Source organism: Drosophila subobscura, chromosome O (assembly GCF_008121235.1).
Source record: "Drosophila subobscura isolate 14011-0131.10 chromosome O, UCBerk_Dsub_1.0, whole genome shotgun sequence".
Lineage (NCBI taxonomy): Eukaryota > Metazoa > Arthropoda > Insecta > Diptera > Drosophilidae > Drosophila > Drosophila subobscura.
Genome location: NC_048533.1, coordinates 2,734,660 through 3,280,439, shown reverse-complemented (window position 1 = coordinate 3,280,439; position 545,780 = coordinate 2,734,660). Strand labels below are relative to the sequence as shown.

At 47.6% G+C, this 545,780-nt stretch overlaps 59 protein-coding genes and 1 long non-coding RNA gene across 107 annotated transcripts; 33 read left to right on the top strand and 27 right to left on the bottom strand.

The window, feature by feature from the left end:
• Window positions 1–3,717: 3,717 nt before the first annotated feature.
• LOC117898241 (RAC serine/threonine-protein kinase) lies at window positions 3,718–7,012 on the top strand. Of its 2 annotated transcripts, XM_034807485.1 has the most exons (7): window positions 3,978–3,995; window positions 4,032–4,543; window positions 4,609–4,806; window positions 4,868–5,257; window positions 5,326–5,559; window positions 5,627–5,773; window positions 5,838–7,012. In XM_034807485.1, the coding sequence occupies exons 2-7, from the start codon at window positions 4,046–4,048 to the stop codon at window positions 5,919–5,921; spliced, it is 1,551 nt and encodes a 516-aa protein (XP_034663376.1). In that variant the 5' UTR covers window positions 3,978–3,995; window positions 4,032–4,045; the 3' UTR covers window positions 5,922–7,012. The 2 variants fall into 2 exon arrangements, with proteins under 2 accessions (XP_034663377.1, XP_034663376.1); XM_034807486.1 differs by having other exon boundaries at window positions 3,718–4,543.
• A 19,979-nt stretch (window positions 7,013–26,991) lies between these two features.
• LOC117897223 (serine proteinase stubble) lies at window positions 26,992–49,044 on the top strand. Of its 2 annotated transcripts, XM_034805939.1 has the most exons (10): window positions 35,924–36,438; window positions 43,781–43,849; window positions 44,818–45,405; window positions 45,474–45,667; window positions 45,751–46,085; window positions 46,795–47,290; window positions 47,381–47,570; window positions 47,644–47,941; window positions 48,210–48,359; window positions 48,428–49,044. In XM_034805939.1, the coding sequence occupies exons 2-10, from the start codon at window positions 43,803–43,805 to the stop codon at window positions 48,560–48,562; spliced, it is 2,433 nt and encodes an 810-aa protein (XP_034661830.1). In that variant the 5' UTR covers window positions 35,924–36,438; window positions 43,781–43,802; the 3' UTR covers window positions 48,563–49,044. The 2 variants fall into 2 exon arrangements, with proteins under 2 accessions (XP_034661831.1, XP_034661830.1); XM_034805940.1 differs by lacking the exons at window positions 35,924–36,438; window positions 43,781–43,849 and adding an exon at window positions 26,992–27,006 and having other exon boundaries at window positions 44,832–45,405; window positions 48,428–49,043.
• A 379-nt stretch (window positions 49,045–49,423) lies between these two features.
• On the bottom strand, window positions 49,424–50,467 carry LOC117897224 (MICOS complex subunit MIC27). Its single transcript, XM_034805941.1, has 2 exons — window positions 50,219–50,467; window positions 49,424–50,160 (listed from the first exon to the last, which is right to left on the bottom strand). Exons 1-2 carry the CDS (start codon window positions 50,371–50,373, stop codon window positions 49,623–49,625), a joined length of 693 nt encoding a protein of 230 aa, XP_034661832.1. The 5' UTR covers window positions 50,374–50,467; the 3' UTR covers window positions 49,424–49,622.
• Window positions 50,468–52,236: 1,769 nt separating this feature from the next.
• Window positions 52,237–54,329, top strand: LOC117899799 (growth hormone-regulated TBC protein 1-A). The gene is made up of 4 exons (XM_034810081.1): window positions 52,237–52,631; window positions 52,737–52,990; window positions 53,050–53,681; window positions 53,742–54,329. Exons 2-4 carry the CDS (start codon window positions 52,962–52,964, stop codon window positions 54,071–54,073), a joined length of 993 nt encoding a protein of 330 aa, XP_034665972.1. The 5' UTR covers window positions 52,237–52,631; window positions 52,737–52,961; the 3' UTR covers window positions 54,074–54,329.
• A 13-nt stretch (window positions 54,330–54,342) lies between these two features.
• On the bottom strand, window positions 54,343–56,660 carry LOC117899800 (twist-related protein 1). Of its 3 annotated transcripts, none has more exons than XM_034810083.1 (5): window positions 56,508–56,660; window positions 56,090–56,280; window positions 55,740–56,022; window positions 55,412–55,623; window positions 54,343–55,329 (listed from the first exon to the last, which is right to left on the bottom strand). In XM_034810083.1, exons 1-5 carry the CDS (start codon window positions 56,552–56,554, stop codon window positions 55,202–55,204), a joined length of 861 nt encoding a protein of 286 aa, XP_034665974.1. In that variant the 5' UTR covers window positions 56,555–56,660; the 3' UTR covers window positions 54,343–55,201. The 3 variants fall into 3 exon arrangements, with proteins under 3 accessions (XP_034665974.1, XP_034665975.1, XP_034665976.1); XM_034810084.1 differs by having other exon boundaries at window positions 55,752–56,022; XM_034810085.1 differs by having other exon boundaries at window positions 55,767–56,022.
• Window positions 56,661–60,657: 3,997 nt separating this feature from the next.
• LOC117899795 (solute carrier family 22 member 13) lies at window positions 60,658–79,474 on the top strand. Of its 4 annotated transcripts, none has more exons than XR_004649199.1 (8): window positions 60,658–61,275; window positions 74,389–74,831; window positions 74,896–75,148; window positions 75,684–75,951; window positions 76,145–76,436; window positions 77,261–77,587; window positions 77,659–79,005; window positions 79,042–79,474. XR_004649199.1 is itself a non-coding variant. In XM_034810077.1 (8 exons), the coding sequence occupies exons 3-8, from the start codon at window positions 74,403–74,405 to the stop codon at window positions 77,824–77,826; spliced, it is 1,737 nt and encodes a 578-aa protein (XP_034665968.1). In that variant the 5' UTR covers window positions 64,713–64,903; window positions 65,613–65,984; window positions 74,389–74,402; the 3' UTR covers window positions 77,827–79,474. The 4 variants fall into 4 exon arrangements, 3 of the variants coding, with proteins under 3 accessions (XP_034665966.1, XP_034665968.1, XP_034665967.1); XM_034810077.1 differs by lacking the exon at window positions 60,658–61,275 and adding exons at window positions 64,713–64,903; window positions 65,613–65,984 and having other exon boundaries at window positions 77,659–79,474; XM_034810076.1 differs by lacking the exon at window positions 60,658–61,275 and adding exons at window positions 64,713–64,903; window positions 65,602–65,984 and having other exon boundaries at window positions 77,659–79,474.
• On the top strand, window positions 67,924–88,164 carry LOC117899797 (organic cation transporter protein). 2 transcript variants are annotated; one of them, XM_034810079.1, is made up of 8 exons: window positions 67,924–67,930; window positions 80,025–80,410; window positions 82,069–82,260; window positions 85,179–85,572; window positions 86,006–86,273; window positions 87,032–87,591; window positions 87,661–87,806; window positions 87,871–88,164. In XM_034810079.1, the coding sequence occupies exons 2-8, from the start codon at window positions 80,030–80,032 to the stop codon at window positions 87,961–87,963; spliced, it is 2,034 nt and encodes a 677-aa protein (XP_034665970.1). In that variant the 5' UTR covers window positions 67,924–67,930; window positions 80,025–80,029; the 3' UTR covers window positions 87,964–88,164. The 2 variants fall into 2 exon arrangements, with proteins under 2 accessions (XP_034665970.1, XP_034665969.1); XM_034810078.1 differs by lacking the exon at window positions 82,069–82,260.
• Window positions 88,165–88,822: 658 nt separating this feature from the next.
• On the top strand, window positions 88,823–94,276 carry LOC117899798 (mediator of RNA polymerase II transcription subunit 15). The gene is made up of 3 exons (XM_034810080.1): window positions 88,823–89,006; window positions 92,954–93,846; window positions 93,904–94,276. The coding sequence occupies exons 1-3, from the start codon at window positions 88,986–88,988 to the stop codon at window positions 94,127–94,129; spliced, it is 1,140 nt and encodes a 379-aa protein (XP_034665971.1). The 5' UTR covers window positions 88,823–88,985; the 3' UTR covers window positions 94,130–94,276.
• Window positions 94,204–94,975, bottom strand: LOC117899801 (histone deacetylase complex subunit SAP18). The gene is made up of 2 exons (XM_034810086.1): window positions 94,793–94,975; window positions 94,204–94,695 (listed from the first exon to the last, which is right to left on the bottom strand). Exons 1-2 carry the CDS (start codon window positions 94,856–94,858, stop codon window positions 94,309–94,311), a joined length of 453 nt encoding a protein of 150 aa, XP_034665977.1. The 5' UTR covers window positions 94,859–94,975; the 3' UTR covers window positions 94,204–94,308.
• A 6,390-nt stretch (window positions 94,976–101,365) lies between these two features.
• On the top strand, window positions 101,366–113,165 carry LOC117896244 (protein sarah). Of its 2 annotated transcripts, XM_034804401.1 has the most exons (3): window positions 101,366–101,663; window positions 103,873–103,879; window positions 111,537–113,165. In XM_034804401.1, the coding sequence occupies exon 3, from the start codon at window positions 111,542–111,544 to the stop codon at window positions 112,430–112,432; it is 891 nt and encodes a 296-aa protein (XP_034660292.1). In that variant the 5' UTR covers window positions 101,366–101,663; window positions 103,873–103,879; window positions 111,537–111,541; the 3' UTR covers window positions 112,433–113,165. The 2 variants fall into 2 exon arrangements, with proteins under 2 accessions (XP_034660292.1, XP_034660293.1); XM_034804402.1 differs by lacking the exon at window positions 103,873–103,879 and having other exon boundaries at window positions 101,366–101,658; window positions 111,530–113,165.
• Window positions 113,166–113,843: 678 nt separating this feature from the next.
• On the bottom strand, window positions 113,844–119,144 carry LOC117896243 (organic cation transporter protein). The gene is made up of 3 exons (XM_034804400.1): window positions 118,880–119,144; window positions 115,007–115,644; window positions 113,844–114,941 (listed from the first exon to the last, which is right to left on the bottom strand). Exons 1-3 carry the CDS (start codon window positions 118,920–118,922, stop codon window positions 113,952–113,954), a joined length of 1,671 nt encoding a protein of 556 aa, XP_034660291.1. The 5' UTR covers window positions 118,923–119,144; the 3' UTR covers window positions 113,844–113,951.
• Window positions 119,145–119,756: 612 nt separating this feature from the next.
• On the top strand, window positions 119,757–120,659 carry LOC117896245. Of its 2 annotated transcripts, none has more exons than XM_034804404.1 (3): window positions 119,757–119,949; window positions 120,022–120,303; window positions 120,368–120,659. In XM_034804404.1, the coding sequence occupies exons 1-3, from the start codon at window positions 119,791–119,793 to the stop codon at window positions 120,584–120,586; spliced, it is 660 nt and encodes a 219-aa protein (XP_034660295.1). In that variant the 5' UTR covers window positions 119,757–119,790; the 3' UTR covers window positions 120,587–120,659. The 2 variants fall into 2 exon arrangements, with proteins under 2 accessions (XP_034660295.1, XP_034660294.1); XM_034804403.1 differs by having other exon boundaries at window positions 120,004–120,303.
• LOC117898663 (single-stranded DNA-binding protein, mitochondrial) lies at window positions 120,539–130,505 on the bottom strand. Its single transcript, XM_034808239.1, has 4 exons — window positions 130,481–130,505; window positions 121,209–121,301; window positions 121,037–121,145; window positions 120,539–120,940 (listed from the first exon to the last, which is right to left on the bottom strand). The coding sequence occupies exons 1-4, from the start codon at window positions 130,503–130,505 to the stop codon at window positions 120,718–120,720; spliced, it is 450 nt and encodes a 149-aa protein (XP_034664130.1). The 3' UTR covers window positions 120,539–120,717.
• Window positions 130,506–145,120: 14,615 nt separating this feature from the next.
• On the top strand, window positions 145,121–196,693 carry LOC117898024 (alpha-protein kinase 1). Of its 4 annotated transcripts, XM_034807161.1 has the most exons (5): window positions 145,128–145,364; window positions 175,267–177,491; window positions 177,588–177,957; window positions 177,990–178,339; window positions 196,672–196,693. In XM_034807161.1, exons 1-4 carry the CDS (start codon window positions 145,341–145,343, stop codon window positions 178,317–178,319), a joined length of 2,949 nt encoding a protein of 982 aa, XP_034663052.1. In that variant the 5' UTR covers window positions 145,128–145,340; the 3' UTR covers window positions 178,320–178,339; window positions 196,672–196,693. The 4 variants fall into 4 exon arrangements, with proteins under 4 accessions (XP_034663051.1, XP_034663050.1, XP_034663048.1 ...); XM_034807157.1 differs by lacking the exon at window positions 196,672–196,693 and having other exon boundaries at window positions 145,126–145,364; window positions 175,267–177,029; window positions 177,305–177,460; window positions 177,660–178,214; XM_034807160.1 differs by lacking the exons at window positions 177,990–178,339; window positions 196,672–196,693 and having other exon boundaries at window positions 145,121–145,364; window positions 175,267–177,280; window positions 177,669–177,848.
• Window positions 180,176–248,114, top strand: LOC117898021 (cadherin-87A). Of its 3 annotated transcripts, none has more exons than XM_034807154.1 (17): window positions 180,176–180,489; window positions 181,514–181,905; window positions 215,013–215,045; window positions 240,000–240,062; window positions 240,127–240,473; window positions 240,539–240,684; window positions 240,755–241,062; window positions 241,129–242,228; window positions 242,416–243,432; window positions 243,508–243,558; window positions 244,424–245,023; window positions 245,080–245,678; window positions 245,745–246,528; window positions 246,593–246,868; window positions 246,927–247,189; window positions 247,251–247,584; window positions 247,645–248,114. In XM_034807154.1, the coding sequence occupies exons 3-17, from the start codon at window positions 215,027–215,029 to the stop codon at window positions 247,717–247,719; spliced, it is 5,982 nt and encodes a 1,993-aa protein (XP_034663045.1). In that variant the 5' UTR covers window positions 180,176–180,489; window positions 181,514–181,905; window positions 215,013–215,026; the 3' UTR covers window positions 247,720–248,114. The 3 variants fall into 3 exon arrangements, with proteins under 3 accessions (XP_034663045.1, XP_034663046.1, XP_034663044.1); XM_034807155.1 differs by having other exon boundaries at window positions 181,412–181,905; XM_034807153.1 differs by lacking the exon at window positions 181,514–181,905.
• LOC117898027 lies at window positions 243,597–244,361 on the bottom strand. Its single transcript, XM_034807165.1, has 3 exons — window positions 244,090–244,361; window positions 243,824–244,024; window positions 243,597–243,760 (listed from the first exon to the last, which is right to left on the bottom strand). Exons 1-3 carry the CDS (start codon window positions 244,320–244,322, stop codon window positions 243,625–243,627), a joined length of 570 nt encoding a protein of 189 aa, XP_034663056.1. The 5' UTR covers window positions 244,323–244,361; the 3' UTR covers window positions 243,597–243,624.
• A 692-nt stretch (window positions 248,115–248,806) lies between the features above and the next one.
• Window positions 248,807–249,786, top strand: LOC117898026 (putative inner dynein arm light chain, axonemal). Its single transcript, XM_034807164.1, has 2 exons — window positions 248,807–249,289; window positions 249,345–249,786. The coding sequence occupies exons 1-2, from the start codon at window positions 248,920–248,922 to the stop codon at window positions 249,722–249,724; spliced, it is 750 nt and encodes a 249-aa protein (XP_034663055.1). The 5' UTR covers window positions 248,807–248,919; the 3' UTR covers window positions 249,725–249,786.
• Window positions 249,777–259,364, bottom strand: LOC117898023 (RNA helicase aquarius). The gene is made up of 7 exons (XM_034807156.1): window positions 259,154–259,364; window positions 258,270–259,088; window positions 252,624–253,658; window positions 252,087–252,556; window positions 250,805–252,020; window positions 250,373–250,741; window positions 249,777–250,314 (listed from the first exon to the last, which is right to left on the bottom strand). Exons 1-7 carry the CDS (start codon window positions 259,286–259,288, stop codon window positions 249,826–249,828), a joined length of 4,533 nt encoding a protein of 1,510 aa, XP_034663047.1. The 5' UTR covers window positions 259,289–259,364; the 3' UTR covers window positions 249,777–249,825.
• LOC117898025 (probable G-protein coupled receptor Mth-like 5) lies at window positions 254,944–258,268 on the top strand. 2 transcript variants are annotated; one of them, XM_034807163.1, is made up of 6 exons: window positions 254,944–255,538; window positions 256,603–256,727; window positions 256,796–256,966; window positions 257,038–257,219; window positions 257,285–257,785; window positions 257,850–258,268. In XM_034807163.1, the coding sequence occupies exons 1-6, from the start codon at window positions 255,301–255,303 to the stop codon at window positions 258,106–258,108; spliced, it is 1,476 nt and encodes a 491-aa protein (XP_034663054.1). In that variant the 5' UTR covers window positions 254,944–255,300; the 3' UTR covers window positions 258,109–258,268. The 2 variants fall into 2 exon arrangements, with proteins under 2 accessions (XP_034663054.1, XP_034663053.1); XM_034807162.1 differs by having other exon boundaries at window positions 257,282–257,785.
• A 464-nt stretch (window positions 259,365–259,828) lies between the features above and the next one.
• LOC117897263 (sphingomyelin phosphodiesterase 4) lies at window positions 259,829–262,578 on the top strand. Its single transcript, XM_034805987.1, has 6 exons — window positions 259,829–259,953; window positions 260,013–261,130; window positions 261,195–261,464; window positions 261,530–261,827; window positions 261,884–262,144; window positions 262,219–262,578. Exons 1-6 carry the CDS (start codon window positions 259,921–259,923, stop codon window positions 262,522–262,524), a joined length of 2,286 nt encoding a protein of 761 aa, XP_034661878.1. The 5' UTR covers window positions 259,829–259,920; the 3' UTR covers window positions 262,525–262,578.
• Window positions 262,579–262,614: 36 nt separating this feature from the next.
• On the bottom strand, window positions 262,615–264,977 carry LOC117897264 (cytochrome P450 315a1, mitochondrial). Its single transcript, XM_034805989.1, has 6 exons — window positions 264,434–264,977; window positions 264,153–264,362; window positions 263,785–263,990; window positions 263,354–263,718; window positions 263,076–263,282; window positions 262,615–263,012 (listed from the first exon to the last, which is right to left on the bottom strand). Exons 1-6 carry the CDS (start codon window positions 264,664–264,666, stop codon window positions 262,689–262,691), a joined length of 1,545 nt encoding a protein of 514 aa, XP_034661880.1. The 5' UTR covers window positions 264,667–264,977; the 3' UTR covers window positions 262,615–262,688.
• A 10,162-nt stretch (window positions 264,978–275,139) lies between these two features.
• LOC117897753 (transcription elongation factor SPT6-like) lies at window positions 275,140–280,573 on the bottom strand. Its single transcript, XM_034806794.1, has one exon. The coding sequence runs from the start codon at window positions 280,550–280,552 to the stop codon at window positions 275,234–275,236; it is 5,319 nt and encodes a 1,772-aa protein (XP_034662685.1). The 5' UTR covers window positions 280,553–280,573; the 3' UTR covers window positions 275,140–275,233.
• Window positions 280,574–283,212: 2,639 nt separating this feature from the next.
• Window positions 283,213–331,197, top strand: LOC117897427 (trophoblast glycoprotein). Its single transcript, XM_034806265.1, has 4 exons — window positions 283,213–283,871; window positions 294,613–294,674; window positions 313,916–313,983; window positions 329,194–331,197. The coding sequence occupies exon 4, from the start codon at window positions 329,260–329,262 to the stop codon at window positions 330,556–330,558; it is 1,299 nt and encodes a 432-aa protein (XP_034662156.1). The 5' UTR covers window positions 283,213–283,871; window positions 294,613–294,674; window positions 313,916–313,983; window positions 329,194–329,259; the 3' UTR covers window positions 330,559–331,197.
• Window positions 331,198–332,390: 1,193 nt separating this feature from the next.
• Window positions 332,391–334,314, top strand: LOC117897128 (kynurenine--oxoglutarate transaminase 3). 2 transcript variants are annotated; one of them, XM_034805782.1, is made up of 3 exons: window positions 332,391–332,548; window positions 332,857–333,408; window positions 333,461–334,314. In XM_034805782.1, the coding sequence occupies exons 2-3, from the start codon at window positions 332,857–332,859 to the stop codon at window positions 334,277–334,279; spliced, it is 1,371 nt and encodes a 456-aa protein (XP_034661673.1). In that variant the 5' UTR covers window positions 332,391–332,548; the 3' UTR covers window positions 334,280–334,314. The 2 variants fall into 2 exon arrangements, with proteins under 2 accessions (XP_034661673.1, XP_034661672.1); XM_034805781.1 differs by lacking the exon at window positions 332,391–332,548 and adding an exon at window positions 332,632–332,764.
• A 111-nt stretch (window positions 334,315–334,425) lies between these two features.
• LOC117897129 (cytochrome c oxidase subunit 5A, mitochondrial) lies at window positions 334,426–335,072 on the bottom strand. Its single transcript, XM_034805783.1, has one exon. It carries the CDS (start codon window positions 335,031–335,033, stop codon window positions 334,584–334,586), a length of 450 nt encoding a protein of 149 aa, XP_034661674.1. The 5' UTR covers window positions 335,034–335,072; the 3' UTR covers window positions 334,426–334,583.
• Window positions 335,073–335,603: 531 nt separating this feature from the next.
• On the top strand, window positions 335,604–337,338 carry LOC117897846 (uncharacterized protein CG16817). Of its 2 annotated transcripts, none has more exons than XM_034806912.1 (4): window positions 335,604–335,764; window positions 336,322–336,408; window positions 336,474–336,730; window positions 336,806–337,338. In XM_034806912.1, exons 1-4 carry the CDS (start codon window positions 335,748–335,750, stop codon window positions 336,994–336,996), a joined length of 552 nt encoding a protein of 183 aa, XP_034662803.1. In that variant the 5' UTR covers window positions 335,604–335,747; the 3' UTR covers window positions 336,997–337,338. The 2 variants fall into 2 exon arrangements, with proteins under 2 accessions (XP_034662803.1, XP_034662802.1); XM_034806911.1 differs by having other exon boundaries at window positions 335,605–335,764; window positions 336,803–337,338.
• A 301-nt stretch (window positions 337,339–337,639) lies between these two features.
• Window positions 337,640–339,099, top strand: LOC117896452 (nucleoside diphosphate kinase 7). The gene is made up of 4 exons (XM_034804782.1): window positions 337,640–337,797; window positions 337,860–338,026; window positions 338,091–338,258; window positions 338,327–339,099. The coding sequence occupies exons 1-4, from the start codon at window positions 337,669–337,671 to the stop codon at window positions 339,027–339,029; spliced, it is 1,167 nt and encodes a 388-aa protein (XP_034660673.1). The 5' UTR covers window positions 337,640–337,668; the 3' UTR covers window positions 339,030–339,099.
• LOC117896451 (peptide transporter family 1) lies at window positions 339,094–341,805 on the bottom strand. Its single transcript, XM_034804781.1, has 7 exons — window positions 341,542–341,805; window positions 341,218–341,469; window positions 340,620–340,848; window positions 340,281–340,555; window positions 340,020–340,225; window positions 339,647–339,952; window positions 339,094–339,574 (listed from the first exon to the last, which is right to left on the bottom strand). Exons 1-7 carry the CDS (start codon window positions 341,573–341,575, stop codon window positions 339,176–339,178), a joined length of 1,701 nt encoding a protein of 566 aa, XP_034660672.1. The 5' UTR covers window positions 341,576–341,805; the 3' UTR covers window positions 339,094–339,175.
• Window positions 341,806–342,113: 308 nt separating this feature from the next.
• Window positions 342,114–343,113, bottom strand: LOC117896454 (transmembrane emp24 domain-containing protein eca). Its single transcript, XM_034804784.1, has 2 exons — window positions 342,892–343,113; window positions 342,114–342,825 (listed from the first exon to the last, which is right to left on the bottom strand). Exons 1-2 carry the CDS (start codon window positions 343,022–343,024, stop codon window positions 342,308–342,310), a joined length of 651 nt encoding a protein of 216 aa, XP_034660675.1. The 5' UTR covers window positions 343,025–343,113; the 3' UTR covers window positions 342,114–342,307.
• Window positions 343,114–343,390: 277 nt separating this feature from the next.
• LOC117896453 (DDRGK domain-containing protein 1) lies at window positions 343,391–344,562 on the top strand. The gene is made up of 2 exons (XM_034804783.1): window positions 343,391–343,574; window positions 343,633–344,562. Exons 1-2 carry the CDS (start codon window positions 343,484–343,486, stop codon window positions 344,469–344,471), a joined length of 930 nt encoding a protein of 309 aa, XP_034660674.1. The 5' UTR covers window positions 343,391–343,483; the 3' UTR covers window positions 344,472–344,562.
• A 568-nt stretch (window positions 344,563–345,130) lies between these two features.
• LOC117898080 (SET and MYND domain-containing protein 5) lies at window positions 345,131–346,683 on the bottom strand. Its single transcript, XM_034807258.1, has 4 exons — window positions 346,538–346,683; window positions 345,867–346,481; window positions 345,616–345,793; window positions 345,131–345,555 (listed from the first exon to the last, which is right to left on the bottom strand). Exons 1-4 carry the CDS (start codon window positions 346,634–346,636, stop codon window positions 345,203–345,205), a joined length of 1,245 nt encoding a protein of 414 aa, XP_034663149.1. The 5' UTR covers window positions 346,637–346,683; the 3' UTR covers window positions 345,131–345,202.
• A 1,043-nt stretch (window positions 346,684–347,726) lies between these two features.
• On the top strand, window positions 347,727–352,972 carry LOC117898411 (probable multidrug resistance-associated protein lethal(2)03659). Its single transcript, XM_034807780.1, has 8 exons — window positions 347,727–347,921; window positions 348,490–348,575; window positions 348,647–348,794; window positions 348,852–349,027; window positions 349,087–349,277; window positions 349,343–350,934; window positions 350,993–352,631; window positions 352,688–352,972. Exons 1-8 carry the CDS (start codon window positions 347,845–347,847, stop codon window positions 352,721–352,723), a joined length of 3,945 nt encoding a protein of 1,314 aa, XP_034663671.1. The 5' UTR covers window positions 347,727–347,844; the 3' UTR covers window positions 352,724–352,972.
• A 48-nt stretch (window positions 352,973–353,020) lies between these two features.
• On the bottom strand, window positions 353,021–355,947 carry LOC117898413 (GPI ethanolamine phosphate transferase 1). The gene is made up of 2 exons (XM_034807783.1): window positions 355,061–355,947; window positions 353,021–354,993 (listed from the first exon to the last, which is right to left on the bottom strand). The coding sequence occupies exons 1-2, from the start codon at window positions 355,914–355,916 to the stop codon at window positions 353,063–353,065; spliced, it is 2,787 nt and encodes a 928-aa protein (XP_034663674.1). The 5' UTR covers window positions 355,917–355,947; the 3' UTR covers window positions 353,021–353,062.
• A 72-nt stretch (window positions 355,948–356,019) lies between these two features.
• LOC117898415 (GPI ethanolamine phosphate transferase 1) lies at window positions 356,020–358,680 on the top strand. The gene is made up of 2 exons (XM_034807785.1): window positions 356,020–356,791; window positions 356,846–358,680. Exons 1-2 carry the CDS (start codon window positions 356,041–356,043, stop codon window positions 358,660–358,662), a joined length of 2,568 nt encoding a protein of 855 aa, XP_034663676.1. The 5' UTR covers window positions 356,020–356,040; the 3' UTR covers window positions 358,663–358,680.
• Window positions 358,681–359,266: 586 nt separating this feature from the next.
• Window positions 359,267–362,714, top strand: LOC117898416 (TBC1 domain family member whacked). 2 transcript variants are annotated; one of them, XM_034807787.1, is made up of 4 exons: window positions 359,267–359,543; window positions 360,824–361,066; window positions 361,132–361,496; window positions 361,559–362,714. In XM_034807787.1, the coding sequence occupies exons 2-4, from the start codon at window positions 360,860–360,862 to the stop codon at window positions 362,073–362,075; spliced, it is 1,089 nt and encodes a 362-aa protein (XP_034663678.1). In that variant the 5' UTR covers window positions 359,267–359,543; window positions 360,824–360,859; the 3' UTR covers window positions 362,076–362,714. The 2 variants fall into 2 exon arrangements, with proteins under 2 accessions (XP_034663678.1, XP_034663677.1); XM_034807786.1 differs by having other exon boundaries at window positions 359,268–359,473.
• Window positions 362,294–376,949, bottom strand: LOC117898412 (zinc finger protein 208). 2 transcript variants are annotated; one of them, XM_034807782.1, is made up of 4 exons: window positions 376,946–376,949; window positions 366,463–367,122; window positions 365,949–366,390; window positions 362,294–365,886 (listed from the first exon to the last, which is right to left on the bottom strand). In XM_034807782.1, exons 2-4 carry the CDS (start codon window positions 367,119–367,121, stop codon window positions 363,256–363,258), a joined length of 3,732 nt encoding a protein of 1,243 aa, XP_034663673.1. In that variant the 5' UTR covers window position 367,122; window positions 376,946–376,949; the 3' UTR covers window positions 362,294–363,255. The 2 variants fall into 2 exon arrangements, with proteins under 2 accessions (XP_034663673.1, XP_034663672.1); XM_034807781.1 differs by lacking the exon at window positions 376,946–376,949 and having other exon boundaries at window positions 366,463–367,440.
• Window positions 369,617–396,365, bottom strand: LOC117898417 (microtubule-associated protein Jupiter). Of its 8 annotated transcripts, none has more exons than XM_034807788.1 (8): window positions 381,805–381,907; window positions 381,215–381,406; window positions 372,070–372,203; window positions 371,762–371,794; window positions 370,859–371,146; window positions 370,501–370,521; window positions 370,034–370,405; window positions 369,617–369,872 (listed from the first exon to the last, which is right to left on the bottom strand). In XM_034807788.1, exons 2-8 carry the CDS (start codon window positions 381,274–381,276, stop codon window positions 369,703–369,705), a joined length of 1,080 nt encoding a protein of 359 aa, XP_034663679.1. In that variant the 5' UTR covers window positions 381,277–381,406; window positions 381,805–381,907; the 3' UTR covers window positions 369,617–369,702. The 8 variants fall into 8 exon arrangements, with proteins under 8 accessions (XP_034663679.1, XP_034663680.1, XP_034663681.1 ...); XM_034807789.1 differs by having other exon boundaries at window positions 381,215–381,278; window positions 381,805–381,903; XM_034807790.1 differs by lacking the exons at window positions 381,215–381,406; window positions 381,805–381,907 and adding an exon at window positions 396,182–396,365.
• On the top strand, window positions 373,279–373,654 carry LOC117898418. Its single transcript, XR_004649139.1, has 2 exons — window positions 373,279–373,343; window positions 373,405–373,654. It is a non-coding gene; the product is annotated as an uncharacterized LOC117898418 (long non-coding RNA).
• Window positions 396,366–398,528: 2,163 nt separating the features above from the next.
• Window positions 398,529–400,584, top strand: LOC117897470 (inhibitor of growth protein 1). The gene is given in 4 exon segments (XM_034806321.1): window positions 398,529–398,876; window positions 398,947–399,761; window positions 399,763–399,936; window positions 400,000–400,584. Coding segments are annotated over 4 exon segments (1,338 nt in total). The 5' UTR covers window positions 398,529–398,734; the 3' UTR covers window positions 400,207–400,584.
• Window positions 400,585–400,671: 87 nt separating this feature from the next.
• LOC117897471 lies at window positions 400,672–401,933 on the bottom strand. Of its 2 annotated transcripts, none has more exons than XM_034806322.1 (5): window positions 401,788–401,933; window positions 401,342–401,620; window positions 401,184–401,283; window positions 401,074–401,124; window positions 400,672–401,012 (listed from the first exon to the last, which is right to left on the bottom strand). In XM_034806322.1, exons 2-5 carry the CDS (start codon window positions 401,614–401,616, stop codon window positions 400,929–400,931), a joined length of 510 nt encoding a protein of 169 aa, XP_034662213.1. In that variant the 5' UTR covers window positions 401,617–401,620; window positions 401,788–401,933; the 3' UTR covers window positions 400,672–400,928. The 2 variants fall into 2 exon arrangements, with proteins under 2 accessions (XP_034662213.1, XP_034662214.1); XM_034806323.1 differs by having other exon boundaries at window positions 401,875–401,898.
• A 2,588-nt stretch (window positions 401,934–404,521) lies between these two features.
• Window positions 404,522–428,287, top strand: LOC117896403 (rho guanine nucleotide exchange factor 17). Of its 2 annotated transcripts, XM_034804716.1 has the most exons (16): window positions 404,522–404,803; window positions 413,629–413,810; window positions 413,878–415,427; window positions 416,848–419,015; window positions 419,079–419,652; window positions 423,379–423,639; window positions 423,703–423,893; window positions 423,944–424,389; window positions 424,483–424,705; window positions 424,768–424,859; window positions 424,923–425,641; window positions 425,707–425,858; window positions 425,929–425,996; window positions 426,049–426,313; window positions 426,378–426,716; window positions 426,769–428,287. In XM_034804716.1, the coding sequence occupies exons 1-16, from the start codon at window positions 404,676–404,678 to the stop codon at window positions 426,926–426,928; spliced, it is 7,518 nt and encodes a 2,505-aa protein (XP_034660607.1). In that variant the 5' UTR covers window positions 404,522–404,675; the 3' UTR covers window positions 426,929–428,287. The 2 variants fall into 2 exon arrangements, with proteins under 2 accessions (XP_034660607.1, XP_034660608.1); XM_034804717.1 differs by lacking the exons at window positions 404,522–404,803; window positions 413,629–413,810; window positions 413,878–415,427; window positions 416,848–419,015; window positions 419,079–419,652 and adding an exon at window positions 422,757–423,252.
• A 4,552-nt stretch (window positions 428,288–432,839) lies between these two features.
• Window positions 432,840–444,031, top strand: LOC117897478 (alpha-1D adrenergic receptor). Of its 2 annotated transcripts, none has more exons than XM_034806340.1 (6): window positions 432,840–433,366; window positions 436,751–437,561; window positions 438,831–438,933; window positions 439,002–439,127; window positions 439,716–439,899; window positions 443,808–444,031. In XM_034806340.1, the coding sequence occupies exons 2-6, from the start codon at window positions 436,865–436,867 to the stop codon at window positions 443,979–443,981; spliced, it is 1,284 nt and encodes a 427-aa protein (XP_034662231.1). In that variant the 5' UTR covers window positions 432,840–433,366; window positions 436,751–436,864; the 3' UTR covers window positions 443,982–444,031. The 2 variants fall into 2 exon arrangements, with proteins under 2 accessions (XP_034662231.1, XP_034662230.1); XM_034806339.1 differs by lacking the exon at window positions 443,808–444,031 and adding an exon at window positions 440,800–443,471 and having other exon boundaries at window positions 432,843–433,366.
• Window positions 444,032–446,158: 2,127 nt separating this feature from the next.
• LOC117897479 (octopamine receptor) lies at window positions 446,159–450,172 on the bottom strand. The gene is made up of 5 exons (XM_034806341.1): window positions 449,335–450,172; window positions 449,124–449,226; window positions 448,350–448,475; window positions 447,181–447,358; window positions 446,159–447,110 (listed from the first exon to the last, which is right to left on the bottom strand). Exons 1-5 carry the CDS (start codon window positions 449,885–449,887, stop codon window positions 446,208–446,210), a joined length of 1,863 nt encoding a protein of 620 aa, XP_034662232.1. The 5' UTR covers window positions 449,888–450,172; the 3' UTR covers window positions 446,159–446,207.
• A 3,807-nt stretch (window positions 450,173–453,979) lies between these two features.
• Window positions 453,980–477,905, bottom strand: LOC117896593. Of its 2 annotated transcripts, XM_034805020.1 has the most exons (5): window positions 477,901–477,905; window positions 470,484–470,488; window positions 454,483–454,592; window positions 454,268–454,408; window positions 453,981–454,193 (listed from the first exon to the last, which is right to left on the bottom strand). In XM_034805020.1, the coding sequence occupies exons 3-5, from the start codon at window positions 454,543–454,545 to the stop codon at window positions 454,128–454,130; spliced, it is 270 nt and encodes an 89-aa protein (XP_034660911.1). In that variant the 5' UTR covers window positions 454,546–454,592; window positions 470,484–470,488; window positions 477,901–477,905; the 3' UTR covers window positions 453,981–454,127. The 2 variants fall into 2 exon arrangements, with proteins under 2 accessions (XP_034660910.1, XP_034660911.1); XM_034805019.1 differs by lacking the exons at window positions 470,484–470,488; window positions 477,901–477,905 and having other exon boundaries at window positions 453,980–454,193; window positions 454,483–454,671.
• On the bottom strand, window positions 454,934–462,294 carry LOC117896585 (lutropin-choriogonadotropic hormone receptor). 2 transcript variants are annotated; one of them, XM_034805006.1, is made up of 17 exons: window positions 461,717–462,294; window positions 459,239–459,655; window positions 458,891–459,048; window positions 458,731–458,805; window positions 458,552–458,629; window positions 457,760–457,834; window positions 457,620–457,685; window positions 457,476–457,544; window positions 457,343–457,417; window positions 457,164–457,281; window positions 456,716–457,107; window positions 456,501–456,653; window positions 456,269–456,414; window positions 455,957–456,185; window positions 455,696–455,891; window positions 455,445–455,641; window positions 454,934–455,380 (listed from the first exon to the last, which is right to left on the bottom strand). In XM_034805006.1, the coding sequence occupies exons 2-17, from the start codon at window positions 459,497–459,499 to the stop codon at window positions 455,203–455,205; spliced, it is 2,466 nt and encodes an 821-aa protein (XP_034660897.1). In that variant the 5' UTR covers window positions 459,500–459,655; window positions 461,717–462,294; the 3' UTR covers window positions 454,934–455,202. The 2 variants fall into 2 exon arrangements, with proteins under 2 accessions (XP_034660897.1, XP_034660896.1); XM_034805005.1 differs by having other exon boundaries at window positions 454,935–455,385; window positions 461,717–462,292.
• On the top strand, window positions 462,704–463,120 carry LOC117896595 (gamma-aminobutyric acid receptor-associated protein-like 1). The gene has a single exon (XM_034805021.1). It carries the CDS (start codon window positions 462,748–462,750, stop codon window positions 463,096–463,098), a length of 351 nt encoding a protein of 116 aa, XP_034660912.1. The 5' UTR covers window positions 462,704–462,747; the 3' UTR covers window positions 463,099–463,120.
• On the top strand, window positions 465,744–510,442 carry LOC117896582 (trithorax group protein osa). 13 transcript variants are annotated; one of them, XM_034805000.1, is made up of 18 exons: window positions 465,744–466,301; window positions 467,343–468,458; window positions 473,406–473,693; window positions 473,758–473,976; window positions 480,600–480,756; window positions 480,817–481,203; window positions 481,270–481,995; window positions 482,060–482,244; window positions 482,315–482,569; window positions 483,530–483,745; window positions 484,003–484,231; window positions 484,925–485,398; window positions 485,754–485,913; window positions 486,118–486,316; window positions 486,397–486,478; window positions 486,541–489,724; window positions 502,412–502,417; window positions 510,403–510,442. In XM_034805000.1, exons 2-18 carry the CDS (start codon window positions 467,472–467,474, stop codon window positions 510,425–510,427), a joined length of 7,779 nt encoding a protein of 2,592 aa, XP_034660891.1. In that variant the 5' UTR covers window positions 465,744–466,301; window positions 467,343–467,471; the 3' UTR covers window positions 510,428–510,442. The 13 variants fall into 13 exon arrangements, with proteins under 13 accessions (XP_034660891.1, XP_034660886.1, XP_034660884.1 ...); XM_034804995.1 differs by lacking the exons at window positions 502,412–502,417; window positions 510,403–510,442 and adding an exon at window positions 489,849–492,070 and having other exon boundaries at window positions 486,541–489,812; XM_034804994.1 differs by lacking the exons at window positions 502,412–502,417; window positions 510,403–510,442 and having other exon boundaries at window positions 465,745–466,301; window positions 480,817–480,980; window positions 481,011–481,203; window positions 486,541–492,070.
• On the top strand, window positions 493,432–496,068 carry LOC117896587 (nuclear pore complex protein Nup93-1). Its single transcript, XM_034805009.1, has 4 exons — window positions 493,432–493,635; window positions 493,691–493,877; window positions 493,937–495,315; window positions 495,378–496,068. Exons 1-4 carry the CDS (start codon window positions 493,475–493,477, stop codon window positions 496,039–496,041), a joined length of 2,391 nt encoding a protein of 796 aa, XP_034660900.1. The 5' UTR covers window positions 493,432–493,474; the 3' UTR covers window positions 496,042–496,068.
• On the bottom strand, window positions 496,059–497,108 carry LOC117896591. Its single transcript, XM_034805016.1, has 3 exons — window positions 497,089–497,108; window positions 496,673–496,929; window positions 496,059–496,609 (listed from the first exon to the last, which is right to left on the bottom strand). Exons 1-3 carry the CDS (start codon window positions 497,091–497,093, stop codon window positions 496,080–496,082), a joined length of 792 nt encoding a protein of 263 aa, XP_034660907.1. The 5' UTR covers window positions 497,094–497,108; the 3' UTR covers window positions 496,059–496,079.
• On the top strand, window positions 497,482–507,647 carry LOC117896588. Of its 3 annotated transcripts, none has more exons than XM_034805012.1 (4): window positions 497,482–498,220; window positions 504,672–506,128; window positions 506,189–506,470; window positions 506,536–507,647. In XM_034805012.1, exons 2-4 carry the CDS (start codon window positions 504,677–504,679, stop codon window positions 506,662–506,664), a joined length of 1,863 nt encoding a protein of 620 aa, XP_034660903.1. In that variant the 5' UTR covers window positions 497,482–498,220; window positions 504,672–504,676; the 3' UTR covers window positions 506,665–507,647. The 3 variants fall into 3 exon arrangements, with proteins under 3 accessions (XP_034660903.1, XP_034660901.1, XP_034660902.1); XM_034805010.1 differs by lacking the exon at window positions 497,482–498,220 and having other exon boundaries at window positions 506,189–506,337; window positions 506,377–506,470; XM_034805011.1 differs by lacking the exon at window positions 497,482–498,220 and having other exon boundaries at window positions 506,189–506,340; window positions 506,386–506,470.
• On the top strand, window positions 507,587–509,415 carry LOC117896589 (stabilizer of axonemal microtubules 1). The gene is made up of 4 exons (XM_034805014.1): window positions 507,587–507,658; window positions 507,731–508,700; window positions 508,769–509,231; window positions 509,297–509,415. The coding sequence occupies exons 2-4, from the start codon at window positions 507,735–507,737 to the stop codon at window positions 509,353–509,355; spliced, it is 1,488 nt and encodes a 495-aa protein (XP_034660905.1). The 5' UTR covers window positions 507,587–507,658; window positions 507,731–507,734; the 3' UTR covers window positions 509,356–509,415.
• Window positions 510,238–513,448, bottom strand: LOC117896583 (zinc finger protein 271). Its single transcript, XM_034805003.1, has 5 exons — window positions 513,189–513,448; window positions 512,717–513,132; window positions 511,734–512,661; window positions 511,080–511,664; window positions 510,238–511,020 (listed from the first exon to the last, which is right to left on the bottom strand). Exons 1-5 carry the CDS (start codon window positions 513,318–513,320, stop codon window positions 510,274–510,276), a joined length of 2,808 nt encoding a protein of 935 aa, XP_034660894.1. The 5' UTR covers window positions 513,321–513,448; the 3' UTR covers window positions 510,238–510,273.
• Window positions 513,449–513,491: 43 nt separating this feature from the next.
• Window positions 513,492–514,686, bottom strand: LOC117896592 (transcription initiation factor TFIID subunit 12). 2 transcript variants are annotated; one of them, XM_034805018.1, is made up of 3 exons: window positions 514,617–514,686; window positions 514,009–514,222; window positions 513,492–513,947 (listed from the first exon to the last, which is right to left on the bottom strand). In XM_034805018.1, exons 2-3 carry the CDS (start codon window positions 514,159–514,161, stop codon window positions 513,627–513,629), a joined length of 474 nt encoding a protein of 157 aa, XP_034660909.1. In that variant the 5' UTR covers window positions 514,162–514,222; window positions 514,617–514,686; the 3' UTR covers window positions 513,492–513,626. The 2 variants fall into 2 exon arrangements, with proteins under 2 accessions (XP_034660909.1, XP_034660908.1); XM_034805017.1 differs by lacking the exon at window positions 514,617–514,686 and having other exon boundaries at window positions 514,009–514,539.
• A 317-nt stretch (window positions 514,687–515,003) lies between these two features.
• LOC117896590 (heme oxygenase 2) lies at window positions 515,004–516,166 on the top strand. Its single transcript, XM_034805015.1, has 3 exons — window positions 515,004–515,214; window positions 515,271–515,776; window positions 515,833–516,166. Exons 1-3 carry the CDS (start codon window positions 515,055–515,057, stop codon window positions 516,058–516,060), a joined length of 894 nt encoding a protein of 297 aa, XP_034660906.1. The 5' UTR covers window positions 515,004–515,054; the 3' UTR covers window positions 516,061–516,166.
• On the bottom strand, window positions 516,151–519,634 carry LOC117896584. Its single transcript, XM_034805004.1, has 7 exons — window positions 519,199–519,634; window positions 518,376–518,890; window positions 517,743–518,302; window positions 517,456–517,676; window positions 516,901–517,394; window positions 516,458–516,824; window positions 516,151–516,397 (listed from the first exon to the last, which is right to left on the bottom strand). Exons 1-7 carry the CDS (start codon window positions 519,554–519,556, stop codon window positions 516,171–516,173), a joined length of 2,742 nt encoding a protein of 913 aa, XP_034660895.1. The 5' UTR covers window positions 519,557–519,634; the 3' UTR covers window positions 516,151–516,170.
• Window positions 519,635–519,908: 274 nt separating this feature from the next.
• Window positions 519,909–521,475, bottom strand: LOC117898153. Its single transcript, XM_034807351.1, has 4 exons — window positions 521,195–521,475; window positions 520,656–521,143; window positions 520,224–520,590; window positions 519,909–520,155 (listed from the first exon to the last, which is right to left on the bottom strand). Exons 1-4 carry the CDS (start codon window positions 521,391–521,393, stop codon window positions 519,944–519,946), a joined length of 1,266 nt encoding a protein of 421 aa, XP_034663242.1. The 5' UTR covers window positions 521,394–521,475; the 3' UTR covers window positions 519,909–519,943.
• Window positions 521,476–521,735: 260 nt separating this feature from the next.
• Window positions 521,736–523,196, bottom strand: LOC117896922. Its single transcript, XM_034805462.1, has 4 exons — window positions 522,949–523,196; window positions 522,393–522,886; window positions 521,973–522,327; window positions 521,736–521,915 (listed from the first exon to the last, which is right to left on the bottom strand). Exons 1-4 carry the CDS (start codon window positions 523,142–523,144, stop codon window positions 521,758–521,760), a joined length of 1,203 nt encoding a protein of 400 aa, XP_034661353.1. The 5' UTR covers window positions 523,145–523,196; the 3' UTR covers window positions 521,736–521,757.
• Window positions 523,197–524,464: 1,268 nt separating this feature from the next.
• On the bottom strand, window positions 524,465–525,751 carry LOC117896864 (protein Fer3). The gene is made up of 2 exons (XM_034805393.1): window positions 525,263–525,751; window positions 524,465–525,188 (listed from the first exon to the last, which is right to left on the bottom strand). Exons 1-2 carry the CDS (start codon window positions 525,402–525,404, stop codon window positions 524,725–524,727), a joined length of 606 nt encoding a protein of 201 aa, XP_034661284.1. The 5' UTR covers window positions 525,405–525,751; the 3' UTR covers window positions 524,465–524,724.
• Window positions 525,752–529,981: 4,230 nt separating this feature from the next.
• On the top strand, window positions 529,982–531,213 carry LOC117896603 (transcription initiation factor TFIID subunit 15). The gene has a single exon (XM_034805036.1). The coding sequence runs from the start codon at window positions 530,067–530,069 to the stop codon at window positions 531,153–531,155; it is 1,089 nt and encodes a 362-aa protein (XP_034660927.1). The 5' UTR covers window positions 529,982–530,066; the 3' UTR covers window positions 531,156–531,213.
• A 7,058-nt stretch (window positions 531,214–538,271) lies between these two features.
• On the top strand, window positions 538,272–538,946 carry LOC117897362. Its single transcript, XM_034806146.1, has one exon. The coding sequence runs from the start codon at window positions 538,311–538,313 to the stop codon at window positions 538,938–538,940; it is 630 nt and encodes a 209-aa protein (XP_034662037.1). The 5' UTR covers window positions 538,272–538,310; the 3' UTR covers window positions 538,941–538,946.
• Window positions 538,947–545,780: the final 6,834 nt, after the last annotated feature.

Below are 545,780 nucleotides of genomic sequence, written 5' to 3'. Positions count from 1 at the left end.
CATCATTTTGTTGAGTTGGCTTACCAACACAGATGGCATTTTTTCATTGATTGGAGACAAAATGTTTTTTATTCGAGGATATCCATCCCTCGAAGGGTACCATGCTCAAATGTTGCTTATTCCGTGGCAAACGTTGGGGAACAGTGCTGCTCACTTTTCGCAGCATGTTGCTGGTCCATTGAAATTATGTTGCCAATGCTAAAATACGTAGGTTGGGTTGAAATAGACTCATTGTTGCGATGAAAATTCCCATGTTGCAAGAGGGAAATATCCCTTCAAAAGAGAGAGAAAATTCCCCACGGAAAAGAGCGCAAACAGCAAAAACAATTTTGATTGGTTAAAAGTTGAAAATGCGTAAAAAGTCGGAAAAAGTATTAAAAGTATTTATTTTCAATATAGAATTTCAAAGTACTTGGCCGGGAATAATAATAATCTACCGCTAATAAATATACCGAATATAAATTCTTAAAATGTCTCGCCATCAGTGTTGCCGAATCAGCTTGAAAATCTTGCTCTTTTCAATGTCGAATGTCAGACTACAAATAGAATATTATTTTTTTTTTTTTTTTTTTTTAAATTTAATCGCTACAGTGAAATTTGTTGGTAATATTATTTGGCTAATCCGACTGACGATGACTATAGCAAGGTATCGATATTTGTGGGGGTTAGACAACTAGCGATAGTTGGAACTCAAAAATATTATCACTAGCCTAGCGATATTTTACATGTATCTTACATGAACTTCTACACGATGAAATGAACTTGAAATAAGTGCATCTCCGCTATTTCCATAATTAATTTTACAATTTATGGGCAAAGTATATTTTATTGACAGCTTCTTTTAATTTTTTAAGCATCGAATCCAATCCTGCACTTGTTAATCAAATATCGCATGAACGCGATAGTTGGACAATGTTTTTACCGATGTTTTAACCATCCCCAACTAGTACTGAAAAAAAAGTGAAGCGTAAAAAACCAAAATTTATGGAAAATAACTTTTCAACATTATTTTATGTGCAACAAAGCCGTGGGAATCGAAATACGTTTACTAATTGGCACGCGCGTAGCGATCTCGCAGTGAATTTTGTGTGTGATATCTGTGTGTGGCGGCCGCCTTGCCTTGTTTCCGTCCTGGTCGCACAGACCAACCGAACAACCGCAGCAGCAGCAGCAGTCTCCTAGACTGCCCAGTCGAGCCGCAACAACAACTACAACAACAATACATACGCACAATATAATATAAGCGACGTTGTCGCGCTGCGTCACCGTCAGCAGTGTGTCTCTGTCTCTGTCGTCTCGGCCGCCGTCGTCGTCTGTCTCCGCTCTCCTCTCTCTGCTCTTCCTTTTTACATTTGCAAAGACACCAAATAAAAAAAGAAAACAGAAAAGAACGCAAAGCAAATAAAAAGCAAAAGTCTGTTGCTTTTTTTGCCCAAAAACAGAGGTCGGTATAAAAAAAGGAGAATTGTTTTTAGTTTTTCATCAATGATTTGTGTTTGTGGTGGTGGATAATGGTCGGTTGTAGGGGAGGCAAGCAGCAGCAGCAACATTTATGCCAAATTCCAATAAACAGCCGTGGCCTTTGTTATGTGTGTGTGTATACGTGTGCTTTACAGACATCAATGCAAATACATATGTATGAATGTATGCATGCTGTATGTTTGTGTGCAATGTGTACCCCCCACATACCTCTAATTCACCATAATTAAAGTGTTTGGAAAGTGAAAAGGGGGTCGGGTGCCATGGACAATGCCGTATCGATGGAATATCCTTCGCAAAAAGGATGCTGCTGTGTTAATTAACGTCAATTAGCCACAATTTAGAAGCAACTTGGAATAAAGTATTATTGTGGAAGGATGGTTGTATCATTGAAATAAATCTATTTGGGAACGGTATCACATATCTTTCTCCATCTGCAGCTTTAAACAGAGAATTATTAATGGCAGCTTTTTTTCCACCCAGCATAGGATCACTCTCTCACACTGCCCCATCAATTTATCTATTAATGATTACGGTATTACTGGTCACACAGTTAGAAGAGGATCCAACATAGCATGTGCGGATCGAGAATAGATTTAGCTTAAGGACCCACTTAATACCCTGCGGTCTGCACTATCAAGTGGCTACATTTGTAGGGTATTCCTCTCTTCCAACTCGATTGACTTGACTCTGAAGCGGTCACACGCACATATGTATGTACAATCGGTACACAACACATGTGTACATTTCCAAGAAATCTGCATTCTCATACCCAGTACCCCTTCGCACCCCCCGCCACCGTGTGATACATATGTGATGGTAATCTAATGTACAATTTGATAACTGTATTCGTGTCTAGACATGTTGCGCTGCTTGATCACTTGCACCCCCATACTCGAGCCCCCTCCCCTCCCTTTCACTCTCTGGCCGGCCTCGCACTTTGCAACACTCATACATCAGTGTACATATGCATGTATGTTTGTGACGATGTGTGATGTGCATTTTGTCGATTTTTATTTTATGTACATTTGTTGTTTACAAATTTAGATAGCGAAAATTTGTACAGCCGGCAGCGACGGCGGCGACCATCCATCCATCCCTCCCTACGTCTGTCTGTCTGTCACTCGCCCTGTCCCTGTCCCCCTTCGACGTTGACATTTTCGCAAATTGTAAATGAATATGCTTTTGCACTTGTGTATGTGAGTGAGTGCGTACGGTATGTGTGTGTTTGCATTCGTAAATGTGTGTAAGTTCATGAACAGCACTTCGCAGTCGTAGTCCCAATACCCTTTCAAAATAAAGTATGATGTGTTATTGATGATGTACGTCATGCAGAAGGGAAATACAATGATTATCATTCTATATGTCCATATCTATTCGTTTTTAGGGCATCGATGATACCTCCAAATAATTTAATCCCAATCGGTTCACTTTAGCCTACAACTGCCTTAAGCACAATCACTCTTCAAGGGTATCCCATGCTTCGACCCCTTCCTGTATAGCCTTTCCTTCTTGTTTTGATTTAATTTCGCGGTAAATGCAATCGCGAACAATTTTTGCTCGGTACTCGCTGGCGGTATCGCTGCGTAACATGTCGGGGAATTTCGTTTGAAGCCTGAACGTACCAAGCAGCCAAAGCACAAGCAACAGCAACAATTGCGACAAACCCAATCGCGACGCCAGTGCTGGCGCCTACAGCGCCTCGATGTGCCCCGCCATGCCCCCAGGGCACCAAAAGCCACATCTGCATGTGGGGCAATGACTAAGAGGCGGCCAGCAAATCCCTTTGGGAGCGGAAATGCCGTAGATATTTTGCACGATCCAATCCAGTACTCTTTTTTGCTGTTGCTGGTTCGTCAAACCAGCTGCAATTGTTGCAGCTGCTGACGCAAGCGCCAACCCAACGACAAATGCAACAACAATTGTGCGGATTTTGCCATAAACATGCAAAATGATAATAACAATGCACATGCCCCACACCGAAGATTCGTAATAAATGATGGAGTCCGGGGGCACGTGGCATGAGGGGTGGCTGAAGGGGCGTGACAATCGGTATCAGTGTGCGATAAGCAATAACTTGCACTCGATCTTGAGAGTTGCATTCGAGCGAGAAGAATATTCAATCTAACGAGTGATCTCTTGGTATCTTTAGCGAATAGTTTCCCTGCTGTAACGAGTTGTCTCTTATAATCCGTTACACTTTCTTTTCTTTTAACAGCCCCAAAAGGATCATTGATTTTTGATTGCGTTTCGGAACAGCCTCAACACGAATTACCTACCATTTGCCCTGCAGAGGCGATCGACTGTGGTTGCCAGCGCCGCTGCAACAGGATCAGCCTCCTCCTCGTCCACGCCCGGCCAGCAGTTGGACCTAAATTCAACCAACAACAACAGCAGCAGCAACAATAGCAGCAGCCTAGACAACATCTCGCGGATACAAGCATCCTGGCCAGACAGGAGCCAGCAGCAGCAGCAGCAGCAACAACAGCAGAATCAGCAAAAGCGTTTGGCCACTGACGGCAGCATGTCGATGAGCGTCACCTTTGGCACCCCCAACACACCCAACATGAGCATGGATCTGGCGGCACGTTCCACACTAGTGAAGGAGGGCTGGCTGATGAAGCGAGGGGAGCACATAAAGACCTGGCGTCAGCGCTACTTTGTGCTCCGCTCCGACGGTAGTCTGATGGGATATCGCAGCAAGCCGGCGGACAGCGCCAGCACACAGACGTCGGAGCAGCTACTGAACAACTTTACAGTGCGCGGGTGTCAGATCATGAGCGTGGACAGACCCAAACCCTTCACATTCATCATCCGCGGCCTGCAATGGACAACGGTGATTGAGCGCACCTTTGCCGTCGATACAGAAATGGAGCGCCAGCAGTGGACCGAGGCCATACGCAACGTGTCCAGTCGGCTGAGCGAAATGGGAGAAATGGCCATGTCGCCGTCAGTGCAGACTGACATGGCTGACGTGGACATGGCAGGCATTGCCGAGGTGGAACTCTCCGAGCAGTTCTCGGTGCAGGGCACCACCTGCAACAGCAGCGGAGTCAAGAAAGTGGTAAGTATTCTATGGTAATTCTTTCATCCGTGGAGTGCGTGATTGACAGCCTTATCTCGTGGCAGACTTTGGAGAACTTTGAGTTCCTCAAGGTGCTCGGCAAGGGCACCTTCGGCAAGGTTATCCTGTGCCGTGAGAAGGCCACTGCCAAGCTGTATGCGATCAAGATTCTCAAGAAGGAGGTCATCATCCAGAAGGATGAGGTGGCGCACACACTCACCGAGAGTCGTGTGCTCAAGTCCACCAATCATCCATTTCTTATTGTGAGTAACCTTTAACGATGTTCGAGATTTCCTTTCATATATATTCTCGTTTCCTTTGCAGTCTCTTAAATATTCATTTCAAACCAACGATCGCCTGTGCTTCGTCATGCAGTACGTGAACGGCGGGGAGCTCTTCTGGCATTTGAGCCACGAGCGCATCTTCACCGAGGACCGCACACGCTTCTATGGAGCCGAGATCATCTCGGCCCTGGGCTATCTCCACTCGCAGGGCATCATTTATCGCGACTTGAAGCTGGAGAATCTTTTGCTGGACAAAGATGGCCACATCAAGGTCGCCGATTTTGGCCTGTGCAAGGAGGACATCACCTATGGCCGCACAACGAAAACGTTTTGCGGCACACCGGAATATTTGGCCCCGGAAGTATTAGACGATACTGATTATGGACAGGCGGTGGATTGGTGGGGCACAGGCGTCGTCATGTATGAGATGGTAAGTGAAGTCATAATCTGACATCATACTTTGCTGATGCTTTCTAACTTTAACATTAACTTTTGCAGATTTGCGGACGCCTACCGTTTTACAATCGCGATCATGATGTGCTCTTTACATTGATATTGGCGGAAGAGGTGAAATTCCCGCGTAATATAACCGATGAGGCGAAAAACCTGCTGTCTGGACTGCTGGCCAAGGATCCCAAGAAGCGATTGGGTGGCGGCCAGGATGATGTCAAGGCAATACAAGATCATCCCTTTTTTGCGAGTATTAATTGGACAGATCTGGTGCTAAAGAAGGTGCGAAATGAATTCGGGACATACATATGAATGTTTAATCTATTTAATTTGGTATTCTTATGTGCAGATACCGCCGCCTTTTAAGCCTCAGGTTACATCCGATACGGATACGCGTTACTTTGACAAGGAGTTTACTGGAGAGAGCGTGGAGTTGACGCCGCCGGATCCCACGGGACCGCTGGGCTCCATAGCCGAAGAGCCGCTATTTCCGCAGGTACGAGAATTGGAGGGAAGAATCTTTATTTCTATAACTACATTTCTTTATTTTGCACTTGCAGTTCAGTTACCAGGGAGATATGGCTTCCACATTGGGCACCTCGTCGCACATTAGTACTTCCACAAGTCTCGCATCGATGCAATAGAACAACAGCAGCAACAAGAAGAGTTAAGCAACAACGTAACGTAGCGTAATGTAACGTAACGTAAAGTGCATGCACACCCACACCCCACACATCATGTTCTGCTTTCATCACCTCTATAAACTATATACCTATACCTACTATAGCATATAGCATATAGCATTGGGAAAAATGAAATGAAAACAAAACAAGAAAATATTAAATAATAATAATAATAACTATGTAATTACACAGAAGAAAAAGTCAAAAAGGCAAAAGGTTTTTCTTGCAACACAAACTAAAATAATAAGGGAATTCAATTATTGTATTGATAGTAGCTTATTTTTGCATTCATAATATGAAAAGGGAAGGCAAAGGCAAAGGCAAAGGAAGGAAGCAATCGAAGCAACAGATCGCAGACCGTCGAAGCAGAGGAAATAATTTACCACATATGATTACACATATACATACATATATCTATATACATACTTATACATACATCTAATAATTCAACACTGGGGGGACCGCCATCACCCTCCCAGAGTGCTGGGCGGTCGGGGGTCTGGAGTGATTAGTTAATTAGTTACGACAACAACAAGCAAAAGAAGAGGAAAACCATCTGAACAGCAGACACAAACTTACACACTTATAGGATATAGCGAACATTTAACTGAACAGCAACAAAAAATCGAAATACACACACACACACACACACTCTACATACATACACACACACACTCGTATCTATACATTATTTATACTCCAAAGAAGCAAGAAACCACACAATAATTACGAGTTAAATATAACGTTAAAAATTGCCTCTAAAGTGCTGTGCTTCATGCAAAACAAAAAACTCTCCACAACAGAACAGAGAACAGAACAGCAAGGATAACTGGATACAAATCAATTCAATGGATAAGTTGCAGTTTGCGGCAACAATTACCACACTTGACGCCATTTTTTATTCTAATTTTTTACCACAACAAAATATATTTGTACATATTTATAAAAAAAAAAGCGTAAGAAAGAACCCCTTACAAAAATTACGAAAAGTGTCGCGTGGAAAATGGTTTAACCTTTGACACCCCCAAACAAAAATATATACTTGTATAATTCAAAACTTTGTCATTTAATTTTTGGCATTGCAAAAAGTTCACAAAGTAAAAAAAATAAACGTTTTGTATTTGTAGAGCGATTTAGAAACAAAAATACAAAAAACAAAAGAAAATGAAAATCAACCACAACAACAGACTTACACATAGTTCCACGAGGGAAAACTAAAAGAAAAAATGATATAAAAAGGAAACCCCTAAAAAAAGAATTTTTGATATTTTTATATGCGCAATAAAAAAAAAAAAAACAAAAACTAAGAAAAACAAAAAAAAAACAAAAGAAAAATAGTTTTATATTTCAAAATAAAAAAATAAATAAAAATAAAAAGCAAAGCAAATTTTGTAAATAAAAAAAATAAATAATAAAAAATTAAGTTCGGGCATTTCATCAACAGAAACCAATTCAAGAAAAACGAAAGCATAATCTCTCTTCTATAGTATGTTAAACGAAAACAAAACCCTATCAATCGATGCAAACAATAACCAAGAAAAACTGAAAACCGAAAACAGAAAACGAAATGAAGAAGCTAAGCGAAAGTGAAACGATATGATGCCAAAGAAGCGGCAGAGTTATTAGTAGGGGGAACTCGAAGAGTGGAGAGAGAGAACCCATAGGTCGGACAGAGGCCCAGTCTTGTGTTAGGACTTGTGATGCAGACGATGATGATGTTGATGATTCCGAAAGGCAGTAGGAGAACAGAGATAGAGAGAGGGAGAGCAAGAGAGCGAGTGATATCAGATATATCCGTAGGCAGCAAACAGCTTGGCGTTTTTGGCCCGACATCTAGGCTAGCCAATATCAATCTCAGATCGATCAAGCAATACATAGACACAATATAGAACCCTCATAAGCATGGCTTACTAGACATACTAAACCCCAAGAAAACGACTCGTCGTCACGTAACAGAGACTACTCTTCGACCACTCCACCCTGTTGCCCAAAAAACAAAACAAAACAAAACAGAAGTCCAAAATCCACTTTGCTAGCCACCAAGTGGATGAGTGGGGGTAAGATATTGAAACATCTATCTATGGTATAACCCATAACCGAATTGAAAGATGGCATTTCCCCAACAAAAAGGGAAATAATCTATAGAAATAGTTGACTAAGTTTACTGATTTTTGTAAGAGAACTTTTTTGATTTCGATTTATCAACAACACACACGAACTGCAAAAACTACAATGTGTTCTGAAAGGATGAATGGTATAGGAGGAAAACATGGTTTGAAAACTTGACTATATACATATATGTTTAGGGAGATATATCCAGTCAGATCTTAGATCAAGTCGAGAGCAACTTGAGTTGTTTTTTGTATTGTAAAGAGAGAGCGAGGAGAGAGATGAGATGAGATGAGCGAGAGAGTGAGTGAAGAAGGAAATCCCCCCCCTAAGTACCCAATCCCGAACCCAAAATATAACCGAAAAATTGATTAGGTGTAATTTTTTGATAGGCGAATTCTTGCAGAGTTCGCACAGTTTTAAATACTAATAATTATAATAATATTTACTAAATAAAGATAATAACTTAAGCTGATTTATTGAAGAGGAAGAGAAACGATAAGAAAACGATTCAAGATCGTAACTAAAATATATTATATATTAAATTATATATTGAAGTGGACTAACGACAGCATCAACTGAGCAGCAACCATGTAGATAATTGTACGATCTGCAGAGTACTATAATGATAACGATTAATTTATACGCGCTTACGCATACCAACATGCATACATTACGAGAATATATATTATACATATACCTATATATGTATGTATGCCAGATATATATACGTACATATATACGATATAAGGTGTGTATGTATATTATACATGCATTCAAAAACCAAGTTTATTATACAGTGAAAAACATTATAATAATAAAACATACATAAAACCAAATGGGGTTGTAGTTTTGCAAAGGGGAGAAGCATTTCTAACTCATTTCTACTCTCTGGATTCCATGGCAAATAACCACCACCTAAAAGAATTTGTTCCACAGTAAATCCACGTTAAGCTGCCATCTATAAGAGCTCCACAAGCATTTCCGCCAACTCTTCTTCTCTATGGCAAAATTGGGTCAGGAAAACTATGCGAAAAGCAGGGAGCAGCAGTGTCCAGCAGTGGAAGGAAGGAAAAACTCACTGGACAAGCGCCAATGACCGACATAAATATTCGGGAGCAGCTGAAGCTGGTGCTGGAGCTGGAGTTGGCCTCCTCCTCGATTCCAAGTGCGTGCTAAGCCACAGTCGCAGTCCCAGTCCCAGCTCCAGCTCCACTCATGGGATGTGGAGAACGCGAACAATGCGTTTTGTCCGATGATTAATTGCAACGCAATCTTGGAGGCCACGAGAGTCGAGAGCCGAGGCGCTGCTTGGAGGCCGCCGCGCTGTCAGCTTTCCCCCATCCAATAGTAGGTAGATGTACAAACTGGTGTATGTACTATACGTATATGTATGACTGCCTCTGAGCATGATATATAGACAGAATGTGTGTCGCGTATTAAGTTGAGACACAAAGCTATTAATTTTTAGCCACAAAACGGAGCCCAACGGATTCGAAATTACACTTTTTGCGACCAGAGGTGCAACGAAAGCGAAAGTGAATCTGAATCACATTGAACTTGATTCGGATTTTTGGGTGTGGGGCTGCCAGTTGACAGATCTGGGTTGGGTTGCATCCTTAAGCTAATATTGCACTGGGTTATGACAGCAGCCGCAGCATTGATGGTGTGCTGAAGGGGTGGCCGGAGGAGAGGCCTAGCCCTAAGTGCTTAGGAAAAGTGCGATTTGTACTTTCCCTTTTTCGATGCGATGCGATGCGATGCTGAGCTGACGGATGAGACCACGACAAATGAAATGGCAAACACCAAATCCAAATGAAAGCCCCAAAGCCATTGGTTGTTTGGGGGGGAACGAGGCGAATTTTAGATGCTCTAGGCAAAAGTTTTTGAATGAGATGTTGGAAAGATATAGCAGAAATCTCTGGGAATTTATAGAAATAAAAATGCTATAGCCATGGGCCAGAAATAATTGTACAAGACACACTACGAACGTTAGATCCAGCAGCATCTTTTTGGATAATTAAGAATCTGCAGGACTAATGGTTCTATGACTACAATGAAGTGTAATAGATGATATTTAAGATAAAAGATCTTAAGATAAGATCTTAGACAAAGAATCTACAGCTACAGCTGCAGTTTGTATGGAGTCTCAACCTGCACATATTGGCTGATCTCTAAAATATTTCTGGTTATACCCTTTACGCTCTCATCAGTCTTTAGGGAAGTTTGACGACTGGCTCATTGCGGCTCGTTTGCTTTGTTCGCTACGCGTGTTTTTCGCGCTTTTCATTTGCCAAGCGGAGATTTTCCTATTTTCACCTCTGGCAAAAGCCAAAGCCAAAAAGCCGATGCTCTGGGCTGTTGGCTGCTGCCTCTCGGCTGCCTTGGCTGTTGCTTTATAGTAATGTGAAAATTTCTGAAAACTAGAAAACTAACAAACAACTATTTGCTGGTGCAGCAATGGCAGCAATGGCAGAGGGGGGGCTGCATTGTGAGTATGTGCTGGCACTTAACAACTCTGTGGCTACTCCATGGCCACTCGGGCAGCAGGCAGAAGAGTCTAGGAAAACAGCAGAAGAAAAGTGAAATACATCAAGGCACGTCACATCCATCAGACATTTATGAGCAGCACGAGAGCACGCCCCATCTCCCAGTTGCAGCCGCAGACCCAGACGAGACGAGATCGGAGCAGGCCTTGGAGGTCCACCAAAAACAGGCTTCCTTTCGGACCGACAATGCCAGTTCAGACCCGACCAGACCCGACTACACCCGGCCCAAAAGCCCAGCCAAAGCGTGGCTAATGAATTGGAATTGTTTAAAGAGCAGAAGTGGAATGGGCTGGGGACTGGTGGTGCCTTGGTCTAAGTGTCGTCGTCTTGCTGCAATCGAAAATTAATGAAAAACTTTCGTTTATTTAATTACACAGAGGCCTAGACCCAATGCCTGTTGCCAGCTAGAAGCGGCTACAGCTGGAGGTTGGCACTGGGACTGGGACTGAGACTGAGACTGAGGCTGCGGCTGCGGCAGACACGTCTCAGTCTTTATGGGTTATGACCATATGAGATCCATAGGGCAAACACACACAACACACAATCCAGCATTCAACATTGAACATTGAACATTGAACACATCCATCGATGACTCTCTGACTCGCGGACATCGACAGGCGGCATTTGAGTGAAAATGATTGATTGATTGATCGCCATTTCGTACGTAGTGTGTATGTATGTATGTAGTTATGTTTGTATATAGCAATCATGCTTGTCGGCGGCGGCGGCATCGGCTGTTGTTACTCCTTTTTGGTGTCTGTCTGTCTGTGGGGGCAATTATTTATTTGTTTCTCGCATTATTTTTGCAGATTTCGCCGCGAAATTTCGTTTATTCGCTTTTAAGGGGTTCGATCGGATCGCTTCGATCCATGAACAATCGTTGATTGAGAGACGTCGCGACGTACGACATCGAATGGGGGAATTGGTGGCACTCCAATCTGCTGGCTAATTGCCGCTGAAGCTGGAGCTGTAACTGTGGCGGGGTGGTGGAAAGTGTGATCCACTTTTCCATCAGATGATGCGTTTCCCATGATCTACTGCGAGTGCTGTCTGATGATCTGCTAATTATCTGCTGATGGCAACTGGTTGAGCAATTAACGCGCAGATGCAACACGCAGCCAAAAGTGATTAAAAAACTGATGAGAAATTATGTGGAGCACTTGAGCTCAGAAAGGATGTGTACTAGATCTGTGCCGAGAGTGGAATCTCTGCCAAAGAGGACCCTCTTCAATGATACTTCCATGCATTATTCGTTGCTCCGATAAACCTCTTGATAACCTCATAGTCTGGTAACCTCTTTTCGCTGCTATTTCACCGTTCAACTTGGAGTATCTCTCGCAGATGTCGGTCAGTTTCGGTAGCAAGTTGCAGTAGCGAACAACAACAATCAGACATTTGTTTAATCTACCAACAAGCAGTTCACATTTCACCTAGAAAACCTTTTCAACTTTGACCGCATTGCGAATATTTTGGCCATGTTGAACAGCTCTTTTCTGTGTGTGTGTGTGTGTGTGTGTGTGTGTGTGTGTGTGTGTGTGTGTGTGTGTGTGTGTGTGTGTGTGTGTGTGTGGATTGGCTTCGGTGCACATGTCAAGCCCCCGATGTAGACCCACAGCGCTGCTCCTCCCGCATGTTAAACATAATAAAAACGGGTCAACATGGCACACATCTCCAGCACCAACTCCACCACCACTTGTACTCCCATTCCTAAGGCAAGACAGGGGCTCTACGTACTGACCAGCCGTTCTGGCCATCATGGAGCAGCCGCACCCGAGCAGGAGGAGGAGCAGGGAGCAGGGAGCAGGGAGTGCGCAGTGCAGACACCAAATATAGACCTTGGACAATTTCTGAGCATGCCATGGCAGAACGCCTTTATTATACATATGACCGCTGCTGCGACTATGACTATGACTATGACTAGTCGTAGTTGTGGTCGTAGTTGTAGTATGACAAAAAAAGAACAGACACACAAAAAAGAGAGCCATGTAAGAGTTGTTATAAGCGATAACCTAGAAAGAGAAATACTAGTAGGAACAGAAAAAGAGGTGGAAATACTTGCAACATATTCTTTCCACTTTGGATACCCGGCAGTCGAACAGGCAGAAGGGTTATCTATGGTTTGTATGTGGAAAAAACACTAGAAAATATATGGCATATGCTGCAATTCCAGCTAAGGAATTTAAGAGGAGTCTTCACTGAACAGAAATTCCTGCAGAAGAATTTCTACAACATTACTTAGCGATAAATAAACTAAACCTTAATAAAAGGTATTTAAAATTCCATAACTTTCTTCTTTGTTCCTTGTCTTTTTTTCATTACTTACGGGGAGGGGAATCGGCATGGAATGAGTTGCTTTGGGATGGGTTTTAGAGATCTTTTAGGTTGCGGCCTAAGCAGAAGAAAGCTGCTCGAACACACCTTGAAAATGTTCGGAAAGTGTGCGGCCACGACAAAGATTCTAATTGCAAAAACTGGACAAAACAAACAGAAGAGAGCAGAGCAGACCCCATCGAAGATAGGACAGACCAAACACCCCAGAGAGAGAGAGAGAGAGAGAGAGAGAAAGAGCTAGGAGCGGGATACACTCTGTAGGGATACGCTCGGGAGTGCACGCCGTGTGAGGTAGCTGCTGCTGATGACGATGATGGGCTGACTGATGGGGAATTAGTATGGGTATAGGATGAGGCATGTGGCATGTGGCATGGGCATGGGGGGGAGGGATCATCTTAGCCGGGAGCTAATTCTGCCGTTAGCCAGAGGAATCAATTTCCAGACGCGAGTCTCTTGCGTTTTGTGGCATCTTCTTCCCTAGTAGGTGTGGCTCTCATCGCCACAGATATCGCGTCTCGTCTGCGAGTGTGGACTGTGGACTGTGGACTATAGAGTGTGTGTATATAGTACCCATACAGCACCTTTGACTGGGGAACGGCCGAGACGACGACCGAAGACGACGGCGACGGTGGCGGCGCCTTGCATGTCCGGCTGGACGGCCTCCATGTCCACCTTGCAGCTGCCATTATGCAATGTCACGATTCGCGAGCGCGCATAATGAACTTTTGATGTTGTTGCTGTGTGTCCAAAACACTCACACACAAATACACACACATACTCACAGTGGCAGTCACTTGTTGCAATGCATGAGTGTAGCTATGAGGTAGGTGCCGAATCAGATGCAATAGGCAACCGCACCGGTAGGTAGCAAGCAGCTGACTGCTAGAGATGGTCAGAGGTGAGTTCTTCAAGGAGCACACCCATAAAATATCGTTTCTATTCGATTCTATTGAAATTTCAATGGAAAGAAGACGAGAATCAAAGCGCAGAAGGTTCAGCAGATTGTTGAAAAATATCAAAGTTCTGGCATAAACAAAACACCAAACTTTCCCTTACAAACATCGCTTCGAAAATGCAAACCAGAAGTCGTGTTTGGACCCCGGCACATCTCTGGCACCCACCAACACTGCCAGAAGAGGCATCAATACAAGCACAACCACACCACCACCCAGCAGTAAACCCAACAGCCTTATGGACATAAGACTATGGAGGGGAGAGGGGAACTTGCATATGATCCGAAACACGAGCAGCGTTGGTAATTGCTATATAAACGTTTTGTAGGGTTTGAGCTTTGGGTTTTACTGGCGTTTTTCAAATTTGGTAGTTGGGTTTTTATTTACACGTCGCATTGGGTGGCATTGAACTCCCCCTGGGATGGAGTCCCTAGCCGTTAATGCGCCAAAATGGCCAAAAAAAAATGCAGTCAGCAGACAGAGCGGTGGACACTGCACCGAGCCCATCATCATCATCATCATCATCATCATCATGGTCATTGCATTGGCAATCACAGTGATCTTGTGGCTTATTTAAGGGCCTGTTCTTTACTTTCACATATCTGCATCTCCCTCCACCCATTTGTGCCCCTTTTTGTGTTCTCAGTTTGTTGCTGTTGTTTTCTTTTGCAACTGCTGATTAAGCCCAACACCGTGGCATCCGAAAACGTGCCACATTTGGCAAGTCCCTAACCACAGTCCGAATTCCGAATTGCCCTCCTCTCTGCTTTAGCGGGCTTTTCGAGATTTTGTGTCCCTTTTTGATTGGCGTTTGCTGATTTCGGGGCCCTGTCCACTGACAACATAATATTAAAGCCAATTAAGGCTAAATTTATGCGTACAGCACTTGGCCAAGACCACAAATGGGGAGGGTTCTGTCGGTTCTGTCGGTTCTCTCTCTCTCCTCTGGGTCTGCAATTATTGGGTCTGCAAGTGGATCGAAGCGGCGTGGATCGGGCATGTTAACTGCCAAAGTAAACATTTCCTTGTTCTCGGCATATTTTGGGCGCATTTCTTAAATGTGTGCCCCAATGGCAACGGTTTGGCAATGGGCTGTTGCTGCCACATTGCTGATGCCAAAGCTGCTGCTGCCCGTGGGCTGATATGAGTTTTTTTTGCTGCTGCTGCTGCTGCTGCTGCTGCTGCCGCTTGTTGGTTGTTCCAGGGCATAACTGCAGTTTTGTGGCAACATGTTAATTTCTTTATTCCCAGCCTTGGACAGCATGTGGGCTGGTAGTAAGTACTCTGGGGCAGGGTACCTGTCCCAGTCGCTTTCTTTTGGCAAGTGGTTAGCGTCCGTTCCCAGGAATGTGGGCAGCTGAAAGCTGACAGGAAATGTGGGCAAAAATAATGACAAAGATTGGATATTATCTAATTCAATTAAATTAGCTTTAAGTAAAGTATCTTTTTTATGCATTCCTCCATCGATTCCTCGTTGATTTTCGTTATCCAATCAGCGTCTAATATTTTTCATCCAATAAAAAGAGATTTTTTTCTCCGATGCCTGGGCATCTGTTGGGATTATCAATTAGCATTTCTCCGCTCCATAAAATTGCGCAAGATTATGTGTCTAATCCGAGAATTCATTGTAATTCCACTTGCTTCAATCTCACTCCTCCCAATGCCGTTGATTATGCAACAATGCCACAGACTGGGGCACACGGCACATAACTTAATTATTAACGTGGCCATAGCGTACCTCCACGTACGGGTCCGAGTATATGGGCCAGAGCATATTGCATTTCATTTCATATGCAACGATCTACAGCGGAATGGAGTGATTGGGGGTATGGGGTATGCCACCCATGAAGCGCTCGAGGTGTGGATGCCCCGTGTGGAGAGGCCAGTGCCACCGTTACAATATCAGCGAGCAGCGAGCAGCGAGCAGCGGGGTGTCTACTCATGCAACATTGCAATTAATTAAATTTTATTTTTAAATAATTGTTTTTAATTAAATTTCTTAAAGATTTTCCTTTGCGCAAATTCATGCAACACCCCAAGCGGCAGGCAGATGAACGGACATCAGCTGTGGCTGTGGCTGTGGCGAGGCGAGGGTGCATCTGCCTCATGATCATGCAATCGTTGAATCATTCGAGTATGAGTGATGTTGCAGCAGCAGCAGCAGCAGCAGCCAGATGCGAGTGGCAGCCGATTTCTACAGCTTCTTAAGAGTCAGAGGCCAATGAAATTTGCGCTTTCCCATCGCGATGCATGTAGCATTATGAGTGGATGGTTGGGTGGGTGCATTCAACTTCATTTTAGGCCTCTGTTTTGGGCAGTTCAGTGATATAACCAGGAATGACAGGCTGGACAGCAGCCGACTGTGGGCAGTGACTGTCTGCGGGGCTGAGTGGCCGCAGTGGCATGTGGCAATTAATTGGAGCATGCGAGTGCCAGTCAGGGAGTCAGTGCACCGCAGCCGCACCAGCAGCAGCAGCAGCAGCAGCAGCGTCGTTGAACCAATTTCCAAATCAGCATCCATCCAACTAGCAACTGCAACAAGTTGCCCCAAAAATGTGACTGCACTGCGCTCTCATACATAAACCATGGCATGGCCCCGGTGTCCAGTACCATATATAAAATGAAATATATTTTTGCTGCAGTTATTTCTGCTCTTTTTTTGGGTTGCGTGCAAAGTGCGATGATCTCGGTGGAGCGGTGAAATCTTTCAGTTGTGCTCAGGCGGTTAAATTGGTCAGTGAGCAGAAATCCAAGGCAATGTCCCAGGCAATGAAATGCCCGAAATGTGGGCTTGATTAAAAGGCCATGTCCAAAAAGATTCCCCCATTTCTGCCCCAGTCCCTGGCCCTGGCCCCCTGCCCCAGCCACATCGCTGCCACCAATCACGTACTGGAAATGTTTTCGCTTTTGGATAGCGGCAGAGAGAGAGAGAGAGAGGTTGTCCCGGTTGATGTGAAATATCACTCCGTGTCCGAATATCACCTGCCACTCGACTGCGGCAGAACACAGCCTCCAGTGCGAGTGCCAATGCCGGTCGGTCCCTTGGCCAACTTTCCTTTCTTTACTGTTCTTTCGGGCACCATCAACATTTGGCCAATTTAAAGTGGCATCAATTATTGCGAAACCATTCATTAACCGACCAGTTATCCCTCATTTCCAGATCGCTTATCGCAGCCCATCCATATCCCTAAACCGAGAGGAAGACACATCCCCATTCCCCTTCCCATTCCCATTTGCAGTCTCATCCTCAGATTCTCAGATTTTCTCTCTCTCTGGCTTGTGCCGCCGCCGCCGCCGCCTGTGGGAATTGGGGTCACGCATGAGCTGAAGTTTTCGGACATGGAAAGTCTGGACTGGACTTGGCAGAGATTAAAGCCACTGATGAGGGTACACACTGCACTCCAGCCAAGAGTGGGATAATGTTTAATGGGGGAAATTTGCACTGTATTAAGGATACTTAAGGGGTTGGATGGGAAACAACTTTCTGCAGGAATAATCGCTCGCTTATTGCAATTATTACGTGGACTCCATTCAAACAAATCGCTTCCCATTCTCTGCCACGCGAATAGTTCCCTCGAAAGATCTCCACCAGCGGAGGCCCATCAACAAGTTCATAAATTTCCATTCACCGCCCCCAACCCATGCCGAAAATCTGGCAAAGTCCCCTAGGAAGTTGGCGACAAATTTATTCAGATTGTCTTTTTTTGCTACCATTTGCAGCAGCCATAGAAGAGCTAGGAGGAAGGGCAGTAGCAACAGCCAGAAGGAAGCGCAGTAGTCGGACAGAGAACAGCGAGGAGCCTAGCTGCAGGCCACAGAACAGCTAGGAGGAGGACGCAGAGGAGTAACCGCAGCCTGGCCACCCATGTGCCACGCAGTTCCAGCGCAAGGTTTTCCCTGGTTGAAAGAGAAAATTTATTGTGTTAGCTGCGGCACGAGTTTGCATTTTCTTCACAGCTCTTTCTGTTTTTTCTTTCGGCACTTGGCATTGTCCCCTTTTTTTGTAGCGGCCGTGCTGCTGCGGATGCTGTGTGACACGACCTTTAACGAGATTTTTCCTCTCTAGTTGGCGCATCATCACGCGACTTTCCAGCTGCAGTCAGCTCAGCTCAGTGCATGGCCATGGCCATGGATTCTGTTGGCTATTTGTACCAACACATGTTGAAGAAGCCGCCAACAGCCACAGCAACAGCAACAGCAAACATTTGTTGGGGAATTAGCAAACGACAGACAGGCCAGCCATCCAGCCAACCAGCCATCCAGCTCCAACTGTGGAGCTGTGTGTGTGTGTGGATGGTGGATGGTAGGTAGCTTCGTTATGATGGGGAGGATGAGGATGAGGAGCATCATCAACGTCATTTGTGGCTGCTGCTGAGGCTGCTGCTCTGCTGCTGCTGCTGCTGCTTCTACTCCTCCTTCTTGCCACATTGCATGCACATTGAATTCCAATTGGGTTTGGCAGAGTGGCGCAAACTTAATTGTCAAGGTTCGTTAGTTCTTTTTCTTTTTTTTGCCAGCTTCTTTTGCAGCCCCGATGTCTCCTGCCATTCGACGTCGCACTCCTCTGCTAATGTTCGTTTCTAATGGTCGGTTTGAGTTACGGCCATGCCACAACCAAGACCCAGGCCCAGACTAAGTCCCAGTCGAAGTCTGGCCAAAGGAATTCTCAATATTTCCATTACTTTGTGGTCAACGTCTGGGATTTGTTGCGTTTTTAGCGGCATTTGAGCTCTCTGTCGCCTCTCTTTTGGCCAACTATTTAATTCACATTGGTGGAAACTCGATTGTACTGTTCCCCGTGGTAGATGCAGCGCGGAGTGGCGGCTGGTGCAGGCCAGGCACCACCGCCATCGAAGCACAAAATGAGCAACGCCACCAGAGAACTTGCCACAGAACGTTGCCGGTGCGATGCATTTTCCTCCACACTTTGTTGTACTCTACTCTACAGTGGGGATATTATGAGTGTTTTCTGCAGAGTTTCGCATAGAAGATCTTCTTTAAAGAATTTGTCTAAAGTTTATTAAAAGATCTCTAAAAATCTTCTCATCTTTCATTTCTCTGTCCGAAAGCGTCTCTCACTCCTCCCCTTTAACCATTTGAAACTATTACTTAGGATCTTAAAACTTTAATCTAACGTTTTCCATCTATCATATGGGGTGGTCTGCCCTTTCAATGGGAACTTTTTTTGACACTTCACAGATCACAGATTGATCTTGAAAGCAACCCAACTTTGCCGAAGTTTCTTTTGTTTTAATTCCAATTTCACTGAGGGCGAAGCTTTCTTTTCATTTGAAGATCTTCGAAAATCTATTAAGTGTCTGGTAGAGCATCTCTCTGGACGGCCACAGCCCAAGCCATACATTTCTGCACACTCTCCGCTTCACTACGGTTTGGCTTAGTTTTCATACAGTTTTTTTGATTTGGATATTTTCTGTTGCATTATTTTGTGGGACTGTGGGGCTGCTCCATCTCTGGTCTTGGGCCTCGGGAATGCAGTCGTCCGCAGTCTGAAGTCCGCGCTGCCAACGCAAGCGTCTGCGTCAGCGTCAGCTTCAACGTCGGTATTCTCTCCACTTGACTTTCAGTTGAAATGCGTCCGATCAATGGGGATCGAGTTAGTTTTGTTAAGATCTCGTCCAGGCAAAGTGCAGCCGGCCGGCAGTCGTCTGTCTCTCCTGTCTCTGCTGTCTCTCTCTGTGTGTGTGTGTGTGTGTGTGCTGTGCTGTGTGTGTGTTACAAGGATCCAGGTCCCAGATCTGTGGCAAAGCAGGATGCGAATGTCGCATCCATGTCGCGATCGCTAACGGCTCTTTAGCGGTTCTCCACTACGAGTACTCGTATCTCGTTCTGTTTGGGGCTCGGGGGCCTGGCCTGCCTGGAGGAGTGTGCTAATGTGATAAGCCGCTTAAACCGCAATCGACTTTTGCTGCGACTCTGACTCGGAGTTCAACTGAGAGCCAACATTTTTGGCCTCCCCACCCCTGATGATCAGTGCTGGTACGTATGGGGGACACATGGGTGCTGAGAGCCAGTGTTTTGGGGAGGAAGGGTCATATAATTTATGTGTGAGGCTGAAGATAGGATCAATCAATATGTTGGGGGAATTCTTGTATGTCAGAATAACTTTTTGGCAGCACATAATATCCTCCCTCTGCACGAATTTACAGCACTAAAAGATCTCTTTTGGCTGCAAATTTTAGATTTCTGCATTCCAACTTCCGCTTTATGGGAATTTATGGGGTTAATTGCCTTGCACACACTCTCCCTCTGTCACTCAGACTGTCACAGCTTGAGGCTCTGCCTTTGTAGACTTTTAGTGTTCCATTCCCGATGCCCGCGCACCGCCTGACAGCAGACGGGGTACGCATATTTAAAGTCCGATATCAATCTTTCGCAGGAATGAGCAATGACACTTAATGGCATTTCGTTGCAAGCTACAGCTACAGCCCAAGCTACGGCTCCGTCACCGTCACCGTCACCGTCTCCGGCTACATTTTATGGCCAGCTTCCCCACACAGATCCCATCCCGCGCGACATTGCCTTGTTAAGTGTTAACGTTAAGTGCCTTGTTACTTAATTCTCCCCTCCTTTATCTCTTCTCGTACATTTGCGCGCTCTAATTCGATCTGAGGTGTGCGAACGTGTGCGCGAGAGCGGGACAGACAACAGAAACAAAGGCACCAAAAAGGAAGCAACAAAAAATGCTTTTACTAGAAGATGCGCTGCCGTTGTACCTGCTTGCAAGATGTAATTTCTGCAAGGTGAGGCAACATAGAGAGTTGCCTAATTTGTTTCAATTTGCAATGCACGCCTGTGGCCAACTACCACGAGGAGGCTACCACCGAGAGAGCGCTAGAGCACCCTACATAGTAAGGTGCCTTGTGTTTTTGTTGTTGTTGATGTGTTGCACACTAAGAGAGAGGGAGAGAGAGACATCAGAGAGCGACAGCCAAGCCATTATCACACGCGACTTTGAGTGCAGCCATAATGTAACCGAGAGCATTTTCTTTAATTTACAGTTAATTGAGTCTTATGGGGTAATTATGCAAGCAAGGAGAGCGCAGATTCAAGCATGTGGCGAAGGGGAGAAGACTCGAGACGACTTCCTCTCTGTCTGTGTCTGTGTGTCTCTGTGTTCTCTGCAACGTAAATCAATCAAAGTGCTTTAGTTAAGGCCTTAATTAAGGCTCGCGGGTTTCTTAAGCCTTGGCTTTGGCATGCATGACCATAGGCAGTGCACGCACACGCGCACACACACAAACACACAACTAACTCTCCCTTTATGCACATGTCTCCACTGAAGCTCAAAGCAAGGCACGACTCTAACGGTTGGAGAGGGATAGCGAGAACTGTGTAGAGTCGCCCGCAGGCGAGGGCGCAGGCGAGGGCGCAGCCGTGGCCACAGCCACAGCGCAAACAAATTGCAACGATGCGATAAGCCGGCTCCACTGACAATAAACGAATGCCCAATCAATCTCGAACGGGAGGCCGCGGAAGCCACACACAATCGTGAGATGACCAGGAACTGTGGAGCCACGCAGTAGAGAGAACGCAGACCAGTGCCAGTGGAAACCGCTGCCTGGGGCCCCCTTATCGAATTCCCACTGCTGTACAGATGGACTCTGCATCAAAATATCTGCACCTGCCCCTCTCTCTCTCTCTCTCTCTCTCTCTGGGAGTCTTGTCTTGGCCTGGGCGTAGTCCGCTAACCGCTGGCTTCCTTTCCGCATCCCCATGCGATGGCTGTGGCAAGTGTCTGAGGCACCGTTAGCCATCATTAGCAATGAAATCAATTGACGGCCCATATCCAAGTGGTTACGTTACGTTACCCCATGCCCCATTACCGTACTAAAGGTGGTTAGGGTGGGGTTAGTGGTCGATAGTTATAGCTGTGTGGATGAATGGGATGGATGGAGGCTGTGGTTTGCCATCGGCACACAGGAAGTTCAACCCGATTGCGAGAGAAACAGAGAGAGAGAGAGAGATCTCTAAAGATTTCCTTACATACAATATTTCAGGGAGCGATGTTTTTGCATTATCGAAGATTATCCACGATTCTGCGATGGATATTGTGGGTTATACTTGGACGTTCACTCCGGAAGGGTTTCCTCCACCACTGATTATACACATTCCTGCATATATGTATGTATGTATGTATGTACATGTGTACATATGTATTTCCCTTGTCATAGTTTTGCTTGCTTCGTCGCTTCCAGTCTTCCTTTAGTCTTCGGGGAGGGTTCGAGCCTGTGTCGGGTCCATCTGTGATTAGTCCGACTAATACCCACACAGAGGAAGCCACTTGGCACTTGACTATCACTCCTTTCTGCACTCAATCTTCGCATCTGGGTAGCATCTCGTTTTGGTAGCAATTCCAACCCAACCCCCCCAGTCCAACCGCTGATTATCTCCACCACAGCACGGAGACAGAGAGAGAGAGAGGCAGACAAACACTAAAGGAATCGAGCTGGAAGGAAATTGCGTGCAATAAAAGATAGATATGTCGGGGGCACACTGGCTATCAAGCGCGGATCATACATGAGGGAGGGGAGGGTAGTGAGAGAGAGGACTGCATTCGTATTCCGTACAAATATTGGCATACGCTTTGCGCCTTATCTTGGCCAATTTATAGCCGCGCTTCTTGCCTCTTGCCATTTTTCGTTGTTGTTTTTTGTTGTTTGCCAAATGACTCAATAGCTGGAGCGAGCCTCGTGGTCCGTCCCGTCTGTCGGTTGGGAGCTGGCGAAACTAGTTCTGTTGCACGCACTCGTCACGAATCTAATGTAATTCTCAATTACGAAACGAGTTATGCCACAAATTAAGCAAGCGAAGGAGCGAGACGGAGAGAGCGTGCCTAACTGCACTTTACTTTACTTTATGTTTTTTTTTTGTTTTTGTTGTGTTTGTGGCCACCGAAAGGGGCAATGGAAATGGAATGGCAAATGCTAACAAGCCCCAAACTCGAGCGACGTCGAGCCAGAAAAGGGCGTCAACGTTGGGGCGCCACCCCAAATTAGGAGCACCTGCCACCAGTCCTGTGGCCTGTGGCCTGGGGGCAGGACTGTCCGGCACGGGGATGCGATGCTTCCCATGCCCAGACAAAGGTGTTTCGTTGTTATTAATTAACAACAATTCGATTTGTGGCCACACTTTGAGGCAAAGACACAGAGGCACAGGCACAGCAGCCCGCTGATCATCATATTCGGGATCGCTGGATCGCTGGAGCTCTGACCAACTGGATCTCGTGGACTGGACCTGGACCTGGCCTGGCCTGGTCATGTGGTCAACGTCAACCAGTTGGCTTGGCTGCACTGCCACTGAGGCGAAATACCAAACACGTTTCGCGGAACAAGTTCAGGCCTGGCCATGCCAAGCCATGGAGTAACATGTCTCAAGACTTGTTCCACCCTTTATGTTCTCCAAGCACCAAGCAACAGGCAACAGGCAGCAGTCACCAGGCACCAGGCACACAAGCGGGCCAAAACGATGACCAAGAGGAAGCATCCGTTAAACTGCTGTGGGCCATTGTCCAGCTTTTTGTAGCCCGCTTAGCATTGGGTCAGCGTTGGGTAGCGTTCGCTGTGCGAAATGGGACCACGCATGGCATTAGCCGGGGATGCCATGCCACACAGAGGGAACAGCGCAGAGCCGTGCTCAGAAGAGAAGAGATCCTAAATCTGACTTTGTGGCTTATTTGAATAGAGGTGTTGTGGCATGGCCTCCGCGCTCGTCACTCTCCACTCTCCACCTTCCACTCTCCGTTGATGGTAGATGGCTGATGGCTGATGGCCCGTTGTTGTTAAGAGCCTTTGCCTCATGACAGGTGTCTCCTCCCTGTCGCATCTCTCTGCATCTGCGAAACCGTTTTGTGTCCCCTGGATTGGGGTCTGGTCTCTGTCTCTTTGGTTCTATTTCTGAACTCTGTCTTTGCCGCTGACTCTGCCTCTCTCTCTCTGTGTCTCTCTGTTTGTCTCTTTTGTGTGGCTCTTCGTTTGCTGCTGCTGCTGCTGCTGCCTTTTGGCCAAATTGCTTGGCTAATAAAAATAGATGTTGGCCCGCCGCAACAGCAAATGAAGTTGTTGCCACTTTGAAGTTACCTGGGATTGTTCGTGGCTTGTTGCGCGGATCTTCCTGAATGCCAGCAGCCATCGTTGCCGTGGGGCAAGGGTAGCTTGCTCAGATGATAGATAGTTTTAGAGGTTTTCCATGGGTTGGCTTTTAGATTTTCGAAGATTTTTGGTATCTTTCACTTGCCCCACAAACACTTTTAGCTGCAATCCTTAGTAAATCCTCTTTGGGCACAGAATAATCCGAATAATGCCAAACAGGAAACACCACAGACAGAGCGAGACATCCAACTTTTCCATAAGGCATGCGTCGAGTGGCCAAATCATATCAGAGTGAGGCCCAGCCACAGCCCCAGTTCAAGCCCCCATTTGGACAATGGAGCCACCGCGCGAGTGTTGAATTTCACTCCGCTAATTGCCCGACTCTCCGGCAATGGCTGGCAATGGATGGACTGGGGGACGAACATGGATATGCGGCCATATATTCATACCTTGTGTTTATGGATGGACAGAGGATCTGCGCCGGCGGCGCCTCATAAAAGAGACGACGACGACGACGACGACGACGATGCTGGTGCATCTCTGGGGAGCGCTCCCCACGTTAATGGATTGGGATCCAGAAGCTGTAAACTTGCATACAGCAGCCACATAATTTGGAGTAATGGACTCCTGGGCAGCGGATGCATCAAACGATGCATCAAAGTGGACGGGGAATGCCTCGGAAATTGGGTGAGCCTTTTGGGCTGGGAGGATGGCATAGGGGATAGCTGCTCCCAGCTGCTGTCTCTTTTGTAGTGTGGAGTGTGGAGTGGAGTGCCTTTGACCATAAATTCTGTAAATTCAAAGCGCGAAGGAATGTCACTTGCCAATTATTAGAGAATGTCAGCTTGTCGCTTGATATCTTTGCCATGTTTGTATTGACGATCTCAGTGGCTGCCGCTGCCGCTGCCGCCGCTGCCGCCGCTGCTGCTGCTGCTGCTGCTGCTGCCAACTGTTGCCTCACAGAGAACGAACGCTCCACTTATCGCTGCCTCATATCTAATATAGACAAGAGCAAACAGGTTCCCCCCAGCTGCAGTTCAATCACGTCTTAACGTTGCAGCTACTCCGACTGCTCCTCCCCACCCTCCTGCCGCAGACTCTCTGAAGATTTCCCAAGCATCTCCTAGTCAATCCCAATCCCTGGTCGCAAGTCCCAGGTCCCAGGTCCCAGCTCTCTTCTGGACGCGCGGCTCCCTCTCTGGGTTTCTGTTTTTCTTTTTTTCCTTCTTTTAATTGCTGCACTGCATCTGCTGCACTGCTGCACTGCTCGGAGGATCGGTTAAGAACGTTTGACAAATGCCAATGCCAACAATTACACGAGCAGCGATATCTCATGGATGCAACTGTGATTTGAACTCATTACGGCAGCGGCTGCCACTGCCCCATCATCATCATCATCATCATCATCATCATCAGAGAGATGCAGGAACCAGTGCCAGTTTTCGCCTGCTTTATGGCCATCGCTTCCCTCTCCTCCCACTGCAACTGGCAGCAGAACAGACAACAACGAAACATCTTCATCCACCACCTGCGACTTGTTGCGCCTGACCTTGTGCCACTTGGCGGCGTTGGCGGCTGACCCAGACACAAGTGAAAACAAAATCCCTATTCAAATCCGGGCTCTGCCTCGCCATAAACCTTCCTTCCGTCTGCCTCCTACCTCCACACACACACACACACACACGCTTGCTATCTTCACTGTGTGTGTGTGTGTGTGTTTCCCATGCCACATGCCACAACCTGAACTTGAAGTGCGGAACCAGATGCATGTAAGGTAACGGTCCTGCGGCTTGCAGATGCCGCGTCTGCCTCGTGAGAAATCAAACTGTAAAGTGCGACGCGGTCTCTGACTTTCTGCCACTGACTCGGGCCTAGGCCATGGCCAATGCCAGCCGCCAGTGCCAATGCTGGGGCCTAAACAGGTTGCCGTGGTGGTATACCATTTCGGTTCGAGTCCGAGCTTCCTCACACATGCCTGCCAGAGGAGGGGTGCAGGATAGATGCTCAAACTGAAGCTGTAGCTATGGATGTGGCTGTGGCTGTGGCAGGCAGGCTGTTGCATGGGGAACAACTATGACTAGGTGAACCGCCGAAATGGTTGTTCCCTGCGCCTGCCATTAGCCCCCCCAAAACCAATTGCACAATTTGTAACAGCTTTTGACGAGATTTCTGCGGTTGCAGCTACATAAAGTCGCTGCTGCATGCTGCCCCCATGACACTTCCTGCAACCTGCGCAACGCCTTTCCCATTCGCGGTTTGGCAACGCCTCTCCCATTCGCGGTTTGGCAACTTGCAACATTCTGCGGCGTTTGCTCGGAATGCGGTGTGTCACCCTGCATCCATCTGCTGCCTGGTTTTAGGTCTCTTCCAAGGGCATAAATTACCGAAATGATCCCCATTTGGGTCTACGCCTCAAAGGGCACCTCTAAGGGCACTCTGTTTATGGCCCTGCAGCCTTTGGCTCTATGATCAGGGCTGCTGATTGCACTGCTCTTACCCTGTTTTAAATGATCTTTTGAATGCTTCTTTGAATACCGGATATCTAAGGGCATTTCTTGAGCAGCTCATTTAAGTGCGATCCCTTGGAATATCCCTTATGCAACCTGTTAACTTTCAATCAACTCTATCATCAGGCAGCAGCAGCAGCAGCAGCGATCTCCGAGCCGCGACTGGGCGTGCACAAATTGAAGAAGCAGCCAGCCGAGGGTTTTTGCTGGGCCATGGCCATTCATCCGGCTTCACACCTTTCGCGCCGCCCCAAACCTCAGCCACACACACCTGCAATTTGCAGGCAGACTTATACCCAAGAGAATGTGTAGGACCCTCTGGGGAGGAGAGTCGCCACAGCTGATGCAGGCAAACCGATTGCAATTTCTAACTGCAACCAACACACACGCTGCAAAATAATTTCGTAATTTCTCACTCACTTAATTTAGCACAATTAATCTCAATTTTAGCTGTCAACTGCAGAGAGCAGCAGCAGCAGCAGCAGCAGCAGCAGCAGCTTTTAGCTCCAGTTCAGGTTGAGTCAGAGAGTCAGAGAATCAGAATCTGTGGGCTATCTCTGGTTGTGGCACGCATCAAAGCGGGGCAGTGGGAAGTTTCCCATAAATATTGGACTGCCGTTAGAAATTCATGTGTAATTTGTCAACTGAAATTAATCTCTGCCTCAAGTCAAGTCAAGTCTCCCAGGGTGTTGCTGGGATGATTTGTTAGCGTCTCACACTCCCCGGACTGACAAGCAAATTGAAACGCATGCCAAAGCGCTGAGACATGACCTGGCTGGAGGCTCCTACAACCGCTGCTCCTCCTACTTCGCCCTGCAACTCCTCCCTGTATGATTTTTGGCTGTTGTAGCATTGTTTATTATATCATCATAATGCCAGCCAGCCAGCTGTTAACTGACTGTGACCGTCAGTCAGCTTCTGCCTAAGAGTTCAACCAGCACAGAGCGAGTCACTGCCCCCGTCCCTGTGGCTGTGATACTCTGACTCTGGAAGGTTGAGATCTTGAGCTATGATGTGCAGAAAACGTGGCATGTAACAACAATAATGTAGTGAAACAATCTACAAGAAGATCAGTTGGCATTTTAGTGCATTTGAGGCTCTGTTCTGTGAGAGCTACAAATAAATTAAATCAATAGCAGAAAATGCTTCTAACAAAATTAGCTGCATATTTTCTGCGAGCGTTGACACTTCTTCCTATAAGTTATCTTTGTAGAATTAATAACAATAAAAAACTAAGAGTTTTTTAGATGATATTCTAAGCTTTATCTTATATTTCCTGTAATATTTGATGTATAATAATTCTTCCGCTTGCCGCCTTAATTCTCCACTTACTTTTCCTATTCTTCCACCCTCTTTTCTACCCCTAAGAGCATTCAATATTCGTTTTCCTTGGCCCAATTTTAATGCTTCCTGTTCTGTCATTTGTATGGCTCTTCTCTGCCCCTTCTCTGTTGCTTTGCCTTACATATTTTGTTTGGGCCTTTTGTCTTTTTTCGGCCATTAGACAATGTTTAGGGTTACATTTGTGAGTGCTTTTAATTTAATTTGCCTGAAAAGAAGAGCCGCTCGCTGTTCATTCTTTATTGCTGCCTTCCATTGTTAATCCGAGTGTTTGTCGTTGTCTTTTATTTTTTGCAGCATTTTGCGGTTTTGGGTTTTGTGTGTTTTGTGTGTTTTGTGTGTGTGTTTTTCCAACATTTTCATGGATGTGTGTGCTGTGCTGCGGTTTAAAAAATTGTCTAAAGATGTTTGTTGGTTCTTAGGCCATGTCTTGTACGTCTCTCCATACAGGTTCTCTCTTATGTTGTGGCTTCTCTTTGGCTTGGACTCTGCAGTGGCTGTGTGGCTGTGTGGCAGTGGCAGTGGCAGTCCATCCATACACTTGCTTAGATATAGATATGGGCTTGAAACTCACACATACACAGGACAGGGGGGTCGACGGTTGGTTGGGTTCTCTCCTCAGAGCTCCACAGCGCTCTTCATGTCCATCTCCATTCCGTCCACATTTATGGCAGTTGGCAGCCAAAGAGTCAGCTTCAGACTCAGTTTCAGCATCAGCCTTTCAGCCTTTCAGCCTTTCAGTCTTAGTCTTAGTCTTAGTGTTAGCTTTAGGAGTGGAAGCCACAGCAAGGTGTTATTTTCATTTCTAGGTTACTGACCCATGTCACATGTGTGTGCGGAAAATTCAATATTGCTGTGAAAAATACTTACACAACTATTAAATAAAGACATGGCTGATGGCCAAGAGACGTGGCCTGGGCCCGGGCCTGGGCTTGGGCTTGGGCTTCTGGCCTGTGTGCCCCAGCTTAGTGGTGGTGGCAAAGGCAGATGTGGCAAGGCTGCTGGTACTTAATAATTACGCTCATTTCATGCATGCAATGTTTGGTTTCCCGGGAATCGACCGCCCACCAAGCCCCTGCTCCGTGCACTTTTCCAGCTGGAAATGGAATGAAAAATTCTTCAACAGCTGCCGCGGCTGTGTATGTGTGTGGTTGTTGTTCTTGGCTTTTGGCTTAATTAATTACCACATTCCGCCCGTCCATTCTTTGTCTCTCTCCCTGTCTCTGGCGGAACTCTTGCTCGCAGAAACGAAAGACTCAAGACACAAACTTGCCTCTTGGCTGTTGGTTCACTTTCCACTTCCTACTCGCCAACTGGCGATGATCGATTGAGTTCGTACATGTCATTTGCTGAGACTTTTGTGGCACTGTTGACAGCACAAAACGATTCCCAATGAAAATGACATGATGTGCACGCCACAGAGAGACGGAGAGACAGAGACCAGAGCCCAAACCAGATCAGAGCCTCACACGCGAGACTGACTGACTGAGGAGGAGGCCTCCATTGGCATGACAAATTGCGACCTATTCATCTTGACACGATGGACTTTCACTTTGGCACAGGGCTGAGGGCTGAGGGCTCAGGGCTAACCCAAACCCAAACCCAAAGCCCGTAGATCACATGAAGATTCGTCTTCCCCAATAATCTCTTCTCTCTATCCGTGTGTGTATTATGCAAATGTCAATCAGCGAAGCGTTGACAGGATGCTAAAACCTCTCAAGTATCGCCCAGACTCGGACTCAGACTGAGACTCAGACTCCACTGTCCACTCTTCGCAGTCTAGAGTCTCCGTCTGGTCTGTGGCCAGCATAATTGGCAAATATATTGGCAGCACTTTGGGTCCATTGTGTTGTTGGCCATTTAAATTAACGATTCGAGATTTGATTCACGTGTAAACTATTAATCAAGTCTCAAGCAGCGACTCCAACGACTGCCCCAAGACGAAGTCGAAGTCCGAGCCACAGCAGCTGCCTCGCTGCCTCGTTGCCTGCTTGCCACTTGACTAAGCTTGCCCCTGCCACTTGCTGCGTTGGGCTAGGCCCGTCCCGGGCTGACTGCCTGCCTCCAGCGAATCTCAAGCCATCTGCTAAATGGGTCAGTAAGGTGGAATTCGATTTTGGAGTCAAATTAAATATTGGCGGAGCTGAGAGCCAAAAGCGAGTTGCCTGCAAAAAGAGATGTCATGGGGAGTTCTTTTCTTTTATGGCGGAATTAAGATATTCCGGATTCGGGCTAAACAGTGGGAGGAACCGAGGAGAAACCGAGGGTAACCTGATACACAAAACATTCCACACACCACCAAAGAAAAGTCAGTAAATAAATGAATAAAATAAAATGGTAAGTTACTTGCTGATTGGGAAGTTTACCAAACATTTAAGACACTCCACAGTCAGTGCCATAAAATGTTTAAACTCAGCCATAAACCGAGACAGAGACAGAGAAAGAAAAAGAGTATGGGAATAAAATGCAAATAAATTTGTTGTTTAACTTTTAAAGAACTCCCACAAACCGCAGACAATTCCCAAAACTAATGTCTAATAAATTCAGCAATCAAATTCTTCGTTTTCTCGGTATTCTCGCTCTCTCCCTATTCACTCCTTTCTAGCTGTCTGTCTGTAAATGATCCTCTCCATTCTCTGCCAAACCGATCACTGATTACATTTCATATACAACTTCATTCAACAAACTGATTTATGATCGTTTAGCGATGACAGTGTTAAATGATCTCTGGCTAAATTGATGTCTGAGTAATTCAGTAGTAGGATCCCAGGCAATCCAACATCCCAGAGACGATCCACAGATCCGCGACGATCAACCGCCTGAGCCACGATCCGTGTTGAGTTTTCTGTCATTGAACTGTTCTGTTAAGCAGGAATCCATTCGAACATCCATTTATCAGCGACCAGTCAGGCATGAATGAATGTTTCTCTGCTTTTTTTTGTGTGTTCCCCGCCTGTCCGTGATCAGAACAGAATCCCGGAACGTTCGTTGAACTGCATTTTGTTGCAATGAAACAAACATTCGGGTGGGGGGCCACATGTGTTTGGGGTTCATTTTTCAGTAGCTTAAAGATCACTGATCTAATTAGTAAAGATCAATGTTTATGAGCAGTGAAGTTTATTTTTTCAATGATCACTCATCTCGAACCCTCCATTAGCATTCATAAATATCCTGTTTAAACACTCCTTCTCCACTGATCTTTACACACCAGTAATGATCCACAAAAATGATGAATAATATCTGGAGGCATTCAACTTTCTCTTGCGCATTCCATAGCCTTAACGATCCTCGCACCTCGTTCTACTTATTTTAGCGCCTGGCCTTAAATTTATTGCCCATAATGCGAGCATGTGTAGTTCCTTCCTTGAAAAGGCACCTCCATTAAAAGCCGCTAAAGATCCGTGATCTTGTTAAAGTCCATCAACTATCAGCTGCAGGGATCTCCTAAGCCATTTATCAAAATGCTTTTGCCACCTCTGGCGGCATTTCAGCATCCATCAATATCGCACGTACGTACCCACACACCCAAAACAAAAATCGATTGAAACGAACTGAATCATCCATTTGGACCGCATTGAGGCTACCCCCATAAAGGCCCAACAATAGACTGCACTCAAGTCTTATATAAGAGCTATACTGCCGACTGATAACTCATACAAAAATCCCAAAAGAGAGAAAAATCTTTAACACTGACCCACTTTCAGGAGTCGGCCAGCGGTCGCCCGTCTGTCGGTGAGTCAATAAAGAAACCGCTCACAAGAGTTTTGCGCTAATACGGAGATTAAATAATCGCTTCGGCCCGCTCAAGACCGAACGGCCGCTCATGAATCACCCACACAGTGGACGGGGTAGGAGGAGGATCGGGGAAGCCACAGACACTTGCAAAATACTGGCCAGGCCAGCCGAGTGACAAAGTCTGGGAATGAATGGAAAGCATGAAGAAAAGTTGTTGCAAATTTATGATCAAATAAATGTGCAGAAGTGCACACACACATATGTATGTATGTATGCCTGGGGGGTCGAGGTCGAATCGTACCGTAAACATTTGTGCACTTATCAATTTGTAAGCTAAAGAGCCCCAGCTCGCAATCAGCTGTTCGTTCGGCGAAACACTGCAGGCACAAACTTGTCCATCATAAATCTCTCTTCGAACCAGCGCCAGCGCTCTCTCTCTCGTGTTGTGCGCTGCGCTACCTGCTCTCTTTGGAGCCGCTCTTAGCGGCGGCGGCTGGCTGGTGGGGCTTTGGCTTTGGCTTTTCTCTTGGTCGCAGTTTTATGCTTTGCCTGATGCTTTGCCGGCCGCAGTTCGGTTTTTACAGCGAACGTGTGCGGTTCAGAGATCGGTTTCCGATTCGGATTCGGTTTCGCTATCGATTTTGTTGCATATTCACACACGGAGCCCAGCCACATCCATTCATCCCAGATATATTGATTATCCATCACATCACACAAACCAAAAAAAAAAGGTGCCTAATTTTTGTTACACACTTTAAGCCACAGCCTGCGGGGCAAAGAGTAAAGAAATAAACCAAAACCGAAACCAAAATCATGAATCTTTAGACATTTCAATCAATCAAATGGCAGCAGCAGCGGCAAAAGTTTATGCTGCCGTTGGTAACCGATCGAAATTGTTAATCGACAGTTAAGAAAAAGAAGCAGACAACAAAAAAACTGTTAAAACATAAAGCCAGATTCCAGAGACCCAGACCCGTCAAAAGTGAGAGTTTTCCACGTTTATGCTGCCTGTCCACCCTGAGTCCATGTGTCCCCTCCCGCGTGTGTGCTTTTTTCGTGTTCAAAGTAATTTTGCTGCTATTTTGTGTGTAGTTTCTTCATCATCTCCTCCTTCTCCTGCTGCTGCTGCTGCTGCTGCTGCTGCTAGTCGCAGCTCGATCGCTCGCTGGCTGCTCTGATGTCGCTCTTGTCGCTTAAACAAACTTGCGACTCAATCACGACTAATTGCGCATGCGCGGCCGCTTTATGCGTATGCGAAGCGCCGCCCGGCGGGCTCCAGCTCCAATCCCACTCTGTGAGCCCCCTCCCCTCGCATGCATATTACAAAACCGGAGCTCTGGATCGGAGGAGAGCGTAAGAGTCTGCTTAATATGCGTGTCACGTTGCCGGCCATCAAGTTCAAATTGCATTCGCTGTCAACGCATTGCTGCAACAGCAACAGCAGCAGCGGAGGCAGAAGTGCCAGTGGCAGCAGGGGCACGCGTTGAAATTTTGAAATTAACACCCAGACACCCGAAGACTCGCTGAGACAGCGACAGGCCTCAGCTGCAGGGAGATAAGTGGAGCAGCAAGTGCTGCTAATTAAGAAATAAAAAGTTATCAGGCCCAAGTCGGCGTAAAAGTCGACAGCAGGATAAAAACAGGCAGCAGAATGGCAGCAGGATTAAAGGAGTAATAAAAGTAACAGCGACGTTTGAAGGCAAACGAATGACAGGAGGGATAACATTAGGATTAGGGAACAGACAGGGCGGAGTCATCGAAACTTTAGGGGAATTGCTGCACAAAAGAAGAAAGAACAATAACAGTCAGACCGACAGCCCTAACCGGAACAGAATTGCAGAACAGACGTCACGATAACAGTGCCCTGCCGAAGCCAAAGCCCGAAGATCTTGCGATAGGCGAATGACCTGCGCCAGTGCGCAGCCCGTCGATAACTTTTTGGCAGGCGACATGAGCACTAATTAGTTCACGGCGCAATCGCGCGACTCAACCTGCCACTTGTTGTGTGCCACCAAAACCAAACAAAACTGGCGACAACAACCAAAGAGAAACGAAGTGGGAAAACGTGGAAGCAACAACAACTAGAAGACGAAGAAGACGAAGAAGAAGAAGAAGTGGAAATGCAAAAGTGAGTTAATGCTGCGGCGGCGACGGTGACGGTGACGGCGACTGCAGCCAGTTTTTCCTGCTCCCGACACTGTCAAATGCAACGCTCTGTCGCTGCCTGCTGCCTGCTGCTGCCTGCTGCTGTTACTCGCGCAGCATTTAACTGCAAAGCTAATGCACTTACTCACAAGCACACACACACATGCAGGGGCTCTCCCAAAGGGGAGAGAGAGAGAACGAGAGCGAAGGCTAGAGGCATACAAGTGCAGTTAATTAATTTCTTTGTTGTTCTCTACGGTAAATCATGTGCCGTGTGTGTTGTTGCTGTTTGAAGAGAATTTCGCACAGCGAGAGCGAGAGAGTGAGAGAGTGAAGAACGAAGATCAGAACTTCTTCCCACTGTTCTGCCGGTCCCCCCCTCCATCCACTCCTCTATCTATCATTTGGCGCTACTGCTGTGCTGTGAATTTTGCACGTTGGCAACGCCGCCAACTCCAGCAGGGACGACGACTCCCATCCCATCCAACCCCAACTCCAACACCAGCTCCATCCCATACCGACTATGTCTTTTGTTGCAGCTACTTGAACTGCATTTGCATATAAATTAGTTTTGATAGCGCTCCATGGGTCCATGGAGTCTGTGGAGTCCGCAGCAGCAGCCAAACAGTTCGTTCAGTTTGATGTTTGTTCTGCGAATGCGTTGCAGCGAAATGGCAATAGGGAAAAAGAAGCATCAACTTGCGGCTGCCACTGTGGCACTGTGTAACGGTATTCATTAAGTGAGGTACAACAGCAGCCAAGAGCAGAAGAGTGAGAGACAGAGACAGGGACAGAGCGACAGGGTTGCAAGCGATAAGTTGGCAATAAAAATTGGCAGCACTTTGGCACAATTAAGGCAGCGCACAGAAATGCCAACAAAAGACCCCTTTGGCCTGGCCAGCAGTAGGCGCTGCACCAGTTAATTGTTGCCCGTTGACAACATCCACTCTTCGTCGCTGTTGTCGTGCCACAAGGAAGCACCACCACATTAAGCGGCAAAGAAGTGCAAATTCACATTTAATGAGCCACTGGCTCAGGGGAAAGGACTGAGGCAGGAAGCTGCGGTCTGGCGAGTGATTCTTGTGGTACACGGCATGATGGTGGCGTGGTGGGGATGCGATCAGCGTAGCGGGTTTCCCCGCAATGAAAATGCAAATGAAAAACATTGAGCAAAGAAAACAAAACGCACAGATAAACAATCATATTGCAAACAACTCTGAGGCTAGCGAAAAGGTTGGGGGAAACCTCTTGAAAGGAGATTTCTGGGAGAGGATCATTAACAGAATTTGTAAGAAAAGAAATCTCACATAAATCGAATTCATGCTCCTATTAAGTTTCATATTTAATGCTTTGATTAATTTGCTGAAATCAGAGAAAACCCAAAAATTATTTTAGGCTAATGTTCCTCTCACCCCAGATAAGCATAAGCATACGAGATGTATTTAGAGATCATCAAACTGCTGCCCCCTGCCCTTGGGCTTGTCACTTTCGAATCAAAGCCCAAAGGCAGCAGCCGCATGGGGCACTAATTCGCCAAATCGTCGTCGCTTTCAACTGTCACTTTTGAGTGGTCCTCCGCGCCGATCCAATCCGTGTGTTAAATGCAATTTCCATTTCCATAACGCCTCATAACTCAAGATAGCCATCAATTTGGTGGGGAAACACTGGTGGTTGCCAGTAACTCCCCACGAGCCCCACGCTGCTGATAAACATCAATTTTTGGCAATTTCGTTCGGCTACCAGCAGATCGAATGCAAATAGGGTCCGAAGCTCGCTTGGTGTTTTTTTTTTCGCCTAATCATACGGCTGGGCTCTGGCACCTTTTGCATAAATTTTCGGCTTTGATTTCTAATTCGATCGTTGGCCCATTTCTATTAACAGCTCCACTTCTGTTTCTTCTGTTTTTTTTCAGCCCCCCCATAAACGAACGCCCACGAAACGAAACAAAAGGAGGTTAGGCGAGGAGAGGTGCGCGGCAAGGCGGTGAGAAAAAGAAAAAGAAAAGTAAAGTCCAACGAAAGTGAAAAAATCAATCCAATCGAATCGAAGGAAAATCTCCGCTCAGCTGTAAACTAAATCAAAAGCCCCAAAACCAACCAACAAATCTTTCAAACAAACAAAACAACCCGAGGCCCACAAACAAATAAAACAACAAAATCAAACATCGAAAAAGGTTCAACAACAATTAATTCAGAGTGCAGTTGGGCTGGCTCTTCGGGCTGTTCGTGTTGCATTTTATTGCCTCGAAACAATATTCACAAAAGTCTTTATGGCCACTCAGTGAAATGCAAATCAATTAAACAAAAAAAAGAGTGGAAAAACAAAAGCAAAAAGCAGTTAACGAAAACAAAAAAAAGATAGAAAATATTCGTTACAATTTGATTGAACTCGATTTATTGACCATGAAAACGGTGGAAAGTCTAAATTATATTTAATTCCAAAAACAAAGAAACGAAATAAGGAAAGAGGAATGTGTGCAAAAAAAGAAAAGAAAACTTTGATGAAACGTGGCCAAAATGGCAACCAGTGAAAATCAAAGTTAAAGCAGCCAATAATCCACACACAGTCCGTTGTTCTATAAAGAAATCGAGCAATTAAACACTCAACAGACACAGACCGGAGCGGGCCGCCTCCAGTTCACCGATCCGTAGTTGAAGTGCTACCGAAAAGCAAAACAAAACTGCAGAACTGAAAGTCTAGTAAGTCAATATTAAAATGGGATTTATGGGATATTTACATATATGTAAAGAAATAAATAAATATGTTGTGTCTGCAGCTTTCACTTGCCAAATGGCAAAAGTAAAATAAAACCCCACCAAAGAGAGAACTTTTCCCGTCTACAAGTCTCTAGCGTTTACGGTTTTCCACACACACACCCGTTTAATGCCCATTTTAAATGATCAGTTTTCAGTTTGTTTTTTTGTGTCTGCATTCTAAACCCTATTCTTTTCTCTCTTAATTAGACAGCCAAAAATTCCGAGCATCCGTTAGTGCTTAAACCTAATTTATGAGCCTTTTCTTTGGATAAGAATCTCTGGGGAAACATCTCTTGGGGCGAGTAACTTATAAATATAAATATGTTTATTTATTTACCATAAAATTAGCATGAACATATGTTTTATGGGGGGTCTATAACGCCGCTGTGTTGGCACCTCTAACTAATTTGATTGATACTCTTGGGCTAAATTGGCCAGACATTCTAATTTTGCAATAGTTTGCGCCATAAATCCCCCTTGCAGCTGGCTGGCGATTATCTTTTGGAGGGGAGTGTGTTATAAAACCCAGAGACTCATCTGCCGTCTGTCTGTATCTGTGTGTCAACTTCCACTGCTGCAGAGCTTATGTCGTTTTATTAGCGAAAGTCATCGAGCAGAATAATTGTTGCAGTTGTGGGGCTCGGCTGGGGCTTGGCTGTGGCTCCCGTAACACCACCAACGAATCTTTCTACTCGAACCTCGTGCCTTCCCATTCATGCGGCAATCAAAGTGCTTCATAAAAGCGCAATTCACCTGCGCGTAAAACGAAATTTGTCCTCTTACTCTTAACCAATTTTTGTGGCAGTTTCAGCCAGAGACTGAGCCAGCAGTCACCAAACTGTGACTGTCTACTGTCGTCTTCCAGCTGCGATGGCGATGGCGATGGTTATATAATTTGATGGAACCAAGCAATCCCCATTATTCCATTTGTACAACTTCAGGCGCAAAATTATTTAAATGCGTTAAAAATGTCATGCGGCTGGGCATATTGTGAAATTATAGTTGAATGTTTCTGATTGGGAAAGACCTTGGGGGCCACCGACAGTTATACAATAAAAGTGCACTGGCCCCAAGGCAGAAATGTTCAATTTAATTAAAAAATTATAAGTTTATTTTTGGCAATGGGGAATCTTTAGCCATATTTTTACCAAGATTATTAACCCCCCCAAAAAAGTAGCGAGAACAATGTGTTGTCATAATATTTATGTGGTTCCAGGCCAAGAGTCATAGCAAGTATTATATCATTGTTTGGGGCACAGCAAAACGACAGACGACTCCGCCCAAACAATGACAATGGAAAGCAGCAGTAAAAAAGGCAGTAAAGGGCGGGGAGTGGAGTAAACAAGGTCAAGGGGAATACCTGTTCTCGAGAACGATTCTCCCACATGGCTACGATCCATGAATGAGAACAGAAAATCAAGAAAAGATAATACATATATCATTCATCCAGGAGTAGCCCCCGCCCCATGCCCCCATAGATTGTATGTTGAATGTTCCCATGACAGCAGCACAAATACCATTTACAGCTATATGAATGAATGAATGAATGAATGAATGAATGATAATTAAGAGTCAGATGAATCAGATGAATGATTGGCCAAGCAAGTCAAGTGAATGAATATGAATCAGTGAATTTAACATTGAACGGATTGAAACATTTAGCGACAAATGTGTAATTATTTTTGCATTAATTGCAAACAGAGACAGAGAGGGGTGGAGAGAGGGAGAGAAGGAGAAGGTGTCCGTCGAGTGTGTGAAGGTGTGAATGGATCGATTTATGGATCGTTTCAATTGGTTTCTGGGCAGTGGGAGAGCTCTCTGGAGAGCACTCATTAAGTGAGTGAGTGAGTGGAAACCCTTGAGTATTCATTTCATTCTTTTTGCTGCCCCAACTACTTTTCTTTTCTAACTTTCTGCAGCTCATCGTCAACACTCACTGGGGCAGTCTCTCTTAAAGGCCTCGTGGTTTTCTTGTCTACCACTCGAGTGTCCGTCTGTTCGACTTGCCGTCCGTCTGTCCCTCCGTCTGTCTGTGAATGAGAGACAAGTGAATGCTGATTGACCCACAGAGACGACGACGACAACGACGCGTCTGGGCTGGCTCCAGGGCCCTGGTGCTTGAACGTGCATTTCATGCAAATTAACGATAAGAGACATCTCCTATCCCATACTATTCCATGCCATCCTATCCCTTTAAAAGCACTTAGCGACCAGACATTTACTTTTCACTTTCAATCTGTCAAATTGTCATCAGGCGACCGGCCTGGCCCAGCCTGGCCCGGCCTGGCCATTCCCTTTTCAAATAGAGTTCATTGTCTGTATTGAAAAGTGATTGCGAATGCACGACTTTTGATTCAGATGCGAATACGAGTACGAATACGAGTACTATTCGAGCTACCTCACCTCATTTATGGCCCATTCGCAACGTTACGGTTACGCACGTGTTTTACGGTGTAACTTCCTCAAGGGACAGACCGAACTGGAGCGATCATGAATCGTGCCTTAAATTGGGCCGAACCGAACCGAACCGAACCCCAAAAGCGAACCGTTATGACATCGAAAATGAAGCTATTTAGAATAGAGACAGGAAAGAGGGAGAGAGAGGAGAGAGACCTAGGGGAAATGAAAACCAAATTAATTATGCCGCAGAGAGGAAAATAAATTACAAGAAGCGAGGAAACAGAACCTAGAAGAAACTGACCCTAAAAGCCGCAGCGTCATGGGGGCTTGAGCCTCGCGAGTCTCTCGTGAGTCTCGAGCCGCAAGACAAAGTAAATATTTGGACAATGGAAAACAAAGCTGCACCGCGCCACAAAACGCAGCCAAAAGAAAAGCTAAAGTCAAAGTAAAGGAAACAGCTGGGGGGCTGCCCCACACCACACCACAGCGTCATCTGTGGCCAGTCAGAGGTGCAAGTGCAGCGAGCGGTTGCAGGCAGACGGACGGACGGACGGACGGACAGACAGACAGACACACAGGTTGCACAGCACTTGGCTTGGCATTGCCCATTGGCCATTAGGCGTGTGGTGTGATGCGAGAGAGAGAGGTTAATAAACCAGTGGAAGCGCGCTCTGGCAGTGATTTATGTTTGTGGCCCACTGCCGGACACTTAACAGCTTTTTTCGGGCAGAGAGGGGGGTAGGGGAGGGGAAACGTGTTGCTTTTAGTACATACTGCTCGTATTTCGAGCAGGCTGAATGCCTCACTGCGCTGCCTGAAACCCCAGAGCCAGGAGGAGGCCTCAGGCTCATTGGCATTTAATGTCTGTGGCTCCACATTGCGTATGCGTAATGACTGTCCCGCCACCAGCACATAATTATAAATAATTAATAAGTAAGCGCGAACGTTCTCTCCCTCTCTCACTCTGCTTTCAATTAGCAAACGAGGCGCCAAATGCCAGGCCCCAAACAGTTAGGCCATAAAGTTAGCGCACACACAGAGAGACAGCAACAGGAGACAGCAACAGGAGACAGAAACGGGAGTCTTCAGTTTCGTCTGCTACTGTCATTATTCATGGACTTGCTTCCGTATTCCTGCCCAAGAAAAGTGCCAGTTAAAGTCACAGAATATTCATTAGGTGCAAGAATTATTCCAATAACTTTTGAACCCTAATAAAAATATACTTTTTTGATGCCTAAAGACTGAAGACTAATGAGAATGATTATGTTAATCCAATAAAGACAAGAGGAACTGTTACATCACTTTTACATTTATCATCCATTAACTGTTGCAAGTATGATCTATGTCTGGACTCTCCCCTTCTCCCCCTGCTCTCCATGCTCCCCCTTCTCAACTGACTCTGCTCTACAATCTACCCAAAAAGAACATAAACGGTTTCTTGCCATTAATCCCTATATCAAATGTGCATCATTTATCACTCCGCACTCTCTTTTCCCCTGCCTCCCCCCCGACCAACACCCAGTCTATAACGAGATTTTAAGCACCTCTTTCAATTTTCTTGAGCTGCTTCCGCTCTTTGGGGCTCGTTTCAGTTTCAGTTCTCTTTGCTCTTTCGATTTTCACATTGATAAGCGGTCGTCGTCCGTCTCAGGTGCAACGACTTTTCCACCAGACTGTACACACTTGCACACACGTCTCTCCTCCCCCTGCCCCACCCTGACAGTTCTTTCTCATAGTGCTGCTTGTAGATCTTCTAAGGTTGGCTCTCGCCTCCAGGCATAACTCGTACATAGATGGATTTCACATGGCCCGAACCCGAACCCAAACTCGAACTCGAACCACTCAAAAATTGTGTTTGCGTTACGCGCTGTGATTATAACTAGGGAGTAGTACTTTCCACCACCACGAGGAGGAGGCAGGCAGCCAAAACTCAAAAGATGCCGCCATCTGTGGCACAGCCTCCTACCCTCTACCCCTCTTCCCATCACCACTTCGGGATATTAGCTGCGTGTCTTGCTGTGCCTGGGCCTGTCCGTGCTGTGATGTGATCCAGTTGTTTATCTTTTTCATTAGCCTGGGCGGCCTGTCATCTGTGCCGTCGCTGCTGTCGATTGCCAGTCGATTGACAAAACGCCTACCGGCTAAGAGGAGCCAGCTAAAGCTGTGTTGCAACAACCCAGAGTGGGGGATCTCCAGGCAACGATACACCAGCTGGTTGCAGCTGGAGTTGGAGTTGGAGTTGGGGCACGGAATCTGATGCTGAGGCTGTTACTGCGGCTGATGCCCCCGGTACAGTGCCGAGTGCCTAGTGCCAGGGCTCTTAACTAAACGGGCTGAGACTTTTCCTCACTTTACCACACGCCAAAGGGGCTGGGGCTGGGGCAGGAGCAGGGAAAAGGCAAGGGGCAAGGGAAAAACGTAGAAGTTAAGTGACTGACGCAAATTGCGCAATTGTTATTACAATTACTCTCTTCAACTTGAGTCGGCTGCTGCTGCTGCTACTAAGTACTGCAGGCCCGCGTTCTGATCAAAAACTGTGCACGTACTTACACTGAGAGAAACGCAAAGAAAAGGGATTGCATATCTCGTAATTTTAGAGTACATTTGGGTACATTTTTCTGCAGATTCGAAGCTCATAATTAGAGCACATTCTCTCATCTTTTATTCCCAATTCCTTCATCGCCTTCCCAGCCTTTATTACCTCGCAATTGTATGCCCTTTTCTCGCAGTGTTCATTGCTTAATTCTTGAATCTCGAACTCTGCTGGTTACGACCATTCGTCAGCTGCCGTTTTCCGGGGAAACCAAAGACCCGAAGTCGCAGTCTTGGATTCCGGCGTCTTTCTCGGGTTTAGGGCACATTTTTCTGATAGTTGAAAAATTTTGATAGAAAATGATTTGGCCTCTGGGTTTGAGTTTGAGTCTTTTGTTCTCTCGTTCTGTCTGTCTGTCTGTCTGTCTGTGGGTTCGACTCGTCGACGTCTGTTCGTCTGACTGTTTGTCAGACTGTTTGCTACCCGTCTTTGGCTCGTTTTCGGGGGGCCCTCTAAAGATAGTCATTAGCACAAAAGATTGCCTGTTGCTACTTCAGTTTTTCAGTTTTTCAGTTGATGCTGCTGCTGCCTCTGCTTCTGTTTTGGGGCGTTTAAACGGGGTAATTACGTTTCGGGTATTTTTCGAACAAAAACTCTCTGCAAAAAAAAAGAAACAACAAAAACTAAAGCTAAAGCAACAAATATTGTGAGTTAAAGAAAGATCTTTCGCTGGCTGCTTTCGTTGAGGAAATGAAAACGTAACGAAATCGATTTCCAACGGTTCATGCGCTGAATGGATCGTGCCTCTTTTTTTGTGTGGCGTGTGGCAGGGGCAAGCACATCTTTTGCCCCGCACTCCCAGCTGCTCCTCTCGCTCCTAAATAAAGTTATTAAGAGTGAGCGTTTGCGTTTCTGGCTCAATGGAACCCATTGAGCAAATGTCGGCAGTCCCCCGCTACCCCCAGAAAGAGGCCTAGACACGGCACAGCAAAGTCTGGGAAAAGCCAGAAATTGGGTGCCTCAGAGGCTGGGTCCGAGGGGAGCTTCCACATCAATATCAATTTCGGTTTCAATCAACATCGACATGGCAGCGTTTGGCCACGGCCAATGATGTGCTTAAAAAACTCAGCGAGCTGTTCGTTGGTTTTTTTGTTGGTATCAAATTGCATTTGTGGCCATTTGTAATTATAATCAACATTGAGATGATGAGGCGATAAACGGGATTTTGTTGGCTAAGATATAATTTGTCTACACGCATGATTTCCAGGGGGGGAGGGAGGTACGAGTGGATGTTGCATGATTACCGCCAAGATTGAATATTCATGGAGGAGAAAGGTGTATTTGGAAGAGAGGATTATGTTTGATTCCCGGGGGGATTTAATGATGAATTTAATATGATATATGGCAATAAGTTAAGAACTAGTTAAAGAGCAGTTCTAACCATAAAACAGTCTCTGCACATCCATGATGGATGGGTGAGGAGAACCTTTGTTTTCTTCACTTTTCCACGAATAAATTCTCGAAAAATTAGACCTTTATCTTACCTTAAGAAGAGTTACAAATTCAAGTAATTAAACACGTAAGCCCACAATTATTCTTAGACCCATAATCACTCTTTCTCCACTCTCCACGCTGCACTCTGCACTAGCCACATTCTGTGGCAAGAAGCTGTTCCCATGGGTTGCATAACTCATGCGAGTGTCACATAATGGCCGACTGGTGACGCCCCCAAAGTGTTGTCAGCAGCACATCTACACCACGAACCCCACCCCCCCTGCCATGCCATGCCAGGCCAGACCACGCCACGCCATGCCATACTATGCAATTCCTGCAACATTTCCTTGCTGCAAACGCGCCACACGCTCCTCACGACGATGATGCTGATGATGATGATGATGATGGGTGGTGGTGGTGGTGGTGGTGGTGGCTGTGGTGGTGATTATACGATTACGATCTAAGGATCGGTTAATACCGCAATCTCGTGAGCGGGGGGCTGGTCTGGTGGGTGGGCCTTGCACCACCACATGCAGCGTGGAGCCAGCACCACATGCAGCACATGCAGCATGACCACTTAAATGTGAATCTACTGCAGTTAGCCCCACTAATTATAGCCGAGTGCAGGGCACACAGAGCACATTCCGCTCGACATTCTCTCGACAGCACAACAAAAGAGCAAAAAAAAAGAGAAGAATGAGAAAATAGTATATAAAAATTACTAACTAACTAACAACCAACTATCAGGGTGGCAGTTGGTGCTTCTTGCGGTGTTTCCTTCCTATACTTATGATTATTATATTCTCAACTTCATGCTACAACTGCCTGCAACTCTGTGCCACATAATCTCTATTGCAGACATGCGCCCGGCACGTTACCGATGAAGCAAGCAACTTTAACCAGAGCCAGACACAGACTTAGACACAGGTAAGTTGTCATCAGCAACAAGCAGGGGCAGCCACACAGAGTAAACCAGGGTTAACCAGGCGTTGTGTGCCATTGCAATTGGCCAAACTTTAATTAAATTTAGCGAGAGAGATACACCTGTAGCAGCAGCAGCAGCAGCCACTCTCTTTTGGGTTACAAGAAATTATTAATTGTGGCATGTGTCGTTGTAAAGCAGATTCCGTGCGATCGCAATAAATTTTTTTCCACTCTTGTTGAACAATAAAACAAAACAGCAACAGCAACAGCAGCAACAGAAAAAACTTATTATGAGGCAAAAGTGAAAAGTTGTAATTAAACCAGTCACTGACTGAACAGCAGCAGCAGCAGCAGCAACAAAAAAACGACAACTGCAACGACAGGCAGCAGCAGCAGCAGCAGCAGCAGCAGCAACATCTGCAACATGAGCAACAGCAACATGAGCCCCAACCTCTGCTGCTGCTGCTGCTGCTGCTGCTGCTGGGCAATCATAACGAGTAGAAATCGCTGGCCCATTCCCTTGAAGGTATATTAGGGCTATCATAAAGTTGCACAAAAGATTGTAATGTATAGGAAGGGAAAGCCTATACTTTGTAGATACATAATAATAATTATGGCAATTGATTAAGGGAAGGCACCAACTAAATCTCTCATCTACAAAGTTTCATAGCTGCAATTGGGACACAAATAATTGCCTAAAATTACGCTTACCTTTCATGGGGCACAATCCTCTTAGGGTATTGCCAACTTCGACTATGAGTTCAATCATTCTTTCTAATTTTTTTCCATCATTTTTTGTTGTTTGTTGGGTCCGCGACAAGTGCGCCTAATTAGTGGGGTGCAAAAAGAGCAGCGCTGGGGCTCTGGCTCTGGCTCTGGTTGTGGTTGTGGTTGTGGTTATGCTGGATGGGTTCCGGCAGGCGAAACAAGACTAATGTCCAAAAACTGTCATGCTCCTTACTACCTTCTAGAAGAAGCCCGACAAGAGGAGAAGGAGGAGCAGGAGCCGCCAAGATGTGTCCCAAACGGCATTGGCTAGTCAACAAAGCAACGGCAACGGCAGCGGAAAAGGGAGTAAAGGGAGTAAAAGGAGCTGCGGGCGCAGGCTCCCGGCGTAGCGGACGGAGGAGTCTAGACCAAATAGTAGAAGTATTAGTAGCCTTAATCTTAGTCAATTGCCTTGTGGCGACAGCAACAGCGGCCCTGATCACGCCACCCGTTCTGGACACGGATGCAGATGATGCTGATCTGTCCGGCTTCTATCGCAGCCCCCACCGACTGGAGGGCTATCAGCAGCGCAGTCAAAACTTCAAGATCAGCCCCAAGCCGTGCTCCTTTGGGCGTGTGGAGGGCACCTGCATGTTCGTGTGGGAGTGCATCAAGAGCGAGGGCCGGCATGTGGGCATGTGCGTGGACTCCTTCATGTTCGGCTCCTGCTGCACGCACAACTACACGGACAACATTGTCCTGCCGCAGACGGCCTTCTCCTACACGAGGCCCACCAAGCCGCTGACACTAAGGCCACGCCCGCCGCCGCCCGCCTACAAGCCGATGATTAGGTGAGTCCAAATAATAGCCTCAAAATAGAGGCAGAGATTCACCATTTCCCCCGCTCTCTGCCTTTTAGTGGCATGACCACCATTGAGCGTCCACATGGCGCTGGCACATTGGTGATTCGTCCTTCGGGTCCGCATCATCAGGGCACTTTGGCACGGCCACATCCGCCTCCCTATCAGAGCAAGCCCACAACGTCGTCGGATCTGCAGAGTGCCGCCTCGCACCCAGGCTTCAGTTCGAGCTCGAGCTCGAGCTCGAGTCCAAGTGAGTGGCGCCTCCTCCCCCCTCCCTAATTATTATGCATTGTTAGCACACAGCGAATTATAACAAACAAATACCAACTGCAGATAGCATTTGGCATACATCAACCCAGCAGCAGCAGCAGCAACAGCAACAGCAACAGCAGCATCAACAGAATCAACAAAATCACTGGCAGATGACCACCGAGCCGAGCTTTATTACCAGGCCGCGACCCACCAACGGCTGGACGAAGCCCGGCATCGTCAGTCTGCCAATGCCCGGTCCACGTCCCTCGAAGCCATCGAAGCCCACAAAGAAACCGATTGTCTACGAGCGTCCGCCACCGCCACCATCGTCCACGACGACATCGACGACGACGACGACGATCCAGACACATCCCCATGACCACCATACACAAGCGCAGGGCCCCACCAGGCCGCAGGTATGTAAATACGAAGCTGGGGCTGAGGCTCTCCTCTCGCGTCTCAGTTTCTGGTTCTCTCGGGTGCTGGGTGATGCATTGATGTCGAAAGCGAAACAAACGAGCCACGAGGTCATTTACTCTTCGCGACGTGCGCTGGAATGGCGGGGCAGGAGCTGTGGGCAGCTCGGGACTGGGTCCTGAGCCTTCATAATGGCAGGCGGCCACAGCCTTGGGGGACATTTTATTGTTTGCACAAAGTCAGGGCCAAAAGTTGATGTAAGATTTGCCTGAATGCCGCAGCAGCAGCACTGTCTCAGCACAGCCTCAGCCACAGCCCTGCCTGACAATGACGAGAGCCACTCTCAGGGGTGTGTGTAGAATGTGATGCTCTTTCCAGGAAGAGGATAACGTGAATATGTCGGGGAAGAGAACCCGCTGGGAAGGGGAGAATGTAAGGGAATCTTGTCAGTGTTTTATCTTCTACTTTCAGCGCACAAATCAACTCAAAATAAACATAAACTTTCCCTTTGGTTAGAGCATACAAAAGTCACTGGGGGATCACGCCAAGGGGAACCCCACTTAATGCTGATTTAGCGGCGAAATGAAAAATTGATTCTTTGCATGGCTGGCATAGGGAATGGGGAGAGGGAGAGGGAGAGGGAGAATGTTCCGACGGATTGGAGGAGTATTTTAGCATAATGTTTACCACTTTGTGTCTGCCTTGCAGCTGTCGGCGGGCACATCATTAGCTACATCGTCGTCCTACCCAACCTACTCCACGTCGAAGGGTACGACGACAACCAGGAGAACGACCACACCAGCACCGAAAACGACGACGACGACAACGACAACGACGAGGAGAACCACCAGCACCACCACAACAAGGCCCTACCAAAGGCCCACCACAGACAGCAACAGCAGCAGCAGCAGCAGCAGCAGCAGCAGCACAACGAGAAGTTCGACAAGCACTGCCAAGACACCCACCACGACCAGGCCACATACGAGTCCAAGCATCATCTCCAGCAGCAGCAGCAGCAGCAGCAGCAGCCAGCCCACGCATCGTCCCATACTGGAGGCCACATCATCTGGCGGTGGCAGCGGTGGTCACGGGGGCCACATTGAAACCAACGAGATAACGGACTCCTCCACACACGAGGGGGCGGCGACGACGACGGGTGTGACGGCGCTGGGGCATGTGAAGACCATTTCGGCGGCACGCAGCGGTAGGTGCCACGCCCCAAACCCCCAAGCAACCTCCCCAGCAGATCAGGTCCCAACTTGACACTCCAATTTGTTATTGTTTTCGTTTGCAGAATGCGGCATCCCGACACTGGCGAGGCCCGAGACTCGGATTGTGGGCGGCAAGAGTGCGGCCTTCGGTCGTTGGCCCTGGCAGGTGTCGGTGCGACGCACCTCCTTCTTTGGCTTCTCCAGCACCCATCGGTGCGGTGGCGCTTTGATCAACGAGAATTGGATAGCCACAGCTGGTCACTGTGTAGACGAGTGAGTATCCAAAGTCCACCGTCCAGGGCAAGTCCAGCTAATCTATGCCTTCTCCGTCTCCCTTCCCATTCAGCCTGCTCATCTCGCAGATACGCATCCGCGTGGGCGAATACGACTTCTCGCATGTGCAGGAACAGCTGCCCTACATAGAGCGCGGTGTGGCCAAGAAGGTGGTCCATCCGAAGTACAACTTCTTTACGTACGAGTACGATCTGGCGCTGGTCAAGCTGGAGCAGCCGCTCGAATTTGCTCCGCATGTCAGTCCCATTTGTCTGCCCGAGACGGAGAGCCTTCTAATTGGCATGAATGCCACGGTCACCGGCTGGGGTCGGCTCAGCGAGGGCGGCACCCTGCCCTCGGTACTCCAAGAGGTGAGTGTGGTGTGGTTTTTGGTGTGCAACATTGCAACACTGAAGACCGCAACGAATTGACCGAAAGGCAAATGAGCAGCCGCATGGAGTGGGATTGGGAGAGATTGCAATTAGGAATATGAATTTGAGAAAAAGATTTGAAGGCATCAAACCTGAACTTGGAGCTAGATCATCTCTGAGTGGGATTATAGAAAAGATTCGAGACATGAACTAGTTTTAAGTGGCAGAGAAATGGGCGTATAATCATCTAAAATTCTTTCTCCCATAGGTCTCTGTTCCTATTGTGAGCAACGACAATTGCAAGTCCATGTTTTTGCGCGCCGGACGACAGGAGTTCATTCCGGACATCTTCCTGTGTGCGGGCTACGAGACGGGCGGCCAGGACTCTTGTCAGGGCGACTCCGGTGGACCGCTGCAGGTAAGGCTGCAGACATGAATAAAACTCTAGCGAACACTCTCTTGAGGCTCATGATCTCTCTCTTTTAGGCCAAGTCACAGGATGGTCGCTTCTTTCTCGCCGGCATCATCTCGTGGGGCATTGGCTGCGCGGAGGCGAATCTGCCGGGTGTGTGCACGCGCATATCCAAGTTTGTGCCCTGGATACTGGAGCATGTCAGATGATGAGCGAACGAACGATCATTGATCTGGACTCTGGATGCGCTCCCTCGACTTTTGTTATTGTTTTAATTTATCGAGTTGTAGCTTATATAAGATTTGTGTGATTTATCTTAAAGGAATGTTAAGCGTAGTTAGCTTCAATTTTAACAATTCGTAAACACAGCATTGACACACTGCCACGCCCCTGTCCAAGCACACGCACACACGAGTCAACGCCCATTAAGTTAGTCTAGCGAGAAAATGTTAGAATTTCTGGGGAATTTCCATTTGTAAATAGCCGAAAAGATTAGATTGGGGGGGAGGAGGGTGGGGTATGGGCGGGCGAGAGTCATTTGCGAATATGCGACCCACAATGTTGTTGGTATTTTAGGCCTAGCAATAATATCATTAAACAATTAACTAAATCTATCTAATTTATAAACAAACTGCAGACAGACATCCGACCCATGTTGTTTGTATCTTGCCCAAAGAATCAAAAAAGCAATAAAAAACTATTGAAAATACATTCTGTGGCCATTCCGTTGAACAATTGCAAGCCTCGCGGCGAGCACTTTGGAGTGTCCATTCATTCGTTCATTTCCTGTTCAGTCATCGCCGAAGCCCCTAAGGGGCACCATTGAAGATGATTGGCACAATCGGCGATTTTGCACGTGGGGTTTGCCACTTTCCAGTGGATTTCACTTTTCAACAGCTTCTCCCCAGTGACATTTGACACCAACACCAAGCAACCGAGCCAACAGACAACAGCCAGCGGATGCTTCAACAATTAATCACTCAAAGATTCATGTGAGAGATTCTGTGCACGGCCCACACACACACACACATGCAGATCAGATCGATACAAAGATACAAATTGTACAGAGATTTCACTTTTGGGACGCGACGCGAATTTATTTTGTGGCTACTCCGTGAAGTACTCCGCAGGGAGAGGGCGAGAAAGAGGTAAAGAATTATCTAGATTGATCACAAAAAATCGGAAAGAATTGAAGCGCGGCATCGCAGAGTTCACACTTCCGGTTCGATTTTATGTTCGTTTGCAGAAGCCAAGGCCCTGCCTCTGTGTTTACTTCTTCTTGGGAAAGACCACCTCCTTGGCCTCATCGATCAGGTCGAGGGCCAGGTACTTGAGGTCCTGCAGCGAGGTGGGGAACTTCTGGATGGGCTCAATGGGCACCTCCTCGCCGGGTTTCACGCCCTTAATGAAGTTGTAGGCGACGGCAAAGATCCTGCGGCCCTCGTGCAGCACCACGCGACAGTTCTCCTCCGCCTGGCGGGGATAGCACAAGGAGGCAACCGCTCCGGAGCCAATGCCAGTGTAGATCACCTTCTTGACAAAGCCGCCGCGGGCGGCAAAGATGAAACCGGCCAGACCGCCCACCACAATGGCGCCGCTGCGATGGAGCGAGTTCTGTGGCTCGTTCAGGATGTCGAGGGTGTGCTGCGTGTGGGCCTTCGCCGTGTCCACGTATGTGCCGATGATGCCAGCCTGGTCAGCCACGGCCCGGTAGCCAGCCTGCACCTCCTCCCGCACGGTCCGCACTCCAGTCTGCAGATTCCTTTCCAGCGCCGATTCTCTCGGAGTGTGACGCTCCTTTGTGGGCCTAAAAGTGGATAAGTCGGGATTGGTGGTTGCCTCTACTGGAGCTGCGCTCCACTCACTGTGTCTTGCGCAGGGTGCCGTAGATGGGCAATTCGCTGGGACGGCACACGAGTGAACAATCCTCATCCTTCTTTGGTTGTGTGGCTTTGGGCGGTTCGGGTGCTGCCTTTACCGCAGCGGCTGCCAGGAGTCCCATCGTGGCTTTTCGCAGCATTTTGCAATGTTTGTCGATGTCCCAAGTTTTTAGTGTAAAATTTCGGAGGTTTGCTGCACAGCAAACGATGTTTTTGCCTTAATTTTTAAACATTGCGTAATGTCAAATACACGAGACGACTGCTTGATGGAACCCATGCATGATAGGCATGCAAGGCACAGGTAAAAGAGGTTTTATGCAATCAATTGCTTCAATAATAATAGTATAATTGAATGAATGTAATTTAAACGAATCTAATGTTTTGTTTATCCTAAAGAGACATAATTTTAGTCACATATTTTATTTCGATACATCGCATTGTGTAAATCTCACACATCATGCAACTTATCGGATTGTCATGTCATGTAGAAATCATGTATGGTGGTATATATTTTGGTATATTTGTGAGGGTCAGTCAGTATATTCTATTGATAGCTCGGTGGACACCGAGACCAGGGTGACCGTTAACGGTCTTTTGAAGAGATATTTCTCTCTCGCAACATGGGAATTTGCATCGCAACAATGGTCTTTATTCCATCCCCACTTTCCGTATTTTTTACCGTTGGCAGCATAATTTTCATGGACCAGCAACATTGTTCCCCAACATTTTTCATGGAATAAGCAACACTTAGTACCCTTGGAGGGAAGGATGTCCTCGAATTGAGAAAATGCTGGAAATCTTTGGCTCTAATCAATGAAAAAAACAAGTAAATCTGCGTTGGAGAGATATCTTAACCAATTTTGCATAATATTGAAACATTAAGCCATTATTATGTTTAAGAGCAGCTTTGAAAACGAAATGTTAATATTAAATAATGGAAACAGGGTACACAAAGGCACATACTACTGGGTGGACAGCAACAAATTGTACGTAGCGTTTATTTTTTTTTTTTTTTTTTGTAAACCTTTCAGTTAAATCGCAATTTTTGTAAACAATCCAATAAAAAAAATGCATGAAGGCCAATCATGTGACGAATGCATTTTACAATCGTAGAAAATTTTAGTTCCACGGCTGAGAGTCTTAGTTGGATATTATACAAAATATTAAAATCGAGTAAAATAACCTTCTGTTGACCAATGGGTGTTTAAGTGCAAACTAAGAAATTAATGAAACTTGAAGATTATTATCGCAGTTTAGCTGAATAAAACGGTGCCCATTCGAATTTATTCGTAAACAGTGGGGATGGGTGGCTGCAATGAACATTTACAAGCAGTTTTATTTCCCCAATTTGAGCCATGCCCCCAATTCAAAATAGTTCTTCTCAACAAGAACCAATAACAAATTTGCTAGAACAAGTGCAATTGCTTACGATCCGAGATCAAGAGCGTTGCAAACAAATAATTGTTTAAGAGACAGAAATTCGGTCGGAAAAAAAAGATCGCTGATGATGGAGGAGGGGTTTCCTTCGAACCGTCACAATCTCAATGAATTACTTTACAAATTTGGAGATTATAGAGACTGAGAATGTATGTATACATATCGGTATATACATAGTAGATACAAAACATATGAATAGTTTAAAAGCATTTCAGTCTAAGGCAAAGTCATTGTTAATTATTATAAGCGGTTGATTAAATGGATTTATATTATTAAGTATAGCAAATATATTTTTTTGGGTTGACCTTCTTAGTTTTAGACTTATTATGCAATCAATTGAGGAAAGATGTATCATAAAAGCAGCAAATCCTGCGGAGAATTAAAAGATAATTTGACTAAAACTACATTTTTAAAGCTGAGAGTCCTAACCAGCTGGAAATATTAAATTGAACATCAAAATCGAGGAAAATGATTTTAGATTCACGGTATTTTTTACGGTATATTTTGAAAATGAAAAAGTATATTTTGGAATATTTTCGAGGCCCTGACGGTATATTTTATCGATAATTCCGCGGTCACACTGACCAAGACGCGAAACAACAAAATTTTTCTAGTTTTTAGCCATTTTGATAAGTGGCACATAAAACATAAATCTTCAATGAAATCACTAGTGGCAGCTCCAATCGCACCAATCACCAGTCACCGAAAGCACGCCGTTGGCCAACGAGAGGTGCTCCGCGACACCTGTATTCTCTGCCTGTGCCCACCGTTCCGCCCCCTCACTCCTGTGGCGCGAGGTAAATGTTATCAGTGAAGAGGCGCGCTAAAACGCCTACCACAGCAGAAAGCAGCGCAGCAGCAGAGGCAGAGGCAGCGGCAGCAACGACGAGTGGGGGCTCACACACACAAAAAGGCCACCCACCCCACCGTTCAAGGACACCGTAGCAGAGTGTGTGTGAAGGTAGGTGGGCGATTGGCAAGGCTGAAAGTGACTTAAAAATAAATGAAGGGCTGTGTGGCAAGGCAAGTAATGTTTAATGAACTTTAACCCAATTGAATGTTGCAGTTGCAGCGGCGGAAGCAGCGCCAGCGGCAGCGACGTAACCGAGCAACGTGCGCTGAATACAAAAAAGCAATTTTGGGGCCATGCCACTGCCAGAGCCAGAGCCACAGCCGATTGACTGACGCAGCAGAACCCTTACAATAAAGCAAATAATTAACAGAAAAGACCAACGAACGACCAAAACAAACGTGAGCAATACACAAATACACAATCTAGTCATTAGTTCTTATGGATGCTACCGCAAGTTCAAAGTTCAGGTGAGTCCACGCTCCAGTGGATCTTCAGTCAGCCTCAAAACCCTCATTTATGCTTGCAGCGATGTGGACGAGTATGGCTTCAAACGCGGCCAAAACTTCGACTACAGGAACTATTCCAAGTTCATGGATGGCTACCTAAAGACGCTGACACGACGCCGCATGAAATGGGAGGCGATACTGCAGCAGAACCCAGATCTCAGCCAGGTGGATGCTAAGCTAAAGCGATACATACGCAAGGGCATACCCGGCCCCTACCGTCCCGATGTCTGGATGAAGATATCGGGCGCCGCAGCCGAACAAAGGCGGGCGCCCAATCTATATCGCAGTCTGTTGAACAGCGAAACCTTCGACAAGGAAATCAGCGATTCCATATCAATCGATCTACCTCGTACGTTTCCCGACAATATCCACTTTGACACGAAGAAGCAGCGCCTGTACAACATCCTCATCGCCTATGCGCACCACAATCGCGATGTGGGCTACTGCCAGGGCCTTAACTACATTGCCGGGCTGCTGCTCATCGTCACCGAGGACGAGGAGAAGTCCTTCTGGCTGCTCAAGCATATCGTGGAGAATATTGTGCCACAGTATCACTCTCATAACATGTCCAATCTGCTCAGAGACCTTGCCGTATTTCGGGAGCTCGTGATTCGGCGTGTGCCCGCTGTCAATCGGCATGTGGACAATTTGGGTGAGTCTCTGCCCCCATGTGCATTTCCGTGCTTTGCTCACTCTTTCCCCCTGCTCGTAGGTCTTCCGTATCCTGTCATTGCCAGCAAGTGGTTCATCTGCATATTCGCGGAGGTGCTGCCCGTGGAGACGGTGCTGCGCATCTGGGATTGTGTGTTTGCCGAGGGCTACAAGATCGTTTTTCGTGCTGCCCTGGCCATGTTTGTCACCCACAAAACCAGCATTCTGGCCTGCGACGATATTGCCGCCTTGGCCAATCACTTTCGCGACATCATGATCCAGGACAGCATTGTGACGGACTGCCATGGCTTCATTGAGTCCATGTTTGCATTACGCTTGAAACGCAGCGAACTGGAGAGCCTTCGGAAAGTGGCAGTGCTGAACCCCGCATAAGGAGGATGGAGGTTGAGAGTTGTTGTGAGAAGTTACGAGAGACCAGCAGATCAAATATTAGATCAAACAAGCAACAAAAACCAAATACCAAATTGGAGAAGCAATCGAAAACAATTCAATTATTAGGAGCGTAGTCGTTTAAAATATGTCATTGCGTATAGTACTGCTCTATATATGTATATGTAGGTGTGCCTGTGTTATCATTGAAGCCAAAAAGCGATTCGAGTATTAGCCAACGAAATCAAATCAAATCAAATCGAAAAGAAAACTTTAACCCATGTTACCAAAGCGGAACGAAGCCTGCAGTAGCAATGATTAGTAGCCAAACAAAACAACAGTCTCCAGAGTCTAGATGTATTATCAGTCAAACACACAACTACACACACACACACACAATCCATCCATCCACAAACGACAAAACATTTTGTGTTCTTAGTTATTTTTTGTTTTTCCTGTTGATCAAAAAGAGTATTTATTTTTGAGTATATGTACGTTGGAAGGAAGAAGAGCCTATAATAATATGTATATGTCTATGTCTACGTCTAGATTAACTCACATACACACATATTCGAGTGTGTGTGTGTGCACTCTTTTATATAAATGCTTTTAAAGTTGTTACATAGTTGCCTAACTTATATATGTGTCTGTTAGCCACGAAACGCGACTGGGCCCACGTGTACTTACGGGCCTTCGTTTCGTAGAATACTCACTATTTACAACTGATCTGATCTGATACTACATATATATATATCCTGAAATATGATTTGAGGAATTGATTTGTAATTGCAAAACCCCCCCACACACACACACACACACACACAAAACACACTGCTGCAGCAGCCATCACCCGCCAACAACTAAACTCCATTTGGGGGGAGAAGTTGCTTGCTTCGATGCTGCTTTTGGTGTGTGGGGGTTCTTTGTGAGTCTTTGGATGCTTTTCAAAATAAAATATATTACTATTGCTTATTGTTAGTAACTGTAGAAATGTGCCAGTCAGTCTTTAACTAAATCATAGTACAAGGGGAAGGAAGACTTCAACTAAATGGGAAGATGGGAAGAACTTGATGTTGTTGCTTTTAGCAAACGATTCCAGAGTTAGCTTGGCTAATCTGGACACCATCCCATTCATGGCATGCCGCAATGGGCACCACACATGGGCTCCGAGGACAGAGCCAGCGAAGTGAGCAGCGTGCGACGTCCCGGATGAACGCCCAGGTTCTCCCAGTTGATCCACGAGAGGCGAGCAGTGAGATCTATCGAATAAAGCACACACAGTTAAAGGAATTCGTCTCCTGCCTCTGTTTAGTTTCCTATTTCCTATCAGCAGACACCCACCACTCGTGTTCCAGTTGGCGCGATCCGCTTTGATCTCGCCCCGCAGACACTTCTCCACGTAGGTCAATGGATCGTAGTCGGTCTGCAGCACCTCGCGCAGCAACGATATGTACGCAATGGCCAGGCGGAGTGTGTCGATCTTGCTCAGTCGCTTCTCATACGGAAATGTGGGCACATGGACCCTCAACTCATCAAAGGCCGAATTGATGCTACTGCAAAGCGCAACGAGAAAGAGCACAGGAATAGAGGAAGAGACAGGAAACGCTTGTTAGTCGACCATTGCTGGTTCGGGGCTTGTGGCAGTGTTAATCTTTAAAATGGAAAAGACCATTTGGTGTACCCAGTTGGTGCGGACCTCTGGATGCGTTTCCTTTCTCGCACATTGGCCGCCTGTCGCTGCATTTTGTAGCTGGATGCGGCTGTGGCACCCACCGAGCCGTAGTTGGGATTGGAACCCCCGCCTCCGACACCTCCACCTCCTGCTCCTGTGGCTCCTCCAGGGCCCCCGTTGCCGCCACTGCTGCTGGCACTGGGACTGTTACACATCAAGGGCGTGGCACTATTCGACTGATGCACACCCATTGGGTTGGTCGAGGAGTCCAAGAGATTCTCTAGGAAGTCCAAGATATTTTGTACATGTTACTGGCTTGGTTTTTGATTTCTTTGAGTCGTGTGTACCTCCTCCGTGTTGCATGTAATGCTGCTGTATGTGCCGCAAATTGTTCGAGTTGAGGCGCAGTCCGGAGCTGCCACCTGGGCCGCCGGCACCTCCGCCACCATTGTTGCCGCCGCCCTGATGCTGGCCCGCATAGATGCAGGAGGGCAGATCATTTATCAGATCATCATCAAAGTTATGGAACGGCATGTGGCTGCAGATGTAGATGAAATACGTAAGTATTATGTCTGTGGGAGTTACCGTCGGCTAGCACAAAGTTTTCTGGGGGAAAACTCAAACTTAGAAGTTGCCGTGGCAGTTTATGGCATATTTATTGATTAATTAATGCAATAATTATCGGAATTGTTTAATCATTATTTTCCTATAATTCCAGGAACAATTTTTGTTGGTGCACTCTTCAGAAGAACCTCTCTCTCTCACCTTATTGGCGGTGATGAAGACGAATCCGGCAATTGATTTCGCGACATTTTTCTTGAATTTTCCGAGCGAACTTCACTGCACTTCAGATTAGTCTCTATTGTTTGCACTTTCTAAGATTTTTCCGAACACCTTTTTGGCACTTCCGCTGGCCAATAAGTTTGAATGTTTAATGAGTCAGTCTCCCGGGAAAAGGCTCGCTTTTATAGTGCCACAAAATCCAATTGGAAATGCCACAACTCTGCCATGGATGGAACCGTGTGTATCCATGAAATCCACCCTTAAGCAACAGCATCCCGACCAACCATTCGCAGTGCGGCGCCCTCAAACGGGTGGGCGGAGTTTCAGAAGTACCCGTACAGGGTGTTTTGGCACGGTTTTGGTCTTCAAGCGGAAGCTGCTGTGGGCATTCAGCCAAGAGGCCTCTGGGTGTTGCCCTACACCCCCAGTAGAGCTGGTGCTGGCCGCTGGCTAATTATGGTAATTGATTTGTCGCGAGTGGTGGGCGAAAAACTTAGAGACTTTCTCATAATAAGTATGTGAAGCAATTGAAGAGATTTGTAGCTGGAAAATCTACAATAATTCTTCTCTCAATCCAGGCATCTTCCTCCATCTCAAGTCTCGTGCTTCTCTCTATTTTGCAGCGCATCTCCTAGCCGCTCTAACCGACTGCGCCCCCATTTGTGGCAGTCCCCTTTTCGGTTTTGGCTTTGTGCTTCCTTCACCTGTTTTTGACGTTTTGCCATTATATTTCGCACAGCAGGCAGCCGCCATGTTTGTCAATGGGGAAGCGCAGGAAGAGAAAGCAGAGACTAACCCTAACAAGGACAACCCCATCGCAACTCCACCTGAAACTTGACAACATGTCGGCCCATATGGGAGATATACAGACTCGGGAAAGTCTGTCAGTAATGAGAGCTCTATATAGGGGCCATCGAACCTGTTGATGGGACGAGCTGCAACTGGAGTTGGATTCCCACGGGATCAGAACAATTACACACCCATGGGAGATAGCACTGAATGCTCTACATTTCACGGATCATTTAACTTAACCAGAATCGGAATCAGAACCCCCCGCAGTGAGGAGAAACAGGATCAGCAACCACTCGAATCCAGCCGCAGATCCTTTGTCAACACCAGTCACGGGGCAATTGTTGAAATTGAATTATGTTTATTTGATGTTTTGGTTTACGCGTAAATTAGCTACGTACCAATCGGGCAGCAATCTCACCCATCGCTGACTGGCCCGGCCCGGCCCGCCCAGTCGGGCGACCGAGCGACCTGGTCGCGTGCCCTAACCCGAGGCGCGAAAATCCCGAGCAGTCGTAGAGTCGAACAAAGGGAAGCGCGGCCATATGCCAGGGCGGATGCGCAAACCTTTTCATTACCAGACAAATTTGCTTGTCGACACGCGTCGGCGCACACTTTCGTCCGTTCCGTGATGACAGTAATCAGTTTTGATGGAGGGTAAGTGCCCGGAACACGATCCCTAGATCCAGTTCGAAGCGATTGAGCGGCAGATAGGAATAGGAACAGGGAACTGCGAACTGCGAACAGCGAACAGCGAGCAGGAATGTGTGTGGTGACGGCACAAAGCTGACATCCTTAAGTGAAATCTTGTTACAAACCAATGTAAACACGATTGTTAATTTAACTTTTGGGAAATGCAGCAAGGGAAACCGCCCTGCAACGGGTGCCGTCTCACTGTTCCCATCCCAACCCCTTTTTGTGGACGATGTTTGGAATGTGGTGCGCTTCGGACTTGTCATTGGGCCACAATTAAATTATCGCATTTCAAACGAGTGCAGCGAAGGAGACGCTAATCGCTGACCCTGACTGTGGGAAAACTAGAAAAATAAATAAAATAAATGTTAACTGAACTCTGATTGGATTTGCATATTTGTGCACAATACTTGAAGAAGGCTCATGGCCTAAGCCAAGCAACCGAACATGTTAATTTGGGTCTGGTTGGAGGAGGTACACAAAGGGTTGGACCAGAAGGCTAATTCGGGGAGAAGCGCTGTGGGAAGAAAAGTGGCTCGCAGGAGGCCAATAATTATGGTACGAGGAAGGTAGAATTCTATTCAGTTAAAACGTCACTATTTAGATTCAAAACCAATCAAGTTTCGCACTTTGAAACGCGTTTGATTGTGTATTTTTATGATGATAATTAAACAGATTGAAAGTTTGCAGCTAATCTGGGGGGTAAACCCGTTTGCGAGAAATTAGCAAATTGATAAAGAAGAGTGAAACCTTCCATTGAACATAGAACAAAGTGCAATCCTTTCTCAGATGTTTCCCCACTGGTTATCTCAAATCTCTGGGGCATATTTATGCTGTGATAATTGAATCAAACAGTTCTCACACACACTCGTAAGAAGCAAACAAACGCGCAGAGAGAAAACAGATTGATAGTGTCAAGAGTTGGCCCATCAGCCACAGACCACAGCCCAAGCAACCCCCTGCCCATACATACATACATACATACATATGTACATACATAAGGATGCCCAAGGACCTTTGTCTGGTTTATATCGATTAGCGTTTTGCATTCAAACCAGAGCAAATCCATTCGACGAATCTCGGGAGCGGCACACGACCCACGCGTAGAGTACACACTTTTCCGCTAGGATAATCCCAACCCCACACCCCTTACCCAATCCCCTTCCCATCCCATTGCACTTCAATCTACGTCATAGTCCACTTCCCTTCCCCTCTGCCTCTAGCACAATTCGTTGCGGCTGCTTTGAGGCAGGGACGACCGCGAAGCAATTGTCTGCACAATTTGTTTGTTTATTTTGATGTTATTTAATGCGTGGCAAAGTCCCTGACAGCAGCACGGAAATGCCGTGTTGTGGTAACTTCTGAGTATCCTGGGAAAAGCAAACATCCTTGGTGCCACAGCCAGAGGTGAGTTTTGCGCTTAAACTTGGAAGCTTTTTCGTGGAGCTTTGTTTGTGTGCTTTTGGTGGAGAATATCTATCGGGTTGGAGTCCTGTCTTTCCAAAGGGATATTTTGCGTGCAGGCTTGTTGGATTTAAAGCTCCCTGAGAAGGAGGGGAAATGTGCATACAAGTACTTACATATGTATGTACAAAGATGACTTTACAAGAGATAAATTCTCCATTTGAATTGAGAGAATTGCACACATGAAACGATGCCAATCTTACTTCCATTTAACAGTTACCTATCCGAGCAGATAAGTTATGTTTACGAATGCTGGGAGGACTGCAGCAGAGAGCAACTGAAGCAACGGTAAGTGTCGTGTAGTAAAACGCAAGAGAAAGGTTCGGTTCGACTACTAAGACTATTCTATGCCCTAAGGCAGCGAACACAAGCATGTTAAATAATTCCTAGAACTCTCCAATAATAAACGCCAATTAAATAACTAAAGACTATGGTTTTATTCCTCACTCGTACGTTCAATTCCCATAATTCAAGTGAAATATGTCAAGGCCTTCCCCCAGTCCAGTCACCCAACCAGTCCTCGATTTGGCATCAAAATCTTGTGAACGCTTTGCATGGAATTTGCATATGTTTCGACGATCATTCGGATCAAACTGAACTGAAGGCAAATATTTCGATCGTACAGAGGTTCCAGCGAAGGTCTGATATGGCATTCAGCAGCTGTCACCTGCAGGCAGGCACTCTTCTCTGTGGGATATGAAATGTTTGCCCAACAGCAGGTGATCGAGAGGTGACAGAGAGAGAGAGAGAGAGAGAGAGAGAGCATTTTCGTTCGAGTCCAGTGACGATCAATGAACGTGTAAATACATTTTTATTGGTGCCGCTCCCCCCTTACACAGAGAAACATGCCCTTTGGCGACATGTATTCCAGTTTTTGCACTCAGTTTGTGGTGCGATGTGGATGCCTTTCCCTCTTTTTGCTGTTAGTGTATGCCCAACTGCGGTCTTGTATCCTCTTCTTTTTGTCTTTGCTGTTAATTATAAAACGAAAACAGAAACAAAAAAGCAAAAAACAAACAAGTGGAAGCTTTTTCGGTAGTCGCCAACGCACCCGAGGCACTATATCGGCTGGGGGGACGACTTGCCTTTAAGTCAACGCCTGGGGCGCTCTGCTCGCTGGTCGCTGGTCCGATGGTCGCCTCGATGCTTGCCAGCATATTCAGAACCAGAGTCAGAGTCAGTTAGCCACCGTTCGTTGCACAGCTCGCACGTCTCTCACGAGGAGAGAGCCCCTCCAGAAAGTACTAAGCTAACGCGCGCGCGAACGTCTCCCAGTTGTCAGACGATCCCTAATATTGGCTGGAATTAACAGCTAGGAAGTGTAATGCCAGCGAATGCCAGCACGTCTGGCCAATTGTGGGCCATTGGAACGTGATTTATGTGGGTCAGGCAGCTGCCGCAGTTCCGCGAGCAGTTCCGATCGAGTGCCCTAGAGCTACTTAGGAATAGCAAACAGCCCCTGCCAGAACCCCCCGCTGTGAACCAACCAATGCCGGCTGATAACCACCCAACAGCGGAGCAGTGATAAGAGCGCCATTTGAGTGGAGTGCCGAGCGGCGCCAAGTCGTAAATTAAGTGATTTCGGGCCAGAGAATTCGCAAAACTGCAAACGAAACTGAAACTGAAACTGAAACTGAATGGCACGTATCACAATAATTAGTTTATAATCACTAATCAAGACAAATATTAAATAAACAACAAATTAATATGGCAAAACGGCCTGAGAGCCCTGAGGAGGCAGGCGGGGATCTGGAGTTGCCGCTGTTGTCGCAGCAGGACCGGAGTCAGCGGAGGAGCGGCACAAGTGAGTATGCTACACCCTACCCTACCCTCTCCCTCCCTCTTACTCTTTCACTCTATTGGGCCATTAAACCAGTTAACTTGGTCAAAACAAGCTAACTGGCACACAAACACACTTACACACGAGTAGACCAACTCTTGGCCATAAATCAGTGACACTTGCACATTGCATTCGGGCCAAAGTCGGGATACACCGCGGGAAATAAAAGGATATTTAATGATGTTGCATTGAAGGATTTTTGAGTTAGCGAGAAAGAAATTAATTGCTCAGACCAGAAAATATATTTATATATATTGTTGAGCATATATTTGCACTCAAATGAAAATATATCCTCTGTGTTTCTTCAAGTGTAAAAGGCTGGGCCCCTTCGGGGGGGTACTGGCACTGGGCACTGCGGACTTTGCCTCGTGTGTTCTCTCCCCTAATCAAATGTGAATGCGAACTATTTCTGCGATTTAATTTATGGAAATCGTGTAGCGCCAACCCAAAACCAATTAGAATATTTCAAAAAAATGCTAACAAAATGCAAAACTCAAACTCAAACTGAGGCTGAAACTTTAATGGAAACCGAAACATTTGCGGGTGGATGTGGGACTATGCAAATGGTAGGGGTACGTTTTCAAATAGAAGTCGAGCCCCTCCTTTATTGTTTTATGCTGATAATGTATGCCCCCTGCTCCGCCTGCTTTATGATATTTGCTCTGCCTTTTGCTTCATTGATAAAAGCGTCGCTGTCGTTGTCATTTCCAACTCAATAGCTAATTATTTCTGTCGCTTTTTGAATTAAAAATAAACCCAATCACAATTTGCATGGCAAAAACAATAGCAAAACCACACAATGAACAACACTTACTGTCGTTTAATATATGAGCATTATAAACTGATTAAATGTCGTACTCGTAGTCTATGTGGCACGCCTCCCTCCGTGATATATCGCATGCGATAAATGCTGTTCGGGTTTTGTTTGGATTTTGTGAATGCGAATGATAAGGGTGGGAAAGTATTTGGAAGGGGTGCTGGATGAGAACACAAAGTGGAGGAGTGTAGAAAAAATAACTAAATACTTTGAACATTTTTTGGGAATTCATTGAAAACCATAGGCAGATTCAGAGGTTTTTATTCACTCTGTCATTCATTCATAAATATAAATCATTGGCTGTTTAAAAATAAATATCTGTGTATATTCGAATCTGAGATAAACCAATAAATCATCCAACATTCCACGTTGACAAACCATACCAAAAAAAGATGACAAATTTCAAATGTTTTCGATAGAATTGTGCACCAATTGGCTGGGGTCTCAGGCAATCACCCCAAAAGGGGGGTAAACATCAACAGGATGCATGAGTAATATTTTGTGTTAGCGAGGAATTCAATTGTCAAATGAGTCAGACTATAGATAGTAAAAACCAAAGAGTATATCTGTCAGATTAGCTACGGGGATAGGATATATCTGCCTTTAACTTCAACCCAAACTATTCATTAAGTCATCTGTTCAAACTTGATTTCATAATTAGCACCATTTACGAGTATGGTACACAATTAGCAACAATTTAGCAATCCGCACAAAGGGGACTGCTTGTTTGTTATCTTCGATAGCATTCCTTGTCTTCACTGCATTCGTTTTTATTTCAAGTAAATAAATAATAATTTTGTGGCAGCGCCACCGTAATGAGACAAGCTCATAATAAACGAGACCCCGCAGAGACCCCCAGCTCATAAATCAATCATGAAGAGACACCAACCTTAGTTGAATTTCGTCAACAATTATTCAGACAGAGAGAGTAACAGATCCGCCACTCTCTCCCACTTCTGTGTCTATCAATAATATAATCATAACACCACGAACAAACAACACACAAGCCAACAAAAACGTGGAAGAACTATCGCGTAAATTGCCATTAAATAATCATCATCAAATGCGAGCCCCCGAAAAAATATTAGATACAGCGAAACAAAAGATCCAAACACTAACAACACGAGACAAAAGTGTCAACAAATTGTCAGAATTATAGTTGATGTGATGTGTTCTGATGTGATGTGTGAGATCTATCAGGCAAATTGCCCGACCACACTGACGGACAGGCCAGAGAGACATTAGCCGAGCCGAGCCGGGCCGCTGAGCTGAGCGATCGCGTTCATTGCTCAACACGTTTTAACCGATCGACACTCTGCCTACAGCAAAGCCCCCAAACCCGAACCTCAACACGATCCCATCACACGACTGCAGCTGCAGTCAGCACCATGATGCAATTATACAAGGGGATCTCGTCGGCTGCTCGTCGGCTGCCTTCGCTTCGTTTTGCGAAGAGTTCGAAGCGAAGTTTTACAGCAAGAAAGATGCAATTTATTTTAGAATTAAGAGTCTACGAAAACAAAACCAACGAATACTTTCAAGTAGTAAATTATTAAACATGAAAATAAAAAAGAAAACTTCCACTCCTTTTCTTGCAATGGGAAATTTTAAACCCCGTGCCATCAAAGGGTAATTACTAATTACTAACGTGAACCCTTTCACTCGCACTTATTGACAGCATTGCTAGGGGCGCCTTATAAAGTTGCTTCACGGTCAGCACCAGATCACATCGGAGATGACTATATCATCAATTGATTTGTATGAGTACGCGCGAGACACCTCAGACGAAAATTGATGGCAATTGTTATTGAAGAACTGGGGATACACATTCGTTGGATAGATAATGATTCCTCAAATGGGTATTTACCAAACTAAACGGACCAACCCATTCAACTCCCACTGTGTTGCAGGGTATGCACACAAAATAATGCTGAGTGAGGCGTTGTTGTGCCGGCGATTAAATAACAACAGCAACAGTTTTGCGCGCCAATGTGAGACAAAGAGAGAAAGCGCTCGCCAGAACTAAGAGAGTCGCCAAAGCACAGCAAGCGAAGAGAGCCCGCATCAGGTGCAGCATGATGTAATTACACAAGGTGGTCTCGTCGGCGGCCAACCGATTCGTTTTTCGGCCCCTAGCGTTCAGAGCGTTTTGCTTGTTGACGTGAACACACAGATTTTTAACAGATTTTAACCTTTATGAGCAGGGAAAATAACTTTTCAATTTTTGCAGCAAGAAATTGTAATTGTTTTTTAAGTGAAGCGCGAGAAGGGATGTGTGAGCCGCTTCTTAGCGTCACAACTTTTTGAAATACACTGGTTTCAGTGTGAGCAGAACCCTTACACTCGCACTTATTGACAGCATACATAGGTAGTAGACTACGTTTTGACGACGAGACCACCTTGCATAGTTTCATCATGGCAGCAGGCAGCAGCAGGCAGTCGGTCGGTCGTCACTCCGACACTCAACATCGTCCGCTATGTCGTCGGCTATCAAAGAATGGTCCATTCCGAGCATCGTCTGGCTCGGCTATGTGCCATGCCATAAGAGAGATTATAAAAGTTCTTTGCTGTCGAGAGTGGCGTTCAGTTGCTCTTGGTCAGTCGTTGTGTGCGGAGCCCCAGCCCCAACAGAGCAGTAGCCACCCAGAGAGTCTTTTTTGTCGCTGTCGCTGTCGCTGCGTCTCCGTGTGTCAGTCTCCGTCGTCCGTCGGAATCTCATTCTGAATCTCAATCGCATAGAAAATAGTGCGAGAGCAGGAAGAGTTTTTTGTTCGTGTAAGACAAGCGTTGCGAGTGCGGGATACGCGGTGTCCATGGTGCGGGTGCGGTTGCGGGTGTGGGTGCGTGAGTGCGCATAGTATAAAATTAAATAAATGAAGCAAAAAAAATGAGCAGCACCGCAGCAGCAGCAACAAATGCGAGTGGCAACAAAACGATGCTATGTCTACTATATGTATATATCTGCGGATATGTGCTAATATATAGACGCCTGATACTTATGAGTTTTCGTACGATATAACACGGCTGGGCTCCCGCGGCCAGACAATGTTTGGACAAGCCATAAATCTAGCCGGACCCCCACACAAAATTTCCCAATTTCCTGTGCTCTTTGCTCTCTCTCCCTCTCCCTATTATCATGATTATTATTTGGATTCTCATTATATTTGGTTGTATTCTCTGTTTAACATCGTGTAAATCCATGAGCCACTCGCATTTGTTTTGCCAATTGGGAAACGCGCGAGGGAATGCCACTTGCCACTTGCCACCTGCCACTAGCCACTGCACCACGCTGCGTATGAGTGATGCTTGGGGAAATGCAGCCAAGAGCAAAACAAAACAAACAAATTTCTCGCTGGGCAGAGGGAAGGAGAGGGGGCTGTACCCCCGCGTTTCGAATGCGTAACGCCAACAGGCAGACGCTCGTAAAATCAAACAGCAGCTGCCGGGTAGTGCTGACTGATTTTATGTCTCAGTTTCCGTTTAGTGCGCTTTTAGCCATAAATTTGTCAAACAGCTCTGAAAAAAACCCCAAAAGATAAAGAATCGAGGCGACAACCGTGCGACGGATTTTCGCGCCACAGACATCATCAAAACCAAACTCAAACTGAAATTCAAACTCAAACTCAAACCTCGAAGAAGTGGAAGGCGAAGGCAGCAGCAACAGCAGCAACAGGAAGCGTGCTAAGGAAATCACTAGCATCCTTGCCAATTGTGCAGCAGAGTGCTGGCTGCAGGCCAAAACTCTGAGTGGAGTGGCAACATCAGTGGCAGCCACAACAGCAGCAGCAGCAGCAGCAGCACCACCACCACCAGCAACAACATCTTCCAGTGGCAACTTGTTTTGTATATCCATAAGGTAAGCTCATTACGGTACACACAGAGGCGGCAGCCAACAGTCGGAGAGCTTCGTGACGTTGACAACGCGGCAGAGGGACATCGTGGCATCCTTGCCTTGCGGACGTGCCGCCAGCGACATTTGCTTTGCTCTCCTTTGTTTGTTTATTTGAGCGTCTTTTTGCATACACTTTCTTGACGTGGGTATTGCGGCTTTAAACAGGTGTTTTGTGACAAGAAAAAAGGCAGGCCATAACTTCTACTCCTCCCAGAGAACCTGTAGTTTTATTCACACCAAAAGCAAGAAACAAAGAACCTCCAAGGGTATCAACAGCTTCGGCAGTCGAATCTTCTCGTTTTTCTTTTTTTTCGCATTTGTTTTTTGTTTTCCTTCGAGTCTATTTGTTTTTGGCTCTAACAACAAAAACAACAAGGAGCAGCAAAAGAAACGGCAGCAACAATGGGAATGAGGATAACAACAATGACAACGACAATGACTTTATCCTGACAGATTGTTGAAGCCCTCTCGCTTTAGGCCCACTCAGAGTTGTAGAAGGAGAGCGGGAGCTGGGGCTGGGGCTGGGCCCTTCAAAGTATTTGAAATTTGCCAAGAATTTTGTGTCCATAAATGGGATAAAGAATGGAAATTGTCTTTAAAATTGGGACACGTACAATATATTAGCATAGCAAATTATTAGCACTTATTAAAAGAGTTCAAAGTCAATGAATTGCTTGCATACTTCTCTTGATTTGCTGTTTTATATTTCAAAAAATATTCTTTCAGTGTTGAATGTATTTTCAACTGTCGAAGAATGTGCTCAAATCATTCCAGCAACATTTCAAGTGTAGTCTTTCATTGAAAATTACTTGAGGCTGCCTGGGCACCCGACACCCCATGAAAATAAATACCAAAAAAAAAACACCAAGCCAAGCGCCACAAACATGTTGAGCTGCTTATGAGCATAAGCAGCATATTCTTGGGAATATCTTGACAATTTCAACACACAAAAAAGAGACACAGACAACAAACAAATGCGAATGCGAAATACCTTCCTGGCAATCACCTGGCGCCGGTTTTTCAGCCCCTTCGTTACTCCCTTTTGTAGCTTTGCCTTAAGGTTATGCTAATGCCCATCCGGCTGCTTTGACTCCCACTGACTCTGACTTGCCACTGATTGGAAGCGCATAAAAGTAGCAAAATCAGTGAGCATTTTGAAATTGAAATTCTAATCAAAAAGGGCGCGCCTCTCTCCACAACAATGCCATGCCAGAGGGGCTGCTCCGACGGGTACTCCTTCTGCTTAGCTTGGCTAAATTTGAAATTGCCAAACGATTTGCTATTCGATTAACAAGACAGCAGCAGCCAAAAAGGGAGGGAGAAGGACTTGTCAGCATCATTATTCCATTTCTAACAACAATAACAACAGAAAGAGCAACAGACACAGCATCAGACATCAGACGGAATGGCAATAGATTTGTGAATTCACGTTGACAACAATGAATCAGCAGCGGCAGCAGCAGCATTCACTGAAACATCCACTCACAGATTCACATTAAAAGTAACAAAACTAAATAGAATCCAAATAAACGGAAAAGAGTGTAGAGGATTGAGGTAGAGAATTGAGGTATGCCCTTTTTATTGAAGAGAAAGAGAGAGATTAGAGAGACTCTCTCGAAGTTAAAAGAATCTTTCCCTCAATGGCTTAGGTAATGAATATAGAATAAATATCTTATCATATTTGGCCCCCACTTAACTGGAACCCATATACCCTCCTCTCCCTCGTTTCGTAAGGGGTAGCTTCTGTCCATGGCTGATGACCTATATTCCATGTTCTGTTCACATTCCGACTGTCCAAGCGTAAGGCTGTATCCTCTCTACCTCTACCTCTACCTCTATCTGTGTCTGCGACTATGTTTGCATCATCCTCGGACTCCACTGAACCGAATTGTACATCAGAGTGGAGTGGAGTGCAGGAGTGAACACAGGACCAGGACCAGGACCAGCGACAGGACGGAACAGCAGCTGCAACAGCAGCAGCAGTAATGCTCGGAGGCGAACGGAAGGAAGCCTGTAAAGACCCTTCAAATGTGAACGAGAACGAAACGGAATTGCCATATTGCAATCCGTTCAAACCACTCCCCCTCCTCCTGCTAGTCCCCTCTTTCCCGTCTCTTGCTGCTGTCTCTTTTTTTGTATGTAATTTTTGCTAAATAAAAGATATCCGCCGATGGACAATTTCCAGCTGAAATTCTCTCTGTGCTCGGGCAAAATCGAGATGAAAAGGTAGCAGAAATTTGCATAACATATCAACACACACACACACACACACACACACACATACACATATGTTGATAAGAGGCAGGCTTTGTGGCACGCCCCCGCCCCATAAAAACTCTCAAATGTTGCTTTTGTGACTGCTTTGGCTGCCGTTTTGAATTGATTCGAAAATTGATTTGATCCTTGTGAATCCCCGAATGAAGTGGAAGTGGCCCTGCAAGTGGAATGGGAAGGACACTTCATTGTAATGATTTCGGCATTTTCGACTGAGAATTTTGGTTGAAAATTGTGTGCCATTTTACGAAATGCGATCACACAGAAATTTGTCGAGGAGGAAAGGAGGCGCCTCCTCCAATTTGTGGCAAGCAGTCAATCGAATGTGTGTGTGCGTGAGTGGGGCTTTTGTGGGCTTATAAAATGTTTTGGGCAAAGTGTTCTGTTCGTTGCCAATTGATATGAAAATGGCTGACAAATGTTTTTCGTTTTGCTAATTTGATTTTTCTGGAAGTTATGGTTCGCCTTTTGTATTGGTCATTAGTGCGGAAATTCATTTGGGACAACATGAGAGTGCAGGAGTGCCTCAGGAGAGTTCTTAAGTTTCATTTGAGGCAACGAATATTCACGAGTTTATGGCTTTCAAATCAAAGCATATTTTAAGTTAATTTATTGGGTGTACATTTATGTGAAGTAAATGTCTATAAACAATGATTCAGTGTGTACTAAAATATGATTTGCATTGGGATAAATCTTGCATATAATTCCAATTAGTGTTTATGGAAATTTCCCTACAAAGACTCGTAAGATTCCGCTGGAAAATCTTGCTACGCCTCATTTGCCTTTCTATGGAACATTTTGCGCCCCGTCAAAGTTTTCGCTGATTTGTTGAAACACAAAAACTTTAGAGGAGGTTTCTCACCATCATCAATTTGTTTTTCTTTAGCTTTTCCTGGCCCATAAAAGCCGAACATTTTGCATAAATATTGTGAGCAAAATGTGTGCGAATTTATTGCCTGATTTACTAGGGCAGGCGCTGGTGGCAGGGCAATTAGTCGCAATAGTTTTCTTTGGCTCAGCAGCAGCAGCTAAATGGCCATCGAATCGAGTTTGCAGTTTTCCAAATTGTTTATGGGATTTGTATTTACTGCGAGCCGAAATGGCAGGCCAGGCCAGACCAGACCAGACCCGGGGCCGAGCATCATTTGTGTTAATTGCAAGGCGCGAAACTCGTAAAATGTTCAGCCATCGATGAGGCGAAGACCGCACCGAGAGGCACCGAGAGAGGCAGAGAGGCACGTACAACGTGTCGAAAGTTAAATTGTTTATATAATTGTTTATTGTGCGTTGGGTGAAAATCGAATTTTGAATTTCCACATTCATTATTCCGCACTCCCCGGGTTTCCATTATTCGTCATCCCGCAACCAAAATGCAATTTCCACACATGGCAGGCATTGCGCATACGCCCCGTTGCACACCGCTTCTGCTGCTGTGGCCTCAGCTGCCTTTGCCTCGCCTTGCCTTGCCTTGCCTTGCCTCACAGCTGTCTCAGCTGCCGCTTATCTTCTGCAAGCGGCTGTCACACGGCTGCAATTAGGCTGACAAGTGATGAAGTGGGGCATGAGGATTTGCAACTGAGGAGAATGGCCGACGGGCCTTCATCCGGCGGGATGTACCATGTACATACAGTGCATACATGGATGTTGTCCCCATCATCATCATCATCATCCTCTGTCCCTTCCGCTCACGTCACTCATCCTCCACTCATCGCACACTTGTCGCCGAAACGGAAGCGCAGCTCGTTGCTGCTGCAGCTACTGCTGCGTGCAAGTGTCTGAAGATTACTATTACCCACTTGGCAGGCAGCTTCATGCCACACCCGCAACCACTCCCGTTACACTCTCTCTCCCTGCTGAGGCAGTGGCTGTGGCAGCGGCAGCGGCAGACTGCATGCATAATAAACAAATCAAATCCTATAAATGTGCAAATTAGCTGTGTGCAACGTCACCGAACGAGCGGCACTCTCTACACTGTGCAAGCAAAGTGAATTGCATATGGAATCGGGAAGTTTGGATATCAAATCGCTCGAGAAAAGAGACATTTTTGGTGTAGATTCCGCACCAAACGCTGACCTAGAACTAAATGAAAATGTATCTTGTCTATCTCTGAAGAGAGTAACCTCAAATCCAAATTTATAATTCCATTTTGTGCTTCCTACTTTCTTGTAGTGTACGAAATGCAGAGGCAGGCGTCATCATTATCATTGCTCCCCTTACATTCCTCTCACATCTCGCTCTCTATCACTCTTCCCCCATCTCCCTCTCCCGCTCTCTGCTCTCTCTATCATTTCATGAAAGTGAATGCACTTTTATATGCATGACTGCTAATTACAGCGACAATTTGTCTATCTATCTATCCCCACTCCACCCCTTGGGATGTCCCCAGAGCTAAGCGCTTTTGCTTTTGTATTACAAATATTTAGCACATTTTCGGCTTTTGTGATTATGACGCCCGCCCACTGCTCTACCCCTTCTCTCTTCTCTCTTCTCTCTTCTTGATAATTGCCCAGGGAAACCCCAGCGATGATTTGTCATTGTGCTTTGGGGATTTGCTTTAAATTCTGTGTAAATATTACCAAGCTGAAATTGGGTTGGAGCTGAAGTGCGTTTACCTTACAGAAAGTGAAGTTTAAGGCAAAATGAAGAGCTAGATTTCCTTTCATTTGTACATGCAAATAATGAACGTAAATCTCGGATGCTTCCTGTCATATAATCTGCCATTATCTGACATTATCTCTAACAAATAAGGAAATTCCATAAGCAATTTGCATTGCAATTACGGCAACGGGGAGGGGTGCACTCCAACTATCATTTTACAACCTGTCATACGAGTAATTCCAACACTTTTGTTTTCTTCCAACAACTTTTCTTTAATCAAAAATAACCCATGGAAAATTAACCAAATTAACAATCGACAGAAGAAAAAAACATGAGCAGAGGGGAAACTCCAGACTAATTAGATTTTATTTTGTTGGGTGCTGGAATTTCTCGCATATTTATGCAAAAGTCTCTCGCTTCCCTCTGTGGCAATTGTCTTTTTGCCATTTTTTTTAATTAACCATCGGGAATGGAAGAGCTAAACAAATTATTAATCGCCAAATGATGATGAGGGGGGAGTGCAGGGGGGAGGAAGCTCTGGCATTGACTTTTCAATTGAAACAAATCATTATTTGAGCAGCGTGTGGATGGCATTCAATTGGTGCTGGCGCTGGCGATGGCGCTGGAGGTGCCTGCCTGTTGGAGCGTGTCAAGAGATCGCGCCCACAGACGCATCCGCATCGGATCGTATCGGATGGGAACCCATGGGAACCCATGTGCAGATGTCTGGCTGCCATATATGTATGTTTATTGTTATGATCGTGCGCCGAATAATTGGCGTTTTTTATGGGCCACTATGTAAATGTAATTAGCAACCAATTTGCATGGACTGTGCTGTGTGGTGTGAATCAAAATAGCAATAACTGCAACTCTGATGCCTGGAATAGCCCCTGCAAAAAAGAGAGAAAAAGGAGAACTAGTTTCCCATCGATTGAATATTTGAACCAGTTCTTTATTGATGAATTTTGCATTCATTAACTGCTTGTAGAACTAGTTGTAAATGCAAATACTTACATGAATATGAGCGGATATGAATATAGCGGAAATGGCACACTTTATGGTTCGGCTTTCAATGAAGTTCAATAATTGCTAACACTTTTATGGCTTGGCTAATGAAAAGTTATGGCAAACCCATAAATCACTCATCGATGATGGATTTCCAGCAACTGTTTAAAGAGTTTTCTTTACACTCCTCCATTCACTTGGAGCCCTGAAGTTCCCATAACTCTTCCTATTCGAGGTTTCCAATCTCTCTCTCTCTGTGTGTGACAAACATTTCTGGCCTTTCTCTCGCGCAGAGTCGAGAGTTAAATTTGCATATGGCCATGGGCCGGAAGAGATATTCGCTGCCATTTAGGTTGGGGTTTTGGGGTTTTGGCATATGTGGCCAGTGGGCACTCGCTGCACCACTCTCTGCTCCCCCCTCTGCAGATGTGGCTGTGGCAGTAAAATTCACGCGTGATAAGCAGTTGAGCGCACATTTTCACGCACTTGTAAACAGGGAATAAGCGAAGCGTGTCCCGCGAAAAGCCGCAGGCAGGAGCCATGGAGACCCACGCCCTGGCAAAGGGAGTGGGAGTGGGAGTGGAGCCTGCTAGTGTGTGTGTGTGTTGGAGTGGGAGTGGAGCCTGGTGGGATAATTCATTATCAGTTTTATGGGCCCACCCTCTGGGCATATCCTTGGCTGCAGTTGCAGTTGCAAGGATTAGGTTTTGGTCAGTGGTGGAGTTTTCCCAAGGAAGGACAGGGCAGGACACGGCTGTTGCTGTTGCTGCTGCTGCTGCTTGCTGGCTGCTGGTGTCTGCTGAAGGTCGTCTCGCTGTGGGCTCAACGGCTCAATCTCAATGCTATAAACTACGTCGTCGCCGCCATCGCACCCCAGCCCACAGTCCCTTGCCCCATTCGCAGCGACATTTACCTTCAACTCGCAGCTGTACCATGGTGCGGCATGGTGCGGCAATCTGGTGGCACGCTGAAAATAACGCTAATTGCATTTTGCAGCTGCCAGTCTTTGCGCACCAGCTACACCAGGCATCATCCTCTCTGGTGCATGCCACACTTCCTCTTTCATGGATTTGCCCAGGCCAATAATTGCTGGTGGGCTGCCGCTGCCACCGCTGCTTCTGATCAAACAACATTGTCGAATCGACAGGTTGCTGGTTTTTCGGATGAACATTTAACTCTCGTGCGTACGTTGCATTTTATACAATTAAAACGGGAAACACTTTAAAGGTGAGAAAAAGGCGGAAGTTTCAGGGAGTATATTGAGATATGTTGAGGCTTTAAATTGCCTCAACTGTTGCGGGTTTCAGACATCTATTGGAGAAGAACAGTTTTCTTTGGGATATAGAAAATAAATGATTACTTAGCTGCACTCTGCTAGTCCCCCTCCGAATCACAACACAACAAACTCCCCAAAGTAACTTCCCCACTAAGTTAACTCCCCCATTGACGTGCAGTAAATTGCTTCATTTTGTTTAATTATATGAGCAGGAAGAACTCCGATCCACAGAGAAAGGATTAAGCAGCATTTAAGGTGGCTAACTTAAACTAACTAGAAGCCAAAGCCAAAGCCACAAAGCCAAATCAGAGCCGGAGCCGATGGGGTAAAAGTTTTGTTTGTTGCCTACTTTGGGGCATTGATACCTTCGGGCTAAAGCTTGGGGGCTACTGGACTGGGCTGCTACGAGTATATATGAACTCATTCCGTGCCAAATCCCAGACAAAGCCAATGCGCTACAAAAGCCTCTGGCAAAAGAAAGGAAAAGGCCAGCAGGGCATGGAGGGGGCGAGGGACATTGGATAGGAATGAAATCGAATCGCAGGAAAAAAGTTCAACTAGCAAAAGGACACGAATGTATCCCACAGCCACAGGACTACAGGGCCACGGGACTACAGGGCAGACTGCTCCCATCCCCAAGCAATTACATTAAATCTTGGCTATTATTCTTTTACTTTGTAGAGTTCGCTCTCTGTTTTCTGCACACAACTTTTGCTGCCCCTGCCTCTCGGCCCCCCTGCCTGGCTGCCTCTCTGTAGTTAATCGCCTCCAACGTGATTGAATTCCATCGAACGCAGGTTGACCAATGACCGGACTCCGGACCAGAGCCATTGCCATTGGCAGGAGGCAGGACTCAGTTCTAATAAATGAAATAGAACCCGCTTGACTTGACTGCAGCTGACTCTGAGTCCTTCTTCTTTTTGGCTGTTTCAGAGAGAGTCTGTTGCCTGTTTGACCCCTCGGACCTGGTTTGGTTTATGGCCAGTCACTGACCACTTAACTAATTGCTCCTTCGTGTGCCACTGACACGGGCAATAAAATTAATTCACATACGGAAATGCTGCGCCCAGTCTGCTGCCAGTTGGGTTGCCCTCTATCAAGTCAATTATTTGCATGTTTCACTTGAAATTGCAGATTGTACTTCATTCTAGAAGACGCTTTAAGGGGCACAACTTATCTAACTTTCGCTCTCTTAAATCTCTTGCTTTTCCCCAGTTCCTGTGTGCATCATGCACAACACCGGCAAGCCGTCCCTTACACCCACCACCACCACCAAGAGCAGCAGCACCTCTCCACCCACAGAGCAGCAGTTGCAACAACAACAACAGCAGGGTACTCGGCCACAGTCGCCGCCCCCTGGGCGGCATCCCACGGAGGACGAGGACGAGACCGATGTGATTGGCGACTTGATGGGCCACTATGGCAAGTGGCAGCTGCTGATGACGGTGCTGCTGTCGCTCTTCCAAGTGCCCAACACCTTTCACATATCCTCGTCGGTGTATCAGGCGGCCAACAAGGACTTCTGGTGCCAGCGGCCGCCTCAGTACCAGCAGATGCCCGTCGACGAGTGGCGCAACCTGAGCGGCTCCACCGACAACTGTCATCGCTGGGAAGGCATTGGGTGGAGTAGCCCAGGGAATGAGACAACCTTGCTGGAGGTAAGTGAATGTCCCAACAGCAGAGTCCTTCACTTGTGGGAACCTCTCTCTCTGTGTCTTTCAGCTCGCGGATGATGCCGCTGCCGAGGGCAAACTGGTGGCCTGCGAGCGCTGGGAGTACGCGACGCAGGATAATGTGGGGAACACCTGGACATCGCAGTGGGATCTGGTGTGCGACAAGGAGCACATGAAGAATGTCGCCGAGATGTTCTTCCTGCTGGGCGTGGCAACAGGTGGCATCATTTCAGGCTATCTCTCGGACAAGTTCGGCCGCAAGACAATGCTCTTCATATCGGCCATCCTGCAGACCATATTCGGTGAGCACACCCCACCATCCTTTCGCTCTCTCTGTGCACATCTGTGGACTTTAAAGGCCACACACACACCACACTCACCTTCAACGTGTCATCATGACATTGGCCATGGCTGAGAAGAGTCACGTCCCACACAGACAGCAGCTGACTGTGAACTTGGACATGTCTGGGGGTCAGCACGACAGCGAGTGGCACTCAGGATAGGACGGACTCGAGCTGCAGTTGTGGCTGCTGCTGCTGCTGCTGCCTTGTTGTCCTTGTTGATTAAATCTCTCTCGAACAATGTAATTGGAATTTGCATTCAAAAGGACATTACTAATGAGGAATCGGACCAGTGTGTCTGTGTGTGGCACTCTGATGCGGAAGCAAATGCTGCTGCAATTTTCATTCTCTCGAGGCAAGGTTCATGGATCAATGGCAAGCGTTAATGAAGGTGCTTCCCTGAGGCGAACATTGATTGGGGAAATGAGCAGAGGAATGGCTGACTGTAGAGAGAGTCCTTGCAAGTTACTAACTATTTCTTCCTTCCCTGGCACAGGTCTCTGCTTGTACTTTTGCAGCTCCTTCGAGCTGTATTTAACGCTGCGCGCCCTGCTCGGGCTGGTGTCCGTTTCGGTGACCTACTCGGCCCTCATTTTGGCCATTGAGTATGTGGATGGCAAGTGGCGCACCATTGCCGGCATGTACAATCTCTTTCCACTGCCAATCTCGTACATGATCATCTCCGGCCTGGCCTATCTCACGCAGGACTATCAGGCGCTGCAGCTGTGCATTGGATTGCCGGGGATATTCCTTTGCTTTCTCTGGTAAGCTATTCCGAAAGGTAAACAAACATCTCGTGGAGATGTCTATCTCGCGGTATACACATATGTATGTAGATCACAGACTGCCGCATAAATAACCAAAAAAGAAAACAGCGCGTGGGTGGAGAAGACTCTTCCGCCCGGCACATGTTTTTCCCAGCTAATTTATTTGATCTTTTTTTTCTGTTCCTTGCAGGTTTGTGGTGCCGGAATCACCACGCTGGCTGCTGGTCAAGGGTCGCGTCGATGAGGTGCGACGCATCATTGAGGCAGCGGCCAAATTCAATGGGCGCCAACTGCCGGTGGACTATCAGCTGACGCCGCCAACACAGGGGAGCAGCTCCCAGAATATAACGCACCTTTTCCGCTCCAGCTATCTGCGGCGCATCACCATCTGCTTCCTGTGCATTTGGTTCACCATGAACCTGGTCTACTATGGCATCATTCTCAACATGAGCTCCTTTGGGGGCAATGTCTACTTGAATTCGGTGAGTCCTCCGCATCACAATTTGCATCAAGTATACGCCTGGCGCATCCACTTAGGCTTGGGGCATGGATGGAACATTTCATTGGATCAATCAAGCAATCATTTAGCAAGTGCTAAGTGCCTCCTAAGTGCGGATGATGTCCGCCTAATTGGATTTGTCAGCCATTCCATCAGCACATCAGCAGCCCCGCGATTTGTGGATTGTGTTTGTGGCGTGTCAAAAATTCAGCCTGCCTTCGGGGTGTGAAAATGTGTTTGCAATCGAATTATGATGTTACTTCTTGCCCACACCAACACCAACACATACACCCCCATAGCCACCACCGGACAGGCCATCTTATGGGGGGATCGAGTCGGGGGGAGTCCGTTTGGCAGGGGGCCAGCAGAATGTCCGGGGAGAGGCCTTGGATTAGCGTTCGGGCCGCCGCAAGCACAAAATAAACAGAATATAAACATGTTTGGCATTTGGTTTTTCGCATTTTCTCGAGGGGATTTGTGCGATTGTTATAAAATGTTTAAGGGATTAATGGAGGGGCTTCGAGAGATGAAAGAAATATTGACCGAGGAAACGTGTTCCAAGAGGAAGCCCACCAATCTGTTGTCCGTTTATTAGTTAAAAGATTCCCTAGTTTTCCCAGCCATTTGCTCATCACTGTCTAAAAATGCGACAATGGGCGAAGGCTCCTCCGCTTTTCAGCTTATTTATTGCATAATTTATTTTGACATTTGCGGGGCGCACCTTTGATGCCGCACTGATTTAGTGCGCCCCGCCGACACTTGACAACATTTTTGCTCACTACAGTTTCCTCCCCCCTCTGCCCACAGGCACTAGCTGGCCTAGTCGAAATACCCGCCATTGCGGTGGCCATGTACATCATCACAAAGGTGGGCAAAAAGTGGCTCTTCTGTGCCACACTCTTTTGTGCTGGCGTGGCCTGCTTCTGTGCCACCATCACTGAGGGTCGCGAGGATATACTCTGGCTGAAGATCACATTCCTGATGATGGGCAAGTTCACGATCAGCGCCGGGAACACCATCATGCCGGTCTACACCGCCGAACTGTATCCCACGGCCATACGGAATGTCGGAGTTGGCGCCTGCAATGTGGCCGCTGGATTGGCACTCATCCTGACACCCTACATATCGCTGCTGGTGAGCCAAACAAATCACCCCAGAGTGTTCTTTGTGGCATAATAATCATCTTGATTTGATTCTCTTTGCAGAACAAAATTGAGGGCCATTTGCTGATGGCTCTGCTCACCGCCTGGAGCATTTTCGGTGGCTTTGTGGTGCTCTTTCTGCCCGCGACGGCTGTGCGACGGAATGCTGCCAATTCGGGCACGGGCGGTGGGCATCATCAGAATGCTGCCAGTGCTGCCAAGCAGGTGTAATAATCGTTGCTGCCTGCCCAGCCACCCTGCTCTGCCCTGCCCCGCCCCCCGCCTACTAAACAACAATATATTTTGGCTGGTCCAAAGTATGAGCTGATGATGAGATGAAGAAGTAAAGTACAGCCCCCCCTTAGCTTTGCGCACAGAACCGGCTGCAAACGAGTCGACATATCCACCGCCTCCAGTCACCTCCAACCTACAACTCCACCAACAACAGATCTGATCCAGATCCACACAGAACCCACAGAAGAATAGATGAATAGTTACAAATCCAAATCGAGTTGACACGCAATTATTAATGGTAGTCGAGCAATCGAATGTCCACAGTTATGCCAATTTATAGAACTTTAGAAAGAACACATGTCACATGTGCAGGCAGGACCTTGTTTTTGCGTAGCACGTAGTGAGTATCTTAATAAATTAATAAACAAATACAACTAAACTAAATCGTAAATGTAACACAATGGCTTATAGCTTATGTCTCTAGTCTGTAAGTATTCGGAACAAAAAGATAACACACAAAAATCACAAACAGCAGCAGCAGAAATATCCTTCAAAATCTGTACAAGATTCAGTTCTTGCGAAAGCTCAAATAGCAGCTTCGGTTTAAATCGAAGGTAATGAAATGTTACACAAAGTTTGGCGAGTGCTTAAGGAGTACAAAATGTGCAGAAATTCCTCAGTGAAAGAATTTCCCGATAGCGTACAGCACTGGACTCTCCTCTTTCCTGCAATTCTGTGTAACTTTTCAATCTCTTTTGAGTAAGTCCCCATAGAATATCCTGTTGAATTAATGCATGTATTGACGTGCAAGTATTGCTAATCTAATTACAAACAACACACAGAAATTAAATGTCTTGTCAATAATGTCTCAACGTACACATAATCTTGTCGTCGTTGTTGTCATCATCTTCGTTGTCGTTATCGTCGTCGTCTTCTTGTTGTCTATTAATAAAAATGTTTCCAAAACGCGAGATCAATTAGTGAAGAGGCTAAATAAATCTTCGAGAATCAAAGAAAAAATCAGAAAATTGTAATCTCTAGTAATCGTAGTCAATTAACGCTTAGTCCTATACGTACATAATATCCGTGCTATGCCATACTATAAATATGCAGATCTATCGTCACTAGATATCGGTCAATTATATGGATTTGTATATAGTACAGGTACAGGTACAGGTACAGGTACAGGTACAGGTACAGCTACAGATAGAGGTACAGCTACAGGAGGTACAGTGTGTCGCATGGCAAATGTACCCCCGGGAGGAGAAGTGTTATTGTTTAAAAATAAACAGAAAAACATAAAAACAGAATTTCCAATATTAAATGCATTTAACAATTAATATACATAACTACATATATTTGTACATACGTACAGATGTATATTCTATAGGTACATCTAGAAAAAATGAATCTGTTGAATCGCTTGTTGTACTTATATCTTGTATCTTAATGAATTTGTTATGCTCATTTATACATTTACTCGTACTGTACTCTATTTTGTATTATTTTACATAGTTTATGCTTACTTTTTTTGTTGTCTACTGTACTTAGGACTTAAGATCCAGAAATCCAGCTGAGAATAAATGGAGAATACCCGCGAGAATCAATTAATTGTGCATTTTTAGGGTGCCAGCAAAAGAGTTTGGAAGTTTGAATAAAAATATACATCTAAATAAATATATATGAACCATTGTTGTAAATCAAAAATTACCAGAAGCGAAAACCAAAGCTAAGAAAATGCAATTATAGTGTCAAAAAAGGAAATATAAATAAATATATGAATAAATAATACAAATAAAGAATTCTCCTTTACAATTATGGATGGGCATTGGACTGTAACTACAAGTTCAACCGATCTCGAAAGTAATGTAAGAATCAAACACATCGTGTCACGATCCATATGATCCCACCTCTACCTGAGAGCAATACACTTGAAGACAAAAGCTTCAGCTTTAGGGGGTAAGGAGCTTTATGTGCAGCTTTTTGCCCACCTGTACCGTACGCCCGTCCCTTACGTATTTCTTTACTGCCGCTGCCGCTGCCGGTGCTGCAGCCGCTTATAACAGAGCCGCGCGAACTTTTAACGGATTTAGATCGCAGCCAACAGCTGAGCAACCAAAACCGATCTTAACGAACGTGGACGCTTTCCCGAGTCTCACCCCAATCGAAGAGTTTCGTTGTTTATATTTTGATAGCCAATATGAGTGGTGTGCTGCGTCGCGGTTCCTTGAGTTTTGATTTGCACAAGGGCAGGGGCACCAGCGAGGCGAACCTCTATGGCGGGTATCGAGAGACAAAGCCAGCGCCTGGCACACCGGAAATCAGTGTCATAGCATTGGACTTTCGGCGCTACTCGGATGACTTGAAGAAGGTTGTGGCAGCCCCAGCACCCAGCGCAACAGGACAGCCGCCGCAGGATCCCGCCAGGCACAACCCTCCCACAGACCTCAGTCAGGATGTGGACAGTGATGTAATATCGAACTTCCTGGGCCACTACACCCGTTGGAGTTTCCTTTGGACTTTTTTGCTCTGCCTATTCCAGCTGCCCACCACATTTCACCTGTTCATGTTCGTTTTTCAGGTGAGTTTTGCGAGTGTTTAGTTTTCGGTTTCGGTTTCGGCCAAATATTTGCCCAGTTGATTGCGTCGCCAGACAAAAAAATCAAGTCAAATAACGCCTCCCGCTCCACCTCCCGCGGATTGGGGGCAGCTACGGACGGGGCCTAGACCGGAAGAAAATATTGAGTAATGGATTGAGTGATTGGAAAGTGTGCGAGTGATTTGCAATATTAGTTGTGTCCGTCTGTCTCCATTCGAACTACTTAATTGGCGGCTCAATGGCAATGTCTCTGCTGACAATTATAAATTAGAGCATAAATTGTCGTTGTGTTTGTGTTTGTGTGGCCAAATGGTTGTTAGCTCTTATCAACGACTCATTTGTTGACCAACATTTTCATGGTCTCTCTCGCCAAAACAATTGATAAGCAGCCGCAGCAGCAGCACTTGAAAAATGTGTCAATTTGGGCAGCAATTTGGCAGTACTTCAAAGCTTTCAAACACACTCAAAGTATTCGCTTTCGAGCGTGGATAATTGTGTTTTGGCCCACTCGAAATCCTCTCGACCTTGTGGCACCTTTTGACCACGCATCTCCAACATCATTTGCATTACATTTGACGTACCATTTATCAGTGGCAAGCTGAGGTATCTGATGGATGCAGTTGCGTGTGTGCCTCAATTGTGCGCTTCGAGTGCACGCCAATCGATAATAATGAATGATAATCATCATCGAGTAGCGTGCTAATGGGCCGCCCCAAACAAAAAATCGAACAACAAAAACCACAGTCAGCACCTTGACACACACGAAAACGCAGAGGGAGAGAGACTAATAGGTGCATATGTTGGAGGGACTGCAGCTGAAATTACAATCAAGAAGCCAAGAAGTCATTTACCCAACGCTGATTATGGCAATTGGCAGCCAATAAAGTGGGCTATTGGTCATGGCAGGTTCCACGATCATTAGCAGATCAAACAGAAGGAAGATTGAGACTCAATTTATAGCCCAATTGTCATTGAAGCACAAGGAAATGGACCCACCAATCTTATCTGCTTAATTGTGTTTCAGTTAGCCTTGATATCCGCTCAAATAGTTTTTTGCGATTCTATAATTAATTACAATTAATAGTTTCGAATGAATTTAATCTGATGAAAATCTCACTTGATATTACACATACTGTAGACCAAATGATAAGATATTCTACTGCGTATCTGCATCAGAGACATTCCCCAGAACTATAAAAGGTATCGTTACATGGAGATAACTTTGAGTCATTCGAGTTGTAGCTGCAGTGAGCGGAGCAGCAACCTTGTGGCAGGAGTTGGTCAAGGCACACCCTAAAAAAAGGTCATTAAAGTGATTCTTTAATGATTCATTTGGCCCAACAGTTAACACGTAATTTGGCTATCGGACAAGTGCCCATCTGGCCACTTGTTGGACATAATCGCAGACCCCACAACCCCTTTCAAATCTGAATGAACGCCGCGCCTGCGTAAATCCGAGACGAGTCGTGCGACTCTCGTGTGTGTGGCTGAGAGTCGACACTCAGCGCCGAAAAGTTGCATTTGAATATTGGCACTTTGTGTGGAATATATTTTACAGGCCCACATTCTAAATCAGTTGACTTGCATCACAAGTCGCAAACGGTTGCAATATTTGCCGCGAGATTCGAATGGAGCTACAGCTAACACGAGGCGAGGCCTCGCCCATGTTGCAGCCACGGCTGCCCAGAGATGTTGAGGAGCTGGACCAGCTGCAGACCACATTGCTGGAGCGTTTGTTTGGTCAAATGCGTCGCTGGCAGGCTCAGTGGTGCTGCCTGCTATCGATCTTCCAGGCCATCTGCACATTTCACATATTCATCTATGTGTTCCAGGTGAGTCGCCGCGAGTTGAGTGATCGAAACGGATCGGCCTTAGACCAGCAGCTGGTGCCGCAAGCCCCTGCTGTGTGCCGCACTCTTGGTCTTTGCTATTGGGCAGCTTTCTGCCGTCGTTGCGCTCCAATGGTTGCCACATTATTGCCCATCACATCATTGACAACGACAACTTCAACACAAAACTCAAGCGCAAACTGGCGAGGTTTTTGTTTAACCAATGCCAATGCCAGTTATCAGCCATCATCAAGTACTTTTGATAACATTCGCTGGGTGTGTGTACGAGTGCGAGCAATTGCCAGTCGGACAGGCAGACACCCCCCAAACCTGTTGCTTGTTTTTTGCTCACTCGCGAAAGATTGTGTGTGCTCTTGTTTGGAGATACGCGTAGCACAATTCGATCAGTGAGAGATACAATTTCATTAAGCAAAGTTCAGTGCAGGAATTTCGGGAGTAATTAATTGCTTTATGCAGGAACCAGTTCCATTTGCGCTTACCCCTAGAACGCTGGCAAGAACAGGGGTTAAAGCTCTTCAATGTTTCAATCTGTAGCTCTAAGTCTCTGCTACTAATCTTACTCCAATGTTGCCTTCGTTATGCCTCCGCCTTTCAGTCTAAAAGCCTCCCAACCTCCCCTTAATTGTTTCACTTTTTGCTTAATTATTGACACACAAAACAATAACAAATTGTGGACTAATAACAAATATGTGAACTGGCTTTCAGGCTAAACAGGTTTTTGGTTTTTGTTTATATTTATTGAACATACATTTAAAGCAATAAATTGCACACTCTGCAAATGCGACGGATGACATCTTTACGGTCTAGAAATCAGGTGCCAATAAGATTTCCCACAAGTCTGTCTTTTTGTGGCAAGAGCAAGAACAAGAGTTTTCAATTAGCTGCCACTCTGGCTGCCAACTCCACTCCCATGCCACACTGATCTGATCCATATCAGGTGTTGCTTGCGGCAGCTCTCGGCGGGTCTGTGCCACAGCCAAGGTTGCAGCTGAAAAGGTTGCACACAGGCCTGAGGCGAATATTGACCGCTAAATATATTAATTAATCAATAATAATAATAGCAATGTAAAAGACATATGTTAGCGTGTAGAAACTATTGTGGCACGGCACACTGGTTGCAGCGAAACGAAATCGTAGTTCGATTTTAATGCTTTCCCTCCCAAGGGGTCAAGTGAGTCAGTGGCGGCAATGTAACAATTAAGTTAGCGAACAGCTCAAGCCATAAACCCATTAAGAGTTGAACAATATTTATGCAAAAAAAGAGGGGAAAAGGTCAATCAATCGGGGCAGAGAGACAGCTCCAAGTCCTCTTCGAATGGAAGCTAACATTTCTTCACAGACAGCTCATCCAGGAAACTCCCACCGCGGACAAGTGCCACATTCTTGCAATTATCGAAGCTGCACATTCAATGCAAATTCGCATTCATGACGGATACTTAATCCCCAGTCACAAAACAAAGCTCGTAGATCATGTATTGTCACAGAAAACAATAGCTAAACGTTTGATCACTATAATTAAGTCATGACTTGCACACAGCTTTGAGGTTCTTGACCCAATGAGTAACCCCAGGCCAAAGCCCACCCTTAGGTATCCAAAGCCGAGCCCTTAAGGTATGGATTTACGTGAGAGAAAAGGTTGCCCCAACCAGTGTGGCTGTGCCTGTCATTAGAGCGGCAACTCGTGCATGTCTGCACAGCAATTTATCAAAAAATATACAGCGAAAATAGTTGCAAAAAACCTCTTGATGTGGTTTGGTTCTGCGGACAAGTTAAGCCCACGCTGCGGATACTGAATTCCATTGTTGCACGAGTGCATTCGTATGTTGAGTGCCATGCAAATGCCTGAAACGTGACAGGCGGCAACCGACAGACACGGAGAGTGAAAGAGAGCGCAACGAGTGGCACAAACCGCGCGGCAAATGACATCAGAGTCTGCCACACGCCACACGATCAACAGTTGCCGATGTGCTGTGCTCATAAACCACCAAAGAACATTCCCTTTCGCCTCACAGGAAAGCCGCGAGAGAGAGCCTCTTCCGATTGAATTATTGAGCATGTTGTCTGCCTTTTTGTCGGGGCACTTTAACTTGAACTTGAAACAATTTCCTCACCAGCATACTAAATGTTTAATTGGGCTTTCGACCTGTTCCGAGGTTTGCCTAACACCGGAACGAGTGAGTGAAGTAAAGTTAAGTGAGTGAGTGAGCGAGTGAGTGAGAGTCCCTTGAGTCGCTGTGAATAACCTCCTTGAAAGTGCCGTGTAGGAGGTACTCTTTGATAAGCGGCTTACATTGAATCGATCTTCAATCAGTCACAGCCGCACAGCACTTCTCCTTTGAGTCAATCTTGTCTGTACAACATTTCGCGGTCTGTTAGGCTGTCACGAAACACGTTCGCGTAAGTGAAATGATTAATTGAGTTGTAAAAACTAACAACGGAAGAAATTTCAACGTACTCGCACTCGTATCTGCGGCATCGACTTTGCATTTCTCCCATTCAATTTATGGCTTTTTTCAAACATAAAAAACTTGTTATTCGAACTTTGATTGGGGATTCGAATACAGATTGAGATTGGCATAATGTCTTATGTAGTTCACGTAGTAATTGCAAACGTGAATCGATTGCTCAAGTGTTTGAGGATTTTGGGTATTCTCTCTGGACAACTTGTGGCTGAAATTCTGGGAAGAGTTGCGCGAAAGATCTGTAGGTTTTTTGTTGGTTTTGAACTGTGGATGTAGGAGGGAACTCTCTGACAGAATACTTTAGAGTAATTCCATTGAGATAAATGACTTTTAGAGAGTCAAAAGAAAGCGCGAGACGGTCATATTTTCCCTACAGATTACAGAGAGTCTGCCACTAATTAAATATTTCACCTTTTCCCCTACCTCTAACCCCCACAGACGGCACCCAAGGACTTTTGGTGTGCCCAACCGGCGAATCTCAGGCAAATGAATCTCTCTGAATGGCGCAATCTTAGTCAGACAGCCGATGGCTGCCTCCTGCTGGACGTGGACTATACCCAGTTGAGTCTCGAGGATGGCAAGCTGACGAATTGGCCCGCGAATGCCAGCGACTTGGGCTACAGGCAGTGCCAGGACTTTGAGTTCTCCGACAATGAAGCGCTGACACTGGTGCAGGAGTTTGAGCTGGTCTGCGGCCGGGATATACTCAGCCTCGTGGAGACCTGCTTCCTGGTGGGCGCTGCCGCTGGAGCCGTGCTCAGTGGCTGGATTTCGGATCGTTTTGGCAGGCGACACACCCTAATGGCATTCGTGACGATTCAAAGTGTTTTCGGTGAGTGCAGTGCATGGCTGATGGCCAGGATTTGGATTTGGTTGGACATGTGCGGAGAAGGTCCCCTCCTCCGTGGGCATGGCAATTTGGCTTTTTGGGTATTCATTTTCTAATTGTCATTTATATGCATCAAGGGATGCTGCCGTCCTGCTGATTCTGCTCCTGCTCCTGCTCCTGCGGATGAGTGAGCATTTGCATTTGCATTTGCATTTGCATTTGTGCATTTGTCTCTCCGTCTCTCTGTGGCATGTTCTGGTGTTCTGCTGTCTGGGTTGGGATTTTAATTGACTTTACACTTTTATTTACGTGCCTGACCTTGCCACTGACATTCTCTCGCTTCCTTGCCTCTGCCACACAGCTCTCTCTCTCTCTCTCGCACTCTCTCACTCACACTCTCTCTTTCGCTCTCGTTCTGTCTCTGTCTCTGTTGCAGGTGGAATTTTGGCCTTCTCAACATCGGTGGCCATGTTCATGTCGCTACGTGTTATAATTGGATTCGCATCAATGACCGTGACTGTTGTGAGCTTCGTGCTGGTGGTGGAGCTGGTCTCCGGCAAGTGGCGCACCATAATCGGCATTCTCAACATTCTGCCCGTGGCCATAACCTACGTCCTGGCCTCTGGCCTGGCCTATCTCATACGCGACTGGCGCATCCTGCAGCTGGTCATCTCATGGCCCTGGCTAATTATGCTTAGTATATGGTAAGGGACTTAAATGATGTGTTAATTAAGAGAGAAATCGGGGAAGAAAACCGTGAATGAAATGCGGTACAAAAAGGAAAACTTCAATTGTAATTGAAACAAAAACCTTCAGGAGGGTCTCTTCGCTTGTTGGAAGTTTTACCTTTAAATCTATCGACTTAGCAATGCCAAAAAAGGAGTTTTAGATGGAAATATTCCTTCTTCAATGGCGGAACAATCCATCCAAAAATATGCTTTAAATCAACAAAATTCTGCTACTTATAATACTGAGATCTAGTTACAGCTAAAGCAACTGTTTTCCCCTACGCAACCCACAAGAATTTCCACCTTCAACTCAAGTTTCCATTCAACCTGCAAGTCCTTTTTGTTCCATTTCGAATGGCTAACCTTCTGGCAGCCACATTGCGACTTCAAAGCGTTCAACATTCTTCGCAGGCAGTCAACAAAATGAATTGACAACAGAACGAAGCAGAAGCAGAAAAGGAAACAGCAACAGAAACAGAAAAGAATCCCACGCACAATGATGCGTGGGATCAATTAGATTCCCAAGGGACTAAGAGGAATCCTTGGGACATTCCGCAGTGTTTACACTCAAGGAGCAGCCCAAGGATTAGCCACACATTAGCCGCTGGCCCAGCATTAGCCAGCAATTCAATGGCAATCAAATGAAAAACATTCCACAATGCCAATAAATACTCGTCGAGGGGGTGGCGGGAGAACTGCCTGACATTGATACCATTTCTGCTTTCCCTTTTTAGGTTCTGGCTGCCGGAGTCGCCACGTTGGCTGCTGGCCCAGGGCCGCCTGGATGAACTCTGCGGATTGATTGAGCGAGCGGCCAAAACGAATGGCACCAGCGGCACGCTGCCACACAACTATCGCAAGACCCTGGAGGCAGCAGTCCCACGGGCGGTCCAGCCCCAGCCAGAGGCCAACAGTGAGGAGGTGATGGGTGCCAGTGGCAGTCCCAGTGCCGCGCAACTGGACACCCAAAGAAGCGGTCATGTAAATCCCCTTCTGGTGGTGTTTGGCGCAAAGTACTGGCGCACCACCTGCCTGACACTGATCATTTGGCTGACCCTGATTATCATCTACTTCGGATTGACGCTTCACCTGAGCAATCTCGGTGGGAATATCTACATAAACAACGCCGTCGCGGGCACCATCGAGGCCGTGTCCATCTGCACGAGCATCCTGGTGGTGCTCAAGGCAGGCATTCGCAGGAGTCTCATCGGTTACATGCTGCTGCCGGGCATCTGCTGCCTGGCCACGAATTTGGTGACCAGCCAGACGGGTGTGATAGCCCTGGCCACTATAGGTGAGTCAGCCTCATCCTGCCCCTCCTGAACCCTTCGTAGAGCTAATCCTTCTGATGTTCCTGCTGCAGCCAAGTGTCTGATTGGTGCGAACAATGCCATCATTCCCACCTACACGGCCATGCAGTATCCGACAATTGTGCGCAACTTTGGCGTCGGAATGGGCAATCTAGCCTCTGGCATTGGCCTCATCCTCGTTCCCTTCCTCTGGCATTTGGTGGGTACTCTTGCTCGCTCTCCCTTTTTAACCCCAATTATCATCGTTTTGCTGGCCCTTCCAGGAACGCATTGACGCCCTGCTGCCGCTGAATGTCATGGGAGTTTGTGGGCTCATCGGTGCCATTGCCATTTGCCTGATGAAGGATGTGAATTAGCTGGAATCTGACAACGAAAACTCTCCCGTTTTGACATGCCTATCTGTGATATATTGGAACCACACACACACACATATGTATGGGGCATAGCACCCGCACTTGAACGTTTTTTCTCATTCTACACTAAACTAAGTTTTTTATTAATTTGTTTTTTATTTATGTTTCCATTGAATTAAATGAGCTGAATTTATTTCTGCTAAATCCGATGTGCGCTCAAAGACGCCCCTTAGATTGGGGCGCCCGACTACCCTCTCCCTACCCGATCCTACTTGGTAAAACTGGCCAAGGTTCCTTAATTTGCCGGCAAAGGTACCAAGATTCCCAAGAACCTGACGGCACTAACTAGACAGAAAAAAGTCCCACTGTAGTCAAGTTGAAAACCAATACACCGTTTGAGTCCCAGCTAACTTCCAAATGGTTCCCGACTTTGCTAACCTTGCTATAAAACTTGCTTATACACAACGTTGAAGTACGTCTCCTTCTTTGACTTTAAGTTTCTGGACAAAAGCAAAGCTCAAAACCACCAAAAGCTCAGCTTGGAGCAGCGTTGCCAGCTGTCTGAGTTTTTGTGGGACACATAGAGTACGCGGTAAACGTAATTTAAAATCTAAATCACGTTCCATGCAGCTCAATTCTCATGTGCCAAAAAATCCATTCACCTTCACTTTCCTTTGCATTACTTCATCGAGAGATGCGATGCGCTAACCGGAGCTAATTGTGCAGACGAGACGCACTACTTTCGGCATTTCACACACCGTACACAGCACACGCCTCACATAAATTTTCCACGGGCAGCCCAAAGCTCCGACCCAAGCCGATCCGAGCCGAGCCGCCTATAAAGCCGCCTGCACACCTGGTGCGCCCAGCATTTGAGCGTTCAACGGTTGGCCAAAAAGTAACTACTCCGGTGCCCTGCCCTGCGGTAAAATCTGTTCTGTCTTTCAGTGTGTAAAGAGTTTGTTTTTATTGATTTCCGGAAGTGTGTTGCAATTTGGATAGAGAAAGAGTCGCACGCATTCATCATGCAACTGCAGCTAATTGCGGTAAGTACTCCCCCCACCAGGATTCCACCCATGAGTGTCACAGTTCTCTGTCATAGAAGTTATGTGTGTGAATCATGCAGCATGCAACATACTCGAACGCCACGCAAGGTCGTTCGGTTAGCAGCTTAAGATCGCCATTCAATAGCTGATTGGGTCGCCGATTGAGACATATTCAGCCTAGTCGCTCGCCTGTTCACCTGCTCATTGTTGATTTGCATTTTCTAGAAAGTCCCTCAATGTCTGCCTCAATGCAAGGCAAAATGCAAAGGCAATTAGCAATTAACGCTCGACAATTGACATTTGATTTGGTTTTTGTTTTTGTTTTGGAATCATAAAAATACCTAAAGATCGCATCATAAATATGCGATACAACCGCTCCACCGATCGTTGCCTGTGTTGTTGTGGGGCCCAAGAATTCCGCTGGGTGGAATTGCTCAACGAAGCCCTCGGGTCAGCGCGGATTTTAACGAGCGTTTGTTTGCCTTTCGAACACAAAGCCTCGCCCCTCCCTTTGCAAGTAACCCCATAATCAGCTCTCAACTTCAGCCACAATTGGCTTAAGTTCAATTTGCTGTATAGCCCAAAAGATTATCAATAGCAAAAACTTGCCACTGAGCTTTGGGGCTGATAAATTGTCAATTACCTGTTACGACTTGGCAGAATAATTGTGTGCCAATTAACTGGCAAAAAAAGGGTATTTAATAGATAAAAAATCATTTCTCTTTTAGAGCTCAATAGTTGAAAGTTTTGTCTGCAAAATTAAATGTTTTCTTCACAAAAAAACACACTTAAAAATCCGTAAACCTCAATAAAATCCTTCTGTCAGAATTCCATTCTATAGCTTTGAAAACCCTCGCGAAACAAATCTTGAAAGCCCCATTAATCAGCGTTACTAATAAGATTTTTCATGCCATTGATTGATTGATTGATTGAATTGTGGCTTGGCCAAATTGTGGAAATGGCCTAATGAGTTTGCCAAAAACTTGGTCGAAACGAAACGAAATGAAATGATAATCACTAGCAACACTCAATTTGCCGGTAATTTTTGGAGAGCACGACAAACCATTGTGTGGCTGTGTGGCTGTGACTGTGGCCTGCGTCTGGGCCTGGTCATAATGTGTATTATTTGTATCAAGGTCGTTTGCTGCTGGTCCGTGGCCAATAACTAGTTGATTGAGGCTCCCAAAAACTTAACCAAGGCAGCAGCAATTTAATGCAAATTCTTGGCACGCACAGAGCACACACTGAAAGCCACTCCAATCGAAGCCAAGAGCAGATGCAGTTCAAAGAGATACAAAGATACAGGCGGCAGACAGACCCACACTCAAAACGCAGCTTTGGGCGGGGTGTACATGTGTGTGTGTGTGTGTGTTGAGAGGGTTACGTAATGCAAAAGTATATGAATTCATTTATGTACTCGTTTCCGAATAAAGTGTTACATATTTTGTGCAGTCTGAAAGCCGGCTTGTTGAAAGTGCACCGACAACTATTCCAGAAACGTGAAGCGAGCAGCAAGAAACGAGAAAAACAGTTTTCGGGGAGATGGAGGGGAGCGTAAATTTCGATTTCATTCAGTCAATGGCCAAGTCAAGGCCAGAAGAGAAGTCCTTAGCCAGGTTATTGTTATTGTTATTGTAACTAATGACAGATCAGATGAGATCAGAGCGGTGGCTGGCCCCACCCCAACAGCATCTGTGATGAGTCTGCTACACCCACGTAGCCTGTAGCCCAGCCTGCAACTTGGGCTTGGCTTGCAGAATGCCTTCCCATCGCGATCTTTGTCAGCACATTTTTCGGCTGTCTCTTGCGCTGGTTTCCTTGAACCAAGCCACATGAGGTGGAGCGACGGGGAGTGGAGTGTGGGGAGTCACAAAAGCAATTAAATCAAATCAGTTCCCCCGCCAGAAAATGCAACCAAAAACACTCGAACTGGCACTGGTTGCAAGTGTCTGGCTCTCCCTCTCTCGCTCTCTCTGGGGCTGTATCTCTTTTGCTTTTCATTAATTTTGTTTAAAGCCAAGTAGTTCACTTGACCAGGTAGTTGTTGGGCAGTCAGCCAAGTCCGCCACTGGAATGTTTGGCTTCAATGGCTGCACATGAAACTCAGACAAGACAACAAAAACAAAAGCAAATCCAATAAATGGCTCGGATACAGGAAAGTAATGGATAATGGATAATAATAATAATGCGAGCAACAGCATAAAAAACCAAACAAAAATGTGTGTTGACTGAGTACATAACAAAATTTGCATGCACTATGGGGCTAGATACGATCGAGAGATAGATCATGTTTTGGGCAGAGCTGCGGGATATCAATTTTACAGCTAAGTTTATTCAAGTGGCAACAGTTTAAACGATTACGAAAGCCATGGGCAGGATGGAAAGGCTTTTACCATGTAAAGGGGCAGAGAAAACTCTGGAGATGCAGATGTACTTTTCTTGCTCTGAATATTCAGGAAATATCCATCAATCCATCCACTAGAGCTGGGCTTCTCTTTTTGTTCAAAACATTCCCAGCCCAAGATTGAACCATGAAAATATTCCTAGAAATTGTTTTGATGCTTTAGAAAATGTTAAGCCAAAAACCTTAAAAATTGAAAGCAATTTTCCACATTCCCATATCGAATGTCAAGAACCCTAATGGCAGCCGTAATTCCGAGCTGAGTTTTTATTTACTTCCCCATAGCCATAATTCTATATGAAGGCAGCAGCCACCCCCCACAAAGTGGAGCAAAGTTATCTGATCTGTGACCAGATGGAAACCGAAGCCCAAAAGCCATAAGCCGGCTCCTCGGCTCTCTGCCTCACCTCACGCCTTGTGCAACTGCAACAGCAGCAACCAGTGGCAGCGGCAGCGGCGGCGTCCACTAATTAAAAATAATGAAATCCCACAGATCGGTCGTCAGTCGTCAGTCGATAGAGACTTGGACTACACTAGTCACTTGTCCTAGACTTTGACTTCTTTTGCGAACCGGAAACTTTTGGCGATCAGCGAGTAGAAAAATTCGCTTTCCACATGCCACATGCCGCGCACCAAGAGAGTCGCATAACTCTGACAAAATGCAAATTACGCAACCCAGACAAAACAAAACAGAAAATAACTACGAATATATCTTGGTCTCTGGCTCTAGCTCCGGCTCTGACTCTGGGCTTCGGTTCGGTTTTATGATCGATCGGCAGCGGCGGTGGTGGTGCGGCTGCGGCTGCTGGTGCTGCTGGGGCGGGGTTTGCCAGCGATTTCTGCGATTCGCTTTATGGTCCACATTTACAGCTATTGCACCGCCACCGCCACACCGCCACACGTTATACCATTTTATACGTACAATTACAAATTGTTGGCGGCCTACCCGGAGTACATAAGCGGTGTATAAATCGTTGAAAACCAGTTCACAAAAGGTGTGAGTGAGCCGAGTGCCAGGCTAAATTGGGGGAAAACCTATAGAAAATGCGACTTTGGGGACACTGAAGCAGCGGGCCTCGAACTATGAGATGTGGTTACACATTATTATAGAAACTATAGGAAGACAACGGCCTCAGACGCTGATCTACCGAATTCTTGCTTTTGTTTGATGGAAAATGTTCAAAGTATCTGAAATGCTTACACTTCCTCCACCAAATCCCACTTGCAACACCAATTGGAAGCCAATTTAACTTACCAAATGCGTATCAAATTCGTATTCCGCCACCAAATGGGTCTATAAAGTGATGAAACAAAGCAATACTTGCCCATAAATAAGGTAGATATAGAAGTTGTAGTAGACCCACACATAGATAAAACTCCACTAATTAAGGGGGGCAATCCAAAAGAGGAGCCGCCGACAAATTGGCCACGTGTGGCATGGCTGAGCTCTGAGTTTCTGTTGCAACTGTTGGCACAGAGCCATAAGCCATAGCCTGCAGCCCCGGGAGTGTGTACCCTCGACTAATGTGTGTCGCTCCACTTGCAGCTCTTTTGCAGCGCCCTGGCCCTGGCTCTGGTCGAGGCACAGAACTATCCGCAACGCCTGAACATTCCGGGGGCTTTGGTGACGCCTGGACAAGCGCCGCACCGCCAGACCGTGCTGCGTGTGCGTCGTCCAGGCCAGTCACTGCGACAGACGAATGCCATCCTGCCGGCTGTTACACAGCGCATATCACAGCCCATCGAGGAGAGGCCCGTCACGGAGGCGGCCGAGGATGAGCAGCCGGAGCCGTATCTGCCAAATCTGCTGCGAGAGCAGCAGCTGGCCCACTCCCAGCAGTCGCAGTTCCAGCAGGCGGCCGCAGCCTTCCTGAACGGTCAGCAGGCCAGCGAGTCGCCGTCGCCGGTGCAGCAGTTCCTGCAGCAAAACGAGGACTCACAGCCGACGGCCATCCTGCCCGCTCCCCCACGCTTCGCCGATCGTCCATCCATTCCTGCGCCAGCAAATCGACCCGCAGCCTTCAACGACTTTGGCATCGGTCGCTTTGAGAACTCGCAGCGATTCGGGCTAGAGCAGCGCCCCACGCCTACAGCAGCGGCCCCTCCACCACCTCAGCCGCAGCAGCAGCAACAGCGAGTGGCCGTGATCCGCACGCGACCAGCCGCTGCCGTGCGCCCCGAGCCACCAGTGCAGCAGCAGGCACCTCGTCCCAGACCCAAGCCTGTGCAGCCGCGTCCCATCATCGACCAGAATCAGCTGCAGGACGAGCGGTCGGAGAGGGAGCACCAGTACCAGCAGCAGCAGCGTCCACGGCGGCCAGTGGCCCAGACGCTGCGCAAGTGGCGCGACGAGAACGAGGACGGCAGCATCACCTGGGGCTACGAGAACGATGATGGATCCTTCAAGGAGGAGCTTATTGGCACCGACTGCATCACCAAGTGAGTGGCACACAAAATAGACTCCTCCAAATCCTTAATTCCCTTTTGTTATTGCAGGGGCACGTATGGCTACATCGATCCGGATGGCAACAAACGGGAATACAACTACGAAACGGGGATCCGGTGCGATCCCAATGCCCGCGACAACGACGAGGAGCTGCAGGAGAACGGCTTCATCAACTACGAGGAGAACCGCGCCGTGCTGCCGAATGGTCTGGAGATCGACATGACGCAGCTGGGCAAAAAGAAGTCCAAGCGTCCCAGTAGCATCTACAGGAACTAGGAGGTATGCTCGCCTCCGCCTCCTCATCACAGTAGCACCTTAAGTCAAAGCAGCTCTTAAGTCTCCGTCTTATTTGTATCCATCGTATAATTACGTCCATATTTCATTGAGTGTCAAGTGAAAGTGAAATTAAATGATTAGCGTGTAGATGTATCTCGATTATAAATCAATCAACCCCATCAGTAGGGTCGCTGGCGGCGAGCTGGGGGCGGCAGGCGGTTGGGCGGCGTAATCGAAATGTCCAGAAAATCGCCAATGCTGAATTTTGCTTGGGCGAGCGTCTTGTTGTCGTCGATGCCCTTTTGGCCCGTGCACGTCACTCCGATTTCGCGCATCTGGAAGTGATTGTTGCGAAAGTTTGGATACACCACGGCAAAGTCAAAGTAGGTGCCCTTTTTGCGCGTATCTGGATTCACATCCCGCACCAGGGACGTCAGCTCGTGGAGGGTGGCGTCCTGCCAGGTGTAGATCTGCAGCTCGTTGGTTGGCACACTGCCAAACATGTACTCCGACACGGAGTGGTGGCGGCCCGTGGAGCAGAAAACACGCAGCAACAGCGGACATGTCTGCGCCGGAAGGTGTAATAGGAATTTAATAAGCGAAAAATAAAAATACAATTTGCACCAGCCAAGCCGGTTGCAAGTGATGGAGAGGGAAACTTACCTTCTCGCGGTCAATCTGCTTCACCTGCGTCTTTTCCTCCACAATCATTGACTCTACGTTGGCCATGGTTGTTTGTTTTTCACTTAGCAGCTGCGTTTAGCTGATATTTTAATAGAAAAACTAATGTCCGCCTTTTCTTTACTAATTTATTGAATTTTTTGTTGTGTGCAGTGTGACCGCGCTGTTATCAATCAAATATAACGTCAGAGGCACAGAAATATACCGAAAAATATCTTCTCATGTTTAAAATATACCTTAAAAATACCGAGGAGAAGAACGAACTTAACCCATTTAACCTCCCAACATATAAATAGTTGAGCAACTTGAATAGAACCACTAACCAAATAGTATAATAGATATCCAGCTTTGAAGAAGCAAAACGTCACCGCAAAATGTGCGCCTTGGAGTCCCAGGCCTCTGCCTGGAGTCCCGGCTACAAGTATTAGTGCGTATAGAACACGCAGCAGAAGCCCAAGCTACATGGGTATTAGTGTTTGTAGAGCGCGCAGCTAGAAGCTACATTTGTATAAGTTCGTGTAGCCAATGATTTTGTAGCGCTCCAAACCGGTTTCACACGGACACTGCAAGCAATGTATGTGTTGGTGCGTTGACTTCCTAAACTGTGATGAAACGAAAATTCGTTTTGATGATTTGATTTTGTTTTCGGGGCTTGGCGTATGAACCTGACCTGCCGCAACATGTGCAGAATGAGGGGTGGGGGTTGGTGGCCAGACCCTTGGGGGTTGGAAAAAATAAATATACCAATAAAAGTTGTTATTGTATTTGAATGCTGTAATTGTTTTAAATGCAGATTTTATACTGCTTTATTCAAAATTGTATGCATATTATGGAAACGCCGTCGCTTCTCGACTTCGTTGCTGCCGTATTATCAACATTGTTACCAAATCCATCTTTTACAGACAAATCATTTTATTTCATTTCATACAACTTTTCAACTGCTGTTTTCGTCGTCGTTTCTGTTCTCGACTTCATGTGCGCTTTAATTGTTAGCGCTTGAAACCTTTTCATTTTTTTTTTTTTTTTTTTTTTTTTTTTTTTGCTTGTGAGCTAACATACCATTCAAAATGAAAACCCTCAAGACTTTATGAAGTAGCTTGCCCCTCAATATCAAAATAAATTTGTTTTGTGTGACCTTTATATGCTTTATATAATTTAGGGTGAAAGGGGTAACGGATATTAACATCTGAATATGTATACAAATAATGAATGGCGGCAATCGACTTTGCGATACAGATATTTCCCATTAGAGTATTCAGAGTCACGGTGTGAACAAGCAAGAAGTTTTGACGGAACGGGACATGGAGACATGTTTGATGGCAAGGCGGCTGCCTTGCACATGTACACATTAACACTTGCACATTTTCCTCCGTCTCCCATCGGCAAATCGAGATTTGGACAACTGACCTCAAATTTGATGCCCAAACAAGGCACTAAAATCTGCATAGACCCACCGCGTACTTATTATTTTTTTTTTGTTTTATTTGTGTACATAATTTACATATGTATGTATAATGTACATACTATGTATGTGTAAATTTGTGCACAATGAGCTAACGATCAGCTTAATTATAAATTATAAATACAAACAAATGTACAAATTTACATACATATTTATGTAAGAACATATGAATAATTGTACATACACACATATGTATGTACATTGTACATACATATGTAAATTATGTACACAAATAAAACAAAAAAATAATAAGTACGCGGTGGGTCTATGCAGATTTTAGTGCCTTGCTTGGGCATCAAATTTGAGGTCAGTTGTCCAAATCTCGATTTGCCGATGGGAGACGGAGGAAAATGTGCAAGTGTTAATGTGTACATGTGCAAGGCAGCCGCCTTGCCATCAAACATGTCTCCATGTCCCGTTCCGTCAAAACTTTGCTTGTTCACACCGTGACTCTGAATACTCTAATGGGAAATATCTGTATCGCAAAGTCGATTGCCGCCATTCATTATTTGTATACATATTCAGATGTTAATATCCGTTACCCCTTTCACCCTAAATTATATAAAGCATATAAAGGTCACACAAAACAAATTTATTTTGATATTGAGGGGCAAGCTACTTCATAAAGTCTTGAGGGTTTTCATTTTGAATGGTATGTTAGCTCACAAGCAAAAAAAAAAAAAAAAGAAAAGGTTTCAAGCGCTAACAATTAAAGCGCACATGAAGTCGAGAACAGAAACGACGACGAAAACAGCAGTTGAAAAGTTGTATGAAATGAAATAAAAATGATTTGTCTGTAAAAGATGGATTTGGTAACAATGTTGATAATACGGCAGCAACGAAGTCGAGAAGCGACGGCGTTTCCATAATATGCATACAATTTTGAATAAAGCAGTATAAAATCTGCATTTAAAACAATTACAGCATTCAAATACAATAACAACTTTTATTGGTATATTTATTTTTTCCAACCCCCAAGGGTCTGGCCACCAACCCCCACCCCTCATTCTGCACATGTTGCGGCAGGTCAGGTTCATACGCCAAGCCCCGAAAACAAAATCAAATCATCAAAACGAATTTTCGTTTCATCACAGTTTAGGAAGTCAACGCACCAACACATACATTGCTTGCAGTGTCCGTGTGAAACCGGTTTGGAGCGCTACAAAATCATTGGCTACACGAACTTATACAAATGTAGCTTCTAGCTGCGCGCTCTACAAACACTAATACCCATGTAGCTTGGGCTTCTGCTGCGTGTTCTATACGCACTAATACTTGTAGCCGGGACTCCAGGCAGAGGCCTGGGACTCCAAGGCGCACATTTTGCGGTGACGTTTTGCTTCTTCAAAGCTGGATATCTATTATACTATTTGGTTAGTGACGCCAGACAGTACTCAGATCGACAAAAAAACAGGCCGAAAAAATCTAGAGTGTCAGACGATTGTATTGTGTGGTATCGATAGTATTTGTGTGGTATTGATAGTATTTGAGTGGTATTCGTTGGTATGTTGCTAGCAGCTCGAAAAATAAATATTTGTTAAATTTCCGAGAGGGTACCTAGCAAACGCAGAGTAAAGTCTCAATCAAATGGAGGCAACAATGCCGCTGAAGTTGAAAGATATTTGACCACCGTGCTTCTAAACGAGCTTAAGGCCATCAAATGGCAAAGAAAGGAAACATTTATTATAGATTAATGAAGGTTTTTGCATTTTTAATTTGTTTAATTTATTTGAACGCCAGTTGCTTCATGTTGCCAAGACACAGACCCGGCTGGGCTGTTAACAAAATGTTTTCCTTTTGGGACCAAGTACTGCTCCACAGGGTCGTGCCAAGGGGCGATAATCTGGACTCGAAACTGGCTCCCCTGTCCGATTATGCGTTGAGTCTCAAGACATGACTTTTTTTGGTTTTTCGCTTAAAATTAACTGTTCTCACTAAAAAGTATGAGTTTTTGATTATGATTTTGATAGGTAATACTATAAAGTTGTATAAAAAGTGAAAAACGGTTGGTTTAACCCATTTCGTTATACTTTTTGAGTACAGGAAACTGCTGTCCGGTTATGCGATGGAGCCACTGTAAATATAAAATATAAGGTCATAAGGTATACAATCCAATAAAAAAGAGTATTTATAATAAGGAAAATTGATTCTTCAATCAGATTAAATTATTGTTTCAGTGGTCAAAGTCTTTTCAAGCTAGTAATATAAAATAGAACATTAAAATAGAGAAATCTGATTTAAGACTACGGTATATTTACAGTATACTTTGAAGATGCAATGGTATATTTTGGTATATTTCCGAGGGTCTGTCAGTATATTTGATCAACAATTACGCGGTCACACTGGACATAAGCAATAATAGTGGATCCAAACTTATTTTTAATTCCGCTCAGCTGTTCCAAAGTAGGGTTGTCAAATATCTAAAAAATATCTTATCGGTGATATATTTTGCTTGGAAAAAATATCAAAATAATTTAAAATTTATCACTGCAAAAATATCAATATATTTGATATTGTTGATATTTTTTGGTTTTATATATATTCTAATATTCAATTCCGTGCGCATCGGAAATAAATAGCTCCCATAAAGAAAACATCTTTAACATCTTTAATTTTTATTCCACTTTTCTGTGTTTTTAAAGTGACTTAACTATTATTCGCTTTACACACATAATTCTTTTGAGTAAGTGTTTATGGTTTTTGGTTGAAAACACCCACAGACTTTTTCACAGTACGAAAATCCTCCTGATCACATTTCTATCTCGCACACCGTACACCTCACAAAAAACACCACTACTGCATAAATTGCACCAAAGCACTAACCATACAGTCAACGCTGTAACACACCCATGCGGTGTCCGTGTTAAGTCGAGAAAACTCCAGTTTCGTGAGCTAAACGAATAGGGACGTGTGATACACTTATATCAGTGTAAATATAAATATACAATATAAACATAAACCCTAAAATCTCGATATATATATATATTTATGTATGTATATATATTTAAAAAATATCGATTCATTGATAATTTGATATACATATTTTTCCATTTTATTTCGAGTTCAAAATATTTAGTAACATTTGTACCTGGTCAATGCGGACTCATCGTCTGCGACCAACCAATTTCGCAACCAATAAAAAAAAAAAAAATTGATATATATTTGACAACCCTATTTCAAAGTTTTCCAAAGTTCGACGGTATATTTTATCGATAATTTCGCGGTAACTCTAAATCTAGAGTGTCAGACGATTGTATTGTGTGGTATCGATAGTATTTGTGTGGTATTGATAGTATTTGAGTGGTATTCGTTGGTATGTTGCTAGCAGCTCGAAAAATAAATATTTGTTAAATTTCCGAGAGGGTACCTAGCAAACGCAGAGTAAAGTCTCAATCAAATGGAGGCAACAATGCCGCTGAAGTTGAAAGATATTTGACCACCGTGCTTCTAAACGAGCTTAAGGCCATCAAATGGCAAAGAAAGGAAACATTTATTATAGATTAATGAAGGTTTTTGCATTTTTAATTTGTTTAATTTATTTGAACGCCAGTTGCTTCATGTTGCCAAGACACAGACCCGGCTGGGCTGTTAACAAAATGTTTTCCTTTTGGGACCAAGTACTGCTCCACAGGGTCGTGCCAAGGGGCGATGGCGACAATCTGGACTCGAAACTGGCTCCCCTGTCCGATTATGCGTTGAGTCTCAAGACATGACTTTTTTTGGTTTTTCGCTTAAAATTAACTGTTCTCACTAAAAAGTATGAGTTTTTGATTATGATTTTGATAGGTAATACTATAAAGTTGTATAAAAAGTGAAAAACGGTTGGTTTAACCCATTTCGTTATACTTTTTGAGTACAGGAAACTGCTGTCCGGTTATGCGATGGAGCCACTGTAAATATAAAATATAAAATATAAGGTCATAAGGTATACAATCCAATAAAAAAGAGTATTTATAATAAGGAAAATTGATTCTTCAATCGGATTAAATTATTGTTTTAGTGGTCAAAGTCTTTTCAAGCTAGTAATATAAAATAGAACATTAAAATAGAGAAATCTGATTTAAGACTACGGTATATTTACAGTATACTTTGAAGATGCAATGGTATATTTTGGTATATTTCCGAGGGTCTGTCAGTATATTTGATCAACAATTACGCGGTCACACTGGACATAAGCAATAATAGTGGATCCAAACTTATTTTTAATTCCGCTCAGCTGTTCCAAAGTAGGGTTGTCAAATATCTAAAAAATATCTTATCGGTGATATATTTTTGCTTGGAAAAATATCAAAATAATATAAAATATATCACTGCAGAAATATCAATATATTTGATATTGTTGATATTTTTTGGTTTTCTATATATTCTAATATTCAATTCCGTGCGCATCGGAAACAAATAGCTCCCATAAAGAAAACATCTTTAACATCTTTAATTTTTATTCCACTTTTCTGTGTTTTTAAAGTGACTTAACTATTATTCGCTTTACACACATAATTCTTTTGAGTAAGTGTTTATGGTTTTTGGTTGAAAACACCCACAGACTTTTTCACAGTACGAAAATCCTCCTGATCACATTTCTATCTCGCACACCGTACACCTCACAAAAAACACCACTACTGCATAAATTGCACCAAAGCACTAACCATACAGTCAACGCTGTAACACACCCATGCGGTGTCCGTGTTAAGTCGAGAAAACTCCAGTTTCGTGAGCTAAACGAATAGGGACGTGTGATACACTTATATCAGTGTAAATATAAATATACAATATAAACATAAACCCTAAAATCTCGATATATATATATATATTTGTGTATGTATATATATTTAAAAAATATCGATTCATTGATAATTTGATATACATATTTTTCCATTTTATTTCGAGTTCAAAATATTTAGTAACATTTGTACCTGGTCAATGCGGACTCATCGTCTGCGACCAACCAATTTCGCAACCAATAAAAAAAAAAAAATTTGATATATATTTGACAACCCTATTTCAAAGTTTTCCAAAGTTCGACGGTATATTTTATCGATAATTTCGCGGTAACTCTGGCCCTAATAGAATATGATTCCCTCTCAGCTGTTCCAAAAGCACCTAAATTTTTCCAAAGTTCGGCCGAGGCGGATGTGTTTTGTGGAGCGTTGCGGAAAAGCAATTTGTGTCGCGTCTTCGCGAATGACGCAGATTAATGGAATGCAAAAACCTTAAGTGCAACCTCTGACCAACTAAATAGCAACAATAGCAGGCATTGTGCCCTAATTTTAACAGAGAGCAGCCCCAGCAGAGGAACACAAGCAGCGGAGAGACGACTTGCAGCCCCAACGTCTGGCTATTGGCGGAAAAATCGCTGTTTCAATTATCGCAAATAGTCGCTAAAACGGTAAGTAAATACAGTTTCATTCTTTCATATGCAAATCGCCTGCATTTTTGCAAGAATTCCTTATGTAATTCGAAGAGCAAAGAGAGCAGAGACAGAGAGAGGTACAGCAGCACAGTTGACGCTTTTTTACGTGCAATTTGTTGCTGCTGCCACAGCGTCTGGTCAATGATAAATCCCCCGCCCTCGCGCTCGCGCTCCATCGTGTGCCGACTTTATTTTGTTTATAACAAATGCCGCTGAAAAGTCTCCAAAAGCAGACGGTATTATGTACTACGCACTTGAAATTATTGCACCGCAAAGCTATCCTTACCTCCTCCCGCCGCACACACAACCGCCCCCGCAGACGCCTTCGCACACCCACATACGGCACACGCGCCATCTTTAGCCGACAAATGTTTGTTGTTATACCACACTGTGATACTCTAACCGTAAAAAGAGCGTTCGCTGGTAGAGAATTGAGAGTGGGAGCTGTGTGAACAGTTTCCGGTGCAGTGTGATTTTTCACGGTATGTAAATTCTTCTTCTCATCCCCTACCCAACTTTGGAAAACTTCCCAACACAATGCCTGACAAAAAGAGTATTGTCATATTCGACGTGTCTGGTTTACTCTCTCTCGCTATCGTGTCCTGCTCTTCCTTGCGGGTGTGTTCCCGTTACTGTTGCTGTGTGTGCGTGTGCTTGGCGTGGGGGCAAAATATTTTCTGTTCTTGTTGCTCTTATTGAATTTCCTCTTCCTTCCGCATCTTCGCCGTCCAGCTGCTGCTGCCGCTGCTGCTACTGATGCTGCTGCACTGTTCCGGACACCCGCATCCTATTACGTTGGCGTGCGGGCTGGGGTGTGCTGTTTCTGGAAAGAGGGCTAATGGGGTGCAGCCATGACCGTGACTGACAAGCCCATAACCCCAACACCTGCCACATATTGCCTTTTGTTTTGTTATAAACTTTTTTGTAGCGGGTGTTTCGCCAGAAATTTGCAGAGCAAAGGAGAGCCCATAAAAGCACAGCAGCCACAGAATAGTAGAATTTAGTTGGACACACGGGCAGGTTTGAAAGTTAGTTGAAAGCGACCCGATCGGATTACTATACAAACCGATAATCCAACTAATTCTAAGAAATTGCCAATTCAAATAAATTTGAAGACATTTCTCATGAGAAACGTCATGGCATATGCTCTGAAAGGGTATCTGCAGCTTCGTCATCACATGTATCCTTTCATTTCGTTATTGTTGCGCTGTCACATCTTCTCCCCCGTCCTTTTGCTGCTGAATTTTAAACGTGCCACAAGACCTTCGATGAAAGATGAAGATGCGTGTGGAGGCTGTGCGGATGGTCGGATGGGTGGAACTGTGGGGGGCAGGGCATGCGGTGGGTTTGTTGTTCTGTTCTTCCCTTCGTTTTTCTGAAATTTTAATTGCTTTGAGCAACAGTAGAAGCGAAGCAGCTGTAGAAGAAGCCCTTGGCCGTAACCAAAAAAGCCAAAAAAGAAAAACACATTCCCCAGAGCTGCAAAACGAGTTGGAAAATGGAAAATGGGGAAAATCGCTCAGCCAAGGCAATAAATTCCAAAATGCAAATAAAAATTTCAGAGTTGTTTTTGGTCTTTTCTCATCTATTTTTTACTCAGCTAGTTGACAGGGGAGCCCAAAGAGTGTGTAGGATGGGGAGAGGGTGTGGGCGTTTCTGCCTGCCAAGAACACAATGACCTGACTGTAAATCTCGACCTTGGCTTTGCATAGCGACCTTTGTCTAAGGGGTGTCGTCCAATGCCAGAAATATATCCCCAAGCGCCAGCGTCCTGTCGCCCACTTGTCTGCGTCGACGACAGCAGCAGGCTCAGGCCCAGACCAAAGCACAGTGCCACTTATAAGTAGCCTGCCATTTAAAGCGAGTTTGCCAGCGCGAGAGAACATGATGACAAATCAGTGTATGGCACACAGATATAATCGCAGTGATAATGATTCACGGGGTGGAAATGCCAAAGGGAATCTTTGAGCTGAACAGGTGCTCGAGCTGCTTAAGGTACTATTTTTCATTAAATTTGTAATCTTAGCAACTGTTTTTTATTTGGGAAAATTATGTGCATGCCCATGCCCAGATGGGGTGAAAAAACTATAGCAATGAGTGGGAGATCTATTCCTACAGTAGAATGACAACCTATCCCAATCCTCTATAGCAAAACATTCCTCATGACCGAATCAAATGATAAGAACATGACTTCAGGATTCATTCCTAATTTCACAACTCAATACAAAATGTTCGCTGAAGTCAGTGCCTCGAAGATCTGCACCCCCCGTCAAACAGTCGCTATGTCCCAACCCCACTTCTCTCTGCTCCTCCCTCTCTCTGTCAAAGATCAATCGCCTTATGCTTTCGATTTCGATTTCAATTGTCGATTCGCGGTTGTTGTGTTGGGTGGTGGTGACCAACACAAACGCGGGCAAATGCGGATCGCCGAATGATATGGGGAGTGGAGTGGAGGTGGAGTGCGTATGTTGGGACGACCGACGACTAAAAATATGTATACGCAGCGTCGTTTCCTCGTCGTCGTCGACGCTGCTTGCTGCCTGCTGCTGACGCAAAAACGTAAATGAAACGATTTGAAAATAAAAGCAACTCATCTTTTTCCTGCACCTCTCTAACCCTCCCTCCACAATCGACTCCGCAATCGTGGATGCGATGCGATGGTCGTGGTCGTCTCGTTGTCGTTGTCGTTGTTGTGTCTCTGTTGTCCATTTTATGCTATTTTTATTTTCGTTTCGCTTTTGTTTTGTTTTCTTGTTTCTAGCACTGTTTGATAACGCTCTTTTGATACCCTCTATAGGCGGCAGAATTTATTCCAGGGAAAATAATCATGAAAGGGTAACAAAGAGTCGAGGCTCTCAAAGCTATCTCTCTTTTGGCTGCCAATTGATGAATTGAGTACAGATCCGACCCGACCGACTGTTCCGTCAATTGCCGGGAACTTTCGATTCTGTTGCAACTGCACTGACGTCACAGAGCAGAGCCACAGAGCACAGCCTTTAACTCACTTAACACATTGTGCTGTAGCGATATAGCCAGCCAGCGATATTCCATTCGATTCGATTGGACTCAAGACTATTCGACGGGGTCTTTGGTGCCTGTAAACGTCTCAATTAACGATAATAACAATTTCTAAATGTTATCTTTTTGTCCAGTTGGTGCGTCAGTGGAGGAGTGGGACTCGGCCTGTCAGCGTGTGATAAGCGACGACAATGGCCATGATTTGCAACGGATAGTGGAGGCCGGTTCCAACTAGTTGAGCCCAGTAGATAGATAATCCGCTTGAGGAGATTCCTCCGCACATGTTGCCAAAACTGTTTGTTGCCATCTACTGGTTAATATATATTGCCTTTGCATACGAAAGTTGGCCAAAAACTATTTTTGGTGAAGGAGGCAGCAGCCTTGACTCTGACATTCAGGGAAGCAGGGTAGGAATGGGGTACACAGTTGCCACTGACATGCGACAACAAAGGGGCTTGTCTCCGGGGCCAGAGAAAACTCCTCAAAATAACACAGAAGGACGTTTCGTTTCGTTTCGTTTGTGAGTGATAACAATCCAATTTGTAAAAGTAGTTGAAGCAGGCAGACGACGAGTGTGAATGAATGGATGAGAAGTTTCTTCTTCTATATTAAATATTGATTCATTCGCTGATATCTTGTGATAGTCGAAATCCCCTGTAAATGGCTCTTAAACTATGTATGAGAAAAATGTTCAACTCATGTAAAGTTGAGATTTAATCTTCAAATGCTGCACAATATTTGATCAACTTTTTCCGCCCACTTGTAATCCCTGACTTTGACAACTACTCTCTCCATGTGTGGGCAGCAAAAACCGTTAAAAATTTGCCAATTGAAGGTCAAGGTCTTTTGTTAATGGTTGAATTTTCTCGTGAAAAGCCAGCGCTTTCCTTGATTTGCTTTCATTTCCATGAAAAGCAATCGTAAGTTCGCTTTTGCTATTATTTTTGCTTGCATTCAATAAATAATTACATTGCATAAATTGATTTGCACAACTATTGTTTGATTACCAACGGAAGGAAGAAGGGGGTAGGAAGGGCAGGGATCCATCGAAGTGTGAATGATTTAATCAACAGTCGAGTGGAGGAGTTGTCGGGTAATTACGAAAAACCTGACAAGTTCTCTGTGGAATCCCTCTGGGGGCCTCCCTCTGGCTGAAGCTGCTCTGGCAGCCCATACAAAGGTTACACTATCATATGGAGAGGCGCTGACTAGGGTAGGGGCAGGTGTGGTGTGTGGTGGGGTGTTTTTATGACTGGTTAATGAGCGGTCGGTCGGAGGGTCAGTCCGGCTGCGCTCCATACAGATGCGAAATGCTGTCAAATGAATTACGGGATTACGTTTAATGAGAGCCCGCAAAACAAAACACCACACGACACAGCCTCGACTGGTGCTTGCAGAAAGAAGAACCCCCATGAGGTGGGTGCATGGGTGATACGTGTATTAAATTAGGATACGCAATCTCTCCACTCTCCCATTTCCATGTGGTGGCCCAGCATACTACAGTGCGTGTCAAAAGTATAAGAGGAGCAGAAAGAGCAAGCAAGAAGCAAGGCACCAAGTGAAAGCTTCACTCTTGGAGTGAACATATAATTGGAAATTTCCCGTGAGTTTCTATCCTATTTTAGGGTCGAGAATTCCTTGTTGATTCCTGGAATTTTGGTTTAGTTTCCAACGTATTCCAAGCTGTTTCCATCAGCTATTTTCCCATCAATCTGTTGTTCAAGGAATTGATTCTGAGGTTTGGTTAACACCAGCCACCCACCCGTTCCCCAATTCCCATCGAAGGATAGCCTTCCGTGGCGTAGCCTTCATTGGAATGCCTGGCATATTGTATGTAAAACAATTCTATTCATAGAATTCCAATGAATATTTGCACATGGTACGCACTGTAATGGTGGCACACACAAACACTCGTATTTGCTGAACGATTTGCATTGGAAAAGCCAAGTCAGTTGGCATTTTACATAGCAGAGAGAGAGCGGGATAGAGTGAGTGAATGCCACACATGCGACCAATCACTGGCCCTGCCAATCAGCGCCATTTGTTGCACTCCACACGCACCGTTTGTTCAACTCCCACAAAAACACACAATGAGCTGGGCGGTGGGGGTGTCGAAGGTTGCAAAGCAGCTTTTTGCAATAATTATCTAACCAAAGCAGCAGTGGCAGTGGCATTCAGGCAGGATTTACGGGGCAGACCGAATGCTCAATTATGAAAACGTTGCATACTTTCAGGTGCGAGCAGCAGCCGCCCCTAAAAGACTGCCAGGAGGGGGGAGTGTGGATCTGCGTGTGGCTTTTTGCAGGAAGTTTTCGCAGCTCCGGAACAAAGGAAGAACAGGGAATTTTCGCAACCTAATTAGGATTCAATTAATTTTCGCCCTGCACAATGGAGTCGGGTTTAATATCTCATTCTCTTACTCTCTCTCTCGGGCATACAAGAACCGCAGGGCTGCCAAGGCTACCTACAACTTTGACCTTTTTGAACAGCTAGCTGGCTGGTAGCTGCTGGCTGCCTGGCTTTGTGTCAGGTGCAACGCACAAGTTTCTCCAGTTACAAGCAACATGTGGCATGTGGCTGCTGACAAGTGCAGCCAGCCGTCGCAGCATTAAATATGAGAGGAGGCAGCCACAGGACACGACTCGACTTGACAGGACAGCACACACTTTGTGTGTGCGAGACATAAACAGGCGCTCAATCAGGCGCTAGATTTAATTAAATTCCAAACTCTCTCGTTGAACATCAATCGCAAATAAATGTGTGCGAGAATATCTGCCCGATGCACAGCGGAAAAGTTTGAAATTTCACCGGGAAATCAAATTAATCTGCTCCCACACACACACACACAGATCCATTCGCATTTGCATTTGCATTTCCCCCATTTTCCACACCAGTAAGAGAAATCGCTTTTTGTCACGAAAAACGAATGACTAAAGTAAATAAGGCCACAAAAACTGATTAACTGTGGCACCCACACATCCACATACTATATGTACATACATATGTATATGCCACATGCTGCATGGCAGATCTGTGACCAGAGCTGGCCAATATGTTGGCAAATTCAATTACAAATTTGCAAATTTAATGAGCTTAAAGGCTTAATGCCGAGCGGAAAATCTACCAAATGAAAACTGCATGCTGCCACACGAAGGTTTTTTCTCAATGCCAGACCCTGCTTTAGCTTAGTTTTTTATACCCGGTACTCGAAGAGTAAATAGGGTATATTGTATTTGTGCACAAAGTGAATGTATGTAACGCACAGAAGGAAACGTCTCCGACCCCATAAAGTATATATATTCTTGATCAGCATCAATAGCCGAGTCGATTGAACCATGTCTGTCTGTCCGTCCGTCTTGTTGAGCGCCTGGATCTCAGAGACTATAAAAGCTAGAGCCACCAAATTTTGCATCCACACTTCTGTATGCTCACACTGTTACAAGTGTATTTCAAAAATGAGCCACGCCCCCTTCCGCCCCCGCAAAAGGACGAAAACCTCCAAAATCTACATCTAAATCTACTTTTGAAGATAAAAGAAAACTAAAAACGCCATTCCATCACCAAATTGGGATCCGATTGGAGCATTATTATAGCCACAATGAAGAAATTAATTTCCAGTGGCTAAACCCACCCCGTCCCGCAGCTTATATGTATTTTTTTTTGCACATTCTCTCATTCACACTCTGCTTCTGCCTCTGACACGTCTCCGCCTCTGCCCTTACTCTGCAGTGTGTGACTCTAGGGGAGGGTGGCGAGGCGAGCTAAAGGCGTGAGTAGTGTTGTTGGCAGATGAAGAAAAAATGTAAAATTTGACAAATAACCGCTAAGGTGCAGATGTAGTACTGAGTGCCGGGTATAAAAGTTGTGACGCGTAAGAAGCGTCTCATACGTCCCTTCTCGTTTTTGAGTAGGATTTAAATTCAGGTTTGATTTTGTTGTTCCAGAAATTCTTGTTTGTGAAAGCAACAATTGATTGCGGGTTAAATATAGCTTCTTTCCGACCTTTGTTTTTCTCGATTTTACTTTTAGACTAACATAACTTCCCTTTAGCTGCGTTTTATGCTTGATTTAACTGAAACTTTCCTCATGGAATATTTTACACTTTTTAGAGTACTCTGCCTCTGTGTTCCTCTTCCCTTTCCTCCTTTTTGATGGGGTTTCCTTTGCTGGCTTTTAGTTTTGGGAGTTTACTTCAAGGTTCTGCATTAAATTTGTCTGCTTTTTGGCTTCACAAAATGGAAACTCTCATTCGTGATAGGAACACACAATTTAAATAAGATTTCGCCCATATTTCTCTTGAGATACTTTCCATACACATGCAACATTCTCAAGGCGTATCCCCAATGGATGTGTGGGGAATGGCAGAGTGGACGGATGGATGGATGCTGATGCAAAGACAGATTCTCTATGGGGCACAATGGGAGGACGTTGCGGTGCGGTGCGGCGACCACTTGATATAATGATGACAGCAATTATGAATGAGTGAAGGTCGCCGCTGGATAACGACCGGCAGGCAATTCATCATCGTCTTGGGACCATCGCCTGAGCCTCATTGCTGAGGGCGGCAGAGGGAGGAGCCACAACTTTGGTCTAGGCTTAAAGCAGAGCTTTCTTTTGCCTGCGTGTTTTGTTGGCACGGCCAATGATGACGTCACCTCACCTCACTCACAGGGCAGGCAAACAATTTGCATGCCAGCAGGTCGTTTACGCTGACTTGCAATTTTTGCTTCGCCATGAGAGTAAAAGTACTTTCTGCCACACAGCCACAGCTCCTGCTTTTAGCTATGCGTATACTCTGCCTCTCTCTGGAAAGAAAATAAGAGATAGGGATCGCAGGAGCCATTCACTAAACAAAGTACACACGTCATGGGAGGTGGAAACAACCGACAACCACAACCACATGTACAGGTTCCTGTCCCTGCCCTGAAAGTACAAATTTTCAAGGAAATCAATCATCCAGAAATAGATCAACTCGTCGTTGGATTTTCTCTGTTGTTTTTTTTTTAGCTATTGTTTTTATTGTTGTCCGCGCACTCTTTGGCTCTTTGCTTTTGGAAACCTCTCCGGCAAAAAACCGACAACAAAACAACAAAAAGAGAGAGGAAATATAGTAGGCAACCTTCAGTCTAGGCGTACAGGGGGAGGGATAGGATTGCCTTTTCTAGGTGATGGTTTATCGGGTTGAATATTGAATGGGGTATATTTTTTTGAGAGTTTTAAAGTAATTGAATTATTAAAGAAAATATGTGAGAGAGGGAAGTAGGAAGAACAGAGTATTTTAGAGAAAAGAAAGAATGGAAAATGAGTTTAGAGTTTATAAATAACAGCAGATGATGTTCAATGTTAAATTCTATAATTCAATGCCCTAATTTGTACAACTTCCATTCCCAAATTATAATTAACATCTTAATATCTCCACAAATATTAATTAAAACAAAAGAAAGCCTCTCTCTCTGTCTCACTCTAATTGCAGGCCATAAAAACTTTGCAAAAACCGAAAATAAAATACATTTTGTGCCGCTCATTTGGCTAATAGAAGCGCCCCCCTCCCCTGCCACATGGAGGCTTAGTAACATGTACTAATTATCGCCTGCTGCATATCGCTGATTCATGGGCCATAATAAACCCAAAAGGGAAAAACAGGGAGAGAGCGAAGAGAGAAATGTTATTTTTATATAGCATACAAATAGGCGCCAATCCAAAAACTATGCTCGACAGCCGACGCCGCCATACCCTCCGCGCCATCACAATAAAATGGAGTCCTTTCCATTCCATCCATAAACCATCTATAGGATCTATTATAAAGGGGGTGGGAGAGGTGGCGGAATGAGACCTCTGGCTGTCAGTCACAGGTGCCACACAGAGACGACGTCACTGTTGCCATTCCACTGACGCCCGCGACACGTCGGTGTCGATGTCGATGTCGGTGTCGCTCGCGCCAGTTGCTCATTCATTCGTTAGCTCGTTCGTTTGTTTCTTTCATTCATTCACAAAACAAAAAAATATATATGTATATTCGCTACTATTAATCACCCTACGAGGTGCTCCATTCTCACTCTTGGTTGCTTTAGTATTTGGGCGTCTATTCCGCCACGTTTCTTCCCTTATTTTGGCAGGAGAATGAGCTGCTGTCCCCCTTCTGGCAGTTGCTTCTGTGCCCTTCACCCCGTTTTTAACAGTCTATTCCTAGCATTCGGCATAACAATAAAATCAAGAGCAATTCCGAATCAACAGTGCGTCACCAGCACAGCACTGCCTGCGGATCCACCAGAAGCTCTCCTTCCACGCCAGGATTCTATTGATTAGCTTCACGTGTCGATAGTTAAACATCCCCTCGAACCCCTCTAGCCCCTTCATTCGCTTGGGTTTCCTGCTTGGGTGCCTTCACTCCTTTTCCACTGGCAGACACGTCTGTAGTTTTTCGGTTTGGCGGCAGCACGGGCGGTGCAGCAGGAAGCCATTTTCATTGGCGTTACGTTAGAAACGTGTTACGTCAACAATGTTAACCAAAGCTGTGCACCACAAGAGGCCACAAGGAGGCAGAACTCACGCTAGAGGCTGTTTACCTTGCGTCAGGTGCTGCCAAGGACTGTATGGAGGAGGGAGGGGAAACAATTTGAGGAAAGTCTGCGGCCATTGTAATGGAAATCCAAGATGAAAGGTTTCCCGCAAAGGTTGTAATTATAAATGGCATCCCGTATGGTAATTATTGCCTGTGGGATTTGCGCTTACGTTCATTCATCCGCATACTCCCATCCATCAATAAAACTTTAGTGCAAACTTTCAACTCGAAACTAATCCTCTGTATCCCTCGCTAATCTCCTTGCAGCTCTGCCCCAACATGTCCGACGCGGCCAAGTCCAACAATAATGCGGCGGCCGTCTCTGCCTCCGCCTCCGAGCCTGCAGCTGCGACGCCCGCTGATGAGGCGTCTCCAACCAAGGAGGCAGCAGCCTCACCGACCACACCACGTGGCGGCAACAATCACAACAACAACCACAGCAAGAGCCACAACAAACTGAAGTCGACACAGAACAGCAGCGGCGGCGGCAGCATAGACAAACTGTCGCCGGACCAGGACATCTACATCAATGCCGCCGACGGACTGCCCAGCCAGCATCCCTCGCTCCCGAAGGAGGGCATCATAGACAGCGACACGGAGCCGGAGGTGGACGCAGACTCGTTCGACGACCTGCCCACATCCATTATCGTGACGAACATCCACTCGGAGGTGTTTGCTAATCCGGAGCTGAAGCACGGCATGGAGGAGCTCTTTCGAACCTTCAGCGAAACGGCCACGTTCCAGTGGCTGCGCAGCTTCCGACGGCTGCGGGTGAACTACGACAACGCCATTGCGGCGGCCAATGCGCGGATTAAGCTGCACCAGTACGAGTTCAACAAGAAGACGGTGATCACCTGCTACTTTGCCCAGCCGGTGACCCCCGTGAACAACAAGAACCTCCAGCCTCCGGCTCCGGTCAAACAGTTCCTCATCTCTCCGCCTGCCTCTCCGCCAGCGGGCTGGGAGCCGCGCGAGGAGGCCGAACCGCTGGTCAATCACGATCTGCTGGCGGCACTGGCCAGTCTCACACCCGGCGAATCGCACGAGTTGCATCCACAGAGCGAGGACCAGCCGGCCATCATTGTGCACACAGCAATGGTGCCAGAGGGAGCTGGCGGCATCCAAGCCAAGGCGCCCATAGTGCAGACCAAGTGTCCGGAGAGGGCATAAGATTGCAGGGAAAGCTAAGAGCGAGCAGCAGCAACCTCCTAATGATGGATGATCCCATCTGGAGTGGGACAGATGGGAGACATTTGATTGAAGTATTTTTTGTAAATATTTTAAATTCAATTTTGTGATTGATTTACACATACAATTTAGCTACGTTCGTTCGTATGTTTATATTATTAGGCACTCAGCTTTGATTTAGTTTCAGTTAGAGTCCCTGTCTCTGTTCCTGTCCATGTCCTTCCCTCTCCTGTACACCCAACCATCCTTTGCCTCTTGTGTTAGTTTCACATCCTTACCTCCCGTGAAAAGTTTTAGAACCATCTGAACCCCATCCGTTTCTTGAACATTTTTAGAGCTATTCGAGCATTTAAGACAACGTTTTTGAGGTGCCCCAGCCCCACCGCCCAGTGTTTTGTGGCGGAGCCCTGCTAGCAACTGCATCTAGATGTGTTTTCTCTATATCTATTTTCCTCTCTCTCTCGCTGTCTGTTTCTCTCAATTTGATTGTGTCTATATATGTATGTATATGTGTATAAGATATATCGATGTCCAACCCCTCTATCTCTCCCGAAGCGCCCCCCTATTCTATATCTATCGAGTATCTATATCTACATGTAAATGTTAATGTAATTCTAAGCCAGCGAAATTTAAGACCGATATCGCATCAGATATCGGCCAAAGCATACGTATATATATGTATTTAATTGAAAATATATTCAAATTCGAAAATGAATGTTCTCAAATGTACCAAAACCTACACACAAAAACCAAACAAAAAACTGAAAAAAAAACCAAAACGAAAAACTCTTTGAAAGAAAACTTTAATTGACGTGGGAACTGGCGCCGTGCATTCCCAATGAATGGAAAGAATCCTTTCCCAATCGGCAGACAATTGTGATAGTTGGGGTGGGGAGGTGGAAAACTATTGAAAACTGCAGCCAGTTTCAAGGCTGTGCGGAATCGGATGTTCCACAAACGTACTTATTGTCGTACTTAACTTTAATTGGGCGGAAAAGTGTGCGAAAATGCAATCGAATTGGACATATGGCATAGCATATTAGATGGACATTCCGTAATGCAAGTCATTTAAGAGGCCTCGTTCGGAATGTGGGAATACTTTTAATGGCAATTCCAAATTGCGTACTGTCACATCCATGTACTTAACTTAATTGGTGGGGCAAAGTGTGCGAAAATCTTGCGAGGAGTAGCGTATGGCAGGAATTGATTGGTGATTGAATGGAATATTAAGATGCACTTTGTAATTATATGACAAATGATTCAGGGGATAATGGGTTAAAGAAGAATGTTCAAGAAATAACTAAAAACAACAAAGAGACCTTGTGGCAAGTGGTCTACCGTCAAGCCAGGGTGTTCTTCCATGCCACACAGTCTCATTTTATTCATTTTGCAATGGATCTTACAACTTAGAGTACTACTAAAAACAAAAGGAAATGCTTAACAACGAAATAAAATGGGATAACAAGGGCGGGGGGCAGTGCGGAACTTTGGGTTTTTTGATTCATTTGCTTTCGATATTCTTGAGCGGCACCATCTGCTCGGGATCGTCCGGATAAATACTATTCTGGCGCTTCTTGCGACCAGCGCACTGGCTAAACCACGTGTCGCCTTTGCCAAAGTTCTCGCCATCCTCGATGGACTCGGGCATCGGTTGGTTCATCGTCTCTGGAAGGAACATTACCCAGAAGCCAGAGGCCAGCGCCACCACACCAAACAGTACAGCGGGAATCTTTGGATCAAACGAGTCCAGGAGGGTGATGAGAGGCGTGAGAGCGCCCGACAGACGGGCACACATGGAGCCCAAACCCATGGCAGAGTTACGTACGACAGTGGGAAAGAGTTCCGCCGAGTAGTTGTAGATGACGGCAAAGGAGCCGGCGATGAGTAGCTTGCCAGCCATCACCACAGCCGTGGAGGTGGTGCTGCCCTGAGCAATAAATGCAGCAATGATGCAACAGAGTCCTCCACTCAGCATCAGCGTGGAGGTAATGGAGCGACGTCCCAGGCGATCCAACACGAACACGATTGTTATGTAGCTGGGGAACTCGACGAGTCCCATGATGAACAGAATCAGGTAGGGATTGCCGTACAGCTTGCCGGCACTCAACGACAATCCGTAGTACACGATGGAGTTGGCGAACCAGCAGAGGCACACATTGAGCGTCTTCATGCGCAGGTTGGGTGTCCGGAAGAGATCGCTCAGTCCGGCACTGGCCTTCTCCTCCACCGCCGCCTGCTGCTTGGCCTTCTGCACAAAGTAGTCCTTGTCCACGGGTATCCCGGAGCCATTGATGCGCAATCCCTTGGCCACAATGTCCACGGCCTCGGCGGCACGTCCCTGCATCCAGAGCCAGCGCGGAGACTCATCGAGGAGCCACCAGTGGCCAAGGAAGAGGCAGCCATGGAGGCCATAGATCACCTGCAGCAACTGACGATCGTGGATAAGTGCACCCCATCCAGCGACCAGCATGATGCCGCCAGCAAAGACAGCCTGAAAGAGATCACAGAAGATTACAAGGAATCTTGAAGTGGAGTTCTTTGGATCCCTGCACTCACCTGGAACGTGATGCCACAGACAGTACGTTTTGTGGGTCCCACCAGCTCCATTGTCAACACAAATCCGCAGATGTAGGCTCCAGCAGAACCCACAATGCCCAACAAATAGCGGGCCACCATGAAGGAAAAGTATTCGGGAATGAAGGCAACGCCCACGCCGATGATCAGCTGGAAGAGCGCCGACCAGCAGAAGACCGTCTTGCGACCAATCTTATCCGCCAATCCGCCGAGGGTGACGGCGCCCGTGAATACGCCCAGCATGAACACCGTCTGCACAATGGCGCCCATCCATCGGCGATCGCACACAAAGTTCCAGTCAATGGTGCGCGATGTCTTGTAGTACGTCGTATCGTATACGTACTGTGCACAGGCAATGGTGCTCTCGTTGCCGCCCACAGAACTGGGATCGTACATCAAGCAGGACTCCAGTTCACCATTGGCCTTCGTGGGAATGGCATGCTCCAAGGCGCTCACGTTCCATGGCCCCAGAGCCAAGGAGCTGTTGTCGAGGCCGTCGATAAAGCAGCGATGCTCCGGCACGGCGGATACCGTAACCAGGGAGAGCATATGCATGCCTGCGGTCAAAGCGGAGAGAACTTGCAGGAAGAACTGCAGGAATTGGTATTTACCAAATTCCCCTAAGGGAAAAAGAGATTTCGGATTATAATCAAAAGTTTCATTTAGAGAAATTAAAGATTTTACACGTATAAATGTTGAAGATTGGTATATAAAGGGTATTTAGTAGTTGAAAGCCACAAGCGAATAAAGAGAGGGAGCAACTGCGTAGTCCCGTTTGTTATTCTTGTGCTTCGCATGAAGAACTATATAAGGAGGTCTCGTCGGTGGCAGAGTTACTCGCTACTTCTGCCTATTTTCAGTGCTCGTTTGCTTGTCAATGCGGAAGGTTACAGCGAGAGCCCTTTCACTAGCACTTTGCACTCGCAAGTTCTGCTTATTTTTGCCGACGAGACCTCCTTATATAGTTCTTTATGGTGCTTCGTATTTGCTGAGAACCAGCTACCTGGGGCGAAATGCCTGCAGAGTGATGGAGAGAGCAACAGCAAGAGAGAGCGTATTGGGCATAAGATGAGATCAAGAGATAAGACAATTGCGACGTACTGCAGTAGAAGCAACAGCTTTGTCCATTTTAGACACACATACAGTGCAGTATGTGCACATATGGCGCCTCTCTACTATGGTGTCACTGGCTCGGAATTGTCGTCACTCCAAAGACTTTTTTGCAATTAAATCCAGTGGAATTGATTCAATTCGATTTCAATTGAAAGGCATACAAATGTGCCCATCAAAAATGTATCGTATTTGCCAGCAGTTTGCTTTGGCTTGGGACTTCTGCTCGTACTCTTTCTATTTTGCAGGGTTCTGCGTCTCTCTGGAGAATGCATTGAATCGATTATGACTTTTGCTGTCCACAGCGATCGCTGTTGAACGAGGGCAGGGACTGTGTAAATTTCTGCTGACTTCTACATAGAAATGGGGAGCGGAGAGTGGAGAGCATTGTAGCCTAGATATCTGACACATGAGCGCGCGCGGGGTCCAATGTTCAATCAGGCATTTCAATTGATTTGTGGGTTACATTTATTGATCGTTTAAGCGATCAACTTTCGCCATGCCATCGCAAGAGAGAGAATCCTTCACTCATGAGTACCCCAACGCCATTCCGCCCTGTCTGAGCATTTCATTGAATACGTCGAGTGTAATATTATGTCATAGACACGGAGCAGAGCTTAATTAATCTCAATTTGAACATTTTGCCACAATCTTTAATTAAATTCAATTACAAAACCCACCCCAATATACATAATCAGCGTATAATTGTCCACGATCGATAAGGGAACAAAAAACACGCGACACTCTGCAATAAATTCGCATTGAAAAATCATAGCGGGGATTATCAGATAGAGAGAGGGAGAGAGGATATAGCGAGAGTGCGACCACCAACAACCATATCATATATCAAATTTCAGCAATGTTGTGGTGGGATTTATGACAGCCGCCCCAACTCATTGACACAGTTTGTTGCCAAGTGCGGGGAGGGTCCTTGAGAAGAGCAATCGACCACAATGATGTGTTTGTACGAGTGGTACTCATATAAAACTCTAGGGTTATATATTATTCATTAAAGCGATGAATAAACATGGTAGCTGGATAGATCACAGGGAAAGCCTCCGCTGGCTTAGCTCTTATAATAGATTAGAGAGCACATTTTGTGGGAAAAATGATGCATGGAAACAAGATAAGGCCATGGCGATAGCACAGTGATAAGAAATTAGCAAATCAAACACTTGAAATATTCCAAAACCAGCACTACAATGCCCAAAAGTTCCTACAATAATCGTTAAAAAAAAAATCCATGGGTGGAAATCAACATTTTCGTGCTAGTGTTGAGGTAGATCATGGCATTCTTTATGGGCTTCCTCTTCTATGGTTTTAACCTTGCCGACTTTTCAAACGATTTTCACTCGCTTTGAAGGTCTCTTACGGGGGGCGGGAAGGGCTTTCAAAGTCAGGTGTAAAAATGCTGCTAACAGTGGCAGCTGCTAACCGAATTGAGCTCAAGCACGCCTCCAAATCCAAATACAAAGTAATTAGAGCTCCACCAGACCCCCAGTGGAGGCCTTCAACAAAATAAATACACGTAAAAGAGCGGAGTGATGTGGTATGTGTGAGGTTTGCGAGGCATAGGCCTCATATGGGGAGCTCAGAGCGCAGACAAAAACCAGTTTGCATTTTTTTTTGCATTTTCTCAAATACAAATGGATGTGGCCCATAAATAATGCTAAAAGTCGCTAAAGTTGCTAATGTGTTCATTACTCTCTCTTCTCTCTTTCCTTTCACTCTTTTTGTTTCGCTTTTAGATGATAAAAAACAAGTTTAAATTCTATGGTATTTTCGGTTCTGAAATCAGTGGAGATATCAGATAAGTCACCTCTATGAAGTAGAGCCATATACAGTCGCAAATTGATTGCGTATTGATAGTGAATGCAATCGAGAACCAACACTAAGTACATATAGGGTAGAAAAAAGTAAAAGTCTAGAACACACTTTGCTGAGCTTTCAGTTTTGCTTTCGTCATAATCAAGTTGATAATTCTACATATAATTATTGTTAACTGTTTTGCATAAAGTAATGAAGCAGAAGGTGCCACTCGTTGCACAATTTATAAGTACAACCACAAAGCAGCTATAAATCCCCGAGAGATCTTTATGACACAGATCTTGTGACAAAAACCCTCCTCCCTCTGAGCTGTGCAGTGTGTGTGCGCGGGTTTTAGCGTCAGTCTGCGAAAGCTAAGATACAGAAATACATTTGGCCTGAAGGTTCAACAAGTGTCACTGTATCCGTTCCCCTTTCCATCCCCCCACGCGCAAACGCGTATCGTCTGGGTTTCGGCGTCTGAGAGTTCTATCAAACTGTCTATCATGGATGTCTACAACCTTGGGGGATTTATTATTAATTGGAAAAAAGTGCAAAATCCAAAAACAAAAACTGTATACAATAGTTGCAATTAAAACCGTATTAGAGGCGGCTTCCTTTGAGCACTTGATGGACAGCCCCAGGCACTAGCACCAGCCAGCCGTATAGATTAGACAGAGATTGCCGCGAAAATAATTAGGAAATTTGAATGCAGAGCAAACGCACAGGGCAGATAAACCTCATATAAAAAGTATTAATCCATCCGCTTTTGGATAAGCTCAGAGACAGCTGCTGCTGGACAAGTTTTCGCGGCGCATTCCAACGATTGATAAGGAAAAAAACGCGATGCCTTATCATCACTGCCTCGCGCTGACCTGCCTGGCCTGCTCCGCACACCACACACAACCCACCACACTTTGCGGCGGAGGCGGCACTTACCCAGTTTCCCCATGAGATCCTCCAGCACATAGTCCACAGCCATGGTTGGAAGGGTTCTGCGTTCCTTAACAGTTTCTGGTCAGATGGTGGATGTAGATTTTCGATTTATGTCTCGTCGAGTTTTAGCCAGCTGGCATCTTCCGAAGAACAACCTCGCGATAGTTCTGCTGGAACGTAGAACGTGCTCCGACGTGCAGCTCTCGAAATGTACAGCTCTTGCTTCCACTCTAGACTCTTTCGACCGCCGGCCGCATTTGCACTGGCAAAAAGCTAACTGCGAACTGTGCCGCTGAGCTGAGCAGAGCTGAGCGAGCAAAACGAACCCAATGGAGCTCTGCCTCAAATAACACTCATACCAGCGCAGAAAACCCTCACGCAAGCACAGAGGCAGCCAGCGATAAGGTCGTCCCACATACTCACTCCACTCCAAAGTGGATCCCACTGATGTGTGCGAGTGTGTGTGTGGAGCTCTAGAGCTTTGCCCCTCTGCATGTGGATCGTGAGTTTCGCTGTGTGGCTTCAACACATGATCGCAGCCAGAGATCGCAATGATCGCAAGATCTTTTGGTGAAACTGTTGGAGGAAAACGCTTAAGCTTGTGGATCTGGGAATGTAGCTATGGGATATGGGAGCTTTGGTACTCACAACAATACATTTTGGCACCTTCAAGAGAAGAGGTTTTGGCTTGAGATGACCAACTGAAACATGAGAACATTTTTGAGGCTACACGGGCATCGGTCTAACAAAGATCAGAGTTTAGTTCAAAATCTACCAAAATAACTCCTAGGAAAATGAATGGGAAATATTCCATTCCCAGCAAGCCTTGGGTTAAACCCAATGGTTTTACTAGAATAGAAAATCCAGACACGTCCAAAACTTCATAAATTCGTAGTAAAATTAATAAATGAACTATGGCTGAACCGAATATATCAGATCCCACGCCTTTCCTATATTTGGATTGGATGTCCGAAATATTATTGCAAGACACCAAGGAAATGGCAACGGAATTCACTAGAAAGGCAGAGTATTTAAGGGAACAAGAGGCCAAAGTCCTGGAAAACGCAAAGCAGGTGAGTGCTAGAGCACCATAAGATTATATTATTGGTGCCCTGAATTGCCATCAGCTCATCCAAATCGATCAGTTTGTGGACGATATGAAGGCCTGTACACTGAAGCTCGAAATGGATCTGAATGAGAACGAACAGTTGCTGGCAGAGGCGGAGAAGGAAGCCACCAAATTGGAGAGATCTTCTTCGACGCTCTCCAACATTTGCCGCATAGAGCCCCTGACGCCTCACAACTACTTGGATCTCTTAAAGCTTATCGAGTCCACGAAGAAAATGAGCGAAAAGTGCAACAGCCTCACCGAGGATTTCGAAGAATTTGGCAAAGAGGCAGCCGAACGTTTGTCGCCTGCAAGTATGGTAGGATACAGGATAAAGGGCGTCTTGTAATAGTTTAACAATACTTAATGTGCTCTATCCATAGATTGGTAAACTCATAGACTCTCACAACAATGTCTTGACCAGCTTTGAGAAGCAGATCGAAGAGTTGGCAGGCAAGGTCTCGCTTATTGCCAACGAATACGAGGATATCACTGAAGATCTGAGCATCAGCAGCCTGTCCACCACGTGCACCTGCGAAATGGCCAAGGAGGTGCTAGCCAAGGATTTCTGTAATGATTATATTCTGAGAAACAACCGATAGATAACATGATAATGGATGATTCACTTATTGGATACTATTCACACAATGTAAATGCATACGTTTAAAACTGAAAGTTCAACTTTTTGTGCTTAAAATTAGCGTGTCTTAGGGTTGTCTTTGAGTCCTAGAGTCTAGTTGTTGGCATCGCGGAAGAAGAGCACGTCGTCGGCTATGATGCTGGTGCTGGTCTTCTGGTTGCCCTGCTGATCGGTGATCTCGCCATAGGTGATCTTGCCCTGAACCATGGTGCGCTGTCCCTTCTTCAGGTACTCCAGCACAGTGTCGCGCAAATTGGGTTTAAAGACGACCACGCGATGCCAGTCCGTGCGCTGGGCCCAGTCCCCGTTCTCATATCTGTCGAGGAGATTAAAGCCAAGCCGATTACAGATCCATTGATTTTCAACTATAAAAAGGGAACACAAGCTGAGACATTTACTCGACTGTACTCACTTGTAGTTTGTGTGTGTGGCGACGGAGAATGTGACCACTGGATGCTCCTGGGATCCGCGCAGCTGCGGATCTGCGCCCACGCGACCCAAAATGGTCACCGTATTGACAGCTGCCGTGGTTTAAAAAACAATTAGTTGTATTTCATCACCTCTACTATCAGTTTACTACGCACTTTTTTCAATTTTGGCGGGTGCCGCCGATGTCGTGGTTGAGGCACCGCGTGCCGGCAAGTTATGCCGCACTAGACCGCCCAACCCGGACGCAGCTGCAAGACACAAAAGTTTCACTCAATTAATAGCTGTGTTAGCAGTGGGACAGTTGTCATTATCCTACCGCATGTCTAACTTGTTGCATCATTATTTATTTTTTTTCGAAATTTAAGGCAAAAGCGTAGAAAAAGCAACAATTTGGAGTTAGTGTGACCGTGGATTTGTCGGTCAAATATACCGCACTCCTCTGAAAACTATACCAATCATACCATCTCACTTTCAAAATATACCGTAAATATATATAAATATACACTCCCAATCAGTCGAATGGACTCACAAATTTTCAAAATGAAAAAAGTTCTCAAAATCCAGCAACGAATGATAGTGGAAAAAATATATTTTTCCATTAATCGAGACTCTTTCCTTATTTAAAAAGAAATTAGCCTAAATAATTACGCTTCTAAGTAAAAAGGTGCGACTATCCTGGTGAAACTAGCCGTTCCATGTGACAAAATGTCGCAGAATCTAAACGAAGGACTTTTAGAGAAGCTTTCCTATTGATTCACTCATCTTCGACGAAACAAATGGGTATCAAGTTCGCCATAAAAAGAAATGGTACCCAACACCATTATGGTCCTCTCAGGACTATTGTAACTAGTTAAAAAACGTTATTTTTTTCTTAGATCATGAAAGGATAATTAAATCGGTATATTATTTTCAAATTAAAACTTTCTTTTATAAAAAAAAAACTGTTACTAAAAATTCGGGTTTCGGTGTCATGACACGCGCGAAAACAGAGCAAGTATCCTTGCGAGCCCCAGTAAGAGAACTTTTTCGTACAGTCCTAATAACTTTTCTGTCATGGAACGACTAGTTTCACCAGGATAGTCGCACGAATTCTGATCAGAATTTTACAGGGATCGCATGGGGATAGCTTTTATGTAAAGGATATGAGTCTTGTCAACAATTTGAAGATGTAAAAACATTACATAATTGCAGCAAACAGGCCGGCAGCGAGCTTTAATTGAACCCTTTGAAATCTCGTTAATTTTAATGTCCTAAAGGACTTTACCAAGCAATTCCAACAAATTTGTCCACAACCATAATTAGTTAAGCTCCCAACATCATAAAACAAAAGTATTATAAAGCTTTTCAAAGATTTTGCCTAATATTCAAGAATAGTCTATTCGAGTGATCGCTAAAACGGGCCTTATTTTTGGGGTATTTACACAAAATTATTCATATAACAAAAAACCTTTTTAATGAGAAGCCTTCTTTTTTTTTTTTTAAATAAATTTGATTAATGGAAAAATACATTTTTTTCCCCTATCATTCGTTGCTGGAATTTGAGAAATTTGTTTCATTTTGAAAACTCGTGAGTCTATTCGACTGATTGGGAGTATATAAATACATATACATATGTACATACATATGTATATAAGTAATTTTCCTCGATTTTTATGTTTTATTTGATATTACAGTCGGACGGACAGAAAGACATGGCTAAATCGGCTCGGCTATTGATGCTGATCAAGAATATACATATTTATGTATGTGTATACTTTGTGGGATCGGAACGCTTCCTTCTGCGAGAAACAATTTTTCCGCACAAATACAACATACCCCATTTACTCTTCGAGAACGGGGTATAAAAATATATATTTTTGAAAATATGTATAAATGTAGAAAATGTTGAGTTCGAGGTTGGAAGACCCAAAATCTTGATCCATTACTGATTTGATCCAGGATGCCCATGCCATGATGCTTGTTCCTCCCCGTATAATGGTCTTGCATTTGAATCGGTCCCGCAGCTTGGCCACAGGCTTTTCGGGGACTTAAGGCCACTCAATTTGTTATCTTTCAAGCATTTTCGTACTGTTGTAATGCATAATAGGGACATTTTTATCTTTTTCCGAAGGATGTTTCCATTGATCCAACAACCAGACGTCGGTTTTAGCTGTAATACAAATGGGTGTCCCTCGCCGCACGCTTCCTTTTGCGGTATTTCACTCAGAGCTTGCTCATCTCGGTGGAGAGACTGAGCGATCCTGGAACGGGGAGGTAGAGGTCCGCCTCCTGGCAGATACCAAAAACATTTTCTTGTATTCATTTTCTTCGCTTTCTTCATTTTCTTCATCAAATTACACGCATTGGTCCCAGCATGCGCCCAAACTTCGATTCCAATTGTGAACATCCCTTCAATTTCAAGTTTGAAGTTTGAAGTTTCGAAAAACGTAGTAGGCCTAGAAAAGGCAGTTTAAGTAGAACATTTTGACACCGTTTCATCGCCACCGGACATGGCCTAGGGAGTAGAGGTGTTGCCTGTCATGTGTCCGGTCCTGGGTTCGATTCCCAGTGTAGGCTGCGTTACACTTCAACAAACTTGCCGGCTGCGTCGGCATATTTTTATGCAAAGAGTAGCCAACCGATGCACAGGAAGGCCAAATAAAGAAACAGCTTGGAAAGTGTCTGTTCGTCCTCGTATTGCGTGGTGCCGCGATTAGCAGCAGCCGGGCGCGGCTCGCCAAAATTAAGTGAAGATGTAATAAAACCAAAGGGAAAAGCGCCAATGCCAAACGACATGTGAAAACCATCGCCAAATCCAAAGCCAGGAAAACCAGGCGCCGGCTCTGGCTCGGTGCGGAGACCAGCAGGACGTGGGGGAACTTTATTGCGAGGATCTTCTTGGCGCGTGCTATTTCGTCCATAAAGTGGTATGACTTTATGACTTTATTCAACCTAGTCATCGATCGGTTGCTTAAGTCCTTCCCTAACGAGATTGGTGCCACAGTCGGAAACGCCATAACAAACGCAGCAGCATTCGCAGATGATCTAGTCCTATTTGCGGAAACTCCAATGGGGCTTCAAAAACTGTTGGACACGACTGTTGACTTTCTGTCTTCAGTCGGGCTTACCCTAAACTCGGATAAATGTTTTACAATTGGAATAAAGGGGCAACCTAAACAAAAATGTACTGTGGTCGTACCACAGGATTTGTATTTGTTCCGAATTATTTACATTATGATTTCATTTCTTGTTTGTAGTGTTACTTGTTGGCTTTGTTAGTGTTGTTGGTGTTGTTGGTGTTGTTGGTGTTGTTAGTTCCAGTGAAGACAGAAGCAGAATCTGAAACCATACAGCGCCGCCCTAGAACACGCGAGCAAAATCTCTTAGTACCACCTACAGAACCTCTCGGAAACATTCCAGCCGAACTGTCGAACAGGGAAATCCTGGCAGCAAACAGGAAATGAAATCATAATGTAAATAATTCGGAACAAATACAAATCAAAATTGTAAAGTTAGTTAAATTTAGAGAAATTAATTCCCGTAACCCGGAACCCGGAACCACGCAAACATTTGCTTTTTTACAACAACAACAACGAGGAGAGACGTGTGAGACGCTTCTTACGCGTTACAACTTTTATACCCGGTACTCTGTAGGACATCTGAGACGCTTCTTACGCGTCACAACTTTGATACCCGGCACTCAGTACTACATCTGCACCTTAGCGGTTATTTGTCAAAATTTACCTTTTTTCTTCATCTGTCATCTACATCTACAACACTTCTCACGCCAACACGCTCCTTTAGCTAGCCCCCTTTCCTAGAGCCACACACTGCAGAGTCCCGGCAGAGGCAGAGGCAGAGGAACGCGAGAAGCAGAGGCCGCACACTGCGCGAACCAGAGTGTGAATGAGAGAATGTGAAAAAAAAAACAAATATAAGCTGCGGGACGGGGTGGGTTTAGCCACTGCAAATTAATTTCTTCATTGTGGCTATAATAATGATCCCATCGGTGATCTGATAGATATGGTCATTCCCTACGGAATGGCGTTTTTAGTTTTCTTTTATCTTCAAAATTGTAGGTCTGGGAGGTTTTCGCCTTTTTGCGGGGGCGGAAGGGTGCTCATTTTTGAAAAACACTTGTAACAGTGTGAGCATACAGAAGTCTGGGTGCAAAATTTGGTGGCTCTAGCTTTTATAGTCTCTGAGACTGGCGCTCAACAAGACGGAAGGACAGACGGACGGACATGGCTCATGCTGATCAAGAATATATATATAGACTTTATGGGGTCGGAAACGTTTCCTTCTGTGCGTTACATACATTCACTTTGTGCACAAATACAAAATACCCTATTTACTCTTCGAGTACCGGGTATAAAAAAATAATATCAAACCATTTCTAAGCCCCATTTCTTTCATAAAAATTTGGTCTGATTCCAAGCGTCAAAATCGTGTCGAGTAGTGTTATTTATTTTTGGATTTGTCTTCTGTATGTAAATGTATGTAAACTATTAGCAGAGCCACATTTGGATGACTGATAACATTGAAAAATTTGAAAAATAGCGCGCGCAACAAAAGAGAAAAAGAAATTATATTATTCTAAGTATAAGAAAATTTTATAAGCTCGGAGTGGTTTGAGGGGCAGTTTCTATCTTTGCAACATAATTAGGGTTATACTCCGGCTTCTACATTATAATTACTGCTTTTTTTGCTAAGAAACACCGGATAATGAAGAAAACATCATTATCGTCCAACTAATCGCCGATTTCTTAGATTTTATTTACTTTCTTTTATTTCTCTATAGTGCACTATGGGGAATTAGACCACTTTTCTGGGCAGAACCCATTTTTCAAAAGATCCTGATATAATATATTTGTAACTGCGATGTAACCGAAAAACATAGATTGTTGAACATTGATTGAACATTGAGCACAGTTAATGTTGCCAATGGTAAAAAACTTTAAGTGGGGATGGAATAAAGACACATTGATGCGATGAAAACTCCCATGATACGAGAGAGAAAATTCCCTACGGATAAGACAGAATATTCCCATCCACCAGAGGGTAAACATGCGTTTGGAGTTTCGAAACCCTGTATTCTTGAAGTACAAATACCGAAAATGCTAACATTTATCTTTAATGTTTATCGAAACTGGTATACATGTTATATCACGGTAAAGTTCAGCTTCCGTCGAGTAGCAAATCTTTTTTTGGTATCATAGTTGCGAGGTTTTGTCAGAGTAGAAAGGTTAGAAAATTGGTCGTTAGGAGCGCTATTGAGGACACAACTTCCTTGATTCCCCGTAATACTGGTGGCGCCAGTGTGATATTAAAGGGAGGCGCCGCCAGGTATTTTGACTATTTTTTGAACTTTAGAGAACTCATTACCAAATTCGGTCCCCACAGACTACAGATCTCTGATTTTGCCGTCCCTATAAACCACACACAACCAACCCCCAGCTATCAGCCCGCCAGCTCTCTGTATCTACATATAGTGCATTTTTTCCGTCGTTGCTTCGTGTTCGCGACGACTATATCTATATTTGTGTGTGTACTGCACACGCAGTATACAAACATACATGAGGTTGATTGTGTACGTGTCTGTATCTGCTGTGCGAGGCTCTGGCTCTGTTCGCTGTTGCGAGCGAACGAACGACCAACGAACGAGCGTCCCAAATGTCGGCGGTGTTTTTGTTGTTTTTTGCGAGTGGTGGGTGCCAGGGACGTTGGTGGAGCGGTGGAGAGGCCAAAGTGGATGTTGCCTATAGCCGTTGCCGATGGCCCCAACGACTGTGGGACTGGGGGCTCTTGTCGAGGACGTTCGCTTCGCTTTTGTGTTGGTCGGTGCGTTTGCGTGCCAAAAACCGAACGATGGCAAAATCATATACGCTTTATAGTGGAAACTATAAACAGCAGGCTGGGGAGCCAGCATTCCATACGGCAGGCAACTTGAACGTGAGTTCGATGGTGGCATGGGGCAACTTGGAGCTTGCTGCGAGACTGCGCAAAGGATTAAAGCTTATCGAATTGAGGATGGGAGGACATTAGATTAGGGAGTTTACATTCTAATTAGAACTAAAGTCAAACTCAAAGGGTTAATTATTTACAAAAGGATATCGGAAACAATTCATGGCAGTTTTCCGTACTGATCTAAGGAATTTCTCCATGATTTCACTCCCCAACCTGTACAGCTAGTGATCTAACAAATTTCCCAAATAAATGCCAAGTTGGCGTTCCCCAAATCCATATCCAACCCATTGAAGCCATCCTTGAGCGAATCCAGCGCGTCAACCCCATTTCAAGCCAATCATTCCATCCAACCCCGTTCGAGTGGTCGCCTCGAACTGCATCGCGAGCTGACTGCGCACAAAATTTAACCAGAAATTTAACAGAGCAGCAGAAACAGCGGACCGACCCCACAACCAAACGAATGGCTCGCATTAAAGTTTATTTTGGTGTGGGGCAGCGGCAGCGGCAGCGGCAGAAAGCAACGCTACAGAAAGGAAAAAACACAATCGCACACAAGCCCACACACACACACAACGAGAGACACACACGAACAGAGCGAAAAGAAGAAGAAAATGAACAGAGAAAAAATCAAGTAAAATTACGACAAGCAAAGTTGAAGAGGGGAGCGAAGAGCCAGCAGAAACGACGGCAACGACGAAGCTGAAAGAAAACAAGAAACTCCGCAGCAGCAGCAGCAGCAGCAGCAGCAGTGGAAGAGTGAGTGGTGGAGTGCGAGCAGAGGAAGAATGAAGACTGTTCGAGAAGGGGAGAAGAGCCAGCGCAAAGGCATGAAGCAGCCACACAAAGTGTTGGAGTCCGTCTGTATGTACGACTGTTAAATCTGTATGCACGTCGGTATATCAGAATGCACGCGCGTGTGTGTGTGCGGTGGGGCGAAGGTGAATGCGATGGCGTTGGTTGGATGATGGAGGAAAAAAAACGCAGCAAATGAACGACAAACCAACGAACCAACGAACCAGCAGAGTCCCAACAAAAATGTATAACGAAAAGCAACAACAACTACAAGAAGGAGGACGACGACGACGATGGCGACTGGCGACTGGCGACTCTTGCAACTGCAACCAAGCACCAGCAACATCAGCAGAGGCAACAGACCAAGCCAAGAACAAGAAATGAAAATGGAAATTTAAATGGAAATCGAAACCGAAGCAGCAATACCCTGCTGAAAGCGATCTCACATGAGAGACTCCATCAACAGTACTTGAGTGCAACATCGAACACGAAATGTCGAACCGAACACTACCACCAACGACGAACATGTCGTCGAATCCAACATGTTTTCCGAACAAATTCTATCGTGGAAGGCCTGCTTTACACATTTACCTTCTATTCCACCACCCACACCCAAGCAGTATAGGAAATAAGGTATAACGTCTCAAGCGTAGAGTATTCCCCACGAAAGAGCGAACATCGCCAAGTCAGAGTCGGAGTCAGAGACGCCCGTCATCGTCGCACCGACTAGCTCCGACTCTGGGGTCTCTGAAAGCACACACAGAGAGACGGAGAACTCAGAGCAACGTCCAACGAGCAGGCAGCCAACCGACCCGACCCAACATTAAAGTTAAAGTAAAGTTGGAATTTGTGCCTCAACAGTCGCACTGTCCTCCCCAGCCCTTTCCCTGCCCATGAGCAACCTTCCTGCTTTTCGTATCCTCCCTCCAAGCCGCCTTTTGTAATCAGAATAAACGAAAATTCGCTTAAGCGTCGAACAGTGGAGCGAAATGCAATGACCCGCGCAAATGTGGGAATGCTCTAACAAAATAAGTAGGAACTGCTAGAAAAAGTAGATGAGTATGTATTGAAACAAACTCAAAATTGCTAATATCGAACATCTTTAACTGCTTGCCTAAAATTATATTAAATTCAAATAAAAAGGAATCCATTGTATCCCTCTCTGTCGCTAAAACTAAACTTAGAAATTCATGGCTGGTCTCAACCTCCAGCCCGTTAACCGCACCGTACCCTCAATTTGCCGGCAATCTTTATCCGAAACCACATGACCAAAAACTCGTCCCACTGTCTCCTCTCTTCAAGCACTTTCGTCAGCACGGCAGGGGAGTGGGTGTAGGGGCAAAGGCAAAACGCAAATGTCAAGACAAACGAATGAACAGGCGAACCGAGGAACGAGCGAACGAAAGAGCGAACGCAATGGAACGAGCAGTGGGTGGTGGGCAGGCAGGCAGGCATAACATTGAGTGCTGAGAGAGCTTCGTTTCGGGAGGGAAATAGAGTGCAGTAGAGTGTGCGGAGACCTAAAATATTCCCCCTACACATCAGTCCTCTCGTCTATCCATACGGATTCTACCATTCATTTTGTTGCGATAAAGGAAACACCACACCACAGTAACAACAATGCATTTGCCGCTGCCGTAGGATCGAATGCCTTTGATTCCCCCCTTCCCCGTGGAGGAACCAAAGCTGCTGCTTCTTCTTCTGTTTCTTCTCTCTGCTTCTTTAGCTGCTGTCTCTGCTGACTGTTGAGGCCGAGCCTTGAGTTTGTTCCAGAAGAGAGACACAACCTGCCAAACAACCGCAACTTCGGTCCAAAGGTGTACTTAAGCAAGGTGAGGAGTTCACGAATTCCCGATGTCACATTGCTTGATGTGACGTTTATGCATCAGCTAAGACACCACCTTGTGCAAAAACACCTTGATTTGTACATTCTTATTAATTTCTCACTGTGACAATAGCTTAAGCTCTCTCTCTCTCTCTCTCTCTCTGGCTGCTGCCTGTACCTGTGCAAGGTGGTTTATTTGACACACTCTCTCTCTTGCTGAAACTTTTGCTTCCCCCGACGATCTCCACGGGCACACACGGGAAGAGTGCTTTCTGGTCCAGTCTCACCTTACATTAGTGCACCGTGATTACGTCCGTTCTTATTCTTTCCGTTCCGTGGCTTAAGCTCCATCTCCACTCTGGAGTTTGCTTTTGTTGATGTTTCTTTGTTCCCATTTATAGCGAAATTTCGCTGCTTCTTCTGTTTCTGTTTCTTTCTTCCTCCACGACTGCAGACTCTTTCTTGGTTTCCACTTGGCTCGAGTTCTGGTTCTCAAGCCAGCCGGCACATGGCCAACAGCGATGATGACGAACAGTTGGCCATTTGCGCAACGCAACCGAAATAACAAAAGCAGCAACAACCACACCGCACCGCACCGCACCGCACCACACACTCGCACTTCCAGCATTTCCCATCGATCCGAAGTGTGTGTGTGCGGACGGAAATAGTGGCAACCGCACAGCACAGCCTTAGTGCTGGCTAAGGGGAGTGAGAGTGGGTGGACCTAAGAAGTAGCAAGCCAGAGGGAGAGAGTGTACCCCTCTGCATTTATTGTCTGAGATTTCAGAGCGGGTAAGTTGCAGGATATGCTTCTTCAAGGATCTCCATTGAGGGACAGGGATCTCCCTCTTATGTACTATTTACCGATTTCACCATCGAACACCGACATTGTTCCTAAAGATCATTAGATGCAGTTCTAGCTTGGCATTTAAATCTCTCAATCAGTCAACAAATAATCACACCAATCAATAACTTTGATTATTCGATTGCCTTCTGCTCGTGGACGAGGTTTAACGAGCCACTTCGATCGATTACAAAATCGATAAATCATCGAAGTACTACAGTTACTCATGAATTACAGCTAAATAAACCAAATATCTGCGTGTGTGTGCTGTGTGTGCTGTGTGTGCTTGTGTCTGTGCCTCTGTCCTACTTAGAGTCGGTTCAATGGGGCCTAGCCCCTTCGTGGGATTGCCGCTTGCTGCTGCTGTTGAACCAATGCCAAGTCAACTGCGTGTACTGCCATGAGATATGTGTATTTTTTGGGACGTTCCCAGACCCGACCCGAGTTCAGGCCCGGTTCGTCATCAGCCAGCCAAACGGCAAACAGCGGAGCGCAAAAAGCAAAAATGTAATTTTTTCGGGTTTTCTTTTCTGTATTTTTTTGTTGTTTTCTGATGAAAGCGAAACAGCCGATAAAAGCTGAAAAAAGTGTGTTGCCGATGCGTCACTACACGGACCACGGACCGAAGCGATTTCGGTAGCCAAGAAACAAAAAAAAGTTATCGATGGCCGACGGCGTGGGTCTCAATCACGGCGCCAGAGGACTCAAGGCTGCGCAGTTGGTGTGATCTTTGGGGACCTACCGACCGACCCCATCAATGCGCCGCCGTCGCTGCTGGGTAAATCCTTCCAGAAGCCGCTGGCGCATAGAGCAACCTCCCTCCCTGCACCACAAAAAACCATCTCTGCAGCTCATCCTCAGCTCCAGGCCCCTTCCACCTACCCACCATTCATTTAGTTTTCGCAGAGCCAAAGCAACAATAGTTTCTGTGGGTGGTTTGGGTTGCAGAGAGTCCTTGCTGTTGGGTAGATTGTGACCCCCCCACGCACACACACACACACACAGCTACGGCCGAATGCATAAAAAGCCAAGGGACCATAGAGGATGTCTAAGCCCAACTGGTGTTCAACTAAAGCGAACCTCTCGCGAGGAACACCCTGTATAGCGGCACACATTTTGCAGGCCCGGTTCGCCTGTCAGTCGGTCGCTCACTTTGCCATTCAGCGGCCCAAACCTCGCCCTCGAGCGGGTGGGAGGGGATGGGGACACACGGCTCTCGCTGAGGGTGAATGCCAGTCGCTTGTCCTCCCCCAAAAACCAGCCTCCCCCGCGCCGTCCCCGTCCCCGTCCCCGTTGTCGTTTGTTTGTCACAATAGGGCAAAAGTTTCACTGTAACCGTTATGCGACCCACAGACACCACCGCGCCTACCCACTCCACCCCCCGGCAGTGCCGGGCTAAGAGCAAGAGCCCAAATGTCTGACAGGCGGCAAGAGCAACAACAACGCAATGAAACCCACCACCCAGCCACCCAACCAGCCATCCTGCCATCCAGCTACCACTGCCACAGCCATCACCATCACCAGTGCCAGTGCCAGTGCCACCCAATCAAGCCAACCACCCACTCTCAGCCGTCCTGACACCCAGCCCAGCCACCCACCACACGAGCTACGTTGTCGGCATAACGAACACCACACACACACACACACACACACACACACACACAACAGAGATGGGATTGACAAGGAACGTGGGCATAGGCGAACAGAAAATGCTCTAGCTGAAGAAACTGAAACGGGTATATGAACGATGGTTGGAGGTCTTTTGGGGCATCTAAAACGGAATGGGACGCTCGATAGAACGAATGTGAACTTGAAAATATCTTGATTCACAGATGGCGCTAGATGATCTTTGATATTGATGATTATGGCTAAATTTTCAAATGGTTTAGGCCTCTCTTCTGATGTAATAGGTTCCAAATAAAACTCTAAGCCTCGTCATAGCTTTTATTCCAATCTCCTGGTTATACATTGTACATGTAGAGCATTCCCAGAACTTGCACTGAAACACGTTGGTGCCCCATACACACACAAGCTTAATGCTTTCTCGTTGTATGTACATGTATGTGTGTTTCCCTGTGTGTGTATGTACGAAACTTTTATTGTCAGCACAAACAGACAGCCACACACACACACACACACAGTACAGATACAGGGACAGAGCCAGAGCCAGAGCCCTGCTTGAGCGAAGGATAAAATGCTGCAAATTCACGGCAACAGCAGCAGAAGGAACGGCAGGAGGATGGGGCACACGGTACGTATACGTATCCATCAAATAGAAAAGGCATCGAGCAGCAGCGGCAGGCAGGCAGCGGCAGCGGCAGCCGCATGCTGAAATAATGAAGCAGCAAGGACTCGAAGCGACTCAGGACGAGCACAGCACAGCACAGCACAGAGCATGGCAAGGATAGGATAGGATAGGATACGATGGATGTGGCAAGGCAAGGATGGTAAGGATAGCAAAAGGCAGGCGGCAGCCGTCGACTTGGCCTGGCCAGAATGAAAACGAAAATGGAAAATGCTGTGTAGCGTGGACGGGGGGCTGGAGCTGGAGCAGGGGGCTGGGTCGTCGCCTGTCTCTCTGTCTGTGTCTTCTCCCCTGTCTTCCCTCCCAGTGTGTGTCTCTCTCTCTCTCCGTGCTCGTTCTCTGTGTGAAAGGACGACAAGGATATTGCGCACGAGGACAGGATGGCTGCCTGACTGCCTTGCCGTTGCCACGACGTTGCCTCTGCCTCTGACTCTGACTCTGCCCTGTGCCTTGCCTTGCCTTGCCTTGCCTTGGTGTTGATGATGATTACAGAGATGCGCAGAGATAGAACGAAGCTGAACTAGGACCAAGAGCCAGAGCCACGCCAGAGCTTCTCGTTCGTTCGTTCGTTTCATTTCCCAGTGAATTTTCTTGCTCCTCTTGTTTTTGTTGTTGTTGTGGAAAAGTCTAACACGCCAAGAATGTACGTTGTTGCTGCTATTGTCGTAATGCTGCTGCTGCTGCTGCTGCTCTATCCCACTGCCTGCCCCATGTCCTGGCTCCCCCTTGTTTTTATACAAACAGCAGTAGAAGCAGCCAGGGCAAGGCAGCATCTCTGAAGCTTCTAGCAAAACTTCTGGTGGATGGGGCATGAAGTGGAAGAAGGAATTGATGTTGGGTTGGATGGATGTAGCAAGGAAGGAGCATGAGCAGGAGCAGGAGCAGGAGCAGCAGGAGGAATGAGAATGAGAATGAGAATTGGGAGTTGGGTTTTTGCTGGTAGCAACAGAGAGACAGCAGAGAACCCCGAAAAATATTTATTCCACTAGAAATGTTTATTAAATTTCTTGCATTTAAGCTGCTTGGACCTGAGTGGGATCCACGCGGCGGATAGGAACAATCGAATGGGGAAATCTAGCGGCATGATGGAATGTTGTCATGCAGAATGATGAGAGGAAATGGAAAGGGGGGAGCGAGGTCTTTGGGTGATCCTGGAAGGGTTTACGGCTAAATCCTGCTGTATGGCAGAGGCAGTTGAAACATTTAATGATGCAAATGATCAACCATTCGGAATGTTCCTGCCACGCAACCCACAGATCCCCCAGGGATCTGGAATTTGTCATATTTGCCACTCAACTACATTTTGACAACAGCTGTGTGCCCCAGGATCTCGATAGCGAATGATAAGTATCCTTTGAGTGGTGCACCCCGCTGACAAGGGCAGTTGTTGCAACAAACCCTCCCCTGCCGAGGTGCGAGTCTGTGATGATTGCGACATGAGGTTGCAACATTTTTGAAAGCATTTGAAATGCGTAAACCTGCGAAATGTTTTGGGAACAGATTGTTAAAGTTATGGCAGTGCAAAAGATTGATCGATTCTGGGATAATAATTGTTGTTAGGCAATTAGATATAGAACCAAGGGATGCTCTTGAAACTGTAGGACAACTGAATCAAAAGATATTGGATATAAGTAGATCTTACTTTTCATTAGAATGTCCCTAATGTTCTAGTAGATATATTAAGTCCCCCAAGTTCTGCGACTTCTCTCATTCTCCCTTCCCATTATCATTCCATTCCCTGCCCAATGCATCCCATAATTACCATCATCAACGCGACTCTTACCCCTCAATCACTCATCCTGGATATCTAAACCCTTCCGAAAGAATATATTTACTCGTACATGAGTCGCACCATCGCGAATGAATATTTGTTGGCCAATTGTGGGGGGAACACTCGGTAACATGACCCACTAATTGGTTTGGCTGTCCCGAAAACAACGACTTGACCTGCTAAAAGTTTTTTTGGGAGCACACAGCACAGCACAGCGTAGCAGGTGATGTGGTGGCAGGGTGTCTGATGAGACATGCGGTGGCTTGTGGACACCTGGACCATGCCCCCCACCAGATACTCCGTGCAACTGAAACTTCATTCTGCTGCCCAGCCCCACTCTGTGCTTATCCCGATGCTTCACTGCAACTCACGCACTTCTTAATCTTTCCACTAACTACTGCTACTCAGCCTGCCCCCTGCTCGCTTATCATCTTCTTTTCTCACTCTCACTGCCTCTCTTTCTCACTCTCTCCTGGTGCGAAAGGTCAGCCTGGGAAACCACAGGCTGCGGTGCAATTTGGTTGAGCCTGGTCCTGCCTCCTGCCATCTATTATCCTTTTGCACTGCTTTGGCCGTTGTTTTGAAGGCCCGCCTCCGCCTCCGCCTCTGCCTGTGCCTCCTTGCTGCCGTTTTGGAGGCTGTCTGTGGCCCCCAGTGCGTGCGTTGCATGTGACCCAAATACATAGACACAAACATGGACAAACAAACATGAACAAACATCCACAGAAACAGGCAGATGCACCCCCACACATGGACACAATGGATGCGTGTGTGTTCATTCATACTATAAGCCAAAACACTTCAACGCTGCCCCACGACGCTTCCCCTTCCCCTTCCCCGCCTGCAGCCTTCAGCCACACCTCTCAGCCGTACTCCATTCGCCCATTCGCCTGCCACACATGTCAAAGTGCGTCGAGGAGTTATGCAAATGTATGAAGTGTAGGAGAGGCATGCCACGAGGCTGCTAGGTGTCGGCATACCCATCCCCCCCACCCCCTCCGCGCTCCCTCGCATCAGACTACCTCCCCTCTGTCCTGTTTGGCGTCTGGCAAACCGCAGCGGGGGCAGCAGCAGCAGGACAACAATGGCATGCCACAGAGAGACTGCAGACAGGCGAGGAAACGGAACGGCTCGACTCGACTCGACTCCTTGCGGCGCTTTAATCAGCGCTGCCTGTGCCTCTGCGTCTGCCTCTGCTGCTGCCAAGCGAAAGTTTCTGCTTCTGATGCTTCTGCAACTTCTTGGCAGGCAGCAATTTTGGTTTTTATTATTTCTTTTTTTATACATGCGGCGCCGCCGTGAAAAGTGAAAAACTTTGCCAGCTCCTCCACCCCTGCACAAACCCCTTCGCTTTGTTGCAAACTGCAGCACGCTGGCAGAGACGCAGCGCAGCTCGGACAGCGCAGCTGGCAGAGGGCAGTGCAGTGCAGTGCAGCTGAGAATTCAAGCAGTGCAGTGAATAAACTTAAGCAAGCAGTAAACATAAGGCAGCAGCGGTTGCAGTCGGCAGCGACGTTGACGTCAGCATCAAAGGCAAAAGACACAAGCATCGGGGCAGCAGGCACTGCCATGGCGTATTTTCAATTTATGGTTTTATATGCAGACTTCAGACTCTCCCAAAAACACACACACACACACACACACGTGTGAGAACCAAAGCCAATGCACCCCGCTCGTGTGTATGTGAGTGTGCGGTAGTGTGCGGGTGCGGGTGCGGGTGCGTCGTCGTCTGCTGCTGCTGCTGCTTCGTGCGTTTGCTTTTAATACATTTTTCCAGCTGTTTTGACGCTGCTTCTAAACTAAAACCTCTCTCTCTCTCTCTCTCTCTTTTCAGTCTGTCTGGGCGAGTGGCTAGGCTGAGATGCTGCTATAGCAGGAGTGGGGCGGGAAGACCATTTCTCGCATGTGAATTATGACAGACTTTTGTTGTCGCTGCAGCAGACGGACGTACGCCACCGCCCCTGCCCTGAGTCCTGCTGCTGAGGCAGCGCTGCTAAGCTCTACGCTAACTGCGCTGCCTCAGTCGGCGTTTGTTTTGCATTTTTCATGCTCGAAAAGCAGCGAAGCAGCAGACGAGCGGCGACCTTGAACAATTTACAGTTGCGCGGGGGGCGGGGGGCACTCTCTGTGCTCTCCTCCGCCTCCTTCTACTACTCCACCTCCTCTCGAGTGCTGCCGCTTTTTATTTATTTATTTATGGGCATTGTTGCTGTTGTTGCTGCTGCTGCTGCTACGGCTGCTACAGCGCTGCTTCTGCTCTGCCACTTCGGCTGTGTAATGTATGCAAAAGGGGTATGTGGTGGCAGCAGGGTAGGGGCAAGGAGCACATTGGAGCACAGCGGAACAACGCCAAAACCTGTCACTCAAAGCCGTCAACATCGAAAACCACCAAAAAGCAGCAAGCGCCACACAGCAGCGTCCATCATCCAAGCTCCTTCTACGTCTCTGTCCAGCCATCCAACCATCCAACCATTCATCCATCCATCCATCCATCTATCATTATACTCTTTTTGGTAGAGTAGAGTGTGTACTGGGATTTTGGGAGGCGTCTTGCCCCAGGTAATGGATTCTTCAATTTCTATAGGAATATTCAGAAAGTGCTGACTTACAGTCAATTCATTCTGTGCACTGCTTGCTACAGCCAGTCACTGCTTGCTTTGTACATATGTGTGTATGTATGTACATACATATGTATGTATGTATGTATGTATGACCCAAAATTCTATCTTGTAAGAGTATCTAAAACTTCGGCACCAGCATACGGAATCGCCCGCGTTTCTTTTCTTGTTAGTCAATGTTGCTGCCACTTTGACTACGTCATCAGGAGGCAGGCAGGCAGGGCGGCGGCAGTCAGCGAAAGTGTTACGTTCAATGCTCTTTCGGTCACTTTGACTTTGGCGTTTTACCAAAACACAAAAAAAGCAAGCAAAAAGCAACAAAAACGGGAAACAGAACCGCCAGTAACAAGTGGTTCTCCCTTAAACACAAAACCCCACCTCGGCCTCTACCTATACCCTCTATCCCCTCTATTCAACGCCCACTTTGCCACGCTTCTGTGGCACCTTTTCGGTGAGAAATGAAATCAGGTTTTGTCTTAGTTTCTGCGGTTATGCAACAACAGCAACAACAAGAGGCATCAGGAATCCCTTTGGGTTCTCGTAATTAGGCGTGAAAATCCACTCAATGGAGTGCTGAATGTGGCATGGATGTGGTAGACAGGGGGGCAAGCACCCCCCTCATGTATGGATTGCTTGTTGCGGTGCTTTTGACTGGACTAATTATGAATGAATTTGGTTTGATGAGCACGGGGAAGGAATGTCTATTGAGTACTTGAGAAACCAGAAGCAAAGCAGAAAATAAACCAGAAATTCATATTGTTCCGTATCCAAAATGAAACTTATTCCCGTTAAATATGCTTAGGGTTCTGCAGAAGCGATCTGGCAACGCTGAGTTCGCGTTTCGTGCACTTCAACGTTTAAGTTTAAGTGTTGCACAATTTTGCGTTTTCACAATATTTGTGGGGCATGCATGCAGTCATAAAATAGTGTAATGCTGACGAATATTTATAGACAGGTGTTCGCTCTCACACTGTGAAAATCTCAAGGATACTTGTAGGATTTCAGTGCACTGGCTTCTGATGCCTGATTGCAATGCACACGGAGTCGTTCCGTATTCCTGGAAATATTCAGCAGGAACATTACATTACAACTAGAATGAAGGCAAGAGGCAAAATTAACTTTAATCCCCTGACGGAACGAGAAGTGCAGAAGAACTTTAAAGGCATTCGGCAGTGCCTAAGCTCTTTCCTTGGAGGCAATCTTTGGGCTGCCATTGTTCTTCCACGCCAATGCAAAAGGAGCTGAGAAGCAAACAATAGCCAGGGTTGCCAGGGCAACGCACACTTCACTTCAGTCTTTGATCCGGTGCCCAAGCCCGGCTACCAACACACAAGACTTGGCCCAAGCCCGAAACCCAAAACCCGAAACCCGAAAGCTGAAAGCCAAAACCAAGCCACAAACTTAATGTCCGAATTCTCTTATGCAGCGGTCAATATTTCATATGCACGTGGCCCATGTTCCAATGTCTATGAGTGTATCTGTGCATCTGTGTGCGTATCTCTATCTCTGTATTTGCATTTGTGTCTGCAATCACACAGAGAGGGAGAGAGAGAGAGAGAGAGAATGCGACACATGAGACTACAGTGCGTATACGTAACATGCAACTAGCCCGAAAATCCTATCCAGCTACCAAATTGTTCCATCCTCATAGTCATCATCGTCATTCCACTGGGCAGTCTGTCTGTCCCTCATTTCTATCCCTACATTTATCCCTATTCCTATTCCTATTCCTACTCTTCCCTGTGACCATTGGACAACTATCCACAGCTTCTGGCATTCTATTTAGCTCGATGCACAGTCTGGGGCCTGCTCAACCCCCCATTTCCAGCTCAACGCTCGCTGGCCCTGGCAATCAGTGACTCCGTCTGTGGCTCCATCTCCAACTCTCGAACTCGGCGCGCTCCCTGCCTGTGTCCAATTCTCGACTGCTGCTCCCTTCTGTGTCTGCTCTTAGCTCTCGATTTTGTGCTGTCCAGCAGCCGCCTCCTGCTCTCGATTTTGGCTACAACAGGAGGTCCGTCGCCTCTGGTCGCGGGCCAGGGGCGCCCTTTGTTGCTTCATTGTGGCGATGGCAAAAGGCTACACAGCGAGAAAAGCAAAAGGGAAATTTCTAAGCTCAGCTAAAGTATTTCCCAAACATTTTTCCAAGTGGAATGAAATTTAGCACTCGTTTAGATTGTTTTTTAGTAAAAGCTTCGAACAAAATGAAAGTTTTCGCATATAAGCAGGATTCTAATCCAACTGATGAGTGCTGCTGCATGACGTGTAATCCATTTGGTGGACCAGAAATCAGACAATTCCATTCATTCCTTCCGTCTCACAAGTCGAAGTGTTCCCATGCCAAGGACCAGTGTTGCAAGTCGCAGCCTGCTCTTTAGGGCACAGCCTGGCAACCCTGGCTGAAGCTCTTTACCAACGAAGAAAGGCGGAAAATCCGTTAAAGTTTCATCATAAATTTATTTGCTTTTCTGCGCGGAAATCCTTTGTAATTTTCCAACACTATCGTGCAGCGTATAACAGCGGTATGCGTTACACTCAGCCCGGCCCCCTATTATGGTTACCCCTCCTCCAACTCTCTTCCCCTCAACCTACCCGCCAACCAGCGACTCGGCTTACTGACAGTTCAATTGTGGCGCCGTTGACGTCGTCCTCGTCCTCGTAGTAGTCGCAGTCGCAGGCGGGCACACACAATGCCACCCATAGACTCGAAAACGAAACGAGACGAGCGAAATTTATGCGGCACCAACACGGTCCCAAAAAGCAGGCAGCAGCGGCGCGCAATCCCAATCGCAAACCAAGAGCCGGAGCGAGCCCGAGAACCGGAGCCAGAGCCAGTGCCAGAGCCAAAAGCAATGCGAGCGAACCCCATTCCCATTTTCATTTACCCAAAAAATACCCAAACCCTAGGACCTACACGGACCCACTGTGCTCTATAGCATCATGTCATTGCTCATGCCGCCATGAAGTAGCAACCACCCAAAAGGCAGGCAGGCAGGCAGCAGCAGCAGCAGCAGCACCACCAGCACCCATTTCCCATGCCAAAAACTCCCAATTCCGACTCCCAGTCGGCAGCACCATGTCCCATTCCCAGTCGCAGGTCTCTGGCGCATCCACCAACTGACGGAGTGGCGCTGCCACTGAGTGGCCAACCCGCTCTCTGGCACGCTCTCTGGCGCTTTTGGGTGGGTTTTCAGCCTCCTTTGCCGCTCGCTCTCTCTCTCTCTCTCCCTCTCTCGCTCGCTGTGTGTGTGTTTGGCTGATGTCGTAGTCAGATAGATTAAATCGATGGAAATGTAGGACTGTGTATACACACACACACACAACATGAACACACACTCGCAGATACAAACGCAAATACATATGTACATCCACGGACACACGAACATGAAGCAGAGATACAGATACACACACACACACACACACAGTGGCACTCATCTAACGAACAAAATGTTGTTGTTGCTGTGCGGCAAAATACAGCAACGACCAGCAACAACAACAATGCCAGGCAACGCATCACAGCAGCAGCAGCAGCGCCAACAGCCAGAGGCTTAGCTTACCATACCCAGAGGGGTGACAACAACTTTTTCAATCATTTTTCCGAGTTTCTAATAAAGTTATCTCTTCTAAGGTCGTTCCAGAATCAACCTGATTGATCGTAATAGATCTTTGCCTAACAGGATGCGATCCTGTTTTTATTTAACTCTGATGAAAGTTATACTGAATGTTGCAGGAACCTGAAATCTTATAGTCAACCAAGCCAATTCCTTAAAAACTATACGAATACAATGAAAACTGAATGGTATTAGAAATTATTAACCTTATTATGTGATGTTAGGGTGATGCTCTGAAGAGATATGTACATAGATATGTACAAAGTTGGGAGCAGAAAACCGACCGAGGTGCGCTGCTGCATGCAGCAGTCTTCTCTCCAACCCCTTCGCTTAGTGATTTTCCCGAACGCCACTGCCTTACCGCATTTTCAGTTTTGTTTGCCTTCATATGCTGCTTACTTATAGGTACATACATCCATACACATGTGTGTGTGTACATATGTATACCCGGGAGTGTGTGGCAGATGCATATGTATCCGAGCGAGTATATCAAACATACACGCGTGAGTACCTATGTACATATGTATGTGCCTGCGAGGGAGTGCCTGTGTGTGTCAGCCATGGCACATACAGTGAAATCTCCCACTAATGACTGGGACCTGCCTCTCAATCCTAAGATGCAATTTTTACCACAAGATCCCCCTAGAAAACCAGAAGACATCATCCACATCCACTGTGGGACTCGGGAGATTGGTTTATTCGGGTGCAATATCCACTGTGAATGTGTTGTGGGAGGCGGGTGGATAAGCCTCGAAAACAAAATCATCAAAGCGAGCACTCATACCATGCCCCCGACGTACTGCAAGAGAGAGAGCGAGAGAGCTAGATAGATGGATAGATAGCCAGAGTGAGAGAGTGGGTGGGAATGGGCGTCGAGTCGCCGGCAGGGCGGGCAGGGAGAAGCGCGTAGAAAGGCCTTTGGCATGAAATGAAATATCAATAAATGATTAACATTTCGGGCAATCAAGAGAATTTTATTAGAAGCACAGAAATTATTAAAGCCTGAATATTTCTCATTGTGCAAGGTTGGACTTTAATGCCAAAAGATGGGGGGATTAAGTGATGGATGAGAAGAGTGTGAAAGATCTCTCTAGGGAACCTCTCTCTGGCCCGGGCGGGCCGAAGTGATTGTCTTTGCGCCATGCAGCAGCGCACCTCGGTTCGTTTGGAGATCTATCAGGGGATTTGCTAGGCTTTTTCCAACCAAATCCCAATCTATTCCATCTACTATCAAAGTTTGTATCCTAAGCACCTGTGATCAAACAGATTCAATCTCCTGCTAATGCCTCTTCGTCTGCCCCAAATTGATGGATAAGTTCCAGATTCTCGTTCTCTCTAAGTCTCTTCTATCCTTTCTATCCCCCTAATGGCAATGCACATTTGAAGTCCAATTTTTGTCGACAATGCCAAAGGCGACTGCAGAGGCGACCCCCCACCAGCCCCAACCGCCATTCTCCCAATGCTGGAGTCCCCCCCTTCGGCGCTGGAGACTGGAGACTGGAGACAGACCACAGACTCCGTCTTCGACCTTTCCGTAGACAAAGCAGAGCCCCAACTGGCGGCAGCGGCGGCAATAACGATGGCCACGACGACGACTACTCCAGGCCATGGCAGCGATGGCGATGTGGCGGCAGCGGTGACGCCGCTGTCGCTGCCGACTCGAGTCGATTCGAGTCGAGTCTCGTTAATGTGGCTGAATGCCACATCGTTGTTGTTGCTGTTGCTGTTGCTGTTGCTGCCACTGATTCTGCTTGGGCTGCTGCTGCTTTGGATGATATGATGATGCTCTGTGCTGTGCTGTGCTGTGCTGCTGCTCCTCTGCTCTGCCGCGTCTACGCGATGTTGTAAAAGTTTTGCGCACAAATCAGCAAGGCAGCACGCACGCACACACACGTCCAAAAGGATACGCAACCAAAAGAGACAAGGCAGCAGAGAGATGTTAGGATTGTTTGGGAGAAACGAAGCTTTGACACCCTGGAGGAGGGTTCCCTCAAAGGATTGTGCTTAAGCAAGAGAGAAGATTTTGCAGGATACCTTGGAGGAGGGTCATGAAAACTATAGCTATGAATACAATCAATGTACATACATTGGTATGTAAATATGTACATACATACATACATACATAGGTAGATGTACCATCCTCTCAAACATCTATGTAGCATCGTGCATACCCCTCTCCTTGTAGGGTATGCACAAAATGGCATTTTGCAGTGCTGCTTGACGCTCGAAGGCGAACAATGAATGCCGCCACAGAGCGGGGCAACATCGTTAGAGCTTTAACAGAGCCTCCTTCAACCCAGCAGCAATGCTCTGCCCCCTCCCCGCTCCCGGCAGAGCCCCCTTGCAACCATTTTGCGACGCTGCGCTGCGTCGCACAATTTTCAATGCGCTCTTTGCCTCGAAATGGTGGAAAATGCGCGTCCGTTGTTAGTCGGAAAACGTCGTCATCCGTCGACGGTTGTTTGGCCTGGCCTGGCCTGGGCTTTGGACCAGGTCTGCCTCTGCCCCAACAAGAGTCGCCGCCGCAGCAGCAGCAGCAACAGCAACAGCAGCAGCAGAAGAGGCTGAAGTAGCATTGGGAGCGGCAGAGCCAGGGCCGGACTCCAGCTTTTGGCCATCGCAGTCGCCGTGCCGTTGCCTTGGCTGATGTCTGACAACAGCAACAACAACAGCGACAGCGACAGCGACATGAACGAACAAGTCCCAACTCAAACACGAAGCTCTTCGGTGCAACTTCGGCATTCGGTGTTCGGTGTTCGGCTTGGCAGGGTGGAGGACCAAGACTGTGTGTAAGAGTGAGGGGGAGGTGGAAGGTGGGAGTCGTGTGCAAAACAAAGAGCCACCCAACAATCTCTCTCTCTCTTACGCCATCTGTATGGCAGTACATAGAGACAAACACACACACACACACACATCTATGCATAGACTTCGGGCTGAGTGTGTGTGCAATGCCATCAAGCAAGCAAAGCAATCAGCAGTCATTCCAAGGGGTCAGGGGAGGGCATGTGGGGTAAAGCTTTATGTATGCCAGTGTGTGTGTTCTGTGTGCGTGTGTGTGTTTGTGCACATGGAGGATGCCTAAACCGACGACGCCAGCCACAATCTGTACTCCACTACCACTCGCCACCCACCTGCCACCCCCTATTTTATCAGTCAGCAAAAGGTCGTTCGGCTATGTGGTCGCCTCTGTCGCAGCGGATGAATGCCGTTCTATTAAAGCACCTGACGTTCCCTGCTGTTACCTCTGCCACTGCCACTGCTGCTGCTGATAAGTGCGCTCGCATTCTCTAGATCAGGTGTGCCGAGGGAGCCCTGTCTGGCAGCCCTGAGCTTGCATAAAAGTAGAATCCAAAATTCATGATCTCAACAGCCAACCCCTTGCCATGCCTTATCTTTGACTGTCTTGCAACTGATTTTGTATTTAATTTGATAATGAAAATACAAATTGAAGAGCTCGTATATTATACCGATTGATCCTACACATACTAAACACTTTCAGTGAGATGAGTAATACCAAATAGCAATCTCAAAATAATAATACAATTTCTTTCTAACCGATCTTTCCCATTTCTAAATATCGATAGTCTACCCTCACTACCCCGATCTTTCGGCATTCCATATCCCCCCACGAGATCCCCATCAAAACCTATCGATACACAGACTGTCCATCGATTAGAGACCGTTAGGCGGCAATCGCAATTATCGACTTTGTGAAACGAGCAAACGATGGCAACAACGACATAACCCCACAATGCCCAACCGATTCGGACTGGGAGTCGATGGGGCGCTGGGGCTGCTGCTGCTGCCTTTGTTTGTCAGGCACTAAAATAGTTCAACTGTCGTTGAGAGGGGACAGTGGGAGGAAGGGTGCCTGCCCAAGGAGCTGTACGGAGAGTGGGAGTGGGCTCCCCCTTGAAATAGGGTTTGGGGTTTTTGTGGCTTTCGCCTGGCATGTTCTGGCCTGGCGGCTTTCCACAGCGCAACTGAAAATACGAAACGGAAAACTCAGAGCGCGTTAGCAGCAGCAGCAACAACAAGGAATGTGCGCATGTGGCAGGGTTGCCAGGCGGCGCCGACAAGTCGGAGTCGAACGAGTTGCGCCACTCGGCTGACGAGCTCTGGCAACCCTGGCCCGGGGGCTGGCTCACCAGCCAGTGTGCTGGCCTGGCTAAAAGCGCCCCGTCCATTCAGTACGAACTCTGCACTTCGCACAACAAGACGCCAGCGACCAGCGACGACGACGCCATCGGCGCGCGGCCACAGCCACAGAGCCCGAGCAAAAACTACGTAAATTTCCACAGCTGAAAGCAGCGGAAAAATCACCAGCAAAGAAAAACCAAAACAAACCGAAAAAGTGTGTGTTAGTTTTGTGCAAAAACTGAATTAATATCTATAAATTCTGTAAACACTCAGTGCCTCTCCTCCCACTCTGGCAACATGTGGAGCTGGGGCTAGAGCCACCATTCAGTAACAGAAAAAAGGCGCCAAAACCATTAAACCATTGCTTAAATCGTTCAAACTGAAGAGAGAGCTTACCTCCAAAGAGCAATCCTCCTGCTGGAAGCATTCAAAGCAATGAAGATGTGGACCGAGGCCAATGTGAGTAGATCAAGTAGATTAAGGCTTGTACATTATGTGAAGAAGGATTCCTTGCATTATGGTTCCAGGTGATCGTTAGCATGATCGTTGCCTGATCGTTTAGTCATGGAAGTGTGAGGGCACGTCACACGTTCGCTCTTTCTTGTCTTCCTGTTATAAGTGCCTGATCCTCTTCAGTCCACCTCTACAGTCGTTCCTTTGTAATAAGACCTTTCATCGATATCGATATCGATGCCTTGCAGCCTTCAAGTCAGCTGTAAGCTTCCGTTTCCCCTTTGCCGCCCTACCCCTTTGTTCGAATCCATGATTCTCATCTATGATGTTGCCTTGTTGTGTGTTTGGTTGCCTTGATCTTGTTCTATGATCTGTTTTCGTATGACAAACATGTATGAGGTGCTGTGCCTTGGCTTTACCTCTCTTCAGTCTTGTTCGATGACAAACTGTTTCTTGATTTCTCTTTAGTTATTCCTTCCGTTTTGTTTCTGCCGTATACATACATAATCGCTTTCTTTGTTTTGATTACTGAGTTTCTTGCTGTCCTCCTCCGTTATGTTTTGTGCGCCTCGTTTTGCCATTTCCCTCTTACCGGCAAAAACCAATTGAAAAGCCATTTGATTGAGAGAGAGCCGAATGCCAATGCTCAATGGGAATGGGAATGGGGAATTGGGGGAAGCAAGAGGAAAGCCTCGATGGCTAGCCGAGGGGTGCCTTGTGCTCTCCGTCGAGACATACACGCATCATCCATCCATGTGGGGGCACGGATATGGGTACGTCGTTACGGTACTCGTAGTAGGCACGCACGCACAGCACGTCATGCAAACCCCACCGCCCGCCCGACCGCCCACACACCACTTCAACCGATTCCGCTTCGATTTCCATTCTCCGATGTTGCACCTCTCACTCATCGTTCACCTACCTCTCGGCCCCCCACTACACACTCCCAATCCACCTCCTCCGAAGTAAAGTAAACAAAAGCCAACAACAACAGCAAATGTGCTTTTCCTCTCCTCTCCTTCTTTCACTCTGTTTTCTTTCTTTCTTTTCTTTTGCTGCTTTTGTTGTTGCTCTCAGCAATTAAATGAAAGTTTTTCTGATGATGTGCTGGCAGAGGGTGAGGGGGAACGTGTGCCACAGCAGGAGGGGAGTAGGAGGAAGAGCAGGCATTGTAGAAGCCGGCGAGCAAAACAAAAACTGCAAAAATGTCATATGCATCAAGCGGATGGAGGGGAAGGGGATGCGTGGTGTGGGCGCCAGTAGGTGGAGGGTTGGCAAGTGTTTTCAATGGGTGGTACTGTTCCTGCCCCGTTTTGGGTGGGGGTGTGTAAAGTGCATTGGCTTTTAAGACTCCTCCTCTGCAGGCGGGTGCGGCATTTCAGTCGTTTCGAAGTTTTCTGCCCAAAAAAAAAAACGAAGAGAGGAATTTATTGAAATAAACTTGACCCACAATTGCCTCAAGTGGTCTCTTCCAGCGCCTCTCCCTGTCTCAGCCACTCTGCGGGACAGTTATTCCCCACTTTGGGCAGATTTTCCGCACAAATGGATTTTAAACTGAAGGATTTCCGATGTGAAAGGTGGGACAGGAGGCTATTGGTATGTAGCAGGATAACAGGATAGGAAATGCATATTTTAAATGCTTCTAGAATCTAGATCCACCTTTTAGCTACCTCTGCTGTTACTCTCAGTAGATCCTCCGTTTTCAGATCGAACATCTAACATCGAACTGTTTACCATTGTAAACAGTGTCCAGTCTCTCTTTCTCTCTCTCCTCTCCACCCACTCGATCCACATAAATGATTAAACCGCAAGCCAGCAGCAGCGGCAACGGTCGTAAAACGGTAAATCAACAATAAATACAGTCCACGAACACACACACACAACCCATTTAAAGAATCGCACACTTGTCCTTGACACAGTGACGTACCAAACGTCCAAACGGTTGTATAATAATAGCATCATGACTTGCGCTTGCCAATGGTCTCGTCGTGGTCCCTGTCTCCCTGCCCTGCCCTTTGAAACCTTTCCTTCTTGTGGTTGCTCAACGGCAACGGGTGGGTGGGGCAGAGGCAGAACTCATTTTCATTATCGGTTCGGTTCTCGGTTCTCGGTTCGGTTCCGTTCCCCATGCAAATGAAAGCCTGCCCCTTTGCCGGCGCATACCTTAGGTCAGTTTTTCGTATCATAAAAAAGCACACACACAAACACACACAGACGCAGTGAGCGACTGACAGAAGTGGCAGCAGCAAAAACCACAGGCCGCAGTTGTGGCAGCAACGGAGGCAGTGCCGTCGGACAAACCCTTTTTTTGCGACCTGCAAATAAATATAACGGTTTTATGTGTATTTACCATTTTACCGCCTTCCAGTGGATATGGCAATAGTAATGGCTCCCTCCTGCTCCTCCGCTGATTTTGATCTGTTTTGGCCCATGGCATGTTCAAGAGATGGTAAGGCAGTGCGAGAGATTGGCCCTCACACTTAACCATTTTGTTTTGCCTTTAACTTACATACCCTGGCTATTCCAATGCTTTAGCATTGGTACTTTAGCTATTCCTGCTTTGCTTATGCTCTGCTCCCGACTCTTGTGGCCAGGCCATAATTTATTGGCCACTTGTTTCTAAGCGACGGCAGCAGGCAACGTCATGAATGAATGAATGCGAGAGTGAGTGAGTGAGTGAATGGCACTCGCTAATAAGCATCAAAGAGCAGACACAAAAGGGCAAAAGCAACAGCAACCACAAAACTATGGAGTGAGGAGGAGGCCGGTCAGGCCAAAAGCAGAGGCATCGGCAGCGGCATCGGCAGCGGCAGAGCTAGAAGCAGCGACGGCGGACAGCACGTGCTAAGCACATTTAACGACAACTACGGCAACAACAAGAGAGAGAGCATAGCAGGAGTGTCTCGAGCAAGAGTGTGCTGGCAGGGGGGAGAGGGCACAAAAACGATTAAATTAAAAACCAAAACAAACTAAAGAAACGTTGCCGCGCAGCCAGCGTCAGGCAGAGCAGAGGCCAAGGCAGCGCCAAGGAGACACACACACACTTACACACAATATAAAAAGAAAATAATAAAAAAGGCAAAGCGGCGACGCAAGCAGCAGCAGCAGCGCATAATAAACGTCAATTTAAAATGCTAAAAGCTTTCGACGGCGACGACGTCAGCAGAGGCAGAGCAAAGCCGGCGACAATAATAATAATACATAAAACAACAAGAGAGAATCGCCGAAAGTTAAGAAGTAAAGAGAGACATACAAACACTCGCACACACACACACCTACGGGACGGAGAGCAATAAAAAATAACCCTTTTTCCGGTTTTTGTTTTGCTTTGCAGTTTCTAATCAAGAGAAAAACACACGAAAAGCAAAACCAAAAGCTGTACATAAAAAATGCCGCTACTTTGGAGTGGATGAAGGCGGAAGCGCTGGAAGAGGGGCGGAGACTGAGATTCTTTTTTTTTTGTTGGGAATTTAACATAATCAAAAGGGGTTGACGAGAACATGAGGTGGATGGATGGATGGTGGGGCTTTTGGGGTCGCGCAATCCCTTTCATGTTGTGCCTGCGAAACAGCCGAGCAAAAGGGAATAGGAAAATTGAGATTGAATTGCTAATAAAGTTCTTTGAGAGGACAGCAGCTCCCATATGGTTGCGCACTTGTCAATGCAATCGAGTAATTGAGAGCGCGGAATTCCACTCGCAGCACTTTGAGCGTAACTCAACGAAAGAACTCTCCGTACATAATAAGACATGGCGAATGGTTATAAAGATTCCTCTTATTTGTGGAACACTTAAGATAAAGCGAGCGGGAATGAATGAATGAATGGAAAGCCTTACAAATAAACCGATTTGTGGCTATTCCATTGAGTGCTTTCAAGGCCAACTGTTTACTACGAATCATTCATGGAAACAGACAAGTTTTCACTATCAACCCACGCCACGACGATTAGCCGAGAAATGGCAATAAAAGCAAAACAAAATACAAAATACAAAAAAATCATCTCCCCATCATTTACATAGCGATCGAAAAACAAAAGCACATCTGGATTGGGGTTGAGGTAGGGTCGATATGCCGGCCGGGTGTCATAAATAATACCGATTCGACTGATATTATTAGCTAAATAAATATGTATGAATGAATGGGAATGGAAAGAAAAAAAAACAAAACGAGAAGGAAGCAGGGCAGGCGAACAATCAGCGTGGCAGAAAGAGGCGGATATAGAGGCGGCCTCAAACATGAATGAAAGACAATGAGGCGCCGCCGTAAGCAGCGCTGCCTGGCGTGAGAAAACCCATTCAAATTGTCAAACACAAGTGACAGCGTCGGCAGCGACAGCGACAGCAATGTTGAACGTAATGATCGGCCGCCTAATAAATGACAATCAAATGGAAATGAAACGACTCAGAGAGTGGGCCGGCCAGACCAGGCCGGAGAGGGAGACTGAGTGAACGAGAGCGAAAGTGTGACTTCAATTAGAGGCTGTCTATGCATTGCATGACCCAAATGGGATCGCGAAGAGCATGCAAATTTGCGAGAGCAGAGCTCGAGTGGATTGCATTGTTCACACGTGAGGGAGAAGCATAAACGATTAAGTGCAAGCACGTGGGAGAGTCTGAGTGGAGGAACACGCTTTGCTGGGATAAGGCTAAACGGGCAATGGCTACACTCAGTTGAGAGAATTCCGTTGTTCCTATCGCATATGTTGTATGTATCTTGGTCCACTCAACGAGGCTATGCATGTAAATTGTGGGTAAGCTCCCTTGCTCAAGAGTTTCCTCAACTGCACCAGCAGCATCTCAGGACACCACCTCTCTCTGTTCACTCGACTAATCTGCAATCTGTTTGACGCTGAGAGCCACAACAGCTGTGGCCCCAACTTGCAACACAAACAGCTCCCCCTACTCTCACGACAACCCTTTAAAGGTCGCTGGCGATGGACTGGGGAAGGGGCACTTGGCAGTACGAACAGGCGTAACAAAACAAAAAAGGCGACGTTCTGAGCAGAATTAATAAATTATAGACGGCAGAGCAGCGCAGTCGCTGCCGACGGCTACAGCGCTGCCCCAGACATTGTCCAAAAGCAAAGCACAAGTAAAGGCTGCGCGCAGCAGAGGACAGGGAGTCACGTGTAGCGAAGCAAGTGATCAAAACAGAAACGGAGAAAAATCGAATTTATTATTACAGAAAAGCAATAAAATTAATCAACAATTCAAAAAACTGCAAGTGGTTGTCGAGATGGGGAGGGGCAGAGCAGAGCACAACAGAGCTGTTTCTGCGGTTGGTTTAATAACCCGAAAATAAACGCGAGCGAGAGCAACAGAGATGCCAATAGTTAGTGATTCGAAGGCAGGGGCAGAGCATGAGCAGACCCAGAAGCAGAGCGACAGAGCAGATCAGATGAAGTAGAGCACCAGACGTCGTCGTCGTCGTCGTCGTCGTCATTAAAACAACATAAAAAGTAATAAATAAATATGAGTGTGCTCGAGAGGGAGCGGGGAGAAGGGGAGAATGAACGACCTTCAACTTCCTACCCCCTGCGACCGAGATAGACAGACAGTCTGAGTAAGTGCGAGCGAGTGAGTGGCGGCGCTACCTGTCCGTCTGTCTGTCAGCGATGACATTGATAGCTTTAACGGTATACGCTGTACAAAAGGCGCTCAAAGAGAGCTAGAGCTCAGAGCTAGTGTGTGACTGAGTGTGTGTGGGAGCGAGTAAACAAACGGCATAAATTAAACTCGTATGCAACATGTGTGAGTGCTGGGACTGTCTGAGATTTTTCGGCTGGCTGCTACGCTGCGTTGGGATGCTGCTCTCGCGGCGGCTAACTGTTTTGCATATATGCAAATCCCAGGCCAGGCCAGGCCAGGCAGCACCAGCCATGCACCTTGCAACCGCGTCGCGAATTCGAACGTGTTTGAAGAGCGTGCTCTAGCTGGCCCCCACTACTGCCCGAACTGCCAGCATGTTGCATGCCATAAGAAAAAGAAACAGCAACAGGAGCAGCAGCGGGAGAAGCAAATTAAACTAATAAGCGTAAAAGGAACAGCGAATCGCAATCATAAAGTAAAATTGCAAAAGAAACAGACACACACACAATACATGCATACGTAGAGCGAGCAACTGCAGCTGCAGTGCTGCGGCAGAGACGCCGCGCTGTCGTCGTCGAGACACAACTTGGACTGTCGAAATCCATTATAACCTCAATCGCATTTCTTCCTTCGAGTGGCGCGGACATGGACCCAAGGCAAAGCCAAAGCCGCAGCCTCATCGTCAGCCAAAGTGGGCGGATGTGGACTTGGTCCCCTCCCTTTGTGTGGTAACTGTAAAATCATAAAAGAGACCTCAGCTGAGAGAGGGAACGGAGCAGCAGTAGCATTGGAGTTGCATCCTGCACCCCGTACGAACCCAGCCCAATCCAACCCAACCGAACCGAACTGCAACGAGCAGAAAGAGAAAAGAATAGAAGAACCTAACCCGCTTTTGGCTATGGCAAAACTCTAATCCGACAGGGACAACCCGGACAGGCAATGGGAATTGGCAAGGGCTAACAGAGTGGGCAGGTGTACAGGATAAAGAGGTGGGGAGGGGAGTTGTGTTCTAGGAATGCAAGCTTTCGGAAATTGAAACTGGCATTAGGAGAGTGACACTGAAATGGGAGCCAATCATGATGGTATGCATAGGAAGCTACAAATATCAAATGCATGTAAAATGAATATCTATTGGTCTCAAATATATTATTTTGCTATATTTTTAATGTTTCCTTAAGTTCATATACAATGTATATATGGAGGAAAATAGGAAAATCTTTCAAATTCTTTAACAATTTAAATGAAAAATCGTAACTTACTCGTATTTTGTCTCATTTGAATCTTAATACCCAAATTGACAGATCGTAGGTGTTCAGTAGTTCATGTTCTACAAATGGTTTCTCTCATTTTCCTTTTCGAATATGAATTTCATTGCATACTTTCAGGTTCCAGAGCTTGTCTTCTAGTAATCTTAGAATTTTTAGTGTTTTTGCACTCTTTTTCTAGAATTACGGTATAATGGTACACGGGATTCAATTTTGAAGTAAATCTGACCATATTTCATTACTCAATTCGAATGACTCAGTTTGTCGGCAAGCTGTAGTCGATAAATAATTTACTCTATTGGAAAACTGATCTTGTGAGACTACTACTATAACTAATGTATGTACATAATTCTTAAGGAGTGTCTTCTATAAAGGATCATATAAGATTCACATAACCTTATGGGATAGCCATGGGTTCGGCAACCAAATCCCATGTAAATGAAGCATTCTATTTCCGTGTGCCCAGAACTGATAGTGACCCAAAAACGAGTCATGAAAGAGTAATCAAATCATCACACGAAGCCCAATAGAGACAACAGAGCAATCTTCAGTCTCCGCTGCACCTGATTTCAGTTATCAATGACTATCGGAGTTGGCCCCAAGAGATGCGATATGAGAACACAGAGAGTATATCATCATTCCGACATCGCAATTCCTCCTCCAAGAAGCGGCGTGGCACGAGCAAAAATAGCCATCGCTGAGTTGCGCCGCGAACACAGAGGCATTATTAATGCCTTTGTTGTTGTTTGGATAAGTTTTACTCAATCGCATCGGGAGAGTAGAGGAGACGAGTCATCATCCACATTCATATTGGAGGCGAAGCGATGCGTGGCTAGGCGGATGGGGTATTTGGTGGGGCGCTTGCGAGTCTCCAAAAATAATGCCAGCTAAAAGCAACAAGATATGAAAACAACAACAACAATAAAGGAGGCGGAGAGCACAAGGCCAACAGCTGGTCGCTCTAGTCTTGGGGCCCCGAATCCGAATCTGCCTCTTCATCGACATCGACATCCAACATCTCCGTGTCTGTCGCGGTCTCGGGTCTTCATCTCGCTCCGCCACTGGCATCATCATATTCATTCCGTTTGCTCTGTTTCGGCTTGGCGTTCCACATTCGCATCCAATCCACCATCCACACACAGCCACAACGAAATCCAGCGAACCTGCAGCGGGGCTATTTTTCTATACCCTTTAAAGAGGGTATTCAAATTTTTCGAGCAGATGTTTTGCAATCTTCTATAAATAAAAGATATGCATAGAAAGATGACGTGTTCCCATAGATCTACCCCCACATCGAATGACTCAATTATCTTCATACAAATGTAGATCTCCTAGGGTATCTAAAGCTTCGTTTTCCCCAAAAAAACATTGTTCCTTTCTTGTTTTTAGTGATATTTCGAGTAACTAGCACAACAGCAGAGTAGCGACGATGGCACCAGCAGCCGACCAACCGAACATGTTCAAAGTTTCTCGGATGCGACGGGACGGCCAAGAGAACGACGATACGAACCAGCCCAGCTAGCGGACAACCAACCTAACCTCCTCCACAGCACACTCTCATAAAACTTTAATACAAAAATGCTGCCAAACATTTGCCCACCCCCGCAGCAGCAGCCCCAACAGCAGCAGCAGCATCAGCATCAGCATCGACTGAACTGAGAGCGCGACCATTACGCAGGGGCCTCTTTTTCCCGTGGCTGGGGCCGGTCCGACCTGACACTCAACTCGTCGTCGTTTGCCGTTCAGCAATTTCATTTCAACATGTTTCTAACAGAGCCCGAGACCGGAGCTGGAGCCAGAGCCACAGACAGAGCTCCCAAGCACCGAAACCCAACAGATCTTACATCCAGCGACGGTTCGCTCCGCTTCAGCAAAAGCATCTTAAATTTTTTTTGTGCTTGCCTCGGCCCCAGCCCCAACCCAAGCACCAGCACCAACAGTGCCAGTCCGGACCCTCCATGGCATGCCACTCCACACTCCACCCGCAGTCGACGTACTTTATAGTCTTACTTTGTTGGTTTTCTACCCACAAGTCTTTCTCTTTTTCGTCGTCGCTCCGTTCCGTACGTACCCAAGGCAGCCCAAGAGCCAGAGCCAGGCCATAGCATAGTCAGAGCCAGAGCCATAGCAAGAGCCAGAGCTGGGGCAAAAAACCGAGGGAAAAAGAATTTTTTTTATAGGTATTATTTCGTTCCCACATACGACGGACGTCGTCGTCCCACAGTCCCGTCCCGCATTTAGACGGGTGGGACGGACGAACGAACAGACAGTCGAGTCGGCTGGGTTGGCAGGCGGGCGAGTCGCACAGGCAGGCGAACGAAACGAAACGAAACGAGAATGAGTCGGAATGGAAAGGGAAGGGATGGGAAGGGGAAGAGAGAGAGCGTGGAAGGGGAATGAGTGAACAAGGGTGAGATGAATGGTGCGGAGCGGAGAGAGGAAACGGGCAGAGGCCGTGACAGCGTCAGCGCATGTACATATAAAACTCGATACTATGTGAGCCAGGGTTGTCAGGGCTTTTGAAACTAAGGAAAATACGTTTGAAATGAAAATATAACAGAAGTCATAGAATCGAAGGGATATTGATTTGAGATGAAAATTATGTTTGGAGAATTATCATTTAGAGTATCTTAAAGTTTAATTTAATAGTAGCAAAAAGTGATACAGTAACATACGTATGGTAGAAAAATATAAAATAGTGAAACCTAAAGGAATATGTTTTGTTTTATCACAACTGAATTCGTGGACTTACTTAAGCTGGTTTTATCCGAAACAAATTATAGTTCCAGTCTCGAACAATCCCACAATCTTTGCCCCAAGACCCCAGCAAGAGTTCAATGCCGTTGGCCACTCAGACAGTTGGCAACCCTGCAGCACTTGTATTGCTGTCGACGTTGGCGTCGTTGTTGTTGCTTTTGCTGTGCTGCTGCTGCCTCTGCTGATGTTATGCCGCCTGTCTGCCAACCAGCCTGCAATCCCTCCCCTTCCCCTTCCCTTTTATCCAACTCTACAGCCATCAAGCCATTTGCCTCTGACAGCGCACACGATGCGACGCACATAGATACTGATGATGCATACATATGTATACCACTCGTACCCGTACCCGTACCAGAGCCAGAGCCAGAGCTATGTACTTTTGTAGGTTATGTGTATATAACAGCGGTCGACGGCGGCGAACGAAGCAGTGTGAGTCAAGCATTGCGATTGTGGGAGAGAAACGAGCTCGCTTCGTGTTTCGCTCTTCTCTTTCTGTTATGTGCCTGTGTGTGCTTGGGGGTGGGTAGGACTGTTCTGTGTAAATACAGTGGGCCCTCAATGGCAGCACAACTTGTGTTGAAACGACAAAACTGGAACTCGTAGCGAGGGTTCACTGTGAGCACTGTACATAAAATGTTAAAACTCTGATTATGAGGATGACGTGGGCAAGGGAAGCGCGTAGGTCGAGGGGATGAGAAACGACAGCACAGCAGAGGCAAAGGCAAAAGCAGCAGCAGCAGCGGTTGAACGGAGAGAAGAAGCAGAAAGCAGCAGCAGCAAAAAAAGTTTCAAATGGAAATTTTGAATTAATGAACGAAACGAAACGAAATGAACTAAAACTGGTTTCATTTGTGCTCTGCTCTTCTCTTCTCTGAGCTAGAGCTCAGAGTTGTTTTTTGCCCCGCTTTACCGCTCTACCAACTCTTCGCTTCTCTCTCACTCTGTCCACTCTCTGGCTTTTGTTACTGTTGTTGTGCCGCTTTCTTGGTGCGTTTCTCATTTGAAAATATTTTCGCCTCGCCCCGAACGAAAGAGGCTAATTAAGCCAAAGGAATTTCTCTGTAATTTTCAGGCGGCGGCAACAACAGCAATTGAGTTTTCGAAAACTTGTCGTCAGCTGAGCTCAGACTCAGAGTAGGAAGTCATCACCTTCTCCGAGAACTTCTCTTTGCGATTCGAGCGACACGATCCTATCCGTCGCGAGATCTCTGGTCGCCGTAGCAAGCGTTGTATTTCGCCGTAGATTTCGTTTCGACTTGAGTTTATTTTTGTTGTACTTGTTGTTTTTGCCCGGTTTTCAAGGCAATCAGGTGCAATAGTTTCCCACTCGTTGGTTCCGAATGGTCGCCTTTTCATCTGTTTGCCGCTGCTTCGGCTCGGCTCTTGCGAAAACGGCGAAACAAAGCGGAAATGAATGGATCGGAATCGGATCGGTTGGGATCGGATCGATTTGATGACGGCTGTGTTCGCTCTCGAACAAGTGCAGAAACGTTTGGAGCGTGTTCTCTATGAGTTCGATTGCCGTTCAAGCCCCGTTCCAATGTTATTATTCTGCCTTTTTGCTGTGTTGCTTCTGCCTGTGCTCGGCCTGTGCCTTTTTCCCTGATTGTTCCTTGCACTGCGGCCGCGATGCCGACAGCGGGTTGCTTCCTGTTCGAATGCTTTTTCTTATCAGCGTGCCTGCCCTGCCTGTGTTATGCTATCGGTCAGGGTCGACGTCGGGGAGGTGCACAGCAGGTTGGCTCTCTGCTCAGCCTCTGCCCTTGCCTTTGCTCGTCCGTGTCCGGGTCCTGGTTCCTGCTGACAGATTGTATAATTGGCGTTGAATTGATTTGATTGCAGGCACTCTTTGTGGTGCGCCTGTGCCATCGATCGATATGTATTATGCATGCGATAATTGGTAATCGAATGGAAGGTCCATCTCGAAAATGCGTTTTTAAGAGAGGGAGGGAATGATGTAAACATCTGGATAGTACAGAAAGATGCAAGTTCTGGTGGTCTGTTAATGTCCAACTTTATTTAATTTCATTTGGTTCAGTCCTGCTTTGGATGTAGGTTGAAAAGTGCAGTCCCGACTTTGTGCCAGTTCTCCTTTGGATGTTCTCACCGATAACTTGTTTAATGATTATTCAAATTGCTTTTTAATTATGAATTTCGTCTATCGCTTATCGCTTTCCTTCAACTAATCAGCCGGCCATCTTTTTTGGCACATTTTTCGCCATTTCTTGTTCTCTTGGCAGATAAGGATAGAACTACTTTCATTGAAAGTAACGCAATAAATAAAGCACTTTTGTACTATCGATGCTTATGCGGGCAGATAATGTTCAATGGGGAAAAGATTGTCATTGCGTAATTTGAAGAGTGAATAATAGAACGGGTTCCATCTGGTAAATTGAAAGTGCGTATGTCCTGTCTCAGAAACTAAGACTTATTCTGCTTTGCCGGACCCACAATTTTTGACGGAATTCCCCCGTATATTGTAAGCTGCCTTCTCCCTTCGCAATACGGAATACACTCGTAATCCGGCTAATGGAATCCAAACATTCAACTGTGCCACAAGACTCTACGAATATGCAAAGCGGCCACCTGTTTTGGCCAAAATGATCTCCCCGCTGCGTCGTGCCGCCTCAACCATTGTTATGGCTGGTTGGCTGGTTGGCTGGTGGGCTGGTGGGCTGGTGCCGTGGTGCTGCAGTGGGGCCCAGGTCCTACTCCTGTCCACGGCCATAAATTCGCATTCAAAACTCGTCTAAATCTAAACCGAAGCAACATGTGTGTTGTTCGAGAGAGAGTGAAAGAGTGAGTGAGTGCCGGCAAGAGCGTCGGCGGTGGACATGGTCGAAAGGGGATGGAGCGATGGTGGGTTGGAAGCTTTGGGGGGTGCCGTGCCCCATAGCATATGTGTGTGAATAGCGAATGCTGGCAAAATATTTGCACGACGCAGCCTCACACACGCACACACACTCGGTATGGCGGAAAAGCTGGCTAACTGCGGGCGCAGAGGCAGAGGCAGAGGCAGAGGAGGCGCGCGTGTGGGCGGTTGCGCAACGCCGACGCGACGCTTGCATTGAACTCGGAAGTAAACGCAATAGAAATAGAGAGAATATCCCACACTGAAACCAGTTGTTGGCTGTTGGCTGCTGGCGACGCCATGCGACGAGGAGGAACATGCAACATCAACATCATAACATATTCAAATCGCCAGCAGAGCGACAGCAGCGACACCGACAGCGCTGTAACCGACAGCATAGCCATAGCATAGCAGAGCAGCGCAGCGCAGCAGCAGAGCCCATCGGAGCTTTTACTCTCACGTGAAAACCGAAATTTGTTTGCGTTTTTCTTTTTATTGTTGCATCGCGTCACGAATTAAACTAAACAAACAGCGGAACACGGCAACCGAAAAGAAGCTGGGGAAAAGCCCCGACTAGAAGATGCTCTGGTTTCTCTCTGCACTGCACTCCATTCGCCTCATTCATTCAATCATTGCGATCAATCGGTGGTAGCCCCTTTATCGACTCTAAAAGTATGCTGCGGAAATTGTCCACAAAGAACAGAGCATAAAAAGATCAAGGGAAGAATATTGCCTGGTTGAGGCAAGGGCTGGTTTCTTATGGAATGGTGGATTAGTTCTCCAAAGGGAGATATGAGAATACAAAATAATTCCCAAAAACTACAATGGCTTTTACTTGATCTATCTCTCTATTTCTTAGAAATTCCACATTTGGCTATTGGCAGCTCAGAACTTTGCATGCAAAGAACTCATAGACTCCTGCGACTCCTGCTATTTACACAAAAATCCCATGTTTAGGAACTCTTCACTTTGCTATCTATGCATTAATCGAACTCACAATCAGAAGATACCTACCAGTTGCATGCCTCGTAGTCATAGTCTTACTACTACCTTTTTGCACCGTGCCACATCGTGCCCGGTGTCGTGGCACAGCGTACCCGTACCCGTACCCGTACCCCTTTCGATTGAGTAAACGTAAACCCCCGATTTCTCGCTCGCCTTGTTCGCAAAAATAATGACATCAGCGACAACGAGAGGCACCAACCAAAGCACCGAAGCAGGATGCGGCAGAAATTGGTTTGTTTGAGATTTTGGGCTCCGTTCCGCCGTTGCCGCTGCGTTGTGTTCCGTTTTCGAGTTCTCTCCTCGACTCGAAAACAATCATCAGTCAACGTTTGTCCACAGCCTGCGTCGGACTGTCGCTGCTGCTGCCCGTGCCTGACCTTCAATCAAAATTCGCTTCAAATTAGAATTGGCGCGCATTTGGTTTTGGCCATATGCAATTTTTTGTATTTGGGGCCCAAGAGATAAGCTCCGGCAACGGCAATCGGCAGCGGCAGCGACAGCGGCGAAAACAGCAAAAATGTTTCAAGGCGAAAACGCAAACGCGAACGCCGCCGCAGCAGCAGCAGCAGCAGAGAATATCTTTTGCTTTGGCTGGCTGGCTGTCAGTCAGGCCAAGCAGTGCGTCGCATAAAATAGCACAGAGCAGCGCGCACACGGCACACGGCACACGAAACGAGGCCCAAAAGTACCTGGCACCACCAAGGCACAAAGATACAGATACAGCCGCAGCCACGGCTACGGCTACGAGAGCCAGGCCAGGCCAGGCCGGGCCAAGCAACCAGTCAGTCAGCCAGCCAGCCAGCCAGCGCCAACATCAGAGATACAGATATGAACGGAGCGGAGCGGCGGCAACTGAAATAAACAAAAATGTTGAACAAAGCAGCCAGAAAGCAGCAGCAGCAGCAGCAGCACCAGTGGATGAGGCAGAAGCAGAGAGACGGCAACTCTGTGCCGTCGCTTTGTTGCTGTTGCTGTGCCTTCGCTTCGGCACATACCACACCGCACCGCACACCACACCACACCACACACAAAATGAGACGCTGCGTGTGTGTGAGTGCGCATGTGGAAATGTACCTTTATATAAACGAAAACGAACGAACGACCCGACACACTACACGAAATCCCAACTGACAAGCAGCCAGCCAGCCGCACATACACTCTCGTCCGTCTCCCATTTGCACTCATGAGAATGAGAAACGAAACAACACACGTGTGTGTGTGTGTGTGTGTGTGCGATTGTGCTGTGCTGGTGTGTGTGTAGACTGTTAGTCAGCATTTGTGGAGCGTCCAGGGTTGCCGGATGGCAGCAGAATTGACTCATGCGAACGGCAGTTACTACTGCGAAAGTGGGTTGCGTTGCTGAGCGATGGGAAAGTTTTTGGGGAAACTTTGGACCTGCCATAGAGGGGGTTTCTTATTATAGAGTAAATTTATTGATCTCTCATCTGGGAGGGATACAATTAGAATAACTTCATTATAGCAAAGCATAAATGGGTAATATTTATGAAAAATTAACAGAATCGTTGATATCATTGATCCTATATTGGGAAATATTTCATGTTCTTTGTTGTACAACTTTTAGGAGTAAGATCTCTTAACAAATTTGGCAGGTTTCTAATGAATTCAGAACTTATTTGAAGATTTAAAAAACAAAACACAAAAACGTATCATTTTTAAACAATACCTATGTATATATTAATTTACACACTGCTAGCTATAGTTTCCTCAAATGATCATTATATGAGCTTCTATATGTTGTAAATCCTTTCGTCTTCTACTGATTGTTATCCCAATCGACCATCAAATCGTTGCCGTTTCCGTTCGGACACATCTGGCAACGCTGCGAGGTCTCTTTTCAAATAAACACCCGCTCCCACAACTGGCGGCGCGAACGTCAACTCAACCGTTTGCACAACGTCGTTTCAACGTTTGGTTTTCTGTTTCTGTTGCTGTTGCTGTTGCTGTTACTGGTTGCTGGGGCTGTTCGTTGCTGTATTCCACTGAAATATTTGTGCTGGCAATGCCGTTGCCTTGCGCTACAGCTGGCAATGCCGTCGCGCATTGTATACGTAGCCCTCCCTCTGCCTGCACTGCCGCCGCTCGCTCAGCCCCTGCTCTCCAGAAACTCGTTCAGTTTCAATGCTTTTTACATAAGTGCGCGCCGAGAGTGGGAGCGAGAGAGAGCGCGCCCATGGTCTAGCGTCTCGCTCTGGCTACTCTGCCTGCTGGCTGCCTCGAAACAGGGGTGCATTTACTCGTATTCGATGCGATTCTGGGTGTGTGTGTGTGCGCGCGAGTATCTGTGTGCACGCCAAGGCGTATCTGTGTGCGTGCGTGCTGGTTTGCCGTTGCCGTTTGCCTGCTGCTTGCTTCTTGAACAACGACCGACCAGTTTATTTGTGATTTTAACACGGCAGCCAGAGGTTCACGTCGTTCTCTCGCTCCGTGTGTCCGCCAGAGCCAGAGCCAGAGCTCCAATACGAAAACGACGTAAAAATCACCATCAGCAGTAGCGCGCGTAATTCAAAGTTATCATCATCAAACAGTCCCAATAGCAATTCGAGACAAAAGTGCTCAAAAATAATAATTATTAACCAAATTAAATGTGTAACTAAATTACGCGAAAAATACAACAAAAATCGGAATAAAAAAGTGACCAAAAACTGAATGTTAAACGGAGCACAAAACATTATAAAGTTTATAACTTTGAATACTGAAATTAGCCAAGAAAATGTCATCTGGTGTTCAGTGCTGTGTTGCCGCGTTGGTCCAGGCGGCAGGCTGCTACTCCTCCTGCTCCGCCCTGGGACACCTGCTGGCCGCCCTTTGAGACCGCCAAAGGATTCTCCCATTCTCCCACTCCCAGTGACTGAACCGCAGCTGGAGAGCGATAGATCTGGACACAAACTACCGCAAAAAGAACTTTTATTCCGTTTAACGTTTCCATCCATTGGATATAAACATTGTGAACTTTAACTCATCCTTGAGAACGGCCCAGCCGAAAATGTGCACAGAGGTGAGTGTCGTTTTGAGATGATCTCCAAGTGGATCTCTCCCACTTTTGTGTGATATTATGTGTTTGGGATCTAGACGATGAATTGCAAGAGATTGTATGGCATGGAGTATGACCTCATATGGGTTATACACTGAAGTGTGAGGGTTTTCATGGATTACTTTAAGATGGTGGACACTTTCAACTGAATACTATGTTTCTGCATAGTCTCTTCTTGCTCTCTTGAAGTAAAGACAGCATTCCCGAAAGTACTGTGATGTAGGAAATGCTCTGGTAACTGAAGATTCCCTTGGATGGGAACGAAAGGAATTAAGAAATCTGAAGATTAACAGTCACTGGCAGGGAAAACCTTCCTGGGACTTCAATAGAACTTAATACCAATCCCGTTACTTGGAATTAGTCAGCTGCTGCTGCCCTTCCCTCTCTCTGTGGAGAGCTTTCTTTATCAGCAACTTGAACTTGCCGCAAGTTCAGTTTCAGACTTTGATAAGAAGCAGTACGTCTGTGTGTGTTTATGTGTGGGTGGCGGAGCTGTGGGGGCTGCTCTTCTACTAGCAATTGGGTGAATCATTCAGGTGGCATGCCCCAGCCCGTCCATACACCTGCAACAACAACAGCAGCAGCAGCAGTGTGTGATGGTGCCTTAGAAATGCGCGTAGTCGTAGCCTCAACATGTGGTTTGTGGCCACTACCTCCTCCTCCGCCTCCTTCTACTCCTCCGCTCATTGGCAATGCGTATGTGGGTGGTGCCACAGGAGTGGGTGGCGTGGCATGACTTGGTTAAAGGATAATGTGTGTTGCAAGCTTAGGCTGAGGCGACTGCCGCTTGCCATTCCACATGTAAACAATGCAAAAGTTGCACGTGCAACGAGCCAGAGTCCATGGCACCCCACCGTCTTCCATCCCTCTCTGGCCAGGCACCATGCAGCGCCATCTATTGGCACACATTCGCAATATGCTAAATAGCCGCTGCTTACGTCGCTGTCGCCGGCTAAGCTGCTGCGCTCCTCAGTCGGCAGCAACGTCTAATGCAACAATTGGACATCGGAGCAGCAGCAGCAGAAGCAGCAGCAGCAGCAGCAGCAGAGACAGCTGACTTTTGGGCCCCCGTTTCGTTTAATTAATTACATGCACAAAGCGCTCTTTTTCGGCTCGTTCTCTCTCCACTCTCTGCTTGTGTGTGTGTGTGTGTGTGTGCTCTCTCCCACTCGCTGGCCGTGCTGATGGTTGGGGGGTGGGGTGCTGAAAAACAGCAACAAACTTTTTGGCGTCGGTCGCCTCGTTGCCCGTTTCCCGTTGCTCTGTCGCCCGTCAACTGCTCTGTTTACGTTTTCTCTTTCGTTTGCGACAGCGCTGCCGCCGCTGCATTCATTTCTAAGTTCTGTGCAGAGATGATGGGCTGGGTAGGGGAGGGGAGGGAAGGAGAGCCTTTTATAATCCATGGGCCTCCATAATCGGGAAAGGGTATGCATCTGTTTGAATGCGAGTTGGAATTTCCTCTCCTCAAAGATGTTCATTAACACTTTCATCTAAGGGCATTCCCATATTCGTCACGACCTTCCCCCTCCGCCCAGTGGCTGGCTCTGTATCTTATTCCTTCTTTCTTTGCTCTTCTTTTTTAATTGTTCTTTATGGTTTTGTGCTGTGGTTGTTGTTGTTGTTGTTGTTGCTGTTATGGTTCTTCTTCTCCTTTCGTTCGTCTGGTCGGGCGGTGGGGCATTTTTTGGGGTGGTGCAAAATTCCGGCACGGCACGAGACTTAATTCACTTAATTGAGCAGCGACGCTGGCGTAGACGCAGACGTTGGCCGCAACTGCGACAGAGGAGAGGCTCGGCCGGCGCGGTTCTGCTCTGCCTTTGCAAATAGTTTGAAGTTGGCGCCGGTCCGGCATGGGGCATGGATGGGGCACGGCACGATGCGGACCGAGAGTGTGCCGCGTGGCCGTGCTGCGCTGTGCTGTGCCTCCTCCTTTTGTGATTTCACTTTCAGATACATTAACACAAGTGCGCCTCGCCTGGCCTGGCAGCGCCTGCCTCCGAATGCGCGCGCCTTTTGAGTTATTGGTAGCAGAGGCAGCAACAGCGGAAGGAAGCCTCAGCAGCAGCAGAGCAGAGCAGCGCAGAGGCAGCGGCAGCGGCAGAGGCAGCCTCCTTCTCTGTTACCCATTTTCTTTGGCTCTTCGATTTTATGAATGAAAATCGCGACTTGGGCTCTGTGTTTGGTTGCAGCAGCAGAGCAGAGCAGAGCAGCAGCCACACATTTGCATGTGTTCGTTCGTGTGTGGCAAGTGGCAGCAAAGGATACGCACACATGAGTCTGGTGGCCATAAAAATGAAATGCCTCAAGGGGGCACGAACCGTCGTGTATTGTATATCTGCTGTATATCCTTTGTTGCTCGTCTCTCGCTCTCTCTCTCTCTCTCTCTCTCTTAATTTGCCACGCTTCTTAACTTGTTGCTGTGGCTGCCTGCCCCGCTCCTTCGGTCAAGTGCAACACGAAAACGAACATTGTTCAATGAAGAAAATCATAAAAAAAAGAGAAGCTCAAATAATGATAAGCCAAAAAAGATACGAGCCAGAGGAGGACGAAGACGAAGCCTCCCATTCATCCATTATTTTGGCTCGCGCCAAATAAAGTTGGTTTTTTGTTGTTTTGTTATTTGTATTTCGTGTGGCATGGCATGGGGTGGTTCTTCATTCTGCTAAGAACGTAAACAAAAGCCACACAGCACAGGGGAGCAGGGAAGGGCTCTAGCTGGTCGGTCGCATGAGCAATTGCGGTCCGAGTCACGACTTTCGTCGCGCCATGGGAGCCAGAGTCAGGTTGTTGTTTGAAATGCAGGACAGGACGGAACTGAATGGAAAGAACGGAACTACTCAAGGGAGGAGGGGCGATTGGGATTTGGGATCAACACAGAGAAAGAGATTTACCTGAATGAATCGAGTTGGAAGAGTTGAGGGCGGTATTTTTGGTTGGGAATGCCCAAAGATCTCCCCTTTCTATCTATCCATAATTTGCATCTGTTAAAGCACTGACTCAACTTATGCTCCATATAACATTGTTCGACCCTCAACTATACTTTTGAACATCACAACTATCCATCTCAATGGCCCTCCTCTATCTGTCCGTATATCCATCCATCCATCACTCATACCATATATCATCCATACGACTTATCTATTTCTGTTTTGGCAGCCAATCTTTTGTGATAGTCACGACAAATCTCCAATCTCCAACGCAGCTTACCGCGGCTTTCCTATCAATTATACCAACTATGACTAGGCCATGGGTTCTCGGCACATTGTTGAGGGCTTCCCTTAATTACTTTCGATTGTGCCGCAAGACCAATTCGTGGGTTAAGTTCAGAGCTGATAAGGGAGCTGCATATCTCAGGGCGGCAGGTTCAACAAACCTTAAAGTTAACTTAGGAACTTGCACTTATCGAAGCTTAACTAAACAACAGCCAAAACAAGGCGAAGACATTGAACGACCACAAAGCAGACACAATGCAACAGAGATCAGATCAGGCATGGTTGACCGATTGAAAGACCTGCCACATTTGCCACATGGGGCGGCTTATGGGCTGTGATTGAGAGAGAGCGGGGAGGGAGGCCATCCGCGGACTTGGCCTGGTCTTAATGTATGCCCAAAGCACACACACACACACAAACACACTCACGCAGAGAGGGGCGGAGGCAAAGACAGCTGGCAGAAAATCTTATCAATGAATGCGCATCACTTGCACTTGTTTGCACCAGAGGTAGAGCAGCAGCAGCAGCAGAAGCAGGAGGATGGTGGCGGCCGCAACTGCAACTGCGGCGACTGTTGCTACGGGTTCGGGGAATTACCGGCTGGCTTGCTGAATGGCTCGACGACGTAAATGGTTCGACGACGATGACGGCGAGGCAGCAGATGATGACGTGACTCACAGACAAGACAACAACTGCGACGACGAGTACCAACAACCATTACACATCCACTCTACACTCCACTCCACACACACACACACACACACACACACACACACACACACAGACAGAGATGCAACACGGGGAGACGCACGCATTAGCATTATTAAATCGCCTGCCGCAAATTTGCGGTTGCGTCACCTACTTAACACGCGGACCAGTGGTCAGTGGCAGCAGAAGTGGCAACAGTGGGTGGTGGCAGCAGCAGCAGCAGCAGCATCATCGCTTGCTTAAGGATAACAGCGCGAGAGCAGAGCACGAGCATTGCCATTAAGCGAAATTAAAGTTATCGTGCAAGCAGTGGAGCAAGCAGGGCAGCAGCACCGTTCATCCTCAAGCTTCTTTCCGCCGCTCTCCACTGCTTGACAATCAACGGACAGAGAGTGAGAGAGAGAGAGGCAGAACCAGCAGCAGGGGGACTGTGGGTGGAAAGGACAAGCAGTAGATGAGGAGCGGAAGCAGGGGAAAGATGGACAAGCAGTGGATGAGTGGGAGGGCAGTGCCAGGACAAGCAGTTTAAGAGCAGGCAGGCGTCGCTCCTGCCCTTCCAGCCACGTGGTGTACGTGCAATTCGAAAAGTGGTTTTACCCCCGCATGTCAGCCACCCAACCAACCACCCACCACATCCCTCTAGCAGGCATCCTGGTGGTAGGCTTTATTATGTCAGACCAAAGGGGGAGATAGAGCGCACAGCAGAGAGAACGAGAGAGAGGAAGAGAGCGTTTCACCCAATTTCATTATATTTGCCAACGTTTTTAGCTTTTATACGTCATACGGCGTATCTCACCACACACCCAACCAATCCACCCCACCAGAGGGTGGGTGGGTAGAGACAGCGAGAGAGTCTCGGTGTGGGTGTACGATAGAGAAAAGCCGGCTCCAATGCTCGGCTCGGCTCGGCTCGGCTCGGTTCTGCACTGCACACGACGAATCCACTGCGCAGGGTCGTGCCGAAACATCGCCTCGATGTGGTGTGTGGTGTGACGACTGGGTTTGGGGTTGGGGTGGCAGATGGTTGGATGGTGTGGTGTGGTGGTGGGTTTTTTGGGTGGCTAGGGTGTGTGGTATATGGGCCTGTGTAGGTGGTTTTCGCCTGCCAGTGCTGCCAACCCATTATTATAAAGAATATAATATTATAATAATGTCAGGCATAAAGTGCAAAAGAGAGACAGGACCGCACACAGAGTGAGAGAAAGAGAGAGAGAACATTTAGGGATGAGAAACCATCTTTCCCACCCACTGGGAGCTTACAAACACACACACACCAACGCAAGGCTATATCCATGGGTGAGTGTGCGAAATAAGGTTATTTTATAAACAGTTCTGGGTGTTATAGGGGGGCGAAGAGCAGGAGCGGAGCAGAAGCCGGTGCTCAGGAGGTTGGAGTTGTCGTTGGCTGTGTGTGTGTGTGTGTGTGTTAGCGAGTGTGTGGGCGGGCGGCAGCGTATCGAAGTGGAGTCGGGAGTCAACGTCATAGTCACGGCTGGGCGCTCGCACCCAGTGGGCGGATATGGTTAAAGCGACGACAATTTCTCTGCCGTGCTCTGCCCTTATACAATATATAGGAATTGGCTAAAGGACTCGTCCTGTCGCTTAAAGACGGCATTGAAGCCGGAACGCAGAGATCTGGCAGATGAAAGATGGTGCCAAGAAGAATCTGATCATTTTTGGGCACTTGAAGATAATTACAGACAACTTTGGATTGGTGTTTCTATTAAATTCCATTTTAAATTGCGATAGAATTTGATCAAATTTGTTGTACTGAATTCATAAGCAGTGTTTCCCACATGAGCGTTCTGATTCCCTTACAATACCATGAGAAAATGCCATGGTCAGCCTTGATACGATCTCCATTCGCCGTAACGGCCTGCCTGCATCTTGGCGATTCAAACTACGTGATTTTGCGCGCGCTCCCCAACATCCGTTATCCCACCACAACCTTCGCTAGCATGCGAGAGTAGGGGTTGGCATATTCACCATCGCACTGCATTGAGTGCACCTCCACCACAGCAGAAGCAGGGCGTTTTTGGGGTGGACAGTCGGCCCCCGCTATTAACAGACCAGACCAGAGCTGAGCTGTCGCTGCAGCCACCCATTTTTGCCATTCTAAGCGAAACGTACTAGAAAAACAGTCACCGTCACCCCGGTGTTACTGCCAAAGCTGCTTGTTCTTCTTTTAAAGTGTTTTCGAAATTGAAACGAAATAAAACGAACCCAAAAGCAGCACAACAGCCCAAGCAGCAGAGCAGCAGATACGTTTTTCCTACAAAAATCGGAACGCAACACTGCCGCCATCATTTATTTGTCGTTGTTGTTGTTGCTGTTGCTGGCCTGGTCGGGCTCTTTTTTTCTGCTACGTTCAACAAAATTAAACTCGAGTCGAGTCGAGTCTCTGAACGAACCAACGAACGAACGAACGAACGTTCGCTCCGTACAATTTGAACGGCAAAAGTTGCGATATTACGTCCCTCGATATCAAAAGCAGCAGCAACGGCAACGGCAACAACAATACATACATACACACGAACATACATATCCGTTTTATACATGAAATTTACACACAGATACGTTGGTTCCATCATCATTATTTACCAGCAGAGCCAACGTCAACGTCGCCGCCGCCTGCCTGCCTGCCTGCCTGCTTTGCTTGCTTGCCATTCCATTGCTTTTGTTGTTTTACCCTCGCTCGTCGGCTCTCGTTCCCCTTCCAACCCCTCTCCATCCTTGGTTTTCTCGCTCTCTCTGCCTGTACGACTGCCGTACGTCCCGTCCTCACCTCTCCCCTGTGGCCCACACTTTATTTTTAACTGTGCGACTGTACTTCGTGTCGCTTGCTTCGGCTCTGATCTCGCCTCGTCGGCTTTGCGCATTGCTGTTCGTTGTTGCTGCTGCTGCTGCTGCTGCTTTTGTAGTATTTTTATATGGCATTCTCTCCCATTCCATGCACACACTCCCGTACATATATATGGGTGTATGTATATATACACTGGCGGGACGGTGACGCCGTCGTACCGTTCAGAGTGAGTCGAGTCAGCAACATTGGGCTGCGACTGTAGATGTGAATGTGAATGTGCCTGCGACTGTGGATGTGGATGGGGAAATTGTGGACGGTGGAGTGGAGCGTTGGGGCCTCTGTATATTTCAGTATACTACTCGTATGTACAGACATTTTTTTCCATAGTATATTTTTTTTTTGTGTAATTTTCTGTTGTATCGTACACTGCGCGACGTGCAATTTGCGCACTGTGTTCGTTCGCAGCGACAATTGTTAACGGCAATTGTTGGTGGCTCTGGTCGGGTTTCTGTTGTTTTTCAGCCCAGCTACCGCCATTGTAGCCCTGGTTCCGATTCGGAGCCAGCGATTAGCGAGCACTTGACGCAATCCTTGCGACTGGCCTGGCCGTGTTCGGTATTTTTGGTGTGCGGTTGATTCGTTCTCGCGCGCCGTTGTCTTATCATTGGGCGCTCGCGATAAGCAGGCAGTAGCGGTAATAACGGCAGAATTTCGCATGGCATTGGGGCCTTTGAATGATGTGGATGATCAGCATCTCATCTCATCAGACTTATCTGACAGTCCGAGGCGAGAGAGTCAGCTGGTATTCGCCAGGGCAGGGCAAACAAAGTCAATAAGTGGAACAGTTAGTTCCGGGAATCTATAGGTGATTGGAATATATGTTTATCCGATGATCCTATGAAACTGTACCTACAAATAGAAAAATAGCAAATTCTACCTTAAAACCCAACTCCATAACAACTGGAACTCCCACGAAAATATAAAGTACTGCTGCCCATCCCAAGGGAATTCCACGAATTCTTATTAGCTGCTGCGGCTATCAAGAGCGACCTACAGGTTGATTTCCTCTCAATTGCATTCCCATTTCATAGTTCCCCCCCTGGCAGTGGCACTGGCTACAGCACAAACTCTCAATCTCAGTCGGATTCAGCAACAGTCTGGGAAGTCCAAATGACATATTGATGGATCGGCTTGCCTGGGATGGCAGAAGATGGGAGAGCGAGCAGGTAGACGTACAGAAAGTGCTTCTATCCTAGAAACCGAAAACCAACGACCGAATGGCGTGCCTAATGCGCTGCATCCTTTTTGAGGATTATACCTTAGGTAGAGAGTGGAGCGATGTTCGAATACGACACGACAGAGAAGCGGCCATGGACCGAGGAACGACCCTTGGGCCAGGGACTTAGAGGGGATGAGATTTGTGCGTGTGTGTGAGCTCGCATTTCAAGAAAAGAAACGTTTTTGCATATTATGGTCCGGTCCGTCCGCGTCCGCGTCCGCGTCCAGACCAAACAGCTAACAGCTGATTGCGCCTCCTTCTCTTTGTTTTTGTATGAAGTATGAGGCGGTTCATTGACCAAAAGTCATGACTGGGACGCCACCATTCTTAACCCCACGCTTCAGGAATGCCGGTCGGTGGGGGCTATTCATACATGTTCGAGAGTACTATATGCTGTCAGCTGTTCGGAGCACACATGAATGCTCACGTTCCACCAGCACACGAGAGCATAAGCATAAGCAAGAGCAAGAGAGATGTCCGCATCCATCCCGTGCCTTGCAAATTTTCAATGTCACCAATTGCGACGCCAAACTCCGCTGCCGGCGTCGCTGCTTATAAATCTTCGACAACACACAAAAAAAATACATACGAAAAACGGCGCATTGAAAATTGCTCTAATTCGCCAAAAACAGCTGATTTTCGTCGTCGTCGTCGTTGTCGTAGCTTCCTGTACCTCCTCTCACGGCCTCCACTGCCTCCCGCCGCTCTGCCTCTCGGGGGCAATCGACGGCTGGCTGGCTGGCTGGCTCCAAACATCGACATGGACTCGGTGGGGTTTTTTTTGCGGTGTCTGTCAGTCGTGTGGCGGTCGTCGTCGTGCGGCAACATGAAATGGCCGACGCAAAATATGCGCATATAAAAGCTCCTCCTCACCCCCCAATCGGAACGCCAACGCCATCCCCATCCCCATCCCCATCATCCTTGCCTTATAACCTTGCATCATAACAAGAGTGTACGTATTTAGGCTAGTTACAGGTCGAAAATCTTTTTCCTTTCCCACAAAACATCATGTGCCGCTATGGCACTCACTGCCCTGCCTCCCTCTCCTCTTCCACCCACTCGGCCATTGTAGTGGGTGTGGGAGAGCAGCGACAGCCACCAGCATGGGAAACACCAAGAGACGACAACATATCTAGCGTCGTCATCTCCAAATCAAACTCAAAACTGTTCAGAGAGGAGGGAGAGGGAGAGGGAGAGCAAGAGCAAGCTAGTGCTAGTGCTCAGTGCTCGTCTTCCATTCAATTCCGTCCGTTTTATTATGATGAGCAGCAGTCGCGGTCTTCCATACGCAAACTTAAAGCCCCGCTTCTTCTTTTTTATTGCGCCTCTTCCTTTTCGTTTTCTTCTTCTGGGCCACCACTGCCGCCGCCGCCGCCGCGCTCTTTTCATGTTGTTTCGTCTTCCCTTTGGCGCGGGGGGATCGTGCATTTAAATTGCTTTTGTGCGGAGATCGTCGTTTCGTTTCGTCGGAGCCAAAGTCGCGGACCAGCTCGGGTTCGGTCTTCGTCTCCGAGCCGCTGTCTCTGGTTCGAGCTCGAGCTCTACCTCTGGCTTTTGTCGAAAACTGAAACTTGGGTTTTTTTCTTCGTCAATCTTGTTGCTTTTTTGTTGCCCGCTTCGCTTCGTTTTCGCTGCTATCGCACGTTGTTGAAGAATTCAAAGTGGGGCCCACAGAGCCAGACCGGGCCTCAGACCCGACCCAACGACTCTCGACCGGGCCGGCGAGGCAGGCACAGAGGTAGCGACCGACTTTAATGCTTGCAAGTCGACTTTTGAGCGGCGGCAACGGTGCGCTGTGGGTTAAGCGAGGCACAGTGGAATGGCTGTGGCTTTTAGTGGAGGGGTGTTAGTACTTTTAGTCAAATATTTTACTCGATTAAGGGCGCTTTATATAGTAATTTAGTGAGCATATTTGACAGTCATTTGGAGTCATTTTATTCAGTGTGAACTGCCATACCAAAGATCTAAAGTTACCTATTTCTCATTTTCTCATTTACCATTTTTGCCCCACGGTGCCGGGCCCCAAGCGGACGATGATGTTTCGTTGTCTCTAGCTTTCGGGCAAACATTTCGAGTTGCTGTTGCTGTTGTTGTTGTTGCGTTGCCTCCGACGACAATGACTGGGCTCCGACTCTGACTCTGGCTGTGACTCTGGCTGTGCCTGTGCCTGTGTGTGGGGCTCTCAGGTTTTCAGTTCGTTCGTTCGTCCATTCGTTCATTTCGTACTGTCGGTCGTTCGTTCGTTCGGGCCTGACTGGCTGGCTGGCTGGCTGTTTGGTTGGTTGGCTCATAACCTGAAACTTGAATATTGTGGAATTTGAAGGTAGCATGGATGTTGTTGTTGTTGTTGTTGTTTTTGTTGCTGTTGCTGCAGCAACAACTGCAGCAACGCTGCGTGCGAGCTTTAGACTCGAGCACAGCACAGCACAGCACAGGCCGCCGTCAATTTGGAGCCAGTCGGAGACGGAGACCGTTGCCGCCGTCTCCGTCTTTACAGCAGTCGCAAATGTATCTGTGTATCTGTGTTGTATCTCTCTCTGCTTCGTAGTGCCCAGCAGTGCCCAGTGCCAGTGCCAGTGCCAGTGCCAGCAGCTGAAACGAGTTGCTGGCGAAGCGTAAAATGCTGCTGCTGTTTGTTTCGCTGGCAAAAAGCTAACGAACGAATGAACGAACGTTGGCTCTGGCTCTGGCTTTGGCTCTGTGGCCCCGAGAGTGGGGACTGGGATTGGATTGGGGACTGGCTGGCTTTTGTGCTGCTGCTGCTGCTGCTGGAACTGGCTGTGACTGTGGCTGAGGCTGTGGCTGTAGCTGGGAGTGATGTGATGTTGGTGTGGCAATAAAAATTCAACTTCTCAGCGAACGAACGCAATGCAGCTCAAAATCATCATCATCAGCAGCAGCAGCAGCAACGGCAACAGAGGCTCAGGCTCAGGCTTGAGCTGTAGTCTTGAGCTCCTCCGGAGATGATGATTGTTGGCCGCTTATAATGATGGCAACACTCGCAACAGCAACAGCAACAGCAACAACAAGCAACAAATGCAATGAGCATTTCTCCAGCTCTACACAAAATTCGAAAGAAAACTGAAAAATGAGCGTAGAAAGTTGTTCCTTTTTGTGTTGTTTTCGATGATTCGATGATTGTTTTGTCCGTTTGTGCGAGCTTTGGCGTTGAAGCTTTGCAGCTTTTTTGCAGCGATCCGTTTCGATTGGCTTCGATCGGAGTCACACGGCGTATGCGCAATGTGCTTCGGATTTGTAGCATCGGTGGCCATTACACATACGACCAGTTGTCGCCAGAACAATGAGGCATGCACACACAGTGTGTGTCGCACGATGACGCTTCCACTCGACTCGCTTCTGCTGATGATAAGCCCCACCAGAACACCAGAACACCAGAACAGAACATGACTCAGAGGAGAGACGAGACAATACAATGGGAATGGCAAATCGTATTGGGAATGGGGCAAAGAATCATCAAAGAAGACGCTGTTCCGTTCCGTTCCCAAAAAGGGAGTACGGAGTCCATGGCCATGGAGCGTGTGTGTCTAGACGAGAGACGACTCGCGACTCGAGACTCTCGCTCCAGCCCCTATACCAAAAATAACCAACAAAAATACAGCTGCAGACGAGCGAAGCAAAGGAACGAGGGATGAAATGCGGCGATGACGATGAGACAGGGAACGGGCACGAGAATGGGAACGGCAGACAGCAGGCAAAGGCAAACAAACAAGAAGGCAAGGGACCACGGACCAGGGACCAGGGCAGGCACTGCGAGAGGGAAGGAAAAATGCGAAACACATGCGACTCAGCCACAACGACGACGACGACGACGACAACCTCGATGACGATATCTGAAAAACGAAAACTCACCCCAAAGCCAAAGCCAAAGCCAGCCGTGGCGACGATGCGCTCGGTCCGGTCCGTCCTCATATTATTTTCCCCCTCAATGCTAATGGTAACTGCAACAGCAGCAGCACACAGAGGCAACAGCAGAATATGCGAGCATATGGCAACCCTTATGAATATGACGCCGATCCGTTCCTCACAAAGAGGCAAAGGCCCGAGCCCGAGCCCGAGCCCGTCCCGTCCCGTCGTTCACTGCACAGATGTTCGAAAAACTGAAAGGGAGACAAGACCGAGAGCAGGGACCGAGTGCTTCTAGCCAGAGAGTTGCCTGAAGGGTGGCAACACTGCAAAAAGGGGGAAAGTCTTTCAGTCCGTGAAAGATGAGTGGCAGTTTCGAAATTGGTGGAGTGTTCAGCAATGACAGAGAGATCTCAGATCGATGGAGATGAACGAAGCGAAGAGCAGGGAGAACCAGGGGTGGATGCACGTATTACAGAGGGTTACAGGAAGACTAGATGATAACTCTCATATCTAAGGATCGACTAGAGCAGATCTTTCCTTCCAAGTAACTCCATATTGAATGTATCCAACAAGTTTCCTGCAAGTTAGGATCACTTGCAATAAACTTATCCCATTAGTCGTTAGTTTACCAAATATCCTAAGCAAAGGAAACTGCATCCCATCCATCCATGGGAAAACTCTTCGATGCAAAAATTCCAAAAAAAAAGCAAAGTTCCAAAAAAATCTGAGAGAAAGAAAGAAACCCAAAAATAGTTTCGAAAAGAACGAAACGCGAACGAATGGAACATCTGAGAACAGAAAAATGCTCTCGGGCAGCACAACAAATGTGCGGAAGTTGTGATGTGTGGGAAAGAGAGCAGCAGCAGCAGCAGCAGCAGCAGCAGTCGAAGGCAATCATCCCACACTCGCACTGCTTTCTCCCCCTCTGCCCGAACACTGCCCCCTCCCCACCCCCACCCCACACCGCTCTCTATCTTTCTTTCTTTCTTGGGCGCTCTTGGGTTTTATTTTAAGAAGATTTCTCGAGTCGAAACGAGTCGCAGGCAGGCAGTGAAACGCCGATGAGCAATGCCACACAGCATACAACGGGGCGTGGGTGGAAGGGCATGGCATGGGCAGGAGGGTGGCATCCTGACTGACGGACAGACAGGCGGACAGACAGACAGGCGGACGGGCGGACGGGCGGACTACTCCTCGACTTTGCCGCTTGACTGTTTGTTGCCTGGCATTTTCCATTTCATTTTCATGCGGCTCTTGCCTGGCTCTTGCCTCTGCCTCGCCTTTGAGTGGGTGGCGAGACACACAGTAGCTAGGCGCAAGCCTGGGGGGAGGGCTGCTCCATGGTGCTTTTCCATTTTCTTGATAAGTTTTTGTTGTTGTTGCTGTTGCGCGTCCTTTGTGCGTGGAAATTTATGAGACAAAGTAAAGCTGTCTTCTTCCTCGCTCCCTGATTTTGCATTTCGTTTTGCTACTTTTTTGGCGGCAATTTTCTAACCAAAAGTCTCTCCTTTGCGCTTTGCAGGTAAATTCAGCGATGGGTCTTCAAGCAACAGCCGCCACAAAGCGGAAGCATGAGCTGACCTTTGACAGCAAGGATGCCAACACCACCTACACGGGCAACTGTGCCCCGCCCCCCCACAAGGCCAACAAATGGGCCATAAGCAACAACAACTACCTGGAATCGCTGGAAGAGGAGCAGCAGCAGCAGCAGCAGCAGCAGCAGGGAGAGACGACTGTGGTGGAGTCGAACAACAATCACATCATCATTGTCGACGCCGAGTCCAAGCTGGAGAGCAGCAGCGGCAGCGGCAGCATCTCCCTCGCGAATGGTAGCGAAGTTACTAGCGTAAAGAGCCAGTCGGAGGTGCCACTGCCACCGACGGCGAGTGCCGCCATCCCGGAGGACAACATCGCCAAGCTGGAGGTGGTGGCCGCCGTGCCCTGTGAGCCCTGGAGCGGTGCGTCCTCGGTGTCCGTCAGCAGCAGCAGCAGCAGCAGCAGTCCACCGTCTGTGATTGGTGGCGGGGCCGAGGATTGCATCTCCAAGCTGCAGGCTGTGGCCGTGCCCAGCGATCCGTGGGGCAGCATTGCCACACGCTCCACGCTGGCCACGACGCTCCTCAGCGCCGATGAGCTGGACGATGACGATGATGACTTCGAGGATGATTACGAGGAGGAGGAGAGCATCATACCCACCTACTGCCCCATGCGGTATCATCCGTTTGTGCCGCTGCCACATCCGCATCCGCACCAGCTGCCAGCCGCCCATCCCCATCCCCATCCCCTCCAGCATCAGCAGCAGCAGCAGCAAGTGGCAGTGGTGCAACAGCAGCAGCAGCACCAACAGGCGGTGGTGCAACAGCAGCAGCAGCAGCAGCAGCAGCAGCAGAGGAGCAGCTACGCCCCCGGATATGGCAGCCGGCAGCCCAACTACTACTCGGAGCCCTTCCCACAGCAGAATTGCTCACGGACCGGAGGCCCCCAGCACATGACGCAGCCCACGCCCCAACAGGCGCAGCAGCAGCAGCCCCAGCAGCCTCGAGGATTCGCCCCACCCCAGTGGACCACAGGATCGGCCGCGCCCACCTCGCCCTCGGGTCAGCAGTTCTACGAGAGCGCGAGTCCCAGTGGAGCGGCACCCGCCTATCCCCAGCAGCAGCAGCAGCAGCAGCAGCCAGCGGCGCCCCAGCAGACGATCCGCTGTGCGGAGAACGGCAAATCCTACCTGGACCTGGGCTGCAGCAGTGCGGCTGGCGCAGCGGTGGCCAGCAGTCCGTCGGCAGCCGCCTCGCCCATCAGTCCGCCTCCATCCACGGCGCCAGTGGCTCCGTTTGCGGGTCTGCCCGGTCTGCCCGGTCTGCATGGTCTGCCCCTGAAGCGGTGCTGCGACGGTCGCGCCGGCGGCTGGTGCAGCGCCAACAGGAGCTGCTACAAGGACACTCGCCTGAAGATACGCAATCTGTCGATGTTCAAGCTCTCCCGCTTCCGGCAGGTGTCGGAGCAGTCGCTCTACCGCTCGGTGCTCATCTGCAACACCCTGAAGCGCATCGATCGCGAGATCGAGGCGGAGGCCAAGGAGCTGCATCAGGCGGCGCAGCAGCACCACCAGCAGGCGGCGGCGGCAGCAGCAGCCGCAGCAGCAGCAGCGGCCCAAGCGGCGCAATATCATCCGGCCTATCAGCAGCAGCAGCAGCAGCAGCAGCAGCAGCAGCAATCCCCGCCAGCGTCGCAACTTCATCCGCATCCGCATCCACATGCCCAGCAGCAGCAGCAGCAGCAGCAGCAGTTGGAGTACGCCCCAGTGCTGAACTGTGCGCGTTTGGCCAACATGGATCACTACCAGCAGCTGGGTTTCCAGCCGCAGCAGCAGCCGCAGCAGCAGCAGCAGCAGCAGCAGCAGCTCGGTGGCTACCACGAGAGACTGGAGCCACAGCCAGCGGCGGGCTACAGGGGCGCAGGAGGAGTTGTGGGAGTGTCGGGATTCCAGGGGCAAGCCAACAACTGTGATACGTCAGCGAGCAGCAGCCAAGCTGCAGGGGCGGCAGCTGGGGCAGCGGCAGCGGGAGGTGCAGCAGCAGCAGCAACGAGCGGGAGCAGTCTTCATCCCTACGATCATTATCCCTTTCGGGAGTCGCAATCCGGACGTGCCACACCGTTTCCCGCCTGCCCCACAACCTCCTCCGCAGCAGCAGCAGCAGCAGCAACCGCGGGAGCAACATCCGCAGCAGCAGCAGCAGCAGCCGCAGAGCCACCAAAAGCCGCGAGTCCTGTGGGCAGCAGCAGCAGTTCCTCAGCAGCATCCAGCGCACCCAGCAACAGCTCCGCCAGTGCCTCCAGCAGCAGTTCCAGCCTCAGCCTGCCAGCAGCAAACAGTGGCGGTGGCAGTGCCACCAGCAGTGGCAGCACTTCGCCCAGCAGCAGCAACAGCAGCAGCGGCAACAGCAACAACAGCAGTGGGAGCAACACAGTGAGTCCTGGCAGCAGCGACACCAGCGATTCGGGCTATGCGGATGACGACTCGACGCGTTCCATCAACTGGAGCTCGGTGCTCAGCCTGAGCTCCCAGTCCGCGCTGGACCCGCTGAACAACAACGATCTGTTCAACATTCTGCCAGCGGCAGCCACGCCCACAGCAGTGCCTGTGTCGGTGGCAGCAGCCGCCTCCAGCACCGCCTCCACGCTGGCCTTCAGTGGCAGCTTCACCACGGTGCAGGCGGGCTCCAGCGGCAGCAGCAGCGGCGGCAGCAGCGGAGCAGCAGCAGCTCGAGCAGCAGCGCCTCATCCACGACAGCGACCTTCACCACCCTGTCGACCATCTCCTCGGCCACCCACTCGCTGACGTCGTCGTATGTGAGCAGCATCAGCTCGGGCGTCAGTGCGGGCGCCAGTACGTGGGAGTACGGATTCCTGGACATGGAGTTCGGCCTCGGGTCGGAGTTCACGGAGCTGGTGCCCAGCTGCAAGCTCTCCTCGGACGAGCTCTTCAAGAGCGGCCTCAGCGGACCGGTGGCCAGTGCGCGACTGCACCACGACAACGAGCTGGAGCAGCCCGCCCACATTATGGTCGGCAGTTAGTATCAGTTGTAGACGACGACACAGACAGGTGGTGCTGGTGCTGGTGCTGGTGCTGGTGGTGGTGGGGGAGCGGCGTGCTGGTCATGCTGCCCCCACCCACTGCGACAGGCCACGAGAAATTCCAAGCAGTATTGAAATGTGAAACAGTGGAGAGACGGAAAGAGAGAGAGAGAGAGAATTATGCTCAGGTTGTGAAAGTGCATGAATTATACAAAATCCCTTGAAATGTACACCTCCTCCCTCTACACACCTCCTCCTTCCACACAGAGAGAGAAACACAGAAGAAGAGCAAGAGGAAAAGGAAGAAGGAAGAAGGAAACCCCCAGACAGGCACAGAACAGATCGCAGAAGCAAAAGCAAAAGCAAAAAGCAAAAGCAAAACTATTAGCTAATTTTTGTAAGTGTAAATAAGGAGAGAAATGTTAGATGTAACTACAAGATCGAGCGATTAAACACATATATAGATTATAGGCATACTTAGGCATGTACCATTAGCTTTGTTAGTTGCAATTGTTGTTTGCCCGGCGAGGGAGAGGGATGCAAAATCACTAGAAAACAAAAACAAAAACAAAAACCAAAACAACAGTTTAGTAATTTGCAGGCAAGAAACACAACAACAACCACACAACGCGATCAATTAATGCAAATGAAACAAATATTTGGTTGGAGTTTTTTTGGCAAAAGCAACAAAACAAAACAAAACAAAAAAAACAAAACAAACAATTGATGATTGATAATTGCAAGAAAAGAAAAGAAAAGAAAAGAAAGGAAACGTTTACTATTATACCTAGGCCATAAGTATTATTATTTATATACAAGATGCAAGCGGATGCAACAACAACAACAACAACAACAAAATACCACAAAAAGAACAACTTAAAACAAAGTTTTATAAAACGAAAAAAGAGAAAAGAAAAGCAAAAACAAACACACAAAAAAACCATAAAAATGCAAGCAAATATAAAGAATTTGTTAAAAAAAAAATTACGAACTCTTTTGTTTTCCTTCGGATGATGGTGGGATTTTTTAGGAACTTTGCAGGATTACCACGGAGTTCTGAATGTCCGTGCCAAAAATCCAAATGCATTCCCAGCGGTTAAATGTGGAACTAAATCGTAGTTCATTTCACTGTCACCAGGGGCGCCATGCGAACTACACATCTAGCTAAGACTCAAACCATCACTTTCGCCGTAGTTCACTTATTAGACGCAAAGGTGGCGCTAGCGTTTTCCTTCAAATACGTGTTAAGTACATTCGGGCACTAACCAAATAGTATAATAGATATATTATACTATTTGGTTAGTGATACGGGTTAATGGGGTTTAGTTCGTTTGTTCCCCTCTAACAATATGTTGCGTAGCAACACACATACCATGGGAAAGCGGGATTTTCAAGTGCTGTCAATTCATCAATTCTGCCCAGGCTCCAATGAATGCAGAAAGCTATCTCAGGTAAATACATTTTGAAGATTATAGTCAGGATGTACAGGGTATTCAAAAGCCCATACTCATAACAGAAACATATTTACAAGCTTTCGAATTCTCTGGTTGGACGAATAACGCGTCTTCCGGCGTTAAAAAAAATACTGGAAGACACGAAAATACTTAAAAACTTCGGAATGCAAGGCGTGTGATGTTGACTTGTCTTTTAATTTTAATTTTTTTTATATATTACAGACATTATACATTGACTCATTAATCTAAGTCGCGAGTCTTGGTTTGCTTGTTATATTATTTAGAAAATCGAACAGGTATGCATAAATCGGTATATTTCCGACGGTCAGGCGGTATATTTAATCGATAAGTCAGCGGTCACACTGGTCGCGAAAGGGAACGCAACAAGTGCTCCAAAACACCCCAAAACCCCAACCCCCGCGTTTCTGTGTGCCCCACCAGCGTTTCCCCTTATCGGCGCAAGCACCGTGGAACCAGTATCACAACTTGTTTAACTTTTGTGCCGTGCTGGTCGTGACGGACGCTGCGCTGGCTCCGTGTTTATAAATTTTGCGTCGGCGGTCGCGCGGATTTGTTTATGAAAATTGTGTGTTGTAAACGCCGCGTGTGTGTGAGTGCATGGAGAAGGGCGCACGTTTGCCCGTACATTAGTGTTTGATTATTCCGTGCAGCGTGTGAAAAATTAATGCTAAGTTGGATAGAAAATAGCGAAAAAGGTAAAAGCAAGCAGGTGGCAAAAGAGATTTAGTGAGAAGTGGTTCTGTGTGCCGCGGTTGCGTCGGCGCAGCAGAGGGCGTTTCAAAGGTGTGTGTGTGTGTGTGTGTGAGACTGGTTTTTCGGCTGCTGTTTAAATTGGTGTGCGTGTTTGTGTTTGTGAAGCAACAATTTAATTACTTTCAAGAGCCGTTCAATTACAAAAACCAATTGCAAATATGTGTAATTTGCTTTCGATTGCATTTGGTGCGTAATTACATTTTTGGGAATTCACCCAAAAACAAGCACAAACACATGCGGAACGCAACAGTGTGTAATTGTGGAAGGGGAATAGCCCCAGAGGGGGGCAGCCTCCAGCGCTAGATGGTGGCGTAATCGTAATCTTTTTGCCCTCCTCTTAATGATTTAATTGAGAGAAGCGTAAATTGCAAGACTGAAATTCAATTTACCGTTTGACTTTTGCTAGACCGTGAGAGCCCCCAAAGTGTATTAGAACAAGGTGAGGACTTTCTCACAAGGAGAGTGACCTGGAAGAGTGGGAATACCCCACCATGAGGCGATCGTGAGAGTAATCTTAGGATTCCTTTCCTTGTATAACAACAACATATTGGCAAAGACAATTTAGGAATTCTTATTTGTCTTTGATATTGGGGTGTCCACACACACTCTCAAAGAATCTCTCACTGTGTACGTTTCCCATTGTGTACGTGCGTCGCGTGCCGTTTTGCTGCATTTTCTTTTGCATTTGCGCGACGCGACGGGAAAACGTTCTTCCGTTTGTTTGCTTTTCCAATCATCAGCAAATAGTGGAAATGACAGCATTAATAAAACCAAAAACCAGTTGACCGTGATATAGTCGTACAACAAAAGCTTGCAAAATATTCAAAATAAAAAGTGAATGATTTAATTGTGGAATTATTTCAGTGTGTGCTTGTGTGCCCCCCTACTCGTGCCCCTCTCGCACGGTCTCTATTCAGTGTCTGTCGAAGGGCATTTCGTCAATGAATAACGGCAGTTTTATTGTAGCTTGTGGAGCTTAGGAGGTGCGAAAACGACAAAGAGGAAAGAGCTTAGAGGTGCGAAAACGAAGAAGAGCCAAAGTACATCACCTTTGTGTCAGCTGAAGCAGAAGCAGAAGTCAAAGCAGCGACAGCAGCAGCGACTGCGACTGCGAAGCCGGCATTGAACAAGCAATAAAACAGAAGAGAGCAAGTAAAAGATAACAACAAAACGCAACACGACGTCAGCAGACCAGACCCTCGGTGGGGCCCCACATTCCAGCGGCGGGCATTTTGTGCGTCGGCATTTCATCAGCTGCAGGCGGAGGCCAGGCCGCCGTCAAGTCAGGCTTGGGGTCACCGGTCAGGCCCGAATCTTTTGCGGTAGCAGAAAAAACAGCATCAGCATCAGAGTCGTGGGTAAGTGAAACACATGTGTATGGCTGGGTGAGGGTGCATTGGTGTACAATGTACATCAAAGTCAATTTTTCTGCTGTACTGCCACATCTTGTGCGCCTTCTCAGTCGTCTCCGGGCCATACCCTAATGGCAGAGAAGAATTTTATGATTTTATGGAAATGTTTGCAGATAGCTCAGCATTCCCTTAGGAAATATACATATGTACACTCTCCATTAGCAGAAGGAGAGAGCCATGTGCAGCTCTTTATTTCTCTAGCTTAAATTTCTCTTAAGTTGTAAAGTTTCTTGTAACGATCGGTTTTTCAGAGTATCACAGTGTCGGTCTAGCCTTTGTGTTTTTGTTGTTGTTTGGATTTTCTGCTTTTGTTCTTCTCCTCCTTCTCCTTCTTGTTGCTGTTGCTGCCTGTCACGCCCTCCCGCTCGCTGCCTGCCTGACGGGAGGGCCATGTGAAAACATTTTTGCGTAGAAATTACATATTGTTTCGTTTCGCCTCTCTTTCTCCCCTTACACCTGAGGGTTACTTGTTGTTGCCGTGTACTTTTATGGGTCGTAGTCATCCATCGTCGTAACCCTGTGCCCCTCTCTCTGTCGTGCTTTAACAGGGCATCGCTTTCTGCTCATCAAAGCACAAAAAAAACACATCCAAAGGCGACGGCTACGGCTACGGCCACAGCGGCTGCGATGCGCTGTGCTGTGTCCCTCAATTATGTTAATTATGAATTGCTCTGCATTTGTGAGAGTGTATCTGTGTGTGTGTGAGAGCCAGTCAAGCGGGTAAGTGGGCTTTTGGGTTGCACAGGTGGAAGGGGCGAAGGTGAGGGCAGAGGAACAGGTGCAAGACACACAATTGTAACCCAAATTCAACGGATTCTCCTCTCCATTGCCAACAAAAAATTGATTCATCACCCATGTGGCTCCTCTCTTGATGATCTTTTAATGGGCCATAAACCCCATTAAAGACACCCCGATCTAATGGCAATGAACTTCATTTGCTTGAGAGTTCCGCTGATACTCGTCGTGCTAATGGATCTCTCTCTTTCGAGTGGTTTTTGGGAGGGAGCTTCAGCTATTAGTGCCACAAAACAAATGCGTGATTATGAGGCAAATACAGTTGTTGTTCGAATGCTAATGATATTTCCATTTGGAAAGAGGGCGAAAAAAAACGTTATGGAACACATACGAGAATGTATTATGGAATGGCGTTAAATATGAAATATAATAACAGATTACAGTTTTCGTTTCTTAGAATGGGATCAATAAAAACAATAGAATATTGTTTACTTAGAATTGATTTGCTTTTTGTGGAATCATAAAGTGTTACTCGGGTTTCCATTCGGTTGTTTATGGGTTTAGATTACATCGTGTCAGAATCTCAGATCTCTCTTCAGTTTTGTTGCGTTTCCTTAAAGGAAATCCTCATTCAGCTACCATTTTCCATCCTCCACAGTCAGCCACCCGCTTATCACATTCTTTTGGCGCCACATTCCCTGTTGGAGCATACTTTTTCAAATGAAATTTATCGCGGATCCAGCAACAGCAGACGGGAGAAGCAACAACAATAGATCAGGGGAACATCCCACAACCAGCCAGTCAGCCAGCCACTGCTTCCATTTTATCCGTCGCTGGAGAATTTCGTAATTTCCAAATCACAATATTAATGCAGGCCGAGGCCGATGCCAATGGGAGCCCCTGCCCCACAGCTCCACAGCTCCACAGCTCTGCTCCTGCTCTAACAATGGGAAAAATGCGAATCGAGCGTTGTTGCAACAAGAGGGGAGGGAAGGCACAGGGGGAGCTACTTTTTTTTTTGGGAAACCTTTCAACAATGGAAAACTTGCCCAAGCCGTCGTCCACGGAACTGCGTCCAAAGTGCCGCAGTTGTTGCTGTTTTCTGCTGCTGCTGCTGCTGCTGTTGGCATCGCCCAAGCCGGAAGATATTTTATACTGGCTTGCAACCGAGCCAGGGCTAAGGGGGGGTCTGGGTGCCGCCGCCGCCTGTTCCATGTTTAGACAGAAACAAGTTTTATGCTTTGGCAATGATGACGCTATGGCTATGGCTCTATGGCCAGAGCTACGGCCCCTCCGCTGACCAGTCCATCGGCTTTTGTGGCCAACACTGCCGGCAGCTGCTTTTGTTGTTCTTGGCCAGGCCTACCACTACCCTATCCACTGCCCGCAGCCAAAAGCCAGACCCGGTCTACTCCCGAGCGCATTTACCATTCCCACTCCTCTCGTATCATAGTGTGTGTAGTGCAGTGTAGTGTGTGGTGCAGTGTAGTGTGTGGTGCAGTGTAGTGTGTGGTGCAGCCGCTGTGTAGTTTTGAACTAGTTGCGGCGCATCAAATCAAGCCGAACCATTGTCCAGCCGTCTGAGCGAACGTCTCGTGGCGATGGCAGCGTGATAACACAATGAATCACGAGGAATTTCGGTATTATACATTTTAGAATTCTTACTGAAAATTGGCATTGCCATTTAACACGAAAAAGTTGGAAATTTGCTACATTTTTAAACATTTCTCACACAGTTTTCCTCTCATATTATAATTATGTATGGAAGCAATCACGCCCTGGTGGTGCTCTCATCTTTAGTTTCCCGCACTGCCACTAGGCCACTGCCCGGCTCTGTCTGCAGAGTTCAGTTCCACCATTACGCCCCTACCAAAACCCCACTCTGCCATGACCCATTCCCCGTTCACACATCGCACTTTTTGGTAATGTTCACAATTTGGAAATTAACTGGTTTGCCTTCCCCTCTGGAGGCCCTGCCCCCCTGGAGCGAAGGAGGAGACTTGTCTGGGGCCGCTGTGCAGAGCGTCTGTTCGTTTTTCCTAGCCATTTGTATTGTTTGATGGCGGCGTTCAGACGGAGAGACAGACAGACACACGGACGGGGCGGTACAACTTTATATGTAAAAGGCTGAAATGAGCTTAAAGTTTTCCTTGGGCTTCGGTTTGGTTCTTTTAGTTTTTGGCGTCGTGGTTTTTCGACCGTCTGGGATTGCGTCCCCGAAAAAGTTTTCTGTAAATCGAGTAAAGGGTGGGCGGGCAAGGGTTTCAGTGGATTGTGTGGCAGTCGACCATTCAGGCGCGACAGGAAGACAGCGCCCGGAAGGAAGTTCATTTTGTGCAACTTAACGTTGCCTCTTCCCCCCTTCCTCACTCTTTTTGTTTGTGCGGAAAGGGGCTGCCGTCTGGCTTGCATTTCCTTCGAAAAATCGGATGCGAAACAAAAGATTTCTTGACTGTTGTAAAAGTACAATGTGCAGCATGGAGAGGATCCACAAGAAAGGATCAAGATAAATGTTAATTATTGTTTTCCTAAGAGCTTAATAGCGGGAAATGCCTCAAATACGCCTTGGCAGAGACACTGATCACGTCTCTCTTCTGCTTCCTCCTAGAGCTTCTTCACGTTGGATCAAATCGATAAGCGAGCCAACGCCGAAATGAGTCCACACTTGAGAGGGAAGACCTCCAGTTATTAATACACTTTGCTCTGTCTCTCTCCTTCATCTTCTGCTGCATTTTGTGCGCGAAGCAATTTAAAGAATTTCTTATCGGAATTTATGATCCTCCTACACAACTCGAACGGGGGAAGGAGGAAAAGAGCTAATAAATCAAACCATGTACGAATGGCACTCGTAGTGGAACGTGTGCTCAAGTGTGTGTGTGTGTGTGTGTGTGTCTGTGTGTGTGTGTTTGTATGTCGAATGATGAACTGTACACAGGAGAGTGGCCAAGCAGCAGCAAGTGCTTCCCACTAATCTCCCTCTCTTCCTCTCTTCCGCTCTTCCGCTCTTCCGCTCTTCTGCTCTTGCTCACTCTTTAACTTTTTTCGGTTAATGACAAAGAGAGGGACGAAGGCAAATTGGACGTCTGTCCCTCCGTGTGCCCTCGCCTCCTACACACATACTAAATTTTTAATCAAGTTTGGCAGCAGCTGTGATTCCACTTTTGGAGTAGCTCCCTCTCTCTCTCTCTCTCTCTCTCTCTGGTTCTCTGCTCTATCTTGTATCCTTTAGCCACTGTGCTCCTCTCCCTGATGTTCTTCGTCCTTGCTTGCTGGCAGAGCGAAAAATGCAATCAACGTCAAATGCGCTTCGCAAAACTTTGCGCAAAATAATAGAAAAGCCATTAATTTCACTTCTCGTCGAAGATTCCGTCTGCTCCGCTTCAGAGGCGAAGGCAGAGAGGCGACGGGCGGCAAGTGCCTGGGCGTGGCGACTCGGACATATGGCGACACACAGCACGGAAGATTGGGAGAGGGAGGGGGAGGGGGAGGGAAACGAAAGTAAAGTAATTTTTAATTATGCGCATAACGGGAGTCAAACTCTGATTGGAATTACACGAAATCCGATTAATCGGTCACTGAATCCGATTTCCATCCGCTTTCCGTAGAGGGTGGATGGAAAACTTTTCCCTCTAGGTGGTGGGAGAAGCAGCGGAAATGACACAAAGTTCTGAGCTAAAACAATTTTCATTAGCAAAAAAAACAACAAAAACAAAGGCAACAAAAGAACCGCTAATTTCACTTACAATTAGCGGTATGCCAACATGTCGCATGCCCCACACACCCAGAGGCAAGAGTGCTGGCTGCCCCCAGGGAGAGCGAGAGAGAGGGATGGCCCACAACCACATGGAGCAAGGAGCGACACCAAACAAGTTTTCCAACTAAAATTACACGGAAAAAACGAGCAACTATTTGAGGGAATTATGCCAGGGATGCACTGAAGTGGGAATGCTCTTAAACAAAGGAGTATTTCCGATGCAACTCTGACGCAGAGTCTATGGGAAATGAGCAGTAAAAATCAGTTGAACAATTTCAGATATCCATGGCAAAAACGCGTGAGAAATTCCTTCGCTCAGTGGAGTGACATGAAAAAAACAGAGCGGAGAGAGGAGGGAAGAGGAGCTGGTGTAGGTTCAACAATTTGTTTAACATTTATGAGTGACAATGGGCGGCTGTGGCTGTGGCAAGGGGCGTGGGGTGTGGGGCGTGGGGAGCAGTTATGTAAAACAAAGTTTAGCCAACGGTCAGGCGGCGGTAATGCAATAAGAAACTTTTGCACAAATTGCCTTCCGCTCTACGCTCTACGCTGTACGCGCCACGCTCCTAGCTCGGACTTTGGACTGCATTAAAGTTGTCAAATGAAGTCGAACTTCACGAGTAGATTGCCGGGGGCACAACTGTGACCTCTGACCAACTCTCTGTAGCTCTCCCCCATGAATCCCCCATGGAAAACGGACAAGTTTCCTCCTGTGTTGACACATCCTTGACGCTGGTGTCCTGCAGATTAGTCAAATGTTCTGTGATGTTTTCCTGTTAAACGGCGTCGCAGCAGAGAAGTATTTATAATTGCCAGCCTGGGGGGCCCTTGCTCAGACTTGTGCGAATCCGGTCAGCTACACTCACTCAGATACGCCCACAGTCGCCCCGAGGGTCGACCGACAAGTTTTTGTGTGCGAATGATGTTGAAAGATGTTTGCCCCAAAAGCTAAGCTTTACTTTTGTAAACTTTGTGAGCGAAAAACAAACACAAAAACGAGCGTGGGGAGGGGATCACTTATTGAAGAATCGCCCGGGGGTAAGAGTCTCTGCCATTGCTTGATTAAAGCCAACGGAAAAACATCCATTTCTTGGGAGTAACTTCATGTGAAACAGTCTCTAATATCACCTGCCATGCCAATCTTTGGATCAAATTAAAGTCTCGTATGCAAAAACTTTCCCAACCACCCTCTGTCGTCCCTCCCAGTCCCAGTTTGCTCCCCTCTGGCACTGCCGCCATCATATTTTGCCCCGAACGACGGTGTCTAACAAAGCAATTAGAGCCACGGATACGCCAACACCGTTCGAGTTTGCTAAGTAAACGACGCCCCCACTACCAGCATCTAGGAACGAAGAGCGAGGAACCCGAACCCGAACCCGAACCTCTACCCGGGCCCATGCCCCAGGGCAGCATATTCATTAGGAAGTGTGTCCCGGAATGGGGGAAGAGAGCAGGAATATTCCTTCCCTGGCTGCTTGCTGCCCCTTTCTCGAGCAAACTTATGGGTCACTTGTTCAAGAAATTGCACAAAACTTTGGCATCCACAGGCAGGCAGGAAGTAAAGGGGAAGGCTACAGAGAGAGAGAGGGAGAGAGAGAGAGTGAGCTCAAGCCATAATAAGAGGGGACAGGACAGTAGGAGTCGGAGCACAAAGGGGAGGAGAGGAGATGTGCCTGACTAATGAGAGGACTCTTCGACTGGCACCATGAATATAATTAAATGAGTCCAAGGTGTAAACTAGCGAATTGTTTGATCCCCCAGCGCACTCCATCTTTCACTACCTCTCCACTCTCTGTGCCATCGTTCGTCACTCTTCCCTTTTTTGTCGTATCCTTCTGGTCCCGTTAACTTTGTGCCCGCTCAGCAAAAATGTTGTTCAAACTTTCTTCTTGGGCCTCCGTCATTTTTTCCCCCCCTGCACTTTTTCAACAGCATTTTTTTTGTGGCCTCCTGACGGGCACTTTTCAGTCACCGACTTGATGCTCCAGTTAGCCAACTGTCAGTCAAGTCAGTTGATCGTTTACCGGGCTGACAGGGACCAGCACTGAGTGGTCGTGGTCCTTGCTGGTGGACAGTGTCGCAGTGCCAGATACTCTTTAGTTAGATAATTGGCAAGCGCTGCAAAACCAAAGCAGAACAAACGCGGGTGTAAGCATAATTTCGAAGGTGAGTGAAGAGACAAGAGGTAAGAAGATTTTGTTCGCTTGAAAAAGTGAAATTCAACAGCATTCCACACGCATACACTTGCATTTGTGTATGCACCTTCGAAATGCAGTGATTAGCCCCGCTCTCCCTGCCGCTCTCTCTTGCATGCACACGATGTGGGCTTCGTCAGGCGTTCGGCTGATCAGTTCTCTTAATACTGTTCAGCTTCCAGAGATGCGAAGACGGAGATAGAGAGAACGAGATAGAGAGAGACGCAGCAAATGGCTTGCGAAAACCAAGAAACTCTTGCAATTCCTCTGCCACTCTGCTCGCTCGCCTTTGAACGTTGTGCTTATTAATCAGCAGGTTAATGAGGGGGGAGGAGGTTGTAGGTGTGCCTTTCCTTTGGGTAAATGGGGGGATAAAGAGACGAGAGCACCAAGGTGGCGCTCCGATGACTGTTGCAGTTTAGCGTCTAATTAAAAAGTTCTACGCCCGAGAGATTGTCTCTGTGTGTGTGTTTGTGTGTGTGTGTGTGTGTGTGTGTGTGTGTGTGTGTGTGTGTGTGTGTGTGTGTGTGTGTGTGTGTTTGCAGCAGCAGCAGCAGCAGCAGCAGCAGAGGAACAGATTCCGCCGAGTCAAAGACGGAATCAACTTTCTATGGCACCACTTTCGCTGCCTTCCTCCCCTTCCTCCTCACCCATGAATATTCTTGTTCTTGCATCAAACCCGTTTCCCTCTATCTGTCTCTCTTTCTTACTCTTTATGGTAATGAATGGGTCAGGCGCAAAAAAAGTGGAGCTTTGATTTCTGTTACCGCTGCGATGCTGCCTGCTGCCTGCTGCTTGCTGCTAACCGCAAACGCAAATAAGAGAAAGACCAGAGACAGAGAGAGAGAGAGAGAGAGGAGAAAGAGAAGCGGAAAAGCAACAACTTGTGATGTGACATTGGACCCCCTTCAATGCTTTTTCAATTCTTTCTTTTTATCATATTTTATTTTTCACGCTGCTTTCGTAACTCTATTGACCCTATTCGCAGGTGTCTGTCTGTCCATCTGTCTGTCTGGCTGTCAAGTAGTAGTAGTGAAGCCCCCGCTCTACAGAACGAAACATTGCCTTGGCTTTCACCTTCTGCCTCATGCATTTTATGTACTGCCACACCACACAAAGCCCACCACACACCACCACACACACACATCATCTCTTCAGCTGGAATGCATGCGAAATATTTCGATAAATGTGTGTTCTTGTGTGACAGCCAGGCGAAGAGTGGAAGAATGCGAGGAGCGCACTGCTTGGCTCCTGGCCTGTGCTCTTCCTTATTTGCTCTGACTGGATGCCGGTTTGTTTTTGTTTCCATAGATCTGTTGTACGGTATACCCTGTACTAAAAAAAGGGCATATATTCGATTTGCTGGCTCTGATAAGAAGTTAGACCTGCTAGGGCATCTCTCCTTCGATCATCGGAAACACTGACATTCCATCTTGTGTTTTTTTTTCGAACCCACTCCCCTCGGGGCGTTAACTTTTGCACGCATTGATGACGAATGGCCCTGGAAAATGATGAATGTTTAATGGGGCAATGCCACAGCAAAAACATTTGAGGTAGCATATTGATGCGGTGGCTGGATGCACAGTGGGGCCCGGTCCGGTCCGGTCCATCCGTCCCCTTTCGGTTGGTTTGCTTTCAGATTGTGGATTGGCTGGTTGGGGGCATCCATCCGTGCACCATGGAACGAACTTTGAAATTCTCACATGTCCCGAATATCAACAAAGTTCAACGATGGAAAAATATTGTTAAAAATGCAAGGGAATTGCATTTAAAAAACTTTGGCTTTGATTTTGAGTGGCGAATATTGAGAGTGAAGGGTCATACGATGCTTTCCATTTATGGTTATAAAAATGCTTTTAGTATGCTCCATACGGGTATGCCCTTGGCTTTAAGCCATTTAAGACAATAAACAGTTAGCCTTTTCGAAGAGAAGAATCTTAGAAGGTTTTTTTTATTTTTGGTAGATTTAAGAATATTATTCTCTTGATTATTTTTATTCTCGAGTGATCATTAATCATTGGTATAACTCGTATGAATATCTTATCGATTATCTGCTGATGATCGTTAGATCATGATTAATTTCAAGTTAATAAAAATAATCAAAAAACCCATTTATTTGAAGTGTCTTTCCCTAATTGTTTTTCGATGTTATAAGAACTTGAGCCTCCTCTCAGAATGTTTTCAATGTCAAGTGAACTCTTTTTCGTTCCACTCGCTTCCCTTACTTGAGTCTTAAACAATTTATCTCTAAATTTTCATATGCTTCCACCTTCCCTCGCCCTTGCCGGATCTCATGAATCCCCAAGTACACAGGCTCCCCCTTTGGATTCCTTTGTAAGTACATCTGAGCTCTATCTGTGCCTCTCACCCTCTCACAATAATGAGTTACATTCCATGTGGAATATTTTTTCTGTAGCAATGTGGGTTTCTGGTATAAAAATGTCTGTTCTCCTCCCTTTTGCTCTGCTTGTTTTCCCATGGTTTTTTTTTTTTTGTGCACCTCGTTTATCACATTTTTGTTGCTGGATTTAAGCAAGTCTATCAAAAATATGTGTATTCGTAATTGCAGTAACACACATACATACATGTACCCCAAGGAGGTGTTGCGGAGGGGGGACAGATTCATCCATGGAGATACGGATGATGCCAGTGCAAAAAGACGACGAAAATGAAGGAGAAACAAGAAGAGTTTTGTGAGGAAAAGCGACAGCATCGACGTTGTCATCGTCAAATGATGTCATGTTTTATCTTCCCCCCTGCCCCTTTCTCACACTCTGCTCTCCCTCCATCTTTCACTCTATCTCTCTCTCTCTATCTCTGTTTGTCTATTTCTTTAACGATTTACCGTTTTGGACAAATCCAAATCCAACACGAACCCCAACCCCAACCTCAACACAACCCCATCAACGACGTCGAGCAGTAGGGTGATGGGGTTTGGGTTTGGGTTTGGGTTTGCCTTCTTTATGAATCAGTTACCAAGGCGCTGATGCTGCAATAAAAGGTGCGATTTATCATAATGGCTGACGCATGTAGAAGACAGAGGAGACGGGTAGATATGGCCCCCTGCCCCCTGCCCATGCCCCTGCCACTTTCTCTCTTCTCCTATAAAAGGCATCCCAAAGTACATTTATATTTTGCAATATAACGCAATGTGGAGGAGCTCCGCTCCTGCTCTGTGGATTGTGTGGATTGTGAAGCCATCGATTTCATTTCATTTCGTTTTTGCCATTTTCCGCATTTTTCACAAATCTGTTTTATACACACCACCGACGTACACACACACACACACACACAGAGCTATAGCTCCATATACGGTGGGGCTTTCTTCTATTGATGTGTGTGTGTGCGAGTGTGTGTGTGTGTGCGTTAGAGTTATCTGAGGCAGCCGCCAGACGCCGCCAGTCGCCACCAGTTTCCATATTGATTACAACAAATTTTCCCCCGTCCGTCGCCATTTCGCTTGGTAGTTGTCGCCGGAACGGTAGTAGGAGCCGGGAAGTTGGAAGCTGAAGGAGGACGAGGTCTGGCATAGAGGAAAAGAGAGAGAGAAAAAAAACACAAGATTATGTAACTGATACCAGCGAGTATTGTACATGTGTGTGAGTACGTACAGTAGTTGATGGTCTGTCCCAAACATTCCCACGTATCATTAAAGCTCTATTAGCGCGACATGTGCGCAAGGCAATGGAAATGCGATTTGGCAAAAACAAAACTGAAGATGGAATGAAAGCTTAAGAGCAAGCGAAAGGCAATGGGATGCGATCCCCCTCGTCCGCCAACCATCATTAAGAACAGCGACGTAAAGCGATAAAGAGATTGCCAAAACTTGGACCATGCCCTTATCCAGCAAGAACAGCTTCGGACAGGTTCGGTTCCTCCACCCGTCTCTCTCTTTAGTTGATCTTCCATTAAACATGCGCTCTCTTGCATCGTGTTCCGCGCTCTCTTCATCTCTCTCTTCATCTCTCTCTTTGTGCTAATCGCAGTTGCAGTTCTTTGCTGTTTATTCTTTTTCAATACCGTTGAACAAATAGAAGTGAATAGTTTGCAGCATTTATGTACATACAGCTGTGAAAAAAATAATAGCACCACCACCACAAGCAATTTTCAAATAGTTGCCCAACTCACATTTTTAACTTTAAGGAAACTTTAAGCACATTTTTAGAAAGGGGAGACTCTTACAAATCTGAGAACAACAAAAAAAATCACCTTTTTTGTAAGGCTTTTAAGTTATTTAAGGAACTTTAGTGAAACTCGTAAAATTAGGCGAAAAAAATAATAGCACCACTTTTGAAAAATGGATTTACAATTTAAAAAATGACCAACAAGTAACGAATTTCTTAGTTAACACTTTTGAACTATTAATTCTAAATCAATACTTATCATTCAAGATTTAGTTCAGTGTCCTATTTTGGCAACATCAGCTGCGCATCGTCTTGGCATGGAATCCACTAAGTCCAGGCATAGCTTTTGGGGAGCTTTGGACCAGGACTCTTAAATTTGTTCTTAAAGTGATCCGACAGTGGTTGGTTTGGAATCAGCAACTGCCTTCTGGACGTCGGACCACACATTTTCGATGGGTTTTATGTCAGGCGACTGTGCAGGCCACTTTAACACGTTCAGTGTTGGCCCCGAACCATTCCTTTGCTTTCATGCTGGGGCTATTTTCCGTTTGAAAGACGCATACGAGTGGAATTTCGTATTCTGCAAAGGGTAGCATTACTGTCTCCATGAAATTCAAGGACTCGTGCTGATCCATGATGGTTTATAGTCAATGTATTGGCCCTACTTCATAGTAGGAGAAGCAGGCCCATACCATTAAATTCAACCTTTTATTTTTAATGGTTTTCTTTGGTGTACTGGTGTTCCTTGAACGCCTTAACTATGATCGAGATCCCTTTTCAGTAAATAAAACACTTTTTACTCATCTGACATTAAAATTTATGCTCCATTATAGGGATGTCCAATTGGCATTCTCCCTTGCAAACATCATGTGCTTAGTAATTTGTCTGGCGTTTAAAAGTGCGATTTTTTTTGGGCAGCAGGCTTTTAGGCTATGTTGTCTAAGATATTTCCAAACTTTCTAGCTCGTCGCTTTTATTTTAAGCTCTTTTTTTAAGCTCGATAGCTGGCTTGAAGGGAACCTTCTTGCTCTCGCGAATCAGCCTTTTGACCCTAAAAGGGGTCATAGATCGTTTTCATCCACGTGTTTTACACTTTTCTTCATAGTTTAAGGCGTTTTTAATCATTTTATTGAAACTGCATACCAATTGACCAAATTCTCTGTAAGTTTTTACGTCAAACATAAATTGTTTTCAAGGGTCGCGCTTTTTCGCATTTCAGAGCTTTCCACGTATTATTGTAATGATTATTATTAGCTTTTATGATAGAAACAATGAAATATTAGTTAAAACTAATAAATACGTGGTTTATACAAAGTCAATTCCGCGAAATTACGGATATTCACTTAAAATAGTGCTAACGGTGCTATTATTTTTTTCGCCATATTCGTGGTATTTTTTCTTAAAGTTAAAAAAAAATATATAAAGACAGAATTTTGAAGAAAGGCAACACTTTGTTTGTTAATGGGGAATACTTAACTATATAAAAAACTAAAAAATTTAAAAAATCGCAACAGTAATTGCTTTTTTTTTGTCCAAGAACAAAATGTGTTGTAGTGGTGCTATTATTTTTTTCGCAACTGTATGTATGTATGTTGATGGAAGATCGGTGAGTGAAGGGTATGTCAAGTCTCGGTACCCGCACCTTACTCTTATTTCTTGTTTACTTCTTTTTGCACAGCACTGCTTTAGCCACCTACCTCCCCCTCTCCGCCCATGCAGTTACTGGCTTGACATTTAGTGCCGGCTGCTGCTCCGAAGCCGCTGCCGCTGCCGCTGCCGCTGCTCTGCTGCCTCTCCGCTGCTCCAATGCTCTGAACATTTCTTGGAGTCTGTCTTCGATGGCGACAGAGGCGGCTGCTGCTTCTGACTTTGGCGGCGGCTGTCTGGAATTCGGATGAACCGGTTTATGTGTTGTGTACGTGTGTGTTTGCGTGTGTATTTCTGTGGGTTGTAGTTGTAGCTTTACGGGTAGTTGTTGCTGGAAACTGGCGACTGGCGACTGGCTCCAAAAATACAAAATACTTGCACAGACCAAAACGGCTTTTGTGCGGAGAGAGAGAGAGGCTTGGCTTTTGGTTTTGGCTAACCAACTGGTCAACACACACACAAACACACACTCAGAGAGTGTATATTGTTGAAGGGGGGGCGGGAGGATACATGAAACAGCGCGCATATTTGTCGTTGTGGATTATTTCATAGCACAATTCTCTCGCCACTCATGAGTGTGTTTACGGGTGGGGGGAAGGAGCGGGGGAAGAGAAAATGATTGCGGTTCTTGTCCTCCCACCACTGTTGCGGCTGTTGTCCAGGCACAGCTCCTCGTTTTACTTCCTCTGCCCAGCGCCTTTCTCTCCTTGCCTGTTCCGGTATTTCGTTCCCTCTTTTGTTTCTTTTTCTGCTGGCTGCTGCTCTTTTCGCTGCTAATTTACATTGCAAAAATGTTCTCCTTCTCTTGGCTTTAGACGCAATTTGCAATTCAATAGTTTATAGATTTTCCAATTGTCAGAGTGGAGAGAGTGGAGAGAGTGGGTGGGTACCACAGAGAGGACAGGGGGCAGGCCATGTTGCATGTTGCGTGTTGCATGTGTTGTGTGGTCTCTGTGGGTTGTTGCGATTGTGACACAGCTTGCTGCTACGTAGCGGAGGTTCAATTTCGTAATTTGTTGATAACCAATTCACTTCTAAGCGAAAGACATCGTCTAGGATGTACCCCCCCTATGGCAACCCTTTCAAAACAGGCTTCTGACTGTACTTTTATCCGCCTCCCCCGCAAAACCAATCACTCAACGACAAGGACAACGGACACCAAATGGCCAACACTTTGCCATCAACAGAAGGATATAAAATTTGTCCTCTCATCTCCACTCATTTCTCTCTCTCTTTCTCTTTCTCTTTCCAAATTGCTGTGGCAGCGAGGGGGAAGTGAAACATTGTTTCCCCCTGCTCGTGCGCTGGTGCAATGTTTCGAGTGATATTCGAATGATGCCCGCAAACTATGCCAAAATCGCTCCAAAATGCGATTGGTTTTCAGAGCTATTGGCCACATTGCCGCACTCTCCTGCCTGCCCGCCGCTTTCCCTCCCTCTGTGGCATTCCCCCTCAATAGATTTCGATGCAAATTGATAATGAAATATGTGTGGATGGGGGAGAAAATGCAATGCAATGGAAATGCATCTGGGAGTGCCGCGCCTCTCCTCCCTTTGCGGGCGGCATTCTTATTGCTGCCATGCCAACACTTCCCTTTATCCCCCGCTCCTTCTCCCTTTCTGCGTTCCTCCTATTGGCCGTTTAATGCAATGCGGCTAATAAACGAAATGCGGTTAACGCAATGACAGTGCGATTAGCCTGAAACCATTGTGGCAGGATCCATCGTCTGCCCTGAAATGGGGGCCGACAGCTCCGTCGCAGTTGTTGCAGAGTCCTGTGGCTGCTGCCATCCTGCGGTTGCTTAAATCATAATCCACACTCATCTGTGTTGTGGGTGTGTGTGTGGCATGTGCCCCACAAGTCAAATGTGGAGGCAAGTGCAATGACAGTTGCGAATAATGTTTGAAAAAGGATAGGAAGTAAACTGAATTATACCGATGCATATTGACATATCAACAAAAATCCTCAGCACAGAAACTTCTCACCTAAAACTTAAATTTCAATTTAAGTCAAGGCAAATGTGTGCCCCACACTTTCACTCCAATCTCCAAGTAATCAATATCCCCATGCGCCCCGCACACCACACACTCTCTTCAATTACTGTGAATGATGTTTGTAAAACTTTTGATTTATTCAATTGTTTATTCATTCAGCGATGCGATACGATGACAAAACATTCATCCAGCAATAAATCTCAACGGGGAAGTGTACTCGCAAGTAAGAAATACTGACTGAGATTCTCTCTCTTTCGCACTCGGACGACGACGACGACGACGACAATAAATAACAACAATAATTATGCAAGACAAATAAAAAGGAAGTTCCCCCTCTTTCTGCGGCTCCTGGCCATTCATTCTTTCAATGATCCATAATTGCTATTAATTTTCAGAGAGTGGAATAGAGATTTGCATAGACTTTAGAGGGATGGGCAGAGGGAGAGGTTTTGCTTTATGCAAAACATAAATCCAAACAATTTCTTCGACACTTGAACGAGAGTTTTCCCCCGAAAGTTTTCCCTGCCTTTGCTTTTGTTGTCCTCTAATTTATTTAGCATTGTGTAAACTTGTTTCAAGGCTGAATAGGTTTTCATTTCGAATTGAAATTACTCTCGTAAATGGCAAATAATAGCAATAACCATAACAATCCAGTCATACAGCCATAAAACATGAAGGCAACTGCAGAAACGAACGCAGGAATACCCTCTAAAAAGGAGCAAAGACTGTGAGGAAGAAAATAAATAGCTTGCACATTTCCATGAGTTTAATTATTAGGTTTTATGCATACCCTCTCGCAGGGCTATACCCTGGGCTATCCGAAAAACATCCTCAAAAGAAAAACATTTGAATTACATCGAAGGCAAAATTCGACTCGCAAAAATGGCAAAAGGCAGAAGGCGCGCCCGTCCAGAAGTTGGCTGTTCGCCGACGACGAGGACTGCTGCGACTGTTTTTGGCCAAACTCGAAATCAAATTGTTCCAAATTACTTGCCCAACAGCAAAGCGAGAGTGGGAGAGGGGGCTGCCGGGAGGGCTGCTGTGGATGCCTGTGTGGCTGTCTGTTGGGCCAAATGAATAATTTGGCATCGCAGATAAACGAAATCAATGTCCAGGACCCACTCGAACCCCGAATGCACGAAACCCCAAAACCGAAATGGCAACATCTGCACATTTGGACGACAGAGAGGGGAAACAGAGAGAGAGGGTGGCAGGGAGGCAGGGAGGAGCCGCTCTGCCTGGGGAACTTGTTATTGAATTAAAGTGACTTGATTTACGGCACGTTCTGGTCAAAAGCTCTTAATGGCATTTGCCACGAGAGTCCTCTGATGGGGTCCAACCCTTTACAGGGGGCAGAGAGAGAGGGAGCGATGGCGGGTCATCTATTCTCTTCGAATGGAGTTTTCGGGGCAGAGTTTGGGAGTAACAGTCAATGTCAAAGTCAACGCTCGTATGCGTGATGTTAAGTATGCGACACTCCATGAAAAGTGATTGAAGTGTTGAGTAGCAGCCAAAGAGAGTGTTGCCAAGTGATGCCCCAGGGAGGATGACTTTTCATTAGCCAAACTTTTGATTATTACTCAATTTGTGTCTCAGTGACATCGATTACATGTCGATTAGGTTAGTGGCTGAATAAATGGAACAACAAAACTTGACATCCAATTGCCAAGCACTAACGAATCTCGCCTGTGCAAGTAATCAAGTGATTTGCCAAAAGTTTTCGATGTTTCGATGCCAGCAAGCCCCCTGCCCCCAGTGCGAAGCAGTGTTGTGGCAGCTGCTAATGTTGTTGTTGCATCAAGCACACAGATACATAGATACAGATATGTGTATGCATGTATGTACATAGATTGGAAACTAGAACTCAGCCTGGCACTCCCTCCCGCTCTTCAATAACAACAGATAGCGCTAATAATTTATGCATGTTGCATGTTGCATGCACCCACTGGCAACCCACTCTGCGGAGCAAGGTTTATCTTGTAGCTGCTGCCACGCCCTCTCAACCACAGACCCTGCGCGCCCCACGCTGACAGCGATGCCACATAATTTAATTAAAACTCTGCAGCAACCCCGTGAACTGCAAAACATTGCAAATGCAAATTATTATTAATTACAGTGCAGAGCAACTACATGCCTCCCCCCGCCCCCTCTCTCTCTCTCTTTGTTTCCCTCTTTCGTTCTGTTGGCTCTGCGGATAGACCACGAGACTCTGGGGCGACATCTGTCGACAGCGTCTGCTGCTGTGTGGCGGCATAAACAACTTCACTCTGGCATTGGTAAATGCATTTAAGAGAGCCACTGAAAAGAGGGATCTCGCAAACAAAGAGAGCAAGCTAATAGCTTCGGCTACAGAGGCTGCCGAATGCAACCTCTTGCTCAAAAGCATCTTCATTGCTTCTTGCTTGTGTTGTCGTGTGCCGATCATGAAGCAACTATAAAACATGAAGCAACTATAAAGGAGATCTCGTCGTCGGCAGCGTTCCTCCAATTTTCAGTGCTCGTTTGTCAATGCGAAGGTTCAGCGAGCTTGTTTCACTCGCACTCGTCGACGCGGAAGGTTTCCCTAGTTTTTGCCGGGACAAGTTTGTTTGTCGGCAGACAAAGGAGTCGTTCGTCGGCAGCGTTCCTCGGGTAATTTCCCCTACATTCTCTTGTCTGCCGTCGACGCGTGGTTGGGACATTGTCGTTTCAGTCACACTTACAGCTCACTGCCATGACTGTGGTGGGACGCAAGTATGAGCAGTTGCTCTCTCTCTCTCTCTGCACGCCCTCTCACTCGCACTTATTGACAGCATTGGTACGTTTCCCTCTACAAAGCCGACGAGACCTCCCTTTATAGTTGCTTCATGGTGCCGATCTCGTGCCGTGCCCATTCCCATTGCTCCCCTTTGTGCCCATGGAAATGCCACTCTTTTGCTCTTCGGTTTAATTGTTTGCTCTTCACTCCCTTAACCACAACAGCAGTACATTTCAAAGCGAAAATCTCGAATGCAATGGGCCTGTGCCCCATAGGCATCCGAGCGGGTGATGCGTCCGTGCAGCGCTGTGACATTGGAGGCCAAGGCAGTGCCCGCAAAATGGCCGTTGCCGGGTTTCGTTACCACCAGGACCGTGATGGTCGTCTGATCCGTAGAGCCCCCTGCCGCGCCATGATCCCGCCTCACGTAGGCTCTTTCGATCTCCTCCAGCGACAGTTGGCGGCACTGGGGGAAGGGGCGCAGCAGGTGATTGATGTGCGAGACGATGAAGCCAGCGATCCGTTGCACGGTGGGCGTGTCCGTGGGTATCTGCTTGAGGCTGTGGCAGAGGCAGTAGTGGTCCGGAATGTGGGCCGAGCGGCAGTCCCGCTGCTCGGGAACGGGCAGGAAGAGCGAGACGCCGCGTGGGTTGCCCAAGCGGTGCGATCGATTCCGAATGCTGGCGTCGCGCAGGCGCCCCTTGAGGTCCATCACATCCTTGAGGGTCTCGTGCAGATCGAAGGTCGTGACGAGGCGGTGGGCGTTTCTCTGCAGATTTCGCATTGCCAAGGGGAAGTGCCGCTGCAGCCAGGGGGGATAGAGGGCGATGCCCAGCGGCTGGGAGGCCTCCTGCATGCCCTGGAACGTCTTGGCGAACGGATCGAAGCGCAGGCCGTGGTCCGACAGCAGCAGGACGAGCGTGTGGTCCAGGATGCGGCTCTGGTGGAGCTGCTGCAGCAGCTGCAGGTAGTCCTGATCCGCGATCCTCGCGTAGTTGAAGTAGTCGTGGACGCCCTGCGTCTGCCACATGAAGGCGAAGAAGTCGCGCTGCTGCATGTGCGGCATCAGGCGTTGCACAAAGTCGAAGAGCACCTCCTCGTAGCGCCGCCCCGCCGTGCACTTGACATCGAAGTCGCCGCGTGCCTCATAGGTCGTGTGCAGCCGCATCTCCTGCAGCACGGGGCGCAGATAGAAGTCCGTGGGCTGGTGCTCGAAGCCTCGTTTCCGGTAGGTGAAGGTGCCCCCCTGGGCGGTGTCCTCCCCGAAGGCCGTCATGTAGCCCGCGTCGTGGAATTCGTTCCACAGGAAGCGGCACTCGTCGTAGCTCCGCCTGCGCCTCAGGCAGCGCCGCTCCAGCTCCTGGGCGGTGAGTCCCGTCAGCAGAGGCACGATATTGGGGTATGAGTTGTCGCCGACGCGATTGTAGCCCCACAGTTCCGTGTGCGGCAGATGGCGGATGTACGCTGCCACATGGGGAAAGGATCTGCGGTAGTGCAGATGCGACAGCGAGTCGATGCCCAGGACGAGGACCGACAGGCGCTCGGAGGGCAGCCCGCCTCCTCCTCTCTCTGCCACGGGGTGTGCAGCATGGGGGGGAGGCACAAACAGCAGAACATCGTGGAAGATGACACGCCCAAAGTCCACCCAGCAGTAGACCCTCAACATCTGGAGGCCATCGGGGACCCTCATGTACTCCGATCTAGGGTCCAGGCCAAAGGATTGAGTGCCCAGGACGTGGGTGCGGAAGTCCGTGCAGTACTGCAGCTGCTGGTAGGCACAGAGGACATCCCGTAGTCGACGGACGGCGCAGCACCGCCACAGATCCAACTCCACGAGGTCTCTGATCAGGTAGTTGTGCCCCTTGATGGTGGCGGCACGCAGCAGCTGCACCTTGGGACACTCGAAGGGCCCCAAACGTTGCACAAACGAGAGGGCCTTGGGCGAGACGGCATCCATGGCGGACATGCGGCAGCGCGAGGTGTTGACGAAGTAAACGCCCGTCTCCGCGGCGATGTCCGGTGCCTCGGGGCCGGGAAACTCGCTCCAGGTGCAAGTGTCGCGGTTGTACAGGTACAGGATGAGTGGCAGCAGCAGGAGGGTGCGCCATTTCAGGTGCAAATATCGCCAGAGGTCCATGCTGCCCCGAGAACCCAGAAAGACACATCTGTCAGAGATTGTCCCTTGAATGTTGACAACATTTAAAAGGATGGACTGATGCTCCACTGTACTCCACTCTCCCACTGAGTTTTTCCCTGCCAGAGCTCTGATTTTTCCCTCACTTGTGCGAGGCAGTAATTATTTCACCCAAATGGAGAGCGCACCTTGAGCGCCTTGTTATCAAACGAATGCCAAGCAAATTGCAGCCGAAAGAGTGGCACAAAAGAGTGGCAGAGGTGAGAGGAAAGTGCGAAATCCAATCAAGTTCTATCCTAATTAAAGCCTGAAGGAGGAGAAGCCCTCGAGGCGCAAACTCAATCACATCCCCAAGGCTCTCATTAGTTTTGCTCCTTTGCCTTTGTCTCCTTCTGTTTGTTTTTTGCTCTTTTCTTTCTACTCTTTTGGGAAGCAACTCAAACTGTGAAACTATGCTAATCGAGGGGGTAGGAATAGTAGGATGGGGATGCAGATCTCAGAGATGATTTTCCAGCAACCAATTAAATCAAAAATGTTTTCAATTAGGGCACAAAATAGCAGCAAGAACTCAACGTGTCCAAGACACACGCCACACAGGCACGAGGCTAGTGGCAGGTTACGGCCAGAGAGCGCTACTCCCGAGAACTGGCAATCCGCGGAAGCAGAGAGTGGAGAGTGGAGGAGGAGGAAAAGGGTAACCGGATCTATTTCCCAGCCAGAGACAAAATGGGGCATTCTGTGTGTTTCTCATTCAATTTTCATTCACATTTTTTCGCGCTCCCGCTCTCTCGTTTCACTCGCTTTCTGTCATTCTGCCTCCCCCGCCGGGCTTTCCACTCTCTCTCTCTCTCTCTGTGGGAATGCGATTTTCGCGCTGTTGTTTTCTTTAATTTTCCGCATTCGAAGGCAGCAGCAGCAAAGCGTCGACTTCCTGCCTTCCTGCTCCCACGCCTGCCTCCACCCGCTGTGTGTCTCTTTGGGTTGTGTCGTCTCGTTGGCAGCATCCTGTATCCTGTGTAAAACATATGCATACATTTTATACGGCATTACGGCATTACAATATTGCATTTGCTGAAACATTTCTCTCTCTCTCTCTCGCTCTCTCCTCACCTCTCCCTTTCCGCCCCCTGCCTGCCTTCCTTTCTTGCGTTATGCGAACCCTGCGAGAATCCCCACCGTGGAATCCCTGCTAGGATTCGCTGCTTCCTTCGTTAGCATTGAGTTACGGCTGCTGCTGCTGCTGCTTCTCGCTGTCGTGATTACCCTGTAATTTCTGGCTTGGGATTGGCTCAATTTCTCATGGCAGTCGTTGAACTTGGAACTATTTTACTCCAAGAATTGCATAGTGATCATATTCGGAATTAAACAACCCGCTTGGTGAAATACTCCACACATTCCACTCCCTTTGATCTGGTTTCAAGACACTCCGCGCTTTGTTTACAGGGTATCTGCTCTCTCGCTATGAAGCCTTTGCTTCAGTTCTCTCCTCGTGAGTTGTTTCTTTTATTTTTCATTCAGTTTTCAGTTTCAGTTTTTGGTTTTGACTTTGGGTTTTACCTGGGCTTTCCACTTGCCTTCACTCCCCAGGCAGGCAGGCAGGCAGGCAGGCAGGCAGGCATCCTCCCACCAGAAACCAGTATCTATTGCTCCTCCAGAGCCCTTTACCTCTGCCCCTGCTGCCGCTGCTGCCGCTGCTGCCTTCTGCCTGCTCCAATTACTGTTTGCCTAGTGGAGTGTCGTCCCCGTCCCCGTCCTCGTCGTCTTCGTCGTCGTTGGCGGAAATTTGTTTATTTTACGCGCATTGCGTTTTGCCGTGGCTTCGTTTCGGTTTTCGGGGTTTTCTATGGGGGTTTTCCGCGTTTCCGCATCTCAGGAACCTCTTTACACAGGAGGAGCAGCAGGAGCAGCAGGTGGAGGCAACACAGCAACACGAATCAGACATCCTCGAGCGAGTCGTCGTTGCCGCTAAGACAAAATGACAGCTAAATGCATCACAGGACACTCCCGTGGCAGAATTCATTTGGCGTGAATTTCGTTCTCTCTCTGTCTCTCTCTCTTTGGTCTCTATTTGGTATTTGCAATTTTTTCTGAATTTGTATTTTGCATTTTCCTGTAGCCGTTGACATTTTCCCTTCGCCTTCGCCGGGGAATTTGTACATTGAAGAGGTTTATGGCTGCTGTGCCACCGTGTGGCACCGTTGCCAGTTACAGTTGCAGTTACCATCAGAATATCTGCCACTCCTACAAAAGTAGCGGGGAACAGCTAGAGGAAGGTTCAGAGCGAGAGAGAAATGTCAGCAACAGCCAAGAGAAGACTGCCCAAAAAAGCCAACCGGAAACAGGTGGGGGGAGCGAAGGACTCTCGCTCTCTCCCTCTCTCTCTCTATCTTTGTTGCTACATAAGTTGCTCATAAAAGTATGTTGCACAAACAAAGCGTAGAATCGCCGAACGAAAACCTAATGAAAATGCCGTCAAAGCTGAGTAAATGTTTTCGTTGCGCAGCCTTTTGGCTTTTGTCAGGACAGAGGGATAAAGCGGGCAGAGGCAGGGGATTGCAGGGAGTCAGAAATCATTATCCTTGGGAGGAGAACTGTTTGGAGGAGCCCTACTGGGGCGTAGGCGGAACACCAATTTTCTACTTCTATTTCCAGTTCCCTTGACAACTGATGAGCCGATGGCTTAATCCAGTAATTGCATCAATTGGCCCTAGAAGCTCTGTCCTGCCCCGTCCTGGTCACTGCGGCCAAATGACAGGCAGTAGCTTGGCCCCAAAAACGAAGCGGGGCCCTCTCATGCGGAGGGGGGCTTCGGCTTCAATCACTTGACATGTTGTTCGGTAGTCAATTTTGTGGATTGCTGAGATTGTTGCCAGTGCTCTCTGGTCCTTGGACGACTCCTCCTTTGTGTGCTGCTCCTGCAGCATTGACATTATCCCCATTTCTGCCTTCATTTACTCCTGCCCCTCCTTTTGGGTACAGCACTCTGGCTTCTATGACATGTTGCAAGTGCACTCCATGCCGAGTCACTGTCTCTCTCCTGCCTCCTGTCCAGTCGGTCGTTTGGCCTGTGGCCAGGTATTCCGTGTGCCAGGGAACTGCCTGCCTGCCAGACCCTTCCTTGTGGATGTTTCTCCTGTGGTCGCCTGTCCCTGTCCGCCCCTGTCCCTGCCATTGTCCTGTTTTGTGGCCCCAACTATGCGTTGACAGGCGGCTGCTGCCTTGTGAAGCCTTTGCCAGAAACTCATTTCTGTGGGGAGAAAACAGGACCCAGAGCCAGAGCCACAGTCAGGGACAGAGCTAACAAGCCGATCAGCCAGCAGTTCATGTGAGTGGACCGTAGGGGGGCTGGGTGGTGGGGGTACAGGCATATTAAGTAGAGTCTAGGGATGGGACATGTACTTATAAACAGCCAAGGCAAATGGATCGTACAGCGAAATCCCTTGAGACTAGACTTGGAAAATGCTTTTGAGAACGTTTCTCCAGCAGCTAGGGAGAATTTCTTGTGGATGGTAGATCCTTAAGGATCTTCGGGCTCCAAGAAATAATCCTAGCCCGAAGAGCGCACCAACATTTCCCCCCCAGCGACTGTTGCGTTGCAAGCCACTTGGTGGATTGCTGTTTGTCGTTGGTGGCTGCTGCCTGCTGCCTGCTGCCCCTGCCACTGCCCCTGGCCGTGGTACTTGGCTGCCAATAACTCAACTAATTGTCGCTGCAAGTGGTCTCCCGCCCAACCGCCCACTTTGTGCCTCAGACCAGCAGCAGAAAAATGAGCTACGAATTGTTAATTTTGTGCTGCAGCTACGCGCTGAACGGGCCACGGGCTGTGGGTGGGGCAGTGTGGCAGACAGGCAGGCCACGCAGCCAAGTGGCAGCATTATTAAGGCCTTGTCAGCAACAGCAGCAACGGCAGCAACAGCAGAAGGAGAGACGGCGAGGGGAAACAACAGTAGTGGCAGTGGCCGTGGCAGCACGTGGCGCAAATTGTGGCATAAAACGGTAGCAAAGACACCTGCTGGCTGCTCTGCATATTAATAAGTTCGTTTGGACAGGGGGGCGGCGCTACGTGGGGCATACAACAATCCATCCATCCAACCAAGCAACCATCCATCCATCCAGCCGTTCGCCGTACCGAGAGACGGGGAGCTTTCGGCTCTCTGTGTCCCAGCTGTGGTTCTGGCCCATACTCTTGCTCGTAGTTGGGCATTCATTAGACCAGCTACTGGCTACTGGCCACTGGCTACCGTTTATCCGTTGTTCGCAGTGTGTTCTGGGCAACGTTGCGTATACGTCACGTGGTCGTATGGTACGTTGCCGCGGCTTTAAGGCCTGAAGATGTCGCCCGCCTGCAGGCCATTTTAATCCATTTTAATCCATTTTGCGGGAGTAAATATTCATTGAAAATGTGTGGAAATGCACGAAATGTTTCATTTGTTGGGAAAAGCTCTCTGAATTTTGATGGAAAGTGATTTAGGGAGTCTCTTGATTCTCTGGGAATGTCTTAAGGGTGCAAATATCCAAAGATTTCCAGCGGTACGAAATTGTCTACTTCCTAGAGATAACGAAATAGGTTTTCCCGACTTGAATGTGGTATGAGGATGATGAGGATCCACAGAGCGGCGCCGCAATTGCTTTCTCGTGTTCCTGCTCCATGTTCCGAAGGACCACATCGAGTGTCCGCTAATGGCCTAAGCGGCAAAACGAATCCAAAACCAAATCCAAACCGAAACCGAAACCAACAAAAAAAAGCGAGTGGCGATTGTCTGGCGACAGGATGTCTCCGGCGACAGCAGTCTGGCAGGAGGCAGCAGCAAGGACTGCATTGCCGCCCGCCGCACTGCCTGCACCATGAACTTGAGTTTGGGCGTCGATTTTCCCCTTGTGTTGCTGACGCAGAGAGTTCTCCACTTGCCCCTCCAGATCCTGATGCTGATGCTGGGAAACCAGGGAAACGGTTGCCTTTGCTCTCTAACGAGTCCTCTGCCAAATTTACTTCAATTTTTTAGTTGTGTGTCGCCGCTGCCGCTGCTGCTGCTGCTGCTGCTGTGGCACGTAGCACGTAGAGCGTGCTAAATTTTACGCACGCATTCTTCTATTCTCCCGTATCTCCATGGCTGTTCCCCTATCTCTGTCTATCTGTCTTCTCGCTCCCCTACCCTCCCCTCCCCTTCCCTGTCACTGGCCCTTAACCATCTCACTTTGGGGCACAGGGTACAGCATTTGGAGGGTAGATTGGTGGGGATTATCCGTGGATTGCCTTAAGGATCTTCGGATCTCAAACAGCTGGAGCTAATCCCTCTCAAATTACAGACATTTCAATCGAATTTCCATACACAAATCCCATTAGAGGGTACCTCTCAGTCGACACACGCTCTCTGCACTCTCTACACTTCCTTCGTTGTTGCTTTTTTTCTCGATGAGTGCACTCCATTGGCAGTGGCCAGTGGCAGTGGCTCGCTCTCGCTGGCAGTTTGCCAAAAAACTGTCAAAGCAACACGAGACAACGTGCCCCACCTCTGTGCCCCCTCTGTGCCGCCACCTCTTGAAAGTCGAATATCCTGCCGCCAGGAGACAGGGACATGTGTGAATGCCGCCAGGAGGAGAGCCCATGGAAATTCTATACAAATGAAAATGCAATTCACACAAATGGACTTTTCTCTCGTTTCGCCATTAAACCGTACATGGGAGAGGGGCTTTGCAATGGGGTTGCTGGTGGGGGGTTGCAGTGTCACCGGACAAAAAAATCTGTGAAAAACGTGGACAAGCGGCAAAGATTGAATTAGTTTGTTGGATTCGTTTTGTTGTACAGTAGAAAACACAAGAGGAGGACGGCTAGGGGCTGGATCATGGGGAGGGAGAGTATAAATGATTTTCGGGTGTCCATTTCTCCATTCTGTTTGCATGGAGGCGAGGCCGGAAAGGCTCTCCGCTCCTCTCGGCTCTGTCCGCTTGCTCCTCTTGTGTCAAATGCATTTATTGATTTACTCCATAAATCTTTTGTGTTCAATGGTTTTGCAAATCGAACAACGAGTAAAATGCTGGCTGAAAAACAAGAAACGGCCGTCAAATCTATCTCTATCGGTGGCATCTAATTGGAAGACATGCAACATGCAGCAGCAGCAGCAGCGGCTGCCCCATCTATTGTTCCTCGCTGCCGATTTGGTTCTATTTTTTGTTCAACTCTTAATTGAAAATGTGAAAATGGATCGCCATCGAGTGGTGCGAGAGACGTGTGGAAATGTTGTGCGAAGAGGCTGAGGATTTTCAGTTGAGTTTAATTTAAATTTCGTATTTCCATAGATTTGAAGTGCTTAGCAGGGTTTTAGGGAAAAGATTCGGGTGCGAAACGGTCTAAATCGGTGTGAACAATGCAGGGGGATTTTTATACACATTTTAAATGGGTCATCCTCTAAGATATCAGTTAATTTCTGAACAAGATCTAAACTCCAACGCGACGGCTGTAAAGTAAAGCGTTTAATTGTTGCAAGGCCGCAATCGCCAGAACACGAAGAAGGCCCCCAACTCCCCCACTCTCCTCTCTGCCCCATGAGGCAAATAGTTCTCGAATAAAATTGAGTTAGAGCAGAAACACAGCAGAAACGAAAACAGAAACAGAAGCAGAAACAGAATTGCTAACAATGCAAACAGCCGCTGCCAAAACCCGAACGAGAATGAGAGGGACTTGACCTGTGGTTCAACTATCTGCCCCTGCTCCTGCCCCAGTGGCACACTCTTAGTTTTGCCTGCAGTTTTCCCTGTGTGTCCGTCCAGTCAACACTTTGTTATTAAGACTCGTTTCCATATGCATGGAAATCCCCCAAAGAAATGGAATGGGATACGTACCGAATGATTTTGAATAATGATTAGACGATGCATTCGATGGGCCATGGAAGCCACACAGTAGGAGGAGCGGAATGAGGAGCACTCGGAGGCAAGATGCATTTTCATAAATATTCAAAATGCATTTTGCGTTTCATGTGTCCTTCTGCCCCCTGTGCGACATTGATGCTGATGCTGGCTTCGGACTGGCTGTTGCTTGATGCCAGCCCCATGTGTGTTGGGTGTGTCCGAAAAGTACCAGAGATAATGCCTGTTGTATGAATTCATTGCACGCACAAACAACTGCAACAACCAGGACAGAGTCTTTGGACTAAAAAGTATCCTTTAATGTCTCTTCCTGCTCCTGAGAGCTATGCAGCTTCCTCATTGCACACACATTTTGCAGGGCATCAGTGTGCCGTCCGGCCAGGACTCTCTCTCTCTCTCTCTCTCTCTCTCTCTCTCTTTGTCTCTCTGGTGATGTCCATGACTGATGTGCTGTTGAAAATGTATTTATTAAATTCATGCACTGCCCACACACGAGGCACTCGACACTCGACACTCGACACACTCGAGCAGAAGTGCTGCTGCAGTCCTTGGCTTATGCTGAAGTTTCTTCGTGTGGACACGGACAGGAACTGGATGGATGGACGGGGACGGATTCCATTTCCAGGAGACTCACTCGAATGGTTCTTTGCTTATATCTTGATTTATTTATTTGCTTACCGAAACAACAACTGATGTGAGTGGAACAGAGGCAGTCGAGGGCGGGAGGATAGCTTTTGTGGGGCAGTGGCAGCATCGGCATCGGCATCGGCATCAGCATCAAGTCATCAATTAGGCCCTAAAGTAAGCCAGCAACAACAGTTGTCAATTAAATTCGAATGGCAGGCAAATTGTGAGCTCTATTTCTGGGTGTCTTCTCCGTGCTATTCGGTTCTGGGCCCCTGGCCGTTAGCCCAACGACTAATTGGGTCTTTAAAAGCGGCTAAAACCGAAGACACACGAAGCGTGGAGCAGAGCAGTGCAGTGGAGTGGAGGGAGGGAATGAACTTTTGGCAAAAGATTTCCATTAATTTCGTTGAATAAACGGAAGAGCGTGGGGAAGGTAGGGGCAGCAGCCTTCACCTTTATCTCAGCATCTCAATCCGCAATACCCAGATCCCCCCCTCGATTCCCCGAATCCGCACGAAAAATGTTTAATTACAGGGCAAAGTAGAATCCATCCGTTGAGCATATTGACCTCCGGCCAAGTGGAACGTGTCGTCGACTGTCGACAGTCGACTGTTGACGAGTACAGCTAGTTAGAGCGAGAGGGCGAACTCTCTCTTTGTGGCTGTCTCTTCGCCAAACCCTTTGACGGGTGCTTCAGACACCACCACCCCGACAAAAAAGCAGAAAAAGAAAGAGGGAAAGACATAGCAAACACAAATGAACAGTTAGCCAATGTCATTAGCATTCGTTCGAGTTTTGGCACTCCGGCTTGAAGAGGAGAGGCGAGGCGAGGCGAGGCGACCCTCTGTTTCGCTCCCTGTCGTCTCTCCGTCTGCTCTTCGACTTTTGCTCTTCCATGTGTTCGCTTCTGCCTCCTGTGTGGTGGTGGTGTTGTTGTTGCTGCTGTCTTTCACCATCATCCTGTGGGTCGGGTCACACGCATATGCATGGGAATGGCTGAATGGTGATGGGCGTCGGATGGAATGAAGGAGGAAGGAGCAGAGCGAGGGGCAGGGATTGTGGAAGTGTTTCGGTGTGTGGCGGCGACAGTCTGCACTCATTGGTGCGTGGTCTGGTCTCCTCTCCTCGGTCGGTCCTCGCTGTCCTGTCCCACTGTCGACGCGACGGAAGAGACCTTTTCTGTTGACTTTTCCACTTTGACGAAATTAAATCTGCAATGCAAAAATGATGATGGACACGGGGCACATGGCTTGACTGGCATTGGCGTCTGTTGCGCTCGAATGGTAATTGAGAAAGGCAGCGGCTCAGAGTGAGGGAGAAAAGTAGAGACACATTTTTACAGTTGACAAGAGCTGCTGAAATGTTTAGAGTTTGCCGACTCTTCCCCATGGAAACGTATTGTAAATTGGCTCTAATCGAAATCCGAGAACTGGCTCTTTCTTCTTTAAAATCCCCAAAGGGGTATCGGTCTTGATTTAACCTCTTCCTGCAAATATAAAGTGAATTTCTTGAGCATTCATTGTTTTTCTCGTTCAGATTTCATTTACAGTCTTTGCTATTTCTGCAAGTCACATGAAAGTATGAGCAGATTTCCTTTCGGCCCTGCGGCAGAGCACAAAACCAGTCATGAATGTGTACATAAGTGCAGCATATAATGCGGACTGAACATGGAATCAACTTTCATGTATTCCTTGGCTCTGTGCATGTGTGTGTGTCCTTTGCCCTTTTGCCTGCAGCTCATTCTCAGCTCTTGGACTAAAGCGAAATGCTCAGCAGTTAAGTCCAAGTCCATCATGAGCAGAGGCAGATGAAGCGAAATCAGCAGCAGCAGCAGCAGCAGCAAGGTATATAACCTATAAGGAGAGGCACGAATGCACGATCAGAAATGCAAGAGCATAGGGGTGGGTGTGTACCGTACCTGCTAAGCATTGTACCTTGTGCTGGGCAGCAGCAGCAGCAGCAGTGGGCAGCGGGAGAGCAGCAGAGCAGCGGCATAGTCAAGAGAAGCAGCAGCAGCAGTAGGACCAGGAGCGGGTACATCGGGGGAACAACTGAAATGGCTTTGGAGTGAAACACTTTAGTAATTGGTAGCTTATTTCCATCAGCAGCAGCAGCAGCAGGCGGACAGAGGGAGACAGGACACAGCAGAGATGGATATAGAGGCAGAGATAGGGAGAGAGGAAAGAAATGAAAGTCAAGGAAATGAAATGAAATGAAGGAACAGAGCAAGAGCCAAAGCCAAAGCCAAAGCTAAAGCTAACGGCATCACGATTATGCACAAAAGCAAACGACACGACGACGGGCGCAAGCTTAATGTGGAAATGTCGCACAAATGAAACAAATGTAAAAAGTGATAGCAATTGGTGGAGGGGTGGGGGGCAAGGGAATGAAAAAATAGCAGAACTTTAATGTGCACATGTATGTATGTATGTTTGTGTGTACATGTGTGTAGGTGTGTGTGGATAGTCAAACTTGGAGAGAATCCACATCGCTCTTCTGTTATCTCTCCCACTCTCTTCGCCTGTCCGCCACGCGTGTGTGTGCGCCCTCGAGACCAGCAAAAAAGAAGAGCAGCAGCCGCAGCCGCAGCAGCAGCAGAGAGAAAAAAGGACGGCTTCTCTTCTACTTTGACATAATTAAACGCATTTGAAAGATGAAGATGTCGTCCTTGTCGTAAATAAGAGGAACAACGCGAAGGAACAACCAGCAAGATGAAGATGAAGATGAAGATGTTGGCTGGTGACAGGCTGGGACGCGACCCACCTCATCTTATAGTCCTCGGTCTTGTTCCCGTTCCCGTTCCCCCCTCTCGCTGCCTGTCATGGCTACGATGTGTATGGGCAAAAGGTGTGGCCATGTTGCCACCTACGCTTTAGCTTCCAGTCTCCCGCTCCCACTTGCTTCCTCTTCATTGATGATGAAGCTGATTATGTGAGCGCTCTCCTCGCTGCTACATGGTGGCTCTTCTTCTGCATCACCTTACACTTTTGCAGCTTCTTCTTCTATATCTTCATCTTACATTTTTTTGTTTTGCCTGGTGGACCGATGATGAAGATGAAGTGCGCGCCTTGGTTTATCAATATTACACTGGGCGAAAAGTGGGATAGTGGGCGAAATTCCACAGAAAGGATAGGCTGTGGATAAGCCAAGCTTCTACCAATTTTCATAGAGACTTCTGAGAGATCTGTAGGAAATTTCTCTCAGTGCACACTTGCAATAGATGGAACACCAGTAGGCAGCAGGCAGCAGGCAGCAGCCATCCACTAGCATCTCCTCACCTCAAGTGGAAAAGATTTGTGCGGCATTTGAGGCATTTCATTTGAGTTATTTAGCAGGTCCGTCCCCTCCATCTGCAGCATCTCCTCTGCCCCTAGACGTTTGCCTTATGTTGTTGCTTTGTTGTTTCTGGACATTTAATGGCATCCATTTCTCTTATTTAAGGTGCGAACGCATCAGCAGTGCCATCATGCCTCTCTCCCGTTCGCTCTCTGGTGGATGGATGTGCTGCTGCTGCTGCTGCTGCTGCTGCTGCTGTGGCATTCATAAATTATGCAGACATTTAGCAGGCACGACCACGAGCCGCACATTACGTAAACGCCCAGCGCTGCCCGTGTTCCCCGCCGGCCCGACCGTGTTGATAATTATACCCTCCCCCATCTTGGATGTTATGATTTTGATTAGATTTATGATTTATTTGTGTGCCAAATGGGAATTTTAGAAGCAGCTAACTTTAAACAGAAAACATCTTTCGATCTAGAGAGATCAACTTACCATCTGAAATAATCGTGGCACCTCCATTGGTAGAAGAATTTTCCTTGAAAATTATGTATGTACACAAGTGAAAGTGTATCTATCGCTTCGGGCTCACCTTTGCCTCGATAATCTTTCGTAAGATCTGTTGTTCGTTCATCCTCTCCGAATGTGTGTGGGGAAAGATGTGTGGCTGTTGTTCTTGTTTGTCAGCATGGCTCTCTCACTCGGGGTGTTGGCGGCAGCAGCAGTTGTGTCTCTCTCTCCCTTTGGCTCTATCTCGTGTGCTGTTTTTATTTCTCTCTGCACCGCCTGCGGCAATGTTGATAACTCTGATGACGTTGATGAAAAACTTTTGATTGATGTGGTGGCAAAAACTTCATGTTTGTCATTAGGCGCCGCACAACTAGAGCACGCTGGCAGGGCAGCGCAGGGACAGTGCAGGGAAAGGGAAACGGGAAAAGGTTTCCCTAGATGGCAGGGAGGGAAAGAAAGTTTTCGGCATAACAAACGACTGTCGAGGAAAAGTTCTAGGCGATGCGATGCGATGCGATGCGTGTGGCGGCACTTGAAGCGCTTGAGAGGCTAAAGTTTTGTTTATTAATTAATTGAGGGCCTCGTGCATGTGAGTTGCCAGAGTTGCCCCACCATCTGGCGCCAGAGTTGACAATCAGTGTGAAAAAACAAGCGCGAAATTGTGATTGAAATGTAAATGATGTGAAGGCGAGAGTTTTGAACGATTTTCAATGAGGTTTGCGGTGTGGAAAATTATCAAACAAAAATAAAGATTGTACTGGAATCCAGTTGAAGTTCTGCATTGTTTCTCCTGGAAGCGCTTCCTTTCATTTTTAGTTGAAGTTCATCTGAAAAAAAGAGGAAAAAACAATTACATTTTTCCCATTTAGCGGGTAACCTTGGCAACCCTGTACTGTTCCACCTGCTGCAGTTCTCTCATCTGTGACTGTGGTTGTACGTACCTCCTGTTGGTGCTGTGAGTCCTGTAGCCGTACCGGCACCTGCACCTGTAGCTGTACTCACATTTACCTACAGTCCTGCTCCTCTGTCTCCCCACCCCTGCACTTGTCGCCTTCGGGGCTTCCACGGAGTTGTTGGCCATTCATTACGGCGTGTTTCTGCCTCCACTGCCTAGGTGCAAGTTGCAAGTGCTTTTGCTTTTGCTTCAAGTTGCAAGGCAACACCACAATGCCACACACATACACACATACACACATCCACACCCACACCCACACCCAGACACTTTTGCTACTTCGTTGTAGTTTTTTTCGCTCTCTCTCCCTCTTCGCTGGGCGCTTTTTAAACTTTTCTCGTTATTTTTGCACATTTGCTTGGGTTTTATGGCCACTGGAAACACTAATTACCTTGTTTTTCGGAGAATTAACTTTTCGATTACTGTTGCTACGATGTTTGTTGCTACTCCCCGAGAGAGAGAGAGAGAGAGAGAGAGAGAGAGAGAGAGAGAGGCTAGGGGGGAAACTTACAAGTGCAGTTTGGCAGAAAAATAAATGCAAGCAATCAATGTGTGCCAGCCAGAAGGATGTGGGGAGAGGCAAAACACTTCTTGTAAACTTTTTAAAAAATTACGAAAATATGGTAAAAATGCAAGAAATAATGGCCACCCCTTTTAACGACACCCCCCTGGCGCACTTTTTGTTGTGGTGCGGTTAGGGGTGGGGGTTAGGGTTGAATTGAGGTCAGCCTCCGCCTGGTTAAAGTGCAGCAGTTTTTTTTTGTTTGCTAAAGAGAGCTTTTATCGGATGTTGTTGCTCATATTCGTGAGTACTTACGGTACACATTTACATACATTCATACTATGTATGTGTGTGTGTGTGTGTGTTTTTTTTTTTTTATATTCCTTCATTTATTCTCTGAATTTTCTTACTTTACTACTACGTTCTTACACTAGCGGGTATATAATATGATGCGGGAAGTATTGGGAGTGGGCGCCCCACGCGCGCGGTACTGCCGCAAAGCATTGCTTCGCACTGTGTGTGTGTGTGTGTGTGTGTGTGTGTGTGTGTAATGGCAGGCACCTTGTACTCCCTTCTTCTGGAGTGGAGCTTAAATACTTTGATTGTTGCCACAGCTGCAGCAGGGTGGGGATTTTCCCCTCGGGCAGGAGCTGCTCCTTCGAGTGTTTTCATTAAGTTTTCGACTTTGAAGAGCGAGTTTATGCTTTATGAATGGGGAGGGAGCTGCTGAAGAGGAGCTGAAGCTACTCTCAAATGAGTTTGTTATCAAATCCGAGTTAATCTTTGAGTCATTGTGCATAAAAGCGTCTTAATTTTCGTTACATCAGTTAAATGGAAAAACTCCTTCTTTTAAAAGGGTTTTCCTTGTGAAAGTTTAAAGTTTCCAAAGCTTTAAACTACTTTTTGTGCTGCACAACTTTAACTTTGTGGGGAGTGAGTGAAACTTGGTTCTTGGGAAAATTCACTTAACTAATGATTACTTTTCTGCTCTCTTTCTTTCAGAACAAGTTGAACTAATGGGAGGAGGAGTAAAAGGTAAGAAAATATCATTAAAATAAGTTTCCATGACTAAATCTCTCCTGTTAAGAGAGCGAGTGAAGGGAAATATTCCGCGAATGATGCATTCAAAATATCCAAAACGGGACTGCAATAAAACAGCAGAAATGAGTGACAAAAGCGAAGGGTAATCAAGCAGCGATGGTCGAAAGAGAGGGAGAAGCAGGGTCAGTTCGGATTAAAAGACTTCGCAAGCGGAGGGTTGAGGGCATTCCGACGGGAAGACCAAGAGAAAGAGGGACAAGCATTGCAGGCGGAAGCTCTCTTTCCTTTCAACAGCATACAAGAGCGAGAGCTTATGGCTCTCTTCTCTTCTCTCTGGTGTTCTCTTCGCTGCGGCCTCTGCTGCTCCTACGCTCTTTTTGGCGATCTTCGCCTGTTCTTGATTGCTGCTGCAGTTCCATGCTCTTGGGTATAGATTATTACTTCTTGCCACACTCCTGCAGTATTTCCTCAGCAGCTGTGCAAATTCCATGTCGTTTTGGGAATTCCTTTAAGTACGCTTTCAGCTTTCAACTTTCTGGCTCACATTTCCGCTGCTTCAATCCCGAGCTGTCGACTCAGTGCGCTCTCCCCATCTCTCTCTCCCCTCCGCTATAATGTCGCCCACCCCCTCAATCTGTGTTCCGAGTGGGAACATCTTCATGGAGTTAATTACAAGGAAATGTTGCAGTGATTTTTGCTCCAGCAAACACACGCCCCGCCCCGCCCCCATAATGGGGCGTTGAATATTTCTTTCTGCATTTTCCTTTTGTGCCTTTCCTTTTGGTCATTTTCAAATGTAATTACATTTCATTTTTCTCGCTACGCGCTCTGTCTCTGTCCTTCACTCCTGTCCTGCTAGATGTCTTCGTCCTTCGTCCCTGGGCGGAGAGAGTCGTTCATTATCCGGGACTGTCCATAACATTTTGTTGCACAGTCGTCGCTAATCTTGCTGGACAAGCTCCTCCCACTCCCGCTCCCACTCCCACTCCTCCTTCGTCTTCGGCTTCTAAACTCCCCCACAACCGTTATCCTGCCTCCTTGTGTAGTCCTGCACCTCCCACTGTGTATCCTGTGTCCTCTCCTGTTCCTTGGCGACTGTTTAAATGTCAGTTAAAATCCCATAAATTCTCCTTAAATGACTTCTGTCTGCCGCAATTTCGTTTGCCAGCCAACCAGCCCCTGATGTTGACCCTGGCTACTGGCTCATGGCCAGAGAAAGCGGCAAAGGGAAGGGGGAGGGGGCACAAGAAGGATATGGCCAAGACGGATGATAGCCAGGAAGAATTGCAGCTTTGGCTAAAACCTGAATTAACTCTCAGAAGCACACAAAATCACACAAAAATCTCACAGCAAAAACAGAAACGAATCAAATCCATTCTAATGCCACTTTTTGTGCTCTTTTGCTTATAAAAGATACGAATATTTGGCCACTCATACCTTTATTTAGAGTATTGAAGAGTGCAGAGTATAATTTTGAGCCTTATATTCGAGGAACCCTTCGGTACCTTCGCGATGCCTCAGCGTTTTCTTCTTTAAACTTCTTCCGCGGCAACTGGCAACTCGTGCAACTCTTAATGCAACTTGCAACTTGTGCAATTGGTTCAATAAACTCATTAAATGCTTCCAACTTTTTTCTCCTCTCAGTTTTCTGTGTGTTTGCCTTTGCTCTCCCTTGCTCTCTTTCTCTCTTTGTTCTGTTGTCCGGCAGAAAGTTTTTCCGGTTCTGAAATGGCGGTCATTCGGTCGCCTTCGCTCCTTTTGGCTCGTTTTCAACTTGTCGCATTATCCTTTTTATTGTCGACGACATTTGCAACGCATTATCCTTGGACGCCATTTATTTTGCTTTTTTCTATTTGTTTGTTTGTTTGCTTGTTGGGGGAGCGGAAACAAAATCACTCTCCCTCTCCCCCCCTGGGCCTCGGAGGGCTTCATAACTTCGTTTCGGACTCGTTGCAGTCGCATTAGAGATTTGTGTGTGGGACTTCAAGAGTGACTTTTAGGGATTTTTTGTTCAGAATGGAAATGGATTTCCATGCGGTTTTGGCCAGAAGGAATCGAGTGAACTATGAAATGGGTAGAGGAAACTATTTTTGATATCAATATCCCTTTTTTCTATGGATCTATGGCTGCTTCTAGGCTCTTCTGGCTGCACTCCATCATTTGGGGTTCGCTCGTTTTCGTTGACTTATTTTCTGCCTATTTTGTGTAGCTGAAATGTCTGGCTTTCGGGCTTTTGTTCCTCGGTTGCACGGCTTGCCGACGACAGACAATAAATTCTGTGGGCAAATTTAAGCGTGGCCACATTTTAATTTGTGGCAAGAGGCAACACCAGCAGCAGAAGTAGCATATGGAGACAGGGGGCTCCGTTTCCGTTTCCGTTTCCGCCTGACACCTTGGCCTGGTCGTGGCCCTATTTCCGGGATCTGGTTACGGATTCCTCTGCCTTCGGGCCGCAGCATGGGGACGGGGGCTTCGCAGGATAAACCGCAGTATTTATCGTTGCCAGGGCTTGTGGCCTGAGCCTCCTTCAAAACCGTAACCAGAACTATGCTAAGGAGTATCGCAGGGAGCTGCTGCCACAGGGCAGGGGGCAGCAGGCAGCAGGCTATAGGCTGCAGCACCGATCCTGCAGAGGATGTCAATTTATTTGTTGTGCCACCAGCCGCAGCTGCCTTTCGGTCTGCTGCCTCCTGCCTCTGCACTCCCTTCTGCCTTTCTGTGGGCTGTGTTGTGATTCTTTTCCTGTGGTTTTGCCAATTTGTCGGGGTTTTTCGCCTCAGACTTTTTTGTGTGTTGTTTGTGGCGTTTTCCACAAAATTCTTTATCAAAAGTTTGTCTGCAAAAATCAAGGGGTTGGGTGGGGGGGTTGTGCATGCCACACCCCACTCTGCAACTCTGTTACACTGCCACTTTTCCACTTGCACCTACTTCTCGTCTCCCTGCCTCTGTATTCCGTATTGAGTTGACAATATTTTTAATAGAAGTTACTCTCGTCGGGAGAGAGGAAACTTTTCTTTTACCCCCAAAATTGTACAGTTGGCATTGTTGGGCGGTGTGCAGGGAGGGGTGTGCCCCCTCTAGAGTAACGGGCCAGAGGGTGCGTCTCTCTGTTTGTGTTTCAATTTGTGAGCCTTTTATAGAATTATGCACTTTTGTCAGCCCTCCTTCCTTCCTTCCTTCCACCCTTGCCACTGCCACAGACTGCTCCCTGCCTTCTGATGCCTGGAAGTTTCCCTTTTCCCTGCCTTCTGTTGCAAGAAGCAGTGAGGAACTTCCTGGAAGTTTAATTCCCTGCCTCTTCATAGAAGTTGTCCAACAATTTTTGGGAGCCAATTGAGTTGCAAGTTGTTCGCTGTTCCACTTTTGCGTTGTCAAGTGCATGCCTCGGAGTCGCCAGGGAGCCGTGAAAGGACCATCCCGAAATGTGATTAAATGCAGGAGTTTTCTTAGTATTTCGTCTTTGGTTTTCCTGTGATTTTTTTACCATTTTGTTAAGTTATTTTGGATAATTTTCAACAGGTTAAAGCGCGACTTGAAGTCCCTTTAATGCTCGGATTGATGGCTGTTCTATGCCCAATTCCTGTTTGTGTTTCTATGCCGAATTCCATTAGTTAATAGTTACCGATTATCCCGCATTTGTAAATGTTTTCATACTTATTAGTTTTAATTTGTTTTGGCACAACTTTTAGGAGGGTATTCGTTAGGATTCCTCCCTGCCATTAGCCGTGGTACTTACAACTTTTGAGATACATTTCGTGGCTGTGTCTCGCGTATCTCTTATCGCGTATCTCTTTTTAATTATCTCTAATTCTGCGTGTAATTTCCCATCTAATTGGGAATGCTAATCCCAGGTGTAACGGACACGGGAAGTGTCGTCTCGTCAGCACTCTCTGTCTACTAAAGGTTGGCCGGCTAGGCTCAGGGAAAATGGGGTGGGTGTTGTGCTGCGAAAACGAACTCCGTCACCTAACAAAATCGTAGACAGATTTACGGGAACTGGGATCGGAATTAAAAACCCGGACGGAACTTAAGGTCCACTACCTACTGTGAAGAGCAAGGTGGTTGTGCTCTTCCCTCTTGACCCACCCTCCATGTAGAATAACATAAGAATATGCCATTATGGTTCTACCCAAAACCTTCTGCTGCTGCGCTATGTGCCTTAGGAACCCCTCCCAAAAATCAGATTAGATATGCATGTTAATCGTTATAATTTTACTTTGTCTGGTATGACTTCATGTTGTTTGTAACCCCCATTATTTCTACCCTAACCCTTAAAACTATTTTTACTGCATGGGTATATATATGTGGGACTAATTTAAGACATAGGAATTCAAGAGAGTGATCAAATATGAATAAAAATAATAGAATCAAAATATAAAGTAAGAATGACTTAATTAAAGGAATTAAATGGCATAATTGTAGTGATTGTAGTTAATAATAATTCATTTTATATATGGTTAAGCATGCATGTCTCACTGTGTAGACGCTATTCTCCTGACCCGGAGTGTATGTGTATATATGTGTGTCTACTTACAGACTTTTAAACAGCTGCTGGTGTCGTTGGGCCCAATTTCACGTTTGCAATAAAAACTGTTAAAGAAATGTAGAAATATGCAAAATAACAAGAAGCGTTATGAAGAGGTATTTTACCAATACCCTTCCATGGACACAATGAGACCGATGATGCACCTTTTAAAATCTATTCTTAACTAGGCATAAATTTCATTTTTTTTCTTCTTCTATTTCTAAGTTAACGTCTAGGAATATTTAATATTATTAAACAATTTTCTTTTCTATTTTTTTTTTTCGATCCATAATTTTTCATTAAATTTTCTTTTCTAGATTTTGTGATTTATTTTTCTTCCCTTAAGTGGCTTTTTAGAATGTCGGCATCGAACAATTTTAATAACCTGAGAGAAGGAGAGAATAGGTGACATACGGTCAGGTGGGTCTAGTTAAGTGTGCATAGGTGTATGGTCAGCCGCAAGGGCAATGACCGCTGAGCTAATTTTTCCACACCCTACATGTGCAAGCACCAACATTTTCTTTACACAAGGCGCGGTGATATAATATTTTAGATGGTTTTATATTTTCGTTGTTGTTGAGCGGCTTAATTGCGCGTGAGATATATGTATATAAACGGCTCGGTCCCGATCGCCAAGTCCATCCGTTTCTATGCCTGCAGGCAAGGTCCGGTGGCACCAAGAAGAAGGACTAATGATCGTCATGAAGCGGACCCCCCCTCCTTGAGGGGTGGTCAGGCCAGGTCAGCAATTTTCTGCCACACGTGGATCATAACCTATGTATGTACATACGTGAAATTATGTAATAAGGTCACTTTTTCATTTTCTTTGCGTACCTTATCCATGGTTTGGTTTTTAGTTTTTGTTCTTTGCAGCCACAACACTTTTCAAATGGTTTTTATTGGGTTTATGTTCCCTTTTATGGTTTTGCAGAATTTTCACCACGTTTTTCTTTTTATATGTTCTGTACGCACATTAATTAAGTCTTCCAACTTTGAATGCACTTTTTGTTCTGTGCAGCATGCACTTAGCCTAACTATTTTACCCCTCCAAAAGCTGGGTATGAGAGAGCTAAGAAGGTTCTCGAAGGGCTAGCCGTAAGCTATGCTTGCGGAGAGAAAAGCTCACATGTGAACGGCGCTCGCACGTGCAATTTCGAAAGAGAGAGCTTTTCAAGATAAAAGCTTCTGATCTTGCATTTGGGCTTTCTCTATGGAATGCATGTACAGTGGGGAAGGTTCAATATTTTTGCGATAAAATAAGAAGACTGTTCCCAAAAAAAATTCTTAATACAATTTTTGTCCAGACATTCCAAAATTTGTATTTTTGGTCTGCAACCTTCACACAGGGAGGGGGCCGGTACTCGCAGCCACTGCTTGCCTCTGCCTCTCCGATTCCCGATTCCCGAGTCCGATTCCAATTTCCATTTCCATTTGCCATAAAAAACAGAGTTGGAGAGGAATTTGTTTTACTCTCTCTCCCCCGTCTGGCGCACTTTTGCCGCCCCATTCGTTTGCACTTTGCTCCACCATTTGGCAGTCCATAAACAGTGTCCCCTCGCACCTTGCCCCCTCTATAGCCACATTAATTTCCGTCTAAAGCCCTGGGGGGTGGAGATCTGCCAGCCAGCTCTGGTTCAGGTTCTGGTTCTGCTTCTGCTTCTTGGTGGAATCATGGAGAGCTGGGTGGAAATTAATGCGAAATGTTTCACTCGTTTTCATCATTAAAATTGTCTGTCAATTAAACAACAAGATTGTTTACCAGGCAGTAGCATTCTCATTCTTGTAGATATCCTTTGAGGCTATTCAGGTTGTACATATGTGGATGAGGTGTGGCTTGATTCCCTGCTTCTGTTGGCTGTCTTCAAATTAAGGAATGGCAGGGGAAGGCCATTCGCAGGCGGCAATAAAATGGTGGCAACACCTGCCTTTCACTCGGCAACGCTGCAGGATGCGGCCTTGTGTGCCTTGTGGCAATTTGTAGTCCTTCGCATTCAACATTTTTATTGCAACAAAAAGGAAAGCGGAGAAGAAGCGAAGGTACAGTACAGTCGAGGAGGAGTACTAGCGCAGGAAAAGGAAAAGAGGGACTGCCAGGAGGTGTGTAATAAAGCTCCGATGATATATGCACATGAATAAGGTTTATATGTACGATATATGGTAGGTACAGTACCCTCCATATATAAGACGATTTATTCCAGCTATTGCCTCTGGCAGAGTCGAAGGGTCTGGCGGATACTGCAGTGCCCCTCCACCTCCTTCTGGCCACAGCGATGATTATGGGCCACAGAACGAGGCTTCCTTTTGGTATTGCTTTCTGCCGCAATGCCATTGTCCATGATAAATGGGAATAAGAAAGAAAGGAAGAACGAAATAAAAGAAAGAGTAGGAGGGGGGATAAGTATCGGAAGATGCTGAAAGTATTGAAATTTATTTTTCGGTGTGTTTTTCTAATTTATTTGCATACTAGTCGACATAGCCATGTCTGTCCGTCCGTCTGTCCGTCCGTCTTGTTGAGCGCCTGGATCTCAGAGACCATAAGAGCTAGAGCCACCGAATTTTGCCTCCTCACTGCTGTACGCACACACTGAAACCAGTGTATTTCAAAAATTTGCCCCGCCCTTTTCCGCCCCCACACTCCCACAGCTCTACATGTAGATGTTGAAAAAAACTACAAGGTACAGGTGTACTACTGAGTACCGGGTATAAAAGTTGTGACGCGTAGGAAGCGTCTCACACTTCCCTTCTCGTTATTTATATTTTTGGTAGTTTTTGAGGTGCAACTGCTTACCAGGGGGCTCTTCATTCTGCATCGCATATCTTCTCCTCTGTTTCCTGTCTCTATTTTTGCCCATCTCTCCCATTACTTCTTAGCCTCTTCACCTGTGTACATACATACATATGTCCGCATCTCTGCCCTTTTCTCCCTTCCTAGCCTGCTCTCTCTCTATCCCTCTATTGACCATAAAATCCTGGCCAAAAAACTATTACCCGTTAAGACCTAAGTAAGCTGATCATAAAAGCATAAACCAAAATCAAGTAAAATCAAATAATATTCAGCTCAAGGGGGAAGCCAATAAAAGAGGAATAGAGAGAATATTCATGGTGCCTGCCTGTGCCCTGCCTCAGCCCCTTCCAACTATCTGTTTAGTGCCGAGGATTGAGCTTTTTGGCCTTTTGTGTGTGGGTTCCCATCCCCAGGAGCAGCCAGGAGCAGCCAGGAGCAGGCAGGAGCTGCTTTTCCACTTGAGTTGTGTCAATCCCCGGCTAAGACTCTGTTGCCACAATCACAAGTTCATTGGCCACACTACTGCCACACATGCCTGAAAGATAGAGAGAGGAAAAGAGAGATGGCTGCCCGATAAATCGAGAGACAGAAAGAGAGGGCCGAGCGCCTGCAGGGAGGGGCAAAAGAATGAGAAGATGGACTTATGGCTGAAGTATCCATAAAAGTCATTAGACTTAAAGTTTTAACAGTGTCGTAGGGCAGGACAAAGGGGAAAGGGGAAGGGCAGGACAAAGGAGAGCCTTGAGGTTAACCTGAAGAGTGAATTTTGGGACCACGAAAAAAAAATCCCCAGAAGCCCCGAACTTCGGTTTACAGCCATTTTTATTGTTTGCGGAAAGGGGAAAAAAGGAAAGCCAAGAAGGCAAAGGAAAGGAGGAGTTCCCATAGGACTCTAGTGACAGGACATATGGGGAAAGGGAAGGAGAGCAGGAGACCAAGTGAGGAGCAGCAACTCAATAAATCAATATTTGAGTGTGTCTATAATGCTACTCCTTCAAAAGGGGGAAGGAGTAGGAGTCCTGCCCTCTGGCAGTAAATGCAATTGTCTTTGAAGAGCGGAAGGACGAAGTGAATGAATGTCCTGGGAGCATGAGGAGCCTGTCTGAGCCGCTAGCATTTAAGGAAATGACAGATAAATTTGCTTTTAAAGCGCTTTAAGTGTCGCCAGCGTTGAGTGAAAAGAACACAAGGATTCTCTTCACAGTGGGAGGGAGGGAGGTAGGCGCTGTGTGATGGTCCACAAAATCCGGAAGAGGACGTAACGCGCTCCAGCCTGCCTGCCCTTTCGATGTGTGTGCGTGGCAGGAGGAGATGATTGTTGCAGGAGGCGGAGGAGGAGATGCTGTTTATGCCACACACCCATGGAACAGGCGGCGGAGGCGGAGTGTTTCAACTCATAAAATATTTCAATATTGTAACAGATTTTTTACGCCCTCCGTGGCCGCTGCCCCGCCCTGACTGCACTTTTCCTCGATTTGTTTGGATTTTCAGGGAATATTTTATAATCTTCTGCACTTTTTTTTGGTCGAAGGTTTTTCAGTTTGTCTTTGTTTTTGGGATGGGAATTTTTTTCTTTTTGTATTTTGTGATTCTTTTTGGTCATTATTTACGTATTTGTTGTCGAGCTTTTGTCTGGTTTTTTATTGTTGCTGCATTGTTTTTGCTTTACTTTGTATTTGCTTTTTGACCAATGTGTCAACATCAAGCAAGATGTATGCATGCAGTCGAAAAATAAAATAAATAGGGGCTTAAAGTGCAGAACCACTCAGCCAATGCTTTGCTTAAATTAACAACAGCAAAAAAACCAAGAGCAACTAATGAAAAAATGATGAAAAAATTGCGAAAAACCAGCTGAAAAATACATAAAATCTATTAAAAAATCATGTGAAATCATGCATAAAAAAATATAGTAAATAAAATAGGGATACAGGGGATACCAGGGGCTTTACTATAGATTCAATGTGTTTGTTTTACTTTGATTTTTGTTTGATGCTCATGCCTCAAACTGTTGCCACTGCGAGTGTCTGTCTGTGGCAAGTGCCTCTCCCTCGCCCCATTATGTATGCTACAAATAATGTGGTTCTCTCTTGTGTGGCTGTGTGAGTGTGTGTTTTTTTCTGGTTTGCAACATTTACATTTGCATTAAATTTCAATTCGCATGGGGAGTTGTTACCACATGCCCTGCCCCTCTTGGAATGGGTGAATTTATAACTAAATCCCTGGCATAAGCAGCTCAAATCCAATGGCATTTGGCCATGTTTACCCATCATTCCCCCTACCCACCACCCCACACCCCAAAGGGTGGGCGGAGGAAACCATGCCGTCTGCGGCCATATGTTGTTCTGTTCTGTTCTGTTCAGAGCCAAAGGGAGGCTGAGAGAGAGTGGCTGCAAATCCGCCGTAATTTGAATAGGACTACAAGCGGCGGAATGAAATTCGATTCAGATACAGCTACAGATTCGTGGATTCTGTGGAATCTATTTAATGGCAGCCGCGATGCGTTGTGTGCTGGCGTGCTGGTAAAAAAAGGGGTAAAGTGAGAAAATGATTACCCAAAAGAAGGGGATTACAGATCGAATTTGAGGGAAACGCTAGAGGGCGAGAATTTACTTTGGGAATTGTATAATTTGTGTGGAATTGTAGGAGGAGAGTGGCTAAAAGCCTGAAGCTAATGTAATTGAATGCAAAATCTTTTTCGATGTAAAGAATAAAGGAAAGAAGAATTGTTGTCCTTTAAGCAGAGCGTTCACTGTACCGTGCATCTATCGTACATTCAACAATAACTGCATTCCGCATTGCAAACAAACAAACAAACAAACAAACAAACAAATTTCATTTTGAATTCTGATGCCATTGTTGATGTTCGATGTTCGGTTCGGTTCGGTTCGGTTCGATTCGGGGTTCCCCGCATTGTTTGGTGCCGCATTTTGTATTGGGATTTTGTGGGTTTTTCCCTCTGCCGCCATTGTTTGGCCATAATTAAGCCTCTCCCGCCCTATCCTTCCAACTGTGCGGCAATTTTTGTTGTAGCAGGTCTCTCTGCAGCTCCTCTTTTGTGAGTTTGTGAGTTGATGTGAGCCTCATTTAGCTGTCATTTGCCATTCGAAATTGTTGGCATTATGTTACAAATCAATTTTTGTGTGGATTGATGGATGGATATGGTTGCTTGGCTGTTTTCTATCCATCACACTCACGCTCGTTCTTTCACTCTCCCTCTCTCTCTCTCTCTGCTGTGCTATGCCATGCTTCAGTGCAATTTCATTTTGACGCTACTTTTCTTTTACTTTTCTCTTACGCTTACTATTTCTTTTTAGATAAGTGCACTCTTCACGTCCTGGGATACGTACGTGTGTCCATTTAGCTTGATTGCGAGCGCGTGTGTGTGTCTGTCTATATTTATACTTGTGGAAGCAATAAGATATACTATCCTAGACGACACATAATGTACATACATATACGAGTGTAAGAGGTAGAAGTGGTATAAGTGCGCTCCCTGCAATCACTTCCCATCTCAAGATGTGACCAGTCTGTCCATTTCCTCGCTCTCTCTAGCTTCCCTCTCTCCATCTGTCAATGCTCGTGACTTCTTGCGCTGACCCTTTCCACTTTCGCAGGGTAAATTTAATGTTGGGTAAACCCAGTCTCCAGGCTTCGCCATCATTCACCAACAACTTTTACTCATTCTCCCAAATAAAGAACTGAAGCCTTACCCTCTGTTTAATATAATCTGCTCCCACTTCTCGTGTTTCCCTCCCCCACTTGCACTTTTGTGACTTTGTTACCTCCTCCTCCTGCTCCCACATCTGCCGCTTCCTGACTTCTCGTCGCAGGTTCCGTCCCCGTCGCCCGTTCGCCTTCGACAGCAATGTCAACGTCTTCGTCATCGTCTTCTTTGGTTTCGCCTTCCTGCAATCCACTGCTCCACGCCTCCCACCCTTCACTCTTCCCCGTTTGGGTTTTTGTTATTGTTTGTTAATATATAGTACCTACTGCTTGCAGCTTTTTTTGCGTTGCTTTTGCTTCTGCTACTTAGTTCTCGTTCTTATTGTTGCTGTTGCTGTTTTGTTGCGTATGTATTTTGCTCACGTAATAACGATAATAACGCTTATTTCTTTCATTTCTTTCTACTTTTTCCCAAAACCACTTCCGCCACAGAGGAATAGAGTGGAGGCGAGGGATAGCTCTCTTTCTAGTTTTTTCCCTCTTCGTTTTATTTTTTGGCTGCGGGGGCACATTGTCGTCGGAGGCTGTTGTCGGGAGCGAAGCTCTGCTTCTGAAGCTACTGCTGGCTGCTGCTGCTGTCATGTAATTCTCTTACAGCTTAGAGTAGCATAATATTTATTGTGAATTTTTTTCATAAGGTATTAGGAACGCGACTTAGGGGTATATTCGTTGGAGAGAGACGCTAAAAACTAACAGCAGACGGTGCACTATGGGGCATTTGACCACTTTTCCTGGCCGAAACTCATTTGTCAAAAGTCAAAAAAGTAATATTTTTTTAACGGATATACATAGGGATAACATCAGTCCGTAATGTAACATACCCAGAAAATTAACACTGCGCAACACTGTTAAGATAACAGCTGTTAAAGTCAGCTGTTTGCTACGAACAATATAAAGTTATCGGAAAACTGATTTTTTTTATGAAGTTTAAAGTGCAAAAATTGCTAAATTTACCAATTTAAGTAAATTTTTTACAACATTCTTGATTCACCGCGGTGGATCCCAAGAAAGTTAATGCTAGTGATAAAACCAACTGAAAAAGTAAGTGTGTCATATCCCATATCCCGTTTCACACCATGAGTGCTTAACGCACTTTTTATATAGAAAACCCTGCATGTGAGAATGCATTCTCTTTTAAAAGCTCTCCTTAAAAATCACAGCCTCAGCTGACACTGCAACTGCTGCCATATTGCTACGCACCATGATGGAATTATGCAAGGTGCTTTTCAGTTAGGGGTTTTTTAGCCGACGAGGCCACCTTGTATATCAATGCCCTTTACTCTCTTCGTGTTGCGTGTTGCGTTCCATGCATGGCACATTTCTGCATTTTTGGTACTTAGAAGAGGGCAAAAAGACCTTTCAGGAATAAATCGAATATATTGTATGTATGTATGTACATAGGTAGGTACAATGCATGTATTCCTCGTTCTGTTTAGTAAATCATGAAAGACCTCATATAATCTACTTCTCTGTGTTTTACACCGCATCAACTATTCGACTACGGTAAGTCTCAAGCTCTTCTTCTTGTAGTTTCTTTGGTGATTCTTTGGTGAAACATCAAATGCGCTTAACTGTTTCGCCTGCCCTTCTTCACTCTTTTGGCTCGCACACGCTGTGACACGCATAAAGGGGGAGGGAAGACGGCCAAGCAGCAGACAAATTGATAACGAGAAGGGACGTGTGAGACGCTTCTTACGCGTCACAACTTTTATACCCGGCACTCAGTACTACATCTGCAACTTAGCGGTTATTTGTTCAATTTTACATTTTTTCTTCATCTGTCATCTACATCAACAACACTACTCACGCCAACACGCTCCTTTAGCTCGCCACCCTCCCCTAGAAACACACACTGCAGAGTCGCGGCAGAGTCAGCGGCAGAGTCAGCGGCAGAGGCAGCGGCAGAGGCAGTGGCAGTGACGTGTCAGGGGCCAGGCCATAAACAGCGCGAAGCAGAGTGTGAATGCTGCCGGACGGGGTGGGTTTGGCTACTGCAAATTAATTTCTTCATTGTGGCTATAATAATGATCCAATCGGGTCCCAATTTGGTGATCTCATAGATAAGGTCATTCCCTACGGAATGGCGTTTTTAGTTTTCTGCTATCTTCAAAATTGTAGATTTAGGAGGTTTTCGCCCTTTAGCGGAGGCGGAAGGGGGCGTGGCTCATTTTTGAAATACACTGGTTTCAGTGTGAGCATACAGCAGTCTGGTGCCAAAATTTGGTGGCTCTAGCTCTTATAGTCTCTGAGAACTAGCCGACAAACAAGACGGACGGACGGACGGACGGACGGACGGACGGACGGACGGACGGACAGACAGACATGGCTCAATCGACTCGGCTATTGATGCTGATCAAGAATATATATACTTTATGGGGTCGGAAACGTTTCCTTCTGTGCGTTACATACAACCGTTATCTGCACAAATACAATATACCCTATTTACTCTTCGAGTACCGGGTATAAAAAGTCACAGAATGAAGTCACACAGTCGCATCGAATCACAATCGTCGAGAAATACACACAAAGGGTACGGGAAAGGGAGTAAGAAAGGAAGGAGGGGAGGTCTGCTATTGAGAGAAATTCCATGTCTTGTTGGGGGAACGGGAAAGTGGAAGTTATTGTTGCGGCGGGATTTCTTTCGCTTTAATTTCTGTGCTTATGTTTTGTTTTGTGTATTTTCCTTTAGTTTTCTTCCGGCTTTTTCTCAACTTTTGGACTCTGGTTATGGAGTGGAGTCTTGTCACGTAATGTAGTCGCTTGCAGCGGATCGTAGTATCTGCTACGTGTTTGTTTATCTGTGGCCCTGACCTAAGACAAGCGAATCGGACAAGACTCTGCCCGTTTATCTGTTTATCTGTGGCAAGTGGGTTATCCCACGCGTGGGAGTAGGAAATGAAGAATAAAATGCAAAGTAAATGTGTGAGGATTTGGAGTATTGGTTGGTGTTTTGCAGCAGGTGCAGTTCTTGGAGCTTGAAATAAAGGGAATTTAAAACTCGTAATAGTCTCCCTAATCGATTTATTCACATTGATTTAATTCCACAAAGAATTTAACGTGGTAGCTCAAACCCAATTCAAAACTAATCAAATTTGTCGTCAGAGTTCAAAGTAATCGAATGGCCGCAGCTGTAGCTGTGTGTCTATGGATGTGGGCAGTTTGTTGATGAGATTTAATTAAGTTTATGTTCAATTAAAGCCTGGCTATCTGGGCCACAACTCCAATCGATGAATGGATGGATGGTGTTTCTTTGTTTGTCTCTGCATATAATTATAATTATCCAACCGTTATCATCTCAGAGATACATAAGTTGAACCACGGGGTGAGGGACATTGTGTCTGTGTGTGCTCCACTCTCCAGATGTAGAGTGTCACTCTCCACGGAATGTGTTTGCACTTGCCACCGCCTTGGGGGCTATTTAATGTCGAGAGGAGTGGAGCGAGGCAAGGTCTTTGCCTGCCATTTGCTGTAATGCGAGGCGATGATGTTTGCTGCCCCACACGATGATGTTCGATTAATTTTGCACAACGATTTGAACAGAGTTTGGTGTCCTAATAATTATGGGGGCGGCATTTGGGGCACGTACAACAAACAGTGGCATGGCACGAAAGCAAACGTATTAAATACAAAATACAGGAAGAACTCAACCTGCCTGCACCTGCCTCCAAGAGGCTGAAGGCCCCTCAAGTAGTCGTCATCATCAGTCATGCGTGCGCAGATATTTTAAGTGCTTCCTCTTGGTGGAACGTGCTCCAGAGGCAGCTCCGACTCCTCCCCATCGATAACCAAGTATCGGACTTTACACATAGCAACAGATAGACAGAGAGAGAGAGAGAGATAGACGATAGACGATAGAGAGATGTAGAGGCAGAAAGAGACGAGCAAACAGAGGTTGCTGCCACATTATAACATCGATGCAGGCAGACAGGCCTCCGCCTCCGCCTTCGCCTCCGAGGCTCGTCCTTAAGTGCATCAGCCTACCCAACCATCCACCCATGCGATTACCAATCTAACGGGTGAATCCTTTAGGCCTCTGCCAGGCGGCTGCACTTCATTCCTGATTCCCCCTGCGACTGCCACTGCCACAGCCACAGCCCCTGGCACTGCCACAGCCACTGCCACTGGCAGGGCTTAAAGGGCCATAATGAATGGACACTTGAAGCGCGTGAAAGGATGAAATCGCAGGGAAATTTATTTTCAAGTGGAGTTTGCAAAACTACGATGAATGTGGGTCCCAGTAGCAATTCCATCGATGTGGGAAGAGGGAAAAGAGAACCCAGAAAAGATAAAGCCATTGATAAGCTGCTTGAACTACTGCTGATTAGTAAAGAGTACACTTAGCACATTGTTTAATCAGTGGCATAAGTATTTCCCATTTTCAGAGATATTACTTCCGGCTGAATAACTTCTGACAAAACGATTCTGCACTCGTTTCCCCTTCCGCATGCACCGTTGTTGAGTATCCCAGGGTATTTCTCCACTGTTCTTCGTGTGTTTAGCGGCTTTGTTGTGGGATTATTACCCACTCACCATCCTGCACATAATGGGTACGAGTATGTGTTGTATTATGTGCTTAAGCACCCAACGCAGCAGAATGGCAGCAGTAGATTCCATCGGTATACCCATTGCATTATGCGAATCGCATTGCATTATAATGCCTCTGTCTCTGCCTCTGCCTCTGCCTCTGATTCACTGATTGTTGTTCTTGTTGATTGTTTGCTGCTGGCTGCTGTGGGTGTGGGTTTTGCTGCCTCCCACAATCCAGAGACAATAGGTGTTTGTGTTTGTGTTTGCATGCAGCTGCGACGCAGCGGTTAAGCGCAGGGTGTGCTTGCTATCAGGTAGATCGGGTTCGGCGCGCTTGGAAGCTCGAAGCAACCGAGGTATGTAATCGTGCATGATCGAACATGTTCGATCGCATGTGCCGTTGCTGATACGGTGCCCCGCTCCACATTAAGTGTAGCTTCTTTAAGCATTCGTTGCTTGCTGATAATTGAAATGAAGAAAGCACACTGAAGAAAGAGAATATTTGCGAGCAGCGAGAGAGCAAAACAGTTAACATGAGCACCTTTACCATTCACAGTGCTTGTCACTCTTGGCTCCCCCCTCTTTAATTCTCTTGCCCCCATGTCTGATGCTCCTGGAGAACAATGCGTTCAGAAATAATACAGAAAACAAAAACAAATCCAGAGAGAAAAGAAGGAAAAATCTGCTTTTCTTTTCAGGGAAAAACACTGCATTAGAGGGCCGCCTGCTGACACTTAAAATACAACAAAAAAATAAAAAATATAAAGGAAACAACAACAAAACAAACAATTAACCCTGGAATGCCAACGGTGGGTGTGATGTGACCGCTTGACACTTGTCAGGAGGAAAAGCAACGGGGAAAAGTGTCAAAGAAAAGTTGCTTTTGTTAAAGGTAAAACGATGATAAGAGAAGGGACTTTTTGTGGCTTTATTTAAAGGATAACTTTGATGAAGAAAATGCTATAAAATTGTGGACCAGACTTTTATGGAATGATTATTTCTGCATAAGAAAAGGGCAAAATAACTCTCACATTTGCCCAATAAATTCTTGCTTTAAAAACTCTAAAGAGCCTCCCCCTTTGGGAGGGCCTGGGCCTGGGCCTGGGAGTGGGAGTGGGGGCCTGCCTTCAAGGTCAGGCCTCTACTAATACATCACGGGTCATTTATTTGAAATGCTCTCATCCTGGGGCTTCTGCTGCCACTCAGCTGCCACTTCGCTTCACTCCCCTGGGGGTCTGGGATTGTCAAGTGCATGAAATATTTCAAAACATTTCGGAGACTCTTTCTGGAGGGGGTAGGACGGGGCCGGCTGTGTGTGTTTGACAAGCCTTCAAACTCCCGTTAAGCGGCGGCCACTCTTCAAGTGTGCCGCCTCTCCAGAGGCACCACTCCTGCTTTTCCCTTTTCCATTTCCCAAAGAAAAACGAAGAAACGAAAAAGGAATTCGAAAGAAATTTCATTTCCTGGATGTTCCACGAGTGGGAATGGAGGAGGCTCAGGCCCAATCCTGGACCTCGACCTGCAGCTCCTCCACTTCACTCCACTCCACTCATTCATTCATTTGGCTTTAACATAAAACCAATTTAAACTTGGCCCAAGGCGTGGCAGCAAGGAGGGGCAGGGACTGTTTAACGTGCCTCAATATGCAGCAGACAGACAATAACAAACTACCTCTCGCGCACACACAGAGGAACAAAAAAAAGAGGAGAGAGAAAAGAGAAAGAGAAACCATTTTAATTTCATTTCAGAGAGGAGTCGTAATTTTAAGTTCGAGTTCGAGTTTCCATTTGAAGGGAAGGATGGAGACGGCCACCTGAGAGCGGGTCGGGGAGGGGCTCTGGAAGCTGCCACTTAATACTCGTGGGAAAAACAACAATGAGAGTTGGCAAAAACGGAAGAGCGAGCAGCAGGGGAGGTGGAAACTTGATAATAACTCGGAACTTCGCAGCCATCCCACCCGCCAGGATTCTTCGGGGGGCTTGCATTTGCTTTTTGGCTTTATTCCTTAAGAGCCAAAAGTTTTGCTCCCCACCACTCTGCCCCGCCACGCTGGAGGATGTTGTGGTTGTTTCGTAGGGGGATGTGGCACTGCACCCCCCCTGCTCTTCGCCTGCTGCTCCCTTTCATAATTTGCGGAATTGCTAGAGGATTGTGGAAATTAAGCGACTCCTTCGCTCGCTCTCTCTCTCGCTCTCTCTCTCTCATAACAAAAACAAGGCAGCCTCCTACTTAGGCGATAACGATTAAGGCAACAGATTTATGCACACACTCACACACACAGTGTTTGTGCTACATGCCACAACAGGTGCCAGGAGCACACCACACAAGTAGGCGGCCCAATCTTCTAACCCATCATCTGCTTGGGGCTCCACATCATCCCTTTGGCCCTCTCCCGTAGTTAAGTGCAGGCGCAATTTAAATTCCAAATTTGTTAAACTGTCACAAGTGTTTTGAATGCGAAATGAGGAAGTGGTCCACCAGCGCCCACACCTCCACACCCCGGAGCGGCTGAGAGCACAGACAGTGCGGAACATGACATTAGGGCAAAGGTTTCCAGGGAAAGCAAAGGAAATTTCAGGAAATCAAAGACACAAAAATACTCAGAGATTTATGATATTCCATTCTATGATATAATTTCTTTTGAAAATTTACTTTGAATTTGAATGCAAACGAGAAGGGACGTGTGGTACGTTTCTTACGCGTCACAACTTTTATACCCGGCACTCAGTAATACATCTGCACTTCAGCGGTTATTTGTCAAATTTTTTCTTCATCTGTCATCTTCATCAACAACACCACTCACGCCAACACGCTCCTTTAGCTCGCCACCCTCCCCTAGAGACACACACTACAGAGTCATGGCAGAGTCGCGGCAGAGCCACGGCAGAGGCCATAAACTGCGCGAAGCAGAGTGTGAATGAGAGAATATGTAAAAAACAAATATAAGCTGCGGGACGGGGTGGGTTTAGCCACTGCAAATTAATTTCTTCATTGTGGCTATAATAATGATCCAATTGGATTCCAATTTGGTGATCGGATAGATATGGTCATTCCCTACTGACTGGCGTTTTTATCGTTTTCTTTTATCTTCAAAGTTGTAGATTTGGGAGGTTTTCGCCCTTTTGCGGAGGCGGAAGGGGGCGTGGCTAATTTTTGAGCATACAGAAGTATGGATGCAAAATTTGGTGGCTCTAGCTTTTATAGTCTCTGAGATCCAGGCGCTCAACAAGACGGACGGACGGACGGACAGACGGACAGAAAGACATGGCTCTATCGACTCGGCTATTGATGCTGATCAAGAATATATATACTTTATGGGGTCGGAAACGTTTGCTTCTGTGCGTTACATACAACCGTTATTCCCCACAAATACAATATACCCTATTTACTCTTCTAGTACCGGGTATAAAAACCTTCCATCGATTGTATACCTTATCCATATGTCACACACTGTAGCATACAAGCGAGTGCCTGGAGTGCATGGGGGGCACGTGGCTGGGCGCATAATTATACAGCGAAAATCTGTGAAGCCCATGAAGAAGCGATGAGCGATGGCTGAGCCGGAGAGGGGAGGGGCGCAGAGTCAGGTGAACGTGAAAATTGCTTGCAAAAATAATAAAAAACCCAAAGAAAAAGGAAACTTTGGCTTTTAGGAAATTCTAGGAGCGGGGGCCAACCGTGATGTGTCCTAAACAAACAGAGAAAAGTTCGGTGGAGTGGGTAGACGCCGCACGTTGAGTTACGTTGCCACACGCACATCGTGTGGCATGTGTAGGCGAGTGTGTTGCTGTGTGTGTGTGTGTGCGCTGCATGAGTAATAGTAATGATGTTGCCCCACTCAAGAAGTAGAACGTGGCATGCCCCAAAGAAGGCGCCATCGGGGCTTATGAATAAATTAAGAGGCCTCCTCCTCCTCCTCCACCTCGTCGCAGGAAACGGGGACAGAAGGCGCAAATAAAAAAGAGCAATTTAAATGCGAAACGAACGAAAAATGTTGTTCGCGGAGGCGACGCCTCCAAGAAGCAGACGATGGTGGTTCAGGGGGCAAGAGGAGCCGAGATAAGGCCAAGACTAAAGATAATTCCGTTTAAATAGAATCCCAGGCAAAAGGGCCATGCCACATGCCACACACATACCCCCTAGGCGACGCTTTGGGGCAAACAAACTGCAAGAAATAAAGAAAATGACGCCACTGACATCTCAGCGCTGGAACGGGGGGGGCAGGAGCGAGGCGTCTGGAAGGGGCACTCGCACAGGTGATTTACATAGCATACTTAAGTGGAGCACTTTGTGAACTGCAGGACTCGCTTTGGTGGGAGGGATATCATCATCATCAGAGCCTTAACAAATGCTGCTCCCACGAACACAAAAACACAGCAGATGCAGAGACAGAGATAGAGAGGCAGAGAAAGGGAGAGAGCAAGGCCCCATCAGGGGAAGAGAAAATCATAAAAAAAAGCGAATTTTGATGAATAAAATGTATTACAAGCGACCGAAGGAAGGAACGAACGAACGAACGAACGAACAGATGGAGAGCATACGGCAAGGAGTTTGACATTTTTATTATGTCACCAGAGACACGACCGACAGAGAAATCAGAGAGCAGCGACAGATGGCAGCACGCGATGAAAGAAGCTAAAAACAGTAGGGGGAGAATGAAACCGATGAAAGACCTAGAAGGAAGGGGAGACATCGATCAAAGAAGTGGAAATTAAATGGCAGCAGCCAGCAGACTGAGAAATACCCTCCGTATGAGAATATTCCTCAGTTTTGTATTTAAATTGCATAGAGCCAAGAGATTTCTGAATCGTTTTAGAAGCCCACAAATGTATCCGTATTCTTTGGCATTACTAAATAAGTTCCCTAAGACTCTTCCCTTCGGGGTTTTCGTTCACTTGCAAAAAGTACAAAAACTCTACCCACAAAACCATAACCACCCCGGCAAATCCTGGCATTGCTGGCAAAGTACTTGAGTTGTCCTCAAAACTTAAGGATTCGTTGGGTTTGTGGAGAGTCAAGTCAAGTGTCAGGCAGAGTCCCTGTGGCAGGATTAGCGACGACGACGACGACGGGGAAAAAGCTTGCAACAGTCGCGGGACAACAAACAAGTTTTGCGCATTAGTCGTCGCCCCACGGCCCAAAAATTCTATGGAAATCCGAGGGGAGTCCTTGGAGCGCACCTAATTCAATTATTATTGCTCCTGCGAGGAGAAACATCAGCAGGCGGTTCCAGCACACAGGACACACTCGCTGGAAATACATTTTAGAATAAATATGATTTATTATGTTTGACGTCGTGGACACACCCTCAAAGGGGTTGAAAAAAAGTGTGGAGACGACCCTCAGGGAGCAGGCAATCTGTTCCACAGCCTCGAAGGAATGGAAGGAGGCTCCTCTTTTTACGAGCTAAAATAGAGTCAAAGGGGAAATGTTTTACCCCCGAGGGTTCAGAGAATCCTTTGCAAAGGCTTTCGGGTCATCAACAGGTGAAAGGAGGAGCTCGGGCTGTGGGCTTTGGGCTTTGACAAACATGAAAGGGAAATGCGGAAAATGTGGGAAATGTACGCAAATGCAATATAAATTTACTGTATGATTGATATTGGTTATGCAATGAGCACGACACGCGTATCGACTGTACATATATGTATGTGCATATATTCCTTGGCTGCTTTCCAGCCTTAATGGATGTGATATAATATTGACACAGGACGAGCCATGTCCCGGGCGCCCTCGAAAAAATAAAATGATTGCCAGGAGATTGCCGGGCTATTAGCGCGGGGCCCCACAATACTCTGGGTGCCCAGAAAATGGCGAAATTGATGGGGAAATCGGATGGAGAGCAAAGCTCTTTGGCTCTCGCTTGGGCCCTGCCTCAGAGGCAGATTCCCACAATGAAGTCAAAAGGGGATTCTGAAAGAGTTTGAGGCGAGTGATTGAATGATTAAGGAAGTCATTCACATGATTGTTGGAAGGCGTTGAAGGTTGATTTTTTAGCAGATTTGCTTAGAGATTTACCATGTGAACGATTGAGTAAGAGATGGGGAATAATCTGAGGGAAATGAAGGAAGTCTTTAGAGATCTTTATCCCTGTTTTTACACTTGACATCCGAGTGGTTCTTTAGTTGATAGTTTGCACGTTTATTAATAGTCTCTCGTTGCTTTTCCTGCATCGAAAAGAGTCACAAACTACATTTTTAATGCACTCAAAAGACATGTTCCACGCGCTCCTGCTCTTCTCTCCTTTACTTCTACTTATCTCATGGTTCCATCACACATTTAAATATTAAACTAGTTCTCGCTCTCTTTCTCTCTCTCTCTCTGCTAATTCCCCCATTAAATATTAACCACTGAAAGAAGTTTTCACTTTTAATATGCTCCATTAAGAGCTTTTACTAAGCTTTATTTAGTCCTGGGGTTTTTGTTCCGTTGTTTTTTAGGAGCATTTGCCAAGCGGTTCTCTGGGGCCGCAAATTGTGCAAATTGATTAATTGCTAAATTCCTCGAACCATAAATAATTTAGAGAATAATTTAAAGAGAACAGCAACAGCTGTTGAAGGTTGAAACTTTCACTCGAAGAACTGCCTCGAAATGGGAATATTTAAATGCATATTTAGCTGCCACAACAGAATTATTTGCATATTTGATTGTATTTTAAACAGAAGAATGAATGGAAGCCATGCGTTGCGATGCGAATATGATGGAAATTCTTGACATATATTTCCCACCCCCCGAAAAGTTTGCCAAAAGTATTTTTTGTGTGGCATTAGTTGGGGCTTCCACACACACACACACACACAGGACGGACGAGGAGACTTTGAATGGGTGCTCCGTGTCCCTTGTCCTGTTACGGGGATTCTGCTGGATGTCCTGCATAATCCCCCCTAGATTATCGCACAATGGTGATGCCACACACACAAACGCATTTATTCAGTGGAACGTGCAACGTAATATGATTTAGAATGAACCATAAATTCACCCAAAACGCAGAGAGGGACCGAATTGTAGTTCTAATCAGGCAAAGGCCAAAGCGATACATCCACAGGAGCAGCCCACAGGATTCATAGAGCGAGGCGTCCTCATGGGGCGTGGGCAGCGGCGACGGATGGGTGGCATGCAACCAGTTGAATATGAAATTGAATTTATATATTGAACATTTATGTGGCACACAAAGAGAGAGAGAGTAGCAAAGGGTACATCAGGCTGGAGACGAAACACAATGATGAAGGGATCTCCGATGGCGGGTGGATACGCCATAGATCCTTAAAGGATCCTTCTGCACCCATGGATGTTTAGTTTTGCTATCAATCGAGATTATTTGCCTTATCAAATATCCATCAGGTGCCGCTAACTTATTTTCAAGGGTCCCCAGCCTCCACCTCTTCGTGTTTTCCCCATTGAAACTTTCAGAATCCCCAACAAAAAGTTGACTGCAAAAAACTAGTCAAAATTTGTGTCGTGCCCGAGAGTTTATTCGGCATTAGGAGCGGATCTGTTGCAGCCCATGGCACAACAACTTGCCATGGAGCATGGATGGAAGGAGAGGTGCAGGTGCTGGTGCTGGGGTTAAGGGTTAAGGTTGAAGGGTCACCGGCTCCCAGCATTAACTTAAAGTCCAAGCCCCCGGAGCGAACGAACGAACGAACGAACGAATGAGCGGGGGAACGATGGAGCCCATCGCCTAATCCTAAAATGTTCAGTTTATGGTCCAAGCAGCCAAGCGAGTGGGGAAAGTGCTCTTCTCTCTCCTCGTAGGTGGAATTTATGGACCCAAATGAACACACACACCCCGACACACATGGTGTATCCCCACAGATATCCTTGTTGTGTATATACAGAGAGGAACAGCAAGGAGTGGAGTGGAGTGGAGTGTATATAAACGGGAGTGTATGCTCTCTCTGGGTAACCCAGTGTGTTGTGTTGTCTGCAAATAAACACACACAAAACATGGCCCAAACTGAAAATATTTAGTCGGGCTTTTATGCATAACTAATTGGCTCGGGCTCTCGCACTGGCTGTGGGTCGGTCCCAGGTTCCAGCTTCCCGCTTCCCGCTTCCAGCTCCCAGCTATCAGCTCCTGTTGCTGCTGTTTGTGTGTGTGTGTGGTCTGCTGGTGGCCAGATACATATATGTACGTGTGTTCGTTGGTGCCACCCGCATGGACTCTGGACCAGACACTGCGTGCGTGCGTGCCGGTCGGACACATCAGGAATGTTGGCGCCTTCGGGCGATGCTTTCCCCTTTGCTAACCCAAACCCCAATCCCAATCCCACAGCGATGCCGTACCCCCAACCCGCAGTTAAAGTGCACAATTTGCCACAATGTTGCTTGTTCGTTTGGTTGTTGTTGCCTCAGCAACGCACCGCCCTGCATGTTGCTGCTTGTCATCAACATCGTTATGCTGTTATAGCCATCATCATCGCCCAGCATCTCCCTCTGTGCTACCCCATCATCATTATCATTGTCACGTTCTCCTTCTCTCTCTAGAGAGAGCGCGAAAGAGAGAGAGAGAAAGAGTGCATTGTCAGCTAATTGAATTTTCAGCAAGAAATGAAATTGTATTTATCTTTATTGTTATTGTTATTGTTTCTGCTTAACGCCGCATAACAAACTGGCACAAAATTAGCAAAAGATACGATTGAATAATACTCTGCAATAAATGCGCAGAGCGGGGAGACTGCATTCAATGTGGGGAATCTCTTTCAAGTGGATTTTTGAGTACTATCCAAGAGATTTTAGATGGGTTTTAGCAAAAGATTGTGGAAGGGATCCTTTGGAATGGACTATTTTTTGTAAGCGAAGAATCTGCCAAGGTTTAAGCTTATTATACCCGGCACTCGAAGAGTAGGAGTAGGAGGAGGGTATATGGTATTAGTGGGGAAAAAATGTAACACACAGAAGGAATCGTTTCAATAGCCAAGTCGATTGAGCCATGTCCGTCTGTCCGTCCGTCCGTTTGTCCGTCCGTCTTGTTGAGCGCCTGGTTCTCAGAGACTATAAAAGCTAGAGCCACCAAATGTTGCATCCAGATGGCTGCATGCTCTCACTGCTACAAGTGTATTTCAAAATTTCGACACGCCCCCGCAAATCGCGAAATAAAAGATGTGACGCGTAAGAAGCGTCTCACACGTCCGTTCTCGTTTTTGGATATGTTTAGCAGTCCATCTGGGAATCATATGTATAAGAAACGCTCCTGCATTACCATCAGAACCAATCCTAAAGGATTGCCCAACCTCATGGATAGATAATTGCTGTAAAGGGCATTCCACAGTTGACTTCCTCCCTTATTTTATCCCATAGGAAATCAGTTGATTCTAGCTTATTGAAATCCCTTTTCTTTTTGCTTAAACAAACAATTTAAAGTGATTTTGTTTCTTGTTTTCGTTTGCAGGCCTCACAATGAAGCACTTCCTGTGGCTGTTGATGCTATTCCTGGCTCAAAGGCCAGCAAGGGGTAAGTTTGTCCCGAAATGCACCCCAAGAGGAGTTGCTAAATGTTGAATTTTCGTTCGTTTTAGGGGAAACCAATCTACCGCCAGTGTTTACCCAAACCCTAAACAATATTGTCTTGTACGAGAATGTGCCACTGGGCACAGATGTCTTTCGACTCGAAGGCTACGATCCGGAGGGCAGCGTCGTCACCTTTGGGGCCATTGGCTCTGATCATTTCAGTGTGGATCCCGTGTCGGGCAACATTACGCTGGTGAAGCCATTGGATCGCGAGGAGAAGGACAGTCTGACGTTTCTCGTTTCGATCAGGGATCGCGTGGATCCCGAGGGGGACTCAGAGAAGGATAATGTGGTGCAGCAGCCGATCACATTCATCATTTTGGATGAGAACGACAATCCACCAGAGTTTCAAAAGGTAAGCGGGATCGGTTCATCTATCATTGCTCCTAAACGATCCTTTGTTCCCCTTTGTTTGTGTAGACCCCCTATGAGGCGGATGTGAATGAGGATGCTGCCGTGGGCACAACCATCTTTGATAAGATTCTAGTCAAAGATCGGGATCTAGTTGGCGACAGCTTGGATCTCAAGTGCCTGCCACAACAGCAGAGCCCGGAGGCATGCAGCAAGTAAGTACTTTCCTTGGGATCCCTTGACCTTTCCCCCTCTTATCTGTGACTTCCTTCCTGCGACTTTCAGATTCCGTTTGGAGCTGCTCAAACGAGAGCCCACTGTCCTCACTGCCGCTGTGGTGCTGAATGACACGCTGAACTACAACCAGAGGATGATTTACCACTTCCAGATCGAGGCCAGCGATGGACTGCACAAAACCCAAACGACATTCGAGGCGAGGGTCAAGGATGTGCAGGACAAGCCGCCAGTGTTCCAGGGCTCCCTGTCGACGGTCATCGATGAGGACAGTCCCATCAACACTCTGGTTCTCACCGTGCACGCCAGAGACGGCGACACTGGAGAGCCCCGAAAGATTGTCTACGATCTGCTGACAAGTGAGAAGAGTCCCAGAATGGAGAGGAGGCAATATTAATCCCATTTCTCTCTCTCCCCGAAATCAGATCCCAGCGACTACTTCCTGTTGGACTCCCACTCTGGAGAGCTGCGCACTGCCAAGCCGCTGGACAGAGAGGCACTCGAGGGCTCCACGGGGATCATCCCATTGCTGATACGCGCCCGGGAGCTGGTCAATGGAGTGCCCTCTGATGATGCCCTGACGAGTGCCACGGCCAAGGCCACTGTGACGATCCGCGACGTGAACGACTCCCCGCCGATGTTCAATCGGAAGGAGTATGCCGTGTCCCTGGAGGAGAACACCTTGCCGGGTACTCCGCTGGCTCTGGACATGAGTGTGAGCGATGCGGACGTGGGAATCAACTCGAAGTTCGCCCTGCGACTGGAGGATGTCTCGGGGGTGTTCGATGTCGAGCCGAAGCTCGTCACGGGCTACTCCCAAGTGAACATCCGCGTGGCGAATGGCACCCTGGACTACGAGAATCCCAACCAGCGGAAGTTCATTGTCCTGGTGATTGCCGAGGAGACGGACACCAGTCCGAAGCTCTCCTCGACGGCCACCATCACGGTGAGTGTCCTGGATGCCAACGACAACAAGCCCGTCTTCGAGCAGGAGAGCTACTCGGCCTCCGTATCCGAGGCGGCACTCCCTGGCCAGTACATTGCCACCATTACCGCCAGGGATGTGGATTCTGGCAGCTATGGCGACTCGGGCATCCGCTACAGTCTCTCCGGCACGGGGGCAGAGCTCTTCCACGTCAACGAGCAAACGGGCGTCATCAGCCTTGCCAATTGCCACGCCAACGACGCCACGAGCAACAGGCAGCAATCGAGGAGGAGGCGGAGACGTGACTTGTCCGACGAGCAGGAGGAGGGCGGCAGCCTGGAAATGCTCTCCATGGAGGAGGCGGCCGACCAAAAAGCGGACACGCGAGAGATTAGCACAGAGCCCACCGTTCAATATACGCTAATCACACAGTCGCCAGTCACAACAGGAGCAGCCACAGCCACAGCCACAGCTACAGCTAGTGCTTCCTCTCCAGCTGCAGCTCCAGCTCCATCTACGGCGAGTGCTAATGACAACACGGCAGTGGAGACGACGTGTCTAGACTACGAAACGGATACCACGTACTTCTTGTCATACAAGGTGAGTGCTGACTCCTGCAGGATTTGTAGGGGGGGAGTGAGAGCTGCGTGTCATACATTGAAAGTAGCTAAAGGATGTGCAGGCTTTAAGAAAGATTCAGGATTCAACCTCAATCCATCTTTCTTTGGCTGCAGATTGCCAGTGAAGATATTTCAGATTCTAACACCTCTTCCCTTTCCTGCTTTAGGCCACCGATGACAATGGAAAGGGACAAACGGACAGGGTCTCCCTGCGCATATCCGTGACGGACGCCAATGACTCTCCGCCCGTGTGCGAGAGTCCGCTCTATAGGGCCAGCGTGGATGAGGGCGCCCTTGTCTTTGATTCCCCACTAATCGTTAAGGCTCGCGATGCAGACACCATGTCGAGCATTAGCTACAGGATCCGCGGCAGCGAGCAGGTGGAGGGGATCTTTGACATTGACAAGGAGACGGGTCAGATTAGCATTCGTCCGAATGCCAGCCTGGATGTGACGAATCTGCAGAGTGACCAGCTGATCTTTGTTGTGGAGGCGAACGATGGACTCTTTAGCGCCAATTGTGGAGTGAACATCACCGTGCGGGATGTGAACAACCATGCGCCCGCGTTCGACCAGCAGAGCTACAGCGCCGTCGTGGAGGAGAACTCGGAGATAGGGACGAGTGTGGAGCGGGTGAGGGCCTCCGATTTGGACACCGGGAAGAATGCGGAGCTGCGGTACCGCATTCAGCAGGGCAGCTTCGATGACTTTGGCATCGACGAGCGGACCGGAGAGATCTTTGTGTCCCACAAACTCGACTACGATCGGAGGAACACTTATGCGCTGCAGGTGCAGGCCTCCGACCAGGGCACGCCCAGTCTCACGGGCACCGCCACCCTGACGATCAATGTGCAGAACAGCAACGACAAGGACCCCTACTTTGTGCCTGCCACACAGCACGCGGAGGTGCGAGCGGATGCCCCACCAGGACACCTGGTTTACACGCTGATCGCTCTCGATCCGGATGTGGCCAGCCACAATGCGCTGGAGTTTGCGGCCACCGACGACATCACGGCCATCGACAAGGAGGGCAAGGAGCTGCCACACCACGACCGCTTCAAGGAGTACTTTGACATTGCACGCAATGGCAGGGTCCTGGTCAAGAAGCAGCTGGACCGGAGTCTGTTTGCAGTGATGAGGATCAATGTCTTGGTTACGGACAGCACGGCCCCAAATGTCCAACAGGTAGGAGGAGAGGAGGAGTCTAATAGTCGATTTGGGAGACTCTTTCTAAGCGCAAAACTCTTTCTCCATTTGCAGGGTCGCGGTCTGCTGATCATCCAGATAATAGATGTCAACAAGATTCCACCGGTTAGTAGAAGATTCTTTAAATCATTGGATTATAGAGAGAGAGGGAGGGAGAGATAGGACTGCTGTTTATTCGGAAGGAAAGCTGAGGTTATTCAGCTCAAACTCGTACAGAGAGTCCTCGCTGGGGCCAATACTCTGCGCGTCCTCGATGTTGTAGCTGTTGAGGTGAACCAAGCGATTATGCTGATCCGAATAGTAGTTCCTGCAGGGCAGAGATACTTCCTGGATCTTTGGCGTTAGCTTAGAGAGGGCAACTAGAACTTACAAGCTGGACAGGGAACAAGTGATTTTGATAACCATTTTGGCTAGGAAGACCACAAACAGGGCCGTGCTCTGGGGAAAGAGGTAGTTGAGAACGCCATAGCCAACGAGGAGCTCGTACAGATTGAGGACCACATCGTTGCTGGCCTGCACAATGATGATGGGCATGAGCAGCTCTGGCTGGGAGTTTGTCAAGATGGGATAGCTGAAAGCAACGAGGGGAATGCCAAGCAATCAGAGGGGGCGATGGAGGAGGATTCCTATACTCACATGGCCACCACACTTGCTGAGAGTCCGGCAAAGGTCAGTAGGAATCGTAGGACGAGCAGAATGGTCGTGAGCACAGTGAAGCACTCGCGGAGCCACTTGTCCTTCCCAGAGGCATCCACCAGTGCCGGCACATCCTTCAGGTCTCCGTACAACTGATGGATGTTCAGGTAGTACGCGTAGTAGAAGACGGAGAAGGTGTTCCAGAACAGCAGCTGCTTGTCCTGCTGGGCCATCTGATGTTTCGGATCAGCAGTCCTATTGCGAAAGTCGACGATTGTTTCAATTTTGATTGATTTTACTAAACCCACTTTGTCCGATCTTCGTCCAATCACAGCGCTTCAGTGCTCCGTGGAGTGCGGAACAGCCGCGCATCAAGCTGCAAATGGTGGAGGAGCAGCCGGTGGGCACTGTGCTGACGATACTGCAGGCCACCGATGAGGACTCGAGCATCGGGGAGTACAACATCACGGAGAACGAGTACTTTGCCATCAATCACACGAGTGGAGCGGTCTACTCCATCGCTCGCTTGGACTACGAGGCCGTGAAGGAGGTGAAATTCCTGGTCACTGTCAGCGATACGGGTGTGCCCGCGCTCACCTCCACTGCCGATGTCGTGGTGGACATTATCAACCTCAACGACAACGAACCTCGCTTCAGCCAAGCCGATTACTACTTCAACATCACCGAGAACTCACCGCGCGGCACGGTGGCCGGCAAGGTGGAGGCCCAGGATGGGGATGTGGGTGTCTTCGGGGAGATTACGTACACGCTGATTGGGGAGAACGACAAGTACTTCAGCATCGATGCGTACACGGGGAATGTGATGGTGGCCAATGCCTCGATCCTCGATCGGGAGCAGATCAAGGAGCTCACGCTCTCTGTCGTGGCGCTGGACAAGGCCCCAGCTACAGTGCAGAAGTCGGCCACAGCAACGGTGAGTAGAGAATCTATCGGTGAGGGATTCAACTGAAATCTCTTTCCCATCCACAGATCCACATCAACATCCTGGATGTCAACGACAATGCGCCCGTGTTTACCCGCGAGATGTACAACTCTACGGTGGCGGAGAATGCCGCACATCAGCCGCCAGCAGCGCTGCTCCAAGTGGAAGCCATCGACCTGGACGAAGGACTCTACGGGGACGTGCGCTACATCATAACGGGCGGCAATGAGGCGGCACTCTTCAAGCTGGACGCCCAGTCGGGCATTGTCTATCCCGCCCAGAGTCTGGCGGGCAAGCATGGCGTCTACGAGCTGACAATCTCCGCACGCGACACCCAGGGATCGGGCACGATGGAGAGCACCACGAGGGCAGTGATCACAGTGATGCAGGTGAATCGCCATCGTCCAGAGTTTGTGATTCCCGCGCTGTACAACGCCACGATTGAGATACCCGGGGATATTGTGCAGCCCGACTATCTGCTGCTGACAGTCAAGGCGATGGATAACGACACGGGGGAGAATGGGCGGATTAGCTACCATCTGCAGGTGAATAACCAGAACCAGCAGGAGAACACAGAGTTCAAGATCAATGAGGCCACGGGGGAGCTGCGTGCCAGACAGCAGCTCAATCGCAAGAATCGCGCAAAGTAAGTGAAAGAATGCATCTTCCTTGGGGGATTCCTTGATTCATTCTGCATTCTGTCTCTTTTCAGTTACGACATCATTTTGGTGGCCAGGGATGCCGGCAATCCCCCGTTCGAGTCACTGCGCCTCCTCACTGTCAGCATTGTGGATGCCAATGAGAATCGACCCGAGTTTCCCGATGCCTCCAATCCCTACAAGGTGTCCATTAACGAGAACAGCGGCCGAGATGTGAAGATTGGGCACATTCAGGCCGCTTCGAGGAGCAAACACAATCGGGACATCTTCTACTACATGCTGCTGGGCAACGAGGATGGAGCTTTCTATGTGGACAAGATCACGGGCGACATTTTCACCAACAAGAGCCTGGATCGCGAGGAAACGGACGCCTACACGCTGTACATTTTGGCCAGCATCAAGGCAGATCTGCATATATCCGAGGAGGAGCGTGCCTCGTTCTCCATTAAGACGCTCAATCGGGACAGCACGGTGGCCAAGGTGGCCATCACAGTGCTGGATGTCAATGACAATGCGCCCGAGTTCGAGAAGCCCATCTACTACGCCGGAGTCAATGCCAATGCAAAGATGAATGCGGCCATCACGCAGGTGAATGCCACCGACGCGGATCAGGGGAAGAATGCGAAGATCGAGTACATGATTGTCGCCTCGAATCTGTTCAAGTTCGGGGCCTCCAAGTCCACGGGCTCGATTGTGCCCAGTCCGTTTGCCATTTCGCAGGATGGCAGGATCACAGCAAACACCATCATGGCGGAGTACAACCAGGATCGCTTCGAGCTGGAGATTCTGGCACGCGAATTGGAGCAGCCACAGCGTTCGGTCAGCACCAAAGTATTTGTAAGTACAACAAAGAATTCCTTTAATACTTGGGGTTGCTTCATCTGTGATTGTCCCTCTGCAGATTTGGGTCTTTGATGGCACACAATTGGTGCGCGTGATCCTCTCCCGTCCGCCCGAGGAGGTCTACCAGGAGCAGGAGGAGATCATCGCAGAGTTGCGGAATGCCACGCAGCATCGGATTATTGTGGATGAGATACGCTACCATCTGGATTCGGTGGGACGAATTCGCATGGACTGGTGTGACCTGTACTTCCATGCAGTGGATCCTCAAACCCAGCAGATTGCACCCGTTGATGAGATCCTCAAGGATATCGACAGGAACTATGATTACCTAAAGGTAAGCGCTCCTTAAGCGAAGTTTTCCTTACCGATAATGTGTCCTCCCCATCGCTTAGGATTATTATGCTGGCTTTGCCATAGAGAATGTTGTGCCAGCCTACATAGCCATTGTCCAGGATGAGTTTGACCTTGCCGTGGCAGGGCTCGTCGCTCTGGTGATTGTCCTCTTTGTGGGCGTCATCAGCTTCATTGTGCTGTGCTGCTGCCTGAAGCACTGGAATCTGTCGGTGCCCGTGGAGACGCGCCGCAAGGAGGCGCTGATCAAGAAGCAGATCATCGAGGATCTCAACACTACAGAGAATCCCCTCTGGATAGAACAGTGCGTTTCGTGGCTGCCATAAGGGATTCCACTTCTAAATTTATCCTCTTTCCATCGATAGAAAACTGAAGCTTTACGAGGAGCAGGAGCTGACCATGCAGGTATTTTCGGAGCCCGATCACATCTCCAATTCAGAGGCCCCGGGTCATCTGGATCACCATCGCAGCTCGCTGGAGCAGGTGCACCATGTGGGTCAGACGGTGGACAACACTTATGCCACTATCCAGCCGCGCAACAACCAGAATCGCCTCACGGGCGGTGCTGGCGGTGGCTCCCTGCGAAGCGGCGGGGCAGTCAGTGCCGGCGGCGTGGGCGGCGCTGGACTGCTGCTCGCTCGCGTGGATCCGCATGAGTTTGCGGACTATGCCACGCTGCGGAACAATCGAGCGCCTTCTGTGAGTAGCAATGCAATCCAACTCCAAAGTATTCCTTCTCATCTTTGTGTCGTTTTGCAGCTCTACGAATTCACGGGTTCCACATTTCAGGCACCCATACGGGACGGCGACGATGCAGTTGCAGAGTTGATCTAAGCTGGAGCCCACGCTGGAGCCACCAGCCCAGAGCAAATGTGTAAATTATGTAGTAGCTACCTGTGTAGTGGATTCTCTGATCTGTGTTGTGTATATTCTGAGTTCGCCGTTGCGTATAAACCATATATTCCACACAGAAAACACCGCACACACAGAATACTTATCTATAGAGAGCGTACATGTATCGTATATAGAGCGTAGCCAGTATCTTGAATGCCAACATGAATATGTAGAGAAATCAACTAAAAGCTAACCAAGAAAAAGCGAAACAGAAGCAACAAGAACCACAAGAACCCATAGAGGAATTTCTCCCGCATAAATAATGACAATAATATATATGTACTACTATATATTGAGAATGTCTAGCCGTAATGAAACGATATGAATACGAATATGTAAGAGTTACAATATGTACACCCTCATCCGCTGCTCACTCCACTCGAATGAATGATTTTCGCGATATTAGTTTTAACATGTCTCGTCACGTACAGTCCCATGTCCATTGTGTGTCTGCAGCCTAAGTTGTAATAGTAATAACATTAACGCTACAAAAAGACTAAATTATTTGCTCTTCCAATTCCGTGTTACGTATTACGTTTTACGTTTAGTTTATAGTTTAATTAGCCAAACTTGCTCATATCCATAAGCATCGCATCGCATAAGTACCTAAGTTTAGTTCGGAGAATTGGAATTGTGCAACGAATTATGTTTAAACTTTAAACCCCCCTCCCAACCACCCATGGACAGAGCCAGAAACTCATTTGTTTGCATTTAAAAATACATAACTATTATATAAATAAAATACAAAATGTAACAAGTCGAATGCGTTTTTGTTATGAATTCTTCAAAGGTTCAATAATGTTCATTCTTATCGCTCGGGACCCGAAATGTCATACGGCACATTGGGAACGGAACAGGTCCCCGGTACCCGATTTGTCGCAGCCTGTTGATATTTGTAAACAGAAAAGGTTGCCCAGTTCCGGCACGTTGCTAGCCTACACTTGGGGAATAACAAACTCAAACTACTCCAGATTTTTCCCAGCAAAGGCATTTCCGATTTTTCAATCAGCAAACATTTTTGAATCCAAGCCGACGTTGAGTCGGATCACACACAAATAAAATCGCTTTCACAATTTAGATTATAAAAAATAGTTTTCAAGCAACAAATAGAAATTTTATACATTAAAAAACCGCGCCAAGATGGATGAGTTGGAGATTACTAGTGTGGGCCAGTTCCAGACGCTGGTGCGCTACAACAATCCAGTGCTGGTGGTCAAGCATCCGGAGAAGAAGGGGGCTCCGCTGACGGAGCTGGAGATGAAACGTCCCCAGACAGCGGGGGCTCTACTCGATACCAAGCGGGAGACCGAAGAGATATTGAACTCGATTTTGCCGCCGCGTTGCTGGGAGGAGGATGGCCAGCTGTGGCAGCAGTCGGTGTCCAGCACACCGGCCACTCGCCAGGATGTCATCAACCTGCAGGAGATGCTCGACACTCGCCTGCAGCAGACGCAGGCCCGCGAGACGGGCATCTGCCCGGTGCGCCGTGAGCTCTACTCGCAGTGTTTTGGTGGGTCCCAATCCAATTTTAACTCCAAGCGTCAATTCATTTGTATCCATTGCAGACGAAATCATACGCCAGGTGACCATCAACTGCTCGGAGCGAGGATTGCTATTGCTGCGTATTCGCGACGAGATTGCCATGTCCATGGAGGCCTACGAGACGCTTTACTGCAGTTCCGTGGCCTTTGGCATGCGCAAGGCTCTGCAGGCCCACGAGGAGAAGGAGATGCTGCGCGATCGCGTCAAGACCCTGGAGCTGGACAAGGAGGCTCTGGAGGAGATCATCGCCGATATGAAGCTGAAACAGGAGCAGGCGGAGCGCCGCAATGCCGAGCTGCGAGCCTCCGAGGAGAAGAAGTTTACCGAGGAGATCACCTTCCTCAAGAAGACCAATGCCCAGCTGAAGGCACAGCTGGAGGGCATCACTGCGCCCAAAAAGTAGTGTTTCAATGTTGTGTGTGTGTGGTGTGTGGGTTCTTGCATTTGTCCAGAAATATTGTTGAAAATTATTTAATTAAAATTAATGAATCAATTAATCAAAGCTTAGGACTCTGCCTCGGGCGTCTTCTCCGCAGATTCCTGTGGAGGTTTCTCGGTGCTTTCCTCCTGAATCTGAATCTCCTGCTGCGGCTGTGCCTGGCTCCTCTCAGGCTCTGGCTCATCCATGGCGATCTCGTTGAGTATGGGCGTGGGTTTGAATACCTCAGGGGCCTTCTTACCAGCAGGCGCTTCCTTGGCTGCACGCTTTTGCGGCGGCTCCTCTGTAACTTCCTCTGGGACGGCAGCACCCACGTCATCATCCTCCTCTTCGTGGGGCAATTTGCTGCGCATGGCACGCAACTCCTCCTCTGATGGCAGGGTGTCCTTTAGCTCCTCCATTTTGGCCATGTACTGCTCGTACACATACTGCGCCATTTCGGACATGTTCTCCACAGATTTGAGCGCCTTGTCGGCAACTGCATCAGCTGACAATCGTTTCGTGGGGTAGCTATCGTCGGGTACCAAGACCAACTTTAATGGTCGCTGCGTTAGCTGTTTGGGATTTCATTTATAATACAATAAAACTTCATTTAGAGTTCAGTTTACGCACCAGCTTAAAGGTATTCTGCAGCTCCAGGCAGTTCCTAAACAGAGACACCCGACCAAAGACATAGAGGCCAAGCCGGGCACGACTCATGGCCACCACCAGACGCCGTACATCGCGCAAGTGTCCCACCGCCTTGGTGCGCACCAGCGAGATCAGAATGTAGTCGTTCTGCTGGCCCTGGTACTTGTCCACGGTGGTGATCTTGTGTGGCCAGCCGATGAGGGGATTGTTGCCACACCTGGCGCCGATTACGTCACGGATGAGATGCTTCTGGCCGTTGTACGTCGTCAGAATGGAGACTTTTTCAGCAGGATAGCCAAGCAGACGCATGTACATATACACGGCAACGACGTACTCCGCCTCAGCGAGGTTCTAAGGGAATAAAACAAGGATTCAGCTGTGTGTTTGGAATGGACGATGAAGATATCTTCATACCTGATAGAAGTACGGATTGGGTTCGCTCTCGCCGACGCCCTTAAAGTCCTCCACATTTATCAGCTGATAGTCGTGGGCGAAACCTGGATTTGCCTGCTTGTACTCGTCCCGCTCGAAGATGTGCTGCAAATCCTCCAGCTTCTTGTAGCGCCACTTGTACAGCGAGCAGATGCTGGCCCGCGCACGTCCCTGTCCATCGAGGTCGACGGTGGGAACGCCGAGGCGCACCAGGCGGGTGAAGAGACTCTGCTCCATGTTGGAGTACTTCTGGAAGGCCATGTTCTTTATCACGGGCGGCAGCTGGTGATGGTCGCCGATCATGATCCAGCGCTTGAGGCGATTCAGGCCATCCAGGGGATTCTGCAGCAGCAGGGGAATGAACGTTTCGATCTCCAGGATCTGCGCCGACTCCTCCATCAGGATGTTGTCGTAGCGGAAGCCCAGATTGACCAGCTCCTTGCGCTTGAGCGCCGCATGGGTACATGTCATGGCAATGATTTTGGCCTCCTTCACGAGCAGATACTTCGAGCGATCCAAGCCTGTGCGCAGCAGCTCGAAGGCGCGGAACTCCTCCAGCTCGGTGAAGATGTCCGAAATGTAGCGGAAGTTTGACTCGGCTGTGGCCAGGAGCTCCTCGTATGTGGATCCCTTGAACAGCGGCTGCGGGGCATCCGCAAAGAACTTGCCGAAGGGGAAATCCTTCTCGAACAGAGCCCTCAGCTTGTCCAGGTCTGCCTCCTCCTGGTGCACTCTGATCTGGTCCTGGAACTTCTCCCAGCGTGCCATCACATTGTACAAATAGAAATAGCCGGCTGTCTCGCACGTGTACGCATTGTCGCCGCTCACGCCGAGGGCCTCCTGCAGGCGTTGCACTTGATTGAGCAGATCCATTCGCTTGGCCAGCACGTAGTTCACGCGGCCATAGCGGCTGTAGTCCTTCTCCGTCTCTAGAGCCTCCTCGCCGTGGCCCAGACGCAGCAGATGTCGCTCATCAATGTCCAGGGCCATGATCTTCTCGAACAGCTGATTCAGCGCCTGATTGGAGTGCGTGACAATGAGTGTCCGCTGGTTGGGCTGATTGTGGTAGATATTGGATATGATCTGCACGGCCACATCGGTCTTGCCAGTGCCGGGAGGGCCCACCACCAGCGTCAGACCCGGCTGCATGCCAGCCCGAATGGCCTCGATCTGTGTGGGCGTAAAGCGAATGGAGTTTCTAGGAAAAGAAGAGACAAAAGGATCAGTGGATCTGTGGAAAATTTGCAGGATTTAATTTACTCACTGTTTAGGCTTGTCGCTGGGATAGGGTCCCCTCGCCTCGTATTTATAGGGCTGCACTACAATCGACTTGCTAACAGAAGCCACTTGCTCCTTCTTCTCTTCGTCAACGTCCTTTTCTTCATCGTCGCTGTCCTTTTGTACGGGCACATCCTCAAAGATCAGACGATAGGGTGGCAATCGGCTCTCTTCTGGGAGCTCGCATTTCAGCTCGTAGCTAGGGAAGCTCCCCTTCAGATGCTCATAGTCCAAGAAGGTGTCGTTGAACTCCAGACTGCGCTCCTGATTTGGCATGTTGCTGTAATGGGCCGCCCCGGGATCGCCATATCCGAGGAGTATGTCGTGCAGCCACGGCGGCACCACGCACTCTGTGTTCATCAGATGGCGAATGGTCTCCAGGACGGCCTTGAAGTTGTTCTCCTTGGGTTTGCGACGCATCAGGATGTTGAAGCTCTCGTAGACATCATCGGCGCCCTGCAGTAGGGTAATATAAATTCGAATGAAGGATTACTGGGCAGGAGGTGCGCGAGGAGCTACTTACATCCTGTAGATCGTCCATGTCCAGGCGATACTGATTCGAGTCCAGCCACACACGGTAGCAGCGCTGCTCTCCTGGAAGCTGGGGCCGCGGCTCGGGCCCGTCTTCGACCACACGACCGTTGGCATCCAGCATGCCTTCGACCTCGCAGCCCCGCACACTGACCAGCCCCACCTGTGGGATGAAGGGCTCGCGCGGATTGTATTTGGTGCCATAAGGCTGTGTGGGCTTCACGGTTATCAGGAAGCAGACGTCGTGTTTTCGCAGGTTTTCCCACTCCGTCTTGATCTCGCGGCGCACGGAAAGGGTCACGCCCACATCTGCTCGCACGCGGGAGGGCTTCTTCTCCCCGATATGCGGCTTGGCCACCTCCACCACAGCAAAGCTGGCGATGGGCAGGGCCATGCGTGCCCATCCTCCAAAGACGACGTCGCCGTCCTCCGACTTCCAGGGCAGCATGCGGCTGACGGCATCCTCGATGTCCTGCCGAATCTCGTAGGTGGACTCCAGGCGGAAGAGATTGAAGTTGCGCAGGAGGTAGTCGTGGAGCGTGAGGAACTGCAGGTTGAGCTTGGGCAGGGCCAGACAGCAGTCGCCCGTGTAGTACTCCGAGGGCACCACATTCTCATCCCAGACGACCTGTTCCGTGGGGTACAGCGGCATCTCGTTGAGCGCCTCCAGCTGGGAGCAGCGCTTCTCGTGCCGCGTGATCAGCAGCTCCCGCAGAAAAGGCTCATCGAGTCGGTGCCACTCGAAAGGTGCGGCCACCTCATCCGGCACTAGGTTCAGAAACGTGGCGATCTGCTTCAGTCCCTCCCCATCCAGTCCCCCGAAATGCTGCTCCAGCGACTCCCGATTGTCCACGGTGGCCACATTGGATAGGGCGAACACTCGCAGGCTGGGGAACTTGGCGAACACTGCCCGCTGCAGGGAGGTGATCTTCTTGTAATGCAGCTGGGTCATGTCGTGGTCGGTGAGGGAGTTCCCTGTCACGTCGTTGATTTCGAATCGGGTGTAGAACTTCAGCATGTCCAGGAGCTGTAAAAGAAAGATGATTATCGGTTATTTATCATAAATCTTATTGAGATGGACATTGTCCACCCTCGTCACCCGCTGAACCGCTCCTGATCGACACCACATGCGCGTGCATTGAATGGAACGTGTTTCGTTGTGTTACTACCTGCCCTCGTCAATGTTCTCTCTCGCTCTCGCTCTCTCTCTCTCTCTGCCGCTCTCTCCGACTCTCTTTTAAGTTCTGTCACACAAACCACAGGTAACGCAAGTCCAAGTAAAGCCAAAGCCGGTCTGCCCCCTCTTAAGGTTGATACGTCATCAGTTTGGGCATTACAACTCCCATGCATACGAACATAACACATGTATGTGTAGTGTGTTGGTGTACTCTCTCTACCAGGCTAGATTGAGAGAGCGAGAGAGTGCTAATTAAGCAAGGGGAACAAAAAGCGGGTCTGTCTGTAAAGAGCAGGCGGAAGTCCTTATGGGGGAACAGGAGCAGTTATGTTGGAAACTCAAAACTCGCCAGGAAATCCAATACCAAATCTGGGCTTCTGAAGGTTAGCTGAAGGGTGTCCCCACCTTCAGATAGCATTCTCATTGAGCAGCAACATAAGGAGAAATCAAAATCTACTTCCACTCCTTTCTTCATGTTTTATGGAGTGAGGTGTGAGAGGACAAGGGGGACAAGTACCATCCACTGAATTGAAAGACAAGGCACGCGCATCGCGTTGCGCCGCGAGGCTACGGGCTGCAGAGTGCAGTGGGAATGCAGCGGAATCTTATCACACATCGTCATCGTCATCATCATCAAATAACATCCTGTAGACTGAAGGGGAGGGTTTACTTGCAAACGAACACTCAAACGCACACACACACACAAACGCAACATGCATTCCCTTTGCCGGTTCCTGGTTTGTCTCTCCAGACTGCCATCTCGCCTGCTCCAATTGATAATTTCCGTCGCTCAATTTAAACAAAAACGCGAGCTGTAGAGGGGGGGCGAAGAGGAGAGGAGAGAGCAAAGCCCTGCTTCAACTTTTCGTTGTTGCGTTTTGGTGGTTGCCGACAGCGCTCGGCACAGGGTACATTATGTTGAAGGTAAAGCAGCAATCCAAGAGGGCCCTATTTTGTCAGCCAAACCAGTTTCAGACGTTGGTGAATGAGGAAGAAAGCAAAGAGAGAGAGAGAGAAATACCACAGAGACCGGTACTGGGCTACCTTCCCTCAAATATACCCTGAACTTAGCCGCTCTCTCTCTGCAGCAGTCACTAGAAAGCCAGAGCGAGAGGCAGCTCATTCAACCGTCGACTTTGAATTCGAATGTTCTCTCTCTTGCCGCGAAATTCGAAATTCCGATTCGAGTAAACAATTAAATAAAGAGGAAATAAAACACTCACTGTTTATATAGTTAATATCGGACACAGTTGCACCTTTCCAGCGGCTGTAGTTGTGTGCAAATCAAGTCTACAAAGAGTTTTCGCCTTAATTTGTTGGCATGCGAGTCATGATCTTGGCTTTTAGCCGGCTTCAGACTGAGAGACACCTTGATGACGCATCTGCTGTTGGCCAACACAGATCCACATAAACTCGCGATTACCTGTGTGTACTCTCTGTCGCTGTCTCAGTCTCCCTGTCTGTGTTTTTGGGTCTGTTTTGTGTGCAAAAGATGCTTGTGAAAACGCTTGGCGCGCAAAAATGCAGCTGCTGCTGTTGCTGCTGCTGCTGCTCGGTGCCTGTTCTGATGCTACTGCTACTTGTGGCAGTAACATCCCCAGCGATGGCCCACATTAGTAGCGGATCTTCAGGCCCAGCTCCAGTCGATCCCGGCCTGGTGTTGGTCAACAAATGCTGCGAAAAGTTCGAGATACACGTGGATAGCGAGTGCCAGCAGGTCAACCAAACGGGTGAGTGTGGGGTGAATGCTCCTGCTGTTCCCACCCCGACCCCACAACGGGGTTGTCTTGGCAACCAGCCGGAGTTGGCCATTCAACTCTATGGATTTTCCCCCTCCGGCAAGCATGCAACAAAAAACATGTGTGTGCCCAACATTTAATGGCCCATTTGTTGGCTATCAGTGGATCAGTGGAACGTAGCCAGACCCTCCTCTACTTCTCCTTCTCCTGCTGCACTCTCTCTCCCTCGCTCTCTGCAAATGTTTTCAAAACAAACACAGAGAGTGGCTGTGGATGTGTCTGCCCCCAATCCTCCTGGCTGCTGGCTGCTGCCGCTGATGATATGATATGATTTATGTGGCGAGGCCTGGCTACTGTGTGCAGTAAGTGGTCTCTGACTCAAATTGGGGCGGGGGAATTAGTTTCGTTATTAAGTGTAAAAGATGGGAAAACTTGGGAAGAGATATTAAAGCTCAAGCACATCATGGTTCGAAAGATAATCCCATAAAAGATGGAAAATATGTATGGCTTTGTGGGCTCTTTCTGGAAATTAAATCAAAATATCAGCGTTCTCGCTCATAACAAAAGCATTCCTAAACAACTCATTCCGAATTCAGCATTGTAGCCATTGCCATTTCATGTGACACACAGCAACAAGGATGAATCATTAACAATTGGGTCAACATTCGCACACTGATCTGATCTCATCTGAGGATAGTCAATGCCAGAAGATTGCAACAGCACAAACAGCATATCATGAGATTCAATCTAATTTCCGCGTACTATGATTAGCATATCAAAGGAGTGGGGGGAGGTGAGTCCAATCTCTGTGGCAAGTGGAGGAGAACAAATCCCCACAAATCGCAAACTGAAAGCCAGAAAGCGAGAGATGATGATCGAATGGCATGGCAAGCCAGAGGCACGTTCTTTTCATGCAGTCTAAATATTTATAGGAGAGTGGATGGAATCCCCCCTCGATCCATCGATTGTAACAAAGGCAGACAGACCTCTTGAAGTGTTTTCTCTTCTGTTCTCCAATTGAAGAATCTCTTTCTCTCTCTCGCATCCATTTGCAGACTACTTCCAGCCGATGTTCACCAGCTATGGCGGTGACCAGAACCGGCCTGTGCGCTTCAAGTTCATCATTGGCATTCCCAATTGCGGTTCCATGCAGATGTGGCCCATCTATCACTACGCAGGGGTGAGTACTCTCTCTTCACGTCTTCATGTCTCGCGGAATTCTATAGATTCCCTTCCCCCTTCTTTCAGAGCTCTGATAAGCTGGTGCTCCTCGACGATGGCAGACTGAGGCACTACACAAATGCCGAAGACGAGGCCGCCGAGCAGCGTGGCGTTCAAACAGACTACGAAGATGACATAGCTGGAAGCAGAGAGCCGCTCTACCATGACTACGACCAGGGACTCTACTGCATAGATAGGGTACGAATACTCCCTACACATCACAGTCCCTTTTGCTGCCATTCTAATCAAATTATCTTACATTTGTCTAGGCAACTTCCAGCACGGGCGAGGAGCATGTTTTGTTTGCCAAGATTTGTCTGGCCAAAAAGGAGATCAAGTGGAGCGACTCGAACTTTCTGCTGCGCAAAATTCTCAATCCCATCTTCCATGGCATATCGCTGATTATCCTGCTGGTCATAGCCATTGTCTACTTTATCCTGCCGACCCTCAGGTGAGCTCTGCTCCTGGAACTCTGACCCCAATCATTCGTTAATCTCGTCCCTTTCCGTTCAGCAGAGATCTGGTGGGCAACATTGTGACCACAATTGCCGTTTGCCTGATGGTCAGCCAGGCGGCGGATCTGGTGCGCATCTTCACGGAGCTCACGAATCACGTGAGCTTCATTGTGGCAGACATCATCCTGTGCTTCAGCCTGCTGGCCGCCTTCTTTTGGCTGAACAGCTTTGGCTACTACATCTGGAAGACCTTTCGCTCGCGCAACGTCTTCCTGCGCGTCACCGATGGCCGCAAGTACTGCTACTACTCCGCCTATGCCTGGGGCTGCACGGGCACCATGGCCGCCCTGGCGGTCTTCGCGCACTTCTTCCTCGATGCCGACTCGTACAAGCAGGAGCAGATGGTGGGCGAACAGGAGACGATTGGCTGGCTGGGCATTTGCATATTCTTTGCCCCCATTGCCTGCACCATCGTGGTGAACACCTTCTTCTACGTGACCACCAGGAAGTTGATCAACAGACGCACTGTCTACGGACGGATAGCCCACAAGCTGAAGGCCAAGTGAGTGGAGTGGCTCAAAGTCGTAGATGAACCCATTGGAGTAATCCATCCCTGTCTCTTGCAGCTTCATTATGTTCTCGCTGATGCTGCTGGTCATGTCCGTGGCCTGGCTGTTCCTCATCATGTCCTGGCTGCAGCTGGACGGACTGCTCTATGCCCACATTGTGGTCAATGCCCTACAGTGCCCGCTGCTGCTCTACATCTGTGTGCTGCGGCAGCGCCACGTGACGTTTCTGCTCAAGAAGTCCTGCTGCTACAACGAGCCACCCTCTACGAGCGACTGGGGCGACGAGATGCACTACATGAACGGCAACGACTACTAGCCACCGACTCCAGTCCCGCCTCCGTCTAAGATCTAAGCTCTAGCGCCGCTAAGTGTTGTCCCGTAGTTTAGCAATGTCAAACATTGAGATTTTTGTACTTAAACTTAACTAACTTATGATTTACCAGTTAGGGAATAAAACAAGAAAAGTCTGACACATACCTGGCCAAAGAGCTTGCCCTCCTCGCGGCGCACCAGCGGCGACAGCAGAGCCCTCACAATCAGGTGGCAGTCATCCAGGACGGTGTTGAAAAAGCGCCGCGTGGGCAGCAGGGCCTCCAGATCGATGATGAACTCTAGAAAGCGCTCGCAGTAGTGCACCAGACAGGGGTTAATCTCGCCCTCGGCGGGAATGCTCTCGAGTATGTCCAGGAAGTCGATGATGAGGTTCTGCATAAAGTGCCGCTCCCACAGGACTTCGGCCTTGGGGTCCTTGTCCTTTTTGAGCAGCCGCTTCCAGTACTTTCGCCACTCGGGCACCTCACGCAGCTCCTGCTCGCGACGGCGGGGCTGCAGACAGTGCCACATGGAGAGGGATACGAGACGCTTGGCCTGCTCGCGGCACAGCTCGATCTCCATGCTGTTGAAGCAGTGATTGAGAAACATCAGCAGTGACGTTCGTTCACGCAACGTGCTCCTCGCCTCCTTCGCCCCCTTGTCCGGCAGACACGACTCCAGCACGTGGCGGAAGAATTCCGGATACTGTTCGGGCTGCTCCTCGAACACATTCCACACCTGTACGCGCTCGCGAAACTTCTCGTTGGCCATGATCACAATGGACATGAGGTGCGCGTGTGTGGCCGTCTCTCGCTGGTAGTTCGGCCACAGATACTGTTCCATGTACTGGCTGAACTCGAGCATGTTGATGCGCCGCGAGCTGTGGCTGCCGCCGATTTCCTCATTGTAGATGCGTTCAATAACCTTTGCGCTGTACGGCAAATGGTCCGCCTTTGTGTCCGGCGACCAATACTGGGATGCAACCTATAAAAGCAGTTCGTTTCGTTAGTTTTCGAAGCGTGCAAGCGCTTGTCCCAAGGAGCACCCACCTGCCATATGACATCGGAGCTGAATTGGGCTAACGTTAGGGCGCCGGCCTTTTCTTTGGACTTGTTACTTTTGTCCTTGGACTTATTACTATTGTCCTTGGCTGCTTGGGCTTTGGTTTGGCTTCGGCGCTTCATTTTCGCGGCTAACAACTGCAGAAAACTCAATTAACACAAAAAACACCAAACAAACGCCGGTCGCAGAAACAGTGTTACCGCGTAATTATCAATAAAAAATATACCGCACGACCCTCATAATTATTCCGAAATATACCTTCTCTTTTTAAAAATATACCGTTAATCTTAAATTATTTTCCTCGATTTTGATGTTATATTTAATTTAATGCTTAGTACCTGGTCAATGCGGACTCATCGTCGTGCGACCATCCAATTTCGCTGTAGCGATTAAATAAAAAAAATAGTTTAATGCTTTTATTTTGGCTGACCTTTTTAGTGTTAATCTTCTTTTGCAATCAATCCAATAAAGATAAGTCATGAAAATCAACCAATCTTGTGGAGAATTGAATAATAATTCGAGTAAAATTACAGTTGTAAAGCTGAGAGTGCTAACTAGCTGGTAATATTAAGTAGAACATCAAAATCGAAGAAAATGGTTTAAGATTTTCGGTATATTTGCAGCATATTTTGGAAATGAAAGGTTTCCAAGGGTCTGTCGGTGTCGATAGTTCCGCGGTCACACTGTCTCACATGCCGGCCGCCGCCGTAAATAAAAACTATATTTTCATATAACGCACATAAAGGACTGCAAAATGATGCCAGCCATACCGCCCGAGAATATACTGGTACGTAGACAAGCAGGATTCTGCCAGTGTTTGCTGAATTTCTTGAATTTTAATTACAGAACCGCGTTCTGTTGGTGCTGCGATATCCCCCAGTGGAGCGGGTGCACGAGCTGATCATGCTTATGGAACGCTGCTCCCTGCGGGAACTGCAGGAGATATTTCCCCACATAGTGCACCATATGTTTGGGGTGAATGGCAATCCCCTGGGATGGGGACTGCGCACGACGACACCGGAGAGCGGAATTAATGTGTACAAAATACTGGAACAGTTCTTTGGCATGCGCGGCACCTGGATGATCGTGTGCCACAGGCTGTTGGCCGAGCAGGCCAAGTTCGACATTGACATCAGCCTGTTGCCGGGGAAAATGGTCACAATGCTGCAAACGGGCCAGAGTCCCCTGTTCTACACGGATCTGCTCAACATTGATCCACAGACGCACCAGTTGGTGTCGCTGTCCCTCAATAGCTTCGACTTCTACATGGTTCACTTCGTGTTGCACGGACTGCAGCCGCTTCACAGCATCGATCCCGTGGCCATGCAGATCCACAACACGCGAAGCAAGACCGTCTATCTGCTGCTGGTGAGCGAGTACCTGAACAACTTTCTGCCTCTCTTTCCGGACGCACGCATCGAGCCGAGCTACTTAGGTGCTCAAGGCATCAAGGCACCGCAGCCCCTGCCCACGCAGTCGCTGCAGCCGCTGCGCCAGCCACGCTACATTAAGATCCCCAGCTCCTACCGCAATGGCAACAGCTCTGGCGGTGGCAGTGGTGGCCCTGGAGGCGGGAACATCTCGCCACAGTCGATGTCAGCCAGTGTCACTGCCGCCCGCAACTATGCCTGGCGCTCGGAGTCGGTCCTTCACTTCTTTTCTGACATCTGGCTACGCTTCGATGTGGAGACTGAGCATCATCTGCCTGGCAGCGACTGGGTGCGCGCCGTCCGCACCCTAGTCAAACAGATTCACTTCTTCGCCAGCGCTGCCCAGGCGGACCACGGCTCGCTCTGTTCCCTGCGCAAGCTGTCCCTAATCATTGTGAAGGGGCGCATATATGCCTTCCTCTCAGGTCTGATTGATCGCTGGCCGCTGGACAGTTCCCTGCTGGTGGTCCTCGAACTGTGGCTCAGCTACATCCAGCCATGGCGATACACTATGGCCACCCTCAACAGCAGAGTGTGAGTGATAGATCCCTTACGAATCAGGCAACGAAGCCTTGACCATCTTTGTCTTCTCTTTCAGTTCCGGCCACAGCTACAAGCCTGCCATAACGTCCGCCTACGATGCATTCATCATGGACAATCTGATCGTTTACACGCACATCTTCATGCAGCTGCTGCCGCACTTTGGGCGCCTGGATTACACGGTGTACCGCAATTGCCTCATGCTCAACCGCCTGGCCATCACATTCGGCGATCCGGATCTGGTGGATCGGCTGCTGCGCTTCGAGCGCTTACACTCTGGAAACTCCTATGGATTCGAATCGCCACTGCGTCAGACGCACTTGCTAAAGTTGGTGTAAATTTCGTACCCTGTTTCGGGCACCTTTTAAAGTGTATTTTTGTACATTCCTTTAGCAAATCTCCGCCGCAGAGTGCCCAATGGTCGAGCATGCCCAAACTCTTCAGCGACATCATGCGCATGGAAATGGAGAACTTTTTGTTTGTCATCAGCATGGCGCGGAACCAGGTGCTGCGGGAGGTTTCGCGCCTGCGAATGGAGATCTTGGAGAAGCAGCGCTTGGAGGGATTCCTCAAGAACTTCTTGCACAGAATGTGGCACGAGCCGAGCCAAGACGAGACGCTGCTGGCCGATGTGTCCCGTGTGCCGGAGGTGTTGCGCCAGTGCATCGATTATCTCTGTCGATCGTTTCATGTGAGTGCGGTGACCTGTTCGTTCCTTCGTTCCTTTTGTAAGCCCTCGCCTTGCAGGTGGATCAAGCGAATCTCTCCATGCATGAGACGCTGCCCGAGGAGTGTATCTCGCCGCCTTCCATCTCGGCAAACAATCGCAGCTTCTTCAATACCAGCGACTCCCTGATGGACACCTCAAGGCTTAACCCACGACAGATGTCACTGAATGCCTCGAACTTGACGGCCGCCATCGATCCTGCGCTCCTGCCCATCCAGACCGGGGAGATTACGTATTTGGTCAGACAGCTGCACACGATATCGAATGCGATTAACCAAAAGGTGCGTTGGGTGCATTGCCACAGCAATTCCTTTCCCCTCCAAATCCCTCTTGTGACCTTTTCTTTGTCCTTTAGTACAAAATCCAATTGCAATCCTGCTACGAACGTCAGGATTTCCTTGGCAGCCTCACGCGACAACTGCTCCTGGCTCCAATGATCGAGCAGTGGTTCGATAAGCGGGACGGCAACACGGACATTTGGGAGCGGACGGTCACGGCGCGTGTCTCGCTGCGGCCTCTGGCCTCCCTCTCCGTTCTGTCCGTTGTGGCCTGCTTCATGGTCATGGCATTCGTGTTCCTCGGATCTGCTCTGAAGGGGCTTGGCATCCTCGTCGCCCTGTTCATAGGCTACATCCTGCTAATGGCGCTCTGTTGGCCCTGAATTGTTCGTTGTCGTCTGAGATTTATATATTTGTATAAAACTAAAGAGAAACTACGATTACGGCTAGGGCTAGGGCTAAGGCTACGGCTACGTCTACGTCTACGTTTAGGATTACGATTAGATGAACTGTGTCTGTGTGTGTATGGGTGTAGCTGTGTGCAGTATCACTCGGAGGAACGCGGCCGTAGGGCCAGGCGCAGCGTCTGGTCGGGCACTGTGACCATTCGCAGCATGCAGTCGACGGGCCGCTCGTTGAGGCACTGCATCTCGAACTGGGTGGCGCTCTTGCCCAGCAGCGAGTGCAGCTGCTTGAGGGCCACACGCCGGCCAATGCACGACCGCTGCCCAATGGCAAAGGGCAGGCTGCCGTGCGACTGGTGCACTTGCTCCGACCGGCCCACACACCAGCGCTCTGGCAGGACTCGCTCCGGCTGCTCAAAGTGTGATGCATCGCGACCGGCGGTGTACAGGGAGAGAAGTACCATGGTCTGAAAGAGGACAAAACGAATGAGCAATCGATGGTTTCTGCTGCGGAGCTTCCCTTTACCCACATCTTTCTCAACCAAGTGGCCTCCAAGGTGCGCATCCTGCGGCAGGTAGCGTCCGATGAACGGCGCCACGGGGTACAGGCGCAAGGACTCCTTGATTAGGCCATGCATCAGCTGCGACTCGGACGCCCTTCGCTCGCTAGCAAGGCGACGCTGCAATTGTGGCTCCCGCGACAGCACGAACAACGCCCACTGGCTGCTGAATGCGGTCTGTGTGGGACGGGGAAAGGGATTCGAATTAGACAAGCGATTCGGTAGCTGCTGCCGTTTAAAATCCACACCGTGTCACCTGCTGCTATGACCAGATCCACGAATATCCTCTTGATCATCTCCCCAGGCACCTCGGCCGTCTGCAGTCGATGGAAGAGAGTCTCCTCCCGCAGCTCCGGCTGTCCGTTGTCGCCGTTGAACTCTCCTCCAATGCAGTGGTCAATGATGGCGGCTCCCTCGCGCAGCACCTCGTCCACGTTGCTCTCAAAGTCGCGCCAAATGCGGAGGCGTAGCAGCTGGGCCAATCTGGGTGGAAAGGTCATCAGGCGCGAGCTATGCTCGAAGACCTTGTGCACAATCTGGGTGAAGTGGTCCAGAGCCGACTGGATTTTGGGGCAGGTCAGGACATTGCTGCCAAACATGATGCAACAGAGCACTGCGGGGGGAGTGAATTATAGGTTTGATTGATCACGCATCCGGAAATTGCCATGGAAATACCCACCTTCTATGGACCAACGATAGAGCTGCTGCTCCAGCTCCGGCAACTCGTAGTGGCTGCCCTCTGCAGCTGCCTGCTCGGTGCTGGTGCGCCACTGGTCGACCAGCTGCCGCGTGCAGCTCTCAATATGCACGTCCATCCAATTCAAATTTCCGTTGAGGAGCAGGCGATTAAGTATACGCCGATTGTGCAGCCACTCCGTCCCCTCCCTGTGGTGTGGCAGATTAGACATGCAGATGGATGCAAAGAGAAGCAGCCAAGACATGAGATGAGATGCGAATGATTTGCAATTCATAGACAGAGTCGCGGCGGCTCGATGTACGCCGTTCGCCGTTCGTCTTTCGACTCTCGACTTGTGTCGCTCCACTTACATAAAGAAGAGTCCACGTTGGCAGGCATGCCGCTGGTTGTAGAGCGTCCAGGCATCTGGCAGCGGATGCTGCGGATATTGACCCTCATGCAGGAAGACTCCACGCATTAGATTGGCCGACGACACGAACACCGCATCCTGAGAGCCGCCCAAGCGCTCCCTGAAGATGGGACCGTACTGCCGATGGCGCGCATCGATGTACTTGTGCAGTCTGTTTCGGAGAGAAGCTCATCGATCTGTAGAGGAATACGTTCTAGTCTCTGGGCTGTATTTTCTACTCACTGTGTGGCTCCGCCAGCGGCTATCAGATCCAGCAGAGTCCCCACCACAGGCAGGCCCTTTACGCGGGGTATGGGCACGATATCGCCCACTTTTGGCTTGCACCTGTTGCTGCCTGTTGTCGCCTCCGTGAGACCGGCCTCCGCTTTGCCGCAGAACTGCCACAGAAGGCGGACCAGAAGCGTCCTCAGCAGGTGCTGCAGCCAGCGCAGTAGACTCGTCCGCTTTCTGTTCATCTCTCTCTCTGTCTCTCACTCTCTGTCTGTCTGTCTCTCTCACTGACAATGTCCCAGCAGGGGGCGGGCGAGGGAAGAGCAACAGGGCTCACTGCAACACGTAACACACACGTCCGACAAAGGGCCAGGCTAGGTCTGACTGATTCGCCATGCCGCTGAGCCGCGGCCTTATAACCGAACAGAACGGAATAGCAGCAGCAGCAGCCGCGGCAGCAGCAGCAGCAGCAGCGGCACAGAGAACGGAGAGCAGGTAGGCTCTGTCTCGGTGTCGGTGTCTCTCAATTGATATGCGCAACTCCCATAAACGTCCACATCCACGCTGCTGCGTGAGCACCTTGGTTTTCGTCTTCCCATTGTGCAAATGTGTGGGGTGGTCCGCCGCTGCGAGACGCGCTGAGTGGACACAATAGGCACAAGTCGCTCCCCACTCGATCGATTCGTGGGGATATTGCTGGCCATGCAAATTTTCGGGAGGTGCAAGCGCGAGAGAGAGAGAGAGAGTGCGCGAGAGAAGCTTCAGGGCTTTCAATGTTTTTAATGATATAAGCTCCTCACTTAGTCGCGCTTTAGCCAGCCATCAAGTTGTTGTGACTTTATAGACAGCTCCTAAATGTATTATTAGTTAAACAAAACACTTTATTGACACAGTTATTCCAGTGCAACTCGCACTTAAACTGCTCCTCAAAACAGTTGCTTCTGCCTGCACTTTAATCTGCCCAAACAATTCCACAGTTATATCCACTTAGCCGCGTCATGCTCTCACTTTTGTAGTCTGGTGTAAATTTGAGAGTTGCATCGGCTTATATTTCCGTTAATACGAATTTTCGAAGTGGTGTTCTTGATCGAATTTTCGAACAGCCATATGTTTGCAATGCGACTATGTGAAAGAAGAGCACAGCTAGTCTGCGCACAGAATTGTTTGGCGCGCAGAGTCTTGAATTTGAATGCGATGTGGAAGTGGACTTTAATTCGAATACAAATCCAACAAAAAAACGAGGAGGAACGTTGTGAGACGCGTCTTAAGCCGCGTCACAACTCTTATACCCGGTACTCAGTACTACATCTGCAACTTAGCGGTTATTTGTCAAATTTTACATTTTCTCTTCATCTGTCATCTACATCAACAACACTACTCACGCCAACACGCTCCTTTAGCTCGCCACCCTCCCCTAGAGACACACACTGCAGAGTCAGGGCAGAGGCAACGGCAGAGTTCCGGCAGAAGATGAGTCAGAGACGTGTCAGGGGAAGAGGCCTCTGCCACTGCGCGAAGCAGAGTGTGAATGAGAGAATGTGTAAAAGCAACAAAAGCTGCTGGACAGGGTGGGTTTAGCCGCTGCAACTTAATTTCTTCATTGTGGCCATAATAATGATCCAATCGGATCCCAATTTGGTGATCAGATAGATATGGTCATTCCCTACGGAATGGCGTTTTTAGTTTTCTTTTATCTTAAAAATTGTAGATTTGGGAGGTTTTCGCCCTTTTGCGGGGGCGGAAGAGGGCGTGGCTCATTTTTGAAATACACTTGTAACAGTGTGAGCATACAGAAGTCTGGATGCAAAATTTGGTGGCTCTAGCTTTTATTTATTTTCCATTGTGACCTCTGTGTTAAATAAACTCTTTCCGCTTCCTTTTGAATGAACACAGATCCTATTTCGAGCACTAACATGGAACCCAATTTAGTTTTAAGCCTCAGCCAATCATGAAATAAGTCCGACAGCATAAACGTCCCATGCCGACGTTGCCCCTGCGGCCGCAAATTTGAAACAGATGCACTCGCGCGGCTGAATAGGAGTGCGGCTGGGGTCAAAGTGTGGCATTAATAGCGCCATATTTTGCATGTGTCAGTTTAGATGACACTAAAAATAAATCAAGCACGGTCCATAAAAAATACATGCACAAACAAGAACTAGACTAGATAAACCCCAACCGAAATGCGGCATTCAAAAGTTGACAGAAAAGAAAACAAAACGCGCCCCGCGGCAATGGAATTTATTTATTAATAGTTTGTATTTTAATAGCTTCGATGGGTGAATACACAGAGAATACAATGAATACAGCCCCAAATCACGACCCAAAACGCGGCTCCACTTGATGTGGGTTCGCAGCCAGCAGCGGAACGAAAGACCTTCCTAGGAAATCGCTGTCATATTTATGGCATATTAAGGGGAGCAGCAGCCCCCACAGCCCCATCGAAAGGGTTGAAATAAATAAATATTGTTTTCCCTCTCTTTCTGTCACGGCACGACGGCAGCAGCACGCGACATGCATACAAATAATAATATGGGCAGGGCAGGGCGAAACGGAACCACAATTCATATATGAAGATAATATAAAATAACATGGAAAACAACATGTAACGAAATGAGCGAAGGATTCACCACTGGCCCGAGCAGCCACCGCAGGGGCTAATGCAATAATAAGAGCGACTCGGAAAGAGCATAAATAAAAATTGCATATAAAAAGGGGTTGGGTGGGGAGGGAGAACAAAGGCTCATGGCAGCATGACGCCTTCCTTTCCGCTTTTATGGCCACAAGGAGTGGGCAGAAGACTGGAGGAAGTGGTGGCAGTTGCAACACCGGAAACGGCAACGAGCTTCCATTGAGGAGCGTGGAGCAGAGATACTTACCCGCGGCATGGCTGTCTTTTCCTGCGTGTCATTAGGCGGAGTCAACACGAAGAAGAGTGCCTGCGAAATGGAAAAGCTGAGATGAATGAGCCGCCGTTTTCAGATCCATTTGTATTCGGGAATGAATAACAAACGAGACATCCGAGTCCCAAAAAAATGTGACTCGAGATTGCGTTTTGATTGAAATTCGTCTGGCAATGGAGCTCCAAGCCATGGAGTTGTCCGAATTGCCATAGAGAATCTCCTTGAATCTTCTACAAATGAAAATTGGCTCAAGAACCAGCTCGAGAGAGCTCGAGTCTCTCTTTCAAAATCCCACAAAATTGGCCAAATAAGCCAGCTTGAAACATAAGCGGAAGTCCTTACTGCCTTTGCATATCCTTAAGTGCCACAAAGTGCTGCTACCATCATTTTCCTCCTTCTCTCTCCCTTTGGTGTGTCTACGGGTGCTTATCACACCCTCAACCGCACTGTGAATCGGATACAGATACAGATACAGATACAGCTACAGATACTGGGATACAAATAGAGAGATGGAGAGGCACATACGAATAGTGTGCATCCTGCAGATGTCCTGTGGTGTGTGTGTGTACTTCATGGGTGTCTGCTTCAAGTGCCTCCCAACTGCCTCCTCCCTGCTCCTCCTCCGGATCCACATGCTTTTTGTATCGCTGACCATGACAGCATTTTTCTTCTTCTCCTCTTTCAGGGGCTTTTTTTTTTCGAAAGGGCTGGGCTCTCCACGTGGCAGAACCTCCCACTCCCCTACAGCAAAGTGTCCAAAACATAAATGACATTTATATTGGTTATAGTATTAGAAGGAATGCTTGTTCTCTGCTGTGCTGTGCTGCGCTGCTCTGCTCTGGATCCCCAAATACGATACGTGCCAACGTTTTTGGGGTCATAAAAATATAAGCCACAACAACAAAAGACCTGGGAACTGCGAACTGCGAACAGCCAACAGAAACAAACAATTTATATGACGGCCAACAAAAAAATACCAGCGAAAGGAAAGGTCAAGCTATGAAATATGAGAAATTGCACAAATATTGCCCCCCAGCCCCCTCTTCTGTTAAGAGCATGTGTGGGAGTCGCGGCAGTGCGCTTCGTAATGGAAAAAAGACAGTTTAAATTTTGAAGTTTACCGAATTATATCCTTAAGTGGTAGTACTGTCAATGCCTTTAGAGATGTGTCATTTGAGAGAATTTTTAGCAGGCTACTTTGTACTTTGGACCATCTTGTAGTCACTGCAAACATTTTATGAAACAAAACCAGCTCCAACCCGAATTTCCCACTTAAAATGTGAACAAAAACAGAAGCAAGAAACAGCAGCAGCAGCAATAACATTTTCCAATTTGCTGGTCACGTGGTCAAAAGGCTAAAAACAGAGACCGAAAGTGGTTAGTTGCGGGCGACGCGTAATCCTGGCCGAAAGAGTGGCTTCAAGAGTCAACAATTGCGTATACGCCGCGTGCGTCAAAACGCAAATGTCAAAATTGGCTTTGGCCAAAAGAACATGGCAGGGGCGTAGAGGCAGAGACAGGAATCACTGAAGGTTGCTATGCGAAAGAGGGGGGGAATGGTATTCTATGGATTGGTGGTTCGGGCATGATGGGCATTTGCCGCTGTGAGTGTGTTGCTTTGGGGTGGAGTGTCTGTGAGTGGCTTAGGCAGAATGTGCGTGCCTATGGCATATTTGTTTGTGTTCGCATACACCTATAAACATACATATGAACGTACGTAGAGAGAGGGAGGAAGAGAGGTGAGCCCGTGGGGGGGCAAGTTCAATGGCTTCTCTCATAAATCCATCGCCGCAGCCAATGCAAATAAACAAAGCTGCGCCCATGCCTCCCGTGCCTGCTGCCTGTGCTCCTCCTGCCTGGATGTCCGATGTCCCATGTCCAGGATGAGCAAAAGGATGAAGCAAAAGTCTGGCCATAGCAGGCAATATTCGCAGTTGAACGGATAGATAGACAAACACTAAAACAACAGGCAGAGAGCGAAACATGGAGCTCGGGATGGGATGGGGAGACACATACAGGATACAGGATGCATGCCACGTGCTGATTAAAACCTTTTTGATGAAGCAATGCCCTAACCACCCCGAATGGTAGTACACCGAAGAGATGGGATTGGTTTTTGGTTACCAGAAAGGAGGTAGAGTGGAACATAAATTGTTTCTCTTCTAAACAGAGAAAAGAGTGCATCCCCTCGGTTGGTGCACATCCCTCCTATCTTTGATCACTTTACAAACCGCCTGCAGGTGGCAACAAACTTTCTTACTTCTCAGTCTCCGCCTTCACTGCCTCCCCCTCCCTTGTTCTTCTCCCCTTCTCCTGCATCTACTTTCTCTCTTGCTGCACAGAAAAGGGTTTTCTCATCCTTTGCTGCTCACTGACCCACGCAAATGGAAGGGCAAACCCGAAACATAAATACAAAATGATTTTGGTTGATGATTTGGTTTTTGTTTTTCCTTTTTCCTTTTTTTCTCGGTTTATTTGGGGGCACTCTGTCCTGGCTGTTGTTGTTTATCCTTCTTGGCTGGACCCAAAATCATATTAATGAATATTCTTTACCCTTTTTTGGTCATGCTTTTGGCCTCTGGTCCTGGCCAGGCCTGACCTGTGGCTGGAGTATGGGCAATGGGTAGGCGACCGATGCAGGACATTAATTACGCAAAATTAAATTTGATATCCTCGCATTAGCCGGCGGAATCCTGTCGGAACTGAAACGCTTCAGCGGATTCTCTACCCTTTTTGAGCTTTCAGGGAAGGCCTTTTGAGGGGGGGTGACCTTTTAGAGGGGTGTACTTTCAGGGGCAGTACTTCAAGGGGAATGTGGCAGAGTGGACCTCCTCCTGCTGCTTGGGATCAGCTTATTTAAATTTATGTTTCGGTTAAAAAAAGAAGTGGTTCCCCTGCAATGCGAAATCCGCTTCTGGTCATTATCCTGAGGGAGGCCCAGAGCCCAAGGGTTGGTGCCAAAAGCGAACGAGAAAGAGGATGTGGCGCCTGCAACCCGAAATTTATTTTGCCCCGCGCATTGCGGACCTCATTAGCAATAGTTTTGTTTGGTTTCGTCGGGAGTTTGGCTTTTTGCGAGAGGCATAAATCATGGTCCGAGTATCGCAGTGCCTGGCAATGACAGCAGCGGCGCCATCGATGATGCTTCCCTCCAGTGGGGGAGAGAGAGGGTTGGGCGGGTCATTGCTCCGCTTATCAGTTTGTCACGAGGGGAGACCATAACAATAGCCGACTTGCCAGTGACTGAACTGTGCGTCCCGAAATCTAATTAGACCACAAAATGTGCGACAACACAAAGAGCCATTGTGGGAGTGGAAGGGAAGGGACTTTGGGGGCCATGACTGGGGGTCATGGGTCAGTGCAATGCATAAATCTCAGTGCAGTGGGCATAAATAATTGGCAGCTAATTTTAATGGATTGGGAATCAGCGAGGGGAGGTGGTGCATATCTCCGCTCTCTCGCCATTCAAGTCCCGTTGGGATATTCAGTCAAGGATGGCCATGGGAATGATTAGCGGCTATCAATGCATCCAAATGTACATACAAATAATATTTATAATTATTGGATAATTGAAGGGAAATGGTTTGTGGTTTATTTCGACCCACACGGGGGGAGCTTTATAACGGAACAACAAGCCCTCCGCTCCCTTTCTTCTCCACCTTCTGGGCTTCAGTTTGGATCTCTCGTGTATTTCTCGCTCTCTCTCTCTTGCTCTTAAAGTGTGTGTCCTTGGTAATCTTCAACCATTTGTCCCGACTTCAACTAGATGAGCTTTTACAATTTTTCCCTCTCACTCGCTTCGGTTTTCAATAGTTTTTGACTTGTGGCTGTAGTGGGGAAGCAGCAGCTGGTTGTGGAGGGGGAGTGAAGAGAGAAGAGAGCGTGTAAGCAGGCCAATCAAGCTGCATGAGTGCATCGCCCAACTTCAGATGCAGCACACATACACACAGAGAGCGAGAGATTCACCGAAACACGTGTGTGGCATCATCATTAACGGTACAACTGCAAAGCGATAGTGGAAAGGGGCAGAAGACGACGTTCTCCTTTTGCTTTGTCCCTTTTTGTCGGCGTTTTACGTTTTGTCGTTTTTGTTGATTGCCTGTCTGTGGGGAGAGACAGAGAGAGAGAGAGAGAGAGAGAGGGGGAAAGGCAACGAGCCAAGCCTGTTTAAAGCTGTATGGAAACCGGAACAGAGATCGGGTCTGAGCGGAGCTTAAGAGCAGATTTGCATTTCGCCTGCCGTTTTTCAATGCAATTATGGCAGAGAGACAGCGCGAGAGAGAGAGCGAGACCAGCGTATATTTGATTTCGAATTCGATTTCGAAATCTGACTGCAATTACGTCTTCGATGAACAGTAATTGCATATTTTGTGTGCCGTGTACCGAAAATGCGTTTATCCTTTGGCCAAAAATGCAAACCTATTCTCCTTGAACTCTCACGCCCACTTTCCCTCTCTCTCTCTCTCTTTGTTTGTGTGTGCGTTCAGCAGAGCATGCATAATTCCAATGAAAATTAATTTGTTATTAGTTTGCAGCAAACACAAACACAAATCACAAGCAACAGGCGCACGGAGAAGAGAGAGGGGAAAAGTCAAAGGCAGAGGAGCAGCAGTGGCGTAACAGAGGGTGCCGTCTGGATGGGGGAAGGGAGGAGCAAAAACGTTGAAAACCAATAAGTATGGCCCGGCATAAAGATAGCCTCATTACCACCCCAGAAAAGCGCAAGAGTGAGAGGGCAAGTGTCTTGCAAAATTCACATAAAACACTAAAGAAAAAACAAATACCGAAGAATATTTCCGATTTTCGATTGCGTTTATGCCCTTCCTTCTACGACAGTTATGCGATGTGGTATTTCATATACTGTTTAAAATAAAAAGAAGTACTCGTAATGTTAAATGTTGTATGACTATGTTCGGATATTTGTACATATGTATGTACCTGTTTTCTCTGCGTTACAAACAACTTCTCACAAAAATCATAGCGTCATCTGGCGAGGGTATCCAAACAGCAGCAGCTCCAGACGAAGAAGGTGAAACGGCCAGCAAAAAATTTAAATTTAAATAAACCCGTAAATTGACTTGGCGACAGCACATAAGGAAACGTTTCCGACCCCATAAAGTATATATATTCTTGATCAGCATCAATAGCCGCGTCGATTTAGCCATGCCTGTCTGTCCGTCCGTCTGTCCGTCCGTGTCCGTCCGTCTTGTTGAGCGCCGGGTTCTCAGATACTATAAAAGCTAGAGCCACCAAATTTTGCATTTAGATGGCTGTAAGCTCTCACTGCTGCAAGTGTATTTCAAAAATGAGCCCTGCCCCCGCAAAAGGTCGAAAATCTCCCAATCTCACAATTTTGAATATGAAAGAAAACTAAAAACGCAATTCCGTAGGGAATGACCATACATATCTATCATATCACCGAATTGGAATCCGATTGGATCATTATTAGAGCCAGAATGAAGAATAATTTCCAGTGGCCAAACCCACACCGTCGTGAGACGCTATGTAGATGTAGATGTAGATGACAAAAGAAGAAAAAAAGTAAGAAATGTGAAATTTTGAAGAAAAAAAACCACTAAGGTCCAGATGTTCTACTGATTACCGGGTATAAAAGTTGTAACGCGCAAAAAGCGTCTCAAACGCCCCTCCTCCTTGTTGTTGTTGTGAAAAAATAAATGTTTGTGTGGTTCCGACTTTCAGCTTTCCTCTTTTCTCTGTATGGGGTTGGGTTACGGGAAAATATAATCTCTTTAAATAATTTATCCAAATTTTACGTATTTTTAAGAGAAAAATCAAACCGCTGGCAAGGCTCATGGAGGTACTGCTGATCAAGCGTCGCATTGGGAATTAACTGTTGCCATCATTTGCTACATTTGTCTCTGCAAAAAAAAAAACTTCTCAATGGTAGTCCTGTTCTTAGGCTTCCAAACCTCGAACGAATTAAATATCGCTTCCGAACAATACACAACAAAGCCAATAAAAATCCAGCGCCTGAAAGAAAAGTCTCTCGGCGAAGTTCCTTTCATCCGCCTCCTGCACCATCACAAATATTCACTTTAACCACTTCTCGAGAACAAAATTCATTTCTATTAGAAAAAGAAAAAAAAAACTAAACTTATTTAACTTTAAAATTTTGATTTGTATTTGTTCCGAATTATTTACATTTTACTTTAAATTTTGATTTCATTTTTGTGATGTGTATTTGTAGTGTTACTTGATGGCTTTGTTAGTGTTGTTAGTGTTGTTGGTGTTGTTGGTGTTGTTGGTGTTGTTGGTGTTGTTGGTGTTGTTGGTGTTGTTGGTGTTGTTGGTGTTGTTGGTGTTGTTGGTGTTGTTGGTGTTGTTGGTGTTGTTGGGTGTTGTTGGTGTTGTTGGTGTTGTTGGTGTTGTTGGTGTTGTTGGTGTTGTTGGTGTTGTTGGTGTTGTTGGTGTTGTTGGTGTTGTTGGTGTTGTTAGTTCCAGTGAAGACAGAAGCAGATGTGGAAACTTTTTGTTGAAGTGTAACGCAGCCTACACTGGGAATCGAACCCAGGGCCGGACACATGACAGGCAACACCTCTACCCCCTAGGCCATGTCCGGTGGCGATGAAACGGTGTCAAAAGTTCTACTTAAACTGCCTCCTCTAGGCCTACTACGTTTTTCGAAACTTCAAACTTCAAACTTGAAATTAAAAAATAAAATTGAACTTTCGAATCGAATTTTGGGCTCATGGTGGGACCAATGCGCTATAAATCTTATTCGTTGGAGTAATTTGATGAAGAAAATAAAGAAAACGAAGAAAATGAATAAAAGAAAATGTTTTTGGTATCTGCCAGGAGGCGGACCTCTGCCTCCCCGTTCCAGGATCGCTCAGTCTCTTCACCGAGCCACGAGCCAGGCTCTGAGTGAAATACCGCAAAAGGAAGCGTGGGGCGAGGGACACCCATTTGAATTATAGCTAAAACCAACGTCTGGTTGGTGGATCATTGGAAACATCCTTCGAGCTATTTTTTCCAGGCTAGAGACTCGTGGAAAAAGAGAAAAATGCTTGAAAGATAACAAATTGAGTGGCCCCGAAAAGCCTGTGGCCAAGCTGCGGGACCGATTCAAATGCAAAACCATTAAACGGGGAGGAACAAGCATCATGGCATGGGCATACTGGATCAAATCAGTAATGGATCAAGATTTTGGGTCTTCCAACCTCGACCTCAACATTTTCAACATTTATACATATTTTCAAAAATATATATTTTTATACCCCGTTCTCGAAGAGTAAATGGGGTATGTTGTATTTGTGCGGAAAAAATGTTTCTCGCAGAAGGAAGCGTTTCCGACCCCACAAAGGATAAGTTGCTTGTGTAGTGTGCGGCTCTTGGGAAGGGGGGCGAGCTCTTGGGAAGGAGCGTGTTGGCGTAAGTGATGTAGATGTAGATGACAGATAAAGAAAATATGTAAAATTTTATAAAAACCGCTAAGGAACAGATGTTGTACTGAGTACCGGGTGTAAAAGTTGTGACGCGTAAGAAGCGTCTCACACGTCCCTTCTCGTTTATTTTCAGTTCGAAAAAAATTGTTATGTATTTTATTTAAACATCATCTTAGAATTTCATTTCAGTTGACAAATTGCAGTCGCGATCAAATTGTTCGTTGAATATCGATCAATGATCGATAAGTAGATCGCTCTAAAACGATAGTCTATCGCGAATTTTTGTATTTATTTTATTTAATTTGTTGAGATAAATTATCTGTCCTTGGTTTTTGTTTTTTTATGTTCTAAAAATAGTTTAAGAGTTTTGCGGAATTAATAGTGGGACATCGGGACATCAGCCTAGTCCGAATCCCATTCCAATGCCCTTTTGAGTGTTGATTGTGGAGTGTAGCAGTTTTTTTTGTTGTAGCATTGGCATTCAGGAGGCGCCACAAGGGATCTCATTAGTTTTCATCGTAGATCGGCGTCGAATCGCCCAGATTCATGGAGTGCGGCGAGGTATTTGTGCGCGGCGTGCTACGCACCGATGCTGCTTTGCATGAGGATATGGCGGCACCAGCACCAGCTCCGCCAGTACCAGCGGCAGCACCAGCATTTCTGGTGCCCGTCGAGTACTCATTGGTGGGCGTCTTCCCAGAGACGCTGTACCCAAGGTTAATTCCTAGACCCATATTCATATCCAAGCCCATATTCATGCCCATTCCCATCGCCGTTCGCTGCGCCTGCTGCTGTAGTGGAGGCCTACGGCGCGCCCAAGAGTGGTTGGACAGCTGCCAGTCGAGGCTCTCTTTGGCACGTTGCTGCTGGCCACCACCCATATCATAATAGTTCCTTGGGGAGCCGCCACTCCCACTCCCATTGTGTCCATGACGATGGCGCATCTGCTGGTTGCTCGATGACTGTGAACTTGGGCTGGGTACATTGTAGCCGTAGCGTGGCGTCTGTAAGGCATGCGGCGTGTGCGGCGTGATGAACGGCGTCTGGCTGCTGGGCGTGTAAGGGGTGTTGATCGCGGCACGGCCAAACGATGGCGTCGCTGAGGTGCCATGGTGTGCAGCGGCCGCTGCAGCAGAGCAGGATGAGGCGTAACCGCCACCGCCGCCAATGGAATGCGATATGGAGTAGGCACTGGAGCCACTGCCACGTATGTCCGAGCTGCTCATGCCGCTGCGCGGTGTGCCCCCGGACACGCTGCCCACAACGCTGCACGTTATGCTGTAGGGCCCTGCAGAGGATCCTCCTCCGCCAGAGTTGTGTGTGGCCAAAGGCGGTCGCATACCATGCATGGGTGTGTTGATTGCCGGCGAGGCGGTGGGATCCAGCCAATGCTCCTTGAACCAACGCAACAGACTGTCGACGGAATGAAAGACCAGGCCGCGAAAGCGATAGCCCTCGGGCATCACGGTCACATACTCGGTGCACACCTTGGTCCTGGGCAGATACGAGAGGAGGAATTTCCCCGGTATGCTCTTCGAGGCGGTAAACAAATAGTGAATCTTCTTGGGATCCTTGGCCTTCTCGTCGCGCAGCAGCTGCTCCATAAACTCACGCTCATTGCCATTCGCTGGCGTGGCATTCTTCTTGTAGTATTTATACTCGATGAGATCGCGGGCGGCAGCGGCCATGGGATTGATGTAGCGGGCGACTATCTCATCGAGATCTTCATACTCATCGGTGCCGATATAGAGGCGGCGCCCCAGACTGTAGTCGTTCTCCTTGCCCTCCTCCCGCACATCGATGTGCTGGTAAGTGTCGTCGGTCACCTTCCATGTGGCTGTCAAGTGGGCCGCCGATTTGCTGCTGGGCCGCAGCGCCACCTCGCCCTGATCGGCCTCCGCCAGTATGGCAATGACCTCGGCATAGGACTTGTTGTAGAAGCACGGATGAGCAATCACACGTCGCGCATAGGTCTTGCCCTTGAGGGCCTTGGCCTTGGCCATGGCATCCATCACCTTGCGATTGTCGAGCTCCTTCGTGACAAAATCATAGAAGGCATCGCGTCGCGGCCGCCACAGGCTATACACGTCCATCAGGTCAGCCGTCTTTGAGGAGCAGTCTACGGAGAAGCGCTCAATATCGATCTTGATTATCCGCACATGGATCATCTGGGAAACACGGACACGCTCCTCGGGGTTGCGCACTTGCTTGTCGGACAGATTCTTGATGTGTATGAAGCCGGGCAGGTGATTATCCAGCCGTATTCTCACACCCGAGGCCTGGCCGGGACAGGAGTTGGCATCGAAGTGATGCCACACGTCCGACAACTCGGGGAAGTCGTCCTTGTGGCAGAAGGGGCACTGCCAGCTGCCCGTGCTCTCAATGCGCACGGGATTGGCATTGTCCAGCTGCTCGCCCTGGGGCCGGCGATAGGTGAAGCCCGTGACCATGGCCAACACGCATTTGCCCACGTACAAGGAGTCGGGCGTCTCCTTGGTGAGGAGTTCGAAGAGCTCCTCAGCGCTGTGCTTCTGGTAGGGAGAACGATTGTCCTTGTACAGGCAACTCAGCTCGTTGCGGATGTCATACAGTGTGATGCTCTTGCTGCCGAAGCCCTGACGCTCCAGTTCGACGGAAAATGCATCCAGATCGAGATCCTTGAGACGCTCCGGCGACTCGAGTATCTCCTCGATGGCACGCGCCGGATTGGTCTCCTCATCATCGTACTCCATCGCATCAATGGCCATTTTTCGGGCCCACTCGTACGTCTCCGGATGGACGCGCGAGCCATCCAACAACTCCACATACGCCTCCGTGCTGTCGCCCAGCGAACTGGTGTCGATCTTGATGAAGCCGCTGCAATTGACGAACACCTTCGGCCCCAAATGGCAGGCGGTGACCAGCTGCGTGCGATTCTCCAGCCGCTGGTTGCTCTGCTTCAGGAGTTTAAGCAGCGCCTGGCCCTTGCGCGGCCCCAGACCGCACGTGTACTGCAGGAGGTTGACGGTGCGCGAATTCTGGACCATCATATTGATGTCCAGGCCCACCGCGCTCGTGCGATTGATAAACTCCAGGCTGAGATACTCCAGCAGCATATCGCGTGGCACGCGCTCCTGCAGCGGATGGTAGCGCAGGCACAAAATCTCATCTTCGGCATCGCACAGCTGCGAGTATTCCACCAGCGGATCCTGCATTTTGCGGGCCAGCGAAACGGCCTGCTTCAGCAGTGGCGGATACTCCCTGAAGTCCGCCTCACCCTTCTTTGAGTTTGCATAGATTTTGGCCAGTTTGTTGTCGATGATCTCCACCTCGATGGGCGGAAACTGCTCGGTGGTCTCCAGGTCTTTGAGTATGTCCTGGATGTCCGTCTGGATCATTTGGGCTTCCCTCGACTCCGCACCAATCACCACAATGTGGGGCTTCTTTATTTTGACGAAATCCGACAGCTTGCGGAGATCCGCGAGCTTCAGGGCCTTCTCCTCGGCATTGTGCGACTTCTTGCGCTTGAGGATGTTCGGTAGACGCAGATAATCGGAGATATCCCCCTCGACCGTGGTCACCGCACAGAAGGCGGCCACCGTTTGATCCGGATCGTAGGCCAATCCGAGCACTCGGATGCCCCTCAATGTGCTCCAGTCATCGTTTTGGTAGTCCTGCGGCAGCTCTGGCTTGTAGGGGGCCACCTTGATCCATTTGTGCAGCTTGGCGGTGCAGGAGCGCAGCACAAACTGTTGCGCCTCCTCGTGCAGGGTGGTTCTCAGCTCTTTGATGAGGTCCGGGATCACCCATTTTTGTAGGGCCAGCTGCACGCACTCCGCTCGCAGAGCATTCCATTCAAGGACATGCTTGGAGAACTGATCGAGATTGTAGAGGGCCTTCGCCTCCTCCACATAGTCACCGGGTGGGCCATTGGCCTTGGCATTGCCCTCAAACGCCTCCAGGAAGGTGATCTCCAGCAGCTTCTCCTCCTCGGCCATCATCAGCTTGATGAACTGATCGCCAAAGAGATCGCCCACCGGCTTCTTGGCCACATACTTCATCGAATACACCGGAGAGTTCTCATCAATCTGGGCCATGCCGTGCTTTGTGGGCCTGATGTTGATACGCGCTCGATCAAAGTACACCTCGCGCATGGTCTTGCGGAGCAGTGGCTCGTGGGCCAGCTGTCGGGCGACCACATACTTGGCCGCATGCATCACCTCATCGGTGGTCGCGAAGCGCGGCGAAAGATACTGCTGGGCCAGCTCCAGAGGTCCCAAGCTCTCCTGTGTGACCTCGTTTCGCTGGTAATTGTCGCGCAGATTCTCCGCAAACTGTTCGGGCGTGAGGCCAAAGTGTTTGGCAAAGCCACAGATGCCAGCCTTGCGGTACACCGCATAGGGACTGCTGTTGGGCGCCTGCTTTAGCTGTTCGTCCGGCAGCATCAGTTCCACATCATCGCCATTCTCAGCTGCGGCTGCCCTACGCCGCTGTTCGGCCTGCATTTTGGGCAGTTCGTGTGAATAGTTGAGCAGAAAGTACATGTGCACGTCCTTCAGCTCCTCCATGGTCTGGGCATCGTTGAGCCGCTCAAAATCGCCGTCCAGCACGAGCCGTACATCGTCGCGCAGGGGCTTATCCATCTGGAACTGTCGCATCTTCTCGAAGAGCACTCTCAGCTTCCGCTTGCGCTCATTCAGCTGGCACCAGCGCTCATCAAAGTAGTAGACTTTCCACAGATCATCGATATTCAGTTCGGGCATCACGTACTCCTTTCGATAGAAGGCAATGAATGGCACCTCCAGCTGCTGGTTACGTACAAACCCTAGGGTCTGCTTGATCTTCTTTATGGCCGAGGGTGGCTGGCGCATCTTCTCACGATTGTCGGCCTTCTCCGGCTCGGAGACGGTGTTCTTGCAGAACGCATACTGATAGATCCAATCGGCCTCCTCGTCCAGCTCCATCGAACCCGCGGGTACGGGCGTTACGGGCACCTGTCGCAGCTGCATGCGCTCGGGCATGTCTCTTTTGCGTATCTCATTGTCGAGATCTGTGAAGTGGCCGCGCTTCAGTTCGCTCGGTTCGTAAATGTCGAAGATTGTCTTCTTGGCGACCTTCTTTTTGAGGGCCTTCTTCTTTTTCACACGATGATCATCGCCGCCGGCCACTTCATCCTCGTACTCATCCTCCTCGTATATGGAGAAATCATCATAATCAAAGTCCACACCAAAAATCTCCTGACCCTCTAGCAGTGATGCATCTGTAAATATGGGACGCCTCTTCTTCTTTTTCTCGGCAATGGGACGGCCATTGTCATCCACAATAAAATCATCGGCATCTGACTCGGTATCCTCTTCGTCAAAGGCATCCGCCTCGCCATGCCGAAGACTGCGCTCGCTGCGATGCTCAACGCTCTCATCGTTTCCATCAAACAATTGTTCGGCAATCTGTTCGCGGGCCAAACCCACGTCCACATGCTGCTCCTCGCCATCGCTTTCGTTGTCATAAATACGTCTCAGACGCTTGAAGCGCTTACGTCTCTCAACCTTGACTCCCAGATTCTCTTCAATCAGATCGTAATCATCATCCTCGAGGCGATCATCGAGATCATCATCCTGGCGTTTCTTTCGCTTCTTGCCACTGCCACCGCCTTCGTCCTCCTCAATGGGTCTGTCATCGATTAAATCTTGAAGCTCCTCTCGCAGCCGTTCTTCGTCATCTTCCTCCTCCTCCTCGCTGCTGTCAGATAAAACGGCTTTCAGCTTTTTTATCTTCTTCCTTTCAGTTAGATCCAGTTCCTCTTCTTCCTCTGTTTCCACGGCCTCAAAGTCCAAAAACTCCGACATTCTTAATCAATTCAAAAATTAAACTAGTTTTCTAGTTGCTTAAAAACGAATACGACTAAGTAAAGCCAAAACTTATTTTCAGTGTCACAATTGTCACATACAAAAAAAATACTAGACGTAGGGGAGTATGACCATGTAAGAAATATGTATTTTTGATTTGACCGGAGTTGGCAGTCCGAAATAGACTCCGACAAGAGATGAAGTGTGCGCGTAAAAAAGCAAAAATTGGTGTTTTCTGGAATCTTTTGGACGACAAAGAATTTGGACGCCGATCGACAGTATGGTCCATAGAGTAGGATCAACATGGTCCTGCGAATGACAATTCGGTCGTTCGAGCCGGATAACACAACCCCTGCCTCTTTGTTAGGTGAGTTAGTAACAGTGGTTACAACCGGATTACACTGGCGACAACAATGGTTATGGTCTCGTGACCGTAGTCCAGCTTTGCTTCCGACTCCTGCGGTTTTATTATCCAAATTTAAGTTATCCATCTTGATCCCACGAGTGCGGCGCTGGGCGTCACACTTCCCCATCCTTTCCTATGGGCGCGTTGTAGGTGGGGCCTTCTTTTTGGTTGGCCGTGAACCATTTGCCGATGCTTACGTGCCCGGTTCGTCCAATCTTCACCCAGCAATTTTGCGCTTGTTGTGTTCCCCGTCGTATCTTGAACCTTTTTTGTTTGTGGGCGCATCGGTCGGCACTCCGATTCATTATCAATGTGATGTGGGCTTTGTCTGGGATGGTGGGCGTCTGTCGGTGCCGAGATCTAGGATGTCGACGTCTTTTTCCTCCTCCTCCACCTGTTCTGCTCAGCTGATCGATATTGGCCTCTGTATTGGAGTTGTGGGTGTGTGTCGGTTTGCCCAGCTGACTCGTTTTTTTCCTCTGTTTGACGCTGCTTCGAGTTGTTGCTGCTGGTCCCTTTTTCTCCGTCGCCTGGTCTGCCATCCGCTTCTTTGATGGGGCCGTCACCTTGGTGTTAGACACCCTCATTCTGGCTCCCGTTGCTTTTGGTGCCACCACCACTATTGTCCTCTTTCCCTCGGCTTGTTTGGCCAGCATCCTCTCCTTGAACTTCTTCGCCGACAGATCGAATTTTTTTTCCATGTCTCTTTTGTGTCTTCTTGCTGGTGATTATCTGCTTCGGGGCTCCTTCTCGTGCTAGTGTTTTCTCGTGGAACGCCGTTAAAAAAGAATCAGCTGTTGCCCATGAAGCAACTATACAAGGAGGTCTAGTCGGAAAATTAAGGGAAACGTAACAATGCTGTCAATAAGTGCGAGTGAAGGGGCTCCGCGCTGTAAATGTGAGTGAAACTACAATGGAGTGTGCTGATTAACCCTTTGATGGCATGGGGTTTAAAATTGCCCATTGCAAGATCAGGAGTTGAAGTTTTCTTTAATACTTTGAATTTTAATAATTTACTACTTGAAAGTAGTCGTTACTATTCTTTTTTAATATTTACCTGTTTTCTTAGGCTCTTAATTCTAAAATAAATTGTAACTTTCTTGCTGCAAAAAATAAAATATCATAATGTGCGTAGGGAAGGGTTAACAAAATTTGTCCGCGCCCAACCTTCCGCGTCGACAAGCACTGAACGTTAAGGGGAAATGACACGACGAACGCTGCCGACGACGGGCCCTCCTTATATAATTTCTTCATGGGTCAGCGGAAAACATACCACAAAACCAGCCGATTTAAGACTAAAATACCGAAGCAAATAAAAGAATAAGTCTATCTTCTGTTGACAGAAACAAGAGACAAGGAAGGAAACACGCGACACATGCGCATAAGGATTAGAAAAGAGCATTAATTGAAGACGGTTCAAAACTTATTAATACAGTCGCACGAAAACTGAATATATAGATATTTTAATTGATTAATCTTATACTCGGAACCCATTCTATCAATTTATAAGGAGATAAAACATGTTTGTGGAATTTCCTTTCGTCGGAACAGACTTATCCAATAATGCGGTGCCATATTCACACTGAAATAACACACTCCTCCTGATTTCATACAAAATTTGACTTATCAAATTCAGTGTGCCCAGTTTAATCAAATGTACTGGGCACAGAGCGATATAAATGGCACTTTCAGATGCCAGAAAATTTAGCGCATCTGAGTACTGGGCTTCATATCAGCAGCTTTATATCAGCAAGGTATGGCATGGCAGACCAGGACTGACAGAAGAAAGACTCTTTTCGGAGTATTCTGCTTCTTTAATCGCTTCTCTTCCTTTGCCGCTGCTTCTTACTTTTGAACACTTTTTACCTAATAAATCCATTCCATGCCCACTGTAGCCAAACTTCGGTAAAATGCTGATAGAAACATGCTGCTAGAAACTCATTCATGCAACGCAAAACTGAGAATGAGAGGTAACTTTGGTAAGGTATGGACAATTCAGAAAAACGACCCAACAACATTATAAAGCTCCTACGAACCACACCTTTCCGTGTTTGATCAAAAATATGCTATGCATATGAATTTTTAGAGTGGATTTTACTTTGCGTGCGTTGAATTGTCTTGGCCATTTCGCCTGTTGTCCATACCTTTCATTTGGCTTGCCTGCAAAACGTGTTTTAGCAACATGTGGCTAGACATTATTTCTTCAGCACCGGCAACATTTGAAACGGGGGCTTTTTCGCCCCAAATGAAACCCCAATCGGCAGCCAATGCAAACGGTTAATGTCGAATTGTTAGTGAAGTTGTAATGAAAACAAACCGCGAAAACAGACACAACAAGCAACTGGTGTTATTAACAAGAAAATATATAAAGTTCGACTCGAAACTTGCTCCGCGGACAGCAGAACAAAATGTTTTTGTTTGTGAATTCAGAAATCGGAATCTGAATCGTCGTTAAGTCGCGCCGCTGTGTTACCGCCTTGACCGCCCACCCGGCACCGTCCCCCTTCCAGAGCCCCTTCAGCAACCTAGCCTACCCACTGTCCAACTGTTCAACCGTCCAACGCTGACGCCGACGCCTACGCGCGCGACAAGTGAAGCGCACAGGTATTTGTGTTTGCATTGTGTTTGTGTGTTTTCAGTGCCTAGTTCCGTGTATGTGATTTTCCTTTTGTTTGCTGCCCAATGGTTGGTCTTAATTGAATGCTAGGTTGCACTCGCTAAAAGTATTGCGAAAAAGGCAATTGAAAAACACCATATTCGAAAAAAGGTACAAAACCAATAGCCATAAACACACACACTTCGATAAGAAGAGCAGAGCAGATCAGTGGCGGAGAAGCAGAAACAACGTCAAGAAGCACATAAAAACCAGTTTTCGAGCAGAAGCAGCAGCGCAGTCGCAGCGGCCCAACTGAGGTGAGTATTTGCATGTGTGCGTGTGTGCATGAGACAAAGTCGGAGCCGCCCGCCCACATACCTGAAGCTCCGCTCCATCCAAGGTGTGCTTTGAGCAGGGTGATGCATTTCGGATCTCAGTAGAGAGCTCATCTCTGGGAATATGCTCAGATGGCAATTTACAATTTTCCTCTAATAACACTGTGCCTTGCCTTACCCCACTGACAACTTGTTGAAGCCTTCCACCATTTCACTCAATTGTCACAAGCAGATTCCGAAAAGTTTAATTTGAGTTTTTAGTACCTCTGAAAATTTATATTATTTCCAAAATAAACGAGAAAAAACGAAACGAAACAACATCGAAACAACTTTGAGAAAATGCCAGTAAACTAAACTAATTTGCACAGTTTTGCGTTTGACAAACTTTGTCTCTCCAGCTTGCAGTCTTTCTCTTTTTTTCTCACTCTCTTGCTCTTTGTTGACAAAAAACTCATTTCGAGAAGAGGCAGCACTAAAAACAACAGCAACTAAAATCAGAAAGAGCTCTCAGATTATGTTGATACTGGACGTTTTAGATACCCTAGAAAACTCGAACTTATCTATGGCTTGCATCTTCTATGTAGCTTCCGCAGACTACCTCACTTCGTTTTTTTTCGTTTCCAGCTTTCGATGATGCCGATCATACCCTTTTTCTGCAATGGGTACAACAAACGAATAATAAAACACACACAAAAAAGAGCTCCCAAAAAGTTTTTAATTGTCAACTTTAAGCCGATGCCGAAAGACCCGAAAGTCAGGAACAGACACGAGACACAAGAGTGAAAAAGAGTTGAGGAGGGGAAGTGCTGTGGAGAAGACAACAATTAGTGTGGGAGAAGTAGAGGGTGGAGAGGGAGAGGAGTGACGACAGCAGACGAAGTTTTTTTTGGCGGGGCTTCCACTTCCTATTCCTCCTTTGCATTTGCTTTACGGGGGAGAAACAATCACTAATTGAAATTTAGGGTTTCCCGCTCTCACAACTCCCTCCCTTCCTCCTTCGTTTTCTATTCTTTCTACGGAATTGTAATGTTTAATGTTCTGTGTGGAACATTTGTTGCCTTTTGGGTTATTTATGCAACAACTACAGTGGTACTTGTATTGGCAGTCAGGGAAATTCAATTGAGAAATGGTAATTAGAGTTTTTCCTTTGCTGCTGTACTTTCTGTTAACTTCAAGTCTTTACATTAGTCCCTTTTTGCTCTTTAGTTGTTTGTGTTTTCCCGTTTTTCCGTTGAAAGTAATTTTACCCTACTTTCAACCACAGCTTTTCCTGAGGAAAACGTTCGGTTGTCTAAGCAAACTTTAGTTTCTGTATTTTCATTCACTTTCCCCATAAATGTCCCAACTTAAATCATTTTGTTACACATTTCAGCCTTAAGCTACCTTGAGTTAAAGCTGCTTCTCCCCTTTCCTTTCTACCTTCTCCTTTGTCCTATCTTCTGCTGGTGCCATAAATGTAACTTTGTATCTGGGAATCCCTATATCATTCTCATATTTTCCACTTTTCCTCTGGGGAAAATGGGTTTCCCCACTGATTATAATTTGTTTTCTGCTGCGGCTGCTGCAGCCCTCCATTTGCTGTTGCATCATTTTGCTGTTGCGCTCGTATTTCATAGTTTGCCTCAATTACAAGTCCACTGACTGGTATCCTGCATCTATTGTTATCAGCAGCAGATCCTGCATGGGAGTGGGAGGAGCACTCCTTTGACGGGAAACTTTTGTTTTTCAGGCCATTTTTCATTTACTTTCGTTAGGCGACGCACAAATTAAAAGTTTCCTTCATGCAACACGAGCGACAGCAGCAGCAGTAGCAGCAGGAGGTACAGGATAAAGGGAGGCGCTAGGATATAGCTAGGGGATCTCCCTTTCCCCATATTTTTATATATTTTCTATCGCTTCCATGAAAACTTTGTCCTAGAGACCCTAAAAAGTCCACAACTTTCGCTGGGGACTCTGCTCTTGAGTCCCATTCCCCTTCTGCTGGTCCTCCTTCTCCTCCACCTCACAGACAACACTTTCTCTGGGCCAAATATTTGGCATAGATTGTTCCCAGGAAGAGTGGAGGAAGCGGCGGGAGACCCTCCTAATTTGCATGCAAAAATTCTCAAATAATAATATACATCAGAGATCCATAGAGAGGACACACAAACACACACACGTGGATGGAGCTTCCTTTTGGGAGTTGTATCTGTGTATAGAGAGCGTCTATGAAGTGCACATCTGTGTGGATGTGTGGATGTGTGTGTGTGTGTGTGTGTCTAAGGGATGCCTTTCGGTGACAGTTTATAATTTCAATCAGTGTCACATTCGTGACAAGTTGTTTTATGTTTTATTGCCGTCTGCTGCCTGCCACATGCCCCAAAAAGCTGCAGGAATTTCCCTTGGAAACCCAACTCTTCTGCTTCTCTCCTCTGTGCCCCTCTAGAATTGCTGGAAATTCATTTTGTGGCAAGGATTTCTATGTGTTTTTGCATGAAATATTTGCTTCTAATTATTTCCGAAGGAAATGCGCAATAAAAACCTGGAAATTGCAACAAATCCGAGTATCTCTGCATATTTACGGACGAATGAATAAGTTTTGACTTTTCTGAATTTGCAGAGGCAGAGAAAGAGACGCAGACAGAACCATGCATGGTGTATGAGAGATTGACAGAAAGAGAGATAAATCCACCAGGGACCTATCTACCTCTTCTATCTTTATTTTGGCAGCATACACTGATAGATACACTCATGCATTCATTCACTCGTACGGGGAACGTCGTATTTTGTTTAGTTTTGTGGCTTTGTGTGGACAGTCTGTCTTGTGGATGGATGGATGATTGCTGCAACGAATAGGACACACACACACTATTGTGTGGCAATATTGTTATTTTTTTAAGGAGTCCACTCTGGTGGCTGGGGAGAGAATGCTGACTGTAATAAGTCCAAAACGGAGCCAAATTTGTTACAGAAGTTTCCATTATAATATCGAAATAAATGGGCTATTCCTTTATAATCCCATTAAACCTTAAATTAAAGTATTTTCCCCTCATTTTCTTGAGCTTTGAGAGGAAAATCTCAGCCTTAAATCGTATTTTCTCTCCTGTAATTAATTCAAGACACAAATGCCCCTTCCCAATGAGGGAATTTCCCTCACTAAAATTCCACAAGTGTGCGTTGCTTTCCGCTTTAATTGGTTTCTAAATTGCAACAATTTAATGCCTAATTATATTTAAATGTGACAGGCCATTGGACCGAATAGATACGAGGCATAGCCATGGGATTGACCTTTCCCCCGTGCCACACACAGGTGGACACTGTCGTTCCCGCTCCTTCTCAGAAGTCAAGAAAACAGACACGGTGAAGGAAGTGGAAGCAGTGAGGGGGGATATTAGGACGACAAGACGACTGATGGGTGTAATCCGAGGAGCTTAAACCCAGCTCCTAGTCCCCAAAAACATCTTCTTTCAGAAGCATGCCCCACACTCCCTTCAGAGGTGCCACAGCTCTACTTCTTATGGCCTCCTGCACCTCCACTCCACTCCACGGAGAAGGCCTTTACCTTCAGAGGATGCCTGTGCCTCCTCTCAGGGAGGACAGCCGAATGTTGGCCCGGCAGTAATTCACACAATAAGCCGCAGACAGGAGGCAGAAAAAGGTAGAAAGGAAACAAATGAGTGGGGTTTCCCGCTCGGAGTGTAGTCTACCGCCAGAAGTGTTACCCAACACTGGCAGCCTTCTCGCAATAAAGCAAACTCCAGCAACTCTCGTTCTTCTTGTCGTGTGGCTCATATCTCCCACGGAGTGTGCTACCCTGTAGAATTTTCCAGGTTTATAAATACATTTTGGTCGGAGGAAGAGAGGCAGCGGCGGAGCTGGAGAATGAGTGCCGCAAATGAGAAAAGAAAATGTTCCTGAAGCCCGTGGCAGCAGCAGCACCAGCAGCAGCTTGTGGCACGTTCCATCACACACACACACACACGCACACACAAAGACGGATGGAATGGAATGAGACGTCGGCCAGGTGGCAGACAAACGGACTTGTGGCATGCCTCAAAGGCAGAATGTGGCTCAGACAGAAAGAAATAGAGAAAAAGAGAGAGTGAAAGGAAGAGACTTTGGGCACTGCCACTGCCACTGCCGCCGACTCTTTCCAGTTGAAACTTTTCGGCCCCAATGTCTGTGACTCTTTAACACGTAAGCGACAATTACTGGCAATTGTTGCAGTGGCAAGATACTCGTTACTCGTGCTAAAACAGCAGCAGCAGCAGCCTGGAAAATGTAGACAGAAAAATGCAGCTCCGTGTGTCATAAATTTGCATCGACGCTTCGTCGCCTCTACACTTTGAGAAGGGTTGGGGAAAAGGTGCCAGACCCAGACAGGGGTACACAGATGCACAGACACGAGTAATGTATGCAGTCGTGCCCCCTACCCCCACACACACACAAGTACACATACAATGCATCTCTCAGATACAAAACAATTAAAGCCATCGCCTCGTTTCCAGCAATCGCTTTAATTGTGATTTTATGTAAATATTCTCCACTCTTGAAGGTGGGGCTTTTGCGATTGAATTTAATCTACGACTCTGGGGCTTTATTCGCTTTATGAGTATCCACACAAATGTAAATATATTTCAGCTTTTTGGCAGTGATTCATAGCTTCAGATCTCAGATACTGTGTGTCCTTTTTGGGATATATTTGCGAGCTGCATGGGATAATCTCTGGCTCTGTGGCTGCTGCTGGGATGCTGTTTTGGCATTTGGTTCAGATCTCTGCCACTGTAGCTGCCTCTGCGATGCATCTTCATCTTTGCATTTTTTCGTGTCGCTGCATCTTTCAGTTGGCAGATTGCTGCCAAGAGTCTTAGCCCTTTGACAGGCCAAGAGCCAAGCGTCGACTTTTGGCGATTCGCTGCCACAAGAATCTTTTGAGATTTCATGGATATCCCGTTTGTTATTTGATTGAGGGCAGCGTTTGAAGCAGAGTTGAAGTCAAGATTGGTACTCCTACGATAAGGCATGGGTATACGATTCTATAGAGATAGGGAGAGAGAGGGGGAGCTGACCAACGGGGTAGAGCCACCTGCATACTGGAATCAATGGAAATTGTAGCAGAAATTGTGGCATTTCATTTGCTTGGACCAAATACAAATACAAAGGACTCGGTGCCTGCATTTGCTGCTGCGCTTTTGCTGTCAAGGCACCTCTCAGCCTCCAACTTCCCCCTCTTGCCCTCTTACCACCCCCTCATTAGCCACACCAGGCAGTCGCCACACTTAGCCATAAGTTTAATTTGGGGCCAACACACATGGACCTTAGACCAGCAGAGAGAGAGAGTCCAAACAAACGGACACGGAAATCATTAATCGGCAAGCCTGGAAGGGGTAGAATTCACTGGGCAGAACAGGGGCATGGAATTGTATTTGCCGTCTTGGTGAATGGAGTTCTAGAGGTGAACATTTGTATGAAAATGCGGCAAATGCTGAATGGGATGAATGGGGAATTGCAATATGAAACCAATTTGCAAGGCCAATGTTGCCCCATTGCCAGGCCAATTTCCAGAAAGGATGTGTAAAAAGCTGACTGGAAGCGGAAGCGGAATGGGAATCGTATTTCCAAAGATTTCCTTACAAGAATTACCTTTGCAATTTGCAATTTGCAAAAACTTTTCTCGATCTTTGGATTTAATTTTCAATTTCTCCTTCGAGGTTTTTCGTCTGCTGCTGCTGGAATGAAATGTGTTTTGCTCCGAGTGCATTTTTAGGGCATTTTAAGGCCCAAAGGCCACTGTCCCTCCCTCTGCTTCTAAGCCTGGCACACTCCTACTCGCCTTTTCACTGCCCCTCTATTACTGCTCCTTCACTCCCAAAAGTCATTCGAAAATCGATTTTTGGGTTTGGTTTTTGTTACTTTTCTTACGTACGACTTTTGGGGAAAAGGCAAGGAAAAGTGCAACACTTATCAGTCAATGTCGGTAAAGAGGGGCTGGCCTTTTGCCTCTTCTATTCCCCAATTTGGGAGGGAGGCAAGCATATTTGCAGATGTGTAAGTGCTTTTGCGGCATTCATTTCGACATTTTATTGGAAATTGGAATGAAAGTCGGAATGAAACTTGAGCGATTTATTTGCCCCTTAACATTTGCCCCAGACCAACCCCAACCGCCCCTTCGCCATAGCCATAGCCGAAAGTCGAATGCGAAAATTGGGAAAACTCAACGCTGTGTGTTGGGGGCAGAGATCGTTAAAAAATTGGAACAATTTTCTGATTTATTTGCGCAACGAGCGCGAAATGAAAATGAGAAAAATTGCGTAGACCATTTCCATTTTGTGGTGGGGCGTTGGAAGGGCACGGGGGTGGGGGCATCATTAGTAGGGGTGGAGTGGCTTTTCATTTAAAATCTAATGAATATTTTGGAGGAGTTTTTGCGGAGAAACAAAGTGCACAGAGAGAGAGAGAGAGCGGAGATTCCTTTTATTTTGTTGCCTCAGCATTTTTTCTTCCCTTGTTTTTGCTCCAAAAATGACTTTCGTTGGAAATTGTTTGCCATTTTCTACGGCTCTTTGGGAGGAGGGAAAACAAAGGAAAAAAAAATAAAGGAAGAGCAGAAGGAGGAGTAGGGTCCCTACTTCCAGGACTCCCCACTATGCCCAGCCATCCCCCCATTTTTGAAAAGAAAGTCGCTCCAATTGTCTATGCGGCCCCTCTCCAAATATCTTGGGGCTGCCGCTCTCAAGGAAATCTTCCTCCTTCCACACACATGCATATGTGTGTGTGTGTGTGTGTGAGATTTGCTGCTGCTGCTGCTGCTGCTGCTGCTTCTACTGTTGTTCCAAAAAATCACCAGGACCTCCGGTTATGAGGTTTTTTTTCTTTGTTCGTTTTGTTTGCTGTTGTCTTTGCTCTGTTTTATTTTCATGGTAATACCCTAACATTCAGGGGAAGGGGACCTTCTAGGGAAATATGGAATATAGAACGTAATCTTGGTGCACTTTAAAGTTGCTTTTGTTGGGAAATGTTGGGGGAAATTAATGGTAAGTAGTGTTTAGGAGAAGGAATAAATTTGCTAGAAAAATATCGATGTTGAACAAAATATGAATTTTCTTTGATTGTAGGCTCCATCTGCCATGCAATCCTGTTCTACTTTTCACATCTCCTCCCTGGAGCCGTAAGCCCTTTCTCTGCTTTCCCATTCCCCTGCAGGGCATTTCCCATTCGCATTTTGCATGTTTCCCACTCTGCGGTGGCTGCTCTGTTTGTTCTTTTGCTTTGTTTTTAACCATTTTTTGGGCTGTTATTACTCTTGTTTTTTGTGTGTTATTGCTGCCACGCTACTGCTGCTGCTGCTGCTGCTGCTGCTGCTGCTGCTGTTCAGGCCATGGCCATTGGCTCCATTATTTTTGGACCCGACCCCCTGTCGGAATCCTTCCTCCCCGAAGAGACAGTACACTGTAGAGGGTAAGGGAGATGGCAGGACGGTAAAGGAGTGATGCTGTGGCTTGCTTCAGTGTCTTTTGGAAGGAGCTGGGGCTGCCTCCAAACGCCGCCTCCGTATTTCATTATCTACTTATTTGTATATGTGAGTGGAGTGCTGGGAGTGTGGGTTTTGGCATACCCTGGAAAAAATTCTAGAGGGTCCAGGGAATCTATTTTATTGGCACAGAAGTCTACATTATTCTCCCTCCGTCGCACCCGTGGCACAACGCTCGCTTGCTCTCACTCACTCTGTTTACAAGTCTCGCTTCGTTGTCTTCTGATTTATAGCTGATAATTGGTTGACATGTTTCATCCAACATCCTTCCATTTCTTCCATAATCCCTGGTCAATGGGTATCATTGGATCGACTCTCCAGCCTGCGCCTACTGCTACTCCACTGCTTCAATGTCTCTTTTTTGTTTGGGTTTTCTTTGTATGTGTGCATGTGTTTGCGTAAGTGCAATGAATTGGGGATTTCGCTTCTTTTTTCGTTTCGTTATCGCATTTCGCTGCCTCATGCTCCTCTTGCCCACTGCCCACCGGCATCCCGCTCACACACTCCTGTTGCTTGCTCCTTCTACCCTCCTGCGTTTCTTATCTTGTGCTTCTCGTCGCTTGAGCTCCAACCGCCACGCCGTGCTCTCTCCTTGCATTATGTTCGCCTGATTAATTTCTGAGTCGCATTTCGGACTTCGAAATTCGCCAAAGTACGTGTGGTGGAGAGAGAGAAGTAGTGAGTGAGACAGGGGAGTCAGAGGTGGGATGTTAGTATGTAGTTTGCCACGCAAGTTGCCGCCCTTCCCACTCTGCATGCTTCCCGTCTCCTGCTATCTCCTTTTGGCTTCATCTTTGCTTCTTAGTTGCATATTTTTGCCGCCTTAAATGTTTTCATTATGCGATGTTCGCTCTCTCTCTCTCTCTCTCTCTATGTTCCCTCTCTCCACTCTGCCCGTGTCTGTTCTGCTTGCTGCTGGCTTGTCTTTGCTGCCGTTGTTGCTCTTTCGTTCGCTTATTAATTGCGTAATTTAGTTACGGCTGTTTGCCCCTTGGCCACAAATTCATGATGGACCAATGATGTTGCCAAAAGTTGGCCAAAAGCTTATGCCAGAGATTTTCCACCCTTTTATCTGCAGAAACTTTTTGATATGTGGCTTAAGCGGGAGGCAGCGGTGGAGCCTAATCTATAGATTAATGATACATTGAGGCTACATTGAATAATGAGGATTGAGGGATAGTTAAAAGTTGGGGAGGTATAGTTAAAGAGATAAAGTAGCATTCTTCGAAATATCAGAAAATTCTTTAAGACAAAGCAAACTAAAATTTTAGATATGTATGTACAATATGCATACATATGTATGTACATATGTACATAAGTGGTTTAGAAAATTCTTGCAGAGCGGAAAATGCCAAAAAAATAATCAAATTTATGTTCTTTTTTCTTAAGTATCCATTAAATTCTGTCCATTTTGTTTCACCATCCATGCCACCTCCATTGATACACCTTCCATTTACCTGCTCTGAATGTTATGTAAAGCTCCTGTACCGCCTGTACCTTCGTCTCGAACTTGTTCGGGATATTTATCCTGTTTTAAGGGGCTCCTGCCACCTCACTCAAGGACACACACGCACACACAGCTCCCCTTCGCCTGGCCCACTCATAGATGGGGGAAAATATTGAATTTTTCGCCTAATTTACTGCCGTTTACTTCTTTTGCTTATTTCTATATTCATAAGGCGCATGCGGTGGTGTGGGGCCAACTTTATTGTGTTGCCACGTAAAGGTTGCGTATACGTAACGTAATTTACAACATATGAATTATGGGTAGGGGGTATGTGAAACTCTAGGGGAGCGCGGCACACAAAGCGTGGGATGTTGGCCATAAAAACTTTACCAGGAAAACTCGTACTGCCAGCTCCTTGGCCTCTTTCTGCTGCCTCCTCCACCCTCCACCCTCTGCTGCTTGCTCTGATTTCTCTTGCCACACGCTTTGGGGCACTGTTTTTACGAGTTTCTATGTATATTTTGTTGCAAATTGAATTCTGGCGATGGCAGAAGAGGCGCAAACCGACATTTTGTCACTTTCATGTATGATGAAAAGTTTTGCAGATAGATTTGTATCTAGTGCCTGCAGTGCTGCGCCCCAAGAATAAGTGTCTTTTGTGGAATTAAAAGGAGTATCAATAAAAGCGAAGGATGGAACAAGTTTCTGCTGCCGAAACACTTTGCTTATTAAGTACCTCCACACACATCGCACATCATTCATTCGTTGCAGAGCAAACCAGCAAAAAAACCGAGAGAGAGAGAGACAGAGAGAGATAAAATATGGCAAAAAGTGTAGAAGAGTGGGGAACAACGAGGAACAGAGGGGGTGTCATACAACGAAAACGATTCCCAGGCCTCTCGGCATAAGCCACGACACGACACACGCACTGGATGGAATGGAATGGAGATAGAGGAACAAAAAAAACGAGAACCAGAACCAGAACCGAAACAGAAACTTGTTTAACAGCATTTTTCGCTGTCTGCCACATTCTGCCTCCGTGCCTCTTGCTGCCTGACTGCTGCCCACTCCTTTCGCAGCCAAAAAAGGAGGCTATTGCCTGCCCAAAGATGGACCATGAACTGGACTACTCTTATGGTCATTCCTTCTTGCTTCCCAGTCATTCATCGTTTTAATCGTTGTATCGATTGTTTCTGCCTAATTGATACAAATATCATTTAGAAATATTTAATCTATATTAATCAATCATTTCCAAGTGATTTATTCAACCATTTATTTATTGATTCATTGATTTATCAATTATAATAATCCTGCTTGTGGGTTTCACTCTCTCTTGATTCGAGCATACCTCACTCTACCACGGAATACCCTGTGTGTACGCACTATCCATATTAAAAATCATCCTCCCAAAAAAGGAATGAAACAACGGTGTAGCGAAAAGAGGAAAAAGGAGACGATAACAAGGCACATAACACAAGCCCTCCTCCATATAAGCGAATATCTGAAAATATAGCATTCCCCCCAACCAGAATTTGTTCCCGTAGAATCGCCTGAAACTCTACCCCTGCGGCTACCCCTTCACTTCTCTTAAAATTTCGATTTTTGGTTACCTTTTACCTCTGCTTTCGTTTTGCTATTTCGCACAAATTCATATTGGTGTCGTCGTCGTCGATGGCCACTTCAGAATCTCAAGTGAATGGAAGAAGATTGAAATGAATTCCTCGGAGGTGCTAACATTTTACTTGATTTTCTATATTTTGTTGCAGTTTCCATGGACAGTCACTGGTTTCTATAAGGATCTACATCTACACAGACAACAGATTTTGAGGTAAGGAAAAAACCAAAGATAACTGGAACTAGTCAATTTATCAACAGAAACTGCAATCCGTTCCTTTTATGCCACATTTCTGCCCCCACAGCAAACATCGTCCTCGTCCTGGCCCTTCGTTTACTCCTGTCAGCTGTCAACATTGACGGCCATTTTGTATTTTGTATTTTCACTTGCAACTTTTTTGCTGTATCGTTTGTTTAATTTGTACATGGCTTTTGTGTGTAAGGAAGAGTAGAGGGGTAAAATCCCAGAAGAGAGGAAAACAAATACAAACATAATTTTTAATTGCACCCAAAAGAGGCGTAAAAAACAGTGAAAAAGTTACTGTTAGATGTTCGCCTCACTCTCACTCTCTCCTCTTTCCATTCAACTGGGGAAAAATTAGTGCTGTTCCTTTCCCACTCTCCCCTGGGAGAGTTGGGGAAGTTCCACTGGCAGCGGCAGCCGCTTCGAGGCATTGACATTTAAGTTTGAACCGTTACCGCAGCCAGAGATGCCACCTAAGAAGGGAGGCGTGAAAGAATAACCTCGATCTTGGGGGAACGATTGTGTTTTTAGGGAAGAAATTGGTTCACTTCGAAGGCATTTAAATTTTAGATGAGAAACCGCAGGGCCCAAGCTCCGACTTTTGTGCTCAAAGTGTTGAAAACTTTTCGCAGAGACTATGCCAAGAGATTTGCGTACACAACGAAAAGTGATTACTCTTTGCCCCTCTGAAAAGTGAAAGAGTTTTCCTTGAGCGCCTTCTCCACTGTGTCTGTGTGGCAATAAAAATTATAAACTTTGGCAATTAATTTAATTTATGCGGTGTCTTTAATGTTTATGGGGAAGATGTGTGTGTGTGGGGCAGCCACATGGCTCCACTCTAAGCAAATGTTTGCCCAGAATAGAGTCCTCTGTGTGGTGTCCTGCCTTCAATAAGTGTGTGTGTGTGCATTCAGCAGGGGAAACCAAAGGAAAACTTGAGCATTTTGGCAAGTAAGGAATAAGGATAGGAATCTGTGGATAGCAGCCACGCGTCACGTCACTCGTCACTCGACCTCTGCGTTTCGGCATCTACCTGGGATGGATCCTGTTGGGATGATAATCATTCTGACGACTGGTTCAGCCTAGGAGACGAATGGTTGAAGAGTTCTCAGGGAGTTTAGAGATGCCAGAAGGGTTTCCCATATACATAACTAAATGATGGAATGGAAATTCTACTCTCTGTGCTCAAGTCAACAGTGGAAATTGAGAATGTGTTTTTCCCATTGCGGTTTGTGGATCTGCTGTCGCGCATAGCTCCATCCTGCATTCCCCATGATCATCGACATCATTGCGGAACAGTTAATCGCCAGAAGCAGACCGACCAAATCAACGACACGCATAATTCACATAAAATCGCATCACAGCAAACGGTTGACATTTCAGCCCGTACCCCTCCGCCATCCGCCGCCCCCTGCCACTGTAGTTTATGGACAGAATTTCGCTTGTGGCAAAGTTTGAAGCTTCTGCATAATTAATGCACTTACACAATGCATAATTATAATTAGTCGCGCCGCTGGAGCTGCTACCGAACAACCACTAACTAACTACTGCCAAAACTAGGATTAGGAGACACACAGTGGGGAGGGACGGAACTGGAGGGGCTTGCAGTGGGGGATGTGCAGGTAAGGCCAATCCCTCAGGCACGATCCATCCACAAACAAAAACAAAATCACACGAAAAACTTCATCGAAAATTCCGGAAACGAATTGGCAATTTGTGTGTGTGTGTGCGTGTGCGCTAGTCCCACTGTTATTGTCACTGCCACGCCCTCAAAACAGATTTAGGCAAATGTTAATTAGCAGTTCAGCGGGGGAGAATGCAGGGACTGGGGAAGGGGAAGGTTATGCCCCCTGAGGGAAGAGCGGCTTGAAAATTGCAGCAAATTTAGTCAACAAATACAAGCCTCGAAAACAAGCGGAAGAGCGGCGTCCTCTCTCTCTCTCTCTTCCTCTCTTCTCCACTTCCTTCTCTTTCCCTCTGCTAACTTGATTACTGAATAATTGAGTGCGGGATATAATGAAATTCGTATTCAAAATTCGTCGTCATTCAGTCAGCTTGTCTGTCCCGCCTCTCGTCTCATCCGCTGAATCCAAAATCTAACTAAATGTTTGAGGAGCGAAAGAGAGGTAAGCGAAGAGAAAGAGGGGGCGGCTCTCGTGCTCCCTCTAGAGAGGTGTGTGTGTGTGTGCTGTATTCGTGTGTTTTGTCTGTGTCTGTGTTTGGGTTTGGGTTTTGTGCGTAGCCGACTTGCATACGTAATGACACTCCATAGTTCTCCCTCCCTCTCTCTCCACCTTGTTGCCATGCCACAGCCAGCCCCCTATCCGTCCCTTTCCCTTCTCTCATCATCAGAAACATCATTCAACGAACGCTTTTATGGCCATTCAATGCCCTGACGCGTATCCCCTTTTTGGGCGCGTGGAAACTTTTTGGACTGCGCCGCCTCAAAAACGCAGCAGAATGAGAATGGTGGAACTGGCTCTTACTTTATGCACTGGTGGATTATAAAGTACTATTGTTGGAGGAAAGTGTAGTCCAAGGATATTTTCCTTACACGTAATGCTCGTAATAGGGCTCCAAAGAATGGATCAAGGAATGGCAAAGTACAGTTTTTGCTCAAGAATGAGAAGAATAATATTTAAAATTATAAAGATGCATATTCAAGCTTTCTTCATTCGAGCCATCTTACCTTCTGCCTTCGAAGCCTCCATGATTGCCTTCTTCCCTATCTCAATTCTTCGCCGTACCCTTTGACCTGATCCTCCGCCGCTTTTCTGACTTCAGGAGCCAAAAATAGTTGTGAGAACTGGAATCAGGCAGCAGTAATCAACCTGTTAGTATGCATTACTGTTATCCTCTTTATGTAACACTCTCACTCTCTTCTTCCCTCTCTCTGCTACTCTCTCTCTCTCTCTCTCTCTCTCTCTCTCGCCTCTTTTGGTGCTGTCGTCGTAGTAACTGGCGTGTCATTTCGCTTTGAGGTTCATATAAATTGTTTTGGGATTTAGTCGCACGATTTTCATGCCCTGCCTCTTCCTGCAGCCAGACCAAAACCTCCCCCCGTAGTAATTTCCCATCCCAATCCAGCGACACGGACCATGACTCCGGGGGCTCTCTGGCGCTGTCTCTGGCTCTGGCTCATTATTGTCTCCGTTGCCGTCGTCGTCGTTGACGTGCGTCGACGACAGTTCTCGTTTCAGTTCTTTGTTTAATGACATCATTTTGTATGAAAAATTGTAGTTGCATACAAAAGAGATTGAGAGAGAAATGGAGAAAGGCTGAGCGAGTAGGGTGGAGCGCAGGAGAAAGTTGCGGGCAGTGGAAAAATGAATGCCGGGCCTTGTAATCCTTGCCAAAAATTATAAAGTTGAGGCAATGATTAATGTTTGGGACCTGCTACTTGGTCGCTCCACTCCCCTTTCCCCTTTCCTCTTTCCACTCGTCTTTTCCAGTGCGTTCGTATCATGCACGAATATCCATCGCCGCCATGTAATAATCCTTGTCATGAAGTATTTTGATGACAGAAATGAGACATAACTTTGCCCGAAAATAATATTAAACGAGCAGACACAGCGGAAGAAAGGAAGAGGGTGGTGAAGATGCAGAGAGAGTGAGAGAAAAGGAATTTTTGTATAGAAATCTTGTAATTTACTTTCATTTTTTCTGTCTTCAAATTGTTTATTCAAATCCGGGAGTCACGTTCCATCCACAAAAAAGAAGGCAAAAGGTGAAAAGTGAATGCGGAAATGGGCTAAGAGGCAAAGAGAAAGAGAGAGAAAGAGAAAGAGAAATAGAGAGGGAGTAAGAATGAGAGAAAGTAAACATTAAATTTTAAAAAAAAATCAAATATGTGAAAAAAAAAAGTGAAGAATATGCTAACAAGATTGGGGAATAAATTTATCTGGGGAAAAACGAGATGGGACGTGTGAGACGCTTCTTACGCGTCACAACTTATATACCCGGTACTCAGTTAGTATATTTGTACCTTATTGTTTTTGTTTTTTTTTATATATGTCATCTACATCTACTTCTACATCTATGTTCTTACGCCAACACGCTATTTTAGCTCGGGTGGGGATAGCCACGGCAAATTAATTTCTTCTTTTTGGCTATAATAATGATCCAATCCGATCCCAATTTCGTTATCTGATAGATATGGTCTTTCCCTACGGAGTAGCATCTATTATCTTCAGAATTTAATACACAGCAGATTATCGACGTTTTTGGGGCGCTTGTAACAGTGTGAGCATACAGAAGTCTGGATGCAAAATTTGGTGGCTCTAGCTCTTATAGTCTCTGAGATCCAGGCGCTCAACAAGACGGACGGACAGTCGGACGGACAGACAGACATGGCTAAATCGACTCGGCTATTGATGCTAATCAAGAATATATACTTTGTGGGGTCGGAAACGCTTCCTTCTGTGTGTTACATTTTTCGAGAATTTTTTACTCTTCGAGCAACGAGGAGGGAACCCATTAAATTGGATGAATAAAAATCAAAAGTATCGGCAGCCAGTTGAAAAATTCCTTTGAGCAGGCAATTAGTGGGAACAGCGATTAAAACTAAACAAGAATGTTGCTCCAAAGATATTCTTGAGCTTTTGAGACTCTCGTGAAACCGAACTCGAATTTTCCCTTTTTTCAGCCATAACTTTAGGACGGGAATGTCCGCCTTTGGCCGTAACCTCCACTCCGTCCATTCCATTCCATTTTCCATCTCCCATTGCGCCATTTCATATTTCATTGAAGTAAAAGTTTTGCATATTTTTTACGGCGCCAACTAATTTCAAAAGTCGCCTGCCTCTGCGATGATGAAATAAATAAAGAAGTTGTCAACATTTTCTTCAGGTGAAAGGAAAACTCCACGAGACGCCACCAGACTCTGCCCTGTAGCCCACCAACTGCTGTTCCTTCCTTTTGGCTGCTTTATTTCTGGGTTTCTTTGGGGCTTCTACCCTGCCTGTAGCTCCCTCTCCATCGCCTGCTGTCACGTCGTGCCTTTGCCTTGTCGGCTGTCGGAGGAGTTTTCCCGCAATGGAAATAATATATAAGCAGAATGTTTAAATAAGCTTCAAGTCCCAGACAGCGGGAGGAATGGATAGGAGGGGCCGTAAACCACAGACGGAGACAGCATTTTCCTACCCCTCCGAGGCAGCTGCTTGTCTTTGCCTGCCCTTCTCATGCCCTCTCTTTCCTCCTGCAACGAACCAGAGTGACGAATGACATTGGTAATTGGCGCTTAAAATTGTCAAAATTCCATGAGGAAAGTTTTCCACCCCCACCAAATGTTGTCTATCTATTTGAAAGCATTAAATGAGAGATAATCCCATATATGTATATTATCCTATTATCTATTTGTAGTAATAGCATATTTGCGCATTCAAATGGTCGATTTAAATGTCAGCCTGTCATCCTGCGTGAACTGCGGAGTGTGCCTGGACTCTGTGTACACACCACATCCGTGCTTAAATAATTGTTTATGCCTTTGTTGAAATGGTTTTACCCATTGTAAGGGGATAATGTTATATGGAATCTATGGATTTTTTAGTAGGGATATTCAGAGAGTCGCTGTACAGAGTTTCAGTTGCAAATACACTAAAAAAATTCATTATTTATCTGTAAATATTTAATTAAATCATCTAATTAATTTTCTTGGACCTGCCACTAATTAAAAACAAATTATTTAGCATGTATACAGAGGGTAATCCACGTGTCGCATTACATTTGACATGTAATGGAGTTTTTATTTGGTTTATTATGCTGCCGCCTGTTGATTAGCGCTTCACTTTCCCCCGTTCCGGGGGAGGCCTGTCTGGGGCTTTATTTGCATTCCATTTATTATATGTTTGAAATGCAATTCTATGAACTCTTCTCTCAATGACGCTGCACACACAGCACAAAACACAAAGCGCAAAGCGCACAAAAAACACTCGTAATGAAATTAAATATACATCCAGACAATGCATACAAAAATCGGGGGTATACTAAAGAAAACAAGCAAAAAACACTAGAGTGAATACGTATGGAAAGGGTAACAGTGAGTGCCGAATGTTGAGATACACTTGCTGCGTGATACGAGTTTCTTTTATACACATGTATTGAAAATACACATTAAACCCCCTATAAGAGATTCTTCAGAGAAGGCCAACAACTGATCCAAAGTCATAACACTCCTTGAGGAAGAGTACCAAAACGGAGTGCTACAAAGAGAAAAGAATGAAGTGAGTGGAGAAAAGAGGGCGAGACACAATGCTGCCGCAGAGGCGTAGTTTTAAATTACAATTTCCGTTAAGCCGCAGAAAAGTTGGGCTGGCTGGTCTCGGCTATCGGGTCTCTCTCACTCTCTGTGGGCCTTGTTTTATTTTTTTCCGTTCTGGTGAGATTCGGATTCAGGTGTTTTGTTATGTGTTGATTTTCATGGCTTTTAACTTTAAATGCTATTGAGGTGGGCGCTGGTCGGTTGTCGGTTGCCGCTTGGGTATGGCGATTGCATTGCCCGTGAATAGTGGGGGGATAGTGGGAGGAGGCAGTGTCACAACCGCTGCGGTCAGCTAAATGGCCACCAAAAATAAAAAAGAGAAAAAGAGAAACGAGAGAATGAAATGAGAGATTGAGTGCTCGATGAAGAGAGGAAACTAAAATTATATTGCAAGTGCAAAATAATAAAAACAAACCGAAAACGAACAAAAAATTAAATTTTCTGCAGAAGTGATTCCATATTCAGTTCACGATTGAAGAGGGATGAGGGTATAGAGTATATTTCAGTTTAAATTCGAATTTGGATCGAGATGCAGATTCAGGCAGAAATGCCTGAAAATGAAAGCCCTAACGACTGACAGGACGATTAATGGCTTGACGTTTGATAGGATATTTCGATTTGCAGGAGGATTTATGTACAAATCTACTAAATCATTCGTTGGTTTATTTGTTTAGTTAATTAAACGTTGGATACATATTTGTTGTATGGCTGTGGGTAGAGTGTGTCATGGCAGAAGAGCTTAATGAATGATGAAAGCGCCGTATGTGACGTAAATTTTGATTGGAAGTGACTTCCATTGGAGTGGGGCAGTGGCAGCGTGGCATAAACTGATGTCACACACAAACGTAATACAAAATTGAAAATTGATAAAAGTACATACAAATGTACAATACGATGATTACACCATGACAGAGCTCCCTATTGAAATGCAATTTAAAATTAAACACAATAAACATCATTAAAATTGATGTAACTGACATGAACGAAATGTACACACACACACGAATAAATTTTTTTCAGGAAAGCCTAGACATAATCTTATCACTAATGCACGACTTTTTATAATCATGTTGATGCATTTTTTATACCCGGTACTCGAAGAGTAAATAGGGTATATTGTATTTGTGCGGATAACGGTTGTATGTAACGCACAGAAGGAAACGTCTTTGACCCCATACAGTATATATATTCTTGATCAGCATCAATAGCCGAGTCGATTGAGCCATGTCTGTCTGTCCGTCCGTCCGTCCGTCCGTCTTGTTTGTCGGCTAGTTCTCAGAGACTATAAGAGCTAGTGCCACCAAATTTTGGCACCAGACTGCTGTAAGCTCACACTGAAACCAGTGTATTTCAAAAATGAGCCCCGCCCCCGCAAAAGGACAAAACCTCCCAAATCTACAATTTTGAAGAAAAAAGAAAACTAAAAACGCCATTCCGTAGGGAATGACCTTATCTATCAGATCACCAAATTGGGATCCGATTGGATCATTATTATGGACACAATGAAGAAATTAATTTGCAGTGGCTAAAAGCACCCCGTCCCGCACCTTATATTTGTTTTTTACACATTCATTCATTCACACTCTGCCTCGCGCAGTGTGCGGCCTCTGCCCCTGACACGTCTCTGCCTCTGCCTCTGCCGCGACTCTGCAGTGTGTGTCTATAGGGGAGGGTGGCGAGCTAAAGGAGCGTGTTGGCGTGAGCAGTGATGTTGATGTACATATGTACATAGATGACAGATGAAGAAAAAATGTTAAATTTGACAAATAACCGCTAAAGTGCAGATGTAGTACTGAGTGCCGGGTATAAAAGTTGTGACGCGTAAGAAGCGTCTCACACGTCCCTTCTCGTTATAATCATGTTGATGCATTTTTTTTTAATATTTTAGTTGGTTTCTAGAAATTTAAAAAAATCTTCCTAATGATTGGAAATCATCATAAAAATGTCTAAATTCGAAACAAAAATGTATTGGGATCGGAATAAGTTCTGGAAATATTTTGAAATAATACCTTCCCACTTACTCCACCTTCTCCCACACTCTGCCCACACACCGTCTTGTTCCCCCTGCACCCTCTTTCCGCACCTCTGCCTCTCCCTTCTCATTTTGGATCCAAATTTATCGCTCATATCATCAGATTTGTCAACGCAGAATCTAAAATCAAAAGTTTTCCCCCTCGGTATCCACTTAAACTCCTCAAAGCCGTTATCCCTCTTGCTCACTCTCTCTCTCTCCCCCATCTGTGTGCACGCGTGTTCAACTAACCTCAAAATCGAATCAGAATCAACGCCAGCAACATCCCCCAGACGAAGTAGAGGCAACAACAACAAACACCAGAAAAATAACAATAGCAACATAATGACCCCAAAAGCATTTCTATTAATAGCAACCACAAAGCATAGCTAACCGTAAATTATGTTCTTTGGTGTTCCCCCCACTCTACCTACGACCCACTCTGATGTTCCCTTTTACCTATTCCCCGCCTTCTTTGCCCTTCCTGCTTCCATAACTCCAACCTTTGGTTCCCCTCCTCTTGTACTTCTCCCTCCTGTACTTTTATCTGTGTGACATGGGCCCCATCATACGCCCACTTAAATGGTTAGGCACCAGGGCACATTTACGAGAGGGTAAGCCTGTGCAAGTGTGAGGCCTCCACTTACTTTGGGTGGAGTGCAAAAGCTGCACATGCATATGCGTACCTTCCATTGCATTTGCCTTGCTTCAAAAGATAAGAACCGGTTCTGCTGCTGCTGCTGCTGCTACTGCTGCTGCTGTTGTTGTTGTTGCTGGCGTAAAGCAATACAAGAGTATCGGGCTTTTCTTCTCTTTATTTCTTTTCTATTCTTCGCGAGCTTCTCTGCAGCGCTCGATGCGTCGTCGTTTCGCATCTGGCATCTCCCTCTGGTGCACACGTATGTCACCAAATGTCATTGACACGATTTGCTTTATGCGCTGCATTTCTTCTCTTCTCTCTGTAGCTCCTCTCTGCACAAAGCAGCAAACAGTGCACTATGGAGCATTTGACCACTTTTTGTGGCAGTAATTAATAACTTTCAAACGAAACAATATTTAGGTTTTTGATAAGAGTTTATGATAGTGAAAGGAAGGAAATGGGCGTGGCACCGCCTTTTCTTCAGTGTCAAATCGAATTTTTATTTTAGTCTTAAATTCAATCAAACAAAAAATGATGGGAATATGTATGTATGTATGTAAAGCAGGGCTCGGCACCCATACAATTAACGAGCCGTTTTTGCGTTTGTGTGTGAAGACGCACGCAAAACGGAACATTGGTATTGGTACGAATCACTGTAATACGCTTGTACGTGAGGGCAGCGCAGCAGCAGCGCCTTGTCCCGCACCCATGGGATAGGGCCGTGCCGAGCCCTGATGTAAAGCAATGCCATAATATATTAAAGAAGCCTTGACCGGATTTTTGAAAATGGAAAAGTAGAAGATAATCGTATTTTAACATTGACATCCCTGTATACCACAAGCAGCTTCTTTTCTTTGAGTTGTTGAATGTCGGAAAGTCAGTGCAGAGATATTATAATTATAATTATTATAATTGTACGATTGAACAGGAATTTAGAAAATCTGCACCGTTTTTTTTCGATTTGTTTCAAGGTTTCCGTGAAATTGTTCACTTTAATCAACAAACTCTTAAAATTCTTCAAAGGGTCTGCAAGTAACCCTTATCGTTCTCAAAACTAGTGACAGGTATTACCGCTTAAATTCAATGCAAATTGGCATCCTCTCTTGCAATTTTCTTCTTCACTGAGTTTAACATTACAAACAACTCCGAATTTCCAAACCTTAGGTTACATTTCGAAAACTTAAATATCTGCGAAGACGTTTGATCAAGAATTGAATACTCTACAATATCCAATAAGTTTAATGCTTCCGGCAGCTAACAGACACTTTTTAAGCCTCTTCAAATGCATATTTTCGTCACAAATATAGACTTGTTAAAAAACTATCCATTAAACATATTATGAGTTACATTTTTTCATTTCAAACTCACAAACACATTTTAATACCTGTCTGAATCAGAAACATTGTAAAAAATTCACTTAAATTTGTCGATTTAGCAATTTTTGCACTTTAAACTTCATGAAAAAAATCCGTTTTCCGATAACTTTCTATTGTTCGTAGCAAACAGCTGAGTTTAACAGCTGTTATCTTAACATTACGCACTGGTGTTATTGCTATGTACATACATATGTATGTATATATGTAGGTTAAAAAAAAATATTACTTTTTCGGGTTTTGAAAATTGAGTTTCGGCCAGAAAAAGTGGTCAAATGCCCCATAGTACAGTGGTAGCAGCAGCGCTGCAACTGCAACGCAGTTTACTTTGTGTGTGCACCGCTCGCTCTGTGTGGGTGTGTGTATGTGTGAGAGTCAGACCACCTCAGCTTTTTTTCCACTGCCGTTGCCTGTGCCTTCTGCCTGTGACTTTGTGTTTGTCTTGTCTTGTGTTATTTCTACCTCTGCTGCTGTTTGAAACCTCCCTCCCACCCAACCCCACAGCATTCACTAACTACACAGATGAGCGCTGAACGAGAGAGCGAGAGTGAGAGTGACTGCATAGATTGTTATCAGTCGACAAACATGAACCGAAGACTGTCTGATTCGAGGGTCGATGTTTTGTTACCCCTCTAGAGTGTGTGGATATGTGGTAAAATCAAATGATTTTTATTCAATTTTCATTCTCGTTGCAGATCAAGAATACATACATACATATGTACATATGTATCAGTTATAGGATTTTCATGTGCTTAGCTCTTTTCTTTGCAAACATCAGAACAGATCTGATCACACCCTCTCTCTCCCCAAAAGGGTATCAAAATGCCACCGACTCGTCGCTCAGCTCAGTGAAAATTGTCGTTGCTCTGAGCTTGGAAAAATTATTGAACCAAATTGTGGGCCAGCGATGCATGAGAGCCCGAGCTAGAAAGAGATGGAGACCAGAGCGCGTGAGAGAAAGAGAGAGAGAGAGAGAAAAAACAGGTGCAAGTGTTGCATAATGAGAACGAGAGGCAGAATGCCGATGGGCCACCATGCGCTCACGTCCAACCATCCATCCATCCATCAGTCATTCGGTCATTTGGTCAATCATTAAAAATGAATTAACTGACAAATATTTTATTTATTTGTATTTGCGCAGCGGAGCGTCGCTCATTAGCAGCTTACAACACTTTTGTCGATTTCTGTTATACTCTTTATACTGCACTCCGTATAACAGTTTCGGCTCATGGAGAGTTGCCCTTTGCAATGTGTTAAAAATATTTAACATTATTACGATTGAATTCCTACCGTGCTACCATGCGCTATAATTAACGGTTTCAATTCAATTAATGAGGTTACATATTTCTGCGATAAATTCAATCGGAAACCACATTCCGAGGGACTTTTAATCGAATTGTCCGATTCGATCCAGGAATCTGCAATGGGCGAAATTTTTAACTGAATGGATAAACTCCAGCAAAAGGTGTGGAATGTGGAAATCGGGGAAAAGGAGATTCAAAAGATTAATTGAAGTGTGAGATGTCAGAGGAGGTGCTGATAGTTGTGGATGGATTATATCCTATGTTTACCGTATTGTAACTGTGATATAACATATATTTAATATGTAACACATAGCATCAGTCGTCGCAACACAATTGCCCGAGTGAAAACAACTACAACATGTGGGTTTCCCCAAAAAGCTGTTGAAACAACAATTTCATTGCAAGTGGCAATTTGAAAAGGTTTCCACACGACACACCGCTGCGAAAAACTAACTGAATTCGTGTCGCATCCTTAGCACAGACGGCAGAACACAGTTAAAATTCACTCTGCCACACGTCTCTTCATGCAACATTCAACATTCAACATTCTACAGTCTCGATGTGTGTAGTACATTGCCGCATATCGCACGCCGCATAAATTTATTAGAAAAAGAATGTTCTGCCAACTGTCAAAATGTGCGACAATCTTCTTCCCCACTCCCACTCCCACTCAACTCCTCCCCCTAATCCACCAGTCGTGTGCAGTTTATTTGAAGAACGTGAAAATGTTGTGGTTGGACACAGAGAAGCAACAGCAACAGCAACTCTCTCTCGCTCCCATTCCCATTTCCATTTCCATTCCCCATTTCCATAACTATATTCCCACACCACACGGCACTACAGAAATATGCATACATTCATATGTACATATGTATGTATGTATATGCATATGTATAAGACTATATGTATGTTTATTTGTAGCATCGTCTGTGGCGGCATGGCATGCATGTTTACTTATGTATTTGCATTTCGTGTGACATAAATCACGCACACGACACGCCGCCCAGAGGCGCAGCAAGAGCGAGAGCAGGCAAGGAGAGGTGCAGAGCAGAGTGAAGGCACACAGCAGGAGCGGAGAATCATACGGAATGGATGAGCTTGAGCTACGCGAGAGAAAGAGATCTTGCGATAGCAAAGAGGGAATGGATAGGGGACGGGGATATTGTAAACGTGTACAACACCTTCGTGGCAACATCCACGAAGAGGCGGCAGCGGAAATGTCGCGCTGCATTTCTCAATGAGTGCACCGTTGACTATTCTTCAAGCAGCCCCCAGGCCATCAGCATCAGCATCAGTCCCCAATCCCCCACTAGTCGATTCCTCAGGCCAACACCTCATCAATATATCAGAAGCAGACACACGGACAGAAAAGTTACTGGAAAAAAGAAAGCAAGCGAAGGAATAGCAATGTGAAATGGGAAAAAAGGGAAATGCCATTGCGACAATGGCATAAGAAATTAATTAAGCTTCAGACTTCAGTTAACATTTCGATGAGATTCGAGTGCACTTCCAATAGTCGATGGAGTGAATGCTCTTACAGATCCGAAAACAGAGTGGAAATAATCACAGAGAAGGACCAGATAGAGCATTCAAATGTCCCACTTACAATTGCTCGTTCCTTTCCCTCGTTTCTTTGGTTATTGTTTGAGGTTTTTGCCTCCCCATTTCCCCACCCACTCCCTCTTTACCATCAAGGGCCGAGAACTTTATTAATTTTACATTTTATTATTGCTTTTTGCCAATTGCCCTCGACATTTGTCCCTTTTGTGCCGTGCCGCCTGACACTGGCGCTGTTGCTGTTGACATTTTCCTTTCCATTTGGGCGAGCGAACCGAGCAAACGATTTTCCATTTCCCTCATTGACTTTTCAATTGATTGATTGATTGATTGATGCGAGAGTAATGAGAGCCCCGGGTCATGGAACTACAGATGTAGCAAAACATGCCTCCTGCCACCGCTTTAGTACACAGATCTCTGCAGGAATGTGTAGTAACTTCAATTAGCCGGACATTTTCCATATGAAAATCCATTTAAATGCAGACTTCACTTAGCCGGGATTTCGGTAGAGTTCGATTTGGTTGACTCTGTTCGGGCCCTAAGAGCATTAGGCGCACTCTTGATGGCCAATTTCATGGGGCTTCGGTTCCATTAAGGCAACTACCTTCCACTGCGCACTGCTCACTGCTCACCCGTACCTTAGGGCCAAAGGCTGATGGAATTTAATTACAGCAGATCCACAAATTGAAATGCCTTCGACAGCAGATACACAGGCCATAGAGAGGCAGATGGTGGAGCCGAATGCCATTCCCATTTGCATTGATTTGGCCCTGGGTCTGTCGTCACTCCAAGTGTCAGATGACAGGCACGCACAGCATCCGCAGACACATCCTCTAGATGCCCGATCCACTGCCAAGAGAGTGCGGGAAACGTTAGAGTTTTCTTTTATCATCACTTAACCCTCTGGCAAAGAGAGGAGTCTCTGATTCAATTAGCGTTCACAACCCCACCGAAAATAGTTATCGAAATGTGGCTATAGACGTGAAGGAGAAGGAGGCCTCCTCCAGCTGATGGGAGCCTCATAGCCGTGTAATTACTTATAATGTGAGCATAAATCGGGATGCGAGATCCAGTTTGCATGGGTCTCCCTCTGGCTGTCTGTCTGTTTGTCTTTCTGTCCGATGCTGTGCGGCGGCTGGTGCCGCATCTCTGCCCCTCAGATGCACAACGCGCCACTGACACGCAGTGCCTGGCGTCTCCACCACTTTCACTCAACCCGCCTGCCACTGCGAACACTAGACAACAAGAACTAGAATCAGGTAATGGGAAACAGTCTTCTTATAGCAGAAATTTCAATGCGAATGAAAGGATGGAATGGATGTAAATGATATTTCCTCTTCGCATTCTCTGCTCATGGATGCCATAATGAGCCTCATTCAAGGTTCTCTTTATTCCAATAGGAAGGAAGTCTTACTCCAAAGTAGAGGCCAATCATTGTCCTAAATAAATGCACATTCTCTTGTTGTGTTTGCCAGTGTAATGAGTGGAGGACTCTTCTGACTACTCCTCCGTTTGGGCTGGAGGGAAATTCAAATTTTAAAATGCATGCAAATGTGCTTTGCCACTGCTAATAATGGGCATTATCATGATGTTGATGTTGCTGCTGCTGCTGCTGCGTTCGCCGTTGCTACTTCGGCTGCCACATCTGCCGCACGATTCTCCCACTCTATGTTCCCTCTCCTATGTTCCTCCGCTGCCGCTCTGTTCCTCCAAACCGCTGCTTGATGAGGCACTGGATCTGTGGGCGGTTGTGGGTCTGGGGGGGTAACTCGATAGCTATTCCCATCCAGTAGTCAGCCACTCCGTTGCCAGTGCTGCTCCTCCTCCGACACCACCACCGAAAAGGGGGGAACTGTCGCGTAGTTTGGCTTACAGCCCCTCCCCCCCTGACACAACATCACTCCATGGAGACTTTGTGTGTTGCTCTCTCTCTCTCTCTCTCTCTCTCTCTCAGTGACATGCATTTCTCATGATGCGAAAATTTTGTTTCACTTGACATTTTGACATTTGGCAGCTGGCGCAAAATTAACGCAAACTGCTCGAGTGTTGGGAGGGGGGGAAGACCTGTAGGGGAAAGAGTGTAGTGGAGAGGGGGAGGCCAGAGTGGGAGGATGAATTGGTGTAGAGTGGGTTCGGTTTTAGGAGGTGCTAAAAATGCAATAACATTCAACGAAATCCTTTCTGCCATGCCACAAAATTTATCATGTTCGACAAGTGGCTGCAGGGGGTGCGGCAGAGGAGAGGTTTGTTGGGGCGGTTGTCGAGCAGGGATCTCCGCTGGCTGATAACTTAATTGAATGGCAGCTCCACACATGGAGGAGTGTGGGATGCAGCAGGCATACCCACAGGGCAAACCACAACGAGAGACAGGAAAAGAGCGAGGAGAGAGATTTTCCAAATGAGTTGGCCATTTTGAAATTTGCGGGAACATAAAAAACGAATTTGCGAAAGTCTTTTACCATGAAAAAACACAGCAAAAATCCCTCAAATGGGATGCACATGCATTTCCATTTGACAGATGGCTACGTGCATTACTTGGATTATGTACATTTACTTCCATGCTCTTCTTTGGCCTTTCTTGAGCTTCTTTTTATTTGAACATTTCTCCCATTGACGCCCATAAGTAGGCTAAAGTTTTTGTTTCGTTCGTCGTAGGCGTCCTTTTCCGATTCAATCTTTTGATGGAAAAGAAAAGCTAAGAAACCCCCACATCAACATATGTATTTTACAGAGCCACAATAAATCTCTGCCATCTCTCAATGGGTTATTGTTGCCTGCCTGCCTGCCTGCCAGGCTTTTGTTGTGTGTGTGGAACACGTTGTCTGTGTGTCAGTCTCCCTGTTCGTCTGTGCCTCTCTCTCTCTCTCTCTCTTCCACTCTCACTCTGCTATACACATGTCGGCTCCAGAGCTATCATCTGTCCATTGTTGTCTCTGCCTTGACATCGCTTCTCATGTTTCCCACCCCCAGGGCGGTAGGGGACCGTGATTCGGCCTGATTTTGACACTCGTCCAGTGGGAATCCCTCATCCCCCCTGCATGGAATTACTCGTATTAGGGCGAAATACGTTTTGTTTTTCACCGGAGCTTTCTTTGGGAGGAAGTAAGCTGCTTGTATGGCGGACAGGGGGAAAGGGAACCTGATTGAAAGTTTAAATATGTTTTTCCACATGCAGATGGAACATGGAAAATCTTTGTATATTTTGGGGTACTTTGGATTATATTCAGAGTGCAGATTATAATCGTAATCGTTCAAATTGTTTTCTAAAAAAAACTGCTATCCCATTCAACTGTATTTCCCCCAAGAAAATCTACAAAAGAAAGCATGTAAATTAATTTTCACAAAAAATGAGAAAATGGCCAATGGATAATATATTTAAGGCAAATTTGCACTCTGTCTGTTATCCTTTGTTCGCACGAGACTATCCTTGCCCCAAGGATTTATGTTTGCCAGCTGCCAAGTGTCCAATCTCTGGAGGGAACAACAAGCAGGGAAAGCACAGAGCAAGAATCGAATGGTAAAGGGCAAACTTTTTCCATTTTCCATAGTTGCTTCTGCTGTCACATAAAATGAAAATCCAATGGAAAATGTGCATAAATATATCGAGAAAAACACACACAACAGGCGGAGAAGGGAGAACAGATAAAGAAGGAGAAACAGAGGCAGAGGCAGAGGCAGAATTGGGAACCACAATTGACCCACAATATTTTGAGGGGCCAAAACAATTCCTCGATTTGCCCGAAAACTGCTGCCGTGCAAGAGAGAGTGTCCTGTTTATGAGGGAAGGGCCAAAGGAGTCGTCGCTTGAGTGGAGTTAAGTTGAGTTTTTATCTCTGGGAAAAGGGATAAACAAGGAGGGCCAAGAGAAAGGTTAACAAGATGGACAAACATCAGCAGAGGGACGAGGGCTGGGGCGAGACGACAGGATAACAAGCTGCCTTTTCTGGAAGGGGAAGAGAGAGAAAGACATTATGTATTTTTGGCTTGTGTTTTTTCTCATGTCTGGCAATGCTGCAATGCCCTCCCGCACCACCTCTTCTCTTCATCGTCCTCCTACTCCTTCTCTTGTTTCCCTTTTCGAATTGTGCAAATATTTGCGTAAACAATCCAAATGCATTATGGTTTTGTATGCAATGCCCCTGGGCACAGGACTTTATTACCCCTGCCCAATCTGTACAGTGTACACTGCGTGCCATGAGTGTAGGGCGAGGGAAACTACAGCTTACTTCGAGTGCTTCAATCTGCAATGCATTTTCTGAACACACTTACGAACTGCACTTTTTGTGTATGTATGTACATAAGTACCATATATTTATGTACGCACTTTCATACATGGCATATCCTTAAACAAACACTTCAAGGGCCTTCGTCGGCATCGCCAAAGAAATGGCCCAAAAGTTCTCCCATGGAACCAGAAGCAACAGCAGACTCCAGACGCCAGGAGGCGCAATACATTCAAATTCAAATTGAAAGTCAAAATAAACGAGGGAATTGCACGAGGGAAAGAGCATCACGCCCCCACACTAGCATAAAGGAATGCTGCCGCCTGCTTTCTCCACAGACGCCACCAACACCACATTGTCTTTTGTTTCGTTTTGGTTGGGTTGCTGCATGCAACTTTTTGGCTTTCGGCACGTTTTGTCATTATCCATATGCTTCAGACTCTTTTGGCTCTTTCTCCCATCCCCACTACCATATGCTGCTCTCCTTTGTGCGGTGCAACCGGAAACGGAAATGAAGCTCAAAAGTTCTGCTGCACTTCTGTCTGTGTCTCGCAGTTGCTCCTCTGGCAGCTCCCCATAATAATAGTAGCTCTACATTTTGTTGGCCTTAACCCCTTTGCCTACTCCTCGCTTAACCCCTCTTTGGGCCCCTGTCTGGGGCTATTGTTTAAACTGATTTTATGAGCCCCATTCCCCGCCCAACAATTCTGACCATAATTTACTTAACCTCAACACAAGAGAGAGAAAGACATAAAGAGGCCAGAAAAGTGGTAAAAATAAACCGAAAATAAATGCCAAAAACTAATAATTCATGCCTCACACTAATTGTCCAGATGTCCGGTGCTGTCCAGTGAGTGTCCTGCTGGCTGGCTGTCTTTATGTGTGTGTCTGTCTGTGTGTCCTTTTGGGAATGTTAATTAAATGCAGACGGAGAGGGATCAGCAGGCTTGTCTACTGCATGAGGGGGAGTGACGGAGGAGGCGTGGCGTCTGTCAGTGTCTAGATTTTGGAAATTTTATTCTTATTCTGCAAGTGGGAAGGGAGAGGAGGGAGGGAGGAGGTTATTGTGCTTTGAAGAAGGAGTTTCGAATGCCGAGAGGGTGCCAACGTTGCAGAATATTTCGATGTATTATCAAAGATATTTTAACATAAAGCCGAGTAAATGTTTTACAAAGAAATCTCTGCTGTAGTCCCTAAGGGGTATCAAAAGTCCCATCACCATTCAAGTTTATTTCGTGTTTTGTTGTTGTTTCGAGACCTCTGAAGCTGGCCCAGGAGGAGGCTGGAGCGAGTGGCAGCGTTGAGAATAAATCTCTGTTGGCAAAAGCGGCTTTAAATTAAGTCCTTAGCCAACTGCTGCTGCTGGCTGTCACATTGCGCATACGTCATGTGGCACACGGGACACCACCCATAGAGGAGGGAGCGGAATGAATGCTGATGATGATGATGCCATTTGTTGCTCCCCTTTGGCCCTTCTCTGAACGCTGACCACCAAAGCTGCAGTTGAAGGGATTGCCCATTGCCCAGAGATTTACCAGCAAGTGAATGAAGTGTGTGAGGAAATCCCTTAGGATCAGACAGACAGAGAGTGAGAGAGAGGGAGAGTAAGGGGACCGGCTAGACTGGCGTTTTGGCCATCAAAATATGATAAGAGCCAGTGAGAAAGGAAGCAATTAAAAGGCTGCTGGAATGCGGCTTCTGGGAAGGGATTTGCTGAAAGATTTCATGGAAGTTTACTAGTAACAAGAATCAACTAAATTTATTATCCTTAATCTAGGAGAATGTTCCCTGCTGTTCTATAAGATCCTTCAATAACTTTCCGTTTCCTTTTCTTTCTTTTTCAGAACTTTACACAGAGCCCTCGTGAAATTGCAGAAACAACAAACGAAGCGGATAAATAATTTATTTTGAGGTAAGTTTTCAGCGTAGAATCCACTAGAGAAAACACGTTGAAAATTAGAGCAGATAAAAACAAAAGGGAATAGCCGAAACCCAAGGGAAAACCCAAAAGGAAAACCGTAGAAAAAGCCGCAAAACTGTAAAGTCATTTGCACTGTTTGCGGATGCCACGCCGCGCCGGCGACATTCTCCTTCGCATTCGAAATTTCAATTAGAGAAGTTTTTTGTCGCTGGTGGTGGAGGGGAAGGCAACGCGATGAGAAGACAATCAGAATGGCAATAGTTGGTTGCTCATTAAAATGAGAATCTCTGCAGAAGTTCACTCTCTCTCTCTCTCTGTCTCTCTGTCTCTCTGTGTCTCTACTCTTTTCACTTTTTATTTATTTTTCGTTGAGGGATTCCCGATTTTTCCTGGGTCTCATTAAAAAACAAAAATTCGGTGTCTCTTAATGTCTGGCCTGCTTCTCTTTCCTTCCTTTGCATCTGAGAGGGATTTCCCAGAAAATCAAACGTGGTGAAAAGTCTCTCTTAACTCAAGACAAAGTCTCAGGCGCTCATTGATTTAATCAAATGAAAATCCAATTCAAGAGAGACAAAGAAGCTACGAGGAGAGAGGGTAAAAGAGAGAGGGCAGGGAGTTTGAGTGGGTTGGGGATGGTGAAAGAGTTGTCAAAACAAAACATGGAACTGCATGCGATGCGAAGTTTTGGGTACGTCTCCGGGGTAATGACGGCACGGCATTGGCAGAAGTTTCTCAACAAAAACTCTTATGTTGGCTCGTACGCTGCACGGAGAAGCGGAAGAACTCCCAGAAGAGGCTGAAGAAGAAGGGAGGGAAGAAGGATGCCTCATAGCAGAATGCAGTCCTTGGAGAAAGGAGAAAGGAGAAAGAGCAGCAGCAGCGGCAACAGCAGATGTTTGTCTAACGAAGCCTGACATCTTAACCTTCTCCATCCACAGAATCTTGCCCTGCTCTCTGCTCTCCTTTACCCCCTCACACCCCTTTGTACCCCACCCTTTCTCTCGTTTAAGGAAAAACCCATCAAAACGAGAAACGAGACGAAACGAAATGCAATTCAAGCAATTTTCAATTTTCATTTCTTTCGTTTTTTTTCCGAGGGAGGGGATAAGCTGCACCAACGTGGCTCCCCGCTCTTACCACTTCCCCCCTGCCAACCCTGGCAAAACGAGAAAAAGGAGCGAGAAAAGTTGTCGCGGATGCGAAGCGTCTCAGAAATTCCCATCATTCATGAATGAAATGATGATGATGGTCGTCCGGCGGTCTCTGAGGCCAATTTTCCGGTGACTTTACCCGTGCGTTCCACCGCTTTTCTTATGCGCTTTTCACCTTTTTTTGGCAGCTTTTCTACCCTCTTTAACCATCTCTCCAGCCTCCAGCTATGCCTTAACATTGCCAGGGAGAAATAGAGGGAGAGGATGTAGCTAGCTCCTAAAAAAAATTGCAAAGAAAAAGCATTAAAAGTTTTGCAAAAAAGATTTTTGCCTTAGCCTCTTGGCCTGTGCCGTCTTTTTGGAGCGACTCCTTTCTCCGCTCCTTCCCTACTCTCTCACTACTTCTCTGTTCACCTTCTCCCCCCTGTTTCCCCACACTGAATTCTTTCTTTTGCCAACTTTCGCTGCACAAAATGAAGGCATTAATGTTAGTTTTTTATGGATCCCCTCGCAATGGGGTTTCTTGGGTTTCCCATTCTGTTTTCGCATCTCTCTTTGCCTGCAGGGAGCAGTGGAAGAGAAAGAGAAAGAGAGAAAGTGAATCGCGTAAAGTATTTAAACCACCCGCCAAATGAAGCCAAAGTTAACAACTGGAAAATGGGAGAACTGTGTGCAGCTTCTGTGGGGGAAGTGGAGTCGTCCGGGGTTCGCGTTAAGTGCATTCAAATAATGGTAAGCTTCTCTCTGGTTAATCCTCTTTAGTAGTCTCTTTCCCTGGCACTCTCCCTTACTCGCTGTGTGTCTCTTGTTCTCCGTCTCTCTCTGCGATTCCTTTGATGTCGCACAGCAGTTAAGTAGAGTCCTTTGACCAGCTGCTGTGAGGATGATGATTGCCTCCAACCTCCGCGAAATGAGATTGGGTTTGGCCGTAGGGGAACTGCGATAAGTAAAGAGATTTAGAGTAAATTGAGAGATCTGCAAAGCTTTGAATTTGTTGAGTGTTGAGTGTACATTTAAAGTGCATTCCTGAAGAGCGGACAGAGCGGACAGGGTAAACTTATATCCAAGGATCTCCTAATTGCCCGTTGTTTATTCTCTCAAGCATAAATATTCCAACCCAATCGTGGCATCTTTTTCTGCCCAACGATTCCCCAAAATATCATCTTTCTAAATGCTCTACACTTTCCCCATAATTTCTGTTCTGCATTGTCCATAATGTTCCCCTTTTTTATACACACATTTACGCCCTCTCCCCTCTTCTAATTCTCTCTCTCTGTCTCCCGGAAGGGACAAAGTTGAGTCTTTCTTTTGGGGCCGAAACGATTAATATCTGACCCCAGGAACACAACTGACAAATTCTTACAATTAGAGGGGGAGCGGCAGACATCATTGGGGGTTTGGTGCAGGGGCCATGCCCCTTGACACCACACATACTGCAGCACCTCTCCTTCCGCTCCTTTCACTCCTCTGTCCACTGCGCTCTGGTGGAAGCTCTTGCAAATATTTGCGCGCAATTTTTCATATTAAACGACAGCGAGAGGCGGCAAAAGGACATGGAAAATGGAAAATGGGAGTATCAGGGATGCAACGGGTAGAGGGAGGGGGTGTTGCCGGAAATAAAAATTGCAGGAAAAGGGCTACAAAAACTCTGGGCCAACTGTGATCAATCTTTGGTGGCAGGAGGAGTGAACAAACCGGAGCCTGAGGAGGCTGAGGCACTCCTGCAGTTGAAACATATTTTGGAGGTCCCTGTGGGGCACAGGACCAGCCATGTCCTTGTCAAAGAGGGGCAGCTGGATCGCCAAGGATGAGAGATGAGGAGCAAGCAGCCGGACAGGCAAAGCCCAAAACTGGAGGAAAATTGCAACATATTTGCAATAGTCGTTAGGTGGTTCCACCAAAGCGAAACACTCTAGCGGCAAAGGGTAGGGGAGAGGGCAGAGAAAAGCCCAGGGACAGTGCAGGAGAAAGGACTGGCAGCAGGCAGAAGGCAAAGCAATTGCCCAAATGAATGAAGATGAAGCGGGCAACGGGTTTTGCCCAAACACTTGAACTGCCTGCCAAGGACTCTCGACTCGACTGTGGACTCTGGACTCTGGACTCTGGACTCTGGACTACGGGCCAAAAGATTGATTGGCCAGAGATGAAGTGTGGCCAGGGGGAAACGGACGAGGGGTCTTTGCCCGTCACTTCGCGTTTCGCTTTCCCTCGGAGAACCACTGTCGCCTGTCCAGCGGGAACTTCTCTCTTCTCTTCAGTCTGAAATTAGTTGGCCTGTCAAAAACTTAACGAGTCCTGAGGGCCTGTTCCACGATGATGAAGGGGATAGTGATGGGGATAGGAATAGTGGGAGGACAAGTGCCCCGAGGCCAAAAGGCAATCATATTGAGGCAGAGAGCACAGGGGCAAGGAGGAATGTACAGAGAGAGAGACAGAGCGAGAGCGGGAGGGAGGGAGGGAAGGGTACTAGAGTAGAAAGATTTCCATCTTGTTTGTGGTTCTCTTGCAAGTTGCAACTCATTTTATATTCCATTTTGAATGGTTTACCCTTTAACATGAAACAAAATGGAAGGAATATCTGACGTCTGGCAAGTATTGCGTTAAGCGGTATAGAATCGAGCATATTTATATGTACATATGTATATCTTTGTACATAAATACATACATGTACATGTACGTATGTACATTTGTATGTGTAACAAACGTGTTAGGTATTCAATGAGTTCTGTGCCGCCACTTGAACACCTTGTATGGAGGAGGGCCTAAAAATAACTGTGTTTCTATTAGCACTCCTCTTGCTTCCACTCAGTTTCTCACTCGCTCCCGCTCGCACCTGCTAAGCACACGCATTTTGCACCGTTTGTTTTAGCCTCCATCCTCCATCCGTTTCGCTCATTGTTTTTCTTCGGTGCTGTTTTTTGCTGCCGTTGCCGCCGTTGCTGCTGTTTCTGCTGTTGCTTTGTTTTGCAATAAACACTTCGCTCACTTGCTCTTCTCGTTTGCCTTTCATCTAGTCTGAGTATTACCACTGCCACTGCCTCTGCTCTCCCCTTGCAAATTGCCCATTACCATTGCTCTCTGCCCATTGCCCTACCCTCTGCTCTCTGCTTTCTGCACCTCCATCCTCAACCACTGCCGCTACCAAATGACTTTGAAATAGTTTCTCTTCTTTCACTCGCTTTATGGGCGCCCTCAACCTTTGCTTTTATGTGATTTTCTGTGCCTTTTCTATGCTCTATGCTCTATGTTGTATTTGCTGTTGTTTGTTGGGTTTAAGCCTTGGATATTTTGCAGCTATTTGAATTACCGTTTGTTGGCGCTGTTATTCCAGCGCTGTCTCGCTGTTTATGCACTCTCTCTCTCTCTCTCTCTCTGTGATACCTGTCTCTTGGGACGATCTCTTCAATTCGCCTCTCTGCTTTGATACTCTGGTGCAGTTCATGACAGCTTCTGACTTGCTCACTCTTAAATGTTTTCTTTTAAATCTTTTAAAATAAAATCTTTCCCTGCTTCTGGGAGTACTCTGAAACATAAATCGTATTATGTCGCTACATTCAATGGCAAACTTTGTGTTTACTCTTCCTCTTACTGTCTAATATTTACTCTACAGATTATGTTCCCTTCCCCCGCACAGCCCTCTCTCTCTCTCCCTCTCTCTCCCTCTGTGCGTTTCATTAACTTTGCTCTTAGCGAAAACAAAAGTTGTTCTTTTCGGTCTTGGCTTTGTTTTCACTTTTGCACTTTCCTCGTTTCACTTGCCACTTTTCGGTCTTTTCGGTCTTTTCGGATCAATCCCCAATTTGTAAAACACTTTCAGCGTAAACAAAAACCGCGAATAAAGCTTTAGGGCACGCCACTCGCGTCGCCGCTGCTTCCTCCCTCTTTCTGTCTCTCTGCTTCATTGAATCTCTGTGTCGCACACCGCTTGGCCTCTCGCCCATCTGTCCGCTTCTCTCTCTCTCTCTCTCTGCTACAGTGTGTGTGTCCCTTTTAATGGAAACTTTTCAACGCGTTCTTTGTCTTTAACCCCCCACTCTGTTTTCTGATGCAGATCAACTTTCGCTCCCGAAAACAAAACCAAAATAAAAAGTTGTTAGAAATTTATAAACTGTTTTTGTTGCATCGTGTATGGGGAGGGGAAGTGGCTTTGATGGGCTTGTGTGGCTTCCCCCCAATTGAATATTTGGCGTTTTCATCGCTGACAGGACATGGGTTCCGTTATTTTAGCGGCTGACCCTCGCTTTCACAGCAAAAAAGAAACTGCGAATGAATGAATTTTAAATAAACGCAAAGGCCGGAACCCCAAAAAGCCATAGAAGCCCTCTCTCTCTCTCTCTCTTTCTCTCTTTCTCTTCCCGGAGGGGCATACATAGTGGTTGAGGCGCATGGGTTGATGAGAGATTAGAATGGACAAAGGAAAGGTTTTTGCATTAGAAAGGACAAGAGAGAGTGGGAGGTCGCTAAAGCGTTGTCAAAATGTAAATCAGCAAAAATACATAAAAATCTACAAAAAATGTAACAGTTTTATCTTCTTTAGTTCTTGGTAAGGAGTTATTCCCAATAAGGTAAGGCCCGAGATGAGACAGCAACAGAATCGCATCCATTACAGAGAGAGAGAGAGAGAGAGAGCGAATGAGTGGCTATAAAAATAAGGGAAAACATAGGAAAAATATTCGTAGTCGACCCACCCTATAATAACACACCTTGCCCTTTGGCCTTTTGACTTGTTCTTTTGGAAGAGGGATGGGGACAAGGACCCAAGCTGTTTGTTTCCAATTAGAGGAGTCGGTCGTCCGTCGAGCGCACTATGGTCCAGATGACCACTTTTCTTGGCCAAATTGAATAACTCGCGAACGGAACAAGATTTTTTGATTTAGTCTTTTGATATAAGTTAAGAATAGGGAGAGGAAGGTTTTTTGAAAAAATCGCCGTAGCAGCTCCTTTTTTTTAAGGGAAAATCGGTTTTTAATTTTTTTTCTCAAAAAGTTAGAAGCAAAAGAAGGATGGGAATATGTTTAGCAGATCAAGATTCTATAAAAAAAGTCGTAGCACGAGTTAAAACAACCTAAAAATCTAAGATAATCGCATTTTTTCTCCCACAGAGCATGCTCTTCAGCAGTTTCCATTATAAAACAATATTACACTGGCTACACTCTAGCCCTCCAAAATAGCTAGTGACTAATACTGTGGCTTAAATGCAATGCAAAATGGTACCCTACTTCACAATTTTCTTCTTCATTGTGTTCCAAACGGCAAAAAACATTGAAAATTCTCATTTGAGGTTATGATCTATAAATGCAAATTGTAAGAGTTGTGGTCAAATGTGGCATTTGTGACTATATACATTTTATCAATCATTTATTGGTCTACGACACACAATAGGTTTCAAGGTGGGACTAGGTGACACTCTATTAAAAAAACCTTCTCAAAAATTAGTCTTTACTACGAACTGACACATATTGAAGGTCTCACTTTGACATAAAATTACGAAGACATCGCCAACTACTAGATACCGTTCACATTACAAAACACGTAGTAAAAACCCTACTGAATAAAATGCATCCAAAAAATCGGATCAGTTAATCGTATTTTTCAATTTATGAGACATTTCAAACAGCAATAAAATTGGTACTTTTTCAATGCACGTGCTTTTCAATAATGACCGCTGGGTTTCACAGCTGATTTTGCGAAGGTGGCGCCATCTATGCAAATTTTTGGTACGCAACTTTGATGGTCACTCTTTTTTCTAATGCAGAGCGCCAAAACCACGTCTTGGTTTTAACTTTTAAAAATTGCCTTTTGGCCAAGAAAAGTGGTCATCTGGACCATAGTGGAGCGCCTTGGCAACCAGGGAGCAGAGAGCACCCAAGCAAAGGGCCGTATGATAATTGGATTGTGCCATGCATGATGATGGAGGACACAAGGAGGACGCCGTGTCCCACCGCGAGAGAGAGAGAGAGAGAGAGATAACTGCTACAAGGCTCTTCTTCCGCTTTCTCTCCTCTCTCTCTTCCGCACCTGTCGTGTTCTTCTCCGTTTACCGTTAGCTGTTTGCCTTCTGCTTTAGCAGATAAATGGACAGAGGACAAGAACAACAAGAGGAGGAGGCGAACAGAGCAAAAGGAAGAGGAAACACACCAGACGGCCAACAGGAAAGCAGAAAGAGGCAGACGACAACTAAGAAAGCAGAAACAACAGTTGACAAGTGGCTGCTAAAAGAGATGGAAGGAGGAAGGAGTGCGGGCGACAGTCTTACCTTCAATTTGATATGCCTTTGGGGCTCAGGAGAGGCGCAGTGGCGGAGAGAGACAGAGGGCAACAAAATCTGTAGCGCACTTTTGAGAGCAGCAAAAAGTGGTACAGCTGTTGATGGGGAGGGGGAGATGGAAGCAAAATAGTAAAGAGAAGAGTGAGCAAGAATGAGAGAGAGGCAAACGGCGTCTATAAATAGTTGCAAGGCGCCTTGGGGCATAAAAACTATGCCAAAGGCGCTGCAACAAGAGAAAGAGAAGGTGCAGCAGCAAGGGGCGGCCAGGGGCCAGCAGCGGCTGAGTGCAGAAAGAGAACAAAAGTGAAGAGGTCAGGCGCTTAAGTTCAACAGGTTGAAATGCTCTTCTACATAACTTCTGCCCCCACCCTGAAACCGAGGACGGACCACAGCGACAAGGCAATTTGGCTGCCAAGCTGCCACACGCCGCTCCCTGGCCTCAAATCTCGCCCCAAAAGCCTGGCCCAACAAATGGCCAAGAGAAGAGTCTGGTAGCCCGTTCACTGTTTCAGTGCTTCAGTGCATTGTTGTGGCGCGCAACCCAAACGCAAACACAGGCAGAGGGAAGACTGACTCCTCGTCCAGTCTGTGGCATGTGGCATGTGGAGCAGAGTGCAGCGGAAACACTTTGAAAGGGAATGCATTCCTGGAAGGATCGTAGTCTGTTGGTCTCTCTCATAATCATTCTACACGCTGATCCCAAAGCGCACATTTCTCGCATTTTGCATTTATTTTTCCACTACATTTTCGATGCAATTTATTAGTGCATAAAAAATGAGCAAACCCTCAAAGAATATTGGTACGAATTCCATTAATATTTAATTGTATTTCACGATTGTTTTCATACTACATGTTCGTGGCCATTGAGCATTTTTAAATTTTATGCAAATCGAATATTTAGAAAAACTGAAGCGAAAAAAGAGGCATCTATCTTTTTGTGCTGATAGAGTGTGGAAAATTTATGCAAAAATCCAATGGAAAATGGAAAAATGGAAAAATCGAATTAAAATGTGTTCACATAGAGGCATATATTTATTTTCCTTAAAGTTTTGAGGGCTTTTCATGTTGTCAGTGTACAAAACAAGGTCGCTCCTTGAATGGGACTGAATTTCAAGGATATTTTCGACTAAATTACACAACATCCTTGATAAAAAAATAAATAAAATAAATCTAGACATCCTTTGACATCATAAACCTCTGAAATACACTTTCACTTCATTCAAAGCTCCTCCCTCACATTCTCGGCTGAGTGGAAAGCGCCACAAAAAGTGTTATGAATGCACTTGCCTTTGTCGCCTGCCCCGCCTATCGTAACCCCCACCAGACCACCAGCCCACGCCTCCACCTCATGTATGTGGCTCTGTAGCCATCCTCCATTTAACAGCAAACAGCAGTAGAAGCATCCTCCGGGTAAAAGGAAAAAAGGAAACTCTGTAGAACCCAATAAATATGCAAACGAAAAGTTTGTTGTCGCGCCCCCAAAAAGCAAAAAACAAAAAACAAAACTGAAACAAAAGAGGAGGAAAAACCTCGAAACGAGAAAACAAATACCGTAATACAATTGCCAGGAGCGAGGGAGACAGCGAGACAGCCGCTTTTAATGCAATTTGTCAGCAAAGTGTCGCCAGTGCGATTTGTGGGCGGTTTAGTTGCGATTTGGCTGCGACTTTGGCCGTGTGCGATTTCTGGCATCAATTTTGAAGAAAAACAAAACAAAAAGAGAATGGCGGGAGGGGGAAAATGTAAAGGATTGGTGGGTTTGGTGAGAGAGGCGGAAGGGGGCCATTGAACTGGCAACGCTGTCAAAGCAGGCGTAATTGTCGATTGCCCCAAAATCGCGTCAGCGTCCCTTCCTTTCTCTTTCTCTGAATCGCTTCGCTGTAACATCCTTGACATTCCCCTTTCCTGCTTCTCCCTCTCTCTCGTTCCACTTGCCATTCTATAGATTACCGATAGGGGGAGAGGAGCGAGGGGGTGCAGGAGTGCCGCCACTTGCCTATAGATGCCTGTTCGAAAAACGGATTCCAAATGCCGCCTGCATTTTTGTGCATACCCCTTAAATGCAGCAAGCGGGGTGCCAGGACTTGAAGCAGACTGTTGCAATGCATTGAAGGCCGAATTGCGTGTAATTTTAAAGGGTATCTAGTGCTTCGACCATCCAAACTTGCAATTTTCCATTCATGTTTCCCTTGTTTTTTGGTTCTGGCAACACGTGCAATTTTCAGCCTGGTTATATGCACTTTTTGAGGGGTAGAAAGGCAGAGAGTGCGGGAGTGTTGGAGCAACAACGTGTTTCGTGTTGCATTCTTGTATACCCCACCCCCCTGCTCACCCTCTCCCTCTCTCTGTCTCTCTCTCTCTCTCTGTGGGGGAGTATCTGTGTGCAGCTCTCGTGTTGCGTTTTATTCCAATTACCAATTTTGAATGGGATTTACGCTTTAAGGCATTGAACAGCCGAGCAGACGTTTGATTACACTGTTGTTGCCACCAGCCAGCATGTGTGTGTGTGTGCCACAGGATATGCCAACACCCCCGGGCACGCTCCTTCTCCGTGTTTTTCTTTTAAACACCAAAACTATCCCAAATTGCTGGCGTTTTTGGTAGTTGTCCTTTTTAAAGTCGAACAGGAAAGCCACAGAACACTTGGGTTGTGGATGATTTTTGTTGTGGAGAAGAGTCCTGCATCCTGCATCCTGCCCCCGAGCATATCATCATCACTTTTCAGCATTATAACCGGAAATGTGCCAATGTCTGAGCCCTACTACACCCCCGTCATCATCCACATCCCACATCCCACTCCTGCTACAGTGCTGCACCCTCGTTTTGCTGCTTCGCCAAACTTCCACTTACCTTAATGACACTGCACCACGTCGCATGACACCACATGGGGCATGTCCGTGTCCTGCACCGACCCTGTTGCACCACCTGGTAACCACATCATAAACTTTGGAGTCTGTTTCTGGCCATCCTCCGACGCTCGCTCGCTCGCTTGCTCTCTTCTTTATCACCCTTCACTGGACCCTTTCCCTTTCCCACTCTCCTCTTTGTCTCTTTCTACCTTTCCTTCCCTTTCCTTCCCTTCAGCTCGTCTCCTGCTGGGAAAGCTGCTCCCTCAGTATTTTCTTGAAAAGACCGCAAAAACCACAACTCTCTCGCACTCGCCTTCGCAGTAGTTTCCCCTCAAACTTTTGCATTTCCCTTGGATTTCCCCTTGCACAACTTCCTGCCGCCGTTTGGCGTTTGAAAAACTCTCACTTCCTTTATGGGCAAGACTCCTGGCTACGAGATAGGTAGGTACTTGGCCATTGAGCTGCAATTAGCTGTCGCTGTCTGCTAATTACATGGCGCCCCAAGCGGAACACCCCTCCTGGTCAAGCCACCACCGACAATGGGTGGAAGTCGTGTTCCCGGGTTCCTTCTATCTCCGGCTTCCTGGTGCTCCTGATGCTCCTCAAAAGTGGAGCTTCCTGCTGCTGCTTCCTGCTGATGTGGTTCCCTTTGCTCCTTCCTCTCGATGGCTTCTGTGTCGTGTCCGTCTCGTCGTATTTTTTGCCTCCTCCCCTCTCATAATGAAATTATGAAGAAGCCAACGTGCAACAATTTTATATTGCGGCGGACACTGCAGCATCAGCAGCAGCACTTCTCCTCTACCCTCCCATCGCTCTGGAACCTGCACCTAATTGAGTTTGGGGCCAGGACCATGCCAGGACACTGCAGCGTAGAGTCGCGTTTAATTGCATTGTCGTTGGAGCAGCGGCTTTTCCTGAGCAGAGGGAAAAACAGGTGAGAGACAACCGTGACAAGTGGCTCCCAGCTCAGCTCTCGTGCTCTTTAGCGGTTCCATGTGGCAGTCAATGAAGCCATAAACAAGGCGGAACAAAGCCGTGAAGCAGCCGGGAAGAGTTCCCGGCAATAACTCACTTCTCGCACTCCTCCGGCGACTACTGCGATTCGGAAATTTATGGCCAGAAGAACAGTTAGTTGACCGCTGCCTTTTTTTGGCTGGAACTCCCCAGTGGTGAAAGGCAGTCGCAGAGAGGGGGGTGGGGCGAGAGTGTAATCCCGGAGTTTCCTTTGGGGAAAAAGCTTTTAAACAACATTTCAACATTTTCGCTTCCTTTAATGACTGCAGAAGGACATTAAACGCTTGTTGGCCGCATTAGGATTTCCGTCGGGCAGGAAGAGGTGGGCGGAGAGGCAAGACTCCGCCATTAAATTGGAATGCAAGTGTTGCAAGCGAGCGAAATCATCGCCCTCTAAAGAGCACAAGTGTTGCCCCAGAGTACCAGGGTAAGCAGCATGCAACGAGGAGGCGGAGCACGAAGAGTTGTGCCAACAATGAAATTTGACTGGCGAAAAATCCCAAGGACATCCCACCCGCCGCCCGTCCAGCAATACTGCAGAAGGCAGAGTCTGGAGTGGTGTGGAGTGGAGTGGGCGGGGGCGTGGCATCAGATTTCAGTGCAAGAAAAATGGCAAGAGCTTGGGGCTTGCTTGGCCACAGAACAGCTTCCGATTGAGGAGTGATAATGGAGGCATCTGCTGCTCCGTCGCTGACTCTTGCTCCTTCTCCAGCGCTTTCCCTTCGAACTGAACTGAAAAGCGAAAGCCGAAACTCAACTCAATTTCAGTGGGGATTCCGCTCCAGGGGAGACTTTCGTTGAGGTGTTGGTGGGTGATGGGATGCTTGCTTTAATGAGAAGCTTTAGTAACAGCTAAATTATGCTTCAAATAGATTATGAAATAAGTTAAGCTAAAGCTAGAGTTTGCGGCGGATTCGAGTGGAAATTATGGATTAAGGCGGGAAAGTTATGGAATGTCAAGTCTTAAATCTGAATTATGTGATTCCATTCATCGAGCAAATGTCGCCTTATCGAATGTTCAAAGGGGAATCGATTATGATAAATATGTACATACATATGTACATATGTATGTGGCTTACATATGTACATATGTACATATGTAAAAACGTAGATGAATGAGGGTGAATGGGTGAATGTAGAAAGCTAATTGGTTGTCGTTAGTCAGCGTTACAGCGGAAAGCTGAAAGCTGAAAGCAATTGTGGTTGTGGCTGCACCTTCCTCTACTCCTTCCACACGCCTCACTGCCCTCCTTCAGCTGGTGACCCTCGACACACGTTATAAATGTGACTTATCTATCCTAACGGTACGCCTTCAACCTTCCTTGGTTCCCTCTCTTTGGCTCACACTCTACCTCTTGTCTCTCTCTCTCTCTTTCGTTTTGTAACTGTACATTTATGCTCTAATTAGACCACACTCTCCAACACACACACACACACACACACAGACACAAATGCAAAAGTTCTCTCGTGCCGCCTCGCCCCTCTCTGTCACCCATCGCGCGTACAAATTGAGAGGCGGCGGCCCACCTTTAATTTCATTCCCACATGTATTACCTCCCATCACCCCTGCCCTTTTTCTGACTCCAGCACCAGCTGTAGTTCTCTTTTTCTCTTCCCGCTTCTCCTTTGCATTGCAACTGCCAAGTGCCTGGCACTTCAGCAACTAACGAATTAACAGAAGAGTGGAGAGGAGCAAGCAAGGAGAGGGAGTGTGTGGAGAAGGAGTGGCAGCGGGGACAGCAATGCGAGTGCGAGTGCGAGTGCGAATGCAAAGCACACAAAAAATGTTAACCGTTATTATTTCGTTTGCGCTTGTTACGTATTATAATGCCGCCTCCTTTTACTCCTCCTCTGTCGATGTTGTTTCTGGTTTCTTTCGTTTACTGTTCTTTTGCTACCCTGGAGGGGGAGGGGTGGAATTCGAGAAGAGGGTATTATCATTTTGGGCAGAAGACAGCACTCTGCAGATTTTGGTAGAATATTATTTGCTAAAATCCCGTTACAGGTCAGATCTAGATTTATAGGGTATCTACCGCTTCCACACCGCCAAACAACACCTGCTACCTGCGTTTCGCTTCTGGCTTTTGTTGTTGCTTCTCCATTTGTGTTTCTTTTGGGTTATTGTTACTTTTGTTGCTTTTCTTTGTTATTATTATTTTACTCGCATGCATAAATTCCACAAGGCAAAGAGGAGCGGAATTCAAGCAGTGAGGGGAGTGCAGTAAAGAAAGAACAAATTGTTTGTTTGCCTTATTATTGCAGTGGAGCATTGCCCCAGGGAAGGGGTGCGGGTACGGGTACGGGTACGGGTAGGGGTACAGGCACAGGTACGGCACCCATGTTATTGCAACAGTAAACACACAAAGCACAAAGCAAATAACAAACAAAAGACATAAATGTTGAAATTAAAGTAAAACTGCAAAGAGAGAGTGGTGTAAAAGAGGTGCAGGAAGTTGGTAAAGTAGAGGGTCTCGAGTGGTAGTGCTGCCTACCCTACACGTACAGTGTTGTTGTTGCCGTCGCCGTCGCCGCTTGTTAGCGTCCGACCGGAAATGACTCACTCGGACATGCACGGACATGCATGAACATGTTAGTATTTGCTTACATTCATTCTAACGGTAGTGGTGGGCTTCAAGTGCAGCTTTTGTTTCATTCTTTTGGCTTTGGCTTTAGCTTTGTGCTCTTTTTTTTTTGGCAGAGAAACGTTTAAGGGAAATTCTCTGTTTTTGTGGGTGGCGGGCGATGGAAAGTGTGAAAAGGGAAGAATGGTAAATGGAATTCCTGCCTAATGAAAACCTCTCTCTCTCTCTCTCTCTCACTTTATCTCTCTGCCCCTGTATCTCTTTGTGTACAGTACTCTCACTAATTGGTAAATATTTTGCCAGCCAGCAGATAAGAATTTCTGCTGTGAAACACACAATTTTGTTAATTTTTGTGGAATTTCAAATTCCAGGCAAATATCGAATCAAATATTTCGACATAATTGCCGGCAGGAGATAATTGAGAGCAGACAGAGTGGCAGAGTCATGGAGAGTGTTGCAGAGTGTGGCCGAAGTGGCACGTGGCATGCTGTGGGCTCGTCGCCCATTAAAGAGCCGTTAGTTTTCAATTTTCACAGTTGGATATTTGATGCCGCTTTGAATGACCCTTTGGTAAGGCATTCGCTTCACTTTCCACAGAAATGTTCCTGTCCTAATTGAACCATCATCCAACGGATGAGGAAAGGACACCCGTTCTGAACGGAGCGAAGGAGGCAATCAACGTGGCAAAGGGAACCGAACACAACACTCGAACGTGGATAGGGATAGGGGTGGGTGCGGGTGCGGGTTGTGCCCGTTTATGCAGTTTCCTAGCCAGAATCTTTTGTGTGTTTTTTAGAGAGAGAGAGAGAGACGAGGCTCTCTGTGACTTAATTAGCCCCTCGAATGGTAATCATCGTTTCGAGCAAATGGTACTCATCCAGCCAGCGCTTCTACTGAGATTACACTCCCACAACTCGTAGCCCAAAAATCCCGGCCACACACACACTAAACAAATAGCAATAAAAGAGGGGAAAAATAATCGGGTTTACGGCTTCGCCGCATCTCTCGTTCCTCTCCTACTGCTTCCTGCTTCCTGCTACCTGTTTCCCGCTTGAGTGCGCTTCTGGCGTCTGTTGAGGCTTCCACCCGACAAAAAGTTTCGGCACTAAACAGAAATTACCCATACGCCGGGTGGGTCGCGTGGGCTAAACCATGAGGTGTGTCCCGATGCCCAGCCACCTTTCATAAGCTCGTAAATCTGCAACTTGTTGAGCATAAATATCCAACAATCATGGGGGATGCATAGAGAAGGGGCAGATTGAGGTTGCGGCTTTTGGGCTCCACTTTAAAATGCATTCGCAACTAATAAAACATTTTGCTCGTGCTATTAATTGCAGACCCCGACGCAGGAGCTCAAGAGCCTAGCCACGAGAGCTACGATAGAGGTGTAGGAGCCACACACCATGATGCCACCCACCGAATCGAGGCACAGAGGATGGCTGGTCCTGGGCGTGCTCCTGGTAGCCATTGCCCTGGTGGATGTGGAGGCCCAGAATTCGCCCAGCTGTGGGCCCAACTTCCCGCCCGCCTGCAGCTGCGGGGAGGAGCTGTACGAGAGCGAGATGCAGTATGTCGTGAACTGCACTAATGCGGGGCTGCGCAACACGAGCGTCCTGGAGTTCATGCCCGACAAGGTGGAGGTGCTGATCTTCACAGGCAACCACATCGCAGAGCTGCCGTGGAACGTGTTTGGCAGCATCAACGACTACAAGCAGCTGAAGATCGTGGACATGAGCAGCAACCACATTCGGGAGATACGCGGCAAGAGCTACCACCATGTGCCGCGCGTCGAGCGCCTGATCCTCAACCATAACAACTTGAGCATCTCCCGGTACGACGACGAGGTCAATCACCATCATCCGCGCGTCTTCTCCAACTTTGTCAACCTGCAGAGCCTCCACTTGACGGACGCCTTCGAGGACAACAGTTCGCCGCAGCTGAGCGAGGACCTGCACGACATATTCGTCAACAGCCAGCTGCTGAAGCTGCAGAAACTCCATCTCGAGCAGAACGAGATCACGCACTTCAAGGACCGCAACGTCTTCTGCGATCTGCCCTCGCTCAGGGACCTGCATCTGGGCGACAACCAGCTGCGGGACATCAACTTCGAGGTGCGATGCCTGAACAACCTGCGCTTCCTGGACCTCGAACGGAATCAATTTGGCTTCGTGAAGCCCAGCGACATGCGCGTGCTCAACGAGCTGGAGGATCGCTCCAATCGCACGGCCAATCTGATTGTCGACTTTAATCTGAATCCCTTCGTCTGCGACTGCCGCATTGCGCCCTTCCGCGCGTGGATCCAGTCCACCCGGGTGACGGTGCGCAATAAGGACAGTCTCATGTGCTTCCACTCGGGTGGAAGCTCCACGCGAGTGGATCCGTCGCCCGCCCACATCCTGCAGCTGGATATGGGAGAATGCCAGGCGGCCATTGCTGCAGCGGCCACCATCTTGAATGCTGCCGAGGAGGAGCAGCGGAGCTATGGGGCGGAGCAGCCTACGGCGCACATTAGCGGCCACACGGCCACGCTGATCTTCCTGCTGATCGTGCTGAGCATGATACTGCTGGGGCTGCTGGTGGCCCTCGTCTACGTGAGTCGCGACAAGTTGAAGTACATGATCACGCCGGTCTTCGATAACGTGGCCAAGAAGGTTCAGTATACGTCAATTAAGGATGAGGACTGCCCGGAGGTGCATGTCTAGACTCTAGGCCCATATCATCATCATAGTCCCAAATGGAGACAGATGGAGAGACAGAACCAGAACTCAGTTTCGTTTCGTTTCAGTGTTTATTTTTTGCCATTCGCGTTACACGCAAAGTGTGCCATTGACAGCGGAAGGGGGAGAGCAGGCGGACAGATCGAATATCATTTGCATCCGTGTATCCCCAAAAACGTAAGCCTCTTGTTTTTCGTAGTACTTAAGCCACCAATTGTTGCATTTAACAAGTGGAGATGCAGAAGGATGAAGATGCAATTATAATTGCAATTATAACACACACCCACACACACGAACACAATTTCTATAGTTTTAGCGGTTTTCTAACTTAAACTTAAGTCCAAGTCTTGTTATCTCTATGATTTCCACACTCGAAAAGGAACGTAGGAAGGATGTTCAAAGCGGGCCTGTAACAACCGATTTGAGCAGAGGAGAAGACCACACTTGCGTATATAGCAGCCTATATATAAATACATACACACATATATCGTAACAAACACTTTAGTGTTATCTGTGATTTAAGTTTAGTAGCTTTACTTTGTTAAAACTCTGCAGAACGCAACTTTTGCAATGGAAATTCAGCTTAAAAATATGTATCTTCAAATGTAAAACGTTTCGCTACTCCAAAATATGTTATTAATCATTTGTCAATTACAATACTATAGCTATATGATGATTTCACACTTGATTTACCGACATTAACAAGCATTTTTATAAATAAAAACTTTTAAAAAATGTACGTCGCGGTGCGTGTTTTGAAACTTGAATTTCAACAGCTCTGTCGATAGATGCGACGTGTTTCGTGGTGTATCGATTGTGGACTATCGCCGGAACAGCCGCTCCCCTATTTTGGTTTAAGTCACTGCTTAGCAGGGTGACCATTTAAGGGATATTATATACTTTTCAGGATAATTTGACTACGAAATTGAGCTCATTGTATAGTATATTGAATGAATTTGATCCATCCATTAAAGTCAATTTTTAAGTTATATTCAATAATATAGGGTATCCAAACTCCCATACGCATATTTTCCAACTGTCCTTCGATGGATATATCTCTCTCGCAACATGGGAATTTTCATCGCAACAATGAGTCTTTATTCCATCCCCACTTACGTTGAACGCCATCTACCGTTGGCAACATAGTTTGTTCGGCCCAGAAACATGCTGCGAAAAGAAGAAACATGCTGCGAAAATTTAGCAGCCACCGCAACATTCGGCACGGAATAAGCAACATTTAGTACCGTTGGAGGGGGATGGATATCTTCGAATTCAGGTTATGTTAGAAATCTCAGGGTCCAGTCAATGCAATAACAGATTATAGATTTCGAGAATGTATCTAGATCGATATATTAATATGTAGAGAGCATTGAAAAGATAAAACATGTCTCCGATAAAGTCATTTTTAAAGTCATTCTCAGTTTTCAACTTCAATTTTTAAACATTCCAACAAAAGGAAGTCAGGAAAATTAGCCAATTTTGTGGAGAATTAATTGATAAATCGAATAAAATTATAGTTTTAGCGCGGAGAATTCTAACTAGCTAGTTATATCAAATAGAACATAAAAATCGAGGAAAATGATTTAAGATTTACGGTATATTTACAGTGTATTTTAAAAACGCAAGGGTATATTTCGGTATTTCAATAATTCCGCGGTCACACTGCTGCTTAGCCCGCCTAGAATTTTAATAAATAAAATTTATATTTAATTTGTGAGTTTTTCGGTTATTGTGGTTAATTTTTAAGTGGTTCGGGCTGTGATTAGAGCTGAGGGGAACCTTCTTGTTGAAGAAATAATAGTAAATGGGACACTTGACGAGCTGATAAGAGGCACTGTGTGTGGAACCAAGCTCAACGCTAAAGCCGAATCGTAGATCGGCATAAATAAAAGGCCATTTCTCCAGTCAAATCCACAGCTTATCATCATTCCAGGCAACAGCTGACAGGAGTATATACATTCATCGTTCTCTACACGTAAATAAACCCTCTATTTACATACATATTTGAGTGTGTGAGTGCCTTAAACAAATTAAATTTCGCATCGCTTATACATAGATATTCCGCGAGTCTAATCAAAATTCAGTTTCATTATGCAACGTCACTGAACAGCGCACGGCTCCAGCATTCAGCATACAATTCCCTCCCAACAATTGCATTTAACCAGTGAGAAATCTCTTAGACAGCCACAAAGTGCGTGCTTATCAGCCACATCAAACAATTGGCAACACACGCTGCCCCCACGATAAGGGATCATAAAATCTAAAGAGTCACATTTCTTACAGATGCTCCGAAACTGTCGCAACGCTCTGCAGCGAAGCCGCCTACTCCTCACAGCCCAGGAGCGCCTACAGCCAGAACGCCAGCAACAGAGCGCCGCAGCCGCCAGCAGTAGCATGGAGAAGTTCGATCTGCCCAAGCGCCTGCAAGGTAGCACGCCGAGCGTATGGAACGAGTACATCGCACTGGCCATGCAATACAAGCCCCTGAATCTGGGACAGGGCTTCCCCGATGATGCCGCCCCCGAGTATGTGACGAATTCGCTGGCAGACATCGCCCACGATGCGAATCCGCTGCTGCATCAGTACACGCGAGGATACGGACACGTGCGTCTGGTGCAAGCCCTCTCCAAGTTGTACAGTGGACTCGTGGGACACGAGCTGAATCCGCTGAGCGATATCCTCATCACTTCGGGTGCCTACGAGGCACTGTACTCGACCATCATGGGACATGTGGATGTGGGCGATGAGGTGATCATCATCGAACCCTTCTTCGACTGCTACGAGCCCATGGTGAAAATGGCTGGTGGAGTCTCACGTTTCATTCCATTGAAGCTGGTAGGTGTGCCGAGCCCTAGATCGAGCCTGTCATTTCTCTTTTGATTTTCAGCGAAAAACAGAGGAGGGTGGTCCGATCAGCTCCGCGGATTGGGTGCTAGACGATGCCGAGCTCGAGGGTCTATTCAATGCGAAAACCAAAATGATCATCCTGAATACGCCGCACAATCCGATAGGTAAGGTCTTTAACCGCACGGAACTGGAGCGCATTGCCGAGCTGTGCCGCAAGTGGAACGTGCTGTGTGTCTCGGACGAGGTGTACGAGTGGCTGGTCTTCGACGGAGCCGAGCACATACGCATCTGCACGCTGCCGGGCATGTGGGATCGCACCATCACGCTCGGCTCCGCCGGCAAGACCTTCTCTGTCACTGGCTGGAAGATCGGATGGGCCTACGGGCCGACCCAGTTGATCAGGAATCTGCAGATGGTGCACCAGAACTCTGTGTACACATGCCCCACGCCCCTGCAGGAGGGTGTGGCGCGCAGCTTTGAAGTGGAGCTGGCACGCCTGGGCACACCAGAAAGCTACTTCCTCAGCCTGCCTCGCGAGCTGAAGCAGAAACGCGATTTCATGGCCAAATTCTTGTCCGAGGCTGGAATGCGCCCAACCATTCCCGAGGGCGGCTACTTTATGCTGGCCGACTGGTCGCCTCTGGCAAGCAAAGTCGATCTGAGCTCGGAGCCGGACCAGCACCGCGACTACAAGTTCACCAAGTGGATGACGAAGAACATGGGACTGCAGGGCATCCCGCCGAGTGCCTTCTACAGCGAGCCCAACAAGCCGCTGGGCGAGGACTTTGTGCGCTATTGCTTCATCAAGAAGCAGGAGAACCTGGACAAAGCAGCCGAGCTGCTCCGGAAGTGGAAATAGGCGACCAATCAATAAACGAATTTAATGCAATCGAATTCGAAATGCTCCCTCCCCCCGAATGCAGTAGCTAGGAGCCTAGTGCCTAACCTAGGAGGGGAAGTGGGTGCGATTACATAATCAAGAGACAAACAACACGCCTGCCATTGTGTGGTGGTAGCCTTACTCCAATCTCCTTTTATTAGCAATCCAATAACATGTTCATCCGCACCGTTCTTTGGATGTGTAGCTAGTGTCTCCGGGAGGGTATTGTGTATCGTTTTACGTGTTCATTATACTATGTGGATGGGCAGCTCGGTAGCGCTGCTTAGAGGTCGTACACCGACTTGAGGGCCAGTTCTGGTTGGTCGTAGCCCAGCTCCTCGATGGTGGGGATGCCCAGCTCCTTCAGGGTGGGGGTGATTTTCTCCAGCAAGTAGGGGTAGAGGGTGGCCTTTTGGTCACCGCACTTGTCCTTGCAGCCCTCCAGCCACCTGATGGCCAGAGCAATGTCGTTGACACGGCGAGCGCCGCGCAGGCCAGCCTCGATGACCTTGGGGCTGGGCACCAGATCCATGCCCAGCAGATCGTTCATGCCCTTGCGGATCTCCCAGCCGTCGATACCCTCGCGGCTGAAGTACTTCTCGTAGCGCTTGTCGAAGTCCTCAGCAGACTCCTCAGATCCGTGCAGGGCGCGGACGCCAGCGACGCGCGACGAGGTCACGCCAATGCTGCCACGGATGGCGTTTCCAAGTTTACCGGCTGTGATGCGCAACATGGCTGTCGAAAATGCAGTTAAACAATATTAAATTTGCAAAAATTTGGTTAAGTAATCGCTCGAACTCACTTTTTTTTCTTGACGTATGCCCGATAAAATATACTGCGAGACAGTCAAAAATATACCGAAATAGACCGCCTCATTTTCAAGGTATATCGAAATATACCGAAATATATTAACCGATTTTGATATTCTATTTAATATTACCAGCTAGTTAATGGCTCTTGCGCTGAATCTATAAATTTACCTGATTGAAGAATCAATTCTCCATACGATTTTCAAGTTTTCATGCCTTCCTATTATGTTGCCCATTTGGGAAACAGTGCTTTTCATTTTTTGCCTGGACCATACAAATTATTGCTGCCAACGGTAAAAAAAAGTGAATGGGAATGGATGGTAGCTCAAATAAATAGAGTTGACGGAATAGTTATAGTATGTCGGTTTACAATTGGCTTATTTCATATTGGTATATTGTCGTATATTTTTGGGGGTCAGAGCATATGTCATTAGCGTAACCTTTTCGGCGGTATATTTATGAAATACTTCACACAATTTATAGTATGTTTCTGACAGTTTTCTATCGATAATTCCGCTGTCACACTGTCCGTCACTACAATTATTCAGCTGAAAATCGCGTTGTACGCTGAAAAATAAGGCAATAAATAAGTGCTCCGGCTTAATAACCCAGTAACTAGCAATCGAATCAACAACAGAATGTCGGCAGCAGCAGGGTAAGTGCATTAATTGGAATTAGCAGCTCACTTTTCGGCCCGGCCCCTGCAATTCTTTTTGTGGCTTCTTTCTTCGACGCGTGCTTTGTTCCAGTGGCGGTGGCGTCCATTTTTCGGGGATAGCTATGGTTTGCGCGGTCCAGTCTTTGGATAGTTTCCCTCTCCATATGGCCGCCCAACTGAGTCGGCTAGTGTGCTGCTGGTGGGCGTGTCCCGTGCGCAACTGCATTGCGATATTTTTGGGGAAAAACTTGAGGGCCAGCGTTTGAGGTTATGTTTGGGTTGGCGCTAATTCTGTGTATTTTCGGCATGGACTCTCATGCGCGCCGCCCGGCCGTGTGAGCTATGTGTATGCAAATGGATCGGCGAGCGATTAGCATATAGTTTGCACTTTGCCTTGGTTTCCAGAAAATTCGACGACGCTCGCCCGCCGCCGCCGTTGCTGGGGGCCGGCATGTTGCGTTGTTATGGCACCCCGCACCGTGCAATCCCTCCTGCTGTAGTTTAGATCTGTTCATAAATATATTCAGGAATCTGTTCTCTATTTGCCGCTTCAGATCGATTCCGCCTCCAGTTTCCTGGGCCCAGCGAAGCGACTTGGTCTATGTGATCATCGATGTTGAGTGCAAGGACATCGAACAGAAGTAAGTGACCTCCAGATCACATTCGCCAGCCTTAACCGATCCTAACCGTTATGTCTTGTCCACAGAGTGACAGAGAACAGCTTCACCTTCAAGGGAGTGAACGCACTGGATGCGTCGAAGAAGTACGAGGTCACGCTCAACTTTTTCGGTACTGTTGATCCCGAGAAGGTGACCAGCAAGAACATCGGGCGTTGCCTGGAATTCACAATACCCAAGAAGGCGAGCGGACCCTTCTGGCCCAGTCTGACCACGGACAAGACGAAGCTGCACTTCCTTAAGGCCAACTTTGCCAAGTGGCGCGATGAGTCCGATGATGAGGAAGGTGAGATCCTCGACTCTTCTCTGTTGAGCAAGCAAAGCATCTAATCTATTTTAAATGTTCTTCGAATATCAGCTGGTGACGCCAAAGACAATGGAATGTTTGGCAACTTCCTGAGCAATTCTGGTGGTGATTGGAACAATAAATTCGACGACTTCAATGTTGACGATGAGGAGGAGGACTCCGATGACAACATCCCGAGCCTCTCCCAGAACGATGAGGAAGAGGAGGAGGCCGGCGAGGGTGACAAGAAGAAGCCGGCTGCTTAGAAAGTTTGCCGGTGTCAAGCATTTTGGAGTAGTCGTAGCGTTAGCCGAGGCGCTTATACCATTAAGTCCACACAAAACACACACCAACACTCACACACACACACTATCTCTCCCCCCTCCCCACTCACACACACTACACACGAAAACACGAACACACAGCAATCATATGAAAACATCCGCATACGCATGCGTGCATACACTATTCCAAAAAAAACCATTTAACTTAACTGAATATTGGATGCGTATTCAGGTGAGGCGAGAGATGTTAACAACAAAAAGTAAAACGAAGCGGAACAAAACACATTTGGCGCCGACAAGAAAACCATAAGTTTTACGCTAGAATTTAACAACAACAAGAGAAAAGCTACAACCAATTCATTGCAAAAAAGTGTTTGCAGTTTATTATTTTTGTTTCCTGTAAATAAAGGAAATTACAATAAATAAAAACATGAAAATTTTCATCACAATACAATTCAGGGGGAGGTGGGATATCTGCTCGCAATGTGCTATCGATGTATCGATAATTTGTATCCTGTTGTTGCTGTGACAACGCGGGCACGCTTTGAAAACAACATTGCGGAGCATCAAAGTAAACAACGAAATTTCTTTCAAAACAAGTGATATTATATTATTGTTGCTACAGCTACATTAGAAACTAGCTTAGTCGCAATCATGATGACCGGTGCGGCACCCCCGACAGAGCGGCGACTAGCCTTTGTCGCCGAATGGTATCAGGCCGAGGCTGCCATTATTCGCACCTTCCTGGTCACCTACTTTGTGGCCGACAAGGCCGTGGAAGTGGTAAGTCGTGAATGCTGTATGCTCTGTTACAATTTGATAGCTTATCTGTGGACACTCCTCAGTTTGATCAACGCAGCAAGAAGACATTTCTGCGACGCACCAAGATACCGGAGCTGACGCAGCGCGACTTCTTTGTGGGCTCCAAGATCAATGTGTTCGGCCGTCAATTCGACATCGTTGACTACGCGGACGAGTCGACGCGCAGCAATTTGGCCAAATATCGCAAACGGTAAGGGGAGCTCTCTGTTCTATAAATGATTCCCATAACCATACGATCCGCGCATTTTCCATAGAGGATTCGTGCTACTTAAGAGCCACATGTGGCAGAAGCATCTGGGCAAGTTCCTGAAGACACTGATCCAGAACAAAATGAACATCAACAACGGACAGATGGTCCAGTTCACATCCAAAATGGTGACACAGTTCCTCTCCGGGAAGCCCAAGACCGAAGTTGTATCCTCGTGAGTATTACCCACAGTTTTCTTGGGGGGACATTAAATCACACGCCTGCCACGCCCCGCCCTGCCAGCGTCCTGATGAACGAACTGTTGGCCGGCCCGGCCATCAGCCTGGAGCTGATCGGCGACAACGTGGTGGAGATAATGTCCGCCTGTGTCAAGTACAAGGGTGGGGACTGTGGCTCGTCCTCCTCCATGAAGCTGTCGTCCAGCCTGGAGCAGCTGTTCGAGCAGGAGGATGTGCGCTACGGCATCTACTGTCCCGAGACCGAGGAGGATGTGGCCATAGACCTGAAGTTCTTCTTCGAGGAGCGGCACAGCATCATGAAGGAGTGTCTATTCAAGGGCACAACGCTGGCCATCATCAAGCCGCACAGCATTAAGGACGGCCTCCTGGGCGACATCATCGACGACATTCTGGCCAACGGCTTCAATGTGACGGCCATGCGCATGATTCTCATGGCGCGCATCAACTGCGAGGAGTTTTACGAGGTCTATCGCGGCATCCTGCCCGAGTACATACCCATGGTGGCGCAGCTGGCCAGCGGCGTGTGCATGTGCCTCGAGATCGCCTCTTCCGATCCCGGCAAGAGCAGCCACAGCGACTTCCGTACCTTCTGCGGTCCGATGGACCCAGAAATCGCCAAGCTGCTGCGTCCCCACACCCTACGCGCCAAGTTCGGCAAGTCCAAGGTGCTCAATGCCATTCACTGCACTGATCTGCCAGACGACACCAATCTGGAGCTGCAGTACATGTTCAAGATTCTCGACTAATCCCTGAAACCTTCCCAGTTTAGTTGATATTTATTTTCAGTTAGTGTGTGTGTGTGTGTGTGTGTGTGTGTGTGTGGGTGTGGGTGTGAGGGTCTGAATAAATTACAAGTACAATTGCATTACCAACTGTCCTAGAAATGAAGTGCCTAGATGCTGTCGCTGCGACTTGTGCTGGGGATATCCAGCTCATCCGAGTCGGAGCCATCCAAGCAGCCCCTCAAATACAGACCGCCCTTGCGCTCCTGCAGCGTGTAGTCGTATGCGAGGAGTGCAAAGATTATGATGCACACCAACATGAGCACCGCGTAGAAAAAGTACTCGGCCATCTGGGAGCTGAGCAGTCCCAGCTCGGTGACCACCACCACAATGAGGTTGCCGAAGGCATTGTTCAGGAACCACGTGGCCGTCACCACGGACTTCATGGACGCCGGCGCCTGCGTGAAGGCGAACTGCAGCCCCGGAATGGACAGGAGCAGCTCGCCCAGCATCAGCAGGAAGAACTGCGGCAGCTGCCAGGCAATGTTGATCGTCTGGATGGGCGCATTCTATACAAATACAAGGGAGAGAGTGGTGAGGGGTATTGCAGGGGAATCTGTCATTGCCATTCGTAGTCTAACCATAATCTCTTGCTGCAGGGCGCCTGCACAGAAGAAGGAACCAGCGGAGCAGATGCCGCCCACAGTGACGCTGTTCAGGGGACTTAGCTCCCAGTTGAAGTAGCGACGGAGCAATGGAACAGTCACGTACTGCCACAGCGGGATGAGCATGAAGAGGAAGATGGGGCCAGCAGCCTTGGCTTGATCCGGCTGGATGGCCACCCCCAGCACGGTGGTGTTCATCATGGCCGCCTGGAAGGTCCAGCTGGAGTCCTGCTGGGCCAACAGAGCGAAGTAGAATGGCAGTGGAAGAAACAGCTTCGAGATCTGAATGGAAACGTGGGAGAAGTCGTCAAGTAAAAGATAATCTAGCCACTGAGCGACCGCTACTTACCCTCAGGACCTTGGAGACGTCGTTGACGAAGCCCTCGTCATAGACACCAACGGCATTGTGCAGCCAATAGCTGGAGCGCTTGTTGGACTTGCGACGACGCCACTTCGCCACCAGGGCCGTCTTTATGCAGCCACAGAACTTGAAGAGTATGTTGTCATCGGCCAGCTTCTCGGTCTTGTAGAAGCATTTTCCAATCAGAAATATGACTGGAAACGGTGGGAAACTATTAGCACCAAGGGTGGATGATGGATAATCACTTACGCCAGGCCATCAGGAAGGCGCTTCCGAGGGTGCCGAAGACGGCAGGGTAGCATTCCGCCTTGTCAAAGCATTGCGTGTTGGCCCGCACCAGCGGTGGCAGAATCTTGCTCAGAAAGATGCCAAAGTAATAGACGAAATAGTAGAAGGAGAAGTACTCCGAAAGATGGACAGCCTGTTCGGGCATCTTGAACTGAAGGGCGCCCAGCGACGTGATGCAGGCGCGGATCGAGCCGTTTCCCACTGCCAGGAACAGCAGGGCAATCGACACTAGCAGGCTACAGATTGGCAATGCAGTCAGTCAGCAACAACAATCACAGCGAGATGGAAGCGCGTACTTACATAATTGGTACTCCCATAGAGGGCAGCGACGTCATGGTCAGCAGCAGCCACCCGAAGGCGTAGAGGAAGCAGAAGGCGGAAATTGTGCGCACATTTCCCATGTAGCTGTCTGCCAGAACGGCCCCGATAATGGGGCAGAACTGGCCGAAGAAGTTGAATATGTGCAGCACCACCGTGGAGAAGCTCTCCGTGAAGTTGAGATCATCGCGCAGATAGAGGGCGAGAATAGCTGCAATTGAACAATAATCGGAATCGTGCTGAACAGAAACAGACTGCAATCTCATTCAATACACTCAGACACTCAGATTGATGTATTTATGGACCGCGAAATGAAGGTCATCGCCAGAGCAGAGGCCTGGAAAATGTCTGGGATGCAGCACCAAATTTTCATATCTGCTTTCTGATGGAAAAATTCCTCGAAAAATAAGGAAAGGGAACAGATCTTCAAGGTCTTATCAATGCACTTTATAATGCATCGCAGGCGTGTCTCTGATTGTCAATAAGACCTCCCTGTGTGTACTGATAAGCCAGGCTCTTGGCACTTTTGGACAAGACAAGGCAAGGTGATTGATGCGCGGCTGCTGCTTGGGTTACTCACTGCGTATGCCGTTCGCGGCGAAGGCCTCGAAGAACTTGGTGGCGAGTATAAAGTACACGGCGCGCGGGTACCTGTACTCCATGCGAATGTGCGGGGGAGCAAAGCCATAGTTGGGCAGAGAGCTGCGTTGTCGCGACTTAAGAAGTTTTCGCTCACTGCTCTGGCTCTGGCTCTGGCCCCAGGCTCCCCACTCGATGTCCCGTCCCTCCGGCTCATAGCTGGCCTGCGTGAGCTCCGCAAGGGCTGGCAGGGCTGCAAAGATAAACACCAAGAGAAGATTGTGCAGATCTGCCCTTATCTTATCACCATCAGCCATCAACTCACTTTCCTCGCTGCCGATTTCTGTTGCTCGAAACATTTTCCACAGACGCGCTCCTAATCCGACGTGAGTGAACTGACGAGGAGAGTACCCAGAGAGACCCAATGTTCGAGCTTGTTGTTGGCTTGTTTGCTCTTCTGGCGGCGGATCAAGTTACAGACTTGCGGCTTTTGTGGGTCTGCCCTGCCACAATGAGCTGTATTGTAAATGTGGAATCTGTGCCGCGACTGACGACCGCTGATGAGCGCGGGCGAAGAGCTACTAGCTGCTCGCTTTGTACACGACACGGGCGCAAGAGCAAACACTGCGATAAAGGCCAGCAGCCAGCCAGCCAGCCACTCAGTGCAGTTACAATGGAGCTAGAACTGGGGAAGGGGAGTTAACGCTACAGGTTATCTCTCCCCTTCAACGGCTACAGCTGATAAGTCCAAGTCGCGCTCAGTCAGGCGTCCACCAAGTCACGGGACCAGGCTCAGCTGACTGACTGACTGGCTGACAGGCCGACAAACCGACTGGCAGACAGCCAGGCAGATAGGAAGGACGGCACTGCAGAGAGCCGTTTTACAGTCGCTGCCTGATGTTTTTGTACAATGGATTTTTATTAAATTACGCACAAGAAATTAAAACTAGACGTGCTTGGAGTCGAGGCCTTGTGGCTGGTTGATGATGGTCGAAGGTCCACCGATGAAATTCGCAAATATTGTCGCACCAAATGAGCCAAAAAGAGGAGAAACACACACGGAAGTTGGGGGGCCGAGGCTGAAGGTGCTCTCACACCAGTTTTTTCGCCTCGAAGAAGCTCTTCAGGTGGCGCATCTGCCAGAAGCCCATGCACACGAGGACCACGGTCTGGGCCAGGGACCACCAGAGTACGCGCGAGTTGGTGCTCTCGCTCGTGTGACGGAAGCGCTCCTCGCGATAGCGCTGGTAGTTCTGCTCCTTGGTGATCTGCTCCACCTGGTCGAGGAGCTGGCGAATACGCAGCTGCAGCTCCGTCAGCTTCTCCTTCTGGGCCACATTGGCGTAGTCGATGGCATGCTCTCCCACCTGGATGTCCAGGTGAACGCGCAGTTGGGCACCGCTGAACCAGGCCGTGCTGTTCGAGTACATGCAGATGACATGCTCGCCGGGCGTGTGGGAGGTGAATGAGATGCGGCCTTGGGAGCTGTACACACGGGAGAGGATGATTTTGTCGTCGCTGTCACGCACCTCCACATGCATGCCGATGCCCGGGGATGAGGGCATAAAGCCATTGGAGCGTGGATCGTATAGTTCCACCTTGTAGTTGACTGCGGACAGAGGAAGGCGTGTTTAGAGACTGCGTTGGCACTATTGACCAGACGATGCCCGCTTACCTATCACAGTGGTTTCGTCGGGAACCTCCTCGATAAAGCACTTCCGCTCCGTCTCCGATATGTGGAAGTAGAGTCCGCAGGCACTTTGAAGGGCGCACAGCAGCAGGGCCAGGCAAATGAACTGATCTCGCATTTTGGAAAATTTGTTATAACTTTTTCCACTAAATGTATAAGTTAAGCTCGCCGACACGTCATGAGAAAAAGTGCCAGATCGAAGTTAAAGTGTTTGTCATAGAGATGGCAGCGTGACAGGAATCTCGTTCGCGCAAATCACGTAAGTTTTTAATCTTCGTAGTCTCGTTTCCCATAAGCATTGAATTCAGAGTAGCTCTAAAACAACAATATAGTTGTTGGCTTTCAACCCGACCTATTTTAAGCACGTTGAACTACTTCACATTTTCATTAAACAGTTATTTACACATTCGTCCAAATTTCGCCTCACGCTGCCATCCCTGACAACAAGTTTCTTACGGCTGGCAACGCTGCCGCAACAGCTGGAATTTCGTGCCTTATGGCAATGCCGAAGATCTGCCACATTTGTTGACGTTTACCTTTTTGCCAATAAAATTCGTGCAATCTGAACTGCTAGATAATGGACATAATTCTTCTCGTGGGCGTCGCCGTGGCCCTGCTCGTCGTGATCCTGACGATATTTTTCCTGCAGAAAAAGAAGGGCGACACAGGTAAGGCGAGAAACCTTTGGGTCCATACATAAATTAACTTTGTTTTTGCTTCCAATAGAAACAAAGGAAGCAGCTGCGCCACCGCAACGTGGCGTCCCGCTGCGAGCCCAGGAGGGTGTGCCGCGTCGGGCCCAAATTGCCCGCAATCAGCGCAACCGACTGCGCCAAAATGCTCCTGCTGGAGCTCCGGCTGCAGCGGCTGCCGCCCAGGTAGCCGACGCTGAGGGGGACAATGACGATGAAAATCCCGATGGCGATGGCCAGCGTATTCCACAAGGTGCTGTGCTCGACGAGAAGATGGGTGCGAAGAAGCGTGCCAAGATGGAGGCCAAGGAACAGAAGCGTCTGCACCGGGAGCAGGAGCTGGTCGATAGAGAGCAGCGGAAGGTGAAGGAGGCCAAGGAAGAGGCTGAGCGCAAGCAGCAGGAGGATATCCAGGAAGAGGCAGAGCGCAAAAGGGCCGAGGCCGAGCGTGTGGCAAGGGAGGAGCGCGAGCGCAAGGAGCACGAGGAGTATCTGAAAATGAAGGCCGCCTTCAGCGTCGAAGAAGAGGGCTTCGAGGAGGGGGACGCGGACGATCAGGACAATCTTCTGGCCGACTTTATACAGTACATCAAGGACAACAAGGTTGTCCTGTTGGAGGACTTGGCCGTTGCCTTCAAGCTGAAGACCCAGCAGGCCATAGAGCGCATCCAGGACCTGCAGGCCAACGGCACCATCACGGGTGTCATCGACGACCGCGGCAAGTTCATCTATGTCTCAGAGGAGGAGCTGGCGGCCGTGGCAAAGTTCATAAAGCAGCGGGGCCGCGTCTCCATTGTGGAGCTGGCTGAGAGCAGCAACAACCTGATAAACCTAACGCCCGTCTCAGCTGGTGCTGGTGAGGGCAGCTCGTGATGAGATTTGTTAGCCATTTATAAATTAAATTTTAATTTAGGTGCACTGTTAAAATAATAACGAGAACAAATGAAAACAATTCCAAGGCTGAGGTCCTTCAATTAATTCTGGATCGTTGTCCGGGTGGGGCTCGTAGCGTTTTTAAATTTAAACTGAAATATTATAACGCATCTTTTGGGGTTGACTTTAGTTGAAATAAGTGTGGCATACTTTCAGGCTGAATGGAACTAGATATAAACTTGGACATGGAGTTTCTTTTGGGGTTGCGTTTCTTTGGCAAAAGTGTGGCATACTTGCAGGCTTAACTGTTGTACAACAATAACAAAACAAAACCTTTGTTGGTTTGTTGTGGAATAATAGCAAGAACACCTTTGTTGTACAACAATTGACAACAACCTGCCCTGTGGTTGTTTTGTTGTGTTCTCCGCTATTTGTGGGCCGATCAGGACGTGCGACGGCTCCCTGTGATCCCTGTGCAATAATGTCATTCATTTGATTGTTTTCTCCGCTATTTGTGAGACGTTCAGGCCGTGTCATGGCTTCTGGTGAGCCTTGAATTAGGACTTCGGCCTGCCTATTCACACACAAGTAATTTTCTCAGATATTTGTGGAGTGATCTTTGAGTGTCTTGGCCCCGAACTCCAGGACAAACGGACAACTTTAGGTCTTTAAAGCTATTTATCTTTGTTATACTAAAAATCGGATCTTGTAACAAATTGAGGACGGTTAATCTAATTCATATCATCGTCGTCCTCGTAGTCGTCCATTTCGTCGTCATCCTCGTCGTCGTCGCTGGTCACATCGGGGTCGGATGCCTGGGCCAGGCACTTGAGGCACTGGCAGACGAATATGTAGTTCTCGCGCAGCACCTTGTGGCGAGAGTGGCGGCTGCGCTCCAGCATGCACTCGTCCAGATAGGAAATGCAGATTTCGTCACCCTCCTGGATGGGGGCCAGAGCTTTAAGAACGACAATATCGTTGGAGTAGGGGAACGTCGAGCAGGCGTTCGGCACGCAGCTGTGGTTGATCTTGCTCTGCAGCAGGTACAGGCCGGAGCCCTCGTTGTTCAGGAATTCGCCAGCGACTGGCAAGAGAGAAAAGTGCTATTAGCAGAAATCGAGTGAGTACTGAGAGTTGCACCCACATTCTCCGACTTTCGAGTACAGATCGTCGATGACAGTGTCCAGGGCAGTCTTGTCCGCGTCCGGCAGCGGCAGGTCGGACACCTTTGTCACCCACTGTGCCAGCACGCTGGTGGCGATTCCCTGGCTGTTCGTGCCCATAATACCCATGAGAGTTTTAAATGCGTCTGGTGTGGTAAACTATAAAACAGGGTAAAACGCACGTAAATATCTGGTTAAAGAATCCTTGTGGGTCCCCCCATTGCTGGTTTACCATGGCAAACTCCTCGGCAGCAAAGGCCTTGCAGAAGGCGCCGTAGAGCTGGTCCATCTGCTGCTCAAAGTTCTCGCCCAGCATTTTGTGGTAAATCTTCTGCTCGCGATTCACAATCAGCGCTTGGAAGGACTGCAGCTGCTCGAGGAACTCGGACTTCTTGCTGCTTTGCTGGTACATGGCCATCAGGCGTACGATTAGCATGATGGTGCCCGTCTCTGGGGGATAGTGCATCTTCTTCCAGGTCTCGTTTAGCACATTGATGGGATGTGTGTCGTCCGCGCGAAAGGCGCCCATGCAGGCCACGCGGTGGTAGCGCTTCTGGGCTTCCATCAGACAATCCTCTGAGCAGTAGCGCACCTTGCACCGCTGGCACTGCGTGAACTGGGCCACCCAGGACGCGGTGGGGTCGTGCTGGAGCAGCGGCACCTCCAACTTCGCATCGCTGGCCAGGCGACGCACGTTCTCAAGCACAGTCTCCAGGGGCCGCATACAGTGGTCGCACGCCGCATAGCCGTAAGCCGCATTCCACGAGAATTGGCTGGACACAAAGGGCTCCTCCTCGAAGATTATCTCGTCCGTAGCATACGATTTGGTGGCCACCATGGCACGCCCCTGGTGAAGGGATGTTAAAGCAGCTGGAGGTGGGGATAATGGCATGAATCGCTTACCTTGCCGGGAATTTCTCGTATCTCAAAGTGGTTCATTTTGGCGCAAAACAAAAAGGAAAACAAATTTCCAATTGCACGTGTGTTTGGCTTGTTTGCCATTCACAGGGAAGCGTTTGAACCAGCTGTTCTGTGCCTGTCTGTCGTTAGCCAGCACTAAGAATCTTAACCGCCAAACTTACATACTTTATATATTCAAATTTGAATCTGATCTGATTTGAATATCCGTCTCTTGACGATCTTGGCTTTGTTTTCCTTCATTAATTAAACCTTAATACTTTTTAGAGATGTGGTTCTTACTATAGTTGCATTGTTTACAAGTGACTACAAGAGTCGAAGCCATCAACTGGGGAGAACGAGGGAAAGCTACGGCCGCACAGTGAGAGAGAATCACTTCACACAGTGAGAGAGAGAGAGAGAGAGATCAGTGGCGAACCTGTCACAACAAACGCAAGATAACGCGAGAGATAGATAGAGAGAGAGAGGGAGCGAGAGAGCAACGGTGGGGCATGAGCTTTGGGGGCAGACAAGAATTCACCAGAGGCATGGAGCGAGCGAGCATTAGAAGTCGACAGACCGAGCGCCGAGCGTGAACACAGCACAGTCGCAGAAGCGTACGCGAAGCGGTGGAACACGTCGCGCCATGTGGAGGCGAGCCCCAATCAAATCCAAATACTGATTACGAAATTCGATTCGAATACGATTGTTTACTTCGGGAAGTACATGGATACCGCGAGTGTACAAACAAATGTAGACAGATAAAGGATAGATGCGTACGTGCAGTTCTTGTGCGACACAGTTACAGATTCCGGGCCCATTGTCTGTCTGTCTGTCCGTCAATGAATGGACTGTGAAACGGGTTCGTCGCCACCAGTGTATCGAAGCAAATGTCAAGAGTCAGTGCAGGTGCGAGTGGAAAAGTTTTGGCCGCCTTGAACGCAAATAGAAATCGGAGTCTGCCCGCCGGCTATACGAACGGAGATCAGTATCAAAATCTCTCGCATTTCCATCTGGTTTCTGCTCCCCTAATGTCGCTAATGTCCAGCTAATTAATAATTAGAGACCAGCGCGTGTCCATAATGGTTTTGCTGATTCACGGATCTACGGATTGACGGGACACTAATCAAATCGGATCTCAATCGCGATCGAGAACTCAAACAAATCCCCACCACCCCCCAGTGTATATCATAAGTACACACAAACACACACATACATACAAAGACAGTCCAGTCATCCCATACCAAAGTGCAATCTATTTAAATTGAAATCAAACACAGTTCCAATAGCCAAGCCCAGCAGCGTCCTCCAACATGCAGTCGATGAAAGCCAACGAACTGCCGGAGAATCCACGCGAGACCTCCAATCCCCTCTCGACGTTGATGTTCTGGTGAGTATCAAGGGAGTGCGGAGTGCGGGGCTGGTGTTGCTGTTGGGGAATGTGGGCTCTAATAGAACAGAACTTCCCCGCGTGCCAACGACATTGTACATGTCTGACATGATGATTATTTCATTCAATGGCTCGCTTAATTTGCATTGCCCAAGCCATGGAAATGGGAAATCTGTTCACAAACTCTCCCGCTCTCTCTCTCTCTCTCTGTCGCTCTTTTTCTTTGGGTTTGGGAACTAACCCGATGATAGCACGATTGAATATATGACACTGGCAAGGGACACAATTTCTTTCGCTAAAAGTGCCCATGACTCAGTGGAAGAGAGGTACAATATGTACCATGAATGTATATGTAAATGTGTTCTCGTGTGTATCTCTCGGATAGCAACCGCTTTCATTATTACCCCCAGATAAGATTCAAAGAATGTCAGGCTGTGGTGTCATAACATCGTAATAACTCTTTCGCTATCTTTGGCTCTTGGATATCTATCTATCTATCTGTCTATCTATATCCTCGTTCTGCTTTCATAAAACCCCAACCCTAATCGGTTTCCTCTGCGGCATGAAGCTTCGCCATGCCCGTGCTCTTCAAGGGCAGGAAAAAGACCCTGGAGCAAAAGGATCTGTATCGGGCACTCCAGGAGCACAAGTCAGGTGGGACACACACACACACACACACACACACAAATACAATTTAATTTTCCTTTTTACTCTCACTCACGCAGATTCACTGGGCGATCGACTGTGCGCTGCCTGGGATGAGGAGGTGGCAAAAAATGAGAATCCCCGCCTGGGACGCGTTATGACCAGAGTCTTTGGATGGCACTTGGTGGTCACTGGCGTGCTGCTGTTCCTCCAGGAATTTCTCACCAAGTGAGTGTCCACTGATGACACTGCGACCACTAACCTAACCACCACTTACCTTCGCAGGGTCACTCAGCCCATCTGTCTGTTTGGAATAATGGCCTACTTTTCCGGGGCCGATGAGGATCTGTTCAAGGCGCAGCTCTATGCCAGCGGCCTCATTGCTGCCTCCGTGTTTACGGTGTTCTTTGGGCATCCCTATATGCTGGGACTCCTACATCTGGGCATGAAGATGCGCATTGGTGAGCCCACTTCACATATCTTCATGGCTGCTTGCGGAGGAAACATTTCGTGCTTTCAGCTCTGAGCAGCCTCATCTACCGCAAGTCCCTGCGCCTCAGTCGCACTGCCTTGGGGGACACGACGGTGGGCCAGGTGGTTAATCTGCTCTCCAACGATGTGGGACGCTTCGACATGGTCCTCATCAACGTGCACTACCTCTGGGTGGCTCCACTGGAGCTCATTGTCGTCACGTACCTCATGTACATTGAGGCAAGTGACGGAGAGAACGTCTTCAAGATCTTTCCTAACCATTTTCCCCTCATTTGGTGCTGCAGATTGGCGTTTCCTCGCTGTTTGGCGTTGCCGTGATGCTCCTCTTCCTGCCCTTTCAATCCTATTTGGGCAAGCGGACGAGCGTCCTCCGCCTGATGACTGCCCTGAGGACGGACGAGCGTGTGCGGATGATGAACGAGATCATCTCGGGCATTCAGGTGATCAAAATGTATGCCTGGGAGAAGCCGTTCGGGAAGCTGGTGGAGTACACGCGCTTCAAGGAGATGCAATGCATCAAGCAGGTCAACTACATCCGCGGCATCCTCATCTCCTTCGCCATGTTCCTGTCGCGCATCTTCGTCTCCACCAGCCTCATAGCCTACGTGCTCCTGGGCTATGTCCTGACGGCCGAGAAGGCCTTCTTCGTCACCGCCTACTACAACATCCTGCGGCGATCCGTGACGATGTTCTTCCCGCAGGGAATCTCGCAGTTCGCGGAGCTGCTCGTCTCCATCCGCCGCCTGGAGACGTTCATGCACCATCCGGAGACGCAGGTGCGCGACAAATCCCTGCTGCAAAAGGAGCAGCCCGCGAGTGGAGACAGCCCAAAGAGCAACGGCCTGGCCGAGAAGCTGCTGGCCTTTGAGGGGTTCACGGCCAGGTGGGAGAGCCAGAGTGCAGAGCCCACGCTGGAGAACATCAATCTGCAGCTGGGACGCCGCAAGCTGGTGGCCGTCATAGGACCAGTGGGCGCTGGCAAATCGAGCTTGATTCAGGCGGTTCTCGGGGAGCTGCCCGCCGAGATGGGCAGCCTCAGTGTGCACGGGAGCTACTCGTACGCCTCGCAGGAGCCGTGGCTCTTCACGGGCACCGTGCGCCAGAACATCCTGTTCGGCTTGGAGTGGGACAAGCACCGCTACCGCACTGTCGTCAAGAAGTGCGCCCTGGAGCGGGACTTTGAGCTGCTGCCCTACGGCGACAAGACGATCGTTGGCGAGCGAGGAGCTTCGCTCTCCGGCGGCCAAAAGGCGCGCATCAGCCTCGCCCGGGCGGTGTATCGCAGGGCAGACATCTACCTGCTGGACGACCCGCTCAGCGCCGTGGACACGCACGTGGGGCGCCACCTCTTCGAGCAGTGCATGCGCGGCTACCTGCGCAGCGAGCTGGTCATCCTCGTCACGCACCAACTGCACTTCCTGGAGCACGCGGATCTCATTGTGATTATGGAGAAGGGACGCATCAGCGCCATGGGCACCTACTCCTCGATGAAGCGCAGCGGCCTCGACTTTGCCAAGCTGCTGACCAATCCCAACAATGTGGACGATGCCTTGGATGAGCTGGAGGTGGCGGTGGCGGGGGGCGACCAGAGGGATCTCCTCAGCGTGCCGTCGCTGAGCAGGCGTGGCAGCGGCAAGATCAGCCGCCCCACCAGCCGCAACAACAGCTTCACCTCGCTCAGCTCCATGGCCGAGTCGATGGCCCAGGAGGCGGCGCTGCAGATGCAGGAGACGCGGGTGGAGGGCAAGATCGGCACGGGGCTCTACAAGGAGTACCTGTCGGCGGGCAGCAGCTGGCTCATGCTCTCCTTCCTGCTGTTCCTCTGCCTGGCCACGCAGATCCTTTGCTCCGCGGCGGACATCTTCCTCTCTTATTGGTAAGTGTGAATTCTCTCGGGGACTGGGAGGCCTCATCGCATTGCCTGTCTCTTGCAGGGTCGACAAAAACAGCAACAAGGCAGAGATGAGCTCGGATCCTGCGGACATGTACTACTTTGCGGCCCTGAACGTGGCCGTCGTGGTCTTCACCCTCGTGCGGACGATGCTCTTCTACAAGATGGCGATGCGCAGCTCCACGACCCTCCACAACGCCATGTACCGTGGCATCACGCGGGCGGCCATGTACTTCTTCAACACGAATCCCTCCGGCCGCATCCTCAATCGCTTCTCCAAGGATCTGGGGCAGCTGGACGAGCTGCTGCCCAGCGTCATGCTGGATGTGGTGCAGGTCTTCCTCACGCTCGCTGGCATCATCATAGTCATCTGCATCACGAACCCGTACTACCTGATCCTCACGCTCGCTCTGGCGATTATCTTCTACTACATCCGCGAGTTCTACCTGAAGACGTCGCGCGACGTGAAGCGGCTCGAGGCGGTGGCCAGGTCCCCGATCTACTCCCATTTGGGAGCCACCATCAGTGGACTGCCCACCATCCGGGCACTGGGGGCGCAGAAGGCGCTCATCGCGGAGTTTGACAATCTGCAGGATCTGCACAGCTCCGGGTACTACGCTTTCCTGGCCACCAATCGGGCCTTCGGCTACTACCTGGACTTGTTCTGCACGCTCTACATCGTCGTCATAATTCTGAACTACTTCATCAATCCTCCGGAGAGCTCCGGCGAGGTGGGTCTGGCCATCACCCAGGCAATGGGCATGACCGGCATGGTGCAGTGGGGCATGCGCCAGTCCGCGGAGCTGGAGAACACAATGACCGCCGTGGAGCGGGTGGTGGAGTACGATGAGATCGAGCCGGAGGGCGAGTTCGAGTCGGATCCGCAGAAGAAGCCCTGCGAGACGTGGCCCGAGGAGGGTGAAATCATTGCCGAGGATCTCAGTCTGCGCTACTTCCCCGACCCGCAGTCCAAGTACGTGCTCCGGGCCCTCAACTTCCGCATCCTGCCATCGGAGAAGGTGGGCATTGTGGGACGCACAGGAGCGGGCAAATCCTCGCTAATCAACGCTCTGTTCCGGCTGTCCTACATCGATGGCACCATCCACATCGACCACCGCGACACGGCCGACATCGGGCTGCACGACCTGCGCTGCAAGATCTCCATAATTCCGCAGGAGCCCGTCCTCTTCTCGGGCAGCATGCGCTACAACCTCGACCCCTTCGAGGAGTACAGCGACGCGAAGCTCTGGGACGCCCTCGAGGAGGTGAAGCTGAAGCCCCTGATCAGCGAGCTGCCCAGCGGGCTGCAGAGCAAGATTTGCGAGGGCGGCGCCAACTTCAGCGTGGGCCAGCGGCAGCTCGTATGCCTCGCCCGTGCCATTCTCCGCGAGAACCGCATCCTGGTGATGGACGAGGCCACGGCCAATGTGGATCCCCAAACAGATGCGCTCATTCAGGCGACGATTCGGAGCAAGTTCAGGGACTGCACAGTGCTCACGATTGCCCATCGCCTGAACACAATCATGGACTCGGACCGGGTGCTGGTGATGGACGCTGGCCAGGTGGTGGAGTTCGGCTCTCCCTACGAACTCCTGACGAAGTGCGAGTCAAAGATCTTCCACGGCATGGTCCTCGAGGGTGGCCAGAGCAGCTTCGATGGTCTCCTGAAGGTGGCTGAAAAGGTGAGTTGTTGCTTGGTCCCACTCCCGAATTCGATTCTAACTCACCTCCGTTGCAGGCCCATCTGGAGTCACGCAAGCGCAAGTCGGAGTAGACCCGCCCGCTCCTCAACTAGCTCTAAGCTCATACAATAAGTTGTACATAGTTAATCGTCCGATTCCATTAGTAGGGTCTCAGGATCAAAGTAGCTTGCCAGTCGCTAAAATCTAGACCAAAGATGAAGGCGTAATGACGCCAGAGCGACGCAGACGCAGAGATCGGGCTGCCGAAGCTGCATTTAACTTAGTTGCTACTTAAAGTATTATCTTACTCCTCGATGGGATAACACATCATTCACAAACTACCAAGACGATAAACTACCACACAAAGTGTCTCACACATTTAATTTAGTTCAGGGCTCAGTGTTGACTAAACATTAGTTTGCTCATCGCTCTCAGACGATGACCATTCTTTGCCACGCTTGGAGGATGAGGCAGGGGGTAGGCCTAACCTGCAGAGATCCTCGGAAGAACACGCTCGCCACACAGGAGCACAGGAGGAGAAAGACGACAGCAGTGCTGATCAGGATGACATGCACCACAGATGGATGGGACGCAGGCCAGAAGCGATCATGGTTGACGAACAGGAACAAACATAGTCCGGCGTTGCAGGTGAGCATCAGGCAGATGAAGATTGAGCGGATATTCTGGCGCGCGTATTTGCTGCGGGCATACATGCTGGACAAGATTACGATGGACGGGATGTGGATCTTCAAGAGGACAAAGAACGCAGTGAAGCCGTAGCAGCAGTCCTTCGCGAAGAGTCGTGCAGTGGACGGGGCAAAGGTGAAGCTGGAGAGCCAGTGGCCGGTGCCGTGCAGCGAGAGGAGGAAGTAGAGCAGAGTACAGATGGAAAAGCTGTAGGCGCGAGCCAGGTTCTCCTGCGGACACACAGTCTTCGGCTCGTTCTGCTCCTCTATCGCATCTTCTTCCATTTGTATCTGTTCCAGACTGCGAGGCTGCTCTCGGTGCGTCTCTAGGTGGACTTCGATCCCCATCTGATATTCGATGAGCAGCACCTGGGCGAAGAGGGAGGCGAACGAATCGCTGAGCAGCGTGTGTAGGGTCGTCAGGTTGAAGCAGATTCGCTCGAGGCGTCGTTCCGGAGTCAATCGCTTGCCGTAAGGCACCGATCCAAAGGCGTAGATGAGGTGCGTCCAGCAAACAGCGTGCAGAAGGAGCGGCAGAGACTCTCCGGTATCCCTCAGATACATTCCATAGCCACCGATCAGCAACACGCCCGCGTTGACGATCCACACTGCTGCGCCATGCTCCTCGCCGGAGATCAGGGGACGCAGAATCGCCAGGGCCATGCTCGCTCCCTGCAAGTACATTCCATATTGGATTGTCAGCGCGAGGGTCGATGGGTACTGCAGGTAAAAGAGAAGGGCGCTGAGGCTGCAGACCAGTCCCATCCATGCCAGGAATCTCGGAGAGAACTTCTTGAACTGGCGACGATTGTAGATGCACACGATTCCCACATACAGAAGGCAGAGGAAGTCCCTCCGGTAAATGGGAACGATGAGGCACACAGTGGAGACGAGGATCCACTTGAGGTGCAGCAGGCCGTATCGAATGCACGGTCGTCCGGCCAGGGCCATGCACCAGATGTAGATGGGCAGCAACATGCAGAAGCCCGTCAGCAAGGGCATCTTCTGCAGGAGAATCACCACGCTGAACAGCACACCCAGTGCGCCGAGCATCACAGTAGTCCACGAGACAAGTTCGACGCTCTCTGGCGGCTCACTGGACTGGCTCCCGGACTGCTGCTTGGACCCTTGGCCCAGCAGACAGTAAATCCATCCCAAGAGTCCAGCCATCGTGGCAAGCAGCAGCGGAATGCGATGGTAGCTGTGGTAGTACCTTAGGCTCTCCTGCGCCAGTGTCGCAGCCTTGTCGATCGTCTGCAGAGTCTCCTGCCATATGCCCAGCCGCACCTGTCGATCCATTTCGAGGCGTAGGCTCTCGATACGGTTTTGGTCCAGGTGTTTGTACTGCGGCAGAAACTTGTAGAAGAAAGCGTTCTTGTGGTGGCGCATCAGGAGCTGCGCCTGGGCCAGTAGTTGCAGCGCATTCAAGTGAGATGCCTGCGCCTCCTGCTCCATGGACACGTCCAAGAACCCCGATGGCAGCCTACCCAAATTGTTCACTGGCGGCGGCTCACCGATCAACGCAGAGATGATGGCCGCCAGTTGAATCTGCTGCAGCTCGATGCGGGGCCGGTGCTGTGGCAGAGCCCCGTTGTGGTTGCCATTTTGGGCAACTCCCGAGCCCCAGAGGAAGAAGGGCGTTTCGGTTTCAGCACTGGATCCAGCCCCATTGGAGCCTGACAGAGAACAAATGACAAATGAAACAATAAAGAGCTCACAGAACAGAACGGACCGAGTACCCACCCATGCGGCTTATCCCATGGCTCGACGTCATCAGATATGCAGTGCGGTTGTCGTCGAAGGCGCTCTCGATCAGGTCATAGGCTTCGCGGATGCCGCGCTGGGCAGCATGAAGCCTCTCTCGATACCGCTGGCTCAGGGGGCTCTCCGCAGCGATGTTTCCCAGATAAACGAGGAATATCAGGGACGTCTCACTTCGCAGTTGGTCGACCGTGGAATTGATGGACAGGTATGAGCGAAGCTGAAGAAGGGCCCAAGGCTCCATTGGCTTGGGACCTGCGCTGTGGTCCTGGAACATTCCGCGCGTTAATTTCCTCGCGAACATATTCGTCTGGCGCTCTATCCAGCACAAGGCAGTCTTGCTGCGATTGAAGACAGTGTCGAGTGTCGGCGGGTTCCATTGGAAGCCAGTGCGGAGCAGCGGTGGACTCTCGTGGAAGCCACCAAAGATGGCAGTCTGTCCTGAGCGTGCGAGGGTGGGCACACTGCCTCGGGATATTCCCACGAGGCCTTGCCTCGCAAACACCTCCCGCAGGTGCGGCACAGAGCTGCAGTTGTCCGCGAAGAACGACTCGGCGCTCAGGCCATCGGTGAGGAAAACCACCAGACGACTCGCCGGCGGACCGATTCCCAACTCCGGAATCTTCTGCTGGGGCTTCAGGTTGGACAGCGGACGTCCCTCGAAGTAGAGGCGCAGCAGGCAGCCGAGCAGCAGGAGCTGCACCACCACAGCCTGCACTTTCCACATGTCCACGCGCGTCTTTAGTTTTCCGAGCATTCGCAATGCCACACGGCGATACAGCAGTAAAATTATATTTCCTACTACTGAGAGTGGGATTTGAAGCAGGACGAGATACATTTTCGATCTATACGAAATTCACGGCCTGCTCTGACTACACGACAGTTGCCTGTGGCACGTGGCATGTAGCAGGCATAGTTTTAGATGTTTCCATGGCAGAGAAGACAATTTTCAAGCGGCAGAAATGTTTCGTTCGTATTACGTTTACGCACTGGTGCAGCTGCTGCTACTTGCATCCGTCTGCCTGGTGCATTTTCGGATGACGGACATGGGGATCCTGGAGCCGCAGTCGATCGCAGTTGACCCCAAGGAACGCGTGCCGGCCGATCGTCTGGTGGTTTTCGTCAAGGACGGCCTTCGTGCCAAGACCTTCTTCGAGGACTATTGCAACAACCTGCCGCTGCTGCGGCAAGTGTTCCTGAGGCAGGGTCTCGTGGGGATATGCCACCCCGCACCGTCCACCGATTCGCAGCTCTCCTCCTACGTGGCCCTTTTCTCGGGCTTCTATGAGGATGCGGCAGCGGTTGTTCACAACTGGCTGCTGAGTCCAGCTCCGATTGATTCGATTTTCAATCGCAGCTCCTACAGCTATGCCTGGACCACGGCCCGCATGGCGAGACGCTTTCCAGACATCCACATGGCCACAGTTCTCAGTCCAGAAGTCAGTCCAGGCATTGATATGGACGAATCGGTGTTTCGAGCCGTGGACACGTTTCTATTGAGCGAATCCCAGGCGTTGCAGGAGCGCACTGGCCTTCTCTTCTTCGTGCATCTGATGTCGGGAGAGGATGCCAGCGGTGCGCCTGTCACGTGCGGAAATCTCAAGTTCACGGACATCAATGTGTGGAAAATGTACAAACGCTTCGAGGATTCGTTTCCGAACCAACGAACAGCCTATCTGCTGACCTCCGACTTTGGGTTTCCACATTCGCATGGTGAGTATTCCGCTGTGATGGATCCTTCTCTTGCCCTCACCTTTGCCTCCTTAGGGTGTTCAAACAAGAGCAACAAACTGGTGGAGGCTCCCTTCTTCCTCTGGGGCTCTGGCGTTAATCATCTCACGACCATTCGAGGCCGCAGCTTTGTGGCCAATGCCCAGGAGCAGAAGCTGCCGCTGCAAGTTCTCAATCCCATTCAGCTGACTCCCCTGATGAGCGCACTTCTGGGTGTACCACCGCCGGCAAACAATCGCGGCAGGCTTCCGAGCGGGTTCCTCAGAGTTAGCAGCCGTTACGAGGCCAATGCCATGCACACCAACTCCCTCCAGCTGCTGGCCCAAGCGTGGCACCTGCTCCAGCGCCACAAGGCTGGACTCTTCTCCCGAGCATTGCCGGCGCACTGGCTAAACTTCAAGCTAATGGATAGCTTCGTGAAGGCGGCTCGCGTCCTAAAACAGCAGCAGCGCTTCAAGTCCTTGCTGGAGTACACCAGCAACTACATGCCGGCGATTGTCAAGTGCATTGACTACTACATGGACTACTATCGCATCGTCCTCTTGGTGGCCGCCTCCGTGGCGTTGCTGGGATGGGTCTACTGCTTGCGATGCCATTTGGAGAGGCCCGGAGGGCCGGGCGACTCTGGTGAGATCTCGGAGGAATTATCCGACTGCCTGTGGGGATCGAACATCATCTCTCGCGCGGTCACGCTCTTCCTCGTGGCCCTCATGTGCCTGCAAAGAGTCCCCTTGGGGGTGCAGGCTGTTTTGCTGCTGCCTTGCCTCGTGTGGGTCTTGGCACTGAGAGCTCTGAAGAGAAGTGGCAACATGGTATCCTGCAGCCGCTTGATGTGGCCCCTGGTGCTCGCACAGATCGGCCTCGGTGGCTTCTTTCGACGATACATCATGGCCATGGGATACTTGGGCTTCGCCTGCTACAGCACCCGCGGTGCATTTCGAGCGCGCGGGCCTCACTTCTATCTGTGGCTGCTGCTGCTCCTAGCACTCGGCTACATATCCGTTCTTCCAGAATCCATTGGCTGCTCGCATCGCAACATTCTACTGATCAGCATTCCGCTCACATTTGTGCGCCCCTTGGCCTTTGGAGTCTGTCCCGGTCTGGCAACGTTGCAGATAAATGGCGCAATACTGCTGGCCGCCTTCGTCCATGTTGCAGCTGCTTCGCTACCCTGCCTGATGGCTCTGTCGTCATGGGTGTACTTCTTTTACATCGCATATTCTCAAAGGCGCAGTCTCCAGATCACAGAGCTAACCGTCTTCAACCTGAGCACGCTGTACACACTGACTTGCACGTCGTTCGAGTCGCTGGTCATCCAAATGCTTGCGATGGAACTCCAATTGGGACTGAGACTGCGGACCGCCGACGAACAATGCATCCCAGCCAAGACGGCTGCTCTGTACATACTGGTATACAGCTGGTACTCCATCTTCGCGACTGGCAACATTCCCGCTTTGGTTGTGGACTTTGCCCGGATAATGAATGAAACCTGTTTCGGCTATTATCTCTGGACCAGTGGTCTGGTGATTGCGTTGAAGCTGCTTCTGCCATGGCTCCTAATTGTCTGCATCCTGGGCGGGGCATACAAAGATTTGTGGTCTCAGGAACGCCAGATCTTTGCATGGCTGATGTTCATGTGTAGCACAATGGCAGTTGGACTCCTTTGGTGCGTCGTCAATAACGGTACCTCGCGGGAAATCGTCGGCAGTTTCGCAGCAATTGCCGTGGTACTGGTTTTCCCCTTTCTGTGGCTGCTGTTATGGCGCCTGGCCCACTTAAAGGTGGCCAACAAATGGATCTCGCAGCTTCCCACTCATTTAAGCCCGCCGCCGCATCAAGTAAACAACATTTAAATCTTCGCCCGTAGCGATCACTCGATGGTATTTTTTGTATCAAATAAAGGAGTGGTATTTTGTAATTTTCCTCCAAATGCGTTAGTTCATAGGGTAGTTGGCGCAAAATCACCGAATCGACAAGCGTTGCCAATACTTCGGTTCATAAATATGCTAAACTAGACTTGGAAAAAAGCTAGAAATAAGCTAGTCGCTCATTTCATTAGTTTTTGATTTACAATAATTGCAAAAGCATATTCCAGCTACCCAATATTTGAATCCAGATATGTCGCGGTTGTACATATGTACATCTTAGCCATTCTCACCTCACACACGCGATCGATTCAACATTCGATTCAATTCAATGCTTTTTAGACATCGATATTTTTTTGACATTCAACTGGAAAAATACTAAAAATTCGTTAATGAATTCGTTAAAGTATTCCAACCTGAACTAGGCAGAGGTTTAAAAATTTCAAAACCGATATTTTTCAATTTATCCCGCATATATCTGACTAGCTATCATATAGCTAAGTTGGCAACACTGTTGTCGATTGCCAATTGGCAACTGCATCAGCTTTTTGGTATATACTATATATTTTTGAGCTTCAGCCACACTGCACACCTGACGATTTCTCTTAGAAGGGGGCGGATGGGAGACGTTGGTTAATAATAACAATTCCTACACATTGTGCGGGCGCAAAGTGTTGCGAACCCAAACCCGAAAGTGCAACGCTGCTTTATGAAAAGAAAGCTACGCGGAAACTACTACATATCGCGCATTCCACGACGCGACCACAGGAGCAGCAGCACCAGAAGAGCATAGCAAAAGGTGACGCAAAAAGTTTACACGACGACGTATGTGGGGGCGGACGGGAGGCGTTGGTTAATAATAACAATTGGTATGTATTGTATAGTGCGCGCACACACAGTTAAACGGAGAATCACGGTAGCTCGTAGCACGTAGAGGGCCTCCACACACATAGAGACACTTGTTTTCGGGGCGCGTAGGCAAAATCAAAGTAATGTGTCTGTCTGTCGCTTTCCAGAGAGCGCTCTCGCAATTGTTACATATGTACATGCCGTGTGTATGTTCTTGACACACCTGGGCGAGATGAAGAGTAGAGTTCCACAAATGGGGAATGCCTCATGTTATTCGGATTTGGGGAAACTGGTAGCCAGCGCGAAGAAACCGAAAAGTTGTAATGGTGGGTGGCATGCCATGCCCAGGGGCGTCGTGACGTGCTGTCGTCGCGCGGTGGAACCTTTCCATGTTTGCTTGTGCTAAATGCGATCATGTTTTATGACTCGCCCCGCAGTCCGCAGATAAGGTTCTAATTCCGATTGTCCGAGGTCGGTCGCCGCAGCAATCAGCGGAAAAGTGGCTAATTTTCTTTACATTCTGATTTTCTCTGATCTTTCGCTCGTTTTTTTCCCCAGCTGTTTATTTGAGTGAGGTGAGCTGCAGGCTCGGCACAGTTGCCTCAATTACTTGCAGTTGCAGTTGGCGCACTTGCAATTCTCTCATTAGGCAGGGCCATGCATCCGGCAGTGCTGGGCAGGGCAGGGGACCAGATTCCCTTTCTGCGCAGTGCTTTCACTCGAAAGACTTCAGCAAGTGGCGGCTGAGTAATTGTTCGATTAAGTAACCAATTAACAGCTGTTTATCCAAGAGCTGGGCACTTGCAGCTCCTATAAACAGCAGTGTTCAGGCACATTTTTCCGCATAGTCGCCTAGGCAGGCCATGCCGTCCCTATTTTTCTCGCACTTCCGCCACAGCATCGACTGCTTGGAGCTGATCCACAAGGATGACCACAAGGTGCGCACCAGTGCTTCACGGACATCCCTCATTGAAGATCCTCTCCTTGGGTTTCCCCAATCTAATGATAATAATGCTGTGATAAGAGTGCGACGACCAAGATTGCCCAAATTCTGTCGAGCATGGAAATGGAAATGAGTAATTTTGCTCAGAGAGCATTGGGGTGGGGGGCCACTGAGCACTTAATTGCGCACTTTTTATCCCATCCCATTCGAGGGTACTTGTAGGCACAATAAAAATAATAACGAAATGCAAATTACTAGTGGCTCTATCTGTCTGTCCCTCTCGCTTTGAGTTTGCATACATAATGGGATGGTTGTGGGCGTACTTGAATGTAACACTCGTACTTTCTGTGCCCTCAGTTTGCTGTCGTTGCGGCAGGAGAGTTGGCGTTGGCGATGGCCACTGCACCGCGCTCACTGGACACCATCTCCCTGTGCTCGACCGTCTCTAGCTGCCCCGATCGCAATGGCTTCTACGGCGGCTTTCAGCGCACAGACAAGCCCAAAGAGCCCCTTTCCAAGGCCCAGATCATAGCTCGCGAGAAGAAATGGCTGAACATGATCGAAAATTGGTCCATCTACATGTCGAAGAACTACAAAAAGGTGAGCTAGATCCACTCTCTTCCATTCCTCTTCATTCCATTAAATGTTTAATGTAATTTCTGCAGATTCGTGATCGCTGTCGCAAGGGCATTCCCAAGTCTGTGCGGCCCAAGGCCTGGTTCTATTTATCCGGAGCATATCTCCTCAAAAATAGGAATCCAAATGTCTACAAAGAGCTGCTGGAGAAGCCTGGCAACCCGGCAACCATCGAGGAGATTAAGAAGGACAAGCACCGTCAGTTTCCGTTCCACGAAATGTTTCTCGATGAACAGAAGGTCGGCCAAATAGAGCTCTTCAACGTGCTGAAGGCCTACTCCATATACAACCCCAAGGTGGGATTCTGTCAAGCGCAGGCACCGATAGCCGCATTCCTATTGATGCATCTGCCAGCAGAGGACGCCTTTTGGGTGTTTGTGAGCGTGTGTGATGTGTAAGTCAACCTCATCACATTCCAAGAGCTTTTCATTATACATCTATTATGTGATATTGCAGCTACCTGCAGGACTACTTCATACCTGGCTTGGAGGTTTTACAGAACGATGCGGGCATACTGGAGGGCCTGCTGAAGAAGACCTGCCCGCCAGTGTATCGCCATCTGCAAAAGCACAAAGTGGAGCCGCTGCTATACATGACCGAGTGGTTCCTCTGCGGCATGACTCGCACTCTGCCCTGGGAGACACTGCTACGCGTGTGGGACTGCTTCCTGGCCGAGGGCATTCGGGTTATCTTCAAGGTAGCCCTGGTCATAATCGGCGCCTCGCTGAGTCGGCACAAGGTTCGCAAGACCTGCACTGGCCTCTGCGAGACACTGGCGGTGATGCGCTCCCCGCCAGAACAAATCCTGGAGGAGGAGTTTATCATCAACAACATGATGCGGCTCAATCTGCGCGTGGAAGACTTTCAAATAGAGCACACGAGGCAGAAGGCGCGGCGGGCCAAGCAGAAGGCCCAACAGGATGGGAACGATTCGGGGCCCAGCAACGGACGGCGCAATATGCCAACGCTGTGATCACGATCACGATGACGATCACGAGGCCAAGCAAGCAACCACTACTACAGCAATGGGCAGCAACAAATTGTTACTAAACCACACACAGACAGAGAGAATGGATTTTTGCATCTATTGTCGAATAGGAAGAGGGTCGGTCGCATCGTGCACAAAGTGGATGTGAATGTGGGTTACGGAGACATCATTCCATGCAATCAGTTTGTCTAATTTTAAGCCAATTCTGTTAATTCGTATCTGTATTGGAATTCGTATTATTATTATCAGTTAGTTGCAAATGTTTACGAGCGTGCAATTGTTTATGCTTTTCAAAAGTATTTATTATAACTATTTATTATTATTAGTGTTAGAGCGGAGTTTGAGGATCCCGAACATATCGTATTATAATCGTCCCTCACCCACGAGACACCGTTTCCCAGGCAGCTGAGTATGGTCCTCCACAAATGTATGTATTTTTATCACTGACTCGACCTCGACCAGTGACCAGTTAACGTTTACCCTTCGCGAGTGAATCAAGTGCAGAGAGAATACGTTGCCGGCAACAGCTCCACAGCTCCAGCAGCCTGCTGCGGCTTGTGGGCGTTTCGGGCATAATCGAAATTAAACTTTATGACTAATAAAACAGAATTATATATACACCTGCAAACCTTTTCTTGTAATCATTTTGATGAAATTACCACGACAGTGATTTGGAATTGATTGTCACTGCATGGCCGAGATATGGCGATTATGTCTATTAGATCTCAAAGTGAATGGCGTATTTATTAACATTATTAAAACAGAGCGTTATCCCAGAGGGGGAGTGTGTGGTTCTGACTAATTCCTGATTAGTCCAGAGCCCAGAGCTCGATCATCATCTACTTCTCGCACTGAAAGCATTTTAGTTGTACAGTTAAATTATTGTAGACTTGAAAATGTCATCGAAATGTGGATGAGAGTTCAAATAAATAGGTTTGAGGACTTACAACTACTTAGGTGAGAGGAACTAAAGCTAAACTATGAGTATGAGTGGAAACTAGGTGTTAGACGGTGTCTATTGGGTAATCTCTAAGAATACTTTGCTCATTCTCTCATAGCAATTAGAGACTCGATTCTTCGGTAGATCACTGGAAGATCACGTTTTGGCGGACAGTGGGATTTGGATTGGGTGGCAGGTGTGGTGTTGTGTTGTGAGTAATGCACCCTAACACCCTCCTAGCAGAAACTGATCCTCAAAATCCAAATCGTCCACCTCATCCAGTAAATGTGGCGGTAGCGGCATATACGGACCATTGTTCGCCGTCGAGCCAGATCCATTGCCGCTGTTTTCTGGTGGCTGACTGTCCTCGTCGGCCTCCTCCTCCTCGTCTATTAGTTGACGCAACCTCTGCACCCTCTCGTCGCTCACTTCCACTGCCGGATGGTGTTCGTGGATGTGTTGATGTAGCTCCCGCATGCTATGCAATTCAGCCGCCTTCTCCTCCGTCCCGCTCTTGCATAGTTGGCACATAATGTAGGCGGCATGGGGCATATGCTTGAAGCGGTGCTGCTGCAGGACACACTTGCTCTTCGTAGCCAACTCCTCGTCGCAGTCGTTGCAGCGGTAGAGCCCCTCGCCCACCTTCCGAATGTGCAGAAGCTGCTTGCCCAGGCCGTGGGTGACGTTGAGGTGATTGCGCAATATCCCCTGGCTGCTGGTGGTGAAGTCGTCGCCGCACTGGGGGCACATCAGTCGATAGGCAGATGCTTCTGCGTCTGCATCTTCTGTGGAGGCATCGCCACACGCTTCGTGCTCCTCGTCATCAAACTCCTTCTCGGCGTTGGGCTTGTTGTCGCACCGATTGGTGTCCCGATTCAGATGCTTGAAGAACATCTGCTTGCGGACAAACTCTCCGTTGCAGGTGAGACACTTGAAGGAGCGGTAGGGCAGATGGCGGAACTTGTGCGACTGCAGCTGCCCGATGGCGCCCTTGGTGTGAGTGACGGTGACACGCTTGTAGCACTCCAGGCACAAGTAATGGTGGATGTCAATCTGCCGGAAGTTTAGCCCCTCGCGGCTGTTGAAGTTGTGATGCTCCACGATGTGCTTGCGCCAGAATGCGTGCGAGTCGAAGTTCTTGTTGCACTTGGGGCAGTAGTACGTGATGAAGTCCATGTCCACCGCATTGTGGTACGAGATGCTGTCCTCCAGAGTGTTCAGTCCGGCCGGCCGTGTGGGCCGCTTCTCGGACTGCGGCCAGAGCGGGCGACTGCCAACGCTCGAGCCAGAGGATGAGGCGACAACTGCAGGCGGTGGTGCAGGTGACTTTGGTGGCCTGCTCTTGGCGACCGTATCCCTGTCCTTCTCCTTAGCCTGAACATACGAGTACTGCGGCTTGGTCTGAAGCTCCCGCCAGGGCGTCTCCCGCTCGTAGACGTTGTGCCGCGTCCTCAGATGGGCGGCAATGTTCGGCTTGTGGTTGTAGCAAGTGCCGCACACGAGGCACTTGAGGTACAGGCGGAAGGGCAGATGCCGGAAGTGGTGGTCCTGCAGGCCCTTCAGCTTGGAGTTGCACACAATGTCGTTGCACTGGGTGCATTGGTAGCGGTACTTGTCCAGCTGCCGCATATTCAGATACTGCCTCTTGTCGAAGTTGTGGGCCTCGTTGATGTGGCGGCGCCACTCAAACTGTGTCTTGTACTCCTCGCCGCACGAGGGGCACAGGAATATGTAGTTCTGCTCCACGGTGCCCGCCGATGGGCCGCTTGTGGCCGCTGCCGCTGCTGCTGCTGATGGTATTAATGCTTCCGCTGATCCTAGTCTCCTCTTCCGGAGTGCATCCTCCTTCCCCGGGCCTTTTTCCACCTTCTTCGGTGCCCCGTACGGAGGGGGATCCCGCAACGCATGTGCCTCGCTAATGTGCAACTTGAGAGCCACTTGGGTGGGGAACAACGTTCCGCATTCCACGCACTTGTAGCGATTCGGATTGGGCGGCGGCAGTCCCGCACTGACACTGGGCAAGTCATCCTCATCCGGCATCTGCATCTGCTCTCCAAAGTCGTTCTCCTCGTCGACACTTGAGTGCGCCTGCTCTTCGTCAAGGAAGATGATCTCGTAGGTCTCCTTGCCCAGGGTCACAATCTGTTTGCGCTGGTGCTTGGGCGACTCAAACAGCCGGGCCCCTCGTCCGCCCATTTTGAGATTCTTGCGCGGCACGTAGCCCACACGATGGTAGGTGGCCAGATGCTTGACCAGACCCTTGCGATCCGTGTAGGACTTGTGGCACTTGCGGCACCTGGCGTACGCCTTGAATGGCAGGTGCGTAATCCTGTGCTGCTGGGCGTTCTGTATGCCGTAGGCGTTCGTTATGATCTTGGCGCACTCCGTGCACTTCAACTGCCGATCGTTGATGATCGCAAAGTTGAGCTTCGTCACATCGTTCATGCCGTGCACCTGCACCACGTGGGTGCGCCAGTGCTTCTTCTCGATGAACTCCTTGCCGCACTGCGGACACAGGTAGTCGATGTGTGGCTCGTAGATGTCATCGCTCCCGATGCGGCCTCCCCTTCGCGGAACATCTTCAAAGTGCGGCGAAACGTCATCGAAGGCGCTGCCGTTTCCCATGCCATGGTCCTCCCAGTCGTCGCCACCGCCATCTGTCCTTTTCACGGGCGATGTATCCGGCGACTCCTCCGGCATCAGCGACTCCAGCTGGTGTTGCTTCAGCAGATGTGTGACTAGCTCGTGGTGTTCCCTGTAGCCCTTGTAGCACAGTTTGCAGCGCAGCCACTCGGGCTGCGGCAGATGCGTAAACTTGTGGGCCCGCAGCGTCTTGATCGTGTTGGGGATGACAATCTGCAGAATGAAGGAGCGTTAACATTTAAGTACTATGTAAATATCCAAGGCCAAGCTCTCACCTTCTTGCACTCGAGGCACTGCATCTGCATATCCACGCTGATGAAGTTAAGGCCCCTGCGGCTAACGTAGTCGTGGACAAACTCAATGTGCTGACTCCACTGGGCGTGGGTGTCGCACTCAGTGCCGCAATCGGGGCACATGTAATGGATGTAGTCCTCGCAAAGATCCGCACCACCATCGCCGGAGGGACCGCCTTGGTAGCGCTTCTTGCGTCTCCTCTGCGGCGCTTCCCCCTCCACCATGGCTGGCGTAGTCTCAACCTCCGGCTCGAGAATATCGTTTCGATCATCATTCTCCTCGGGAAACGGGTCTTTGCGTTGCATTTGCTCTGTGCGTGGCTCCCTTACCCGCGTCTTGCGCCCCGCCAAGTTGAAGCCCTCCCGCATCATGGCCACCACTTCGTCGCAATGGACCATCCTCAGGTGGACCATGAGGTCTTGTCTGCAAGGAATTTCAGCATAGGTAAGCATCCTTCTAGGGTCTCTCTCTCTCTGTCTCTCTCTCCAGACTTACCTGTATTTGTACTCCCTTTTGCAGATGTAGCACTTGGTGCACCGAAACGGCAAATGGGTGAACTTGTGCTTCAGCAGGTTCTCCCGGCTGTGCATGGCGATGCGTTTGTTGCACTCCAGGCACCGATGATAGAGCTTGTCCATGGCCATGAAATTGAGGCCGCGGCGCGTGTTGAACTGGTGCATCTGGTTCATGTGGCGTTTCCAGAGATCCTGCTGCCGGAATTCCTCCCCGCATGCTGGGCAGATGTAGATGACGCCCAGCTCATAGTTGATGGGTACGCCGTTCGCATCGGTTGCATTGATCTGCGAGGTGGTGGGCCGCGTGACCACTCCCGACAGTCGCACAGATGTTTCAGGTGGATCAGTAAGCGCCAGCTGCGGAGGGGGCTGTGACTCGCCAATGCTTACAATCGGCTCCAGATCGAAGTCAAATATGGCATCATCATCTAAATCGGGCTCTTTTGTTTTCCCATCGCCACTGGCAGTCCTTCCCTCTCCCTCCTCCTCTTCATCATCGTCTTCCTCGGGCAGAATGTCATCACTGTCGCCGGCAGGATTGCTGTCCAGGCCGTTCTCATTGGCATATTGCTCGATCTCCTCCTCGTCCTCCTCCAAGTCTGCCGAGAACATCGATGTCCAAAGGTCCATTCCTTCCATACTTGGGAGGATTGTTGTCTGTCTGCACCAACAACTGTCTGCGAGTTTGTGTGTGTGTTCTGCTGCCGAGTGCGTGTGTGTTCGTATGCAAGTGGTTTGGGGGACCGGACGGGAACAGATTTTGTGGTTGTTGGAACTTCGTTTCGTGTCCTACGACGATTTTGGCTGCTGCTTTGAAGTACATCGAGGCCCCCGCGTCGTCAACATCTTAGCAGTCACGCATTTGGCACTTGGTCTGATTGCATTTCACTTTTTAAATTGGAAAAATTCAAATTGTCGTGCAAAAATCACAGCCATTTTTTTGTTTGCGGCTGGGCCGCATCAGTGTTACCGTAGATTTATTGATTAAATATTACCGTCTGACCCTCAGAAAAATACCTTCTCATTTTAAAAATATACAGTTAAAACGAGTAGGGACGTCTGTGTGACGCATTGTACGCGTCACAACTTTTATACCGGTTCCGCTAACAATTTTTGCATACAGTTTTTAGATAGGTAATTGAGATCAAGAGAAACCTCACCGTCAAGAGAAAACTTTATGGTTAGTACCGGTACTCAGTCAGTATATCTGCATCTTAGTGGTTTTTTTCAAATTTGACATAATACATTTTTTCCATATCACTTTACCCTTTTAGCTCGCCACCCTCCCCAAGTGACGCATACTGCATGAGGCAGAATGTGCGAGCGAGAAAGAATGACAACAAGGAAACATAACCACTGCAAATTAAAATCTTCATTCAGGCTATAATAATGATCCAATCTAATCCCAAATCGATAATCTGATATGCATGGATAGTTCATACGAAAGTGGGGGATACAGCAGCCCTTTGTGGGGGCCCTTAATTTTGAAACAAACTTGATTTAGTGTGATGTCACATGAGTCTTCACACAATTTCTGGTGACTCTGGCCTGTAGTCTCTGAGAACAAGGCGTCAAACAAGACGGTCAGACATCGACTCGGCTATTCATGCTGGAAACGTTTCCTTCTGTGCGTTATATACATCCGTTATTCCCCACAAATACCCTATTTACTCTTCGAGTACCGGGTATAATAAAGTACCAGAAGAATGTTCGCCGCCAGCGAGGTTCGAATTTGCTTTTTTTATTTTTGTATGAATGTATGTAACGAACAGAAGGAAACGTCTTTGCACCCCATAAAGGCAACATATATTCTTGATTGGCATTAATATTCCCGGTCGATTGAAAAGTCTGTCTGTCCGTCTTGTTTGTCGGCTGGTTCTCAGGAAAAAAAAGCACAGAAAATTTTGGCTCCAGACTGCTTCTTGCTCACACTGAAACCATATATTTCTTGATTCCGCCTAAAAGGGCAAAATCCCAAATCTCGGAAAACTGAAAACGCCATTCCGTCTGTCCGTCCATTATTATAGCCACACTGAAGTTAATTAGCAGAAACCATTCCGAGCTTATATTTGTTTTTTGCATATTCTCCCATTCACACTCTGATTCAACCAAGTTTTGCATCCAGAATTCCACAAAGGGCGAAAATCCGGTGTGTACACACAGCAAGGGGCGAGCAAAAAGAGCGTGTTGGCGTACCAAGTAATGTAGTAACATATGTCGAAAAAATGTAAATTGTCAAATGTAAAATTGGAAAAAAATAAATAAATAAGGTACATTATACTGAGTACCGTGTATAAAATTTATGACGCTTAAGAAGCGTCTCACATGTCCCTGCTCGTTTTTAGAGATTTTGGCAATAAACGCTGCCCGCTCATATTCAAAAACGTTTTTGAAATGCACATTATGTACGAAAAGATTTTTATTGAACAAATATTCGGGTTCGAATTCGTATTTTTACACTTAATTAGTACGTGCACATTAGTACGTGCAAGCGTACTGTTAAATTACATATGTAATATGTATGTAATGTATATTATGTACGAGTATGTATTGGGTTTATGGGTGTGAGGGGGGGTGATGGTGAGTCAGTTGGTATAAATATAATGTTTTAGATGTGTCGTGGCGTGTATTACATTGATGCAACTATAATTAAGAGTGTCCCACGTGCCGCCGCACGTGTTCAATTGGAGTCCAGCAGTCCCCATCACCCCGAATCCACGAGGATCTCTCCATTGCAGCAGGGCAGGGCTCTTGTGGTACACAAAATTCAAAATAGAATTAACTTTTATGCCTGTGGATTAATGCAAAAGTGCTGGCTGGTTGGTTAGGTGTGTGCTGTGAGCTTTGATGCTTCACTTCAGCTCTCAACCATCTCCTCAGTGGGGATGTGGGTTGGGGTTCGCAGTGCTGAACGATTTGAGCAAATATTTTGTGTTCGTTTTGGTTTTTTGTATTCTGCTGTCTGTCTGCTGCCAGAGCTTCATTTCCAGCCTGCTGAAGGTAGGTGGTGTGGCTGCAAGTGGCTTTGCTCCATGTGTGGTTCTGCACTGTTTTGCAATGGATTGGATTGGGTTGTTTGGTTATTCGTATATATCATGTAAGGGGGGTAGTGGGTAGTAGAACTGTGTGTTTTGTTGTCGCTTGTTTTTCTTCTGGTGTCGCTTGTATTGGTGGCCCATGTCGCTCGCTTGTACTGGGACTTGGGCAGCGTCCCTTTCCATTACCAGAGTCCCGACGAGTAGCCGCCCGGGGGCACACGGTTCTTGTTGACCACCGAATTGCCACCGTTGCCATTGTTACCGCCGTTGCTGCCGTTATTGGTCGAGCCGGCGGCCTGGATGTAGTCCGTTCCACCGGGCCTGTATCCCTCACCGGTCACGGGATTTCCCTCTGTTGAATAGAGAACAAAGAAAATGCGGATTAGCAGAGTCTCAAAATGGATGTTTGTGGTGTAGACACTAAGCTGAGCCTGAGCTACTGAATCTACTTCTACAAGCTAAGATCTCGCTCGGGTGGAGTAAAAGTGTGAGGTGTAGGTGTAGGAGCTCGACCTCGAATCTTCTGCTTCACGGGCTTCAGGCCACCCACGCCATCCCCGTTGAGGCCGAGACCCGTGATGGGATTGCGTGCGTTGCACGGATCATGCGCCTCCTTCCCATAGTCGGGGCAGAGGGACAGGGGCTCCTTGAGATCTGGTTCGTTGTGCATCTTGTCCAGAGAGTGTGGCTGCTTCACGTTGCTGGCAGAGTCTTGACGCGACTGTATGCGGACGTCGCGCTTTCCGGACTCCGTATAGATCTCGTTGTCCTTTGGCACGTCTCCCACTTCGAGGTCCAGGCACGGCTGGTCGATGTCAAGAACTTCGGGACACTCCTTATTGATTGCTTGCTTATTTTGTTTGGATTCTGCGAATTCTTCAGCTCCTAATGGCAGGCGGACGGATGAAGGGGATGAAGGATGCCAAGATGCAGGAGGGATGCAGGCAGGACAGGGCACTACTACTGCTACTAATACTCACTGCTCATATTGCGGATGAAGACTGTTGCAAGATGCCAGTATAAACGACAACCGATGATTTAACCAGGAATTCGTTTTGATTCGATTCGGGGGGCGAGAATTTATTTTGTTTTTCGTGTGACAGACCGAAACATATGAGAAAATATAAATCAGAATTTTTACTTATTTTTCACGCACTTTTTTCACACTACAAAATAACGAAATAATCAGAGCAATAACTCCACTTCGTTGCCTCGTGTGAGACTGAACCCAAACACCCACAAATGTAGGCTCAAACTCTTGACAGGTGAAACTTTGGTCTCAGTGACTACTTTGCTAGTTATAATTGTTGAATTTTGTACTTGAAAGTGTATCATTACCTGATCGGGAGCCACTGTTCATCTTGAGGTTCTCGGTCGAGGACGAGACTGACGACGAGGCCGAGGACACGGATCCGCTCTTTCCGTTATAGTGGCCATTGGCGGTGGCTCCGTTGGTGGTGCTGCTGCCATTGGTCAGCAGCTTCTGGGCAGCGGCAGTCTCTGTGTTCTGGCCAAAGGGAATGCTGCTCTTCATGTGGTTCTTGCCAGGTGTGATGGGACGCATGGGCTCCCCAAACAGTCGAGAGTGTGAGTCGACAGTCTTCTGACCGCGACGCGGATTATCACCTATTGTAGCACATCATCATCGAAAGCATCATCAAAACGGAATAAAAACGAACGGAAAGAGGAAAACCAAAAGAAACAAAAGATATTGAAATTAGTGGATTGTTGTTGTTGTTGTTGTTGTTGTTGGTGGTGTTGTTGAGAGAGCAGTTAAGACTGTTTTGATTGTTCTAAAAGCATAGAGAAACAGATAGGTACGGACGGAGGTACGAGAGTGGACAACAGTGGATCAGTGTATCAGTGGGTGGGTGAGTGGAGTGAATGGATTGCCTTGAGTGGTTCGTTCTTTGTGGCTCGCCTCTACATAGTATCTGAATGCATTCAAAATGTCATCACAAGATTGGAGAAGGCGGAGTTGGAGGTGGCGTGTGGTCGAGTGTGGGAAACTGGTTTGCAGTGTTGCAGAGATGATCTCTACTCTGGGGGATTGTGTATTGTGGATTATGGATTACAGGTGGACAGGTGGTTCAGTGGGGTGGAGGTCTAAGGGGTGCTCCAACGGGGGAAACTTGCATTTTGGTAAACACGAAATTAGCAACGAAATGTACAATAACAACAGAAGGGAATGAGTGTGTGATTCATACAACAAATAACATATACGAGTATATTCTCAAGTACCAATGAAATAGAATCTGTGAGCTCCTTGTCGTACTGCAAAGATACGTAGAAAAGAAAAAAAGAGAAAACAGTAGAGCGGGGAGGAAAAGAAGGAGAGGGGAGAACGAGAACGAGAACAAGAAAACGATAGACATTTCAATAAGCATCTCCAAGGGGATTCACAAAAAGCAAAGGGAAAAGCACAAATAAATAAGATAAGCCTTTTCGGGGGGACACTGGACATGGCAAATGGATGGGGAAAACATCTATTTGGAGGAGAGTGGGGATCTCGGGACCTCTGGGCTTTCCATCTCCTGCCCTCCGCTTACCGGTGTTCTTCACGCTATTATCCTTCTCGACGGAGAATATGTTGGAAACCATGCGGTTCTTCACGTTCCTGGGTGTCTGCGGCATATCCGAGCCGAAGATGTCGCTGGAACCGCCGCCTGGAGGCCTCAGCACCCTGCAAAAACAAGGAAAAAGAAAAATGCATCAATTATAAGCACATTCTATGGATATTCGCGAGAGAGCGAACCGCGAGCGCGGTAATTGTTATGCCACAGAGCATAAAGTGCACAAATTTGCACGCTCTCTGCTTTCGGGCAGTGGAAAATAATGAGATGAGACGAGAAGATAGCAACGTGGAGGGGCGGGATCTGCGCATTGCACTTAATGTCTGTGTCTAACCGCCATCTCATAGCTGGAGCTGTTGCTGTTGCTGTGGCTGTGGCTGGATGAGCACTCAATGGGCATTAGAAGTCACGCCAAGATGCATCTCTCTCTCTGTCTCGCTGTTGCAGCAAGCTGCATCGCAATTAAGTGGAAAGAATTGCACTGCCACAATGTTATGCTTTGTGGCATTCACACAATTCGAGCCCCTCCATGTTAGCTGTGGTCCAGGCAACGCTGCCCAATCCCAATACCCAAGAACAGTCTCTGACTTTCCCCCATCAACGCAATGGTTTGTGCTCCTTTGACTGAGTTTTCAGGTATTATTTACGACAGTCATGAGTTAGTTTAGTTCAGTTGCCAAATAAATAAGTGTTAATTATTCAATTGTAATGATTTTTGGAAGATAAAAAACTCCATCTAGTGTACGTATCTATTGCTGTGATGAAACTGTTAATCGTTCGAGCGTGCCTAACGTGCTTTTACCGTTGTGAGGCACAGGCTCACTGTTGTCCATCAGGGGGGATACATATCTGTGCGATATATCTGTGAATGGTTTCTGTGAATGCATTTTAACAGCCGCCAGCGGCCAGCGGCAAACGTCAATTAAACTCTGCCACAGCCGCAGCAGTAGATGCTACTACCGACTGTGCTGGCTGTGCGCTGTGGCATGCCCCCTCTGGCACTGAAAGCCAAAGACCATTCACTTGTCAACATTTGCTTGGTCAGTCGTCGCATACCCCGATTACTGCAGTAGTCTGTAGTGCCGGTGCCTGCGTACGCCGCCGCCTTCCTCGAGGCGTCAATCAAATCATCGGAGCTTTCAGAAAGCTGCAAAGATTGCGTTTTTATGGACCATCCATCCGTCCATCCATTCATCTATCCGCACTCCACACCGCAGGAAAGTGAGAGTAACGTTTGCTCGTCTTAGGAGGTAATTAACCAAAATTGCATTGTAATTACTGTCGATTACTGCAGCTTACGACGATACTTAGGGATCGCCGCAAGAAGGTGAAGAAGCTGGCGAATGGCAGAAATGTAACAACCAAGCAGCAAGCAGCAAGCATCACGCAGCAATGTAATAGTAATTCCGAAAATGGACACGAAAGAAAGCTAAAGATACCCCTGGAGACCCTGGAGACGTGGCTCTGATTGAGTGCTGGTAATTCCATCAAATGAATGATCCATGATTATGCAGAAACATATTAAAAATACGAATTTGTAATGTGGTCGATTGGAAGCGTACGCAGCGTATAAAGCTCTTAATTAATTTACTGGAAAGCTTTCCAAGCTGAGAGAGAAGATGGGCGGGCGCACGCCTCTTCCTGCCTTTCTGCCTGGTGGAAAAAGTGCAACCCAATTGCTGGGCTCCCGGAAGAAAGCATGGCGTCGGGGCCGCGCCTAATTAATTATAGAGCCACTGCTACGCTTATTCCTCATTGTTTTCTCTTCCCTGTACCTAAAATGAGTAGAAGCGGGAAAGGGAAAGGGAAAGGGAGGGAGCGAGTGCTAAACATGACAAAGCGTCAAAGCGCAAGCCGCAAAGGCAAAATAACCGTTAAGTGTTTGCTGTCGCAGCAGCAACAGCAGCTGAGGTTTTCATGTGTGAGAACTGCTTATGAAGAGAGAGAGAGAGAGGAGAGGGAGGGAGGGAGAGAATAAGCGTATGAGGTATGATAATAGGAAGAAATGGGAGCGCGTGAAAGCGGCCACTGCAGGACCTTTGCACATACAAATTGGTATGTACATGGATATCACCTTTCATTTAAGTATGTATGTATGTATGTATGTTTATGTATGTATGTTTGCAACTTTGATGTACAGGTGAGGTGTGTGCAGTGGTGTGGTGAGAATCAGTAGCAGAGCCGCAGAGTTCGGCTTGAGTTGGTGTGTGGGGTAATTGGGTTCATAACTGTCGCCACGCACACTCCCCTCCCCTCCCCGCCCAACCCATCCACAAAGTGTTCTTATTAAAATGTCTTCAAGCTGCTTGTTAGGACTGGCAGCGGAGCGTGAACACCTCTTCTCTTTCCAGACAAAAGACTTGTTTTTCATTATTTTCTTTTTTTGGCCAGAGAAAAACTAACAGAGCAACGGTAAACGGGCAATTTTTGCGCAAGTGACGAACAAGTAATAATTATTTAAACAGTTAAACCACCGCGCGACCAGAGCCTCCGACTGCGAATCCGCTCCGACTCCACTCCACACTCTCATGCCACATGCAACATGCATTGTACGAGTACGAGTACGAGTACGAGTACTTGTACTTTACCTGGCGACCTGTGGCTTTGTGTCTCTTGTGGCGGCCCGATCGAGTGGAAAGCGAAAGTTGCTGCTGCTCCCGCCACATATGTATGAATGTACGTCGTCAGCATGCCTTATGCCCCATGCCCCAGTGCACCATGATCACCATGATCGTGCCTATTGCCAATAAATGTCTGCTGCTGGCAGAGAGTGAGAGATATGCCGACTATCCTAATGGCCTCCAACTGAACTGGGTTTATGGTTTATGTGGCTAATTACCAGCCACAAATCCAGCAATCCCCCGGTGAAGCAAAGTTCGAGCCACTTGACTCCCGTCTCCTTCTTTGTGGCACTTCTTATGACCTCTGCCATACTCATACATATATCATGTGTGCAGTTCTGCGTCTGTTCTATCGCTGAAAGTGGCACGCAGTGTCTGGCTTCCGATTACCACTTTCTTTGGCTTCTCCCTAGGGACCCATCCACATACAATTGTAATTCTTTTTTAACCCACTTGCTGCGTTGGTTTTTCCCGGGGGGGGGATCAAAGCATTTTGCTTTCAATTTAACTGAATCGAATGGAAAATGGAAGAAACATCCTGCATGGCCGTTCCCTACTGCCCCCCGGGTAAGGTAAAGTGATCTTGGCTGAGAAAAACCTTTCACACACACACAAAGAGCCCGGGGGGGGCACTGCGACAAAACCTGACCGCTTGCCAGGTGGAGGCCTCCGAGGCCGACTGCCGCCTGGGAGTTCAGTGCAGGTGGCTCCGGCTCTGGCTCTGAGTCCAAAGTGGAAGAGTAGTCCGAAGAGTGGCCTATCCTGTGGCTTTATCTGGGGTTCGGTGATGACAAAAATTAATGTATATCGACAATAGGAGGAGAAAGAGGTGGCCAGCAGAAGGATGGGGCACGGGGCACGGGGCACTGAGGCCAGGCGAAAGGTAGGTAATGTTGCCAGCAGCTGGGAGTGAATTTGAAAACAACCTTTTCGGGTAAAAGTTGTTCGTGGCTTCGATGCATATTGCCGCACAAAATACTCGACTCAAAGTGATAGTTGTCGCTCTGATTTAGTTTTAGTTAAACTCTTAGTTTAGTCGCACAGTTTGCTGGCTGGCTTTCTGCCTTCTCTCTCTCTTTCTCTGCTTCCACTTCGACACGGCTTTAGGGTATTTTTTTCTCTTTCCTTTCATTCTCCTTCACTGCTGTGCTGTGATAATTGTTTCCACATACACAGACATCTATCGCTCTCGGTGGCTTTCCCAAAACGCCAAAAAGCCTTTCCACCAATTAATTATTACACCAAGGGGCGGGCCCCACAAGTCCAAGTTCAACACATTTCGACATCCCTTTCCACATCTTTCGATACACAATTTTACGATTACACAAAAATCCACATTATGAAATTTCATGAACTTTCTATTGAGCGAAAAAGCCAGACTCATGTTGGCTGCAATGTTTCATCAGATGCGATGCCCCCCGCTCCGCTTACAGATCTTTGAAGCAGCTTTCTTGCAGGATATTTCCACCGATTCCTTCTCTCATTTCCATTAAAGACTACTCCGTGTGGAGGTATCTTTCTCTTACAATCTCCTCCTCCTCCGCCTGAACTTCTCTCCTCTCTTCGTCAGTGACGAAAATTCATTACGACAGTTTTCTAATTAACAAAATGTCAAAAATGCATTTGACTTCACACACAAACGAGTGTAAAAGTGGAAATCTCTTCTCTTCTCTTACTTCTTGTCTCAGTCTCAGTCTCAGTTCCCAGGTCACTGTGAAAAGCCGCTGGAATACTTAAAGTTTTTCGTGTATTGACAGCATGTGGGAAAGCAAGTCCACGGATTGGAACTGCATTTGGAGCAAAGTGGCTGCAATAAGAAGCTTATGGCTTATGTCTCGGAGATTCCATTGGCAAGAAAAGTTTCAATTTCATTATGAAAATCCCCGTCCGTCCGTCTTGCTGTCAACTAGGGCTTCTGCTGCGCGCGATGAAAATACAAGAGAGGAGAAGACAAGACAAGACAAGTCTCTGAGGAGATTGGATGGTGGAGTAGATGGAAGTCTGGCGGCTCAAAAGCTAATTTGTTTTTCGGCTAATGCCTGACCAAAGCAGCGAAGAGGAGTGCCAGTGCCAGTACGAGTACGAGTGAGTGCCGCAGACAGGGGCATGTCTGTCGGACAGAGGCTGGGCGGATGCCTGCCTCATGTCGTTTTATAATGAAGTTGCCGCCGATGAGGTGCAACAGGGGAAAAACACATGCAACTTGATTAATTGCAATTGATTTTTATGACTTTGTTTGGACTGTGTGTTTGTTTGCCAACTGTGAGACGTCGGAGTTGGAGTTCATTGGGAATATGCCACAGAGAGAAAGGTTGTTGTGGGTTTTCCCTAACATTAAAGGGTCAGCACTGACAGATTTTCACTGGGAATGGAATGCTCCTCTCCACTCCTCTGACCAATCATGCAATAAAAATCCACAATTTACTGTCCATCGTCAGTCCATCGAGGCAGGGAGAGTTTAGCTTTTATGATTAGTCCATAAACCATGAGGCAAGGCATCAACAGCAGCAGCAGCAGCAGCATGCTGCACTGCACCTGTACATCGGAGAGGCAGCATTCGGATCCACTGTCCACTCCAGTAGGTTGTTCCACTTGATTCGGTATTCACTCTGCCGCTGCTGCTGCTGCAGCTCCATCCAGATGTCCGGGTAATTGTTTACTGTTCCTCTCCCCTCTCCCCTCTCTCTGTTTTACTGTGGCTCTCCAGAGTACTTCTGCTCCTCTGCTTCTCTTTTGTTTGCTCTGCTCATTTATTATCATTTATTTTTTGGGGCTTGTTCAGCCTCATGAACAGCGAGCGAGCGCATTGCTGCCACTGCCACTGCCACTTCCACACTGCTGATTCCTTTTGTTTCATTGGAAACGTGTCCAGAGTCCAGTGCATAGCACCCTCCTCCTCTGCAGACAGAGGTTCGTGCAACCGCAAACAAACACACAGACACACACCCCAAACATAATGAAAATTCAACTGAAGCACGAAAATTGTGTGCGGTTTTCCTCTATTGTTGCTGTGATGATGTTGTGATGATTGTCTCTCCCTCCCCTCCATTTTTGTGATTTACCTAAAAACGTTGATTAGTCCAACAATCCACCAATCCATTATAATTGCTGCTGCAAAGCAAAGCAAACAAAACCAAAGAGCAGAAATATTTTATATTGAAGAATCTGCCACAATACTCGCTCGTACTTTCCCCCGAAAGTATGGGGCATGCTGCAGGACGGGGGTGTGGCAGGCGATCGCTCAAGCGCGGTTTGTTCACCGTTACATTTCCACCAATCAAAAGCTCTTTTCAGAAAACTAATCATCTGTGGCATTAGGATGAATCATCATTAAATATACATGGGATACAGAGAGCGGACACCGATATGATCCATAGATGTGGCTTGAGAGGGGGGGGATATCAATCCAAGATCCAAATAACTTCATTCGGTAGATAAGCTTGGGCTGGTCTACAGATTAACCTTCCCAGTGGCACTTTATTATTCCTCTGACACTTCCCAGAGGAAGAAAGCCATCAGTCAATTCAAATTTGAATGTCACTCCAGTCCCATCCTTCCCCTCTCTGGCATCAGTCTCTGGCCACTTATTTCCGTGGAAAGTGCCCGCGCTGCCAGCAGGAGGGAGGAGCGTGATGCAGCTCTGCAGACGCCACAGCGGGTGGTGTTCCTACCTGGAGGTGTTTGATTAATGGAATCCCCCTAGCTCACCGGCCAATTGGAATCTGATGAAAATTCATAATTGGACTCAAAGTTGCAGTTGCCGTTTGCCATGTTTGTTTCCATGGAAATAGGCTTCTCTAAGCCACCGATAGATTGTCAATTATCGATAGTGTTTGCCTGAGCCTGATGCCTGATGAATAATTATCGATTAGCGCGCTGTGGCAAAGGAAAGTGTGTGATCAAGAGGAAAAGTTGCAGCAGCCACCACATGCATGTTGTTTGCTGCAAGCGTATGGTTGTATGTGTAGCTTTGTGGCACTTTTATTATTATTATGTGTATATGCGTATGCATAAGCTGTGGGATTGGCACTGGCGCTGCCGCTGCCGCTGTTGCTGTCGCTGGCTTGGGATCCGTAAATTGTAGAGCCCATAACCATATCCATTGCCAGAATTGCAGCAGCGAAAGTTGTCTGTCTGTCTCTCTTTTGTACATACACATATGTAATTAATAAATTTGTATTGATTAATTTGCAACGGGAGAAGCTTTGGCCATGCGAAAGCGAAAGGACTTTCTAATATATTCCAATCCATTCGGGGACTGCTCCTCCCGATCAATGGGCACCAGGCACCAGGCACCAGGCACCAGGAGGCACTGTAAGTATCTGTATCTAAATGGAAATAACATATTACATTACCTATATTCTCATCATATACATATTTAACGTTGCTAAGGGAACTGAACTCCACAAGCTGCCAAACTCATTTCCGTGTCAACAGGAATTACATTGACGCAGGCAAGCAACAACAAAAAAAACACCAACCAACCAACCAACAACTGAAATTTCTTTGATTTCCTTTTTCGGTTCCTCCATCAATGGGTCATGTGGGGGGAGTGTGCCCCACGAAAATGTCTTGACTTTACGTCATGTAAATCACTTTTGCAACTATTTACACACATAAATGTTGACGTAGCAACGCAGAAAGCACATTTATTAGTATGTATATTATGTACTTGTGATTTGTTTGTTGAATTTCTTCTTCGAAGAATGGGGTTACCTTCGCGGGCGCCGTAAAATAATTAATATCAACATGATACTGTGCATTGTACAAAGGAATTCAAGCGTATAATTATTGCTACAATGCCAGAGACAATGCCATAAACCAATGAATGAACTGTCATGATTTCCGCCACTTACACAACCCCACACCCAACACCCCACAGACAAACAAAGGGGGGCCCAGTCCCAATCCCAATCCCAATCCCAATCCGAGACACAACTCAATCTCCAAGCCTGCAGTCGCAGTCTCAGTCGCACCTTTGATATTTAATTTGATTTGTTTAGTTTACAATATAATGGGTCGAGAGAAGGAAACAAATCTCAATGGATGGATGAATGGAGAGAAGGAAAGGAAAGGCAAATAGTATATTAATCATTTTCCACACACACACAGCGGGAAAGTCAGTCATGGAAAATCAAAGAGACGCAATCGCAATCAATGACAATGATTAACACATTTCCATGGACCATAAAAACGAAAAGTCTCTAGCAAATTGTTTTTAATGCACATGGCATACATCCATCTACAATATATGAACACGGAAAATTATTTAGAGACCAGCACTAATCTCTAAACGACGCGCCTGCCTGCCTGCCTGCCTGCCTGCAAAATGGAGAGGGTTCAATGTACGACGGACAGTCGAACGTACAGCGGACAGTGAACGGACAGAGAACGAACAGCAGGAAACGAGCAGGGAACGGTAGTAAGCGGAACCTCGGACATAAGCGGGGCATAAAGAGGCATTTTGGTAACGATTTTCGTACCAGTCGAAAGGCAATGGCCATCTATCCACCTTGTACCGTACCGTACCGTACCGTACCCATAGGCGGCACACCTCCTCTTCCAGTCATCCTCCATTCCTCCAGTGATGGGTGGAATGGGTGGTGCCACGGGAAGGGGCTTGGTCAAAGAGAATTGCATGCTAAAACAAAGGAAAGACCGAAACCCACAAAAAAGAAAGGTGCGCTCAGCTATGTGTCAGTCGAAGCATTTAATACCCTTCCCTTTCAAAAGTTATATTCAAATAATATTTCTGATTCACTTTGAAAGTAAATCAAGTAGTTCTCACAAGAAGTTCCTTGAAAGTTTTCTCCTCCTCCGTCTCTTTCTTGGCGAAACTCAAAGAAGGAGCTTTTCATTGTACGCTTTCTTCCGAGTTCTGAAAGCCCTGCTATACCCTACGTCTTTTAGGTATCCCAAAAGAATGCCGGCCACTTGAACTTTTGTAGGGGGATGGGATTGAAGTGGGGCGAAGTGGTAAGAATGAGGAGGCGGGCGTGGGGCCGTTGGCAGGTGGCAAGCGGCAAGAGGCGGAAAATCAATGAGACATCTAAAGACCGCCACCAGCTGGTCTGTGCACTGGTTGGGTGGTTCGGTGGTACGGTGGCGTTGGGTGGTGGGAATTAGGCGCCTCTTGCAAAAGTGGGTTCTCTTCACGGATTACACATACGCCAGCCAGCCGTACGTGTTGTTGTTATTTTTGCTGTTGTGTTTGCTGGTTAGTTACTTAGTAGGAGAGGTGAATGCACGCTAAATTAATCTCAGCGGCACACACACACACACGCAGGCAGATAGATACATGCATGCATATTCATACACACACACACACATGCACACATGCAGCTGTGTTTGCTTGGACCGCGAGATGCAGCTTAAACAATGATGAGAAGGAGGATGATGGAAGATATCTGACATCATTCAGATATAAGTCAAAGTGCACTTTGAACAAACAATGCAACGGTACACATTCTGGACTCCCGAAAGCTCTTCTCTTCGCTTACCTTTTCTTGGCTTTGCCCACGTTGTAAAGCTCGACGTGTTTGAATGCAGCATACGCGGCCATTGCTGATTAAATGTGGTAGGGTGTGGTGGTAGGTGGGTGAACAGAGAGAGACTTCAAAAGTTTCCTTTTTCTTTTTTCAGGAGAAGAGCCTGCGCTTGCAACTGCTCTATTTTTGTGCACCACAAAATATCTAAACGAACAAAGGCAAAGGACGGGCGGTTAGAGGGAAGCTGGGCGAGGGGGAAAATGTTGCAGCGATGACTCATGGACTCATCTACTCATGGGGATGCTGCCAGTGCCTGTGCCTGTGCCAGTGCCAGTGGCAGTGCGTAAAATCAATAAAATCGCGTATCACGTACACACAAGGACTGAGGGAATGTGCAAGGGAGTCTGTGCACAGACGCAGCAGCACCCAAAAGAGCGTGGGGCAGGACCGGGGAACTCAACGAGAAAGAGAGCGGAAGACGAAACGGAAGTTAGATAAGATGATTCAGCAGCAGGACACAGCAGCATCAGCAGCCGCAGAATGTTGCAACATTTTCCCCTCCCTCAAACCCCGCTGCAGGGGGCACTATTTTCTTCACTAACAAAGTAAGGCTCCAACTTTGGAAACACACAACGCGCGACACGGGAACAACAAATTTTCGGTTCAAAGGATATGCGGAACTGGAAATGTGTTCGGTTTTCGGGGTTTGTCGTTGGATCGTGCTGTTCGGTCTCAGATTCACGGATTCTCGATTTCTGCTGCTGATGTGAACGGTTCGGTCTTAGTTTGCGATTTAAAGTGCATTCGGAAAAGTGAAAAGCATTTTATACCACAGCAGCAGAGGCCGGAAGCAGCGGCAGCGAGAAGTTTTATCGATCCAAAAACAACGACCAACCAACACTCGCTCCCAGAGAGCGCACAAACAATGGACAGTGAGAGAGAGAGAGAGAGAGAGAGAGAGAGGCAGCGCCAGCTCCCAGCGCAGAGTATATCAAGGTGAAGATGAGGCATGCCGATACGAACTGTGGCCAGTGTTTGCGCTCTCCAGAGCGGCCTCTGGAAATACCTCACCCTGAATTAGCACGCCCTGCGCCAGCCCCAAGCATGTGGCTCATCAAAACAAAAACAAACTACAGCTGATTGGAGTTGGCTCTCTCTCTCTCTGTATGTCTCTCTATCGCTCTTTCAGGTGTTCTCTGTTGCGCACTGCACACGGCTCTCTTCACCACAGACGACACACCTCACTTCCCCACACTGCTGTTGTAGGTCACAGAAGAAGAACTCAAGCTTAAACTCCAAATAAAATGTGGCCCCAAACCGCCGTCGCTCTTGAACACTTGCGGGATTAACATTTCGCCTGGTTTTACGAGTATGTAGTATGTGAATACATACATACATATGTATGTATGTATGTATGTATGTATAAGAAAATATGCGCAGATATGCTTCAGTTCAGCTCTTCCACTGGCAAAATATGCGGAGAGAAAAACCCAAGCAGCAGCCAGCAAAAGAAACAGTTCAGGTCTAGTGAACTTTCAGGGTTCCCCTATGCAATTGTTTTCCTCCTCTTCCTCTCCTTTACTGCATTTGGCAGTAAGAGCGGTACTCAAGATGCTGCTTTTTGTCGACCATAAATCACTTTCATCATCACCGAGGATCGTGGGGGCAGGGGCCGGCAAACTCTAATTTCAAGTGTCTTGCCCCTAATGAGGCCGTTGCAAGCAGCAGAATCCAAATGCAAAATGTATTTGCATACACTTCGTTTTCCCCGTTTCTTGGAACACAACATTTGGCACAGATCTCTTCCACACAGCCAGCAGAACAGGAAGCCAGAAAGCAGCGACCGACGATCGACGACCGACAACCGCCGACCGCCGACTGGCGGGGTAATGGAGGTTATTTTTAGCTTTTTGGTAGGGAAAACCAGGGGAATAGTTGACTGGCCGTCGACTCCAACCCAGTGACTGCACCGACTGCAACCTGACACCAGCCACCAGCCACCAGCCATGCCACTTGCTCCTCCATCCCACACTCCCCACCACTGTCTGTCCCCAGTGTCCTCTCTTCTGTCAGCACAAGCACCAGTAAAAGCCTAGGCGTAATGCACTTGCAACGTGGCAAAGACAATCCCACTCCATGCGGCTAAAAATAGGCGGGAAGACCTAGTGACTACTCCCACTCTCCCTGGGCTTCCACCACATCCTGGGCCGACTAGAAAAGTGTGTAGTCCAGAGATGCTGAGAGCGTCGCTTCTTTTTTGAGTTCGAGTGTAAAGTGCAATGGAACACACATACATTCCTCTCCTTTTGGCACACACTCTACACTCTCCTCTCTGCCTTTCGAGTGTATTGGCGTGTGTGGTGTGTGTCTAATCTCATCGACAGCGTCTGCTGCTGCTGCTGCTGCTGCTCCTTCCCTTCTTCTGGCTTGTGGCATGTGGCCGTTGACTAGTTAAAACATCATGCAACACAGCATTGGAGTGGGCCTACATGAAGGAGGGCTACCGTACGTGGGCAGCGGCATCTGACAATTGAAGTGAACGAGGCAGCCCATAAGGCAAACCTTATAATGTGATTGTAAACCAAGCGCATTGACACTTTGGCTCTTCGAGCCAATACTTTGTGGAGAGCCATGAAAAAAAGCCCCAAGCGATGCACCGTGTAACAGCAAATACTGCGAATATTTAAGTCAATAAATAATTTCACTGCATAAAGTGAAATTTCCGGGGCTGCCTGCTGCCCTGCGCCACAGCCCCAGCCCCAGCCCTCTGCTGCATAATTACCAACCCAACTAACGGCAGTTCCAATGGCAATGGTCTCGGTCTCCCTTCCGTACGTGCTTAACATATGAAAAAGCATTTGTGACATTCGGAAATGCATTTTCCATTGCCATATTTATTAGCAACTTTGGTTAATTATAATTATGGCCAGGCATTAAACTCACTTTTATTAAGCGTACCCACTGCTGATGGCTAACATCTGTGACTGTATTTGAGCTGAGAGCAAAGAGAACGAAAGATAACGACAAGACAGACGAGTGAGTGGGCAATGCAGTTGAAGGAAGAGAATGAGAGAGAAAGCAGAAGCAAGCCACAGTTCGATCGTTTCTCTTCGAGAGAGGAGGCATTGGCATTACAAGATGTATTTACTGCCCGCTTTTGGAAGGACCAATAACTTATTCACCACGATCATTCCGGTGGTGAAGACGTCACCTTGTTGGGATCATGGTAGAATTACTAATAGGTAACGTCGTCAGCTGAGTGGAGGACCACAAGCTTATTCACCACGCTCAGAGAGGCAAGCGCTAGAGAGAGATAGCAAACGTTTTACGTTCTGCATATGGTCCTCGACTGAGAAGGCACTGTGGTGAATCCGTTACCTATTACTAATTCTACCATGGTGAAGACGTCACCTTGTTGGGATCTGTTGTATCTGTTGGATGCTCTCTCAACAGTATATGTATGTCCCACATTTTTGCTATTTAACGGTCTACGAATTAACTTGGGGCTCGTTTTTTTACGCTTACGCTGGCCAAAAATTATAGAGTGCGAGTGCGGAGTGCTCCCCATATGAATATTCACTTTTTCAGTTTTCTCTGAGGCATGGAAGGCAGGCAGGCAGGCAGGCAGGCCATTGACTGACCAGCAGAAAAGCGGTCTTTAAAGCGGAGATTAAATGGAGTAATTAGGAAAACGTGCAGTGCAAACGGACAAAGAAGGAAAGTGGGGGAAAGAGGAGCAGCAGCAGAAGCACAAACCAAACCATCAAAACCATCAAAATGCTACTTTCGGTCAGAAAGGTGAGCGGTGTGCCCCATGCCACATTTAGTTTTGGCCAACAACTTACTTTGGCTTTCCTTTCCGCTGCTACGATGCTGCTGCTGCTGGGAAATTAATCTTTTTCGTTTTTATACCCGGTACTCGAAGAGTAAATAGGGTATATTGTATTTGTGCGGATAACGGTTGTATGTAACGCACAGAAGGAAACGTTTCCGACCCCATAAAGTATATATATTCTTGATCAGCATCAATGGCCGAGTCGATTGAGCCATGTCTGTCTGTCTGTCTGTCCGTCCGTCCGTCCGTCCGTCCTTATGAGCGCCTGGATCTCAGAGACCATAAGAGCTAGAGCCACCAAATTTTGCATCCAGACTTCTGTATGCTCACACTGTTACAAGTGTATTTCAAAAATGAGCCACGCCCCCTTCCGCCTCCGCAAAAGGGCGAAACCCTCCCAAATCTACAATTTTGAAGATAGCAGAAAACTAAAAACGCCATTCCTTAGGGAATGACCATATCTATCAGATCACCAAATTGGGATCCGATTGGATCATTATTATAGCAACAATGAAGAAATTAATTTGCAGTAGCAAAACCAACCCCGTCCCGCAGCATTCACACTCTGCTTCGCGCTGTTTATGGCCTGGCCCCTCACACGTCACTGCCTCTGCCGCTGCTTCTGCCGTTGCCTCTGCCGCGACTCTGTAGTGTGTGTTTCTAGGGGAGGGTGGCGAGCTAAAGGAGCGTGTTGGCGTGAGCAGTGTTGTTGATGTAGATGACAGATGATGAAAAAATGTACAATTTGACAAATAACCGCTAAAGTGCAGATGTAGTACTGAGTGCCGGGTATAAAAGTTGTGACGCGTACGAAGACGCGTCTCACACGTCCCTTCTCGTTTGTTTTCCAGACAGAGTTTATCATATGATTAAGGCATTAGCCTCGGCCCAGGGGCCACGAAACTAAATCAACAGAAATCTGAGACAGCAAAATGTTCAAGGGAAATGCATCATGAAAAACAGTTTAATCAATCTCCATCTTTCTCTCAGAGAGAGAGAGAGAGAGAGAGAGAGAGACAGAGACGCAGCGAGTGAGAGCTTCTGCTGCTCTCTTTTCTCTTGAGAGTAGAACATCGAATGTAATGATCAACACTTTCCCTTTCCCTCCGGCTCTCTCTCTCTCTCTTCTCTTTCTCCCTCTCTTCTTCACACGCACCCGTATACACACGTATGTAATCACATGTTTAAAAGCTTTTAATGCCGTTGTAAGCCGCCTGAAGCCTGAAGCGGCCCTAAATCTGGGCCCCACAGTCCAACCAAGCTTCAATGTCTTTCAATGCCTTAAATTGTCTTTTGAAGATTCGCCCCACAATGGCGCGACGAGCAACTTCCTCAAATGCATTGTCTGGTCTGCTGTTTGGGGCATACAACTCTAACATGTGTGTGTGTGTGTGTGTCTGTGCAACATGAAGGGGCACAGGTAAGTGCGAGGGGCATGGGTGGCGGTACGGTAAGGTAACAATTACCAGAGACCCATACACAATGCTCTCTCTCTCTCTCTTCTATCACTTTTCCATCTCTTTCTCTGAGCAAAGCTGGCGTTAAATTAATGCTTTAATTTCTTTTGGCTTTTAACTTTTCAACTTCTTTGTAGCAGTGCACACCTCCCCCCTTCCACCTTCTTTCCCACCTTTTTCTTTCGGGTTCGTGTCGAACAACAATTGGATGGAAAAGTTTTCATTAAAATAGAAGGCGATCCAATGCGATTACCTTCCAGCTCCACCAACTCCGTCCCCGTCCCCGTCCGCCGATTCTGTTGTCTGTCAGTCCATCGTTCATATTCCTAAAATGCGTGAGGTCCACTTTTGTTTACACAAAAAACTATCTTGAAGCAAAGGAAATGTTGCAAAATATTTGCTCTACAATATGGAACACATCTCTGGGGAGACACAAAGCCAAAGATAAAGATATATGCCCATACACATATACACATGCAAGACACTACATTCTCCCATGCTGGGTGTCTGCCTGGCCAATAAAATGTCTGGCACTTGATCTCTGCCCAGCAGCACCCATAAGGAAGCTAAAGAGTTGCATCTTTAATGGTTTCGAGAGATGGGCAAATGGGCAGCAGCAGACGACCACTTGACCAGAGAATGGCTCTGGCCTCCGCCCACCATTCAAAGAACCCCACTCCAACTCCGACCCCTGCCCTGTAATTCTTTTATAGTTTTTGAAATTTCTTCAGAAAGAATCCCTATCGATTTCCCAGCCAGAACTTTGATTGTTATCGTGTAATCGGTCGAAACAAAACTTTCTCTTCGCCCTTTCTGCGGCCACACCCTCTTGGCAGTTCCACTGCAGTGCTGCAATTTCCTTGACATTTTTCAGCGCAAACACACAAAAAATCCAAGCACAAGGCAAAGAAAAAGTGCACGAACTTTTCCAAATTACGTGGCTGGGGCTGGATATAAAGAGAGAGGGAGAAAAGAGGTCGCCAGAGACAGTAGAGAACTAGAACCCAAGGCAAGGTCTCTGCAACAGTTTTCAAACAGTTTCAATTAGATGGAATCAACTTTAAATCAACAAATTAAAACGAAATTAAAACAATTGTGCGCCTCCAATGTGGGGGGCATTGGGGATGATGAATTTGATGACTTTGCGGGGCAACATCTCTATAAATGTCTCTAATAAATTCCAGGGGTTCAGTTCACGTGGGCTGCACCCGAACATATGTCGCGGCCACAAAACAATTCCATCAGAGTGTGCGCCAAATTGGGATTCCAGCTAGATTCCCATCGTGTAATTACAGGCAGTTATGATTGGGAGCAATAGGAGGAATCTTGTATCCCAGAGCTACGACTCGATGCGAATGCATATTGAAATATTAACAATGGCAAGAGAGCAGGACGGACGGGCGGCTGATCGCATGTCTGTGGTGCATTCAATGTGGAGTGGTAACTCCTTCTCGCCGCCTCCTCTTGGATCCGACGATAATGGTCAAGTGCAGTGCGTGATTCAGAGCACGGACACCGAACTCTGGCTGGCTGTTTGCTTAGCCATTAGCCCAAAGTCGAGAGTTAAAACTGGGAATCAATTTGGGCTTTGATCGCTTTCGGTTTCGGCTTTGTCTATGCCTTGATATTTGACTTTGATTTTGGTTTTGTGTTTCAACTACAGTTTTTACTACTCTCTCCCCTTCAGCCGATCTATGAAGAGAAAAGTTTGCACATAAACCCATTGAGCGCAACGAGAGGCAAAGAGGCAAGAGGCAAGAGACATGCGGCATGAGGCGAATCTGAATTATTATTTGCTTATCGAGTGAAAGGCAGGCAGAGCTTGAAGCCGAAGCTGAAGCTTGATTTGTTACACTCTCTGGTTAATTAAAAACCAAAGTAAGAACCGATACTTCCACTAGGGGAATTACCTTTTGAACTCCATCTTTCAAAAAGTGAGGTAAGGAGCCGTTCTGAACCATTTGCTTGATTGATTGCTGTAGATTGTGGTACAAGCGGGGATTGTGTGGTGTTCTTCTGGAAAATGCAGTAAAATTTCCGACCAGAGCGTTAACACAGTTTAAGAAGTCGTAAAAACGGGGCGTCAGCACTTTTCACATCTGTGGGTACTCCGTACGTGCAGACAGGGGGAAGGAGAAGGAGAAGGCAAAGGCGATGCCAAGATATGCAGCTGTCGCTGAAGCTTAGTCCAAGATCCAAGAGCAGCCAAGAGCTAAGCCAAATGCAAGTCGAATGGTGGAGAGAGAGATTAGGCTCTGCTCTAAGCTGGAAAACAGATCTTAGATAATCCCAGCGGAGCGTATGAATGAGTTGTGGCTGTTGGGGCTGTCGCTGTTGGGACTGTGACTGTGTGTGCATCCATTGCCCATTTCCCAGCTAATTGAAATTCTTGGAAACCAAATCAAATGTTATATAAAATGCTTCACGCTGCCCCTCTCCGCCACCAACTGGTTCTACTACGCATCTTTCTGCCAAGATCATGGATGATGATGTGTGGCATTCAGCGTCGTCGTCTCCTTCTCTAAATCACAATATTCAGCCTGATCTTCATCTTGCGGCATGCCAACGGAGCATTAACGCTAGATGATATATACAGAGGGGGTTTCAAGCTTAAGGGGAACCTCTTTCTCTCTCACTCTATTCTCTCGACCAAAGTTTGCTCCACTTTAGCTGGAGCTGGGAGTCTGGGAGCTGCAAGAGGAGCTGAAGTCTCAAATGCATTCCATTCATTATGATTACTATTAAATTAGGAATTCCCGTTCTTTTCTTTTCTTTCACTCTACTGCCACTTCGTCCTATTCCCCTTCTTTGTCGTCTTTTTCTTTAGATGCGAATCATTTTCGTTGCGGAAAGAAAAGTTCGCTCAATGGCTGAGCTGCTGAAAGGCAGAGCAAACGATGGTAATTATTTACGCCGATTTTAGTGTGCAGATAATGCCAGAGACACAGAGGCACAGCCGCAGTGCAACAGAGGCATGAACTGTGAGGCGCAACATGCCACTTCTCTTGCATGCTCCCCAACCAAGATAAATGGGGAATGAAGATGCGGATGAAGAGCGGTGGTTAATGTTAGATCATAACATAATGAATATACAATATTTAAGTCTTGAGGTTGAGGTGATTAGAGCTTTCATCTATCAGCTACCCGATGAGATATTACCCATTTTTACCACAAAATGTTGTTTGGGGAAATTAACCATTAAATCAAAATGTTCAAACGGAGTCCCATTTCGAAGTGGGACACCAGCAGCAGACATTACATTCCATATTCGCTAAACGGCCATGCAAAATGCAAATGCAATTCCCTGGGCAGTCAATCATTTCCACACCCATCAATCAATCACATTCACCCCACCTGGCGCTGCTTATCGATGGATCAATCTTTTTTTGGCCACGATAGTCCCCAATTGCAATTAATGGACAGTGACAGCCAGCCAACAATTCATCAAAAAATGCTAGAAAGATGCCAAACATTGGATTCGATGATGAATCTTTGAGAAGAGAATTCACTCGAAGATGCCATTACGCGGAAACAAAGCGCCACCTATCGTAGTTGCTGTAAACCACAGCAAGCAAACAGTGTTGCCAGACACGCGAGCAACAACTGATGTTTCCTACATAGACACAGCAGATGTCGCTAGTGTGCATTTCAAATAGTTCGCTTATATTGACATAGATGGCGCCATGGTGCTCTGGCAATCTGTACAAACATTTTGTTCTTATTTATTTAGGGCGGCGCATCTGAAATCAGAATTTTTCTTATCTTTATTGCCAGCCGCCTGTCTATCGACGGTTCACTGTGTTTGCATCCGCATTTGAGGAGTGTGTTTGCTGGTAGGCCATTCCCTTGGCGAGACGGAGAACGGACGATAATAATAATCAAACAGAACGGAGAATCCACATAGAGAGAGAGCAGCGTTGAGTCTTCCACCAGCGACCCTTCCACCATTCATACGAGTAGGAAAGGGGAATCTGTTCCAAACAAAGGCTTGAGAATTTTCGGCTTGGGGGTTCGATAATGATATCTATTTCCATTCGAAAACTCCGCTGCTGCCTGGAAATCACATAAATGCCCGCATTGCTGGCTGATTGTTATACTCCAATTCAATTTCCACCAATTCTCGGATGGAAAATTGTTACAGGAATTAATTTCCGTTAAAGAGATGGGTAGATGGTACGGTAGGGGCAGCCGGTTTCTCGCAGAATCAACAACAGAGAGTTTGGCGGAACGGAAGAAGTCGTCGATGGGTTGGGGGGGATCGAAGAGGTTTCTCTTGTAACCTGTTTCTGGACACAAGTCTGATTCAGCTGCAGCAGAAGCAGCAGCAGAAGCTTCCAATGGCTGTCGAGACGTCGACGGTCGACCCAGTCGCCTTTTCTTTAGCCCCCTGGGCGGATCCCTTTCCTGGGATTGAGAGGAAGAACCTGTTGATGGCAAACCGCATCATGAACATGACGAGGCGCAAAGGTGAACATGAGGATGAGCTGTCAGAGGCTATCGCTATCTATTGGTTTCCATGCGAGAATAATCTGCAGTTCGTCTCTTCTCTCCCTTCAGCTTTTCAGTGTCAAGAGTGAACGAACTTTTGGGGCAAGTCGCAAAAACTTCTCTTGTCATCATCGTCATCACGCAGTAGTCAATGGACTTGGCTTAAACTGGGTCCAGCTGCTGGACAACCACATCGAAGCAGCTGTGCCAGAGACTATCTGATATCTCAGAAGATAAATAAATGTCTGCCCATATTTGTGCACTGATAACACATCTTCGATATAGAGCATCTTTGTGGACCAACAGTGGGATAGAGTCTGAACCCCTTACGCGGTATTCACTGTTCCCAGAAAGCGTCTTTAGGGTTCCGCTTTGATGTTTACTTTTGAATATTTGCTGGCTCTAGACACCGATATGCAAAATACGAACAGATACGAGGCAAATACATAGATAAATGCATGAAATATGACATCCAATTCTAAGAATTCTACCTACTTATATTTAACACATTCAAATGGGAATTTCTGGGCTCGGGCAACCTTATCCCAGAAGGGGCTCAGTACTGGCAGTGTTATTTACATTAAAAATTATCTTTTAAAGCAAAATGATTTCGGATTCTACAATTTGCATCGAGAGTAACCCGTAACCCAGATAGTGGCCATTGACTCCCCGATGGATCGCATTTCCAGTTTCCAGTTTGAGTTCATTTCTTTTCTTTTCGCTATGCAATTCGGTAAAGATGTTTTGGGTGGGGGGAATGCTCCACTAATTAAAGCGTAAATTAATTCAGCTCCAGTCAGACGTATCTCTGATCTCTGGGTGTGGTGCTTCCAGAGCTTCTTTGTCTGTCTGGAGCTATCTGGGTTATACATAAATGATATTCGAGTGACCAGTCGTAAAATAACTCCCAACAAAAGCAGCTAAATTATTCATACATTTAATTATAACGAACAGAAGAGGGTAAATGATAGCCTTCAGCTTTGATTCTCCACACACAGATGATCATCTGGCTGCTGCATCCCCAGGACAAGTGCATGCCGCAGAGAGTTCCAGAGTCTGACGCCACCCCACGACGACTACATGACAAATCCTAAATTGATTTAATTCCTCAAAAATAATGCTAGCGGGGGAATTGAAATGCATGCCCAAAATCCACCCTCAGAGGGAGGTTCTTCTGCTGGTGGTGGTTGTTGCAGCCGACAGAGAAACTGAAACCCCCAGAAGGGCTTTCACTTTCAAAAAAAATAAAAACAAATTCCGCTCCAGGCAGTGCACTTTCAAGTGCAGCAGCAGCAGCAGCAGCAGCAACCCTTGTAATCCAGACCAGACTCTGTCCTTGGAAATTAACTACCCATGGGGGACCACCACCACCACCACCACCATCAAAATGTGGGTGTTCGTCTGGGGGGGGATGAGGCCTGATTTCAAGGTCCAAAAGTCAGCCTACCGTCTGGGATTAGGTGATGGGAGTGAGAGGAAACTTCGCCTGCGGCTAAATTGCAATTCAGGTAGCGCGCTAATCGTACTCCTAACTACAGGATGAAGCGACAGAGGCGACACTCATCAGTGATTCACGGCACTGAGGCGAGTCGAGTCGAGTCGAGTGCATTGTCATGTGCTGGAGACAGACAGAACACAAAGGAACAGAGCGTGGAGACACGCCCTGTTCAGTCAGTCCCTGCGATTCCCACAAAGAAATCAGCAAAAGAGAGGCACAGAGAACGTGTCAAGCCTGTAAGATGATTATGGATATGGATAATGGATAATGGAGGATGCCTTCGCTCCAAGCCCCTGACTGTGAGTCTTCTCTGCTGTGCTGTGCGGTGCGGTGCTGTGCCTCAGCTCATGCTCTCACAATCAATGCAAATATGTGTACATATAAAATATGGCTGCATCAGTGGGAGCAATCCATTTAACCCGGCTCTGATGGAGATGGAGAGCCAGCTGCTCGCTGCTGGCTGCTGGCAAAATATTACTTGTGCGCAATTCACGAACAAAGAATGAGAGGAGAGAAAACTCAGTTTTTCATTTGCGTCTGAGTCAGCAATTTACTCCCAGAGTTCAGGGATCTCTAGCTCTCTCTCTCTGGAGAAGCTGGAGCCAAGGCATCGTCTCGGCCATAAATCCAACGCAACAGCTTCAGAATGTGAAAAGAGAGAGAGACGCAGAGGGAGACACTGAGGGTGGGCGTGTGGCAATAGACCAGCCATAATGGTAATCGCCCATGCAGCAGCAGCAGCAGCAACAGCAGATCAGATCCATGGAGCCAGAGCTATAGCCAGAGACAGAGCCAGAGCCAGAGGCACATATCCGATCGAGTGGGGGGACGGGACTGTGCAAAGACTATTCTACAAATGGGAAAACTGACGGGTAGATAAATGCGAGTAAGCAACAAAAAAGTGTATGCATATCGCGAAACGAGTAATCAAAACAGGCAGCCTTATAAGGCGTCAAATGGCCCGAGCCGGGGCCGCGAAAAAATTACTTAACAATTACCGAAAGTGAGTATCGCAGTGGCTGCGTATGTACATAGCTGTTGGTTGCGTGTCCAATTATAGTGAAAATATTGCCAAAATTGTCACTCAATGGGGCATTTGATTTGGGGCTTACTCCCTCTCTCCATGAACAGTTGCAGACCCAAAGACAAAGCCAAAGATACAAAGATACTGGCTGCTCAGCGAAGCGTTTTGCATTCGCCCGCAGACAGCCTTGAGGTTTGCTTATACGGCCACAGACAACCCATGAAGGCATTGGATTGGGAGTACTCCCAAATAGGTATTCGAGTAATGACACGTAAACCGGAAACATACCTACAATGAGATGGGAAAGAGTAGAGAGAGAGAGAGGGTAACTTTAGTTGAATGAATAAACATTAAGATACACAAAGCAATTATCTAATAAAGTTACATTTCTCCTTTGACTTTCGACTCATTCCAAATCCCGATTAAGGCCCAAATGCACTCTATTAATCATTAGTCAATCGGTCGGTCGGTCGTATGACTCACTGGAGGTGGAAGCCCAAGATACATATACATACATATACATGTGTAGATCCATGCATCTATGCTGTCAGTATACGTGACTCTTTAGGGCTTCCCTAATTTGGGCACAAAAGAGAATTAACCAGGAAGACACAGGGAGGGAGGACAGGGACAAGGCCCACCCTTGCATCCAGGCGACATGGAATGCATTTGACCTGACATCTGGAGGAGGAGGAGGCGGAGTAGAGCGACACATATGACAGATAGTGTTTCCAACTATGGCCTCTGTGTCGGTGTGCCGGTGTGTCGCCGGTCGGTCGGAGGGTTGCTTATCGTGTGGGCTGCATGCGTCAGCCCGAACAACTCCTCCGCCTCCTCATCATTCTCCTGTTCTGTCCTGTTCTGGCCCTTCGTTGCTCTATCGGAAAGAGTAGAGCTGCAGCAGCAGCGGATTAATATGGGCTCGTCTGTCTGCATTTTGGGTGCGGCCTGCGGCCTGCTGCCTACTGACTGCCGCCTGCATTCGCGGCTTTCTCCAGAGGTTCTACCATCCATCGTACCATTCATTGGCGGCGAATTAGATCCATCCATTGACTCATACTAAAAGGCTAGGCCCAGACCAGACCAGACCCATAGCCATAGCCATGGCCACCTCACAACACCACATAGCAAGCGATTCAGGCCAGGCTAAGGCAATCAAAATCGACATTTAGTTTTATGGCCAACAACAGAAACAGAAAAACCCGAACGAACATGCAATGTGTCCAGAGTTCAATGCACTTGCCTCAGCGTCAGCCTCAAACTCCGGTGCACTCAGATCGCGTGACTTGTTAAATATAGCATATAGAAACAGAAACAACACCTAGAGAGTGCGCCAGCAACAGAAGAGTGCGGCACGTGACGACATTATGGCTAAAAGTATCCCCATCGCCCCGAACATGGATATATGCACGGTAATTATACGATTTGGGGTCGTCGCTGCAGTCCGGGAGAGAGAGTGCGCCAGTGGACACATAATCGCAGCCCGACACTGTGCAAGAAACCCCCCACCCAGCACGTAGGACCTGCAATTACTCATCAGCCATGGCCATTCCATCGAAAAAGCAGCAAAAATAATGCTGATAATGATGATGATGATGATGGTAATGGTAATAATCAAGTGCGAATTCAAACAGCTGCAGAAGAATAGTTCCAGCATGAGTCAGGAGTGTGCTGCTGGTGCCACTTATAGACCTCTCTTATATGAAGTGCTTCCGAAAAACAAAGGCTGCGCGCCATTCAGATCACACATAATTACAGTGGAGGCTCTACTGGAGCAGACACCGAAGAATGTTCCAGTGTACAGATTCATTGGGGTGGGGAATTCAATGAAGGAAGATGATGCCCAGAAAGATCGATATTCAGCCTGTTTGGAGGACAGCGACTAGTTCTAGTACTTTCTGGTACTCCCGAGTGCTGTCCGATCAAGAGAGCCTACACTGTGTTATTAAACCTATCAAACGGTACAAGAACACATAGTGAGACAGTAGGGGAGGGTTCAAGATGTCCACTGAATCGGTGACATAGAGCAAGGGGAAGGGCAGGGAAGGGTAACTGGAAACTGGCACACTTGCTGGCCTTGCCGCGACAATCACATGTGTGTGCGTGTGGGGTGTGCACTTAACTAGAACCACCACTGTACTACTGCCGCTCAAAATGGTAAAATGTTGAATTCCGGCTGCAGCTGGATCCCATTCCATAGTGCATTTGCGTATATCAAATATTGGTTGTTAAGGGCGTTTCCAGGGGGAGAGGGCCGCAGGAAACGCGTCCACAACAATAACTTTATAGCCTGACTCCATTTAACAGCCCCAAATGCGGAAAAAATAAAGGAAACATCAATATAGCGGTAAACGAACACCACAGAAATATGACTCGAAAGCATAGCAGAGGTTATTATTCGGAACGGAAATGCCGGAATAAGAATAAGAGTTAATGGGGAAGCCGCAACGCCAAAAGAAACCGAAAGAGTGCAAAAAATAAAGGCGATAAGCGTTTTATTGCAAATTTGCCAAAGAACCACCAATACCATTGCCACCACACAATTGTTTGAATGTGTGCGCCCGACGCCTACATTACCACACATACACTCGCCATTTAGCCCACACAGATCACAAACTACACGCACACTCCCGCATCGTTTAAAAATGCCGGCAAATTGTGTCCCTTGGAAACTTACTTGCTGCTGGACTTGCTGTCGCTGATATCGTAATTGGAGATCATCTTGCTGCTTTCGATCTGTCGACTTTAGATTTACTGCTCAAAATATTTTCACGTCACGAACGAACACGATTCAATCTAAACAACACAAGTAAATGCAACGGGAAATGTGAAATGTGAATAATGCGCGAAAAGAAAATGTTACAGACAGCAGTGTGACCGCGAAATTATCGATTAATTATACCGACAGGGCCTCACAAATATACCAAAATATACCATTGCAATTTTAAAATATACCGAAAGGTTCCGATGTGTGTCCATGATCGGAAATCATTTTCGCCGATTTTGATGTTCTATTAAATATTAATTCTTGGTTCGGATTCTCGACGATAAGCATATAATTTTAGCCGATTAATGAATACATTTTCTACAATCTGGTTTATTATAAGAACACTTTTTTATTACACCTTTTTTAAATAAAGAAGGAACAAAAAATTGCCATTTGTTCTACGTAGTTACTACACAGTAATTACATACTTGCTACATATTAAAGACTAATTTGAGAAAATGGACGTTATCTATACACTATGTTCATTAATTAATTAAAAATTATGTTTCAAAGGTTTTTAGAAACGCAGAAACGTGCTGCCCCTGCCATAAACCAAAATTCGCAGAAATTCTCTGAGACAAATTGGAGCCAGATGACCTAAATTCTTCACTCCCGTTTTCTCTTCGGTTTCTACATGGCTCGAATACGAGCACAAAAATACCACAGAAACCCACCAAAAACAAAATATGTATGTATGTACGTTCAAATGTATTTTACATAGTAAATAACATTTTCTACGTATCAACAAAATATTTATGTAATTAGAAACAGAGACACCTAATGAGGAAATGTGTACGTTTCAAATCTTGTTCCATCATTATATTTCTAGTGTTCGTTCGGCAAACAACTCTAGTTTGAGTTTAAAATTTTTAGTAATATTTGTACCTGGTCAATGCGGACTCACCGTCTGCGACCAACCAATTTCGCTGTAGCGATTAAATTAAAAAAAAAAAAATCTTGTTCCATCTCATATGTACATGGACCCTATCCCTTTAGGATATGTTCAAATTCTGTTTAACTGGCTGCTTTGAAGCCTAATTAATAATGCCTATTGCCTCTGGTTGACAAATTTCTCACATTCTCTTATTTATGTATGTAACTGAATATACATATATCTCGATCCCGATACATATTCTCGATAATGAAAGGATACCATTAACTGCGAAACTCGCTGAGATTTTATTTGACAAATATACAAATATTTCATCAATCCCCGTTTACCAAGCAGAACTTGAAGGATATTTGTAAGTTTCGTACTGCCTAAAATTTCCTAACAAGCTTTGAAATCCATGGTACTAAAATTTCCCGCTGGGAAATTGTTAAGAAAATTGGTGGCACCTGTGGAAAAAAAGCAATTGCGCTCTCCCTCCTCATTTTAGCATATCAAGTAGGATCACAAAAATATCAAAGAAATATAGCGCAATATACCTTCTCATTCATATCTCCCGCATCGCATTCGAGTTGAGCGGGATATACACATATTCATGAATATATAAATGTAGACTACAAAATATTCTTCTACATTTTCTTTCTACATTCTACAATGAAATCCTCTCCTGTGTCTAAACGGTCAGGGAAATCCTCTCCGGGGTCTAAGCAGTCAGGGAAATCCTCTCCTGTGTCTAAACGGTCAGGGAAATCCTCTCCGGGGTCTAAGCGGTCAGGGAAATCAAGATCCTCTCTTTCTCTCCTCATTTTTGCGTCTCAATTTGCGCACAGAAATCCCACAGAAATATACCCAAAATAATATACGTTCACACTTACATATACAAGCACTATTCCTCGACTTGGATGTTCTATTTGATATTACTAGCTATTTAGGAGTCTCAGCGCTAAAACTATTATTTTATCCGATGTATCAATCAATTCTCCACAAGATTGTCTGGTTTTCACGACTTCCTTTTCTTGGAATGTTTCCAAAGTCTATAACTGAAAAGGTCAACCAACATAAATAGCCTAAGACGTTACGTAGTGGGAACGGATGTGTAAAGTTTACATCTAAATTTACATGTAAGTGTACATTAAGCCTCGAAAAACACGTTTGCTAGGTTTGAAATCCATGGTTCTAAATCTTTCCGATGGGAAATTGTTAAGAGCGGGATGTACATATATTCATGAATATACATATAAATGTAGATTACAAAATAGTCTTCTACATTTTACACAGTGCTGCAAAGCACGAAATAATGAATATTGATACTATCGTATCGTACAAATCAGTGCTGGCCAACGGCCAACATATGCATATATATGTACCTACGCACACATACACACGCACACAAGTACAGTCGCAAGTGGACTCGAAACGCCATACAAAAATTATCTTGAAGAATAAAAACTAGCGAAAAAGTAACACAACCAACCTTTTGCAGTCCCTTTGGCGCACCGATTCCGCAGATTCCAGCCACTGGTCACTCGATGTAGCAGCGACAGCAGCCGAACTGACGCGCTTAGAACCTTAACATGATAAATCCAATTGCATCCGAGTCGGAGGCCATCAACTCGGCCACCTATGTGGACAACTACATTGATTCCGTGGAGAACTTGCCGGACGACGTGCAGCGGCAACTCTCCCGCATCCGGGACATCGACGTCCAGTATCGAGGTGGGCATTTCGAGCAAAATCTTTCCCTACATCAGCACGAATTGATTTGATCTGTTGGCACCATTTGCAGGCTTGATTCGCGACGTGGACCACTACTATGACCTGTATCTGACGCTGCAGAACTCGAGCGACTCCAGCCGGCGGTCGCGCAGCATGAACCTAATGCACCAGTGCCTTATTCAGGCCCAGGAGCTGGGGGACGAAAAGATGCAGATTGTCGGCCACATGCAGGAGATTATCGACGGCAAGCTGCGGCAGCTGGACACAAACCAGCAGAACCTCGACCTGAAGGAGGAGCGCGACCGCTACACGCTGATGGACGACTGTCCGGCATCGAAGTTGCAGAGGTTACAGAGCCCGATGCGGGACCAGGCGAACACGGTGGGCGGCGGCGCCGGCAGCAGCAGCGGTCTGAATGGCAATGGCCTGGGAGGAAGTGTGGGCGGCTTCACAGTGAAGGACCAGTACGGCCTGCCCGTGTATGTCGGCGTCGTGGGAGTGACCAACCCGGGCACCATCATCTCTGGCAATGGCGGAGGCTCCACACCGAACTCGGAGCGCTCCAGCCACGGCGTCAGCAATGGTGGCAACGGCTCGAATGGTAATTTGAGCGCCAGCGGAGGCGGTGACTTGCAGAGAGGTGGTAGCAAACGCTCCCGGCGCCGCAACGAGAGCCTGGTCAACGGCAGCTCCCTGGAGATGGGTGGCAACGAGTCGAACTCGGCCAACGAGGCTGGTGGCAGTGGCAGCGGCAATGGGGAGCGCAAGGGCTCCTTGGGCAGTGCTGGGGCCGGTCAGCGCAAGGGAAACATGCAGGGAGCTTCGGGCGGCAGCCTGGCCAGCGGATCCGCTGGCACGAGCAGCGGTGGCGGCGGAGGAGGAGGAGGGGGGTGGAACCAGTGGCGCTGGTGGAGGAGGAGGCGGCAACAATTCGGGCAAGAAGAAGAAACGCAAGGTACGCGGCGCGGGCGCTTCGAACACAACAGCGAATGCACGCGAGGAGACGCCGCCGCCGGAGACCATTGATCCGGATGAGCCGACCTATTGCGTCTGCAACCAGGTGAGCAAAAAAAAACTCCATGAACTCCAGAGAGAGAGAGAGATAACGTTGTTTTCCTTGCAGATCTCCTTTGGCGAGATGATTTTGTGCGACAACGACCTGTGCCCCATCGAGTGGTTCCACTTTTCGTGCGTTTCCCTGGTGCTGAAGCCGAAGGGCAAGTGGTTCTGTCCCAACTGCCGTGGCGAGCGACCCAATGTGATGAAGCCGAAGGCCCAGTTCCTCAAGGAGCTGGAGCGCTACAACAAGGAGAAGGAGGAGAAGACCTAGGAGTAGTCCGCAAGCAGCCAAGAAAACCAATCAACCCAACACCATTGTCCTGTCTGTGTCCAACACCAGGCCGGTAGTACAGCAGCACTTGGCGCTGCGCTTTGTATATTATTCGACCCTAAGATTTACCATAATGTATATTTAGTGTTTTGAAAACCCTCCTCGATCCCACTCGAACCTAGGATGGTGATGGTTCGCCCATGGTTGGCCAACTCACTCCAACTCACCGCTTTGTCGCACACACTCACACACACCCAGAAAGCCGACAGCCGTTCGGAACTGCCCCTGCTTCACGGGGGCATAGTTCGTCTGTTCGATTAAACGTTTCTGTACAAATTGTAACTTTCTCTAAATATAAATACATATATTTAATGCGTACACATACAAAAAACTCACTTTACATCCATCAATGCCTTCGGGGATTCCCCGCGGATCCAAGAACATACAAAAAACTCTCGGTAGATGTACAAATAATTGTTTTAATGGTCAAAAAGCAGACCAAGGTTTGCATTCGATTCATTCATAGGTATAATGGATGTGTATAAAGGTGTAAAATATATTCTCTCTATATAAAACTATTTGGTAGGCAATGGAAATGTGTTACAAAACTTATTACAAAACTGTCTCTGGACGGACTTTTGTTGCATGTCAAGTCTAAGTATTCTAAAATTGATTCGAGCCTTACTGTAGACCTCGTCTGGGGCTGCACCTCATCAGGGTTATCATGGCATCAGCAGCTCAATGTTTGGATTCTGGATTTGCAAGAAGATCTGGTACTGAGAAAACACCACCAGCCAGCAGTATATCTAAGGAATCACAGAAGAGTGGATAGAGATATCAGATATAGAGAGATGAACAGGTACTCACGTTGTAGGACATCCAAACAAAGTTGAGTAGAGCCGAAAAGGTTTGCTCCAGCTGTGGGAGAGAGCGTGAGAAAATAAACTTTGGTCGGGGACGCATGTTTTCCAACTTACATAAATGTAATAGCCACCGATGAGCCACAGACTCCAGCAGAACTGGAAGAGAATGGCAAGGCCCACGAGACCAAGCCAGGGCAGCAGCCAGCCGCGAGTGCTGCGGACGAAATGACATTTATATGGTAGGTATCACTAAGTGAAGTCCATTAGCTTACCTAATCTTAATCCCAAAGTACACCAAATAGGAGGCAACAATGATCAGGACAAAGTAAATGATGAAGAAGCCACCTGCTATGGGCATCGAGCTCTTGATGTCCGTCTCGAAGAGTGGCGAATACAGCTGGGCCGACTCGCCGCCCGCCAGCATATAGCCGATCATCGTGATCATCACCACCGACAATGCGGCCGTGTATGCGGCCACAGCGTAGCTGCCCGTGCGGACATTGTCGGACCATATGATGGGGGACCAGCAGGAGCTCAGCACTACCATGTCTCTGCAATCACAGAACAGATCAGAAGAGTAATGGGTCAAAAGAGTGTGGCGTGAAAAATGTTTGTTTAATTTGTTTGGGCCTGCGTGACGCGCTGTCCCCCCAGCCTCAGGCGTCAACGCCCATATATTTTGGTCAATGAAAACCACATCAAAACTCAAGCCATTTACCAGTTTTTCGTTGATCAGTCAATATGGAGTAGTCCTCGACTAATTACACACTCTTTCTAGGGCGGGGCGTGGGCGTAGCGTTCCTACTTGTTTTTAAATAAAATTAACTTTAATTAATGTAATAAAAGTCGATTAAATATATCGACTGAGCCTCAACAAAATACCGAAGCATACCACCTCATTTTAAAAATAGACCTAAAAAATACCAATCAAAATCGAATTCCTCAATGTCTCTCTTCTGTTTAATATTACAAGCAAACTAAGACTCTCAGCCCGACAACTAAAATATTTATCAGATTTTGGAATCAGTTTCCCACCAATATCTTGACTTTAAGATATTGAATACATGTTACAGTGCTCAAAAAAAGGATAATCAAATTGTAAAAGCAAACACAAATATCAAGAAATCCAGAAAAATATCGGTATTTCTGTGCGATAAATGGAAATTATCGGAATATAGCTAAAAGTAGCCGCCACCTCACTGGCGCTGGTGTGGGGTTGACAAGTATTTAAAAAATATCATTTCGGTAATATATTTTTTTGGAAAAGTATCGATAATTTTCTTAGATCGAGCTCATATTGAGCTGCAAAAATGAGGAGAGAGAGTAGAGAGTATCTTGCTCTCTCCGCTGACCTAATCCTCTCTTAGGCATGAGACCGCAAGTTATGGCATGTAGGTGAAAAAGGACGAACTTTTCAAAGCACCCACATTTTACGCACCTGTTGAAAGGATCTGTAATAGTGCATGCGAGAGCTTCTGGCAGAAGAGGATTTCCCTGACCGTTTAGACACAGGAGAGGACTACCCTGACCGTTTAGACACAGGAGAGGATTTCCTTGGAGAATTTCCATCACGGGGGATGAAATCGCCGTGTAATTCACCTGGCGCCACTGGAATTTTTGTGACGTATTTACCTGTAGTCGACACCTTCATTTTTAGTACAAATTTAGCACCATGAAAGCTCTTTTGCTTCGTTAAGGGAATTTGAAAGCTCTTTTCCTTCGCGAAGGGAATTTGAACAACTAATGAGACAACTAATAAAACTAAATATCAAACAAATAAAATATATTAATATTGGAATATGGAAAATATATAGTATTGCATAAAAGTTATTTATTTAATTATTTCAATTAAGAATTAACTGCTTATTATGGAATAGGAAGAGTAATAAATATATATTAAATATCTGTACAGGAGAGGAAGGAAAGATAAAATTTACAAATTTGCTAAAATAAGGTTTAAATACATAATAATACTTTAAAAAATCATTCCATATCGGATATGGGAATGGGTAATCGGAGGGGGGTTGGAAAGTACGGGTGGGTGGTTGGTCTGGAGCAGGCCAAAGAAACTATAAGGAGGTCTCGTCGGCAAAAATAAGAAATTTGTACGAGTGGAAAGTGCGAGTGAAAAAGGGCTCTCGCTGTAATCTTCCGCATTGACAAGCAAACGAGCACTGACAGTAAGAAAAAGCAGCGAGTAACTCTGCCACCGACGAGCCCTCCTTTATAGTTTCCGACGAGCTCCTCACACATAGTTATGTACAACTTCATGGTCTGGTATTGGGCTCGGCAGAGCCGTATGCATATTGATAATTGACCTACCGCCCCAAAAGCATACAAGAGGTCCACATTTTACTGTACAACATATGTATACATTTTGATATTGGTTAGATGCAGTTTGAATAATCCGGTGCGGCATAAAATATAAGACGAGGAGCGATCCTGCATATCTGTTGTATAATTATTCAAATAAAAGATAATATTTTATTTTGTATTTCTGCCGCACCATTTTAAAAATAATTTATTTCCTTGTTGTGCAAATTTTTTTTCCACCTAACATTAACTTTTGGAATGTTGTTTGTTTTTATGAAAAAAAATAGCTTTTTTTTCCTTATTTTTTTTTTTTACTTTGGATCTTAGGGTTACCAGGGCCAGGTTTTTCCCAAGCGCAGGTCTCAAAATATACCAACGAGTTGGACATCTCGTGCAAATTATTCCAACAAAACGACAGTTCGACATAAATCAACGGTTGAGGTGTTGGATCCTCCGACGTACCCTCCCCACCTGAGATCCGGAATCAGAACATTGCAGAACCTCCCTGCCATGCGTAACGGAAGAGCAATGCGTAGGCAATAATTTTTTTTTAGCAATAGGGCGGTACGCTTATCGTTGCCCTCACACTTACAGCGAGAGCCCTTTCAATCGCACTTTTTACTCGCAAGTTCTGCCTATTTTTGCCGACGAGACCTCCTTATCATAAAGCAACTATATAAGGAGGTCTCGTCGGCAAAAAATTCCGAGTGAAAAGTGCGAGTGAAAAGTCTCTGATTAACACTTCGAAGGCAATGTTTTAAAAACACGAGTTTAGTGTGTTTCATAATCTAATTTATAAAAGTTTGCTACATGGTAGCAGTCCCACAATGCTCCCACAATTTTCTCTTCTCTAAAGGTACCGGTACATGAACCAATTTCACATCTTTCGCGACGCTGCCGCATAAACTTCACCAACTCATTTTTGGGCGCAAATATGTACGGAAAACACTTGTCCGCAACCAACCTTCCGCGTCGACAGCAAACGAGCACTGAAAATTGGGAAGTGTAGTGAGTAACTCTGTCAACGACGAGACCTCCTTATATAGTTGCTTCATGCCACCGACGAGATCTCCTCGTATTGTTGCTTCATGGTCTCTTCATGCCTACTTATATAGTTGCTTTTTGCTCTTGGTCAGATTCGGATGTGAGATTGCTAACGTGAACGAACGAACGTTGTCCGCGATACGTAAAGAGTTGGCAGTAAATGTAACAGCGCATCAGGCGGGATTAATTATAAATTGTGTGTTGTGTGTAATCCACGTGTAATCAGTCCCGGTGCCCAGGTAACGGTGCATGTCCAGGGAGGTCACGTCACAGCAGAACGCAGCGAAGCGCCCTCGGCCCTTAGCAGTCAGCCGCCAAACACGTCTCGTCTCCGGCCGTGGGCAAGGTCAGGCTCCGAATAGGAGTACACTTGCAAAGTACGTAGATCTGTGCCGCCTAATTAATTAATGATTAACCCACTGCCGTGAAAGTTCTTTGAAATTATACATAAATACACGAACATGAATGTGTGGTCGACATGGACTCACGTTCCAATTGTAACGAAGCGCAATCATATGTACACACACATACATACATATGCATGTATGTACGTTTGGGCCAATTTCTCGCTCGAGATGTGGGCTTAAAGTGCACCACCGCACCTCACCGCGCCACCTAAGAAAGGTTAATAATTCGTGCCAATAATATTGCTCTGGGGATCTCTTATGGGAGAAGGCGAAGGCGAAGGCTTGTGTTTCGAGTTCACTCTTTCATGTGGACGGTCGAGGGGGTACGGGGGGCCTCAGCAACAGGAGGAGGGCTGAGACTGCGCGCCGACCCATATTTTGTATTTCGTATTTCGATTTCATTTCATTTACGAAAATAAAAATAAAAACTCGAAAAATCAGAAAGAAGGAAAAAGGCAGCAAGCCAGCAAGCAGCAGCAGCAGCAGCAGCAGCAGCAGCAGCAGCAGCAGCAGCCGTAGCTCTCCGACAGCGCACTGTGCGATACTTAAGTGCGGGCAAATAAGTAAAAGATATGCCATAAAAGACAGCATACTCGTACTCGTACTCGTACTCGTGTGTGTATTTTGAAGATACTTTTTTTGTGTTGTGTTGTGTTTTGGTTTGTGCCACTCTGCCCCCCCTCTCAGCTGTCTCCTCTCTGCACCGATCTTCGTTTTGTTTTGCTATGCTCTTTCTGGGAAGGGTAAAACGATTCCCAGCATCACCTTTGATCACATTCAGATTTGGGAATATGCAAATTCCCGATACTTATGGGAATCTGAAGATATTTCAACCATCATTGCATGGCATTTATCCATTGCAATATCCAAAATATTATTATTATTGTGCCATGGGTAGTGTATCAAAAGCTTCTCCCCATGGGGTTTGTTTTCCCTCTCGGCTTTTATTGTTGGTGTTGACGTTGACTGCTGCTGGACTGCCGATTGCCGCCGCCGCCGCCACTGCTGCTGCTGTTGCTGCCTTTTGGCCCGCTTCGATGTGAACTTGTTTAGTGTGGGCCGCAGTGGGAGCTCTTTTGGCTTTTGTTTTGTCTGGCTTTAACTTTTATTACTATTATATTGTTATTGCGCTGTCTGCTGTACAACGGTAAAGGACACTCTGCGGTGTATTCATATGTAAATGTGCCTTCTTCTCCCTTTCGACTGCCGCTGCCACTGCCAGTGCCAGTGCCAGTGCCACTCAATTGAATTACATTTATGTATGCATGCTGCTGCCTGTGCCTCTGCAACATACACACATCCACTGGCCAGCCAGCAGCTGCACCTTTATCGCTCCCACTGGATCTAGGCGCTCCAGCGACAAACACGAGACGCGCGCCAGTCTTGGCTTTGGGATATTTTTAGCTCTTCATTCGCACAGGCTTAATTCCTGCAGCAGCGCGGACTGCTGCTCTCCACTTAATGTCTACAAATAATCCAAATTGGGGCTTAGCCGCAGATACTCGAACAGAATGACATGGTGGGGGGAGGAGGAGGGAAGATGCTCCCTCTGATCATCTGCAGCACTTGTGCATTCGATCAGCGGTGCATTGAGGTGAGAGGAATTCGCCAACTCCTTCTCCTTGCTGCTCCCCATATTCATCTACCGCATTTCTCATGGAGCTGGAGCTGGTGCTGGGGGGGCTGGTGCTGGGTGTCTGGCCTGCCAAAGTTCGACAAACAACGGTGAATGGAGGACAGGCAGCAGCGGGGATGCGTTGCAAAATTGGGGACTGAATGGGAATGCGAATGGGAATGGGAAGGAGTCAAAGTCGAGGTCCAAGTCGAATCAAGTGCCATTTGCTCAGTGGGACAAGTTGTAGGCAAATAATGACTATATTAAATAACAGTTAGCAAACATCATTGCATTGGCCGAAGGCGTTGCATAGATCTGCCCAAAGGCACTTGGCACACGGCAGACAGGCAGAAGAAGACAGGCCAAGAGTGGGAAGAGTCCAGTGGAAGAGGCTTCGGCTTCGGCTGCGGCTGGTGCCATTTGAACGCTGTTGGAAATGGCAGTAATGTGACCATTTAAGACCTCTTTCTGATGTCTTATGGAGTGAAAACGTCCTGCTGTGTGAAAACAAATTATAGGCATGTAATGTTGCATGTTACGTCGCGACTCTCTGCGACAGCGCTTTCGAGCATCAATGGGACCGGTGGGGCACGGCACAGTGAGCTGGGGACCGGCAGGCGATGGCGATGGCGATGGCGATGGCTGAGACCCAGACCAAGACCCAAGACTAAGACTGAGACGGAGAGACTCTGAGGCTAAGCTGCCAGCCACACTCAAAACTTAGCCCCGGTTCCAGGCCAGTTGGGGGATTTTGACTGGGTCTCTGGCTCTAGCTCCAGCTCCAACTTTAACTCTGGCTTTATGCTGATGCTGGGACTGGGACTGGGACTGATGCAGGGGTTCCGTCTTGTGTGTGTGTGTGTGTGTGTGCTGTGCTGGCTGGTCTAATGCTCTCTAACTGCTTATCAGATTTGTGAGGATTGCGCAAAAAACGATTTCTGTTTTCTATTTTTCCCACTAGCGACCCCGGTGTCCGTCCTCCTGCTGCTGCTGCTGCTGCTGCTGCAGGTATACCCTTTTGCCCGAATGCTAGAGTGAATACTCATACTTCATAGCTCCAAAGGGGTTTCTAATTAAACCCTGTCCATCACATTTCAAACGATGTTCCCTCGGATGTTCCCTCTGCCCTCCACTCGCAGGTTTTACCACTCCAAAAGGGCACCGAGAATTCGTTGTGCAGCTAAACCATTTGCTGTCTTAAGTAATATACTTATTTCTTGTTTTCTTTGTGTCTGTCTGTCTGTCTGTCTGCTTTGGATTTCCGAACAACGAATGCGATTGCGACGCCGCATTTAAACGAGCAGCGCCGGCAGTCCGCAGTTTTCCCGTTGCTGGAGCCACGAGGCTGTTGTGGCCGCCGTTGTTATATTGGCAAGACAGATTCAGATTGAGCTTAGACTCGAAAATAAAGTAATGAAAAGCTTAGCTCAATGGCAATGCAGCCTGCTGCCAGACTGCAGACTGCCAGACTCCGACTCGTATTCCGATTCCGATTCCGACTCTGGTTTGTCACTCTGCCTGAACTTTTACTGCCTAGCTGTGGATCTGGATCTGGGTCTGGGTCTGGGCACTGCGACTGTGCTCAGAAGTCGCCACATCACTGCCCGATGCGAGGTGAGAAAGTTTGAAACTGTCGCTGGGACAAGTGTGGTCTGATCTGGCGAGTCTGGGCAGCACCCATGGAACCCATTACAGACCCTCATTCACATATGTACATATGTATAACGACGTCGTCTCTGCCAAAAGAGTTCAGCGCTTCACTTCACCGCTGGACCCGCCTTCAGCCGACTAAACTAACAGCTCCTCCGATCTCCGATCGTTTCTTCTCTCTTTGGCGATTCACATGTGGCTGCTGTGGCTGCTGTGGCTGCTGGTCTGATGGGTCTCCCGGCGAACCCCCCTTCCAGATGATGAATGCGGCAAGGCAATTTGAGTGATACTCACGACCTCGTCAGTAGTTAGCTGCAGCCACGCCCACTCCGCCCCAAAACGCTATCCATCTGCATCTTTGCATGCATTTAGTTCGAGCACCAAATGAAGCATTTCGGGAGGAGGAGGACAGAGAGAGATTGAGAGAGAGAGAGAGAGAGAGAGAGTGGGAAACAGGGAAACCGAAAATTAGGAAACGGCGATCGTTGATCGAACTTTGATGGGAAGACAACAACACAACTCTCTGCATATATCATCATGGAAGACGGAGCTTACATAATTGAAATAAATCACAGCGAAATGAGAATAACTTTCATATTGCGAGTATGTGAAATAGGAAATTCAATTCCCATCCGATTCCCATACGAACATCATACTCAGGGAACCCTTTTTCGCTCACCAACAAAAAGAATTATGAAAGTTGTGCCTGGCTGTGCGTTGCTGCTGTTCCTGTGGCCCCGATCTCCGATCCCCGATCTCCAATCTCCAATCGGGGCGCTGAATCTGCTGATTGTCGGAAATTGATCCCCGCGAATCGATGTAACAATCGGGCGACTGTTCGTTCGGCTGTTGTTGCGAGCTCAACTTTGACTCTTGACGGGGTCGGCACACGGCACCAAACTGCACTTTCATAACACAATTTATCGCTGTCTGCCGCTGATACAAGGCACCAGATACAAACTACAAAATGCGCCTCATAAAAACTTAAGTCGAGTCAAGTTCCGCTTCATTGTTCGCTCGGCCAGTCTGAGAAAGACCCGAAAAACCTCAGAGAAAAAAACACATCTGCTGAAAGAGAAACCAACAACAAGAGGCAAACAAATTTAATATGTACTAATTGAATGTTGTGCACTGCAGATCCCAGATCCCTCCACCCTCCACTCCACTCCACTCCTTCGCTGCCATTTGCATCTGCATCGCTTCTACATTCAGTTTGTGGAGTTCGGAGTTCAGCTGGGTGAACTGTAGGGTCAGAGGCTCGTGAAAGTAAACGCTCAGCTCTGGGTAGGCCTCTGGGTAAACCCAATCGAAATTCGAAAATCAAAAGTGAAATGTCGACATCATTGTCGCTGACTCACTGACATCATTCGAGTCCAGTTAAATTCTTAATCGTTTCCTAAGTTAATGGTGAATGCATCTGGAATTACGCATCTCTCTCTCTCTCTCTCTCTCTCGTTCTATCTCTCTCTCTCTCTCTCTAATTTTATGAATCTATCCATCAGTCTATCTATGCCCGGCTTTGCCTCGAGGTGTTGGTTACTTTTCTGTGGTTTCCACAGGTGCCTAGCACTTGCCTTTTCGATTGAGGCCTGGCCAGTGCCACATGCCGTGGAATCTCCCCCCACACTGGCAGTGTCGGGTATCTCCAAGTGCCTGTTCTGCCTGCTCAAAACCCACCTGAATCTGAATCTGAACTTGAACTGTGAGATACTATTTCAAGCTCAACTTAGTTAGCTAATGGTTGACTCTAACACGAAGGAAAGCGGAGACTTTTCCTATGGCATGCCATTTTTTATTCGCCTTAACTCATTGTTTGAGCCACTCTTGATTTCAATTCAAAGTCCAAGTTCACTCCACAAAGCTCTCTGTAGGTGCTGAAGGGTTGTGAGTGTCTGTCTGCCTGCTCCTAATCCCATCATGCGAACACATCTCCAGCCGGAGGATTCATGCCATGCCGCTGTCATGCCGAGTGTTGGATGCAGGAGGTGTTGCTGATGGGCCGTTGAAACGCTGCGCAGATTAATCATAAAGTCCATAACAAAGAAGTTTTGCATGCCCCAGCTGATGGTGGATCAATGGAACAAGCGAACTTGCAGCATGCAGCATGCAGCCAGGGGGGCATGCGGTAGAGGGCTGTCACTTGTCAGTCAAAGTGGCACAAGCGGAGGGCAGGCCAAAGCGGAGGCCCACTTCAACTATGAAAAAGTTGCAACAACAACAAAAAACAGAAGAGAAAAAATAGGTGTTACCACGGGACGGGAACGGCAGCCAGCATGAGGCATGGCGCGTTGTCAGGCTTAATTGTTATTATTATGGGTATGGATATGGGCGATGGGCGATGGAGATGGAGATGGAATTGGAAGCGGCGGAGAGGCTTCTGCAGCTGACAGCAAAATGTTCGCAAAATGTCAAAACTTTTATGGTTTTTTAATGGTCCTCTCCACATACATAGATTTCGGGCCGAGTGTGAATTTAATTGAATTTCTGTTTTGTTTATTTATGAATGCCGCCCTGCCCTGGCCATAAGCTATTTATAATCAAGAGTCTTCTCTCCTCGGGGGGGTTCACATTTTGCTCATGTCAAAGGAGGATTACTGTGTCCATAGGCGCAATCCCAGATATTAATTGTTCGCAAATGTAGAACGTATTTTTGCAGGGGTCTTACATCTCGCGGTTATCTCTGGAAAGGGTCTTAAATTTGTGTTCCTGTTTTCCCAGAGCTGGGGAAAGTCTCCCTTACATCTTGTTTACCTCAAAATGGGTCTCTGAATGCTAGATTCTGATTGCTGACTGCTGACTGCTGACGTTTGTTTTGCCTGGCCGCCAGATCTTTATCTGTCGCTGGCTTATCTGATCTGCGATGGTATTCCATGGGCAAACACTCGAAAAAGATAGAATATATTTATTCAGAAGCTCTGCCTCGCTGTTCTCTGGAAGCACGACAGTTATATGCTAAAGTCGGAAAGATTTGCCTCCATCCCAATGCGATACTAACTCAAAGCAGCTGTTGCCTGACCTTGAGTTGGTTCTAATTACCAGATACAGCTACAGCTACAGCCACAGCTATAGATAGAAATGCATCTGCAGCTGCAGCTGCTGTTTGGTGTAGACAAGTGCAACTCCAGCTGGATGAATGATAAGCGGGAGCTTTGTTTAGACGTTTGTATCTTGTTGGTGTATTTATAGATGCGTATTCGCATCTATCCATCTATCTACGTACATCTCTGTGTATCTGTGGGGCTGCATTCCTGAGTGATTACGCCGCAACAGAAACATTTAAATGTGTCTCGAGAGATCTCAGCTAAAAAATGCTTTACACAAAATTCAATGTACACACGAGTCCACGGGACACGCACACCTACAGTCCGTTTCGTGGCAAAATAGAGTGCCCAGAACAGATTTTGACAGATTTTCGAGATACATTTCGGTTACGCACTGTACACGACACTGCAATTGTTGTCGCCACGAGCATCTTTCACTCAAAACTGTTTCTTCGCGCCAGAGAAAATATATTTTTGGTGTGCTTGCGGAATGATGTTTTGGGGGCAGATGCGGGACTCCCCGCAAAATGATTTCCTCCTCTGTTATATGTACATATTGATGATATATGTACATATGTATATGCATAGTCTGTATAATGATAATATTGTTGGATTGATAAACACTTATGGAGGAGACTGGCTACAGCTGCAGCACCACTTCCTCAATAAACGGAGGAGCGTCCCAAAGTCATGTCAAAGCTTTTTGTTCGCTTAAAAACCCAAAAAAAAAAAGAACGACGACAAGGCTGTTTGGAGACGTCTCCGAGTAGTGCCTGCAACATGCTCTGCTGTTTGTTCAACATCAATTAAGCGCATAGGAAAGCCAGCAGCCAGCTGTGCTCAACGCTGGTTGGGCACAAAAAACGCTCAGCCGCAAAGGAAAAGTCTCTTCCTCTGAAACAAAGCCCCGCAAAGTAATGCAACCGAACCCCGAAACCAAAAGACAATGGGGATTGCAGTGGATGCACTGCAGCAAACAAAAAGAGACAAAAACGAGAAGGGACGTGTGAGACGCTTCTTACGCGTCACAACTTTTATACCCGGCACTCAGTACTACATCTGCACTTTAGCGGTTATTTGTCTTCATCTGTCATCTACTTCAACAACACTGCTCACGCCAACACGCTCCTTTAGCTCGCCACCCTCCCCTAGAGACACACTTTGCAGAGTCAGGGCAGAGTCGTGGCAGAGGCAGCGGCAGAGACGTGTCAGGTTGCAGAGGCCATAAACTGCGCGAAGCAGAGTGTGCTGCTATAAACTGCGGGACGGGGTGGGTTTGGCCACTGAAAACTAATTTCTTCATTGTGGCTATAATAATGATCCAATCGGATACCAATTTGGGACAAATTGTAGATTTGGGAGATTTTCGCCCTTTTGCGGGGGCGGAAGGGGGCGTGGCTCATTTTTGAAATACACTTGTAACAGTGTGAGCATACAGCAGTCTGGTGCCAAAATTTGGTGGCTCTAGCTCTTATAGTCTCTGAGAACTAGCCGACAAACAAGACGGACAGACGGACGGACGGACAGACAGACATGGCTCAATCGACTCGGCTATTGATGCTGATCAAGAATATATATACTTTATGGAGTCGGAAACGTTTCCTTCTGTGCGTTACATACATTCACTTTGTGCACAAATACAATATACCCCATTTACTCTTCGAGTACCGGGTATAACAAAAAGGAGAGAAACTAACTTAACATATTTAATGACAGCTAACAGCGGGGGGGTTGGAGGAAGAGTGTTATAAAGGGGAGCAAGAGTGGGGTGGGGACGGGTCTGTCATGGTCATGGCTCTGCGGAGCTGTGCTAAAAATCCGCATGCGTAACTCTCGGGGTCTACGCTTGAGGAAGACGCACAGCTGTGATACCCTGGATAAAAATCTCTATTGGAAATGGTTTCGATTCCCCTCGCCCATTGCCTTTTATTGCCGTAACGCACTGTACTCCCCGAACGCTTGGAGGTGAGGAATGCGTCGCACTGTCTAAATATAGACGCGGGTTGTGCCTTGCTTTTGAGGCACTGAACTTTGCGGCAAGCATACACTCGAGCAAATCGGGACACGCACGGGATTGCCTTTTTGCTGTTAAATCCAGAGATTCTTTTATTGGTAGATCCTTCGATGGGCAGGACAATGCCGAAGCCACTTCACGGATGCATTAAGTACGAAACGATACCAAAGCCAACGGAATGCGAGAGTTTCGCAATGAAAGCGACTGGGAATGGCAGCACTTGGAATAGGTGAAGGAATGCAATGTGGCATGAACGTTGTTATCTGTATCATTAGCATGAATGATTATAATCTGAGTCTCCCTTTGACGTGTACGTTCGTTGCATGCTTTTGGGCGAACGCTTGCTGTACCCTGTAATCGTGTTAGCTTTGGGTTGCTTTGTTCTGCATGTGCATGTTGCATACTTAATGTCTCTCTTAAGATTTAAATTTGCCTTTGCCAGCCTCAATCTAACTGCCTTCTCTTGCGTTTTCAGGGTAGGAAATAGAGACCTAAGAACAGATCCCACCACGCTTTCGTCATCATCCGAAGAGGGTAACAACGCGATAAGGAGAAGACCTAGAACCAGCCGCCTGAACTACTGCTGCTGCATGCGGCACTCGAGTCGGACTGTCGACAGTGAAATTAATAATCTCGAAGGAAAAGCCAGTACTGCTGGTAAGCACAATCTTTATCCTTGCCCCCAATGAAGCCACAGCTACAGAATTGCCTCTCCCTCTTCCAGCTGATCGACAGGTAGCCCATCTTCCGCCACTGAAGCTCTCCAGTTCTCTGCCTGCCACACCGCAGCTGGGACAGCGGGGAGTGCGTGGACGCGGCTACAAGAAGTTGTCATGGAATGAGGAGCAGCCCCGCCAACCGGGGACATCGACAATGATCACTCATGGGCAGGAGTCCAGGGCCAGGCCACAGCTCTCCTATCAGCACCTCAACAACAACAATAATGAGGAGGAGTACGATCCCATTGCCAAATACTTTGCCCAGACGCCGAAACAGCAGCAGCAGCAGCAGCAACAGCAGCAGCAGCAACAGCTGCAAGAGCAAAAGCTGTTGGCGGCAAAAAGCTCACGGATTTTGTGCGAGAATTGCTGCGGAGAGAGGCATCAACAAGTTGGCAGCGCCACGGATCGACACGGGCTGCCGCTGCCCCAGGGGTTGCCGTTGGGGGACTGCGATTCAGTGTCCGATTTGTCGTCGTTCCGCTTTGTCTTCCACGGGGATGAGGTCGATTCCAAGAGGCGTGTGTTAGTCGATGTCGATGCTCATAATCGCCATAATGAACATAATGATGATCATCATAATGATGATGTTGATGACGATGACGTTGCCCGTCGGCCGGTTATAGAAATAGAAAATCGGGAGCCAAGTACATCAGCTACAAAAACGGAAAAGTCAACACCAACAGCAGCAACAGCAACAGCAACAAGAGCAACAGCAGCGGGAGACGCGTCATCGCCAGTGTTGTCCCTGTCATCTGAAATCAGCGACGAGTCAGCGGCAATTTGTTGTTATACAATTGACAAAAAACTGTCACAGCAGCAGCAACAGCAGCAGCAGCAGCAGCAACATCCCACAGCACAGCAGTGGAATCCCTCTGCGGCACTGCAGCACTACAACTCCTCGGCGACAGTTAGCTATCGGAACTATCACCAGCCAGAGCCAGGACCAGGACCAGGACCAGAGCCAAGGTGTCCTCCGCCTGTGCCGCCCAAGCCACGCGTCTGCCACGAGTCGAACAACAGCAGCGATGAGCCCGCTCTGAAGACACGCCGCTTGGTCTGTACGCCACGCGTTTATCCGGCGACAAGGTCGCCCCACGGCAGTAGCTGCCACTGCTGCATTCGCAAGGGCTTTCCGCCGTATGCCTTCGAGGGGAACAACAACAACAACTACAACTGCAAGTTCGGTTCGAGTGGCGGATCGCCGCGATCGCTGGTCTACGATCGTCACGGACGTCTGACCTTCGACTCGGAGCCGGAAGTGTCAGTGGAAAGAGAGCAGAGCCGCCGGGCCACCGGTGTGCGCCACAAGTCGCTGAGTGAATCTCGATTGAATCATCCCCTCCCGCAGCAGTGCAGAGAACTCAAAGTTGTGTCCGATCCGTATCCAGATCCGTCGCGAGTGACCGCAGAACAAAGTGCCAGAACTCATCCATCAACCCAACAGAACCACAATCCACACGAGATCCCATACAAGTCGAACCATTTACTCCTTCCCTGCAGTTGTAATCCCCATTTGGATTATCCATGCTCTTCATTCAACAAGGAGAACGGGGTAAGTTCAGAACATACATAGATGGTGAATAGGAGTGAGAAGATTGCAGACTGGATATGAGTCTGAAAATAAATGAATGAATGAAAACACATTAAATTGGTAGATAAACAAATGTACCAACCATATAGATACACCATGTACACATGTTCTTCAACATCGATGGCCAACCATTCAGCCGCGAAACTGTCAGTGAGTGCAATTTTCGGCGATAAACCTTTTGTTTTGATCAACTTTTATTGATCCCATATATCATATATGTCCGCTTTACGTTCAATTGAGCAAAAAGATCGATCCGATAGAGAACGAATAGAACTGGATGGATGAGACCGATGATGTCTTGGTACCACCTGAAACGAAACGCACGTTCCGGAGAGATCGGGAGAGCCTTACGGATTAACGGATGGAGAGATGGAGAGAGCGAGAGAGAGAGTATTGTTCGGAAGCGATTTCTGTGCTGGTATTGCTCTACTTTTGTGTTATTTGTGTGAATCTTTTAATGTGTACACTGGCAAAAAATCATTGTGAAGAGTATGAGTTGCGTTGAGCATAGGTTCCCCATAGTGGCTGTTGGCGCTAAGCTTCCATTATTTTATTATGACATTCCTACAGATGAGATTTGATTTAGTTCGATACTTTCTGTACCTTTTATTCTCTGAGTGGATTGTAAGTTTGTCTGTCCGTGCCGCTCATTCATTCTTCCCAGTCGCAGCCAACGATCTCTTTTATGTTCTGTATATTCTATCTATACATAATCGTATGTATACATATATCCAAATACATATACATGGATATACGTACATTTATATTTTCGAGAGTTCTGTTGTTTATACTAAAAATATCACTGTATGCGAATGTATACAAGATTCTGCTTTATATATAGAGCGCCACCATATAGAACTGCTGCTGCTCTGTGACTTGTCTTACATTGTGTGTGCATGGTTCTGCTCCGTTCCACTCCTCTCCTCTGCCGATCTTCGGGGGAGGTTCTCTGGGCTGTGTGGCTGGGATCTCTGTATCTCTGTGGTGTGGCATGTGTGTCATTGTGTAGTGAATTTAATGACGGCAGGGTAGGGAAGGCAACTGAATGCATACAGTGGCCCATCCTCCATCCTCCATCCTCCATCTTCCTCTATCTTTGATCCCACGGCATGCCATTAGGAATGCTGATTATGGCCAACTATATTGATCCCATATTACACATACGCAGTCCGCGTTGACTCAATTTGTTCGCCTCTCTTCGCATTGTGTTGGGATTTGTTTGTTTTCACTTTCGTAAGGGTGTGTATGGATGGTGTGCACGGGGGAAGTACGCCCACAGATAGTCCATAAAAAGACACACACCCAAGGGGGGGGAATGGGAAGGGTGGTGGTGAATATTCGATGGTGAATAATGAACATTTAACTCGTATAATTCCTTCAGCACACAATGGAGAAACGACGTAATACCCTGGACAGGATACAGCGCCTGGGATTCGGGCGCAAGTCCTTGCCAGCTGCTTCCGCCAACGCCAACGCCAACGCCTCTGGCTCATCCTCATCCTCATCTGCCGCAGCAGCAGTTGCAGGGCCGGAAAAGCAGCGCAAGACTTCAGATCGTTCGGAGCGCCTAAAGGAGCTAACGGAGCTGCTGAGAGGCACCGGGGGCAGCAGCTCCAGAGCCTCATCCACGCCCACACCTCCGCCGCCACCACCGCCAGTGCCGCCGCCACGAAAGCCGCGTGGCACCTACCTGGAGCGCCAGGACACGGGCGCCAGTCAGACATCCGAAAGCAGCAGCGATGCCAACGCAAGGGGAGCCAGCAGCGGGGGCGGCCTGAGCACGGCCGCCCGCCTCTTTGCCTCCCTTAAACCCAACACAAGTCTCTCCAACCTGGAGGCCTTCATGTTGAGCAACCGTGAGAAGTCCAAGTCCCCGCCTCCACCGACGCAGCAGCAGCAGCAGCAGCAGCAGCAGCAGCAGCAGCAGCAGCAGCGACCTGTGGGGAGATGCGTAGATGCCTCAACACGAAGCAGTAGCGAGAGTACGCCGCAAGCATCGAGACCGGAGCCGCGGACCGTGATCGGTTCGTATGCGCCAAAGGGAATTCCGTTTCGCTCCGTTTCGTTCTCGCAAATCGACTGCAAGTCCACGCTGAGCGCCCTGAGGGATCGCCTGAGGCGTGACAAGGCCATCGAAGAGCCCAGCCCCAGTCCGACGCATTCCAGAGAGAGGGAGGAGGGTCCAGGTTGGGTGCACATTCCTCTGAAGAAGACAGAGCTGAGCATCAACCTGAACTACGGGCAGGAGAAGTCGCTGGACCACGACTCCATCCAGGAGGAGGACATTTTCAGCACAGAGGTCTCGGGCAGCAGTTCGGGCATCCTGTACCCAGCACCGGCCACCGCCAGCAGCGTGATAGCCGCCCATGCCACCATGGAATCCCTGACAGACACAATTCAGTCGGAGAGCGACTGCCTCATCAGGGAGGAGATTGCGACCATCATTGTGCAGCCCCTGGAGGTCACCCCGCCCGCCTCCACAGGCGGCAGTGCCCCAAATCTGGCCACGCTGATGGAGGAGCAGCTGCCACTAGAGTCTCCGCCAGACAACTTCCTGCAGACGGCCACCACCTGCGAGATTCCCGTGCCAGTGTACGAGTGCGCTGCACAAGAGTGGCTGGAGACGCCCGCCCAGGAGTGGGTGGAAGTAGTTCCGGAGACCATTCAGCCTCCAGTTTCGCACGCTGCCTGCAAGGTGTCCCAAACAGAGTCGACGCTGACCACCGCCGTGAGGAGTGACCTGGTTCCCACCATATCGGTGAGCCGCTCCTCGGAGGATGGCGATGGAGTAGCCAGGATAGACGATGCCCCTCAAGTGGAGCTTGCGACTACCGCCAGGAACCCGTCGGCAGAGGAGCCGCAGCATTGCAAGCAGTACAGCCACGACGACCTGGATCTGTCCAGCCCCGAACTTCGCAGCTCTCTGGAGACCGTAGCCACTCCCCGGCACAGCACGGACGAGCGCCAGAGGCGGCATTTGGACAACTCCACCAAACGGAAGGGCATGTATATAGACAACGCCGACTGGCAGGCACCGGCACCGGCAGAAGCAGTGGCAGTGGCAGTCGCCCATCGCGGATTAGCACTAGACATCAGTGTGACCAACCTGAATGCCATTAAGCCCGAGTCCCCGGACGCCCACTCCTCGCAGATCTACATCAGCAGCCCCATCAGCCCCGCATATTCCTTCGAACTGAACACGCCCGAGCTGGAGAAGGGTGCCCCATCCTGGGGTCCAACCAGCGGGTCGCGCGACAAATCGCAATTGCTGAGCAACTTTAGCTGCCACAGCAGCGAGGAGAAGGACGACGCCTCCAGCAAGAGTCTCAGCTTCCTACGCACCGACTCCACCTCTGACAACGAGTGCGACCGTATCGCCAGGGATCGCATCACTTCCAGTCCCACGCCCTCCTCCGGTGACTACGACTACAAGCGCTTCTCGAAGCGCCCTCTGCGCGGTCCCTACGGTCAGATGCTCGAGGCGGAGATGAAGAAGCCCAACCGGATGCACTTCGAGGAGATCCTCGAGGAGCTGCGTGAAACAGACAGGTAAATGAGTGAGCAGTCGCCCCGCTGCCGGATGAGACTAACCTCTGCTTTCTGTTCTTTCAGCTTGCATCTGCGAGGAGCTGCTGGTGTTTCGGCTCCGGTGGGTGCTTCAAGTGCCAGCCCCCGCCCCAATATGCCGCAGTATTCCAACTCGATGCGGGTACGAAAGACGAGCACGTATCTTCCTGTGCCCTCGCATACCCGGGCCGCGTCCACGCCCTCGCAGCTGGAACACACCAGCAAGGGCATAGCCTCCGCTGCCCCGATCTCCGCATCCGCCAAGAACCTAGGCGAAGCGGAGTTGGTGCACCACATGAAGCGAGCCGCCTCCGAGGCGCCGGCCCCCAAGACGCACCACAGCAAGCGTAGCCAGTCCATGAGCACGGAGCGGCCCACCCAGCACCATCATCACGCCCATGGTCACAGTCACGGTCACGGACATAGTCATCATCATACAGCCAAAAGGAGCCTGGACGCCAATGTCAGTGCCAAAACGAATACTGCTCCTGCTGCTGCTGCTGCTGCTGCAGCGGCGGGTCCAACGCTGGACTTGAAGCCAACGCCCGCTCTGCTGGCGGAACTTCTGAAGGGATCCAGCGAAAATATGCTCTCCGAGCAGCGGCAGAAAACAATTGCGGTGAGTTTGAGCTCATCATTTATTGGGGAATTTTTTCTAGGTGAATTGTTATTCCCAAGAATTCCAGTTTCAGAAGACCAGAATTACTCCGTGCTCGACTGCTTCTTTCCATTACGCTATTAAGTAGACTACCGTTATTTAAGCGGCCTGTCAATCCCAAATGCGTGGTTAGTCATGTCTGAACATGTCTGCATACATCGCTTTCTCTTTTCTCTATTCTCTTTCCCGTTCTTGCTGCTTTCCAGTGCCAACGCTGTCGTTTCTGTCGCTGCGATCACCGTTGTTTTCTTGCCGATTTGCTGTAAACACACACACATACAAACACATACGCGAACGCACATTCGGCAGTTGTTTTGTTTTGCTTTCAAAATGGAAGTGCATAGCGTGGCGGCGTGGGTGTGAGCAGAGACAGAGCAGAGCAGCGACAGTGGCAGTGGCAGTGGCAGTGGCAGCAACGCCAGCAGAGGAGGCAATGTGAATTGTAGTGCGCATGCGCCAGGAATAGAAAACAACAACGGTGGGCATTGGAAATGTGTGTTAGTGTGTTAGGAGAATTCCGTTCCAGGCACAGTGGTTGTGGAGCAGACTATTTTTACAGCAATCGCAGCCAAGTGGCATTAAGCGATGACTGAACTAAAGTAGTTTCCAACTATTAGATTAGTCATACCCACTATACATACATATGTATGTACATATGTATGTATGTATATATAAATATATGCAATGGTGGGTGTTGAAAGTTTTGAGTGCTGTCGCAGTTTGAAAATACTTTAGTTTGGACAACAACCGACTCTCCTATTCAGACACTTGTCGCATGCAAATATAACACAACTCCCTGGAATCGCTCTCTTCTGTCGTGCACCTGGCCTGGCCTCTCGGTGCGCGCGTAAAGTATGTTCGACGGAAGGAAAAGCTGGTATCTGTTTGCTCTCTCTTAGTCCGGCTGGCGCTCTGAGAGCAGGGCACCTTCTGTTTAATGTACCTTACTCTGGGCATTCCAACGGTGTACCACCAACAGCTGAGTGTGGCGCTGGTTAGGAGGGGAACGGAACGGAACAGAACTATGTTTATGGGCTGCTGGCTTCCTGCTGCCGCGCTGCACCGTTCACATGGATAATTAATGTTTGGCTACACAAATCCAAGTTTTACCACGAAACTCTTTTTTTTCCCTCCAACCAGACACTCTCTCTGATACTCACAAATGTGTGTGTGTGTGTGTGTGTGTGTGGGTGTACAGTGGGTGGCAGGGCGGCTGCTGCTCTTGCTGCTGGTTTTTCAGTGTTGCTTGGAATATGAAAAATGGAAATTAAGTGTGTATATGGCACAATGGAATGTTTTCAGCGAGTCGAGTAGTCGAGTCGAGTGGCGGCGCGCACTCCTGTTCGCTGTCCATACAAACCATACACCCATTGTGCTCTGCTCTCTCCCGCGCAGTAGCAGCATAAGCACAATCAGCCGACCGCCGAAGCGTTCGTCCACTGTGTGTGCTGTGCGCGTTTTAATTCTTATTTGCTTTTCTACGACCATTGTGTGGCGGAATTGTTCATGTTTCGTTTGTTAGTTTATTTTGTGGCAGCAACAAATCCAATGGCGCACGAAAAATAATCAAAACGAAGCACGAATTTCAACTAAAAAGAGTGTACAAAATACAGAGACAATACAGAGACGGTTTTGCATACATACTCGTAGGTGGTGGTGCGTGGGAACATAAATCTCTGGAGACATCCATCAAACCTTCGAGGAAAAAACGCGTGTTGTACAGCCAAATAAATGAAAGCAAGATGGAAAATCAAAATCAAAATGAAAAGCAAAAGAAAATTCACTTTTCATTTTCATTTTCATTTTCATACGAATTAAATTTTCTTCTCTTTTTGCTGTATATCCGAGAGTCTGTCTGTGCCTGTGTGCGTGTGTGTATCTGTGTACCTGACTGCACAAGGCCAACCTCTTGTTGCGCCGCATTACGGCAATCCCCATACCACACACTGTGTGTCTGTGCATGTGTATGTATAGGTGTGTATCTGTGAGTGCAAATATAAACTCTCACAACTTATCCCACTGTAATGGAACCGCACTCTCAGCAGGAGGGAGTCGAGTGGTGGTTGCAGATGAAGTGGAGTGTGTGGATGTGGAGATTAAAGAAAGGAAAGAGAGAATCAATTACCTGTCTCCCATCCCCCCATCCGTATGTGTCCGCGTGTGTGTATCAGCCTGTGAACTGTAAAATGGAATCTGTGCAACATATGTGTGTGTGTATGTGGGGGAGTAGGGCAGTAACTGCAACGCAACTGTTTCCCAACTGCGCACAAATGTATGCTGCTCCACTGTCTCCTCCCCGTAGATATCACAAGTGGGAGATTACCTTTTTACATACATTTATCCATACATACATACATACATATGTATTTACATGTGTGTAATCAATCAATTCCGCTGCTAACGTAACTGTGATTCACTAAGCCAGAGCAGAACAGAACACAGTACAGAAAATAGCACTTAACATACTCCTAAGCTGTGACTGGCACCAAGTGCACCTGGCCCACGCCTTCCCGTTTCCCAGATGGTCCTCTTGTTGTTGTTGTTGTTGTGTCATTATTGGCCTTCGCTTAGACCTACTCATACATGAGGAGCACATGCACAACAACAACAAAAACACGGTCAGTGTCATTATCAAACCACACAAAAGCAGACACACACAGAGACCATGGGCCATGAGGCATGGACAGGCGCAGTATCCAGCAGGAAGGAGGGCTGGCCTGGGCTGGGCTGGGCTCAAGGCTGAGTGACTTGTGGGGCCTTGTGTGACTCTTTCCACCAATTCGTCTGGCAGTCTGACAGTCTGACAGTCTGGCAGTCTGGGACGTGGGCAAGTGGGTTCTCTCGTTCTCCCACTCGACGGCTACGCAGTCGAGGAGCAAGACTGCTTCCTGCGTGGGGATGTTGCATGTTGCATGTGGTGTGGCCACTCGCTGCAGCAGTGCAATGAATCCACGCAGCTAGAGCAGACGTGTGACGACCGGTTGCTTGTGGTGTCACCTCCTCCTTTCATTACCCAAAAAAAAAACACACACACAGAATGCAGCAGCAAAATTAGCAGTGAGTGGCAGTGAAAACAGAAGAAGAAACAGTTCGGTGCGCGATCGAACATCTCGGAACATTCAATTAAACACATTCCCGAGAATGTCGCACAACCGCGAGAATCTTCGCCTCAGTCTGTTGGATCTCCAAGCTACCCTGACCGCTCCCTCGAACTCTGTGGCCGCCGCCGCACTGTTGCCTCAAAGCCAGTCGCAGCTGGCTCAGACCGGCGGCTCCCAGGGCAACTCCCACAGCAACAGCAGCAGCAGCCTCAACATCAGCCTCAGCAACAGCAGCAGCGTCTCCCAGGCGGTCTCCATGGCCACCACAACGGTGGCTCGCCTCAGCAAGGCGGGATTTGGAACTGCTGCTGGTGGGAGCGGAGGAGCAGGCTATCACAGCGACAAAGGCGACAGGCTCAAGAAAATGACTTCGATTACCTGTTCCGACTCGGAGGACGACTCCGAGCGGCGGGCACAGTTCGATATGAGTAGTAAATGGAATCTGGGCGGCTATGAAGGTGTAAGTCTGGTCGAGATTAACCAATAACCAATAACCAATAGCCAATCATTGAATCCCTCAATCGCATTCCCCGCGAAAGAAGAAACTCTAAGACAAATCCCTGTTTCCGTTTCATTTGCATTGCAGGACACTCGCACATATGTGGTCCAAGAGATCTACCGCAACGAGCAGTCCTACGTGGAGTCCCTGCAGACAGTTGTTCTGAAGTATCTGAAAGTGCTCAAGGCACCCGAGCACGCCGGCATGATTGACACCCGCACCGTGGACGAGATCTTCTTCATGGTGCCGGACATTCTCGAGATACACGAAAAGTTCTTGGGGGATCTCAAGCATCGCTTGGATGACTGGGATGTTCAGCAGAAAGTGGGCGATGCCTTCATGGACACGGTAAGGATATCTCGTAGATAGTTCAACTTCAACCCTCACTCATATCCGTCCATTAACATACAGTTCTCGAAGCTGGAGGTGCTTGAGGTCTACACATCCTTTGTGAACAACTGCAATCGGGCCAAGAACGCCATACGCTCCATGAAACACCAGCGACCATCGTTCGCCAAGTTCCTGGAGTCCACCTCCCGCGAGCACAAGGGCAAACTCACCCTCGACAATCTGCTGATCAAGCCAGTGCAAAAGTTTCCCAAGTAAGATTTCCCACGAAGCCCCAAGATCTCCCTCTCTAATGCTGTTCCAGCTACGAGCTTCTGTTCCAGCGACTGATCAAGCACACGGATCACGATCATCCCGATCAGAAGCACCTGCAGGACGTGTTGAAGCTGGTCCACGACATTCTGGTGCACATCAACTGCAAGGAGCGCGAGATCATGGAGAACGGGCAGCGCGAGGCGACTCTGCGCGAGCTGGAGGGCGTGATCGAGGGCATTACCGATCTGACAGCGCCCGAGCGGCAGTTCCTGCTGTTCGATCTCGTTTCGATGCCCTCGGGCGCGGGGGCGCGCAAGGATCGGGGCTTCTTCCTGTTCAACGACCTGCTCGTCCTCACCAGCATCAAGAAACGAAGCGGCACCATCCGCAAGCCCAGCAGCAGCATCTGCCCGGGCACGGTTGCCACCACGCTGGAGACCAACAAGTACAAATGTCTCACCAAAATCTCACTGGACTGTCTGGAGATTGTCAAGCGTGAGTTGGCACTTCCACTTCCACTCCATCCGCACTGACCACTGACCACTGACCACGAAGTATTCTGATTTGCGAACACATTTCCTCCCACAGCCAAGGACGAGAACATCAAGCGAATCGTCAACGAAATCGAGAGCCTGGCCGACGACTGCGGCAAGCTGCAGCAGATCAGCGACATCACCGCCTCCCTAAAGTATCCACACCAGTATCTCGAGGACGTTATCCGCGAGCTTCACCGCGATGTCCAGCGGCAGCTATCCGAGCGCCAGTCGAACGACACCCAGCTCAATATGCTAGAGCTGACAGTCAGTTCGCCGTAAGTGTCTGCCCGGGGACCTGAGCCGGGCCAGTCTTTAATTGCTTTTCGATTCTCCGTAGAAATGGCAACCAGAAGCTGACGGTGGTCTTCAGCAAGACGGAGAAGCGCACGGCTTGGGAGGAGACCTTCGTCGAGGCCAAGCAGAAGCTGGGTAAGCAATCCATCAAAGCATCCACCGAAGGGGGAACACTGATTGGCGGCGCTCTTCTTCCAGCTGCCACTTTGGAGAGACATCCCATACCCGAGTTCCTCACCTCCATACCCATCCGGAAGACCCGCGCCGGACTGCAGTTCACGTGTGCGGCGGCTACGCTGAGCGAGAACCGGGATGTTTGGGTGTGCAACAGCGACGGATATGTGGGCCAGGTGTGCATCATGTCGCTGCACCCAGAGCCGAACGTCACCAGCTGCAACGGCGTCTGCAACGCGCGCATCTTGTGCGTGGCCTCTGTGCCGGCGTACAGCTCCTCTGCCTCGAGTCGCAACAGTAGTGGGGAGCAGCAGCCCCAGGAGGAGAAGGATAGGCCGCGGAACAGCTCGCAGCAGCCGCAGCCGCAGCCCAGTCAGAGCTACACTCAGCAGCTGCGAGACTACCGCAAGAGCATCTCCCCCAGCTTCCAGAGCGGCTCCTCGTCAACGGCCACGGCCACGGCCACGCCCACGCCCGAGAAGAAAAAGACACCCACGCCCACGCCGGTGGCTGTCGACGGCGTCGTCCCGGTGGCTGCCAGCAACAGTGATACTCAGCTGGAGCTGAATCTGAGCTCCAGCGACGATGAGACGGAAGCAGCCGCGGCCACCGCCTCCGCCTCAGCCTCGCTCAACGTTGCCAGCGCCAGCACAGGAGCTGGATCTGGAACTGGATCTGGAGCAATAGTGGAACGTGTGCCTAGTCCCGCCCCCTCACTGCAAGCCGGATACCATGGCCATCAGGTGAGGCACCTGACTCGCATTTACACCTTGTGATTCGTATACCTTATTCTGGGTTCCTTCTGCAGGACTCGAATCCGGAGGAGGGCGAGAGCAATCAATCAACCATGTGGATCGGCACCGAAGACGGCTGCATCCACGTCTACAATAGCACTGACAATATTCGCATTAAGAAGAACCGCATCAAGATCGAGCACCACTCGGCCGTCTATTCCATTTTGTAAGTCAATGAATCATAGAATCAGCAGCGAAGATTGCTGAGGTTGTCTTCTCTTTTAATGGCTCGACAGGTACCTGGACAATCGTGTGTTTGTGTCGTTGGCCAATGGTGATATTTGTGTTTACCTGAGGGATGGAGGTAAGTCGATTGGTTCCAACTGCAAACGAGTCTTCATTGAATCTCCCTTCAGCCACATCGTGGAATACGTGCTCATCGCATTGCCTGTCCATTGGCACCGTCACCAGTCCCGTGACCAAGTTGCTGAATGTCAACGGCAGGCTCTGGTGCTCCATTCAGGGCATCATCAAGGTCCTAGATGTGGAGACTTTGCAGGTCATTCATCAGATACAAATCTCATCGGACTCGAAGCCAATCACAAACATGACGGTCGCCAGCAACTTCGTCTGGATATCCATCCAGAACTCGGCGCACATTAAATGTTTCCATTCCAATACGTAAGTTCAGATCAAATCAATGCGGATGACCAATGAATCTTGACCACTCTACGTATGCGAACAGCCACCAGCTAGTCACCGAAGTGAATCTCGCGCCAGCCGTGAACAAAATGCTCTCCAACTGCGACGAGATCATTAGGCAACACAAGGCCGCCTGCCTTCGTGTGACTTCGCTGTTGTGCTGCAAGGATCTCATCTGGATTGGCACCAGCGCGGGCGTCCTCCTGACCATACCGGCCCTGGGCTACGAGAAGGGCGCCGTCAACATTGTGCCCACGGGCATTCCCCACGGCCACACCGGCCACGTGCGATTCCTCACGTTTGTGGAGACCACCGGGCTGGAGGGGACGACAGGAGCCCGTGAGGCGAGTGGTTCCGCCAGCGATGAGTACACCAAGCAGGGGTGAGTGGAAAAGTGCACTGGAGAAGCATTTGCTCAACTCTTTCAATTGCAGCTCCATAAAGCACTCCAAATCCAAGTCGGAGACCAACAACACATTGATCATTTCCGGCGGCGACGGCTACGAGGACTTCCGCAACTCGGGCGCCAATTCCCTCAGCGAGATCGCCGGCCGCGAGGACAGCACCAACCATTTACTGATATGGCAAATTTGAAGCAGAAGGCGTAAAAATCGCTGGAGGCTTTTGCTCTCGCGCTGGAAAAACAACAACTGAGCTCGAGGATCAGAGATCAGTTCGCGGCGCGTAGAGTGGAGGGCATACTGCGGCGGTTTTTATGACAACATTGATGAGATTTACAGAGAGAGAGAGAGAACAAGGGAGAGATCGATCTACAGCAGCTGCTAGGCTGGAAATGAGTAGAACTAGGGGACTGATTGGTGCTCGAACCAATCCCACAACTGTGTATATTTGAAACTGAATGACTAATTACGTTCAGCCTCTAATCAAAAAACAGAGATTATGTATTATGTATAAACTACAAACTCCCTCGACTATCCACTGGATGAGTGCCAAAACAAGCAACTTTCAATGTACATAGAAATCGCACAGAACAGAGCAAGGAAGATGGAGGGGGAGGAGGCACAGCTCCAGAGCTCCAGAGCTCCACAGCCAAGTACTATAGATATTTTTGTATTGATAATAAGTATGTACGAGTACTCGTATCTCGTAGCTCGTATCATCTGTAGATCCTATTCAAGAGTTAAGCGTTCGTTCTAAGTTTGTTTTTGCAATTGAAATACAGGTCTAACGTGTAATGTGTAACGATAAACAATTCTATAAACAATCTATGCCTAAATGTAATGCAATAATAATCTACCTGGATGTAGAGTGCCACCATCAGATCATCCCTGCCCTGCCCCGCCCCGAATCAAAGCGCATTAATCGAATTTATAATCTACTTAGAAAGAAAAGAAATTACTCCTCACGGGGCATGTGCATGAGCTCCCGCGCGCGTCAAGCTTGTAAAAATCGTAACTCCCTATTTTACAGATAAATATACATAACATATACACCTACTATATACATATAAATATGAATATATTGACAAATGATATGATTAAAAGGCGTCTATAAAGTTTATTGTGAAGCCTATCTACATATATTTCATGCAAGTGAATTGAATTGAATTTTGAATCTGAGAATTGCAAATTGTAACCATACATACGAGTGATATTCAAAAGTTTTTTGCTACTCGTAGAGTTTTTGGGCATGTACAAATCGTAACACGCACACACAAACACACACACACACACAATACACATACTTATGCATACTTGTATATTTTTCTCAATTATTGAATACTATTCGTAAGTCGTAAAAGAAATCCCCACGTTGGAGGGGGTGTCGCGTCGCTCAATGGCCTAAATTGTGGCGAATTGCATTAATTTAAGTATGAATATATTTCCATGTTAGATCTGGTTGGTTATAAATAAATCATAAATCAATGTTCAGTGCAGTATTTCAAGTGTATGCTAAGCAATCTCTATACCAGAACCACAACCACAACCACAACCACAGAGACCACTAAAGCCACACTAGAAGCCACACCACCACGAAGCACCACCACCGAGAACGGTTTCATCTGTTAGTTGAGTGGAAAGTAAGAAACCGCATCCTATGGAAGTGCATCAAATGCATTCTATCGTAATCGATGAACATCAATTGACAATTGTTATCCTACCTCTATGCAAATACCAAGGTGTTAAAGATTTATATATATATCAAGTTATACTCAAGATTTTGATTGATCAAAAGGAAGTGCATGTATGTGGAATCGGACACTAGAGTCGGACATGAGATGAGCGAAATCAACTCTCCTCCCCCCACAATGAGCTGTAATAATAGAATGTAAAACAAAAAACAATAATTTCCTCTTTGCCCAGCTGCATTGTGAGGCTCAATAAGGATATCTTGTAAATGTGTTAAAGAGTCAAATATATATACATACTATACTGTAAACTTATGAAATTCATAGACATGTATTAAGTGTTTGTATCACCTGTAATAAACTGAACTCTTTAAGCCCAAGTTCTCTGACTCTCTCTGACTCTCTCTTGGACTTTCTACTGCCAAAAGGGGAAGTCTCTCCTGGAAGTGCCTGCTGAGGATTACATGAAATGCCTCTTGTTGTGACTCGCTTGCTTAGTATTCTGCTCGTTTGAGTCAGATCCAATCGAAAGTGCCACGCATGAAGCAACTATAAAGGAGGGCTCGTCGGTGGCAGAGTTACTCGCTGCTTTTTCTTACTGTCGGTGCTCGTTTGCTTGTCAATGCGGAAGGTTACAGCGAGAGCCTTTTCACTCGCACGAATTTCTTAATTTTGCCGGCGAGACCTCCTTTATAGTTTCTTCATGGTGGGACGGATCCTGACTTGTTTATAATTAATCACTTAATTGCTTTGGTGGCTTTTTGCGGGTCTGTTTTGGGTACATTGATTCAGATGCGCGCATTTTTAATTATCGCATTCATTTGTACATATTAATTATAAATGGATTTGTGCTGTTGCCACTCTGCATTTAGTCTAACAGTGCAGCAGGCGCCTATTTACCCACCCATTATCCATGCTGTGCATTTTAATTGGTTTACACAAATCTCTGTAATTCCGCGTCGATGTTCCTGCACTGCATTAAATAATTCATTTTAATTAGTGTTTGTCAAAACCGAGCATGCCATCCGATTTGGATTACGATAATGCTGCAGAGGTGGCCGTGTGGCCGTGTGGCGGGGAGGAGGACCAGGCTCCTCGGACCTACCCTACACACACTATTGATTGCTTGCTTACCCTTTGCGGCATCCCTCGCTCGCCCTGCGAGTAAAATAAAATCAAGCAAATTATGCGAAAAACTCAATTATTTGGGCTGGGACTTTTAAAAACAGGCAAATAACAACAAAGGGGAAAAACTTTTGTCATAAGGCATTTACGTAAGTGCTGGGCACGGCATGGAGTTGAAGGGACAGGGGCACCAGCACCCAGCACCAAAATGGAGCTGGAGTCCGTCGGTGCCGGATGCCGGAGGCCGGAGGCAGGCTGGTCAGAGCCCAGCCTTTATGCCCCAAGTTCAGCTCCTGCTCTGCCCTGGCCACATGTGTGTGTGTGTGTGTGTGTGTGTGTGTGTGGCAACATGCTGCGTAAATTACATTGCACGCGCCGTGCATAATACCCTTCCATATGCTCGGAATGTTCCGCCTTGCCACGTCCATTAAGGCGGCGGCGGTGGCAGTCGCAGCATCCGCGGGGAAAAGTTCCCGCCAACCAGCAAAAGTTGCCAACTTTCGCTGAAACTTTTAGCCAACTTAAGGACTTACTGATTCGCTAGAGTATTTGGACTTCTGCTCTCCACCATGATTCCGATTCCGCGCCGTTTCCGACCTGCCTGCCGCGTCTGCCTGCACCGAAGGTCGTTGCTGGTCTTCGCTGTTTTAACTCCGCATAAGTTCTTAATAAATTTCATTATTGCATTTTAAACTTCACGTGGTATTATTTATGGCTGCCACCGGTTGGTGTTTCACCAGCACGGGCCCACAAGTAGCACACACTCGATGTACCGAGAGGTTGTTGCAGGTGGAGCAATTCCCAGATCATGTTGCTCGCTGCATCGTGTGACTTTAATCAGAAGTGCTTACCGAATGCCAGCTGTCGCCCGCCACCTGCCACATGCCAGCTCCAGTGCCAAGGGGAATGGTCAGTGGGAATCGTTTTCATTTTTAAAGCCCAAATTTACTGAAACTTTCGCTGGATACAATTTCCAAATAGATTATCCCCAGTACGAGTCTGCTCCCATAAATCCCTGTACTTGTGTGCATCCATCTCCTGCCTTTGTCTTCCGGTCTTCCGCATAATATCCAATAATGTTTTTCAGCATTTGTGTGGCTTTTGCGGTTGCTGTGCGAGAAACATCTGAGCCCGTGCGAGCGAGGAGTGGGACTGGACTTTAGAGCCATTTGTTTGCTGGCTTCCGCACGTTTGCGGCCATCATCGCAAATTGCCATTTTCAGTGCCATTCGAGGGCTGTGCGCATTGGCTGGCCAGTTGCTAACTTGATTAACCCAAATGAATGGCCAATTAATCGGCTAAGCGGACAGTGGCGGGGGGCAGGCGCAGGATGTTGCACCAGAAAGTGTGTATAAAATGTGTCTGCTGGTACAGCCTCCATCTAGGAGCCAGTTGGCGCTTATTGATTAAAAATTATTAATAGCCAGAGGCCCCTTTACAGGCGCTGCATTAGGGGCACAGCGGGTTCATTCACCTATCAATTAAAGCCAAGTCGAGTTGGGGACAATGTCTGGGATGGGAATGGGAATGGGGCTTCCATTTCCCCAGACTAATTATGCGGGCGAAATTAAAAGTTTATGACTTGGGAGAGAGCACATGGTGCCAGGACATTTGGCGACAAGTTGTCGTGTATCCTGCGACTTCCCCTCGATACGGAATACTGGCATGCGGGATGCTGTTTATGGATGTGCGTGTGGCATGCACCACAACAAGCAGGGAAGCGATTTGTCAGGCAATTACTGAATCCATTGCAAGTGCCACTAAGACAAATTGTTAAACTCAATTTAGCTGCGGAGTACGGACTGTGGCAGGGTCTGCATAGAAATGGCAAGGAGAGGTTTTCCTTTTTCTTTTTCTTTTTTGTGTATTTCTGTTCGCCGGCAACTTGAGACGGAGCAAACTTTTGCACGCAGCAGCCTTGAAGTTGTGGGCTGCGACTGGGCTGTGGGTGACGACCTTCCTGTCACTGCAAAACTCACTTATGTACGTGCATTTGATAATTAAATGATGTTGCAGAAACTTTGGCCCGAAACTAGAAATGGTTTTTCACCCTCTACCCTTTTTACCCTTCGCCCACGCTCTGATCCCTCTTGCCTTTTGCCCTTTACCCTTTGCCCTCTTCACGAGACTCGTAAATGCTTTTGCATAGACACCAATTATGCTGAGCCATCGAGCCCGCAGACGTCACGTAGCCGGAACCGCACTCGCACTGATTTCACTCGCATTTAATCAGTCTAAGTGAAGTCCAACTGTGCACCACAGCCACAGATACAGCCACAGATACAGCCACAGATACAGATACAGATACATCAGTTAAGCAGGTTAAATGTGAATAAATGAAGCGGTTAAGGGTGCTGGCATTTCCATGTGCAGCCCAGAAGTTTGCTTTAGTTTTTGCCCACACCCCAGTCGGAAAAGTGTCGAATAAACGAATTCTGTTCTGCGTTCCACTCTTTAGATAGATCCTTCCATCTGTTGTCAGTTATTGGCGCTCATTCTGCTCCAAGCTCTGGTTTGACTTCGCTTCGCTTTGGCTGTGACGGCTTGCGGCTTGTTCCGGTTGCCTCGGCTTGACGTCAGGGCGCATGCCTTTGTTTACCTTCCATGGAGGGGGCAGCCGGCAGTCAGTGGAGGTGGAGCTAAAGCTGGAGCTGAAGCTCTGTGGAAGCATTCACCTTGAATTCAAAATGAACCCTGTGGAACGCAATCAAAATACAACAACATCCAACACCCACCCAGAAGCGAGTGCTGGGGCAGGCAGCTGTTGACACTGTTCATTATGAGAGCCAAGCAATAGAAGACGACGCATCGCATCGTATAAAATGTACAAACAATAGGTCAGATATACATATGACCAGATATATACCCACACAATATATATGGATACACGGGGCGGCAGCTATTACTGTGTCTACATGTCCATAAGGCAATCATAAAAGTCTTAAATTAGATTTCCCGAGTACCCGCGAACACACTTACATTTGGAAAACTCACAAAAATCTCTGTTCTCCGCAATTTCTTATCAGTGGAGGGGCGAGAGTTCACTGTTCGCATATCACACCATTTTAGGCCCTAATTAAACATTGCTTTGGCGCATTAAGTGCGCTTTGGATATTCAAATTTCGAATGTTTGCTCTGCACAATTGTTGAAATACGTTGGCTGTGTGCTCCGACAGGATTGGGATCCACAGTTCACTGGAATGGAAGCACCAACCCCAACCCCACTGATAGACGGCCCGAACACCCCCGAGCGACACGGCACTTCGCGGCACTTGGCCGAGTCTGCCGATTCGGTTCAGTTTCAGTTTCCATGAAGCGCTGAACCGAGGCGGTCGCGTCGTAGTCGAACCCAGTGCCAGGAGCCCGACAACGTGCTCTTGCCTCACCGAAGCACCTCTATCACAGTCACAGTGAGCGTCCGCGAGCGAGTCAGAGTCAGCGATTGATCAGCCAACGGGGCTTAACGCTGTCCGCACGATAACGTAAATTTGAATTTGTGCGCGAAGAGGGAGGAGCGAAGAGGAGAGCGCCTTCGCATGGCATTCGCTTAAATACTTACTAATGAATAAATTGCAAGTGAATCAGCTGCCGCTGCCGCTGCTGTGTCTCCTCATCCACTTGCAGTTGTAGGGCACTCGACCAAGTTGGAAATTAAACAACGTTCTGGCCACTTCAGTGGGTCTTCGCTGTGCAGAGAGCAGTGTGTGTGTGTGGGGAAGAAAACAGTAATAATAATTATAATATATAACTTTGTGTCAATAAAACAATGCCGAGTGTTTGGCTGTGAGAGCGGAGGACACACACAGCGATTGCATTAAGTAAGTAAACAGAGAGGACTCCAGGTCCCACTTCAGGACCCGCTTCAGGACAGGAGCCCATCGCTCCTAACAGTTGTTTTGCTGGCCTCAATTCAAGTGGCTGTATGGGTATGCAGAGTGCCTTCTGGGCGAGACATTTGCATAGATCAGGCGGGAGTAATGGCAAAATGCTTTCACGCTAAACACCTCGATTGGACTGCCAAATAAAGAGCTACAAATAAGTGTCTGGCAGCACAATAAATATCAAGTTATACTCGTAAGTAGCAGTAGTAGGAGCTGCCACACTTGGACTGGCAACTAAACTGTGGATTGACACTGGGACTGCTTCTGCTTGGCTGGTTGCCCGGCTGCCCGGCTGCCCTGTGGCTGCATTGACGTCACATCAGAGACACCGACCAGCGTGTGGCACTGACTCCGTTGCGGTTGGCTGGAGAGATCCCCCTGGATGGGCAGAGCGGACGGGCAGGGGAGGTGCTAAAACATGCAAGACTGCCAGAGAAATATTATTTGAGAATTGCACATTGCACATACGCCATGTAGTCCGCAAATTGCAACAAATGCTGCGAAAACTAGCAGAGGCTGCAGGCAGTCGGGCGAACTTTTGGTGGCACTGCATTTTGATATAATTCAGCAGTTTACCCCCTCTCCTTCTCCTTCTCTTGAGAGGTGTAAAAAAACAGGAACCAAACATTCAGAAAAAGCCAACAAAAAATACATTTTTATACCCGGTACTCGAAGAGTAAATTGGGTATATTGTATTTGTGCACAAAGGGAATGTATGTAACGCACAGAAGGAAACGTTTCCGACCCAATAAAGTAAATATATTCTTGATCAGCATCAATAGCCGAGTCGATTGAGCCATGTCTGTCTGTCCGTCCGTCTGTCCGTCTGTCCGTCTTGTTTGTCGGCTAGTTCTCAGAGACTATAAGAGCTAGAGCCACCAAATTTTGGCACCAGACTGCTGTATGCTCACACTGTTACAAGTGTATTTCAAAAATGAGCCCCGCCTCCTTCCTCCCTCGCAAAAGGGCGAAAACCTCCCAAATCTACAATTTTTCCCAAATAGGGATCCGATTGAATCATTATTATAGCCACAATGAAGAAATTAGTTTTCAGTGGCCAAGCCCACCCCGTCCCGCAGTTTCTAGCAGCACACTCTGCTTCGCGCAGTTTATGGCCTCTGCCCCTGACACGTCTCTGCCGCTGCCTCTGCCACGACTCTGCCCTGACTCTGCAAAGTGTGTCTCTAGGGGAGGGTGGCGAGCTAAAGGAGCGTGTTGGCGTGAGCAGTGTTGTTGATGTAGATGACAGATGAAGAAAAAATGTAAAATTTGACAAATAACCGCTAAGTTGCAGATGTAGTACTGAGTGCCGGTTATACAAGTAGTGACGCGTAAGATGCGTCTCACACGTCCCTTCTCGTTTTATCTGCTTCGTCGTAAGTCTGGCCCTGCGCTGGCAATTATTTTTGAATGCTGAATGCCATTTGGCCAAATCTCTTAATATTGCAAATGAAATGTGCCTTGGTCAATTAAAGCGGAATAAGGTGAAGGCCGCCAGCTGTCAAACGCTGGAGAATCTCCAACGGAAAAGAGCCCTGAAGAGCGGCATTCAAATGAATTTCCATACGGAGCATATGTTCAAGTGAACACTCAGAACACTCACTGGGGGCATTGTTTATTCGCTGGGCCCGAACTTTGAGTGTGAATAAATCAAGCATCAATGCTGTATGGGCTGGATGATATTTATGCATGTGGCTCTTCCGATATGCCCAGAGAGAGACGAGTGCTGGCCCAAGAACTTGATTGATGACACAGGAACATGTGTGTTCGGAGAATCGCCAGTGGCTTCCAGCTAATAGAGAGATTTCGGTTCAAACAGTTCAATTGTCCGCCACAGCCTAGGAATACAAATAACAAAAGCAAAGTGTAAAGTGCCAAGTGCAAAAAGCAAACAACTTATTTTCCCAAGATTTTCCAACTCAATTTGCATGCTTTGAGCGAAAAGTTGGTTCAAGAGACCATCCTCGGCGGATCTTGGCCCCGATGATTGCCTCGATTGTTATGGAAATTGTCCCCAGACTGTGCCAATTCATGTGTGAACTTTTACAATTGAGCTGCGAATCGGATTATCAATCAGAGTGGCCATAAAAACGCCAAAGCTTATCACGGTCAGATTCGGCAGCAGGCGGCGGCCAATACCCCTTTCAAACACCCCTCGGCCGATGTATGTGTTCATAAATCTATTTTTGGCATCATTCGATATTTGCAGCGGGTTCCAATTGCACACTCAAAATTCCATTCCCCCCCGTTCCCCCCCGTTCCACTACTCAAGTATAATTATAATTATACATATATGTTCCTCAATTAGGCGCGAGGCATGAGCCGCGTTATCAGATGGGATGACACATTTTCTTCAACTGATCAATACCGTGCCTTGGCATTGACTTATGGACGAGCAGCCGTTGTCCCTTGGCCCCCATATCTGTCCAATTTATCGCTTCCACTTTGAGGTACGAGTACGTCATGGGGCTGTCTAAATATTTATACATAAACTGCAGCACTACCTCCTCGTAGGTAGATGTGTAGAATAAAAGTAAGTAAAAGTTCCCTGCTGTCTCGATTGATATCATGTGAGCGATAAGCGCTTTTATGGCACATTCCGTTTTGGGCGACTCGGCAAACAGACTCGGGGGATACCCTTTCCCCTTTGTTGGCCTTGGATTTATCATTTAAATGTGCAAACTCTGCCGGAAAACACCACCAAAGGCAAGTTTATGCTGAAGCTGGAGTCTTGTTCTTGCACCGCCGCCTCTGCCAGTGCCACCGCCACTTTGTCTATTGCGATATTGTTTGTACATAGCCCGGTTTTAATTTGGTTATCGCACCCTCACACCCTGCCCAACCAGATATGTGCATATATACGCTCTGCAATCGGCAGAAACCCACACTATCAGAGCGTTGAATAAATAATGCTTAATGCCAAATTATTGTCAACAGAAGTGCCAAGAGCTGTCGAACCCTTTTGCCGGGCGGCAGCTCTGGCAGCACCCACTTGGCTCGTTCCATTCATTCAGTCAACACTCATCCGCGGCACAGCACAGCACAGCACAGCTCCTCGTCCCTCATCATAATTTGTGGGGGGAAATCTAATAAAGTTTCGAGAGAGAGAGCGAGAGCGAGAGCGATTATCAATCTTATCGTCAGTGGGAGGGAGAGCACGTGCGGGATAGTGGAAAAGTTTTCAGCGATGAATGGGCGGCAAATTGTGCTTCGATTGAAGAATCTACATCTAGTCTCCGTCGGATAGTGTGTGCCCCAAAGATATGCCAGTATTGAGTGTAAATAATCCGCAACCGATTCCGCACTTTCGTTTGATTGCAGACTGTCCCCTGGGCAAGCAACGCCATCAAAGAGCCATTCGATACAATGACACCAGCTGGGCAGTTCCATCTGGGCTTCGACATAGCGTGTGGGCCCCGTCAAGAGGCTTAGGGGATGTCCGCAAGAGCTACACGAGAACACTTCCGCAGCAGCTCGAGTATAAGGAGAAGCAGAAGCAGAAGCAGAAGCCGAAGCAGATCTATGGCTGTCAACTTGCAGCTGAATAATTTAAGCGCCATTTATCCGTCGCTCATGTATGTGGCTGCCTCCTCGCTGGGACTGGGGCTGGGCCTGGGCCTGGGACAGGAGAACATTTCCATCGTTTACGAGGACCTGCTTGGCACAGCAAATGGCAATGGCACCGCAGGCATGGGAGCGGTGGGAGCAGCGGGAGCGGCAGCTGGCACAGGAACTGGCCCGGGATTGAATGTCATCCTGCCGCAGAGTGCCACAAATGAGACCTCTAATGAGGGTGATGGGGTGGTCGTGGGCGTGGGTGTGGGCGTGGGCCTCACCGAGTCGGCACCCACCGCAGCCGTGACCACATTCAATTACTACAACGAGTCCGCGGCCGCCGCCGAGTGGGCGCACTTCTACGATCTCGTCCTGTCCTGGCAGGGCATCTGCCTGATTGCAGTCTTTGCGACATTCATCGTGGTCACCGTCATCGGCAACACCCTCGTCATATTGGCCATCCTGACAACGCGTCGCCTGCGCACCATCACCAATTGCTTCGTGATGAGTCTGGCCGTGGCGGACCTCCTTGTGGGCATCTTCGTGATGCCCCCAGCCGTGGCAGTCCATCTCACAGGTGAGTCGTTGTTCGTCCTTAAAGTCCCTGCTTGAAAGTAGGCAACATTTTGTCGGCTTTTCGCGTGATTAAAAGATGAAGATGCCATTCCGGCAAATCCCCCAAAAAAAAACCAAAAAAAAATATATTTCCCAACAAAAGCTTTCCGGCTAGGCCGCGCCCCTCATCCACCTCCGTCCTCCTAATTGAACAAAGGAACGCGAACAGGAATAAGAACGGAACTGGGACTGGGACTGGGGAGCATTAGTGGCCGCGGGACCCATCTACCACACTTTTCGCCGCATATTTATGTATGTAAAAATGCTCCGAGGTGGAGGGAATGTATGTGTATCTCTCTCGCCCTATGGATTTGTGTTCTTTGAACCAAAAGAATTTCTTTCATTTTTTGCTGCCTTCGCCTTCCTGCAATTTCCTTCAGCCCAGCCAAACGAACACAAAAAACGACAGCAACAAAAAAGGGGAGACATTCCGCAGTCGCTGTTTGGGGCATGCTTTAAAGGCTGCGGCATGCCGAAACTTGCTCACAATCATCCAAAATGGGAGCATAGAACGAGCCTCCCCGACTGGTCATTCCATATTATAGTCTTCTGGCCTCAGTTCCCATTATCCTACGCTATAAGGACACACACCATTCAAACTTTTCGGCTGAGCTTCTCTTGGCTAAGATTCTCTTAGGATCTCCCTTCCCCATGTCCTTCGTTTTGGTCATTCTGATTACTTTTTGCCTGAAAGTGCACTCAAGTTCCGGTCCGTGCGGCTTCAGCAAACAACAAATTGAACTTCCCAACTGCATCTCAAAATTATACTAGGAGCATTCGTCTCTCTGTTATTTTAGGGCGCTGTGCCGCCTCAGGCAATCTCCGCCCCGCCTAATGAGGTGGCTCCTCCCTTGGCTCGTTGCTTGGACTTTGCTAAGCAAGGAAAAACAAGATTTCATTTTGCTCTCCGGACGCATTGCGGGGCCCTTGATTAAAAAATTAATCGGTTGACAGGCTGGAGCCAAGAAACTACTCAAAGTGCCCACAAATTCAATGCCAAACTCGAGTCCAGTCCGGGTCCGGGTCCAGTGGAGTGTGGCCCACAAAGCGATGCCCCAAAATGTTGAGGGCTTTGGCTCGTTTAATTGGCCTTAGGTGAGGCATTTGCCATGGTCCGGCGAGAAACCTTTTGGGTTGAATCTTTTGCCTGCTAATCAAATTGACTTTGGACCCGGGACTCTGGAATTTTAAGTTTGCTGGTGAAGTTTTTAATTTGGAATTTTGATTGCAGGCTCATGGCAGCTCGGCTGGGTGCTGTGCGACATTTGGATCTCCCTGGACGTGCTGCTCTGCACGGCCTCCATCCTCAGTTTGTGCGCCATCAGCGTGGACAGGTACGTGTGTATTGCGGGCGGCTGTCAGCCATAATCATATTTCCCTCAAACGAAAATCTATCCATCAGATATTTGGCCGTCACCAGGCCGCTCACGTATTCGCGCAAACGACGCTCGAAACGATTGGCCCTAATAATGATCCTAATCGTCTGGCTGCTGGCACTGGCCATCACCTGTCCTCCCCTCATCGGCTGGTGAGTATGCAAATTGACCCTGACCGACCCACTCCAAAGAGCAGCGACGAGACTCTACGCCAGACCAAGGTGAATTTACCTATAAGCAGACGTTGTCCGTTGCATGAAGAAATTAAATAAGGTGGTGCTGTGGCGTGGCGCTCGAGTGTGTTCGGTCGTTTAGAGTTTAGTTTCGGACGATAGTTTCGTGTCACTCACACTCACAAGCAGCATCAATACGTGACAAACGGGCCCGACGGCAGCTCCTTATATAATTTCTGTATGGTCCGCTGTGGTGAGGAGCAAGCACTTATTCACCACGCTCTCTCTCTTAGCTCTCAGAGAGTCAAGCGGTGTTTGTTGTTGTTATTTTATATGCATCACTGACAAACGGATCATCCCCGAAAGAGCTGAAAAATAAATTCACCTTGCTCCAGACTGAAGAACAAACGAATATAATTAGGTGGAAAGTGCTTGTGGGGCGTCGGGGAGGCTAATAATTGAGAACTTCCTGCAACTCGCATTAGCAGCCGACTTTGTTGTAATTAATTGTATTCTACCACTCGACTAATTTGCACATCCTTTGCATCCTTCTGCTGCTGTCCTTAGGTACGAGCCGGGGCGACGGGACCTTCGGGAGTGCCGCTACAACCAAAACGAGGGCTACGTCATCTTCTCGGCCATGGGCTCCTTCTTCATACCGATGGCAGTCATGATTTATGTGTATGCAAGAATTTCCTGTGTCATCGCATCGAGGCACGACAATATGACCGACATAAGTGTTCACAACAAGGTGAGTCCCAACCAGTTCCAGTTTCAGTCCCACACAAAACCCACAACCCAAAAGCGGCAGCTGCTTTTCTGTACCGTTCCGTTCCGTTCTGTTCTCCTACACTTAAGTCCCGCCGCAGCCTGGAGAGAGCCTCCACTCCACGTACGGAGCAAACTGCGGCACGTTTGTTTCATAATTCCCATACGCTAGGAGCTTACACAGATTTAAATACCATGCCACGGCCCAGCATGCATTGCTTTCCCGTTCCCGTTCCCATCTCCCTGTCTGTCGATCCGAGTCATGTCCGTCCCTATGCAGGGTCGCGGGCATTCTCCAAGTTTGAACAGCAACGAGCTGCAATTTATTACCCTTGAACACGCTGGGATTAGATTCTGCATACAAGTTCATATCGACTAAAATCGGTTCAACAGATTTATGCAAGGTCTTCGATTCTGGTTCTCCAGCCTAAAGTGAACTCAAAATTCTCTTACCCCAAAAGTCATTACGATGGTGCATAGATCGTATTGGTCAACTGTCAAGTGAAACTCTGAGCGAAGTCTCTCCGCCGAAAACGAACTATGGCCGTGCAGGGTATCTAAGCATTCGCCATGCGGGTGCCAACATTCCCCCCCTTCACAGACCGACTTTTTGCCGACTCTCCCATGCAAAAGCCATGTGCAAATGTATGTGTATGTACAGCTGTCGGACCTCTGTCGATATGTGTGTAGAGTTTCCCTTTAAAGCGTAATGCGAGAAATTCTAGCGCAAAAGGGCAGCTCTTGCTGGGTTTTGTAGCCAGCCTGCGGTTTCCTGCTGCCATTTTTTGTAGACTTTCAAACTTTAACCGCACTCTTGCTGCCTTTTAAGTTATTTATCATCCACTGACTTGTTACCTTTGTGCCCCTTGCGTGTCTTGTCTAGAAATTCAAGCGCTACACGGCGGCGGACGTGGAGAACGAGCTGTCAGAGCAGGAGCACAGCTCGGCGGGCCATCGACAGCGGCAGGCGACGTCGCGCACCTTCTCCAACCAGACAATTGCCAAGGAGCTGCACGAGATGATGCTGGGCGACAGCGAGCAGCTGGGCGTGGCCACAGCAGGAGCAGGACAAGGAGCAGCAGCAGGAGCAGGAACTGTGGCTGGTGGCATTCACTGCCAGTCGCTGCTCGCACTACCCTCTAGTGGTGCTGGTGGTGGCGGAGGCAGCGGTGCAGCCAGTGGGGTTAAGAATGGATGCTACGAGCTGACACGGCCTTCGTCCCTGAAGCGCACATCGACCGCGTCGACAACCATCACCACAATGACAAGTGGCATCGGGCCGGGCAGCAGCCTCCTGGACACACAATGGCAGGCCAGAGCCCATAGCTTTCGGCACTCGCACCTGGAGAGGGAGCGGGAGCGGGAGCGGGATCGACTGCGTGGGCACCATCATCACCATCACCAGCATCAACATCACCAGGGAGGTGCGACCACAGCCGTCCCGAATCCCAGCAGCACCATCTCGAACACCAACAGCAACAGCAAGTCGCTGTCGAATCGCATTACGTCGCTGAAGAAGGAGACCAAGACGACGCAGACACTGAGCATTGTGGTGGGCGGATTTATAGCCTGCTGGCTGCCGTTCTTCATCAATTATCTGATCACACCGTTTCTGGCGGAGCACCAGGCCAGCCAAATGCTGGCCAAGGCACTCACCTGGCTGGGATGGTTCAACAGTGCCATCAATCCGTTCATCTATGCCTTCTACAGCGTCGATTTTCGCGCTGCCTTCTGGCGCCTCACCTGCAAGCGCTTCTTCAGCTCCGACCAGAAGCCGCAGTTCCCCACCAACACCATGTCCATCAGGCGATAGAAAAGGAGCTCCCCACTCCCATTCAACTCATACTCAAGCCCGGAACAAATTGCCACTGCACAACATATGATTAACTTATTCATTCACTTTTAGGTGTGGTCCCTAATTGCACCTTGAGCAAGCAAACCCTCGCCCTGACCCTCGCCCTTCCTCATGCCACCCGGATGTGTAATTGTTCTTCAGTTTGTTGTATAATTTATTTTCATTTCCCTTCACCGTCAGGGCTCGCTTCCATCCTAGATCATTCGACTGCGAAGCGAGGATTCCCCTGGACGTGGCTCGGGCCGGACTCGTTCCAGGGCAGGAAACGTCCATAGATTGGTCGTTCGCTATACGTTTTTATGGCTAAATGAGATGTGTCGTTGTCCGTACACACACGTATAAATATGCTTCCACTGTTGCACATGATTTCAAGGCATTTATGCAGTCGCTTTCCATACGAGCGGATGGTCGGGAGGCGCGTGCAAAATCTGATACGTGGCATCACGTATCGATTTAGTAATTTCCGCATGACTTTTCCGCTCCATGCTCCATGCTCGTCGAACTTGCAACAACATGGCAGTGCCACTAGCAGCAGCAGTAGCAGTAGCTGTTTCTGTGTCTGGAGCCAACGGCATAGACAGTTTAGATGGATGAGAAAACTTGGTTATATGGTTCACCGAAATTGCGCACACATCTCTGCTCTGCTCACATTCCCACTCTAATATTCAGCTATTCAGGAATGGAGGAATGGAGGAATGGGTGCGTGCGTGTAACATGTCCTGGGGTGGGTCACCTTTTGGTGACCCCGACACCTGTCCGAACGAATTGTGCATTCTGTTTGGCAAGACGAGTGCGTGATGTATTTATGAGGCAGCTTCGCCCTATCAGACTCGAGTTTAGTGCCCAAATATATCAGAGAGGCTTCTCTCTCTGTCATAGCTGATATCGGTGCACCATAAATCCAAGAGACAGTAGATAGCATTCGGCCTGATTTACAGTAGAGAGTGGCGACGAGTCCGGGCCGCACTTTTAGTGGGGATTCCAGTATTCCAGTCGAGAATTAGCTTTAATCAGCCAGTTAAAAGAGAGTTACTGTGATTTAGTTTATAGTTGGAGTCCGTTACAACTTCAAGAGTTTTCCCTTAGACCTAAAGTGTGTGTGCGTGTGTGTGTGTGTGTGTGTGTGCAAGAGAGAGAAAACTATATAATTTAGGCATAATTTATTCAGGCCATCCAGCCACAGCTTAGCTAACCCCAGAGCCTAGCACAATAGAACGTGTTTCACCAAGCAATCTACTTTTAGCACAGTGTCCTCCACTTTGTACATCATTTTTCATTCCCCATTCGCTTGGTGTGAAGTCATAAACGTAATCAAGCAATGCTACGACGCAGAGATGAAGTCAGTACGAAGCCTCATCAGCATATACACGTTGGAGCATATCTCATCCGCACTCCTCACTCCTCAAGTCCAAATTCAGAATCCCGAATTTCAGCTCAAATGTCAGGCCTAAACCCTGAGAGGGTGAAAGAATTGCAAACTTTTGGCTAAAGCAAACAAACACAAAGCGGAGGCATCCGCCATGTGGCATCCGCCAAGTGCAATCTCTCATCAGGGGGCGGGATGTACGACGAATACGAGTAATATCATACACATAATCCGCACAATTTGCATATATATTAATAGTAATAGTTACGTGTACGCAACATCATTTTTTGTGAAGAACCAAACACGCAAATAAATACACAAATCGAAAAGACAACTCTCCACGGATAGAGATCCGTTGTTATTTAAGGATTTCGGACCCATGAACAATGGTTAGTGTGTTCTTGGTGGGACGTGAATTATTGATCAGCTTCAAAATTGAATTCACAACCAAATGCAGGGGATATCCAAATACATATGTATATGTATGTACGAGTATGTACCTACATGTACACACTTGTGTATTTATATTTAACCAGCTACAAATTCACCAGCACCCAAAAAAAAAGGAAGAAAAAAGAAGGGAAAGGAAGCGGAAACCCAGCGAACGAACGGTTAGAAAGCAAAGTTGTGCTTGTTGCGAAAAATAACCATAAATATGGACCGCTTTCAGCTTGCTCCCCTCTCCGCTGCCGCTCTCCTGTCGAGCTATGAATATTTCATTGGAGCTGCGCCCCCACATCCCCGGGAGGTACTAGAAACGAGAGAACCAAATTTCCACAGAGCATCCTCTAAATGGAGTTTTAAGACTCTAATTGAGCCCGCGCCCCAGCTTGGATTATATTAATTGATCGAATCCCCCCCTCTGTAGCCAAAAGAGATTTGGGTGGCGCACCCCACCCACACACAGCGAGCACTCAAGGCCCCCCTCCCATGCAAAGCGAGGATAAAGGAAGCGCAAAATGCGGGCAAAACAAAAGTTCATTCGAAAAACATTCAGGGAGCATTTGTCATTGGCAAAGTTTTGCCTGCTCCGCGCACTTGTTAAATACTTGAAAGTTCGATGCTGTTTTTATTTTGTTTTGCCAGAACCAGAACCAGAGCCTGAGCCTCTTTTCAACTGTTGCGATGACATAACCGAACAGAAATCTTCGGGCAAAAGGGGCACCCTGTCGGCACCTGGCTATAAATAGGAGAGGCCCGACCGCCACTCTTGCGCAGCCATTTAATTCAACACATTATGCGATATCAACCGCCCTCGAAAAAACACCAAATTACGGTACAGTACGAGTGTGTACGAGGTACGAGTACATGTGTGTGGAGGGGTTTGCAGAGGGTTCGCTGACTTGTCGCTGACATGGGGGCGACGCTGTTGCTGCTGCCTTTCTGCCTTTTTCTGTTTCCGCTGAGCTCGACTCAAAAGTGAAATGTGACAGGGAAATGTGTTGCAATTCATTAGAGAGAAAGAGTCCCTGTGCTCCACCTGCCACAAATTGCTTGCCACAGTGTCACATATTCATATGTACATATGCCACACACACATGTGTGTGTGTTGGTGGTAGCTCCGCCTCCACCTTTGTTTGTGGGCTCGTAATTATGATGACCGCATCTTTTTTTTCACGCCTTATTTCCAGCTAAATTAATGTATCGCCACGTAGCCCGCAGCTGGAACCGGCGCAGGAGTCGGAGTCGGAGTCGAAGATGGAGTCGAGCCATAATCCCGGTCGTAGTCGTTGTGGGTGCTCTCTGATTCAGCGTTTCCTTTGCTTCCGTTCTCGTTGCGGTAAACAACTTAGTGGCGGCCACTGGGTTACCACTTCCAATAATAAATCACCACAACAAAAAAATAAGCCAAGGCTGCGAGGAAATTGTAGTGCTCCATGGCTCCGCCCATCCTCCCGCTGGGAGCCACTCTCTGCAGAAGAAGTTCATCCCCCTCGCACACAGAAAACATCTCAATGCAGTATGGGGCCACGATATAATCTCCTGCTGGCTAAAGTCAAAGTCTTTGAGTCTTTCCTTTGAGTTGAACTTAACTTTTATTGCAAGAACTTCCGTATCTTGGAGAGATCCATTCCAAGTGAACATTTATAAGTACATTTAACAAGTATAATAAGTATAATATTAAATATAGATACATAATACAAATACACAAAGTGTCTCTAGTCAAGTGGCTTCTATTAGTGGCCTAAAGCGTGCTGCCTAATTCCGGAGTGAGGACAAAAGCCGAAGGCTTTTCTTTGATTCTCTTTATTCTTTTTCTCTTTTTTCTGGGCCCACTTCAAAATCTCTGCCAGCACACAATTGCAGCTTCAAAATCCTGTTTCAGTTTCAGTTACACTTTCAGTTTCAGTTTCAGCTCCCCCGGACAATTGCTCAAACATTAAATGGGTTGGCCGGACTCTGCCGGACACTGCCTGAAGGGACGTGACGGGACGGGACGGGACGGACCGGACCCACAAAGGATGCGCCAGATATGTCGTTGGCAGCTACTGAACCCAGTGACACAGCTGGACAAGACCACACTCACACAGTGGACGCACTGGACACACACAACAAAGGATGCAGCACCATCATCATCTGCCAGACATCCAGACAGTCCAAACAGTTGCCGTCAGGCAACAAAGACCCAGCAAATACTATAATTTGTCTTTTGTTTCTCCACTCACACTGCACACACACACACACACACACACACACACACACACACACACATTTATATATACTTATGATATATGATAGAATCTGGTTTAGTGCAGGAATCTTAACCGGGATTAAATCGCAACTGCTCGAATGGCTCGGCAAAGACTAAGGGATTCATTCAAGGCTGCTAATACACTACTGAAACAATGGATTTGCCATGGATGATGCTCTACTTAAAGGTACTCGCATCTTCCCGACTAGAACTGTGTCAATCTGCATGGTTTTTGGGATACATTTGGGACAAGTTTTGAGAACAGCTTTCAGATGCACCAACTCAACACTCAACTTTCGCGCAGCTTGGAGCTGGAGACCAGATTATGGCACAACCATCAACATATACAGCTCCAAAGGGGGATGCCTGAGATGCTTTTTAGCCGCGGAACATGGCCAGATGATTGGGTGGGCGTTTCGGCTTGCAGATGGGTCGGCAGGTGAGGCGCCAGAAGGCAGTGCGAAAGTCCGGATTGTAGAAGGCGTAGATGAAGGGGTTGATGGCACAGTTGACCCAGCCCACCCAGGTGAAGCCGAACATGAGGTCCTCGAGCACCGCCGGGCCGGGCAGGAAGGGTATCAGCAGGTAATAGACAAAGAAGGGCAGCCAGCAGGCAATCAGACCGCCCATCACAATCGTCAGGGTCTTGGCGGTCTTTGTGCTATCCCGTTTCGTGGTCGACACTCGCATTGGCATCGGCATCCGGTGGGGATTGTGATGGCTCTGATGATGATGATGGTGCTGCATGTCGAAGACTCTCTTCTGCAGCGAGCCGCCCTTGGAGTCTCCGTCAAACTGCTGCTGCTGCTGCTGTTGCTGCTGCGACCTGGAGTCGGATGGCGACTCGGCGGCACCCAGACAGGTATCTGAGAAGGAGGCCTGGCTGCCCGTATAGTGCAGCCCCGAGGGCGTGGAGTGCATGCAGGGGCCGCCGTACTTGCAGCTAATTGCCGAGCAGTGGATTAGTGAGGAGAGGCGGGACACCTCCACCAGTTCGTAGAACGTGGGCTGGTGCTTGAAGGTCAGCGTCTTGTCCACCACTTGTCCGGCAGCCTTCTCCTTCTCCTGGCACTTTGAGCACTTCAGCGACTGCTTTCCCGCACTGGCACTGGCACTGGCACTGGTGGTGGTGGTGCAGGAGCCTGTCTGCTCGTGCAACGAGTTGAACCTCCAGCGGGACTTCCGGTGTGGCAGCCATTTGGTGGGCGTGCAGTGATAGTGCTCCGACTCGGATATAAACTGGTCGCCATCCACGTCACAGTCCGCCGTGCGCTCCGAGTTCTGCTCGTGTGTTGGGGTGGTGCATGATAAACTTTATGACACACTTCAGGTGAGAATGGAGACAGCTTACCGCATCGCGCACAATGCGCTGTCGGCGCGAGGTGAGCACATAACCAATCTTGACGTAGACATACACCATCACCGTCAGGGGTATGAAGAACGATCCCATGGCCGAGAAGACCACGTACCCCTTGTTCTGATTGTAGCGACAGTCCACATACTGCTCCTGATGTCGGCCCGCCTCGTACCTGCGAATAGAATGCAAAATTGAATTCCAGCTTGAATTGGATATGTAGTCGGTTGTCTGGCTGTCTGGGTGTCTGGGGATCTGGGGACTTGGGCCATGACAGCCGAGTGAGTTAAGCAAGGCGAAATTTGAATTCAAGCCCAAAGTCTGTTGTGGATTTGTTGCCCCGCTCGGATTCCCATTTGGAAGGCATCCCTTTTGCGGACGAGCATCTCCTCCTCAAGCCGGATGGTCATTGAGCCCACACAAATCCGAGCTGACTTTTAAATCAATTCGCAAAAAATCCCAAGACCCAGGCGAAAGTGGAGTCCGGGGATACCCATACCATGAGTGACACCAGTTGGGATCTCTTGTGAATCTCAACTAAAATTGATTGTAGAATGGGCAAAACTATTGCCACATTCTTATGTATATCCTGAACGAATCTCCAAGTGCTTCTGTGGCATTTGTGCTGATTTTAATTGCGCTTTCTCCCCCCCACACTTAAAATTTGAAGAATTTTTGTAATGTGCCACCCAGCTGTGGCTACCATTCGACCTTCGCCGGTGGCTTTAATGTGGAAACTGCAGTGGAAAACAGGGGAAAGCAAAGAACATGCTCGAATGTGTTTTGGTTAGTTTGGGGCGCCTCAGAGTATGCAGCAGACGAGTGTTTTTATGGATGTTTGCATGTGTGTGGCATTCGAAGTCATTAACAACTCATTAAAACTTCAGTGTGTTGGGTGCAGGAAGACCAACAGAACAACAGCTGAAGCAATTACGTAATGTTTTAGGCGCAGCTGGAAATTGTGTGGAAAGTCTGTGTATAAATAAGCGGCGAATGTATTTCGGAACTGAGACTGGAACGGGCCCTTTGTTGGCCATTATCTATCCCTACCAATGCCATTAGCCGCCAGTAAAGGTACCAGTGGAGGGGCATCGGGCATCGGGAGACAGGCCATAAAAAAGAGCATTGAGTCGGGAGCATCGGGTGCTTACTGGGGGTTTACTTACCAGCCCAAATACGGTGGACATGTGATTGACAGGGCCGTTATCCACACGACCAGTATCATGAGCAGGGCCAGGCGCTTGGAGCGGCGCTTCTTCGAGTACGTCAAGGGTTGTGTGACGGCCAGATACCTGAAAGAGAGAAAAAAAGAGAGAGAGGGAGATCCACAGAGCCGCAGCCCGGCAATAAACGCACGGCAAATGGCAAATGGCGAAAATGGTGAAAAATACAATAAACAAAAAACAAAAGCCAAACAGACATATTGTTCATAAAGCCACAGCCGAGGCCAGCACCAGGACCAACACTCAGGTCGTGAGCTATCGCCAACGCCATCTGATGGCCCAAGTCAGAGGAGCAGAGCAGAGCAGAGAATGGAGAATGGCGAATGGCGAACAGAGAGCAGAGAGCACCACACAAAACTTGGAAATGCCATTAAAATGTAATTGAAACTTCCAACAAAAGCAAACGGACGATGGACTGCGGATTGTGGACTCTGCCCCACCCAATCCTTGCTGCTCATCCGTTGTGGCTGTGGTGTCAGGAGAACGCTCAAAGGGTGCTGCTCTGCTGGCAACAGTCATGGGGCAATAAAAACGTCAACAAATAAATTATTTTGCACTGTTTTTGCACCTTGTCTAACCCATCTATCCCATCCCCACGGCGGTAGCCTTTGGCCATGGCTTTGGATTTGGCTCTGTAACGGAGTGGCCATGACATCAACGACAAATTAAGAAATTAGCTCCCTGAACACCCCAGCGAACAGTTGCACGAACACTCACCTGTCCAGGCTGATGGCACACAAGCTGAGAATGGAGGCCGTGCAGAGGAGTATATCCATGGAGATCCAAATGTCGCACAGTATCCAGCCGAAGCGCCAGGTGCCTGCGGAGTAAATATTTATCGAACTGAATACTTTTGACCGGCAAGGGATTTGCTTGCAAGGAGTGCAAAAAATCCAGACTGGGCCTTGGTCCCTCCTGTCCCACCCACCTGTTATGTAGAGGATGACCGATGGAGGCATCACACAGGTGCCCACCAGCCAGTCCGTTATGGCCAGGTTCATCACGAAGCAGTTGGTGACCGTGCGCAGCCGGCGGGTGGTCATCACGGCGAGTATGACGAGCGTGTTGCCCACAACTGTGACGAGGATGAGCACCAGGAACAGGGCCACGGCCAGGGACTTGGGCCAGGGCATGCTCACCAAGTAGGAATTAACCGACGGCACTCCCAGCACCGCTGTCGCTGTCGTAGCCCTGAGCGTGAATGTGTCTGCGGATCCCAGTCCCAATCCCAATCCCAGTCCTGCCGCTGCTGTTGTCACACTGGTTGTCGTCTGAATGAGCAGCAGGCTATTACTCGTACTCGTAGTCGTACTCGTGCTGACACTGGAGTCCGTGGAGTCTGCGGCGACGGACAGGGCCGAGGAGAGGAGTCCGGAATAGAGCAGCATGGTCTGCTGATGCGGAAGATGATGAGGCTGATGCGGGTCGGCAGTTGCACTTGGCAAGTGGCTTCCGTTGATACTGTTCAGTGGCATGCTCATGCCTGTGGACTGTGACTCTCCGCCCTGTGACTCTGTCTATCGCTCCTTTGTGGCCTCGGCCAAGGTGTACGTATTGGACATCTACAAATTGATTCTGCGTGGGGAAAGGTTCACTTAATCAACTGCCAACACAAACGGGGCTGGGTCCGGTCCGGTCCGACTCGGTGGCGTCGCCGTTAGAAAAATGCCAGACGGATGAGATACCGCACCAGAATTGCATTCAAACGGTGCACTGAGGGAAAAACTCCAGCCAGTAAAAGTTGCTGACTTCAGCTGAAGTCATTGGCTGATGATTGCAACATCCTCTCGATTGAATGTGAATGCGTCTCTGGTCTCTGGAAGAGAAGTTCAAGATTGGTTCTCTGATCAGTTTTGCCATCTATTTAGAACACTTTTCGTGAGTTTTCTCAGTGTTGGTGGAGCCGGCGATGGCTGCCTTACACAATTTCCAATTACGGCCGGACCGGACTGTGGCCACATAAATTGCAATAAGTAAGCGTAATTGGCCTTGGACAGCACACGAAACAAAGTAATTAGCGTCCATAAATTATGCAGCGGAACATGCACGGCCCGAAAAATATTTAAATGATCCCCCAATTAATATTCCCATTACATTTCGATTTCGATTTCGATTTGGATTCGTATTCGGATTCCGAGTACGATTGTTCGAATGCGGCCGAAAATCTGTTTCCATTCTTTTGTTTATTTAAAGCGTTTGGCAATAAATAAATCAAACACATGGAGCCATATCCAAAGGCATTCCTGTGAATTGTTGCTTTAATGTGCATTTGGCGGCAGACTACACCGAGAGCAACCTTCGATCGGATGACACTATAGGTACAATGTACATATGATAGATCAGACATAGCACATGAGCTATGGCATGGTTCCACACCCCGTTAATAAACACAAACTGGTTTCGCTGCATCGCTCTCGAATGTCTACCAAACATCTCTCAGGTACATTTCTCTCAAATGGGATAGAAAATTAAAGCGTGAGCTGCGTTAAGTTCTGCAAATCAACCACCGGCTTGGGTCTCGATGCATGCACGAACTTGCACTGCAGAGCAGCCAACAAGCCGCGCCAACATAGCGCACGCGGACCGATCAGCGCAGGTAGAATTGCAATGTAAACTACAACAACAATTTCTGACCCTTCCAGACTGGAACGCACATGCAAGTGCAAAGCAGAGGAAGCAAAGCAAACGATGAGCGAGATATTTACAGTTGCCACAACTCTCTCTCTCTCTCTCGCGCACAATAAGAACTCAATTCTCCCACTTCACACACTCTCTTTGATGACAAAGAGCATCGCTTGACTTACTTGTTGGGCTTCGTTTTCTTTGGTGTTTTCTTTCTCTGCAACTATTGCCACAGCTACAGCCAGTGGGCGTGGGTGGCCATCGATTCCGTATCGATGCTTACATGTCACGGATCTAAACGGAATTGGGGGGGAGACTGGTGAGTTATGGCGCCCGAAATGTACCTTCAAGTAAGTATCTTATAGAAAAGCACAGCTGCCGCCGGCACGCGTTGATTGCAAACTGACAGTTGGTTGTCGGCCGTCGGGGTGTCCAACCTGAGATGATACTCCCCTTTCCTCTGCTGAGCGGAGCAGTCAACGTAAGCGCAAAATTTATATACACTTTCAGAGGGTACAAAATAATATAAATTCCTAGGGAAGTTTGGAGTGCACTGGATAGGGAGTATAAGCCATTCATCCGTCGGCTTTCATCCGTCTAACAACTTTAAAGTTCATTTAAATCTGAAAGGGTATCCCCAGCTTCGGCTTCGCTGTTCTTGTAGTTTCTTTATTGTTTTTCATTTGTGTTGTCGATTAAAGTACACAAATAGCAACAAAACCACCAACACAGGGCGGCATCGAACAAAATTCCTCGGCTACTTTTCGTTCTTTACTTTTCGAATTTATCATTTTTGCTGTGATTTTCTTTTTATCGTTTTTGATGCTGCTGTTTTATTTGGGCGCGCACATTGGCTGGTTTTGTTTGGAAAATATTTGGAAAATTCTGATATAAAATGATTACGCGAGTGAGGGCTGAGAGGGGAGAGCACGAACGAGCACGCGGTGCGCGGTACACGGTACACGGTACACGGTATGGGTATGGCTAAGATGAGTAAAACTGAATAATCAAAGTACCGTGGATGCCCGTGGATTAAGTACAAACATAAACGAAAATATTAGACGCACGGGGGCTGCTCTCTCTCCCGCTCTGCTGTGATTCATCAAAAGCATCGACATCAAGCAGGGTTATGGCCCATTAAGAGCAGAGGTGAATGATGGTGATGAAGGTGTAAATAGGTGGAGCGGCAACAGCTGGCGAAGCACCCACACAAGTTCCTGACGCGAAGGCGGAGGTCCAAGTCCTGGGGCTCAAGTCTCATTAATATGCATTCCATTCCCCAATTAACTCTCATATTTATTTGATTAGACGCACAGACTTGTTGCACCAACAACACAACACACACACGGATACACACAATCTCATTAGCTGTTGGCCGCGACTGACTGATAGCAGATAGCAAGTTAATTGATAAATTTATCAGTTGATTATGGCCAGATGTTGGGATATTTTGGATGCTTTCATTCGTGAACTAACCAATTAATCAGTTTTGCTGGAACATGGTTTATATTGCGTGGAAATCCTTTTCAAATTTGAGGTAACTTTTAGGCAACACTTTCCCACGCAGTTCGCGGAGGTTGTCCGTCTATTCCGTGCTGCTGTGGGGCTGATTTCTTTTTGCGGCCAAACGCCAGGACGTCCCGTGAGCGACTGAGCGAGCTGCTTGTCGGCCAAATAACGCATTTGGCTAATTTGCCAAACGCTTTCCACTCGCACCCTACCCCTCTCTACCCCTCTCTTTGCTCTCCGTTGTCCGCTGTCTGCCTTTCCATGTCCGTGCTGCTTTGGGTCATGGCACGGGTTCACGTCGCCGCTGTTGTTGTTGGTGTTGGTGTTGGTGTCGGTGCGGGTGCTGTGTACACAGAGGCGAGGGATCACTGTACGAGCAGAGGCCGCGTTAATTTCGTTTCTCTTTCTTTATCACTCTTTGCGAATGTATTAATTATGAATTTACTTTGTGTTTGCCGGCGGATTCTAAAGGATGCGACACTCGATGGAATTAAGAATGAGCTGGGCCCACGTAGTGGGAGAGTGGGAGAGAGTGGAGAGTGGGAGAGAGTGGTGAGTGGTGAGGGGAGAGTGGAGAGTGGAGAGTGCAGTGGGCTGATGGTTGCCTGCATAGGCTTGCATACTGTATATGCAGATGTAAATAAATGGGTTTACTGTAATTGATAACGTCTGAGTGCGTGGGAGTGCATGGGGATTTGACAGTTGACATTCACTTGATGGGGGAGACGGTGCGAGGCGTGACGAGTGTGCGCGAAAATCGATCGTGCCCATTCCGTAGCTGTCACTCACATTAAGTACATTAAAAATCCATAGGGATTTCCACACAACACAAACGCAACACCCACCGAGACTCCGACAACTGCCCCAACTCCCTCTACATATATGCAATTGTGGCGCGCACACACGCACATCGGGCATATCCGCTATCCAATCCGCCATCCAGCACATCCACCATCCAAAGTGTGCCGAACAAACACTCCCTACCCGCTACCCGCTACGCCCTCCCCCAGCCCTATGGGACATATACTTACTCTGCTCCCCGACAATGCTAATAAATTGTCGTTTTATGAGCATTTGGCTTTTAATTACCGAACTAAACTTAAACGCCGCACTAGCACAAATATGCGTAAGCGTAGGCGTATGTGTGTGTGTGTGTGTGTGTGCAACGTAGATATGTACTATGTATGGGTATGTGTTGTATTTACACAACACGCTTGATTTCGCTTGATTGATCTGAAGAGGGAGGAGCAGGCTCCAATTCCAATAGCTGTCACAGGCGGAGTCGTAAACTGAAACTGAAACAGCATTTTCCTGGCGAAATTGCTTTCTTTTGTAGCCACAACAATTGTGTAATTGAATAGAACAACAACATCGAATCGTACAACTTCATTTCGAGACATGACAGACCAAATAGTTTATTAATTATTATCACTATTCTATTATTAATACTTTCACTCCTTAAGGCAATGGGTAGGGGGTCAGGGTCAGTTAGGTGAGGGGCATCCACTGGCGAAGGTATTCGGTGATCTTCCATTGCATCTCCTGCAGGTAATCCGTGAGATATAAATGGTGCAGGAGCGGCGACTTTTGCTACATTCTCTGGATGACACACCCCTTGAAGGAGTTCAGTCTCACATCGATTTCACCCTCCTCCAGCTGAAGCAAAAACAACAACCAAAAACCACAATGGGGATGAGAGTTCCGAAAATCCGCTCTCTGCGTTCACTCACCTCGTTGAAGGCATAGATGTCCTGGTAGCAGGATGACGATATGCAGCGCCTTATGCAGTTGATCTTGGACACGTCCGCGTTCAGATTGATGCACTGGGTGTGCTCCTCACAGGCCACCTCCTGTTCGTGGTAGGTTATTTCCTGTTCAGAAGCGATTTGTAAACGATTCAGGGACTCAGCCGGCACAGAGAAAAATCAATAAGCTCGGAACTTACATTCTTGCTGGTCTCCTTGTAGGCGTACTCCGGAAAGTGGAAGGTGGCCGTCTTCGGGAACATCTTGCCGCTCAGTCCGGGTATTTCCTTGTAGCAGTGCGTACATTTCACAATAAAAATGCACAGATAAACACAGATGAGCGCAGCACGTTGCATTTTCCACAGTTGCTTCCCACGCCAGTTCAGTTCAGTTCAGTTCATGCCGACGAGCTTTTGCCAGAGTGGCATGTTTCACGACGGCGAACTTTTGTCAGTATGTCAAGACGAATCTATCGACTATTCGATATCATAATGATTATTCTAAGCTAAAGATGGGCGCGAAAGGTGAAATGTGCCACCAATTATGAGGTTCTTGTAGCTCCCAGGAGTAAAGGAGATGGAGGAGCCTCTCCTTGCTCCTCTCCGTTGCTCTTCAAGTAAGTTCAACTTGTTTTTGGGTTTACTTTCAAGTTTATTCCATTGAAATCTTTAGCAGGAACCTTAGAAGACAATCTTAGTGGGTAGAACATTTGCAATTAGGTGATGCACTGGCACAGCAGATAACAAAAACTTAACGTAACATATGCAACTATTTGTTTGTCGTATAGAGAGAGAGCTGCGTAGCGTAAAGCAAACAAAATACAGATAAAAGTAATGTATACATCACATATCACAACAGGTAGAAGAGAATTGTATTCAGAATACACATGGGCTTCGGTTTCAGTTTCCAGTTTTCAGTTTTCAGTTTAAACATAGTCCTCGCTGCTCTTCAGCATGCTCTGCGTCTCCGTGCCCAGCATCGGCTGCATCTTGCAGGTGAGTGAGCCGTGCCGCTGCATGGATCCGTGGATGGTGAAGCGCGACGTGGCCTGAACGGAGGAGCTGTGCTTGTACTTTAAAGCGCTCTGCCGGCAGAAACCTAATCTGCAATGTTCAATTCGTGGCACAAATGATAGATAGCTGCAGGACAGACTCTGACTCACTTCGACAGCAGGGTGAAGAGATCCTGGCGGTACTGCGACGTTAGTATGGCATACAGATAGGGATCCGCACACGAGTTCAGTGGATAGAAGAACACCAGCAATATCTTGGATTTGGTGACATTGATCAGCGGATAGCCACCCAGGGCGGTGAGTCCAAAGAAAGCGATGGGCGACCAGCAGGCAAAGTTGGTAAAGACCTAAAATGTGATTCAAGCAGATCGATCCTCCCATTTGGCTCTCCTTCCACTCACCAGCAGGGCCATCTTCTTGGCGACACTCATCTCGCCGGGGTTCTTCTGGCGTGCGTGACGCGTCTCGCGGCCCAGCGAGAGGTAGATCTGGGCATAGCACACGGCAATGATGGAGAAGGCCACACCATTGCACCCGAGAATGGCAATGAGGTAGGCGGTGTCGTATCCATCGCGGTTCTCCATCGGCAGGCAGATGCTGCAAACAGGATTCAGTTCGGTTCGGGATGCAGGCGAACATTGGTGCTGGCACGGACGGCTTACCTGGTCGATGAGTAATTGCTGATGCCAAACAATGGCAGCGAGGACATTAGCACGGAGTAGATCCAGCCCGCCAGCATGATTATCGCCGCGGGGCGCAACTTGATGCGATGGTTCAGGTGCATGGCCTGTGTAATCGCCAGCCAGCGCTCGATGGTAATCACGGTCAGCGTGAACACCGACAAATGACTGGCGAACACTGTGAGGAATCCGGCCACCTTGCAGCCCACACCTGTGCGACAGGGAGGGCGGAATGCAAATTAAAAACAAAACAAATCCGCGGCCTCCAACCAACCAAGCAACCAAGCAACCAACCGTATTGCCAATCGTAGGCATAGTTGAAGAACTCCCCCATGGAATGGGCATCGATGCAGGCGACCAGCAGAAGGTAGAGACCCAGACAGAGGTCGGCAAAGGCCAGGTGGCACATGAGGAAACGCGGCACCGACGCCGACTCGGGCCTGCAATGGGATGGGGTTCGATGGGGTTCGATTGGGTAAGATTATCTTACAACATTCTGCGGCTGCCAATTCGCATTCAGCGTTACCTAATCGATAGAATGACAGTCAGCACGGCGACGTTGCCCACAACTGCGAGGGCGACTACGATCCAAACCGAGATTCTCAGCCATTGATAGCCCATCACGTCCTCGCACGGGTTCAGGGCATTGGGCATGGGATAGCACTCCACACTGGGTTTCCTAGCAAAACAAAAGCTAATTAGCTGCAGTGTGGAGTGCAGTGTGGGGTGCCGAACCCTCACCTGAATGTAAAGTTGCCGCAGTACTCGGCCGACTGTCCGTCGTCTGGATTGATGGTGATTTGCTCGTGAAACTGGCCCAGGTTGATGGTCGTGTCCGCCATGTAGTCGAAGGAGGCATACAGACTGGCGGAGCCGGAGGCGGAGGCGGCATCCGTCACCGCCTCCACGACCTCCTCGGAGTCAAAGCTGCCGAAATCATCCGGCATCTGCCATTGGCCAGCAGAACCATTTGCATTTCTCTCCGCCTTGCGGGCCAGGCGCTGGCTCTGGCACAGCTCGCGCCACTTCTCAATCTCCCGCACACGCTGGGCATGCCGCTCGGGATCGTGCCTCGAGGGGAACTGAAAGGCGCAGCAGTGGAACGAGTGGGTGAGATAGGCACGCTGCAAGTTCTGCAAGAAAACATTTAGAAGGGAGGTGCCAAACCCATGCCAAGCCCTTGGCCTACCCGAAAGTTGTATATGGAGGGTATCGTCTTCAGGGTGTGCGTATTCTGGATGTACAGTGCCTCAATGGTCTGGAGTCCGGCCGATGGCAGGCCCACAAGCGCAGTGCTCGAGAGATCGCTAGGAACGAGACCGTGATGGAGTTTATATTCGATGCTTTAGGGGTACCCATTCTGCTTACAGTTCTGTTATGTCTATGATGCCATGGAATGCATTCGGATGCAGTTCGCTCAGCTTTCGGTTATCCTTCAGGGAGCTGCATAGAAATCAAACCATTATCTGCCATCCCCTTGTGGGCTTGGGTTTCCACTCACAGTTTTGCTATCTTCGAGCCAAAGAACGCCGAATCGTCCACGTAGCGTATATCATTGTTGGCCAAAATGCTACCAAAGATTGCAACAGAGATTACTTGGAGATACTTGAATGGGTGCGGGTAATACTTGGGGCGAAATACATACAATTGGGCAGTCTTTACTTTGATGGATTTAGTGTCTATGCGCGTGATTTGATTGTTGTCGAGATCTCTGCGGGATGGAGATGAAAGCAAATTAGCGATGAAGTTAATTGGCCCAAGCAATGGGCCGACCCCTCAACTCACATCATTTGCAGAATGTTGTGCGGCGGCAGGTGGCTCAGGTCCGGAACGCTGGTTAGTCCGCTGTTTATGATGCGTCTGCGGCCGAGAATGTCAGGAATGGAATTTTTAATAAAGTTTCAGTTGCGAGCATCGTGCCCCCCCGATGCACGTTTGCCATTCGCCCACGAGTTGCCATTTCCCATGGGTAAACTTTAAGCTCACAGTCCACCCCGCCCTCAACAACCACATTTACCTCTCAGAGTGCTTATTTATTGACATCGCATCGCATCTGCATTGTACATGGCACTCTGCTCCAGGGCCTTAGCTTTAATGTCTGTGTGTGTGTGTGTGTATACACAGTTACAGACAACAGGTAACAAAGATATGCACTTCCCCCCTCTACTTCTACTCCTTATAGTTCTTCGTTTTAGTTTTCGCACTCCTCTGCCTCTTGATCTCTGCTGCTGGAGCAAATTCTGACGAACTGAAAACCTTTTGCTTCGCTGAAGCTAGCAACAAGCATGAAGCAACTATAAAGGAGGTCTCGTCGGCAAAAACTAGGGAAACTTGCGAGTGCGAGTGAACGGGCTCTCGCTGTAACCTTCCGCATTGAGCACTGAAAATTGGGGAAAGTAGCGAGTAACTCTGCCACCGACGAGATCTCCTTTATAGTTTCTTCATGGCAACAAGTAGAAATATTTCTCTCTCACTCACTCCCTGCTGCTCACGCACACACACACACACACACACACTCCACACTCCTTTGTACACACATTTACCCAACTCATCTGAGGATAACTTGATTTGGCTTACATTATTTCAACGGTGCCCGAAATGCCAGCAAACACGTCCCGCGACAGGAAGGTCAGTTTGGGTGCATTCGAAATGTAGCTACAAGTAGACGGATGTGTTATATGGTAATATCTGTATAATCAGAGACCAGCTCCAGTGGATTACTGTCCTGACACTGGACAATTACAATCAGGCCTTACATTGTTCGCAGCAGCGTTAAGTTGGCAAAAGCGCCGTCCTGTATCAACTCCAGCTGCAGACAGTCGGTGAAGGCTCTGTTTCGGAGACAAAGGACAAACACACACACAGCACATATAGTCATAGATATCCCTTTCTGGCTCCTAGTTCCGAGATACTCACACATCGAGTAGTGTGGGGCCGTAGACCTTCAGTCCGGTGGAACGCAGGCGTGGCAGTCCCGTAGAGGCGATGGTTAGGCGCTGAATGGGAAGCTTCAGTGTCTGGGGAACTCGATTGAGTTCTTCTCCCTCACAGCGGCACTCCACCTCCTCTTCGCTCTGTGCAAAAGATACAGATACAGTGGCAGTGGGAGTGGGAGTGGCAGTGGGAGTGTGTGTTGAGTGCAGAAAATTAGTTGATTAATTCAATATTCGCAGACACTTGGCCACTGAAGCCTGTTTGTCCACGCTTATTGTTGTATAAACAATTATGTATGGAGGGTTTACATTGCGTACATCAGACACTTACTTGATTAGATGCATTCCAGCAGCAGCACTTCCAGGGAGAGGGCGCGGGCGCTGGTGTCAGTGTCAGGGTCGCTGGCATCAAAGTCGGACTGGTATTGGTATTGGTATTGGTATTGGGATTGGGATAGATATCAAAACCGTTGTGGCTGTCGTGGCAATTGCTCTCCCGTGGCCCCTCCACATCCAGGGCGTATGCGTGATGTGGGCCACAGAGCAGCAGCAGGAAGAGGAACTCAATTGACGGGCACTCCGTCCTCGGCATGTCTCCTGTGAGTAGTGTACACGCTTCCGGCAGATCCTAAGAGCGTAATGGCAGCCGCATGGCTTCCTCGCCGTCACAATCTGTCGCTTACTCGTTCTCGTACTGGTACTCCCCTCACTAATTGGAATGATTCCGTTTGCTCATCTTGTGGTAAGCCTGCAAGATGTGTCAGATAAGAGAGTGCACAATAAAGTCATCAAGCTGTGCGAAGAATAGCTGGCCAAATGATAAAGTTAAATAGCATCGAGTCCCGTCCGATCCGTTTCGATCCGCAACATGTGAATTGGTTGCTCACGTTCTGCGACTCGGTTCGGTTCGGTTCGGCTCGGACGCGTGTGCGATTGATTTCCAAAAAGGGAGAGACGGGAGACCAACCACAGAGCTGGCAAATATTCGCAGCAAATTTCTTAGGCAATCATCCAGTGTACAGTGAAGCCTCGAGAGGACACTGACACGGGCAAACAGTAGGAGAGTGAGTGGGGGTTTTTAATTAACATTTGTTATCAGCGACATAAAATTGCATATTTAACTTCAAGCATTATTTTTAGACACAATGTAGATACAATGTCAATGTAGATATGTATGTACATGTCACGTTTGACGGACTAACAATGTGTACAAACATACAGACGCAGATGTATGTACACATGTGCCTACACATATGTGTTCCGAAATGGCAACACTAATTGAAACATTCAGTTTCAGTCGCTCGTAATTAGTGGTCAATAAACAGAGATTGGGGCGGGAATGCCGAACCGTACAATCTCTGTTTAAGCCAAAAACTATTTCCATAATTCTATAGCTGTAGCTGTAGCTGTAGCTTATCTGCAGCAGCAGCAGCAGCAGCTCAAAGGCCTGCCGACAGGTGTGTGCCTGCCATTTTTCTACATTTTAATTAACAAATATTTGTTCTCGCATGTGCTCCAGCTCCAGCTACTGGCAGAGCTACAGCTACAGTTCCAGCTTTACCGCTTTATTGTCTTATATTCCGTGGGTACAAAAAGTGCACACAATGCTAGCACCGAATAGGGTCTACATTCCCCATGGAACCCCATAGAGCATTCAATCAATAAAGGGCATAATTAAGCAATTAATTAGCACCCTTTGGACTGGCGACCTTACAGCGGAATGTGCAAACCGCCATGAACCAAGGGAGCCACAGGGAGATCAAAAATCGGAACGTCATCTGGCCAAAAAATCTTCCACGTGCTGCCGCTGCTCCGTATCCGAGTTTAGTTGCTGGGCCAATGACGCAATCAGTTTACAGACCGATAATAAACTTATTCGAGCATACGAAAAGTTTGCTCAAGAGATAGAAAATGAGTTGAGTAAATTATTTACACAATATTTCAATTGATTGGCGGCTCTGCGCTTGATTGTTTGCCCCAAAATCAACGCGCGAACGAATAGTTAGCAGTTCGAGTATCAATCGAATCTACGTATCTCGGCTGGATGCAGATGCAGATGCCAATCCAGTCCAATCCTTCGATGATTTCCCTTTTGATGTGCGATGGAAGCAATTTGCTTAATTGGCTGCCTGCATCCTTTAATGGTGCAAAACGAATGGAGCCATCAAAGCTCATCCAATTAGGTGCCAGCAACTGTTTCCCATAACTGTTTCGCATCAGTGAGCAGACGGACAGACGGACAGACTGGACAGACGGACAGACTGGACTGGACGGGCCATTGTCTGCCTCTGCCTCTGGCTCTGGCTCTGCCTTTGCACTCGTTCGGGTGTCATTTTTGACGAATTATTGTTAATTGCGGCATTAATCGCATTATACAACAAGTTAGTAACAATTTGTGGAACAAAGCTGGACAGAGTACAGCGAGAGTGGAGCTCCCGCCTCTCACTAGAATATTCTGATAAATTCAATTAAAATTCCATTAACTTTATTCGTGTGTCCAGCGGAGAGGACCTCTAACATAATCATACTGGCAGCTCTTCTAGTTCATTGGTTGCTCCTTCCCATGACACTGTTTATCATCCGATTTGCTATGAAAATAAGTTCCTCTCTGCGGAGAACACAAACCAAACTGCAGAGTCATGTGCATTGAGCATCAATTACTGAATGACAGCACCGACCGATTACACTTTCGAGATTACGAAATGAACAATGTGTGGCGGGATTTCACACCCATGGGATTAATACCGTATTGTGTGCATAGAGGGAGCTCAAAGTAATGTCTGATTATACTATGGATACACGCACTCACCTCACAATCGCCGCTCCACGCCCTACGGCCCACGATTATACATGAAAGGCGAACGGCACTGGATTCTGTAATAAATTATTCCACTGATATGACGCGCACCATCACATGTGCGATTAAATATAGAATTATGATGGCTTTGCTTTTCCGTAATGGTAGCGAAAACACTTATTTGTTGTACCTAAATCGCTGGTCAGGTCAGGCGGTTGTTTGGTAATGTTTAGCACACACTTTCCCCGAATTTCATTCGCAGTTTCGTTTCGTTTATTTGGCCGTGTGTAAACAATTCATGGCACAAAGCATTCCTCAGATGCTCACGCAATTGAATGACTTTCAAATTGCTCGGGTAATCCTGTAGATTCAGAGGACGAACCGTACCGTCACCTTTGCTCGCTATCACTGGCGGAACGCGACTCGAGTCTGGTGCACCTGTTGAGGTCCCGAGCCACAGCAATGGAATATTCGCGCTGCTTCCCAAACCGGAAGCCAGCTTAAGCACAAACCGACGAAACGAAACGAAACGAAACCGTGGCGAAACCGAACCGAACCGAAGCGAGCCCGAGCCGACCGACCTGCTTCAGCAACAAACGCAAAATGAGAGCCAGGGCAGCCGCGTAACGTAACGGGAACTGAACGGAATCAAAGCAAAGCAAAGCAAAAGCAAAGCAAAGCAAAGCAAAGGTGTTTGTTTTAGCTTCGGGTGCGGTGCGTGCATGTTCGTGTCGGTGCATGTCGGTGCATGGCTGTGTGCGTGTCGGTGCATGTCGGTGCATGTGTGGGCTTGATTTGTGGGTGAAAAGCTTTCGCTTTTATGGCCTCTCTTTCCCACTTGTTGCCCTGCGGTCGGTCACTGGCTCCTGTCAAGGCTGAAGTGAAAGCAGAAATAGGCAGCAGCAGGCCTTGACTTAGTAGTACATACCACACAGCTATGTACTACGAGAACCCAGTCAACAAGATTCCAAAATAGCCCCATCAAATAATTAATTCAAATTTAAATCTCTCTCTCGTCAGTTTGGAATTGTAATTCTCGCAAAATGAACATGAACTTTCAGTACAAGAAGGATCACACCTTCGAGAAGCGGCGCAATGAGGGCGACAAGGTGCGCCGCCGCTATCCCGACCGGGTGCCCGTCATCGTGGAGAAGGCACCCAAGACGCGACACCCCGAACTGGACAAGAAGAAGTACCTGGTGCCCGCCGACCTCACTGTGGGACAGTTTTACTTTCTCATTCGCAAACGCATCAAGCTCAGCCCCGATGCTGCTCTCTTCTTCTTTGTGAACAATGTGATTCCCCCGACATCGGCCACGATGGGATCGCTGTACCAGGAGCATCGCGACAAGGACTACTTCCTGTACATGTCCTACTCCGACGAGAACGTCTAGATACCATCTGTAGTAACGTTTTTTTTGGCATTAATTAAATAATTGTTCAGCAACAGCAACGATCAGCGGATCAACGATCATCATCATCGTCGTCGTCATCGCTGTGCTGGGCAGAGCGCAATAATAATTCATCCGAAAATGTAATTCCCCTATGGCCTGGGCTCCAACTTCATCGATCTGTAAAAAAAAAACCAAGCGACAAATTAATTAAAATGGAAACGAACAAAACACATCTAGTGAGAACTCGCGCAGCTTAATTATAATTCACGAATCGTGTGGCGAGTCGACAGCGACCGTCCCCCATTCAGATTCGGCAGAGGGGCATATTAAGTGGAGCCTGGGGCTGGTGCTCTGCTTTATTAAGTGAAGATCACTAATTGGTGAAAATATGAGAGATGAAAACCAGTTTAAGTCGCTGCTAAAGTGTGCTCCGAGCGCTGCATTTAGTACTCGTAAAAATTCAAAGTTAATTCCAAAGCCTGGAGATGGTGCAGCAAAAACAAACTTTGTTGACTCTTCTCATTGACAGGGGAAACTTTTTCAGCGTGAAAATAAATAGTTGAATAGAAAGATTAAGAAGCGACAAATGATCCAAACAGAAGCAGTGGGTGACATGGAATTCCGTCTGCGGTTTCTCGTTTCTCAAATAGATGCAGTTCTCCGGGTGCAACCAGCAACTGGAGACCAGTAGATAGTACCCAAATATATTAATAAATCTATCAATATGCATATCGTATCTAAGGCACCAGCACACACTGGGAGACAACAGACAGTCTGGCAGGTTGAGCGGAATTTATGTAGACATTTAATAATATTCTGTTATACATTTTAATTTAGCCTGCGATTTGCATATCATGTTATTTACAAACAGGCGAACGATCAGCGTTCGAACAGCCACTAATTGACTAGATCAATGCAAAGTGAATCCACACACACACACAAACACACACACACACACACACTTGTGCACGGAATCTTCTCTGCGGAAAGAAAAGTGTAAAATTTATTAGTAAATTTAATTAAGAAATTAGTGTGTGGCCGAAAATACACGACAATCTGGGGCTGGATCTGACCGAGGCTGTGGCTGGGGAGCCACATATGAACGATTTGTCACTTTGTGGTTAACTTGTAACGAAAAAAAGAGAAAGGTCGTGTGAGACGCTTCTTACGCGTCACAACTTTTATACCCGGGACTCAGTAGGACATCTGCAAATTAGTGTTTTTTTTTTAATTTTACATTTGACATTTTACACTATTTCCACATCTGTCATCTACATCACTTCTTACGCCAACACGCTCTTTTAGCTCGCCCCCTCGCCTAGAGCCGCACACTTAACGAAGCAGCGTAAAAGAGAACGTGCATAAAATAAAAAAAAAGTGCTGGACGGGGGTGGGTTTAGCCACTGAAAATGAATTTCTTCATTCTGGCTAAAGTAAAAGTAAATCGCATTCCAATACGCTGAAATTGTGGCTGTGGGACATTATCGCCCTTTGCGGGGGCGGAAGGGGGCGCAGCTCATTTTTGAAATACACTTGGAACAGTGTGAGCATACAGCCATCTGGATGCAAAATTTGATGGCTGTAGCTTTTATAGTCTCTCAGATCCAGGCGCTCAACTAGAAGGACGGACAGACGGACGGACAGACAGACATGGCTAAATCGACTCGGCTATTGATGCTGTTAAAGACTGATACTTTGTGGGGTCGGAAACGCTTCCTTCTGCATGCTAATACAATATCCCCAATTTACTCTTCGAGTACCGGGTATAACGACAACAGAATTTCTTGTTATGGGAGAAACGGGAGGAGCAGGACAGGCAAAAAAATTTGCGTATTATTAGCAATGGAAATCGGCTTAATCGCTTTGGGCGATGGCTTTTATTTTGCTTCTTTGTTCAAGCTGCAGTTACATAAAGCGGGTATTCGGGGCATTAAAATACGAAATAAACAATTAAGAAATTATCTCAAGTGTGGAAGGCATACGGATTCCCCTGCAGCGTCTTTGTCTTTCGAATCTCCTGCGGCTGGAGATCCACTTACCTGGGACAGTAGTTCCAGCTGTAGATACAAATTGAATAACCGTTACAGAATGTGTTTACTGCGCACAGCGGTTTCATGGCAGCCAGCTTTCGGCTCTGACTCGGGGAAAATGTAAGCGCATTTGTTGTGCTGTAAGGCGCCACCGCCGGCTCTTTGAAATATGAATTTAATTTCGAATTTGTGGAGGCTCTTCTGTTGGATCTGCACGTTCTACTCTGACTGTTGGACTCCACTCGAGCTGGACGAGGCAAGATCAATCGTGCTCGGAATAATTAAAGTACTAACCACCAGGAGGCCACTATTCAAAACAAATATAAAAATTCAAGTCAAAATCTAACCAATGTTGGTATGACAATTACTCTCTACAAAGATGGGGGTGCACACATTGTTTTTAAGGTGTGTCCAATTATACGTTTCCATCAGTTTATTGTCAGCAAAAACGTTGCGCCAACTTCGTAGTGTATGTATATCGGTAAATATATCGTAAAGACGTAGCGAATGTTGCCACAACAAACGTCGCCATTTTTAGACATTTGGTTCGAGATTTTGAATTTACCCGTCTGCGGTCACATTGAAAATATTAACTTTTTGTTGGTATTTTTTACTCGTCGTAAATAAATGAGGAAAAAATTGTGCGAAGCGAGACGAGAATGGCGTCCACGCTGTTTAAGAAAAAATAAAATCCAACAATTGTGTGTATTAAAGTGGTTAAATTGTGCGTGCAACAAACAAATACAACATACATTTCAAGCAGTCGTTTCGTGCATCTGCTCTCGTCGGCGGCGGCTTTCTCGTTGTATTTGATTTGCCAAAAAAATCGCTTTGTATGTGGCTCGCTCCGTCGTCATGCTGAGAAATTGTTTAAAAATTAAGTGAAATACACTGTATTAATAGAGAAAATTATGTGCAACATGTGCAGGGTATATCTGGTGATCAGTCGCGAGTGAGTGTGCCCTCCCCCGCAGTGTTTTTGCAAGCCTAGCAGCCTTGCGAAAAAATCTCCTTGGCAGCGCAGAGCAGCCAGACAAGACTTGCATACACTTCAAATTCGTTTCGTTCGTATACCGAGCTTGCTGCCCTGTCCCTGTCTTCTCGCGCGAGTTCGTTTTCAGTATATATAGCCAGTCTATGGACGGTCGTCAATGCGTGAATATTCTTCTATGTGTAAGTGTACGTGCGTGTATTAGCTGTATAGTTAAGAAAATCATCAAAAAATCCCCAAAGATCCACAATTTGCCCTGGACTTTCGCCCACAGGCGAGTGAACTAAACAATTGTTAACTCGAGAGTTGCTGCCGCTGCTGCTATTGTTGTTGTTGTTGGTTTTGGTGCAGCACACCAAAGGTGTTCATGTGTGTACATATGCAAATGATTGGATGTCGGGGCAGATCCTTGCATCATCAGCAAGAGCATCGCACCATAAGCAAGCGAAAACCACAGAAAACGCAAAAGACTTCTCCCCAAAACGAAGCAGAAGCGAGACGAAGACAAACGCCAGCAGCAGCAGCAGTGGCAGAGAAGTAGCAGAAGCAAAAAAAAAAGCGGCTGTCCGCTGGCTGGCAATTATTTATAAGTCGGATGAGTTAACAAATGCCGCGGGAGCTGGGAAATGTATTGTCCAAGGCTTCGGAGATGGATCCGTGTCCAGAGCCTTTGGGTACCTCGTAAACGCGAAAATTCGGCATAGAAAATAATTAAGAAAAAATCATTACTGCTCGTTTCGTTCGTTTCACACAGAAACTAATAACGCCATAAGTGCGAGAGTGAGAGCGAGAGCGACATATGCATGTAGAGGCCTGCTCGTGCGGCAAGTGCAAGTGAGACGGAGACGGCGTGTCGTGTGCGTGTATAGCCGCCAAATGTAAAGAGAGCCAGCGAGAGAGAGAGAAAAACTGTTGGTGGACTGCGCTCAAGCCCAGAGAGAGAGAGAGAGAGAGCGCGAGCGAGCGAGCGGCAGGGTTGTCAACGCACGGCAATCTCTGTACGCGGCAGAAATAATTGTTGTTGTGGTATTGGTGTGTTCGTGTCGGTGTTGGTAGCGGACTTTTCAATACACAGAGCCATGAACCGATACAAATTATTTATGTTTCCCAATATACATATCTGGTGTCCCGTGCTCCGGGTCCCGTACGGATTAGATCAAAATTAAGTGAAGTCGAAAGAGTAGAACGAGAGGGCACTAATGAAAGTCTTTGATAACTTGCAGCTAACATAACCTCAAATTTGCCGCTGCAGTCGTCGGAGAAGTCGTCGTCATCATCAGCGTCAGCGTTGTTGGCGGGTCCTCCCCAGCCCCCACAGCCACACCGTCAGAAGCAGCAGCAAATGAGCAGCCATGAATGAGAAAATAAAGTCGCCGTCAACCCAGGGAGGTGCTGGAGCCGGAGCCCCCGCTGCTGCTCCACCCGCGACAGCTGGGAGTGCGGCCGCCTCCGCTGCAGCCAGCAGTGGTACAGGTGCCAGTGTCGGTGCCAATTCTGCATCTACGCCACCCACTTCCGGCCCACCCACGCCCAACAACAACGGCAGCGATCCGATCATACAGCAAAATGTCGGAGTGCCGCACCCCTATGGCGCCCCACCACCACCTGGCTCGGCACCAGGTGCACCACCGGACCCGGTGGCGGTAATGCACTACCACCATCTGCATCAGCAGCAACAGCAACAACAGCAGCAGCAGCATCCGCCGCCACCGCCCCACATGCAGCATCACGGCGGGCCGGCGCCGCCGCCAGGAGCACCTGAGCATGCGCCCGGCGTGAAGGACGAGTACGGTGCGGCGGTGGCTCACCTACCACCGCCCCACGCTCATCCTGCCTACGCGCGGTACCACACGGGCGACCCCAACATGGATCCATACCGCTACGGCCAGCCATCGCCCGGCGGCAAGCACCCGCAGCCCCATCAGCAGCAGCAACCACAACAACAGCAGCAGCAGCAGCCCCCTGGTGCGGGCGGCTCGCCCAATAGGCCTCCACAGCAGCAGCAGCAACGTTACATCCCTGGCCAGCCGCCTCAGGGACCCACGCCCACGCTGAACTCCTTGCTGCAGTCCTCGAATCCGCCGCCGCCCCCGCAGCACCGCTATGCGAATAGCTATGATCCCCAGCAAGCCGCCTCAGCAGCGGCGGCGGCGGCAGCAGCAGCCCAACAGCAACAACAGCAGGCGGGAGGACCCCCGCCTCCACCCCCAGGACATGGACCGCCTCCGCCACAACATCAGCCATCGCCGTACGGAGCGCAACAGGGCGGCTGGGCACCGCCTCCACGACCCTATAGTCCTCAGTTGGGGCCGTCGCAGCAGTATAGGACGCCACCACCGGTAAGTGTGCGGTTGGCCAGAAACATTTTCTTTTATGTCCTCTAGGTGGCTCTCTTTTCTTCGTTTTTGAAGAGCTTTTTTGACATTGACACTGATTTTGATTCCATCGACCCAAAACTCTCGACTCCCTCACACACACACAAACACTCGCACTCGCAGATAACGGAATACAGCATACGAAACACGAGATGTGGCCTTATGCTAGCGCAATCTGCACCTCACCCCATCTCCAACCCATTCAAAGAGAGGGGCTCGTCACGTTTTGTACACATGCACTTGGAGCTGGGTCGAATGTGGGTGTGTGTGTGTGTGAATTTGGAGGGAGGCTGGCAATATTTGCTGTTACTTTTTAAGGTTTCGTCGTCTTGGTCGCACTTCATTCAGAGTTTGGTAAAAAGATTCAAGCAAGTCCTGCTGCTCGCTCCCACACAGGCACACTGACACACATAAACCATGTATATTCCGCGCCTTTTCGTTATGTAGCCCGTCACCTTCCCCGTTCCCGTCCCCGTCCCCTTTCTCTTCAGTTTGTCGTTTAAGTGCCGGTTGTTGGGCGAGAGTGGGAGAGAGGGAGAACGAGCCGGCACTTGCCGCCACAAAACAATAACAACAAAGAACGCAAAAGAACGCTGAAAAAGAAGGTGGAGAAGAAGCAAGAGTTTATACACGAAAAATGTTGAGGCATCCGCATCCATTCACTTTTGTGGCTTCAATTACGGCAATTCCAAAAGCATTTGATTGGAATTGGTTTGAAATTGGTGCACGGTCGGTCTAAGGTTTCCTTCCTAACTGCATTATTGCGAAAGTTACTTTTGGTGTGAAGCCAATAAGCAAATTGACGGATAGAGCCACTGGTCTGGATGGAAGATCTCTAGTTTGGTGTTTAAAATTATCCCTTAAAATTATAATGAAATAAGCTGAACATCTAGTAGACCTACTATCAGTTTCGCCAAGCGATAAAGAACATTTGCATCAAAAAAAGCACGTGAGAGGAACCATCACGTTTTGATGTGAAATGTAAACCGGTTAATTATTTGTACGAGCTTCATTGCTTACTTTTGCAAAGAGGCGTTGCTCCACAAGTCATATGACACCCGGAATGAGTCGTCTCCCCCGTGGAATATCATTCCACTGCAATCGGATCGATTGTTTTCATGAATGGGAGGGAGATGTCTCGCGGATAAGAGTCAACGAACTTTGATGCCGCCCGACGATTAGCCAGAGCAATATAAACAAATCTATGTGAATATACAAATCAAAAGCAATGCTAGGGTTTAGACATGTGCGAGACGCTGCGGTGCTATGCGATGCGACCTTCGAGAGCTTTGATGATATTAGTACAAACGAACATACATATGTATGTAGATATTTATGCGTGCAAGTGTATTGTGAGATAAAAAGAGTAAAACACCGCTGCTATCCAATAGCATTTAGGTGTGTGTGTGTGTTCGTGAGTGTGCAGAGTGTGACTTACGCGTGCATGCAATAAATACAGACAGACAGACGGACGGACAGACCTTACACACAAATGTTTGTACATACATATGTATACCTATGTGAAAGAGTAGGCACCGTAATCAAAGGCAATAACAGAGAAACTTGTTGTTGTCACAGCTGACTCTCTCTGGGAACTGGGGTAGCTGAAGTGGAAGAGAGGGAGGGGAGGGTGGGGAGCCGGCAAGCTGTGGAGAGGAAGCAGAAACCAAAACAAAATAAAAATACAAAAAATAAGCGAGACCCAGCGCACAGTCAAAGAGAAGGAGGAGGAGGAGGAGGAGGGCTCGTCGACTATGACATGCCGCCTCAGTCGTCTCTTTGAATGCCGCCTCTGCCGTCTCTGCCTCTTCAAGTGCGCTCTTCCTCTTCCGTTAGCTTCGGTGCATTTCTCTCAATTTAAGAACGCGATGGAGAATCCTTGACGTTTCGCCAAACCAAGGAGGATATTCCCCTTATGGGGACAACAGGTGCAGAGAGGAAATAACTGTACATGTGTGTGCATATGTATATTAGGCAACTTTAAGTTTCGTAAACTTATTTCTGCCACATCCCCCCAACACCTCTCCGCCTTGTTGGTGAATTATGTAGGTGGGCTCTCTTCACTGCATTAACCGTTGCTGCTTGCTTTACTCTGTATCGTTGTTGTTCCTTTTGGTTTGCTTCTTCATCATCCTCTTGCGCCGTGCTTCTTTTTGGGTAGACGTTTATCGGGTGTTGTGTGCCGTGCGGTGGCGAAAAGCCGTTTTTGAGCTCTGCATGTGTGTGCCGGCTTGTGAATGTATGGGGTCTGTCTTTAAAGTTTGACCTACAAAAAGTTGTTCATATATAAAGTAAAGTGCTATTTGTTGTTGCTGTGTTGCTCCTGCTTCCCTTTTTTCGGTCGGTCTATCTCCTTTGACTCGACTCTTGGATAAGCTTAAGGCGCTGGCCGCTCTCCCACTCTTCCGGGCTCATTCTGTTATCTATAGTTGCAATTAATAATTTTCGGCCTGCATTGTGGCTCAGTCTTTGGGGGAATGTGGAGAGAGTGGTGTGTCACATTGTAGCATTTCAAATTATTTTCGCTCGACTCCTGCACGTAATTCTATCGCGCCCCTTCTTCTCGTCGTACGCCCATTGCCATCAGCCTGCTGGGACGTCCCTGCTCTGTCCTGCCCTGCCCTCTGCTCCCACACAATGCGCCGTGGCATGGCCTGGCAACCCTTACAACTGCTGCCGGCTTTACCTTTTTCGCTTCAAAATCGCATTTACTATGTTCCATTCCCTTCGCCCTCCTTCACAATTTATGCAAGCGCTCCCGTCTGTCTGGCTCTGTGGGTGTGTGTGTGTGTGCGTGCGTTTGTGTCTGTTGGTTATGAAATTATAAACCCAAGCCCCGGACAGGACCACTCCCTGTCTCCCCCTGTGCCTACCATGGCTGCTGCGCTTTGTTTTTCCCCGCGATATTATAAAATATATGTAAGCAGTATGGCTGCGCTGTTGGCAGTGGCCCGTGGTCCCGAACAGAGCCGGCTTTTAACTGGGAAACCTACCACCACTACCATCATCAGCACCATCCCATCTCTGGTAGCTCCGCTCCCCTCCCCTCCTCCACTCTCCCTTCTCCTGCCTGCTGCTGGTCCGACACTCTCGAACGTAATTCCGACCGACGTTCATTCCAACCGTCATTCGTTCGTTACACTCATTGTATGTGTATGTGTGTGTGTGTGTGTGTACCGTACGACCCTTGCTGCATTAATTCAAATTCCACTTCAGCTTCGTTCCTACCCGCTGCCTGTCCGTCGTTCCCTTTCGGCTGCCTGCCCTTCTGCTGGCTCGTTCGTACACATTTCTGCTTTTGATTTTCATCCATGATGAGTTTCCCTTTTTTACTTTATTTCTCTCACTGCCTGGCTGGCTATACACACACACACACACAGAACTCACACACAAACACAGTCACGTACACCCTCTCTCCTCTCTCACTCTATCTTGCGCACTGAGTACGAAAACCATCCATTCATGTTTCCTGTCACCCTGCCGCCGCCTGCAGTGGACCGACCGTCGTCGTTGTCGATTGTTGTTGTTGTTGGCGTTTTGTTGTCGTTGTTCTCGTCCTCGTTGCCCGTACGGCGTACGAGGAGATCTGGCTTTTGCCTTTGCTTTCCTTTCCCTTAGCTTTGGTCCGTGGTCCTCTTCCCTGAGTTGTGGCTCTGGCCCGGCTCTGCGCTCTGCGCTCTGTTCGTTGGCTGTTGGCTGTGTGTTTCCATTAGATTTATTGCCACATTTTACTCCAGGGCTGGCATTCGCAGCAACACTCGTGTGAGTGCTGTGCTGCATGTACATGTTTGCGAGGGCGAGTGTGTGTGTGCCTTGCCTTGCCATGTCAGGACATGTCTGTATTTGTGCCTTGTCGCACTACGTCAAGTTGAAAATCCTTTCATTAATGGCATCCCAAGCTCTTTTTGCTGGGCTCGTCCTACTCCAGTTGTCTGCCACGACGTTCCGAGGTGTCTCCGTCTCGTAGGTTGCTTTGTTGCAACTTTGTCGTTGGCTGCTGGTCCTGGACATGCATGTGCATGTTCCCGGCATAAGTTTCACTTTATATTCCGCTCAAGTGGATTTCTTGGGTTGGAGGACTGGACCGGGCGGACGGGCGGCGGGTCAGGCAATCGACTGTCCTAAGTTATGCCTTATTTCAGGATAGCTCCACTGATTGGGTATGTCAGGGTGTTTGCGTCTGTAGCTACATACGTACATACATACATATAGCGGTAAATGTTTCAACTTTTTTATTGCCAGCATTTAGTTTCCTTTTGCAGAAGCATATTTCTCCTTTTTTGAGAGTTGTCTCTTTTTAATCTTCGCATTCGTGACTGTCACACCCGAGGAGTGTGCGTCACTGTCACTGTCGCTGTCTCGCTTTCTCTCTCTAGCTTCTGTGTGTGGCGGTGTGTTTTTGCGAGAGTACTACAGTGAGCGCCAGATAATTAGAGGCACTTGCTCCCTGGGTCATATGTTTGTAATTATTGTCTAGTATTCATCTTCCCGTTTTAATTGCTGGAAATTTCCCATACGCAGTTCGAGAGAGAGAGAGCGAGAGGGAGTTCCAATTAGCGGGCAGCCACTGTACATGGCATGGAATGGGTGCCTGCGCATTTACGGGGGGATGTGATTGTGGAATATCGATTAAAATTATATATGTACGATATAAAACGGAATGTGCGGTGCTCTGCACGCAGACAACCAACAACGAAAGCAAATGCAAACGCAAATAATTGATGAATTGCAAAAGAGAGCGGAGGGAGAGAACTGAGCTGGCTGTAATTAAAACGCCATGTGGTGTCTGTCCCTCACACACACCCTCTCTTCCTCTCTCTTGATTCCTAATAGATTTATTTTGGGTGCATTTGAAAAAGGATTATAATACTTTTATTGATTAATTTTCGTTTCTCCTCTTTTCATTTATAGACAAACACTTCCAGGGGTCAATCGCCCTATCCGCCAGCTCACGGTCAAAATTCAGGTTCCTATCCTAGTTCGCCGCAGCAGCAGCAGGCACAGGCACAACAGCAGCAGGCGGGTCAGCAGCCTGGCGGTGCTGGACCGGGAGGACCTCCGCCGGGCGCCGCACAGCAACAGCCTCAGCAGAACACACCGCCAACATCTCAATATTCGCCGTACCCGCAAAGATACCCCACTCCGCCTGGACTGCCGGCCGCGGGACCCAATCATCGAACTGCCTACTCGACGCACCAGGTGAGAGGATTGCATTGCCCTCCTTTAGGGGTCCAACCAGAGATTAATCATGATTTCATTTCAGTATCCGGAACCGAATCGACCCTGGCCTGGCGGCTCCTCGCCCAGTCCTGGTCCAGGACATCCATTGCCGCCCGCCTCCCCGCACCATGTGTCGCAGGCACTGCAACAGCAACAGCCCCCTCCGCCGCATGCCGCCGCCGGAGGACCCCCACCCAGCAGTCCAGGCCATGCGCCCAGTCCCTCGCCACAGCCCTCGCAGGCATCACCCTCTCCGCATCAGGTAAGCACAGAGACGAGACGATGATGATTCCGTTATGCGGAGCATTTTGAAGGGGGAAGAACACTCGTTCATTGTATGGTTTGGTTTGGATTGCCTCGCCAGAGGCCCGTCCGCGTGCCCCTCCGTTCGTATGCGCCTCGAGTTGGCGGCATTTCTAGATAATACACATCGAAAGTGGGTCAATAAACTGGGACTGCGTGAACAGCACGTGAACTTGACTGGTGACGTCACAGAGGCATACACTCATACGTACTCTTCACCTGCCAGCCTTTTACCCGCCACACTCTACTCCAGCACTCGTCCACTCACTCACACTCTGTCCCTCGCATGCGGACAGGAACAGGCAGAGGCACAGGCACAGGCAGGTCAAATGTTTATGCCTGTCCATGGGATGGCACTCGCATATTTACTATAGGAGGCACGGGTACTCGCTCGCACTCACTTTTTGGGTTGAGCTCTGCTCCGTCTGGCTCTCCGCTACCCTACCCCTTTCAGCCTCTTCTCTTTTGTTTGTGTTTTACGAATTTTCTTTTAGGTTAAACACCTCCCACCCCAGCTCATTCCATCCGTCTCTGTCTATCGCTTGAACTTGAACTGCTATCGCATCCCGTTCGTTTTCTCCCTGGTCTGTTCCATTCCTCGTACAACTTTAAAATTGTTGTTTCTCTTATCGTTGTTGTTGTCGCTGTCTTTTTTTTTTATGAATTTTAATGATTTTTATTTTGTTTTGATTACTATTTCTTTGCGTGGCGGCGTCGCTGCGTTTGCGTCTCGTCTGCCATTGGCATTTTTCCCTTTTGTCTTTTGTTTTATTTTCGCATCGCCGGCAAGTCTGCCTCCTGTCATCCGTCTCCCCCTTACCGTATGTGTGGTATGCACGTGTCATGAGCATTTTCGATAGATTTGTTTTAGACTGTTGTCTAAGAATTATGTTTTGTTTTTGTTTTTTTTTTTTGACGATATGCGGCTATCGTGGGGGCATTGCATGGTGGCATAACATATAAATGTTCATACAGCAGAATACCACAAATTAGAACCACTTTGTGTGCGGTGATTATAATTTCTGAAAAGTTTTAATATCTACCACCGGTTACAGTTTCAGAGCCGCCAATGCATTAAAATGGTCGGTTTTAATATCTGGATTCTACTGTATACGTACATATCTGTACAAGGTATATTATCTAGAAGGAAATGCAGTGAAAGTTTGAAATTCTGCAAAATTTTAACATATTCCTAACAACTACGGAACCTGCAGAGTTAGGACTGTCTTACCTATGTATGCATGTACATGGATAGCGCATTTACCTTGCGTATCTACAGTCTGGTATGCGTCTATGTGTGCGTTTGTTGTGTACCGAAGCCCATTTATTCTTTCAGCATGTCCGCGGCCGCCTGTGCCCTCTCCTCCCAGCGCCCCAGCAGTGCTGCTCTTCTCTTTCTGTTGCTGTTGTTGCTGTTCATTCTCCTGCCATTTCTTTATTTTGTATTTTGGTTCTCTTTTCCCCACTCCACTCATTCCCTTTTATATTTGGTGCACACACCGTTAAACATACACATACACAAACTGACTACACTACGCTCAAGATCACACACAAAGCTTTGTCTGTTTCCATATATTTGGGTCAATGCCAAGGTCATTGTTGTTCTCCTTTTCCTTCTTGTTTTTGCTGCTTTTGTCTGTTTTTAGCGGTTCGTGTTTACATTTTTATGTTTTTCGTTGCAAATCATTTTGTTTGGGGATCCTTTAATTTTTGAATGTCTCGCCCACATCTCCACATGTCTTTTCCAAATTATGTTACAAACTTATCTTCAATCCTTCAATGGTGGATCACATGTCTCTCTCCCTCGAATATGTTACTGCAACTGCAAATATAACTGTTCACGCTGAACTACGCTACTCTCTATCGTAATCTTTCGGACTGCACCCTCTGAGCATCGGTCTTCTCTCATTCTCCTGACCCCCTCTGGCTATGTTGATTACCTTTTTAATGGTACTTGCGACAAAAAACAAACAGAAGAGAGCGGAAGAACTGTCCAGCCATTTTAATCCGACAGAACATGGGGCTCGGCTGGGGGATGAAGTCCGCTTCCACTCCACTGTCGCCCTAGCTGATTCAATATTGCATTTGTAAGCTGCTTTAAATTCCATTTGTGAGTGTGTGAACAACACTGACAGAAATAATATTGCAATACTTAACTACTCAACATTTCCCGCTTCGGCAACAAAAATTGCCAACATTTTACGGTCTCTTGCAATCGTTATATCAAATGGTTTCATCAGAATGCACATGCAAGCATTATGCGATGATTTAAACTTCCAGTGACATTTCCATCGATTTCCAGCACCATCCCCGTCACGATAGCCATCGTTGTCCTACTTCAAAACTTATTTCAAGATTGCTCTGCGTCATATTCTGTAGGCAATCTGCACCCAACAGCAATCCAACAGCCAACAACAACGGCATTCATTTCATGCTACCCAAATTGTAGTGCAACAAAGAACTAGAGGTGTGCGCGTGACCTATGTATGCATGTGTATATGTGGAATGTCGTGCGTGCGCTCACGTGAAACCAGAAGGGTTGTCGATTGGTGTGTAAATAAAAGCAGCCTTTGTGACTTTTACTGAAAAATCTAGTCACGCGACCATCCCCATCTCCACAGCTAAGGTGCTCGGGTCTGCTCCTGAGCTACATTTGGAGACTCACCCGCTCGCCCTGAGCCCGCAGAGCCGTCACATGGCTGGCAGCCCAGCCGCCAATGAACAATTTTGCCGGTTTTTCTCTGTCACATTTTCTGTTGTTGTTGCTGCCGCTGTTACTTGGATTTTTAGTGCTCCACTCATTGGGGCTGGCTCTGCCTCTGGCTTCACTGCCGTTGTCGGCATCATCATCGTTTTTCATTTTAACAGGCATAGACAGAAAAAGGCAAAAATAAAATAAAAAATAAGGAACATTCAGTTCTGCGGCTGCCTTTCTGCTTCTGCTTCTTATTTTTCTGTGTGCCTTTATTCGCATGCATACTTACGTGCGCGTGTGTGTGAGTTAGCTTTTTTCAGTTCACTCGTTTGGATACACACCACCAAACGAAACGAAACGAAACGAACGAAGCGAACATGTCGGTTGTGGACCGAGTCGGTGCGGCGCGGAGAGAAGTGGAACTTTGGCTTTGGCTCTGCCATTCTGGCTCTGACTAGGGCTCTGGCGCTGGGAGCTGAGCTCCATCCAACTCGATTCATGGGACATTTGTCTGTGCACAAAGTGGTTTGCAGTTGTTGTTTTTACTGCTGTCGGGCTGGCGGTCTGTTGGGATTGTCTGTCTGTCTGTCACGTCTGCTGCCATGCTGTAAAGTGGTCAGAGCAGGGGAGTCATCGTGTGCTTGCAAAACGAATGGTACGAAACGAACCGAACCGACTTCTCTGATGGTATACTCTGTGTTTGAGAGTGTTGGTGAGTGTGTGTACATTTGCTGTTGGCGTTCCCCGATGCCATTTACACACAGACACACACATGTATATAAAGTTGCGGAGAGTCACACAGAGCCACACAAACTTTCGTTTCGCTCATAAAATTTTTAAGCAAGCACAAACAGAAAATGCATCCCGCTTCCTCTCCTACAACCACACATGCTTACACACGCACACTCTAATGAAAGACAGTCTGATTGTATGTCGCTGTTTTCGCAACCGCTCAGCTGTGCCTGCACTCTTTCACCCCCACTCTTTTTCTCTTTGGTTCTTGGTCTTGGTCGGAGGGGGTGTGGTGCTCGCGCGACCCCACCAGCTTCAAGTCTATCTTGCACTCTGCTAGCGCACCCTCAAGAAGATTCCAATGTGATGGTAGGGATACGGGGCATTTTATTGAGTTTGGCATTCTGTTCGTATAATTATTTTGATAAAATTATAACAAGGGAATTTTCTACATACATATATAAAACTTGGTCAAAAGGGATACAAATCTTAGAAGGGTATCAAAAGCATTGGTCACTAAAGTTATGAAGCTCCCTTCTTGTTCTTCTTTTATGATACTCGTATCCAACAGTTTATTACTTCGTCTCTCTTTTTTTTGTTGGCTGTTTATAAATTCTCAGCTCGGTGTGAAGAGCTCCTTTCGTGCATTAAATTCTCTTACTTTTTCATCTCCCTCTCGTTCCGTTGCGCGGCATAACAAGAGTCCATGCGAGTGTGTGTTGGCCTTGTTTTTGGTTTTTGTGCCTGCCACATTCAACATTCATCGCTAAAGGTTTTAAGGTGATAAGCCACAAAGGTCCCAACAGCGGTGTGGCAGCAGCTGACGGCCAACAACTCTGGGGCAGACTCACGCAGCACATGGACAAATTCTTGTGTGTGTGGCACATGCTGGTGTTTGTACATTCTTCATTTAAATGACGTTGCATAAAAAAAGAGTTAAAGTGCTTTTGAAAAACTGAAATCAAAAATTGTGGCAAAAGGCGCTACATCATTCCAATCTTAAGGAAAGATGAGAAGATGTGATCTGAAGTGGGGTCCATCATTAGCATTTGGAGAGAAGTGACAAAACGAATCGTGTTCGAAATTCAAACTCCACTCGAACCCTTTCTGTCCTCCTCGTGGTTCTCATTCACTTGAATCTCCTGCTTTTTGGCGCGAAAATCTTTGCTAAACTTTATGAGTACTCTCTATCTGTCTCGCTCTCGGCCCCACTGCACTCGTCCGCCACCCACAACATGAACAGTTAATTCAATAACATTTTGCTGTAATCGCATGGGTGGCGAGGAATGGAATAGAGTGATTTTGGGAAGGGGTTGGCGAAGGCGCGGCGGGGGCTTTGCTTTGGGGCATTTTCAAGTTTACTTTGCTATTTCGAACTTCGAGTGCGAATTCTGTTTTACTTTTTGTCGTTTTTCATTTTGTTGTGTTCTTTCGTTATAAATGATTTCATTGTTGTTGTTCCCGCAGCGCTTGTTTTTCTTCCAAGTAATTTTTCTACACACAGACACGCATACTTAACTACAAACGTGGGCCGCCTTCGTATTGCCTCGCTGCTCCCACTCCCCCTCCACACCAACAGCTATCCGCTCACAAAGCATTCTATCTCTGGCCTTTGCTTCGCCTTTGGCGTCCCCCCTCCTGCCGTTCCGTACGTCCATGCTTTAGCTTGCTTGCTATTCTCGTCATCAACGTCGCCGTTGCCGCCGCCCTTGGCCCCCTCGCTCACATCACGCTCTCTCACACTCTCAACGTATTTTGGCTCCCCTCTGACGACGAACGAGCGAAGAAACGAATACGAATACGAATGGCCGGGCTGGCTGGCGACGCCGTTGCTTATTTCATTTTATTATACTCGAGTGTACGGGTGTGTGTGCGTATCTGTGTTTGTGTGTGCATGTTTCTGTTCCTTATCTACGTCTTTGTCATCGTACGTTCGCTGTTCGCCGTTCGTTTCGAGCGCGCCATAACTACCACAGAGAGCTGAGCACAGCAAAGCACAGACACAGCCACTTGCCTGTGTCCCGTCTTGCGTCTCTCCCCTCCGCCGAGTGCTTCAAGTTGCAGCCGTCCGTCGTCGTCGTTGTTGTTGTCGTTCGTTCCACATAGCTTTTATGCCCCGTGCCCCCTTACTTGTCCTCACACCGCGCCCCTTCTGTTTCTGTTGCTGCTGCTGCCTTTGCCGTCGTCGTCGTCGTACATTTCATTTCACTTCACTTAATTTCTCAGATACCAAAACGAACAGCGCTAGCTGTATTTTTCTTACTGTCGCTGTCGGTGCCTGCTGCTTTGCTCTCTCTTGCTGTGCTTACATTGGGGTGTGTGTGTGTGTGTGTGTTTTCGAATTGCTGTCGACTTAAGCTTTATGTGTATGTATGTAGGTATGACTGTGTGTATGCTTCCTTGGCTGAAATTGTTTGTGCGGTGTGGAGCTTTTGCTTGATTTTCTTATAAGCTATAAGGCGGCAAAAAATTTAAAGTCGTGTCGCATCGCACCGAGATTCTGTTGAAGACTGCTGCAAGAGTTGTGATTGCTGCCAGAGATTTGGCGTTTATGAGAATTTCCCCTCTTGACTCTGACCGGGTTATAATTGCAGAGTGTCGCCGCATAAGTTGTGTAAGTGTGAGGAGGAGAGGGATAATAATTCTTTTGGCAATGTCAGAAAAGGTCGATAAAGAGGTAGAGAGCGAGGGGAACATCGCAATAAGAGTGTAATTGTATCCGTTTCGCTCACTCCCAATGATTGAGATTATTCAGACACACTCCCAATCCGCTCTCTGCTGTGTCAGCCTGTTCCGCTACGTAACAATAACAACATTTGGTGTTCCGCTCCGCTCCAACAGCACCCCTACCAGTTGGGATAACATCTGATAGGCATAGGCATAGGCATATATTTGTATGCATGTTTGCGGCAAATGCTCGAATTGGGTTTACGACCAATACAACCAGACATCAGCAGGTGTAAGTGTATGCACTAAGTGTGTGTGTGTGTATGCTCTCTTTAAGTTAATTGCTGTTGCCGCTCGACTAATTCGTAGTTGCTATCACTTTCATTTAAATAAATAAAAACTACCGGCCGGCCGGCACTTTTGAATTCCTCTACTGAATACCATTCACAACGGAACTGGTTCCGCTCTTTTTCCCGTTCCCGTTCCAGGAGCTGATTGGTCAGAACAGCAACGACAGCTCCAGCGGCGGGGCGCACAGTGGCATGGGCTCCGGTCCGCCCGGCACACCCAATCCCCAACAAGTCATGCGGCCCACCCCTTCTCCCACTGGCTCATCTGGTTCGCGTTCCATGTCCCCAGCAGTGGGTAAGTACCAGGACTCCATTCGATTTTGGTGCAGATCTCATGAACACTTTCCACTTGCAGCACAAAATCATCCAATCTCGCGTCCAGCGAGCAACCAGTCGAGCAGCGGCGGTCCCATGCAGCAGCCACCGGTGGGAGCTGGGCCACCACCAATGCCCCCTCATCCGGGTCTACCAGGCGGACCGCCTCAGCAGCAATCTCAGCAGCAGCAGGCCTCGAACTCCGCCTCATCCGCGAGCAACTCGCCCCAACAGACCCCGCCACCGGGACCGCCGCCCAGTCAAGGAATGAATAACATGGGCACGCCCCCACCTCCGCCTCAAGGTGCGTCCGGCGGGGGTTACCCAATGCCGCCGCACATGCACGGAGGCTACAAGATGGGCGGTCCGGGCCAGAGTCCTGGAGCGCAAGGCTATCCCCCGCAGCAGCCGCAGCAATATCCACCAGGTACGATAAGGCACTCTTCCGAGGAATCTTCTCCCTTGCATTCTACAAACTTTGGTGCACTTTTAGGCAACTACCCGCCACGGCCGCAGTATCCGCCCGGAGCCTACGCAACCGGACCGCCACCGCCACCAAGCAGCCAAGGCGCCGGCGGAGCCAACAGCATGCCCTCTGGAGCCCAGGGAGGTGGCTATCCGGGACGGTCGATGCCCAATCACAGCGGCGGGAGTCCACACGGGCAGTATCCGCCCTACCAGTGGGTGTCGCCATCGCCACAGCAGCAAGCCGGTGCTCCGCCTGGCGGCGCGATGGTTGGCAACCACGTGCAGGGCAAGGGCACACCGCCGCCCCCCGTGGTGGGACCACCGCCTCCTCAGGGCAGTGGCTCGCCCCGCCCACTCAACTATCTGAAGCAGCATTTACAGCACAAAGGTGGCTACGGAGGTAGCCCCACGCAGCCGCAGGGACCGCAGGGCTACGGCAACGGGCCGACAGGAATGCATCCCGGCATGCCTATGGGTCCTCCCCACCACATGGGACCGCCGCACGGGCCTACCAACATGGGTCCGCCCACGAGCACACCGCCCCAGTCGATGCTCGGTGGCCAGGGTCAACCGCCTGGCGGTCCGGACAACGCTGGCACTGAGCACATATCGCAGGACAACGGGATAAGCTCCTCCGGTCCGACAGGCGCTACCGGGCTGCACCCGGTCACGGCCGTGGTCACCACTGGTCCTGATGGAACGCCCATGGATGAAGTCAGTCAACAGAGCACGCTCTCGAATGCATCAGCTGGTGAGTGAAGCGAAGATCGTGCAAGAAACCAGCAACTAATCTGTGGTTCTGCTTTGTTCGACAGCCTCCGGCGAAGATCCCCAATGCACCACACCAAAGTCGCGAAAGAATGATCCTTATAGCCAAAGTCATTTAGCCCCTCCGAGCACATCCCCGCATCCCGTTGTGATGCACCCGGGCAGCGGCGGCCCCGGCGAGGAGTTCGACATGAGTTCGCCACCCAATTGGCCGCGTCCGGCTGGCAGTCCGGTAAGTAGAGCCACCGCCACCATCGCATTTAAATGGGAGTGAACCAAGTCAATGAATGTGCCATCCACAGCAGGTGTTCAACAGCCATGTACCCGTGCAGCAGGAGCCCTTCCGCAGCACGACGAAGAAGTCTGACTCCCTGTGCAAGCTGTACGAAATGGACGACAATCCAGACAGGCGCGGATGGCTGGACAAGCTGCGGTCTTTCATGGAGGAGAGGCGGACGCCGATAACCGCCTGCCCAACCATCTCAAAACAGCCACTCGATTTATATAGGTTATATATTTATGTAAAAGAACGTGGCGGATTCGTCGAGGTATGCAAGGTGCCGTAGTAACTCCTTTTACTAACTTCTTTTTAGATTTACTACTAGCAAAACCAAAACCAAAACCAATTCAGCCACAACCAAAACCAAAACCAAAACCAACCCAAAAACAACCACCACCAACGTAGTTAACACGAACCAAAATCAAAAGATATATCCACCAACAAAATATATACGAAAATAGACACCAATCAATCTATGTTGCGATTCGGCTTCTCAGTAGCTACAGAAACTAAAGTCAATCTACCAGAGCTGCTCGATCAATCCAGCAAGCACCCTATCAGACCCAGCTCCAGCCTCCGATCCAAGTGTCCAAATTATAGCTGCATCCTGCGTACAAGATTTAGCCCACGGTGCAAGCTTTTCATTACAAATAAAACAAACGAGAACATATTATTACCGCCTGGGTTAACCCATAGGCAGCATGCTCCAAAAAAATCGATTCCAAACTCAATTCATTCTTTTTATTGTTTTTTAAATAGTTTTGAAATCCATGAATCTATCTAATATCTCAGGAATGACTTGAAAGTTAATTTTTTGTATTGTTTGAAATGTGTTTCAATGGGAACTAATTAATTTCGATATGTTTTCAATGTCTTTTTCTTTTGGTTCTGTTTCTGCACGTATTCCCATTTGCCTCTCTCTCTGATGTTCGATTTCCCTAGCTGCGTTTGCTCTCCTTGTGTCTGTATTATGATATCCTTATCCTCTATTCATTCAGTAGTTTCGCTAACCCTAACCCTAAGCCATCCCCATACCCGTTCTGTACGTAGTTTATATTTTCCTTCTTTTCCGGAGAATGCATCCACACCGAAGTTGGTTTTTTGCTCGCTACCTTCTTTGATTCTCTTTTTTCGATCGACACTTGAGTGATATGACTATGACTATGCTCCATTTGGATATAAGCAATCCCGACTAATGATCCCAACCCCATGCGATTCTCCCGTTCTCATTTGTCAGGTGACAAAGAGCAAGACCTGGAAGGACATTGCCGGCCTCCTGGGCATCGGGGCCAGCAGCAGTGCAGCGTACACGCTGCGGAAGCATTACACCAAGAATCTGTTGACTTTCGAGTGCCACTTTGATCGCGGCGACATCGATCCCCTGCCCATCATCCAGCAGGTGGAGGCCGGCAGCAAGAAGAAGACTGCCAAGGCCGCCTCCGTCCCCTCGCCAGGTAAGTGTCTGCCGCGTGCGGTGGTGCCCCCCTACATTTTGGTATGTTCTTTTGATGCTTAATTTGGATTCTCTGTTCGTTTTTTCTTTCTTTTCGTTTTCATTTGTATTCCTCCGTTGTGCGATTGATTGTCGTTGAAAATGGAACATGTTTTTCACCACCTTTTCCTCGCATCATTTTACGAACCCGAAAACGAAAATCGAAAACGAAACCGAAACCGAAAACGAACCCTCCCACACACAACTTGCAACCAATCGGTGGTGGCCATTTGGATGCTGGGACAACCAATTCGACAGGCTCGTCGAACTCGCAGGACTCATTCCCGGCCCCGCCAGGTGCCGCCCCGAACGCTGCGATCGATGGCTATGCAGGCTATCCGGGCGGCAGTCCGTACCCCGGCGCCAGTGGGCCGCAGCCGGACTATGCGGCGGCAGGCCAGATGCAGCGACCGCCCTCGCAGAGTAACCCGCAGACACCTCATCCCGGTAAGAGCTGATTGTTCCGATTCTGCAACGCAGAGCTCACAGTTGGGTGCGCGCTCTCATTTGAACTAATTCGATTGTGGGCCATGCTTACCCCTTACCCAATCGATCGAGAGAGCTGCCCCAATAGCTCTCTAGCACTACATGTCGGTAGAATTGATTTGATATTCTTGGAATTACATTTTGTTTTGTGGCATCCTGTATGTGTGTCCTTGTTATCATTACTAAATTGTGCTAGACGATATGCTTATTCTCAGCCATCGAAACAATTCATTGCCCAACCCTGTAACCTCTAACCTCTAACCTTTAACCAGTAACCTGTAACCTCTAACCTGTAACCCATGTAATAAGCTGTACATACATAAGTATACATATCTACATTTCAATGTTCGTTATTAATTTCATGTGTTTGTGTATTTTGTTTATTCATTTTTATGTTTTTCTGTAACGTTTGTGTGGGCGCACTACTAAACCATAAACTCAACCGAACCACCACCACCACCACCACCATCACTCGATCACCCACAAACCACAACCACGAAACCACGCCACAACAACAACAATTCATTTGTGTGATTCCACTGACTCATTCATTCCAATTCCAATTCGATTCATCCAAACCAATCAACCAACCAACCAACCAACCATTCATCCGAACCGAAACGAACCGAACCGAACCGCCGCTTGTCGCTTCAGGCGCCGCCGTAGCTGTTGCCGCCGTCGGTGATAATATAAGTGTGAGCAATCCCTTCGAGGATACTGGTCCGGGTCCTGGTCCTGGCCCTGGTCCAGGCCCTGGTCCAGGTGCCGCTGGTCCTGGTGTCGGCGTTGGTGCTGTTGCTGCTGCTGTAGGCGGTGCCCTGCCACCGCCACCTCCCCATTCACCGCACGCCACCCAGCAGTCGGCCACGCAACAGCAGCAGCAGCAGCAGCAGCATCCCCAGCATCCAGGACTGGCCGGACAGCCGCCACAGCAGCAGCAACAGCAGCAGCAGCAGCCACCACAGCCGGGTGCTCCACCGGCGGGTGCACCACAGCAACATGGGCCTGGGCCGGTACCACCACCGTCGCCGCAGCACCAACAGCAGCAGCAGCATGTGCGCCCAGCCGCCGGAGCACCTTATCCGCAGGGTGGCTCCGCTTATCCAACGCCTGTGTCTAGAACGCCAGGTATAATCATCTTTAATTTTTTTGTTCCTTTCATCTCTTCTCTTCCGTTTCTCCACCAAAATTTCTATCATGTGTCAGACGCGCTCCTTTCACATTTTCACATTACTCTTTCGTTTGCTTTCGTACTCGCCTCATCTAACGACTGAATGTGGTTCCCAGCAACTAACTAAACAATTAACTAGTTGATTTAGTATTTAGTGCGTAAGATGCATGTGCAGACAGCTATTGAAATCAGATACCCTTCACAAGGCTAGGGCCGTGTGTATTATGTGTTCTTTAATTTCGATTTAAATCGTTTCTAGATAGCCCCCAGTCTCCCCAGTCCTCTAATTGTGATCAATTGTAAACGTTTCAGGCTCTCCCTATCCATCACAACCCGGAGCTTATGGCCAGTATGGTGCGAGCGATCAGTACAATGCCACAGGACCGCCTGGCCAGCCGTTTGGACAAGGCCAAGGACAGTATCCGCCACAGAACCGCAATATGTACCCTCCCTACGGGCCGGAGGGGGAAGCGTGAGTGCCACCAATTTTGTATCTCTCTCCAGACCAGACCAGACACCCACCACACCACGCCACACACCACACACAACACACAGAACACCCCCGAAATACTGTACTGTAGCCTCGGGTTTGGACGAGTGCTGAAGCTGGAAAAGATCTGGATGAATATGAACGCCACTAATGCACTACGTCTTGTATATCTTTTGCTCTCTTTAGTCCACCGGCTGGTGCCAATCAATATGGACCCTATGGCAGCCGGCCGTACAGTCAGCCCCCGACAGGTGGACCCCAGCCACCGGCACAGGCAGTTGCGGGCGGGCCACCCACGAGTGGATCACCTGTGGCGCCACCGACTGGCGGCTATGCACCGGGAACACCCACGCAGCAGGACTACTATCGGCCACCACCCGATCAGGTGAGTCGCCCCTCCACCACCACCTTCAATTTCACGCTAATCCGAGCTCTCTGCCCTTGCCCTTGCCCTTGCCCTTGCAGAGTCCACAGCCGCGAAGGCATCCCGATTTCATCAAGGATCCACAGCCTTATCCAGGCTACAATGCAAGGCCACAGATTTACGGTACGTTCCAGACAGCTGAGACCGCTGAACCACGCTAATACCACATTGTTTTCCATCCGCAGGAGCATGGCAGGGCGGTGCGCAGCAGTATCGACCACAGTATCCGACATCGCCAGCACCGCAGTCCTGGGGAGGTGCACCACCGCGTGGGGCAGCACCGCCACCTGGTGCCCCTCATGGGCCGCCGATTCAACAGCCCGCAGGAGTGGCTCAGTGGGAGCAGCATAGGTATCCGCCACAACAGGCTCCGCCGCCGCCTCCGCAGCAGCAGCAACAACAACAGCAACAACAACAGCAGCAGCCACCATACCAACAGGTGGCACCACCCGGACAACAGCAGCCGCAGGCGCCTCCCCAGTGGGCACAGATGAACGCTGGTCAGCCGAGTCAGCCCGGCATAGCTCCTCCAGGATCCCCGCTACGACCCCCGTCTGGGCCGGCGAGTCAGCAGCAGCGGATGCCCGGCATGCCGCCACAGCAGCAGCCTCCGGGAAGCCAGCAGCCACCACAGCAACCGCCACACGGTGGCGTCCCCTCGCCAGGTATGCCCCAGGTGCCTGGAGGGATGGTGAAGCCACCGTATGCCATGCCACCGCCACCATCTCAGACGGTGGGCCAGCCCATCGGCCAGCCGGCACCAGGTGGAATGCTTCCGCAGAAGCAGCCGCCCATCGTCGGTCCGGGAATGCCGCAGCCGCTGCAGCAGCAGCCTCCCCACCAGCAGCATCCACATCCACATCCGCACCAGCAGCACCCACAACATCCACAACATCCACAGCATCCACAGCATCCACAGCATGCACAGCATCAGCATCAACTGCCGCCCAATCAACAGCAGCAGCAGCAGCAGCAGCCCGGTGGCTATGCTCCGCAGGTCTCCGGAGGCGGGCCCGGGGCTCAGTTGGTGAAGAAGGAGCTGATCTTCCCGCACGACAGCGTTGAGTCGACGACCCCGGTGCTCTACAGGAGGAAGCGCCTGACCAAGTCGGATGTGTGCCCCGTGGATCCGTGGCGGATATTTATGGCCATGCGATCCGGACTGCTCACGGAGTGCACGTGGGCCCTGGACGTGCTCAATGTGCTGCTCTTCGATGACTCCACGGTGCAGTTTTTCGGCATCTCGAATCTGCCAGGCCTGTTGACGCTGCTGCTCGAGCACTTCCAGAAGAATCTCGCCGAGATGTTTGACGAACGCTGTGAGGAGCCACTGGATGAGGCGGAAGACGATGCGGACAGTGGCACAGTCATGGGCACGGGCACGGGCACGGGCGCCATCGAGCACAGAGTGCGGGCCGGACGACAGAGCCGGTGTGTGCGGAGCATCTGTAGTTACAACCGAAAGCGTCACTACGAGAATATGGACCGGAAGAACGGGGGAGGCAGCGACTCCGAGGACGCCGACGAAGGCATCGATCTGGGCCAGGTGAGAGTACAACCAAATCCCGAGGAGCGCTCCCTGCTGCTCTCGTTCACGCCCAACTACACGATGGTCACCAGGAAGGGTGTGCCTGTGCGCATCCAGGCGGCGGAGCAGGACATTTTCGTGGACGAGCGCCAGAAGGCGTGGGACATTGACACCAACAGGCTGTACGAGCAGCTGGAGCCGGTCGGCTGTAATGCCTGGACCTATGGCTTCACCGAGCCGGATCCGCTCGACGGCATCATTGACGTCTTCAAGTCTGAGATCGTAAACATTCCATTCGCACGCTATGTCCGCTCCGAGAAGGCGAAAACGCGCCAGGGCACTGACACTGACGCGGCCACCCCCAGCCCCAAGCCTGAAATCAAGCAAGAGGAGAACACGACGACGAACAGCACTGAGGATGGCAATCTCCTCCAGGAGTCATTTAACAAAAAGCGGCGCCTGGTCAGCGGCGGCGACAGTAGCAACAGCAACGGTGAAGCCGGAGAAGGATCTGCCGAGGTCAAGAAATCCAAACTGGCTGATGAGATCGCTGCCACAAAGGCCGAGGTGAAGAAGGAACCGGGAACGGGAACGGGAACATCCGGGACGACGGAGACCAGTGACAGCGATTGTCGAGCCGTTGACATGGAAATCGAGTCGCCCAGCCTGCAGCAACAGCAGCAGCAGCAGCGTCTAACCAACGGAATAGCATCCTCCTCGTCGCCGCCGTTGGGCGCCTTCGATCCCAGAGCGACGGTGCGGGATGCGGCGCAAGTGCTGCAGCGGAAACGCGACTCCAGCTACGAGGACGAGTGCTACACGCGGGACGAGGCCTCGCTCTACCTGGTAAACGAGAGCCAGGACTCGCTTGCACGCCGCTGCATCGCCCTCTCAAACATTTTCCGCAATCTAACCTTTGTGCCCGGCAACGAGACGGTGCTGGCCAAGTCTACGCGATTCCTGGCCGTCCTGGGGCGTCTGCTGTTGCTGAACCACGAGCACCTGCGGCGCACACCGAAGACGCGCAACTACGACCGCGAGGAGGACACCGACTTCAGCGACTCGTGCAGCTCGCTGCAGGGGGAGCGCGAGTGGTGGTGGGACTACCTGATTACCATTCGGGAAAATATGCTAGTGGCGATGGCCAACATAGCCGGACACCTCGAGCTCTCCCGCTACGACGAGCTGATCGCCCGCCCCCTCATAGACGGACTTCTGCATTGGGCCGTCTGTCCTAGCGCCCACGGCCAGGACCCGTTCCCCTCGTGCGGACCCAACTCTGCGCTCTCTCCGCAGCGCCTAGCGCTGGAAGCGCTCTGCAAGCTGTGCGTGACGGATGCGAACGTGGACCTGGTCATTGCGACGCCACCGTTCTCCCGCCTCGAGAAGCTGTGCGCGGTGCTGACGCGCCATTTGTGCCGTAACGAAGACCAGGTGCTCCGTGAGTTCTCTGTGAATCTGCTGCACTACCTGGCTGCGGCGGACAGTGCCATGGCGCGGACGGTGGCACTGCAGTCGCCGTGCATTTCGTATTTGGTGGCCTTCATCGAGCAGGCCGAACAAACAGCCTTGGGCGTGGCCAACCAGCACGGACTCAACTTCCTGCGAGAGAACCCCGACTCGATGGGCACCAGCCTGGACATGCTGCGGCGGGCGGCCGGCACTCTGCTGCACCTGGCCAAGCATCCTGACAACCAGTCGCTCTTCATGCAGCAGGAACAGCGGCTCCTAGGGCTGGTCATGTCACACATCCTCGACCAGCAGGTGGCCTTGGTCATCTCGCGGGTACTGTACCGTGTGTCGCGCGGAGCGAGCCGGATGCACTCGGTGGAGTTCAGACTGTTGCAGCAGCGACAGCAGCAGCAACAGCTTCAACAGCTGCGTCCTGCGGAGAATCAAGCTTTGGCTGCAAGTGCGGAAGCAGCAGCGGCAGCAGCAGCAGCAGCATCGGCAGCAGCAGCAGCAGCACCAAGCAGCGGAGTGAAATTGGAGTCTGGCAGTGGAGAAGCGAATGCTGAGCCAAGTGGCGCTGATGTCAAGCCATCGCCAGCAGCCCCATGCACGTCTTCATCATCGACATCCGGCAGCGGAATGATCTCCTCGGCGGTGATCAACGATGAGAACAGCAACAGCAGCCAGCAACTACCGCCGGCAGCCACCTTCAACGACGTGAGCAACAGCAGCACCAACAGCAACAGCTGCGGGACGGCCAGCAGCAACCAGACCAACAACAGTACCACCAACAGCAGCAGCAACAGCAGTCTGGGCAGCCAGTCCACCTCCACCATGAACAATGCCCCGACCACGCCAGCAGCCCACGCAACTCCACAATCGGTCGCCGAGCAGCAGTCGCAGCAGCAGCAGCAGCAGGTGAGCAAAGCCGTCGCCGCAGTCGGACTGGCATCGTCGAACCTTACCGGGAGCCTGAGCAATGCCACTTCAGCTGCATCTGCAGCGCCGCCTCCCTCCTCGTCATCGAGTGCGGCCTCGGGCACAGCCACAGCCGTGTCGCAGCAGGCGGCGGCACCACCGCCAACGAATGCGGGAACGACGACAGCCGTTGCGTAGTATACGACAATGCTGCCAGCGTCCTACTACTGGCCGCGCCGCGGGGCAGTTGACTGAGAAGGAGACGGATCAGTGAAATGGAGACCGGATACCGGATCGGATATCGATGTAATCAAATAATGTACATTTACTTAAAAGGAGGCCTCCTGCATGCGTTTTGCGTTGAGAGAGCAGAATGAGAATCCCCTCGAGAAGGATATGGTATACTCCGTCAGAGCCTGCTCCAATGTCATGTGTGTGTGTGTGTGGGCTTCACTGCAACAGTCAATACAATAACAACTGTATATTTTTTCACTCAAATCTATAAATAGTAAAAATATAAACTAAAGCCTAAGCATAAGCGATTGCAGCAGCCACATAATAATTATAATGATAAAGAAGGATGCACGAGCGAGCGCGACGTTTCGCAACATTAGCAGGACAAAAGTACCGTACCGCAGATAAGGAAATAAGGAGCAGAGGAAGGAGAAGGAGAAGAGAAAGCACAAGCATACTTATTGTATTTAACTTAATAAATGGAGACAAAGAGGAGAAACGAGAAACGAGAAGCGGGAAGCCAGAAGCCAGAAGCGTTAGGAGAGGAGAGTAACAACTAACACATACATATGCATACGCACGCTATGGTTTATCATATATTAAATATATATATAATAAATGCATAAACTTACATTAAACTACAAAGCAGGAGATGGAGTGGAGTGGTGTATGCCAACGGGAAGTGCATGCACTCGGCGTACGTATAGACATTGATTGATATATATAAATACATATATAGAGAGCATAGTTTTTAAACTTCTACCACTTACTAATAACTACATATTACAACAATAATATGCAGCAAAGAAACTCATGAAGTGAACAAACGGAAATCTACGTACGGCAGAGGAGACAGACCAGAGAGAGTCCGAGAGAGTCCCCTCCCCCTAATATAATATATGAATATTGTAATTCAGTTTAAATACAGTTTTATGTGAACTAAGGAACATGAAGTGTAGCCACAGCAGGATGGAGACGAGGAGAATAGTGCATAGTGGATGCCGCATGGCGTGGGCGTTCTCGTTCTTGTTTGGTGGAGCATTAACAACCAATTGTACATACTTAACCATTATGTAAATTTACTGTATTTTTTGTGTGTTTGCGCAATGTTACAAGGCACATGTGTGCGTGGTAGGGTGGCAGCACTGCATTTCGTATCATATAAATGGATGTGGATGGTCTGAGAAATTCCAGTTTCGCCCGAATACTACTCGCTCGCATTAACTCCCCTCAAAAACGGAAACAAAAACAAACAGAAACAAAAATTAAACATCAAATCAAATTAGGTGATATAAACATATATATATATATATATATAAATATATATATACATACGCATACAAAAATATTGCATATAAAAGAATGAGGAAGAGATGAAAACGAAACTAAAAGAAAAGATCCCGAACACGGACACACCCTGTACTGCTGTAATTTTTATGTTATTTGTATTATTTGCTGGAAGTGCTGCTGCTTCATCTAATTTTATATCGAACTTACTTAAGGCGTAAATGACAAGATAAATAATTAGGTTTTTATCTTAATCTTAATTTAAAAATATTAAATAAATAAAACAAAACAAAAAACAGAAAACAGAAAACAAAACACAAAGCGCGAAACGCGAAACAAAGCAAAAATGAAAAAGTAAAAACTAAACACGTAAAATATATTAAGGAGAAGGTAAGGCCGTACAGCTCTCGCGGTGTCGGAGCCCTGCCTTCTCCTTAATGTACCTTGCTGAGATGCACGCAAAACACCGCTACTAACACACACACCCACACATGCTGGATGTGTGTGTGTGTGCGTGGGTGCCCCAATTTGTAAACTAAACTTTCTCACACAAAATTAAAGTGCTACATAGATCGAAGAGAAGAGATCGAATCGAATCTGTCTCCTGATTCCAGTGGTCAGCTCCCCCCCCCCCTGCATTCCGGAGAGGTAGGCTGAGGTCGGGGAACGATAGAGCGAGAGAGAATAGAAAAAGTGCTGCTGTTGATACCGTGTATTCGTGTAGTTGTTTGTAAACAAAATAACTCAAAAAACTCAGCATCTCGATATCGATATATAACGTGTAGCTATTAGTGTATATGTAGGATGTAAATGTATGTATGTCCCTCAAAACTTAATTTAATTATTTAATTAATATACATACATATATGATATACAACACAGCCGTCGTCTTTGTCGTTTCAAATCGCATGTGGAGAACTGGGCTATTTCTTATCAATCGTACATCGTTCATTTAAATTGTGGCAGTCATAACGGACTCGCCCGCGCTCATATCACCATTCCCAGGGAAGCAGTCACAGCATTCATAGTCTGGCAACGCTTATAATTTCGGGCTAATTTAGCTACGAAATTGAGTTCAATATAAATTGATGAATCGAATAAAATGATAGATTTAATGATGAGAGTCATAGCTGGTAATATAAAAAGGAATATCCAAATCAATGAAAATGATTTATGATATTCGGTTTATTTTGTGAAATTAGAAGGTATATTTCCGTATATTTTATCGATAGTTCCACGCTCACACTCACGGTGATCACATAAGGTATATTAAATACTTTTCAGGATATTTTTTTATGATACATTTTAGAATATTTTTTCAGGATACATACCGGTTGACAAGCAACAAATTGTCAAATTGTTCCCGCTCACGTAACGTTATATGCCATTTTTGTTGGTTGACCTTTTTAGTTATAAACTTAATTTGGAAACATTCCAAGAAAAGGAATTCGTGAATACCAACCAATCTTGTAAAGAATTGATTGATAAATCGGATAAAATTATAGTTTTAGCGCGGAGACTCCTAGCTAGCTAGTAAAATCAAATAGAACATGAAAATCGAGGAAAGTAATTTAAGAGTTACGGTATATTTTGAAAATGCAAGGGTATTTTTCTTTATATTTCCGAAGGTCTGTCTATTTTATCGATAACTCCGCGCTCACGCTGTTGTTTACATTTATTCAATTTCTTTTATTGCCAAAATGGATTTTAACACATTGCTGCAGCGTGCCCAGAACCTGACAAATGAGGCGAAAGCCGAGTATGAGCTACCCCAGGTGGAGCGTACGCTCCAACAAGTGCTGCAGGCTACCACCCAGCTGCACTCGCGCGTCACTCAATCCAGCAACAAAGATATACAAGCGTAAGTAAAGCAATTCCTCAAACCATATCCCAGGCTGAACATGTTTCTGCGGCAGGCATATACTGCTCGGCTCCAAGGGCATAGATCTGCCCAAGCTGACCCAGAAGTTGGAGGCACTCAATGCACGCAAAACCTTCGAGCCGGTCGATGCGGTTGGGTCTGATGTGTCGGACGTGTGCACGTTCCTGAAAAACGAGCGCGAGAACGCAATTCTTTCTGTGATTGAGGACACCAATAAAAACGTGAGTACGGTGTCTTGCATTCACTTCGAATTCACTCCATTCGCCGGCGTCTTCAACAGATAAGTGAAACGGTGAGCAAACAGAAGTGGGCCAACCTGAACAGCACTTGGAATGAGGAGAAATCCCGGCTGCTGGATGCCCTGATTGGGCCCTCGCAGAACTTTATTGACCTGCAGCGCTTGCCAGAGCACATCACCCTCGATCCTAACCTACCGCCCAGCAGCTGCCTCAGCCAAATGGAGCTTGTCTACGCCCAGGAGCTGCGTCACTATAACGAACTGCTGCTGAAGGGCGCCCACCGACCAAATCTTGTGCAGAAGTTCGCCCTGTTGGCCAGCAGCTTTGGCGATGACCGGCTGACGGACATGTGGTCAGCATTGGCCTCAGTGACGCAAGTGAACGAGCCCATCCGCAGTGACCCCATAAAACTTCGCCAGCAGCGGCCCGAGTTCATTATTAACGCCAAATCGTATCTCGAAAGGCGCTACAAGCTGTACATGTGCACCCTGGTGGGGGCCGCACACTCGAGCAATAGCTATCAACTGGTACGCGCATACGTGACCAATCGGTTCAGCGCCCAGCACACAATTGGCTTAGTGGACACGTTGGACAACAAGCCACTGTGGCCCATGGTCTACTATGCAATGCGCTGTGGAGCAGCAGCGGCGGCTGTGGAATTCCTGCACGAAGCCGGCTCCAGTTACGAGGACTTTGCCCAGGTCATAGCGGATCGCAATGCGGGCGCCGTCAATTCGAGGACAGAGACACAGCTGAAGTTGCAGTACGCCAACAAGATTAAGAACTCCACCGATGCCTATAAGAAGGCAGTGTACTGCTTCATCCTGGGTTGCGATCCCAACGAGTCGCACGGCGAGGTGGCCAAGACCATCGACGACTATTTATGGATTAAGCTGGCGATGCTCCGTCCTGGGGATGCCGGCGGCTATGGCAGGCTCCAGTCGGAGATCCTGGAAAAGTATGGCGAAAAACATTTCCATGCCAGTAACCAAACGGACGTCTACTTTAAAACCCTGGTTCTGGTCGGCCTGTTTGAGGCCGCGATTGAGTTCTTGGCCCGCAGTGGCCATCGTGTCCACGGCGTCCACATGGCCATTGCCCTTCACGAGCTGGGAGTGCTGGGTGGAGCCCGCAGTGTCTCGCAACCATTGCTGTCCATCGACATCGCTGACCCGCAGCCACTACGCCGCCTCAATCTGACGAGATTAGTCCGTCTGTATGCAAAGCGTTTCGAGCGCACGGATACGACAGAGGTGCTTAACTATTACTTCGCGCTGCGTAGCTTGCGGGATCCGAAGGGGCGAAATATGTTCCTGACATGCGTCTGCGATCTGGTGGTGTGCAGCGGCGTGCTGGATACCAGCATTTTCGACTTGATTTTCGGACAGCGGATGACTGATATGGACGAAGAGGTTCCAGGGTGAGTTCGAGTCTATTCCGTGTCCCCCACCAGCACCTCGCCATCTCTAATTTGTCTTTCAGCGGAGTGTTTCGCCAGTTTGATTGCCCGGAGTTTGACACGAACACCATGGCCTCGCTAGTCGCAGAAGAGCTGGTAGCGCGAGGCAGCTTTGAAATGGCTGTGCGACTTTACGAGTTGGCTGGCAACTACAACCTCGCGCTGAAGCACTTTAACATATTGCTGGCACAGGTTGTGCAGTTGTCGCCGCAGGAGGGATCACAGCGGGCACGTCTTAGGGACGAGGCTCATCGATTTAGCAGACTTCTGGCAGCACGCCGTATAGAAGTGGAGCCCAAAATAAGGGGCAGCTTTGAACTGCTGCAGCTTCTGCTCGTCTTTTTCGACCTCCATCATGAGGGCAATCTAGTCCAAGCTGTAGAGCAGCTGCAGCGCACGAAGCTGATGCCGAACACCACTGATGATGTGGATGGTTGCTTGACCAACATCAAGAAACTCAGCGGGGAGGTCATAAAGGTCATTCCCGACGTGATGGTGGCTGCCATGGACATCACACTCACCCAGTACAACCGGTTGAAGGCGCGAATGTGTACGTCGGATCAGCTGCAGTTCCAAAAGCTGCGAGTGCGAGCTAAAGCCCTTTCCAATCTCGCCGCTAGCATGCCTTTCCGCATGCCCTATGAAACCAACAAACGTCTAATGCAGCTGGAGCTGATGATGAACTAGAATAAAATAATGTTATCCTCCACAGAACTCTCCTCTATTTATTTCATCAGCATGAAAATGTACTCTTCCTCCTCTTCGGTGCACGCGTGATATTGAAGCCGCTGCTCAAGTTCTTCTATTCTAAGCCGCGCAGCAGCGAGTTGCTGCTGCAAGTCGGTGCTGATACGTTTGCTTGCTTGGCAATTTGGACAGGATTCAGCCTCTCTTCCGTCAGTCCCTTTGGAATCACCCTCGTCGATTCCCTGACCTTCAGACTCGCTGCTCTGTGAGTCGCATTCCAAAGGATCTTTGGCTTCACTTCCAAGATTCAGTTCGGGCAAGGCTTGCTTTGGCAATTTGCTGTTCTTTTTGGGTAGCAAACTCGGACGAAAGTGTCGGCCGCATATGAAGGGCCACTTTTTTCCATCTTTAAGACTGCACAGCCTCATCCACTCTTTCCGCAACTGCGTCTCTGTGGGGAAACAGTGCAATCTGTCGGGTGGCGATCTTGTCATGCAATCCTTGATGCAGCACTTTCGCACCAACATTCTCTTCTTTGCAGAGCCATGATGCAGTCCCGCAGTCTTGCCTGAAAATCTAACGTTCATCAGATCATATCCTTTAGTAGTGGTGGTAACTAAGAGCGGCTTACCCACAAACAGAGTTGGCACAGCCCAGGCAAACAGTTTGGCATTACCGAAACAATGTTGTTCAAAGTGTCGCCGGCACACCCGGCGATTCGACAGTTGAGTGTCCTTTGGCAGGCTCAGATTTTCTATCCACTTCAGCCTTACCTGCGGATTAGTGGGAAACTTGAACATAGAACTGCAGTCTTGCTGGCCACTCTCGGGACAGTCTGTAACAGTGCAACGAAGGCCTTCATATCTCGTCTTTTTTGGGATTGCGACCCTGAAGAAAGAAAGCAACAAGTGTACAACACAAAGTAAATTGGTGGATAAATTAGAGATACATTTTTAAAGAAGTGAATTTTTAAAATTGAATTGCGCGCGCTTTCCAAAGGAAAATCATAATTTTACATCATATCAACTTAATAATAAATATACGTACATCATATAAAAAATATATCAAATAAATATTTTAAAAAATAACTCGAAATGAAAATCATTTTAATTTAAAAAAAATATCGATACATTTTGTTTGCCGAATATGGTGAGCTGCTCGTTTTCGCGTTTCGCAATGATTTGATTAGGAAATACCAACATAGTGTGGACACAATTGAGATACACCCAATTAGGGCACGTTGTTTTTAAGTTTCAAAAGTAAAAAAAGTGGAATGGCAGCTTTTATATTTACATTGTTTTACACTATGGGAAAAACAATAGACTATAGCACATATTTTTTTTAGTATTTTTTATTCTGTGATCTCCAAGTGGTCACCCTTTTGATTGATCGATATATCTTACATTTCGATACCAATATACAAGCAACACTATCGATATTAAAAAGTCAAGAACGTCGCGTCGCAAAAAAATGTTTAATAAATTTCGTTGAAACAAACGTCCATTTGAAATAAAATAAAAGTAAGGCAAGCCAAGAAAATAGCGCTAATTAGATTTTATTAATTTATTACTTGTCGGTCCTTAAACGTGTCGGGACCAGAGAACAAGTCGCTACAAAAATTTCGCTTTTGTTGCGCTCTCTGATATGGGAATGCGTGCCCAGGTGTGTGTGCGTGTGTGTAATTAAACAAAAGTATTAAGCAAAAGTTACATATTTTGCAATCCGCGCAGTCCGCTTGGAAAGAGAAAAAGGCAGATTAAAAGGCAGACGACAATTGTTTCAGGCGCAGCTGCGTCGCAGGCGGCACTTCCTACAACGGTTTTTGGCCTGCTCCTGCATTTGCAGCTGCTCGTATTTGGCTACTCTGTGGTTGTCATACACACACACACACACACACAAACCACCTCTCGTTAACTACCTTGAAAGCCGTAGAGTGAGAGTGAGAAGGGAAGACAGAGGTGCAAAGTTGATGCCGTTCAACTAAGCTTGGACACGGTGTACTGTGTGAGTGTTACTGTTTGTGTGTGTCGTATGCGTGAGCAGAGGCATTAGTCATTTTTGGCCTGAGCCAAAACTGGACTGGAAGATTGACGGTCCTTTAGCGGCTCTGCAGCACATCATTTGGAACGCATCAACCAAAGAGAGTCACAACAAGGTCATCTGTGCGTATCTTGAAAAGGTTAGTTACTCGCTCCCCATTAGCATTTTTGCGTGGTTCGACCCATTGAAGAGTGTTGCAAACTGCACCCTCTTAACTTGGCCAATCTCGCACGCACCCCATTTCATGCATATTTATTGAATCGGTGGAGTGTATTCAGGCTATTTGCTTAATTAAAATTCCATTCAAGGTCGTATTTGTTAATTAATTAAATGTTTGCCTGGTTGCCTGAGCTGTGTGTTGTTCGTGGGGTTGGTAATACGAGAAGAGACTTTCAGTTGTTGCATAAACCCGATATGCTACGCTAGTTCCCGACTGTTTGTTTGTTCACGCCTCAGCGATAAGGAATTCAGCGACATTTATGGATGAGATAAATATGTATATATATGTACATATGTATGTATGAGTATGAGTGCATGCATATGTAATCGCTCCATCATTGCCGTGCACTTGTTTGCCTGAAGCTCTTCCTTACTAAACCCACCCTTTCACTCGTTTCCACACACTCCGTTTAGAGGCAGAGCCAAAGTTATGGGAATTTCATTTTCTTGTTGTCCCTTTCAGGCGCAGCAGGTGTGTTGCTTTTACTGTTTTGCCACATTTTCCATGCCAGTGACTCCATCCGATCGGCACATGGCGTCCATCCCTCCTCGCCAATGCATCGGAGATTAAGTTCCTTAAAGAGTATGTACATACACACATACATATGTATACACATAAATAAATGCATGCATATGTACTACATTCATATGTGGTACAATATCTGAAATTGTTCTCCGATCCGACGGCTTGTTCAAAACAGGAAACGGCATGGGAAGCCTTTATCAAAGAGTATGAGAAGTGGTACTGTTCTCAGGGAGAGAGGAATGGGCATGGTGACTCTCCAGCTTGCTCGCTTTAGCGAATCGAGCTACATATGTACATATGTATATAAATACATATGTAAAAAAGTGCATAGATCCATGTGATTGAAATTTGTGCTTTCTGTTCAGAACAAATGACCGTTCAATATATTTTGAAAAGAGCATTGTTCTCTGAGGGATTTGAAATGCTTTCAAGTACACTTATACTGGCACATTGGATACACATTCAAGTGCGTAAGCTTTCATTTTTGATTGTATTCAACTTTGACCCAAATTCGTGAAATGTCCCCTCCACATGGCGAGCCACGCACCAGACAGAGAGCGAGAGAGAATAACAAGCTCCCACTCTCTGATGCAGCAGCTCCGCATGCAATTGTTTTGTGTAGCCGAACGTGCAATTTTAGATCGCATTGTTTGCTTAGAAAATAGCCACTGCAAGAAATAAGTACGTGCATACATGCATATGGATGTACATACATATATATATACATAAATGTATCTATATGCATGACAAATGCATACACATACAATGTACATATTTACGAATGCATGCCAATAAGTTATGGAATGAATTGCATGAGCTGGAAAAAACGGAGAATAACCATAAGCACGACGCACCGAGAAACGTGCTGACAATGCCGAATGGTGCGGCTGATTTTGCTATTATTTTATTTCACCTCTCCAACGTTTTTCTCATCCTTCTTCATTCCCTCTACTTAGTTCTAAGCGGGGCTTTTCCTCTATGAGAAGTGTCTTAGCCAACTTCAAACCGAAGCTGTAGATACTCTACAGACTCATCTTCCCTGTGTCTGTTAGAAACACTCATCTCCAGGGGCAAAGTGCATGAGAAATTCAAAGCCTACTAAAATTTAAATTGAGACCAGTATTTCGACTCGTTATAAAGCCATTCCGTTCACAAAACCCATATACCTGTTTGCCTGTGTATTGTTTAAACATATGGATGTACATAAATACATACATACAAATGTATGTATGTTTCGCTGCCTTTTTCTGACTTGTTTGTGATAAATGCTGAATTTGATGATCAAATATTTGAATAGATTTGTTTAAATTGTTGTGACGCCAGATTCAAGCTGTGTCTATTTACCCTAGAGTTTGGTTCATGGGTAGCACTAGGAGAGTTCACTTACTGAAATCGAAATTAATTAAAGAACCCTCTCTCCATTCGTTTCGAGCAATTAATAGATCCTTAACTCAATGTAACCTTAACCTCAAAGCCACACACACACAGCATGGCTCTGTTTCCATCTCCATCTCAAGCGCTTTATTTCTTTCTCTTTTCATCTTCTCTGTTTCCCATAATGCGCTCGAGTCAAAGACTTGACGTTAATTGAATTTTTGTTCTCTTTGTAATTTGTTTTATTTCCACAAACGCATCGCGAGCCCCCCCACTCATTACTCATTATCTCTTTATGGGCAGAGTACATATTACAAACATACATATTTATGTACATATTTATGCATGTTTTATATTCGGCGGCAGGTCAAAAAAGAACACTAGAACCGATCAGCTGAAATTGAAGCGTGTTTTTATACTATACTGAGGTTCATTTAACTTTTTATTTCGTGGCAATAAATTCAATTGGCTTCATCGGCGCTACGCAGTGCCTTCGTCCGTCCGTTGTCTGTCGTCTTCGCTCTCCCGTTCTTATTGATGTGGCGCTGAGACTCGGGAGGCCTCTGATGTGGTTACCCGCTCCCGTTTGCTATTTTTACGACAGATGAGGGCTTCGAAGAGCCGCTCCTCTATCGTGTAAGGTTACCTTTGGTCAAGGGGCGGTCAATGGAACGCATTGTGCACCGTGCCTTTGTATTTCCATTGTGTCTCATTGTGGTCTAGGGCTGTCTATCCATGCTCGTCTGTGCATCGGATCATAGAGACTTCAAGAGCGATTGGAACCCACTGAAGTGCTTTCTGTTTTTGGCATACGCCGCAAAAATCGATATGTAATTGAAAATATCTATTTATGTATGTATGTATGTACAAATGTACGTATCCCATATAACGGGGTGTAAATAAAAGCTTTCAAGGTCATCTCAGCCGGCGACAGTCAATGAAAATGTCAAACTGCCAACGGAAATGCTCGGAGATTCGGGGAGAACCGCAGAAAGCCGCGCGTACAGCGTACAAAACGAATTCATTAAAATGGAGCATGGAAATCGCTACTTCAAATGCAATTTTCAAGCCATCATCTCCTTTCTTTTCTTTTCTTTTCATTTGGTTTCATTCGATTATTGATACCGTTTGTCCGCTGACGAGGCGCTCTCACTTTGCTCTCACTTTGATCGTTGGGGAGAGAAAGAGCGTATCAGCCAGCAGCTCCACCCCACACACACACTTACACTTTGTCACTTTCTTTTGTTCTGCTCTTCCATCTTTCACCACATGCCTTCTCCCCCCATTGTTCGTGAGAGTCTGATCCGAACGTGCGGTCAACTTCGTTTGATGGGAGCTTCGAATTGATGTTAGGCCAGAGTCAGAGCCACAGCCAGCGTAAAAGGTGGCCACTTCCAAGTGTTCTAATCTAAAATTCTAAAATCTTATAAAACCAAATCCCACACACGCACACCACATAGTACAGGTATTGTCAAATTAATGAATCATCTACGTATGCATCAACATGTTTTATACTTTCAATGGAAATCAGTTGGCTGCGTCTATTGTTTGGCGAAATAACCAAAACATTGAGCAAAGGGCATTTTTACAGCTAAATGTTCACTTGACACAAATTGTATTTGGGAGAGCCCGCACACGCCCACTCCCTCCCCTCTGTACCAATGGGAGAACCGGTTCTTGGCATTGACTGAAACATCATCTTTATCGCTTGAGCTTGAACCATCGGAAAACAACCACTGTGCCATAATGGGCTTCATTACAAACACCCAAGTATTGGAGGTCCCACCAGCATATTTCAAGTTTTGATTTCAAGCCAAAGCTTCAAGCTTTAACTCTTATACTGAAGCAGACAAAATCAATAAGCTGTAGAACTACTAGAGGAGGAAACTGATAGAACAAAGACACAACAGAGGAGAGAGAAGTGAAGGTCTGATCTCATCGTGAGCTCAAAACGCGTGTCAAAAGATGCGGAAAATGATTACAGCTCATAGTGATCAGAAGTGGAATTGTAGAGCATCTCTCTTTAGTGGTGCATGTGTACATAATATTCCCGTTCTATCTCTATTTAGAATTTCTTCTGACCAAACATCGGCGATTAAAAGCGATTATTTGATCAATTTTACTGACGCCATAGGCCAGGGGGCAGCAGTGCTGGTCTGCAATAGGTTTCCACAGTGCACTATGCCTTTGAAGGGCACACACGTTACACAGTGTTCTGTGAATGTCCGTCGAAAGAGTTTGCACTGTATTTGTGTGTCTGCTTAGGATTATTTTGCTCTTCACAGCAGACATACACATGTACATACACATGTGCAAGAGGTGGCGAAGACGGGGGAGAGGGCCAGCAAATGATTAAATTGGCATTCAGAATCCCAACAATTCCACTGTACGAGTACGTGCCTCTTTCTGATGGGTGTATGAGTGGGTGGGCGGGCAGTGCCACCCTGCCACCCTCCCACCTATCATCACCACCTTCTGAAGGTGATTTTAATTAGATTGCAACTGTAACTGTTTGTTTTCCCCGCTCTCTTTTTGGACTGAATGGTGGCAACGTGTCGGTGATTAGCGTCAGCATCAGTCAGTCATTCACTCAGTGAAACACTGTCTAACACAAATCCGGCTCTATTTTCGTTTTCTTTCTCTCGCTGTTCTTGCTGATTGTTGACTTTAAGGTCTTTGTTGGAAGAAACGAGCGATTTACATGAATTTTGCATGCAGCGATTATTTGTTGGGTGTGCTCCTCCTCATCGTTTTTGTTAATGAATTCAGATGAAAGTTGGAAAGTTTTTACCCTTAAGAAGCACACCAGTTTATCTTCGTTCTTATAAGTGAAACAAGAAATGTTTAACGGAACCATTGATTGTAGGATGGTTGTGTTTATTGAAGACTTCATTTGAATTTCCGCGCTTGAAGGCGTTCAACATGCAGACAAATGTACATATTTTATTTATGTAAACAAACATACTTTACTGCTATTAAAAAATATTAGTTGGCCATATGTTCCCAACTTGCCATACACCCCCCGATCGCATTCCATCCCAAGAGGCGGATACCGCATTGCGTAAAATTGTTGATGGTGCCAGATCCAGGAACTGACTCCCTCCCTGAGATACGAGAGCACGGGGGAATACTCTCCAAATGACGCACGTGGAATGTCAATCAAGGGCAGTCGCCGCAGCTGGGTATCGGCAGAGCATCATCATCCATCAACCATTCCTCGAAATGGCCATTGTCTGCTAACGTATTGCTAATGAATGAAACGTTTCAATATTGTATCCAACAGAGGCCCAATACTTTTTTTTGCGACGTACAATATTGTGATAAGAATATTATTAAATTGTTTTTCCCTCCAGCGGGCGGCTCTTCTTATCAATGCCCCATTGTGCCCCAATGCTTCCCCCAGTTATTGTGCGCACTCTCAGAGATGCTGGACAGCCCGGGTTCGGTTCCGTCGTGTGCCGGGCACGAAAGCGCCGCTCCGGGAGAAGTCTGTCGCAAGTGGGGCATGGAGCATGAGGCAACTACTGCAACATGTACAGCTTTGCTCCCACAATCCACCTACTTATTCTACTACTCTGTGTGGTTCCGGCATTCATTTGGGCATTTGTTTCCACTCTACTCTGATATCTCAGATGCCCTTGGTTATAGAAGTCGATCCGAAAGCAGAATAGTTTGCTTCAGAAAAAGCATAAGCGTGAGTGGATTTGCACTGGGATGATGAGGCTCTCCATCTCTGTGAGATGAAGTGACGTAAACTGCTGAGAAAAACCCACAATACGAATCGGGATGGCATGTTTTATTTATTTTAAATGAGCATTTCTTTGGGGCCTGTCGATGGATGCCTTTTATTATAGTTGTATTAGTTTTGCGATCTCTAGTTTGTCGCGTGCTCGGTGTATTATAGCTGATAGGCGAAATAGGGAGCCCTCTTTTATGATATTTCTGATTAAAACTGATTTCTGCTCATAGAAAACGAATGAATCACTCGATTCCCCAGCTCTAACGCCACTTGTGGTTATCTGTATGCCTGAAGCTATTTTATCTACAGGTCTTGGCCATAATTCGCTTCTTATCAAATGGGCTCCTAGCCGAAATTCTTATCTTGTTTTGTATACAGTTATCGTGTACATACCAATCCACAACAGCTGCATGGCCTGGCATAGCCTGCCAAAGGGGTGGCCCCGAATCAGATATAGGTTTGTACATATATTCCAATCGGGATTCCTTTCCCTGGCCACAGTTACAGGTTTCCTTTTGATTCCCCAAAAACTGAGGAAACATAACAAAATGTTAAACTTTTTTCGGATTTATTTGAGAAAATTGTTGAGTAGAATTTTGCACCGCGGGCTTGGGGCTCGACCAGGTAAAGATGTGAGAACACAATGCCTTACGACTCTTCCAGTACTTCCGTAATGTTTGGGGGACATGTTGCATGTTTAATGAGACGTTTAATGGTTCTTCTCTTTCGCAGGTGAAATGACTATTCCATCGAGACCAGCGCCAGCCCCGCCCGGAGCGCGTGCACAGAGCGCTGCGGATGGAGCGAATGCCAGCCTGGATCAGCTGCGTCTACAGCTCCAGCAGCAGCACTTGCAGCAGCAGCAATCGTCTGGCGGAAGTTTGCAGAAGTTGACCATCAAGCTCCCTCCGCCTCCCAAGGGGCCGCTGCAGCAACAGTCGCTGAATGCGCAGCACAAGAGATCCAACAACAATCTTTTCGAGGAGCAGACGGGCTCCAGCATCACGCGAAAGTTCCCCCAGGCGCGGTACACGCCGACCACCAACTGGGACGACGATCCCTTTGGTGGGGGAGGGGGAGGAGCTGCTGCTAATGGAAATGGCAACTTTAGGAAGATGCCACCGCCGCGACCGCCTCCGCCGAAGGTACAAGTGCAGGTGAATGGCCATAAGGTTGCCGCCACAGGCACAACAGCGACGTCGGCCGGTGGCGGGGGAAACCTTATCTCCAACATCTTCCACCGCAAGAAGAATCCGTCTACGGCAACGTCTGCTGCTTCAAAGGCCGCAGTGCAGAGCCGCGTCTACGGCCTGAGCAGCGGCCATGCCGGGACGCCGGCACCCACAGCCGCAGCAGCAGCAGCAGCAGCATCTTCGGGCAGTGGGTCGTTCAGCAACATGGATTGGAACGCTGCCTGGAATACGGCCACCACTACCACTACCACAACGGGCAGCAGCAGCAGCAGCAGCAGCGCCCACTACTCTCACACAACGAGCAATGGGACTGCGGTTGAGGGACAGCTCATCAGCTTCGACTCGCCGCCTTCGTCGCCCACCTTCACGCAGAAGTCGAACAGCGACTGCGTGAGTGTCGATAGCTTCAGCTCGGACAGCAACTTCAGTTCACCCAACAACGGCAGCGTTTCGCAGCCGGAAAGTGGGTTCGAGGACGACTTCCACCGCTCCCGACCAGCTACCCAGAGTCCGCTAGATCCCTGGGAGGCGGTGGACAGTGCCGGCCACAGCACGGTCGACAGCTTCGGCTCGGCAGCGGTGCGGCAGACATATCAGACATACCATCAGATCCGCACGTCAGATAATCCATTGTGCAATGGCAAGAGCCTTCTGCCCCCCACACAGTCGCTGGCCATGCCCACCATCATCAAGCCGAAGATTTCGCAGAAGCCGAAAGCGCCTAGGGCTCCGCCGTTCGTCGGCGGAATGCCACCCGGCTACGTAGGTGCCTTTAACCCACCTTCTCCTCCCATGCCGAAGGGTGCCCCGCCACCACTTCCCCCATCTGTTGGCAGTGGAGCCTCGGGAATCTCGATGCTGGATGTGATTGCGGGCAGAGTGGATGCCATGGCCCTGAGCAACGGCAGCTCGGGCTACATCGAGCAGGAGCTCGATCCTTACGCCATAGCCCTATACGACTTTGACGGCGTCGAAGAGGGTGATCTTAGCTTTAGGGTAAGTGTTTGAGGACGCCGCATCCCATATTTATCCCATCTGATCGAACGACTCTTGCAGGAGAACGAGAAAATCTATCTGCTGGAGCAGCCCACGCCTGAATGGATTCGAGGACGTACGCGCTCCGGCTGCGAGGGTATTTTCCCTGCCACTTATGTGGACATCAAAGTGCCCTTGGGTGCGGGTCAGTCACAATCACATCCACAACCACAACCACAGGCGACGTTACCGCCGCAGCAGCAACAGCAACAGCAACGTCAGCAACAACAGCAGCAACATGAGCACACTGCGCTCTGTTTGTATCATTTCCCCGGCGAGGTCGAAGGAGATCTGCCCTTGCAGGTGAATATTCCACAGCTGTTACTTTTCGATGACTGTCCTTAATTTCTCGATCGCTTTCTCAATAGGAGAACGAACTGGTTACAGTGCTTTATAGGATAAACGAAGAGTGGCTGTTTGGAGAGGCGGCTGGACGGCAGGGGCAGTTTCCCGCCAATTTCCTGGAGCAAGTGCCCGCCAATCTGCCCACGCTCTGAAGGAGTTGAACCCGAAACCTAGTTTTATAATGTATACACAATAAATATGTCGATAGGAGTGAAGCGAACTGAACCATATACACAGATTACACAGATGAATATTATCAAATTGTATTTTTGCTATATCCGAAACACATTATACGATAGGAGAGAAAGATCTATGTTTAAGCTACACCCCAGCCCCAAAAATGTTTTAATGGCACCACCGATCGAAAGATTTCCAGCTTATACACTGGATTGAGTGATTGATTTTGTGCTTTGCCGGCGAATAGAATTGTTTGTTATATGGATGATTCGATGTTAATGTATTAGTTGATTGTTTGCCGATCTTTGGATTTAAAGTATTTGCCCAGCCCCATACCACCCTATTGTATACCCCATTCAGAGCACATGAAGAGAAACACAAACAATTGTAAATAAGTTATATTTTACGTGATTTTCTATTACTGTTTAGTTATTTAAATTGAGTTTAGTTAGACACTTAGTTAGGCGCATTAATCGATTCCAAATGATGGTTCAAACCTATTGATTCTATGTATGTATTATTGTTACGTTCAAGTGCTCGAAGGATGCAATGGAGGAGATTCTGTCTTTGCTTATATCTGTCCTAGTCGTATATCCTAGAGAATGGAAGGCAAAGGTCCTCCCAGCCCCACCCCGCTTATGATAAATCAGGATATATCCCCACATCCCCCAACTATGAAGGAAATATATTGAAATAAACTCTGTACACAAAAACCTAGACAAGAATATTTTTGATTCCAATAACTACGTTGCCTGGTCCCCAGACGTCAGACGTCAGACGTCCCCGACCAGTGCCCCATTTCTCATTGATACATGTACCCTCAGTCTGTGTGGAACACATTCGTCGTGACTATCTGAACAAAATTATTTTTAAGTCGTTCGTTCTCCGCTCGAGCAAGCAAAATTATTTCCCTTGACAAGTGCCACGTTTTCGTCAGCATTTAGCATCGAGTTCAACATTAATACAAGCGTAAGTTACGAGATTGCCCTTGCCCCCTTTGGACTAGCATCCATCACATTTACTGCATCGGTCTTGGCAGAGTACAATGTCGGGCGACTGCAACACCTATTGCCCCAACGTGTGCGACCCTTGCCAGGCGCCCACTGACTTCACCCCCTGCCCACCCAATGCGACGTGCCCGCCATGCGACTGTGGGGACTACAACGGTTGCTGCTACCAGCAGCCGGCTCGCGTCAGACCCATCCTGCCTGTTTCCAACTTCATGCGCTCCACGGCGCCTCTGGACACGGACACCATCTACCGCCGTTCGTACTACGGCAACTGTGGGGACAACTTGCGAGCCCGCCCAATCATGCCGTGCTCCCAGATCCGGGCCAGCACCGCTCCACTCGAGAAGTGCACGGTGCAGAAGCTGTCCTTCATGCCGCCCTGCCCGGCCCAGCGCACCAGGCCGATCAAACCCATGGAGAGCGGTCTACGCTTCGAGGGACCCATCTACGCTATGACCTCGCAGAAGCACGACTATGTGCCCAAGGGGCTGGTAAAGCGAGCTCCCATTAAGCCGGCCGGGGCCATCTGCACCTCGTCCGCGCCCATGGAGCGCTGCACGATTCAGAAGCTGAGCTACATGCCAATTGATGTTTGCCAAAACCCTCCGCCCAAGGCCATGCCGCAGGGATCGCACTACTGCAAGCCGAGCGGACCGCTGGAGCGCTGCACCATACAGAAGCTGTCGTACATGCCGGTCTGCCTGCCGGCCAAGGAGCCCACTCCCTGGGCCGACAAGATACGCTGCGTGCCACCGCGATACCAGAACATCTGCACAACCTACAACCTGAGCTATATGCCGAACTGTAATTCGGGACGCACTGCACCGGTGATGCCGGTATCCAATTTACGCTTCATTGGCAACGATCCCGCTGCCGGGAATACCGTCTACAAGCTGAGCTACATGCCAGTCGATGCCTCGCGCAGCAAGCCGATGCCGATCCTGCCCAGAGACACTTTCTGCCGACCCACCGGACCCCTGGAGAGGTGCACCATACAAAAGGTGAGTAAAGTTCAGTCTCCCACTCTAACAGTAACACTAGCCCTGATCCGCCACTCTTCCACTCTTAGCTCTCCTATCAGCCAAATTGTACAGAACGCACTCCCCCCATTCGCCCCATGGAAAATGGACTGCGCTTCGATGGCCCCATGTACGCCATGACCACCCAGAAGCACGACTTTGTGCCCAAGCCGCACGTGCGCCGAGCTCCCATTATGCCGACCACGGCCTTCTGTCGACCCAGCGGGGCCATGGAACGCTGCACGGTCAACAAGCTGTCGTACATGCCTGTGGATGTAACTTGCTTCCCTAGGCCCGAGGCCGTCGTGCCCAGAGCCGGATTCTGCCGCAACGAGGGACCAGTGGAGAACTGTACTACGTACAAGCTGAGCTATTTGCCGAATTGCATTCCGCCCAAGGAGCCATTGCCCTGGGCTCGTTACACCTCCTACTGTCGTCCGAGCGGACCCATTGAGAAGTGCACCATCCAGAAGCTTAGCTATGGGCCCCCGGGCGCCTTTTCGCGTTGTGGCGGTGAGTAGTGGCTGGCGTTGTGGCTGCGGCTGTGTTGTCATCTGGCTAAAACCGAACCTTTGCAGGACCCTGTGGAAACGGCGCTGGCGATGCTGGCTGCTACCCGAAAGCTGGCATTTGTTAAGCAGGAATTACATTTTGACTGCACTCCCAAAGTCCCGCCCATTCTCTATGTTAAACGTTATAAGATATCGTCATCCAGGTCCGGCTCTGTGTACAATTTAATTTCCCGAGCAGCCCGATGGCAGCTGATTACACTGTGCAGCACAAAAGAACTGCCAAAGAGCTCACTCCACCCCACACACCCAGCACAATATTTGTCAACTATTTTCTCCGATATGCTCCGGCCCGATGACCGCTCCAAAAATTGCAAGTGTTATTTGTTTGATTTACAAGTTACCCTTGTTGTATTTCTCAAATTAAAGTATTCGTACATACAGAACCACGGGAGAGATTGTCCTGTTAGAGAACTTGGCCGAAGACACAGCAGGCCATAGAGCGCATCTAGGACGTGCAGGCTCGTGGTGATAATTGTTGGCCCTTTATAAATTCAATTTATTTTTAGGTGCACTGTTAAAATAAAATAAAAATTGTATAAAGTATCTTTTGGGGTTGGTTTATTTGAAGAACAAAATGTGGCATACTTTTAGGCTAGCTCGATGCCTGTTATTAAAAAGCATTAAGAGGGCGAAAACCTTATTGTCCTTGATGCCAAACGATCGGGATCTTCTCCCGATTACAAGGAGGCACGCCACGGCCAGTAGGGAAGAAAGATAGCCTAGTTATAGCGATTTTAAGAAAAATACTTAACAAAATAAAGCTTTAAAGGCATATCCTTGCAGTCCTCGATGGGGACCTTGGAGGGACCTTGATGTTGATCAAGAATATATAAACTTTATGGGGTCGAAAACGTTTCCTTCTGTGCGTTACATGCATCCGTATTCCCCACAAATACAATATACCCCATTTACTCCTCAAGTACCGGGTATAAAAAGGACTTTCTGAAGATATTTTTAGAATAAATTATGCATTTAATATTAAATTATGGCAAGCTCCAATCGAAATGGCGACGCATTAGACGATGCTTCTCCAGAGTTATGTTTTGAATAAAACGTTCGCCACAAGTGCCACAGATAAATGGACACTCGCCTGTGTGCTGCTGCAAGTGGAGCTTCAGATCTTTGGCTTGCCGGTAGCTCTTCTCGCAGTACGTGCACTTATGCGGCTTCAATCCGCTATGGGTGAGCATGTGGCGCGTCAGTTTGTCGGACCGGGCAAAATCCTTGCCACAAACTGTGCAGTGGAATGGTTTCTCCCCCGTATGCATCCTGCGATGCGAAGCCATCTCCGAGTGTCTCGGGAAAGCCATTTCACATAGATCACATTTAAAGGGCTTCTCGCCGGTGTGGCGTCGCATGTGGGTAACCAGAGCAGCAGCCGACCGCGTTTCTCTGCCACAAAGCGAGCAAAGGAATCGCTTAATCGCATCCTTGCGCTTCCGATCGCCGTTTACATGAACATCTCGAATGTGGTTGTTCAATCGCGACTTCATTTGATAGGTGCGATCACAATGCGGGCATTGCAGCAGCTGGACTCCGTCCTCTGCGGCATCGTCGACAAGACCACTTGTCGGCTTGGCTGCTTTGGTACTTTCAGAGACTTCGCTGTGCTGGAGGTGCACGTGTTTATCCAGATTCTCAGGCCACATGAATTTATAGGTGCACTTGCTGCATGAATACTTCTTCTCTGTGCTGCTGCATTGCCATAGAAGATGATGGTCCATGATATTCTAAAAAAGGTAGCATTGAGAAGTGAAATTACGCAATGCCATGCAGCCCAAAAACTCACCTTGGACACACACTTGAAAACGCACTTATCACACTCATGAGGCATTTTGTCGAAGCGGTGCATGGTCCGTTGATGTTGAATCATTTCGAATTTGCGCTTGCACTGGACACTGCAAAGCTCGCAGACGTAGGGAGGACGGTTGAGAGACCCGGGCTGTATTTCGTCCTCTGTTTCCGAATCTTCAAGCTGCATCTCGAACCCGGATTCATTGGTTATAGAGTAGTTTTGTGGGGAGTCATAGCTATGGTGGTGAGAGTTGAGAGACAGCTTTAGTTCCAGTTGAATGTGGGCTCGCAAGTCTATGATGCGGTCGAAGTCCAGGTTGCAAATTTTGCAGCTAATGCGCTTGGCTCCATTTCGCTTCGATGTGGCAGCTATCAATGTCTCGGCCAATGGAATGTCCTGCTCCTTGAGTCCGTGCCGCTTGAGATGTTTCACCAGGTAATCATGACGATAGAACTTGCGCGTACACCACCGACACGGAATGAGTTTCGATTCCTCAGCATGAGCGCTGAGTAGATGAACAGTCAGTGATTTTTTCTTGTCAAAAACTCGCTTGCATTCGGAACATTCGAAGGTTTGATTCTGTAAGTAGCACATACACACATGACAGATATCATAACAAGGAAAGGAATCTCATTTTGAGGGGCTTACCGTGATTCGGTGCTCTCGGAAGTGTGCTCTCAGGTTGTGCTTCCACCGGAACCGCAGTGGACATTTATGGCAAAGGAATCGCTTTTGCGAGTTTCTGCACTGCGACTCATTATGATGCCTCAGCATTTGCAAGCTGACAAAGCGGCCATCGCAACGGCCGCAAACATGAGGTGCTTCGGACCAGCTGTGCGTCTGACGCTGATGATCGTAGAGTTGATACTTCCTGGTAAACCTCTGTTGGCACAGTTCGCAGCTGTAGTGCGCGTGTCTAGTTTTGCGCTTCTTTAGTTGGTCCTCGGGCTCCACGTCCAGCTCACTATCAGTGTCAGAGCTGTCCAGGTTCATTTCATAACCACACTGATTAGTTATGGAATAGAAGCGATGATAAATGCCGCCTGCCAAATCTTTGCGAATTAACTCAATTAATTGATCCTCGCCTACATCCTTGGCATCGGGATAGAACAATTCGGCCAGCTCATTGGGCTCCATATTTGGACGCACTCCCAAGGTAACAATTTCCGGATGCTCCTCTAAATGGCGTCGCAAGTCCGCAATCTTGTTGTACTGACTCTGACATATCATGCATTCGATGAGCTTGTAGCCATGGGGTTTGCAAAGATTTAGATCCACAGACTTTGCCTTTTTATGCTCACTTATATTGGCCGAACGCTTGGAGTTTCGATGTACTTTGAGATGCATTTCTAAGGCTTCTCTGCTATTGAACTTTCGGATGCAGAGTGAGCAGGAGAACCAACGGGATTCTGGCCTATGAGCCTTGACCTGATGTCGCTTCAGATAATCAGCTCTTTTGAAGCTCTTTGGGCATTCATTGCACTGATAAGCCGACCGATTCAGGCTTCGCAAGGACTCGCCACTTCCCGTCTTCCATTTTAGTATGCGCTGTCCCAGTGGTAAGTTATCCAGCGAGCTGCAAAACATAGACATGCCGTTATATTTACATTATAGGTGGCTGCCCTACATACTCTTCGTCCTCAAAGTCCGACGCGCCTTCGTCGTCTACATGCTTTTCTATCCTGGCCTGGACAGTTTCCTGCTTAACAGAATCGATCATTATTAAAGGATCAACAGATTTCTTGTGGTCGAAATCTTTCTCGTCTGGACTTTCTTCTGGGACAATTTCAGGTAAGCCAGAGCAATTTATGTTTGTTTCAGTCTCCCCTCCATCCTCATCCTCCGTTTCTAGTTTCACCATCACATGCTGCTCCGCACAAAGTTCCATTGGCGTTTCTTGCAAGCAGTCGTTAGTACCGTTTTTCAGGTGCCTCAGCAATAGTTCATTGGCGTCCAGCGCCTGTCTCATATAGCAATAGGCACCCATCAATTTCTTGGTGCAACTGCTACACAAACGTTGTGGAAGCTTCTGGTTAGATGTGTCCAGCTGGAAATGACATTAAAAATATGGTTTATAGATTTTAGTACACACACACAACTTACATTAAAATTAATTAATTCGCTCAAGATGTCCGAAAGCAACTTGTCTGGGTACTTCTTAGTGGGAGTGGCCAGCTTCAAAAGATTATCGGCATCTGTCGCATCACAGGTCCGACAAATACCCGGCAGCTTCATTGTTGATATATTTGATAAGGTTTAATGTTTTCAAAGGTTTTTTAATGTGCAAGTCGGAAATAATGGAAAGAGATGTGATATATCGATACACTAGCTATCGATACTAAACAGATACACTTGCAAGGTGTGTAACCTAGAGAGGGTATACAAAAAAATACTCGCAATCCATACTAAAATCATGAATGCACTTTTATTTTGTTATTATATGTTAGAGCGGGATTAACTTTTTTCTTAAACTAATTGTGAGCTTAAAAAAAAATTGGTGGCATGTACGGAGCATGCAACGAAATCCGGGAAACTTCTGGTCTAGTACTTCTTAATTGTTTTCCTAATTAGTGCCAAACGCTGCTTATGCGCTTCTGTGACTGCGGCGCGTTTATACGGTCGCAGTTCATCTGTGCCGAATCCGGGTATCCACATGTTGTACTTTCGCTCGAAATGCAATTGAACATCCCGCACCTCAATTTTGTTCGACTTTCTGTGCTTGGCAAATGCGCTCGTTGACTTTACCGTGTCCTCGACAAAATCATCTATTATTTGCAGCAATAGTTCCTCTACGTCTTCGTCCAATTGCGTGGTGGTGTCCACTTCCCTAACCAATTCGGTAAGACGTGGTTTTGTCAGCATCTGGAAAGGAACCCGAGAATCAGAATCCACTTGTCTGGCTGGGTATAATGAGCGTGCTTACTGGTGTGTTTTCAGCTCCGGATGAGCCAGCATGATTGGATGACTTCCCACTACCACCACCTGAACCAGTTGCTGTGCCCGCGGTTATGCCACCGTTTTGTGAAGATGAGTTGCTGTTGTTCGTCATGGGACTGTGCTGAGATGGCGAGGCCATTGGGATGTCGCGATGGCCGCTATTGGACGTGTTGTAGGTATTGTGCTCGGCGTTGCCGTTGCTATCGAAAGTGGTAAAGAGATCCGACATTGCTTTTTGATTTTCTTCAGTCTTTTAAGGGTACGTATGTGCTACCAAAGCAACTGTTCGGTACGTAGGAGTGCGTTGTGGAAAGGAGGAAAAAAAGATAGCAGGCGTGGGGAAGTGGGGTGGAAAGAAGAGTGTGTGCGGAGCCAGAGCCAAAGCGGTGTTGTTTATAGTGTTCTTGTTGCTTTTTCAACTGCAATTGGTGTTAATACATGCGTGTTTTGTGAGCACAATAAAAGTAAAAGGTTTGTAAAATGCTTTCGTCTTCAGACATATTAGCTTGCATTATGACCCTACGAAAGAACATTTCCACTGATGGGCGAATTTCCCATCGATTCCGACGCATGATTTTGGCCAGCAACACTTACTTTGACTTATATTAAGTTTTTCAACAATTTTTTTATGCACAATAATACTGTGTTCAGTGTGACCGCGGAATTTTCGATAAAATATCCCTCAGACACTCAACAATATACAAAAATATACCATCTCATTTTAAAAATATACCGTAATATACCGTAGTCTCAAATCATATTCCTCGATGTTGATGTCCTATTTGATATTACTAGCTTGCAATGACTTTTGACACTGAAACAATAATGTTGATGTTTTGAAAAAACTAAAATAACGCCAATTTATTTAGAAAATAGCATTAATTCCCGCAGCCCGATATTTTACAATTTATCACGCATTTTGCAGTTGAAAAACGCTAGATCTAGTAAGAAAATAGCTAAATCAGCAACGCTATCCGCTGAAGCGATTATAAACGAAAAAAAAACAAAGGAAAATATTGCAAAATCAGAATAATGTCAACCGTGGAGGAAACATCAACAGCAGGCACCAAGGCCGAAGAAGACGTGGGCGATGAGGGATATGTGGATATGACGTTCACAAAGGAATTGCGAAAAGCCACCAAAGATGTGCATAATCTGACCGACGTTCTAGTTAATGCAAAATTTGCATTCGGTATGTTGGATTTGGGATTCATTTGATCTGCCTATTGTTACGCATGTTTCTTGCAGCCCTTTCGGACGATGAAGTTTGGTATGATGGACTTTTAGCCTTCTACGAAATATACAAGTTCTTTGAGGCCCGTCTGCCGGAGCGGCTGTTGCCAAAGGAGCTACATAGAGCCGAGGCATTTGAACGAGACTTTGCTTATTTCTACGGGCCCAACTGGAAGGACACATATGAACCGCGGCCCGTAGTCAAGAAATATCTAGCACACTTGGAGAAGGTGTCGGCCCAGAACGAGCTACTTCTGTTTGCCTTTGCGTATCAAATGTACATGGCACTGATGTCGGGCGGCCAAATGCTGCAAAAGAAACGCATGATTGCGCGCAAGCTGTGGATTTTCCCCAAGGGAGGCGAGGAGGAACAACAGAAACAGGCTGAAGCAGATGCCGAGGTAGCCACTGCAAACGCGGCATCCGTTGGTCTCGATAAAGAGGACTTGGAGGCGCGCCCAATGCCTGCTCAGGTCACGATTTGTCCACCTGGCTGTGAGGCCACATATTTTCCAGTCAAAGTCAGTATGGTGATTTCTAATTGTATTGTACCGTATATAACTAATTTATTCCCCAGATTAATGTACTAAAGGCAAAGCTAAGGCGCGTGTTCAACAGTCAGTATGGCGCGTTTGATGACGAGTTGCGGGCTGAATTTATAGAGGAGAGTCGCAATGTGTTCCGCCTCAATCTAGAAGTGATCCGCACAGTTAAAGGCGTCAATCGTGCCAATCTGAAGAAGCTGGTTATCGCCGCTGTCCTAATATCTAGCATATATTTGGCCATCAAGTTTGCCACTAAGTAAGACAAAGTCGTACCTGTTCCTGCTGCTTGTATTTTAGTATTGTGATCAGACATAAAACGTACATGATATCCTGTTTTTGTAGTAAATATATATCTAGTGAATCTTATGTGTTATACAGTTCTTCCTGCGGCCACAGAGTCCTCTACAAAGTCGAGCAGCCCACGCCTATTTAGCCAAGGCATAATACGCTCAATGTTAGCTCTGTATCGCTCGTTGCTTAAAAGCCCTGTTCTCAGGGCTTCCGATTCTGGATTGTCGCCAAAAAAGGCATCTGTAGTAAAGTTGTCGTCGGCTTTGTTGAGGCAAATGGATAGGGTACTAATCACAGTGCCGATCGCTGAAAAATACGCAATTGAGATTTAAGTTGAGCATCGTAACTCGACTGTTCAAGACGTACCGAAAATGGGATGCTGTATCAATATGAGGTGTAGTTCCTTCAGAGTGGGAACATAGCCGGAGTATTTCAAGATGCCGGCGTGTTCCACTAGATTTTGATGATACCATCTGATGAGATAATCAAACTGATCCACTTTAATATCCAACTCGGTGGAGCTCATTATGAAATAATATAGATCTTGGGCTGGGTTCCCGTATTGCGAGACCTGATGATCTAGCAAGTATGTTTCCTGGACACGGTCGTCCGCATCGTATTTGAACATGATGTTATTCACCCAGGCATCCCCATGGTTGAGCACATTGAACTCTTCCTCATTGACTTGGGAGTCCTTAATGACTTCCGCCACATGGGCTTCCAAAATCGACGGCTGTACAGAGGGAAAGCAGGGAGATTGCTAATTGAACTATTCATAATATGAGAAATATGAGAATGAGAAATATTACCATCTTATGCATATACTCATCAGCTCCTTGAAACTTGGCCACTACATCCAGAAAGGTCTTCTTGTTTTGGGCAAACATGTTCTTGAATATTTCCGCCGTTTTTTCGGTAAAGATGCCCTTCTGGCACAAGGCGTGATATGGACCATTGAGCTCCTTGTACCTGAGTGAAGCTGCATGCCATTGGGCCAGCTTTTTCAGCGCACACTTGCTATGTTCCAAGTCCATGCCCTTCATCCGATCGCACATCTTGAACCCTCTCGTCTGCAGATTCTCCAGAATCAGATACTCTTCCGTGACCGGTTTGCTCAGCCTATAGGACTTCGGACTAAATGTGACTGCTAGGCCTGCATCCTTATAGAGTTCCTCGAAGGCGGGCACATATTTACCGTATACCAAAGTTTCCTTGGGAAACAGGTTAAAGTCGGCAAAGTCAATCATATCGTTAGATGCCACTTGCACTTTCAGGATATACGAAAAGGTCTTGGTGCTTTTACCTGACAAAAGATTTTAACGTTTTGTTGGAGCATTAGGATAAATTGGCAATATTTCACAGACCTTTTAGCTGTGCGTTGATGTCCACTTTGAGCAGCTTGGAGGCATAGTTGTCGCCTGGTTTGGTTGCCAATTCCGAAGAACCGCTCACAATGCTCTCGAACTCTGGATCCGTGGCGGCAATTATATCACCGAAGTCGTTTACATCTAGCCAGTCCAAGATCTTGTTGGAGGATTCGGGCTGCGCAGGCAATGGAGCAGGAGCTTCATCCTTAATCGGCTGCCTGCAAAATGTAATGCCAACAATCAGCTTGCCAACTCGCTCCGTCCATGCCCATCCATTTACTCACTCTACGTCCAGCAGTCCTCGATTGTCCAGCCAAGGCAGCAACTGCTCGATGTAGCTGCGGTACTGTGGGTTGGTGTACAGTTTGTCTTTGAAGTTGCCGGCTGATTCGTTGTCACCCATGAAATTCTCGAAAGTGGCACCCTCAGTGGGCCCCAGGAGCACGACGGGCAGCACTGTAATCGCGGGGAACAACGCCCAGTCTCCGTACTTATAGAACTGCATGTGGAGCTCCCGGAGCGAAGGCTGTCGACCTGTAAAGCCCAGCAGATCCAGATGTTTGGTAAGCTGTTCGTGGTAGTGCCGTATAAAGAAGTCAAAGTACTTCGTCTTGTAGTCTATGTGCACTGAGGTGATGATTAAGTAGGTGATGTCCTGGACCGGGGGTCCGTAATTGGGATTTTGGAAGTCCACAAACACCATATCTTCAAGTTCTCCCTTGGAGTCGAGCTTGAACAGCAAATTATTCATCCAACAATCGCCATGATTCAAAACACAAAACTGCGAGGGATCGTACTCGCTTAGCTTAACGAACGCCGAGGCAAATTGCGAAAATGTTTTGGTCTGTTGGGATACAATTGCACATCTGCCGGTTAAAGTATGCATTTATTGTTGATTGTGGATCCAGAAGACTTACAAGCTTGTCCCGATACTGCTCTCCATCCTTTATATGTTCCAGATGTTCCAAGAATTTGGCTTGGAAGGGGCCAAGCATTCCTTCCATAAAGGCTCTTATGGCATCCTTGTTCGTTCCGAGCATACCTTTCATGAACACATCTGGAAAAGGTCCATTCACCTCAATCATCATTGCGGTGGCCGCATGGTATTGGGCCAGTTTTCGCAGGGCAAACTTGGTTTGCTCCAAGTTGAGGCACTCCCGACGATTCAAATTCTTGAAACCGTCCTGACCCAGATCGTTCATGAGCACGGTATTGGCCAGTTTTGGCTCCACGCTGGAGTCTAGCCTATGGGCGCGCGGTGCCAATGTGACGTCCAGTCCCTTGGCCTTGTAGAGCGCTTCCAGTTTCGGCAATACGTCCACATAAGCCATATTCTCAGTATTGAAGAAGTTTGCCATGGCCAGCATTTGTTCCATTTGAGGAGTTTCGTGTGGAACCTTCAGCATGAAGGATATGGCCTTAGTACTTTTGTCTGTCAGAGGGGAGAAGTGGCGCGAGATTATTAGCTGAAGATTATTGAAGTCATTGTTAGTTTTCGACTGCATGCAATTGCTATTATTATTGTGAAATACCAACAGCAAACTTTTATTGTGCAAAGGTTATAAATAAATTGAAGACACTTTACGATTGCTTATCTGAGCCCAAAACGTAGCCAAACAGCGGGAGTACTTCTGGCTCACTTTGAAGCGATAAACAATATTCTACATGCTGTGTATGTGTATGTACATTCTTCATTTATGTATTTTATCAGTTATAGTATCAGTCTTCAAGTGTACTTACCATCGAGCTCCACATCGATGCCGACTCTCAGCATGAGAGTGGCATAATTCTCTCCTGGAGCCATGGCGGGCTTGGCGTGAAACTTGAGAATCTTTGAAAACCGAGAAACATTCGCAGAAAGTATATCCACAAATTGGGTCTCATTCAGCCAATCTGGCACCAGGGAAGTGCCGTCGGGGAGTGTAGTGGTGATGGGGCTGGGGCTGTGGCTGGGTGTGTCGTCCGATTTTGTCTGTGTCACCGGGGTGGGTATCGGGGATGGGGGCGGTTTTGTCTCTTTGGGTGGGATCTTGTTCTCGGATGATTTTGGTGGTGCTACTTCATAGCTACGCTTTGGCTTGGAATTTCGAAGACCCATTGTGTAGCTGTAGCTGTGGCTGTGGCTGGAGGTGTACTTTGACTCGCGATTTGTGTGCGTCCGTTCAACTGTGCGAACGTTCAGAAACTGATATTTGACTTCAAATATCACCTACATATGTACGTGAATAGTTCCGTCGCACAAATCCCAGGCTTAGTACACAACGCCGATAGCCCGCACTGTTGATGGCTACGCTACGAGTTTTCTATTGTTTTATCAGTGGCGTTTGTATTTGTGTACAAATTGAATGAGTGATGGCTGGATGGCGATGTGGGAATTGAGTGAATGTGAACCTTCAATTGAGTTTTCACTCGAATTTGGTCGAAAATCTTTAATTATATTGTTTACATTTATTTTATTCTTTCTTCGGAATCAATCAACAGAAGTTTAGGATGTGTTGACCACATCAAAGGCTCCTCGACTGTGTGCCCAAGGGAGCACCTCCTTCAGGTGTTGCGCGATGCGAGCGTTGTGGAACAGGTTGTTTCTGAACTGGTCGCCGACCTCATCTCCATCCTTACCCAGCAGGGCGTCCATGTTGGCATTCTCATTGGCATCGACAAGCACGATTGGCAGGAGAACGGTGACTATCGGGAAAACTATTCAAGCAAGAACATATTAAGTATAATCGTACACGAGGAGATGAGCTAATCTGCTGGATACGTACTCCAATCCCCGTAACTGAAGATGGACTGATGGAGGCTCTTCAGCTTCGGCAGGCTCTTGGGGTACTTGAGTAGTGTCAAGTTCTCTGTGAGTTTTTCGTGGTAGTAATGGATGAAGTGGTCAAACTTTTGTATCTTTATGTCGCCGTTGGCGGAGGATAGAATCATGTAGAGCAGGTCCTGGGCGGGCGAGCAGTACCGACTCATTTGAAGATCGACGAAATATGTTTCTCCGAGCCGACCCTCTTGGTCGTACTGGAACATGAAGTTGTTGCACCAAGCATCGCCATGATTGAGTACACGGAACTCGTTCTCTATCTTGGGAGCGTACGCCTGGAACATGTCCTCCGCCTGTTGGCTGTATATTTCCTGGAAAATACCCAATTTGTAGTTGCAATCGGTGTAGTATAAAGTGTCATAGAGAATCGATTTACAATTGTCTCTTGCATGTGCGCGGCATTATAGAGGGGCAGCGATTGGACAAACGTCTTCGATTGCTGCTCGCGGAACTCCTTGAAGTTATCCTCTGTGCTGCAAAGATTTCGATCGTACGTTTCCGGATAGGGTCCCTTAAGTTCAAAGCGCACTGCCGACGCGGCATGAAATTGGGCCAGCTTCTCCAGGGCCGCCTTGGTGTGCACCATATCGAAGCCCTTCTGACGGTTCACATTTCTGAAGCCGCGCCGGCTCAGATCCTCCAGGACAATGAGCTCCTCGTTCAGTTGCTTTGAATGCTTGTAGTAGCGTGGCCCAAAGGTAACCTCCTTCTTGGCCTCCCGGTACATCTGCTCGAAGTCAGGCAGGTAATTGGCATAGGAGTTGCTCTCCTTCTCGAACACCTTCCAAGTCGTCACGAACTCCCTTGTGCTGACAGTAGTGGGAAGAACCTTGGCCATATACGAAGTTCTAGTCAGAGAGCCATCTGGTGAGGAGGCTTTCAGTTAGAGCAGATTGATAAAGTCAATAGACACACCGTTCAGCTCGAGCGTGAAGCTTGCACGCAGCAGGAGGGTTGTGTAGTTCTCTCCCTTGCCAGCCGTTGGCTCCACTTGGAACTCCCTGATGCTCTTCAGATCCGCAAAGTCGCTCTCTAGAAACTCCACAAACAGTTCCTGATCCATCCATTTTGGCAGCTGTTGCTCCTCGGCTGTGCTCTCATTTGCCTCAACCATTTCTCAACTGTTATTTGTCGCACGCCGCGGCAGGTGTCTTTTATTGGTTGCGTTTGTCAACAACGAAGCTTTTTGGAGCGAGCTTTTTTCGCAATTTCGTCGTCAGATTCAATTTAACGCAATTGGGAGCTTTAATCAGCGGGGGGGGGGGTGGGACTAGTTTGGTAAGAATTCAAATACAATCTAGTAAAACTATTTTTTATTGTAACTCCCTCAACAATCCGCTCGATCTCTGATGTGATGTTCAAGTCTGTTCACTGTGAGCTTTTTTATTTTCTCTTATCTAATCACACGGATTATTGAATGTCACAATGAGGCCTCCACTTCTCTCTATCTCTCTCTCGGAGCAAGCTTTATAAGCTTCCTATTCCTCTTCGAAGTAGCCACGATTCTCCAGCCAGGGCAGAAGCTCCCTTATCTGCAGCGAAAACAATGGACTTCTGACCAGCTCCACGATGTCAGCGTCATCGCTGTCAAAGTGCGAGAGAACGATCGGGAGAATCTCCGTGGCCACCTCAAAGGCTAAGATGAAAGCGAGGTATTAGTTATGGTTTGGATATCAAATGATGCCCCACCTACCCCAGTGGCCGTACTTCAGCAGATCCAGATACAAGTCGGTGAGGGTGGGCTGCTTGCCCCGATACTTGAGCAGGGTAAGATTAGCTGTTAGCCGATCGTGGTAGTACTTCACGAAGCCATCAAAGCGAGTGCATTTCTTGGCCGGTGCTGTCAAAAGCAGGCTGAAAAGATCGTAGACAGCGGGTCCATATTTGGCGGCGTGAAAGTCGACGAAGAGAGAGTCCTTCACGTTGCCAAAAGCATCCGTGTTGTTCAATATGTTGTTGGGAAAACAGGCCCCAATCAGGATAACATTGAATGAGTTCCTAGTATCTGAATGGTCTATGGCTCCTCTGACGTATTTCTGGAACGCTTTCTGTGGCGAGTGGAGTGTGGCTTTGCAAGGGTATCCATTAGTCGACTATTATTCCAATCACTTACCACCTTGTCTTCGTACTCTCTCGCGTCGTGCGATCGCAGGCTCTCGTGAAATCGAAGTTGAAGCAAGCTCTTCAGCTCACCTGCCGCTGCCGCTGCCGCTGCCGCACCTTCTACGAGCTTTGGAAGCACTCTTTTCTTATCGGAATTCGTCTGTATATAGCGGGCTGTGGCCGCATGATAAGCCGCTAGTTTCGATAGAACTGCCTCCATGGCGGGACTTTCCAGGCCGTTGAGGGTATTGGCCACACTGTAACCCCTTGTCTGGGCATAGTCCAAGAAAAGGCAGTGGAAGCTGCTGCCCTGTTTTGTGCTGAGGAATGGGGGAGTGAATTTAATGGCCTGTCCCGCGTCCTTGTAGAGATCTTCTAGAGCGGGCAGAATGTCCTCGTACATTCGCAGCTCCACCGAGAAGTCCCCTTCAATGGGGAACTGCCTACCACTGGGAGTTTTCTCCGAGGATTTCACTAGGTAACTTACGACTCGTTTCCTGTTTCCTGTTTGGTTGGTTGCCTTTGGTTACTGCGAGTTTAGACACTGTTTTCTGTGATTCTCTTACCCGCACACTCCACCTGGAGCTGGACACTGAAGGTGGGTTGCACCAGATTCATTTCCCACTTGCCCCGAATGCTCTGGATGCTCCTGAAGCCAGCCATCTCCTGCTTGAGCAGACTCTGAAGCTCCTGCTGGTCCAGCCAAGCCGGCAAAGATGCCGGATCGCTGGAGCCCTGAGTCACGAGAGTAGGATTCGCCATGCTGTACGGTAGGAGTTCTGGCTGTTAACTGTGTAGCCAGCGGCACTTGGCCTGCCTCCGATACGGGAATTGCTTCCAAATGAACTACACATGAAGTAGAATCGATAAGCATCCAGATAGTGCATGTTGCTGGAATTTATTGAGTCTTGCGAATACTCACGAGTAGTAGCATGTTTATTGATTTCCAAGTCATCATAGATAAGTCTCAGCCACCAGTATGTGCACAAAACTTCGGCAGGGAAGAAGGAACGAACTGGAGTACGGAACTCCATTCCATTGTTCTGCTCCGACAACATCTGGCAAATCTGATGGCAGCCTTCGATCTATCATGACCTAACATATAAGTATTCACTTCTGCCCCAATTACGCCCGAAAAATAGCTCAAAAACTGTCAGATATTGCAGCAAAATTCAATTAATTTGTCACACCGATTTGACATATGTACAAGCCCATGGGCAGGGGGGGAGTTCCCGTTAATCTGATTTACTATGGGAAGAACCTAAAATAGAACACGCGGCATGTCCTTGGACTGAGACATACAAACATAATTGTTAGTGTATTGTTAGTATTAGCAAATAAACTTTGTCAAGTTTTCCCACACCACAGGTATCGAAAAGACAGATTCAGCCTTTGATTTCCTGATGCGCTAATCGCCGACACGCGAGGCCACTTCATAGGTGAGGGAAGGGATGCGGTAAGCCACCCCCCGGTGCACATGGAGATGGACTTAATGCGGCATGAAGTGTCACAAATTCGTCAAAACATATTGTACACCAGGGCGACCAAAACAACAGTCGAACAGGGAGCGACCCTTTTAGCGTTCTGCTTCTGCAGGAGGCAACCCTCGCTGGCTGATGTCCTTGCAATATCCGTTCAGAATTAATTTGCTCCCTGGCTGAGGGAGGCTAATCTGTTGAAAATGGGCGTTGAACGCAAAAATTCCTTGGTATTTAGCCAGACAGAGCTGATCAGGGGCACGGGACAGAGGACACAGAGGACACAGAGAGTCCCTCAAGTGTTACACTTGTTCCTGTTTTTGGACTATTTTCTGTTTAGGGTGGTTTCAATTGACTTTGAATCGCACCCTCCCCTCCCTCTTGTCGGCCTCAATTTATTAATAATAATTTCACGCGTTGTTTGCCTTGTCAAATTTCGTATAATAGTTTTCTTTCTTTTTCGCCCGTACGCAATGTGACTTCATTGAGGCCAGGACATGTGGTGTGCCTTTCCCTCTTCCAGCAGCTGTAAGGATTCGCACGCAAATCATGGTATGGTATGGTATATGGTGGGGCATGAAATTGTTCAAAACAAGTGCGGGGTGCACTGGCAGGCAGGCAGTATTTAAATGGATTATCAGGTGTACTCGTGTACTGGTTTTTTAAGTAACCAAATCTGGGTTGCAACCAACTGGTTGCAAGTTTCCCTTTTGCTTTCAAACCCTCAGGAAAAATAGAGTCCCTTTGGTAGTAGTTTCTATTATTCTGATTAAACAAACATTACGATTTTCGACACTCTTCACTTTCTCTTCTTATTCGCGAGGGTCCGTTATTCCGCGATCCACACACACACGAGAAGGAGCATTATGTCAGGCTGTGGCTGTAGGGAGAGGCAAAGTCTCGGTGATATGCCGCCGCTGGGTGTAGATGATGGGGATGTATCGAGGGTGGGGCTGGCTGGTGGTGTCCGTTCATCCCGGGATACACATCTGAGCGGGACTTCGAGTGGGAGTGGGAGTGGGAGTTTGAGGGAGTGCCGCTGAGCAGCTCAGCCATGAATCCAATGTATGTGATGGCCAGGCGCAGCGTCTCTATGCGAGAGAGTCGCTTTTCGTAGGCGAAGGTGGGCACCTTGCGACGGAGCTTGTCGAAGGCCTCGTTCAGGTTGAACATGCGACGGCGCTCACGTATGTTGGCCGCTCTCCTCTGGGCCATGGAGGCCACCCGGCGACGAGTCTTCTTGGAGGAGCTGGAGGATCCGTTGGACCGCCCATGTGTGCTGGAACGTTGGGGCACAAGTGGGGCCACCTGAGAGCGCTGCCAGAGTGCTGCAAGGATTCCGACAAGGATTCGATTTATTGTCAGACCAAATCTCTCAAGGTCTCACTCCCGGAGTACTTACACAAATCGGTGCATGGGAACCCAGCGATGAGCTCTTGATAGGGCACTATCGGTGGCGGCGGAGGGGCCTCCTGGCCCCACAGTGGCTGGAACGGCACCTCCGGCATGTAAGTTGGCTGGTCACTGGGGTGTGGATGCTGCATGGCTGTGCGATTTTGCTCCTGCTGATTCCTGCTGTTGCAATTGGAAGACCTTGGGTCTGTTCTGCTTGGAAGACTGTGTTGCAATAAGTTCTGTTTGTCCCTTCTGGCTCGGAAATCAGTCCGGGACTCTGCTTATTGGATTTCCCAACCCTCTGTGTGGCAGCATCTGCGAGGAGGAAGCCATTTTGGATTGGCAACAGTTTGCGGCAGTTGGATTGGTCTCTGTTCTAGCCGGGGCTTATGCTAACAGGACAACTGGGGTGGGCCCTCTAGGCCACTCCCACTTCGGGATGGTGCAGCAATCAGCTGTTGTGGGTTGTTGTCTTCGCTACGAGGAGCTTTTCTAGCGGTGATTTCTGAAACTAGAATGTAGAATGTAGAAAACACATGTACTTATACATATGTATGTATGTATGTATGTATGGTACACCGAAACTTGTGTACGTAAAATAAATAAATAAAATATAAACCTTTTTCGATAGACGGGAATTTCTGGCTTAGAAATTTTCAGAATCTTCAATTACTTTCGCATCTCCCCAGATATCAGATATCTACAAAATTCAAAGGCTATCTGTTCCTATCTGTTGCATGCATCTGTTTTTGTTTATATGACTCGACTCTCGCCGTTCTCCCATTCAGCTGCTCTCCGGCTGAATCGAAATGTAGTGCGCCATCGCGGATAAACTCGCCGGCATCCCGCTCCCAAGTGCCTTCTCCAGATTCAAGGAGATAGATAGATGTCTTACCATATTCGAGTGGCTAACTATCGGCATATGTGAATTTACTATGGAAATAACCCCAACGTCAAAAAAATATACGAAAAAAAAGAGAAGAACAATCGCAAATCACATCTTTTGAAATGTTTCTTTCCCTTTATAGCACCCAAAAATGAGGTTTTGGCTGTGTTTATTTGGTTTGCTACTTTTTATGTTTGGTGAAAGTCGCTCAGACGAACGAAAGAGTAGATCTCAAGAGTACTTCATTGTGTCAATAGCTTGAAATTGGATATGAAGTGCCTTGCGGAGGATACTGCCAAGCTAAGACAGACCCACGAGACAGACAGAGTGCCGCACTTTGATAGCTAAATCCAGCGACTAGCGACGAGGGAGGTCCTTAAAGCGTGATTCGGCTTCAGCTTCAGTTCAAAGGAAAACAATTCTCGGCAAAAAATAGTTGTAAAATTTGCATTTATTTCATTTTCAGCCATTACCCGACCCGACCCCGAGTTCTCCGCTGACGCGACGCGGTTTAAAGAACAAACAAACTTCTCTCTGTAATCCCTGCTCCGATTTGTGCAGAGAAAAGGAGAATTCGAGTAACAAGAAAATGTCTAAGGCGATTTGTTTGTGCCTCTGTCCCTGTCCCTGTCCCTGTCCCTCAGTTCCTGTGCCACTGCCACTGCCACTGCCTCTGTGTCTGCGTCTGAGCTCTGCCCAAGATTTATGCTCTCTGTGATGGGAGCAAACTGTGGGAGCTACGAGCGAGTTTATAATATAAAAATGTGGAAATTGTGAAATTGTGGAAATTTGAATTTTCTGTGTGCTTTTTTGCCATTTCCTAATTTTCCACGCAAATGCATTTTATTTATTACGCAATTTGGGGATTTGTTCTTCTGGCAGCGACATGAAAGCGCTTAAAGTTTAAGGCGCTAAGCGAGGCATGAGGACGGTCCTCAGTAGGTTGTGTCGGTAGCCACTGGTTACACTTAATAAGTATACCTATTATAGATTTCAGAACTCAATAAACTCTCTGATAATTGTGATCAGAAAGGACTGGGAATGCAGCAATCGAGGGGATTAACACAGGTCGCACAATCGATAGCCGATGTGGCAGCCAAAATTGATGGGAAATAAACGTGGCAGCAGCCAATTGGAGAGATGATACTCGACACTCGACACACACGAGAAGGTGCAAGCAACAGCTCCCTTCATCTCGAGGCTCCCCCACACCATGGAGAAGGTTCGATTTCCCTTGAATCTGAATCGCAATGAAGCAAACAGCACAAAAGGGTGCCCTTGGCTGGAGCCAACCGCCATCCCGACATCCCGACATCCACTTTGCCAATAAAGCAGCAGAAGGTGTGCAAAGGAGGCAAAATGCGCCACAATGCGATACAATTTGGATTTATTTGCTTTGTCTGATTTATTTGTATTGGACGTGTGGGAGGAGGGCGTGCGTGTGCGTCTTCCATTGCAAACTCGTCGATAGACTGTGCAATGCCAGTGCTCCACAGATCGTGCTCCATCACATCCCGCTTTAAAGAGGAGTCTCTGTCTGCATAGTGAAATTGAGTCATGGCTGAGCAGCAGAGAGAGAAAGAAGTCCAAGTCCAAGTCTTGTTTGCCTTCCAACCAAGTCGCAAGTTCCAAACGAACCTCAAGTCTTCCCGGCCACTGAGGCTTTAATGAGGATTACGTGCAATTTCATTATCCTGCGTCATAAATAAGTAACAAGTCAAATAAGCACAGAGAAAGCGTAGCCAGAGAATAGCACCAGTTGCAGAGGAACGAGGCAAAGGCAGACAGCATCCATATTAAAATTTAGACACGTCCACATTTTATGGCTTGTACTGTACTTCGGGACTAGGCAGTGGCAGGGGGAGTCTTGCGGGTCTTCATGCGAGTACATTGCAAATACCATCCGATGGATCCTGCACCAGTGACAGCTCTGTTTATAGAATTTAATGATTAGTGAATGGATGGGGTACTCCGATAGGAAGGAGACAAAACTTAATTCTAAGCAATTAGCCGACACCTGAGCGCCACAGGACATGCACCCACCCAGGCCACAAACATTCCTTTCCTGCCCTTTTGCATGCACACGCAATTTGTCTCAATTAAATGTGGATTACATTTTATGAATATTGATTTTCGTCACAGCTTTCGTGCATCCGGAGGGGCTCTATTAATTGGATTTTGGGCAGGAGAGTGGCCCCACCCGCACTCATTAGCTCCCAGGGCCTCCCAGCTGCAGCAGATGAAAAGCTGCAAGACAGTGCGAATGCTGCAGCAGTGTGTGTGGAGAGGAGACCTTTTGGATACGGTTTCCATTCCAGTTCCCGACCTCGCTTTTCAATTACAGCAATACTGCGAGCGAGCGCCAAAGTCAAACTTTTGTGCAATTATCTTGCGAGACACAATTCTCGCTGTCTCTCGATTTTTATGAGAGTGCACAAAGTTCGCCCGCGGCTCAAACTTTCTTCTCTGCAACAGTTTCCATACATTTATGATGTTGTTGCCACTGCCACTGCCACTGCAGTCAACGCAACCGCCATCATTTCCTCTTAAATGAATAGTTGGAGGGAGACACAGTTGATTTTTTAATTTCGTGTTCATTGTTTGTCTGACTCAAAGTTTGCCGCGGAGAAGCCTGTCTTGATTGTGTCACAGTGCATGCTTCGCTCTTAAATATTCAATCTTAAAGTAAATGTTACTTTGAAAATAAGTGAAAGGAACGCAGAATAGACGAACGCAGGGCGCTGCTAATGAGCTTCATGAGCTGCTCCAGGGACGTGGGTGGCATGGACCCCTAAACGAAATTGACACCCAGTGGCAGTCGGCAGTCGGCAGCCGGCAGTTCAGGGGAAAGGCCAGTGAAAGGCTCCTCCTAATGAATGGCAGATGTTGTCGCTGTCGTTTCTCTATGTTTCTGTTGCTCCGCTGCGTTCTGTTCTGCTGTCAATGTAGATAAGGTCATCGGGCGTGGGGCTCGTAACGAGGCGACCATAAAAGCGAATTGCGGGTGAGAATGGCGTGCGACAATTGAGGAGGAGCTTCCTGGCTTATCAGTGTCCGGGGCCAACAGCCGGGATATTAATAAACATGTCCCCAACGTGGACCACATCCTGCCATGAATAAGGCGCACATTTCTTTTGTCCGACGCGTCACTGACTTTATTTGGGATCCACATTCCCGCCTATTCCATGCCCTTTTTCGGGGGGTTTAATATCTTTCGGCTGGCGCCGTGGGTCAGGGAGGTAATTGGCCACTAATTGGCTCGATGATTAGCCGAGAGTTGGATTCTGATTAGAAACGTTTATGGATATTGATATCCCCGTTAATGTTTCTACCCTCGGAGTGCTCGCTGGTTGCTCTTGAATGCGAAATTCACTCAATGAAAGATGAGTTACTTTTTGCTCATCCTTTACAGGTTGTATCCCCACTCCGTGCCGCGAACTTCGTTCTCCCCAGTTCAGTTTTTCCACCGCGAATGTAATCAAAAGTTTGTTGATTAAAGTGAAAATGCAAAAGAGAAAAATTATGAATCAATTTCCCCATAGACGGGGAGAGCGAAGTGCAAAGTCATCAGAGCGACTGCCACACAAGTGGCAGGATCCAGGGAGAGGATGCAATTTGCATTGCTACTTGGCCACTGGAGCCTGGATGGATCCCCATAGAATATGATAATTTTTTGTTGAAAATTAATAAAGCCCCGCAGAGAAAGTAGTTCCAAAGTAGGCTACGGGAAACTCTCGATGTCAGGGAGGGGGGTCGAGGCATACTGGGGAAACTCTGACTTTCCAGTGTTGTTCATTCTCTGGGATGTTGTCAAAGATTTCAGCAGTTTTGTTTTTATATTCGAAAGGTTCGAATCGGTTCGAGTTCGTGTGTTTTTTGTCTAGTAACCAAATAAATAGGAGACTTCGGGAGGTTCGTCTACGGAATGGATCGCAATTTGATGTTCTTCAGTCCGCATAACAATCTAAATTTAGTGGAAAGTCTTGACAGCCAAAGCATGATGAGTCCTGAGCTGCAGAGCGACTCCTCGTATCGCTGCGAGGATGGCGGCGGCGATGCAAGCGCCTCGCTCCTTGGCGAGGAGGAGAACCCCGCCTCCTGCTCATCCCCTGCGGAAGGGCAGGCGAAAGTGACCGTGGACATGGGGCGGAATGTGTCTGTTGTGAATCCCGTTATGCACACACCCGCGGAAGGGGCCGCATCGATGGTTAGTCGCTCCTTCGGACGGATGCCCTATCTGGGTGTGGTGCAGCAGGCAACGCGCTCCTGCCCCTTCATCCGCGTTGGACACGAGGAGTATGTGCTGCAGCCAGACACCATTTTCGTGCTGGGCATGCGCCAGAGTATCACCAAGAACGACATCATCGTGTGCTTCGGCCAGATCGGACACATCAAGGTGGACGAGGGGACCCACAAGCCGAAGATCTTCGTCTACAAGGACAAGCTGACGGGCCGCTCCAAGGGGGAGGCCACCGTCACCTTCGCGAGCCCCTTGTCCGCGCAGGCGGCCATAGCCGCCATGAGTGGCAGGAGGTTCATGGGCCACACCCTGACGGTGCTCCCCGCCTACCGGTCCACACGCTGGGGTACCGTGCGCTACAGCTACCCCCGCGACAGTGCCATGGAGCGGGAGGAGGCGCGCTCTCAAAAGTGGAGGCCAGCCAGCGACAATTGGTCCTGCCTCGTGTGCCGCAACAGCAACTTCGTGTGGCGCTCCGCTTGCAACCGCTGTCTGGCGGACAAGGGCACGGCGCCAGGCGCAGGGCTCTTAGGGAACTTCAGCCGGCGCCGGCCCCACAACAACGATTGGCTGTGCGACGGTTGCAACAACGTCAACTTCTGGTATCGCAAAAGGTGCAATCTGTGCCACTCCGCCAAGCAGAGGACAGAGACGAATGGGGAGACGGACACCCACGCTCCACCCATGGAGCCGGAAAAGTGGGACCTGGTGCTGCAGTCTTCAGCGGAGAACGTGCTCTCCTCCCAGGGTATTCCGATGGAAGTTGAATGCTAAAGTGATGGCCAAAACGCCTCTAAATTTGATGTAATAAATGTCACGCTCAGTTTTGCAATCGCTTAAGTCTCTGGTGGAAGCAACGAAGTCCCAGCGGAGGAACTTGGGCCACAAGAATAAGCCATATAAGTTTTGTCCCTGGCACTCCCCGGGCTGCGGCCTGCCATTGTGGCACAGCAGGACAATGGAGGGTAAATCCACTTAATCCTGGCCAACTGAATATTTTACTCGGTGCACAAAAGGCATCCGGCTCTGTGGACTGCATCTGCATTCACCTGGAGAGCTCCCCTAATCGTTTAATGAATTTATTTACTCGCCTTCTGCTCGCACCAAGAGTGCCAGTGAGCCAGTGGCTGTGGCTGTGGCAAACCACTTGAATCTGTCCTTCCCCACCCGCTGGGCACTGCTCCTCCCAGCTCCGCCCAGCTCCTCCACCTTCCAGTGTGTCATGTGATTTAATCAAACTTTGCTGCAGCTAAATCTCTCCCACGATTCCTGCCCCCAAAGGGGAGCCTGACTGCGCATTTCCTTGGCGCCCGCAGCCCCCCATCATCCTATGCTGCCACAGCCGCCTGGCGGACTTTGTGTTGTGTTGAATTTACTTTGCACTTTCTTCCACACGAACGAAGATGGCAGCTGCATAGACCTGTGTCCTGGTCCTGGGCCTCTGTCCTGAAGTCCGTCTGGGGTCCATTCCTGTTCTTTGCTCTGGCGCCCGCAGGATATTTGCGTAGCTGCAGGTGTTGCCACTGCCTCTCTCCTCTTCGCGCCTGTTGCAACAGGCAACAGTGTCGCACTTCACTGCTGCTGTTGCCCCATGATGCCGATTTAAGTGCCACAGAAGGAGAGTAAATGCAATAAACACCATTAGCTGCCACTACGTCTTCCCTCTCAGAGCATTGGCCGGGCTCAGGCTCGGGCTCTTGCTCGGGGTCGGACCATGTTTTACTTTGCTTTTTCGCCAGAGAAAGTTCACTCCTTGCCCCCAGGAACTAGGCCAGCAAGGTAAGCAAAAAGAACTGGCAACTGAACTGGAAACGAGTGGCAAACAGCAGCGTGGCCGCATCAAAATGCAAAGGCGAAAAGCAACTTATTCGTAAGTGAATTGAATGAAAAACTTTCAAACTGCGGGCGCCACAAACTCTGGGCGCAACGCAGGACGAAGGGCGAAGGACGAGGGAAACTTTGCTGCAACCTGATTTGTTTATTGCTCCGAAGATTGTCTGCTGTTTGTGTGGCCCATTCCGGGCTTCTTCCTCAACATTTCAACATAATTAGGCCATTAGCTAACTTGTTTCTGCCTTTCAAGGGATGCTCCTCGTGGGTCTGGCAATGTATCCACGATTATTCCTCAGATATTTATGGAACTACTCTCTCTCTCTCTCTCTCTCTCTCTCTCTATCTGTGTCCTCGAATGTCGAATGCCGCAAAAAACATAAAACAAACGCCTTTTCGCTTTGGCGCCTCTACTCTTGCACTTGCAGACATTTCTTTCACTGAAATCCACTCAACTTCACCCACATACGAGTGGCACGCCACACCACACAGCATTCCATGCCCCAGAATGCAGCTCTTGCGGTTCATTGTACTTTACGAGCATTTTTCAGCGGAGCAGGAGGAGCAGGAGGAGCAGGAGGAGCATCCCAGCTCGCGACTTCCGTATGTTTTTCCCGTTTGTCGCCGGCTAACGGCTGCCACCGTTTTGTTGCGTTTTTGCCTTTGTCTGCTCTGCTCTGCCCTGCTCTGCCCTTTGCACGTGCATCGAACAATGGGTTCCTTCCACCACCATCCCACCCAGCGTTGAAATGTTTGGCCATAAATTATGGAAACTGTCGCCACTAAGATCGAAACTGACTCTGAAAACTGAAAACGGAAAAGCGTAAACCCCGCCACGGACTTAGATTGGCATGGTTCTGACGGCTCTGACAGTTTCAGAGCCTCGATGGCTGCTGCATTCGAATAACACGTCCACGTCCACGTACCGGGGTTCAGCTTCTGGCTGTCATATTGCAAACGACACGCCAGGGAGCCCGAAACTGTCACCATTGCCAGCATTCTGTTGATGCCACTGCCTTTTTCGGTCTGCGGTCGCATAATCCACCGAAAAGTTCTCACAGATACACAGATGCACAGAGGAAGGCCCCTCCGCTTTTGTGCATTTGTGGCTCCTGTTGTCCGGACAGCTGTTGGTGTTTTTGCCGTCACATTAGCACCATTTTCCACTCTGCGGTCATAATTCACTAAACTAATTGTCGCATTCCGCAGTCGCATTCTGTGCGGCTTCTCTCTCGGCTTCTCCCTCGACTTCCCAAAAGACTTCACCAAAGAGTCTCTGGGGCGCTGTAAATATCGATGGCACTCTGTTCGACTAGCTGTGCGATTCTGTTGAGTATTTAAGAGCCGCAAAAGCCACTTTAAATCTTTCCACTTGGCCAGGCCGCTCACACTTCTTGGCAGCTTTGTTTCTGTTCCTGCCAAGAGGCGTTTTCGCATTAGCATTTTGCAGCCTTTATGGATAGAAAAGGGAAATTATGCTAAGCATTATAATAAAATGTAATAATGAGGAACGCCGGCATTCCGTTGATTGTCCCTCAATGTGTAGCGACCCTCGCTAATTCTGCAACATTTTATGCAAATATCCTCCCAATCCAGACTGGACTTTGGGCCCAACCTTTTCTCGGTAAGGGGATTCGAAAGGGTCCCCCTTGGCCAGCTATCTATGCCATCAGGTATTTGTTTATACAGCTGCAATGCCGAGGTTTATTTTATTACGTTTCCTTGGAGCACCAGAACCCCTTCCCTCCTGTTGCCATTTATCCAAATGTCTTTTGGAATAGGCAAATAAGTACTTGGTAAGTAAATTCGGGGCGTCACCTGGGGAGGAGAGTCGGGAGCTGAGCTTCGTTCGCTGCCTGTAGACAGACTTTGGCCTAGGAATGCTCTCGTAATGCCGCCAACGAGGATGTCATTCAGGGGCCAAAAAGTTGAAAACTTTGTTTTGTTTTATTCGTTTGGGGTTGGGGTTGGGTTTGGATGTTATAAAATGAAACGAATGGAGGCAAAACAGCAAAACTTTCGCCATTGTGGGGGGAGAAGGAGGCGTGGCATACAGTGGGACGGATGTACGTGCTCCGGCTAAATTGTTCCCATATCTCTGAGTTGTGTCCCACTGTCGGGGCCCAAACTTCCAACAAAGGGAATGCTCCTCCCCCCCCCATGGAAACAATAAAAACGCCGCATAAAAACGGCTTATGCCGCCGTATAGTTGCCCCTTTTGTCGGGATATTCGGAAGGGAACTGCTCCAGTGTTTCCAGTAACAATTGAAATAAATGAATTTGCCAAAGGATTGAGGGTGAACATCAAATTGCTCGCATATGGGACTCGTACACTCCCGTCGATTACTGCCTCCCAAATGTTGATATTCCATTGTTATTCAGCGGCCCGCAATTGAAGCCACTTGACAGCCGTTTTCCCACTTAACCACAAAGGAAACCCACGGAAAAGTTATATCAAAATTGCAATCAAATCCAAATCAAAAGTTAGACCAAACCAACCATCCCCTGATTCCGATTTAAGGCCTTACAGGTCCCCTCCCATGGTGGTGTGTCGTGGGAGTATCTCCCACAACTAAGCCAATTTCGAGACTAGAAGAGAGAGACGCGCCAGGCACCTATTTCAAACTCAATTAAACACGGAAGGGGGCGGGAGCAGCCGCAGAGACACCGTCCAACCGTCCAACCGTCCTTCTGTGGGGCCTGAAATTCTCCACGGTGGACGCAGCTGTTCTTTATGTGGGCGAGGGCCAGCCAGTGCACTCCACTTGGGTGGATTACATATTTGAATACAGACTGCCAGCAGCAGCAGCCACACTGCCAGACTGCCTGCCTGGGTCTTTATTTTGATCCCATTTAAAGGGCTGCAGGCACCGCTTCGGTGCGGTTCGGTTCGGTTTTGTTCTTTGAGAATGTAACTAAATAAAGAGCTTCGGTTCGGTTCGGCCAATGTCGAAACTTTTAACAACAGTTTGGCAGACTTTAACTTTGTTAGCCAGGTCACTAGTAGCAATCCTGGACTTTCCTTCTCTCGTACAATATTTAAATGTTCATCACATGAGACAGGAACAACAGCAAGCAGCAACAGCAGTAGAACCCTGAGCATCCTGCAACACACACATGCCACATGCCGATTACAATGTTTGCTGTGTGCTCCCGGTCATTTGCATACATTCCCCACCCATAATATCGGATACACGGAGGAACAGTACAGACAGACAGAGAGAGAGAGAGACAGGATACACGTGAGGCACCTTTTTTGACCCGCATGGTGGCATAATTAGACCCAATTTAGGGCCTTGTTGCGTGTTCTTGTATGTGCCAAATGCTTGGCTAACAAATTGATTTCATTGCAAGCTTCAAGCTGCAGCAAATCGTAAGACTCTCTCCGAGCTGCAAGAGTAAAGCAGCCAGTTGTAGCCAGAATTAAGAAAAGCCCTTCCAGCGGTTAACTGAATGTTCAGTATTCATTGCTCTGCTCGTATCTCGTTTATTTTTATACCCGGTACTCGAAGAGTAAATAGGGTATATTGTATTTGTGCACAAAGTGAATGTATGTAACGCACAGAAGGAAACGTCTCCGACCCCATAAAGTATATACATATATTCTTGATCAGCATCAATAGCCGAGTCGATTGAGCTATGTCTGTCTGTCCGTCCGTCTGTCTGTCCGTCCGTCCGTCTGTCCGTCTTGTTTGTCGGCTAGTTCTCAGAGACTATAAGAGCTAGAGCCACCAAATTTTGGCTCCAGACTGCTGTATGCTCAAAAATTAGCCACGCCCCCTTCCGCCTCCGCAAAAAGGCGAAAACCTCCCAAATCTACAATTTTGAAGATTATTCATTATTCATTATTATGGCCACAATGTAGAAATTAATTTGCAGTGGCCAAACCCACCCCGTCCCGCAGCTTATAGCAGCACACTCTGCTTCGCGCAGTTTATGGCGTCTCTGCCGCTGCCTCTGCCGCGACTCTGCCCTGACTCTGCAGTGTGTGTTTCTAGGGGAGGGTGGCGAGCTAAAGGAGCGTGTTGGCGTGAGCAGTGTTGTTGATGTAGATGACATATGAAGAAAAAATGTAAAATTTGACAAATAACCGCTAATTTGCAGACGTAGAACTGAGTGCCGGGTATAAAAGTTGTGACGCGTAAGATGCGTCTCACACGTCCCTTCTCGTTGATTTTATTGTATGGCAATTGTCGCTTTGGGATGATTGCCAGACACTTCTGCTGTTCAGTGGCTGTTTTTTTATGACTGGCAAACATTGAAACATTCAAGTTTTAGGGTCAACCAACAGGAAACCGTCCGTGCCACTCCCATATTCCACATCCTACACCCAGTCCCACTCCCACTTGCATCCATCCCCATCCTCGATTCCATTGACCATTGAAACGATTGGAGCGGAAAGCTGGCCAATTATTGTGTGCAAGGTCCATAAATAATATGGATAGCATGGATGTAGCTGCACGGAGTAGTAGGCGGCAGAGAAGGGTTACAGGAGATGGAGATGGTACTTGCATCGAGCGGGGAGCGGGGAGCGGGGAGCACCCGACAGAGCCCTTTGCTCCCAGAGAGCTCTAGGCTCTGCTTGTCCCCGGCACACATTTCGAGTGTTTTGTTTATGTGGAGCACACATTTCCATCTCAAGACATAGAGCCGTCGTTTGCATAATAATTTAACTCATTATCCACAGCCCTACCCCGACACACACCTCCAGCACCAGGCACCCGACTAAATAAGCATAAGTAAGACACACATTCATTTGCCGCACCAGTGAGAGAGGGTGAGAGCGTTAGGGAGCGGAGGAGGGCGAGTGCTGTCGAGTCTCGCAAAAGGATTTACGGCACCTTGCAGCACTAACAAGGTAATTTTGAGGCTCTGCGAGGTCAAGATGTGCCGAAGACGACGACACATGCCACCACATACGCGCATGTAGCTCCCAGCGATGATGAATGCATTTCAGTGTTCCCGCCCTCCTGCCTTCCTGCTCTCGTTACGCATACGACACGTGTGCTCTGTTTCGTTTCGTGTGCCATTAATCGTTTCTTTCTTTGGCATTTAGCAATCCTCATTCAATATACAGCTAGTTCTCTTGCTTATCCAGAAGAATGCACAAAGCAGCAATGATGTGGCGGGGAAATCCACTAGTTTTCTCTTTGATGGACTTCCTTTTCTATGCACTTTTTATGCTCATCCTCGCTGCTCTTTAATCTCCTCTTCATGGCTATTATCGCATTGCTGTCGCAACCGTCTAAGGGCTTCATTTAGCTCCCTCTGTCTCCCCTGTAGGAAAAGCATCTGCCGTAAGCCCCTGGTCCCTGGCTCAGCTCTTGACTCTGCAGCAGCAGATGTAGGGCCAAACCCCCGATGCAGCAGCAGTTCACTTAACTTACTCAAGTCGTTGACGGCATAACTTCCGCTCCGCATTCCGCCTCCACTCGCTGGGCCAGAAGGTAGAGGGCAGACGGCAGACTGCAGACGGCAGAGCTTAGTGTCTTAATGCCAATGCTCGCACATTTTACACAATTTCTTATACACATTTTGCAATCCTTTAGCAGCTGCATGCAGTGGTACGCTTTTACTTACATCTTCAAGAGGATGCGCCAAAAGGATGAGCAAAGGATGAGCGAAGGATGTGTATGGATGTGGATTGAGCTGCTTGAACTACTTCTCGTAGTAGTTGGATTACATTCGAATACTCCTACAAGACAAGACAGCACGAGATGCAGGGGATTGAATGATAGAACAATATTGACAGAACCACAGAGACTCGCATGATTCCGGTTCTGTTTGATCTGCTCTCAGTGTGTGCCGGAAAAGGGTCACGTCACAGAAACCCTCTGCTGGATGGATGTGTACTTTCAATTCAATTAGCAGCATTTGATCTTTGGGCCATACTAAGGAGTACCCCTGAAATGAGGCTGCTTAGTGAACTACTTTGATCAACGACTTGCCACCGAGCTGCTAATTGATCTGATTTCCACATCAAAGATGCCTCTGCAGCCAACGAGAGCCAAAAGAAAGTGAGTTTCAGGTGTGAAACAGTCTTCTCGGTGGCTCTTCTGTCGCTCAGTTCTTAAAGCGTTCTCGAAGCAATCGCAACACATGCATCGGACACATTTCAGCATCTTTCTGGCTGCGCTGCTCCTGGCCTGTGCCTGTGCCGGAGTGCGAGGCAATCATCTGAAACGCTTCAGCCGATCGCTCCTCTTCCCGCCCACCAGTCCGACGCGTGTGCAGTTCATTGGCGGCATTGGCATCCCCGTGGAGGGGCTCCACTTCGAGTCCGTGACCTCTGGCTATGTCCTGAAGGCCGAGTACTTCCTGCCCACCAATGCCACAGAGATCACGCGGGTGTATCTCAAGCCTCAGGCCATAACGGGCAGAGAGGAGGATGAAGCGAGCAACGGCGCACTCTACCGCTGGATCATGTATCGCGGCATCGAGATGGTCATAGCGAACGCGGGCCTTCCGGGGCGTAGCTGCCTCCTGCGCCTAATCTGCGAGCACGCAGCCCTGCCGCTGAACCACGAGAGTGGCTTACTCGGCGAAGTGCTGAACATCATCCTCACTCCCTCAAGCTCCAGGGACGAGCCGGCGGCCCACGGCTCAAACCGCGACTTTCATGCATCGGAGCGCTTCGGCCGGCGAGGAGGCGACTGCGAGGCGTTCTATGCGAGCAAGTGTCAAAAGACGCCCATGGATCTCATCAGCATGCTGCTGCAAGTCAATTAATAAATGGATATAATCACGCACGAAACTGTGTTTCACTTTGATTACAATGTTAGTGGCATAAACAAATGGAAGTTCCCCCGATAACAATTACAAAGTTGATAAACATTTTAATTAGTTTTACGCATCGCAATCGCATTCGTGCGTGTCCTGCATCAATTGTAGTTAAACACAGGATATATGACAGCCGACATTGCGTATGGGAGAGCGGAAGGGAAGGCAGGTTACAGGTCACAGGTCACACCAGGTGAATCATTGGGCACTTAATTCGCTTAAATTTAAATGGTAAATGGATTATGTGGCGACTGGCTCTCTACATGAGACTAATACAAAGTGTACACTGTACTGTGCCTTCTCATTAAGCCATCCAGGACACGTATCCTTAACACTCCCCTTCATCCTCCCCGGAAATGGGCTCTGGCGCCTACCGACCCATGAAATAATTACACACATCGGATGGAAACGCGACCAGAATCAAGGATGGTGGATGTCTGGCACTTGCTTCTGGCGTTTCAATGCCAGAATGTGGAATGTGGAAATGAGTTTAATATTAATTAACAGCCTGTCAACGCGTGTGGCAAGTGTAACAGCCGCATGCAGCAAAACGAAACGCCAATAGAGCGAACACAGAGAGACCCCAGGGTCCCCTTCTCGCCCACCCATTTGGCTCGGCTCGCTCGATCATTAGTTGAGTTGTGTGTATTTCTGTGTTTACTTTAAAACATTTAAGCCTCCCAGAGGGTTTGCATCTGTCCTCAGTGTTGGCCCCCAGGCCGGGTCCGGGCCACAACAATAATAAAAATATTCAAAATAACAATATGAAAATGAAATTCTTTGGATAGCAATCGGCCTTTGTGGGAGGTTAGGGTGGGCAAGGGGTTAACGGACAGCCTGTTGGGTCCATTTATCTTCAATTTAGAGCTGCCCCAAGGCTGTGTATGTTTCGGTCAACATATGTGCTAAATTATTTAGCAATTGCAAATGCAATTTCATGGCCCAAAGCCCAACACTTTGTCTTTGCAGGGGACTTCAGAAGAGTGGCCCAAATGGATCGATTATAATAATTATATAATATAATAAATATACATATGTATGTACATATACATATGTAATATATAATATAAATTAATTACAATTATTACTGTGTATTTTTGTTGCTCATACTATCTCTCTCGCACACTCTGCCTCATACGTGTTAATGTGAGAAGTTGTGACGCGTGCGAAGCGGCTCACAAGCTTCGCTACTCGTTTTCTTGAATTTACACACGCTCCCCTGTGCTTCTCGTTCAAATGTTGAGCGATTTACGCCCTAAAGCTGACATACGAGACATTTCCTGTCGTACTCAGGCACTCAGAGCCCCTCAGAGTCCTTCACTAACTGCAATCCTTTCACACTAAACACAATTTAAATACGGGAGCAGCTCCTGCCTGGTGGTCGAAGGGAAGCCTAGTCGATGGTCTGCAAGTTTGTAGTGCCTGGATTTATGGCCAAATGTGGAGATAAACTTGCTGTCATTTATCACGAAGCGGATTGCTGGTCCTCTCTGGGCATCCAGGCGTCCAGGCGTCCAGGCATCGCTACTGCTTCGACCTTTGAAAACACTTTGACTTGAAATGATTACGCCAAAAACTCAACAGATAAAACCCTGAGAACGAACCCTGGAACCCTAGAAGCGACCATAAATCAGTAAGTAAATGTAACTCCTCCTCGGACCCGGAGTCGTGGACTCCGTGGACACTTTACACACGACGAAGACTATGATGGCAGTGATGAGCAGGGAAAGTACGAAGGCAGGAAGGAAGGAAGCAAGGAGAGACGGTCCTCAGTCCTTCGTTCGCTCGAGTGGAGAGTGACTGGTGGCTGGTGGCTGGTGGCCAAAGGTAGTGGCAGCAGGACCAAATTGCAGTCAGCAGTCAAGAAATGGCATGGGGCATAGATTGGCAACATTTGATGGCGAAAGTTACGTTCGCATTTATCTTTCGAGCAAGTGTCACTTGTGAGAGTTTCTTGAACCACAGCCAAGACCGGAAAGCTATCCCGGATCCCAGATGGGAGGCGAAGGCACGTCCTGCCGTCCAGCCACAGGATTCAAGCATTGTGGCCTCAGCTTTAAAAAGGGTTCTACACTGACAAATGTGCTGCCGCCTTCCGTTTGTTATTGCTGTGTTTCCTCCTAATTGCCACACACAAATTAAGGAATATTTAGTTGTGTTTGGGAAGATTAACTACTCGACAGGCTGCTGTCTGCCTGCTCCGAATTCGAATACTTTATACCCAGCACAGCGAGCAGCTCCAAATCAAAGCACTTACAGGAAACACTCCTCTTCCATGGCACGTTCTTGCCATCAGTTTGCATACACAACAAATGTCATTGTGATGCAATGACAACAACTGTTGCAGTTCTCCAACTCTGCCTCAGCATTTGTTTGTAGTTTGACAAATTAGCTGCCTTTGTGGCAGTTACTGCTCGAATCGGCACAGGGAATCATCACTTGATGCGTCTCCGGAGAAATGTGATTTATGTGGCATACAATAATTTATTTCTACGAGTAGCTGTCGGCCCCAAAGAGCGGATACTTCGTGGGACAGCATGGAGACACTTGCAAATAGAAAGTTATTGCCTTGCCAGAGAACGACTGAAGCTGCGCAAGTTGCAGGCCGAATATTGCAGCAGATTCGTCGCTGATTAGCATAATAAAGTGGCTTCCTGTCGCCATGGATGTGCACATGGATTGTGACAGTGGCAGTCCTAGACACAGTCGCAACAACACGTCGTATGCGCAATATTAATTATTCAAAGCGAGCAAAATGTGACACAGGCGTCAACAATGCGGCAGTTGTCGCCTTTTCTCAGTTCCCAGTTCCCAGTTCCCATTTGAGTCGACACACACACTCACACCTTTGCTCCCTTTGTCTTTGTCCTTGAGGTGTCTGCCACTCTGAATTCAAACGCGAAACATGTCTCCCCCTGGCAATAAGCGAAGCAATTTCGTCCAAATTACAAAAATGTGAGTAAACACATTTTATTTGCGCTCTTAAGTTGTTGCCAGAGTTGCACGTTTAGCCAGTTGCCAGTTGCCAGTCGCCAGTTGCCACAGAGCCTCACATGCCTCGCATAAATCGTTGACAATTCTATATGGCTACAAGGCCATGCGACTTCTTTCTTTTCTTTTCCTTTTCCTTTTTCTTCTCATTTAATTTCAGTTTATTTCGCTCTCTCTCTGTGCGCCTTCCAACTGCTGCTGCTGCTGCACTGACAAGAATTTGAATAATTTGCCAAAATGTGCGAAAGTTGAAATGTTAAAATTCCGAAACGAAACGAGGCGAGGCGAGGCGTCGCGTCGCGCAGCGTCGCTAAGGAAGGAAGTTGGCAAGCGGCTGGGTACTTCCGGTTTGGCTGGAAAAACTGGAGTCACGACCCGCCAAATGGTTGCCAAATGAATGGCGTGGAATGGAATGGGTCCCGCGAGGATGCCCGCCAGAACAAGTTTCTTCTTGCTTTAATGCATCATTAAATTTATAGCCCCCCTCCACGCCGAAAATAATTTAGCTCAATTTCGCTAATGTGTCGCACCATAAAACAAATCACAAACGGCACACAAAAGTCTCCCTTGTCGAGTTCCTTGACTCATTGACTTATTTTGCCTTTTGTTTGCTGTTGATTTTCCACTCTTTTTCCTTCAGCTTTGCTGATTAATAGGACTGCTTGTCTTCCACAGTGTTTGCATATTTTCATACCCACCTGACTGCTGCATGACTGCTCACTGGCATGCTGCATGCTGCAGGCTATGCAATTTCTTGCTGCTGTTGCTGCTGCCATTTTCCCACTTTCCCACTCGGCCAAAGAGGATGGCTAAGGAATTTTTCAATAAAGGAGCTGCGTTGCTGCTGCTGCTGCTGCTGCTGCTGCTGCTGCTGCTGCTGCTATTGAGGAGATTAATAAGCAGCTTCAAGGACCTGCCTGCATGCCTCTGGATGTGGCGGCATCTTGCGCCATGACGTGGCACACAACGGAGAATTTCACGCAACGCAGATGATAATTAAGGAGCGAGCTATGCTCTGCCCTGAATGCCTTCAAATCATAATTATTATCCTTCCACTCCGCTATCCATGCCTGAATCATTACGGATGGCTCATCCATCATTCTCTTGGATGGGATTCCAGGGGCTTCTATCTGCGATGCATATGACACTTCCATGGCGGGCATCCACCTCAGGAGCAACGCATTAAAGCACCAGGAAAGCAATTAAAACGCTCCCATGAATGGTCTCCCATTTATAAATACTCGTGGCATACACAGGAGGGGCACATGCATATCTTTGGGCACACACACTCTAATGGGCATTGCAGGATAATAATTCCTTGGTCCTGCCCGCGGCAGATCCTCGAGCATTTAAGCCCCGCTCATTTATCACAAATTCCCCATTTGCCTTTCCCTCGGCACTTGGCGTTGTCCGAACTTCTTGTCCGAAAATTAATATGCGAAAATAAATTGTGTGGCCAAATGAGCAACGTTTACCGCAGCAGCAGCAGCAGCAGCAGCAGCAGCAGCAGCAGCAGCAGCAGCAGCAGCAGCAGCAGTGGCCGCCGAAGGTTACATTTATCTCGGGGGCAACCGAGTGAGTCTGGGTTGAGGAGGGGAATCCCGGTCTCACACGCATGCCATTTACTCCTGGATGGCGATTTTTTTGCGTTCAGTCTTCGGGGGAGGCTTTTCAGCTCCATCAGTCACAAGAGCGGCCGAAGGCAGCGGTTGTCGCCCAGCAACGACCATATCGGAGTGTCCGTCCAGCTTTAAATGGCCTAAAAATAATGGACTGCGGAAGCAAAACAAATGTGAGCCCAGTGGCCATGGAGTTCTGCTCTCCTCCGCTCTACGCCGCTTCGTAGGGTAATTGAATGCCGGTCAAGTGTGAACGTCAGGGCCGAGCAGAAGAAAGGAGTCCGCACTTACCGCCCACCTACCTACCCACCCGTATTGGGATCAGCGCATTCGCTTGGAAAGCGATAAAATTCAAACAGAACACACACGAGCATCCATCCACCCATACATCGCTTTAAAGTAGTGCCCCAGAAGTGCTTTAACAGCCACAGCCACTGATGTAATCCGTGTCGGAGCAGCATACAGCAAGATGCTCGTTTCCCGAACAACAAGCCTAATTTGGACTCTAATTTGGGGGCATTCAATTGGAAAATTAAAAATTAAATTGCTTGTCTCGGTGGCCCTTGCCCTCTGACATCCGTAACAATCCATCGCAATAAATCTCATTAACTTGCGCACAAAACATAAACAGCGATGCCAGCAACAAGAGGCGAAGCCCTCCCATTTTCCCCACTGGATGGGGCCTCATTTTGGGACTGACTTTTCAGACATAAAGCATAAGTGAATGATCCATTCAGCAATTATAGCATCGAAAATAACTGCACAGTTCTCGGATTTACACAAATACTCAAACACAATCACAATATTCCATTCCAATTATTGTGTCTCAAAATATTCCCTGTATCGAAAATATTTGCATAGAAGGATATTTGCCTTTCGGCAAAGGCCCCTTTGAAAATTGTATTTTGTCGGTTGCCAGATGCTCGGCAACGTCTACGTCTGTGGCTACAAACTTGCATGCAAACACCCAAAGCAGAGCAGCGCACTTGGCGTCCCGAAAGCAATTGCTTCACGCCATTCGAGTCGCTGAAGTATTAGCCTCGTTTGCCAAGAGCCGCACCTTGAAGTCTTGAAAGATTGCGCTCGCATGTGAGCCCCGAAGGTACCAACTATCATGGCACTGAACCATCAAAATAAATGTTTAAATATGAAATGCACCTTGAAGTGCAGTCAGCATTGAGGGAGCGTTTCCATGTGTTGTTTCAGCGAAGGAAAAGTCATCATTCGACATGAAAGCCACACTTCTAACTGCTGGCCAATAAACACAGTCTGAAAAGCATCCCAATATCGACGCTGATGCCTGATGCCTGATGCCTGACGCCTCTCGCCTGACCATTTAATTGCTCGGCAAACGGTTCATCAATTTAGTGAAGAGAAAACACAGCAGGAGATGAAAGAAGAGAAGAGTGAGGAGCGAGGAGCGAGGAGAGGTGGTGGTGGTGGTGATGGTCGTGCTCGTTGCTCGTATGTTTTTGGCTTTCCTATCGGCTGGAATAGATTTTTTGCAGCATTTTCTCTTTTATGAAGGCCAGCAGCCATGCGGTGCGAAAACCATCAAGGGCAGGCGGAGGGGGGCGCAGAGCGAGTGTGGGGCATCCTCTGATGTCCGCCTCCAATTAGAGTCCTGCTGATTTGGCGCACTTAGCGAGAGGCATGTGTTTGTATGCCTCGTTGCCTCGTTGCCTCGGTCCACGGAGAGGGAAGGGTCCGCTCGTCTGTTGTAGAAACCCATTAAGATCATGCTCCATTAATTGAGTTCCAATGAAATCGCCTGTTCCCCCTTCCATGTGGCATGTGGGTGCGGGTGTGGGTGAATGGTACTTGTTACTCTGCAGGGGCGTAGGCGTGGGCGTGGCTGATTGGGTTGCTGGTGTCAAAATTGTGCATGTTCCAAATGGCTTTGGCCACCGCAGTGGCAAGCAAATGAAGTTACACTTGCCAAGCGCCAAAAGAAGAACCGAGGCCAAAGAGCCTCCTAGGCAGGAGCCGGGGCAGAGGCAGAGGCAGAAGCAGGATATTCTGGAATTCTGGGTAACGAGCGAATTAAATATGCATGGCTATGTTTCGGATTTGGAGCCCCACCAATTGCCTTGCACTGCCCCTCCGTTCGAAGCAAATCCGAGCCAATGCTCCCCCGGGGGGCATGGGGCATAGACCGTAATTATAATTAGCTGCCACA

Excerpts from the sequence above, each read along its gene's own strand:
- LOC117898411 (XM_034807780.1), top strand. The coding sequence starts at position 347,845 with ATGCAGTCGATGAAAGCCAACGAACTGCCGGAGAATCCACGCGAGACC. Across the intron at positions 347,922-348,489 it reads CTCTCGACGTTGATGTTCTG|CTTCGCCATGCCCGTGCTCT; the intron begins GTGAGTATCAAG and ends TGCGGCATGAAG. Across the intron at positions 349,278-349,342 it reads CGTACCTCATGTACATTGAG|ATTGGCGTTTCCTCGCTGTT; the intron begins GCAAGTGACGGA and ends TTGGTGCTGCAG.
- LOC117896593 (XM_034805019.1), bottom strand. The coding sequence starts at position 454,638 with ATGCAACGTGCTGCGCTCATCTGTGTTTATCTGTGCATTTTTATTGTG. Across the intron at positions 454,409-454,482 it reads ACAAGGAGACCAGCAAGAAT|GAAATAACCTACCACGAACA; the intron begins GTAAGTTCCGAG and ends GCTTCTGAACAG. Across the intron at positions 454,194-454,267 it reads ACATCTATGCCTTCAACGAG|CTGGAGGAGGGTGAAATCGA; the intron begins GTGAGTGAACGC and ends TTTTTGCTTCAG.
- LOC117896592 (XM_034805017.1), bottom strand. The coding sequence starts at position 514,251 with ATGTCGGATCTCTTTACCACTTTCGATAGCAACGGCAACGCCGAGCAC. Across the intron at positions 513,948-514,008 it reads CCGGAGCTGAAAACACACCA|ATGCTGACAAAACCACGTCT; the intron begins GTAAGCACGCTC and ends GTTCCTTTCCAG.
- LOC117898027 (XM_034807165.1), bottom strand. The coding sequence starts at position 244,322 with ATGGCCCAGCAGGACAAGCAGCTGCTGTTCTGGAACACCTTCTCCGTC. Across the intron at positions 244,025-244,089 it reads TCAGCAAGTGTGGTGGCCAT|CTATCCCATCTTGACAAACT; the intron begins GTGAGTATAGGA and ends CGTTGCTTTCAG. Across the intron at positions 243,761-243,823 it reads ACTTGTTCCCTGTCCAGCTT|GAACTACTATTCGGATCAGC; the intron begins GTAAGTTCTAGT and ends TCTGCCCTGCAG.
- LOC117897479 (XM_034806341.1), bottom strand. The coding sequence starts at position 449,887 with ATGAGCATGCCACTGAACAGTATCAACGGAAGCCACTTGCCAAGTGCA. Across the intron at positions 447,359-448,349 it reads TGTCCACCGTATTTGGGCTG|GTACGAGGCGGGCCGACATC; the intron begins GTAAGTAAACCC and ends TTCTATTCGCAG. Across the intron at positions 447,111-447,180 it reads AGCGCATTGTGCGCGATGCG|AACTCGGAGCGCACGGCGGA; the intron begins GTAAGCTGTCTC and ends ACACACGAGCAG.
- LOC117896451 (XM_034804781.1), bottom strand. The coding sequence starts at position 341,575 with ATGTTTCGAGCAACAGAAATCGGCAGCGAGGAAA. Across the intron at positions 341,470-341,541 it reads AGAAATCGGCAGCGAGGAAA|CCCTGCCAGCCCTTGCGGAG; the intron begins GTGAGTTGATGG and ends TTATCTTTGCAG. Across the intron at positions 339,575-339,646 it reads CCCTGCAGCAAGAGATTATG|AATGCGCCCATCCAGACGAT; the intron begins GTTAGACTACGA and ends GTATTTGTATAG.
- LOC117896864 (XM_034805393.1), bottom strand. The coding sequence starts at position 525,404 with ATGCAGCATCCACACCCCAGTGACCAGCCAACTTACATGCCGGAGGTG. Across the intron at positions 525,189-525,262 it reads GTTCCCATGCACCGATTTGT|CACTCTGGCAGCGCTCTCAG; the intron begins GTAAGTACTCCG and ends GAATCCTTGCAG.
- LOC117899797 (XM_034810079.1), top strand. The coding sequence starts at position 80,030 with ATGAGTGGTGTGCTGCGTCGCGGTTCCTTGAGTTTTGATTTGCACAAG. Across the intron at positions 82,261-85,178 it reads TATTCATCTATGTGTTCCAG|ACGGCACCCAAGGACTTTTG; the intron begins GTGAGTCGCCGC and ends TAACCCCCACAG. Across the intron at positions 87,592-87,660 it reads GATAGCCCTGGCCACTATAG|CCAAGTGTCTGATTGGTGCG; the intron begins GTGAGTCAGCCT and ends TTCCTGCTGCAG.
- LOC117897263 (XM_034805987.1), top strand. The coding sequence starts at position 259,921 with ATGATGCCAGCCATACCGCCCGAGAATATACTG. Across the intron at positions 259,954-260,012 it reads TACCGCCCGAGAATATACTG|AACCGCGTTCTGTTGGTGCT; the intron begins GTACGTAGACAA and ends TTTTAATTACAG. Across the intron at positions 261,465-261,529 it reads CGTCAGACGCACTTGCTAAA|CAAATCTCCGCCGCAGAGTG; the intron begins GTTGGTGTAAAT and ends ACATTCCTTTAG.
- LOC117896591 (XM_034805016.1), bottom strand. Across the intron at positions 496,610-496,672 it reads TGTGCCAACTCTGTTTGTGG|GCAAGACTGCGGGACTGCAT; the intron begins GTAAGCCGCTCT and ends TTAGATTTTCAG.
- LOC117896590 (XM_034805015.1), top strand. The coding sequence starts at position 515,055 with ATGTCAACCGTGGAGGAAACATCAACAGCAGGCACCAAGGCCGAAGAA. Across the intron at positions 515,215-515,270 it reads TAATGCAAAATTTGCATTCG|CCCTTTCGGACGATGAAGTT; the intron begins GTATGTTGGATT and ends TGTTTCTTGCAG. Across the intron at positions 515,777-515,832 it reads CCACATATTTTCCAGTCAAA|ATTAATGTACTAAAGGCAAA; the intron begins GTCAGTATGGTG and ends TTTATTCCCCAG.
- LOC117897223 (XM_034805939.1), top strand. The coding sequence starts at position 43,803 with ATGAAGCAAGCAACTTTAACCAGAGCCAGACACAGACTTAGACACAG. Across the intron at positions 45,406-45,473 it reads GCCTACAAGCCGATGATTAG|TGGCATGACCACCATTGAGC; the intron begins GTGAGTCCAAAT and ends TCTGCCTTTTAG. Across the intron at positions 48,360-48,427 it reads ACTCCGGTGGACCGCTGCAG|GCCAAGTCACAGGATGGTCG; the intron begins GTAAGGCTGCAG and ends TCTCTCTTTTAG.
- LOC117897427 (XM_034806265.1), top strand. The coding sequence starts at position 329,260 with ATGATGCCACCCACCGAATCGAGGCACAGAGGATGGCTGGTCCTGGGC.
- LOC117899800 (XM_034810083.1), bottom strand. The coding sequence starts at position 56,554 with ATGTCGCGAAATCAATTGCCGGATTCGTCTTCATCACCGCCAATAAG. Across the intron at positions 56,023-56,089 it reads TTACATGCAACACGGAGGAG|AGAATCTCTTGGACTCCTCG; the intron begins GTACACACGACT and ends TGGACTTCCTAG. Across the intron at positions 55,624-55,739 it reads CCAACTGGGTACACCAAATG|TAGCATCAATTCGGCCTTTG; the intron begins GTCTTTTCCATT and ends TGCGCTTTGCAG.
- LOC117896453 (XM_034804783.1), top strand. The coding sequence starts at position 343,484 with ATGGACATAATTCTTCTCGTGGGCGTCGCCGTGGCCCTGCTCGTCGTG. Across the intron at positions 343,575-343,632 it reads GAAAAAGAAGGGCGACACAG|AAACAAAGGAAGCAGCTGCG; the intron begins GTAAGGCGAGAA and ends TGCTTCCAATAG.
- LOC117896588 (XM_034805012.1), top strand. The coding sequence starts at position 504,677 with ATGACTATTCCATCGAGACCAGCGCCAGCCCCGCCCGGAGCGCGTGCA. Across the intron at positions 506,129-506,188 it reads AGGGTGATCTTAGCTTTAGG|GAGAACGAGAAAATCTATCT; the intron begins GTAAGTGTTTGA and ends CGACTCTTGCAG. Across the intron at positions 506,471-506,535 it reads AAGGAGATCTGCCCTTGCAG|GAGAACGAACTGGTTACAGT; the intron begins GTGAATATTCCA and ends CTTTCTCAATAG.
- LOC117898021 (XM_034807153.1), top strand. The coding sequence starts at position 180,459 with ATGCTAAGTTGGATAGAAAATAGCGAAAAAG. Across the intron at positions 215,046-239,999 it reads AATGGGAGGAGGAGTAAAAG|GCCTCACAATGAAGCACTTC; the intron begins GTAAGAAAATAT and ends TTTCGTTTGCAG. Across the intron at positions 240,063-240,126 it reads GGCTCAAAGGCCAGCAAGGG|GGGAAACCAATCTACCGCCA; the intron begins GTAAGTTTGTCC and ends CGTTCGTTTTAG.
- LOC117897753 (XM_034806794.1), bottom strand. The coding sequence starts at position 280,552 with ATGTCGGAGTTTTTGGACTTTGAGGCCGTGGAAACAGAGGAAGAAGAG.
- LOC117898153 (XM_034807351.1), bottom strand. The coding sequence starts at position 521,393 with ATGGTTGAGGCAAATGAGAGCACAGCCGAGGAGCAACAGCTGCCAAAA. Across the intron at positions 521,144-521,194 it reads CTTCACGCTCGAGCTGAACG|ATGGCTCTCTGACTAGAACT; the intron begins GTGTGTCTATTG and ends CCTCCTCACCAG. Across the intron at positions 520,156-520,223 it reads CTTCAGTTACGGGGATTGGA|TTTTCCCGATAGTCACCGTT; the intron begins GTACGTATCCAG and ends TTGCTTGAATAG.
- LOC117898416 (XM_034807787.1), top strand. The coding sequence starts at position 360,860 with ATGGCCACTGCACCGCGCTCACTGGACACCATCTCCCTGTGCTCGACC. Across the intron at positions 361,067-361,131 it reads TGTCGAAGAACTACAAAAAG|ATTCGTGATCGCTGTCGCAA; the intron begins GTGAGCTAGATC and ends TAATTTCTGCAG. Across the intron at positions 361,497-361,558 it reads TTTGTGAGCGTGTGTGATGT|CTACCTGCAGGACTACTTCA; the intron begins GTAAGTCAACCT and ends GTGATATTGCAG.
- LOC117898415 (XM_034807785.1), top strand. The coding sequence starts at position 356,041 with ATGTTTCGTTCGTATTACGTTTACGCACTGGTGCAGCTGCTGCTACTT. Across the intron at positions 356,792-356,845 it reads TGGGTTTCCACATTCGCATG|GGTGTTCAAACAAGAGCAAC; the intron begins GTGAGTATTCCG and ends TTGCCTCCTTAG.
- LOC117896584 (XM_034805004.1), bottom strand. The coding sequence starts at position 519,556 with ATGGGTCTTCGAAATTCCAAGCCAAAGCGTAGCTATGAAGTAGCACCA. Across the intron at positions 518,303-518,375 it reads AGCAGTATCGGGACAAGCTT|ACCAAAACATTTTCGCAATT; the intron begins GTAAGTCTTCTG and ends GTATCCCAACAG. Across the intron at positions 517,395-517,455 it reads CATCAACGCACAGCTAAAAG|GTAAAAGCACCAAGACCTTT; the intron begins GTCTGTGAAATA and ends ATCTTTTGTCAG.
- LOC117897478 (XM_034806339.1), top strand. The coding sequence starts at position 436,865 with ATGTCCGCAAGAGCTACACGAGAACACTTCCGCAGCAGCTCGAGTATA. Across the intron at positions 437,562-438,830 it reads CGTGGCAGTCCATCTCACAG|GCTCATGGCAGCTCGGCTGG; the intron begins GTGAGTCGTTGT and ends TTTTGATTGCAG. Across the intron at positions 438,934-439,001 it reads TGCGCCATCAGCGTGGACAG|ATATTTGGCCGTCACCAGGC; the intron begins GTACGTGTGTAT and ends TCTATCCATCAG.
- LOC117896589 (XM_034805014.1), top strand. The coding sequence starts at position 507,735 with ATGTCGGGCGACTGCAACACCTATTGCCCCAACGTGTGCGACCCTTGC. Across the intron at positions 508,701-508,768 it reads AGAGGTGCACCATACAAAAG|CTCTCCTATCAGCCAAATTG; the intron begins GTGAGTAAAGTT and ends TTCCACTCTTAG. Across the intron at positions 509,232-509,296 it reads CGCCTTTTCGCGTTGTGGCG|GACCCTGTGGAAACGGCGCT; the intron begins GTGAGTAGTGGC and ends GAACCTTTGCAG.
- LOC117898023 (XM_034807156.1), bottom strand. The coding sequence starts at position 259,288 with ATGAAGCGCCGAAGCCAAACCAAAGCCCAAGCAGCCAAGGACAATAGT. Across the intron at positions 252,557-252,623 it reads ACATGGACGATCTACAGGAT|GGCGCCGATGATGTCTACGA; the intron begins GTAAGTAGCTCC and ends ACCCTACTGCAG. Across the intron at positions 252,021-252,086 it reads CCCAGCGACAAGCCTAAACA|AAACTCCATTCGCTTTACGC; the intron begins GTGAGTAAATTA and ends TTCTTTTCCTAG.
- LOC117896582 (XM_034804989.1), top strand. The coding sequence starts at position 467,472 with ATGAATGAGAAAATAAAGTCGCCGTCAACCCAGGGAGGTGCTGGAGCC. Across the intron at positions 481,996-482,059 it reads GCTCTCGAATGCATCAGCTG|CCTCCGGCGAAGATCCCCAA; the intron begins GTGAGTGAAGCG and ends TTTGTTCGACAG. Across the intron at positions 482,570-483,529 it reads GATTCGTCGAGGTATGCAAG|GTGACAAAGAGCAAGACCTG; the intron begins GTGCCGTAGTAA and ends CTCATTTGTCAG.
- LOC117896403 (XM_034804716.1), top strand. The coding sequence starts at position 404,676 with ATGTCCAGGGAGGTCACGTCACAGCAGAACGCAGCGAAGCGCCCTCGG. Across the intron at positions 424,390-424,482 it reads CTGTCTGGAGATTGTCAAGC|CCAAGGACGAGAACATCAAG; the intron begins GTGAGTTGGCAC and ends TTCCTCCCACAG. Across the intron at positions 425,642-425,706 it reads CCGGATACCATGGCCATCAG|GACTCGAATCCGGAGGAGGG; the intron begins GTGAGGCACCTG and ends TTCCTTCTGCAG.
- LOC117899798 (XM_034810080.1), top strand. The coding sequence starts at position 88,986 with ATGCAACTGCAGCTAATTGCG. Across the intron at positions 89,007-92,953 it reads TGCAACTGCAGCTAATTGCG|CTCTTTTGCAGCGCCCTGGC; the intron begins GTAAGTACTCCC and ends CTCCACTTGCAG. Across the intron at positions 93,847-93,903 it reads GGCACCGACTGCATCACCAA|GGGCACGTATGGCTACATCG; the intron begins GTGAGTGGCACA and ends TTGTTATTGCAG.
- LOC117897471 (XM_034806322.1), bottom strand. The coding sequence starts at position 401,616 with ATGGTAGTGCTGAGCTCCTGCTGGTCCCCCATCATATGGTCCGACAAT. Across the intron at positions 401,284-401,341 it reads TACTTTGGGATTAAGATTAG|CACTCGCGGCTGGCTGCTGC; the intron begins GTAAGCTAATGG and ends TTTCGTCCGCAG. Across the intron at positions 401,125-401,183 it reads TCGGTGGCTATTACATTTAT|CTGGAGCAAACCTTTTCGGC; the intron begins GTAAGTTGGAAA and ends TCTCTCCCACAG.
- LOC117898026 (XM_034807164.1), top strand. The coding sequence starts at position 248,920 with ATGGATGAGTTGGAGATTACTAGTGTGGGCCAGTTCCAGACGCTGGTG. Across the intron at positions 249,290-249,344 it reads GCTCTACTCGCAGTGTTTTG|ACGAAATCATACGCCAGGTG; the intron begins GTGGGTCCCAAT and ends TATCCATTGCAG.
- LOC117896587 (XM_034805009.1), top strand. The coding sequence starts at position 493,475 with ATGGATTTTAACACATTGCTGCAGCGTGCCCAGAACCTGACAAATGAG. Across the intron at positions 493,636-493,690 it reads AGCAACAAAGATATACAAGC|GCATATACTGCTCGGCTCCA; the intron begins GTAAGTAAAGCA and ends TTTCTGCGGCAG. Across the intron at positions 493,878-493,936 it reads TTGAGGACACCAATAAAAAC|ATAAGTGAAACGGTGAGCAA; the intron begins GTGAGTACGGTG and ends CGTCTTCAACAG.
- LOC117898241 (XM_034807486.1), top strand. The coding sequence starts at position 4,004 with ATGTCGATGAGCGTCACCTTTGGCACCCCCAACACACCCAACATGAGC. Across the intron at positions 5,258-5,325 it reads GCGTCGTCATGTATGAGATG|ATTTGCGGACGCCTACCGTT; the intron begins GTAAGTGAAGTC and ends TAACTTTTGCAG. Across the intron at positions 5,560-5,626 it reads CAGATCTGGTGCTAAAGAAG|ATACCGCCGCCTTTTAAGCC; the intron begins GTGCGAAATGAA and ends TCTTATGTGCAG.
- LOC117896243 (XM_034804400.1), bottom strand. The coding sequence starts at position 118,922 with ATGGCTGTGGACTATGTGCTGGAGGATCTCATGGGGAAACTGG. Across the intron at positions 115,645-118,879 it reads GGATCTCATGGGGAAACTGG|GGGAATTTGGTAAATACCAA; the intron begins GTAAGTGCCGCC and ends TTTTTCCCTTAG. Across the intron at positions 114,942-115,006 it reads TCTGTGGCATCACGTTCCAG|GCTGTCTTTGCTGGCGGCAT; the intron begins GTGAGTGCAGGG and ends GATCTCTTTCAG.
- LOC117896452 (XM_034804782.1), top strand. The coding sequence starts at position 337,669 with ATGATGACCGGTGCGGCACCCCCGACAGAGCGGCGACTAGCCTTTGTC. Across the intron at positions 338,027-338,090 it reads TTGGCCAAATATCGCAAACG|AGGATTCGTGCTACTTAAGA; the intron begins GTAAGGGGAGCT and ends CATTTTCCATAG. Across the intron at positions 338,259-338,326 it reads AAGACCGAAGTTGTATCCTC|CGTCCTGATGAACGAACTGT; the intron begins GTGAGTATTACC and ends CCGCCCTGCCAG.
- LOC117897224 (XM_034805941.1), bottom strand. The coding sequence starts at position 50,373 with ATGCTGCGAAAAGCCACGATGGGACTCCTGGCAGCCGCTGCGGTAAAG. Across the intron at positions 50,161-50,218 it reads GGCACCCTGCGCAAGACACA|GCCCACAAAGGAGCGTCACA; the intron begins GTGAGTGGAGCG and ends ATCCACTTTTAG.
- LOC117896244 (XM_034804402.1), top strand. The coding sequence starts at position 111,542 with ATGTCCGACGCGGCCAAGTCCAACAATAATGCGGCGGCCGTCTCTGCC.
- LOC117896454 (XM_034804784.1), bottom strand. The coding sequence starts at position 343,024 with ATGCGAGATCAGTTCATTTGCCTGGCCCTGCTGCTGTGCGCCCTTCAA. Across the intron at positions 342,826-342,891 it reads CGACGAAACCACTGTGATAG|TCAACTACAAGGTGGAACTA; the intron begins GTAAGCGGGCAT and ends CTCTGTCCGCAG.
- LOC117898663 (XM_034808239.1), bottom strand. The coding sequence starts at position 130,505 with ATGTCGGTGTTCGATGGTGAAATCG. Across the intron at positions 121,302-130,480 it reads GGTGTTCGATGGTGAAATCG|CTGCGTCCGGGTTGGGCGGT; the intron begins GTAAATAGTACA and ends TGTGTCTTGCAG. Across the intron at positions 121,146-121,208 it reads ACCCGCCAAAATTGAAAAAA|CTGTCAATACGGTGACCATT; the intron begins GTGCGTAGTAAA and ends AAACCACGGCAG.
- LOC117898413 (XM_034807783.1), bottom strand. The coding sequence starts at position 355,916 with ATGTATCTCGTCCTGCTTCAAATCCCACTCTCAGTAGTAGGAAATATA. Across the intron at positions 354,994-355,060 it reads CCATGGGATAAGCCGCATGG|GCTCCAATGGGGCTGGATCC; the intron begins GTGGGTACTCGG and ends GTTCTCTGTCAG.
- LOC117897264 (XM_034805989.1), bottom strand. The coding sequence starts at position 264,666 with ATGAACAGAAAGCGGACGAGTCTACTGCGCTGGCTGCAGCACCTGCTG. Across the intron at positions 263,719-263,784 it reads CTATCGTTGGTCCATAGAAG|TGCTCTGTTGCATCATGTTT; the intron begins GTGGGTATTTCC and ends CTCCCCCCGCAG. Across the intron at positions 263,013-263,075 it reads GCCACTTGGTTGAGAAAGAT|ACCATGGTACTTCTCTCCCT; the intron begins GTGGGTAAAGGG and ends GTCCTCTTTCAG.
- LOC117899795 (XM_034810075.1), top strand. The coding sequence starts at position 61,179 with ATGGCAAAACGGCCTGAGAGCCCTGAGGAGGCAGGCGGGGATCTGGAG. Across the intron at positions 74,832-74,895 it reads ATGAGACAACCTTGCTGGAG|CTCGCGGATGATGCCGCTGC; the intron begins GTAAGTGAATGT and ends TGTGTCTTTCAG. Across the intron at positions 77,588-77,658 it reads CACCCTACATATCGCTGCTG|AACAAAATTGAGGGCCATTT; the intron begins GTGAGCCAAACA and ends TTCTCTTTGCAG.
- LOC117896583 (XM_034805003.1), bottom strand. The coding sequence starts at position 513,320 with ATGAAGCTGCCGGGTATTTGTCGGACCTGTGATGCGACAGATGCCGAT. Across the intron at positions 512,662-512,716 it reads TCGGACTTTGAGGACGAAGA|CTCGCTGGATAACTTACCAC; the intron begins GTATGTAGGGCA and ends TATGTTTTGCAG. Across the intron at positions 511,021-511,079 it reads TTTTCAAGTGTGTGTCCAAG|AATATCATGGACCATCATCT; the intron begins GTGAGTTTTTGG and ends TACCTTTTTTAG.
- LOC117898417 (XM_034807788.1), bottom strand. The coding sequence starts at position 381,276 with ATGGCCGCGTATGCTGCATTCAAACACGTCGAGCTTTACAACGTGGGC. Across the intron at positions 370,406-370,500 it reads CTTCATCCGCAATATGAGCA|GAGCTGAAGAATTCGCAGAA; the intron begins GTGAGTATTAGT and ends GCCTGCCATTAG. Across the intron at positions 369,873-370,033 it reads CGTGAAGCAGAAGATTCGAG|AGGGAAATCCCGTGACCGGT; the intron begins GTCGAGCTCCTA and ends TCTATTCAACAG.
- LOC117899799 (XM_034810081.1), top strand. The coding sequence starts at position 52,962 with ATGGATGCTACCGCAAGTTCAAAGTTCAG. Across the intron at positions 52,991-53,049 it reads ACCGCAAGTTCAAAGTTCAG|CGATGTGGACGAGTATGGCT; the intron begins GTGAGTCCACGC and ends TTATGCTTGCAG. Across the intron at positions 53,682-53,741 it reads TCGGCATGTGGACAATTTGG|GTCTTCCGTATCCTGTCATT; the intron begins GTGAGTCTCTGC and ends CCCTGCTCGTAG.
- LOC117899801 (XM_034810086.1), bottom strand. The coding sequence starts at position 94,858 with ATGGCCAACGTAGAGTCAATGATTGTGGAGGAAAAGACGCAGGTGAAG. Across the intron at positions 94,696-94,792 it reads AGCAGATTGACCGCGAGAAG|ACATGTCCGCTGTTGCTGCG; the intron begins GTAAGTTTCCCT and ends CTTCCGGCGCAG.
- LOC117897846 (XM_034806911.1), top strand. Across the intron at positions 336,409-336,473 it reads TGCAAGGACATCGAACAGAA|AGTGACAGAGAACAGCTTCA; the intron begins GTAAGTGACCTC and ends TCTTGTCCACAG. Across the intron at positions 336,731-336,802 it reads TGAGTCCGATGATGAGGAAG|CTGGTGACGCCAAAGACAAT; the intron begins GTGAGATCCTCG and ends TTCGAATATCAG.
- LOC117896245 (XM_034804403.1), top strand. The coding sequence starts at position 119,791 with ATGGCTGAACCGAATATATCAGATCCCACGCCTTTCCTATATTTGGAT. Across the intron at positions 119,950-120,003 it reads TCCTGGAAAACGCAAAGCAG|CTCATCCAAATCGATCAGTT; the intron begins GTGAGTGCTAGA and ends AATTGCCATCAG. Across the intron at positions 120,304-120,367 it reads GTTTGTCGCCTGCAAGTATG|ATTGGTAAACTCATAGACTC; the intron begins GTAGGATACAGG and ends CTCTATCCATAG.
- LOC117896922 (XM_034805462.1), bottom strand. The coding sequence starts at position 523,144 with ATGGCGAATCCTACTCTCGTGACTCAGGGCTCCAGCGATCCGGCATCT. Across the intron at positions 522,887-522,948 it reads GCTCCAGGTGGAGTGTGCGG|GAAACAGGAAACGAGTCGTA; the intron begins GTAAGAGAATCA and ends CCAACCAAACAG. Across the intron at positions 522,328-522,392 it reads GAGAGTACGAAGACAAGGTG|AAAGCGTTCCAGAAATACGT; the intron begins GTAAGTGATTGG and ends CACTCGCCACAG.
- LOC117898080 (XM_034807258.1), bottom strand. The coding sequence starts at position 346,636 with ATGGCAAACAAGCCAAACACACGTGCAATTGGAAATTTGTTTTCCTTT. Across the intron at positions 346,482-346,537 it reads TACGAGAAATTCCCGGCAAG|GGGCGTGCCATGGTGGCCAC; the intron begins GTAAGCGATTCA and ends TCCCTTCACCAG. Across the intron at positions 345,794-345,866 it reads CTGCCGAGGAGTTTGCCATG|TTTACCACACCAGACGCATT; the intron begins GTAAACCAGCAA and ends CCTGTTTTATAG.
- LOC117898024 (XM_034807161.1), top strand. The coding sequence starts at position 145,341 with ATGAAGATGTGGACCGAGGCCAAT. Across the intron at positions 145,365-175,266 it reads AGATGTGGACCGAGGCCAAT|GTAAATTCAGCGATGGGTCT; the intron begins GTGAGTAGATCA and ends TGCGCTTTGCAG. Across the intron at positions 177,958-177,989 it reads GCAGCTTCACCACGGTGCAG|CAGCGGAGCAGCAGCAGCTC; the intron begins GCGGGCTCCAGC and ends CAGCGGCGGCAG.
- LOC117898025 (XM_034807162.1), top strand. The coding sequence starts at position 255,301 with ATGCTTGTGAAAACGCTTGGCGCGCAAAAATGCAGCTGCTGCTGTTGC. Across the intron at positions 256,967-257,037 it reads GACTCTACTGCATAGATAGG|GCAACTTCCAGCACGGGCGA; the intron begins GTACGAATACTC and ends ACATTTGTCTAG. Across the intron at positions 257,786-257,849 it reads GCCCACAAGCTGAAGGCCAA|CTTCATTATGTTCTCGCTGA; the intron begins GTGAGTGGAGTG and ends TGTCTCTTGCAG.
- LOC117897129 (XM_034805783.1), bottom strand. The coding sequence starts at position 335,033 with ATGTTGCGCATCACAGCCGGTAAACTTGGAAACGCCATCCGTGGCAGC.
- LOC117897362 (XM_034806146.1), top strand. The coding sequence starts at position 538,311 with ATGCATCGGACACATTTCAGCATCTTTCTGGCTGCGCTGCTCCTGGCC.
- LOC117896595 (XM_034805021.1), top strand. The coding sequence starts at position 462,748 with ATGAACATGAACTTTCAGTACAAGAAGGATCACACCTTCGAGAAGCGG.
- LOC117896603 (XM_034805036.1), top strand. The coding sequence starts at position 530,067 with ATGGATCGCAATTTGATGTTCTTCAGTCCGCATAACAATCTAAATTTA.
- LOC117896585 (XM_034805006.1), bottom strand. The coding sequence starts at position 459,499 with ATGCCGAGGACGGAGTGCCCGTCAATTGAGTTCCTCTTCCTGCTGCTG. Across the intron at positions 457,418-457,475 it reads GGCTCGAAGATAGCAAAACT|CTCCCTGAAGGATAACCGAA; the intron begins GTGAGTGGAAAC and ends ATTTCTATGCAG. Across the intron at positions 456,654-456,715 it reads TGCGGCAACTTTACATTCAG|GAAACCCAGTGTGGAGTGCT; the intron begins GTGAGGGTTCGG and ends TTGTTTTGCTAG.
- LOC117897128 (XM_034805782.1), top strand. The coding sequence starts at position 332,857 with ATGCTCCGAAACTGTCGCAACGCTCTGCAGCGAAGCCGCCTACTCCTC. Across the intron at positions 333,409-333,460 it reads GTTTCATTCCATTGAAGCTG|CGAAAAACAGAGGAGGGTGG; the intron begins GTAGGTGTGCCG and ends TTTGATTTTCAG.
- LOC117898412 (XM_034807782.1), bottom strand. The coding sequence starts at position 367,121 with ATGGAAGGAATGGACCTTTGGACATCGATGTTCTCGGCAGACTTGGAG. Across the intron at positions 366,391-366,462 it reads AAAAGGGAGTACAAATACAG|ACAAGACCTCATGGTCCACC; the intron begins GTAAGTCTGGAG and ends AATTCCTTGCAG. Across the intron at positions 365,887-365,948 it reads AGTGCCTCGAGTGCAAGAAG|ATTGTCATCCCCAACACGAT; the intron begins GTGAGAGCTTGG and ends TTCATTCTGCAG.